Source organism: Spodoptera frugiperda, chromosome 4 (genome assembly GCF_023101765.2).
Source record: "Spodoptera frugiperda isolate SF20-4 chromosome 4, AGI-APGP_CSIRO_Sfru_2.0, whole genome shotgun sequence".
Taxonomy (NCBI): Eukaryota; Metazoa; Arthropoda; class Insecta; order Lepidoptera; family Noctuidae; genus Spodoptera; species Spodoptera frugiperda.
Genome location: NC_064215.1, coordinates 1,387,855 through 1,851,543, shown reverse-complemented (window position 1 = coordinate 1,851,543; position 463,689 = coordinate 1,387,855). Strand labels below are relative to the sequence as shown.

Genomic DNA, 463,689 nt, shown 5'->3' with positions numbered 1-463,689 from the left:
TGGACACCCTGTACTTATATATGTTGGATACTCATCGAACACATCATTATCAGCAGTTTGACGCAGGCAGGCCGCGCGGCCGCACCAGCGGAGAGCGTGAGCTACGCGCGTCAGTGCGCGATCTACCGCATACTTGTAGCACACATTATCATCATTAGCATTAATTAGCGTAAAGTGTCGGAATAGACGTACCTATAGACGATATTAACGTTCACAATATAACCTATAGTGTTCAGCAAAATAGTCAGTTTTAAGTTACGCCACATTTTCTAAAATATCACGATACTACACATCGTATTCTCAGTGAAAAATAAATGTTTTTTACTTTTGCGTGCTTTAACTTTTGTATTTAACGGAAGTTCAGCGGCTGACAACTGCCGCACTCAGACACATTTAATGGTTACTTAAAAGTATTCCTTAGTAACGATTTTGTTCCGTAAACAATTGCTAAGGACTGGGTTAAGTGACCATTAAATGACTCTGAGTGCGGCGATAACTGCTTATAAGTATATAAGGGGGGAACTATCACCTATAAAATTGTCAGTAACAATTGTATGTGACCTCCGTCCTCTTTACTTACTGATCCCACAGTCGGACCGGCTGCCTCGCCGGGTGTGCCACACACACGGCACTGGACAGGGTGCTGCAGCGGGGAACGAATTGAAAGCCGTTGTATTTCATTATTAATTTATTTTTACACAATATTTTCATCAAGTAACCTCAGACGACTGTCTAATAACTACAATAGTCCCGATATAAAAATATTTCCTCTCCTTATACGTAACATTGTAATATTTATAATATTGACACTTTATACTTTTTACAATTTATCAATTCGAGATTGTTGTCATATAATAATAATATGTCGTGACATTTACATTCACCATCCTTTACATATGTATGGTACATATTTATAATGCCTCCAATAGATACAATATACATATATAATATTACAATTTATTTGGCCTATGACATGTACATCACAATGGAACGCTTGTACCTATTTACAACGCTTGCAGTGCCGCGGTCCGGGGTTCGGGGCCGGGTAAACATGGTGGCGGAAACACTTGAACATTAAAACAACAGAAACATTATTTGACACGTTTATGGCAAATCGTCAGAGTCCCACAAAATATATTTTATGAATAATAGACAATTATAAAACACAACATAGTTATTTTACATAGCCTTAAAGCGAAATAAATAAATTATTCTCTAATATAGTGTATTGCTTATTGTCAAATCAATTTAAAAGCCTATCATTTGGCGCCCTGGGCCTTTACCAACAACAATTCCTAGTTCCTTATTTATGTACTAATTTATTATTTATCACTAAGTCAACATAATTTATACAGATATTAGGAATATACTATAGTTCGGGCCTGCGACGCTTCACGCAACCAAATACAGCTTAGATATGTTCTAGCATACTGTGGAACTTTAGTCTTTAGTCTCGAACGACGGAATGTACAAGTTCTACGCTACGGTTTACAAATCTCTTCGTACAATATAACATACGTATCACGCTATGATATGGTTCATTTAGGTTCCACACGATATATAGATAAGTAACGGACAACTTAAAGGAAAATACTGTTGTAAGTACGACCAGAACTAGCTGGGATATCTATGTATAGAAGAAGTAGTAACATGCATACATACATATATATATTAGAATACTTTAATAAATTATATTATTGGCTAAAACTAGAAGGACGGATAGAATTAGGGAAAAGACAAAAGTACAAGAAAGTGACGTCATCGCCGCACGCAGCGGTTTAAACTGACTCGGCCCGGTACAGCCGACACGAAAACAATAAAACACTTACATAGTATTACATAATATCATTTACAGTTTTTATATTTTATTTTTAAACGGAAAGAATTTTGCTAAACATTTTTGGGTAATATTTCGTGTTTTTGTTTCAATAACCGTAAGTCGGTAAAATGCAACCGCTCATACTACTATCCCACCGATCCATTCACCGAGGCGAGGCTCGAGCACACAGACTCGTGCTCGATGTCGCCCAAAGTCTCGACTTATTTCACTAAAGATCTGGACAGGTCGGAGTAGAGGCGGGCGGGGCGCAGGAGCAGGGCGGGGGCGCGGCGCGGGCCGCGCGGGGCGCGCTAGCAATGCGCGTCCTCCCGCACCAGCGCCGCCGTGTCGCGCCCCGTGTCCGCGGCCGGCTCCAGCGCGCGCGCCGCGCCCGCTCCCCGCGCCCCCGCGCCGCCCGCGCCGCGAGTCTCCGTCGACGACGGCGATATCACTGCCGACACCACTTTGTCCTTCAACTCGTCCGGTACTTCGTAGATGCCAGCTGCGGGAGCATTACACACTTATAAGAGATTAAGAATTCATCTTGCCTATAGCTAACGTAAAAATCTATTCGGACTTCAATAACGGCGGTCAAGTGCAAGAATCGAGCCACACGAGTATGAGTGCGCCGGTTGCGGCAGCACTGCAGCAGGGACGCGTGTGGCACGTTACAGCTCAACTGACAGTTACATTGTAGGAGTGTAGGCTGTGTGGACCTACGGTTCAACTACATATACAGTTCGACTGCACAGTTAACACGGAAGGTGTTCCCGCAAGAACGCCTACTCATTAGCACATTGTCACATTGCCATGACATTTTATTTTTCTGTTTTTGTTAGGTTTACCCACTTTATACTTATTAAAATATATTATACACTTTTACATTCAAGGGAGCAAGTCGTTTTATTTATCTTCTCCCTAAAAATAATATCTGGAGCGATCCGCAACAGAAGGTGAGTAGCGAGCATTAGTCAAGACTGACGCCAGTCAGCTGTATGAATATAATATAGGTGTGTGATGACTGAGTGGCCTACACGACGGATCACAGACTATATAGGTGTAACACTCACGTATGGGCGGCTCGGGCTCGCCGGCGGCGACGGCGCGTGTGACGGCGTCATACATGGGGTTGCTGAAGTCCCGTCCCTTGCGCGGCGCCTCCTCCAGCGTGTAGGCGGGCTCGCCCCCCGCGCCCCCGACGCCACCAAACTCTACGTTGGAGCCTTGTCGGAACGACACGCTCTGCGACGACGCCAGACTGCTCAAGCCGCCACCCTTTCCGCTACACAAGAAATATTAATATTTATTAAGCAATCGCTAATGATAGCAATAATAAAATTAAGGTGAGCATGGACCAATCTATGCTCATACTTGTTTTCAGCTTTAGTATGTGTTCAAACGGGTAAACATATTACTTAATTCTTTACGTTTGTAACTGTGGTTTCAATAGATTTCCAGATACTCTCTCAAGCACTATTCACTCGCTCTAAAATGCATGTAATGTGCTGTGGTGCTCGTACTCATGGTTAAAATTTGATAAAGCGCACTATTTTTAGGGTTTAAAAGCGTCTGATAAAAGTTTGGCTGAGGGAAAGTAAAGTAAAGAGTAATATTCTACCAAACACGTATAAAATCAGTCATAAAAAGTTAAGTAACTCTGATTTTTAGTTACCTTTCTCGCCTGGTACCTGAGCAGGTGTCACCGGGCAACTTCCACAAACATTCAGGTATTAAAAAGTATACAAGAGTATACTGAGAACCTAAAGCTATGCTTTAGAAAATAAGTCGTGTGTTACGGCTCTGGGAATACTCTGTAATTGAACGAACAGTGGACATGCCACGATCGCGCATTCTCGTTTTATATATGCGTAAGGGCACTCACAATGGTCTCTTCCTGATGACGAACCAGGCGGCGGCGCCGGCCAGCGTCAGCAGCAGCAGCAGCAGCACGGGCACGAGCACGGCCGCGGCGGTGGCGGCGCGCGCCGCAGTGGCCGCCGCCGCCGCCGCGCACAGCGGGGGCTCCAGCGGCGCGCGGCACACGCAGCGCAGCGAGCCGTCCTCCTCCTCCGCGCACGTGCCGCCGTTCTCGCACGGGCACGCGCGGGGCAGCGGCCGCGGCGCCTCCACGGCTGCGGGACAATGCGTGCGTTACTCGAGGCTCGTGTTATGGGACAGCGAGCGGTCGTCCGACCTGAATCGTGTTGAGTACTATCGTAATAAACAGTTTGGAATATCGACTTACCCGCGTCGCACGCGAGCTCCTGTGTGAGTCTCTTCTGCGGCTGTTGCTGGTCGGGACAGACGCAGCGGCGGCCGGCGGGCACGCCCAGACACAGGTGCGAGCACGGCGCGCGCGCGCACTCGGAGCGCGCCGACACGTTGTAGCGCCGCGGGTGGTACACTGCAATGAGAGTTGTCTCAGTCTCCGTCTGCCGTGCTATCGGTCGATGTTACCGCCCGCCTGGCTGAACTGTCCATAGCTTACCTTTCACAGCCGATGGGTTGACTAGATCCTTGGATATAATGAATGGCACTCCTCGTCCGAATTTATCTTGTCTCACGAGTTCGCCTGTTTCTCTGGTGACCCAATACAGTGATGACTCGAAGACGTCCAGAGACAGTGGGTGTTTCAGTAGATCGCCCTTTAGAATAACTTTTCTATTGGAACCGTCGTGTCTCATCATTTCAATAGTATTTAGTTTAGTATCAGCCCAATAGATGGAATGATCCATCAAATGGTCAATAGCTAAACCGGTAGGATGTCTGATGTTTTCCGTTACAATTGGTCTCCTCTTCGAGCCGTCCATCCAGGCAATTTCAATCTTAGGAGCCGAGCCAGCGTCTGCCCAGAACATTCTTCCCATTTGTGGGTCGAGGACCAATGATGTTGGGCTTTCAATTCCAGCCGAGACAAGGGCTCTGCGGTATCTTCCGTCAGTTCTCGCCACCATGACACGTCCTCGGGGCTTGGAACCAGTCCTGTCGGTTTCCGTCCAGTACAAGTTGTCGCCTACATAGTCAACCGCTAATGCTGTGGGTTTGGAATTGCCTTTCATGTTCAAGTCCTGTGCAAATCCACTCTTGACTTGTCCGTTAAGCGCGTTGATCATGTACGATCGTTTAATTGTTTTGTCGTAACTATCCGCCCAGAATACCATCTCGTTCTTAGGATCGTAATCAATCGCTTCAATTCTCTTCTCTGCAGTGATGACGTCGAACTCTTCGTTTTTATCTTGCGCAAACGCATGTATTTCTGGTCCATTCGCGAATAACAGAACAACATCATCTTTTGTAACCTTGCATACACCGGACAAGTTGTCTGCCAGTCTAAAAAAAAAACATTATTTTAATGATTGGGTATTTTGATGTGATTACACAAATTATTTATTTAATTGCTAGACTTGATTATTGACAAGTTGATTACTAACTTGAATCCTTCTCTACAATCACAGCTATAGCTTCCATTGAGATTGTTACAGATTTGTGAGCAGTGGTGCGTGCCCGCAGCGCACTCGTCCACGTCGATACATTTTTTCTTGTCAGCAGGTGAGATGATCCAGCCTTGGAAGCAAGTGCAAATGTAGCCACCCGCTCCACCGATTTGCGTCAGGTTGGTACAGAAGTGCTCACAACCACCTGCAAGATTATACACATGTGAATGTAAATGTTGCCATTTTACTCAATTTAAAATCGATTAAAAATTTAAATGTTTTCGAGTAAATAATATCGAGCTCTGTCTTACCTTTGTCAAGATGTGAACAGGTATGGGTGTGATGGCATCCGAGCTCATCAGAGGCATCTCCGCAGTCATCTGCGAAGTCACAAAGCTGCGTGCGCTCCACGCAATGTCTGTTGGCGCACTGGAACTGCGTGTAAGGGTCGCAAGGCTTGACACGCGCCGCGCACAGTGTCATGTTGTTCTCGTCCGAGCCGTCACCGCAGTTGTCCACACCATCACACACTTGGTATCTGCGAAGTTATGTTTTGGAAGTTTCAGCTCACAGTTCAGTTCTCTTCGATTTAGTTTTATAAACCACAAGACGAGACACTTACCTAGGTACACATCTGTGATTGTCACAGTGGAATCGTCTCAAAGTATCGCAGTTGAAGTTCGTACATATAGAGGCGGCCTCGTCAGAGCCATCCCCACAGTCATCGGTGCCATCACATAGATCTGACTGGGAAACGCACAAGTTATTTGCGCACTGGAATCTGAAAAATAGTTACGTTAGAGCAAAAGTAATATAATAAAACTTTAAGTTTATTTATAAATAAGTAAATAAGCTCACTTTAAAATGATTCATGTTTTTATTAATCAATAAATAAATCAAATAACTACGATACCTGCTCTCTGGACAATATCTGCCACCAGGGTAACGCGGGGGACATCCGATTTCATCAGACAAGTCTCTGCAATCCCTGTCGCCGTCACATCTAAAGTATGCCGCGATACAATGTCCAGATTTACACTGGAATGTTCCATTCTTACACTTGAAGCCGCCGCAGTCTGCCTCGTCTGTATTGTCTCCGCAGTCATCTTCGTGGTCACATCGCCACCTCGAAGAGATACACTTTCCGTTGCCACACTTAAATTCTGATTCAGAACACTCTCTGTACTTATGCTGACAGACGGTTTCAGATTCGTCACTTCCATCTCCGCAGTCGTCAGTAAAGTCGCAGAGCCATTGTTTTGGTATACAGCGTTTGTTGTCGCATGTGAAGTCAGTTTCGGTGTTACAGGTGGGACAGTTTTCAGGTAATTCATCTGATCCGTCCCTACAATCATCTTTACCATCGCAGAACAACCATTTTGGAATACATCTATAATTCGCTTGTCCTGGACATCTTCTCCATCCAGTAGTACAATTCTTTTGTCTGCACATATAGGCTGGCTCATCCGAATCGTCTCCACAATCATTATCGAAGTCACACATCCATAGTTTGGGAATGCATCGCCCATTCTTGCATGCGAATTCCGTATCGGTATTACAAGGTCTATTATGACATATGGCCGGGTCTTCATCGCTGTTATCTTTGCAGTCCGTGTCGCCATCACACTTCCAACTGTCAAGAATACATCTACCGCTGGACTTGCACTTAAATTCGAGGAGTGGACACTCGTGAGCACACTCAGCCTCATCACTGCCATCTCCACAGTCATCAGTACCGTCACAGATAGTAGCGGCCGGGGTGCAGTTGGTGTTCTTACACTGGAATGATCCAGCTCTACAGTGTCGTGTTGGACAAGTCTCAGGTTCATCAGAACCGTCCATACAGTCTTTCTCACCATCACACTTCCAGAACCACGGAATACACTTCTCGTCACGACCATTACACCTATGCTGACCATCAGTACAGTTAGCGATACAAGTCTTCATGTCACGAGCTAAGTAGAATTGGTTTGGACAAGCACATTTATAGGTTGTAGCGCCTTCTTCTCCATAACCCTCGATGTTCAAATAGCTGGAAGCATGTGGTGGGGCTAGTAGACATAGATGCGAGCATCCTCCGTTGTTATCACCACAAGGGTTGGGATATGGCAATTGTCGCAGTGGATGAACCACGTGAATGTCATACGGCCTATGAGTTGTGTTTCTTAAAATAGTAAGGTTTTCACCAGAATGCTTGTTTGCTTTGCTGATTGCTTTGAGGTTCCAGTCAGTCCAGAAAATCTCGTCATCGAAAAGGCTAAGAGCAAAAACGTGAGGCACTTTTGAGCCAGACAATACGACATGCCTGTGTCGGCCTTCCAAATCCGCTGAACCGATGTAGTCCAAATGGGCATCAGCCCAGTATATTCTGTCAGTGAAATAGTCTATGGTCAGGGCATTTGGCCATGCAATATCATCTTCCCAGTTAAGAATAGAAGTAAAATTGGAACCATCCATTCCCAATTTGCCAATGTACGCTTGTAAATGCCATGATGTGAAGTAAAGGTAACCCGTCCCAGGATGCACAACTATTGCTCGAGGATCTATAACTCCAGTCTTTAAAGTTTTTCTTCTGGTACCATCCAGTTCAGACACATCCAAGTTTTTGGAATGTCTATCAAGCCAGTACAACTTCCTTCCAATCCAATCTATTGCTATACCTTCTAATCCATGAGAATCATGTCTGATAACCACCTCTTTCGTGGGATTAGGATCAGTGTAATTCGACCTGTAGATAGTTTTAGCAGAAACGTCAGCGAAATACATTCTTTGTTCCTTGAAATCAAAATCGATAGCAACAACGTTCATCAAATCTTGATGCATAAGGTTATATAGACTGGCATCAGTTGACATGTTCCTCACATAATACTTGTTCGTAAATATAATCCAAGCAGAAGTATTGTCCTTTCGTTTACACGTGTGCTCATCAGGTTCTCTTTCGTAATATTGTTCGTTACATTTACAGTAATAGGATCCAGGGGTGTTTGAGCAGTATTGTGAACAGACTCCTGGCGTTTCAATGCATTCATCTATGTCAGCACATGCTTTGCCATCTGTCAGCAACTTGTAGCCTTGATTACAGTCACAGTAATATCCAGTGAGTGTGTCAATACATTTGTGGCCACACTGGTTGATCTCCAATTTAGCACACTCGTCGATATTGCAATGAGGAGGCTCATCGGAGTCGTCGCTACAGTCTGATACTTTATTACAAACCAATCTGTTGTCAATGCATTGATCATTGTTACATTTGAATTGTCCTGCAGGACATGTTTTATTTTCTTTAACGCAACCGACTTCGTCAGAATGATCACCGCAGTCGTCTTCACCGTCACATCTGAAATGATTCCTAATACATTTAAAGTTTTGACACTTGAACTCTTGTTCAGTACATTGTTTGTATTGAGTGTTGCAACGTTTGCCTTCATCGGAGCCATCACCACAATCGTTGTCATGATCGCACACCCAGCCTTCATTAATGCAGCGGCCATTATTACATTGGAATTGATCTTCAGAACATGGTGTGGGTGTAGCGCAGTGATGAATTGTTGAGTTTTCATCGGCACCGTCAATGCAATCGGGGTCACCGTCACATATCCATTTTTTCGGAATACATTGAGCACGTTGCCAGAATTTATTTTCTTCACATGTATATTCTGTTTCAGCGTCACACTTACGCTCATTGCATTGATGACGATCGTCTTCGTCACTGTTGTCAAGACAGTCGTTGTCGCCATCACAAATGTAGATTCTGGGTATGCAGTTGCCGTTGTCACATGTAAAGAGGTCCCCAAAGCAGGTGCGACCTTCAGAGCGGCAATATTCTGGCGGTTCATCGGCACCATCACCGCAGTCGTCATCACCATCGCAGTACCAAGTGGCAGGTATACATCTATGATTCGGACAACGGAAGCTGTTTTGTGGACACGTTCTTTGAGCACAGTGTAGCGGATCTTCATCAGAATTGTCCCCACAGTCGTTATCTCCATCGCAAAGCCAGTAAGGTTCAACACAAATATTTGTCTTTTCACATTTGAGATGATTTGTCGGACAAGTCGTATTCATTGGGCAACGCTCATGTGTTTCATCTGATGTGATATTGTCTTTACAATCATTGATGCCGTTACAAACTTGAGACATTGGTATACAACGAGAATTCAAGCAGGTAAATTCTCCCTCGGCACATGGTGGATATACGCAACCCTCTTCATCGGAACCATCTTTGCAATCGTTCTCGTGGTCACACTTCCAAGACTGGAAGATACACCTGCCGTTGTTACAGCGGAATTCACTGGGCGAACATGAATGGTACGTACAGTAGTTTTTATCTTCATCCGAATTGTCACCGCAGTCGTCATCACCATCACACGACCACATTTTGCTGATACATTTGCCATTATTACAGAAGAATTTACTAGCATCACAGGTTATGTTCTTGGCTACGCACATTCTTCCTTCGTTCACCAGTTTGGTGTTATCGTCACACTTACATTCGACTGTGTTTTTGGGTGCGGGGTGACAGCTGTGTGCACATCCGCCGTTACTGATCTTGCATGGATTCACTTGACACTTTTGTCTGCTCGGACTGTATATATGGATATCACGAGGGGAATCTTCCAGTCGCTTCACCATCTCGACCATATTAGCGCCAGTGTGTTTTTCTGCTCTATATACTCCACGGAGCTGAAGATCGGTCCAGTAGATGTAGTTGCCAAAAACAGTTATCGCAAACGGATAGATAGTAGCGCTGATGAGAACTTCCCTGTCAGTACCATCAAGTTTTGATCGTTCAATTTTTTCTCGGACAGCGTCCGTCCAGTATAACATATTCTCATCAAAGTCGATAGTCAAGCCGCTCGGTTGCGATAAATCTTTATCAATGATCGCTTTCTTCAATGATCCTGCCATGGTTGTTCTGTAGATTTTACCAGAAGTTCCGAATCTTCCCCAGTCGGTATAATAAAGGGTTCCGTTGCAAGGATCGACAACTATGGCTCTTGGTCGTTCGACTCGAGCAATCATTACCAGTTCAGAACCGTCCAGGTTCATGGCATAGATGGAGTTGTTTGAGCTATCTGTCCAGTATACCTTTTTCTGTGTCCAATCATAAGAAATTCCTTCGGGGTTGATGCCTTTACTGATGATATTTTGAATGGTGGAAGGATCTGGATTGTTTGCAGACATCCATCCTATTCTAGCCCATGGCCTGATTTGTGTGAAGAACAGTTTATTGTCAGTGTAATCAAATTCAACTCCTACTACATTTGTCAGGTTTACTACGGGTTTAAATGGAACTCCAGTCGATTTAGGATCTAAATTAATGGCCCGAATTTCGGTTCTGGTTGTAAATACCAGGTATTCGTCGACAACATCACATTTCTTTGGATTAGAAGCAGATATTTGTCCTGTGGCACAGTCACATCTATGTGTGTAGCCTTTGTTAGCTTCCGGTGGATAACTGAAACAAAGTTGGTCACATCCTCCATTACCCAGCTTTCTACAAGGGTTGTTTTCGTCCGTAGGCTGATTGTTCACATCAAAGATAACAATATCCCTTAGTTTTGGGAGATTAATTCTAACTTTCTCTGGCATCGACATATTTCCAGGCAACTTCGACGCTTTGTAGATAGTTTGTAAGTTTCTATCCACCCAGTACACGCTCCCAGTGTGTATGGCGACACCCATTGGGTTAGGTAAGTTCGATCTTATTAGTTGCCTGTTTCCACCGTTATATGAAATCTTTTGAATTTGATCAAGTTTTGAATCAACCCAGTAAACGTCGTGAGTCAACATATCGATGGTTAAGTCTCTCGGATTAGATATTCCGGAGCTGACTACAGTCTGCCAATTACTGCCGTCTAAGTACGCTTTACCGATTCTTGGGTATTGACCGTAATCTATCCAATACAGCAATCTCTTTAAAGGATTAACGGCTAGCTCTCTTGGGGCATCCATTGTGGTTTTTACTAAAACTTTTCTGTTTGACCCATCTAGCCAACACATTTCTACATAATTTTCATGAGGAAAGACGTTAGTGAAGTAAAGGTTTCCAGCTACCCAGTCCACGGCCAATCCTCTGATGCCATTGCTACCGATACCGTCTTTGACAATATGTTGCAGTTCTGTACCGTTTGGTCTAATACGGAATATACCGTTCCATTGTCCACGATTGAACTCAACCCAGTAAATGTAATTCTCGGCAAAATGCACGTCTACGTGGAGTATATGATGGCCTACACCGGTGACTGGGACCATAGCTTCAGCGCTAGAGTCGATACTGTATCCACGGATTAGGTCTAGTTGAGACACTACTGCAAACGTTTTGTACGGTACACAGTTGATTTCATTCTCTTTTCTATAGCCAACTGAGCACGCACAGACGCGGGACCCACCGTCACCAGGAATACAGATTTGCTCACAACCTCCATTGCTTTGGGAACAAGGATGGTGTACCATTTTTCTTTTCTGGAATATAGTGAATGATTTCAAATCACTCTCATTGTCTAATACAGTTTTGATGTTGTCACCGTTGGGTAGATCTGCTTTAATAATTTTTTCATGTAGAGGGTCTAGGACGTACAGCCTTGAGTCAAGTACGGCAATTACTTTAGGATAAGAAATAGCATTAGTCTCAGTTAAGATGGTTTTCCTATCATTGCCTTCAGTGTTGACACTGTTGATGCTGGCCGGGAACTGGGTACTGAAATAGATGATCTTCTTTTCTACATCTATGGTGACTGCCTCTGGTCTTTCGATTGTGTCAACCAAGATAATAGGATTGGAGCCGTCCATGTTAGCTTTACCAATTTTTGCTGGCACTCCGAAACCACCCTCGTCAGACCAGTACATTTTGCTGAAAAGAAAAAAAAAATCATAATTTGTAGTATAGTATATTTTTAACTTGGCTAGTTATGAGTAGTCACTGTGAGTACAATTATTAATAAACGGTGCCCCATGGCAACTTCTTTTTGAAAAGATAACTTTACAAACTTACCCTTCGGTAGGATCCAAGCAAATTCCTCTCGGTTTAGCTACTGAAGCTTTGCTGCCGTCATTAGCCATTACAATAGACCGGTATTTCACTTTGCCGTCGACCCTCACCAACTCGATATTACTGGCTACTCTGTTTGCCATGTACAAATTTCTTCCAAGCCAATCGAACGCTATGGACGAAGGTGCTCCAACAATACCAGTGTCTGAGCCAAAGAACTCGGCTTTATTACCGCCGCCATAAGGCATACTGTAGATTGTACAGTTCTCATCGTCGTCACTGTCACCTGATATGGACTGCAGCCAGTACAACATGTGTCCTTGCCGGTCGTATTCTAGTTGGACTCCACCTGGGAAATACACACAGATTTAGACATCGAGGCAAACAATCAAGAAATAACGTAGAGTATTATTTTAAGCTTAGTTACCTTGAATGCCTACGATAGGAGCAAGTTGTCCAGCTCGGCCAGATCCATCAGTTGATAAATCTATTACTTGCGTTCCCTTAAGGACCATAAGATAAGCAGATTCCTCTGTAATAAAAATCAGCACTTTAAAGACAATCTATTTGTAAGAAGAAACAAACTACTTATTAATAAATATCTCAACGTTACCTTCCACACATTTGCCATCCGGTAACAGTTTAAATCCAGGTTTGCACATGCACGTGTATCCTTGAGTCTTGTTAGGGCTGAGCAGACAGAGATGTTGGCACGAGTCTTTCTTGCAGGGAGACGTGTACAGTGGCTGCAGCGAGGGGTGGTGCACGTGGATGGACAGTGGCTGAGAGATCAGGTGAGATACTACTGTTTGATTGGATCCTTTGAATTTGTGAGCTGACAATACTCGGTTCAATTGTCGGTCTGTCCAGTATAGAGTGTCCTCGAACAAAGTTAAGGAATGAGGATGCAAGAGATAATGACTACCGGCTAACACCTGCTGCCTTCCCGTGCCGTTGTAGTAACAGAAGTCAATAAAATCTAACTTGGAATCAGCGAAATACACTCTTTGTGCGGCGGTGTCTAAAGTTAAACCGTTAGGCCAGTAGATCTTGGTGGTGATGATAGCTGATCGTTGTGTACCGTCCATACCCACTCTTTCAATACGAGGATTCTCTCCCCAGTCCGTCCAGAACAACCATCTGGCATTGGGAGCTGGATCCAAGCACATCCCTCTTGGTTGTGTAATGTTACCGCTTAGCAAGGCTGTTCTGGCACTGCCGTCTTCTTTAGCTACTTCGATAGTGTTAAGTTTGCTGTCTAACCAATATATGTTTCCGCCCACCCAGTCGTACGCCAGCCCCTCAACGAGGTCAAGACCTGTAGATATGATGACCTGCGGCTCGCTGCCGCGGTCTAAGCGGGAGATCTTTTTTAGTTTCATGTCGGACCAAAATATAGTTCCCGTGTGCATGTTAGAGGCTGTTGCGACCACATTCTCTACGTTTATTGGGACCCTTTCGAGGCCCTGTTCGTTAAGGTCTGCTACTAAGATGGAATGCCTATTGGATATGATGAGGAAGGCGCTGGAGTGGTTGTTCGCCTTACACGTGTGGTTGTTAATGGTGAGAATGTAACCGTCTACACAGGAGCACACGTACGAGCCCTTAGTATTAGTGCAGGTCTGTGAACAAAGACCTGGCGGGTTACATTCGTCGATATCTTTGCAGTTGGAGCCATCCACGTCCAACTCTTCACCGGGAGGACACAAACACAGCGGTCCGTTTGGTGTTTGTTTGCAACCGTTAGAGCATAGTCCATCTTGGTGTTCACATTCAGCGAAATCACAGCTGGCACCTGTAGAATTAAATTAATAATACTTAGATATGTTTTATTAAAAACTGAACCCACAGCACTTATGATTCAAGCGAAACATTGTACCTTCGTCTGCGCCATTGGGACAGTCGAATTTACTGTCACAAACTTGAGTGATGTTGACACATCTGCCCGTGACCCCCGGACATTGCCATTGATGAGAAGGACACCTATAATAAATACATAATACCAGTGAGAATGATCGTTTTGAGAACATTCAGTGTATATTTCTTTTCAGTGAGTAAGAAGGCGAGTATACCTGAAGACGGGCGGCTTGCAGGCGTGCTCGAGTCCCTCGTCGGAGCCGTCCCCGCAGTCGTCGCGTCCGTCGCACACGTAGGCCTTGAACACGCAGCGGCCGTTGTGGCAGCGGTAGTAGTTGGCGGCGCACGCCACCGTGCCGCACGACGCCGGCTCGTCCGACAGGTCCTCGCAGTCCGGCGTGCCTGTCCCACACACGTTAGCTCTCTACTACACTGCCGATTGGTTAGACATTGATTCATGTTTGACAATGACTCTTACCGTCGCAGTACCAGGTGGTGGGTATGCAGATGCCGGAGGACCTGCACTGGAACTGTTTGTCCGGCTGACACTGGTGCGGCGCCAGAGACGGGCAGCCCGCTTCGTCACTACCGTCGTTGCAGTCTGGGATGCCGTCACACTTGTACGCCTCCTGAGGATAACAGAAAATACGTAGGTATTGTCAATCGAAGTCAGTTATTGACAATTTGACAAAACAATTTTAATATCCTAAAAATGTAAATACAACAGTAAGTTTGTTTGTTACCTCTTTACATATATTATCTATCGAAAAGTATATAAGCTAATTCATACAGGCAGCATCCATTCAGTAAATGTTTTAACATACCTGCACACACTGCTTCAGGTCTGCGCACTTGAACTGGTTGGCGAGGCAGGATACTGGTGGACAGTCAGCCTCGTCCTGCTTGTCGAAGCAGTCGTCGTCTCCATCACACACCCAAGACGCGGGAATGCAGTGTCCGGTCCGAGGACACGTGAACTAAGGAAGGTTTGCGAATAATAATATCTTAAAAATATAGCAAGTCTTTAAATCATAATTTTCTAACAGAAATGATGCATGGTGATCTAACCTGGAAGTAGGCACAAGTTTTCTCAGCACAGTGCGAGCCTTCGTCGGAGCCATCGCCGCAGTCGTTCTCGGAGTCACACTTCCAGGTGTTGGGCACGCAGCGTCCGTTGTCGCACTGGAACTGAGACGACGAGCAGGTCACGTTCACGCAGCCGGTTTCGTCGGAGAAGTCTCCGCAGTCGTTCTCAGAGTCACATTTGAAAGTGGCAGGAATGCAGCGACCCGACTTGCACATAAACTCTGAGGCACTGCACGTTGTTTCTAAAAGAGATGTGTTTTATAATGAGGCTCAATGAGTTACACAGATAAGTAAATATTTCAGGACAGTGACGTGTAGGTACTCACTGGTGCAATTCTGTTCTTCGTCACTGTTGTCCAAGCAATCGTCGTCTCCGTCGCACACCCAACTTTTAGGAATACACCTCTGGTTGTTACAGGTGAAGTCCCAGGAGTGCGGGCAGGCCTGCACGGGCGGCTCGGAGTTGGGGTCGGCGATACAGCTGGTGCCGTCAGGTGCGAGCTTCTCTCCATAAGGACATCCGCATTTGACGGTTAAAAGTTCCGTATTGTTCCTTGGCACAGCAAAGCACAGTTTTTGGCAGTTGCCATTGTTTCTGGAGCATGGCTGCATGGGATCTATCCTTTGAATCTCTTCGCTGTACACTTTCACTCCGTAAAGCCTGTTCGTTTGTGGCTCCCGTACCATGATGTCTTCTTGTTCTCCAGTCAACTTGTGTAACCTGACGATGGCATCTAATCTCCAATCAGTGATGTACATGAACTCTTTGTGGATGACGATGGAGAATGGATGTCTGATGAGTCTCGAGTTGACGGTCTTGACGTCCGTGCCATCAAGTTTGGAGTGCTGGACGTGATCGAGTAAGGCATCACACCAGTATAAACGATCCGCATCGAAGTCTATAGACAAACCGTTCGGCCAGCCAAGAGTGACATTCTCGAACACTAACAAGTTGCTTCCGTCGGTGTATGCTCTGCTGATATTGGCAGGTCTATCCCATTCCGAGAAGAAGATGAATCCTTTGTTAGGGTGTACCACGATGGCACGCGGCCTTTTTAAGTCTTTCAGTAAGGTTCTCTTGTAAGCTACATTTCTTGTCGACAAAACGTTTAGCGTTCCTTTTCGGGAATCGATGTAGTAAAGGTTTTTAGAAGCCCAGTCCACAGCCAATCCTTCTACTCCTTCATTTTGTGATGCTAAAACAATTTCTTTCGTTGTTCCATTTCTATGTACCCTGTATATGACATCTTGTAAAACATCGGAGTAGTAAATGTGCTCATCTCGAGCATCGAAGTCTAGTCCTACAAATCTCGCTCTTTTGGATACAACTGGGAGTATAGCGTCACTGAAACCTTCTATGACGGGGTTCAAGACTTTTCCTTTGATAAACCGCTGCTGGGAATACATAAGGAATTCTTTAACGAGATCACAGTTTCTTAGGTCGGTCTCGAGTCTGTAGCCGATGTTGCAGGCGCAGCGGTAGCCGAGCCCGCCGTTCTGCAGCGCAGTGACGATACACATCTGGGAGCAGCCGCCGTTGTTGGTGCCGCACGGATTGTTCACTGAGGTTTGCTTCAACGAGTGTATCACTGTGATCGCCTTCGGTTCTCTGATGTCCTTCATTTTGTAGATAGCCTGGATGCTGGACGGTCCTTCATATTTGTTCACAGAGCTGATTCCTTGCTTCGTGTTGTCCGACCAATACACTCTGTCTTCGATCAGCGCCAGTCTGGAGGGACTAGGTACCTGCTGGCCCCTAAGGACCAGGAATCGATGGTTTCCTTCATAATCTACAGTCTCAATGTAGTCAAGGAGCGAGTCACACCAGAATACTCTGCGTGCGATGATATCAACTGCTATACCAGAGGCTTTGTAGGCTGCCTCGGAGACTATTGCCTTTGAGTGCGTTCCGTCCATATTGGCCCTGATGATCTGTAGTGTGCAAAAAAAAGTTAGTAACAATGACTGAAGTAGTCGTTCATAATAAAACTTGTGAAGGTTTTATAGGTCTTAAAATACAAATGTATTTTAAGATTTCACACTCCTTACCTGACTACTATCAGCGACGAACATGAGTCCCAGAGTAGGATCCAGTGCAAGGTCAGCCGGGTTGGTGAGGTTGGAGCCCAGCACCACGGCGTGCCAGCGTCCGTCCAGCTCGAACACATCGATCTTCTGTCCGATCGCATCCGCCACGTACAACTTGTCGCCCACCCAGTCCACGGCCAGCGCCACCGGAGCCCAGGAGCCCGCCACCGTGATGTCGGTGCCCGTGTAGCTGGATACTCCGGCGGGCACGCTCAGCTGCTGCGAGTGGATCTGAAATGTGACGTCGAGTTTTAGTGTCTGAATCCAGGTGGCAAGATCGGTTGCGATAAGCAATAGCCCAAGCAGCTGTTACATAGTGAACACAAACCCGTATGGTAACACTAAAAGGAATGCTCTTTACCTTTCTAGTTTTAAGATCGGACCAGAACAACAGATTCTTCCGATAGTGGTAGTCGAGTCCCGCCGCAGCCGTGGCGTTGGCGACGGTGACGGGCGTGCGGCCGTGCAGGTCCATGCGCAGCACGGCGCCCGCGTGCGCCAGCAGCAGCGCCGGCGCCGACGACGCCACGGCCGAGCACCGCCCGCTCTCCACCAGCGTGTAGCCCGGCGCGCACGCGCACTTGTACGCTGCAACACGCACAAGGTACACTTATACATGTGCCAATGCCGCGGCGGCCGGCGACTGGCCAGCGACCAGTGTATACTCACATCCCGGCGTGTTGATGCAGAGTTGGTGACAGTATCCCCACTCCTTGCACTCGTCCCGGTCCACGCAGGTGCGGTTGTCTGCAGCCAGTGTGAGGCCGGCGGCGCAGGCGCACGCGCCGCCCGCGGGGGACGCCACGCACTTGTACTCGCACTCCAGCGCCGGACAGGATGCCGTAGCTATGGGACACATCTCGTATTTACACAAAAATGGCAAATATGTAACTCGAAAAACTTATTGTTTTTGCTTGTCGATAATAATATGCACATAAAAGTAAACGATTTTTTATGTGGAATCATTGAAGCTTTTTCATAAGTAAATGGGTTTTTTTTATTTTGGACCAGTCTCCTACAACGTTCTAACACACCTACAATAAATAACTTCCATTAAAAAGCACAGATCTTTCTGTGCTGTGTTATAATATCAGTGTAACGAGGTCGTGTAGACGACGCGGCACGTTTTAACTTACACACATTCATATTGTGAGGTGTCAAGTGGCGCATGAACATGTAATTGGGTTTGTAATTTACTTTCGTTCCGTAGGTATTGCAGTTATGTCATAAGACAGATGCACGGTACCGTGGCCTATTGTTTCTAGCTAATGAGAGTCAAAATCTTGTCTTCAAAGGATTGTGGAGAATGAGTGATAAAATACTCACAGCAAGCAGTTTCCTCGTCAGCATTATCTTCGCAGTCCTTCTTGCCGTCGCAGAGCTGTGACCTGGCGATGCACTTGTGCGCGCCGCCCGGCCCGCCCTTGGGGCACAGGTACTTGTTGTCGGGGCAGGCGATGGCGGTGCAGTTCGCCTCGTCGGAGCCGTCCGAGCAGTCCTTGTACCCGTCGCAGTGGTACGTCGCGGGGATGCACAGGGCGTTGCTGCAGCGGAACTGCCCGATGTGGCACGGTGGGAAGCCTACAGGCAATGTAACAATAAGCATACAGAGTGAAAGAATGAAATAGTAATTCATCTGTCAGTCTAATTATAGACAAGAATAACGAATTATCTTATTGTACGGTAGAGGTGTATGGTACTGACTGCAGTGTGCTTCATCCGAGTTGTCTCCGCAGTCGTCCTTGTGGTCGCACTTGACGGCCGCGTCCACGCACTTGTTGCCCGCCGCGCAGCGGAACTGGTCCAGCCTGCAGGCGAGCTGCTGGCCGGGGCAGTCCTGCTCGTCGCGTCCCGTTCTGCAGTCTAAGTACCTGCCGCAACAAACACAGTTTTACATTGGATACAAGTTCTAGCATTCGGAGAAATTTCTTGAAATACACTTTAGTTGAGAAGTATGTTGTATATATCAATAGTTAAGTGAATGTGGTAACTGCTCACCCGTCACATTTCTTCTCCTTGGGTATGCAGGGCCCCTGTGACGAGATCTTGCCGGGGCCAGCGCCCTCCATCCCGCACTGGAAGTCATCAGGCTGACATTTGCGGTATGCTGCAACAGATACAGGACACCATAAGTATTTCAAGTAATTGAGCAGTCCCACGCTTCTTTATTGCCGGAAGGGGTGCATGATATATTAAATGTAACCTAAACCTATCAACTTTTCACTCGTTAGATATGTGATTTCTTTATAAATCCCACGTCGTGAGCTAATCACTGCGAATCTAACATAATTTCGAGACTAGACGCTACTCGCGGATCAAACCCGACACCCTTTGCATAGCAGTCTTCTCGTGACAAGGACTTCACCAATGAACCACAGTACAACGATTGATTCGAAAAGCTTTCGTCGGATTAAATTATAATTATGTTCTCATAAGTAACTGATACTGATTCATTTTATAATAAATAATAATGACCCAGACTAGTGAGCGTACAGAGCACACCGCGCGGCGGCGCTGTGTGTATAAACGCCATAACATCACAATATCTGTGTAAACTTGTTTGTCACGGCGGCAGCGTGTTGCTTGCGCAATGTTTGCTCAGCTCACACCTAGGCACGCCGACACCTAATCTAATCCTCTCCGCATCGGTAATGAGATGCAAAAGCGCCAGTTTGCGACTTTTTACGACAAAACTGTTACAAAGATTAAAACGTACAGACAAACAACAGAAGTACCACTTTGTCAGCGGTCTTGTAACTTTTTATTTATTATTTTCTATCGATTAGTCAAAACTGTGGTAGCGGGGAATCCATGTAAGTCGACTTTATTACACTCGCTAAGGTAACTGCGATATAAAACGATTACCTACATCGTGTAGACCATTATCAATGTAATTATATGAATGACAAACAATTGTTTCAACTAGAACAAGTGCAATTTAAACTACCTGGAAAATAGCTCATGATGCTGTAACGGATTCAGTGTGTCTTCAGCATTCTGACGGAACTTCTATTTTGTGTGTGTGTTGTGTTTGTTCTTAGCCCGCCATCGTCAAGATAATGCGATTTTCATATAAAGTTATGTAAAAATCCGAGAGGGGGCGCCTCGGAGCCGCGTGGTTAGACCTTGTCAAAGCCGATACTGTTTATAAGAACGTCGTGGTGAGCCATTTTAAACTGTTTTCTAAAACAACGTACGTCTGGATATTGTGCGAGCGTACGAGAACGTGCTTTGTGGGGAACGTACACACTACACAGCTTGTATTTGTTTTGCAAACGGTTATTTTTAAACATCACAATTGAGACAATTTTCCTTATAATTTTTAGTATCTACGAAAATTGTATCTACGAGTTACGACGTCACTCTCACGACGTCATACCTCTACCTAGCATGTATTAGGAGGATACCAAACTTCCCATTAGTGGCCGACACGACAGGTCCATTCTCTGCATCTTAATTCCCACGTACACGTTTACGATGTCTTTTAGGGCAGACCGCAATAAATATTGAGTGTCATGGCCGACAATGGCCGACGCGACGGTGCTTGAGATCCACAGATCGAGTGGCGCTGAGTCGAGCCAACATTACTTCTAGAAGGTAAGCTGAGGTGAAGCTATTGCGTATTCTGTTCTTTTTAAAATAGTCCTAGCGACGTCTAGTTCATTATTATCTGCAGGTTACTGAGGCTTACATCTATCAACATAATTCTTGCAATAAAATAATTTATTCCAATAGCTATAATAAAAGATTCTTTATCAGGGTAAGTACAGTGAAGTCTACGGGCCTCTACAAAACGCTTCGATTTTAACAAGAAATGATTCGGCAGTTTGTGGATACAGAGTGCGTAATAAATCTTGTTCCATTATAATATCTTAGGAAGCTTTGAATAAATTACGAGTTTAAAAATATTAAGGGTACCACCCTATAAGTTTGGGAAACACAACCTCATAGTGTATTATGTCGGAGTTATACTAGAAAGTCTTTCTGTGCAGCAAAAGTAAATCTAGACTCATAAAAACTCGCTGATAGTTTTAAATAAAATTTAAATAAACAATCTTCTCACCACGGCAACATCGATACTATCCTCAATATTCCAATAAATTTCATGCAAATTGAAGTCAAATAATTATTTAGCGAACTGACTCGCTCAAAGGTACCTCGGATGCAAAAACTGGCGCACTCTGTGCTGAAGCAGTTACTTCAAGGAAACTTGGAAATATTGGACGATAGCTGTGGAGACAGCTTAAAATATGTTCCTCTGCGGAAATTATATTTTTAACATGATTTTATTAGGTCACCCTGTAATAAAATAAAATTAAGAATCTGAATTGCATACAATTCTGTTCTATCATTAAACACTTAGCAGTTACAATTACGTCTAGACTAGCTTCTGCCTGCGGCTTCGTCCATATTATAGATTATGTATTTCAGATTATAATCTACCCCTGTTAAAAGTTTCATCTCGACCCCTTCAGCCGTTTTGACGTTAAGGAGTAACAAACGTACAAACTTTCGCATTTATAATATTAGTAGGATTAGATGACCATACAATATTAAGATAGAATCCAGTGTAAACACATCGAGTTTGGAGACATCAGATATGTTGGTTTCTCCTGATGAAAGATTGGACAGATTAAAAGCGTGTTTAAAGCGTGAATCAGTTGGCAACAAATTGTGTGCAAAGGGTAAAGAAATATTTCCTCATAAAAGTGTTTGCAAGTTCACATTTTCCTGGTAGAAACACTTTGATCCTCTAGAATCCGCCGTTGCCATGGCAACCTTAGATGCGAATTCAACCTCTCCTCCATATTGACAAAAGCTTTGGATCAAATCCGACAGATGTCGATATTCGTGTGTTCATGGTCCGATTGGTTCCCTGAAGTGAATGTGTACAAAGTATGTGTGAGTTTGATGAGAGTACTCTCACTGTGGTTAATACTCAACATAGTGCATCATACAAATATTAGTTGCTTTAAACAGAAAATGATAAAGTGATTTTTGTATATCAAGTAATAAATCTTGAAATTACTGCAATAATCCATAGTAAAATAATACATACTTGAGAAATTATTCATTTCACTCATAAATAGACTTTTGTCGTAAAAATATATAATAAATCATCAAACAAAACTCTAGAAAAAAGAAAATACTGCAATAAAGCCATCAATAAACCCTCCGACAGAAACCAATAAAGCACTAGCGACCTCTATATATTCTCATAATTATTGACGTACACTTAAATACTCTGTGGTGCCATAGACATTGAGTCAATTTCCCGCCATAAATCTCCATCAGTATGAAAGTGTAAAATGTTTACGTTGTAACAAAGTACGGGGCGAGCGAGCGAGGGGAACTCAAAGTGTCCAAATAAAAAGAAAGAATGTAATAATCGCGGTCTATTAAAACTTTTGCATTGAAACGGGAACTCCGCTCGGATATCTGAGACTTCAAAATTGCGATGTAAGCTTATTACGGCAAGTTTACTTCGTCTACAGGTGAAATAAATACTTCCCGGACATTTTGTGACAATTTGCACTTTTGTCAGATGGATGTTTCATTGACTGAGTATTGCTGCTCTGCGGTTGAATGACCAAAACTAAATGTATCTGCAAATGTAATCAGAGGTACGTTCACACTGTTCGTGTAATGTCTTCAGCAGAAGTTGGACAGTTCTGTGCTCTGTAGCTGTGCCTACATGTACATAAGTAGCCCAAGGTCTGCTCTGCGAGGACGGGAGGGAATAATTACCATGGCGGTGGAAGTTGCCGCCGTGAGCCAGCCGAGCGGAATTACCGCCATGAAGCACTTCGCTTTTAAAACTTTATTCAAATGCACTGACTTAATAGACGCTATTATGTTAACTGAAGAAAAACTGGACATCAAGTTTTATATTCTTGCGTTGAAATGTTGGAACTCCTACACTTTGTATTTGCAGCGAGCCAGGGGGAATAAAGAAAATTAAGATTTCATGTCCTTTGTTCAGCTCCACGGTGCAGGGGCCGGGCGTGGGTCTAGCATGGAAATATGACAAGAAAATGTATAAAGCTATGTATGCCTCTGCTATGCCTTGCACCTGCATCGTTAACGTCCCGAAAGACAACAGATTGACGTGAAACAGGCACATCGCAGATACGAACACCAAACAAAAACGCAATTTCCACACCATTAAAACTTGCCCACTTGTTGGGACTTCCCGCACTAGCAACCAATTAAGCAAGACCCGCGGAATCTCAGAGATAATCCCCGCACACATCCACGACCCTCCCGCGGAGGGGGGGCGGAGCAGGTCTAGACAAGTTGGGTGTGGTACTTCGTTTACAAGAGTTCTCTTTAAAAGAAATAGGACGGTGTATTTCGGTGGCATGTTTATTTAAGTATTGCTCGGTAATAGGTACGCAGACACTGGGACATGAATGAAAATATTTTTCTTGTAGCCTTCAAAGCGAGCGCAATAAACGTGGCTTGTGTAAAATGTCTGAAATATGAGTGCTTTCAGTAATATTGCTACATCTTAAGTTTGTAGCGAGCGCGGCCCGCCCTCGCAATGTTTCGCTACAAACAACTGCGGACAGAGCTCACTCATTACACACGCACACATACACATTGCGTAACATCTCGAGACAACATAAACTTTAATAAATCATGATGATAACTTCTTTTCTGTCTGAAAGTCAGAACTATGAGTAGATCACTTGTTATTATTATAGTTCCATCAGCCAATTAGCTCGGTATCAAGGCTGATTGTATTCCCTCGACAAATAGGTAAACTAAAATATAAAATGAAATATGAAGTCATTATAAATTAGATTCTAGTTTGGACTGGAAACTATAAACAGGTCTAAGCAAATTCTGTGTGTACAATAAATTGCGTTAGATGAAACAGATCGCCTGGGACCGCGCGCCGCCCGGTCCGGCGCGGACGGCCCGGTTGGCAGTCGCTCACGTAAACTAGTTCCAACTTTTAATACGATCGGTATAGGATCCGTGCCGCACGCGGGCCGTGTCACTAACTCGCTGATATTGTCACGGCTGATAACTTGTTCGGCGGGATATTCGGATTCGGCAGCGGCGGTTATTGTCGGCAATGGTTCTGTCTGATACGTTACTAGTAGCAGCGTATTGCTTTATTTGTGGATTCTATGAACATATTATATTAACTACTGGTTATTTCCAAATTAGGTATTTTAATTTTTGATAGAAATATTTAAAATACAGTCGTGTTGTATTAAAGCACTACGCCTAGTTCACTGAAATAGATTTTACCCTTTAACAGTACATATCCTTATATAAAAGTTTGCAAACATCACTAGATTTATTCAAGCATTTTAAGCTTAATTAGTGCTGCGAAGATTACACTTAGATAACATAATATAGTGCTACGTTCTCTAGTACAGTCTACTAAATCCCTATTGTTGGTCACGATATTGACGTGTGTACATACATACATACTGTCTTGTGTTATATATGTGTAATCCTGTATGTACTCGTACGATGTGATGGCGCGTCCCGAGTAGCGGCGGCTGAATAAAGGCTGAGACACAATGCACCGCTAACTATATTATTATACATTATGTATGTATGTATGTACGTGTTATGAAACCAGTTTATTGTGGTTTTGGTCTCAATTTGTTTAAAGTTCTGCAACATTGGCTTTGTGTTGCTCGGACTTTAATATAGCTTCACTGGATTTGCATAGATTCCCGCTTGATTTCATAATAACATGTTATACACTGGGATATTGAGCTGCTATTTTCTGTACACCAGCTTCTCACAACTTATGTTTTGATTTTATTGTAACTTTCGTGAGACATACTAAATTAATTATTATGTTATCGGCTTACTCACGTACTGTTTTGACGATTAACTCGACTAGTTTCAAGCCATGCAAGAGGCTCATATTCATGAGGAGCATTTCGCGACACACGACGCGGCGATTGTCACGATGCTACTCAGTAGCATCGTGACAATCGCCGCGTCGACAAAACCATAAGTTAAACATAATAATTAACTTATGGTTTTGTTTAATAATTCTCGAGAATATTCTAGACTTCTTAATATGGGGAGAGTATTCACAAGAGCAACTGCCGAGGTAGGAATCCTGATCGTTTTGCAGATTAACCAACACGTTCTTAAGATTTTTTGATAAGAATTTGTAGCAATTTGAACCGTAGCACGTGTCTCTCCTATTACAAGGAGCTGTCACAAAGAGGGTGTTACATTAGATGATGCATGTACTTACTGCAGTCAGCCTCGTCGGTGCCGTCGACGCAGTCCACCTGCATGTCGCAGCGGTAGTGCGGCGGGATGCAGTACGTCTTGTTCCACACGTACTGGCCGCACGTCAGCTGCCCCGCCTCGCACTCCGGCGGCGCTGGGGACACCACACAACAATAAATAAATACGGTTACTTATATAACGTTGGTATACAAAGTGTAGCAGGATACAAGTTAAATATAGTTGTTGCTAGTTTAACAAGTGTTAGAAATAAAAAAAAAAACAATTTAGTTATCATATAAAAGTCCACTTAAAAGTAGCTAAGTGAGTTATTTCTCTAATATCTTGTATAATGATATGGTAAGCACAACAGAGCCTGTAGCCAAATGCCATTTAGTGCTTATTTACAAAGAGAGTAGAAAACTCAATGTATGGGTAAGACACTGACAAGTGCCAAAAGTTAAGTTAATCCGATACAGTTTCGTTTTCTATTCTACTATAAAACAAGCGCTATATGCATTTGGCTACAGGCTCAGGTATATCCCTAACTATAGCCTAAAAAGTTCAGTTAGGGTAAACTTGAGCCTTAGAAATTGTGTAGTAAACCAAAAACCTCGCGGACCTCATCAGCCGCGACATAAACCATCCGAACTATTTCCTCATAAAGGTCACAAATTGAGATGAAATGACTCCAGTGATTAGACGAAGGTGTCTGCAATCAGCGCCGTATCAATCAAGATGCTGACACGAGGGGAAGAAAGGAAACTCAGCTTTATGACCATTTCCTTTGAACAGGAAATGCAGGTGAAAAGAATTAAAGTAATGAAAGAAAGTAATGGTTTGAGATGATTTAATATTCTTGATTAGAACGTATTGCACTAAAACTTTACTATCTTACACAAAAATAATGATTCAATTGGAATCAATAGTTCCGTAGATTAGTGCGTTTAAACAAATAAACTCTTTAGCTTTATGTATTAAAAGTATATATATTAAGTATATAGAAGTATAGATTCTACCTATAATCGTATTAAAATACTAGTTCTCAGATTGACACTGAAGGAACCGTTTCCTCGTTCACCTCGAAGCGTTCCCGGAGTGTTCCCGAGGTAGCGCGACCTCCGTGTAATTGGGCCGGAGCTCGCGGACGCGCGTCGACTTTACGCTCAAACACTCAAATAGTTTGATTGGAACGTACGTAAAGTTATTGTATTGTGGGGGTTCGTGTATCTATTTATAATACTGAACACATTTTTAAAACTGTAATAATATAGGTTTGTTTGTTGTATTATTGGCGCCATATTTAATGACTTTGTATTATTATGTAAATGTTGTGTCATTATTATTAATTAATAATTAGCTTTAACAAAAGTCCACTACTCCTACCCAAATTAATATGTAGCTTATTATAATGGAGCTCCATACTATGTATTTAAATTTAAATGAACATTACGCTAGAGTTCCCTTAAATAACATTTCACAATTACATCGACTTAATATTCCTAAAACTAATAACTGCGGTTAAATAGCTAATATAAATTTCAATCACACACACAAAAGTGAATTTAATAACAGACTGACAGACTGCACACAACACTGGACTGTGTACTGTAATACACACACACGTACATACATATTGCACACAATGACGGTACGTGACTTAGCCACGTTTCATAAGATTAAACAGTCGCTGGAAAATAATCAAATTGTAGCTTTAGTTCGTTCAGTGTTCGATGCACAGTCACACAAATACAATGATTTATCATTACACCTGTTATTTAAGTGTTCAGCATCTATTCTCCATTTTAAACTTTAAGTTACTGGGTTAAAACCAGCTGATCGTAAACTAAGAATCGGGCAACCGGTCGTAGCGTTATCTCTACGACGTTTGCTACGAGACGCTACGAGCGTGCTACGAGAGTGCTACGCGTGCTCAGCATGCGAAGGGAACATTACCGCGTTGCATTTCTTAGTAAATTGCTATGGATTAAAGAGGAATATACTAAAATACATATATTTCAGTAATAAACATAATAATTGGCTATTTTGTATCTATATTTGGAACAAGATTTAACATTTTAAAGGTCTGTAACAAACTGACAGCGTAGCATTTCCTTGTAAGTTATAATAAAAATGTGCTACAAAGCCGTATGTTTCGTGTCAGCGGTAGTTAACTAACTGCTGGCTCTGTAGTCAACTATCCATTCACTCGGGAAATCTACAGATGGACGCGAAAAACTGCACCGCCATTACTCACATGCAGTAGCAAGGAAACTTGCTGTTCAGGAGCGATTGTTGACGCGACACTCGTTACATGTTGCGACTAATTATATTAAAAGGTTGTTTATTACAGTGTTTTATTATGTGTTTAAGCCAAACTCCATTGCAAGTAAAATATTCTCATTTGGTACAAATAATAAGATCTGACGATGCCATAATTAAAATCGATAACATCTATGAAACAACAATATAATGATATCGTTACAATTTAAAGATTAAAGTGTAATTTAAAATGAGAATTAAACCGTCAAGAAGTTTTATGTATCTAACATTAAGTGTACAAGATAAGTCGGTAATGAACAGCGGTCCGTGGACTGGCCGACAATATTTCTGTTGAGTGCAGACTTAGGAAATCGACATATAAGAATACAGATATATACAATCACTACAGAACAGTACTATAGTCATAAATTTTTTTTTTTTATATTGTAGCATCCCATTAATTTGATTTATCGAATCAGATCGTCAGAACGGTTGTTACTATACATAACTACACCTATTTATATGTCATTGTCATATACGATATACTTCTCTGTTATACTATTGAATATGCCATTGTATTGAAATTTTCAAATAAGAGCACAGATGCAACATGGCGACTGAGCGCCACGCATACACTTTGTTATCTCGTCTCTCGTAAATATGTGATTTATTTTAAATTGTTTCCGATACAGATCTGCGCTGGCTCGCGTCCACCTCCTTATGCAGCCAAATGCCAAATGTCGCCCACTTAATGTTGATATCCTCATGTAACGCCAAATCCTAAGGCTGGCAACACTCGCCAGGAAAATGGCTTCCTTTGTGTACGTTCTAAAATAGCTAACTATGAGATTGATGGTAGTGCTTGCACTAAGTGGTTATTTGATAACAAAATGGCGCCCACTTAGTTAAACAATAGTTACAAGCTGTGTAGCAGACATATTGTCTACTTATTTTGCACAAGTTAAAATTGAACTCGCATTATCTCGTAAGAAAACAAAACCACCATCTTCATTTTTATTGCATGTAAGACTGAATCGAGTCGACTAACCATTAATCTAACACGAACTACTATAAACCAGCTGAGATAATTGTCGTCCATCCATTGTAGAGGGAGCCACTCGCTCGAGTCACTGGGTGCGACATCAGCGTGAAAAACTGTGAGCAAAATATATCGGAGTGCGACCAAGAACTAGATAGATCTAGGCAATCAGACTTAGCCTTAATGGTGGGCGAAGAAAGTTAAAGTTTACCAAACTAAATCCATGCTATAAAAATCTTACTTACAAGCATACTATTAAAAAACGTATAACGGTACAAATTAAAAGCAAAAGCGTGTCACGCGCATCACTAGCTGCTCGCCTCACTAATCACTTCTCTGACATCAAAGTGTCGATGTGAGTGTATGACGTGTGATCTGAGAGCAACACTACTGAGTCTGTCCTCGTCTGTACGACTCCCAAAGCATATCTTCTACTCTTTGTCGATGGGTGACAAAAGGCAGTCGGATGAAAAATGTCGGCTCTGTAGTTATAAATGTATGGGGATGTTCTGACCTCGGCGCGGAGAGGCCGACACCGACGCGATGGATAGCGGCCGGCACACACTATACATCAATGTTTTGTGCACTACACCCGCAGTGATACGCTGATTAGAGCCATCAGTAATTGGCTTAAAGTTTACTTCAAATTGATGATAGTGCCTCTAACTTACCTATTACATAGTTGATTTTAAATAGCCATTGTATATATTATGTTGAGTATTCCCAAGCTACAGTTTGCCCGGGATGAAACTGCAGTATGTGCACGGCGCGCTCATTATTTACTTAGCCGGCAATATTAACTCATTTACCACATACACAAACATACATAGTATATACATACATACAGACATGTGTATTTTCCACCGGTCCTAACAAACAGTGCAACAATTCGGCTGCACGTCCACAACACGCGGATGATCGTGACGGGAATTAATACGCAGCGTGCAGCGTGCAGCGTGCAGCGTGACAGAGCACTGCTCTAACAGCGTGATTATTAATAGCGCGAATGACTGCTGTACAAGTGTACAAGTGTACACTCTCCTCTATACACATTTCAATATTCAAAATGAACGTTACTCTGTTTGTTTGTTTGCTCGTCTGTTGTTTGATTTTTAGATCACGGAAATATGTATAGTTTGCTCGTGTTGCAGTTTGTAGATAATAATGTTTTGTAGTTGATCGGACTTATATTTTAAAATGTATTTTTTATTTTATACCATTATACCTAATATTGTTAAAGTCCAGTATCCATTTCGTTACTTCATTATTATACTAGAATTAGAAAAATGTGTTTGTTTGTATTTTCGTTCGCCACAAGCGAAGCCGCAAGCGTGATAAAGTGCGAACAGAGCTTTGAATACGATATGAAGTTGTATCACAATAACAGATAAGAGCAGCGACCGCGGCTGCTGTCACGCTGGTGACACGCGCAAATATTCGTGGCGGAACTGATTAATTCCGGCATTAATCATTCAAATCGTATAATTACCTACTAATGCATAAAGCAGTTAAGTGGAAATACCTACTCAGGTTTCGTATTTCATGTTATTAGCTGTAATTATATTGTAGCTTTACTTTAAACAAGAAGTCGCAAGCATTCTCCGATCATTTTAAGTTTCTTACGTTAGCTTATCAATGCTGTTTGGTCAATACATCCACTGCTGACCAAAGGCATCTTCTCACACGGAGAAGTTAAGCATTAATCTATTACATGTTTGGTCTATCTATTAATAACAAACATGAAAATTAACTAAGCAATATAATAATACCCATTAAAGTTCCTGTCACGCTGTTGACGTCCCAGTTTACAATGCAGCGAATTAATTTCCTACAGCGCGATTATTGATGTAGGCAGCCAGTGACGTGTTAACGCGTATGTTTGTATGTATGTATGTATGTATGTAGTGAGCGTGTCTTTGTGTTTCCTATCAAATGTGAGGCAGTTAGTAGTTTCGCTGTAATTGTATTCAGCTGTGACGATTCAATTAGTTAAACTGTGAGTGTGCGCTCTCTATGTGTTGCTATATTGTATTTGAATCACGTTTACCGTTTATACTTAACTGAATACTTCTCCGCGGTTTTACTTCTGTGTATTGAATAGTAGTTTTAAATACTGCCTATTGGATACGGGACGATAAAAAGTTACTATCTTTAAGCAGTTAGTGCAAATGAATCATTTTTGTAATCACGTTCATGTGCAGTGTAGGAATCGTGTAATCGTATGACCTGAGGACATGCTTGCTGGGACAGTAGCAAACGTCCACAGAAACGTGCGACTTCCCCGTGGTATGTAATATCGGTTTCCAAGTCGTAAATGACGTAGCAAGAAGGAAAATTATGGAACTAAAAACTATTAGTGCTATAAAGGGAATAAAATCATTTCAGTTCAGAAACGATGAATGATTTACAAAAAATCTTTTCATGACGTGAAGACAGTTTAAGGACCAAGTTTACTCCATACAGTATGACAATAACAAGGCGGTGTACTCACGACAAGACTGGAATTCATCTTCGCCCTTCTCGCAGTCGCGCTGGTAGTTGCACACCCAAAGTGCAGGAATGCACTTGCCCTCCGGACACCTGAACATGCCACTCGGACATATTGTGTCTCCTGTGGAACACAAAGCATACAGTCAGAGTGTGATATATTGCAGTTATTGTGCACCCAATCAAACTACTGATATAAATATAAATAAAGTTAAACATCCCATTTAAAAAAAAATCTGTAATACAAGACTTTAAAATAGAAAAAAAAAACAATAATATACCAAAATTAGTTTAAACACAAAACAAATTACAGAGAAGAGAAGTATTTTCCCATATTTTAAATGTGTTTTTGAAATGAAATGAAATTTATTCGAAAAATTTGTACACAAAAAGAGTTACATACATTTCACGTTCAAGTAACATTTACCTTATAATAGTATAATCATAGCCTTAAGATAATCTATTACTACACTTATATTAAATTACAAATACAAATGGTGGTAATTTGGAATAAGAATGTAAAGTAGCGACCTGCCCGAACTAGGTTTATATTAACCTGTGTTTCAGACCATCACTTTACGACGCTTTTTAACTAGGACAATATTTGTTTATGTTAACCGGATATAAAAGTAATATATTAATAACTACGAGAATAAGCATAATTATACGTAAGAGGAGCCTATGTTAATACTACAAGTACTTGCACTACCTAAATAATGCAATCAATCCAAAATTTCTAGAAGTTTCTCTGTGTCTGTGTAATTGAGTGTTGCTAAATATTCTGATATTAAATAACTACATTTTTTGCAACTAACACTATAGAAGTCTAACAATTTGTTAAGTTTATTATATAGGAAAGGACCTAAAAAAACATAAAAGCGCCTAGCAAACGCATGTTTAGTTTGAGGCTTTGTGCAAACTAAGTCCTTCCTTCTCTTGTCAGAGGGTACTGGAACAAAAGGAAGTGCAGTGTGTTGGTGGAGAATTATATTAAGAATAAATAATTGCCGAACTGTTAGCACGTTACATACCTTATAAAGCTCATGTGTAGGAAATCTAAAGGGGCGAAATGTGGCAACCTTTAAAATTGCTCTTTGAGCACGCTCGAGAGGTAGTAGAGTTGATTTTGCAGCTCCACCCCAGGAGGTTATGCAATATGTAATAACAGATTGACACAATGCTAAATAAACCTGTCTAATTAGTTTATAGTCAGCTATGTTACGTAAACTTTTAAAAATATAAATTAATTTGCGCATTCTAGTACAGAGTGATTCGATATGTTTACGGAAATTTAAATTGGAGTCAATAGTGACACCTAGGTATTTCAATTGTTCAGCTTGAACTAATGTGGGGCAAGAACATGCAGTATCAGCGTTTGTGCTACAATTGTGCGCGTAAATGTTTATGTTGCTAAGCGCAGTATTTCTCATTGAGAATAAAATGTATTTTGTTTTATCGGGATTTAATGTTAGTAGATTATTCTGGAGCCAGTTAGTCACAATGTTAAAGCCCTTCTGAGCATGTTCATAAACCTCTTCTTTTGATTTAGCCGAGAACAATATTGCCGTGTCATCCGCATAAGACATTATGATACCATTATGGATTGACTGGCTGCAGAGGTCATTTATATAGATTAAGAATAAGGTAGGACCCAAAATACTGCCTTGAGGAATGCCAAAACCACTATTTTCAAGTTCAGTACTTGTTTGTTGGCCAATTTTAACACATTGAAGTCGATTGCTAAGATAATCTGAGAATAGTAGAAGTTGTGTTCCTCTTATCCCAATTGTTTCAAGCTTGTGCAATAGTAAAGAATTAGAAATAGTGTCGAAGGCTTTCGCGAGGTCTAGAAAGATCCCAATTGTGTGCATACCATTATCCAGATTGGTACTGATGTAATTAGTCAGTTTGTGTACTGCTTGTGCAGTTGATCTTTTGGGTCTAAAGCCAAATTGATTATTTGAAAGAAGTTTATTGTCTTCCAGATATTTTATTAACCTATTGTTAATTAATTTTTCTAAAATTTTTGAGAGACCTGACAGTACTGAGATGGGCCTGTAGTTATCCACACAGTTTTTATCTCCAGCCTTAAATACAGGTGTTACCACTGATTTTTTGAGCAATTTAGGAAAAATTCCTTCAGACAGACAGATCTGAAAAATGTGGGTTAGCGGAGGGGCAAGAAAGTATTTATATGTTTTTAGTATATTATTAGGAATGTTATCCCACCCAGTAGCACAATTATCCTTGAGCCCGTTAATTATTCCCATTACTTCATCGATGTCGGTATTTAGTAAAACAAAAGAATTCGACGTAGATTTTGACATTAGATTTTTTGTGGAATGTCCAACATACTTCAACGATTTTTCAGCAAGATTTTTGCCTATGTTAGCAAAAAAATTGTTTACTTTATTAGTTGCTTCGGACGGCGTTACATCAGTAGATAGTAAAACCAGCGGAGGTTCCGGATTTTTATATCTAAGTGTATTTCTTTTAATAAATTTCCACACCAGTTTACTGCTTTTTCCAGCCTTCTGTAATTCACTTCTGTCATATTGATTTTTTATTCTTTTTAAAAGATTATTACAGAAATTTCGATACCTTTTATAAGTGATAGAAAGTATTTCGTTCTCAGGTGCATGTTTTGATTTTTGGTGAAGTCTATCTCTGTGTCTTATACAACGAACTAGTCCTGGCGTGACCCATGGTTTAAGACAGCTATACTTTCTAGGCATCGTCTTAGTAATCGTATTTTGTCTAATTACATTTTGTAGCGAAATTATGAAATAACTTAAAGAAAAATTTACATCAGTTGAATTAAAAACTGGGTCAAAATTAATGCCTCGTATGTCAGATTCGAGTGTTGTCATATTGAACTTAGTGTAGCTACGCATGCAGTTTAATCTAGGTGAATTTATATGTAACATTAGTAAAACAGCTTGGTGATCTGTAAGCGAGGAATTAATAACAAATGTTTTTGATGGATTTTTTGATTTAAGAATGATATGATCTAAGCATGAGCCGCTCTGATGCGTGGTATGATAGTGCGCTGGCAAAAGCCCATGAAATGAACAAATATTCAGATAACTATGAGCATGAGCATCGGTTTTGCCGGAGGCAATGTTTATATTCATATCACCCACAAGGATAATGTTTTTATAAGATGATAAGTATTTTAAGTTAGTATCTAGTGAACCTAAGAAACTGTCCAGATTTTGGGATGGGGGCCGATAAATAGCCATGACCACCGTATCAGGGTTAATTTTAATTATTAGACAATTACTATCCTGGGATACAGGTTCTTCCTTGGTTGTTTGTAAATTATTTTTTATATAAACTACAAGTCCATCGTTTTGGTTAATATTTCTCTCAGTTTTATATGAGTAATAACCGTCCAGTGTTGGTAAGTTGAGTTTCTGTTTGGATAACCAACATTCTGTTAAAACAATAACATCACTACTTATGTCAAGCCTTTGTAAGAGTACCTCAAAGCCATGCATGTTACGGTTTATGCTGCGAATATTTTGGGTGAGCAGGGTGAGCGTTTTGTTACTCGAAGGAAGAAGATGTTTGCAGTCTTCAACATCGCAAGTATTAGATTCAGACACAGAGAAACTATCCAGATCACAGATTATTTGATTGCTCATACTAGTTACAAACTAAGACTTAACTATAAATATAAAGTAAACTGCCTATTTATGTGCCTACTAGCTATGTATTAGGTGGCGCTCTTAGACGCCTTCATAGTCAATAGAATTAATATAGTTCATCTCTGCATATTTACGTGCAGGGCAGGTTACATCCCCAGTAGGATGGTCACATTTCCTCTTATAGCGTTTGCACGTCGCACATGTAGGGGAAGAGCTGCTGTTGCATTCCTTGCCTGAGTGTCCAGGTTCTCCACAGTGGTTGCATGTTGGGCTAGTTTCTCGGCAAAACTTGGCTGCGTGTCCAAACTGTTGGCAATTGAAGCACCTGGTCACGACAGTGAAATCTCTTACAGGACATGATGTCCAGTTAATAAAAATTCGGCCTTGACTTATTATAATTTTCCTGATACTGGCGGGAAGTTCCACGATGTAGTTACAGGAAGGGAGGCCTTTTTCCCCGATTTATGGCTCAATTTAACGGACTCATGGAAGGACTCACGAGTTATGTTCAGTGTCTTATCAGAAAGGTTTTGCTCATAAATGCAGTCAAAAACCTCTTTGTCCGTTAGTGCTACTGGGACACCAATAATTGCGACCCTCGGGCGTCTTTTTGATGGTTCTTCTACCGTCAGGCCTGAGGAAACTAACTTCTCCGATTTCTTCAGCTTTTCGATATCTCCTTTACTTTCAGTGCTAATGACAACACCGCCATTTCTTACTTTTTTCATTCCACGTACATGCAGCTTAAGTTGCTCGGGCGAGATAATTTTTTGTACAAGCGATTTGGTGTCATCACTTGTTTTAGTCTTATCGCAGGGATAAATAGCGACTGAGCTTAAATTTGCAGGACGGATGAAGTTTTCGGGACCTTTCTTTACCATGCTAGCGTACGAAGTAGTTTCAGTCGTATTTAATTTTGTTGCAACTACTTCTTTTAACTGCTCAAGTGTGTCCGCAACGTATTGCTGGTCCTGTAGGTGCTGGATGGTGTTGTAAGCCTTTACCGTTTTCTGTTTTAATGATTGATATAAAACGGCCATTTGAGAAGTCCCACTTGAAATCTTTCGGCAAAGGGTGGACACACGGAGCTTCTGGTCAGAGTTCATTTTCCCTTCACCTACAATAGTGCAAACTTCGTTAAGAATGCCATCTATAGATCCTAACCATTTTTGGATCTCAGACGTAGCAATGGCTTCACTGGGTAGTTCATTCTCTGCTGATACTGGTGGATCCGGATCTCTTGGGGGTATAGGTGCAGTAGGCGTCGGTGGAGGACTTCGGCGTAGCAATTGGCTACGGCCAAACGGGCTCGAAATTGGGTTGGACATTCTACCCAATACACTTTGTCACTTCACTATAAGATATTTAGTACATCGTCCACATCAAAATTTGTAGAAACGTAAAACACGCGTGACACACTTAACTTTAACTGATGTCGCAAAAATGATATTTATTTGTCGCAATTGTTTATAGGTATTTCATTATTGCTATAATAAAATCAGACGTCTGCTTAGACTCGCGTCTCACCAAGCAATGATCACTAAGTACATAATATAAAACTAAATCTAAAAGGCCCACAATATCACTACTGCAATAGTGTTGAAGATACTTGACTACAAACACAAACATAATTACAAGAAGAAGTAAAGCAACATATCTGGCCGCACATGTGTCTCGCGCCGTACGTCGTAATGCGCAGGTAATGTAATCTGCTTATGTCAATTTGTCGTGTTACCGTCACGCTGGAGCCGCGCACCGCATGTCACGCTCGTGACGGATCACTGCCGACCGTGGACTCACGCACTCATCGTCTTAGCACGTCAGGTGTAATACTTAGTTATTATTTAATACTTCACTAGTAATTATTGTCATGAAGAGGAATGACTAAAGTCACAAGTTTCCTATCATTTTTGGGTGCGATTTTAGAACCCTCTCCAAGTAATGTTATCACCGTATGACGCCTGAGTTATCTCGCCCGCTATAAATCTTTGGGATCGTCTATCTACAGTTATTGATCTGAAATTAACTGACAAACTTTTGCTTCATAAAGTTACTTTTTATTTTGAGTCAAATCATTATTAAATTTGTCATTAAACTCTTGGATATTATTATTTCAGCGATTTTTCTCTATCTTCTCATATTTATGTACGTATCTGATAATGATTTCGAGGAACAAATACAACGTCACAACAAGAGCAAGAATTGGGCATAAGACGGTTCCTCATGGGTCGCGGATTTACTTCGTTCACAAATATTGGTTTAAAAACAATTTAATTGCTGCCAACAGTTCTTTCTGTACTTGTACCTATTCAGATCTGGGTATTTCTTCGTAGTCGTACATACTTTTACATTAAACAAAATTCTTACTTAAAGTATGCTGAAATATTGGTGTATAAAGCAAAATGACTGAAAGCCCCACAAAACATTTAGCTCCCAGCAATCAGAACTAAACAGAAACAATAGTGGGCTGCAGTAATTCCCGAACTCACCACATTTCGGGATTCCGGCGCAAGCCAGATAATTCCTCGCTCATCGCCGATGGAAACAACGCAGCTATTAATTAATGCGAGTGTCGATTTACCGGAACTAACGAGCTCACGTGAGCCACGTACGGAGGACTGAGGGCACTCCCTCCACCTCCTGCACTCTCCGGATACTCAACGTACCATTTACTGGGATACGTTTATTGTTTTTTAAAGAAAACTCTATATCTATACAAAATTATAAAGCTGAAGAGTTCGTTTGTTTGTTTGAACGTGCTAATCTCAGGAACTAATGGTACGATTTATATTTTTTTTGTGTTGTTTAGTCCATTTATCGAGCTAGATTGCAATATTACAATTATTCTATTTTGTTTTAACAAAGTTTTAACTGTATATTGAGTGAATATCATTGATAGCGTTACATTTACACATCATATGAATGACTAAACCAGTCATACAATTAATTAGAGCCGGCAATACGTAACTACAAACGCATCTAACAAGTGTGCATATTAATGAAATGCTATTTTCAAATGTGTGGTTTTAATATTGGCTTACGATGCATTATGGATACACGGATGGGTAATTAAATCGGCGCAGTGCACACTGGCCGGATATCCAGGTGCAATGTTTTAGTTATTGAATCCCGGTTATTATGTTGTTTGTGGACCGCGCATAATCCGGCTGCAAATTCTATGCCTATTTACTTAATGATAATGCACGTTATGTGAGTTCAAATAATGGACGTGTAATTCATATAGCGATGCTGTATTGTATCAGGGATCGGTGATTTTAAAACAAAATTAATTAATCGCATCAGGAGAATATACCCGTAAGGTAGCGGAGTATTACTGGGAGAAATATATTTTTATTTTACTCCTCATTGTCGGCCATATTAACTGGTATAAAATAATACATTGAAATGAATGAGAATATTTAATTATTTATACATTTATGGAACAGACTCAGCATGTAAGACTTAAAAAAATATATAAAATGTTCTGTACAATTGCTAAACGAAGTTAGCATTAAGATAATTTCGTTAGAACAAGACAAAAGGCAGTCAAAATGTGAAATAAAAACATGAAGGCGCAATGTTTACGAGTCCGACAATAATTTACTTTGGCGAGTGGAACGTAAACCGGCTGAATTATTATAAGATTTCGCGAACATTAAGAAGAAATTAACTCGGAGATAACAAAGTTGAAGATTTCTTAGTAACTTACTTCCCTTGTAACAGATATCCGTATGGCCGAACTTCCACGGACACAGGCAGGAGTACTATATCTACTGGGGACAGGGAGGTGATTAGGGTTTTATGATGTAGTATTGGTACCAGTGGCTATGCACTATGTATGTATGTGTGTGCGCTAGATATAAAACGAGATATGGACACGTTATGGCATAAGTGGACAAGCCCAATTATTCTCCTATATATGTCTCCTGAATTGAATTTTATGTATTATCCTACAAAACTTTTAATGTTCAAAATATTTCCACGTTAAAGTGACACAGCAAGGAATGTAAAAGTCACTGAGAGTTATATAGCGCTTCAGTTCGGCAGTTAATCTTATCTAAATAGTTAACGACTAGCTGAGTTCCGCAGTTTGACTCGCGCGCCGCGGTTAGTGCCGCGCCGTGCTGCTAGATAGCCTGGAACCTTCCTGAACCATCTCAATATCAAGTATAATGTCTACGACCTACAAAAAATACCATTTTATAGGTATTTAAAATAGGTAAATAAAGTATAATATTTTATGAAAGTACATAGTTGGTTCGATGTTTAGTGCAGGAAGAAAGCATCATCTGAAGAAAGGACAAGTCTTGTGTACTGTCTCACCAGTACACACATCTGGTCAGCTGATAATAATATGGTTAAGACGTTAAAGACGCAGGAGACCGGTATTTTATGTTAAGACGTCCAAGGAGAGGTCTCTACAGTCCACATGCACTTAGAAGCCACGTAAACGAGCGACAGTGTCTAATCTTTCAAACAAATGTCTTCTAACGTGCACGATTTTATTGTTGTTTGTAAAAGTTAGCGAGCGTTCACTTAATAACAGCTGAAGCCGCAAATATTAAGTTAAAAGTTGAGTGTTACAGCATTTTCCTGGAGCGGCCGCTTACGGAGCTTATAAAGTGAACACGATACTGTTTAGTGCGTGTAACGGAACACGCTCGGGGAATAATAATGGCCGACCTGGAGCGGAGCACACTCCGCGCACACTCTTATATTTTACAAATTACAAACATGAATGTATCAACTTATTGAATTACAAACGCTCCCACCCATAAACATTGTAGTACAGTAATGTACGTACATTATACTGCTGACTGTCCGTGGACGGTCTCGACGTTTTGACAGCCGCAACAAAGCTTTAATGTTTATAAAGGGTTTCAGTGAAATATTCACACGAAAATTATTTCATAATGCGTTATGAAACCACGAACAAAATGATAAATATATTATAATTTGGATTGTACATTAACTTTATTGTGTATGCTTGACAATTTTATTTATCCTCAGCTTAGATTACTAGAGAAGCGTAAAATGGTACAGTGGTACAGCTGCTCACGTCGACGAGGTGAAAGGGCGAGTCAGCGCGCGCACCAAGCCAACATTGAAAAATGGCGCCAATCTCACGCTGTTCGCGCGCCACGCAGATTCGAATTCAGAATGGAGAAAACAGCTGATTGATTTACAGCCGGCACCTAACATTTTCTAACGGTTTTTAAAACGCGTGTTGTTAAAGGTTACAAAAAGTCCACCAGGCTCCGGTATTTCAGGATTAGGTCCGTGATTTATGTGCAAGTGTACGTCGTCTATGTTTGTCCGAACTCTCTGTAAAATATTTTATCTCGACACAACATAGTCTCTTTTCCTGAATCGCTTGACTCGATATTTGCTGGAATCGCGTTTGTTCTGCCAAAAAAACCTCAAAGGTATACAAATTATGCAAATGTAAAAACATTTGCCTTGCCGCAGTACAACGAAATTTAAACCTGAACACAATATCTAACTTCCCAAAAGCATCATTGTAAAATAACGTGTAAAATATCGTTATTAAAACAGGTCTCCGCTAACACAGCCGTTATTGCTCTCAGGTTGGGCTGAACCCGAGCCCGACATTTATACTGAAACAATTCCGCCCCTCTGAGAACTTGAAAATTAACTTCTTTACCGTCTTCCTTGTAACGTCGCGTTGTCTTCCAGTTAAATGAAATTCATTGCGCTGATTTAATTTTACTATGGATTTTTGTGGCGCCCAACGCGGGACCAAGCCGTCCAATTACGAATACTATGAAACCATGCTGGAGCTCGCCGGGAGAAGGTTTCTAAGTGTAAACTCTGTTGTTATGTCTTATATCACATTACAGAAGAATTTCCTCAAGAAATAAGAGGAAAATGGGGTGGCCCAAACGAAATTGGCGCTGAAGAAAAAACATTAGTAATACATATCAATCGTGGTTACCTGACATAATGAAACGTACGCCACCCGTACGCCACACGTACGCGCGCTCACGTACCGACATGGAAGCAATAAACTGTGTAATGCGGTACACAATTATGACACATGGTCGGCTAAATTGGTGGCTTGCAGCGTGCCGAGTCAAGGAAAACTGTTTATTTCGAGTAAATTAGACATGATACTGACACGATCCCAGCCGCCCTAGACATGTACTACCTACGGCGGGCTCATGATGTATTCAGCAAACGTTACTTGTATATTAAGGCATTACAATTACAACAACAAATCAAGGGTTGTTGTTTCAAATAGAGGTCCGTATTTACGAATTAGTGTAATGTGGCCGGCGGCCGTGTCCCCAGCTAGTTATCTAGACACAAACTAAGTCGGCCATTAATTCAATAAGGCGAGTATCGATGTAAGTAGTGTCTATTTACCTTAACACCGCCATTTTGCTGGCTCGTTAGCTTGCCGGGACCATCGCCATCTTTTATTCAACAGACCGATGAACGACTCAATGTGAACGAATGAACGGGCGCGGATTGACGAGCGTCACAACCCTACTACACAACTGCTACGTATAACTTGAATATACCTTCGCTGTGTAACTTTAAGGTTGATATTTCTGTAACCCTGTGCCTAGCTAGGGTTGTCGATTTTGATGAGCGAGTCTGGGAGTAGTTTTATTTATGTTTAAAGGAGTGTGAACGGTTTGGTTGACTTTATGTGGTCCTTTGAATGTGGTGTACATGTAAATTGAATTTGAAAAGTCAGATGTTGTGTTGGTAGTATCAATCTAGCAATGTGCATTTGAATAAGGGTTGTTGATAAATGTGGCCACTGGAATATCAACTTATGGAAATGAAAGGAAAACTATAGTTCTATGATCCATGCAAATTCTAAAATAAACTTGGAAGGGTGTTCTATTGTCAAGCGATCCTGGATTGTGTAGTACTTGTAACTTTGCTAATCTTTTAGGTACATTGTAATCACAGAGATTGTGTTGTGATGTGTAGGAAAGGGTTGAGTTTAAATCTTTTTATCGTGTGTCCGACTATTAGGTCGTTAATACTGGTGAGAAAGTTCCCAAACGTCGGGAACAAATGTTCGTCACGTTAAACGGTTTACGAGCGAGACATCAAAGTTTTTATTGCGTGTTTACGTCGTCTTTAGGTAATGTTATTACATCAGTTGCCGAACTTTAATACATGTCTATTTCCCACACTATCTTCTACATTAGCTGTACACCGTAATACGTTGTGGATAAATGTTGAATGAAAAGTGCGCTTCCCTCTGTTTGTTACTACTTAAATAAATATCACTGACGCTGTCTCTTTTATTAAATAAATGTTGCCCCACACTAGAGTTTTCTCCTGTGTCGTGGGTGCGTATTAAATCATACAATTGTAAAACTTATTTAGGTTCATCTTATCGCCGTGATACTGACGAAGGAATAAAAATAACAACCGAATTGTACTGAATTTAATTTATAACTATTTAATTTTGAAACATTTATTTTACAGCTGAAATATTATCACATTACGGTTAAGACTTGAAACCATAAAGCACTATTAATGGGCATCACAGTGCAATCCTGTTAAAGAACAAAGGCACTTATTTCGTAAGCAGTAAGACTTGTTTTTCTAATGAAGGCAAAGGTAGTTAACCTACAAACACTAAGTAGTAATTCTGCTCCTAACAATCTGACACACAAAGATTGCAAGTATTCGTGCAAATATATGAAGTACGGAGAGAAATACTTGTGGGCAACGGGAGTAAAAACAATTTAGGTGTAAAGGAAGCAACAACATCAGTATAAACTATAACATTTCTAAATTGAGTTAAACGTTAATGTTACTTAACATTGGCTATATTAGCGGCAAGCTAAAAATATCACTTCGTAATGAATTACTAAGTTGGTCAGTGTGCCGCCCACGCGACGTTTTAACTTATTAAGGAAATTCTCACAAAGATTTTCATCCGCCAGTCTTTTAACAAAACGCGGAGAAAGTTTGTCTCCTACAACAGTTCCTAATTATATCCCTCGATTGAATAATCCATTGAAGTGGCTCCTGCAGCGGTCACCGATAAGAATCGCAGTCGGAGACTCTAATTACCACTTTGCAGTTAATGGCTGGCCTTCCCAACCTTCCCGACGCCACGCTCCCTCACTCCTCTCTATTGAATCCTCTTTCAAGGCATTAATGACCCTCGCCACTCTAGGGTTTGTTCCAAGGACCGAATTTGTTTCTAAGTGTTTCTTTGACTTGATTGAGCACATTTTTTGTTCGCTAAGTTGAAAAACTGTAACGCGGCACTTTGGCACTTCACGAATATATTTAAACCTTCGGAGTGCGAGGAATAGTCATCTGATGTAACGCATATGTATTACATTATGGAGTAGATCCACCCAAACTAAGAAGTGTGAACGTTGCAGCAAGGCGCTTTGTTTCCAGCTCTCAGCGCCCGCAGCCCGACGCCATCGCGACTGAATTGCAGCACTGAGATTGAAACATTTCAAGAAAAACGCAGTAACTCTCCGTCAGATGTCTAGATCCGTAACACATTACGATTACATCCAAAAGAACATAATACGTACGTACATAGATATATGCGGTGTCTATATATGAGAGTACGGCGGAGTACGGCGCGGCACTCGTCGTCCTGATAAATGAGCCGTATCAACATGAAGGAGCCACAGGTGGCGCGGAGGAGGACCACGCTACCTGAGCCTGAGACAGACATGTCAGCGTCTGTATTTATTCCTCGTAATTAACATTTTCTATGAATAATATTACTTCCAGGTGTCAGTTGCCATCGAGGCCAAGTTTTCAATCATTTACTTCTAACCAGGCACGATATGGGTTCCTTAAATAAACGGTATCGTGCTGTAGAGCTGCGGCTAAATAGATTGCGAGCAGAACCAGGTTAACGGGGTTAGTTTATAGTTTCGTTAAAATGGAAGCAAGGACCAAAACACGAATTTCCGGTTAGATTGCGATTTTTTCGAAGTTTAGGTGGCCTGGATGCCTGGACGTGAAATTTATGGAAGCACAAAATTCCGAACACATTGACAGAATTTCTGCGAATTTTCGAGGCTGCAGCCGGGGGGCGGCGCGCTGCGAGCCGCCGCCATGTTGGCGGATGTTCTGGAAACGCGGGAAGCGTTACCAGCTTCCGCGCCGACGCACTTCCGGCCTGCACTCGTTATTAGCAGCTGGTACAAGGGCGAAGGGTTATTGCTGTCGTTTAGTCTTTCACACGACTTTAATGCGTTGGACTCGACGGCGGCAAGTTTCCGCTCAACGCGGGACATAACAAGTAGGCGGTGTCATTACTCACCTCACCCTGTAGCGACTGGCATTTAGAAGAAGCAGAATGGCACATGGCCATCACATGGCGAAGTGATGTACTGTACTATAAATATGATGCAGTGTACAAACAGATGGAGAAATAAAATGGAGTCATAAAGAGTTATCGTGCTCGCCGTAAATGCAGCCGTAAAAGATAAGTGCACGATGTGGGTCGACAGGAGTCCTCGGAAGGCATTCTACAGAAACTATGACATTCGTAGAAAAAGTAAAGTATAGAAATTAGAGTATCAATACTATCAGGTCTTGTATGAAGGTACTAGACTGTTCTGTGGACTTGCCCATTAATTAGATGACAATAGAACCTAATTTTTGGGCAAGGCTTACATTTTGAAACAATGTGCGTTACATTCGTTCCGCTCGTGGCTCGCACCGCGCGGCCACAGTCGCGCGTCGCCAGCAAGGATCCTAATTTATGTGCGATTGTTCGCCGCCGGCGCGATACCGCCGCGATTCCGAAGCCAAAATAAATACACTGCCTTTAAAGAGTTTATTTCTTTTAATTTATATCCCTCTGCTAAAGGGAAGATTAAATAGCACGTACTTAGCAAATGTCTTTTTTCAGCTGATTGTAGTTATTGGTACAATACATTTTATTCAGAGACTGTATCAAACATTTATAGGCTTGTTTCACAGAGAATAAAGAATTAATGCTTAAACAGAAAGCAGAGCTTGTATAACGTAATTATGGAGATAATTACACAATTCGCTGAGCAGGTCCTGTGTCAGGTATCCTTACTTCATCACATTAAGACCTAAGCAGTAATTATACTAGAGCGGGGGCTCTTATTACATCAAACCGAGAAATTAGCGTGGCAGGTATAAACGGGAGCTAATTACTTTGACGATTCCTTATAAGCATTGACCTTAATTGTGGAGTGGATTCTCAGTACGCGCAGTATTTACCAGGCGGTTTATATTATCTGTGGAGTGTTGTGGCTCTCAGGTGGCCGCGATAAGGACAGTAATAGAGCACCTAATTTCCGAGTGTCGTTTCGCGCCAGACTGCGCCCCCTCCCGCCCCTCCGTAATACACTCCTTGAGAAACTCCTCTCAACAAACATAAGCGGCTGTTGTCTTAAATAGAGTAACGATTCAAGTTACTGAAGAATTTACATTATTTTTGCACGAGTAGTTATAAGTATGTTGTTACACATTAATGCAGCATTTCCGTGGAATTATCATACGAAGCTGAGAGACAACGAGAAGGGGAATATAAGTCAGTTCAATAAATGAGAAATAAGTAGCGCCGGTAGCGTAACTCATATTGCAGCCATAATAATGTAAGAACGAGAAGTAATGGCGCCCAACGTGGGACCAGCGCTTCGCTCTAGGACACTCTCATTATTTTCGTATTAAGGCCTTACATATAAATTTGTAGGTAATTTTCAAAATTCAACGTGTAATTTGTTATTGGAGCATTCCTGCGCGTAAAACGACGACAAAGTTAATGGCGCCCAGCATGGGACTCGGAAACTTTGCTAATATTCGTGCATATACGATGATATTAAATGTACACTCATTTTCGGACATACTTACATGTGCAACCATAACTTTGACGTTTAATTTCGAAATGGAAATAGTTGATATCTACCGTTAGTTATATTTTAATTTTCTAATTTGTCGTCGGCACCAAAAGTTCAGATTCAGGGTCAATCTCATTACCGAAATGGGAGTTGCGGACGTTTGCAGAGCGTTATTTTGGACAGAAATATATGAAAATGTGAAAAATCTGGCAAATCAGTGAGTGGGGCCCGTCGGCGGGCTTTATCAGGTGGCAGCCGGAGATGTCACCGTTATCTGCGCTTTCAATCCGCCCGAGTGCGGCCGGAGTTATGATGCCGCTGCTCAACAAGCCGAGGGGGGCTGGTACTAGCAGGACAGGGCAGCGGACACAGATACTATAACTTCTGCTGATGCTCAGAAGTAATTAACAGGAATATCTTAAATGTGGCAAGTTAATATTAATTTCTAACTTCGGTACCTTCATACATATTTAAGAAGAAACGATGTAACCTCATTGGATTTTACTCAATCAGCGTAAATGACCTCATTATACACACGCATGTTAAAGATCTTAATTGAGCGGAGTAGCGTATGATTAAAGTTGGTGACGGCCGCGAGGTGCCGCCGGCTCCCGTACATTGCGCCGTCTGCAGCACAAAGAGATGGTGAAACAATCTCGCAGACAACGAAATAAATTGCTGCGCGCGTCTCCTGGGGATTGTTTTTAAATTTCGTTACACAAACACCGGTTCTGTGTTCTGAAATAGAGACAGTCATATACCAAAAGACATGTGTAAGACAGAGAGACCGTATTTCTTTTGTAAATCACGTGTTGAAAGCGTCAGCGAACGTAATTCGCATTAAAGTAGTTAGGCGCCGCGACAAAGTGAGCGTCAGCCGCCGCGCGCCGCGGTAGCAGTCATACGCCGGGAACGCTATACAATTTGTTTTTGATTCGTACTCATTGACGTTTTCAGTGAATTTACATTGTAAATGAATGTAGGTTTGATGAGCAGACGCGGGTTTCCCTTTTATTTCAACGAAGATTTTTGAACCAGTATTTGTTTAGAAGCTAACTGAGTTAAAGCAGATTGTACTTACGTACCCAGTACATATACGTAGTAGTATATAAGAATTCACTTAAGTTAAAATAGGTTCTGAAGTCTTTGAGAAGCTCGTCATAAGTTAATGATATCGGGCGTCTCGATAATTCGATCTGCGGTGACGCCGACCTAGGTTCGCTCATCGATCACAAATTGAATCGTTCATTTAATAGCGCGCCGCACCTCGCAACTATTATAACTTACTACCAAAGAGTTTTTTAGTTTACAGATGAAGCATATAGCGATGTTTTTTAACTAACTTTAAGTATAAAGCACTGAAGTAATCACAATTAAAGTATTTATCATTTAAAATGTAAAATATAGTCCTGACAGTGAGTTCTAAATTCTCAATCCATCATTAGCAGGAGGAAATTGTTAATATGATGAACGAATTTACTTCATGGAAAGTAAGTGACAGCTATAAATAATTTCGATGCTATTACACTATCATACAGAATAAGAAATATACAACACATGTCATTGAATAAATAACCGCAGCAGCAGTGCGCAGCATGCACCCCCTGGCTGACTAGTTGCACAGTGCACAGCGTCACCGGCAGGGAAGCAATAATTAACAAACTTGCACAAATGTTCATTAGGGCACGGAGCACTCGTGTTCAGGTTTACATTTTTAATAAACGGTTTAAACTGTCAGCGTATGAAATTGTCGTTTCCAAATAGTCGAACAATAAGAAGCCATCGATGTGGATGAATAATTGGATCGAGCCGGACTCCGAGCTCACTTTGTGGGATTTTCTTTGTACGATTTAATGCATTCGCTTGTAAAATTTATATTAGGGACCGGGGAAACCGGCCGCAATTAAACTGATGTTCAGCTAACATAAAACGACTGCGAAAATATTAAAGTACATCTATATTAAAGTACATTAAAACCCACTTAATAAGGTCACTGATACCTGGACCATTCTATTACCATTACCGGTCATTCAATTTCCATTTACCTGCCCTCAATCGGTTGATAATATAAAATTGAAAAGGGCCCATCAATAAAAGTGACAATTTCGATCTATTATGGAGGACGTTTCAGGCCATAACTCGAGTCAGCCGTCCCATCGCCGTAAATTAAGTGAGAGCTCTCGGACGAGAAAATACCCATAAAAAGTATTTAGATCGCCGCCATATATCTTGGCTGGGATAGCGTGACTTACGGTTTGATGTGTTAAGTGCAAACAAATAGAACATATTACTTACTTCGGACTTCAAAATGTAAATAAACAAGTTTAATAGGATTCGAATGATTACTATTGATGTATTTAAACGTTTTGGTATTTTTGTTAAGTATAGAGTTAGCATACAACATACCTAAGCAACCAACATTCGCTTGTGTCTTGCTCCCATCCAATGCATCGAGTGAGCCCTTTCGCATTTATTACGCATGCTCTATTTATTTTCGTCTACGTATTTATAAAGTAGTTGAATTCGTCCCGGCCTCTCGTTTGTTTAGCGCAAACATGGCCGCTCCAATATTATCGGGAATTTACGTTTAAACAACGACTCGTGTGCTGATATTAACTGAAACTTATGTGTTGCGTGCGATGCAAAAATGTTGCAATTTTACTTAGTGAAAATTTATAATAAGTATTTCAAGTTCTTAATCAACATGTACGTTTGATAGACATTTCAATAAATGCTTCAAATAATACAATTCACTAATGACGTCACAGCAATCACAGTGCTACTCAATCATTTCAATCTCGAACCCGCAGCACCAATCAAAAAGTTTTTGGTAAAATTCCATACATACGTACATTCCCGATGACCGGTAAATTTCCCGTGTCCGTGCACGAACACGGCGCGGACACGACACGTAACGTGCCGTCGATGGGTCGGCCAATATTTGCGCGCCGAGTTAACCCTCTCGCCGCTCGTAGTGGTCACCAAATTGATTTTGTACCGACCCGCGACCAACGATATATTTTTAATGTATGCCACTGAGCTCGCGTATTTACGAAGGCTGAGGAATGTGTTTCCTATGTGAAACACTGATATTCAATAAGATTGATTTATGGCACGGTTTTATGTAAAATTACACCAAAATTAGCTAACCAGGTACTTTTGAGTTTGTTAGCACTGCGACTCAGTGTGAGGGAGTGCAGCTCCCTCCCATGGCAGTAAAGAGTTCCCTAGCTAAAGCGCGATAAGGAACAAAAGGTCCAATCTCCCGAAAGTAACACTTTATTATGTGGCGATTACGTGAGGTCCGAAGATAAGCCAGACCCTAAGGTCTGCATAAATTACTGACACTTTTCTCGAACATAAATCGTAAGGTCTTACAGGAATATTTTGTTTTTGGTGATAAATTGCCCGAAACGACAACACGATTATACAAAGAAATTCACGTCCATAAATATTATTGAGATAAATCTTTAATTTTAGTATCAACTTTGTTTATATTTGGAAAATAAACTTAAAAAGATCGAGTCTAATTTAATAGAGCAATAAATTATGCAGCAGACAGGTAGCTTAGTTGAAAACATAACAACAGAACAGCACACAATCAAAAATGTATTATTCTACTGAAATCAAAGCAAAATAATAATGTCCCGTCATTTAGTAAGAGTAGAGTATAGACAGAAGAAGTGATACCCCGGAGGTAGTGTGTGTATGTAGTAGTGACACACACACAAACACAGAAGTGTCCCAAACTACGGAGTCGGTGGAAGTTGGGAATGAAACTCATTTGTATGGAGATATAAAACTAACAAGTGGAAAAGTGCTGATGTCCGGGAGCTGAGCAAACCCGCGTGCTTCAACTGTATGCAGCTGCCGAGCTGCCGCCGGCCGCCATTGAATTATTCAAACCGTTACTTTCATATCAACTTCCATTTTTGTGCAATTCGTCAAATCTAGTTGGAAAAACTTAAGCAAATCTTCGACTGAACATACAGTTGGTACGGTAGACAGAGTTACAACTAAATAGCAGGCCATAATACTAGTTATAATGAAGGAAAATAAAAAGTAGCACACGGCAACAAAACAAAGATCAAGTAAGTACACCAAGCAGTGTCAGCGCAGACACTGGCCAGCATACACTGGTACACACTGGTACACACTGGTACACAGTATACTACTGCTCACTAGTTCACTACAAACACAGGCGAGCTACAAAAGAACAAACACTCCGCTCTAGTGGCGCCCTCTACTGACGTACCTTTGAAGCGAATCTTTTTAAGGAATTGCTTTGGCAGGCGAGGCTTCATGCGCCCCGTGCGTCCTGGAAACATACAGCAGCGCTCAAATATCGACCTTTATTACAACAGAACTTTTATTTTTATTAATATCTACGTGAAACAACCTCCGGCCCGCAGCCAGCGCTCCCTGCTTACACACAGTTAGTTCACAAATGAAAGATCAACCATCTTGTATTTATTTTCCATTTGAATGTCCATTCCATCTGTCACGAGATAAGTAAATGTGAAAGCTTTGTGGCAAGCACGGCGACTGATAAAGCCGTAACGTTACATTTATTTCTATAAACACGTATTAAGCGCTCAGCTGTCGGGAACATTAGATCGCTGGAAACATTAAAAAACAAACAAAATGTCGTTCCTTTATCCCTTTTGTAAATTTGTAAATAAAACATTAGAGTGGTGCGAGGTGGGTATTAGGCGCGGCTCCCGGCCCGGCACAGCGTGAGGTATAACGTCCTGACGCCAGGAATTAAGATGTCGACTGACAAAGATTAAAGAGTAATGCTTTAAGCCGGAGGAATCGGAAGACAATTTCATTTAAATCTAATCGAGCCGAGTCGCGCGGCCCAATGCGCCTCGCGATAATCCACGAATTAAACACGCGCGCGCCGCGCCTGCCTCTTGTCTTTACCTCCTTATGATTCCTGATGAATTCCTACTTCTCTATTTCCCGTTTGTCCTCAGGTTTACCGGTCGCCATACTATTGTTTAGTTATTTTGTTAATGTTCTGTACAAATTGATGAAGTTAGTCACAATCGATCAGTGTCAATTTGTAAAGAATAATGTGAAAGTTGACCTCAGCCTCATTACGTACCAAAGGTTGTTTAGTCACGGGCTCATATTATTTGATTTATGAGCCACCATGGAAGTGAGTTTAATTTTCTCTTGAAACAAACCTCACTATTTGCGAAACGTGAAGCTTCGTAATTCATCAATTACGTTGTTAAACTGTGTAATATTGAGCCGGCTGAGTGGCTGAGTGGCTGAGTGGCTGAGCCTGGGGCGTGCAGTTGATGATCTCGGAGGAACATTAAGTTGTAGTTTTACGCGGCACTCAATGATCCTACTTAATATTTTACAGGAGGGCCTGCCTCACGCGACGACGTGCCGAGACAAATTTTAATATAATTACACAATTTCATAAGCAATTTCATAGTGAAAATTGAATTTATTTTTGCTTCGTCAACGTAACTTTATAATTCGCAGCCGCTGTACACGGCGCGTATTATGAAAATAAGAGGAGCAAACTCGATTTGTTAGAGCCGTGCGTGTTATACGTACATAGATTACGTTCCTACATAAATATTTGCGAAACAATGTTTTCATTAAAACGTTCTGCTTTACAATATTACAGGCTAGTGGTACTATAGTCAGCTGTGTGTGTCCCGTGTCGTTGGCTCGTCATATAAAAATATGCTTATTCTGTATCTTCGGTCGGAATCCGATTACGTGTCGGTCGGTAATGGCAACAATTTCCCCTCGTATTTCCATTTATTCCTGGAATCATATGTTCATATATTTTCCTTCCTTAATGTACCTCCTTATGTAAACGTATCACTGTGTAGTTATTTTTAACAATGACTGATCTTTGTATGACGTAAAAGGGAAGTATCGAACAAAGTTTTATTTCCGAACAATTACTGAGCGACACGAAAATGAAATCAAGTAACATTTAATATTAAAAGTAACTTATTGTTGGGCCTGTGGGCGAGGATCTGCACAATGGCGGCAGTCTCGCAGCCTCACAGTCTCGCAGATTAACTCGGCACAAAGTCTGCGAAGAATAGCCTCGTGTTTAATTAATAAGCAAATAATTAACGATTCAAATCCTTGCGTTAAGGCGGAATGGTATCGTTCAATATTAACGAGCTAGTCGAATTAGCCGAGTCTCGCGTCTCCTCGCTTAATAATAATGCTCTAATCTCTTCTCATTCTCAGATGAGAATTGTATGAATACGTATTACCTTGTGATGCCTCTAATTGTGGAAACTGTTGAATATTCATCGGCAATTGTTGATGCAACTTGCAGTGATACTACATAATTTGTTAAAACAATTAATACATTTATTAGATGAACTCGATACAATTACCTAGATTTATCCTCTCTCCGTAGCGCTATAATGTTCCTAATACGTCACAGACAGATCTCCAATTCTTTACATTCAAGTTAAAGTGCCTATTTATACGCGAAGAATATTTTTGAACTTTTTCCAGCGAATTAAGCAAATAGTTTCGATGACAATGGGAGTGAAATGTCAGCGACTGTATCTGTAATGTGTATGTACAGAAGTACATTATGTGTACACAATACATAAGTCACGAGTGGTTTTATATCATCCAAATATTCTACAAATATTCAGGGAATCGTCCATTTGGCTGTCAGTAACAGAAATAGTAAATAAAATGAATATTAAGGGGCAACGTATTTACATATTCGCCTCGGCCAGTCCTTTAAATTACCCGACCACTGACTGCGAGTGAGTACCTGAAACAAAATACAGAATAACATTAGTAAAGTTGACAGACACCTGTACATACATACTTATATATTAGTAGATAGTTACACGTATGATAACATTAAATTCCATGTTGAATTTTATGGAAAAAACTAATACGTTGTTGATTTTAATATGGATCAATGTGAACCCTTTTTCTTTTTCAATTTATAGCAAATCAATCACGGATTAACTGGAGTAAGAACAGAATAATCCGGCCAATAATATGGGCGCTCACAATAGGGCTGCTCATCACTGCGGGTATATGTACCTACAACAGATAATGGAAGCTATGAAAGTGCAACAGTGCACAATATGACAGACGTTGGACGCCGTCTTCCAGCTGTCCGCCATTTGAGAGCCGCCATAATACCGAGTTACTCACCCTAACCGTCAAATTACACTTTTGAAGACAATTTTTCACTGCTATTTTAGTACCATACTTAGAAATCTAATACGTTTGCATCACTGCTGAGCTATGAGCCTCCTCTACATAAGAGGGGTTTGTTTGCATACCTACATAATGTATGATAGAATAATATAATTGATTAGAAAAACTGCTACATCACGACTTTTCTAACATTTCTATGTTTCCCTTAACAAGCATTCTAAACAAATATTTGTTTCCAAAACATTGAAAAGTCTCCCAAACAAGGAACATAAAACACAGAATGATAATACCGAACGCCATCACGGCCTCGATAAAGGGGGCTGAGCAGATCAGTAGCCGTTCCATGTTTCCGCAACATTAGTTCGGGAAGATTCGCTTTATGTTCCGAGCATTCAAAAACAAGCGACCGTGCGATTTATTAGCATAGGCGCAGATAGCGGCGCTTTGGAGGATGTGGAGTGCTTGAGATGTTTATCCGGAGGACATGAAGCTACGTAGATACCTACATGAAGATTACGGACCAATGACTCTACTAAAATTGTTCTCACGTGCGACTGCTGATATTGTTTAGTTTTTAGAAATTTTCAGCATGTGGTCTGGGATGGTGAGTGGTATATAGCAACATTGACATTAGACTACCTGCCTAACTGCCTACTGACCGGGATTCTTGTATTACTACCGAAGAATTTAGTACTTATCTCTTCGAGGATTATAAGACGAGATATTACGATGTCTTTGAGCCTAGCAGTCACTACGGGAACCAGATCAAAGCATCTCCAACAAACACGAAGGCTCGGCTAATACATTCGCAGATCGGCAGTATCGGTACATGTTACCAAAAGGTTGGACCACACTAATGAATTGGGTACCGAAATCCACTTTAAATTCTATTGGAAAATTCCGTGTTTCCCAGAGATTCGAAGCTTTTTTGCTAAAAAAGGGTGCGTTTTATCAATTCGGGGCTGGTGAGGCGTTCTAATTATATTATGTAGATTGGTCTGCGCTCGTAATCGACCAGCCTTTTACTGGCTGCCCTTACCTGTCACTGAGCCTGCGGTTTATAATATTAGCTTTAGGTTTCACTGATGTTTTTTTTATGTTTTTCGCTCTTTTTTGTTTAGGAAAATTTTAAACTAAACGGCCTTTGGTGTTAGATTTACACTATAATACCAACGACAACTCTTGCGAGTGCTGTCTTAATTTCCGTTTTATCAAGGTTACCTGCTTGTAGCGTTCTATCGAGAATGTATGTCTACTGACATGGTATGTCGACTGACAAATAAATTCTCCAACACAACCAATATTTCTATGGTAAAGCCTCATGTGACGGTGTATGATAAGTCGGCCGGTACAGACATAGTACATAATGGCAGTCGTACATTATGTATGCAACACTCCACGGTGACACGCGGCGTAATGTGCCGCGGTTCCATCACCACAGCTACTGAGCTTTGGGGAAATTTTCATTGCTAGTACACATGTACTGTCACGTCATCTGCTAATCAAGCTTATAAATTAGTATTACACGTAATTGGAATAAGCAAGACGTAGCAACTTTTAATTATTACGGTATTGTCCATCAATCATGTTTAAACCAAATAATCTCACCTGATACTGCAAGCTCAGTGTGTTTTATTAATTTATTTTTTCCTAGTTCGTCTGCCGGCTTTTCAACAGTTACATTAATTAGTAAGTTCAATGTAATAAAGGGTTCCAGTTCAACGTAGGGTCGACGTGGGTTCAAAATCTTGCTTCAAAAAGCCACAATAAAAAGAGTACAAATTATTAAAGCGATTGCAAGGCAGCAAACGGTTGAAACGAAATACAAAATTAAAATTCCTTCACGTTAAATTGGCATAAAATGACAAGTTTTATAACTAAAAACACAAAACTGGGCATTCGGAATAATTAGCGTCTCTTGGTCGTGGCTCGGCAGTCGACGAGCGCTATTTACATTTTTATGAGAGTGAGAGAGTGCACCGAACGAACGCCATCTAAATTAAACGCAGCGATGGACAGACGACGTAAAAACATAATACCATCCCCTAGTCGGGATAATTCGCGCACCGCTTCTATTTTCTACTATTTAGGTAACTATAAGAACATACCGGATTGTCCAAATATTGCAAGGTAAAGATGCCAAATATGTATAGCAATCACATCCACAGAAGTCATAGACAGATCGGGCAGATTTAAGAAGGTGCCAAAAACCCATACAATACATCGTGAATCGGTTCTTGCAGAAAGGTCCCCGTATCAAAGTCGGTATCATCGTCTCTCTGCAACGGTACAAATAGGAAATTTCCCCTGTAAGCCTTGCGAGGCAATCGCAGGCTCGTCCCGCGAGGCGAGGCGAGGCGGCTATAATTGAGCCGTGTACGTCTGAGACTGGCCAATATCTCCGCCATTATATGACGGAGTACCGGCCTCAGTGCCAGCCTGAGTTTTTCCGGAGCTTCGGAATTTAGTTTTGATCCTCCAATCAAATTGTATTCGAGCAGCACAGTGAGGGATTATGAGTAAATCTTAGCTAGGTAATTGTGGTACCTCAACATTTTCCCGCAGATGTCGCGACTGTCATTATCATTCCACCACTTATCAAAGAAATCAATTCATATGACTTGTATCAAACCAAGTAACTTTTTGCTCGATATTTCAGCTGCCAGTATAATGGAATAACAATTCTAAACTAACATAAAGCAAAATATTTGTCAATGACAACATGTTGTAATCGAGACTTAAAGGCTTAGGACTAGGTACGACACAAAATTAATTTTCTAATTTCGTTCAGCCTTCCTTTTTAAACAAACGCCTACATGAGGGGCTTGTGAGAATTAAACTATCGCGTCTAGAGAGACATTACGCTAACGTTAATGACATGAAGAGGTGCTCGGGAGTATAAAAGAAGATTGTGCGCCGCCATATTGGTGTGTTCCAGGGTTACTGTGACGTTTGTTACTAAGTAATAGGCTCCTAAGCACGGGATCAACATGCGCTACAAGATTACGGACCTCTTATAAAAGTGAATTGAACGGTGAGAGCAGGTCGTGTCGGGCTCGTCTCGTGCACGTGTCGTAACTGCTTACTTAGTTTTATCGTTTGGTGAGATGGCCTAGATCCACACTTCTGTTTAGTGTTCATAATCGGTTTGAAATAACGTAATGTAACATTGTTTCTCACAGAGGTAAACCGGAAATTACATGATTATATCGATTTTTCTAAGAATTTGAGGCTCCATAGAGAAATTTTCACCTAAACCATAGCGTATAGTAATCCTAACTAATTAAATGTAAAATAATTGCCAGTCACGATTTAATCTAACGCTAGTGTTATATTGAAGTTTCCAAGAATGCATTTCGACTAGTTTTGCTGGTGAGGAACAAGCAGCTGGTAGCAATTACCACCATCATTTAACATGGAGGCGGGGGTCGGCAGTCACGTAGGTGTGATCGAATCACTTGGCAGTGGGTAGACAGGGAGTAACAAAGCAGGCACTCCCAACTGTTAGATGGAAGAAATACAAACGAAACTGGCCGCAGCTTAAACTCTCAAATAGGAAGCAATAAATAAAACTGCGGACGAGTGTTTGCAGTAATTTTGTTTTAACTTTTTAAACTTATGGTCTGTTTGGTAACACAGGGAGTGTTTAAGAGTTTTATACAGTGTACCTAGCTTTTCGCTTATCACTTGTGTGTGGATGAATTGATTGATTACGCGTAAGGAATTAGACCCTGGGTTATTGTATCTTGCATGGGATGATGCTGATATTACTATTGTTCTTCGTTCAAGTATGTCTGCCGAGTAAGGCTTTAGGTTTGTTTCTTTAGTCGAACAAAATTTATTTCAATAAGCAGTCTCTAATTGCTGCCTGTGTGGGGCGACAGGAAAAGTGTATTTAACTGTTGGCTATTTAACTGAATGTTTCAAGTAGTTATTTCAATAAGATAAATGTAATTAGTTAAATCAAGATACTTGTTACACACAATCAAGATCAAACATCAACATGTTGTACCATACAAGCCACCGTTGAATTAAGGGCTACATTTGGCCAGCAGGCAAACGTGTAGCCACTACGTTATCCAGGCTGTAGCTGCGTGACTCCGTGAGTTACTGCGCTCGGGGTTCACTCCGCGCAGTGTGCCTGGGAGCCTTCGAGGCTGGAGTTATGTCACCAGGACACACAACCTGCAGCACTGAGCTGACGACTGACCTCTAGAAGTTGGTCTCTGGTTAGTTTAAATATTTACTTCAGTCGACAAATTGTTTGATGTCATGAATGTTGGTTTTGGGGAGGTCAGGAGAAAGACGTTTTGCATGTTCTTTTTTGTTGCTGTAGTTGCATTATCTAAAGCCTTACTAATGAGAATGATTGTGACTTTATACAATTTGAAATTAAAAGATCATGATCCATTTTATTAAATAAAATAATTAATAAATTGCGTGCTCAGCACGCTTTTTTACAGAATTGTTGAGTGATGTTATGAATATTTAATATTGTAACAACGACCAAAATACCATAGCGTCTAATTGTGTGTGAAACTGTGTCTCTTGCAGATAGGGCGGACTAAATTATGGGCAATATTTATGTGTTATGGGGCAAAGTATCGGAAACGGGGAGTTTAACATATTCTATGGGGGGGACAATTTATTCGCGACGTGTTATGGAGGATGCGTGAACGATGGGACGTTATCTGTGGTACTGTAGGGGGTTGGTTTGGTAGCTCTTTGATAATGATGTTCTAACATCACTAGTGTAGAGATTGTCGTAGTAGATCTACCAGCAAAATATTTTGTCAACCTCAAATTCTAATTCGAGAAAATATCAAATATTATCACACCCTGCATTGCACGGTTGGTGCGATGGTTGGGCAATCGGCTGCTGCACAACGTGTAGCGGGTTCGATTCTCGTACGAAACAACTCTTTGCGTGATCCACAAATTATTGATTTAGGTCTGGGTGTGATGTATATGTGACATTGTGGACGTAAACGTTTAATTATTATGTTATCGGCTTACTCACGTAATGTTTTGACGAGGAACTCGACTAGTTTCAAGCCATGCTCGAGGCTCATATTCATGAGCAGCATTTCGCGACACATGACGCGGCGATTGTCACGCTGCTACTGACGATTCGAGTTTCGTTAACGTAAACGTTTAAAAAAATACAACATTAAAACCACTCTCTAGATATTTTGTTTTCTTCACAATGATGATTTGAATAACCCATAAATTATGTCATAAAGTCATAAAATGTTTATAAGTTAACGACAATCATAAGAACAGACATACAAACGACATCCTGACACGGTCCTTAACCCACAAAGCGCTGCGACCAACCAGAACAGGGTATAAAGTACCAAGTACCAAGGTAATAACGTACCAAAGTACCACGTGACAGTGGTACCTCGCGTCATACTTGGAATACACTCATTTACCTCGAGAGGGAGACGCGACATAACTCAACCACAAGTTGAAATATTTCGCGAGTCGGCGATGAATAAAGTGGAAAATATGTTGGAGGCTTCATTACCAACATCTTTGATGATGATTGTGGGAAAAACTGGAATAAAAGTTATATTGAAATACACACACCTCAAGAAACGTTAAAAGAAAAGGTCGTGAGAAAACCTGGGCTTATAATTTCTAATTATAAGTTTGAAATCGCCAACACCCATTGAGTGTGTCTGGTGATTAATGCTCAAACCATATCCGTGCAGAGAAGAGGCATTTGGTCAGCAGCGTCTTACGGGCTGTTGATATGATTTATATACCTCAACATGTTCACCGTCGTGTGGTACTTTAGTGATCATCCTTATCTATGGTTTTTGGAACAAAATCGTTACTAAGGAATAGTTTAAGTACGTAATCATTAAATGTCTCGGAGTGCGGCAGTTTGTCTTGCGTTTGTTTATATAACTCCAATGGTGTAACGCTAGCTCACACTTAATGCATGGGGTTTATACCATGACTGGCAAAAGGCGGGTATCAAACATGTCGGTATTACGAGTATTACCTGTCAGGAAACATCACGCACCATGACAGTACATGAGTACACCATCATTTTAATGATAATGCAAATATTTACTAGACAGGTAATAACATATTGCTCGCTGTTTATATCTAATTATACCGACAAAGTTTTATATTGACATGTGTCTCAAACATGTCTCGAGAAATTTCCATTTCGTGAAAAGTCACATTGAATGTTAATTACCTACTGATCGATGGCATGACGTCGCTGTGATTGACTGTCGATTGCAAACTTTCTGTAATTACAAAGACATACAAAGTAGACTTCATAAAGTATACAAAATTGTGAGTTATATTAGTTCAACGAGCGTCATCATAAAATTAAGTAATAATCCAAGTATTTATGTGTAATATAAGGCAGACTGCAGTCACTGGCGGGGGATCCGCAGACATAACTAGCTGAGTGGCTGCCGGTCGTTAAACAAAAAGAGTTTGAACAATCACGCTGCTCTCTGCGGAGATATATTTGAAGATTTCTGTTAAATTAAACAGGAATATGAATTCGCTAAAAGTGCCTTGTACGTAGGTATATATTTTATTATTTAGAGATATATAATATCATGACTTTAGCTTCCTACACAAAGAGCGCGAATGAGTTTTTTGCTGTAGATTGATCGTAGCAGGCGAGTGGAAATCACGTACTTACATATACGAGAATACAAAGGCAAATAATACAAGATTTTCAATAGAGCACTCCAATAACTAAACAACCAACAGCCTCGGAGGGAGTACAAAATAAATTCACTTTCATACAATGTGAGAATATTCCCACCTCACGCGAGACGTGTATAAAAAGCTAACCAACCTGAACATAATCTAAGGAACCCATCCACGTTTGATGGTGTCAGTCCGCAAGCAACACTTTAATTGGTTCCCCTGTTAAGAATTAAGAGAGCTTCGCCCAACATACTTCGGCAAACTCCGTGGAACTTCGGCCAACTTCGGAAACGAGTTGGGAACTCCGTAGATTTAAAATATTTCTACTATCTAGAGAAGTATTCCCACACTATCTCCCGGTGTCCCCAGCACATAAAATGCAACGTTTCCTTCTAGTGGGCATTGACGCGACTTTTATACAGTTTTATCTAAGTCGCCATCTTCGTTTTAATAAAATTGGCTGAGCAGCGGCCAGCCAATCAGATCGCAGGAACGGGAAGAAGTGTTGAGTGCAAATGAAAATGTCGAATAATAATGGAAAGTTCAGCTGTCGATATTGATTTGATTTGCAGCGAGTCGTGAGATCGTGACTTAAGTAATAACGTGTTCAGTGTTCGATAATAGATCTGCGTGGCTCGATGCAATAACCTTTTACAAGGTGACAGTCACCAAACGTGTTTATTTGAACTGTTACATTTTATAATGCTACTTTAAAAACAAATTCAACAGTTTCTCGTTTTAAAAACCGACAGTAAACCTACTAAAAGAGGTATAAAAAGCTAAGACAGGAAAAGAAAACGTGAACATTGGAATCGTTTACGGATTGAGCAGTAATTCACATAGAATCGGTGCTCCCGTCCGATCGGCCGATACATTCGATTCGAATACAATAAACAACAAAGCAGTTTCATTAGGATTCGCCCCGCGCCGCCTCACCACGACCAAAGGGTTTCTCATTGAAATTCTCTATGCTGCGTTTACATTAGCCAGTGCACTGGAATACTCACTGCTATAACCCAATGAAACACACATCGTATACAACATTTAAAAAAGTAATCTGACTTCAAATGGTTAACGAACCTCCATTTTTAAATCGGGTAAAATACCTAAAATCTTTTCTAAGTCTATAAAATACTATGCTGTAAACCGCGTCAAAATTACTTCAGCCAAAAGCTAGATTGGTAGCACATATATACACATATACATACAGGTCAAACTGAGAACTTCCTTTTTTCAATTGGTTAAAAATACATAATTACGTTTAAATGTTCCAGTTGACAACTATACGAAGTTTTAAAAGTTAACACATTGATATTCAAAACGCTGACAGAACACATTGTCGCAGGTTTAGTGGGAAATACCGTACATCACAGATGGCATCGAGCAGCGCTCTATTTATAGAAGTTACACATTAACGAGCTAGTCCAGCAGTGGGGCTAGTTTAGCATATAACTGTCACATAACTGTTCCATTCATGTCATTCCACGGGTCGATGGCTTGTAAAGGACAACATTTTAATCAGGACCATAAAACATTTGAAATATTTCTTCCACTTCGAAATAGATTATAAAGTATTACGATAAAATTGTCTGCTGATATAAATGGTGCATATTTTAATAATTTCATCTGATTTAATAATAATAGAAAGAGATATCTCGAAGAAAAAATATATTTGAATATCTAGAATGGGAGATAACAGAGACATTACTGCGCGATGTTGATTGCTACTAATAAATTGTTACATGACAGATATCATTAGAGCGTCTGGGATACTTTAAATAAGGGTAAGTTCAGCAAGCCTGTATTTTTAGGTACTTTGCACTGTCGTAAGTACTCGACCGCGGAAAACAAACGCACATCGTGAGCCGCGGGCGCGGGCAGTTACCGAGATTTACACAGGGCTCGACTCCCAGCTCGCGAGTTACGGACGATTGACGGCCCTGATGCTGTTTACATACAACTTCATGTTATCATCTCGATCCGTCTGAACACAGCATCGGACTCAACATCAAATTAAGTTGTTTTACATTACATTCTAATAGAAAAAGATTTATTAGTGAACGAAGAATTCTTGCTTCGCTACTAAAACAAAGCGGTTTACTAGTAGGTACTACCTTATGTCCATTGACGAACCAATTTAGTGTTGGTTACAAGCTATTGACGTAAATGTGCGAAGAAAACATAACATTATTTATATTTATTGTTATTAAAATGGAAAACCTATTAATAGGTGCCTTACTTAAACGCCTTTCGATCTACGAAACAGCTATAATAATATACTTAGTTTTGTAACTCTGGTAGGAAAAGTAACAGATAATGCAAACTATTTCCACAACTACAAGACAAATATATTTGAGTTTCTTATAAATTCTACGTCTGTTAGAGCAATGGAAGCAATAAAAATAAAAGCAAGAAGTAGTGAAGAAGCAATTAATCGGTTGAAGTGAACTGATTAGTTTTGTTTAGCCGCCATTATCCGCGGCTCCCGCTCGCCTGGTCTTTGTTCCAAAACTTGATCAACTCTACTTAGCCACTAACTCTCAGCCTAAGTTTAAACCTAGAGTAAACCGAACCAACAGCCAAGTTTGCACCTGAAAAATTCAGCTAAGTTCTAACTTAATAATCACAAGTTTTGAAACAAAGCTGTGCTTAGCTCCAACTTTTAAATTGATATTAATTAAGGAAGTTTTTTATGTGTTCTTAGAAACGGACTTATTATTTCATTTTATGGTTTCACTGTGTGCATCAATTCTTACATAGCACAATACACACTTCGACATAACTAACACTACGTTCTACTATATGCTCTATTTCATTATCATAAATGTCTCCTTCATAAGCTTTCACTAGGAAATCATTATCATGTCCCCACATACGGAGAATACATCCATAAACAAACGTACTACTTAACGTAGTGAACTATTGTAGGGCGTGAAGGAAAGTGTTTCAAACAAACAAATAATACAATTAGTCCACGATCTCGGAACTAGAGCGATGGAATGACAAATAGTAGATACTGAGATTGCATTACATTGGCAGTTTCATTAGAACTTGAAGAACACTTTCCTTTCCAACAACAGTACAAAATTAGAAATACTTAGGTAGGTACTTATATGACCGTGCCTTATTGGGTAACACTTATATCTGTAGCCGTAAAACTACTAATTTTCGAGTTGTCAATTAGAGGGGTATAATACCTATCACATTTTTAAAAGTCTAAAGATAAATTAATCTTTATGATGAATCGTATAAAAATTCTAAATCTTCTTACTAGACTAGACAAAGGTGCACCTTAAAACAAACGCCACTCGTAGAATTCCCCATTAATCCGGTGCAACTTGGGCAAGTCCCATTCATTGCGTTTATGCATCGCGCGGGCCATTCACGTGACTTATAGTAGCGCCTGTACGGAGTGTGATCCTCCGAATATAACGTGGAAATACCGAAGAAGCATTATTTTTATGAATCTAGATTCAGGTAACCTAAGTACTTCCTAAAACTGCATTTTTAAAAGTTCAGTGACTTAGTGTGATTTACAAATTGCTTGCTAAGCGTATATATTACGGATAACCTGTCCCTGTAAAGGAGACGTTGGTTCGGCAGTAGATTTATTCGGTCTGATGGTGCCTATTATCTTAATTTCAATTTATTAAATTACGTCTGTGTATTATGAAAATTCGATACAGGCAACTTTTGATATAAATCTTAAGTAATTGTTTGCTCATCCCTACACAAAACTCTTTGTTAATTCATCTGACCCACCCTCCTGACTGACACACACTATTTGTAACAACAATGTGCGCTAATCGCCTCTCTCATCACACCACCTCACTCGCCTCACTGACCCCTCCACAGCGTCACGTCTCAATCGGTGGACACGGCAGGGCAGCCATTATTCAAGCCATTTCCTTCATAAGCAGCAGGATCGTCCCAAAACGATTTAACATACAAATGCCATTGATTCGGCAGGTGATTGATTACCTGCGCCATTCCCAATATGTCTGCCGGAGACGGGGAGTGGTGGGGAGGTAGACGCCATAGTTTTTCCAAGGTAAATTGATTTATACTCAAGTAAAGAATAGAACAATCGAAGGAAAACTATCGCTGTCTAGTTGTTTACATACCGATAATTAATTACACTATCTTCAAGAATTTTCTATCAGTTTTCCGTAACAAGGTTTCTTTAATTGCTAAGATATTACCTGCACTTTATTTTATTTACATATTCGGAGTCTGTATGCAATTAGTAAACATGAACAATTTGTTATAGTACGTCAGCAAAGCTACTATAGTTTAGATATCGGAGGGGGGGGGGGGGGCAGTGGGCAGACTGTTCTAGATAGATGGCAATAGATTGCCGGCCGCTCACTCTTCCATATGGAATATCGAGAGATTGTGACTCCAGCCATATAAAGCCAAACCTTTCCGAATACTCCCTGACTTCACATTGCTTCTTTATTTATTTCTGTGTCGCCAAATTGTGTGAAAAGTGGTAGGAATCGAGCTAGGTAGGTAATGGTATATAGAACTCGCGAAATTGCGAAGAAAATTGCTACAAGTACCATTATGGAGTAAAACGTTGATATCAAATGATGTCGTTTTATCTAGGACAATATTTTATCTGACTTAATAAATACAGACTGTAGATATGTGTCGTGTAATAATGTATTATTGCGTTTAGTTGTTTCATTTAACCGAAAATAAGCTCAACTATCCTATGAGTTTTCGTTCGTCAGCGCCTACTTCACAACTTGTCACTATAAAATAGTGAAGATAGAAAATATCTTTGAACAATTCCCATTCCATTTCCCTCGGCAGGCGCTCCGTGATTGTCGAACAATTCCCGGCATTTATTCAGATTGTAACTTCCACTCACTTCTTAACTACAAAGGTAGCACTTTCAATCAACTTTTAGTCCCAAAGTCAATTTGCAAGTTCCAAAGCGCGTAGGCCGGCTGCGCATGCTCCGACAAATTGCTCAAAGTGCTGCCGATAGACAATCACCTCCGACATTTTATCGCCGATATGGCAGCCGACCCAGCTGTATAGTGCTCCACGACTTTGCCTGACCTGCCAGGTAATATAGTTACTGGTGGGCCCCACCCGCGCACTGAACCCGAGTGCTTTAACTTTTGTTTCCAACGACAGCATCATGCATCAACTTTCCATGTTAGGGATAAAGCAATTGTTCCTAAATCAATTGCTTGGCCTGGTATTTGTACTCGCGTCGGAATGAAACGACGCGATGTTTTATTTGTCTGCGGGGGAACAAAGCAGAAAATGTTCGGAGCAACAATTTGTGGCCGCAACTATTGGCGATGGAGGATCCGGCACTCGATACTCGTACTCTGATGTATACGGGAAAGTTAGGTTTTTATAAAGTTGCTAGCGTGATAGATTGCCTAGGACAGGGATATTCATCAATTTTGATATTCAGAATCTAGATAAAACTGCGAAGTAATTACTGGTTTAAAGATGACTCAGCGTGGCGTGAGGGAGCACCTAAATTAACCCCTTAATTTGTAATGTCACTTATAGGTAAGTGTCACAAAAATGAACATAATGTATTTGTCGTTCAATCAAATAAAATAATTGTTTAGTGAGTGAACTCAACGTCACTTTAATTTGTAGTTGTTGTTTGTCCGTGAACAAATGAGTCGGCGGTGATGTGTCAGTCCCTGCTCCGCGAGCAATCAGGCTGCGGTCTGCAGCCGATAGCAGGGCGGGGACCGACAGCACTCGTTAAACATTGCTTTAATCACATGTCAGTCATTGGGAAATAGTTTTTGGATCTAAGTTTCATAATAATTGTATTTAAAAAGTAAATCTTTTTCATAAAATTCAACGTGTTTTGAACACAAGTATATATTTTTAAAGATATCCCCAATTAGTTTTTTCTTCTTTCACAAATTTTGCAACCAGATTGAGGAGTCAGTTTGAAAAGCGGGAATCGAACCCACGACATATGGCACAGCAGCCAGTTCCAACAGTGTAGTCCAAAGTAAAATCTCCCAATATTTTCAATTTTATTAATCACGACAATAACATGACAGTTCACTCACCAATAAGCGATCAACTTAAGTATCAGTAAAGGGCCAACTCGATAATATTAGCAATTTACCTGAAACAATGGAAGACGCATTAATGAAACGTTTAGCCTAGATTACGAGCAGCCGCTCTGACGGGTAAATAACTGGCTTAATACAATACCACACTATAACATGTTCTACAGAAGGTCAAGGAACTATGAAATGATAGATTAAATAGAAGTTCATAATGGTTATAGAAGTTTCAGTGGTATATTGGTTTTTCTTTTTCGTTTTTATCTATCTATCTATATTTAAATACCTATTTTTATTGAAACTGATTTAACAAGAAAATAAATAAGTCAAATTACACAAATAAATCATTTCATATAGGTAACGTAATTTCTCAACTTAATCGTGTTCGATTGCCGAATATTAATATTTCATAACTATTTCAATTTCAATAATAGTTTACATTCTATTTCATAATACGATACGATAGTTATAACATAATTTATTATTAATTTACCTATTATATTTCACAAAAGTAATATTATTTACAGCTAAATGTGCCTGTACTGACTTGACTTTCTGGCCATGTGTCTGCCCGGTCCCCGGAGGGCGGTAAGGGCACCATTTCCCTCTATCTGATCGTGCTCATTGACAGCAAATTATGATGAATGCCCCAATAATACGGATCATCTCGGCGATTGTAATGTTTCAATTATAAACGGTACGATTCATTGTTTATTCTACATAGTTACCTTGAAAATTTAATGTTAAACGAATTCGGTATTACTTAGAATTAGATTTGATATAGACCTACTATTCTATGAATTAATCTTATCATGAGTAATACCCGTTAAAGTCTGCCCTGTCGGAGTCCTGAGCGAATTACTTCTCTGCCATACTTCTCACCACAAAATCCTATTATGGTAGCTGCTGTCGCCAAGTTTAATGACGTCACGACAATCCTATTTTTAGTTGCGAAGAAATAACTTAGTTGTTTGGCCAGCAATAACTTGGAACAGAGGACACATTAGTACTCCGAGCAGGTAGGAGGACCTAATGGAAACTTGGTGGACCGTGGCCGTGGTGGGGACGCGGCGGTGGGGAACATTACTTATTGTTTCTGCTACAGTTTTAATCAATAGAATTTAATTGGTATGAAACAGACAGGTTGGGAAAAGAAAGAACGTTTAGACATGTACCTAGGTAAGTAATATTTCTGTTAGAAACTTGTCACAAGCTCATTGAAGGATGCAATCAGCATACAATAACCCGAGAACAGTACAGAGCGAGCCATCAGTCGAGACTCCGCCGGTCGCCGCTCCAGCCGCATAGCATTACGAAGTTGGTCGGCTGTGACGTGCCGCGCCTCGTGATCCACTCGCAACTACTCCAGGCGGGAACCGAACTTTGTACAACGTGCGAGAACTAACGAATTTATAGCTTAGATGCTGTGATTCCAGATAAAGTACTTGTTTACTAATACGGGCGGGTTTCTGGCAGCAATTTACTAGAATATTGTCAAGTTCCAAATTGTATTGCAATTTCATTTCAAGAGTTATAATTGTAGCTCTGCCGACGGGATCTATATGGAAATTGGAATATTGGGAGTTTTGTCAAAGTGAATATATTTGGATATAACCAATTATTTATTGTACGGCAACATTTCCTCCATTGTGTATCGCATGTACATCAACTAGCGAGCTTTGACAATTTGTTTGATATATTTTCCACTTAGCAACTCTTGAAGAAAGTCAAGTTTGAGTGAGTCGTCGAAATAAGTTGGAAATAATCAAGTATGAAGCCGTAGGTCGCGTGGCAATCATTATATTATTTATGAAGCCTTCAAATCGTTGTGACTATCGAGTATACAAAGGATATATCTTTTAAAATATTGAGTGTTGTTGTATCTACGAACGTGTGAATGGTATCGCCCAGTGTGGTATCGCCAACGCCCGCTCAGCGCAGTCGAGCGCGTGCTAATGCGCTTGATATTATAATTATGCTCAACGCTTATTTTATGAGCTTTCTTTGATTATAGTCTGTGAAACGAAGAAAAAGGGGAATTAGAAGATATATAACGAAGTATGTGTTCAATATAACTATAACGCATACACTCTACGTTTATATTAATTATATCTAGACTAGTATATCAGCATGATATTCATATTGCAACACATTTCATAGAAGTATTGCACCATGGTGGCTCCGTGGTTGGTCTCGAAAGAGGATCCGGTGTTTCTTTCAGGTTTATATGGTGGCCACCGGGGAGGTTTTAGTGAGGTAAAAGCCCCACACCCCTTAGTCTTTATCCTCAAAAAGCTAGAGTACCTTTTCAAGTTTTCTACCCGTCAACAAGACGAAACGGTAGTTTAACACAAATTCGGAAACAGACCTATTCAAATTTTAGGGTTATCACATTACTCAGTACTCAGATAATATACTACATACAAAAATGAGAAAATGTTTAGTGTTCCCTGATATTTCCTCTCAATCATAGCTTGCAGTCCTCAGTGGCTGGCTCCCGTGGCCGCGCGCAGTAACAACTCGATGCAATTTAAACTTGTCCGTGTAATTTCGCGGGGCTTACCGTGTCTGTTGTCGGCTTACTAGCCGACCGAGGATTGTCTCGGATTCGATGCTCGGCTGAAACGGTTTCGTTGTAAACGACTCCATTGCCTACATCGATATCTTGGAGTCATTTACTTATTTGTTTTTATTTTATGTTCCTTCTTTTCTAAGATTAATTCTTATTGTTGTAAACAATTTTCCAGTTGAGTATAATTCAAGGTTTAGTTTTCCAGTGTGAGAATGTCTAGTTCCAAAGTGGATATCTAGTTGCCAAGACTACGTAAACTGTTGCAACAAATTAAACGTATTTGCAGAGAACAGTTCATGATCTGAATAGTACTTTGAGTTAAGCTGTACGAGTATGTAAGCTTAATAGTAAGTTATTGCCTCGCCTCGCCTCGCCTCATCGAGTTAACTTAGCTAAGTACAACTTAAACCGTAACACAATCAGCCGCGTGCACAGCCCCCATTATCAGTAATTAGTGTGTCCTGACTTAGCTTTGTACTTAATTATAACTTGGTGTAACTTACACTGCAGGTGCATAGCTCTGGAAGCATTTTCAATTACTTGTAGCGATTGAGCTTGTACCTACATATATGTATGTGGGTAAGTTTCTTTGAACTTTCAGTGAAGTAACTGTAATCTCCGTTCTATTTGCCAAGCATGGGGATTATGACTTTTGGCCTGGATTCTATCTATTTATTTAAGATATAAAGTAAACACTTATCTTTCTAATATTGTAAATGCGAATGTTTGTAACTCAAACACGTCAAAATAGCTAATGGGATCGGGATGAAATGCAGATAGTTTACCTCACCATTGGTAAGTCTACTGTGTTCCGCCCCTCATGGTGGATGGACCCGCAACACCAGAGTTGTCACAATTAAGTGAATTGGCGGTGCAATTTACTGATAAAAATGTACGAGTGTATTGTTTGTAATTACTATTCCTTATTACAGAACAAAGAAGGACTGAATACTCGCTGAGCAATTACCGGCAGTAGAGTAAAGTTGTAGCAGTGACACTTAAATGGTAATGTGTTTGTAGAGCCATCGCTCCGGCTCTACAACTACAACTCTATCGCTCCACCGTCGCTCGATGTAGAGCTGGAGACGAACCGTCGCGTTGGCTTACAGACTCTACGTAAGACTAGAAACTTGTCGTTTATACTAAGTAAAGGAGATGAAATAACAACGGGTGTCTTTTACCTGTATTTTGTATGTATCAATATGGTTGTAGTTATAGTGACTAAAATATGACACGTGTTTATTTCTGGTTTGTAAAGTTTATAGGAAAGTTTTGAATTAAAAAAGTCGGAACCTTGCCTTATCTGTGACAAGCATATAGATTTAATAAACGAAACTATCAATATGTATAGGTAACATCCAATACGAATAAAACATTTTTATAAAAAGGGAACCTTTTTTGAAGTCGGTTAAATAGGATTTTACAACTAGGTACTTGTATGTTATTAAAACTGTATATATATAAATAGGTACCTGTAACTACGGAAACAGGAAAACAATCAAGATTCAGTATTGATTAATAGTTCAACAATAAATTGTCAATAACAGGAAATTAATTTAAAACAAATCTATCGACAAATGGTAATGAGCAGAGATCTCCAGTGGCAGAGCACCTGCATTTTCATATCGTTAATAATTAATGGAGGCGCCGTCTGCCGCCGCCTGCCGCCGCGTGCCCGCCGCTTCCCCGCAGCGCGCCCGTCTCGTGCCCGCCGCTGCCCAGCGCCTGCCTGGTTTACATTGTAAATGAAGATACTATTGGTAAGCGGGCGATCAAATTAAGCAACTATTCGATATTATACTTGTTTGTTTCACGTTGGAATTGGATTTAGTTCTAGTTGTGTTATACTTTGGACATACAATATCTCATAATATCGGTACAGAAAGGTGACGCTAACACTTACACACACACACACAGACTCACGTGTCACGTCCAAAGTCAATATAGATAAATTAAAAACAAAATAAGCCTAACGAGCGCGGAGCATGGCGGCACTACTGCAGGCTGTATTGAAAATAATTAAATGGCGGAAATCTTCGAGCTCCATTGAACATCACGTTTCCAATAAACTGGCGACTGGTAACAGTAGAACAGTAGAACAGTGAGTGTTGGTAATTTGTAACACCTCGCCAGTAGCTCAGTGGCAACAAAGCGGGCTTCGGGAACCAATTACATGCTGTAATCACTTTCGCGAATATTTTCAATAACGTGTTTCAACTTGTAATTTTCGCTGAAGAATTGACGCTGCGACATTTTTTTAATAAATGTTGTACGGTTGTACCTTGTTTTATTCATGTTTGAACAAGCTTCTGCCAGAGGGTTCGTTCGTTCCAGAGCGATGAAAAGTAACCTATGTGTTATCCCAGACTATAATCTACCCCTGTTAAAAATTTAATCCTGGTCCATTGGCATTCATTATAGGATGACAAAGGTAAAGGAAATTACATTGATTTAAAATGGAAACCTGAAAAAATTATAACTACCTATTTTGGCTCCTTTTTTTCTAGTATAATAAGTAAGAAAGAGCAAGGAGTATGTAGGTAGTATTGGAGTCTTTATAATGTCTCGCAGTAAACTGTTGAATCTCCATCTTTATCGGACCTCACGGCGCCCCGGGGATGACTCGGGGCAATCTATTCAGGGCCCACAACACTTATTTATTTATATGGCTACTGTTTATTACCAAACGAAACACCGGAGCCGTTAATTTCAAAACTCCAACCTCATATAGCTCCATTTTATCAATAACTTCGATGAGTTATTCATAATCTGTGTTTTACGACCACGTCCCATGCTACCAGTAATTGCTCGCTCTCGAGTCACAAAAGACATTTTGTACTTTGTATTAACATAGTTCAAGCACCCGCCGCTAGATGGCGTTATTAAGCGGACGGGTCACGACACCGCGCGGTTCAAGTTTTTTCATAAAACCTCGGTTCAGCGGTTATAGTTAAACGTTCCTCTTGAAAATAACGAACACAGAGAACACCTGTCGTTTACGAACGCAGACTATTTCCCTTATATCTGTACATAACATTTTAGCGCCGCGTCGCCCGGGAATCGAACTTTGGTCCGTCGTAAAATTTAAGGGCTTGACGTAACCCGCTTAAATCATTTTTATTATGGTTGGAATATTTTCCTTTTTGTTGCGGGAACGCGTTGATATTTCGTTATATCGTGGGCAGACATAGCGGGTGCTCCTACATTCCTGTAATAACTACATTTATTATAATCAACCTTTACTTTTGATACACAGCTAGAAACTAGAACAATCACTGAGTCCAATTATCCGACCACACAATATATTGACCGCTCTGATAAATATTTATCTCCAACATAACGGTCACACCAGCCGAACTGTATCTAAGATGTTAATACTAGTAAGTTACCTGGGCTTAATATAAACCTCAGATAACGGCTCACAAAGGCCGGGACACAGCATCCAGCCGAGAGATATTAAAAATTCGTCCAGAAACAAAAGCGGCCATTATTTCCCGTTAAGCCGCTGTCGCCACCTAAATAAGTACCAACTGTAATACTACCGCCCGCCATCTCGCGGATGCAGGGATTAACATTGCATTGATTAACGGATTAGACGCTGCAAAGGGTGCTCTATGGAATATTTTAAATAGGTTTAGAGAATGGACCTGCTATTGTTACCGCTAGTTACGTTACTTCCATTATAAATACTGGGAATTCACATTTGAATTCTGGGAATATACGTAGTATTAGGGAACGAAAGTTTATTGAATAGTATTTTAAACTATAATTGACGTTTTACACCCTTTCATTAACATTTCAAAACTGTAATTTTAGCTACAAGTAATTGACAAAGCTATAGAGACAGACAATATTTACAATTATTCATAAAAGCTGTCCGAAGTGATAAATATAATAGAGTGTAGTCCCAAACAACTCACGACGTACATTCTAACATTATGACATTAACACTTTTCCAAGAAACACGTTTCAGTCCAATTTCGCGAAGCAAACTTAATTTGAAAGGTTTATTGAATAACTAAACGAAACGTAACCTTAGGATCCAAATCAGATTATAATCTAAACTTCTTTTCTGTGTATAAGTTAACGCGATGGCTTTCGTGGAACTTTAAATTGGATAAAATTGGAGCGGGGCTGGTGTACGTACCGTACTAGGTACTGTCAGCTCAGACGACGCGTCGCTCCAAGTTGCACCGCCGTGTGGGACATACTGCCGGCGGGTGCACACAGCAGGACTCATGCACTTCGACACGTGCGGGATTACAACACCTCGTTAGAAGATACTTTGAGCAAAATCTGTGTTTGAGAGGTACCTGTATCATTTTAGTGAAGTGTATTCCTATAATCTCACAAAAAACAAACCAATCTTATAAAGACACAGTGTTATTGCTCACTTTATTAGATTCACGTGTATTACAGTGAATAAGGATTTATTATTACGTTTCTGTTTACTACATGTCTCCCTCGGTTGTCACCCCCATGGCTAGTTCCCAGGCAGGTGGCGGGCATGGTGCCGCCGTGCAGGGCGCCGGAGTGCCTACATTTTGAGCGGAGTCTAGTTTAGCATTCTGCCGGCGACAGGTGGGCTAAGTTAGTACGCTGTTGACCCACTTGGGAGCCGGGCAGTAATGTAGCTCCATTGTTGACGGATATAACACTCGCCATTCAGACTAAATTAAATAATTCCAGCAAATACTAGCGACTTGGAGCCGGAGTCTTCGTAATGTTAGACACAGCTCTCTTGTTATATCATGGAAGCAAATTACTGTTATACACAACTACATGCCTAGGTTCATACTGTAGGTAAGAGTTAGATCTCTACCTGTACACTGAGAATAGTAGCATTTTGTTTGTCAGTTTCATTACTTTAAAACTTTTTCTTAATTCTCATCAAAATCTAATACCTAAGTTATGACGACTGATTATAGCATATATATAATATTATATTTAACTTCATTCAACATGAGAACAATATGTTAAAGCAAATAATATTATAGTGAACGCGTCGTATACTGGAGGCCGGTCAAAGCGGTGCATCTCACAACTGACAAACAAAGGCTGTAGCGCCGGAAGTAGACAATGGACACGTGCAGTTCCGGTGGCACGTTGCATTCTGTAGATCCGGTTATCTCACTTGAGCTACGGTTCTATTTGCCAAAGATATTGTTCTAGCTGTGAGCACCCGATTGTTAATTGTTTGCAAATATTTGCACGAGAGACGTGGCGAGTGGTGCATCACATTTTTAGTTAGAGGAAACTCCTCGTGAGGCGGGGTTAGATGTGTCGGGAACTTGTAAGACTGAAAATGGAAGTTTTAGTTGTGAGAATGTTTGTGTATTCTGTCTGTGTGTCTTGTAAACTTTATAATGCATCAACTAGAGCTACTGACAGCAGACACAAACTACAACATCGATATAAAAGTATATATGTTCATATAGACACTGGTTTGACTATAGACTTAAAGAAGGTACGGAATAATTGTCATGCATGCAGTCATGTCTCACTATAACTCCAATTAACCACACATTCCTGTATAATATGCAAATTCTAAACTACGTGTATGAGTTCAATAATTATCGCTATTCCCTGAAACGTACGAGCAGTGGTATCACATCAGGACAGGTATTGTTCACAGTGGCTTCTCATGCAAATCATTCAGCCAAGCTTGACGCTCCGCAGCTGATGTGCGGTTTGACAGCATTGTTTCATATCCATTGACGTTCTGCACGTGTGCCACGGATATATTAAACAAGAGAAACCGTAATGTACATCGTCTGTTTACTTATCATCGTATTTTATAACAAGAAATCGTTACCAATAATTTTCTTTGTCAATTTATCTGTTGAATTTCTTTAACTTTCACAGACACTTATTGTTTGTTTAGGAAGGTTTTATAAAACAATTGTTGCCGCGGAGTTTGTACTTGTTAATGGACTCTTAGGAGGAATCTAATACGATTGCGAGTAACAATATTAAGTTTCCTAGCTTTCATAAAGTTTGTGAGTAAGTGATCGTGAAGTAAGTCTGTTCTAATGCACTCGCTTCTTGCATGGTGCGAGTCCCGTCTAGTTATCTTTTGTAGTTTGTAACTCGCCACGTTGTGAACTAGTATTGTTATGTATGTCTTTCAATTTACTACAACTTCCATTGAAGACATCTTACACGTTGTAAAGTTTGTGTAATGTTATTTTTAAACGTTTAAAACGTGCACATTAGAGAATCAGTTAATCATAAGTAGACATTTGGTCATCGTATTTGATTTATTATTTCTATTTCCAAACCAAACTATATTTGGTAGACAGCCTCACATAATAATATTTTAGTAAACCCAGCCCACTTTTATGGCAAGCGTGAAAGCATATCTGACAAATTAAGAAAGTACGTGTCCACCAAAAGTATATCAATATAACTTGGAGAATATGTGTTGAACAAACATAATTCGAGCGTGAAAGAGCTGTAGGAGTGTCAGATAAATAAATAGCGTGAAGTAACAAGGACGCGAGCAACAAGTGAGACAGCAACACACATTTGTCACGGAGCAAATAAACTAAGGTGGCATTACCGTCCGACTGAGTTTATAACAACTATTCGTCTCAGTCCGGCCCGCCGGGGCCCCGGACGAGCTCGGGGCCCAGACAATAATGGTACCCCTGTACTTCTACTACGGACTTCAGTAGTATAATACTTTTAATATAATTAACTATAAAATTCTTGTGTTTAGGTTTGTTTTAGTGATATGAATGCAAAGTGACGTGCCCCCTTATCTTTATGTATTTGTAGCATGAAAGATATAGTCCGGTCAAATTAGACCAAAAAATTAGGGTGAAATTACATAAATTCGCAACAAGCTGAATTTTGGTACAATTGTTCAAAACACGATTATAAACAATAGCTGAAAGTTCCTCATCATTCCCGTGTGTGGAAAAAAAAATATTCAAGGTCAAATGTCAAAAAAATGAGTTTTTCGCGATTTTCAGCAAAACGGTAAGTTTTATCAGAAAAATACCTCAGACTAAAATTGAAGAACATAAAATTATCTATAAAAAATATATCAATACTTTTTTCTTCATTGTTCCAAAGTGGAAAAATGAGTGTTCCCCCCGACACTCATTTTCCACTTTGGAAGCGTCTAACTTTCAAACGGTTGATTTCGACGAAAAATGGTTTTAGGAACCTTAATGTTTTTTTAAAGTCCTATTCATAGACACCCATAACGGATATGTTAACTAAAAAAAAATTTTTTTGAATCAGTTCCATGTATGGAGTGCCCCCTTTCATTTTTAAATTTATGAATTTTTATTCAAAATTTTAATAGCGATTATCGAAATACATCAACCTACAGAGTTTCAACTATGCAGACCCAACAGTTTCGGAAATAAATGGCTGTGACATACGGACCGACGGACAGACAGACATGACGAATCTATAAGGGTCCCGTTTTTAGGCTACGGAATCCTAAAACTCACTACCTCATAGGTGGCGTGGAAACGTGTGCATGTTATGACAATTGCAACTGTTACAACTTTTTACACTGAGATATCTCCGAAACGGTGTCTCGTGAGAAAAAAGTATTGATTTATTTTTTATAGATAATTTAATGATCTACAATTTTTTTAGTCTGAGGTATTTATCTGATAAAACTTACCGTTTTGCTGAAAATCGCGAAAAACACATTTTTATGACATTTGACCTTGAATAATTTTTTTCCACACACGGGAATGATGGGGAACTTTCAGCTATTGTTTATAATCGTGTTTTGAACACTTGTACCAAAATTCAGCTTGTTGCGAATTTATGTAGCACCGAATGTCTAATTTGACCGGACTAATACGCAGATACGTTAGGAATTGATGCTTGGCCAATAATGACTGCTCTACGAAAGTTTCTGGTTCGATGCTCTACAAAATTTGAACTTTAGTTTAAGAAATAATTCACAATGAGATAAATAATAAGCCTGCACCGTCGGCTATACCCTTGAAAAAAATTTAGAATTTGAAACTCACTATATTTTCTTGTCCGCATAAATTATCTAGAAAACTGCCATCCGAAGTACAATATCCAGGCCTCTATACCGCAACAATGGCTGTCATTAAATCATGTGTATATTGCATCCCGTGGCATCCCTGCTCCCTCCCTGCGTTATTCAATACACGGCACAATGTACGCGGCACGTGAGCTCGTGAAAATTGTGCCTTTTATAAATGCAACAACTTTTGTTCCCACTATGATTTACCTGCAGTGTTCCCTGTTCTACCCTGTTCCTTGTTCACTGTTCCTCTATGTTTGGATGTGAAGTTTGTGGAGGTACTTACATGGCCTGTGTGCTAAGTGTTCGTGTATATTGTATTGTAGCGATTAAATGTGTGATTGTATAATGAGTGTCTAATTATACGAGTGTTTTTTGTTGTTTCTTTAATTCTATGGAATTAATTAATTGATATTTTCACCTGTTACTATAATTCAATTTGGTTGTAACTTTGTGAGAGCTTTCAATAAATTTAACCCGTTCTAATTGAAAGATGAGAGAAATAAAATGCTGTATCCAAAATAAAGTGGAGCCATCTATCGTCAATTAACGCAGGCTCCATCGGATCAGGCTTCGGATAATCAGTCGCGGGTATTGACGTCCCGACCGGAAATGAGCCGGCGCTACGTCACCCGTCGACGTCACTTCCGGTCCGACGCACGCGCCATTATCCTCGCCGTGTTACACTCGATGCGACTACAAATAATGCAATGTTAATTCTTGTCTGTGATTGATACGTTATGGACTGCTTTACTTGACATTGTTTTGTTTATTTGAATTTTATCTCGTGGAAGGCTAGAGCTGTTTATTGATGAGGAGTAAGTACCTGACTTCTAATAGATAATTTGTTGATTTATAGCAAATTAGTTGTACCAATTAAAAGGTTTTTTTAAATAACGTTTTCACCGTGCGGGAATGGAACCCTTTACACGTTGTGTGTCAGCTGGTTACCCGGTCTACCATAAACTTATCCATAGTTATATCTTCTTGAATTTAGCGATATTGTACAGAATCAGAAAATAGTAAGCCCTGTGCAACACGAGGATTATAGACCACTCGCTCAGTAGTCGTGTTTGAAAACTGACAAACATAGAAAAATAACAATTTTAAATGTACTAGGAAATAAAAGCAATTTAGTTTTAAACAAATTTTCCACAACATAACATAATGAATGTCACGGCACGGCTCCATAATGCACGTCCTTGATCACCCAGCGTGACGGCAAATAATAACATGCAATGCTCGCGAATTAGCGTGATTGTATGATAGCTGCCATCACGCTCATCACGACACATGTATGATGATAGCACCCGTTCCCGTGAGACTGGTGCACTTTGTGGAAGGAAATTGTTAATGATGTACTTTGTAAAGGCTTTCTTATAACTTCAGATATCAGGGTTTTACGTGGTGGACGTATCAGGCTGAGTTAATTACTCAACATTTTTATTAAAATGAAATAAAAAGTCAAAGGGTCAGAACACAGGAGCATTTCTTGATGATTTTTTTGCACAAATCGAAGTAAGAATCAGTTGTGTTACAAAATTACTGTTCCCATGAGAAACATATTGTATAATTGTACTATTAATCCCCGAAGAAGTAGGCACGTCATATATTAGAGACGAAGTTGAAACATAACAACTAGACATTTTTCCGAAATAGTTTTTCTATTTTTCCTCTTTAGGGAGCAAGTTTATCACCTAAACGCTAGGATACAATTTCATTAACAAGCACCGCGTTCTCAGGTATTATCCAATGAAGTAAATAACTATAAAATCTGTACAATGTGTACAGGAAGGCAGTACCGTCCGTGTCACCAGCAGTGTCAGTGTACAAGAGGAAGCTCATTACCCGCCGGCATCAATTACACGATACATCGATACATCGCGCGGTACTGAGGAGATTGTTATCCTGAGCCAGCAGGTCAGTGGAAACATCTTCGGTAAGATAGTAATTGTCTATCAATAGGAACTACTTCTAAGTGTGAAATAATTAAAAGTAACTTTTAAAACGAACATGTTATTGTAGCATTTTGCAACGTCGGATCTTAGGACCAGGAAGGACCAAAACGGTGTTTATACAACTTTTACATGTTATATACAGAATGATGTTTTTATATACTTAATATTATAAAAAAAGTATCTTTTTGAAAAACAAACGACACAAGAGCCGGAACTTATTCATTCGTTTGACATTGAGCAAGGTTAAGTAAAAATGTAAACAAAAAAGGACATTGCACTCCCACTAATGTGTATACTGTTGGGAAATATTTGCAAAGGATTATAAAATAAAAATTTCCCTCGCCAGCCGTACCAATCAGAACATCGTTAGGAATTTCCATTACTTCCCATTTATGGAAATGAATGACGCGACAAAAGAATGCACCGCCGCGACGCGACGCGACGCGCGGCTTATGTCGGATATGTCTTCAGACGAGGGATCAGGGTTCGTTCATAGTGATGAACTGAAGCGGGGAATACGAGCGACGGCCAACATACACTCAGAGAAAAAAGTACGTGCATACACAAGCATTGCCCAGGAATTTCTACCATTACTTCGACATGTATGTAGGCCTCGCATGGTGCATGCATTGCAATTAAATACGATTTTAGAAAGGTGCCGGAATAATTCATGGAATCCTCCATTACACATTGTATGGCATGGTAATGAATGACAGCACCGAAGAATGCACCGCGCATAGCTTCGCAGTCGGAGGAATGGCTTTACGAACGAGTCGACAAGACACAGCTATGTGTGGCTGAGATTTGGTGATGAGCGGAGCGGGAGCGGGCAACCCTACATAAGAAATTAAAAATTGTGTGTGTTACAAGTACTCCTTTGATGTTTTACTCCACTTTGTGTATCTAACCGTCTACAAGTTTAAAATAATTTCTTCAATATTATTTACCTTATCTATTCATAAATCACTACCTTAGTTATTCCTTAAATAAATACACTTTAATTCAAATTCTAAAGAACAAAGTCTTAACAAAATACTGGAATTTGTCGGTAAAATCACAAGAAGCAATCGTTTCATTAGTAATTGTTGATTTGTACTTGTTTCACGTAAACGTTTTAATAATTAGTTGCTATTTCTGAAACTTCTTGGAAATGTTATGTAGCCAGTTGTTTTATTCTCCCACGTATATTTACATTTTGTTTCAGTATCAGACCGTGTGGCTGTTGGCTAGGTATATCACGGGCCTTTACACTTAGTGCTTTAATAACGTTACACATAAAAGCAGCGTATAATGTACCAGTACAATTCCACTAAAATTACTACAGAATTGAATATTAGTTTATTACACAATGGGCCGGCTCGACCGGAGTAATACCACGGCCTCACAGAAAACCGACGTGAAACAACGCTTGCGTTGTGTTTCGTTGTGTGAGTGAGGTTACCGGAGGCCCAATTCCCCCTTCCCAATCTTCCCCATCCCCATTCCCGAACAACAACCCTTAAATTCCTAACTCCCAAAAAGCCGGTAACGCACTTGTAAAGCCTCTGGTGTTTCAAGTGTCCATGGGCGGCGGCGATTGCTTACCATCAGGTAATACGTCTGCTCGATTACCGGCATGTCCCATAAAAAAAAAACAATTTTTAAAGACAATAAACATTTCACTTCTTTTTAGTTTTTAAAGTAATCCCGCTAAATCATGGCCACTGTAACCGCTCCCATCCAAGCACAAGGAGGGAATATTAAAACCCATCCATGAAGAAAATGTTAGCAAAATGCGGTGTGGCGGCGCAGCGTGCAATTTTAAAAATTGTCCTGCACCGAGCACCGAATGCCGTGTGCCGCGGCGTCTCAATATGGACGTCACCGTGTTTGCCATGCAGCCTCCCAGCATCTTAGGCAACAACGTACTCAATCATAGCTGCTTGTAAGGAGCTCAGTAGTTTAAGTAGACGCGCTGCTCATATATATTTTGTAAAATATTTTCTTTGGAGTTCTTCAGACGACCTAAACTTATACAAGCTTGTTTGCTTCTTTCATTTTCGATATTTCTTTATGAATTCACCGTGTTGACAGGGGCATGGAAATGGAAACTATGTTATTGTAAAATATGAGTAAATGAAAATCGAAAGCTGAAAATTGCAATTTGTGCCTATTAATACGCTTTTCTATGATCACTAGAATCAGTTAAATCATCAAGACGGATTAAAACACATTTTATTAGACGAATCACTAATACCACCAATTCATTAGTGTTTCCCCCATTTCTTAAAGTCACATACGAAAGCAAACACGAACCGAAATCCCGTGTACACGAGCCACGAGCCACGAGCCCATAAATCATTTTCTTGCAGCAAAAAGTGTGTGCAGTAAGAAAAGTGCATTAGTACCGCATCCGCCGGGAGCCGCCGCCGCGTATAAATCTGCTGCAGATGCGTCTAACATCCGCACACAGATACGACCTGGGTCCTGGATGCGACCCACTCATAAAGATTAAGAATTGAGATGTAGTAGAATAGAAGATGGTAGTAGTGTACTAGGTACCTACACAATCTCGCACTGTCATCGTGTCGCTTTGAAATAATTTATTTCAATCAATGTCTGCATTTATTTACCAAAGAGAAGTTTCAATGACCTGTGTAGCTATCGTAGCTAGTAGCCAAGTCTATCGACAAATACATTGCTAAGACTAGTATGTGTAAATGAAGTACATAATTTTCATTTGTCGCAAGTACCAAGATCGTTAAATGGTACATAATTAAATTTCCTCAACAGATTCAATTTACTCGTGTATAGTCCTTGACACAGTTCCCTACAGTACGGAGAGTATAGCTATATACTCGTATATACTGAGCGAGTATATACAGCGATAGGAAAACAATCAGCAACATGTCCACGGTTCATTAAACTCCACACTTATCAACTAACAAATGGAAAATCTTACTACCAGTTACTGCTCGCAGATTGAAAATGTTTATGGCTTGAATATACCAACATGAAAAACTGTGTTAAGGTAGGCTGAAGGTTAACTGACACTATTGCATTAAAGTTTTAAAACAGTGTGGACCCAAGGACCAATAAATGACCAATTAATGGAAGTTATCGGTCCTTACATCTTCCAGAAGTTATAGATCACGGTGCAGCGGTTAGCAGCATGTTGTTCCAGACAGCATCGCTGCGGCTGAGTTATTGTCATTCGGCGATACCGTAGCAATACCGTCCCAATACCTACACCACTACACTCCTATACTAACTACGGCACTACAGAGCAACAACGGAATGAAATATTGCTTTTTGTACGCAGATTAATACGCGAGCAACCATCGCTACTCGCTCGCAGATCTCAATACTCCGTACGCTTTGCTCCCAATATTAATTTGTCATGTCATTTGCATTTAAAATGTGGCTTCGTTTTGAACTACAAATAGCAAACTCATCATCGGAAATTACACAGAGGCAGCTCCAAATAACAATAACGGAATTATAATTAACTATTCAACGGTCCACGTCAGACGGACAGCCAGCATCCCGGGCTACAAACACTACAATCTACTGACTAATGAACTAAGCCCAGGTTCTAATCCGAATTGCCCGAAACGCAATCACGGAGCAGCGCTAATCACATATGAGATCTGTAGCAGCACGCCGGCAGTGAGACGGAGCGAGCCGTGGACGGCACGTGGCCGGCGCCGGCCCGGGCCGTGTCATCTCCGGTGCACCTGCATTATCTACGAGGATAAGATGATGCCGGATAATTGGAACCTGGACTGAAGCTGGAATTTTGATTGAATGGGAATTCAAAATGATATTACTTGTCTTTGTACAAACATTCTAGCATTGAATGGATAGAATCTACGTTTGAAGTTTGAAGTATATAATTATTAAGTCCAATAACGTAGAATATTAATAACAATTTAGAAATATCGTCTTCAAACCGCTACATTAGTAAACATTAGACATTTTAGTTCGTTACACCAAAAGCTTTAAGAAAATTACGCACAAAGACTAATTGTATTCATTTTAAAGTAAGCTCAAAATAAATAGCGGCCATTAACAAAAGACAATATTTTGACAGGCTCTTACAAGTTAATATTATACGGTGGAAATAATCCTGCAGGCTCAGTATTTACTCAGTCTATTTGAAATAAATTCACAATTATATAAAACGTACCTTACTCTAATTGAGAAATCTGTCATCAGATAATTTACTACTTAATAAATTGCACATTCATTTATCTGGTAGTAGCGAATAATTTTGTTTAAAACAGTTGACAGATATTTCTCCTTACACCAGAAACATATATTTTATATGAAACGAAGCCCAGCAATATAACGAAGCAATGTAACTACGTAACACAAAGTCATTTCAAAAGAAAAACGTTATTCGATAACCCTTGCCCCCCACTCCAGATATTTATCTATTCCATTGAGTATTTACAAAGAGATCTCACGGAGTAAATGTAGAAATGTCACGTAATTCACGTACCTACGGCAAGGGCTACATAATCACCTTGACCTTTATCATTAGACGGAGATTTCACGACGCAGGAATCAAACCGACGTGGCATCAGTCCGGAACACGTCATTACCTCCACAAATTGGGGTCTACTTGTTGACCCGAAGGCCTAAATGGATCCTATAAAGGCCTCGGAGATATATTGAGCGTCGTTACAGGAAATTGGGGTAAGCAGAGGTTACCGTAGCGATCGGAAAATCAGAGGTGGAAAGTTATTGACTTTTGTAATAGGGCGTTCGATTGGGAGGGAAATTAATACTTTTGATAAGTTAATATAATTACAAATCTACGTTAAAATAAACTGTCCTAATGTAGATGACTATCCTGAGTTGAAATCACAGTACAATTATTTTAAGCGACTGTATTACAATGAAGTTTAAATTCATACCTTAAATTGCTGGAAAAACACTGAATTATACCGCTGTCTATTACATATTTTTTTCGAAATGTAATGACACAATTAAATAAACAAATTGTACCTACATACCTACCTATAATCACGTTTGAAAGTGCAAAAAAATGTTTCCATTAAATCATTATCTGTCGCTGTGTGGCAGGCAATAGGCACTAAGTCGCGGGCTATTGTCGAACATTCTCGATTAGTCATCGCGAGTGCTCGAGTGCTCAAACAGAATTAGTTCCACCAGCGGCTGCCAGGAGCAAGGTCGCCACTGTTCTCCACAACTACAATACAATACTTTTTACATGGGTATGTAATTGTTATAATGTGCCGACAGTTAAAGTAATCACGTGAGTATAGAATAGACATCAGTGAGTCGTACTGGGTGGTGAGGTTGTTTCCCCGAAGGATATATTGCTGATAGGTGTGTTTTTGTTGTATGACTTTCTAAAGTACCTTTTTAATACATATTTAAGTTTTGGAAAAAGACAGTTTAGTTAAAGGTAAATATGTAGAAACTATTCAATTTGAGTAAATAAATATTGGATATATTTTAATAGGTACCTATATTGTAGTTTTACCAATACCAAAACATTTAATAAAGCAAGTCGCCGAAAAACCCACAACCCAAAAAGACAAACTTCCCCAAAAGTACCAAAAATAATTAAAACCACATATTCCTCCATACCTGCATACATTAAAAAGAATCAAAAACGAAATAAACTCAGCTTTGTCCGCTGAGGTCGTAACGTGCACACTTTACGAGCAATCAGCGGAGAGCGTTGTATCGGCACGCCAATGACCTTGACATTGCCCGTGACCTTGGGCTGCTGACGCCGGTGATGCGGGCCGGAATGCCAACGACATGACCTTGGACCGGCCGCCAGATCCGTGGTGCTATCGCACACCTTTATATTCATTAACATAAGTATCATTATGGCTTTTGTTTGACAATGGGGTAGGTAGAAATATATCTAAAGGCTTTTCACCAAGTCTAACGTTATGAGTTGCATGTAATACGCTATGAACCTATTGTAAAGTAAAAAATATGCAGTTTTGGCCGACCCGGAAATCGAATTCAAAACGTCTTGCTTAGCATTCGGCATTCAACATTTATTTAATAAACAAGGTATGTCTCTACATTAACGCTCACTTTAGACGCTAAGGTAGGTAAACAAAAACACACCTGCTAAGGATACTAAGAAGATGGTTGGAAACAGGAAAAACAACTAAGTCTACAAAAAAATAATAATTAGTGTTTTTACCTTTCAGAACCGATGATATTGGTTTCTCCCCTGTGTAAAGGAAAAAAATATTATACTTATTGTTTTTTTATTGGTAATCAATGCTCAAGGGAGTTATTGAATTAAAAAAGTTAATTAATCACGAGTTCTTTCTGATGAGGATAAAGCTAATCAGTGTCTATCAGGCTACAAGATTAACTATTAAACGCTAAGATATATAAGTGGGAGCTAACTACGTCATTTCTAAGAATAAAACGTACACAGAAGTGACGTCAAACAATATTTCAAGTCAATATGTCGTCGAAAGTACCTACTATTTTCCGTAAGAAAAAGAAATATGTGTCTAACCTTTTAAAATAATCTACCAGGCGGACATGGACAAGAAAATTAGTCTTCTGCCCTATTGTTTGGGTTAAATTGTACTATGTATAAAGAAAAAAATATCTTGTGTCAGTCCCTTGTATTGCCTATACATATCTGTCATTATATAGATGTTTTGTTATATTATATCTAATGATTGTCAATCAAAAGTCGTTGAAGTAATAAATGATTATAAGGAAACTACGATCGACTTTCGAAATGAAACCTTGATCAATACAATCAGTGATATCAAACATTATGATTGGTTCACAAATAGAGGAACCCTTGCGTAATCATTTATCTTCACGGCTCGTTAAATACGAGTACATACAGAAATAAATAAACATTACAATACCAGCTGGCCATGTTTGTGTGTCTCGAAACGTACCTGGAATGAGGAAACATAGATTGTTAGTAAACATAATATATCAATCAAATAATTGTGTATAAATATCGGTAACATCAAGGTATCTTTGACCTTAGGGGGTATTTTTGACCTAAATTCTATAACCAATAGGAATCGAGAACAAAGCGTTAGTTTTTAATTGATCTAAAAATGTGTGTCATAGTTACTCCGTAAAGTCATTGGATGATTTTCCCCCTCAAAAAAAAAAAAAAAAAAAAAAAATAGGGTACAAGAAACCCAATGTTCCGGTATGTAAAAATACAGATGTCATGATGACGATAGAATAAGGCTTCCTGTACAAACAAGAGGTTTCTCCTTGAGTGTGGTCAAGTAATGGACTACCAATGATAACGTCATAAAGAGACAAATAAACAGTCATCCACATCCACACTAATAAAGCTGAACATTTAATTTGTTTGTATGTTTGTTTATTTGTGAACGATCCGATCTGGATAATTCTTTTTGTGTTGGATTGTGTATATCGAGAAAAGTTGAGAAAAACATCACGCTATGACCAATAGGAGTCGAGCAGCAAGTAAAACCACGCAGGAGTATCTAGTTTCTGAATAATCTTGTACATAATGGAAATGTCGAGTGCGTATCTATGACAAATCAGACAGATTGGATTTTAGTATCTATGTAATGGGGACCTGTTGGCATCGTTCGTGCTCAGGGATCCGTAGCTACCTTGACATGAACATTGAATGCCTAAATTGGATTCCTAGATCTATGTTGGGAATGTAACCTTGGAAGACACTATTAGATCCGTGTAAGAATCAACACCTATTCATCTATTATATAAAGTTCAATATAATCATAGTGAAAAGTGGATGTCAAAGTTCATGGATAAAAAAGCCTAACGTTATGTTATTTTTAACCGACGTCAAAAAGAGAAGGTTCTCAGCTTGATCTGTTTGTGTGTATCTCTATGTATGTTTGTACGCAATTATCTTGCGTTTGGCTGAACCGGTTTGAAGCATGGTATTTTTCAGACTTAGGAGAAGGTTTCAGGTATATTATCCGACTTAAAAAAAATGAGGTTCGCCTTAAAAGTTTCGAAGGCAGTATACAAGACCATTAAAAAAATACTATTGTTTAAAATTTCAGTATTTACAGCGCTATCAGAGTGTATACTGTAAAAGTAAGTTACACAACAGTTTCAGCCGCCAGTATCCGAGTACCTAGGACGTAATTAGAAAACCTATGCGCGTGAAGTGTGGAGATTCTATTACAGGTAATGTTAACCATTACTAAATATTATGTATTGTAGTATATAAGTAGGTGCGGACTAGAAGCGGACAGCTGCTGTTATCATAACAATACTGAGGTGTTGGAATTTTATATGTCTGAAAAGGATATGAATGTTTATGAAACTAAAATATCAAAATATCAGGTGCAAAGTTAATTATTTTATTCTATAGGTTCGGAAACCTACAAGTGTGGAAAGATACGTATCATAACAAATACTGATCGTGAAACACTTTGATTTCGTAAAGAGTCGAATGAAACACGTCCCTATTAACTAAGAGTTAAATCTTATCTATAAAAAAATGTTTGTGACAAATGAACATAATACATGTCGTACATCTATATTTAGAGCAATAAACTATTAACTTATTATCAGACCAAAACTAACGTAATACTTTGACAAAATAACAACACAAATACGCCCGTACTAATAGAATTCTAGTAACAAAAACAAGGCAAGATCCTGACATAATTCCAGGTGAAACATCTATAGAGACTCGTCAAAGCTATACAGTATCACAAGCTTTGACAGCAGAGCGGTTAGCTCCAATTAGCAAAGAGGGGAGGCTTAGGAACAACCCTAATTCCTTACTTCGTTTGGAGCAACGAGCATTAATATGCAGTATTGGTGGGAGGGGGGTTGTATTCGTTATTGTGCAGTGGTTATCTTTTTTGTGGATGATTGGTTCATTTGGAAATGAATTGAGTTGTTTTAATTTTTCTTTGTGTCATGGACTTAAATTGTCATATTTCATGATTAGGTACATGGACATCTTTTGGAATTGGAATGGCGTAACACGAATATTAATTCGATCAATCAAATGAAAAGACATGGGGTGTACCAGGTATTGATAATATACTTACATAATTATTATCATTCTCACTTAAGTAAGGGTAAATACGTCTTAATAATTTATAAATATTTCTTCATACCAATTTGTCAAAATCATCATTGAAAGGATTGTAATGGGATTATACGAGATAACATGTGTGTGTGTGTGTGTGTGATCGTTTAGCATATCAACAACGACTTCGGCATAAGTATGAACGTCAATACCCCCGCGCACCCCCGCGCTACCCCCGCGCTACCCCGGGGACTCCCCCGGCTGCGTTCGGAAACTCGCATAAATTATCCCCGCCAGTTAATTAAATTAACTTGATGCTTCGTTCAGAAACAGTATGGTACTGTACAAGTAATTGAAATCAAGTTTGGGAATATGTAAATATGTTACGTCTCGGAGTTTGTGCCCACTCCGGATAGTTACGTGTAACACGGTTAACTGTTCACCCTGTTTGGTTCCAATGGAGACCGACGTTACACAAACGATCATTCCAATTGTTTATGCATGCAGCCAAAACTGTATGCTTTTCCTTTTAGTGCTTATTTACTTACTTAAGCATAGACAAACAAGGTTCAATTACTGTTCCCCATTTTGTTACTTTGTCAAAAAACATGGATACCTTTGAAAAGTGTGTCAACAGTAAACACAGACACAAGCCGGGACATTACCGGCCGGCCGGGGAGACCCGACACTTAGCGATTCAGGTCTTTAGATGTCAAGCCCAATTTAAATATCACCAATATACATAAAGAAGCAAGAATCCCAGATAAAAATATACCAAAGAGACTCATAAATGTAAATGAAGTCAATAAAGACGCGATTCTCTCTTTTTCTCGAATTTTCGTTTTGCTTTGTTCACATTGCGTAATATCATCATTATGGCCATACACCATTACACATACAGCCGGCACATACAACTACACGAGCGACAAATAGATAAGTGCTCAGTTCTCCGCCGTAATAAACATAAATAATGACATAAAAGTAATTTTAAAAACCGGTTGCAATAGTAACATCTAGAGCCAGATGGAAAAATGATGAGAGAATACCCCAAGGTCGAGAATTAACTAAAAATTAGACAAACAAGTTGTTGTAAACAGACGGCCGATAGGTAACTGTACCTACTCGGTTCGAACGCATTCTTACGACGCCTGGCACCGAGTGGTACGGACCGGTAACATCACACCACGACCAAAAACAAATCCTACCGCACATAAAATAAAGTCTGAAATCTTTTGCGACCGCTCTAAACCAGCGCTTGAATTGACATGTGTGAGCACATTGAAAATGAACTTTAAAATAGTAACTATAAGATCTAAAAAGGAATAACTAGGATATAGGTTTACATAAGCTTCTCACTCACACACCTTAAATACATTTCTATTTCATTCAACATTCAGCTTTGTAACTGTTCGCTTAATGTTGATTTTTGTGTGATGAGGAATGGTGTCACTTCAATACTCAGGTGTTGTAGTTATTGAATTAACGTGTATGTGTAAAGTAACGGTGGTTGTGTGCGTGTCTGCGCAAGAGTCTACCTGTGACACGGCAACCATTACTATTTTGACAGCAATGATTGATCTACGGGGGGTCGTTTTGTACTGAGGTTAAAGTTGACAAAAACAAAACATGCTTTGTTTCAGTACAAAGACAGTTGGAAATGGAGTACAAGTACATTATACTCCAGTGTAGAGCTGAAGGCTTCGATAAAACAGAGCAAAAAGTTTCACGAACTTGTGAAAGGAACAGAACATATTGTACATTTTTAATTAGAGTCGACAAAAGCTCCCGTAATTGTATATTTCAGGCCACGCAGAAAGCTTTGACGAGGAAATCCAAAAAATTCTTTGAAGTTGAATTTTGTATACCGTGCGAGTATGTAAATTAGTAGAAATGTACTTTTTACACGGACGTACTGTGTGCTGTGTGGATGCAGGCTCCAGATGTCATCATTTTCAGATTTGTGGGAAATTTTAGAGCAACATTATTAAGTAATCTGACAGAAGTGTAATATGATCCTCTCTAGACTAGTGGTTCAGGATTTGGACACTCTATGTTTTTGCATATATGTTTTGGAACAACAATATAATAAACAAAATCTTAGTTTTCTGTAGACCACCACCTGTTCCTTAAATATTTATTTTTGTCTTGGATAGTACATCTATCGAGGAACGCTATAAAACATCACATTATGACCTATAGGAGTCGAGCAGAGCGTATTAGATAAATCCAGAACATTCCAAAAAAATGGCCGCCACTCAGCCATTAATTAAGCATGAGAATAGACGGAATAATTATTGTGTGCAAAAAGATGAGTGAATATTAAGTATTATATTAAGATTTTGTTTGTCTGTAGTGCAAGTCAGATTAGAGGTGACTGCTAGAATACCTGTATGTGAATAATTCACGATATAATTTGCAAAACATATTATACAAAAATATGCACTAGTTTCATTCAGGTTATTCCAAAAATAAAGAACGATTGCTCGTTATACTACAGTTGTTTTAGTTTTTGAATGAAACATGCTAGTTGCTATGCTGATTTCTTGAAAACTTGCATCCGTAAGTTGTTATTCTAGTTCAAGATAAATATTCCTATCTATACGTGATTGATTCATGTGACATTTATTCAAAGAAAAATCTTCTCCTCTAATTAACACCTTAGTAATAAGTAGTATGTGCTAATTCCGATACTACGTGCTGATGAGACATAAGGACTATAATGGTAAACTAACATTGCCTATGAACTACGATTCTGTTTTGGAAAAGTGACTTGAAAATGGTCCCAGACCTCATAGAAATTATACTTAGTAAGTAGTTGTACTTGTTACCATAATCGCAAATATGTAGATTAAGGCTAATACTAGTATTGGATTTCAATCTAGAATTCTAGATACATTCATTGACTAGGTTTATAAATAGAAATGATCAATGATCCGATGTGTTTACAATCAAATATTTCCATGAATTTGCTAGAGCGAATAAAACTAAGAATAGTTGTGTATTCGTATTTATTCAAATAAGCAGTACCATCACGGAAACTTTAAATGATTTGATGTTTAGATATAATTGGGATCTATTAAATTCTCCATATTAAATGGGCAAAATGACTAACACAAAATGGTTTAATTAAGGATTGTGATGATCTTATGTAACTTAGATCTTCATCTGTTAATCTCCAGTAAGTCCAATGATATGCACATAATAGTTTGCATTACCTACGTATAATGATAGATACTTGTGCCTGAGCCCGCTATAATATGTCGCGTTGTCACCCGCGACGCCGCCGCGCTGCGCCGCAACATTCGGTGAATGATGTTGCGCGTCAACACGACACGCGACACCGCGACAAGCTGCTCGCGCCGCACTAATTGTCGTCACTGTTAAGTTACGGGTACACTTGCAGACATTTTATAAAACATTGATTTTATAACAATCTTTGAGGAGTTGTATGTACCGAGTGTGAAACTTCTTGAAATTGTAGTCGCGCAATATTGGCTTTTAAACTATGTCCAAATTGAAATGAATTAAATGACTTGTTTAGTGGCCTGGTTCTTGGTAAGTATTTACCAAAGCGTCTCCGAATTTTCGATTCGCAGAAATGAGCCAGTGAGCCCCTAAGTATTTTAATGTCTAGACTTATTTTCATGTGATTATAGGCTCACCTCGTATTACAAGATGAAAATATCAAAACTACCAAGAACTTTCATCCGTGGACCAATGATTTATTATGATCCTTTACTTATATTATCAGTTGAGTAACATTTAGGCAACCATATCGTCACAACTCTCATTCAACTGTCATCACACAACACACTTCATTTAACGATTACACTTGTGTTTGTCAGTTGTCAGATACAGGCTACAGCTGACAAAAGAAAATGGCGGCGAACACAACACACGTGACATCGGCATGTGTATCAAATTAGAAAATTAAAACAATAACGTACGAGTATGTACGTAATGTGTGTGTTCGAAAAATAAAGGTTTTAGAGGCGTACGATTGTAAAATATTCATAGCAGACTTGTTGATTAACATAATTATTCCGCTGTAAACATTATTCAGAGTGTTACAATTTATTGTCTATAATTTTTGTGTATTGTAAACCTAATACGTTACGTTTATTACATTGAGTTATTGAATATATACTTTTTTAGATGAAATTTTGTGACGTGCGAAATATTATGCGATGAGACGTGTGGCAACATCTTCAAGTAACTTAGGATTAGGGACGTGGGAAAAGAAGAAGATTTAGTGATGTCTATTATCTAGAAGTTAATTCAATTTGCAAACAAAATAAGCCCCAATGTGTCGGGTGCAGTGTAGGCACTCCCTAACCCCGCTAAAGTGGCTAATGAATCGCGGAGCTGACGGTAACACGTTTATGATAATATTCAGATCAACATGAGTTATGGCGTCATTACACACTGGTCCATATCCAGCGGGGAGTGAAAGGAATATGTGGATCCAGTCCTTAGTTCAGCAAATGTAAATAACAACAAGGTCCTGGGTAAAATTCCTTGCCGGAGTCTGTGTTTCCTGATGGGTATAACCTGGGAGTCTTCAAAGCTCGAGTGAATAGATTGCTTATGGGCAGACGTGCTCCATCGTAGGCCTCATTTATCCCGAGATAGCAGCCAAACGTAGACCCGTTTAACATAAAAAAGCCTCTTAGAGCAACGATGTAACGACACGCCTTTTATCCCGAAGGGGTAGGCAGAGGTTACACATTATGGCACATAAAGCCGCCGTACAATGTACACCCACTTTTCACCATTTGTGTTATATAGTGGGACTTCATGTAATTGGGGGTGAGCTTATAGTATATAGCCTCTTAGAATTAGTATTATATTAAATTTTATTTGGGTCGACTATCATTAGATTCATTTAAGGTATCAAATAAAAATACTTAGTTCTCAATCTGATCTTTAGAAATTGAGTTTCTCAATGGCGACGTTCTCAGTAAATTACTTAGTGTTAGGTTCATGATAAACAGGCTCGCGCCTCATTGCGTGGGAGTACTGTCTAAATACAAATAGCGATGGACAGGCGTACTTAAATTATACCGGCAATCGTTATTTTCCAACTTGTATCGTCACGCCTTTTATCCTCGAAGGGGTAGGTAGAGGTGCACGTTACGGGATGTAGGTAATGTACAGTCGTGGCATCCATACTCTATTGGAGTCAGTTATAAATTAAACAAGTTAGAATGTATTGCAAGCAGTCTCATCCAATTTGTTGCTTTCAACCACCTTTGCATGCATGAATTCGCCGACGTTCTCTAGAGAACGTCGGCGAATTGCCTAAAACAAAATTGCTTAATACCATGCTAAAGATGTCTAAGCTCAACATTATTGGCTCTATAGACATTCTGATCTGAATCTGGCAGATCTTGCTAAAAATTGCTTAGAAAAACCCCATAAGTACGGCCAGAGACCGATAACTAAGGTCCTGGGTACTTCGTACATTTGGCAAAATGAATTGTTATAATAATGAACTTTCTATTATTCATGAATGAAATTTGAAGAAACATGTATGTACATGTAGTACCTACATACATACTTAAGTACGTGAAACACGAACAATCCATCTTTAAAACAATAAGGCGAACCATAAACTATATCTCTGTCAATCACACATTTACTCAATGAAGTGCTTGATTCACAAACACGAACGAATATCACCTCTATATACACCACCATAGAGTTCTATAAAACAACACAGGTAATTTAGTTACGCATGATATGGTGATCATAATACAAAGAAAATTGTACTCTGTTTGAAAGACGCTAGGTTTTGATTTTGGGTGTCTAATGTGATTCAAGGAGGTGAAGGCTCGGGTACCGTTGCTAGGTTACGGAGGTGCGAGGTCATTGACCCGTGCGTACGCGCCGGTACGTGGGAAATTGGTCTTTTGCCTTTCATTTGGTAAAGGGATTGTGCTGTCTTCGTCCGCGTATCATTACGCTATTACATTAGCATTGGGACTAGTTTGTCCTCGCTTAGCGGTACTAAATAAGGCTTTAGTGGACCTTTCCACACTGTGAAGCCAATAAAATATAACCAGTAACATAAATAAACCACCAACCTGACATTCAGCTTAGTTAATCATTAGTTAAAGTGTTTGGATAAAACCTTATCTAATTCTCGCAATTCTTAGTAAATTCGCTTAAAGAGTACCTGCAGTACAAGTGATCTGTCCTTTAGTTTTGGGTCAGCACTGTGTTCTTTCGATGAAAGAAATCAAATTTTCTAAAGTCCATTAACAATCAATTAAAAATAATTCCTAAAAGTTCCGAAAGTTCCATCAAAGAATAAATAAAACCATTGATTCCTGACTCCATAGTACTTGAATATAAGTCCTCGTCACGGGGTCCTTACGGGGCCCATAAACACGGTGAAAGGAAGTTTGTATCGCGTTTGAAAGGACTTCCGCGCCATTAGATAGTATGGTGCCGCGCGCCGCGCCGGTGTCGGGGCGCCCCCTAAGTGCGTCCGATCAAAGAATCAGATGGACGTAATGGAGTCTCTTGTTGAGGGCGTGACACTGTTAGTCTGATAGTTCGTCTTGATGTAAAGGATGGCTTTTTGGTCTCATTATTGGGGTTTTAAAATACTGAGTTATTCCCTAATTGAGCGTGGAAAGAGAATAGATGAAATTTAAATGAAGATTTAAAAAAGCAGAAGAGCATCAATATGTATGTATGTAAAGAGTTTACATATTTTGTTGCTTGAAACTCCATTTTGCTTCAACAGGTCAAGGCCAAGATTGTCGACATAGGTATATACAAGTGTAACTAGCTCCTGTAAGCGGCTTCATCTGCTTTTCCATGCGATAAATGTTATTCCAGACCATAATCTACTCCAGTTCCAAATTTCATCTAGATCCCTTCAGCTGTTTTGACGTGAAGGAGTAACAAACAAACGAAGAAACATCCAAACTTTCGCATTTATAATATTCGTAGGAGGATGTGGTTTACATCTATGCCTATTTGTGATCATACTCAAACTTTCATTTCATTAACACTCATGTAAAGTCCCGTTTCCAATTTAGCAGATATATCAGTAAAGCTAGGTTGGTGTGAGCAGCAGTAGATAAGTAATAAAGGGTGCAGTGAGCTCATTGACTGCCGGCTGGAGGCAGGCGCTGGAGGCCTACGCTCAATAGGACTTTATTCCAAGCTCTTATGCTGCCGTGTGGCGACCTGAGGCATAGGCGGTAGCGGGAGCGAGCGTTCAAATAGTTTCATCAAAAAATAAATCTTCATATTTGTTCTTTGGGTCAAATTAAGCGCTCTAATCACTATCAGATTAAATGTGTACTTCAGAATATGAGTGAGTATATTGTATTAGTAAACAAATACCCGTAGGGGTTTAAATAAAAAAATACCTAAATCTAAGAAAGTATTATAACGACCTTCTTATGTACCATAAAGGATGGTTCGAGATGGCACAAACATGTATGAAAAGACTGTTGCTCAATAGTAAAAAATAAAAGCTGATTACACGTTACATGAGAATTATTACTGAATCATTTTCAAAATGTTACTTTAAAAAAACAAAAAACAAGCTACTCACACTTGCACCACCCACCCTCGCTCTTTCACAGCCCCTTTGTCAGTCTTTTGCAAGCTCTCGCGGAGGAGAGAAAATAAATTATGTCACCCATTGACAACAGTAATGATCTTGTTTGAATATAAAAGTATTACTGAAATACCTTCCACGCCGGTGTTTGCAGCCTCTTCAGCGCTCATACATTGTCAACACAACTGTTGGAAATTGATGAGAAAATACTTCACTTCGAACATAGAGTGGGAGCTTCACAAACGAAATCATTTATCATGACTCTCGTGAATGGAGGACTTGAAACATTGTTCTGATTTTTACTAAAATATTCTTTATTATACTTTGAACATGAGTCAACAGTTACACCCACCTTCGCAATTGAGCAAAAGGTAGAAAGACCTTTCGACTAAAAACATTATTCGCTACCACTGTCTTATCTACTTAGTTAATTATAATTCAACTTACGTACTGGAACCACTTATTGCAGCTATATCTATAAGTAGATTGCAGTATTTTAATTAAAAGTTATTAATTAAAGACGGGCCATGCTCCCTGAGGCACACCCATGGGGTCTAGTTATTTACTGACGTCACGTAACTAATCTCCGTCGTGTCGGGCCCGTCACGCTCCCGTCACGTGCTAAGTCCGTCCGACAGGACACGATTATATTTGTATTGTAAGATGTGAACATGTCCGGACAAGGCTATCGAATGCTTTGCTAAGATTTGCAAACACCATGGATGATTGTTAATACAGTCCGTCTCGATCGTGTTGCCAATTACTTTTTGGTTGGGATATAAAAAGCTTTTAAATGTATAGCTAATGGAGCTTAGACTATTTAAGTAACTAATGCTACACAATTAGTAAATGAGTTCCAAACTATAGACCCAGTGAAAGTTCCGCACTTCAGGAAAAGTAAGGCAAACAGTTACAATGTCGGCGGCGCTATTAATAAATTAACCTTCATTAAAGTGTTTACTTACTTCCTTACTGACTTTATTACTAAACATCAATCATTGAATACAATCGTAAACACGCGGCAATTTCCTCATAGAAGTAGGTAAACATGTTCAGACAACATTGTCTCACTGAGATTCTCCCCTGCCTCCTCGTTCGCAACAAAACCTGGTCTCAAATAAAGTGTAAAATGATTATTCATCATTAAATTTCATGTAACAAGCTCATTTTCATTACATTAAAGCCAACGGCTTCACCAGCTCGTAATGTCAATGGGTACACCGCAATTTGAGCTTCAACACCCTCGAGCATTTCATCTCTGTCACTCCAAGCAACATTCAGATAGTTGCGTCCTTGTCCATCGTTGTTATTTTTTATAGGTAGTGCATTGGACGAGCTCGTTATGCTCAAGTTGATATTCTGGAGTATTGCAGCCGGTAAATCAATGTGAATGTACTGAATTTTGAGCAGGAGCTGGATAATGTGGTTCAAGAACGCTCACTGATTTTGCAATATTATCTAGAGCTGCTGTATTGTTAAACTCAGATGGAACGATATTTCGGAGGCACTTTAAGTAAGATCGTTTAAACTGGAAACAAAAGGCGAAGTGAACTAAATGGAACAAGTCGACAGGCGGCAGTGTAGTCACTATTACTATTACATGTAGTTAGTGAGGTTAAGCTCCCTGATGCCGCCGAGGGCTGCGGCCGGCCGCGCGGGTCGAGACACAATACCCCTTAATTAAAACATACGAACACAACAATAAATAAATCCACCCTCATCTTATAAAATATGCTAGCCTATAGCACGTCCACATCGAGACGAGCACTTCATTCCAATTCGTGCAATTATGCAGGGGTTGGTAATTAAAACTTGCATAGCATTGCCACCGACGCGGTCAGTTCGGATAATTGCATTTGCAATTTAAAACTATTTGTGAGTAGAACAAAGTTATGAGGCGTGTGTTGTATTCAGGTTGGGGTGTCGGAATTAATGTGGTGCTGTAATAACATGTGTAGGGCTGGCTACACGATAGTGGCGAGTGTTAGGGGAAATCTATTTTCATTTCATCATTTGGAGTGATTGTTTATGTTTTGTAACTCTCTTTATGAAGGCTAAACTAATAGAAGATATATAGGTATACACACAATTAATTTTAGCATTTCAGATCCCCGATATTTCGTGCAGTAATCACACACCTTCACCTGTGCATCAAGCTCGGTTTACGAGCTCCAGTTCTCTAGTCTCGCTCTCGCATCACAAAAGATTGATTAACCTTTTGAACGCCAATGGCATGTATAGATGTCATGCGCAAGCGTGCCCTGTGCGCCACCGACATCTATAGATGCCAAGAAACAGATCACAGAGAAAAACAAAATAAACACATTAAATCATTACTTTCACGTGTTTTATTGATGTATCTTAAGAACTGAATACTCAGTTATTACATAATTGTACACAGTGAACAAAATTGCAATATAGTTATTCTAATATTTGATTGATAAAAACAACTTAAATATCGGCTAAAAAAGCATGTTCTCTCGCGCCAATGGCATGTATACATGCCTACTAGTGATGTAGTGTAATTCAAGTAATATTAAAACTTCAGCTAAATGACTCGCTTATTTTTTGTAATAACTATTAAAAAGTATATATATATAACCTTAGTCTCTGAGAAAAAAGGTAAATATACTATATTTTAAACTGAAAAATTCTTGGGTATAATAGCATATTTACTATATTTTCAATATTATCGATATTGAGCATAATAATTATACACAATTGTTGATTTTTTATATATTTTTAAGTTTCACGTGATGGTTTCAATTACAAGGCTGTTAATGAGCATAATAAATAAATACGATTGTTGATTTTTTTATATTTTTAAGTTTCATGTGTCATTTTACAAATACAAGGCTGATATTGAGCATAATAATTATACACAATTGTTGATTTTTTATATATTTTTAAGTTTCAAGTGACGGTTTCAATTACAAGGCTGTTAATGAGCATAATAAATAAATACGATTGTTGATTTTTTATATTTTTAAGTTTCATGTGACATTTTACAAATACAAGGCAACTATTTTAAGAATATGAAAGTGTATAAATAATATCACTAAAATCTGTACCTATTTAGCAGTTTTCAAATTTGATTACCTAATACATAAATGAACTCGATAAGTTACATTATTCAGCTACATCCCTAATCATAAACGAGAGATTAAAAAAAATGGATAGTTGCCCGCGCCATTGGCATGTATACATGCCAATGGCGCGTAACTGATAGATAATAGTGCTGTAACTTGCTGCAATTTTATATGTATTTTTGTGTCTCAAAAGGTTGATATTTTATTGATAGTTGCTATTAATGTGGTCTTAAGTTTATTACAGTGGGAGATTAGGTTAAATAAATATTCTTTTTATGTTATAAACAGTTTATTCAAAAAAAAATCAGACGAAAATTATTACTCACTTTGGTTTATCGATAACATTTTGGAATCCCTAATATTTTCAAGGTTATTTCGTTGAATTTGTGGCTTGGCGTGGAGGGCACAGCGAAGCGTTTATGCTCTGGCGGTCAAAAGGTTAAAGGTCAAGTTATTCGCAAAATTATCAATTACCTCATTGTAAACAAGGCTAATCACGCGGCTCCGTCCGAACCGGTCCGGTAGCCACAAAAACTGGCGACAGCGGTACGGTCCGCACAAAAAGTTAATGGCGCGTTTAATTGTCGTTTTTCCCAGCACTCGACCTTGGCTAGTTTTTGTTGACGCTACTTTTGTTGTGTTTCTAAATGAGAGTTTAGGACGTATGCGGTCTGTGCGGAGTTTCAGCAAATACTGAAATTATAAGTTTTGTTTACTCCGCGCTCCTCTGCCGGCGCCGTGTTTACATCGCGCGCCCGCGTCGCTCCACTCAACTAAATACCCTTTATGAATGCACGAGGAAAATCCGTGTTTCACTGGAAATAATGACGCAAACGCAAGCCACCGACTGATGCCGAAATTGCAGATGATAATTATATTAAAATTCATTCACAGTTCTACTGTTTAATTAATAATGCGATTATTATTACAATTTACTGGCATTTTGACCGCAACCTCTGTGGTATGTGGAAGCTGCGCCGCGTACAAACAGTGCGGCCCGCAGCCCACCGTCCGCGGACCGCATGCGGACCGACCAACTGATAAATAATTCAGCAAGTTAATTAATGACAAGTTTCATCAAATACATCACCACCGCGTTAATATTTAATTGAATCGTGATTGACACATCGACACACCGCCGCACGTTGACGGGACACCTAACATTAGTGGAACTTATGATTGATTGGATTTGGAATTAAAATAATTATTTGTTCAACTCTTGATGTTCTGAAAACGTTTATGTGTGGAAACATAAATATTAATGTCGTCGGTTGAGTTATAAAATTTTGACGAAACTCAATACTACTAATTAGACAACACATAAAAATAAGATAACAATTTAAAGTGATCATAAATTATAATGAATTACCCCGGAAACCTCAGCAGCCAAGTTAATCATTACAATAGCAAAGGGACAATCTAATAATACAGGCAATAATCGGAGTTTCAACAAACAGAGCTTCCACGTGACTAGAGGCGACTATGTACACACAATACAACAGTAATTACCTAATAACGGTGCTATCGTGATCTGTAACCAATTGCAGTGTCATTAACAACGTCAGCAATCATAAACACACGCAGCACTAGGCGTGCCGCAAGGCGCCGCCCGGGGCCAGCTTAATTAAACGGATTGTTTACTCAAACCTTAACTAGTATCCAAGTTGCAAGCTCAGCTATTTAACTGTATTTCGCAGGTCGAGGAATTCTTTGCTGAGGTTTCAAGTTACAGGTACACTGGAGTTTTCATGGTTTATTTAAAGGCTCTCTCTGTTAAAATTGCAAATTGTGAAGATGTTTTAGCTCTTTTAATTTAATGTTGTCTTGGTCGTGGTTCTGTGTTATCATAAGCGATATTAATATAAACTAGAATTGCAAGAAAGCTTCATTTATGTATTTCTTGTGCAACTTAGAAGGAAAATAAAATTAATTAACTGCCTCGTATCCACATGGAATAGTTCTCTACTACGTAATAACAGTAAAATGATCAACGTTGTCTCGCAAACAAGCAAACGATAATTACTCGCAGTTATCAAGGGGGATGCATCTACTGGCCAGCCAAGATATTCCTGAGCACCATCCATTGCGGTTTAAGCGTCGGAGACGAGAGTCGAGACCAGTTTATAGCCAGCGATGGAGAGCTCCCGTTTATTGGTATGATGTTAATACAGTTGAAGTGTTATGTGTTGTGTGCACACGATGGGAGATGTTGACGACACTTGGACACCACTCAAGTCATATACTCAAATGGATTATGACTTAAATCAATTTCATGGAAGACCATCAATAAGAAAGTGAATAATTCTAAACCACTGTCTATCACTAATCAATTGACTCTTTTAAGTCATCGATCTGTTATTAAAAGCAGGATAACATATCCATCAAAATGTTAATAAACAGTTGGAACAACATTAATCGTTTAACCCAGGATTACGCGACGTATCACACAATAATCCTCCAATCTCCCGCCATGACAGATTGTCGTAAAATTTCATAATTTCTTGGCGTCACGTTCAAATTGATCGTGTGCTCATATTCTCAGGTGATAACACGTGATTACGTGAAGACGCCAAATGAAAAAGCTGCCATCCCGTATGATTTATAAGCACGTTAATTTCCATATGAAATGCCTGCCGTGAACCGCGGGCTTGCTTGCTGGTGATAAATATACTGCCTATATGCATAGGTACGCAAATCTTACTTCAAGGGCCTTTCCACTATGTGTAATGTTTAATACGATTATATATGTTAAGCTATTGCAATATACAACTAAACTTATGACCTATGAAAGTAGGTATAAGTTTCAAAATGCCAAAATGAGCCTCAATCCCTAAGCATATTATATAACTACAATAAGTTAAAAGTATCAACAATCGTGATGTAACTAGAAGAAGTTTAATAACATATAAACATTGGCAACACTTGTAGAGAAAATAACTGTTTAATTGAGCATTGACGTTAGTAGGAAATAAGAAAGCGTTTACCTAAACTTTGTGGTCCTTCGAGACGCAACTTTTTCTTTTCACTTTAGTTCGTTACGTTACACAAATCGAAGTAATACAATTAGTACAGGTACTATTTAGTGACAAATATTATAACAGTCAGTACGAAAATAGCTTTAAATATAGACCTACATAGGGTTCGATAACTAGGAACAAATTATTTATTAATATTTTGTAGTCTTAATAACCGTAACATAAAAGGACCCATAAGTCTTTTGAGTCAATGAACATCTTACACATGACTGTTATGACTCGTCATAAGTTTTATTTGTCATCAGAATAGCTAGAACAGTATGAGTCAGTGAACAACTAGAAAGCACGAGAAATCACCAGTCGAAGATTTCCTCATGAGCCGTGGTATGATCGTGTGAAGTGGCCAGCGGCGGTCCCCCAGCGGATGTCCAATCAATCCAATTGCTGGCCATCATCGGACCAACTTCCCGGCGACGTGACAACCGGGTCAATGACAACTAACCTATGCTGCGAAGGGATTTGTAAACAATACTCTAACTTCTGTTTGGGCTTCTGGTGCGGTCAGTCTAATAGATGGTAAGAAAATAGCCTTTAGGGACTAACAATGATCAGAGGCTGCTGATAAAAAGCTAAGTACTGAATATTATCTGTATAAAGTAAAGGTTTGTACTACATTGATGCTCCTAAGATCTTGAATAGATTTCTTTTAAATCTTAGAAATGTTTGATTAGCAATTCAATAAAGTCAATAATTGCTAACGTTTCAGTTCAAATTTTCCACAAAAGTATTCGTTCTATTGACAATATTATCATAAATCTTAGTATTTCATTCTGAAATCGAGAAACCTGATCCCGCAGCATCAGATTTCAACTTCCATTTTTCCGATAGAAGTAATTCATAACGTAAGTCCTACTAGACAGGCGTCTCGGCTTTCTGGAATTAAAGGTCGCAAATAAATTCAAAGCTTACTTTTACATTCTTAGAAAATAATAATGTTTACGTAAAACAAATATTTTCAAATGAATTACGCACAAACAGATTCACGGAATGGAAAGAAATAAACGTAAATATACTTAGACTACACATTGACTTTGCTGAAGAATATTATATCTAAAAATATTTCAAATATCAAAACCACTTTGTAATGTATGTTCTTTATTACAAAACTACGTCAGAAGACGAGTAGATGAGTTTATTTTAAGACAGAAATGGAATAATATTGACAAGAACTAAACTTATAATCCCACACGTGAGCACACTTAGATTACATCAACACACGAGACATTCTAATACTCCTAATACACTCACCTGTACATAAAGGGCTAAAAATATGAAAATATACTTAAAATGTTAGGCGGGCTTCCAACACAACGGGTGGGGCGATGTATTCAGCCCCACTTTCATACAAATTACAATATTATTCGCTCCTGCAATACTTTAATATACATCTCCTTCTGATGGACATACAGATGATGAAAGGAAATTATTCGGAGTGCCCTGTTCCTATGGAGAGTGGTTACGGATCCCATTCGTTAATATAAAGTTATTTTGTAGATACACAAATGGAAGTAACGCGTACAAGGTTTCGGATTAGATACCTAGGTCCAAATGTTATTAAGTGATACAGTTTCTGATAGTGTACGCACAGTACGTATATGCCTGTCTATCCTTTTCCAACTGAGCTCTTCCTTCTGGGTATAATAAGATTCTCATTTTGAAAATCTACCGTGCCTGTCACTTGGGTAACACCGGCATAAAGTTCCTTAGCAACAAAACGAGCCAATCTGCCATCCGTGTATGTATCGTGTTCAAACCTATTATATGATATACATATTGCGGAGCACGTCTTCAGCTCTAAAAGCATCTCAGCGGCTGTCTATAAACATTACGGAAGAAACACAACAGACGGAGGGACGGAAATTAAATCAATCAGCTCGCGTCGGGCGCGTCATGCCGAGCGACGTCAGTTAGCGTATCTTTTATTCATCATGTCATTACTCGACCACCAGCGCCTTGGTGTAACACTGCCAGATACGTTTCGTGGACCTTTGGAGGTGTTGGGGCAAGTTTCATAATTCATTAATGTAATAAATGAGGTCGGTAATGCACCTACCATTGGTTCGTCTCTAATAAAGTGTTAAATCTACCAAAGTATAATTTGCGTGAGTAAATTAGTAATGTATAATCTTTTTACAATAAAGCATTTATCTATCTATATCCCCCATACATGATTTGAAAATTTATACACAAAGCCTCTGTGTTGACACACAATAACAACAGAGTTCCGCAGACTCCTCAAGCTGCTTAAGTAAAGACGAGAGTGTCAAAGTGAAGTACTTTCCCTAATTTAACGTTGTTTAACAAAATCCTCTTTACGTTGATGAGGCCATAAAAACGCGTAAAACAAATGTGGCCACAAGAAAGGTCGCGCGGCTCAAAGGACCAACCGCGGCAGACAGGAGGACCACCAGTAATTAGTTTGTTTGTGTGCAAGTGTACATCCAGTCCCGAATCTAAAGTTACAGGGAAAACCACTACACATTTTATTGTAGAAAAAACTATGTAGCTAGTTTTATTAGGTATATAAATTGAGTCTTGTAAGTGGTGGCAAATAATCACATAGGTAACGTTATTCTAGTTTCGGGGAAATACATAAATAATTTACATAATGTAATTGGAAATGTTTGCTTTGTACTATAATGACTATCTAGCATTCTACACACACTTAACTATGCTGTTTGTCGACTGGCCGTAATAATACTTCAAATTACTCTATCGTTATTTATGTAAACAGCGACATTAGAAACAAAAAAAAATTGCTGGCTGCAACAAATATTTTTTTGTGTGTGTCTATCATCGTTTGGAGAAAGTTATTCCATCAGAAGAGTGTAAGAATTACATTTGTAGTTAGTCTGTACTACTCCTAAAACAAAAAAAAAACACTATCTTTCTCCTGTTTTCACAGTAAGAAGAAACATTCCCAGACTAGAACGAATGCCTAGCAAGTTGCAAGCTAGTACTAGTTCTACACATGTAACTGTTGGGGCAGGCCAGTTCAAACAGTGCAAAGGATGACCGCGCCTGCCCCCGACATCACGCAGATAATTAGTGCGCTTACCGGTCGCGAGGGGGCGCAAGCTAATTAGTGCGCTTAGCGAAGGGGGCGCATAAAAGCACATAGATACGTGGATTGGGAAAGATGTTTTTAATGTGGTGAAAATAGAAAAGTCAAGCGATTTTACTCTTTCAGTAAAAAATGGTAGTAAACTGTACGGAAAAACTGAGGAAAATCTGGGTTAACAGGAAAAACAATACAATAGAATATTAGCCTTAGCTACATAAAACACAAAGCCTCATGATTCATTACTTTATGTTGTCTGAAATCATTCTTCTTTTTTTCATTTAAGGACAACCATTGACATGTGTCACTATCATCTACAAACACCAACATTTACAGGAACAAGGTTGAATCCAACACCATAACATTGTTTGCAGCATCAGCTAGCACCCGCCTACATCCCATGCTCTGCGTCTCCTAGGACCAGGTATTTGAGTAGCGCGGCGTGGCGCGTGGCGGTACAGCGGCGGCGCGGGACAGATCCAATATTTACCTGTATCCCGACAATCCCGCCACCGCTGCATGTTGCCAGAATATTTACTCTACTACACGCCTACAGCGCTACTGTTCAGCGTTTCAGACGATTTTATTAAGTCCTCAAACGTCATGTTTTATAAGTATACCGCTCCAAATACAAAAATAATCTTCCACGCTCACGCTTATCAGATTAATGATTTACAAGAACATGCTATTAAAATATACACGAAACAAATAAAAAATCCCAATGTACCAATAAAAAAGGTGTGCATTTAAAACTCAATTCCATACAAACAAAATAGGTTTTGAATTGATTGGGAAAAATCATTAGCGAGTGTCGTGTGCATCAGTTATAAATATTAATAAAACCCGCGATGACTCCATCAGTGCGGTGATTGAGAGTCACTCGCGCGACCAATTACACGCTTGTGTTGTAGCATCAGCAGAGAGCAACTATTTCATCATTATTGGGAAATAAATTTTGTATTTTGTCGTAAATATTACAAATATTTTATTTCCCCGGAAGGTCGGTCTCATGTTTGTAGAACGTTTGACTCTCATCTGTTACATTGTTGTCCCATGTGACGTGACAAGCGTCATTAATTTGTACCTACATATGTTGATAAAGATCAGTATGAAAAATAGCAAGTAATGTTGTGGTTATTTACTAAAATACACATTTAATTTACCGTACTCTACTTTGAATTCTTGTGAATAAGTTATAAATATACTCCTAAAATTAACTTCTAGATTTGTTCAAATGTAACCGATATAAACTGGTACAAATGGATCCCTTCGCTCCCTGCGGATAATGTGAAAGAAGTGGTATCGTTCAATGCAAATTTATGTAGATCTGTCATTATCAAGGTACTTTCCCTTAATCCGCCAAGACAGGGCTCGGCTTAAATAATTCAAAAATTATTATTCATGCAGATTGTCGCAGTGGTAGGTACTTGCGTTGCCCCCAGCGTTACACCCACCCGCACCAGACAAACTTCCTTCAAAGTACCTGAAAAGAAAAAAGTTTTCATTACTTTAATTGCCATTTGGGATGACGACATTTGAAAGAAGTTAAGGTTTATTAATTTTCGCTAATTTCGTCCTTTTTCTTCTGTCGTCCAATGGTTCGCTTCGACATTGTTTAACTGACCTTAAAATGAACAGACAGTTTCTTAGTCTTGTTTAAAAAGTACAATTTAAAGAAAAAAGTTTTCAAATGTTGTAACTTTCCTTTACCGAGGAAACTATTAACTGCCGAAAGATTATTGCAACATAACCAAATTGTCACTGCTATGGTTGAAAACTGACATATATCACGACAGAGCCGTCGGAGGATCAAACATTAGAATATGCAATTTATGATCTTGTAAGATGGACTACGTGGACCTATAACAGGTAAATGTATACAAGAGAGACAGTTTACGACACGTGTGACAGACAGATAAGACATGTGTGTCTATAAAACTCGCGAATGAAAAGCACTGCCGAGTAGTCTGAAGCCTCTAAAACCAATCAGTGTTCCTCAAAACATTTCCGTGACATAAACACCTCGCATCATTCAATTCTGGGAATGTTCACAAAACGTGCGAGTGAGGAGGAACTTTGAAGAGGTATAAAAAGTTCATACGTCCGTCGATCAAGGTTGTGTGGCGAGGTGCGGTCACGTGGTGCGTGCGAGCGGGACGGCAACACGCTAGACACGCTGCGCGCGCGCAAGGCACCGGCTGGCACTGCCGTCATGACAAATCAGCAAGTTTACACACCCGCGGACGTAATTTCCCCGTCCTCACAACCTTTAACTAATATTTTAGTATAAAAACATTACAGCCGCCATTTTGTTACACGCAAAACTAAGTTTGCACAACTATAAATAAATTGACTATAAAATACACGAACGTGAATTTAATCGCAGTTTCATGAGGATTCCATTAGAATTATACAATTATTCGCGTTTTTATTATATGTACCTACTCTAGCGGTTGGATCGTGCTTACACAAATTATTGAGTAAAAGTGAATACACGTTATCTATTGAGAAAATTGATATTAAAATACATATTAAACCAGTATCTTTATCATTTACTGATGTATTTATGGAAAGACATAAATAAACACGATGATTGTCGCTATAACCTTAGTACTTGACTACAATGTGTATATCAGGTTACAGAACCAGTTCTGCAAAGGTCTACTTCAGTATTGATATCAGCACTCAATCAGAATTAACTAACCTATGTCTGGAACTCCCGACACACAGTAACTATTTCGATAAAACTAGTACTTCATCTCTTTATAACCTTTTAACGTTTCAAGCTATTGAAATAACAGTTAAAGATAAAGATTTTCCAATTAAAGACACGCTATGTTTATTTAAACGATGTTCCTCGCTAACACATAAAGTATTGTTTAATGCAATTAATGCATTCAATCCTATGAGCTGCTGCTCATTAATGAAGTGCATTTTAATGACGCGCCGTAACTTAGCATCTAGTTGAATATTTAAGATTCAGGAGAAAAAGAAAGTAATGGCAATTTATACACGGCGATAATTCATTTTAACATTCAATAGTAAAGTTGTGAGCTGCGATGTAAACAAAAGGATTTGAACAGAATGCCTGAAAACCACAAATTGCCTTTTGATCAATAGAAACGCCATAAATCTTGTCAAATGATGTTGGAGTGTCTCCAAACAGGAGGAAGATTACACAATCACCAAATTCCACCCTTCATCTCAGCCGACAATGGGAGCCAGTCATTAAGGCAAGTACAAATAAGAATTGAATGCTGCACAAAGGCCGATGAGCGAGATAATGCAGAGGGTAGTCGACAAAATTTAATGGAAATGTCAGAGCCACTCCGCGGCTGCTAGAAAATACCACTTAATAGGGACCTCTCAATTGCTTCGGCAAATGTACACGGGAAGGGTGACTGTGTTACATATTGCTGAAATGTAATATACATTACACTTTTACTTTTTCATGGTGTAGGCACGTATGTGCGCGTTTTATTGTTCCCGTTTATTAACCACATGGTTAATAAATAAGAAAATAGTGAGAGTCAAAGAAAGGTAATAAAGTCAGACAGTCAGAGTAAATTGAGTGTAATGAACAACTACTAATGTAGACGGACCAAGCAAACAACACTAGATTGAGTCGACTCTGTGTACATTACAGAAAGTATAATGTATAATAGATTAGATCCAGCTGAGCAGCGAACGTTAATTAACCAATATTAATCACATTCATAATTAAAGATGAAACAATACGAACTGCGGCCCAACAGCAGTCTATACGAACTAATAAATTAGCAATGCTTAATTAACTACAGACTACAATTACGTAAATAACAAAGATCTGATATTTTTCACCTCTCGACTTAGTCCAGCCTCTGTATCGGAGACACAATTAAGATTATAATCGGTTTGTAACTAAACATTCAACAACTGAGCGGTACACAATAACCCGCGGAACAATGCAGGAAGTGCTAACAAAATATCTGGGAACTACTATTATGTTCTCTAATAGTGTTCACACAAGTTTGCAGCTGCGGAACCCGGCCGATACGGTCGGTGAGAGCCTTTATTTGGGGAATGTTTGCGAGCGAACAAGTCCCACGTTGGGCGCCAAATACAGCAGGCCGTGTTGCCAAATGTTTAGCCGCGGCTGTTCCTGTACTTACCGCGGCCCCGCCGGCGGCTGCGGCGAGCCGACTGGAACTATTTAACTCGCGCCATTAGTTTTACACGCTAAGTACAAGACATTTGTTTAAAATTCATTATTTTTCCTTAAAAGCCTCTTTGATTGAATATTTTGATCAAAGAAATGCCCCAACCTTTCCTCGAAACAGACACAAGTAGAGAATACAATCCCGACCATGTTTTTCAATCCCGGGATTACGGGATTTTAAATGTGTAATCCCGGGATCCCGGGGCTATCCCGGGATTAGACTTTGTGGTTTCTAATTGGGCTCAAATGAAAACAGAACTTGAGTTATTTAAAAAAATGATTTTAATATCGTTGCACAATATAAATCACATCACAACACAATACAGTACGAAACGAAAATTGACAAAACAATCAAAATACTTTTGCAAGAAATTTAAAAGACAACACAACAAAACTAATTAGAATTTCGAAAATACAATCGCAGGAATATCAAAGCATCCAACGTTTCACTTCCAAGCCTGCTTCGTAGTTTATTGCCAATATAAGCAGCAGCTGAAAACGCTCGCTCAGGTTCTACGCTGGTTGGAGGAATAGACATTAGATATTTATTTGCTATTTCTAAGTGATATCCACGAGTTCCTCCATTTTCGAACAGGCTCATTTCACGTCTAATACTATTTGCCAACCCTGATTCATTTTGTATTTGTACTTTAGGATCTGGGGAATTCATACTCTTATCAATTTCCAGCTGTAACTTTTCCTTTAATGTCAATCCTAAAAATCCCGAGATTAGCCAAGTACAGTCCCGGGATTTTCGGGACAAGAAAACGGCCGGGATCCCGGGATCCCGAGATTCGGGATCCCGGGATTGTATTCTCTAGACACAAGACATCATAAAAAATGAAATAAATAAAAAGAGACGCATTTCTTGAAAGTGAAAATATAATTTATACTGTTTAGCATAAAATCCCCATCGTTAGATAACGCGCAAAGTTTAAGCTTGTGCCCCGGCGTCGCTCGCCAACTTACGACATCCACGCAATTTTGATTTACGGACCTTTTGACAGTGCCATAGAGTATGAAGAGCACAGAGGGTCAAGTTTGTGTAGCCCGCAACTTTTATAAGGAAACTCAGCAATCATTTATTGGTAATAATGACTAATGGTAATTATGACTGCACAGTTGGCGCGGTGGCTGGTCAACTGGCTGCCGTGCAATATGTAGCGGGTTCGATTCCCTCACGGAGCAACTCTTTGTGTGATTCACAAATTGTTGTTTCGGGTCTGGGTGTCATGTGCATGTGAACTTGTATGTTTGTAAACGCACCCACGACACAGGAGAAAATCCTAATGTGGGGCAACGTTTTTTAAACAAAAAAAAAAAATAAAAACGGTATTGAAAATGGCATTTGAAACTATAGAAGGTATTTTCTTTTTACAGTAGTACGTTAAGTTACGCCTAAATAAAATCAGAAAGCTTACAATTAATTAATATAATTTTGTGTACAAGTCTTCATTAATGAAGCTTTGAGTAGCAGAGACTTAATTATATCGCAGTACACATCTGATGCCCAGCCCTGAAGTAAATCTTCTGGTCACCGTTTTTTGTGGTGTTCCCTCCGTCAGGGAAACATTTAGAGCAGTTTATAAATAGCTGCTGTCTGCTCCTCCTTGTACCCACTCGTTTATAAACGGACATTGCAACAAAATACAACTTTTTTCATGAAAACTTTGCACATCATTCCAGTTTAGCATTTTTTAAATGAAGCTTTTTATTCTGTGAAATATGAAGCGGGTACTTTAGTATTTACGTTTAAGACAAATGTTTATAAAAATGTGAGTGCAAGCGAGTACAGCAAGACTTAACGGGTTACCAGGGCTACACTTTGGCTCCAAGCAGGGGTATGACCGAGGTTTTTAGTCAGTAAGAGACCAGAGTAATTTCCTGCTTTACTAAGCTATTTTTTTATAAGTAATAGATAGATAGGGTTATCTCCCAGCTCGTGGACGCGGCGCGGCATGTCATAGGCAAAGTTAATGCGACACCTTTCCCAACGGCCGCGGTACATCAGCAATAAAGACAAAACATCGAATCGATTGGTCAGCCTCAATAAACAGCACTCACTATCGGTAGCCATTAGAACGCAGCGAACATCTTCTCATGACATTTAGCAGGGGGCAACGACCTGCGCAGTCGCCCGACCGGTTGACCGACTAGTTGGAAGACCTGACTAGTTCTCAGTTCGCAGATAGGCTGGTGATTGCGCTGTTGATGAGGTGGAATAATTAGCATATTTCTTACATAAATACTCGACTTCTTCAATAAGTATTTACTACACTAAATAGCTCTCGAATTCTAAGATTTTATTTTATATTCTAAGGTCTTATAAACTCTTCTAATATTTACTTAGTAACTACAGAAATCTAGAAATCTAGCAGCTATAAATATTTTATTTAGTTAGAGTAATGAGATACAAGTTTTGAAAAACGAGGTTAACTTGTAAGAAAGCCATTTAGACGTGGCCATCTGTCTGGGCTATAAACCACCAAAGCAAACTGTTTAAGCCGCACTTAATGTTACTTTTATAACAGATAAAAGTTAATTACTCGACTGTCCGGACCACAGAAACACTTTCTCATTATATCCACAATACTTCATGAACAATGTTATATTGTGGTAGAAAATTGCAGCGACCTACAAACGTTTTCTTTAACAAACATAACGTAATAAAATAAATACTAACTACACATATTATAGCTCCATTATTTATGTCGTAGTTGCCCGGAGGTTTAAGACGTCCGCTTCTCATGACGAGTGCGGATTCAAAACCTACCAACAGTAAGTACCACTGTGACTTTTTCGTACATATGTACATTCTAAGGTTATTTAGACACCACTGACTAACGGTGACGGAAGACATCGTCAGGAAACCTGAGCTTATAATTTCTACTTATAAGTTTGAAATCGCCAACCCGCATTGAGCAATCGTGGTGATTAATGCTCAAACCTTATCTGTGCGAGAAGAGACCTTTCGTCAGCAGTGGCCACTTATAGGCTGTTGATGTTGATAGCTTTACTATTAGAGGTCATCGACCCTCTACAATGTATGAAGAGCCTGAGCAATACTTTGAAGAGTCCGAATGACTATTCTCGTAAAACTTTATTCTCTAAAAACGTGTGATTTGCTTCCAAAATGTAAGTGTGTGCACTGTTTACTGCCGGTACTGTTATAACGAGTCTAGGAAACTGATGTGGAGTATTAAAACCGGTTATTACAAGCATTCTGTATTACCATTCCATCGTCTAAGGAGTTACGAAGAATTTTGCATTGCTAATGTTTCGCTAAAGTCCGACAATACTGGTTGATGCTCTAGTAAATTGAACGAGTCATTAATTTTAAACTTAATAAAAATCTTTTCATTGTTGAATATATTTTAATGAAAACTTAAACATACAACACTGTTGGTAAGCAATTAGCACGACCATGGACACCCGCAACACCAGAGATGTTACAAGTGCGTTGCCAGTTTGGGAGGAGAAGATTGCCACTTGGCAACTATAAGAAAGCAAACATATATCTATTCAGTACAATAATTCTCTTATCCTTTAAAGTATAAAGCCTCTCAATCTCCGAGCACATGGCAGCAGTACCATCAAAACCAGTTTAGGTTTCAAAACAAAGCGATCCAGGAACACTAACCGACACTAACGCTAGGTAACACTAGGTGGTTCAGTCACAAACCAGGTCAGTCAGACAAAAAGCCAACTCATCGTCAGTTCACGAGGCGCAGGCGCAGTGAAAGTGTTCCCACGAGTGCGTGCGCGCATACTACACGGCGCGGCGCAAGCGGTGCGAGGTGCAACCTTATAGCGAGTAATGAGCAACATTTTCAAGATTAAATGAAACTTTATTTTGGAGAATATTAGAAAATAGAAGGACAGTCATAGATCAAAAGATAGACAATACTAAATTAATATAATCAAAAAGAAACTACTGAGTTCTAATTTGTTAATACTATAAGATTTTCAGTTCATTGGTAATTAATAAAGCTCCAAGTTGATAATAAATAAACAATATGGATCAGTGCCGTCTCCGAGTCCCGGAGATTTGTGGCCAATTAGCAAATGCAGTAATTGGCAACTGCAAACCACTTATTACCAGTTATCACCGGTTAAGCTTCTAACTAGTTTGTTATACAAACTAATATTATAAATTAAAAGCAAAAATAAATCTGTTACACCTCTTTATTCAACTAATCTTCTTAAAATTTGTACGTTTAGTTAGTTGAGGAGATACAGAGGACATAGGTTGAATTTAGGCTGGATAACCGCGGTAACAGATCATAGATCATAGATACGAAGAACAAAGCAATTATAATAATGATAAGTGTGCAATGTTCTTATAACTTGATGACTTATAAAGTCGTGTGCTGGAGGTTTCCGGGGCATCCTCAATTCGGTTTGTGTGATTGTCTCGTCACGGAGCGAGCACTAGCTACACTAGTATACCGCACATACAGTACTTACTACTCACGCCAGTGATAGCTCTAGTCTACAACCTACTGGCATTAGATCCGTTACTATACCAGCCTGCCAGTAGCTCACAATAGCCCATCATGTTTGTATGTGTGCGTGTGTGTATTTTCGCCCATTGTTTTCCGTAGTATCTAGATATTATGATTTAAATGTGTGTCGCGTGATAGGTCACGGAGAATGATTGGTGTCACACTTAACTGATGTCTGATGGTTGTCGGAGAAAGGGACTGTTTATAAGAAAGTTGACAAGCAATCAGATGGATAAGTAACTCGAATGAGGCGATTAAACGATATGAGATTTGAATCAAAACTGATCAATGATTGTACACGAACAATTATTGTCATAATTAGCTTATTATGTATTGGGCACGCGTTAATTTTATTGCTTATCTGTCATTCATTAGTCACCGAAGACAAATGGCTCAACGGAGATGCTTTATGATACCACATGAGACAATTTTCTCTCATTTCCATATTATAATCTATGGCTTTCCATCCATTGGCCACCTTTAACCCTGCGCGTGCTTTGTGAAGGGAACGGACCAATCAGAGAAGACGTGCGAACATAAATAAGATGTATGATGAAAGCTGGTGACAGTTGGTACCTTCACGACTATTGTTTCGACTGTAGTCACTTGTAACTGTAATCTTAGAGACAGTCATTAACCTGCTTCTTCTTATTAGTATACAATATATTCATGGCCTTAGGTCAGTACCTAAAAGTATTTACTACCTGAGACTAGTTCTGAAACACCTTGTTATATTTTATTTCATACAGTACCTTTTTTACTTGTATGTGTAATATAAACCAAATACCAAACCAATCAAGAGTTTTCATCACACCTAATTTTATTTTCGATATATCGCTCTGTGGTCTCGCACTGATTCCGTAATGCATTCAATTGAACATGACCCAGCACTACAGCACTAGAGTTCCACTCGATCGCACTCGAAGCCGACCAATTACGGTAAACTAAAACAAACGCAGCACGTGAAATATAATAAAGTCGTCCACAATGGCAGCTTCGCGCGAACAATTACGCTCTCGGTCACATTCGGATCGCATCGAGCGTCGAGCGCCGAGCGCCGAGCATCGAGCAATCGTTTCCGCGCGAAATAAATTCGCGATAGTCGCGCGATGAAAGGCCGGACGATAATTGGCCGGTATCTGTGTAGGGCTGCCGACGGCTGGTGGACGGATTTTATTGCCTATATTTAGTTATTGTGCGTGATTCGTTAGACGGAATTGGTCGCGTATTCCAATATCTTGACTTTTTTATGTTAAATGGGCCGACTATAATAATAATGACTAAAAGATGTAACAGCTGTTATTCTTATTTATAGCCCCCGACGCTTAATAACTAATTAGATTAAAGTTCCTCCTCCTCATATATAATAATTATTGACTTCAATAATTTTATCAAATAACGTAAACAATTGTCCATTAGGTAATGCATTACCAACTGACTTATTCTGACATCAATAAGTAATTATTTTGAAAAAGTAGCGCCTGCGAACCCTGCCACTGTATTTCGACAATTGAACCGCAGCATTCATTCCCGATTGTCATCAGGTGACGGGGATCAAAAGTACCCACCGCCACTGTATTGCCCATTAAATATAGAGCTCAGTAGTATAGGGTTAAAGTGGAACATTACACAGATTATGGAACGCAGAAAGCTCACTATATAGCATTGAATGGTCAAGTACATATATAACAATATACTGCAATAACAGCACAGTGGCCGTGCAAGGTGTCGCGGGTTCGATTCCCTCACGGAACAAGGCTTTGTCTGTTGTTCCGGGTCTGAGTGTCATGTGTATGTGAACTTGTTTGTTTGTAAACGATACCCACGACACAGGAGAAAATCCTAGTGTGAAAAAAAAATAGAGCTCTGTTTTGTATAGATTTTCTCGTTGCAATTAACCAGAAGATGACTGATTGATTCATGACTGAATTGGTTAATGCAAGAAAATAACCCATCAATTGTTGGTCATCAAAAATTTAAGAATACTGCTGCAACTTCGACGACTGACAGTTAAGTATAACAAACAATTAATTAATGTTGCAACTTTGACATGCACACAAACTTCTTAATCTGATTATTCAGTGAGTCCAGTTTAAGTAGTTATTTAACTAGAACAGCAACTTGTTACTTTAATCAAAATATCATATTACTGTAGTGTGGAGCAACAAAAGACTCGTGATACTGTTTATATCAACTTTAATATATTTTTCATTTGTCATTACATGTCAAGTATGAATATGAATACTGAATACAGTTTAATTTATTTGTGTCAGTTTGTATTTATAGAATATAGAGCCAAGGCCGAGGTTTTTGGGTTAACAATAACAGTGACAGTAGGTAGGCAGAGTAGGTACAATCTCTTTCAGATTTACAAGGTCTAGTATTGGCCTGAAATAGGCCTTATTTTTTGGCTTATTTACTTTGTAACTACGTGCAGAATATTATAATCGAATAGATACTGAATAATATACGTTGTGTTATATTTAAGAAGTATGATTCTACTTTTTAGTTACTACATAAAATTTTTTGCTCGTTCATCTCCATAGGAATCTACACTTTGGAACGAGCAAACAACTTCACTACTGACCGACAGACTGTCATTTTTAGTATTATTATGCTTTGACTTTTTTGAATTTTACACGTATAAGAAAAAGCTTTTACATGTGTAGCCTAGCAAGAAAGCACCTCTTTATATTTAGTTAAGCTTATAGTATACAAATTATTTCGGTGTCCAGCAGTACAAACACACCGACAGTAGAATTCATACAATTTAAACAGCTACATATATAATGTACGAAGTGGTACTGACTGCTGACCGGTAAAGCTGATTGAATACATTTTCACTATAAATAAATAAAATGGTCACTTCGTAGTGTCACGGTTGGCACATGATAAAATATCAACAGAAATCTCACTTTATAAATATACAGGGATTATAAATGTACACTAACTAATTATACTGACAGTAGATTCAAAATGTAAAGTGGTGATATTGAGAAAAACTCTAATAAAGTTTATTTGAAATAAATAATTTTGATTTTTTACTTTTACATGTATAGGAAAAAGTATCCAATCTTATTCTTACCTTATAGCCTATCAAGAAAGCACCTCTTTATAATTAACCTTACGTCTGAAATATAAACTATTACGGTGACCATACAAATAGGCGTACAAACACACCGACAATACAATTCATACAATTTAAACAGCTACATATATAATGTACGAAGTGGTACTGACTGCTGACCGGTAAAGCTGATTGAATACCGTACATTTTCACTATAAATAAATAAAATGATCACTCCGTAGTGTCACGGTTGGCACACGACAAATATGAACAGAAATCTCATTTTAATAATACTTATATACAGAGATTATAAATGTAGACTAGCTATTATCTGTCAGTAGAATCAAAATATAAATTGGTGATGTTGAGAAAATACAAGACACATTACAAAGAACTTCCTCCTTTTTTTAAGTCAGTAAAAAATAATACTTAGTATGTAGAAGATTACTTCTTAGAATTCGCTATATTTTTAACCCCAGTGTTGTCAATACAATCATTTTTGCGTCTCTACTATTGCACATTTGAACGTTGTTCTTCTGTCCACAATAATTTACAGTGTGGCAATGTTAACACGTTTTGGTTCATTAATTATTTCGGTTGGACAGTTTTTCGGACTGCTCGTATAATCGACTAATTACCGCTTGCACTCGATGTTTGGAAACTATACAATATACAATCGTTCTCTCTGACGTGACGCCGTGAAACTTGTAATAGTATTGACTAATGTAGCACACATATATTGCGTACCGTCTTGATGTATGTTCATAAAAACTTCACAAGGACTTGCATGCATCATATAAACATGATATATTATGTATAGAAGTAGCAAAAAACTATCACTTGTCAATATTATGCAAAATCATCGTCTATTCATAGTTACACACATCAATATTTATGTTCCTTTGTACAGTAAGCACACATATATTATGTGTACTCTGTGTAAGATGCAGTCACAGTTGTATTTCATATAAATAACATATATAGTGGGAACATGACACTTGAAAGTAGTATCCTGCACAAACACTAGCCAGGAACAGCGGGTCCGTATGAAGGTGTATGTAATGTAATGTAACATTAGGGCTGTTCAACATATGAACACAGTAATATATTCTGACACGTAAATTAGGTAAACAGTTGCTAGTGTAGAAGTCATTGAGTTAAGAAGGAAGTGGTTGCACCTAACTTGTAGAAATTATTGATCATCGTTATCAATAGGACATCAAAGTTAAAAAATACATTTTAAAACATAGAACTATTTGACGCATCATAGAAACTATTTGTCAAGCCTATTGCATGTAAAGTATATAAGACGTATGTCATCCGTCCCGCACTCTTAAAAATGTATGCATTAATTATACCTTTAATTAAACAAACTTTAACATTAAGTTGACCACATTTGAAAGTGCAAGTGGCAAGTCCACAGAGCGGTACGTTCCACTCTAAATCAGCCATAGTGTGTCACTGAATGAAGCTCAAACAATGTGAGGATTTCCCTCGGGCCAGCCAAATATCGCGGCTATATCATTGTCCCTGCATTGTGAGAGAGCGGGCAGCCCTGCAGCTCGTGGGTTCCATTACACTAATGCACTAACACAGTAGCCTGGAACCGACATTATCCCGGTGAAACATCGCATTTTTCAGCGGAGCCCGTCTCATATCGCAGATGGTATCGCGCGATCACCGCGCGGCTGTAATGCATGTACCAACTTTATAACTCCGGCCGGGGGCTGGTGCAAGTGGCTCGTTTCGTTAACTACCCCGGTATTAGGTACACTTGCTTCACTATTTGTGTCACAGTCTGTGTCAGTTTGTCTGACCTGGTGACGGAAGAAATCAACCAAGTACAGCTAATTGGTTGTATTATTTTCCTGGTGTCAGTAAAAGTGGTCTACTGAGTTACTGACAGCGACACGGAAGGCTACTTTCCTTTTGTTTTGTTTGGGATTAGTTCCGAGCTGCAATTCATCAATTGCCGGCATTCGGCATTCGGCACAGCAAATAAATATAATAAAGAAGGAAATGCTCATAAAACGATGTCTAAGTGACAAAATTGGCGAAACCAATCCGAGAGATTGTGGCACGGTCACGGTTCTAATATTGTTGAAAACTGAACGTAATGGTGACCTATAAGCCTGATAACCTGAAAACATTTTTAAATGCCATAAATAAGGAAATTAATTCTTCTGAAAAAACTTAGGAACTTCATTTAATAATAAGCATATACTTATAGAACGACATATAGCTAATTCTTTTCAGAGACCAAAAGTTACATTTATTGCAGATATCGACGAATCTAAGCTCGCCGCCGAAGTATATGGACTATCAAACGTGTACAAGAACAATTCTCATACAAAATCCAAAAGATTTCCTTTTGAAAGTTGAAGAAAGATAAACAGAGCAATTCAATGATATTTTAATTCACATCAACCACTTGGAAGTTTCAGTGGCAATGCTAAACAGGTAATTAAGTAAACAAAGCTAGTCACCGCCGCCTGGCAGTGCCTGGCATCTGCGCGGTGTTCAGTGTTCCTTCGCTACTTTTCGAGATTTAATTAACTTACCATATGAATTAGTTAATGAAGTTTGCCACTGCTTACTTCGCATCTATTTAAGTTCCACTTTTAGCTTCCGTCTCATAACTTCTCCCATTTAATGTACGAGTATATAACTTCACGGTTTCCCTATAAAAAACCAAATAACCCGTTGACCTACTTCGCACGAGATAATCTTCCGAAAATTGAGTCAACTTCCATATCAGATTAGTTATTCCGAGCCGCGGAGCTGCAGATGTGCCTGCACTGCCGGCCCCAGTAATATAATATCTCACGCCCACAAAACTCCGATACGCGACTGTTTTAAAAGTGCATCTTCGGAAGATGCTGAAAGGGCATAAATAACTAGATACGTGCCGCGTACTGGCGTAGTGTAGCCCTGGCGTACTGCTGCGCTGGCGTAGTGCCGTAGTGATGCCCCGCGGGATTGTTCAGCAGACGCGTGCTTTGAGGAAAGCGAGGTAACGACGTTTACATAAGCATCTGCCTCGCGAATTTTCTCTAGCCCGACAAAAGTAATTACATTTTTATATTATACGGAACATGCACGATAAAATAAACTTAGACCATTTTATAACTTATTTCTTGACAATCCATACTAGCAATTACATTTTATTATCATACAGTACAATACAATAAACACTGCTCGAATCCCAACAGACTCGTCGCTCAGCAACTCAATTAATATTGCACTTCGCTTATAGCATTAATAATGCAATTCTACAAAATGAAGAAAGCTGAACGTGCGTTAATTAGCAAACCCTGTATCAGCTCGGTTACAGCACGGATTTAAATAAGTAAACCACTTTTAGTTTTAAAAGGAAGCTCAAAGAGTTTATAATCAACTCTCAAATCGAGAGCGAAACAATAAATATTGACATATCTTTTATTTAAATTGACATTTATTTTATTTAATTCTATTTTTTTATTGTAGTTTCACATGTTTATGCCATATTTATATCTTATTTTATAATTTTAATTTGACATTCGCATTATTAATTAAAATTCAATAGCTAGTAATGTAGTATGTAGCAACAATATGGGACAAAATGAGGATTTTACTTACCTTTTGAATCCCTTGTTGGTTGCGGTAGCTGCTGGTGTGTCGACCAAATACTTCCCTTGTGTCACGCCAATACTTCCTACACTCACTCCTCCACGCACTATTATCTAAACACCTACATAGCCTGGATAATTATTGTTCTCTCTGGGTTGATGCCGACAATGCGTCTACAGTTACTTTTACATTTTCATGCTGCGGGGCTACCCCGCAACCACCCGCCTACCCACAGTATTATTTATTTTTATTTTTCCTCCTTGACTTGTAGAAACACTATAATCTATAATTTATTTATGTAATTAAAATATATGTTGTATGTATGTTTATTCTAATATTTGCCTTTTTATTTAATTTAATTTATTTTATTGTGTTGTTACTCTCTGTCACCATATTTTATGTTGTCTCCGTCCGTGGGTCACTGCAAAGGGTGCCAACTGAAAACCAGTGCTGGGTACTTCGGTGCCCAGCTCATACTGAGGTGGCAACCCTTTTGGATTGGGCACGTTGCCACCTTGTTTTTTGTTTTATATGTTTTAGTTTTTACTTTTATGTTATTTTTTTGTAATTTTTTTATGTTATTTTTTGTTATTTTTTTTTTTATGTCATTTTGATTCTTTTTTTATTTATTTTTTTGTTATTTTTTTTTATGTCATTTTTATTCTTTTTTTATTTTTTCTTATTGTGTGTTCTTGGTGCATCGTGCCCGGTGCAAATTAAACATTTTTTCTTTCTTTCTTTCTTCTTTTCTAGTATGGCGACGTGCTCACAAAGGGGCGGCCTATAAAGCACTCGCAGTAACCAACGTGCGCTGGAAAACCTTTGTACTCGGGAAAAATCGAACCTAAGACTCGGGTTAGTAAAAATAGAACGGTAGCTACATAGACGTGGTGTAGGTGTAGTGGATATTGAGGCATGCAAATTGTTGAACACATGCTTTGTGTAGATAGAAATTGTTTAGGAATTTTGCCTTGCCTTTGTTTAATAGTTGTCTACACATATCTCTGTATTCTTTCTTTCTTCTCATTTTTCTAGTTAAGTACGGTATTTAGTCTTAACCAGATTCAAATGATTTCTGTAATCATGCTGCCAATAACCCTCTAAGGTTTATTCATAAGCATTGGTATTCATGACCTAACTTTACACAGATGATTGTGGCTACTAAAGAATTTTACTCAAGGATTTTCAAATGTCTTGGCGTCATCAATTGAGTATTTATTTATCGTCGAAGGAACTATTGAACGTACCCTGTCTGTACCCTATCCCGCCTATACATATAATATTTTTGCTTTCTTGCGTAGTTTTCAGGTTTCTTATTCTGTATCAGCTGTGCCCGTAGTCACAGTTTGCGTTAGGTCTCAATACAGCAGCTCACAATACAGGCGACACAAAGACTCGGTACACACTACACGGGATTGTTCTCCTTCACATATTCTACGAAGGTGCTTCGTATATTTACTTCGAAGGAAAAAATGAGTGTTAGAAATTATTATGCAGCTACCATAATCGTGGTAACAGTTTATTTTGCTCTTGCTTAATAGTGTAAGAATTCCTTGTTGATAGAATGGCGTTGTAGGTGTGATATTTTTGGTTTTATCCTTATCACGAGGCATATATAGCTGGTAGAAAAACGTATCTTGCGCTGCAGTTACCTTAGACATAACATCACAGCACCTTATTACGACATAAGCAAGTATTATGCGACACGCGCATTGTATCCGAACGATGCACAAAAACGACAACATGGCGGCGCCGCGCATTGGCGGGAATTTTTCGCGCCAACACTTTGATTACCGCACTATGTTGAACACTTGGTTTTTTGCCCACAACACCGACACACCGACATACAGTATACCTACATATCTATGTGCATGTTTTTATTTTGAAGCACTAAGTTTGTGTCGAGCAGTTTATTGGACGATTTAACTGATAGCTTTTACATGGACCCCGGGGTTAGATTTAGTAGCAGCGGCGTGCCTGCGTAGATACGTTGTGTTAGGATTTTTTCGCTACAATTCTAGGAACGGCAGAAACCCGAGGTTTTTGTTTTGTTGAAATTCCTCGAATTGCTAGGTTTACCTATAGCTTTGTAGTATATTACTATTCGTTTGTAGCTTTTTATTCGACGTAGAATCCCTACAACTTACCAAGGTTGGAAACGAAATACTAAAATCCTTTGTCTGCTCCTGAACCAATCAGGCATGAATGTTTACACTCTCATATTGAGCGACATTATAAACAATAATAATATACTTTCATAACAGAATGTGTTTGTGTGTGCGTTCGTCAGGCAGCACTAGAAGGCATGAGCGATTGTATAACAAACAGCTATACAGCGTGTTCCCATGCAGTCATAGACAATCAGGTGCTGGTCCCACGCCCGCAGTCACCACCAGGAAGCCGAACAATGGTGCCAGGGGACAGCACACACCTCGCTAATCATGCCGCACTTACTCATCTCACCAAACATTGCACTCTTACTGTTAAGTACATAAATAAAATAATGCAAATACCATAAAGCAAGTACAGAGAATAGATGCCATAATGTGATTATGCTATATGCACATTTAAATGTGGACAATAAGCAACGTTTTTATAATATGTTTTTCTTCTAGATGGAAAATAGAGAGGGGCGTGTTTTGTAACCTCGCACTTCCCGTAAAATATGTTAAAGAAAAATCCAGTTATAACATCTCCTCTTAGCATTTTCTTCATGGTAAATTCTAAACAAATACACATTACGTCCAAAGGGGAAGTAAAAGTAATTGTATTTTATGTGTAATGTGTATGAAGGAATGATTAATTTAAACCTGTACTATATAATCAAAAAGGTCAATACTATGTACTATTATAGACATAGCACTATGTTATGTCTACTACCTACGTACGTACATGTCTCGTAGTCAATAACCGAGTAAGTTAATATGTCTGACAATATCGAAATCTAATCTTCTGATCCTTCGCTAAAGACTAAATACAGACTAGACAGAGTAATTCAATATTTTGAGACAAATCTTCAGAGAGTTGAACTTTCTTGAATAAATCATGAATCGTAAATACCAGCGCTTCTATACATAAAGTGTAATAAATATACATATAGGTATTTCATTTGTAAGAGGCTATTTTAAGATGTGAAAATACAAACATAATAGACTTATTACTCGTTCCTAAAATATTCGAAAGTTTCCCTCAGTTTCCCTAGGATTCCATCATCAGATCCTGACTTCGTGAAAATGGGACCCTCTCGGTAGTATATATTATAACCTCTCGCACAAATAAAGAATTTTGAAGATCAGTCCACAATTGACGGAGCAATCGGATGGGAGTAATAATTTTTAGAGTCGGTAAAAACATAGTTAAATCGTAAACTTAGTAAGAATTTGAAGTCGAACAATTCGTTATTTTGACTCATTACATAGAAAAAAAGATGTAAATAAAATACCCACAAGAAATACGCTCCATAAACTATTTATTATACCAATGTAGAGCGATTCAGGAAAACATAACCAAAGAATATGAATACCCACGCAGATGTGGTGCTGACGCGACACACACACACATACTAAACTACCAATATCAATAATACTTAAGCCTACAACATACCTCTAGCTATATGTATACATATATATCTACACACGAATACAGAACCACTGCGCAATGCAAATTATTATTAGAGAACTCACCGGGATGATTTAGAAAGAAAAAAATATGTCACTAAATAAAAATTACTTCTGGAAGTAGTACAGCTGTCTTCAATTCCTGGCAAAACATGGCTACGTAACGTCCTACTGGTATGTAATGTACTTAGTGCACTAATACGAAAGCATTTAGGAAACAATACTTTGCACTTAGCAAACAATAAAGTTTGTAAAAAAACAACAAGTGCCGATTTATCATTGTCTCATTTTTTACTGCGCTAACTATTGTCTCTCAGTGTACGCGGGCCCCTAAACATATCACAATCGAATCTGAATATAACATAAAAACTTACCGACGCAGTACTTTGGGACTTGTAACAAATCGGGCGTGTAATGAAACGTATGATGTATCACCGAGCGACGTACCTGCAACAAATACGGGCCATTTGTTACACGTTACATTACATGCTACACGTTGCGATATTGTCTCGTTATCGGCGGATTATTGTGACGGGAAAATTCCCGATATGTTATTGTTTTCCAGAGTTCCCCGTATAAGTGAAAAAGGTTCTATCTAAATCGGATTAGGGAGTCAAGTTTGGTTTTACATAATCTTCGGTTGGAGGAGTAGGGGAATACGTGGGTTGTAAGCTGACACATGAATTGTATGGAAAGACCTTTAAGTAAACATAAGGTAAAGTAATGAAGGAACTTGGAGCTATGTAGCTAATGCTCACCATTCCATCTCAATAAGTTGTCAGGTATAAAAAGCAGAAGAATGGTGCACAAGAAACACAGCCGGGAGCAGTTATTGGTACATTTGTCGGTGCAGTCCGCCGCCCGCCGCTTGCGAGGCGACATACATAGAACTCGCATTAGGAACAACGTCTGCAAAAATATATTTTATACTCCGAACACGGATCCCAGCGCCGGGACTTACAAACTGGGGCCTGAGAATTGGGACTGGGGATACGTAACAATCACGTACTATTTTATGTGAATATCTGAATACTTTATACTTGGTTATACATCAAACGTATCTATGTTTAATATGCTAAAGAATATTTAATACAGGCCATGCATATTGCAGTAAATTAAACGCGACTCTCTTATTAACTCTGTGCAATCTAGATGTTTTTCTACTGCGGTAAAACTGTTTAAAGTTATTAAATATCTCGGTCTACATTATCTACATTCCTGCGGCTATGTGCACTGCAAGGAAACCAGATAATCTAACTAAGATATCTTTGTGAAGCGCCTGAAAACGTTGAAAATAACGATGCAGCTCCAAAGTCAAAAGAATAATGCGGACGTTAATATTAAGTCTGTATTAATAACTTGGAACAATCTCAACTATAAGGGAAACTTTTGTTTTCAACGAAACTCAAAATATTTATGTTTCGTTAAAATATTCCCAAATTGTGAAGTTCATTATTCTAACCCGTTTCAATTTTAATGGGAAAATATTTGTTGAGAATCTCGCTCTTGTGATAAAATTAAATATTATACTTAATCACGGAAGACCAAAGTTTTCGTATTTAATCGAAATTAGACATAATTCTGTAATAACGTTTATTTATATAGGTCCGTTACAACCGCACGGTGGCTGGAGATGGTACGAAATTATTCATTTTAAAATGTGGTTTGAGAAGAGAGTTGTAATGGGCCGTTGTGGCCACCCTTATAACCCTCGAGCTAAAAAAGAATTGTACATACAGGATTTCTCAATTTTCTTGGGATCTTCATCAGATGCTCACCAAGTGGCAACAGTATCATCATGAAACTATACCCTACCGAATAAAAAATAAATCACAAATCGGACCCGAAATGTTTTAGTAATCGGTGTCTATATATCTATAAACTATCGCAAAAATGACATCGTTCAAGTACTTATAATGCTATTAAAATTAAACATATTGAACCAATCTAAAACTAATTTTAGGTATAGGACCAAATTTCAGCTAAGAATTACCCAAATCAGTCTATAAGCCTCGACGTAATCGGTGAACATCCATAGAAAAAAAAAACATACCGGCCGAATTGAGAACCTCCTTCTTTTTGGAAAGTTGGTTAAAAAGATTGTATCAAAATGTTTTTATAATGATTTATCAAGATGACCTATCTGTTTGATGTTTCTCATTACAGTGCTGAAATAATTCCAATTTAAAGAGCGGAGGCAGTGATCAGCCGCCAGGCTCCGTGCGTCAGCTCCGGCTCCACATAATTAGATTGTCTATCAACTTCGTGTAAACGTTCAATACAAACCGGATATTACCAGTTCTATCCAGTTATTACCGGCTTTGTAATACTATTCCACGTGATCTAAGAACTGAGATGCTTTTTAATGATGGAGAATTTAATATTATGTACATATTTTATTTTGTTAGGAACAATGTTCATTTTATACAGTTTCTTCTTTTACTTTTACAAGTTAAAGCTCTGAACAAGGCACAGCAAGAACACAGCAATAAATAGGTGTTCTATGATAGACTGGTAGTAGGCACTCAACGAAAACCCTCCTAACGAATGCACAAATGGGATTCCGAATGTATCTCGCAGGAGTTATAAGCCGAGTTAATTGAAAACGGCATCGAGCGCCGTCCGCGCCGGCCCACTGCGCGACGTTCCTATTTTGTCGTATGCCACTAAAAAGTACTAAAAGTCTATGGAAAGGAGAGGAGTTATAGAGCAATCCTTTCATTTTTATTTTTGAAAAGCTTTATGAGTTGACTGTTCATTTGACGTCCGTTTTTAATGTCCGTCCTTCGGCGCGAGTCGCAATATTTTATGCGCTGCTCTTACGATGCCATTTACATTTTAATTTTACCTTAATGAAAAAAGGCTGTAGAAAAACAGTAGCTGTACTTTATTGTTCACTATACTGTATAGTTTAAAAGTAATATTGTTCAATACTTAACCCGTAACGAGCGTGTGTTCAAAAACCTATCAATTCTCAGAGCTGTCATTAAAGTGACAAGTTGATTTTTTTACGAAAGTTCGGCAAAGACATGTCCCTACACAGCCTTTACGACGGTGAAGGTGTTAGTCTGAAAATTTGGAATCTTCCCCCTATGACTGAAAGTTGGCAAGTGTTGGGAAACTCACGGAGACTTATTATCAGGGGGGTGGACATTTGCATAGCGCACGTGTGGTATAACTGTCGAAGCGGCTAAAGGTACAAGTACACAGTTCCTTTAATGAATTTTCCACTTTATGACTCGGTAATAAAGTTCAAAACGTATTGAGGGAAATTGAAAATTTAGTATAACTGTATGTGCTGGTACACACCGTCGGTTCAGTTTGCGGAGCGGTTTACTTTACTACTGTTAAGATTGGATCGTGTCGCTGTCCATAAAATTATATTATCGGTATTGGCTTAGAATACGGTTCAACATCTCGCATACATGTGATATTTATCGATTATGATAACTAAACCATACCGGGCTGAGAATGCATAATGAGAGAGAAAGAAATACTGGGATGCTTAAAGATAAAACACAGGCAACTTAGTAAATTACAATTTTATTTATTCAAAAATATAATTTCAGAACTGTGTTCTTATATTCTTGTAGTGGGGCTACAAATCTGACGCGGGATGAGATGAGCCTGACGTCTCGTAACAATGGCGACTAAAGTGCACCACCAACCACTACCTACCACCTAGTATACTCTACCAGATTGTGTTGTGTTGTTAATCTAATTAAATTACGGCAAATTACCGGAGTATTTGTGTTCCCGCTAATGTGCTAGTTATGAATGACTCGCCTGGAGGATTCGAGGCGACTAGTGTTATAGTGTAATATGACATTAGTGGGTAATTTAGTTAAACTGAGGGATTATTCTAATATATTAGAATCTTCAAAAGTCTATTTATAGCGGTCTTATAAACGGATAGCATTACGTAAGTATCAAGAGAATTTGTCTTTAAGATTTTTATTCTTTTTCTAACATTTTGGTAGTTTTCATATACACTGTTATGCTGTTTTTTTCTCAACAATATTTTATTTTGTTTCATGTGTGTTGCTAGCGATTTCTCAATGAATAAAATGAAGTTTATGTAATAAAGTCTTATTAAGTTATATTATGTATTTCTACCTTCTAAGGTATTTGTCAACTTTTAACTATACTTGTATATAATATGACTTCTCAGTACTGAAGGGTCCATAATCGCGTGTTTCCCTACCGAACTTATTCGAGCGTACACATTTAATAGAGCTCTGCGCAACTCCGAAAAAATACCGGGAAATGTAAGATATTATTATTTAGCCATGTTTACAGCAGGAAAGTAAATAAATAAATACCGTTATATCTTCAAATACAGGTATAATGTCTAAATCTCAACTACTTAATGATAACTTGTAAAGCAGATTATAAGTTAATAGACAATTTAAACATACTAAGGATACGGTTAAAATATTTTACTATTCCAGTTATTCTGAACAGATTGAAAGCTACCTACTACTAAGTGTATACCTAAATATTATGTAAAGTTAAAGCTGTCGAGTTAAGTAAAACAGTGACATTTAGTTAATTAGTCGACTAAGTTGGAGTCGAGTGTAAATCGAGTGACACGTAACGTGGTGTTGCCATACGATTTAAATAAACTTCCACTCGCGCAGTGGAGTTGTTTGGGTTAGGGTACGTGAGCACTGTGCTTGACATGTGGTGGGCTACTGATCGAACTGTATCAAGAAGATACAGTTAAGTTCTTTGGAATACCGTCTGTAGCTATCTAACTAACACATCACACACTTAGTCCACGAAAACGTCGATTAAGCACACACGTGTGAGAACCATAAGACAAGCCAACCAATCAACAATCAACTCTATTACTATACACCAAACTAAAGCAGAAGAAAATATTACGCAAAACCATTAATACTTAATTTGTTCGCTTTTAAAGACAAGATAAAGTTAAAACATCGCGAACGACCCGCCCAGCCCCTCAACCTGTACAACTTTAAATAATTCTCGAGTAGTTAGCAAATGAGGGCAGTGAGCCGACAGCAACTAATGGCAACGCTTTGCAATACCAATTTCATTATTGTTTAAACGTCTCAGATTTGATAAAATGCACCGTCGCGGGATATTACTCTTCCTTACTCAGCAATTAACTATATTGCTTCCATCTCCTTTTTCTCCTTACATTTACTTTCGCTAAGCTCTTCCTTGTTTTGATTTATTTGCATTACTGATGTTGTGTACATGGCTTATCATTAAAATAAAGGAAAATGTACTAAATACAAACAGGTAAACGCAATAAAATCTAGCATTTTAATAACGAGCATACGATATGTGTGAATATACTTTCAAAGAATTCAAAAACTGAAATAAAACTAACATTCTTCCACCTCGCAATCCTCATTACCATTAACGGCTGTGTGCACACGAGCCTCAACTCCAGCTCAAGCATGCAGTCCACTCTATAAACAAGAGTAGACCTAAGGCAAACTTTTGCCGGCACTTAATGTAAGTTTAAGCGAAGCCGCGTGCGTGGAACTGCCCTAATCACAGTTTGAGGTGACGGCGCGCCCGTGGCCGCAGCGGTTGCGAACTACGGCCGGCGAGAATGGGACGCGGCAATATTGCTCTATATTTGATTCTGTACGTGGAGCACTTTAGCAATGATTGTTTGATGATGCTTCTGTAGTCAAGTAATGTAATTGCCGATCAGTAAAAGTAGGCCCTACTTTTCTCTGGCATCGTACCCGAAATGATTTTGCTTAGCAATGAATAATGTCTCAGTCTGGTCACCAATAGGTGTTGTTTTTGCACAATACTAATTTAAAATCTTCTTTCACACTTAGCTTGAATCGTAAAGTAAACTCAAAGATTCATAAAGCCAAGAACTAAACTATTTATAGCAGAACATATTTTTAACTGTAAATCGCTTCATAGGCTGTCTGGCGTGACGGCTAACTTGGCAGAAACTACCATAACTCGATACAGAACTTACGCAGTTCAAGTTGGTAACTTGGCAACTCGGCCGAAGGTCACAGGACGAGCACCTGCGCTTAATGCCGGTTTAATCTTAACTCCTTACACCAGATGGACACTAATTAACTTCAGAGCCTCGGTTTACTTGCTTTATTCCTTTTTTTATTTCTATACAGATGAAACCAAGTTTAAACATGGCCGACGTGTCGTAAAATTGGCATTTACATATTTAGTGGTCGCAATATAATTTTAATTTATTAATTTTGATAAAATCCCTAAATAAAGGCAGAAAATAAAAGAGTCTGAGTCTGGTTTTAATTGTTTTTGGATTACGTTTATCGAAATCAAAAAGTCCGATAAGTATATAGACCAAGTCTCCGAACATCAGCACCATTCCCAAGCATAATGTCTCCAATAGTGAACGTGTCGTTCTGTTTCTCACACTAAATTAGATGTAAACGTATATTTGATGGAAAACCAACAAAACGCCGACTTCCTGTCCGATGTCCGAACAAAATGAGAAACATCGGCACGGCACAGAACTGGTCCACAACTGAGTGAAAGTTGTGCCTTTTTTGGAACAACAAAAAACTTGTTCGTTTATTTGTTTCACTGTTTTCCATAATTCTTATCAATTCCGCCACTTTTACTTCGAGAGGAGAGGTCCAGCGCCGCGCCGCACTCAATAAGGACAACAATTAGCGAGCACGCGCGCCACACTAAATATTATTGTAAAGTTATATGTTTTGACTCAAACGCGGAGAAAGTATGTTAAACTATTCTCATGTTTACACGCCACGACACATGTTCAAACACAACCTCATATTTCTTGTAATCAGAGCGATACTTATACAGTTTAAGTACACATTACATGTAGTCTAGTAGACACGGCACAAGTGCAACAAAACAAATCGTCCTAAACAATTCGTAAATTCCCGTAAAGAGCGAGTCCAGCCGAAGTTTGCCGACAGAGCCCGAAGGCAAAAACTCAGTCTCAAAGAAGCCACTTGTAACTTGGCATCGCTCTGGCAAAAAGTGAGGAACAAAAACTTTGTCCGAGTGAGCACCGAGCGGCCGAGGGTCCGTGGCTCCGTGACTACCGTCCACCAACTTAATAGAACGGGTTGAATTATAAGGGTCCAGCCAAGTTTGTGGTCGCTCCTTACTTCGTGCCACGAAACAACTGCAAATACATTTGAAATTAGAGGACTACATGTAATTAAGGAGTTAGTCGAGAAAATAAATTCGTGGACCCCTGAAAGTGGCTAATAAAGGTGAAAGGGTAAATGTTACAGCTAACTGGCAACAAGTAAGCTCGTTGTGCAATGTTTTCATTCAAATCCATTTTAATTAGCTTTAGATAAGTAGGTATAAGTAGGATTATTCATCGAAAAGTTAAATATTATGAAATGGAATATTCCGCCTGATCCATGTACGGGATTGGACTCCAGCTTAGAAGATCTTATAAGGTCTTATAAAATCACAAAGCGGATCTTTGTGATCGGATCTTCGTTGGTTGGTCGCATCCGCAGTATCTTATACGCATATCTAACAATAAAACTGAAATCTGATCAACGTAAGTCCGTACCTCGAGCTGTAGTGTTGCCCACAACAGCCCGGGAACTAATCCCGGGACACCGCAGCACCGGCCGGGGCTGTTCGATTGTCAAATGTATCTGTGGTTACGTACATACAGCGTTCACCACGGAGAATCGGACTTCTAAAGTTTAATTAATACATAATTATAGTTAATAGTTAGTCCGGTTTAAAAAACTGACGTTTAATTTGGTTACCTAATTATTAATCATTAAAAAAGTATCTGCATATGCCATATTTATTAAAAAGATATCGCACCTATCTAAAAAGGTTACAAATACAATGTGAAAATGAAATCCCTTTGTCTCCGTTGCATACTGACTGAACAAAATCCAAGGTATAAATAATTCATTACGGGAGAGTTTAATATACAATGCTAAACTTTAAAACAAAATTTTCGGACACATAAATCTCTTTAAATAAGTAGCTAGTGCTTCAATTAATGCAGCGCTCGAGCTAATCCCGGGACACGGCGGCTAATTCCGGAGACCGCAGCCCGGGACCGGCTCAGCCCTCGGTTTGGCGAGTGGACCCGCGGTTTGAGGGTTGTTACTTATACTTTGGTGGAGATCGGGAATCAGGAGGGCAGTGAGGACCCGGTATTATGCTCAAGTGTCACTCCTACTGAATATTGCGAGGATTTCAGAAGGACCCTCGCTGTTTCGTTTTAAACATTTATTTTTCATATCTCAATTAATTACGGAGTGAATATTAAATCCCGTTTATTTCACGTATGTAAATTAATTAAGCCTTCATTAAAAAGCAGTATCTGGCATTCATTGAATTTTAAAATCTCCGTTAATCTCTCTAATCTTGCATAATACAGCGTGATGCTGGAGGCTGCGCAGCGCTGCGCTGGAAATACGAGAAAGCGATGCAGCGCACAGCTCACAGCGCATTAAATTAAAAAGTTGTTGAATAGGAGTTGCTATTGAGATGCGGTTGCGACGATTTAAATGGTTTATTGCACAAAACGGACGGAACTTTTGTATATTTATTTAATATTTTCCCGGAGTAATTAAATAAAGTGTTTTGTTGAAACGTTTCGCGGACAAAATAAATGGAAACGTAACGCGGAACTGTTCTGCCGCTGCTCAAATGGAAAACGTTTTATTGCTCGCTCAATCACAATCCGAAGATTTAAGTGACGCTGTACCTACATCTACAGTACACGAAACTCGGGGTTTGATTCCATAACGTTGTTACCTTTTATATTTTTATTTTTGTATTGAAATATTAATAGTAAGACAAGTGTTACCGTAATTGTTTATTTAACAGGATGTCAATTTCAAAATAATTTATTCCAATTAAATCATAATTAAGTACTTTTAAAACGTCCAAATAGTCTGTGAAGCTAAATGCTCGTTCCAAAATATAAATTCGAAAGGAGAAGAACAAGCAAGAACCTCCATTCGTTACCCCGATCCGATGATCCGTGTTAACATAAGAACTTACAGTTCTGTTAACACCAAGTTATGTAGAACTAGCAAGTACTCATGTAGTACCTAAATGTGGGTAACAAACACACAATACTGTTTTACTGCCCGCTCAGTAACCGGTCAACTGTTTATCGACACAACTTCGTTTACATACTGATAAACTGCATACGACTTACTACTTCCTTAACGAAAATGCACTCTAATTTCTAATGCACAGTGGTGAAATTCAATTGTGTGAAGGAACGAAGGTATTTAGAAAACAATAGGTGATAAAGAGAAGTAAATATTACTGAGAGCTGAAATTTTCAGGAAATGAAACAAGGTTTTGATTTTCTGCTCATTTATTTTAGGTTATGTGGAAACTGTGGGTAATTGTTCTTTTGTTTACACTTTATAGAATTTGTTACCACATACAAATGTTAATGCTTTCCCAATAAAACAATCAAATACTTACAATAATGGCAAGTTAAACAGTTATCGGGATTTTAATATTCGAACCGAACATCAACTGCTTACTGTCAAAGAATTACAATAACAATGCGTGCCCATTTACGTCCATCGTGATATTATCGTTCAGCCCTTTCCAAGTATGTTAGTGACACGCAACATACAAGACATGTATTTATTGATTCAGTTATACGTACATATATGTGCCTAACAGGTGTACCTAATCCAAATGATATTGCTGAACTGAATCCTTCCATATCATTACGATTAATTTAATTTTGTACCCCTACGGCTACACGTACCTAGTCTTTTTCAATTCCCACGTATTTCAAATATTGGGTGCCTTACCTACCTTTATTTTCCTGGCCCCAGGGCGCAAATGGAAATTATCCAAAAACAACATTCATGCCCTTTTCGACCCCAAAGTGATTAGAGGCGTTAAAGCGAAATGGTGTTAATTGGACCCCTGTAATCAAACACGCCCATACAAACATTCCCGTGGCGCTGTAGCAAATAGCCGACAGACAGACTTGCACCAACACGGCCGAGTGACAGGCAAGTCTAAATTAATCGATGGCTCCATGATCACCTGTGTACATCAGGCACGCGAAGCTCCTAAATATTACATTCCTAAAGTATTCAATTCCAATTTTAATCTTGGTCCTTTGAGTCGCAGAAATGTATTTGACAAATTTTGTGGAATGTCAATAACATACGATATTTTTAGCTTCCAAAATATCAACTCGTTTCCAAAGCTTGTTTTCAGTTTGACAAAACCCGAAGCTACCCTACTCTATACACTAATGTGATAATCCTCACAGAGAGAAGATGGGACCGATAAAAGGTAAAAACACTGGCTTAAACACTGGCTCAAACACTCGACTCGAATTAACTCGATAATGTTCTCGATTGACCCGAGCGCCGCTCAAACGAAGCATTTTGTCCACGTTCATCCGATTAGAAACTGTTTGCTAGAGTTGATACTTTTACTTTATTTTTTTAATTTTTTTATATAGCTTCACTTTTTATTCGGATTATTGAAATAGGTATTGATTTTATTTGGTTTGGTAATGAATTTGATATGATACCAAATACATATTTCCCTGAATTCAAAACTTGTTACAAAAAGTTGCAGCAATCATCAAAATGTTGGTTGCTCGTAAAAATATTTGTATAAATGCCTTTGACGTTTGAACTATGCGGAATCACACCATTCGCCATTTTTTTATAAAATCACGGCCATTTTGCGTGCCTAGTTAGTTAGTTGGTCTCTGATGCAAAAAACTTGGGTCTAGAATGTATAAAAGCGGTAGATCTTGATTGTAGAGTAAAATGGACATAATTGGTGCAGGATGGGCGGCGGAGTAATTTGAGAAATTAACATGGAACCGGTCAGCGCAGGCACGCCACGTAAATTACTAAGTAACTGCGCGAGAACTTAGTTGCATGTGAGAATTTTATATAGCGCCGTAATTATGTAATAACCACTGGAATTTCATCAACGTTTTGCTTTAGACAGAATGCCTATTGATGCAACATATTTGAAGTGAGGAGCCTACAGAATCAGAAACACAACTGTCTTATCAAAAATCGTAGATGTCAGTTTATACGTTCGCCCACTCTCCTAAACCTAATACAATTAAATAAACCTTGTTTTTCCATTCCCACCCGCCATGATTGAATGTTTGAGAGACAGTAATCCTCAAAACAAATATAAAAACGTTTAGAGAGGGCGCCACTGTGAGGTCACGTCACTTTATAGCCGGGGTGTCAGCAGAAATGACATGCGAACACACTGCTCCTAAATGTTAGATCAATCTTTGCCACTGAGCGGTATTTTATTTATTATTTTAATGGCTTTTGTACAGGAAAACATGAAGGGTTCAAAAGGGAAACAATCTCTTTTAAATCTGTCCTTTTACAATGTGTAATCATTGCCAAAAATATCACGTTTGATGTAAAGATCAAAGAGCAATGGGACAGTCAGTTAAACAATACCTAATAAACATCTACTAATGAACATTTGCATACAATCTTTAACTACTAAAACCAACAGATACCCTCAGACTAAATTGTAGACAGTGACTGAACTTCCAATCAATAAATTAGTTTAATTCGTTAAGCGGAGACAGATCCCAGTCGCAATGGTACCAGATCATGATATGCAGAACCAGTATAAACTGACCGTCTATTATACAGAAAACTTATATAAAGCGAGACCATGGTAAACTGGAAATGTGTGTTTTTCGATGTGAAGCCGTGAATTCAGAATATATCTTAAAGTCCTCACATAGATTAGTCAAGCTTTTAACTTAAATACTGAGCACTAATGAAGGCATTCCTATATGTATACTGATCAGTACTAAAGCTGATGAGTTAGTGTACACACTGCACATGGAGCTATACTGACCAATTTATCATGGTCTCGCTAAGTACTAGCTTTCCGCACATTCAAAGGCCAATTTATACTGGTTATATAGCTTCATGTGCAGTCGTGTACCACCTTACAAATGATGCAGAATCTATTCATAGGTGGCAGCACTGAGTCAAATTGCCTTTTCGTAAGGTGGTCCTTCGAGACGATGAAAGACCAAAGATATCTTTCGATGGATCTGTCTATGAATGTAAATTACTTTCAGAAACTATTTGAAGCTACTTTAAATGAACTAGTGGTCGGGTAGGAACCTGATATGACTATTATATGACCGTTTATAGAACAGATAGACTTTTAGACCTTTTTTCAACGAAATATCGGATTCTTTCAGCATTTTTCTGTTTGTAAAAATGGAAATTGAAACCATATTCATCACTGTAAAAGCTGCGGATATGAATTTTAAACCTTTAAACCTGCCCGGTGCCTTTTTGTTGTCAACAAATTCAATAAAAGCGTCGACATTTTTCTCTTATTTACAAATAAAACGTTTTTGCCTAAGTAATTGAAACATATCGATACCTCAGCTCCACTAGAACATTCACAAATAAATCTCGAATACTTCAAAAATACAGCGCACTCTCGATACAATTTGCAATTGAAAATGGACTTCAGTATTCACACAATATGAATGCTAATGTGTTGACAAGTGCTGTGAAATAGTTACTGCAGTACACGGGCTGCTTACAATGCAATTTATACATTTTGTTCTTTAAATCGTTTTAAAGAAAACTGTTTTAGTTTAGGGAAAACGGTAATACCTTTGCTAAGTACCTATATACTTATTCTATTAATTTTTTTCGAACCTAGTTTTAACGATTTTGTAGGTAAGCCTGAAAAATAAATTATCTCAGACATCTTATGAACATGAAAAGCTGAAACTTAATTACTTATCTACAACAAATACCTATTGTACCTAAAATCCTTTGACTAATATTCCTTAACGTGGTGGTAATGATGTCAGCTTTCAGTCTCTCAGTTAAGTATTACTTACTTACTAATCTTACCACTACATGTGTCTCTAGTCTCCACCACAATGTCTGAGAAGTCGAGGAGTCTCACGAGACGAGTGTCGACAGCTTACCTGTAACAATACGTGAAACATTTCATTAGATTATTACCCACTTTCCTTACGACTCTATTAAGATTTCAAAATTCAAACATGTTGATGAAATAAAATATATGCCATTTAAAGACAATAATTTATTATTTATATCAATTAAATTATAGAACTCTACGTCACCAACAACGGATCCACCGATAAAATTATTTCCAAGCTTGTAATTAAAAAAGTAATTGTATCAGTGCCGCTTTTAGGTGAAATAAAAAAAAAATGCAAAAAGGGTTCAGCAACCCTCCGAACAATGTAACGTAACATGTATTAAAATTAATTCGCTCCCCTTTTTACTGGAATTCCACTCCAAAATTTTCTGTTTTCCAAATCGATAACTCAACCCTTTAATAATCCGCGTTTGCCAATACAGGTAAATCGGCAATCCGATTAGACGGGAGCGTCAATAGGCGGCGATTAGCACGCCGGCCGGGCCGGACCGGGCCGGACCGAGTCGGAAGCGGCCGGCCGCCTCTCGGAGCGGATTTCAACACATTATTAGAAATGTTTTTCACTCCCTTTTTATCCTGTCTAGGAGACAATATTGAGTTAGGTCAGTCCACTACTGTTGCTGATGTTTACGCGACTAAACTACTAGATATTGATCAACGATCTGTGTAATAATAGAACGTGTATTTAAGACTAAGTATTAAGCAGTAAAAAACATAATCGCTTTCAATTTTCTTTATCCTAGAACTTTCTCATAAGTCTTAAAAATACTATGCTGAAAACAGCATAAATATCGGTTCAGCCAAAAGCGAGATTATTGTGCGCAAACATACATACAGTTCAAATTCAGAACTTGATTTTATTGAAGTTGGTTAAAAATATATGTAACAGTTTCGGTTGTCAATCAAATCTACGATATAGCCATAAAGTCACACATGCGAACGAACTATTAGCGTTAATAGTTTAACATCACTCAGGAAACAGGCATAGTTTACACACACATTATTTATTTAAACTAAAATACATGATAGTGCCGGAATTTAATGACAATCGACATAAACCAGTACCTAGCAGCTACATTGTAATATTACCTAAATTCTAACAATTTCTATTGATATTCCAATAGACTAACTCCAAGGCTAAAGTTCAACCCTTTATAGGCATATCAATATAATGAACAGCATTAAATAATTCCACATTTCAATATTTACTTGACGCTAAGTAAAATAATATTTAGTTTCTAGAACGTTAGTCTTAATTCATTTAAAGATACTTATATGTCTAAGTTCATACATTACATTAGGTTACAATAATTGAGAGCATTATCTGAAGCCAAAATCTAATTTTACTGAAAGATATTTTAATGTAAACTTAATATTTTCTTATCTTAGTGTAATGTCGCGGTTTGCACGAGCAAATATCAATTTGTACGATTAATATATCAATGACAAATAAACTATTATATTTAGACGAGAGCACGTTAAGCCATCGGTGTCGGTTGTCATTGCATACAAGTATATTTAATTTCAAAGTCAAAGCATTTATTTCAATTAATCCTCAATGTTCGTCTGTCTGTCAGTGAACCGACGTGTTCGTTCCAAAGTGTAGCTTTCTGTGACCAAACTATAAAATAGACCTTTTACACGTCAATTTCTCAAAACTAATTAGATGATTATCACGGATCGCTATCACATCATAAACCTTCTCTTTCGTCGTAACAGCTACTTAAAAACAGATTCCTACACAACTCCTGCTCCTACTACTGCCGGACAATAGCACGTAACATCGTAAATAGTAAATAACAGCACATATATGTGGTGAATTCAATCAAAGCTTGATTTCACAGCTGACGTCACTCGGCTCTCGATCAATGAGCCGTCATCGCACACACTGCACTAACTCAGTTGCACCCGACTCGCATCTGCATACATACTTATTTAATATTTAAACCAGTAATAAAATATTCACCACATCCCAGTATAATAACATTTCCTTTGTGTTAAAAATTTTACTCGTTATGTACTTAACTGAATTGAATTAATTTAATAGGTACCTACTGAAAATATATGACGAAAGAACTACATTTAAGAACCTAAGCATAGCTCTCTAATGAGCTCTAAATATTCATACGAATAAGTATAACTACAAAATGTATATTTTTACTTCTTTAACAATTTCAGTTAGTCATAATACCTACGTAATAAAAACACAACAAACTAATAATAAATTAATACTTGAATCAAAAATTAAAAAGTAAAAAACATTTATTTCAATTAATCTAGGCACTTACAAAACGCCAAATTGAATTGTCCGTCAGGATGTCTGTCGTGAAGCTAGGTGCTCGGTAAAGACTGGGTACTAGCTAAGTAACAGAAAAGTGGAAAGCTTTTAACAAAGCTTATTTTGACTTCAAACACAGTGAAAATCTAGAAAAAGGGCTTCCCAATAACCAATAAAAATTACTTGTAATAACAACTACCCGTGCATCCATTTCACTTTAATGGTACCACTTACCACAGTTCTAGCTGTTACAGCCGGCTAGTAGCCGATCAAAAGGTCAATTATTCGTAAAATCGCGGCATTGTTTAGTTCCGACACATGACCACTGAGCTGCTGAGCTGCTGGCCTGCACTGATGACATATCAGGCCACTGACAATACACTGATTAATCCACCAGTAGTTATGTCATTAGACAAATTGCCAGTCGATTCGATTATACATGTGTTTAAAACATGTTGGATTCTAATTTCCATTCCAATGTTGAACAATTAAATTATGTTATAGTATAGATATTTAATTATCTTATTATAAGTGTATTGTACGATAATAATGTACATCTGCCATTGTTACGGATAAGTAGGGATACGGATGTATAAATAAATGGAAAGATTTCCATCAAAACAGTATGATCGTATTATAAGATCTTCAATTATATGCACACTTACATCATCGTAGAAACCTTTATCATAATTATAACCTATCATGCAAAACTTACAGACAAAAACATTTACCAGAAACATAGACCTTAAAATAACGGATTATAGTACAAAATCAAGTGAATAGTAATGTTACAAATTGGTAGAAAGTAACTAAAATTACAAAGGAGCAAATTGTCAGAAGTTCAAATTGGAACAACACCGCGCTCGTTAGTGTCAAAGTATAAGTCGTGACAAAAGTTAAGAATAACAAATGAAGACTGTGACAAGGACTGGTTCGTCAGTCCAAATGTTAGTGAAACTTCTTAAATAGTTATCTACTTGCTGCATTTGAAAATAAATATAACTTCATAAAAGTATTGCAGAACTCTAGAATTGTATAAATGGCAATAGGCTCACATGGAACTTATAAAACAATTGGTGAAAAGTAGGTGTACATTGTAGAGTGAGATTACGTGTCTTAATCTGCACCTCTGCCTACCCTACGAGAATAAAAGGCGTGACGTTATTGTTCATAAAAATATGTAAGGAAGAATTTGTTGTATAATGACCATTTGAGGTCAAAATAACGCAGTAATTAGCATAACTATGGTAAACCGAAAAACCACACTACCCAAACTGCACATGACTGTTTTCAATCCGGATACTGATTTAAAATATTCACTTGTTAACCTTTACTTAACTGCTATAAAATGTCGCTTTATGAATCTTACTAATATTATAAATGCGAAAGTTTGTGTGTATGTTTGTTACTCAATTACGTCAAAACGGCTGATAGGATCAGGATGAAATTTGGAACAGGTATAGATAATGGTCTGGAATATCACATAGGGTACTTATTATCGCACGGGAAAGCGGGCAAAGCCGCTGGTACAAGCTAGGACATTAATAAGGAAGATAATATCCAGTAAGTCACTTCTATATCCTTACAGTGACATTGTCAGATAAGTAACTTATCTATGACACCATAACATTCATCGACACCTATGAACTACCTTCGTCACGTTTCCAATCTCCGTATATTTCCTATCCTTCTGCAGAACTCTTCAGCTATCCAATAGAGTCGGTAACTCGATGACAAATGACTGCGCTACATCAGCCTCCATGCATCACTCGCCGCACCGTGGACATCACACCTCTGTGAGCAGCACAGCACCACGATACAAAGAGTACCACTGCGACACTCCAATACAATTGATAGTTACCCGGCTTTACTACCTACAATGGTCACACTCTTTGTTCCTCTTAATATTTATGATGTCCAAAGCCAATGGCTATTTTTGAAAGTAAACGTTGCACTCCGTAAACCCTCTACACGAGCAAAGAGACATACATACACGTATAAATGGAGATGAATCTAGATTCTAGTCACATTTTCAATTCAGCTTACAACAAATTCGTTTATTAATCCGAGCACCGATTAGCGAAATTTCCATCAACGTAATACGAAGTAAAAACACGCGACAAACAAACGTTTTACGTCAAAATAAAGGCCAGCCCTTTATTGTCCGCAGTAATGTGGATATTGCTGGAATAAAGCTGTGTATTAGCATTGTAGGCAGTACATTACATACTGAAGGTGGTAGTAAACGAGGAGGGCTGAACAAGAGGACATAACTTGTAATGTGCCCCGGCGCCGCTTGCAGTATCACTACCCGTGCCTCTTTATTTCACGGAGTTATGCTTCATGCACACCGCGACAGGCGACACATAAAATCTGACAACGCCGGTCACACAAACAGGTAACCTCTGCAGAAGGACAACCAATTAGTGAAACAATTATGGAATTTAATGAAGATGTTCGAAGATAAAACTGTTGCTATAATTTTGCAGATTTTCCAAGCTTGCTTCTTCAATATCCCTACATAAGTCTCTCGTGTACTTTAGATACCTATACCACATCAAAATCCTGTTTTTTGTAGAAACAACTACAGTATTAATAATTCACTTAGTTTTTAAACATCAATAAATACCTTACGACCATAAGGTTCGAAAGGTCTTATAACAATAATCATGTTTTTGTTTTCACAATAATTATAGTGAACCTTCTGTATTTTGTTTGCTCGTGTATGGTGGAACCACAAGTTTAGAATATGATACGATCTTAAGTTCAGTAACTTTATAACAACGTGAGGTATTGAGATAAACTCATAGTTCCGACGGTTTTTTGTACATACAACATAACTCATGCTAGAAATAGTCACAAACAAATGTTTACCTTGCTAGAACGCGACATAGAAAACATAGAATATTTTAAGTCTCTAAACACTTAAATAGGCAATAATTACACACACTTAAAAAAAATAAAAACTACTGAACCAATCTGAAACAATTCTTTATTAGACCAACAATATCTAATCCGCATCAAAAAAAAAAATAACGTATATCGGTCCATAAACCTCGACGGAATCGGCGTACATACATAGAAAAATAACATTCCCAGCCGAAGCGAACCTCCTCGAATTTGGCAAATCGGTTAATAAGATAAACTTTCAAGACATTATTTAAGAACACGAAAAGTTTTAATAATGATACTTTACGAAAGAATACACATGTACGAACAAAGATCAAAACAAAACAACTAACGTAATTTACGTAAAGATAAAAGAAACATTGTAAACCTTTTTAAAAAAGTATTTTTGTAACACAGTTCAATCAGGCAGCAAACACACCGCCATGTTACTCTAAATCAATTACCAACATTGATACGAAATAAAATAAAATAAAAATATTGCAAAACCAATCGACAGATTCCATTCAACAATTTTTGTGACAAAGAAGTTAACCTAGTTTGTCCGGCCGCGGCCGTCCTGGAAAAATCAAATTTACCTGTGTTTTACACTTTTATAACCAGAGTACATTTCTCTTCATATTAAAATACTGTATATATTTATATACTCAATATAGTATAAAGCTGAAGAGTTTATTTGATTGTTTGAACACGCTAATCTCCAAAACTACTGGTCCAAGTCGAATAATTATTTTTAAGTTAAATAGTGCATTTATCGAGTAAGGCTAGACTATCGACATTTTAGAAGTGAGAGATTGACAAATAGCATAGATGTGGACTATACTTAGTCATTAATAGAGAGTACTGTCTCTTCATATTCTTCGGAGCACAATTACTCTCAATTATTACTACTGTATCAATACTAAACAAATTCAATCATTTTACTCTCAACGTAAAATTCGAGTACAACCACTGATACGAGATATAATATTGTTGACAGAGCCCGATGTAAACAATAATTGATTGGATACGGAACCCTGCACACTGACTCACGAGCACTCGTTTACAAACACTGCTCTCCGGACTTCATAGACATATGATAACATGGACCGTTTTTCAGTGAAGGTATCTAATAGAAGGTGAAAGGTGATCTGCCTGTACATATGATTGATTCAACACATCACGATTGGCGCGGTGGCTGGGCTGGCGTACAACGAGCAGCGGGTTTGATACCGTACGGAGTGACACTTTGTATGATCCAAAAATTGTGGTTCCGGGTCTGGGTGTCATCTGAACTTGTATGTTTGTACACGCACACTAGAGAAAATTCTAGAATGGGGAAACGTTAAAAAAAATTATTAAAAATACATTTCAAGGTAAATACTGTATTCTGTTAACAAACAGATAGGTACAATAATTTATCTAGAACTTCAGTCACAATTCGCAGACACATCCACAACACACACACACAGCTCAGTTACTCCCTCATCTTAGAAATGATCAGTCATTTAGTATACTAAGTGATCAGTCACTGGCCACCACCAGGTAGGTTTCCACTCCATCCATCATGAAGTATCCAATGCAACCCTTAATTAGTGGCCATTTAATGAGCATTACTTGACGAGCCTCGAACACGCGACCGTCTCGTTAGATACCCACCGTCTAGTTATACATAGATAGTGTATGTGTTTGTGTGTTTGATGAAATTCCTAGCGGTTAGTCTGACTTTCACAACAATTTATTGTGTTTTCTTTATGTTTGGATGTGGCTGAAAATTATGTGTTAATTAAATCTTCTGACTAATTTTAGATATTTTCAACACATGTTTATAAAGAAATAGCTAAAATTATAAGAATAGGGCAACGCTGGTCGCTTACCATCAGGTGACACGTCTGATTGTTTACCCCTATTCCAATAAAAAATAGAGTTGAATTGTTACGTTTAAAACTAAATAAGACAGTTGTCATAGCAACACATTCCATAAAACTAAATAACACACGACATATTATATTTATAATCCTTATCTAAAATCCACAAGACACATAAACATAATCTCTTAATTATTTAACTAAAAACTGCCACAAAGAGTTGTGATTCATCTCACACTAGAGGTGCTCCCATATAATGTAGTTGATGAACAAAAGCCTCTGTTATCACACACACAGACAACCCGTTATCAGTAGGAACAGTTTGCCCACATTGCCGGCTATCTGTGTGTACATAAGAGCGCATTCTTGGCCCCAAACAATACTGCAATTATGTTACAAAGAGAGCTCAATGTTATGTTAATGTTATATGTTCAGACCAAGCACATACATATTTGTATGATGACCGTTCATTCATGTTGTTAGTTCCGATTCTCGCAGTGACTTTATTAATTCACCAGCATACAAGTATACGCAATTTCTCTTCTTTAAATATAGTGTTCATCGTTTTACTAAGAACTTATTTTTATATACACCTAGAATACCTAGAATATATACCTAAGATAAATCCTAGAAATTGTAATGGATTCAGGTTATTCTAGCGTAGCATAAACATTGTCTGTTGTAGAAACTTCCGAAGTAACAAAAACAAGGAATCACTCTCCGCCCCTGGCAACCTGGCAAGTTTATACTAAGAAAAGTCGTATCTATTTTTAGCGTAAATAACTATTCAAGCAGCCTCATTAAGACATGGAACACGTTTCCATAATTTCCGTGAGATTAGCATGTTCACCATTATAACACTATCATCTCCGCCGCTCTAGACAAAAAGTCCGCCAATAGTTTACGCTCGAAATGATCAGAAAGTAACAAAAAATATGAGAAACTGTACCGCTCACCACACTGGAACGGAATCGCTCACTAACAAAGGTCTAAATCTGAAATAATCAGACAACCATTAAATTCGGTCTAGATTCGAGTCCGCGAAAGTAACGTCTATTTCTTATTCTAATCATTTAATACGGAAAAAATGTCCGTTTGCTTGTTTGTTAACAAATAGCGCGGAACTTTTACTAAACTTCCTTTGAAAGTGAGACGACATTCTGTACTCACAATGGACACAGTTTATAATTTGGTGTTTAGTTATAAGATTGGAGAAATTTTGCTAAAAGAAATTTTCTGCTTCATCGATAACTTTGAAAAAATCTACGCATTTTTTTCTAAATTGCTGAATATTTCTTCGCTTCAGAGACTGAAACAAAACAGTCCATTGTATCGACAGATTTATTTTCCACAGTAAATAGCTTCACCAGATCACAACAGATAGCAAAACTAATCACAAAGAAAAAGTAAATAAATAAGTAGCAAACTACTAATTAAAGGGTCTAAATAATTCGCTACACTTTGTACAAGATAGGTAATTCGTCTTCACTGAGTAAACTTACAGACAGCTGGTAAATTACTTAATGGATAAGAAATTATGTAAACACTCTATGAGAAATTAATTGACTCATCGTGTCAATCAACAATATTAGTTTATTGTCGTCGTAACCTAATACGTTTTGCCTACATTACACTTAGTAAAGCCTAACTATTAACTACTATTTTAAAGGAAATTAAGAAGTAATCAGCACAGCTTCGTGCTTCTTTCGTTGTGTGAGTGAGGTTACCGGAGGCCCAATTACCCTCCCTAAAATTCCCCAACATCCCTTAAATTCCTAACTCCCAAAAGGCCGACAACTTGTAACGCCTCTGTTGTTTATGGGCGGCGGCGATTGCTTACCATCAAGTGATCCGTCTGCTCGTTTACCGAATTATACCATAAAAATTTTTTTCAAGGTATATGATGTGTCATGGCTGCTAATTACTCTAATAACAACGAACTACTGTTATAATTAGTGCTAATTTAAATTTAAACTTTGTTCTATTTTTATAGTTGCTGGAGGGTGGATACACAATTATAATTGAAGACATTTTTAATACGCAAACAAAATTTGAGGCACCTACTCTGGTGCCTCTTCTTAAATGGAAAAGAATGTCTTGAATAAAGAAAAGTATACTTTGGACCCCTGCTTACCTCTTGAGTACGCCAAAACGATAATTTTGTCCATTTGCATTAAATTAAGAATTAAGATATCGTGCAAACACACGTTAATCCATCGTCTCAGACGCTGGTCCATAATCTCATTAACGCATTAATTTTATCATGATTTATAATTAGTTTGAAATCTCAATCTCAGCTAATATAACAACAATACACAATTAATTTGTCTCATGTAAATAAATTAATACAAAGAATCTCGAGACTTAATTTGTTCCAGATGCAGCATTTTAATTAATTCCATCATATCTCATTTATCATTTAATGTCTAAGCACTATTATAATTACAGACTTATTACTGACTGGCTTTTACCCGCGGCTTTCCCCGCCTAGATTTATTTAACAAAATTCATTTTGTCAGCTGTTCGAGCCGGCTGCTATGAATGTTACAATTCTAACTTAGATACTGATACTACAAAGAGATGTCTGAGCCCTTTTCAGATATTTCAAGTTTAAAATATTAATTTGCCACAAGTAATATTAAACAAAGACCCATACCCAATATAAATAATAATCCATAGTATGTTTCGAGTTGGTGACGACACCAGTTAGCTAGTGCTAAAACAAGACTCATATGTACCATTGTGCCAGTACTGGATACTGTCCACCGGAACCGTGATTGGAACCCAATTTGGAAACTCGCAATAGTACCCGTATATCGCAGGTTTCATATAGCGTAGGCTTCAATGGTGTCTCTTACACAGGTTTCTAAATATATTCCTGTTTTGTACTACAAAGGACCGAAATGGACATATCCCTCATAGTCAATTAAAAATATTATTAACAGTAATAGTAGGTTGGTTATGGTAATATTGTAACACTGCCTTCTCATAATAAGGACCGGCCTTGCTACCTGGCGTAACTCTTGATCTCACTTTGAAAATTTCTCTAATCATATCACCATTTTCTTACTTTCCACCACATTGGAAACCACTATTTGCTTTTGGCGGACACATGAGGTAAACCCAAGACCCTTAAGCAATTAAGCTTTTCTTTAAGAGGGAAAATCATCCATAGCCTCCTCCCTTCTTAGGCGAGACTAGAGGGATTTAGCTAAACTTATGAACTTTTACTTTTTCACCAGACCCTGACTATCATAGACTACAAGATTTCAAGTTACTATTAAATAATAGAAAAGCACATGCACGTCCAGAATGGAGTCACTGCCGTGGCTTGCAAGCTGTGACCCACATAGCTGACCCGCGGCGCCGGGCAAATAAACGCTCGCTGCCGACCGCCCAGCGACACTGCTTAACGGTACACCGCCGACCGAGGCATAGGCGGCAGCGATTTATATGCGGAGATAGAGGAGAAAGTACTAGATAGAACTTAGACAAGTCGTAAGATCAAGTAAGGAAGGAGTATGATATTTAATACAAAATATACTTCTGTATTTTACTTATGAAGCATATAAAATCTGGCCTAAAACATTTAGGCAACATTTCCTGCGTAAGGAAAACTAAAATAAGGCTTTCTGTATCGACATAAATATCTAAGTAGGAAATTAATGTAATAAATCTTAACTTTAAAATAATTAACGTAACGCCTAGGGAATCAAACTCCAACAAAATCCAAACTGATAAATAGAGCCTCCTTCGCCACACGCTGTAAGCTTACAACTTAACGAACACCAATCACGGTTAACGGTCCGCGGCGCACGCGCACTGTGATTCACTACAACACTTCCATCTCTTTCACTCCTCAACAAACTCAGTAAGAGTGAGCGAGACAGAGAAACAATCGCCATTGAAGTTACGGGAGACAGGCCGTCAGACAGTAACCGACAGATTAAATGATGATTATGTGTTTAAATGATTAATTAAATGCAGGCTATTGTAGTGATTTGGGTTGTTTTAACGGATATTGTAATAAGGCCGACAATTTTTGTGTTTTACACAATACGTAGCTGAAAGCGCTATAACGCTAGAAATTCGGATGTGTACAGTTATATTGTCGGAGGCTGCTTGTTTTAATGCTATGGGTAATAACTGCTCTATGTCTATATTTAATGTACATTCATTAAGGTCTAAACAAAACAGCCCGTTTTCTCTCTTTTTGGTGTGACTATTTTGGTTATTGGTCTATCTTTTTTGCTTAATGATTTTCACTACAAAATAACATAACAAATCATAATAAATTTCAACGGTGCAACGATTTGTGTGAAAGTATATAATATAGAGCTGCAACTTTATCGTCCAGTTATGATCCGTAAAAAATGTAATGCACACGAAATTGTAATTTTATTTCACTATAAAAATATGAAAGTTTGTAGATTACGTACTTATTTATGTGTTACAACTTCATTGTAACTTTAGTCACGATATGTAGGTAATTCGATTAGGTAAATGAATTACATGAACACGCATTTGGTTCAAAATGTTTTGTCATAGTTAATTCATCCTTCTATTGCCTATTTTTCAATCTAGAATGGTTCCCTATAGTACATGAGTCTTCTTCTGATCTATATTACTTTACTCAATAAATAAAGCTGAAGACTTTGTTTGCTTGTTTGTTTGTTTGAACGCTCTAATCTCCGAAACTACTGGTCCGATTTGAATAATTATTGTTGTGTTGGATAGTACATTTATCGAGGAAAGTTATAAGCTATAAAACATCACGCTACAATCAATAGGAGCCGAGCAAAACAGGTGAAACCGTGCCAAAGTAGCTAGTAATACATATCTACGACAAATGTAATCCGAGTATCAATCACAAATATCCTAATATCTTCCTAACTCCTAACACCCCAAGTATTGCACACGGCGCCACTCGACGCCCCTCATCCCTTCAATAAAAGCTGTTCAATGGCCCTCGTGTTTACAGTTCCCCCCACTTCAGGAACTTGGTCCAGCTCTCGACAGCTGTAGCCTGTTCCAGACAGATGTCAGCTGACATGTACTGCTGACAGCACTGCCACTCATACAGTCGTTACTGTCGTGATGATGTTGAGGCTCAGGAGTCATATTTTAAAGATTATTTTCGTAATAACTATTGTGAGATAAACTAGATTAACTAAAATCATATTCTTACAAAAACTAAACTTTCTCTTAACGTTCAAATTGGGACGAATTCCTAAAATAGAAAAAGACACTAAGAAGCTTAACACTAAAACTAGTATAAAATAAAACAAACTACTACCTATAATGACGATATTTTTTCAAGTTTCATAAATAGTATGAAAGGTTTCAACGTGTCCAGTTCGTGTTGTCAGTGTCACCCACACACACCCACGTGGCACGCTTGTATCGCTCTGTGACTAATAAAGTCATTACTTTTGAACCAGCCACTATTGAACTGTTGCTCAGGTGTACCTCTATAAATAGACATCCTTCAGGTCCCGTGGGATGGGTGACTAATTTGAAATGGTTGCCGTGGGTGGTCTATGGGTCACTTTGTAATATGACATGTTGTCGGACTTAATGGACTGTTTATGTGAAGTGAGATAGGTAACGCTTGAGAAGGCAATCATTTGTTTAATTAGAGACAAAATTACTAAAGATTGAGCTAAAATGCTGTTTAATTATTGAACAAAACAAATCCCTGCATTGCTTAGTAAATTAGGAAAGGCACCTAAACAAGACTTTTATTATTATATTCTATAGATGAATTGTTTCTAAACCAACCAAACACAGCCACAATATAATAACATTGATATTGCCCCGGTGCGCGGTGGCACGTATCACGCACTATGAAACATTCCCAACAGGTTCACAGTGCGTGCTGATACAAATCAATGATCACTGATACACTGATGCTGGGCAGCCTGCACTCACACTGTCAACTACACGCAGAAAAACTACTCTGCACAAATAAATCCAACAAAAGATTACCACTAACTACATGAGATTTTGAGGTCTATTTATTGAACGTTCAAATATTAACTTCAGATAGTTATTTTTAAAATAAAATTCATCATTCATTATTACTTCAAAATAATAAATAGAATCACTATTAGAATACTACGATGACTAAGTTAAACTAACTGAAAACCAGTTAAAGATTGATCTTAGTAATGCTCCATTCTCTTCAATTAATAAGCTGCCTGCAACTACCACATAAGCTACGGAACTATACAGGATTAAATTGTGAGATTTTTGGACCATTTTCAGTACTTTAGTTGAATTGTCCTTTATCCTTCAACTAAGAAGAATAATATGTCCTTCTGTCTGTATGCCGTGTAGTGATGCTGCGCCGGGTCGCGAGCCAGACTGCACAATTACACAGCTGGGCGGCTGCCTAATCGCTCGGCGTCATGTCTTCGCGTTCACATTCTCGCTAATTTCATCGTACATCGAATCTCACTCACTAATGTATAATTAAATTATGTAGTATCATACCTATGTGTATATCTAATTACAATACTAGCTTTCCACCCGCGACTTCGTCACCGACGTACGCCTAGACTTAACTTGAGAATCCTGTACGCTGGTGAAAACCTCATAAAAATCTATTCAGTAATTTTTGAGTTTATCCATGACAGACAAAGGGTATATGTAAGAATAATATAAAGTAAACATATGTCTTTATTACATCGACCCCTGTACAATTTTGGTATAAGGAATAAGGAGTTTTCTTATACATAACCTGCTTGGTCTTTCTCAAACTGGATCGTTAGGAAACAAGATATTAAATCAACAAGAAGGATACAATGTGAACATTTGAAATAACTCATCGGATATGTAATGTACTGAGAATAATCATAATAGCTGATCTTCCTGAATTAGCATACAATAAGAAGCCAGGCTGGTACACGGATGGTGACGTCATCAGCACTATCCAATGAAAGTTGGACCTTTTATGTTTACTTGTTGGTCGTACAACGGATCAAGATAAGTTGGATGTGTGAAATTATTTATACAAATCTAAAACAAAGTATGGAGTGTTCAGAAATGGATTGTCTGTAACTTTTTGTAGTATTTCTTCATGCTAGAATTATTACTACGGTACAGACTATCGTGGTAGGTACTGAGACATACATTTTGAGCTCACAGCACTTGCTTGGAGAGCGTCAAGTACCTGCGTACTGTATTCCACTAATGTCCAACATAAATAAAGCCCAAAGTACTCGTGACATGTGTACGTTGATATGATTAGCATTCGTCGCCGCCGCGCCGTGTGATTGACCCAAAACAATGCGGCTTCTGAAGTTTGCATAGCGGAGTCGATGCCCGGCGGCTCTTTGTACGGACAGACCAACACTCACATCTTTGTCATATATGTGGTGACGTGTGACAGACAACATTACTTGTGTTCATTAATTAGTAACTAATTATTATGAATGGGTAGTACAGGAACATGAGTTTAAATTAGAGGATCACAATCATTTCACAAATCATGCTCACGATTGACCGGATAAATGTTAAATTATTTACATTTCGTCAGCTTTCAAACTTTCAAACCATTACCTAGTTTAAAACATAAGTAGTACAATTCAAGTGCTTACTATTACTTCTGAACAACTGAACAAACAGGCTGCCGCCCGCCCTTGAACTCACAAAGCACACACTCCATCAAGCCTCCCGAACACACCCGATTGGCAGAATAGGCACGTTTCCAAAAATCCTGAGCAGTTCTGTTACCATCCACCATCCTGACTGAGCCATCAATCAGGCAGGCGTGTAATACGATGCTGTCAGGAGCTGAAGCCTCAGCTTGAGACTTAATTCCGGAGCTAAGTATAGATGTATGTCGCTGTCTGATATAGGTCCACAGATTACACAAACTGAGGGCTTCGAGCCTATAAGTGTTCCAAATTAATTGACTATTTTCTCAAAGGTTAACAACCTTTAAGATAATGTTTGGTGCAGAAGTGGTGATTTTTAAGGAAAGCTTTGTTTAATGTTAGCGGATGAATAAACCGAGCAGTCAGGTGAATTACATTAAACATTTGTCCCCACACAAGGTCATGTACAACATTGAAAGAATACTAAACAACGACTGAGATCATCTTTCGACTCGGAATATCTTACTTTCCAGTGTACACCGTATCCTTAGGTATCGCTACATATTCCTTACTACTTACCGATAATATTATACTTCTGATTGAATCTTCAATGAGGTTTATCTTTGTAAAATCGTCTAGACATTTATAGAAGCTTTCTGAGTGGACTCGAGTGTTATTCACGATCTTTCTTTCAATCAATATCATGCTAATCCTTGCTAAGACTATTAAAATCCATTTACCTACGTATGAAATCCTTGATATATTAGATTCTAGATTGTGTGTCGTGCAAAAGATTATTGGACCCGATAAATCTCGGAAATCTGTTTTAAGCCCATATAGACAATAGCAATCAAAATAAGCCTCTTATGTGGGAGTTATGATATAAATAGAGAAGAGGAAATATGCTCTAGGTATGGACTATATAATCTCTGATTGTGACAAATCTGCCAATCCCGTAAGAGAAGTGATGACGCCTTAACTTTTTAATAGATAAAATTAACTATCGTGTTGAGTCTTAATTAGGTATTAAGTCTTTGAATGCCGATAGAGAACAAATTCTCCACTAATGACACACCAATCTGATCTGACACTCCCAATCTTTTTCATTACTTATTCCTTACTTTCTACGTCCGATATTATTGTCTAGAGTAGCCTATACACATAGCTCACAAGGCGATATATTCGCGTTTCCACTAAGTATAATTGTTTGATACCTCGTATGGGACCTATAAAAACGCTTTCCCTTCTATGGCTAGTGTCTAGTGGCGATCGACTCATATATTGTACGTCTAATTACTTTATTAGAGGTTTGTATAAATGTTCTTTGCCTCATTACATTGGCAGATTGATCACAGGTGCTACAATCTAGTAAAGGGTCTTGGCTTCGACAGCGAATGTTTGCAAGCGTGACTTCTAATCCTAATCAAATGGTTTCTGGTAATATAAATTCCGATATCCGATTCCAATGTTTTCGGTTTTAGAATATTCTCAATGATAGAAAGAAGTCATTACAAAAATAATGTTTGTCTATTTTCCTATAGTTTTATTTAAGCAAATGTTGACGTTGTGTTATTTATAAAGCCTACGTTTATCAATTCACACGTTGCCTGATAAATGATAGCGTCACCGCGTTGGGACACATCGTTAGCACCTTCGGTACGAGTAGAGGGCATTCACTTCTAGTTTCTTACTTCATACACACAAATATACAGATACAAAAACTAATGTATAGACGGCACATTGAACTATACTAAAGTTACAAACTTGTTTAATTGATTTTCAAGTTTATTGTTTAGTCATAAGTTTCAAAATCTATTAACTGTTCAAGGTACTTTGATATGCATCTTTGCATTTTACTCACTGAAGGTCTCGATTCATTGGCTGTATATGTAACTTTTTTTAGGGATGCAAAATAGTAGTTAGTTCATTTTGAACTTTTTAAGACCAACAATAAGGTTGAATCTTCAGATCCATATCAATTATGATAAAACTTAAATAACTATGGAATGTCACGTATGGAACTACTCGTATTACCTAATATTTAAGAAAGGTAAAATAAAAAGATAATGAGATGAAAGGTAATCCAATAATATTTTCCTTTCGGTGCTTGAATGATAGTTTAATGTTCTTGAACGTGAATGTGATAATTTACAAATGTACTGCGAGTCATGCATACACATTCCTTGTTGATAAATTCTTTGTACGCCTTCGATAGGTAACTAAACTAATACAATGGAATTCTTAGCATTTTAACGTCTGACACCTCTACTTATCTACATTATGTATTAGGTCATTGTTATAGAAAACTTTGCTTCACAAATCCCGCATTTTCTTCCTCCAAACCCATCTTATCCGAATAATCCCACTTTGTATCTAATCGTTGTAATCTTCTCTAATCAATCGGCACTTTTACAAAACGTGGTGAAGGATGGGAGCTGCAGGGGAGGTGTGCGGGCGCGGGTGACGGAGGGGGGGGGGTGTCAAATTTAAATAATGGCCGCCAGGGACTAATCACTGAGAGAGGATGTGTCTGTCCTATGTGGTGCAAGCTGGAGACTGACACCTTTGTGGTGGCGAACTACCTGGCCCGGCAGATAGGTAACTTGCGAAAATAATATGAAGTTAAAAATTATAATAATAGATGAAATCTCACAGTTTTTCTTAAAGACTTTTATGTAAGACTAAAGTCCATTTTTGGTCCTTCGAGTCGAATCGTGAAGAGTTTGTCTTTTGAGCGCACAGTATACAAATAAATATTGATAAAAATAATCAAAGGAATCCCAGCTACATATTAACATAACACACTACAAATATTACATAAGATCACTAAATAGCTCCCGCTACCCCTCACACGTTGTACCACCGCCAGAAACATGACAGGCGTCTCCAATCCATCAGGACTTCACCATACTCCTGAATGGAATCCCTCATGGATACCACACGACATACGAGGGATAAACTTTAAACCATCACGTTTTACCAACACGGCTTTCTTAAAACGATGAATATTTAATAACACGTATAACACCATAAATAATTCGTAGAAAAAGGAAAAATATAGAATTTTCTTTTCCAATAAGTGAAGCGAGTGAATTACTCGATGATCAAACAATGTGGGTACGGGTATAATTGTTTTGGGTATTTGTATAAAGGAAGGAATATTGATTTGTTAAGCTATTATGTCTTCATCAAGGTTTGAGGATTGAAGGAGGCGCCTTAGAAATTATTATAGCAACGAGAATTTATAAGCAAGAAAGTAGGAGGTAAGCAAAGACCTCCTTGTTAACAGAACAAACGAAACAAATCAAACTGAGAAATATGTCAATAGAATAATATAATACTTAACGACTGAGTTACTGATAAATTGAACATTGGCACAGTTAAAGTTTTAAAAATTTCTTCGCAGTAGAATGAATAGGAAAAGCCTTGTAAAGTTGTCAATAAAACTCGTATTTTTCCGCTTTAAAAATAAAATTCGTAGCGAATAAAGACTACATAATAAGTTCCCTATTATAACGATGTAAAATTCATGTTAATAGGAAGCTGTAAATCTGAACAGTTCCGGCTTTTCTCGATTTATCCGACACGGACAAAAGGAAATGTTATGTATTTACCTCCGTCGTATATATTACTCATGTATTGTATGTATAAACAATAAATATAAAGAAGGAACTTTTATTTATGGTTATTATCTTCATCTCATAATGCATTAAAATAAATTGTAATTCTATGAAATAATCTTGGAATCTCCTACAATAACCTACTAAGTGCGAAACCAGAAAATATTGCGCACAGTTATATAAATTACTAGCTTCCGCCCGCGACTCCGTCCGCGCGGATGTCGGTCTTCGCGTGGAAGTTTTATTTCTCCATTTTGAGTAACTCTGACAATTACATCTTATAAATATCTATTGGACCTAAATACCCATAATAATTAAGGAGATCCCTCTATTGAGCTACTGCTGTTGAGCTCGCGTTCTGTAGAATAAAACTGAAAAATAAAGTTTTTTTTTCTACGTATTTTTCCAGGATAAAAAGTATCCTATTTTATGCCAAGGATATATAATTATACCAAGTTTCATCGAAATCGAACCGTTAGTTTTCACGTGATGCCTGAACATACAGACAAACAGACAGGCAGACAGACAAAAAAAATGTATCACATATTTGGGCTTGGTATCGATCCAGTAACACTCCCTGCTATTTATTCTTTCAATATTTTCAATGTAAAGAATTGACTCTTCTACAGATTTATTATAATATGAATGAATGAATGAATGAATGAGAGTGTTATAACCGTAAGAGTAGACAAATATAATCAGAAAGCTCCGAACTGCTAAACTATCGGGAGTTATACGTGTTATTGTGAGTCAACCATAAAAGATAGACATTTGCTGTCGTGGAATATTTTTTAAACAATTTTAAGGAGAATATTTCCGTCATACATGATTTCTGTGTAGCTTTAACCATTAGGGCTGCACACGCGACGGAAGCTTCAAAAATGGAGTAAGTTCTCCTGTTTTCCCAACATTTCCCTTCACTGCTCTGCTCTCTCTGATCGTAGCGTGATGAAATGTATACTATAACCTGCCCAGGAGTATGAAGAACAATCGTACCAAGTTTCGTTGAAATCTGTCGAGTAGTTTTTGTTTCTATAAAGAACATACAGACAGACAGACAGACAGACAGACAGACAGACAGACAGACAGACAGACAGACAGACAGACAGACAGACAGACAAAAATTTTTCTGATTGCATTTTTGGCGTCAGTATCGATCACTAATCACCCGCTGATAGTTATTTTGGAAATATATTTAATGTACAGAATTGACCTCTCTACAGATTTATTATAAGTATAGATTAAATGCACGGGCTAGGTAAAACCACTTTATCTTGGTCTCACTATGTATCATATTTCCACACAATCGACGGTCAGTTTATACTGGTTGTGCATAGCTTAATGTGTAACCGTATATATGTAGGTACTCTACCTTCATCGAACGTTTCCTTCAAATCATTCCATACCGGATTCCGAGTAATTACCTGCAAAGAAAAACAAACCTTTGTGAGTCTTACATAAAGTGCAGATTAGCAATAGATTTTCTTGTACCACCATGTGTCAGGTGTGAATGACGTAATAAATATGTATTCTAGTATTTAATTAGTGATATAATGATGTTATAGAGTAACATAATATGTAGACATATAATGTAGGTACATACGAGAAAGGAAAACTGATTGGTAGGAAAATTCTTCAGTTTATTACAGAATTTATCGGTTTCATTAATTAATATTGATAAGAAATCGATTACAAAACTTTACTATGTTGTACTTTGTTGAGGTTTTCATAAAACTAACCAGTCGTGTTTATAATACTAAAACACAATACGAAAAGACTTAAGTATTTAGTCATGAAAACTTCATATTTTCTTTCAGTTTCGATTTTTCCAGAGCTTGTTCTAACTCTATGATGTTAGTCGTATTTCTTCACATTATTTTACCAAACAACTTTTTATATGATTCTTGAACCGAACATCCCCATATTCTAACACCGAGGTCACAATAAAACAAGTCCACATCCATATTATGCTGCGATAACACGAAACTATAATAACAGGCTGCATCAAGACAAAGGCTCAAACATCAAGCTAATATATCCAGCTACATTAACCTGCCTCCATTGTGAGGAGGCTCCCTAAATCCTCTTACGGTCCTCCGCCTTTGTTGTGGCTTATTAGCGGCTTTACTGCCCGTCCGCCGAGTGAGAGAGCGTGAATATATCGTGTGTACCTCACTGCTTAGCTTCTATAAAATACATTAGCGTATTGCATTACTTGCTCTGGAACGTGGCAGACTAAACACAGCTTAAGTCTCGTTTATAAGTCCTTTTGTTACTCTAAATTAGTTAAGCAAATATAGTCCTTATTGTCTAATAGGTAATTACAAAACAGGTTGTCCAACCATATCTTATGCACAGCAGTAATTAAATAAAATATTAAAATATGAAATATTGTAGCTATCGTCACGAACATATTGCCTATAAATATTATCTCAGAATGGTTTATACGTGACTGCAGACTATGTAACGAGCTCGGAGGAAAAATGCAGGTTTTACAGCCTTGGCTGGTGCAAGGCTGGCTTTGTTAGTGATGAGGAAGACTCCATCAGCCTGGTCCTAAGTTCCGCGTGCGTGTCTCTAGAGACAACTGGATAATCTTCTCTTGTAATTGTAATCAATAACTAATTTATTGTTGAGTAAGACTTTAGACATGATTTAAACGTTGTGGAGCTAGTTTATTGCCATTTTTGTTGATGCAGCACACTGCAGTATTCAAAACAATAAAATATTTAGAATCAATCAACTCTAACTGCATCTGCAATTGTCTGACACTGACATTTGAATAGGTCGTACTTTTGCAAAATATACACGATTTTGAGGATTTCAGTTGGTTCGTGATGGCCCTGAGGTAATAATACGTTATAACATGTGGTCCTTTGATACAAAGTAGGTTAACTAGACAGCGGAGCGTGCCAGCACACAATGCTAGAAACGTTGACTATGGTGCTAGATATTTACTTACAAGGTAAATATTCATTGCTATGTTTCTCATTAAAAAGTATATAAATACTCTTAAGACTGATGTTTTTTCAAGGAGCAAACGTATTCTTTAAATGACATTGATCATGATTCTAAAAATTGTCAAGAAATGCCAGTTTCATAGTCTGCATGTGTGTTTAAAAATAAAACAGCAGCATTTTATTTTCCACCGCATAATATTTTTTCGAAGCATCGAAGCGGGTGCATGTAGGTAGTAGGTAGATCTCGCGCCCGCTTTGTAACCCGTTGGCAGCCGTGGCGCGGTGCCGGGTGCCGGTACACATCCGGGTCGTGCTCCGCCTCGCTAATAGCTGGCGGCTGGAGGGTTAACACCCGATACCACACAACCTGCTCAAGATACTGTTTGAGATACCAAGAGCTCTCGGTAACGATGTTAAAACTATCTTTGAGTTAAATTCATACTGTTTGCTTTGGGGGAAAATAGAAATTTAGACACAGAGACATGACTATTAGGACGATTATTTTAAGAGATTGAAACTAAATGTTATGAGGAGACTTAAACGAGCTTCTCAACTTGATTCTATCGATTATTACGATACGATTATTCGATCAAATCAATTCTAGTTTCAATAAACGTTTCTCAATTATTTTTTAAACATCCAGTCTTTAATTTTAAAAATCCTATTTATACTTTAAATCGCCAATACTCCGTCCGGTACGGTCGTGGACTGCGGTCGGAAGGTCCGAGTGTGTCCGGTCGTCCGGCGCCGTCCGGTGCCGTCCGGTGCCCGCCGCACTAATGTGCCGGACAGTTATCGAAGCCGGATACCGTAATATGTTTTAGCACCGGAGTTATATGCTCACCTCTACAACATTGTGGGAATAATGCGACACGTTGTCAATAATATATTAAAAATAATAATACTAGGCACATAATTATCGTAACACCTTTTATTTGTAGAAAGGATCAAAGGACCAAAGATTTTTGCGACCAAAAAGACCAAATTAATAGCTCGTATCGTAGGACCTAGGACCACAATCTATAGCAAGTAACCTGAATACATATAGAATGTAGAACATTAATTATATTGGACAATTAATCTTGTCCATTGAGTCGATGTAATTACGAGATGGGAGATATACTCCACAATACACTTTGATGACTTAAGTATATCATTATGTGCATGTGTGTAATGGCTGATGTGTTCTTTTAAATCTACTGAGTTATTTAGTTACTTGTGTTGTTAGAAGTAATTTATGAAATCGTTTGTGTAGACAGTTATTAACTACGACCTTTTAAACAATAAGTACTTTCACATTAGTCTGATTAATGTATTTTTCGAAGGCAATCTCTGTAGTAATGTAAATATTCTTAAGTAAATAAAAAAGTTTCAATCAAGTACCTTCTGTTGCATGATCCAAGTTACACCTATTAACTTAACCACTTTTACTTAACCAATAAGTTATCTAAGCACTTTCTCGAGCCCTGTTCGGTTCAAATATGAGTTTAACTGGATTTTTTCGTTCGTATGTATGTGCATGCGCACCGGAAGCCAAGCCACTCTTCCGTGGCGCGTTTTCCGGTGGAGTCGATCGAGCACGGCGAGTCTACGTAACGCACCGATACTGTTAACTTTATTTATAAATCTGCACTGATGCTGAGATTGAGATTCTTTACAAACTAAATTGTTAGATTGTTTAAGCCATTAACTGACGTCTAGGATGAACTCCTAACTGAACGGCAGTGTGCCGGTGTTTTCATGGTTGTATCTGTTTATACTGTACATCCTGGCTTAAAGGACTTGGCGGTACTCTTATGGCGATACCATACATAGGGGTATTTATCCAACTCTAGATCGTTTACCGGGCAGTGATGCTCATGTTTATGTTCAAACTCCAATTTTTGTGTAGATGTTATGTGTATGGCACCACGTGGTACAAAAATACACCTAGGTGTATAGGTCTAGACCTAGGTACATTCATAATATTCGTTAGTCACCATTCAATTTGGCAGAGAGGAAGTCAAGTACTATTTCCGTTCAGTAAGGAAGTTCATAGTTCTCAATTAACAATTACATTAAACTCAAAACAAAGTTAGGCCTACTCAATATATTTCAATCGCAGGAAATACTACCCACTGCTATCTGTATTTAATAACACATATTTTTTGGTAGATTTGGCTACACATTTTGTATTGAACCTTATGATAATTATTCTATCCCTAGAAACCATCTACAGAGATTTAATTATTATGTTATCGGCTTACTCACGTAACTGTTTGACGAGGAACTCGACAAGTTTCAAGCCATGCTAGAGGCTCATATTCATGAGCAGCATTCCGCGACACAAGACGCGGCGATTGTCGCGCTGCTATATAATGTATCATGTATTTGGTATAATTAATTTAGTAAGTTTCACACAAGTTATAATAAAATCTACAGAGATTGTTGAAATGGACCGTAAAACTACAAATATTTTTAACCAATCCTCAGCACTTTCATTCCACAGTTTATGCTGATAATGGAGGCACGATTACGCTTTGATTAGCAATATCAATTTGCAACACTCGCTGGCTCTGCAAAACCTTAGGTTTTCCATTTTAAACGAACTTTTTCAATAATTGCCGATTTGCTGTGGATGTTTATTTTCATTACGAACGTAATTACTATAGCTATTTTATGTGTTTAATGGTTTGTTAGCTAAAAATGTTTAAATAACTGTTAATTAAAATAATATTTGTATTAAGCTAACGTATAAAATTGGATCTACTATAAGTTTATATAAATATATATTTAAAATATTTGAATATCTATCCCTGCTTCGGTTCGGTTAAGCGGTCGAAGCTTTCATAAAAAATCTAATCTAACTCAAAATTTAGTTTAATATCAAGATAAAGCCTAAAAATCAAATAACCGGATGAGCATGTACCTAACCAAACACGGAGCATCCTTCAGTGAACTAAAAATTCAAATATGTAGCTCGAGCCCTTTCATCAAAGTTTCAGCCAAAAGACTTTCTAACAAAGGAATTTTGTAATTTTCGTGGGGCCAGCGCCGGCGCCGTGTTTGTACATTAAAAAAGCGATTGTGTCCCGAATTAATACGGCTCCGACCCCGATCGTATGGATAAGCATGCATCGATGGTCAAAGCACTGAAATGAGGTGTGGCGCCACTCGCAGAGGTACCTTCAAGGAATCGTAAACTGTAAACTGTCTGTCTGTCTGTCAGTAAACTAAACTGTCTCAAACGTTGACGTTAAGATGATAGTTCATAGATTTGCATTTTGACAGCTATTGTTTACTGTACCGTACCAATCAGGATTTCTTTACATAGAAGTGCAAGACAGAATTCAATTGGTAAAAAAGAGATGTTACTGTTCCAAAACCTACACTAAGAAACCATTCATTATTCCAATTTAAGTCGATTTCATATTCCAAAACATAATCATAGTTATTACATAATTAGTACACGCAGTTATAAAGTAGCAATCGGTCACATTATGACTCCAGTCCCCGCTACCACTCGCACCCCGCCCCGCCCCGAGTCACCGAAGTGAATACATTGTGCCTTACATCTTACATCAAACCCTTCGCAGATTACTTTTACGTTTGCAATGAATAACCATTCATATAATGTACCAAAATATTACGGAATTAATTATATTTATTTATAGAAACATGTATTGGATTCCTTTGAAGTACATAACCAATAAGCTGTGCTTTCAAAGGGTTTCAAGCTATTAGAACAAACATCAAGAAGCAATCCGTTCAAAGAAAATTAAACAATTTCAGTGTAACTCTTCTTATTTTGTAAATAAAAATAAATTTTGCATTGCAATAGGCTCACCACCGCCATAAATTGGACTCATAACATATCTGGTGAAAACTGTGAAAGGTGTGATATTGTATTTATACGTACATCCTCACATATTATGTATGTACACGTATGTAATATTGGATACATAGTAAGAATTGTTAATGCGTACTATAAAAGTTGATAAAACCCTATATATAACCTTTCGCAGAGGAAACAACCTGTAATCATTGAACGCAGCATCTTGAAGCTGCCACCTCGAGTGTATAGAGGGTCTCGACAGCCCTCCATATTAGCAATACGGCAATACAGCAATACGGCCAGTTGCACACTACTCAGCAACATTTAATCACGGCAGTGTGCGCTGTGCGCTGCCAAATTGCTTCGCTCAGTGGCGCCTAGTAATTGCTGTTATCGGGAACAGTGTGTACTTGGGTCAAAATCGCTTCGCTGGTATTGGCCCGTCGGTGTGTAAAGGCCTTATAGGCCTGAGCCTGAGCCCAAGAGACCGAGATAAGCCCGGCTGATTGATTAAATGGATTCACCGTTACGTACGAGTTTACGATATTATGTCAAAATGTCTGCACAAGCTAATACTTTGGAAGTTTTCTCAGCGATTTGCATGATCACGTTAATCGTTTATGCGTTACTTTATTTCTGTTATAAATTACGTTTTAAATGCGAAATATTATTAGTAACTGAATAAATTCTTGTATTTCTTACGTAGCTTCATTTTTTCCAATCTCTATCAAAGTAACGATCATGAAAAACATTCCAAGTTTTTCCAAGTGACAATGTTAACACGATAAGTATGCAATATCACTTATTATCTACATATTTGCATAAACTGCCCACACATCGCAGTTTTCTAAGAAAACCGCAGATTTCCACTCCTGCGCATGTCAATGCAAAACACGTGTGCAAGCGCATTATTAATTATTAATTCTTTCTTAATTATGATTATGGTTAGCAATACTTTGTGGATTGTAATGTTGTTTTTATCGTGAAATCCTAGGTTTGTTTCCTGAGTCGTGTAAGAAGCTGCTTCATTTGTTATACTTTATTACGACATGTAAACGTTTCCTGGTCATCTGTTTGTCTGCATTGTAGTTTATACAGGAAAACATTGAATTAAATAAACTCTTAGAAGTTAAACATGTTTTATGAAAAACAATAGTTTTAGGAAACAAAAACTGCAATTTCCAGTGGTCGTGTCGTTGAGGAAATTTGTTTGAAAATACATTATCATTAAATTAACTTAAACTAATAACACTAAATATATTTATTTAACTAAACAGAACAACAGTAGGATTCATTGTAACTGTAGTTACAGCCGAGCAGCCAGCGTTTAGCTGAAATATTACGCAAATAGCGGGACAAGACACACAACGCCGCGTGCAAGCGTTAGTCGGCACGTTCGTTCATTAGTTCTCACTATCACAGACTATACAATACCGAGTTGAATATAATTGTTACCTCTTCTCTTCCAGTGGGTGTGATATACCCGACTAAGACTTCAAATTGAGCAGAAACCCCGCAGGATCATTCTCTGGTAAACCTAATCTTGTTAAAGAGCAATCTTCAACCAGTCTGCTAATTGTGGAGATTATAACAGTCCCCATCTTTGTCAAGACTTCCCATCATAGTCCATCAGTCATCAGTCCCACGGATGGTTGATGTACAACAGACTATGTAACAATTGCTTCTCTTAACGCAACTAATAGAATAATGAGACCACTTCGTTGAACTTCCTAGAAATACTGTTTATTTATACAAGAGACGGGCGGATTTTTATTTGTTTTATAATGCAACTGATTACAAAGCTGTGAGTCAATATTTTTTACTTCTTTTATCTCGACATCTAAATGACTGGAGCAAGACTACTCGCTCGCTCGCTTAGTTTGATATTTTTAAAATGCTCTTGTTTATTTCGAGTTTATGTAGAGGAGAGAGACCTATTATTCTAAAGTAGGAGATATAATAATTAAATATCCTTCGTATTTTCGGGAATTGGGATGATTGGGAAGGGGGTAAATGTGCACAACGCAAGCGTTGTTTCACGTCGGTTTTCTGTGAAACCGTGGTATCACTCCGGTCGATCTGGCCCATTCGTGTCGAAGCATGGCTCTTACACATTTATTCTACTCTACATCTCCCAGTAACATATTAATAAGGCCACAGTACCTAATGAAATAGAAACGCCATTATTTTTCTCCAACAAGGCTTGTATCGAACGAGTGCAGCGTGCACTGGCGTGCACTCCATCAGACGGCTAATGAAACACTAACGCAATCAATGAATACCGCCCGGTTAACGAGATGTCCGGCGCAGCTGCACGGTTATCCGGCTATCCGATATCCGGACTCGTCTCCGCTCCGGTAACAGTGAACCCGGTAATTATCCGCAACTATTAAATAATAAATTTTTATACGAAGCCATTTTTTATTCTCCTTCGAAGAGCGTGTCCTGAATAAAGCATAGATAAAATTATATGTTGTTAATGAAAGTAGGGTAGTCATATTGTCGTGACTGAAATACTTTGTTAAGATAAATAACTGAGCATTTGTGTCGGTCTTTAACTAAATATTTACTTTACCTACATTTACTTCAGTAGAACTCTTACAAGTTACATAGAAACCGAAATACAATAATGTTCGGCAGTAATTTTTTGCATTGTTTATCCAATCAAACAGGACTTAGGACAATGGGATATAAACAAACAAAACTATACATTCCTCATCCATTTAATATATTCCTTACCATAATTGAATAACCTCTGCCTTAATACAGGTATATAGGTGCATAATTACAAAGTACCTAACAAAAAACAAATAGGTTAAATTGACAGCCAATAGTCACAGAGAACTACGAAGTGTGATCATGTCCCCACACCTGAAGGTCGCACGAGGTTACAGCAGGCTCCACATACAGCTAATTAACATAAAAATAGTTGTTTGTCCGTGCAGTGTAGGTACAGGTGCCGCCACACAATAGCTCGGTGTTTAGTTAGACTAATGTAGTATCTGAGTCACTTCGTTTTAAAATGTTATAGTACTTAGTAGAATGGCTAAATTATATTCTTTAGTTACTAATCAGTTTCTTTTTGTTCATATAATGATTTCATGAAGTTCAACTCAACTCAACAACTCAATTGAATGCTTGTAAAATGTCGTCATATTTTTTCATTACCTAACTGACAGACTACTTAGATTTTTAAGTTTCATATCCTGTCATCATCCTTATTAATAGTTACAGAAGGCACCAATCACACAGATTTCAATTACCTTAATAACACCTCAATCATATCAAAACCTTGAACAATAATACATACCAATGAATTTCAAAACCGTCACTACCGAAACATCACTCACACACGTTATTACAGGCCACAACATGTCAATTTAAAACGACAACCGCCAACAAAGTCGCCAATGGAAATGATTGTCACCAACATAATCGCCAATGGAAATAATTGCCGCCAATGAAAACGTCTGAAAAGCCTTCAGCGGCAGACAACAGCCAATTACATAAGGTAAACGGGAGCGTGGCGGCTGCGTGGCCCTGATAACTGAAATTTCAGCGTTTGCAGCTGCAGTGTTCATAACTATTGTATTTATTGTGGGGTGAGCAGAGCTGCTCAATGTGGTATTAAAGGATTAACGGCAAAATTAAATTAAAGTACATTTTTATCTAAAGCCTTATTAAAGCCATTCTTATTTTGAAGCTAGCTTATTACTAAGCACCAGACACAATCCTTGACTGAATTTTGAAATGGGAAACCTCAACATCTTAAATGGGAGATCTTAAAATCTCGGCTCGAAAAGCAGGAGTAGGAACGGGGTGATTTTCAGTCAGTAAAAGTCGGAAACTCCCTCTCGCCTCGTCGGGTCCTAATTGGATGATTTTCCACTCTCAATAAAAGACCTTAAAATCTAAATTGAACTTGTCATCCCATGTTTAACATTTACAACTACAGAACCAACAATTGTACTCGTATTATCAAAATTACATTGATAGTCTAAAACTGTATTTTCCGCTTGAAAACTTGCTCATCATGCGAAAAAATTACAGTAATCGCTACACTATTCATAGCCTCATCAGAACATCAGATGTAGAACAATAATTTGAGAAAATAACTCGGTAATAACCGGGCGGAGCCAGGGCGCTGTCATTGTCTATGTGACCTGTCTTCTGTAGTTCCCACGATGTGGCTCAATCCTACAATTTCGCATCAACACAATACATTTCGACATTTCGTGTGCAAATATTTAGATGCGAACGTTAATTTATTATAATTGAAAAACAAAATGTTCTATCTAAATCTGTAGTCTAGTTTTTAACCGACTTCAAAAAAGGAGGTTCTTAGTTTGACCTGTATGTATGTTTGTGCACGATTACTCGCATTTGGCTAAACCGATTTTAATTCAGTTTTCAACATAGTATTTTTCAGACATATTAGAAAGTTTTACATAGGAATATTACCCAACTGAAAAAAGATGGAGATCTTTTAAGATTTTTCGATTGAAATTCACCAGAATGTGTGGTTAATAATAAGCTACGCTTAAATTAATTATGTGTAAATAAAGTGTCATGCAAATACTTCCTACTTCTCAGCTGATTAGTTACATAAAAGTGCTGAATCAGCGAGAATACTGCCCACCCATCCAAAAAACGACCGTGACTGTACGTGCTGCTAACTAGGTCACACTACATTACATCTGCTGATGTAATCACCTCGTATTTTATAAACATTTACATGTTTTTCAATAAAACGCAATGTATGTATTTCTGCTTAATTTAAGTAATTAGTTACAAGTTATTTAAACATGGTCATAACATGAACTGTGAGGTGACAGCAGAATGCCGATCAATCGACTGATCATAAACATTGGTATAGTCATTGGTATAGCTTAGCATTGGTGGAAACGGGCTCAACTAAGTTTATTTATATGGAAAGATGCGTGCTATAGATACGTGCTATCAATGCGTGTTATGGATGGCTTCTCTACTATCGATACAGCGTATACTCGAGTGGCACTTCTTCCTATGCAGATTCTAGTATCAGTGGAAAGCGTCACATAGTTTCACAGCTTAGCTATTACATCTTCGTACCATAGCTACATAGCACATCTCTGGTGGAAAATCACACTGATTGTAGTAATAGAGTGCACTACAACTGTACTGGACGTGATTAAACCTTTCCACATGCATAGTGTTATTAGTTATAATAGTGATAAACGATTTCCAACAAATAAATAGTTAAACCTATACCAGTTTGTAGCTACAAATAATAATTTCAGTACTTTGGCTAGGCAAACGTATGAATGTTATTTTCTGAACAGTAACAATGCATAGCGAATCTGCATTAGCCACGGTTACAACTATACGAGTAGTTAGCACTGAGTTACTTGAAGTAGATTTTGAATTCGTTGTTCTGGAAGTCCAAGGTCACAATTTGCTTCGGATTTTAATATTCCTATATCTTCAAACTCAGGTTTATAAGATTTAGGAATTTCCAAGTCTTACCGCCGTACTCAGTCATTTAATGGTTACTTAACCCAGTCCTTAGTAATTGTTTTCGGAAGAAAGTCGTTGCTAAGGAATATTTTAAGTAATCATTAAATGTCTCTGAGTGCGGCAGTTAAATATCAATTTTAATGTATAACTTGTGTTCTTTTCTTTTCCCGATGTTCTAATGGAATATTAACCTTATGGTAAATATGTAATCATTAAATGTGAAAAATAAATCTAGGTATTATACTACTTAATTCAAAATAAAGTAAGTTCGAAGAATCAGTGAATATTCCAGAAATTTCTAGGTTAAGTAATCTTACACCCAGGAGGTCCTTAGTCCCTTATCAGTTATCACATCTGACCTAATTCCCTCCGTCAGAACGTATTAAGGTAACGTTTTTTCGTCTAACCTATATCATATTAACCTCATAATCTAAGCAATCGACGATATAGTTGTGATAATCAGGAGGTTATTTATGCTTATTTGTCATTTCTCTCTATTTGTTCAACAACTATTTTTAGTTTTATTATAACTTTCGTGAGACATACTAAATTAATTATTATGTTATCGGCTTTCTCACGTAACTGTTTGACGAGGAGCTCGACTAGTTTCAAGCCATGCTAGAGGCTCATATTCATGAGCAGCAGCAGCAGTTGAGTTCCTCGTCAAACAGTTACGTGAGTAAACCGATAACATAATAATTAATTTATTTTTAGGTTTAAGTTATTTTGTGGCTAACGTGTTCGATCTGAAACGATTACCATATTAATGAGATCGGTCTATTTATGTCAGAGGATACATAAGTTACATCGATTACACAACAGAAACTTCGTATCGGTGCATGTTCAGCTCAGATTAACGAACTTATTCAGCCATGACCTAGGAATCCTAATTATTAGAGTCAACGACCGAAATAGAGCCTGCATGATAGAAATATTTACTTTATAACGAGTACAGACCGACAGGTAGATAAAGATACCCACCTACCTAAACATATGTACAATAATTATACTAAGTTAGCTTCTGTCAGTGGCTTCGTCTGCGTTTTCGTTGAATAAAAATGATCTATGTGTTATTCCAGACCGTAATCTATCCCTGTTCCAAATTTCATTCCGATCGCTTCAGTGGTTTTGACGTGATTCAGTAACAAACATACACACAAACTGAAACACACACTTTCCTTTATATATTAGTAAGAGTAACTTGTATTGTCTGCCTCTCTCCAAATTATTTAGTCTAACTACATCTACAGGTTACACAGGTTAAGGGCTATAAGCATGTTCCATGCTACATGCACCGCTACATGTTGTGATAGTGGAAGTCTGGCACAGTGGCAACAGACTTGCACACAATGGCAGCTTGACAATGATCCGCGTGCATTAGCGGTGCCGGGCCGTGCCAGGCTGCGCGCGCGCCGCTCGTAGGGCTGCCCATGTGTACATTAGCTATACAATTTGATAAAGCATTACCACAATAGGTAATAGTACATTCTTGTGTATGTTTGGAAATGTTTGCGGTACAGTGTGCTGAGCACTCGTGTTGTTCTTACAAATATGTAAGAATAGTTGGAAATGTGAGAAAACATTTTATTATTATGTAGAAGCCACTTAAGGCATTGTTTAATGTTTGTTGTTTGTCTCCAAATCTCTTTATTTATTACGTCAATAGTCTGAGAAAATAACATGTTTAAACAAAACATGTTTAATGTATCATAGTTAATTAAATACCGACTAGTTTATATTTTTCTTTATATTCTTGTTAATTACACGGCTCGAGGCTACCAGCCCTACTGGAGGGGACGTCGGTTTAAAAACAACACTTGTAGCTGTTTAAGTGGTTTCTTTAGAAAAATAACGCGCGCCATTCATGCCCGACACCTGAGCACATCAATACCGAGCTAATGAAAGGTGAGCACGAGGTTAAGTAGTTAGGCCGAGGCTTGGAACGTGATGGGTGGGCAGTGAGTTATTTACATAGCTTTTTATTATAGCCTAATTAAATGTGAACATGATATAGTTAAGAAATAATTTATGGCCCGAATATTTGTATGATAAATAAATAGCTCATCTTAGAGGTTTAAGTATGTGTTAATATTGCGTAATACAAAAGACATGAGGTTAATTTATTATTGAAGTCACACTTGTGCAAATGTTACACTCTAGTTATGGTAAAGTAACTAGAACTGAATAACTAGAGGTAAACTCAAGGTTAAGCAGCTCTGACAGGTGAACTAGATAACGGATAACTAGTTAACTGGGAATGTTTCAAATAACTTAATATTTATTAAAGTATGGGAGAGCCATGCTTGACCGGAGTGATACCACGGCCTTACGGAAAATCGACGTGAACGTTTCGTCGTATGAGTGAGGTTACCGGAGGCCCAATTACCCCTCTCCCCAATCCCCGAATCCCCAACAATCTTCAAATTCTTAACCTCCAAAATGCTGGCAACGCACTTGTAACGCCACTGGTGTTGCGGGTGTCCATGGACGGCGGCGATTGCTTACCATCAAGTGACCCGTCTGCTCGTTTACCGGCTTATACAAAAAAAATTATATTAGGTACCCACAACAGCACTAAACTTAGGTTACTACACTAACTATAGGTTAAACTCTACGATCGTGATAGGTTAAACTATTTTGTTATTTTCTGGTCTCTCGGATCATGTTTGTTATGGGAAAGTTATAATAACCAGTTGAATGAAACTGACTATTATTGGAGTTAATTGCTTCGGATCGGTTCATCTAGGAGGTACCTATGTTAATTGTAGGCAAGTTAAAGTTACTATTGTTTGGCCGGTAACTTGTTATTAGCATTCTTCAGTGGTTCTGTTTACATGTAACGTCCAGTGGATGTCGGTAACCTTTGATTGAAATAGTTTTTGTTTTAAGTGGCTCAGAAGTGAGTGTTCAGAACGATGTGTTACCTACCCGAAATAATATATTTTGTAAAAAGATACTGATATGAAGTTTATGGTCATTTGTCTCAGCAATAGGCGGGTGTCTGTAATATGTTAAGAGGTAGTTTATTTCAAATTTATTCCTCTTATTCTTCTTATATCTGATTTTCTCACAAAATGCTTATATTTTACCGTATGACTGGCAAAAACTGTACATCTGAATAGATATTGGAACGGATTTCAGGTAATTACATGATGTAACAATTTTGTTTGGACAAGTGGTTACAAATGATATAACCAAGTAGTAACAAAATACCTAACTGATTCATTTCAAGGCAAACTCATAATTTCTTACATTTATATTATTTCATTTCTTATATAAAACTAGGTCAAACATAATATTGGTAATCACTAACTACCAGCGGTTTCACTCGCGTTCCGTTGGGCTAAAAAGTAACCTAACCCTAGGGCAGCTCATACTCTGTCAGTAGTAGTAGTTTCAGCGGGATTGACGGAAAAACATTCTAACAAACAAACCTTTCATTTATAATATTAGTGTGATTATATTGATAAAAATATTGTAAGATATACCTATCTAGAATAATTCAGAACAATAATAATGTGAGTCCCAATTAGTTATTTATTCTTGACCTAGATGTCGCTATGGGTAATTATTTTAATTATTTATTGGCCTGAGACCATCCGCGTGTTCGTGCCGTCGTCATATTGTCCATTATCCGATTACAACAATAATAAGGTATCTCCAAAGAAAAGTAATTAACCTTATTATATTGAGGATCGTTATTTCAATGTTTGTTCATATTTTATTACTTATGTAATTTAATTGCCTTCTTATTATTTTATTCGTCCTTAATGGCAGTAATAAAGACATGTTTTTCCTCTTTTAGTACGATATTTGGAATTCCGAGGTGCGGATCACAATCGAATAATTATCATAACATCATTTGATATGACACGTGTTAATCTGCGAAGATATAGGGAAGAGGTACGAAATATTTAAACAACTACTGTTTTATAAGATCGACCACTTCTAGGTATAATCCTCATCATGATCCATTCCCCATAGTTCTCACATCCAAGCAATCGGTTATGGTGTTCCATGGGTATTTTCCACACGTGTCAGACCAGACCACATGATCAAAACTCCATAAGTACGGCATGGGAGTCTATAAATCATGATACTGCGTCTATAGCGCGAGGCTCAGCACCGCCACGTGCCGCCATGCTAATCACGTATTACGGCCATAACTAACACATAGCGGCACATATATAGCCGTCTATATGTTCTGTACATTGTACATAATGTATGTTGTATGTATTACGGCGATTAGGGTTGGTAGGTACAAGAACAATTAATTGTATTGGTTTCACTGGTGCGATGCGATGAATATTGATTTAAAAAGCGATGTGGTTGATCTACTAATTAGTAACAACGTAGTATTTATGTCTAAAAAACCACTCAGGAGGCCCGATTCCCCCTTACCAATTTTCTCAATCCCCGGTTCCCCAGCAACCCTTAAATTCCTAACACTCAAAATATCGGCAACGCAATTGTAACGCCTCTGTTGTTTCACGTGTCCATGGGTGGCTTACCATCAGGTGATACGTCTGCTCGTTTACCGACGTGTTCCATAAAAAAAACTCTTCTCTAATTTTAAAAAGTCATGAATTTTGTCGTCAAAAATGTAAAGGTTCGTAACATAATTACGATCCTGTGTGGCGACTGGCGAGGGTCGCTCGTAAACACCAAACGCTCGAAGTATGCGATAAGGAGCATTATCAGGGTTGTCGAGATTTTTGACCCGACGTACGTTCAACCCTGGACCGAGGTGTGTTTGCACAATGTGACCGATCTTGACCACTACATATTTAAGAGGGCAGCACCGTGCGGGAACTACTTGCGTTTGAAATAATTCAAGAACACGCTTTGTGAACACGCTGTATAATCTGTGTACAGTATGTTGTTTTACAGATGTAGGAAGTTGAGACAAGATGCTGCGTGCATTGTCATCTACGTCTGTGGTCAGGGACATAGACAAGGAAAAACATTAACCAAGTCATATTTTAAGATTATATCTCTCATAAAGACGGTTTAATAGCTGATTATAGCATTCTGTTTGACTGGTTTTACTTGTGCGTGTATTGCTTTGTTCCTAAGCTAACGGCATACCCTCAGGTATCGTGACTAAACAAACTACAATAACTTGTATAATGCAGGCAGGTACGAGTATGTGCGCAAGAGTTTCTCTAGCCTCGGCCGCTGCGCCTGCGCACTGCGTGTCAGAGGTCGGCTAACAGTTCTTTAATTCGCCATACAATAGCTGCTGCGTCGCTTACAATCGTCATCATGAAGTAACTATTGTTGAGTTGAGGGAGATAGCATGATGAGATCTTGCTGTCTCGCTCTGGTTTTGGTGACTCGAATGACGCGTGTTTGTCAGATAAATGGTCGATCTTGAGCCTATAGAGTGAAGGGCCAGCGAATAAAATAGAAATGATGCGATTACCTCATAACTTGGAAATGTTGGAATGGCCATTACACACGAGACAATGGGACACATAGGTAGGTAGTTATGGGATAAGAAAACATGGAAAACAAATATTTATTATTATCGCTGCAGACAAAAATGATGGAGCGTTTGGGAGCGTTCCGTTTACACCCTGTATGCACTGCAAGCATACCTTGTGTCAGAATATGTATAGGCAGGAATGATAACTTTTGAAAACACATTGTAACGCAATTTGCTTTTCTATCCAAGACCCAAGTGTCATTTCCAATAATATGGTGACTATAATATAATATACAAATACTGAATCTGAATCACAGCTGTACCATCCCAAGTATACCGTCATCAAACAAACATTTCCTCTCGCATCAATGTCAATGTGTAAGTTCTGTGAATCACTTTAAATCATTATACAGTAGAGTACGTTGGGAAGGGATCGCGGTAACAACTCCTACGCAACTTCGCAACAATGGCGGGCCGCTGCGCCGCTTTTTTCAATGAACCAACTTTTTTCCATCAATCAACCCTTTGAAAGTTAAATTAGTCTGGTTCACCAAGTGTCCAACTATTAACTACGCCCTTCCCAAGTTGTGCAAACTACAGTTATGGGTTGGTGTACTTACAAAGATTTACGATAATCCTGGAAACTTTAAAGTTATTCACCACATATGGATCGGAAGCCCCATCTTCCGATCCGCGGCTCTTGAGGGCTTAGTCAAAAATATTATTGAGATGATAGCTGGGTTATCAAGTAAATATTGATATTAGAACATTCATCTAGATAACTATACAAACAGAAATAAATGTTTTGGCTCAACAGAAAGTGTAGTGTAGATAAACCAGTGATAGTTTTGTTTAACATATTATCAGTAGAACGTTTAGCGGCCACGAAGGATGCGTTCGAAGTAACCTCATGCCCTTGAAAGCCTATCACCGGCATAGCAACCGACTGCCGACGATTTCCACGATACCCACCGAAGCATGCGAGTCAATGACCTACTCACACAACACTTTCATTTCACCAGCCATCCATCGCGGGCCATGTTCACATGTCATGCAGCAAGCACCGTACACAGTCGGCAGTGGACGTGGTACATTGTGATGTTACAATTATGAGAGTGGTGTCTCGGAGGGGGTACGTTGACATTCTTTTGCGCATGCGCATTGGTAAGCGGTCGCCGTACACCGTGAGGTAGTTTTTGACATTGGCAGTGCACTGATAGTGTTGGTTTATTGTTGTTTCATGGTGGCTGAAGGTTGCCGGAGCACGCGTGGGCAATAAAATCGCGGTAATTAGGTACTCGTATGCGCAGTATTTGTGAAATGCACGGAATTCCATGTTTAGTATAATTTACTAAGATAAAAATTCTAAAAATCGCAACTATTCTGCATTCTTAATAAAATTAAGATATTGTAGATATTTAAGACGAAAAATTAACACGAACAATAACATTGTGAAACATTTTTGGAAAGATCCTCGATTCACATTAAACAAAAATAAAATAGAAAAAGATTCTGATTTCAAAAAAATGTCGTTGGACATTGAACCGCCACCTGTCTCTCTCCGAATATGTCCTGACATCCATCCATCATGTTTGACAGCTCGTCATTACAGCCACCAATATATCGGTGCGCACACGCACGCGACCGCCGCGCGCCGACGTAATCGCGTGCGCAAGTAATCACAACTTTTCATTTAATTACCCACAGCACGCTTCCTGTTATGCAAAAGTTTCATGAAACAAACCTATTGCGCTCTGTGAAGAAACTGCGCTGAAAAACTATAACAATTTTACAGTTTTTTCAAGCGAAAGTTATCGAGAGAGCGATATGTTTTTTTCGAAAATAAATAAATACACTTCTGAAATTCAACACTACAGAATATATTTTTTGTGGATATCCAGGGATAAAGTAAATTGATAGTGAGTATTGGAAAATCCAATCAGATTGTAACTCTACGAATTATAAAACTGAAACTTTAAAATACAATAAAACTGAATAATCGTTCAGTGAAATTAGAAACCATAATTAACCACTAGCCCAAGTATATCATGGATTAAACTAACATTTAACCTATGTGTTATCTTCCATTCACCATAATTTTCATACATTTTATCATCTTCACCTTTTCTTGAGCCCTAAGTATGAATGTTCTAATGCCAACTCCAACACCTCTCCGAAACGTTTCCAGGTCAAGCACCTTACCGACTACGTTACAAGTAAACACGAGGCGGGCACAAATTGGCGAGCAAACCCACAAAACATTGGACTAGTCCACAGCCGGGTACCACTTGGCCTAGCGGTTAAACAAGTTCAAGGCGAATGCTTGCCAAACGGGTTCTGCTCACTGCCTCCCTCCCTTTCACTCGTACAGGGTCCGAGCGAGAGGCCACATGTTTAGATACCACTTTAGAATGTTTTGAACTAACTCGTAGTAATTCGAAGTTAAATCTTCGGTATCTTGGACCGGTCTGTGTAAAGTTGGTAGTCGTTTATTGGTCTGTTCGTGACGGACCGACTTGTATACCGACTGACGACTTAAGTACAACGTCAACTATTACAAGCCAATGCTAAGTACATTCAGTTGAATGGTCCATCTGCAGCGAGCTACAGTTAGCGAGTATGATGGAGCAGTTCCGAGCACCTCGCACTAAACCAGAAAAAACGTTCACTCCACTTACAAACCGCTGCGTCACGTCGCTTCGACAGTCACTAGGCGTTGCCCTCGGTACAGTGATCCATAGACAATATCCTCTTCATTAATAACAGTAGATACTACTATCTAAACTGTATTTCTAGTCGAAGGCTCCAATCTAAATCAAGCTCTAAAATCGTATAATATAAAGAACATCAATTTTAGAAATAATAATACGGCTCGATTAAATTGGTTGCCGGGGAAGACCCACGCTCAGGTAAAAAGTAAAAACACGTGCCATTGTCATGTGATCGTGTTGCCAAATCTCTTCTAGAAACGTAAAAAATTAGTAAGGCAGTGTGTTTGCTGTTTTCTCAAAATGCCAAAATTGACAATGAGTTTAAAAAAGAAGTGTTGCTGAACTCGTAAATAAAAAAGTTATTACATTCGCCCGCGGAGCCTGCCGCGGCCGGCACGGTGCACGCGGCACGCTGCACGCTGCACGCTGCACGCTGCACGCTGCACGCTGGGCGCGCGCTCCGGAGAAAGTGGCTCGGTTCGTGTCTATTGTAATTTCGACCGCTTTTTCATGAAAACGTTTATCGTGGTAAAAGTTTTTGAAGTTATTTTTTAATTTCGCGATCTCTGCCAGAAACAATTTGGTGAGTTCAGACACAAATATGTTTCAATTGTTATTGTGTTTTTATAATTAACAAAATTAAACTTTGCTTTTACCAGAGTTAGTTCAGAATTTCATTTCAAGCAGAATATTTTCTCACCGTTAAACCCAAGAATAGAAAGTAAGCAATTAAAAAATAACGTAATTTCTGATAGACCTGATCGGCAAAAACTCCAAAAAGTTTGTTCTCAAAATAACCCTCTTCTACTAAAAGTCTATGAACCATGAACTTTTTATCACAGACGCCTACTTTTACCGAGTGAGAGGTATCAGGCAGCGACCGTGAAATCAATTAACATTAAAAAGCAAAAAAAAATCAATTGTAAGTTAAAAAATACAAACTACGTAACCCAAATTCACGGATTGCGGTCAGCCACACGGCAATGCAACTCTTTAATTGCTGAATGCAATTCTGTACTCTACAACGATTTTATTAAGCAACACATTTGCTTGTGCCAATTCTAAAGTTAGTCACTACGTATGAAATATCAGACGGCTCAGCATTTTGGAGACTAAATGTGGTGTGCAGGGTAAATGGTGTTTTATTGGTTTAGATTAAGGTATGATCTCGATTGTGTCGCCGGCCCGCTGGGACGTACTACAGGAAGTGACTTATTGAGCGGACAACACGTCGCCGCGTCGACTCGTCTTCCGGTGGTCAATGTCGTCGACTGCGGACTGTGGAGTTGTGGACTACTCTCGGCGGCTCTCGGCTCACGTTCTGTGGCGACGTCACTACACTACACTACATTACACATACATGTGCAGAAGACACACACAGACAAACGAATGCAGTTACTGTGACACCAACGATAATTATGTCTTCGTATTCGCACAACAATGAATCATATAGGAAACACAGTTGTTAGTAGTTCTGCATATATTTTCAATAATGCAATACTTTGATATAGGTAGCAAGAAAATAATATTAGGTATTTGAAAACTAAATTAAATACTAATACCTAAGAAAAACCATATCCTCGTACATAAGAGCATATAAGAAAATATCAGATTGATACTAATCTTTACCAGATCGAGCAGTAGTAGGTACTGTTCACAATAAATGTATCTTCCTTCCTTGTAACTATTGCTAAGAATCGTGACCTTCACGACTAATCTCACTGACGATATCTCTCTACTTTTTCGATGAATAAACTAGTTTTAGTTCCACGAATGCGATATTTTCCTGTTCAAAAAATTGTATTGAACAAACTGATTTAATTTGTTATTTCTTAGTGATAGTAGTGGAACACGTTACACGAACAATCTCAGTAGTGGTGGCTGTTGGCTATTTTATTTTGTTTATAGTATACTTTGATATGAATCCTATATACAATTTGTTTCGAAAATATCTCGTATAGCTATTTAATATCTGACTGCCAACCTTTTTCTGTTGAAGACTAATCCTCGACTAGCGCCGGTCATTTATGCCCCCATGGCGTTTATATATCAATACCTTATTTATTAAAATATTAAATTCTTCAATTAATGATCGAGAACTATGATACACATTTAATTGATAGTATTTAAGACTACTAATAACAGGTTGTGAATTCAAAATACTGATTTTATTGATAAATAATTAAATAAATATAAATGTTATATGAAATATCACAAAAACTCGAGAATTAACTTAGTGGAAATTTACAGACACATAATTAAATTAGCACCTTTTTCTAGTAAGAACTATTATTTCAAAAATACAAGTACATACCTACATTGGTATATGTATAAAAAAACAAAGTTTCACATCGCAACAAAGTTAAAATAAATAAGTAACTACCATGAGCCATGAGTACACATGTACTCAAAATAAATCTAACTACATGAGAAGGCATGACCTTGTTGAAACCAGTTTTATCACGATTCCCAATAACCTCAGGCCCTCATATACCATTGAAACTTACCATAAAACTATATCCCTTTACTATGGTCACTATTGGTTACTTTTAGCAATGACGTCACTACTAGGTACTGAGGTCGTTAACCTCACAAGAGACCATCATTTTGACCATATTATTATTATTTGTGGCGAAATGACACTAAGATTGTAGCCTACTTTGCGATAAGAACGGCACTTTGCTTTAGATGGCGTTTTGATTGGATGTTTGACATTTTGGATCGGAGACAAATAACTGCGGGCTAATGTGCCAAGTGTAGTTATTTTCTGGTAATACATGATACTTTTAGTCAAAAGGAATGCAGGAGTAATTCCAATAAGCTACTGTTTAATAAGAACTTATCTTCTTGTGTAGCTGCAAGTGTGACTGTCAAGTAAGTGGTTGATTACGATCCCCTGGCAAGCAATCTTATTAGGATTTTCGAGTTTCGAAATTCTTAGCAATGAGGTTTGCTATACGCCCTGCCCATGCTACTCATTACATAATTATGTCACTTCTACCTATGACATTCTGAAATAAAGAAAGAAAGAAAAACAGTTTATTTGCACATCTCTGCTTAGCCTTCGGCAAATAAAGTCGTAATGTCATAATTAATACTGACTTATAGAATGTGAAGTTATATTACTAAGTTCGTGTGTGTTCTCGTAATTTCTTAAACGCGTCTTGTCAGTTCATTTGCACCGAGACCGTACTTTACTCGTAATTATCGCAGCGAAGCCTTCGGGCGGAGTCTGTAAACGCTGCCTTTCATTTCAATTGGTGTAATAATGTAAATCTGAAAAGTAGTAGTAGGAGAATTACGTTTCTTAATATTATTGTAAGCACTTGAATAATGTTCCAACAAGATATATTATATGTATAATGATTTCATACATAACATACGCATTGTACCCAGTAGCAATTCAAATATATTTCGTAAAATATTATACCAAGTTATTATAATAACAGACATACTTCAATTCTAAAGAAAACATCGTCTATTTTGCTTACATTTTCTTCACTTTTTGCTATTGAAAATCTCAGAATTCTCAATAAATAGATCAGATAGAAACATGAGCAAAAAAACTATACCTACAACCTTTCTCTTATTTCTTCAGTACTATGAAGTAGCGAATAGTATGAAAACTACGATATTTTATAAATTTTTACAGTTAATAACAAAATATTAGTGATAATTATTATGAAAATCGGTCTACGTCAACACTAACGCGTAGGCTACTTAATGCAGTAGAAAAGACATCAACGAGCGCAAACACTGTTTCGATGTAATTCGCATCAACTTTTTACAAGGATAATGTACCCAGTTTCGTATCTAATATTGTTATACGTTTAGTAAAAAATATAACTTTAACTAATTTAGCAATTACAATATTAAATTACCTGATTATAACTGAGTGACCTTAAAATTAGCATTAGCTATACTCCTCTGAGTAAAAGTGTAATTTATTTTCCTGATTAGATAATATTAGTAAATAAGTTACGGACTCCTTAACTTGAATGTTCGTAATCTTCCATGAGATAAGACGCAGTGGCCAAACAAACAGCAGTGAGAATTTTCAAGTTACATTTGGTTTTGATGTTACCTCCTCACTTTTAGCATATTATATCGGTGTTGACCATGATATGTTTAGGGTCCTAATTGTACAGTTATTTAATATTCACAAAAGACGAACGAACAAAAAACGCAGCAGTTCAACGAACACGAGTGATGGCAGTGAGCCGTGAGTCGTCGCATTCATTCCCCGGTCACGTACCGCACTCTATTGTCTATGGCTTGTGTGATGCTAACACACCGTTGTTTAGTGCGAACAACAACATCGCTAATTATAGAAACATCCAGCCTTCAAATCATTTATGGCACAAACAGACACATCCAGAAACGCAACGTTTCTCTGTCCACAGTAATTTAGTTGGCAACAAAATAATAATTAATTCCAAACTGTAAGACTGATTTCACATAATTACGGCTCGATTGTATTATCATGTGTTGAATATTCATTCGGCTAATTTAAATACAAACAATCCATGTTTTAATATTTCCTATCTAAGTAATTAATTAGCTTGCAAGTAATGAGATAACGCTGGAACACTAATCATAATAAACGATTGTTTATAGAAGAAAATCTACAAGTACCCTCCTAGGCGTCCGTATTATTAAAACAATAATTAATAACATTACTTGTACCCACATATTCCACGACACTCGTCGCCGCTCGATGAACTAATGCTACCATAAACTAGTTCTGTTTTATAAATCGTATAAACGTGTTAAGTTTCCGAAGACAACGGTTTCGATAAAAGTTGCTAAGTAGGTTGCCTATCACGGCGCGCGGAGTACCGGCGACTGTCTCCGACATACCGTTACTGTGACCCTCCAAATAAATGACACTCCGCACTCAATGCACATCGTTTGCAATTACTTCGAGCGCTAGTTCCACACAGAAACACTATCGAACATCCTCTCGAAAAGTTTACAAAACTTTCTTTCGGCATTCTAAGTTGAACACTGAACAGTTTCAGTCCTGATGTTTACTGTCACCGAGTACAAGCAAGTAAGAGTCTGACCTGATAAGTGCCTCGTGTCGATCTGTGCTGCGACTGCAACAGCCAGCAACAGGAGGCAGAACGCCTCCCAGGCGCTCCGCATCTTCACTTCACCTCAAACCACATCAACACTTACAAACACTCACAATAATATCAATAAATGTCGCACTCGCGGTATATTATATCTTAGTTTAGTGGGACGTGAAGAAAGTTTAGGTCGGCTTGGAAAGTTTTGGTGACGTGTCGATGCGATCCGCGCGACGACAGACGTGAGCTCGAGACTGGCGCGGACTTACGACTGACGCCGCCGGCCGGCTTCCACTCGCTCGCGGGGTGCCCAGCCGCCGACACACATACACCTACTTGCACTAATCCTCTGTTTATCACGCGAGTTTGCGTAAAGACGTATTATTGTGACGGGGTTAGTGAAACTTTTCAGGATATTGGTAAATAAATAAATAAGTAAAGCGATAGACCGCATAGTAATGCAACTACCTTCAATGTAGGTAACTTTGAGGTGATTAATATCATTAATTTAGGTTAAAGTAGGTACATACATAACAGTATACTTGAATCTTAAACCACGGATCCTGGACAGAAATTATTCTATAGCCTGATAACTGATGAAATTTCGATTAAAATCACAAAATTTTAATCAAATCATTCACTTATATTATTTCTATAGCATTTCATCAACATAGCGAATAATATCATTCTTATAAATGTTTCCCCGAGCGCCGTATTTATTAATAAGCTAGCAACACTGCTCGCACAGGTGGTCGTAGGGTTGCAGCGTGCAGGTAGCGGGTAAACAGTGCGCGGTGCACGACTCCCGGAGCCCTGCACGGCGCCGGGCACAACCGGGGGAGGCGCAACCCTAGTAGCATTGTGCAGATAACGAGACCCATCATAAACCTTTACAACCTCTTTGTGAGGACATGACGTGAGCCTGATTGCTTCAGGTGAGATATGACAAACAAACACAACAACTGTTTAGTTCTGTACGAATCATTTTACCTTTTTATGTACATCTCTGATAGACGGGGTCTGCCCGGATTCCGCGGTCAGTCACCCGCGCGATGTATTTCTTATTCGCAATATATACATATATTTATAAATGACTTCTTATTGCGAAGTTTCTTAGATCAACTTAATTATTTTTATTTTTTTCACGTTAAATGGGCCAACGTTTGGCCGCTATCTCACCTGATGGTAAGTGATGATGCAGCCTACGATGGAGCACGTCTGTCCATAAGCAACCTATTCACTCGAGCTTTGAAGACACCCAGGTTATACCCATCAGGAAACACAGACTCCGGATATTATCTTATTTATTTATAAATAAGATCTCAGGGGTAGGCAAGATAAGGTATTAGTATTATAACACATCGATTGAAGTCGGAACACCATGATATGCAGTCGCATTTATGACCAACCTTCTTATATTTTATTAAATAAACAGAATAGAGACGGCTTCTGCCGCTATTCTGTTTATTTAATTGTCTCTTGTTAACATCATAGGACCATGTATATCATGATAAGCTGTGCGTGTGTGCATCTATATTCTCTTCACAATCTTATAGGTCTCATAACTTAAAAACCAAAAAAAAATAATGTGCTATGCTAGGTTACCCGTGACTGCCTCGTTGGTCTAGTCGTTGCAAGTACGACTGCTGAGTCAGGGGTCTCGGGTTCGATTCCTTTGTCGAGCAAAGTAGGTATCACTGGGTTTTTTCTCGGGTTCGAAAATTGTCTTAGTAGTATCACGGATTCCAGAATTGTGGCCAGTAAAAGGCAATATGCAAACTCGCTATTTCACGGGACTTGTAACACAATTGGTGAAAAGTGGGTGTAGATACATTGTACAGTGGTTTACGTGGCGTAATGTGCAGGTCTGCCTACGGCTTCTGGGATAAAAGGCGTGACGATACGTTGCCCATGGTGCATAATTAACCTTGAACTGTAATTTAAACACTATTGATATTCTTTGAAAGATTCTGAAAATCCTATTGTTTACAAAAAACCTGGATCTAGTACTCTCAATATTTTGATTTGACAGTTCAACAACAACCTCTTCGATTAATGGCCTAATGAAACAGTAGGTAAATCTATAGTGAATATAAAATGAACAGTTATTAAACCATTTACTACGCTGTATTAACTATAAACCAATAATTAAAACTAAAATATCAGTTACTCATAAATAGTTATATTATAATATTATTATGTATGTACATAATTATTATGTGCCTATTTTTCTCTTATCACATAACAAACTAATGGAATTGTTTACTAAAGCCAATACATTCCTGAAATACTGAGCACTCAATAGAATTTCTGTAACAACACTAACAACGAAGCAATGCTAAAATAACTTCAATAACTCGGCCATTATTATTTACATTTTGTTACATTATTTCTTTCATAATTTTCAAATATAGGGTCACAGAAAACTGGCGTGACACAACGCATGCACTTGTTATGTTTCGCTGTATGAGTAAGGTTACGAAGCTAAAACCTCTTCCAATTTCCCAATCCCAAAATTGCCCAATGCCCAAAAGGTCACCAACCAACGCACTTATAACTTGTACCTCCTCTATTCTTGGATAATCAATGGGCGACGGTGATTGTTTACCATCAGTACCCTTTGTACCCAGTACGAATTTGCTTCACGTTTACACTTACGTTCACTGATTGGTCGGTTCATTCGTGTCGGCTAAAGGGTACAGGTTATGAAGATCGAAAAATTCTGCTAATTATTTATCCTATTTGAAAATCGAACTAAGGCTGCATGTTCGGTAGGTGCCCTTAAGACCCGGCCACAGCGTTGTCGCAGCGTAGTGGTAGCGTCGTTTTCTTTATTGTTTTTATGACATGCCCCATTTGTCCGTCCAGCGCAACAGATAAGTAGGGACTTACGACTATTGTACAGGTTACTAATATAGTGGCTTATAGGTATGTATACCACAGCGGGTGATCCTGGGCTAGTGAAGATCATGAATATCATGATGTAAACTTGTTCCAAGTTTAATTAGTATCGGTCTAAAATTAAATTAAATAAAATGTTGTTTATTGTTTTTATTTACATAAAGCTTAATAAGTAAAAGTCAAATAAGAAATGAATTTAGTTCCGTAGCAGAGATTCGTTGAAACGTTAGAAATAAATATTTGCTATTCAAAACCATCAGGCGCTCATGACCAAAAGTAAAAACATAAAAATCACTATGTATGTAACTATATTCTAAATAATCATGATCACCTAATGGCTTCTAATAAACGAATTGAAAGATAGAATTGTGTAAAAATATTCACCAAATTAATGGTTACGCTAACACTGACTTTGTCGAGAAGTGATAAATATAATTACCGAATCTCGACTTTGATTGACCAAACAACTAATAAGAACAAAGCAAATTACTTTTTAATTATTCATCTTACTTATGATTAATTAATAAAATAATTATATTTCATGTAGACACCTTCGTATATTTTCTGTGGTTTTCCTTACATACATTTAAATGTACTACTTGCATGGTACCACCAAGCACCGAATCTTTGAGGAAAATATTCCAAATAATTATAAATAAATACTACAGTACTTACATACCAACTACCTATTTCTTCATACGAATCTTTTTCGTTATTCGAGTCAAGTAATCAAAATCAAACATAATTTATTAATTCATAATATTTAAACTGACTACTAAACATAATTAAACATGCATAACGGATCATAGCTTAAATTCTCGAGTCAGGCAAACTATTTTTTAATTTATTATCTCGCCATTATCGCCTATGTATGAATCTTTATTTTTAAAAAATAGCCAAGCTTTGGACAAGGCCAAAAGAGAAATAGAAATTAACTTCAGAATACAACCACACTGATAAATATTTTCGTATGGCAGCACCAAACTAAACGTCATTGCATTTGAAACGTCAATACGATGACATTCCAGATCCATCAAAAAATTTTTCAAATGTTTGACATTTCAATGTGTTTCTATCGCTTTCACTCACATAGTAAATACGGAGACAAAAGTTATGCCAAATTACCACGTGTCGATAATCGTAAACAATGATTTACTTAATATCAGAGGACGCGTTCTGATAAAAATGGTTTAAAATCAATTTATTTGTGAGATTAAGTTAATAATTCTACTAAAATGTCGACTAATGAACAGCCGGACCTGTTATTTTTCGATACATTCTCCCACGACACAAGTGAGGTAAGCAAACCATATATTTTGGTTGGTGCTTGTTTTTCGGCAAATTTACCGTAACCTGTGTAAACTTTTATCACTATTTATGTTCCAGGAGCTTAATTTGGACTTGGTACAGTTCCCAAAATCTGTTTATGTGCGAGAAATTCGTATAATTCCTTTGGGAGCGCGCGTGGAAGGAGATTTTCCTGGCGGAGTGCGTCTAGGGGCAACAAACCCTACAAAGTTTCACATAGACTTCTTTGTGAACGACCTGAGCAAGCCTGGCGCGTCCACATTCGAGGCTCTGGGCAGCCTGGACTACTGCCAGAATGGACAGATACACATGGAGTGTGGCAGCGGACTGGATCAGCCCAGGATACCAACTGACGGACTTGTGCTTAGAGGTTAGTTATTGATCTGACCACTGTGATTTCTTATTGTCTATATACAATCTATATTTACATTTTCAACCATAATTTTGAACGTAATTGTAACTTCTTTTTGTTACAAATTTCTCTCAGATACTAACTACGTTAGATACTACGAGCAAATTATTTGAGGATGTTGACAAAAGTAGATAAACTCTGTGTTTTCTTTCTTTTTTGTAATTAGATATTTGTTAGACTGATAATTTTCTGTCTCAGTTAACATCAAATATAAATATTAATGTCATTATTGTAATTAGTTCCTGTTCATGTTTCTCCATGAGATTTGGTTTTTAAATATTAGGTACTTATCTGTTTTATTACTCTTTAATAATTTTATTAATCACTTCTATGAACTAATAAAGATATGTTTTGCTCTTACAGAACTGATTACATGTGATACTTAGCAATAACCTACATTTAAACATTTCAAGAAACCATTTCATTTCTTGAACCAGCTATACATTTATAGATCAATGGGAACTCTATTCTCTAAAAAAAAGTATCTATTCAGACAGCAAAACAAAATATGTCTACCTAACAAAATGTTTTACATGATAATAAACCTTTTACTATACATTCCAGGATGGTACACAACAATCACGTTGGCAGTCTATGGCAACCTGACACAAGTGCTGCCGGAGACTCCAGTGGGTGCTAATCCTCCTCCAGTGGTGCAGAGACCTGTTGTCACCCGAGAAGTACCACCAGCTCCCGCACCAACTGTCCCACCCAACCCTGAGTGGAGCCAGGAGCCCTCTGTCCCAATACCTGCCTACACGGGTAATGTAGCTTCTGCTAACCCTGACGTCTATGGACCTAACAACTATCCGGAGAACTATGACGGTCAGATGTACAGAGGAGACTATTATGAGGCTGAGCAACCAAAAGATCCCAGGACTTACCAGCACATGGAAGAGAATGCTTGGGAGAAGAGAGACCTCAGCTGTGAAAGAGAACCTGACAGGATGCGACACAGCCCGCGCTCTATCGACCACGACAGGGATAGGAGAGATGCGCGCAGCCGGAGACGTTCCCTCGACAGAGGACGAAGCCGCGAGTCCTCTAGACTTCGCGATAGAAGCAGGGAGATCGACAGGATGGATAGACTTCGGTCCCGCTCCAGGAGTCGCGATAGAGATTATGTAGTAAAAGGAGAATATCGGCCGCTGAGCCGATCACGATCTCGTAGCATCGACAGACTGCGAGGAATTTCTACCGATCGCGACCGCGACCGAGACTGGGACAGGGGAGCCTACAAGAAGGATGACTACCGCCGACACCGCGAGCCATCCTACGATAGATCTCGTGGCGGATCGTACGATAAAGACGCTGGTTCCTACGAACGTCGCTCTCCGTATGACAAGAGAGCTCCATCGTATGAGAGGAAAATTCCTTACGAGAAGCGATTGTCTCCATATGAAAAACGGGCCTCGTCGTATGAACGAAGGGCACCTTCTTACGAGAAGCAATCTTCTTATGACAGGAAGCGGCATTCGCCTTACAGTCGCATCAGAGGCTCTAGTTATAGTAGCCGCTCTCCAAGCCGAGATGACCCTCGCAAGAGACCACGAACTCCGCCAGGAGAGAGTAGCAGGAGACCATTGTCTCCCAGAGACGTCGATGCTACAAGCCCCATCAACTCCATACGTTCTGAAGAAGGTGCTGACTACGACAGAAGTGGAAAACAAATTCCTAGAGTTGACTTCTATCACCAGAGTTATCGACACAAAACTTCCATCAGAAGTCCATCTCAAGAAGCAGAAAATGCGGCGTATGCAGAACAACAACATAACAGCCTGGTTACCGTGCAAATAGTTGACAACACCACCGCGAAGCCCATAGAATCACCAAACCGTAATATTGACGAAGACAGATCCATGGACGCAGAACAGTTTGAGCCAATTTTATCAGATGAAGACATTTGCGATGATATGGAGGGGCCCTCGTACATGGAAGTCGATTATGACGTGAATGATTACTGCGGCGTGGATGACATCATCAAATATTACAATCCTTTCAAATGTGACTGGAACAAGTACGAGTATGTTAACAAAATACATTTGTTGGGACCTAACAAAGAGGGCGCCAAGGATGTGTTGACTGCGACGTTTGACGAGCTATGTGATGCCAGTCCAGAACTATTTAAAATCTCTGAATTAGCAAAATCTAATAAGAAATTGGATCAAAAGTTCTTTGCGAGCACGTTCCTAGAGATCGACAACACAACGAGAGAGGAGTGGGTGCACCAGTGTGAACAACTGTTTGTGTCAATTACTACACTTTTCAAAAATACCGATATTGTTCTGAGAATCTTTAAGAATCCAAATCGGAACGATTCCTCTGATGAATTTACTGAGATATATCAACTGCTGATATCTTTCTGCAAGATTGGGCTGACGTTTGACTTAGCTCTGGCACAACAACAGCCGACCTACAAGATACGCCACATGAAGTGCGGCATACGTCTCGCTGAGGCTCTGATGGGCCACAGACACAACGGAGAAGTGACGAAACTACTCCTCTCCTCTGGCGTGGACATGCCTATGTTGCTACTGGACATGTATTCTAGGGAATACATGGCCTTGAGTATTCGTCTCATGATTTTGAAGGCGCTGAACGCCTGTCTCTCTTCGAAGGAGTCCATAGATCATTTCATGAAAGAAACTGTTTTCCCCAAGTTTGACAAAAGCGATGACAGGAAACCAAGAAATGGTTACCAAGCTTTAATAACGATGATGCAAACGAATCCTCTAGCCAGGCTGAAGTTCTCCATCAGCGCGCTAATAAAGAAACTGAACATCTATGAACTATTGCAAAAGTTACGGAATTTGGTGATTGACTTCAGTAAATCAGGAGATGACTCTGAGCTCTCTGAGGCGGACTCACATTTCATTGTGAACTCCTTCGAAGAAGTATTGCACATGTATCGGTCGCAGTGCTTCCACTTGTCGCAGCCAAAGCGTTTCCTTCCCGTCTCCGCTCAGTTTGAGATCAGCAAAGAATGCTCTAATGAAACGCTTCTAGAGTTCTTCAACATCCACCAAATCCTAGAAGTATGTTTGTATTTGTTAACTTGTCCGGGGACATGTAACAATCTCGTCGTCGTTAGCCCAATTCATGATTTGATCTATGAACTAATAAATTCCCAGAATGGGCTGAACTTCCTCTACAACAACATTGAGATGAGCGGGCTGTTGTTCAAGACTCTGACACTGCCGTATAGTCAACAGAATACGGAGGACTTTGTATACCCTCATGACCTGAGCAATTATAGCGACCTACAAATTCTAGGTTTAGAACTAGCTTACAGACTGAAAGCTTTGTATTACCTGCAGTCGATATGCGACCAGCAGGCAGGCAAAGCTGATGAAAATGAACTGATCGACCGTCTGCAATCACTTTACTGTCTCAGTTTCGGCAGCATCGGCAGGACCGCTGTGCCGGACGTTATAGTGATGGGAGATAACGCTGAATGTCTTATGGAGGTGTTTGAGAACGACTTGAAATCAAAGACTAAAAATGAATCTCCTTTAAAACAAAAATCGCCAGCGAAAGGATATGCCATCGAGTTGATTGTTTCTGCAGTGCGATTCGCTGCCAATGTTCCATTCTTGAAGAAATATGGACAAAGACTCATCAATGTGTCCAGGGAACACGATAGATTTGAACCCAGCGTGTCAAGTGTACTACAGGAGGTGATCCCTTATCTGAAGCCTGTTGAAAAGCCAACAGTTTTGTCTGGAGAAGACATGACAGAGTGCGTGGAAATATTAAAGGCTAGCTTAGAACACGCTCCCGACCTACCAGGGGAGCTGATGACATGTTTGAGAATCTTGCGACACTACTGTATATCAGATTACGAGAATAATGTGACGATTGCGTGCGAGTCTGCAACAGAGGAATATGTTGAGCTGAAATATAAGTACAACGTGCTGCAGCTGTTCTCTCTGGACGGTGTGGCGCACCTGGCCGGGGTCCTGGACCGACTGGCCACACATTTCGACCAGCCCAGCATGCACACTTCATTATTCGCCTCCGTGAAAGGCCTGCAACTAGCACAGATATTGCTGCCTTGTCTTAGACTACTAGACTCCATGTTAGCTAGAGTAGTACGCTGCCGAGGACCAAGATTCCGCGACTTGACGGCCGCTCCTGTCTTGTTGAAGACATATGGAATAGCCAAGGCATACCCAGTCGGCTCGGTGGGGTACAGAACTGCTGCCAAGGCTGCGGAAGCTTCAGTAAGAGCGTTACTAGCTTACGCTCAACCTATAGCTGATGATGCTAATGATGGTGACTCCATCCGCAGAGGTCCTTGGACTTCTCTCTGCTCTGAAGTGATCTCCTACATCACAACAGCTCCATACACGTTCGTACCAGGCCTGCTAGTCTTCTCTGAGCTACTGCCACTACCACTTCCAATGCAAACTAAAACGCCACCTACAGATCGGGAGTTAGCAGATGCGTCTAATGAGAGGCGACTGTGGTCGGCTCATCTCCACGCACTATCCAACGATCTAACGGACATGATTCAGATAATCTGCATGTCGACGTACCGGCCAGTGGTGCACATGCTGCGCAGAGTGTGCGTGCAAATAGCCGACCTCGCCCCCAACACCGCGGCCACTGTCGCTCGTGCAGCTGTAGGAGCTGTGATGCGAGAGCTGAAGCCCGGAGAGCCAGCCACTGCCAGCGTGGCGCGAGTGCTGGGCTTCCTAGCGTGCCTAGTGTCACACGCACCAGTGAAGTGCGCGGTGCTGCATGCCATGAACAGTGGCGGTCCGCGAGCGACGGACGTGCAGACCGCGCTGTGCTCAGTGCTGGGGCTGGCCAACTCCAGCAACGAACATGCCGCGGCACAAGAGTACGCGGCGCACGCGCTGGCAGCCTTCTGTGACGCCGAGATTACTCTAACTCCCGTAGGTGGCACGACAGACATCATTTTATCAAACTCTTTGCCGAACAAAGACGCATTAGTCGCATTTTTAGACTCAACGGCCGACTGCCTCGAGTCCACCACGAAGACCTGCTCCGTAGCGTCGTCTATACTCCGAGCGTACTTCGTGCTCACGGAACATGAGTACGGGTTCCAACAGTTCAGGAAATTCGTATCCAAAAGGAGAGAAAGTCTCGGGAAGTTCTTCAAATGGGCCTTAGAAGATCAGGGAGAAGATAAGGCAGAGTGTTTGAGTTTGTACATAGATCTCATCAGGATCCTGAAGATGGAAGAGGGCGAAGGTTCAGTGGGTCGGAAGACCATGCTGACTGTTAGCGAGATGGCTGACATGGTGGGGTACTCGCCTTCCGATGAAGAGCATCCTGTACTCAAGTTGGATAAGATTTTCAGAGTGAGTATTGTTTTCTAATGAGACCTGACGAAGTTCTGTATTATATTCATACCAGCTTTAATACATTTTTATTTTTATCCATATCAAATTAGAGCTACGTTGAGTGTACTCTCTGCTATGTTTTTATTGACATTCTCAAAAATATTGCATGTTTGTGACTCCACATCCCCTGTTGTTGCATGTTGCTAGTATCCATGTGTATGTAGCCATATATTAAGCGTAGACTTTCCTTCCACAGCCAAGAGAACAACACAGCAATTTTAATCACCGTTTTCAGGATAGAAACTCCGACGAAGACGCTCTAGCGAACGCGGGCTTCCTCGCCAGCCACCTTCAGAAGCTGAAGACCCTGGAGGAGCCGGGCACTCCCCCCGAGGTGCAGGACATGGTGCTGCCGGCGCCGGAGACCCTCGTGGCACAGTTCCAGGCGCGGACTGTCTACTCGCTCGGGGAGGCCAGCGACGAGAGGCTCACCTCCAGCTACTGGCTCAACGTGCCGGCCGCAGGGGGGGAGGACGATGTCAATGATAGCGAACTGGTGAGTGTCGTCAGCGTCAACATCGAAGCCCAGCTATCTCATAGGAGATTCCTGGGTTTCGATGTGATATTTTTTTACAGCTCCATAATGATGTTCTTGATGTATAATTGTCTGGCGTGGTGTTGCAGGTGCCCTGCGACGTGGTGTCGCTGGCGTCCCAGCTGGTGGCGGGGGGCGGGGAGGCGCTGTGTGGCGCGGTGCGGCGCCTGGCGGGGTGCGCCGCGCTGCAGGGGGGCGGCGGCGGCGGGGGCGCGGGGGGCGACGCCGCGCCGCGGGACGACAAGCGGCCGCCCGTGGCACTGTCGCGGGTGCGGGCCGAGGGGGGAGCCGACGCCTTCCGCTCGCGGCCCCCCAACACGTCCCGGCCCCCCTCGCTACACGTCGACGACTTCACCGCCCTGCACCAGCCTTACACAGCCACGCAGCTTACCAGGTCAGGAACTTATCCACTCTCAAATTAATCAGCAATATACCTAATTCTCTCCGATAGCAAAGCTAATTGAGCTCAATTATGAATATCGTAATCTATTACACTACGAGATACAATGTATTGTCTGTATTTACAGGGGTATGCGGCGCGGCATTGCCGTGGCAGACCGCGGCCGATTCGCATCGGCAGCTCCGATGCATGCACACTACCGACATCTGTGAGTACATACTTAATTAATTGTTAATCATTTGTTAATTTTCTTGGACTTTCTACTTGGAGACAAATTAAACATCTCGGTAACTCGGTGTTACACACACATACACTATTCATCTCGTGATACTAGTTAGTCTTCTGTGGTTTGGTATTGACTGGTACTGAATTTAACAACATCACCAATAGATGGCGTATATGTAAAAAAAGGACGATGTAATTTGTCGATAGATAGAGCCACTTGTTGCATTTTTGCACAATATTATTAGCAGAATTACTTTTTATTTTGTAAATTGTAGTGTAAATTCCAGATTATAATTGATTTATTGTTATGTACACAGTCGCGGGCGCGGTGCGTGGGAGATGGGAGCTTCGCACTTTGGACACTTCCCGCCTGCGTCTCAGTATATGATGGGTGAGTAACATTTTAACCATTGTATAGTAAATCAAGAATTCATAGTCATTTATTTTGCTCGTTCGTTGTGTTATTGCAAATGTTCGCATGTGCGATTATCTATCAACCGATCTCAAGTTGGAAAAATATTATTCGAATTCTCAAGATTTCTCAGCATGGTATTTGTACGCCCATGTTATGGCAAAAGCATTTTTCTTTCTATTGTATGAGAGTCATGGGACTCATAACATAACTGCTAAATTCCCTTCCGAAATTCAAAGGCTCCTAAATGATATCAATTTATTCTTAATAACAAATGTTGTTGGCTTTAATAATAATGAGTATATCGTTCCGCAGGCATGGGTTGGGGCGGCGCCGGGCGCATGTCCCGCGGCCCGCGACACCGCTCCTTCATGCGCTGACCGCACGCACACACGTACGGACTGCACTACACGCCGCCCTGATACTACTGCGGCTATACACATCTGTAGACCTGCTACTGACCATATACATTACCTTACTGCTACAGATATGTATTTACCAAGCGATTCCTTATTCCTTATCAAAGTGGTGTCACAATGTTAATGCTCGAACTTTTATTCCCAAAACTATGTTATTGTGTCTTGTAGCACTAAAGGTAGTCAATCTATGTAAAATACTGACTGAATGTAACAAGTCGAGCCATTATATTGCTGACGCAATTTCAGCTTGTTTATTGAATATTTTGTGTATAGATAATACTTTTAGTAAGTGATACAATGAATATTTGAGGGAATATAATATAAATATATTTCTCAATAACTTTTAGTCCATCAGAGTATATGGTGATGTGTAATATTAGTTCTATGTGACGCACAATTAGTGCTCATTGTATGTAGTAGTCTAATAAAAACTATATTATGTTAATAGTACCTGACTGTTTTATTTATGAAATTCTTATTCCTTAACTTAAGTTTATTTCCTATCTTCTGTCATAATACTACTCGGGAATCGAACCCAAGATTTCACTTAAACAATGTTTACGATACTTTGTTTGCTCACTTGAATGTATCATCGGTTATCGGGAACTGAAATTATCGGTATAATAAATAAAAACAATAGACTTAGATTTTACATTTATTTCATAAAAAAAATTAAGTACCACTTCAAGTTCCAACTTATCAGTTGCATCAATTCCGGAGTATCAGGACTTGATAAAAGTGGGCGTGGGAGTACTGAGTAGGAAATGTAGCAGCTATCTTGAACCACATTTGAGTTTCAATGAAAATGTTAAGAGTGGAACCAAGGCAAAGCTCCGAGCAACGAGAGTAATTGATTTTGTATCCACTTTCAATACACCCCATTCATACTGTGTTAAGAAATCCTAGGAGATAATTCGTTATAAATATGATGTATTTGTGACAACTGATTGAGTGGACTGTAAATATTTAAATACTACATTGTTTAGTAAATACATGGAAGCAAAATATTTATTTGTATTAATTTATAATTTGTTTTTTTTTGTCGATAACTTTGGTTCATAGTAACGCTGAAGGATCGTCCACCACAATACAACTCAGGGAGTGGACAAGTTGTACAGGGAGTGATCTCATATTAAACATCCACATTGAATAGGGTACACAAAGAAAACAATTTTAGAAAATTTAGAAACAAATCAACTTTATTATCAAGATGAAAAAGATCAAATGATATATTATAATATATAAGCTTAATGAACAGATATGTAAACCGCGACAATCACAGTCCAGCACTAACATAACCCTTGCTGTATATACCTTACTGCGAAACAAAACAAACGTTCACTATACATACAATACAAGTATATTATAATTTACATTATACATATCAAATAAAACAAACTATCATTTCCGCGTTTCAACTAAACAGTAACGTTGTAAAATTTATAATTATAGTATTATTTATATTAATACTCCACCAAGAATTTCCCATAGCGTTTCGTTACTATAATTGTCTTTGTTTTTTTTCTTATTTTTGTTTAATCATTAAACGGTAAAACATCTCACTAGCATAAGTTTATATTTACAAGGCCCTCGGGCACAGTCAGTTCAGTATAAAAGTATCACTCGCGACATGGCACGGGCGGCGCCGCGCCGCACTACTAGTCCCCGGGGTGCTCCGGGCACGATCTGTTTACTTCAAACCATTGATCTATACATCTGGAACAAAACAAATTGTACACGTTAGTATTTTAGCAAAACACATTGTTTACACTCTACCACTACCGCCATCTACCTACTTGCCATCAGCATGTACTTTAAATATACATACAAGGCACTCAACAGATGGCGTTCGCAACATGACATGGATTGTACCCTCACGCACTCTGTACTATTTACGTAAAGTGGTGTGCTTACTGCTTGGTACGAAGCCACAGAGGGCGGGAGGGTGCAGGTCAAACATTCTCGCGGCGAGTATCAGCTGACCTAGATCGCGCGCCTCTTATCGGAGCTTTGTCTAGGTACCGCGCTTTGAGCCCTAGAGCCCTACACTACAGCCTACTGAGGAGCACTCGACAGGCAGCAGCGATGTTGCTAAGGGCTCGGCTTCGACGCTTCGAGAGCTCATTTCTCACGAGTATGTCAACTATAACTTTACTAAAAGGTAGGGATTAAGTCTATGTTAGAAAAAGTGACGCACTAAACATTTTTTACTTTCATACTGCCTAATTTCACATATTTATCTATCTACTGGATAGAACCTCTACACAAAATCATCATCTGAATAGTTCTCATGGAAACAACAGTCACAATAACGATCTCGTGATACTATTTGCGATTTCCCTGGATGGTTGCATGTTTTATCCGCGTACCAGGAATCATAGAATAGCAATGAATAAGTAATCAATTACACATCAATATCTGTCCACCCGCTGCGGCCGGCGACTTCAGATAAATTGATTATAAAAACTACGTATCAAACTGTATCTATAGTACGTTTGTAAACAAACAGTGAACTTATGTGTGAATAATTGATCAAGTAATAGTAAGGAAATGTTTTATTGTGTGTGAAGCATTTTTGATGGCCTTCGTGTAATCATAATCATAGGCCTCGGGACTTCCCTGAAAGTATTCTACTTGTAGATAACCTGTCTAAAGACTCATTTATCACTGCAAAGAATTCTGATACGGTTCGGGATAGGATTTATCGACTTATTTTTGAAAGGACCAGTCGCTGTTTTGCATGCAAACCGGACTAACATTCATACACTTTTATATTCCTTTAATGTTACAAATTACACCACAAAGGTATCTAGATCTGATAGAATAAGCAGCATCCTACATGAATCAGCGTGCAAACAGCTGAAGTATGAGTCATTATAATATACCGGCAGTCTTGAAGCCCTTGATTAGATAACTATCTACGTATGACTGGTATAGAGGCATTATTAGGCGCATATTTAAATATCATTTAAGCCTTTACACTTTCTCACATTATAAAGTAATATTCATGATGATCGTGAGTGTGGCCACTTAATCCGCCATTCTCTGCCACTGGCCAATGACTGGTGGCTGATGAGTTATCGCGTGTGTCATCGTTACAAACTGGTTATGTATGATGCTGCGCACATCTCTGACGCTCTGTATTTCCAGTTACAATGTTGCTGGGTTTTCTTTTTTTCTTGTTTCCGTGTATCTTGTTATTTACGCATCAAGAAGTGATACCGTCAGGTACGTACTATCGAACTATTATTTATCTAGATAAAGTGCAATCAACAAATCAAAATTTAAGCCTCACCGAAATCAACAGTATTACGATTTGTCTAGCGAAGCAAGCCATCAATCTAAGAGAGAGAGCCTAGCCCAGCCTATCTGTAACTTTCTCTAGAAGTAAGTTTACAGCCGTATTGAACCATAAAAGACTAGTATACTAATGTAGAAGTATAAATAATTGAGATATGCTTACCCCTTGTGGTAGATGCAAAGGCAGGGCAGGCGGGCGATGGTGTCTCCGGCGGAGAGCTCCTCCAGACAGATGACACACTCGCCCTTCGAGTCGCTTAGCACGTCCTCTGTGAACACGTTAACCACATCATCAGCAAACAATCAAACAACTTCTCAAATCTAATTAAATTACTCACACCAAACTATTTCGAGCAAACTACATATATTTTCACAAAGTTACTTTCTAACTCCGTGCGCTGTAAGCTAATGGTTTCCACCACACTCCACTACATTGGCTTTGAATGCGATCAGTTATGACATAATAATATTTCCTCGTCCGACTCGCAGGCAAATAGTAACGCGGAGAAGAACAGACAAGTATAATTTGCGAAGTCTTGCCGCTTCTACATAAATAGTTAATGAGGTATTTCACTCAAAGTCTTTCTTGTAATTACGAGGAGAGCCTCCGTCCCGGTTTAAAGTGCTTATTCCCACTATTTCTTGGCGAAACGCATTGTGAATAATGTCGAGCTGTTTCGCAAATCTCGTTGGGAGTTACTAAGGTAATTAACTTAATGGATACTTCAGTTTAAACAAGGAAGCACGTACATAGGTGACTGTGTTAAATAGAAATAACGGTGTGGTGGAGCATTCACTTATTAAACTTGTGAGGAAAACAGGGAGGAACTCGATGATATCAGAATTTCAGAATAGTCTTCATTGGCGGGCTGTTTATGTTTTGCGCCAAATCGGAGCTGACTTTACCATGCAATTATGCATTGACTGACTCATTTACATGCAATTTACCTTATTATAAACTAAATATAACACCAACACCATGGCATTGTGGTAAACACTGTACCTACTAATTACTGGTAAATTATAAAATAATATTATGTTGTACACTTGTATAGCAGGTGTCGTGGAACTTAGTTACAGACACTGTAGTTAATGTGAATAATTAAAGAAATAGTTACGTACCGTTATATGAGAGTCTTGGCCTGGTAAGACACATGACAAGATGGCACTCTATATCGTCCGGCAACACAAACTTGCTGCACACCGGACATTTTATACCTGCAACACAAAAACAGGACACTGTTAACATACAATTCATAAAGGTAATAGTATCATGTAACACAATTATTGTTCCTAATTCACATAAAGAGCTATCTTCTCCGTAGATTTGTGTAATGTTGAATGCAAGTCTCGGTCCGCATTTTCGCAATGCAATAACAACAGGTTTCCAGCTTATACCTAGTAACTAAACCAATCCATCGAGTTGAGCGTGTTCGCATAAAATATTGCTAAACCAACAGGTTTCAATGAATTATAAACAAACTGTTAGTGTCGATATATAAATAAGTAATCAGCTGAGCTTTATCCGAGTTTAATTTTACCTCGGCAGATGGAGTGATATAAAATTCTGTGTGTCGTCGTAACGTCAAGTAAGCCGGTAAGAGAGTAAGCCAATTTAACGCTTTAACATGTCTACTTATATACATAGACTACACGCGTTATATATGTAGGCGTAAGTATACATACACCCACCCGTTGTATGATTTTCATAAATATTTTTTCGCTAACGAAGTAAAGTAGGTACGTAAAAATATGGTATCAAAAGGTTATTCTTTCTCCGAAACTGATAGAAAAATGAAACATGCGAAAACTATAAAAGATTTTTCAATATACGAGTAATTAATTAAGAATAATTACTGTTTTGTTTACCATATTGATAGTAATTTGTGGACAGGACTCCTTAAAAGACGAACCAAATCCTTAACCTTTAATTTGTAAGTTGTCGTGATATTGTGACTCATTATTGGTTCCAAGAAACATTCGGAAAATGTTTCCTTATTGAAGAAACAAGCTCGGTACAAATTATAATAATCATCCAACTATAATTGTATGTACAAGTCAGGTTGCCCTGGGAACTGCTTTACAATACGCTGTACTTATTTTACTACCATCGGACACCACACACAGGTACCTACTAATTAAATACAACACTATCGATCCTCAATTACCCGTATGAGCCCTGGTGTAATATGACGGGGCGCCAACTATTGTCTATGCAATTAAACAGCCGACAATAATCGTTAGCAGCCGAGTACCGAGTTACTGACAATCGATACTACGTGCGTTAGGCTCAAATCGATACTATTCTGTTGTGGAATGTTACTCACTATGTTAGTGAGTTTTAAAATAACTGGAAAATTGCCGAGTCACCATTCAATTAGTAAATTTATAATAAATACTAGCTGTCAATAAATATTTGGTATTGGAGTGTTTGGGAGTGAGTGGACACTCAGTTGTTTTATAATAGAGACACAACAATAGGTACGGGGCCATTGTACATAGGTACTATTTTTCTATTTTCCCCGTGACTTATAAATGCGCGCAACAATCTGGTTTTTAATCGTTTCTGAGAACACTCCATGTCATTCTGTTAGGCTCAAAGTTAATAAAACCTAACAAAGAAACCAGTACAACTAACTGCATATTGATTAAAGGATAGTTAATAGCATTACGTAATAAATGCGTATATTATGTAATTATATAATTATGTACGTGTGAAATCATCAATGGGAGGGAACGTGTCGCGGCCATGTTGTAGAATTCCGTTTGAGAGGCACTCTATTATCGCGTTGCCTCTTCAAATCAATTGTCACGTCTGAGCCGCAAACTGGCTATTATACAAATCAACAGATAAATAAATGTCCTGTGCAGATTTACCAGAATAAACGTACAACGTGACAACATGTTTGCAAATTAAATTATTGTCCAATTGATTTGACACAGTTTGCACAATATGAAGTGTCTACGATATTAAATCAATTTGAGCGTGCAGGTATCTGCATGGTGCATGCAAACGCTGCGGTTCCTAAACACCAATATAATTACCAACAAGTCAATTACCTCGCGTGATTAGCATAAACACATATACTGCCACTGATTGACTCAACGCAGAAGTACTACGACCATCTAGTATACCACAAAATCATGGTACTTGGAACATTTAAAAAGTGCAGCTGGATACAGATCATCACATCAAAATGATTAAAAACAAGCTTGCGATGGTACGCCATCAGTGTGCATTTCATGAAAACCGACTTAATTATAAACTGAAACATAAACAAACTCAAGTTTAATTAATTAAACGCGACTCCGAAACTTGTTCGTTAAACTTTTTAACCGAATTCGCTGGTCAAATTAATTGAGGGAAAGAGCAATCGAACGAGTTACTTCTGAAGAAATCTTGAGCCATTGCGGAACTTGGGGAATTATATTAGAGACTGGTAACTCCGGTGAGTAAACAAAGAACGGCTTGACGATATAATAACAACAGACGTTGGCATTCTGCGTCTCACATGGCGTCCACAACAAAAACACGGACACGGTCGCCGGTCCGTGCGTTCCGGAGTCGGAGCACGCACGGCCGGCCGCTCCCCCGGCATAGCGATGTGCTTGGTGTTACGATTACCATGGAAAATATCTCGCACCCGCGTTTATTATTAATAAATTGACATTCTTTCATTTGATAAGCTATTATTGAGTGATTAATTAAATATTTTTTTAATGATGATTTTGTTATATGTTGTCAACCGCAGTACCTAAGTTAGAGAGAATTTTGCTGATACACTTCGACATTTACTTCTAATTCAATAAGAGTCGTCTGTTCACGTAAAGGCTAAAGTCCTAAACCACTTATTGCTACGGGTGTTTGCTTCTCAGGATAATTGAAACCTTTTGTCATTGAACCAAACGTATTGTGTCGTATATTGAATACATCGACTTGGTACTGTACGTCTGTACCGCACAATGTGCCACGGTTCAATGTAACCGCCACATATGGATCTAACTACTGCCTTGCAATTGTAATTTATTTTACAACGATTGTTATTTTAATCGACCACACTCGCATTTTATTGCAAATCAATAACAGATATAAATACTGCATCAACTAACAAAACTAATTAAGTAACTATTTAGGGACTTTAATCGGAAAATGTGTGAAATAATAAACAACAGAAAAGTTTATATTTTCCTGTTAGAAACACGGCAACACGGCAGGCACTCCGACTGGACCGTAATCCTATTTGCGAATAAAAACAAACTAAGTGACCCGTTCACAACAGACGTCAGGCGCGCCACCACGCGCGAGGGGTGCAGGAGGCCCACACACTACACACACCAAGTATTTCATGCTGCAAGTAATTACTCAACTTTTGTAATACTGTACAGATTCATGATTCATCGCTGTATATTCGGTCGTAGCTGTTACCTGATAATTCAATTAATTCCTTGTTTGACTCATTAATTACTTACGAAAATGCTTAACAGTAGCATTTAAGTTGGCAAAAGACACGTTTTATCCAAGCATCCCACAAATACCTGTCTACTTTATAATATTGCCAAAGTCTTATAAACAAGTTCCAAAGCTAAGCTTCTGTGAGTGTAATCGTGTAGTGTGTGGAACCCGGCTCATCCGTAGTCCACACACGTGCGGCCGAGAGTGACGGCCGCGCCGGCTCATTGTGCCGGTTACGGCTTATGGCCCGTACGGCCGGGCCGGACTAACGACCGGCCACCGGCGCACCCTCCTCTTCAATTGATCATTGTTCTACGCGTTTTATTATCAACCCTATTTGTGTTAACGTGCTCGCCGTTTCACAATTGTTTGACGCGAAGTCTCCGACAATATATTCGTGGAGCAACAAGTTCTAAACAATCTCAAATTAGATGGAAGATGGGAAAAGCTGCTAACAAAGAGATATTTCAGGTAAAGCAAATGTGCTGAAATATAATAGTCGGTTGTCTAGCCCGACTAGATCGCTAAATCTACATATAAGAATAACGTCAAAGGCTCCGTAGTGCCTCGATGCATGTTAAACGATTGTTTGAGAGGTATTATGGCCGCCTGTTGTGTTCCGAGAGTATCTTGCGTATTCTGGTTAGTATCTCGAAAACAATGGCTATTTTAAGATTTAATCGAGATGAGGAGGATATGTTAGGAGGATCTTTATGGTTTAAAAAATTCACTAACGTGGTAAAGTTTATCCTAAACGACAATATATCTAGACAGAGCCACAACAACCGAACAAGACTTTAGTGTTACAGACACGAGAACAGAACGTCGTGCCGTCAGTCGTCACCTCCGAAACACTAAACACCTGGAGCGGCGATAACTAAAACAAATAACTTCACGGCACATAAATTGCTTTCGCAAGGTTTGCGTAACGGCCACTGAAATATATTACACGCAGACCATCGGTACACCTCGAACAAACGTCCACAAATAGTGTAACTTCAACACTAACTTCACACGTCTGCCGGCGGAATGGATATTGGGAACAATGACAAGATCGGGTATGGATTTGTTTATGAATAATTTCTGAGCCATTTACAAAGAAATATTAGACTTTAACAATAAAACAATCAATTTACTAGGACCGTTGACGCATGCATTTATTTGTTACATAATTCACTCAATTAAATCTATGAGTGTCAATATGAATGTATGTGGATGATAATTTAGGATACAATAAACAAGTATCGATATAAACATAACCAGCCTTTGTATCTTGTTGTTCGAGCTAGGGTCCAGCTATATGAAATTAATCACATTATGAGCGGTGCAAAGCAAACACATCAACGGAACATCTTGTTGTGTCAGCGGTACTGGGCAATATGACCCATAATACATGTATATTGACCTCCATAACATTGATGAGGAGTTACGTTCACACGACTAAGGTATAGGCTGTCCTCTACATAATGTGTCCAGGTGCCAAGTGCTCGTGGTCCTGGCGCTGCTGGCGAGCTCGCTGCCGCCCAGCGCGGGCTACATCGACTGCAGGATCTCGTGCCGCCGCTGCCACGAGAACACGGAGCACCCCTCCGTGCTGGAGGTGTACTGCGCCATGTGCGAGGAGTGCAAGCAGAGACGAAGAGAAAGGTACTTAATTAGGTACAGTTATTACATAAAACAGCTAATTATTGTGATTGTAGCACAGATCATAGTCACATCGTCGACTATACGCGCTACGACTTCCACTTGCAAGTCCACAGGTGAGTAATGTTCAATTCCAATTGCCAAAGTTCTCTTTGACTACACAAAAATATACAGTCATTCATTTTGAAGGATGAAAGGACGTACTACTGCACGGACTACTTTGATCAGAATGCGGGATGGAGTCGGACGGAGTGCCGAAGCGCTGGCCAAAACCCTGATGCTGGGACCGCACGCAGCGGCGCCCCCACCCGAACACATACAAGACGCGGGGCAGGCGATACCACCCGAACGCCCCGCACCACCTGGACGACCTGGACCGCTGGGATCACCTAGTCAATATTTACAGCCTGGACAGCCAGGGCATTCAGGAAAGCCAGGGCATCCAGGGCACCCAGGGCAGGCACTACTGCCGATGCTCATGCAGCGGCACCCGCAGCCGCTCCCGCATCTACCCCAGCAGGGAGCGGTCTCGCGGCCAGCTCAACGTGGCTACGGAGATGAAATGGGTAAGACAGATGACTACCTTTCACAAGTTTGGAAAGTGTTAGGCAATGATTTTTTTAAATAAACTTTCCCTGACAAAGCGCTGTTATTGTTTATTAACTTTAATATTTCCTTGTTCCACTGTCGGATGATCAGATAGACCCATGCCAAAACCATCGTTCCCGGCCGGCTGCCCGACGCCGCCGGTCTGCCCTGACTCGGAGGAGGACGAACCAGAAATATTTGTGAACTATCACACTGATATTACTACCACGACTACGAGCATGGCCCCCACCACGCCACAATGCCCGGCCATAAGATGGTGCAGGAAGAAGAAAAAGCCGCCCCAGCAGAGCTGCATGCCGTGCATGCCCATGTGCCCGTGCCCCGTGCAGCCGAGCACGGCGGGCACCACGCACCAGGACTACCAGTACGTGTACATCGGACTACCAAAGGGTATATTGCGACCGAGCTAGTTGTGTGATACACGTGCCAGTAGTGTGTATGTTTCAGAACTAACTATAGTGGAACACTTGTTATTTTATTTTAGTAGGTACGCTATCATTTTGTAATAAATTGAATTTATTTTGTATTCATTTCATGACTTGCCTGGTAATCGAAGGTAATTTCAGTCGTAGATGGGAGTTGTTTAATGCATCTAGCAATAAGTGCACTTCCAATATGGTGCATTGAGGAATAAATTCATATACATAATTACAAAATTTTGTGGTAACATTACTTATTATGAGTAAGCTATATATTTTTCCCTGTCCAAATAGGTTTAAAAACATACAAGTATCTTAACACATTACATTCAGACCTGTTCACTGTTCAGGATTGGAACCTACAACACAAACACATCAGCCAATAGTACAACTACTGCCCAACCATGCAGTAGTTTATTGCAACATTGTGTTAATCTGCACCTCTGACTAGCCCCATCAGAAAAGGCATAATATTATTTACATAGACTAATTTACTGGCTATTTATGTATGAAGCTAGATTGTTCTTGAAGCTGTGTCTGAAGTGGTATTCCCTTTTAGATGAAACTTTTTATTTATATTTTATTCTTTATGGTCGAATCGTGCTTCTTGCAAGCAGCAGCAGTTGCCGAGGGCTTCGGATCAATCTCCGACTTAGGCAGTTTTATTGAGGTTTTAGGCAATAGTTATAATCTGATGACAAAATAATGCTAAAATTTGGATATTGCTTAATTATGTAGGTATCATTTTAAAATATATTCGACACATTTCAAAAATTCTAAGTCCTAACAAGAGACTAGTGTCCAGTTAAAAATTAAGACTGACTCCCGGTAGACAAGTGTTGAAGGCAAATCTTCCGCTAACGATGCACTTGCCTTGGATTAGACATTTGAAGAGTTATATTTTTATTCAAACCGTCCAGGAATGGACCGTGTTTATACGTCTAGTATGTACATATTATTACCTATATATTTGTGTGTATTGTTATGTATACTTTATCGTATGACAAAGTATTTACCAATGTTATTGTTGTGCAAGTTACTATATTTAGGTAATTGCCCTATAACTTGATAATAATTAAATTTAAGTTAGAGTAATGACTGTGTTGACTGGTTAGAACATTATAACTGTCATTATTAGGTAATAATTGGCACAGTATATGTTATACAACATTCGCATCGATCCGCTTCATTTCTCTGCACTACCCTATGGTTGACTGTTAGAGAATGCCTTAAGGCATTAAGTCCGCCATTCACTGTATTTGTGATGAAGAAATAAATAAATAAATAAATATACATATTTCTTAGTTATTGCGATGGTTTGTTTCTTTGGTAATATTTTTTAGGCAACTTTCACAAAAATAACTACAAAAAATATCTAATTTCTAATATACTTACAATATTTATTCAATATCTAAATTCTGGGAAATGTCAATTTTTATAAATCATGATTTTATTTTTGGTTTTTTCGGTAAGTATGTTAAACTTTGCTCAGATATTTGGTTCAGGCGTCTTAAATAATTTAAATTATATATATCTCGGATTGCCAAACTACCAAAAATATTCCATTATCACAAATAAGACAACTGCGTTTTGTTGCTAATTCTCGTACCGGTATGCCGGGCGTACCTAATTAGGTACTTAGTAGTTAGCTACCTACACAGCACTAAGATTTTCGAAATTCTAAGTGGCGCCATTAGCTGGAATTGCTACCAGTGAATAGCAACCTACCTACATTTAATATTTTGTACCGAAGCTTACCTATTTAGGGAGTTGAGTATAAAAGGAGGGATCTTAGATACAGCAGTCGGCAGGCTCGCTCTGTCAGCTCTAATATACTGAACTTTGAATAACAATATCATGTATCAATATATTAACTTTATCAATGTATTTTGTGTCATACATATACCTAATTATTGGTCAACTTGCTATTGTATCTGCATGAGTTTGTTGATAACCCAAATATTATCAATAAATTAAGGAGTAGGTATGATTTATAATATCAGACATTAGTTTTATAGGTACCTGTTTATTTTGTTATTTAAAATAAGAATGGATGAAATATGGTAGCTAGCAGGCAATTTATTCTATATTATATTAGAACAATACTGAATCTAATCTAGTTTCAAACTTATTAAAGTTCTAAGTAAGTTTGTAGTAGAAAATACTGCATCTAAAGTCAAAGTTTAAAAATATTTTATTGACCAATGGGTGGGAAATTTGTAATTTTTAGAAAATGTTTTGGTGAATAAACAGACCAGTAGACACAGTAATTATGTTTACTACTTCACTATTTAATAATACTTTACAAAAATATCACAAAGTAAGGGGAAGTATTTTTTATTATTCTAGACAAATGACTAATGTGATGTTCAACAAGGTGCACTAACAATCAAAATGGATTTGTGTAAACAGAATGTAGCAAGCATGCTTCCAACATCTATACTTAGACTCAGATTGATGTGAAACATTTGTTAGCAAACCACAAAGGTAATCTACATCTGTCTGTAACCAGAAACATTTTTTTGTGTTTCTATTTAGCTGTATTTATTCAGTACTCTCAGTATAGAGTGAGAGTCGGATTGCTTGCCAGAATTGTCAATATGTCTAGTCCTACCCTCATGATTTGCTAACATTTCATATTGAACTTGATCTAAATATAGATTCAGTGTCTAGTTACATTTCCAGTGGTTTCATTGAGCAATGAAATTGTCTTCTCTGTCTCATCTTTTTTCTTTTTTTAAATGCTCTCACATTCTGACTGTTTAGTCTAACACAAAGTATTTCTCCATTATTGATATAGGTATATTTCCAATAAATGTAGATCCTCTATAAAGCTAAGTACTTGCAAACATTAAAAAGTGACTGATACTTATGTTTAATGAAGATTACATTTTATACTATCTTATTTGAATGGATCTAAGATATGATTCTGATACAGTTTATATTTCAATTTAACAATTTATTTGTATGGCAGCTCACCAGTTACAGTTACATTGGCATTTCATCAATTGCCTGAGATATGAGATGTTTAAACACAGTGTACAGTGGTGCGCTGCCATGCAATAGCCTCAGCAGTCACATAACAATATAATAAGTACTTTCTTCGAACACTCAGGTGTACGTCGTCCAATAAAACAATTGCATCTTGTCCCCAAAATGTTATTACATTAACCTTTATCATAACAGCTGTATGTACACATCACTCTTATATTTGTCAACATAATTCTGATACTAAGTACAGATCGGCACATTACTTCCACGATGGAATTATTCATAATCAATACAATACAACATTATTACAGTACAGTCAGATGTAAATAAATAAAAAAAAAACATTATTTACAAAAATATACAAAGAAAATAATATATTATATTTTCAATGCACAAGGCATCATGTTGGTGTCAGCCTCACATTGTCACTACAGCCCTCTGTTGAGCAGGGCAGCTTGCACTTTGAGCACTTAGGTAGGTAACTCTGGAAGATTCGCTGACCCGTCTACGTATCGTACTTCTCAGCATCGCATTGACTAGCCCAGAATAAACAGTTCCCGATCCCGCTATAACAAATTAATATCACGGCTGCGAGGAAGACTACACTGCACACGGTACACGGCTTCCTTTCTAGGAAGAATCCTATTAGATACAAGACCATGAACATAACATGTGTGTTCACTAAAGCCGGGTTCACGGGCTTCGGTATTAGCAGCACAGGAATAAGCCATTGCAAACAATACATGTCGCCGACAACACGTGCAGGTCTCGATCACAATCGCCGAACACTAACGTGGGTATGTATTAGCGTTTGTGTTGCAATCGACATGATTCGATTGATAACTTCATTATTTTAACAGTGTAGAAACAAAATGTTGCAGTTCTGATTTGCGTTTAATTTTTGACAGCTGGTGATGGGTGGCAAGAAATAAAAACATTGTCAGGCTAAAAAAAGGTAGTTACGGTGTACAAGTTGCCAGTTTAATAAAACAGCTTGTATATTGAAGAAAGAGATGAAAATACAGGTGAAATGAATAACATATTTAATTATTAATAAAATATAAAATATTACCTAAAAATTACCATTACAGGGTTTTACCAATGCGATAGTACTAAAAACGAAATCTATGTCTCTAGTCTAATAAGTACTCTAATTAGATAATACACATATAGGTACATTGTAAAACAACAAGTAACTCGTAATTGTAGGGATCCGAGGGGGGAGAGGATAGCGGATGGTAACGGAGACCCGTGTCTTTATTGATGATGATGATTATCTGTCTTCGGGAAATAAAAGATGTCATGAATAAGACTTGTCTTGTGTTTCGCTGGCTTAATCCTCCCACCCCTTCCATCCCCAATCCAAATAACGCCGGCAACGCATATGTGACTCCTCTTGTGATGCGGTGTCCATGAGTGTTGTGGATTGCTTGCCACCAGGGGATCGTCTGCTCGTTAGTCGCCCTATTCTATAAAAAGTATCATGTACATATTGTTATAATAACTATCGTGGGATGTCTCAAGAAGTTACTTATTAATTAAGGACTTACGTTATATAAAAATCACGGAAAAGCTTTACGAGTTTCGAGTCACAGAGGGACTTTATCATGTGAGTTCCTGTAGATTTTTTCTTCATTAATGTACGTGAGTAAACCGTGATTTTTATGTACATATTATTGATTATATGGTAATAATGTATACATAGGTAACGCAAGTCCTTAAGTAATAAGTAAGAGTAAGTAAGTACCTAAGTATTTGAGTTCTTGCAAAGTAAGAAGGCCATTAATTACGTGGGTCGGTCGGCACGATAGACAATTTGTTTACTTCACCTTTAGGAACCGGAGTTTAGAAGCATTCGAGTGGAAACTGAAGTTGGTTAACAAGCCAAGTTATAATTAACAATGTTCAAATGTAATGGTTCATTATCTACTGGAGTATGATACCCGGACATTAGGTACCTAATCAGTTATTTTTAATTTATGTAACTATGGAGTTCAGTTAAAGTCATAAGTGGATGTTAATTTTTTATGGGATAGGACGTACTTAAACGAGACGTCGAATCACATGATGGTAAGCAATTTACGTCGCCCAAGGATACCCGCAACTCGAGAGGAGTTACAACTACCTACGTATTGGTTTTGGTGGTGGGAGGGGATTGGACTTCTGGTAACCTTACTCGTATGGTGAAACATAACATAGGTGATATTTTACGACGGTTTTTTAAAGGTCGTGATATCACTTCGGTAAAGACCAGCTTATTACTGCCGAAGCATGACTCTAATTATGTGTAAAAATATGTATATTGATGGTCCGAGCCGTGAGGAGTGAACCCCATTACCGCTAACCTATATTGATAAGCCGTGCCGTGAGGAGTCTTCTCCCGACTCCCCAACAACCCTTAAATTCCTAACCCCCTAAAGAGCAACGCACTTGTAATGGCTGAGGTGTTTCGGGTGGCCATGGGCGGCGGCAATTGCTTAGCAGGTGATCCGTCTGCTCGTTTACCAGCTTATACCATAAAAAAGAGTGGTGATAGCAGAGTAATATACTTTCAATTTTCATCACATCATACAGAAAACGTGGGCATCGGGTAATATCAGATATCGGGGGAGAAGTGCTTTGACGATCTCGGGTTTAATTGATTTCTGAGACTGCAGTAAACCCTCTCAAGTGAAAACATAACAGCTTTTTAATCCCCCAAGCATTGTACAGATGCATTTTGAACGTAATACCTAGGTACAATATAAGTAACACCTACTTTTCACCACTTATCTCATGAATATTATGTAAGTAATTAGCCGTATACGGAGGGCAATCCCAGGTTCCATGCTATCATTGAGATGACTATCAAAATCTAGAACTTACAAGCTTTGCCCAACCAATTGGAAATCTCTTGTACATAATGTGAATGAATGAGGCTTTTGCGATAGGTATAATAGAGGCCATCGACACAGGCAGACTGGCACTTTCTTTTATTTAGCAAGTGTCGCTCGATCATAAATCATTGTCAACCGCCCACCGCCCCTTCCATTAGCTGTTTACACTATAAACATTTTTCAAAACTTTAAATTCATTTAGTCCGACATTATGAATCATACGGAAACTGTTGATTGTTTTACATTTTACAACTACATAATAAAATCGCAGAAATAGGACTGATATTAAATTACCTAATCTATTTATAAATTATATTGTTACGGCACCGTTAAGTCTAGGTAATTCTACCTGCTACCTACACCTAGTTCTCAGTTACGTTGCTTTGATTTAATGTTAGACTGCGAATCAATGTTGTCTACACCGTGTTTTGCTTGCACGTAGGCGTTCGGATTCCAGTCGTTCATTGAAAAATCCTCCATTTGAGTGTAAGTGCCACGGAGAGGGCACTACTTCAGCGCATGCGTGTGCAAGCTCGTCCCTCTCACACCCGCATTTCGGGCGCGTTTCCCGCCAGATACGCGCGACCCCGCGGCCGCCATCACAGCACCAATCAAATTCAATATGTTCAATATAAATCCTTGTGTATTTACAATATAAAGTTCAGTGACGTGCCAATCCTTCAGTTTACGGTTTACACAAAAAATGGTTATTAGTAAATTATTACAGATGCCGTTCCACCCCCACGTAAAAGCATTCATAACTTTGACGTGTAATTTATTGGTCCTCATTATGTGCCACGACACGGAATCTGAATCGTTTTAAAAGCCAATAATGACAATAAGACGACAATAATTAAAGTTTAATTAGAAGTATAATAGCAATAACGAAAGATGGCGAACACAGCACACTTGATGAGGCGACAGAGCTCGCGGGACCTGTACGCACAGCGCTCCATAGATAGGATGGAGATGAAAGAGCTGCGAGGTCGGCTGGTGACGATGGAGAACGGCCACCCGTCCCACCGCACGCACGTCATGTACGGCGCCACCAACGAGGCCTTCGAGGACACCAGCCCCAACAGGCGCTCCTCAGAGACGCCGACGAGCAAGGCCAGCTCCGTCGAGGACCGCGGTGGAGTGAAGCCCGAAGGTGGCGGAGTCGAGAGAGAGTCGTGGGACAGCAAGCTCACTTTTCTGTTAGCCACAGTGGGTTATGCCGTGGGATTAGGTAACGTGTGGAGGTTTCCGTACCTAGCGCAGAAGAATGGCGGGGGAGCATTTTTGATTCCGTACTTCGTGATGTTAGCGATTGAGGGGATACCGATATTTTACTTGGAGTTGGCGATCGGGCAGCGTCTGCGGAAAGGCGCCATAGGTGTGTGGCACCAGGTGTCTCCTTATTTGGGTGGGATCGGGATCAGTTCGGCGGTGGTGTCGTTTAACGTGGCGCTGTACTACAACTCCATCATCGCCTGGTGCCTGTTCTACTTCGCGCAAAGCTTTCAGGCTGAGCTGCCGTGGGCCGAGTGCCCGAAGAAGTACTTCGCTAACGGATCCTATACTGCCGAGCCTGAGTGTGCAGTAAGTGTCAATTTTCTGACATTTTTCACTACTTTTGCGATACCCTTGTTTGTGCATACGCGCTCAATCGTTATGCTTTTTTGTTGGCTAACCGTAATAATAAGAGTAGGCACAATACATTCCATTCTATTTTTGTATTAAATCCATTTTATTATCACTATTCTTGTTAAAAACTCATATGAATGTACTAAACCCTATCTATGAATAGGTGAAAGGTTTCATTCGGTGTGTGTAGTTCCGGAGATTCAAACCAATGTTCAGCAAAGCGCTCTTATGAAAGGTTATTGGCCAAACATAAGCTACGTACAGTGCGTTTCGAATCAATATCGAAACTCCGGCTACAACGATAGTTTAGTTATTGGAAAAACAGTTGTTCATTTGCTGCTGTTTGCTTTTCAATAAAGCCCTGTTGAAACTTATATACCTACCTATCTAGTTTTTTTATTTATTATAAATGAGTAATTACAAGCGCCTAGGCATTTCTATTTGATAATTTCTATTTAATTTGATGAAACTGTTGCACTAGGCTTGAAGCATTTAAGTTTACGTTTTCGAATAATGATAGGCTTATTTTTACCTACATAGTCAACTTACTGTTTTATTGCCTAAATATAATGAAGACTTTTTATATTTCATTTATAACTGTTTTCTGAACATAATATTATTACACTAAGTTACACTATGCGAATTTATGTAACTATTCCCATATATTTTTTTTTAATAACAATTTATTCGAACTGCAAAATTTTTAATTGGTATCTGAAATTTATAAAAAGCTAAGCAAAAGAGGATGGTAGCTATTTAATCAACGATTCTGAGATTTTTCAGAACTTTAATCTGGAAATGTTGGTTTATCTAAGTTAGGTACTTGATTTTAAATTACCGTAAAAATGCTATTTTGTAACCTACTTACAGAAACACTTAATGATAAAATATTATTCGAAAATTTCTCAGTAGTAGCACGTAGTCAGGAATTGTGCCCAGTATATGGCAAAGAGTTCACCTCCTATTAGATGGGACTTATAACACAAATAGTGAAAAGTGGGTGTACATTATATAGCAGCATTACGTGCCGTAAAGTTGCAACTCTGCCTACCCCTTCGGGAATAAAAGGCGTGACGTTGCAATAAAATAATATTACGTTATTAAAAAAGGATTAAGTATACATCCACATAATCTGCTGTCGATACATTTAAAGCCGAAGTTATACAAAGGCTGCGAGTAAGCGTTTTTGAAAGAGATACCCGTGGAATGGGGATGTTGACTAAACAATTTTTCAATGTCCATCTGGTAAACCAATTAAAAATATTGAAATACTAGCTTCTGTCAACGGCTTCACGCGCGTTCCCGTGGGATAAAAAGCTTGCTATGTGTTATTTCAGACTATAATCTATCTCTGTTCCAAATTTCATGTCGAATCCTTCAGCCGTTTTGACGTTAAGGAGTAACAAACAAACATAAAAACTTTCATATTTATAATATTACTAGCTTCTGCCCGCGACTTCGTCCGCGGAAAATTAAAAAAATAGGGTTATACTACCCCTAACATTTAGGGGGATGAAAAATAGATGTTGGCCGATTCTCATAGATACCGGATAAGCACAAAAAAATTCATCAAAATCGGTCAAGCCGTTTCGGAGGAGTATGGCAACAAAAACTGTGACACGAGAATTTTATATATTAGACTAGGATAATAAATACTTTTGAGCCTTAGGTACATTTTGTACCCATGTGATGACATTGTAAGCTTCAGATCCTAAGCTATTAATTCGTTCCTTAAACTTACATGTTACTAAAGTTTCTAAAATATAAACACGAAAGTTTATGAGTGAGTTTGAGTGTTTCTATGTTTGCTACTCAATCACAGCAAAATGACTGAAGGGGTCGGGATGAAATTTGGAATAGGGGTAGATTATAGTCTGGAATAACACATAGGTTATTTTTGTCTTACGAGAACGCGGGCGAAGCCATAGGCAAAAATTTTCAATGGCCAAAAGATTTCTAATTTTTAATCATCCCATTTCACACCACACATCGCATCAACAGCCTGTAAATGGCTACTCCTGACTAAAGGCCTTTTTTCACACGGAGAAGGTTTGAGCATTAATCACCACGCTTGCTCAATGCGGTTTAGCGATTTCAAACTTATAATAAGAAATTATAAGTTAAATAATCTTAGAAAGTATACACAAATCGGAAAAATCCACATTGGTAAGTGCCGTTGGTAGGTTTCGAACCTCCCCCCCCTACAGAACCACCTATTACAGCACCTATTACAAAATCGTATCATCCCATTTAGTCTGCCTAAAAAGGTTGGATTTTTCCACAAAATAACGAGAAAATCGGTAACCAAAGTACCTAGGTAGTAGGTACGTAATAAAACCGCGGTAAAAATGTTTTTCTTTTTATTTAATTTTAGTAATAAAGCTCTTCGCATTTCGCGTGAAGTATCTTTTTACTTTTTACTCAACGTAGGTAGGTACATCTCAGTCGTAAAAAATGAACGATCTTTTTATTATTTGCTTTCGTTTTGAGGTCAAAAAGACGTGGAATTTTTAAGTGTAACGATTTTGTAACAGGTGCTGTGACCGTGGGTATCTAATTTTTTTTTTGTTTAAAAAACGTTGCCCTTCTTTTAGGATTTTCTCCTGTGTCATGGGTGCGTTTACAAACATACAAGTTCACATGCACATGACACCCAGACCCGAAACAACAATTTGTGGATCACACAAAGAGTTGCTCCGTGCGGGAACCGAACCCGCTACACGTTGCGCGGCAGCCAGTTGCCCAGCCACCGCACCAACCGTGCAGTCATATAAATATCTTAGGATAGAGTGATAGGAGATAATAAATGATCTTATTATCACTACAGGAATTGTAGCCATGGTTCTGATAGTTCGTGCCGGGCGGGAAGCAACGGGTATTAAGAACTCGACTCGTATACATTACACTGGGTTTGATTAACTTATCACTCGACTAAATAGCTAATTAATCTAGGAAAAATGCTTCTTATTATCTAATGCTTTCTAATAGTTATATGGCTTATGCCATATAAATATACCATATAACTATATGGCTTATGCCATATAACTATACCATATAACTATATGGCTTATGCCATATAACTATACAATAACTATACCATATTAAATACTATTCCACTATGCGCGACTCAGAAACCAAAATTAATAGATAGGTCGGGTGTTTCACATTGAACCAGGCAGCTACATTTAACCACCGCCGAATCTCGAAAATGTGACATTACTAAAGTGCGCTAATATGAGTAAAAGAGAGGTATTTACGTTCCATCCCTGCCCACTAGTTTACGTGGCGATCGCGAGCAAAGTGTTTTTATGAGGAGCATTCGAAAGCAAACTGACTCAAAAAGTAAATCTTTTTTGCAAATTCAATTCTTTTTTAGCTTTTTTTGATTAAATAATATCAATTTAATTATATATACATTGTTTTCTATGGTTAGTTAGCAATTAAAAGCGCTATAATTCGTGTTTTTACGAGATTGATTTGCCGGTAAAATATTGAAGTTAGTTATCAAAACGTTGTGTGTCTCACAGTGAGCCACCTGAGGGTGGTACACATTGAGCCCTGGAACATTACGTACATCCCAGTCACTAAATGAGTTTATTTAAAGAAATGTTTTTAATTTGTTATAAAATGGTGCGAAACGAAGTGTTAACAAGAAAAGTGGTGGGCATTTGGCTGGCAACATGCTTAAAGCCCTTAAACTGCACAGGTGAAAGTATTCGTATAAGATTTAAAGTGATTTTAATAAAATTAAATATAAGGCTGATTATTAGACTGTTGAATAGTTTGTTTTATAATAAATAAAAATTGTATAATTCACTATTCCTGTTTTTATTATTCTCACAAAGTTTTTCGCTTTGATTTCGCTTATAAATGGAACTAGAATACATAGAAATAATGTGGCTAAATGTGGACCATACCCTGGTTAAATGTGTACCACCTGAAGTACTCATTGAACCAAAAATAATTTTTCATGAAAACCTTGTTTACACTGAAACTAAAAGGAATATGAGAAATTAATGTTTTACAAAATTAAAGCTAGATTTGCTAAGTATACACAAAAAATTAAAGACATTGATTGAAAATCCAGCCCACTATGAGACTTTGAAATTTACCTGGTTCAATGTGAGACAACTTACTATACGCTTTTTTGGTAGTAACACTAATGACTACACAACCAACGAAATAGTGAAACTATTACTCTACTTCTTAACAAGGTATGTACGGTCATTGAACCCATTAGGGATCTTCGTCTATGTAAAAGGAAAATCAATAAGTCGTCCAAATAAATTATTTTCGCCCAATGAACCTGTCTCTTACAAAGCCATTGTGAGTCTCCGTCGTTTCCGAAATCAGAAATCGGAAAAGGGTCGCCGCCAATAAAGGTGAAATTTATTTTCCTTTTTTCCGCAAATATTAATGTTTTGACGTAGTCAAGTTCAATATTTTTCTCTAGAATGATAATTTTCTAAGAATTTTGTACGAGGTGATCTCATATAGAAATCTTAATAAGCCTTAATAATTGTTAAATTAAACTAACTTCTAACTTGAACTGTCTCGTTGGTCGAATGGTCGCAAGTGCTATTAGGCAAGGGGTTTCAGGTTCGATTCCCGGGTCGGGTAGTATTACTGGGTTTTTAATAATAATAATATATTTATTTGCCAGAAACACGGTAAATACAGTTGTTACATAAATATTTAAAAGAGATCAACATGTTTCGCTGTCGTAGCAGCATGCAAATTATCCAAGTTATTTTACTTGAAAACTTATACATTAAACTAATGTTTACAAAGTAATACATTGTAGTTATCTCAATGACTTAGGTAATACATAATACATACGCATTTTAAGAACAGGCATAAAGGCGAATTAAATAATTACATTTTTTATTTTGTACCCAAAGGACTTACACTTATTTTTCACAAAATATTCATCTATAGAATAATAATTTTCTTTTATTAGCCATTCCTTTAGAGCAGTACAGAATTTTTTATAGGGGAGATCACTTATAGACTTAGGTAACGTGTTGTATATGAGGGGAGCCATATAGACACAACTACGCCTGAATAGTTCCAGTTTAGGTGCAGGCATCTCGAGATGCCTCCATGTTACTTTTCTTTTATTTCTGTTGTCTTTGGCTTCAAAGAGTGAGAGATTAGATCTTAAAAATTTTGCAATCTCATAGATATAAATACAAGTTACCGTCAACAGCTTATTAGAACGAAATATAGGCCTGCAAGATTCAGACCAATTCAAATTAAATATTGCACGTATACACTTTTTTTGGGCTATTAAAACTCTTGAAATTTCTGTGGAGTTTCCCCAAACAATAATTCCGTATCGAATGATTGAACAGATATAAGCGTGGTAAACAAGAAGAGCTGTATGTGTGGATGTGATTTCCTTAACTTTTCTTAAAGCAAACACAAACCTATTAATCTTATTACAAACACTATCTATGTGATTTTTCCACGTTAGGTGTTCATCGAGGATAACCCCAAGAAATCTTGCACTGTGAACCTGTTCAATCATTTGACCATTATATTGTATATTTAAATGCATAGGCTTACTTCGACAGGTTTTAAATTTTAATATATTCGTTTTTGATACATTTAATTTTAGCTTATTGTTATCTAACCACTTAGTGATATCACCTAATGTTTCATTTACAATAGTATCATAGTTTTGTGGGCCTTTAAATTCTATGATTACTGTAGTATCATCTGCGAAGAGAACACACCGATGTTTGATAACTTGTGGCAGATCATTTACATAGATTAGAAATAGTAATGGTCCCAGAATGCTACCTTGTGGCACACCACAGAGGTTTATTAGAGGCTTAGAGTCAAAGTCTTCTAGTGTATTATTTGCGTCATTAAGTTTTGTAACTCTGGTTATTTGTTGCCTATTACTTAAATAAGACTCAAACCATTTTAGAGCTGCACCTCTGATTCCGTATCTTTCCATTTTTGCTATTAATCTAGAATGGTCCACAAGATCGAAGGCTTTAAACAAAGCACAAGTAGATGTAGAAGAGTTCATATTATTCATTACTGTTGTAACTAACGAGTGTATGGCTAACGTTGTAGATTTATTCTGTTGGAATCCAAACTGTTCTTTTACGAGGATATTATACTTATTTAAATATTTTAACACTCTTTTAAACATAACTTTTTCAAATATCTTAGATAATATTGGAGTTAAGGCTATGGGTCGATAATTATTAACGTCAAATTTGGACCCTTTTTTGTGTAGCGGTTTTATCAGAGATAGTTTGAGTCTGTCAGGAAAGCAACCTTGTTCAAAAGACAAATTGATGATATGAGCTAGTGGTGGTGATATATACTGAGCTATACATTTGGTTATATCTGTTGATATGTTATCATAACCACATGATTTTGTGTTCTTTAGATTTTTAATAATGCGAAAGATTTCATCATTATCAGTGGGTTCAATAAAAATACTATTATTATGTAAATCTACACCAATATTATTTAGGTTACTATTTTTGTCGGTACTATTGTTAGCCACATCAATGAAAAATTTGTTAAATTTATTTGCGAGTTCTGAACCTAACGTAATTGTAGTGTCATTTTCTTTAAGGACGTTTATACATTCTCTACCTTTCAAATTGCCCATATTGTGCTTTACAACGTTCCAAGTAGCTTTAACTTTATTATGAGAACGAGCTATGTGTCTCTGATTGCCCATGACTTGAAGGTTATTCATACAATTTCTTAATATTTTGGAATATTTTTTATACCTATTTTTATTTTCATTATTCCTATTTAGATAGTAACTAAACCGCAAAGATCTCTTTTTTTTACTACTTATTTTTATTCCCTTTGTTATCCATTTTGGTTTGTTAAAGTTATGTCCTTTTTTTACTTTAATACTAGGAAAACATAGTTTATCCACTCTAACGTCCAGCCGCGCACGGCATCCGAACCGCGCGCGACTCGCAAGTTCGTCGTAACATAAAACCTATATAGCTATTGAACCGTAATGCCTAGAATAAAGAAAAGAATACCAAAAAAAGATTGAAGAATACTGATCAATCTTAACGATTTTTTTAAATCTTTAGTTAATCTTTAAAATACAATAAAACGGGTTAAACATGAAACACAGAAAAAAAACAGAATTATTTCTACCTTTTTAGAATATACGGCACAACTATTGCATATTTTATCAATAAAATATTTTTACAACAAACTAGACTCATTACCCTTTCTTTTGATGTATATATGATTATATTCGGTTAACTCTAAGTATTGTAATTAAATCGAAAGAAAACACTACTCGTAATTTTACACATCAAAAAACCTGAGGAACACATTGACATTATTATGGAATCTTCAATGAATTTAGTATATTTCTCTTTGAAAAATGTATTATTTTGCTTATTACGAAATGTATTTCGATATTTTATATACTATTGTAATGCAAAGTATGTAAAATATGTATAAACAAAACTAAAAGTGGCCAACACCAGACCGGCCATTTTTTTCGAAACAACAATCGTTTGAAGTTAAAATTAGACTAGATTTATCAGCTAAAACTGTGATATTTATACATCATCGTAAAGCACAAATCTTCTAGTTTATTTTGATGTATAACACTTGCAAGATAAATTAAACAAAACTGTAGTATTTACGACATAATTGTTGGAACTCACAAAAACACTTCAAAAACGAGTCAACTAACTTTAAAAATTTATATTTTGTTTGTCAAAGCATATTACAACGCCATGTCTTATTTTTTCGTCGAACAATTTATTCAGCTGTATAGATAAACAGTCAAAACTCACCAAACAAGACCGTATTTTAAACTAGAGGGAGTTAAACAGAACTCGTCACTTTGGATACTATAGTATCCATGGACGTTAGAGTGGTTATGGAATAATATTAATAGGTCATGAAATTTATCAAAAGCTTCATTGGTATCGGTCGTTTGAAAAACTTCGTTAAAGCTTAGGCAACCAATATAGTCTACAAACTTAGTTACATTTTCCTTACTTAGGTCATTTATAACCGTGAAATAGTAATGGTTTATATCAATAGTGTTTTCTTTTATTGTAACTGTTTGAGCCGTGTTATGATCTGAGAGATAAAGATGATGAGTTTCACCCACACCTTCATCTATATTACCAATGATGTTGTCGATACATTTGTTATTCCTAGTAGGTTCATTTATGTAATGTTTTATACCATAATTAAGCATTAAGTCTCTAAAAGTCCTACTATTTTTATCTGACAATAATAAATCTATATTAAAATCTCCACAAATAATTACATTTTGTTTTTTAATCTGAAGTCTTAAAAGAATTTTCTCAAGATTAACAAAAAATACGTTTATATCAGAGTTCGGGGTTCTATATATACAGAGTACTATAAGTTTGAGTTTTTTTATTACAATACCAGATATCTCAAAATGTTTTTCTGTTGCGTATTCCTTTATAATATCAAGTTTAGTACTTTCATATGAATTATTACACAGTATACAAGAACCTCCGCGGCGTTGATCTTCACGAGAAAAAATATCCGCAAGGTAAAACCCGCTAATATTAAGGTACCGTTCCTCGTGTTTTTTGATAAAATGCTCACTCAGACATAACACAACAATGTTTTTCTTTAAATCATGCAACTCTAGCAGTGCTATTTCTAGGTCCTGCATTTTATTTAAAGCACCCGCAATATTTTGATGAAATACAGTGAAAGAAGACTTATTTACGAAAAAAAATATTTTTATTTGATTCTACCCGTGCTACTACATCTGTAGTACGATTTGTTTTCGGTGCATCGTGCGAAATTTTTTTAATAATGGGAAAATAATAAGGAATTGTACCTTTTTTTATTTCTACATGACTACTAATTTTTTGTGAGACATGGGAATTATTAGTAATTGATGAATTTCGAGATCTTGTAAGCGTGAGACCATTATAAGATAGAAATGTTGCATTATATAGGTTAACGTTAATATGATGCATTATTTTTTGTATAACATTGTGTGTTCTCGCCTCTACAAATGTACAATTTTTAAAATTACGTGTTATTAACTTCAACTCATAGTTTAGTTTAGATTCGTTAAGGTAATTATTATTTAGAACATTTATTACATACACATTACAAACTTTAAGATAGTGTAGAGCTATAGAAATTTCAGTCATAAACTCGACTGGATTAGTGTCATTGCTCCCAGTCATTATAATTACATGATCCTTTTTCGAGAGTAAATTAGTGTAATTATTACAACCTGCCAATACATGTTTTGTTTTAGCATTTGGTTTTGTCATAGACTCTACTTTATAATCATCGGTAATTAGTTTATGCTTGTTTTTTATTAGTGTTTGTACAATACCTAATCCTTGATTATCTGAGAACATAAGTATTCTACCTGATTCTTCATGACATTTTCCATGGTTGAGTTGACTAAAATCAGTAGTATTCTTCCTTGAGCCGCAGCGTGGACGAACGGATGTATTCCTTGACTCGCAGCGTGGAGGAACGGATGTATTCCTTGACTCGCAGCGTGGAGGAACTGATGTATTCCTTGACTCGGGGCTCGGAGGAACGGATGTATTCCCGTCGATAAGCATGACGGGATTAGCTTGACCAATAGTGGTTTCCGGATTGTCCCTGTTTTTAGTAGATTCTATTGGGGTGTTGTTGCGACAAAGCTTGGGAGTTTGAAACTCCAAGTCCAGGTTTAGTCTCCTTGAGGAGAATTTTGGTTTTATAGCCTGACTTCTTTTTAATTTTATGGAGGTTGATGACGATGCGGTTTTTTTGTGACTTAACGTAGTGCACATCATTCTAAGTTGCTCAGAATTTTTTGCTTCATTTTGGAGCTGTGTCTTCATTTCATAATTTTCCAAGGTTAGTTTTTCTATTTTAGTATGAGCACTTAATAGTTCTTCCCTTAATTTTTGTATCAATCTTTTTAGTTGCGTTATTTCATCACTGCTGATGTGGGTAGATAGGTCCATCATACTCTTAACGCTTAGATTATTAGATGTTGTAGAATCGAGTGAATCCAAAGAAGCATTCGAGAGGCATCTCCTAATGCATCGGTTCCTCACAGTAATATTATTTGGTTCCATTTTTATGAATACAGAACTTGAAAACGTTAATGCTATAATTCCAATTAATTTTTGTATCTTGATATGGAACGTTTCTTGGTATGTTTAACATCGACAAACCATGTTCATGGAACGCTCGACCGCTCGTGTCGATTGACAGCGTTGGCAATACCGGACTGGAACGCGAACTGGCTTCATTCAAGTTCGTTCGGTTGGTAGTACCGCCAATTTTAAAGTTTGGAGGTAAAAACAGAAAAATGTTTTAAAAGTCTAATATTTCACTATCACCGAGCACTTTTATCTTTATTTTTACCACACTTTGTAGTCCATTTGAGAAATTGTATTGTTTGTACCTTGAGCAGTGGAATAATTAATTATTTCTAACATTAACTGCACTGTAATATGAAACATTGAAGTAAAGTTTTTTTATTAGTTAACAGTTATTATAGCACCTGCAAGCGATATCACTGTATTGTTATTGTATTTTTATTTAGGTTTTTAGAAAAAATCCTTGTAGTGGCATGGAGCCTGAAATTGTGTGTAACAGACAAGAAAATAAACTTATTTTTATAATAACGTATGTAAGGACGACTAATTTCAAAAATAATAATAATACATATTTTAATCAACCAGAGAACCAAACTTCAGTACTTTGCTCAAAGACATCGTATAAGAAGTTTGTACTTTATAAGCACATTAACAGCACTCCATCTACGTCAGAGGTTAAAAACATGTTGCAGAGTCGCAGACAACAAATAATACGGTAATTAGCAACAAAACTCAGGTCGCATGTGTTTGTGACCCCTGTCTGGTGTAGGGCTGTCGCTCTCTATAAATAACTTGAGAAACATACCTAATTATTTTAACTAAACAAACAACAGTATTTAAGTAGAAAAATTTAGTAAATTAATTACGTCAAAAAAAGGTATTCTTTTTGTCGTATTTAAGGGCGCTTTTGAAGCAGAGATGTGCTATGCTACGTTGCTGTGGATGTGTTTGGCTTCCACCAATACTATTCATTTGTACACATAGCTTAGCAATGGTGGAAATGGACTCAGTTAACCTATGTTTTTTATATGGAAAGATGCGTCCTATGGGTGTGTTCTATGAATGGCTTCCCTACTATCGATACATTGCATACTCGAGCTACGCATCTTCCTCACCAGCTACTTAGCTTAGCATCAGTGGAAACGGTCACATAGTTTCATAGTTAAGTTATAACATCTTCGTAGCATGTAGATGTAGATACATAGCACATCTCTGGTGGAAAAGCACCCTTATGTTGATAACGATTCGACTGTACTGAATTGGATATATTTTTAATTTGGTGATATTATTAGTATAACTGAAACATAATGGAAAATAATAGGGAGACCCTATATTAATTGACTTTTTCACTTCTTTATTTCTTTTAAAAAACCTGGCATTACCATTAAGAGTTTTCACTATAGTCATAGCATTTACACACACAAAACAATAATACAATTAATGAATCACACAAAGAATTAGAAACAGCACCACGTTGCTCAGCACCCGATCGTTTAACCGCTGTGCCCACCGGTAAATATGAATATAGTAGATATAGTAGATAGAAGATATATGGCGGAGGGCACCCCTAGCCTCGAGGCGCCCATTCATCATAACCAGAGGGATTCGGGTCGCCTTTGTAACCCGTGACGAGAGTTATTCCTCCTCACAAACGTAACGTTTTTTCTAACAATTATTTTAGGCCCGAATCCTGAAATGCTACTCAATTTTAAGTCGTACTTAAATATCGTGCTATCTCTGTCATTTTATAAAGAATTGATAGGGACAGAACTAGTTTTGAGAGCGTCTTAAAATTGAGTAGCGTTTGAGTATTCGGATATTAGTCTTGTTCAGTAACGTCATGCCTTTTATCCTCGCTAGGATAGGCAGGAGGTGCACATTACGGAATGCAACTGTACAATGTACACTCACTATTCACAATTTATGTTATAAGTCCCATGTAAGTCTATTGCCATATACTGTGCGCAATTCCAGACTCCGTGCTACTACTGAAAAAATTTTCGAAAACCCAAAAAAGTCCAGAAATACATAATTACAACATTTTGTGGTAACATTACTTGTCAAATACAAATGGTTTGGGGGTTGAATAAGATAATTTGTTAAATAAATAACGAAACTGTTAATAACGACTTGTTGTTATAACCAAAATTAATGATGTAATTGACAATCTTAGGACATGGACTGGGGGTGCCAAAAAAAAGAACACAAGCAAAATAGAGAAGAGAATCAGATAGTCAGTAGCTTAGCAGACCTAGTAAATCATACGTAACGTATGTAGTACGCATGAAGTACTAGAATACAATGCGCCGGCCTCAAATCCCTGACCCTCAGATAACCTGTACAGTAAATCAAATGTAAATAAATTGGTTTCGTCCACAAGTTCACTGGGTACATTGAGTAATTAACAACGCCACTATATTAACTTTATTAGATAACAAAACGATCACAAGTACGGAGAACTCAAGAGTACGGTGTTGGAAGACTATAGAATAGCTAGATAGGAGGAATTTAGCTTTATGCCTTTCATTCCCCTAAAGGGTAGGCAGAGTATTAAGTGGATATTCAATGTAACATCCAGTCTTCGCCGATTATGTTATGATTGAGTCTCATACTCCTAACGAGTATATTGCCTTACTCCCGATATATACCATGCCTGGCTTCGTGCTAACAGTAGTTAGGTTAGGTAGGCTATTTATGTATCACTTCTGATTTTATATATTCTGGCTTTATAACATAAACAAAGTACAACTAGAATGTATTATACAGCGGCGGGACAACTGCACGGAACAGGTTACGAAACGGTACCGGAGACCGGTGTAAGCAGAACTGTTTGTTTTGTGCCGTTTTAAGTAAAATTACTAATATGGTATTTTTTAATCGATATGCAAAAAAACATTTTATTTAGATAGTTACAAGCATGAATATTTATAATCGTATAAACATAGCTTTCAAAATTATAAAATTATTTTATGACTTTTTAAAGTAATGATTGAGTTTGGACGAAAGTTTTTACATATCTTCTAGACCTAGAAGAACTAAAATATAATCGTTTGGTAGTCTTGTCTGATTCTCAGTTTCTATAGGCTCAGGCTATATAGGCTCCAGAAGTCTGGGCTCTGGTCGATCACTTGTTGAGTGGAGGACATCGATCGGAGTGACGTTATATGTGTGTGTGTGTGTGTGTGTGTGTGATAGTGATCGGCACAAGCTGGGAGTAGTCGGCTCCCATATATAGGTCATCATGACGCAGCTAAGGTAGGTGAGGACCAGGAACATATGACGTGACTGCAGCAATAAAACTTCTTCAACTATTCGAGGTGATATTGAGTTGGGTACTGAAGTTAATCAGCCGAAAATGTATACAGGATTTATTAGCTATTCAATCTTATTATTTGTTCAATAGCAATAAGTATGAACAGTGGAGGTGAATAGAACATACATAAGAATGTAAGAGCATCAACTACAGACGTAGCTTCTAGCCCAATGAGTTCACACACAATACTAGGAGCGATAAACGAAAACTTTAAAGGCAAACAATAGAAGACAATAAAATTAATGTTATTGCAACCATTCGTGATCGACGCTCGTAAACTCGTAACTCGCAAGTATAACCTCACAACTGAGCACAACTCAAATCTTTCTATCAATAACTAGAACGAGAACTAGATTGGAACTATATCTAAATATAGTTATTGTTGTGTAACAGTTTTTGCTGGTCATATACATGTTATATGCTTCCTATATGTAGCAGTTCCGGTTTCAACTTTATACCAAAGTTATAGGGTTGAAAATCTATTAACAGGTAGGGATAGCTATGGATGACTAGGTCTGATCTCTGATTCTGAAAACTGTGCACTTTTAAGAGAGTGGATCCAGTTCATAGCTCCTTCTAATATTCGCCAAACTGTTCACTTCACTTCACTCTTATTTTTAGCAGACCTCAAAATATCCAAAGGTCTCTAGCACGTAGGTACAATATCAATCAGATGATAATAACAAAATTAATCTATGACGAATTGATAAAATTTAATTAAAATCAAAGTTGGGCAAAGAGTAACAAAAAGGACATTAATCCAGTTTGACCTCACTGAGTAAAATTGATATTTTATATGATATGTTTACACAAACGACCTACTAAGTACAGGCAATCACAGAAATTAATGATCGAATAACGATCGAATTTTTATAGCAACAATAAAAAAAGTAAACCTATCATTTGAAATAAGTCTATGAAAGAAGGTTTTTAAGGAAAACTTTCAGAGTTAAGACTTTGAATTTCTTCATAGCCAATAAATTTTTAAAAGTGAAATCGTTACCACCGCGAGTTTCGGCAGCCATTACCGAAAATATTTTGGGATTCAGTCTGTTTATTAATTTGTTACTTAGAAACAAGTTACCAGCCACAATTCTTTAAACTTTTAATTGTGTACGGTGGTACTTTAGTTACTCATTGTACATGGCAGACAAACTTTTTTATTGCCTTCTCCATGATTGTTTTATTTGGATCGATACTGTGTGGCTACTGAGCGGAGTTACCGGTTATCTGGCGGACTGATCAAACAACACACTAAGTAATACTATCAAGAGCAATAATAATTGTTTTTGAGTCTGTAGTGTTGGTGATTCATCGATTTATTAAGCCACCTTTAGTATTATTATATCCCTCTGCGTTAGACAGTACAAAAACTTCACATTAGCACTAGACGATCATTTGTCCTAGCGAAACTTCAGTGCTTCTTTTATTATTTTGTAGCAACGAAATAAAAATTCCGAGCGACAAAAGGAAAACCAATGATTGATGACTGATTTCTAATTTCACCACACACACAGACATAATACAAGTAATTCATTAAAGTTCATCGCTCAACACATGTGTCCTTGTAAGTCTATCTATATAAATTGTCGTGAAGATATATAGGCGCGTAGTATTTATATAACACACTGGTTGTAACACAAATAACAATATAAAAGTATAATGAACGTTTGAAATCACAATAAGGATCTCTGCAATTGACTTTAGTGCCGAGTGCGAAGGCTAATTAATTTTAATTAAAGGGTTTCACTGTGAAGCCTAGATATTACTTGTAAACACTAAAAGTATAGTTAGGTATTAAATATCCTGTTTATGCTACAATATGGCTCTAACATTTGGTGTATAATACATCAGCATAGATTATATAGTCATGGCTATAGGATGCATACCGTACAGGATCCTCCTGGGCGGGCGTCGTATCTGAGCCCCGTACGCAGAGTCCTGCTCAGCATCAGGCACACAGGTTCCTATGATAATACCCATCGCCACCATGCCACTAGTCCGCACACTCATCAGAAACTTGTCAATCACCTCGCACTACACATCACACGTGAGGACAAACGTCACGGCACACATATTTCAATAAGTCGACAGTTTATCACAACACAATTACGATAAAGTTTTTATAAAATTGAACACTAAGCGCGTGCGTCTGTTGTCGGAGTCGGAATGTGACTGGCTGTGGCTGGCTGTGGTCGCTACCGGTGCGCTAGGTCGCGAGCTCCTCGTCACATTTGGCACGCAACTCGTGACGTCACCAACGGCCAGCGCGCGTCACTTGCCCAGGACTACTTGGTCAACCCTACCTTGAGCGCGCAAATAAGGCGGTATTAATAGAGCAATATAAACGCGGAAAATTGCCTGACGTTGATGGCGCACGTTTTTTTGTGTTAACAAAGGTTCATATATTACAGCTTGACATTACTATTCCTGGTAGTGCTTTACTTGTAGCTTTATAACGTCACGGTGTGTACAGCCTAGCGAGAGACGCCCCTACGGTACCCAGCCTACGTCCACACGATATGTCAGTCACGTGCGCGTCGGCAAGTCCTTAATGAAATGAAAGTGTCCCTGACTTAACTAATAAGATTCATAAGCGAATAAGGCAGGCTCGGACGAAAATAGAAACGGATTTCAGTAATTTGATTTGTGACGTACACTTGTGGAAACGGTCATCGAAATAAAAAACTTAATTATTTATAGGTAGGTGTCGTGTTGACGACACAGTATTGGAGGGTTCCCCTAATGGGAAAGGTGACGATAATCAATTATGTATACCGATACAAGAAACATACACAGCTACTGATGACACAGGAAAATCATGCAAAAATGCACATAAAGAGTATTTACCCAGTGTCAGTACGCGTGGCCCGATATTGTAACACTGTGTAACATTCCCAGCCGCTTCACAAAAACCTGTGCAAATACTATGGCCATTGAACTAATGACATAAAACCGAATCGAATCATTTGTCTACTTTTTTTTCGACCTCCAAATGCTTGCATAATATTTCGTAGTTACCTATTATTTGACGTCGTGCGTACAAAGCAGCTGAGTCAATGAGAAAACACACACATACAATTTAATGAATAATTTTATGTCAACTAATGACGTTTCGTCATATTTCCAAATAGACACAATTTGAGGTATTAAAGAAGTAATGTGAAAGTGGTTGTTATTCAAACTAGGAAAGGTTAGGTGTGAAGGCGTTGCGTGCAGCTAATGCCCGGCTCCAAGAGAACTGGCACAGATCTGATACCCTTGTTACAACCAAGCCACACACTATTCATATAGACAAGAAAGAGGTTTTTAAAGAAAACCGAAAGCTATTCATATTGTTTGCTATTGTTTGGAGTATGTTGAGATGCGAGTCGTATGAGCACGCGGTGCGGTTACATTGAAGTAGGGCTGAGTAACATGTCGAATATTTCTGTCGGACAAAAGATAGCGAATTCAATGGCATGCGAGCACATCATGCTCATTTATTTTAGTTGTAAATATTATATTGAGATTCACTGAATAGTAATATGTTACAACACGGCCGGTTACCCGGAAACTGGTGTAAATGAAAACTTGTAGTAAGTAGTAACTGGCCCTGAAATATCAGCGCCGCTTGTTATCCGCCATCAAGCGGAGTACGTAATGGCTGCCCTTAAGGGACCGCTGTCATTTGCGGAGCACTGAGTGACGCTACCTCGACACGCAATCACCAACAAACTCAACAAACAACAAACGCTACATAAAAACCTGCTCAACACAATATTGATTCAGTGTAAATCAACTTCAAGATCAGAAGAGTCTTGTTAGTAAATAAAATATTGATTAATTTTAATGACTATAATTAATGTTTTAATGGCAAAGGCTTCGACAATAATATTTGTGGAACTGAGCAAACATAAAGCCATTTCAATCAAAGTTATTCTATGGGCCGCTCCCCGGTTATAAACATAATGGCAGTCCATCATTATGCGAAACATTTCAACCGAAATCATATCCAAAATCTCTTATAGGTAGAAGCCATTCAAATGGGCTATTATAGAGCGAGGCAGAAGACGGCACGATGATAAAAGCAATCATTCGCTACGTAATTTCGGTTATAAATCTTTCGTATCAATTTTCAATTACATTTTCATCTTTGAGCAAACGTTATCCGCCATCATTCATTCGGAAACGGAATTGTATAACAAATAAAGAGCATAAATAAATCGAATACAAAGATGAGTGCTGTAAGCCGACGGCCGCCGGCGACCTGCCGATTTCATTGGCCCCGAGTGTACGCTGGAAAGATTAATACGGAACCATCGGTGGAATAACGCGCTGTCACACGAAAGTTGGAACGATCCATTATACGTGCGGGACCCTAAAAGGGACAAATTACTACAATCTGGAGAAGTGAATCAAAGCGAGGCGGACTGTCTCTGTTCGGTAAAGTTTCGTTATATTTTTCCGAGGAATATAATATGTATGTAATTTATTGTCAAGTCTGGCACGAGGCAGACCCTACAAGTGTTGCGGGCTAAGTAATCACTTGCGGCAACTTAGCTCCGCTTTACTTGGAAAACAAATACATGAACTACTTCTGACAAAAGGTTTGCACTTGTAAGAATTATTATCGTGCTTTACTTTTAAAATGTCACAAAGTATACAATACTTTAAACAAGATATGCGACAGTCGTATTACAGAGAACGCTCGCTCCGTGTACTTATTCACTTGTAAAATTTTACGGCAACTAAATTTGAATTGTATCGATAGTCGATAGAGTGAACGTTCGCGTCGTATCTACAACCGAGAACTTATCTATATAAGCAATAACATAAACGGAGCTCTATTATGTGCCATTGAACCTGTATCACCGTGTTATTGTATATGATGATTAGGCGCCTTCAAATTGTGGCATTATCTGTAACTACCGTACAACAAGAGCTTCGTTAGCCACTGTTCACAGCATGGTGTTGACGTCACGACAAATTGCTGGCACTACAGCTATAGGGTTGATTAAGATCTGTGGTGGCGTGCGTAACATTGAGATGGTTCTGTACATCCTATTTATGCTGCAATCTAACATGGAAATGTCTTTCAATTAATAGAGGAAGATATTGCCATGAAATCGAAGTAATATTACAAAAAGTCGTTGAAGAGCCGGCAAGGTTGGCAAGTAAGAGGTTATGGCAGCCAAAAGACATTCCGATGTCGGCTGTATCTCCACTAGCTTTAATTGAATTGTCGAAACGGGAATACAGAGAGAAAAACATGGAAACAATGAACCAGTTCAAATGAAATTTCATTTATACAACTCTAACATTAAGGTGTTTTGTTCAATAATTAGATTTACCAGGAAAAAGGAACACGTGTCCTGTCTGGAGACATACAAAGGCACACAGATTTATAACTTTACATTTTCCTCAATGATTACATATTCAGACGTCGGCGTGAAATATCAACAGACGTGAAACCTTAATAAGATCCTGACAGAACAAAGAAATGATTCGCAAACATTTATGTTGAAGTAGCGTTAACAGAAATATCAACTTTAAAAAAATATCTGAACATCTAAACAAACAGTTTGCAACGTTTATACAAACTGTTGGAACTATTTACATTTGTTCCTATATTCATATGTTTGTATGCTGTAGAAGCGATGTGTCATTTTGGACATAAAAATAACGAAGTGTGCGCAATGACATGGAAGCGAGTCATTCCCGTCTTAATATAGACCCACTTAAAGGGCAATGAGCTAGTCTGGGAACAAATACAAAGAAACCCACTGTATTCCGTATACTATATTGTATAGAAGTGTTATTAACGTAAGTACAAAGACTTTCATTCTGAATCTTGAAGGCTCTCAAAGAAATTAAACTTGAGATCGGTACACAATTCGGAAAAAAACTGTAAAGTTCCAAGTAGAAACGGAATTAACGAAAAAATATTAGCATTAAACAAGGCTGAAAGTACGAATATTCATTATAATCAACGAAGACGTGGAAGAAGAAAGTTAAAAGCATTTTAATTATAATTTCGCCAAAATGGAGGAAACATTAGAGGCCTAAATCTCAAGCTTAGGCACCCTACACACAACAGGGGACTTATTCAGGTTACCTACAACTAGTGCTTTCCATAAATAATACTCCAGCGGTTTCCCTAACGAAGACAAAATTACCATGACCGAACACGCGTAAGTCAAATCAAAAACAAATAAACCCCGAGTTCATACAACCCGATATATTTCGGGAAGTCGGAAGTCATTACCACTTAACTATGACCTGAATCTCGTCCATTTGGATATTTAGTATCATGTTTACCTCGCTATTTCCAACCAGCATTCCGGTTTTAAAATATTTCACTTTTGAGATAAAATGAAATATTTTCCCAACGAAATAGACTGCTCATCTTCTCTCACTCCTGTGGCAAGAATTCATAGACATTAATATTTCTGTGTACGTGCAGATCGTCCCTTTTAACTAGACAAGCTCATTGATCAGAACGAATAGTACAAAAGTCCAATAACTCATGGGCGGTATTGATCAGCGGTTATTGCAAAAAGGAGTGGTGGGAGCCAGCGGGCCGTGCAAGCGGGTCACGGGTCAATCGGTCCAATTAAAACATTTCAAACGTCAACGCCTCCGTTTATAGGTGAGCTTTCGGGAGATGACCTAGCTCCAGAATATGAAACGTTCCACTCACTGAATCCTGGAGATAACGCAAATGGAAGCGCGGGTAAGTAATAGAGAACATAAATTAGAATCGTTCGAAAGCACTTAATTCCCAAATCTTGTACAGTCCAGGAATACGAATGTGCGAATTGTGCGACATTAAAACATGACACGCGCCAGTTAGCAAGTCGTCGTAATTGAAACACATCGGAGCACTCGTTAATGCTCTCAGAGAATCCCGCACAACGCTCGTACGAGCGACTTCATTTCACCGGCTTAACCATCGGCGCACTGTAGGCCTCACTCTGCTTCACATTATGTCATATTTCACAAAAGTTTTCGCGTTTTACACGTCAAATATAATTTGATGGGACCGCTTTTTGAATGTTCTAGATTGCGGTTTTATTAAATTTCTGTCATAAGCTAGTCTGATAAGAGTTTGATATCAGACAGGTCGCTCCGTCTGTTTAATTTGAGGTCTATCGTAAGAGGATCAACTGCTTTCTTGCCAGACGGCGGCGGGGAACAAATACCGTCATAGTTTCAAATACTTATTGATTTTTCAATACATTAAAGAATTTAATCTATGTCTGTTACGTTACGTTGCACGTTTTTATGTCCGATTTCGACTTTAGAAAAGTTATTTGTTGGAAAATTTTCAGTTACAAGAATAGCGTAGCATGGAAATAATTCAAGGCAGAAAGTTGCCGTAGTGGAGCACGATAAGTATCGGAGATGTGGCCACAACAGATAGTTCCCCCGCTGTCGATATATCGCGGCTGCTACTAAGCTGCCCTCTACATCGAGGGATTACTTTTCTTCCGGAACCCTCGTAGAATTAATACGTCACGGAACGTTGAATACCCATTCTTGTCGAGGCTATCACACCAGCACAGTTTCCCCACTTTCCATTAGCCAAGTTGTGAATTCTCAGCAACCTGGTATAAATATGATAAACGCTGTTTTTATTTACGACTTGAACAACAAAATTCTCACAAAATCTGACAAAAGTTTCAAACTGAGGAAACACATTTTCCTCACCGATGTTATTTTTTAATAAAAGTTATTGTTAAAGTGGAGCGAGGAGTTTATATTTTCTGGAGAATATCTGCGGGCAACAACTGCAAAGTTATGGCGAGCTCCAATGAGGAAATAATTCTTAAATTATTTAGTAGATTGGAAAACTTAATTGTGAGTAAACTACAATATAGATTGACAGTTTTATAAGCTCTAAGTATGCGTTATATTTCAACCCTCAAACAACAAACACTTTACTTAGAAGCAGGTAGTGTGAAGGCGATACGTTATTGGTTTCGTATAAAGTAAAGGTCCAATATCTTCAAGTTTACTCACAGATTTAGGGTTAAGTTTCCTGGCCACAAAGTATGATTGTGTTTGCGACGAAAGATATCGAGATTTTATTTCGGGATTGGAATTGCGTGAGGATCGCCATTTATCGGCTCATGGGGCTCAGTACGGTCATTGGCGAAATATGGCTGAGCTGGAGTCATACCGAGTCATTTGTAGAGGAATGAATGATGAGAGATTCGTGATATTATAGTAAAGACCTTGGAAGAAAATATAAAGTATTAACTTGTAGGCTAAAGTAAATTCCTAGTAATAATGGAGGTCCCCAGTGCAATGGTACGACATAGGTCAGAACAAGAGAATTCGAACAATGTCACCGAGGCCGCGATAACAATGTGGAGTTTTTAAATTGAATTACAATAACAAAAGCTGAAAGTAGAACGCTGCCATTAAAGTGAGATTAACAAAATACACTATTGTTGGGAATGTACTGAAAATGTACCGACAGGGCATATGCAGCTGGAAGAATAATTCACACGGGGATACAGAGGAGGTTCATTTAGCTCCACAAGTCACACAGGGATAACGATAGCAACAACGCAAACAACATTATCTAGCGCGCTGTACACACAGACACAGCGCACTGTTATGAAATAGTATCAGTAATCGGACAGCCGGCGATCGATACCATCCAATTACTATACACGGCCATATATTTATAGTGATATGTTGAGCTCGTGTAAACCAACAAGGGTTTAATAATATTGGAAACGCGGACAAGGCCACACATGATTTTCAAAATTTCCACCCATAGAAACACAAATATATCAAACTAAATACACGAGGATAATAATTTGTCTTTACTTCTTTTTCGTAGGTATAAAGTAAGTGATGTTTACAGAGGCTAAGTAGAGAGTGATCTCAGACAAAGCTGAGCTTAGCTTAAGTAATCAGAGCAGGTTCGCAGTACCAGGAGCTTAAGTCGAGTGCCTGGCAACGTTTTGATAATTTAACTCGAAGATAGAATCCAGAACAATGGCTTTTACAGTTGAGGTTATTCAGACAGACATTTGCAAGACTGCAACGACCATAGAATGTATGCAAATTAAATTTATAGGACATCGATTTTGTGAGAATAGGTTTAGAGGGATTGCTATCTTATTTGTGAGTAAATGTAATTGTTCGGAGCCTCTCGTCTAAATTATATTATGTCCAGATTGTGACAATATTCTATTATTTAATATTACTGTAGTGGTGTGTTAATAAACAGTGGTTAATATTATATAAGGAAATAATACTTAAGGAAATATTTTGCAATAACAAAATTAATTCTACCATAAACACGATTGTTCATGACAGAATTAATTTTAATGGCAAGTCAATTACAATGAAATCAAAGTTGTTTTTTTTTTATTTATTTCATTTATGTATCCGCCTTTTTGTCTGCCTTACCCCCAAAAACCCAAATCTATACAAAACAAGTTATAAAAAATCTCAGTGTAAAGCCACCATGATCGAATATTTATTCAATGTTTATTAATCTTCATTTCAGTAATCGTGTTTGTCCTGAATACAAACGTGTTATATCAATTTGAATATGATCATATTTACTTGTAAAAACCACTCAGGTACTCATCAAAATAAAACTAACATCATATCAGTACTCAGAACATGAACAACTTTTAGTAAAATGAATGTGAAACAACGTAGCTTTTCATTTTACGAACATTCATTTGAAAAGTAAACAAAAAGTTATATTTCATCCCAGTTAACGAACACTATTCACATCAGCTATGGAAACTTATAAAAGGATCTCATTTTTTTTAATATTTCACGTCGTGGCGGTGTGTAGTGATAAAAGGCGGAAACTATCCGGCGCCGGATGCGGTGCCGCCCGCCCCCGCCCAGCGCCACCGGAAGCGGAAATAAAGACACCGAACGACACCTTCGGGCAACGACCCGCGTTCAAACACCAGTATGCGTACAACTCACTTGTTACTCGTACTCTTTTATTGCAACCTCTTTTAATGAGTGCGAGGGGAGGGCTTGTTGCAGGAGTTACAGGCAAACGTTTCATTTGTTCCACAAACAGGAACAGTTCAGTAATAGAACATGTGTTTGTAATTCGGTTCTCACGTAACATGTCAAATGCATGCATGAGGCCGATCTATCGGACGGAGGCTCTCCCGCCGAGGGTAATGACCGCACTGGACAGACCATCGCAGTTTAATTTAATTTAGCTCCAAGGGGTTTCACTTCAACCAACTACAGATGGTTAAAGAAAACTGGGAAGAGAAACGAGCCATCTGGAGTTGGAGAGAGAATACAATGTCGAGAGATGTGACTCACACTGGGATAAAAAGTTTAGCAACTTTTATTGGGAACAAAGAAATGAAATAAAAGAAAAGGGTCAGGACTCCAGTACTAACCTATTCCATTAAATTGAATATAACCCAGTTTCCTCGCTGCTGGCCACGTTACATAGTACATACAACGTTACAAACAAGTACAATACAAATATGGTAATCGTTTATTTTTTCCTGTTATCCTTGCATGACAAGTCGGTTTACATTAAGGTTGTCTGAAGGAGAATGCCGACTGCGATCAACCGGACTGACTTATATCATTCAATTTATTGTGAACTAGTCTGTTTTGTTTTAACAATGGCCTATTATCAAACTTATGTTTTTATTCAAACTCGAAGCAGTGTTAACATTACACAAGTACGACACAATAGATAAAATCGTCAGCTCAATAAATAATGGGACATTTAACGCATCAATAAAGCACCATAGAGTGATTACTGAAGATTTAACTGCAAACAAACACCGGGGGGGACGAATTGAGGAAACTCCCGCAATAACACAACCAACCGAAATATTATTCGCTATATTTTGTACGGGCCAACAATTCCCCTTGAGATACTTTAAGAAAACGCTGCTTATACAATATTCCATTGTGGGTGTTTTTAATTAAACATAATTGTGTTTCTTACGGTTTAGTTTAAGGTCACATCGAGGCTTCGCATTATTTTGTGTAATTACGCCATAATGCTGCAGGTAATAATATGAAATCAACGCGATCACGCCAACCTGTGACATTCTAACTTTAAGAAAACGCACGACTACCTGAACCGATACACAGCATACATCGTGAAGCAAAAATTAATCATAACTTGTCCACAAGTGCCCGAGTGAGGACCCGGTGTCTTTGTTATATTATTGTAACGCCGCGAATATTAATCAAGTTCACATTATTACAACCCCAAGTAAATACTGCCGCTTATAAGTTAACGTGGTGATTAATATGTACCTTTATACCTGACACTTAACTGTTCAGCGATTCATGAAACCACAGTCAGCCAAATTATGTGAATGTTAAATACAACAAGTCCCACTGAGGGCACTTTTTGTACAATATAGTCTTAACTTAGTAATAGCGTAATACAAAGATTATTTGGATAGCACTACATGAATTATTAAGGTTGTTTGAACGTCGGAGCTAGGGAGGAGAGCGCGGCGACGCGACCGGCCGCGACTGGCGCCCGACGGCGACTGCCGGCCGAGCCGGAGCAGCGCACACAATATGGAAAACCCAGGAAACAAGGTACGAGGGTGCATTTATAAAACGAGCCTTTAACGATAAAATATACAAGGAGAAACAAGACGCGTTTTTCTCCGAGAATAATATTTAATTAAAACAAAGGTGCAGTTAGCGAGACGTTTACAGAATAAAGACCGTGGAAGATTTAGCTGCCGTCTAATTAACTAGTTCGTTACATTTTGTTTGTGCGCCGGGCAGTCGCTTCAAAACAGTATTACTTTTTATATGCAGCAGTACAACGGGCGCCGGGAAGAGTTCGTTTAAGACATGTCAGTAGATACGTACCGAAGGCTTTTATCTCGGGCGCGGAGAGGTCCATGGAATACCTTTTACAGACATAAACAACACAATGTTTTCACCATTCAGCCATATTTCTTCGCGAGAGCTTTTCTCGGAGCTCTTTTAATAGCTGCTACCGTAACTTGGAAACTACAATTGAAAAGCAGTAAGTTTTAATGTTTGTTTTAGTATCGAGTTCTATTACATTCTAGAACTGTAAGTACAGCCTTTTATTTTGCTCGTAACTCAATTGGAGGACTGTACTCCATTGGGCAGGTAGTGCGATAGATTTGTCTCTCGATTGTCTACTAGTCAGGTACTAGGTGACTCCGATTGTGTTGTACACCCTGCAAACTTAATTTAAACTATCGCTCTCTTTTATTGTCAAGTGTACAAGCACGAGAGCTAGATTATATCGAATTAGGTACGTGTCGCACACACAAGAAGACTGATGGTAGTGGTACTTGTGAAACTGTGTCAGAACCTAATCCTAATTTAGGTGCACTACAAGCTGTTCGTGCTAATGTTACTTCAGATTACATTCAGTTACGTTACAGAGCAAAAAGGAACTAATGTTAGAGATTGAATCACAAAAGTTCAACGGATACAAATACATGGCTTAGTTCCCCAATTTACATTTATAACAAGCCATTGTTACTATCGCAGTTATATGGTATAATGTGAGCCATAATCCGGCGTTCGGTTCGACAAGTCTGCAAACAAATTGGTTTGTTTGCGAGCCCCACAACACGGTGTCCATGTGGTGACGTCATAGCACTCCTCCACACTATACACCACATGTGAGCAGGGTTGTCATATTGTCCAATGTACATAACGCCTGTGTTGGCCACTGGAACAATGCCTGAATAGACTATTACATAACATGTTACTGGTTCTTAAATATCCCACAGTACACTAAATGTAAGGCTTCTAGAATTGGCTAAAATAACAAACTACTTGGAAATTGTTGGAATCTGAATACTGGCAGCCCTACGAAGAGGGATAGATGCAAATATTTACTTAAACATCACATCTCTATGCCATTAGCGAGACCAGACATAATTATTAGGCAAATACGAGCTAAAGTTGGTACTGTTGTTACTCTGGATCGCACCTGCGCACGTTACGTAACGTTCGTGTTAAATTTCGTGATAATTAAAAGAAATATCGAATGGAACTCGTGGACAAGTGATACAGCAAATAACATATCACTACTAATCACTGGAAAAATCGAGGAGCAATTTAAACCAACATACTAAACTGTCCAAACTAATCGGATGACCGGATGGAGCTGACAAAGAAGATTAGCGATCGTGTTCAACACGTGCTCACCGAGGGAATAGTAATTACTCCATTAGCAATATTAGAATACCTGTTTAGACAATGTAGGTTTACTTCCCACAATGCAAAAATACTAACAAGGTACAAACTTCAATAACGACGGCCAAAGGGTAAGTAGTACATAAAACAGTAAGTCGTAAAGTCAACAAAGGCGAACAACAAAAAGGTAACATACTTAATTCTTTAACTATAGACAGAGCCTTCAACTTTTTTAATAAGACCGCCGAATGACAACCGAGGGCGAGCCACAAAGTTAGATTATTTACAAATTTCCAAACGGACGAGCAACCTCGTAAATCCTGCGCGTCTAGGAACAGACAAATAATGGGAAACTTCAAAATAATGCGTCGATGTCAACCGTGGAGGGTGCGACGATGGGATGGTTGGAACCACGGCTTTCGTTTCCTCATTCAATTATGGCTCGCAATGGCTGTTATTTTCCTCCAAATTTCGCCAGTTCCCGCGTTGTTTTTACGCCATAACGGTTGATAGAACCGGGAATAATAATCGTTAATTGAGGATAAATTTGTGAGTGAATGTTTGGCCTCCATTATATTCGTGCACCGAATTCCTGCAAATAACTTTGCACGTATCGCCGTGAACAAACACGGCGCCGCTATTGGAAATATAAAGTGTGCACAAAGTAAGCACCAGCATTCGGGGCATGTCGAGTGCTGTACGAGCAAAGGGCACGATCAATACACATTGCTATTTCCCGTGCAGTATTTCAGCTCGCACGCACCGGTGTACTGCACTGTAAGGTAATTTCCTCTTAACATCTGTACGTGTTATTAACACCCTACATACGAACACTAGGAAGCTAAAACTGCCACAGCTTTGTAGGTTAACAGGCCATTACATGTTTCAATTTTGAAATGATTATTGGAGCCTATGAATAGGTACTTTCCAAATAACTATACAGTCTGGTTGTAAATAGATGATGTAACTTAATTATACAATAAAAGCTAACGACATTTACAATGAAAATCCGATAATCAATCTATTGTCTAATCCTATTAGACGGTTCGTGTTACTTTAGAATATAAAGCAATGTTCTAAGAACATGGAGGCCGACGTACAAAGTTAGTGTATAGCTTCAGACCAGAGGAAGTGAATACAGTAATCCTACACGGTGTAGGCAACATCGGCCTTGTCCATGATTTATCAGGCTTCCACGCGTCAGGTAGTGCGATTATCAAACTTAATTGCGAGGAAGACTCCATTGGGCTGACAACGTGATTAATGGCCGGCGTCCACCTGGACGTAATCAACTGGAATAACTGACACTAATCTCACTCGTGTACCGACTAATGTAATGGGGATGTGTGCTCCTCTCCAGTCTCCGCATCACCTCTAATTAATGGCTTTTTCCTTAAGATAACAACTTTTCCGAGAGTTTTACTTATTTGTCACGCTGCGATCGGATTAGGATAAGTTATTAGTGGTGCCTCGTGTACTCACTAAACGTTGCGTGTTCCGTCCAAACATGAAAAGCAATTTCCCAATAGGAAAGCCGTGCACGTAGGCTTATTATCATGTTTTCATGACAGTTAGGAGCAAAACTGTGTCAGTGCCTACAGTCTACAATGTGACAGACATCGAAAGTTTTTCACAGTCTGCTAATTTGAGAGACATAGAAAAAGTGATTGCTAAGCTATTTTGAACTGCTACGAAGTTCTCCAAACCTGATTTTTAAAAATAACAAAAGGTTAAATACTAGTAAAGGCTAAATTTGAAACTTTTAAAATAAAGGGTGGTAAGAGTGCGACATCAGCGATGCATCAGCGAGTTGCATGATTGCGTCACATCAGCGCACTGTAGCCGGGAATGCAATAACCGAGGCTAGGGCTGGCACGCCGACCAGGCGGGATGCCAAACTGTCGCGCTCACTTGCCAACCGCGCTGCCAGGGTTCGATACCCTGTTCACATTGAGGGTTGCTACGTGCCTCGGTTTCGTCTACGCCGCATAAAATGGTAACTACCCTCGACAGATAAGGTACCTCGCGCAGCTTTTCAAAATTCCAGCTAAGGTTTGAAATTCAGAATTTCACGCTCAAAGTATATTTTAGTTGCATCATTATTTATGTTCTGATAACGCGTATAATTCAAGTTGTCTGTGGCACTGCCACGAACCGTTTAACACTGTTAGCGAGTTCCTGGAAATGTTCTAACGTTTCCTAGGTTTATACAGAAAGCTGTATGTACAGATGTAGGAAGATTTAAATTGTCAATAAAGGCAGTTGTAAGGAAGTTGGATAATTGAGATGGATGGCCTGACGAACGGTTTTATTACGGAGAAGTAATATTGCTCAGCATCGCATGAGATATAGGCGCCATTAATTTAATCGTTTCATTACTTACACTCTCTGCGTCCTATATTGTTCACTGAGAATCCTTACCTGGAACAAATAATATTTAACATTAATGGGAATCCATGGAGGCAGAAGTTTATATACAATGATGGAAATATCTGGGCAACTACGACGTAAGTAGTAGTTGCCCAGATATTTCCAATGGTACTAATGGTTTAGACACAGTTTACAAAAAACCACATCATAAGCTTAAAAAAATACAAACTGCTAAAAGACTAGTTTAGTTTAGACGATCTTTCACATTTCGCTGCGTTTTGTTTTCATCTTAAAATATCTTTGTTTCGTTTAGTAGTAACTGAGAGAAAGTTGTTTCATCAATATTCATTACCTGATATACATAGTCATAGTGAAATATCACACAGCAAAACAATTAGTAAATCAGGTCCAAAAACATTTTGTTCTTCCTCGCACATTAACCTATACAATTTAAGTAAATGTGTTTGTAAAATTACAAACAAATTCACCTTGACGTTCAAAATCTTTTTTTACTCGAATGATTTGTTGCATTGATTGGCAAACCGTTCAGGAATATTCGGGATGTACAGTCATATAGATGAAGTACTCGTACTTTCTTTTCAAGACCGTTTCAAAAACCACTTTCTATCGCTGTTCAACTCAGTATATATGATGAATGTTAAATATAAAGTATTGAAGTAAATCAAACACTTGTACGCGATGTTACCCCGGTCCGTGGCACATTCTATTACATTACCCGAGTTGTACTCCAAGTTGGTGTCTCTGGTGGCAAACTTGCCTCCAACTTGGAAACCTAGGTGCCGAGGTGTTAGCTGTTCTATGCTAATGTCGCCCATAACTTTACCCACAAGTTTCCACTTAAAATTCAATATTTAAACTGCTTTAAACACGTAACATATATCGTGAGAATCACAGACTGGCTCTACAATAATAGATTGTACCAAAACAATTACGTTTTTAACAAAGTTTGTGTTTCTTGTATGTTTCCATTTGTATATTTTTTCTAATAAATCTATTAGAGGTTCTATCAGCGAACTAATCGTGCAGACTTCATAACAAAGGTCTGACAAGGTCACGCACACAGACACATTTTCTTACTCATGTTTTTAGACAGCGCCAGCGTTAGACAATTTTCCAACATGGCTTCCAGGTATTGGTTTGTTGCTTTAAACAAGAACCGACGCACAGCGGCCGCCGGGTAAAAATATCTTGGTAAACGTGATGACTTACTCATGAAAGTTATATGGGAGCGGCCGCCTGGGACTGGGAGCACACGTGCATCGATACACTTTCAATCGCAAAACTTGTTCGATCTACTGAAGCTATTATGTTATAAATCACTGCATATATAATCGTGTACAGCTGCTACTTACTCGAGAAACTCTCAGAGCACAGCTGCGTGATCGTGACCAACACCAAAGGCATCTACATAAATCTGCATCAATCGGTGCAGTTATTCCTGGTATGCACTTAAAATTGTTGTAATGTTAAAACCGCCAATGGCAGCGGTTGGAAAGTACCGCGTGTAGTGTACTCCTGCCTTATTCCCGAGGGAGTGGCCGTTACACATTGTGTGCGAACGCGATGCATTTGCAGTGACGTCAGAGCGATCGGTTTGTGGAATGGATGTACCGGCGGAGTGGTGGTGTTAGCTCGATCGGGTCGTTGCCTTACTCAACTGGGGTAAAAAATTGAGTGCAACAGATTAATCTCACTCGCTTACATTAATCTTCGCCTTTGTGTCCAATTTATACGAGAACTTAACGGTTACTTCTGAAGTTATACGTTCACACATGCTTAGATTCCGGTCAGATAAGAAAACACATTGTTTTATTATAAAAACAAAACCTTCATCAAGTCAGCGGCGTGTTTATACATTAATTGGGAGAACAACAAAGATATTAGTGGAGTATCTAATGCTCAGAGTTAGATAGCATAGTTAGCTACATCGTCAGTCGCCGCGACACAATTAAAACATCGTTATGATAATCAATTGTTTACCGCAACTCATTACTACAGTGGACATTGATTTAGTCGAGTCACGCAACATTCGCGTCATTACATCTGTTGCACACAACAACTGGATCCAGATAAAATATTCGTAACAAATCGGCAAGGGAGACATAGTATACAAAACTTCAAAAGTGATGAAGTCGTTTCAGGGATCTCTAGATTTCAGCACGTTGGTTGAAGTTCCTATGTAAACATTGTTAGGCTAGTAATAGTAACAATGTATATCCCTGCCTACACACATTTGTGTTTGATGTGTATATCACAGTGGGGGAGTGTTTACTCCAAACGGTCCGTTGTTGGTCCAGAGTACAGCCGCATATGTACACACTCTATGTATATGTACAATTTACATAGTACACTACAGTACAGTGTACATTTTATTATGCACTCTGTTTCCTAAAGACTAAAGAGAAATTTTCATTGAATACATCAAAGTTTTAAATCACTAATCTGCGTTAAACAAGATTAGCAACTTATTCATAGGCCAAAAATAAGAAAGTACAGTCCATAAACAGATTTGCCATTGAAGACATAAGAAGTCCATTGCAAGGTATAAAATCGTATGAAAACAGATACCTACAGTTCTACGAGATTGTATATAGTATTTAAAACCAAATACATGTTCTGATCGAATCAATTTATTTACTGGACCGCAACGAAGCTAACAAATTGAATTGTATAGTGTGAAATCAAGTTGTATTGATCGCTGCAGAGCTATATTATATGCGTTGGAATATATTTTAAATATGACCTACTTCATAAAGGTCGGTGCGATCAAATAGGTTGTAGGTAGCCTGGGTTTAAACCTAGTGTTACAGGTAAAACCTGTGCTGTGTATTACGTAGATAAATGATACAGTCTAGATAAAAAGAACAATATAACGATGTCATTACTTCATTAGCTTAGATAATAATGTAATTACGTTTATCTTAAGTCTCCAATGATTAGCTTGCGGCTGTTGAGAACGGCGGAAATTAACTCTAGCCGTGTAGTCAAGAGCTTGCTTATCTGATATATTCTGTTTTCATTTATAAATAGGTTGTCGCTATCACACCAGGTTTGTGATTCCCCGAAGATGTACGATAACTATTTCAGCACTCGCATTTTAGAACAATATATGACATTGTAAGCAGTGCACGAAACCGTAGTATTTTAAGAATCGTGCCAAACTCTGTCTGTGAACATTTTACCCGCATTTTGTTCACAACAAGCCATTGTAACATTTCACATAGACGACCCACTAACTGAAGACACCGTTACATCAGTGGGAATTATTACTACGAGTTATTAAAAAGAGATATAAACTAATTACTCAGTACTTAGTGGACTAAATGGATGTAAACACAAACTTGTTTTATATTGCACAGTTTATCTTGTTTAACTGGATTTAGATAACACAACACTAGTCATTGGATAACCTGTTTTTAAATTACATTAATATACTAGCTTGTTGATCTAATCATCTAGTGGTTGCAAATGCGACAGATGGTATAGTACGAGATTGTTTTGCGTTGGTTCATGGGGCAGGCCAATCAGGGGGCTAAACGCGGTAACGTTTCGATCTCGTTAAACGCAAAACAAACTCGTACTAAGCCCTTAGTTGAGTGAAAGGGTGAAATATTCAGTTGCGAAATTTTATTATTGTGTGAGTTGTAAAAATATTCACGGGAATTTGAGTTCGGCTCACCCCTTTTACGTGGAACTCATAATATGATTAGCAAACAAAAAGATACTTCTGACTAAACTTTTCAGGCTATAACAACATGTGTTTTCAATTAATGTACAGTCACATTCTCAGAATGAATTTAAATATTAGGAAGAGTAATGGGGTAGGAACACCAGCTGAGCCCTTCCACACAGAGACGTAACAACAAAGGACGGATAGCTCGGTTCAGGTTACGTCGCGAGATCCAATTGAAGTAAAATCTAATAGCTGAGTCGCTTCACGGATTTTTCTTAAAGAGATGAAGCTATAACTAAAGTATTACATAAAATGTGTATATGTGTGTGATGCAGTGCCGTGTTATCTTAACGAGGTGCACTTACATAACAGTTCACTGCGACCTTTGTGTACACTGACACTTCTAATGCATTACAACTCTTTCAATAGTTTTCAATATCAGGGACTTTTAACAGATTAAAATCTGGCTAATAAAACTATTAAAAAGACGAATAACTTTTTTGAAAATGGTCTTTCCTCCGTACTCAGAGTCATTGAATGGTTACCTAACTCAGTCTTTAGCAATTGTTTTCGGAACAAAACCGTTACTAAGGAATAGTTTAAGTAATCATTAAATGTTTCTGAGTACGGCAGTTTGAGAATGACGTTTTTTGAAGTTAATCGTATTTCCCTGTTTTATTTCCTAGCATTTTTGCCCATAATTTATGAGGCACATCTGCTTTACATGCATTACTAGTATCTCCTGAACTGGAACTAAGGAAGAGGAAAAATGTCCTCCTTTGGGACCGTTGGCGATTGCGAGATTACAGAAAGCAAAAATTTTCATATAAAACAAGTTCTATTGTAGTGTACTTTGTAGGGAAGAAAGGAAAAGTCTGTATTTCCCTGAAGAATGGACGAAAGTGTACAGTAACACTTACCTACTTTTCTACAACTACTAAGCATTTTGCCATATACCCGGGCATATGGCACAAGACATTCTATAAACCTTTTTTTGTTTCGAAAATACATAATTTATCACCCATTCTAATATTGGTCATCATGATCCTGCCACCATTTCGAAAAAGAAAAATCTAAACGAGTTCTAAGAAAATTGTCCAACTTTAAATATGTAAAGGATTCTCAGAATAATCTACATTTCCCCGGTAAATAAATTAAATTATTTCTTTCTTTTTACTCTGAAACCTAATCAAAGGCTGTACTTTGTGCGTTTGAGAGCGATGTTTGCAGCGAGCAACATTTTTACCTCGTACGTAAGTAAATAGACTACATATGTACAGTAATGTAGTGAGGTAGTGGTGTGGCGACACGCGCGCCCCCACGCTAACAACGCAGTAATAGTGCAAACCATAGAGCCGTATATTTGAGTGGTTCATTTTTCTGTCCGCCAGTGCATCCGGGTTTGTTATCTCTAGGGTTGTCACCAAATGAAAATAGGTTTATTTATTGTTGAACGTAGCAATGAAAACAAATTCATGCGTTTTTAAATTTTTATTTATGTTATTGATAGTTAGACCTAAGCTTTGCTACTGGCCATCATCCAACAACCTTTAGAATCATCATCATCATTATCATATCAGTATTAAATCCACTACTGAACATAGACCTCCCCCAATGCCTTCCAAATAGGCTGGTTGGAAGCAACCTGCACCCAGAATACCTTTAGAATGATATAACCTATTTAGATAGTTTCATTTATATGAAAAGGTATAGGTGAACGAAGTTACGTTTCAGTGTCAAACAACGACACGTAGCTTCGTTTCACAGTACATTGAGTTAAAACCGTCTAGTTTATCTTTAAACGACCACTCGTAAAACGCAATGGAATACAAAGTGATTTAGACTCCCTTTCGCTGCTGCTAATTTATCCTATCTGAAATTGCTGAATAAAGCTCAGTAAAATCACTGATTCTGCTTAACATTTAGGATCAGATAACGTAATGGAATTATTCTGCAGAAACGAATTTTCATGGACTAAAAATCTTCTTATAGTAAATAAAAAATGAATGAGACAGGCAAATGTCGACAAAAAACGGTACGATTCAACGATTCAGCGCAAAATGATAGGAGTTTGAAATGTTATTTTGTGTTGGCAGCCCTACGCGCGGCGCTCTAGCGTTCTAGCCTCGAATTATGCAAGTGCAGTGTAGTGCAGTTTAGTTATACAGCGTAGTATAGTAGCATCACCTGGCGTCGCCCGCGATCGATACGTCGCGACGACCGGGAAGTGCTCCCGTCTGGGCTGCACCAAGTTTTACTTTAATTGTCTGCTGATGTATGCTCCACGAGATGTGTTTGTTATGACGGCGGCGGGTGGGACCCGGCTCTAGGCACTTACAACTTTATTATACTGAACAATGAGAGTAACATGTGCATGATAAAAAGTTGTAGGACGAAGCAAGATCTTTACTAATATCATACTAAATGCGGCACCACGAGTACATTTGTAAATAAAGAATACATATTGACTGTAAGCGTGCACAATGACAAGTTAACATTCAAAGAATAGGTTCTAATGTTCGTAGAAAATATTCCACCGCGGTGTAATCTCTGTGTACCCATCAATTGTCAGTGGAAGGGCCATCCATCGGCACACAGCAGAGTCACGAGGTGTGAACAATCTCCATCAATTTGTCCACCGCATGCTAACAAGGCGCCGGTGGCCGCGCCACTACAATCGATTACACCACCAAGGAGCAATACATAAATCGAGAACTTAATCGATTTGTATACAAGCACGAATCGTTTTGTTTTGTCGCGATTTGAGAGTTATTCGATTTGAAGTTGTGCGCGTAAACGTATCACTTCGTATTGAACTTTATTGGATGGCAATATAAACAACAGGTGAACACTATTTGATTTGCAGTATTGTTTAAGAGATTTTCAATTTGGAAAAGCTTTGTGAACTGTGAGTGAAAGCACTCGTCTGAAAACGAATTTTAAGAGCACGGGGCTGTAATAGTTTTTGATGGATTTGACCAGTATGTTTTTTTTTTTTAAATGGTCAGTATAAAAACAATAGATGGAAAATTCTAGATCGTAGTAACTGCAACAATAAACACTGGCTAGATAAAATCTAGTGGAGCGAGTGGGTCTATTAAGTATGATCATCAAATTGAGCACGTTGATCAAATTGCTGAGCGCCGTGATCAGTTTGAACCGGAGCCAATCGTGGTCAAGGTCTCGGGGACTGGCTGGACGGTCCGTTACCGAGCCGGAGCGGTTACTCGTGTTATGTCATCTATACATTACATAAAAGGAAAATTACTGCAGTTTATGGATGCTCAATTGTGACAGGATTTTTTTTAAAGAAAGCAAATTAAGATCTACTACAAAAGGAGTAATGTTAGTAGTCATTGTTAGGACTTATACAACAAAATATAATTGACCAGAAGATGAATAAAGGTTAAAATAAAATAAGAAACAAAATAGAAAACAAATCTGAAGTTAAACCAGTTGTTTCGCACGAACAAGTCAATTATATCAAAGTCAGTCAAAAGTCAAAATTATAGTGATAATCACAGTTCTCAGTAGATCGAGGTGACCGTGTTGCCACAATATTCGGACAATGACATGGCGACACAACTGCGCACACGCACCGTTAAAAAACGAAGCGCGAAAATTATCACCACATTATGTTTGTACAATAACTTAGCTTACTATTGTAGTCACGATTTTTAAGTCGCGTTAATGAGTTTCAGGATTTAAGTATGACCTAACCCAAATTCATTTAAATAGCACTAAAATTTCCCTGAAAATTGCCAATTTCCTTAAACGTCGAAAAATGTGTAACAACAAAATACCTGAGACAACTAAGGCGATATATTTGTTCAATTTAGCAATTTATCTACACAATAACCCTACGTTTGGCACGGCCAACTGCTTTCTAGGACATACAATAAATAATCTGGACACAAACCAATTCCCCGTTTAATAGTTAGAAGGACAAAACACACAACGGCTAGACTTACAAGGCTCTGTGATAAAAATAAATAATAAAAGGAGACACATTAGTGCGCAGTTTTAAGAGCCGAACGTTTACGATCTCAGTAAAAATATGACCTAACTTAATCACTATAATGTGTAAGAGAATGAATGTTACATGGCTGCGTCGCGTCGTGAGCACTTTATAGTCTCAGCTTGAATAAGCAAGGTGGAACAACGGTGCCTGAGCTTCCACAATAGAACATTTAATCTGACATCGCAGCCTCCCTCTGGCGAGCTCCCGAAACGAGGCGTGAAGCAAACCCATGATGAATGATTTAATAAATTCGCACCAGCCGTATAAATCACTCGCGCAGAGTTATAAAGACTTGAAATTATACGGCGGAGGTTAATAGGCGGAACCGCTGCGATTATAAAAGTTTAAACGAATGCTATTATTTCTTGGTTGCGTCATTATTACGAAAGAAGGACGTTAAGCCACAGGGTTAGTTGCATTATTTGTTTTTCTTTTAAATATGAAAATGCAAATTTAGAAGTCGCAGTATCCAACAGGTTCCTACAACAACTAGCTTAATCAAACTTCTTTTAATTCTTCCGGGGTCTTGGCTGTGCACTGGTCAACTAAAGAACAAAAAACTTTTAAACAATTTTACGAGACACGAGTGAGATTGCACTAGACTCAAGGTTTCGGTGCAAACTGCTAATTTCTTCTGGTCCATACTGTTTATTGCATCTTTATTTGGAAAACAGTTTATAGTTATAGTTATATGGTTCGTGACCGTGACTAATAGCATTTACCATTCACTCGTCTTTATTTACGGATGCTGTGCACAACGATACACACCACATTTCGTATATATTGTTATATATGTTGAAGCGCCTCTTAAATTAGGAATAGCATTAAGTCATAGTTTGTAAGGTTTTAGTTATAACATTTTTAACAGGCGCTTAAAGTCCCTGACCTTTGTTCCTTTTGAATGTCATGGTCACTCTTTTATTAAACTGCACACTGCAAGCTACGTTCCTGATTGTTTTATTCCCGAAATATTCTACTGAGCTATCACCATTTTCTACATGGTCCGTACGAGCCGGATAATCCATCATCTACAACCAGCAAAGTGGAATAATCTAAATATTGGATATTTTGGAAATTGGAGTTAATAAGTACCAGAGTGAAGAGGTGACGAACACGTTTTGGAAAAAGTGGATTGAACAACGAGTGAAATCAAACAAGAAGTGTTAAAGCCAAAGCATTATAATATTAATTAAATTCACCCAACACTCATAATAATAAATCAGGTAATATAGGTAATTAACATAGGAATTAAGTAGCGATTATAAGAACAAAGAAAAGGTTAGTAACATATTTATACATATTTACAAATTATTTACAACTTTATACAATTTATTTACAAGGAATTATGTACAGAGCATTAGATTAAAATATATTTTGTAAAATAAAGTTAATATGTGCTTAAAAATACAGTACAGTAGTGTTAATGTTTACCTACATTAGTTAACTTTTTATTGTTGATTTACAAAACATTATTTATTCAAATTAATCTTTACAATTACATAATTGTTGCTTTGTATATCCTTTAAAACGTAGATAAAGTAATTAATTTGTTTGTTACATTATTCATCAGAATAGTTAACCTTACCTACCTACTTAACTACGGTAGTTCATTATAATTTGCAGTGAATGTTTTGTTAATAATTCATCATCATTGTTGCTTAGTTTCATTATTCATAAAATTAGGTATTTTTGTGACATATAGTTTCGTAATTTAATATTATTACTGTACAATTTCAGGTCTACGACACCCTCCTTTCAAAATGACTGACGTTAAAGAACTTAGAAAAAAGCGAAGCAGCTATAAAGGAAGATTAACTGTATTTTCAACGTTTTTAAACAAATTACAAGATTCCACAGTAAGTCCGTCTCAGGTAATGGAGTTGCAATTGCGTGTCAATAAATTAGAAGAGTTATACAACGAATTTAACGAAATTCAATTACAGCTAGAATGTATGTGTGACATTGACGCGGAGGCACTTGAACGAACCTCAATCGAATCTCAATATTATGAGTTAGTGGCTCAAGCTAAAGTCATGTTAAATAAATATTCAAAATCTGAACAAGAGGAAATAAAATCAACCACTAGTAGTAAGCGTCAATTCATCAAGTTGCCCACCATACAATTACCGAAATTTTCAGGTTCCTATAACAGTTGGCTTGAATTTCGCGATACCTTCACTAGTCTCATTCACGGCAATGACGACATAGACGAGATAAATAAATTCCATTATTTGAGATCATCGCTGACAGAATCTGCTGCTATCGTCATACAATCAATCGAGTTTTCTGCTCAAAACTACAACATGGCATGGGAACTTCTATGTGAGCGATTCGATAATGAAAGATTATTGATTGAGAATCACGTTACCGCATTATTTAATATCGAATCAATCACTAAGGAGTCCTCAACTGCATTAAAGAGCATCGTAGACAATGTCAACAAAAATATCAGAGCGTTAAAAACATTAGGTGAACCTGTTGATAGTTGGGACACATTACTTATTTACATAATCAGACAAAAACTAGACACTAAAACATTCCGAGAGTGGGAGGAATATAAAGGGCGTATTGATAAATCGAAACGAATCACTTTTGATCAGTTCATTGAGTTTATGCGTAATCGCGCTGAGTTAATAGAAACACTGGAAAAATCACGTCACTCCACAAATACACACACAAACACAAAACAAAACACTAAAATTAAATCCTTTGTAACGACAGAAAACATTAGTAGTTCATTGTCACGTAGTTGTCCAAAATGTAAAAGCGATCATAATCTCAATTCATGCCCACAGTTTTTATCACTAAGTGTCAACGATAGAATGTCCTTACTGCCTGGCTATAAGCTATGCTATAATTGTTTGCGTCACGGTCATTATCCCAGCAATTGCAAGAAATCAGGGTGCAAAATATGTAAACGCAAGCACCACACGCTTATTCACAACTCAGATTATAAACCTGCTTCAAGTAAATCACCTGGGACTACTGATAAGGCTAGCGCTGAGTCATCCTCCAGTGCTGACACAAACAATAATAATCACGTTGCGCTCTCAGCTAATATCTCCGCACAATCGCATACGAGCAGCACAGGTAACATTTTATTGTCAACTGCATTAATTAGGTGCTACGATGTTAATAATGAGGAACACATCGCTCGAGCGCTCCTTGATTCTGGTAGTTCGGCTTGTTTAATGACGGAGAATTTATTTAATAAGTTACAGCTGCCTTACTTGAATACAAACAAATCTATACAAGGTATTAACAATTCTCCGTCGCATATTGAAAAAATGTGTCGAGTGCACATTAAATCGTTGCACGAATCATACTCAAACGACTTAACTTGTTTTGTCTTACCCATAATTACAGATAACGTTCCCGCTAAACAGATACACGTAAACATACCCTCAAATATTCATTTAGCTGATCCGTATTTCCACATACCGGCTTCTATTGATATTATTATAGGGGCTGACGTATTCTGGAGTTTATTAGGATCAGATAAAGTTTTATTAGGTGATGGGAAACCAACACTTTATCAAACTAGACTAGGTTGGCTAGTTTGTGGCCCAATTAACGGCGGCTATGATAATAATTCAATTAACTGTAATTATGTTAATGATTGTTGCGAAAGTTCTTCGTCTTCCAGTTCGAATGAGTTAACTAACATCCGAAACCAATTGACGCGTTTCTGGCAGCTTGAGGAAGTTGGCCGTGATGCATCAACTTATTCAGCTGAGGAGCAAATGTGTGAAGAACACTTTATAAAAAACACGACGCGCCTGTCAGATGGCCGTTTTTGCGTTAAAATACCGCTGAAGGCATCTACGGATAGTTTAGGCGACTCATATCATCGTGCAAAACGATGTTTTTTGTCATTAGAGCGCAGAAATCTCAAACAACCTTCACTCGATAAAATGTACAAAGACTTCATGACTGAGTATATTCATTTAGGTCATATGTCAGAGTGTCACATTAATGAAAATTTACAGTCATATTTCATTCCTCATCACGGAATCCTGCGCGAAAGTAGTATCACAACCAAATTACGCGTTGTATTTAATGCTAGTGCACCCACTACCTCTGGAATCTCTTTAAATGCAATCCAAATGGTGGGACCCACCGTTCAGGACGATTTGACTGCAATCCTTCTTAGATTTCGAATGCATAAGTACGTCCTTTCTGCTGATGTTGAGAAAATGTACAGGCAGGTGTCTGTACATCCTTCAGATAGGCACCTGCAGCAAATCATTTGGCGTGATAATTTTAATAACACTTTTAAAACGTACCAATTAAATACGGTGACGTACGGCACAGCTAGTGCACCGTTTCTCGCAACTAGGTGTATCAAACAAATCGGTCTTGAATGCCAGGATAAAAAAGCCGCGGAAGCCATTCTTCATGATTTTTATGTAGATGATCTTCTGACAGGTACTGACGTGTTTGAGGAAGCTCAAATGTTGCGACATAGGGTGACCGATGCTCTTGCGTCTGCTTGCATGCCATTACGGAAGTGGAAATCGAACGAGCCCTCTTTAATCTCAGAATCAACTGACGAGTCTTATTTCGAGTTCCACCAGCCGGGCGACACCTGCAGTAAAACACTAGGACTTAGTTGGCGAACTGACACAGATGATCTCTTTTTTCCTATAAAGGTTCCCGACTGCACGGTAAATACTAAGCGTGGCATGTTGGCAGTAATAGCACAAATTTATGATCCTTTAGGGTTGTTAGCACCGTATGTCGTGAGCATGAAGATGTTGCTTCAAAAATTATGGCTAGACAAATTAGAATGGGACGATCACTTATCACCTGACATTGCAGCAATATGGGCAAACACAATTAAAAACTTACCGTGTATTCACAATTTGCGGGTAGCACGTCGGGTGGTCTGTGACGCATACAAACAATTTGACTTTCACATTTTTACCGACGCTTCGGAGCAAGCATACGGAGCTTGTTTGTATGTTCGCAGTATTAATGAGCAGGGTGATGTCGATGTGCGATTATTTACAGCCAAAAGTCGCATCGCTCCTATTAAACCGTTGACTATACCGCGATTGGAGCTCTGTGCTGCTGTGCTTGGTGTACGTTTATACCAAAAGGTTGTTAGTCACCTTCACATTCAACCGTCTAGTGTTGTGTTTTGGACCGACTCCATGATAGTGTTGGGTTGGCTTAAAATGTTGCCTATAAAATTAAACACTTTTGTTCGCAACCGTGTTGCCGAAGTTTTAGAAATATCCGGTACGTGTGGTTGGAGACATGTATCGACCCACGACAATCCAGCCGATTTGATAACACGCGGGGTAGAACCGACCGCTATGCAATCACTGGACTTGTGGTGGTTCGGCCCATGTTTCTTAAAATGTGACAGTTCTACATGGCCACCCATTTCTATAAATACTCAAAATCTTCCAGAACTCAAACCTAATAATATCTTAGTTAATTTAGCTCAAGAAAATCATGCTACTGGAGATTTAGTTAAAGGAGTAATCGAATTCAATCGATTTTCCAATTTTAGTCGATTACATCGTTCTATTTGTTATGTTTTTCGTTTTATCAATCTGTGTAAACGCTGTTCCTCAATAAATACATCCTATTTTACTGCTCAGGAATTACAAGATGCATTGAACTTTATTATTATTCAATCACAAAAGGAGTCTTTTCCAGAATATAATTTATTACTAAATAATAAACAATTACCTCATAAAAATAGATTATTAAATTTAAATGTATTTTTAGATAATAACAAAATTATTCGTATAGGAGGTCGTTTACACAATTCAGAATATTCTTACACAAAGAAACACCCAATTTTGATACAGTCCACTCATCATTTCGCTAAACTTTTATTTCAATTTGAGCATATTAGATTAATGCATGCAGGTCCTCAATTATTATTAAGCACAATACGAGAGACCTACTGGCCCCTTGGTGGTCGCAACTTAGCGAGAGCCTGTTATCGTCAGTGTGTTCGGTGCCAGCGAGTAAAGCCTCGCACAGTTGCTCCTCAGATGGGTAATCTCCCACTCAGCAGACTCTCACCAGCTGACTATCCCTTCCAAAACGTAGGCGTTGACTACGCAGGCCCTATTGCCTCGGCTAGTCGTCAAGGTCGTGGTTGTAGATTGGTGAAGGTATATATAGTACTTTTCGTATTCTTCACAACAAAGGCCATTCATTTAGAGTTGGTGGGTGACTTGACGAGCAACAATTATTTACAAGCTTTACGCAGGTTTATGTCTCGGAGAGGAAAACCTCTCAATATTTATTCCGATAATGGAACTGCTTTCGTAGGAGCATATAATGAAATTGCTGAGTTTTTGAAGCGCAATTGTGACTCCATTTCTGATAGTGCGGCTCAGGATGGTATAACCTTCCATTTTATACCTGCTTACGCTCCGCATTTTGGTGGTCTCTGGGAGGCGGGTGTCAAGTCGACCAAGTATCATTTACTCCGAGTGTTGGGCAATTGTAATTTAACTTACGAGGAGCTTAACTCCATTTTGATTCAAATTGAGGGCATTTTAAACTCTCGACCGCTCACACCACTTTCGTCGAATCCTGAGGACCTGTTACCTCTCACTCCTGGTCACTTTTTAATCGGACGGCCTCTCACCTCTCTTCCTGTCAAGGATTTACGGGATCACTCCACCTCTCACTTGACGCGCCATCAACGCCTTGAGCAATTGCGACAGCATTTTTGGACGAGATGGAGCAAGGAGTACGTCTCAGAGCTGCAGCAGCGCGTGAAGTGGCGGACCGGCAACGACAGCCTGAACCTGGACACCCTCGTGGTTATAAAAGAGGATAACCAGCCACCCATGAAGTGGAAGCTGGGTCGCGTTGTTGCTCTTCATCCTGGCACAGACGGTATAAGCAGAGTAGCCGATATCCGGACTGCAACTGGCACTGTTAGACGGGCATTCTCCAAGATTTGTCCCTTATTGGAAACTAGCTGTTGAAAGGCAAGCTTTCAACGGCCGGCGGCATGTTGAAGCGCCTCTTAAATTAGGAATAGCAATAAGACATAGTTTGTAAGATTTAATTATAATATTTGTAACAGGCGCTTAAAGTCCCTGACCTTTGTTAATTTAAATGTTATGTCATTCACTTCTCTTCTTTATTAAACTGCACACTGCAAGCTACGTTCCTGGTTGTTTTATTCCCGAAATATTCTACTTTGCTGGTTGTAGATGATGGATTATCCGGCTCGTACGGACTTAATTTAAGTGTAGCGAGCGACGTCAATGTTTGGTAGCAGAATAACAATGTAATTAAATATCCCATTAACATAGTAATTACAAATAATTACTCGAGTCATTAATGAAGTAACTCTTGATATTATACTTCATTAACTTGGTAAACTTCCATGATGTTTCGTTACAGTTACAGCGCGGGGCGGGTCACAACAGGGCCCCGTGTGTTTCCACAAGTAAGACGCGCGCCAAACAACAGCGAGTGTGCAATGAAATATTTCATTCTTTCTTTCGTTTCGTTTTATTTGTGAAATATTTTGGAGCCTTGGAACACGAATTAATTGTATCTCGTGAACGCTTTATTTCGTGACTATTTGATCGATGCGCACATTTCAATTCCATAGATATAAAATAATACATTGGCCCCACATTAGCCTCCCAAATATCACCTATTTATAAATAAATTATAAGAACTAGGTATACTCCGTGCAAAAAAGTAAATAATAATATTAGGACTGCCTCGTTGGCCGAGTGGTCGCAAGTGCGACTGCCGGACAAGGGGTCTCGGGTTCGATTCCCGGGTCGGGCAAAGTATTACTGGGCTTTTTTCGGATTTTCGAAAATTTCTCAGTGGTAGCATAGAGTATTACATGGGACTTACAACACAAATTGTGAAAAGTGGGTGTACATTGTACAGTGGCATTACGTGCCGTAATGTGCACCTCTGCCTACCCCTTCGGGGATTAAAGGCGTGACGATATGTATGTATGTATGTATGTATTAGGTACGTATGACAAAATACGTCAAATACTAACAGATGGTAGCATCTTATTCATGTTTCTACCTGTTTATGACGTAAAACGATCAAATGGACTTATTCAAATTAGATATTATTATTTCCTGATGTTATTTTTGAAAAATCTGCCGTGTCAAGGTCAGCGCTTTCCTGTTTGTCTAGTTTTGAATCTAAAATGTACATAGTATTAGAGTAGAATTTTGCATAGAATATAAAGTATTGTTATTAATTGGTCGGCTATTGTAATTAGCTATCGCAATCCAAGCTCCCGGCTGCGACATTCGTGGAATACTAATTGTATTAAATGGATAGTGGACATTTCAATAATATGAGCCTTTATAAACTGTCCTGTTATATTTCACACAATATTATCACGTCTATTGCTTCCTGCCATAATAATATTACACTCTTCATTGTAATTAAAAATGTCTAGATGTTTGGGTATTTAGAGACAGCCTGGGACAGTCCACCGATGGACTAAGGGTCACCAAATGTTGGAGATCGCAGCTTAAACGGTTTACTAGAGAGTACTGCCTATATCAAAATCCCAGTACCCAGTTTATATGTATAAAATGTAGTCCCTTTTTTTATGAGACATGCCGGTAATCGAGCAGACGTATTACCTGATGGTAAGCAATCGCCGCCGCCCATGGACACTTGAAACACCAGAGGCTTTACAAGTGCGTTACCGGCTTTTTGGGAGTCAGGAATTTAAGGGTTGTTGTTCGGGAATGGGGATGGGGAAGATTGGGAAGGGGGGAATTGGGCCTCCGGTAACCTCACTCACACAACGAAACACAACGCAAGCGTTGTTTCACGTCGGTTTTCTGTGAGGCCGTGGTATTACTCCGGTCGAGCCGGCCCATTCGTGCCGAAGCATGGCTCTCCCACACTTAAAATTGCATGCTTGCCCTTGATCAGTTGCTACGATTACCCACGGAAAGAGTAAAGCACTCTGATGTCGCTTAAACAATAAAATTTCATGTGGTAGGTATATTACATTTCATATGGACCAAGTTCCATTTAATTAGATCAAAGTTTCCCTACTCCGTGTCAAAATTCGACAGGCACAAAGTCATGGATCCCACGCAACTGAGTAACAAGGTTTTACTTCTATCCCTATTACCGGCATCAGGAAGCTGTGGCTAATGGTTCCCTCATGGTTCGTGGTTCAATGCTCCCACCATTCGTCAAGACAGAAATATTGCAAAATAAGTATTATATTTGGCTCGAAATCTTTATCCATATGATTATATATTTAGTTTCGTCGATAAACAAAGACATTTAGTTTCAGCGTGCACTATAAAGAACAATTATGTAATTGTCAACAAACTGATGTAATTGTTATGTTGCATCTGTCTGGCTATTCTAGTTTGCAAAGTGCATTGAAATAGGAAATCCCCGAGGCATATAACAAAGTACATAATTTACAATGATCATTTCAATATAACAGCCTTACTGGTACTTATCTTAACAAAGCAGAACATTCCTGTTCAATACTTCCTTGTTTCAAATAAATTGTTCACATAATAAGTAACCATGTAAATAGTATTATAAGATCATCTCTAAAGAAATAAAGGCAGCATGCAGGCATGGAAAGTTTCTTACCGCCGTACTCAGAGTCATCTAATGATTATTTAAAACTATTTCTTAGTAACGAATTTGTTCCAAAAACAATTGCTGGGGACTGGGTTAAGTGCGGCTCAGAGAGTGGTCGTTTAATTGTGTATGTATGTATATTAAACACTTATTATAATAAACTCCATATGATGTAGTGCAATAGGCTCGGATATAATAAGAAAGAAAACAATTACGACACAACCACCTGCCATTTTATGGAAATTTCATTCTGTAAAAGTTCCAACAACAGAATTGAGACATTTTAAGCACAAACTCAACCAGGCGAGTTCACACGATATTATCAAAAAGTTAAGTACGTATGCAAATTATGAGGGTACCTCGCTACCCTCGCAATGGCGGCGTGGTGGGGGCAGACTACGTTAGATAAGGTCATTTAATATTAGAGACTCGTCGCGAGCGGTCGCGTCTAGGGCGTGCTGCTCGCAATATTAGCATCCACTAAAAACGTTCAGAATACTAATAACTAGACAAGTTAGTTTGGTAACTTCTAAATAAGATACACACGGTTACTAACTTTATATTATGATACTAAAAATATAATAACATGTGAGCGTTTGATGTTACTCGAAGGGGTAGGTAGACATGTAAATGGAGTGCTTTGTTATTAGTTTTCAGTAAGTTATAGTGCATATAGAAGTCAGATATCTACGTCTTTCTATATCAACAATCAGCCAATACAATACGTATTATATTATCTGTTAAATTGACTTCCAGATCAGTGTGGAAGGAACTCGTCACTAATCTATAAATAGCGAGATAAGCCGAAATAATCTCACTACATTGTATTTGCCACGAAAGCCTCAGTTGATTGATATGTTTACGAATTATTATCGTACTATGACACATAGTTATAACAATATCATTATTTGTTGATATGTTAAATTCCAAATTATTTTCTGATTATTCATTATTGATGAACTTTGAAAAATATTTGTTGTTCTCATTTAGTTTACGATTGCGATTAAGTCTGTAGTTTCAGGAAGCTCTCATTGGCAATAATATTATTAATTAATCGTTGTTCATATTATAATTCAATGTACTGCGCAATAACATATTTACTCACATACACATGTATCTCTTAACTTGTACAAATAGTTCAAATAATATTCAATTCTCTTCGGTACCGACTAATATTTGAAATGTGTACATATTCAGCGCTATTCTGCATTAATTAATTAATGTAGTGTTTCGGTAAATATTTCGGTTGTTTCACTCACATAATCCCATTATTTGTATTATAACCTTATTGTACATGAAATCTCCAATGCAGTTTGATACACAGTTGAACAAAGATTGTAATATTAATCGATATTTCAATGAAGTAATTGTGTTAAATATTCCCAATGGTATACTAGATTAAATCAAGCAAATAAATACAATCAAATCTACATTTTCCAAGCTAAAATGCTATAGCACCTGTACAACTGAAATGCGTTGTCACAATGCTATTATCACGAATGATATACAACAATGTAATTATTGTTATGTATCATACAAAACCTCAACAATCAACATATGATTTGTCCCAACAAGATAACATTAAATACCTTTATCTTACACACACGTATCATTAAATAAAATGCAATAAGAAAAACCTGCATGAAGTGCATTATCATGAAATATTTTCCTAATGGAAAACCATTCCATCACTCTATCATTATCTGTCTAACGGGTTAGGGGAAAGAACCTATTTATATGTCACATCACATCAACAGCCTATTAGCGGCGACTAAAGCCTCTTTTGATATGGAGAAGGTTTTGAACATTGATCACCACGCTTCGCTTGCTCAATACGGGTTGGCGATTGCAAATTTATAGTGAGAAATTATAAGACCGGATTTCCTCAGATTATCATGAAAACTAACCTAAATTTTCCAATGTGGTTATGATTTTCATCACTAAAAGGTAAATAGAATAGGTCTCTACCATATAATGTAATGATATAGGTATGCTTAATTACTTTAATCTACAATTACATCGATAATATGTATGAGTGAGAAAAATGAGATCATCACTGCTTTATGCCTCCAAAGAACATTAGTCATCATGAGTTACAGTCACTGATTCTCTATCTCTCTCTTACATCATGTGTCCCTTTCCCAGCCATGTGGAAGTTTTCCTTGGCTATATTTACATGGTGTATTATCATGTCACTTTCGTATGACGCGTAACGTTCCCGGAAATGTCGTCAGCAGACCTCTCAATGTGACAAAGACTCTGTAACGTCGGTATATGGAGAAATTGATTTCAATGAACCGCTCCAAGAAATACATACTATGTACAGTACCTGGCGATAAATATTGCACATAGACTTTTGAAAAGAGTTATTTTAACGTGATGTTGATTAAACGTTTTTCTTTCAAGGAGCGGTCTAGATTAGTTTCAGCCGCTTATAACCATGAGTAGTATCCGTGGCGACTTGGCCAATTGTCTCTTTCCGAAGGTCGATGTGCAATATTTATCGCCGGGCGGTGTATGTGTAATTGTGTATATTATAAGTACAATCTCACCGACATAATGTATTTTGTAAATTTGTTCATTGTTAACTGTCACTTTGTTACTCACTCCGTTAGTCCAATGATACGCGACTTACCTGCAAGCAAAAACAAACATTAATTAATATATTATATTCAATATCATTGTATTCAACTTTATACGTGTGTATACATAACATCAATGTTACTTTACTGGTCAAAGGCTGAATGCTACCAACGATAATACTTTCAGACAAGAAAAAAGAACTTAAAAGACTGGAAAAAACGTTTAGAAAACAAATCCTTTGTGTGGTACTTAGTTTAAGCCAGGGAAAGTCTTACCTATAGGCAAGAAACATCAAAGTAATATTTGGAAAAAGAAATCCTAGAACAATCATATACCTATGTACTTATAAAATGAAGTTATTACTGCGGGTATTATTCTATTCCCACTATTACAACACCCCCCACTGGGAATAAATGACGCAAATTGTTGGCTTCACAAGTAATTACAATCGTAATTTGTCTAGTAATGTATAAAACTGCCGCTATATACACAGTTATATAGTAATACAATACGGTCAAGGACCATATCTACGTGCTCATATAAATAATGGCTTTAAATAACCGCAATAAACTCAAGTATGACCATAAGAACATGTTCGTTACAGAACATTTTAAAATGGTATACTAAACCCATAAAGATGTAGTAACTATTAGAAGTTAAGCTTTAAAATTACATGGTATATAGAGCCAATATTATTTTTATCTAAGTCTCAATCGCGTGAGCCATAATTCATAGAATCAATTTCCGACTGCAAGCTGGTAGCACAAAAACTACGATTATGGAGGTTTTCCATCGAAATAATAACAAAAAACAACGTGAAGCAGTTCGTTAACCGTTTTAAAGTTCAAAGAGTTCTTGAACCTGAATCGAACCGAGGAAAAACGTTTGAAAAAGCGACTGCTCGGTAATTGCTTCACTTGGCTGCGACAGAAGTTTGTCTGCTGAAGCCCGGGGTGGCTGGGCTCTGGGGTCGACGGAGAATGGATTCCGTTCAAACTAAAACGTTTTACCTTTTTATTTCAGAGACGGTCTGATTTAAAAACTGTCTGGAAACCGCGATTGTACTCGTAGCGTTATTGTTTTGTAATGGAAAATAAGAATTAATGGAAATATTCTTCTATCTAGCTTAACAATATGCTTGTTGAACACTGAATTAGTCTCAAGACGTGGTTTGGTTGTTATTCAACTACAAAATCATGCTTGAAATTTTACATAATAACTAATAGACTGACTGAAAATGTCATTGCTCGAATCAAAATCAAATATTCTACGATTGAACACGGCGTTGAACTGTTGTGGTCTCATCTATTAGTAGCCTATACAACTACAGCTGTAGTCTATTTGTAGCCTTAATTAATTAGAGCCGTGTACTACACACCAACATGTCGTCACTTGTGACTGTGTAGTGTGTACTGTGTATTTGTGTATAGCTCGTTCCCTTGAGGACCGTGTCATCGATATACAGGCTATGTGTGTGTGTGTGTGTGTGTGGTTGTGACAAAATTAATGAGACTACACATGTTTAGGATGAAAAGAAATTACTGGAAATGGCTGCTGGACATTTCGCTGATATCTGTATGTAAGTAAACTCTCTATAACTTTTATGATAATAGAAATGTATTAATATTTTAGTATAATATCTTGATTGAAGTCATGTTAAGACTGTATTTAGCCGTAGAAGACCGATAGTTCTTCAATTATTTTTATCACATAGCAACACAGTCCTTAAAGTCGCTTGGTATTGAACCAATAATAATGAATACCTTTTATTGTAACAATAAACAAGTAATACTTTCAAAAATGTCCGAACGTGTAGACTTTAAAAAATGCTTCAAAAGCAGTTCGACCTTTCTAGTATTTTTAGATCAAGGACTAAGTGGTGCGACTAACGAGTAACGAGGTGTATACCTAAATATATCTAGACTGAGCTGAATACTGTACTCAATACTGTTAATGAAGGCCATAAATACGAGCCGAGTAATTAACGAACAGGTTTGTTTTGCTGAAATCAACAATACACTGCTATTTTTAATTTGAAATCTGGAATGGTAGAGCCAAACAAACCCGTTCAGTTGTAGTAAAGATTATAATCAATTACCTGAACCCAATTAGAAAACAATTGCAACCACTATCAGTAGGAAACGAATTAAATTGTAGGACAGGTTTCAATATCTCCTGTATTTCTCAACTGGTAGTCATAAATTGTGATCGAATCTTGCAGTGACCAGCGCAAGAACCACCTCCTGCTTTTACCAGTTAGAACTGGCAGCATATTAAGTTACCCTAAACTGTGTAATCAATTATCAACTTTACATTTTTGCAACAAAGTCGAAAATCAATCAAAATCTGTCTACAGTACAGTCTACACGGTTCCCAAGAAAAGATAAAGTAAATATAATTAAAGATTGACTGGTTACAAAGCTGCCTTCAAAGGAACTGCTAAGTGCAATTCGTTTGCAAGTAAAAACAACTTCGTAACTTGCTTCAGTAAGCGATGATGGCGAAGTTAGTTCAGTGAACGAGGCTTCTCGGTGCCTTATTGATTTAAAATTTCCTTTGATAGATTAAACATAACATTTTACTATGATATTCTGGTACAACGATACTTTTGACAAAAGAGAATTTAATGAATTGGTTACATTAAAGTAAATTTTGGCACTCGATAGAAAAGTTTATTAAAGTTCGTATCATTTCTATTTTCTGTGAAAACTCAGTCTGGCGCAGAGCCAATGATTTCGTGATCACGGATAGATAACCGAAAACTTTATGAATGAAGATAATTTATTACAGACGTGTTTAAATATCAGAAATAACAACTGACCCCCAAACATTTAAAAGCGAAAGTGTTCACTTTCAATACTTATCGGAATAAGTACGAAAAGATCTCTTCAAAAAACGTGCTTTCACACGAACTGCAATATAAATAACTTTTGTGTAATGGCAGCATTTCATTTCAGTGCTCGGATCCTTCATGTCGCGGCAGTAGAGGCTATGGAACACGCACAGCTCGGCAACAGAAGCACAAACAATGGAAATAAATGGGAAAAACACAAAAGGGGCGGTGCCGCACATGATCAATAGCCGATTGTGCAACTAGCTAGATAGCGCAGTTGCGTTGCGCAACTGTGACGTCGCTATACTAAGCGCATGTCGTGGTATCACCAAGATTATCTGTTGTCTCGATAACAAATGTAGTCGCATCCTAACTGACGGATTGTCTGGTCTCATATTTTCGTCATAATAAGTCCATCAATGCATATTCTGATATGTATTACCTACTATTTCGCGTTCTGCCAATGACAATGTCTTAGTTGGAGATTTATTTCGTAAAGCTGCACTTATCATAAAATTAATATGGAGACAATCCTCCTTTAATTGACATCCGATATCTTACAGTAAATTGCCTAAAATTATTCAACAACAAAGTTAACTGCCTACCAAGTCGTATTGTCCCCGACAGAGAGAAATGAACACGCGCGGAAGTCATCGTCAGGTTGCCAAAAAATCAATTACTCATGTCATTTAACATTACTGTCCCACTGGCTACGTACATTTCCGGTTGGAAGGCGTCACTGGGACGAAAATACCGGGGTTCGACGACCGACCCACAATCAGTGTGATTACCTGTAACTACGTCTGTAGCTGAAACTAGTGTCCTACTCACTGTAGTGCTAATGAACTGTCGTTTGGTTTCACAATGTTCGAAATTATGATGTTCTCTCGTTAACAGACTTCTCACAATTACCATGATGTTTCGCCGAATATTCGCGATGATTCATACTGTCGTGCACTACTGTTATTTCCGGTGAGCGATGCTGGAAAATCTTGTGTTAACTGTTCAATGTTAAGAGTATTTGAAGAGGAAAATAGCTCAGTATTGTATGTTATTTCCGCATTTCCCGTGTTCGTTCTGTGGTGTAAACACAGAGATGGGAATCTGTGACAAATACTAGTGGCAGGAGTGGCAGGCTGACGGTCCGTGCATCACTCAGTCCCTGGAGGCAGCCCCATATATTACGTCGCGTCGCCGTCTCGCGAACTGTTCCTCCGTCCCTCCCGCCACTCTTTCCTATTAGATGGTACATCGCATATCAAAATGTCACAATTTCCACTCCCTCCTTGTTTATACGGCACGTAATTTATTGGAGATCCCTTCAGAGGAAATGTGATATCTGGCAGTTAGTTCATTCGATACGAGTACTTCATTCATATGTTGATGCGACTATGTTTTCATCAATGACTATATAATAAGGTTGTTAAAGATTTTAGATAAAAGAGAGATATTTGAAAGATAATCGTAATTCCCCTATTATAAAACTAGATCATAACTCCAAGGTATACAACTATTGGAGTATAATTAGCAAGTCAAATTATAAGAAGGGAAAGCTGAGGTCAATGGCAAATACACCAACAAACATAATATTGAAATGTTCTAATCATCAGATTATACAGTACGTGTGCCTCATATCTTTTGTTTGTAACGTTACCGGGGAAGATAAAATATTAATTCAAGTAATTTGATAAAAACCCCAGATACAAACAACACCATATTTTCAAGTTTATTATTAAACAAATATGGTTTCTCGCACGCAACCGAGTAAAAGCATTGTGTAACAGTTTGATAGACGCCCTCAATACCGTGGTATCAGTGTTACTACATTTTGGGGCATCACTACTATTTATACGAGCTGTAATCTCCACTTGACTTTCAAAACTGCAATTTAACTGATAGTGCGTAGATAATAAAGGAAAACAAATACGCAAATGTTATCTGTGGACTGTGACCATCGAAAGCGTCAAGAGTAAATAAGGTAAAACAAAAGCAGGCGGCCATATTTGTGTGTGCATCAAACAAGTTGTGAAGTAGCGTCAACGGACGGCGGCGGCCGCCATCACGGGCCGACGAACTGACTTATCTCACTGGACAGCCTTGTAGCGAGACTGTTTATCTCCACAAGTATTTTCCAGTAATTCCAATTATGTATTTGTTTTGCTGTACCCCTGATGTGCTTTCTTGTGTAACGAACTAACGATCCATTAAAACAATTAGGGTGGAATGAGGGTTAGTTAAAGGCAACAGGAGTTAAAAACAAACATTCGTTATTTGAAGCCATTGCCTTTTTACTTTACATTGTTCAAATTCAAATTGTAGCTTTGTGAGAGGACCCTAATATGTCCAATTAACGCGACAATTTCTATCAACCATTTACAGGTGATGTTAAAGTTGGAAGACTTTCTAAAGCCATGCGTGAGCACTTGTTATGTAAGCACTAGATCCTTTCTAACGTGAAAGTGCTGAATAGTGCACTCCCCAGCTACTGGTGTAAAGTGGGTAAATAATATCAATATCACGCCACAAAAGAATAACTTCACAAATAATCTTCCATTGAAAATACACAATTACATGAAGAGGTTTTCAACGAACATAATAAATAAGTAAATACTTATTTTTATTTATTTTAAGTACTCTTCACATAAACTTCTGCGTAATAGACATCACATTTTAAGAAAAACTTTTTAACTTCTAGACGTTTTGTAAGAGGCCTTCGAGAGGAATCAACGAAATTACATTTATTTTTACGTCAAACGAACGACGACGAATTTTCCGACTGAAGAATAGTTGCCTTCATTATGATGTCTAGAGAATATATTTAAATATTGGTACATCAAAGACACGTAATATGAAGTAGAAATATTTAATAATAAATTCCGATCTGCTTACAAATTATAGAGACCAAAAGATATTAGCAGACAAGGGGCTTTCTTTTAAAAGGTTTCATTTTTGTTAGGAGACCAGACAGCCAAGCGTCTATAATTAGCCAGGGGCACGTCAGATATTATGTCATCTGGAATATTTACGACAATAAATTAAATAAATTAGGAATATTTTAATATTTCATTTATTGACAACAATGGACTGAAGAAGACATATAAGGATGTATGTAAATAGGACTTATTGTCATCGTGCCGAAGTCACCAAAAGAAAATGTTCTAAATACGTTAAAAGCAAAAGGGGATAATGTCCCATTCTCAGACGTAAACAACTTGGGAGGAGAATCACCTCGTCAAACAAAGAACAAACATTTGAAATGCTTTCTTTATCCCAAACTAAAGAAACTACGCATTTGTATAAAGTGTGTCAATGAGGTCGTAGCTCCAGATTTTCGTATTACGCTATCTATCATTACTATCGTGATAACTTATCAATAGAACGAATAAAACCTCTTATCATCTTGTTTTCTGTTCCGTCTCTTGATAAAATTGTTTGTCTGTTTGCATGTATTAACAGTTTTTGTTAGCCTTCCAATGATAACAGATATTAGCATTCCAAATTGTCCGCAGAAATAACCCGAAACATTGCATTGTCAGTTGATAACAATATTGTTTTGTCTAGCTATGTTTTGGGAGTTCTGACTACACATACACTACAGGGAGGGAGGGATATTAACTACATTGCCTAACAAACTTCTAGTTACTACACATTAATTTGCATACGTAGCAAGTTCAAGTGGACCTTTATATACCGCAGCCGTAACGTTGGTAGGCTTCGTTCTAACTTCTGATGTAACCAAATGCTTTTTAACATCCCAAGAGCTTTTAATTAAATTAAAATTTTGCAGATATCCTTACTTCTTGTTTCTTTGAAAACATTTCCAGCTAGGTACGTAACTGAAGACAAAAGAATATTCGAGTGTATCTGATATCTCGATAGTCCATTGTATCAGATGGTCAGCACACGACACACGACACACGACACACGAGTCACACGACGGCCTCGCAAGACGCAACCAAAGTCAAAACAAACAGCTGACGGATCCAGTGACATCAAGGACAGAAGTCTAGACTTTTCGACAACTGTCTCAAGTTGCCTCAACTAGGTTAAGAGATTTTTTGCTGAGGTAGCAGACGTCACATACTTGTCTATGTTATCTACTATTAGTAATCTTGCTGGCGAGCGACGTCAGCAGCGGGTTTTGTAATTGTGAATATTCTGGTGTGAGCTGACAACGTTCAGTATTTTCTCAAGTCAGATAGCAATAAGTACATGTTCAAGATAGGAAGGTAAACTGCTCCATTACTCAGCAGTAGCACTCGGTACGATTTGTTCACGTCTGCGGCGCTTTCTCCTCATCGCCAGGTTCTATTCAAGTGCAGGCACACTCGTACACTATTGTGAACACCCGGCTGTTCATTTCCGATAGACGTGTTTGCTTCAACCTGCAAAGCACCATTCACTTCCCACATTCACTCTCCTTTTCATATCCGTTTCAGGCAATAGAATTATTGATTTATACTAACTCAGGGTCGTTCCATAAAACAAGTTAGGTTATAAATTATCTGAATCTAAATAAGCATTTGTCCTCCAGGGTACTCTAGGATTGGAAGACAAGCCACAACGGGTTCGCTGACCACAAATAAAGGCCATCTCTCACCGAGATGACATTACTTTGCCAGGAGGCGTGACGAGTAACCGCAAAACCAAATACTACGACAAAGGCTGCGCCAGCCTGGTAATCCCAATTAGAGCATCCAAGGTTCAGATTACTTGCCACTGTAATAATAAATCCGCGGGACATTATCAGACACCCACATTTGGAAATCGTACAAATACACCGAATGTTCTGTGCAAACTGGATTATTCGTGAGTGTCCCAACTAAGTGCGAACCGCACTTAACCGGTATCTGAATTGGCTACGTACCGCCGCCATTTTGTGCCATGTGTGTGTGTGATGCGAGTGGAGCTGTTTATTGCCCACTCTACGTTACGTCCCGAACAGAGTTCAAGGGAGTTGCTAGAGCTCGCACAAATGTGGTTGGCAACACAAATGGCTAGTTGACATTATAACCTACATGTTATTAGCTCAGAGTAAGAGAAAATAAGTTTAAATGAAGAAACTACCGCTGTAAGTTCTGCGTTTTGTCCCTTATAATCGTACATCCTTAGGGCATTTCGTTCTGTACTCCAAAACTTCAATTTAAAGTCATATAATTTTATTGACAGTTCCAGAAGCTATTTAACTTTCTAGTAGCTCTTATACGAGAGTGTTTTAGCCTCCAAAGTTTATTTTACAAAAACCTCGAGTAAGTATTCGTATAATAAATTAAAACTGAACAGTGTTTGTTTGCGGGCGAGCGGTTCGCCTTGAGGTGCGCCGGCGCCGGTCGACCTCAGCCACACTTCAGTACACAACGCGCGAATTGAACCTTTTTATTTGTTGTCAACGCGCAGCTACATTCAGGGACTGGCAGATACGCATTTGTGTCGACTGTGATTCTGGAACGAAGTATGGAATCATTCTAGTTGTGTACTGCTGCTGATAATATAAGTGTTGGTAATACTCGTAGTAAACAGTGTTAATACAAATTGCGTGCTGCACGCTGCCCGCGTGGTAACTTAGGTGAAAATGAACCGATCTGAGATTAAAATACTAGAAAAGAATTTCGAATTAATTCTACATTTTTAGACCACCAGCATAACATGTAGTAAGTTTTATCTAGATCTAATTTGCGCAGTGTTACCTAGTAGGGCACAACAAACATGTCAAATGAACAGCAGTTAAAAAGATAAGTGCTCCTGCGCCAGTACGACGCGCATCCGGCGCGCGCGCACCTCTGATTCAGAGCTGAACAAAGACCATAAACAAGTCACTTGATAGTTGATACTATAATGCTTTTTGCACGTAATTGAGGCAATTTGAGACAAATTATTAACACTTTTGGTGTTATTTATTGGAGTTTTGCATTCGCTTATAAAGCCTACTCACACTCACATGGATGTTGAGTTATTTTTAGACAGATATAGGAATAATTGATTATGGATATCAGACTAATTAGATTATTGAGTTTCATAACATCTCGCGTGAACAGAGCCACAATAGATTAGCATTGTAAGCTAACGGAGAAGACGCGTATAATTGAATGCACAGCGAGCAGTGATGAGTAATGATGCATTAATTGGTCTACAGTCAACCTCAAGGCAACAACAGAAGATGCTAATTACAAACATTACAACGATTACATAACGTACAGGTTACTGCTTACCACGCATTACATAATACTTCGATTAGGTACATCTATTTATAATTCGATTGTTCTGTCGACTTTAATGGAGACATTAAAACTAATTTATTGTAAGTAGACACTTTACGACCTAATGAAAGGCAATTAGGTGTAAGTTCTAGGTCTTTCATTAAAATTCTCTTTAATATAAAAAAGTCAGTTTTATTCTAGACTAGTCTGCTAGAGTTTCGCCCGCTACTTCAGAATAATGAGTAGCCTACATGTCATACCAGATATATAATCTACCTCTATGCAAAATTTCACTCAGATCTGCTCAGTAGTGTTGAGTAACAGAGCAACATGCATCAACCATACATGCACACAAACATTTATAATAATAATTAGAAGGATTAGTACGATTTCTCTGTCTGTGTTGTTGTTCTCAAGCGTACATACAACAAACAATTCTCTGTACATTAGAAGTAAATACAAAGTGATCTAAAGTAAGTGCTGTTTACAAACATCTATTTACATGGATATTAGTAAAGTGATTAACGAGTTAAAATTAGAAGCGATCGGCCACTGAGTGCAGTCTATTTTATTTATATTTAGACAATTAGTTATCACATGATTACTTTAACTGACCATATTATTGACATCTAACATCTACGTCAACATTTCAATTAAATATGAGTTTGAAAACATCGTTAATAGTGGTTAGTGGTTTAATTAGGTAGCACTTTTTGCTGCCAGTTAGCTAAAGGACCTTTCGGGTCTAACTTTTTTGTGATATAGAGTTTTCCAGTCCCTTCTGGTATAAAACTGGTTTCTTTCAGTTTGGTATAATATTTTGCATATATGTGTAGATCCGGTTACCTCTATTTTTGGAACAGAAACGTGACCTGCAGGTGCAGGTACATACGTTACCTTTTTTATTAGCATTCGGTTATTTTTTTGCTTAAATTATCAATTCCGAAATGTCAATAACCTGAACTCAGAACTTGAAACTTTTTTTTTGGTTTAGATGGGATTTTGTATCCAAAACTTGTTTATTTAATTGCATTTAGTAGATAGCGAGCAATATTCATGTAATACTTGCTTATGTTATAATTATGCCCAAAAACAAAGCCTCATAGAACCTTTAATTAGGAGCCTTGAGGAGGAAAATTGAAACAAAAAAATACTTTAGTCATATTATTTTGATGAAATTAATAATAACTCATTACGTGAGCTTTATAATTATCCAGGTGAACAATGTTTTATCATAAGGAAACAACATAATATTCCTGTTTAGCTAAAATTTCCTAATTAGCAACACAATGAATGTTCGAAAATCATGAAATTAAATAATTCATTAGATAAATTGTACATATTGCAGGTAAATTCAATTTGATACTGGGAAAGGAAAATAAATTATTCAGTCAATTAGTGGATTTGAATGCTGTAATTTGAACCAAACCTTAAATCCTAAGTTATATGGCAATAAGATCCGTTAAACATGTAACTCATGCTAGATACCGAAACACGTCATAACAAGATCAGAGAGTGAATTAACTACAGTAACAGCAAACCAAAGTGAACGCGGCCATTAGAAGAAAGTGACCACAAGGTAACAAACACAGCTACAAATAATAGCAATAATTCAGCAATAAAACTGCAAACAAAACCGGTCCGTTGCCGTCTAAGCAGAGATTATTATGAAAGAATCAACTAGCCGGTTACCGACCACCGGTCTCCGGTTCCCGACCGGTATTAAATCACTTCAAGACTATCGATACGTTTAGTTATACAGTAAGTATATAACGTTAGATAATGTCAGTGGCGGTCAGGTCACAATAAATACGTGACGTTAGCGCAGATAAATAGCTTCATTCGAAGTATATTATGTATTTAGATAGTTAAACCGTTACTGAATTGATGTCAATGGTCATTCGTTAATTAAATTATTCATAATAGTTTCTGCGTTGTTAATTGAAAGGTCACAAGAGCGACTAACGAGCAAAAGAACCAAAATATTTGGATTAAAATATTTTTTTTGACATTCTATAACATTATGACATTCTTTAAGTCTTTGTATGGTTTGGGAATTCCCGACATTTGAATGTAGCAGGACACAAGACTGTCGACAATCTTGACCGCTAAACCGATACCTAATATCATTCTGTAAAATTCTAGATATTCAATAAATATCCTCAATATCAAGGAGGATAAAGGAGTGCAATAAACTTAAATAAACAAAACATTAAAACGAAATAATGGTCTATTTAGAGTCTAGTCCGTTTTGTTCGTACCATTGAGCGTGCGTTTATAAACAAGTCCTATAGTTCTTTATGTGCGAGATATTTGTCATTAGACTATTCATGCCGAGGTCTGTTGTCTGTTATTGTATAAGAAAGGAATTAAGCATTATTGTGGTAATTCAAACATCACCAGTATTGCGATTACGACATCGTTTATTTATTAGAAGAATCGGTTTATATTACCAAGAGGTTTATTTTATTATGCATTTATCGTTTTACAGGTTAATTTCACGGATTGCATAAACCTAGTGAAAGCAAATCTCTATAAATATTATTACTAGTCCTCTTGTTTTTTTTTCTTGTCCATAATTTTAATCATACTGTATCGTCACACTTTTTATCCCCGAAGAGGTAAGCAGAGGTCCACATTAGGGCACGTAGGTAATGCCACTTTTAGTTTGGTCATAATTATGGTTATATTCATATTTTACTAGTATAAGTTATTCAATGCTTTATTAATTTCAAATTTAAAGATATGTGACATGGCGTGACAGAATTTAAAAAAAATTGAAGGAAAATCTTAAAGTGACGTCTGTGTGCGGTCGAAATAAAGATAAATTATATTTTTAAATTCGTGTTGTCGCAGATTTACGCATGTCTTATTTTATTTGATAACATAAAACTAACAAGACGGTATAAAAAATAACCAAAAAAAAAATGTTGTTCTTATTTTTTATCAATATAGTATCACTTCTGGGAATTTTTGATACGAGTACGAGTAGTTAATGTGATAGTTACTTTATATCTTAACGTTGGTAAAGCTAATGTCGTACTTACATAAACAAACCAAACTTTCAATAATGCTAACTGTGGATAAACAAACTAATTTACTAATTGCAATGTATTAACCATCTACTTTCTAGAACAAGTCGTTATCATTGTCTATACAAATAGTCCATATCTTGTAGATTTCATAACACACGATAACAACTGCATACATCATGGGTACAATGAAAGTTTCACAAACAGTACCTTATCAATTACAATAAAGGAAAAACAACCTTTATTACAACGAGATAAGATACGTGACGAGTGCAAAAACTAGTTGTTTTTATTCATGCGATAACTAACGCAATCGTTGAGGAGACAACTTCATAATTATCACTAATATAAGTGTTCATTTAGATACTAAATATTGTTATTGTATAAACATATATTCACTTCTCGGTCTTATATCAAATGAATAATTCAATCGACGCTTGAAATAAATTAATGCGGCGATGTGTTATTGCCGATAAATTAATACAATATCGGGCTATTAATGGTTCACGGCGGGGTAAAGGCCTCTGGTCATGCAAGGCAGGCGACGTATTGATGCGCCACGTGTGGCATCATGCTGGCAAGACACATTTGAACAAAATATCGTAGTTTTATCGATTTGAAAATAATTGCAACCGTTTGCATTACAACACTAATGATGTTAGAAAGTAGCCAGGGTCGGAGGCGGCTCAGACATCTTGATTGTGATGTAACTACAGAGGTATGGAGGCCTGTCATGCACGTCCAGTCACCAAGTCGAGCCAAATGATTGACACTACACTGCTCTCGTCCAATCGATAAGGCATTGTGTGAATTATTCTCATCGGTTGATGCAATACAAGACGTCACAGCGGTTCTTTCCTTCGGTTTCAAGATTTAATGAGTAATTAATCTAAGAACGTCATGATAGTAAGGTTTCTTCTAGGACAGTGCTATCGTAGATACCTTATAATTCATTAACAGAAAAAACTGTAATTTAATGAAAAATATGCAAAACGTGAACGTTCATTTCATTTCAACATAGCTAGAAAACGCCATTAAATTGATTCATCCCGACATTTATAACCGTTGGAGCCGTTTGTTTCATAATAGGTCGAGACAAAGAGTGTTAATGAATGTAACGTCGCTGGCATTAAATCCTATGAATAGCTGAAAAGGATATAAATGGAAATGTCCCGGGCGACACAAACTGTCTAGCACGAACGAAATATGATCTACATTCTACATTGTTGGAAGTTAAATTGAATGGTGAGAAAACTTGTGTAAATAATTAATAACGGTAAGGTTTAACATAAATATGCAACAGTACATTCATTATACACTAACGTTATAGAGAAAGTTTCTGTTTGTCCGTCGAATAAGACTCGGCTCCTTAACGTCTGGCTACTTTCCCAACTTAAGTTATAGGTACTGAAAGGCTTTTAATTAAATGCAACTCATTTTTACATTTTCTCAGGATTTCACGAAAATACTGTGTTTTTGGAAAAAAAATGCATTGTTTAATTCCTAATTGCTTAAGCGATACATATCTCAGTGCAGAATTCTGACGTCCAGCTTAATTATGGACGTCATCTACACGGAAACTTACTAATACTATACTTAATCTGGGGTTAACCCCAAAACCCAGAGCCAGTTTTATTCCGTCCAAAATTAGTCATACATACATCTTATAATAGAACCGTATTAGATGAATAAGAGAATATCCCGTGTGCAAATCTATAGTAGTTCAAATTAACAGTCCATTATCACCACATTAGCCAAATTGAGAGCCTTTCTATAAACTAGAAAGAAACAAATAGACTTGGTCCTCATTGAATAGACAATGTTCATGTAGGCAGCGAGGACAGAATGCTGTCAGCGGTAGGCGAGGTATAATAACACGACAGCAGTCGGCCGCCGACAGCCGAGCCCAACAATAACAAACAAGACAATTCACATACCTATATCTTTTCTGGTGTAATGCCTCTGCTCATCATTGTGAGAGTTCGTCGTTCCGAACGCTTGCCCCATCTTCTTTATATCACAGCACTGAGATCACAATTAGAAAATAATAAAAATACAAATGACAATCAGCTGATTACTCCGAACGTAATAATTCGTTTGTACGCATGCGCGGGCTCATATCACGGGAGACGTGCACGCCCCGCGGCGTCTCATACAACACTGGAGTTAGTGCTAAGGCTCGCGCTGTGCGAAGGAGACGGCTGAACTGTGACCGATAAGCTCCCCGATGACCTACATCCACCCGGCGTGGGAGCGACAGAGACAGCACGACTCAAAGTTGCACAGATGCAGGCAGACACGGTCTGTTTACATTCTGGGTAAGCGCAAAATGGCTACCGGCTGAACGTCTCAATTCTCAGACAACTTGCAAAAACAAACTGCCAGAGCATTCTGCTTAGTTTCATCAACGTCACTGCAGATCTAAACACAGCGAGGCCTGGCATTTGTTTACTTCCTGGCAACATCTTGATTAGAAAAATGTACTAACGAAATATCTGTGAAAAATTTCCTACTTGAAAACTTTACAAATCGCTCAACATCTCAAGTAAACAATGCAGTATGATTAACAGCTCAAAGTATCTAAAGTTTACGACGAAGTTGAAAATATAAGTAAAGCTGTTCATCAACTTGAATTTAATTGTAATTAGCAAGCAGACTTGAGGTCGGCAGTTAACGCTCTGGCTTGTCACCACAGAACAATAAAAGGGCTTGACACTGAGCCCTGAAGTATTAAAATAGAATTCATGTGATAGGACCGCTTTGGGATCACTTTCTCACCATCACCTGTCTATCAGACTATCTATTTACTAATTTAGGCTTATCCAAATAACATATTCCAATGAGAGCGAAATTAATACGACGTGGGGAAAATCATCCTTACTGACTATAAACCACCCCGTTCCTACTCCTGCTTTTCCAATCGGAGCCACGGTAACCCGGTAAGTAGTTCGCAGCTGCGGCTAAATACGATTGCACTAGCTATCTCAATTAATTAGAAAACCTTTAGCGCTAAAGATTTCCTAACCAAAAGTGAAACTCTGCTTTTGTAATAGGAATAAAAAATGGCTGACTTGTACCAAAGTCACCCACATTATGGTGAAGATTCGCCATAAATGCCGGCGTCACCCAAACGTTTGGTCACGAGCACCTTGACATCTCCGGGTGACGTCACTTGACTTCAACCGAACAATGGCAGTATATCGAAATGCTGGAGCAATAGCACATTGAATTGGGTTAAAAAATACAATTGTCGTGAGAAATATATGAGTAATGAATGACTTATTGTCATCTCTGCGAGGAATATTTTGCTCTCGTATTTTTCCAGTACCTTTATTCGAAATATTAAAGCTTTACTTAATAGAATTTGTGGTATTGTGTACTTCAATGATGAAAATTGTGGGTCAACTTTCAACTTCAAATTACTCCTCTTGAATCAGAACGCATTTGTATGCATTTTCATCAAAATTCAATCAATTTAATTGCATATTCGTTACAGTATTCTGTATTCTGAAAATCTAGATTCAGGTAGCAGGTAGGACTAATTACTAATCTATTGATCGAACGGGAGAAAGTCATCAGCGTAATGGTTCGGCCACACTAGACCACACGCACATCTAGCACAGATGCACAAACCGCAGCAGCATTATGTAACAGCACGAAGATCGAATGCAGACCACACCTTACACAAACATGGGACTATTGAACTGCACTATTGATGGAACTTGGTTTAGTTTGCACAGTTTGGGCAGTGCTGATGCTTGCCTTGAGGCTTCAGCATCATATTTGATTCGGTTTCAGATAAAAAGGACATAGGACGTCACAATTTAATTAAAACTCTAATCTCCTGCAGTGCGCAGGCAGTGAGGCCAAACTTGCACGTGCTCGCGCGTCATCGCGGAAACCAGCCATAATTTCATTGATAAAGACAAACAACTGCGTTTCTAAGCCATAAGATCGCAGTTAAATAAAATTAAGTGCTGAAGTTTACTTCCTAGTCCAATGTTAATTTGTTCAGATTTTCCGCACTGTGGAAGGGACAAAGACAGTCGACGGCATGCCCTACAGAAATGATAAGAACGACCGTGAAACGGTGAGACGCTACGTATTATATTGCGCAGTTTTTCACTTGCCCACGACACACTTAATTATGAGGATATGAATGCATTTGCATGCACACAAAACAATATGACAACATACTTTTTTATTAGGAAGTCGACACTGATAACATTAAAGATAAGCGCTACACATTGGTTAATGAAAAACTTCCGCATTTTCGTCTACATTAAATGATATTCTGTTTTAAGTGTTACCATATTTGCAGTGCCGTTGATTTGCATGTATCCCAAAGAAAGTAAGACAAAACATTGAGCAACACATGCCGCCCTACTTACATTAGACGTAGTATTTAGGTGTGAAACTATTGTTTTTCTAATATTTTACACATGGCTTCCAGTTTGTATAGTATTTGTTATGGTTCCTATTGTCATCGCTTCAAAGCAATGTCGTAAGGAACGAATTAGACGCAATTCCACGTGTACTTGTATATATATGTATGGACATATATAATGTAAGTGTAGGTACTATGTATTGGTTCGTGAAGTGATGGATGACAAACATTTAGCGCGTGAAATATTGCGCATTGTTTTTAAAAACAACACTTTCATGTTGTTATTTTTTTAAATAAGAAAATGACGAAACGATATTCATACACTTGAAATGATCAAACAACTTGTAAGTAAAACGCAACAGGTTTATATTATAGTTGATCAATCACAGACACCCAGTGATTGCGACATTGTCAAGCACGTCTGTAATTTTACGATATTCTTCGCATGTTGGCTAACTATATTACGAAGTTAACCTCAGCAGGCTTCCAATATTTGCTCCGGACTAAGTAACAGTTTATTCGAGGCCCGAATCGTGCGATAGACAACTTCACAGAACTAAGTTGTCCTTCAAATATTATTCATTCAAGTGTGACCCGCATTTATACGAAATCCTGCCCTAGGACTTGGGCGATAAACACTAAAGTCGTATACAGTCTATATAAGGCATTTGAAACCATATTAAGGCTGGTATTAATGGCATGTATCATTAATCCTCTTGGAAGACAACCTTTTATATTAGTTGCTTGTCATCTGACGCATATTGGAACAGCCAAGTGAAACTTAATCACAGCTTAGTCTGAGGTTACACAGGCGGGGGCCTGTAGTCTGTACAGACATTACAGGGACAACTAAGTACTACATATCCAGCATATTATAAGTTACATAGAGATATTTAAGAGATTAGAACCTCGAGTCATTAGCTGCGATAATAGCAAATGGTTTGTTGACGTCACTATCTATAACTAACAGTAGACATAATATATGTATCGTGTCAATTCTTATCAACACCATTACGACAAGGAACAAAGCTAGACTGGTACTCAGTACTCTACTCCGACAAATATATGGCGCAATATCGAGACATATGCAAGCAAGATAAATAATGAATGGGAGTACTAGAGAATCACTCCACAATGCACTTTCTATGAAAAGATTCAGTAAGTAGGTAATTCTAGGTACACTGAGTGACTATCACCGACTTCTGTAGTCCCCGCGACGTAGTATCGCAGATAAGGCATGCGTCACAAAATAACTTGTTAATGAAAACATCGCGAAATAAACACGAAGTCACGGCGGCATTCTCTTAATTTAGAAAAAGAGGTTAGGGGATTTTAAAGGTAGACACGTGAGCAGTCCTAATCATCGGGAATGTGGCAGACTGATAGTAATGAAGTCATGGAACACGAGTGTGAGTCTCACAGTAATTGTCTAAGCCTTCTGGGAAAATCTTAAACTTATATCATAGTCATGCACGTAGGTAGGTAGTCACCTCCAAAAATAGTCATGTAACTTTTTTTGAAGAGGGAATATCATCCAATGACTTCTCCCGCCTTGGGTGAGGCGAGAGGGAATGTCAGACTCCTACTGACTTAAAACAACTCCGTTCCTACTCGTGCTTTTCGAGCCAGAGCCCCGGTACCCGCTAGGTAGTCCGTAGCTCCGGGTCGGGCGTCACGAATACGTTTTTATAATAATGTATAGGATCAATAGGTTTGCGGTTTGCATACTCGTCCATGTTATTCCGCAAGTTTGCCCCAATATCAATCCAACGTGTTGACACAATTTAACACTCATTATCAAAATAAGATATCTAAAGTGAGTAATGCATTCAAGGAACATGATAAGTACAGTTTGGTACACAGTACACATTGTAATTAGTTTTGTGTATGAATAATTTTCGAAAATATCATCACTCATTATGAGTATCAAAACAAAAATAAACAATGGGGTTTTAAATAGTTAATTATGTTTGTTCGTAAATGTGTCGACACAGCATTAGACTAACGATTGTTTGACTACGAATTATGTTATCTATATCAATAAGTATTTGACCTGATATAGTTGATATCTAAAATGTTTTTATTTGTTTGTCCCAAAACATAAGGTCAAGGATGTCCCTTTTTCGCTGGAATTTGCGCAGAAGCCCAAATTCTTTGAGTGAACACGAGTGGAAACTAAATAAGTAATTCCGTCTAAACTACAGTTACCGTACTTCTTAGAAATAAACACTTAGTAAGCGTGTTTTTCGGTCAAACCACAAACATATTAGAGTTTCTTTTTGTACATAAATCGAATCCGCTACTTCGTGTGCTCGTAATCTTGTTATAGTGGTTCTTACCTGAAACAAACGGAGAAAATATTTCAGTAAACATGGAAATGTAACGTCACGCAAGTTTTGCGTATTTGTAGAACAGAATAAACATCCAAAGTAACGTAGGTGAAGGAGGAAAACGTTACGTCTTGCGATATAAATACGTCAGCTTTAGACTAAGATAATATTTAGGTATATGTCAACATGATCGTCATCTGAATCTGAAAAGAGGGCTCCGGATCTTAAAAGATGTGTTATTGTACTTGGCAGAGGTTTGTATTTTCAAATTAAATCGAAAATAATGAACAATTTTTTTCTACCCTAATCCGGAAAACGATCCCTAACCCCAGGCCTTTCGCTCGCAACCACTCGACCAACGAGGCGGTTCAAAACATTTTTTTAATAAGCGCCTGGACATTTTGTTATAGCAAATTGAAATTCGTTGTAATTTATTTCTTGCAGGCGCTTTACCCAAATCTCAAGTATTACACTAATAATAAAAGATTTCGATAAATACATAGTATCAGATCACTACCACGTAAACTAATGAATCAGAAGTGAATAATTTAACGTAGTGAGAGTAAGAAAAGTAAATAAGGTGGAAATAGTTGGCAGCCGACTGAATCGAGACGACGTGCGCCATCTAGCGGTAAATATAGGAAAGAGCCCTCGTATTGTAGGAAACTTCAAAAACAAATATTTTGATTTTAGGGCTATCATAATAATATTACCGCCTCATTCATTTTGACAATAATCTTCAATTGTAATTTACTATTCCAACAAACTATGACTAATACAAGTTTAATTTGCCGTTAAGGAACAAAACTATCCTTTTCAATACTCCATCAATAATGTTCACAAAAGCTAAGCAAATTAAACACATTATTACAATTGCTTGCATCCTCTGTCCACAGCCGAGTACCCTGGATCTGGCGTGAATATGTGAATAAATTTCATCATTTGTCCCGACTGACCTTCGAAATAAATCTTGCTAAAAGGGGTGCATGAACTCATTAATCTCCTGTTTTCCCATTCTATATCGCAATTCGAGTGGTCTATAGCAATTGAATAACCGATGCTGGGCTAATTCCGTGCCTTGACGTAGAACTAACTAGGTGTAATGTGTATCAGCACTATTATAGGCATTGCAGAAGCTACTAGAACCTGTTTTGTCTCAAGAGACTGCCATAAAACGACCTTATAACGTTGCAAAAGATTGCTACTGGTAACCTGAACTGCATCTAACTGTCAGCTACGTTAACTAAGTTGTAAAATTATGTTTGCATGGCGACACTGTTATATTTTCTAATCAAGTTAATAATCCAGCTCAACGATATACTGGATAGTAAAAGAAGTTTTTTTACAACAATTTCATCATTCATGAATAAGATTGTTCTAGTCTGTACCGTTCCAGTAACCCCTAGGACAAGTCTAGAAAATAGTACAGAATTAACATGTTCCCCATATATTGATACACAGCAATACCAGATAAACTAAATCCTTGTTTATACATATTGCATAGTGGACTACGTTCGCAGTAAGCAATCAGTCGCCTCGTCCATGTTTCACAATATTTAAACTAGCATTTATTGAGTTTGTTCCAAGCTTACACGCTCGGAATTTTTACTCCGGATATGAACAGCATTTGCGCTCTAAATCTTTACATTTTATACTCGCTGAATGTTTTTACATGATATGCTAAAATAAAACGTGTAGCTGCGTAGTTTGCATCAGTAGCATATACATAGAAATTGTGTTTTATAGTTGCTTAATAAGTTGGACCATAAATTGACGATCATAGCTTACAACCTGGTTAAAAAAAATGTCTTACAGGGAAGTTTATTAAAAGGTTATTTCTATCCAAGTTAACTCCATTATTTATATACGATTTAGTAGGAGTATGTCAATGACACTGATCTGACGTCACACGGAGCTATCTAGACGCGTCGGATCAAAGAAATATGGCCGAGATTTAAAAATAAATGTCTACCATAAATCAAATGTGTTTTCTTCATAGTAACGAGCAAATAATTTGCTTTTATTGAGAAGAATCATCGACGCATTAGGGGGAACATGAAAACGCTTGTTTCAGCTAATGGGAGCTACATGTTACGGAAGACGTGCCAAATGTTTAATTGTATTGTTATCGCAATAAGGTCCAAAGTATAACTGATAGTCACATGTATATTTAACAAACATTATGTAAAGTATGTAAATAAAGTACTTTATTTACACTTTTCGTTAAACAAACAAACATGTATTTATTTTAAAGCCTGAATGTAATACAAGTAGAGAAGTAGGCGTCCTTGGAATATTGTGTTTCATAACAACATTGCTACAATTTCTTATCTTATAAGGTTATTACAGTTTTCCATTACTAAGCTAGAAAAACGCAGAAGCTTTACGAAAGACCGCTTCACTTATACATTTACCTAAACGAGTTACATATTATCTGCAAAAAAATACAAAATGTAAAACATAATTAATTAGGTATTATTATCGCCAATACGCTTCCGTCCACTGCAGCTGTGTGCCCGAATTATACAAAAAAAAAAGTAAATTAAAGTATAAATTAATAATTAACTTTATTTTAATTTTATATACAGTATAATTTATTTCTACTTAGTTTTGATAATACTTATTTTAATTAATTTTTAATTTACATGTGTATATTAAAGCTATCGACCGCAATAAAGCGGCGCGACTAGCTTTTCAAAAATAATATGATGATGATTTATAGCCCTATAAAGGGGAGGCCTATACCCAGCGGGTGATTCAGGCTGACTGAACGACGGAGCGCTGCGTCTTTATATATGTACGCCGGTAACGAAACCATAGCGGCATCTAATTCGATGCCAACGCCATCTAGTTGCAAAATAAGAACTAACAGTACGAATAATGAATTTTGCATGCAAATGAGACTTGTTTTTTCTTGTTTGGTACATTTATATTCACGGAACAATTTGTTAAATTTGTAAATAGTGTAAATGATTATATTATTTATGAGGTTTATAAATATCAATTTAATGAACGGCAATAACTCAGTAATTCACTTGTCACAATTATTAAAATGAGATGCAATTTAGCAGTCACAATAAATCTGGTAATTGAAGATGGCACGGAGACAAAGAGTTGGAGACACACACGATACGAGCAAATCAGCAAGCATTAAACGACGGAAACATATCATTGTCAGTTCATTGACTTTGAAGTTTAAGCCGGTTTTAGACATTCCATTTTAATAAAACATGGATAAAATAACCTCAAGTATTGACAACTTATGAATAATTAATACAGCAGTGCTACCATACGTTCGAAAACAAATACTAAATACTTATCCCGCCTACTACAGAACTATCAAAGCGTCCAACTATCCCAACTACATTGTCAAGGGTAAACTGTGATAAAAGAAATGTACTGTACCTCTACCATGAGTTTGAAGCAATAGTATTTGTCGATAGTCGCTAGCGACGACATGTTTTGTATGGCAAATTTTAGTTCCACAGGTGACCGGTAGAGGCGTTGTAAAACTACTGCTACTATTGCCTGTGCTATTGCTTCGAACTCATGGTAGAGGTACTGAATGTCAACATTTTATGTCTAGCTGGTGTAACGTAAAAGGGACCATAGGAAGCTTACTATAGAATCAGTTTTCATGGCGTAAAATATTAACTTTGAATGTTTCACCTAAACAAAGTGAGACAGACGTAAACGTAATTTCAGACAAGACAGCGAGACGATTGAATGGACGCCATTTGTTATTACCGAGCTAAAAGCTTTTGGACAACACTCAGTAGTACTCCAGTTTAATTTAGCTTTACACTTTAGACAAATGTTCCAAATTAATATTTTTTACAATTACACACAACCTTTTTTGTATTTGGACTGTATGCTTAAACCGCGCTTGTTTTGGAAAAAAGTATTTATTCTGTAATGTCATGTTATGTAAAGTAGTACCTTATTCATCACGTGGGTTAATTTATATTGGAAATAAGCATCTACCTTCAAGAAAGGACCAATAGGCAAATTCAATGTTTCATTGAATTTTAGCTTCGAAAAAAAGCGACCTAAGTGCTTTTAGGTGTAAATTAAAGTACTTTCATTTAAAGTACGGTATACAAAATATATACACTCGGCGTCACAAAAATCGCACCTCTTGGAAAATTGTAAGTTTAAAACATGTCCCGCCAGTAACGAATACATTACACCTTATTAATATTGGTATCAATTAAAAGTACGTTTAATGACCTTTAAATTAACAACAGTTAGAATTCCTAAACACAACAGATCTCATCAGCACGTAACGTTAAAAAAATGTTGTCAAAATATTCAGAATGGGATAACATTCCTCAAGAGACTGTTGTCACCTTAATTCGTCCATGAGAGAAAGCATGGAAGCAGTCATCAGGGTAACACTAGGTTTTAAGTTGTTTTAAGGACGTATTTGTTGTAAAATAAAATGTAACTTTTTAATCATTTGCATTTGCTTGCTTTTTTATTCCCTGGTAAACAAAAAACCAAATCCATTGATTTATTCTTAAACTTAAATGAATTGCCTTTCCAATGATACCTTACAGTCATATGTCTGCCATTGATTAATAGGGTTAAAATGATTATGAAGGGAACTTTTAAAGAGGTGCGATTTTTGTGACGCCGAGTGTATATAGCAAGTAAGTGTAACCTTCTAACTCGCCAAAAACAGATTATTTTTTCAGCTATCACTATAAAGGTGCAACTGATCAAACAAATGAACCAAAGATAAAAATTATCTACACCGTGTACACACAGGTGACAGAAGGCGAAAAATCCCCTATTTTTCAGAACGATGATGAAAGGGAACTTAGAATATTAATTATATCTATTGGCAAGCCATTGTTTGGCGTGTCGCGTCATTGAACAAAGACTTGCATGGCGCATGGCTCTAAATATAGTGTACTCGTATCCCCAGCGGTGTGGCACGGCCACTGACCAGGCCTTGGGGTATTTGCGGCGCGCACTGGGGAGGGTTACTCGTCTACTGTCGCGCTACGCGGGGGACCAACACAACTAATTCCATTATTTATTTTTATTGCCACAACGATACACATTTATCAAACGTCTTGATTTACTTACTATTAACGGTTAAATCTTTTAAAAGTTTAGCAACTTAAAGCATTAAAATTGAAAGAAATAGGGAGTTAAAGTTAATAAAAGTGAACAAAGTAAAACATTTTCGGTAAGTAAATAATACGGAGAATATTATTAAGTGCTCAGTATTGTAACTTGCGACTTACAAAGTTACTGAATTCAAAGAAATTGAACTAAAGGAATTCAAAGAAATGGAAAGAAGTTTTCAAGCAATCTGAAACTGTTGATTGTATTTAGGGGACATAAAAAATTAATACGATAAAGTTGTAAAAATGAAAGAACGAAGTATATTAAACCTTAAAGATGAAGATTAGGGTTCGTTGTTCCCTCGACTTGGCAATATTGTACCAAATTAAATTAATAAAGGGTCCAAATTGGCTTTATGTGGAAAGGATTTGAAGGCGCGGTTGTTCACTTTTATAAAACTTGTTCGGTCAAACCAGAGTGAGATGACCCTACCTGGGTTGGACTTTACGAACCAGTTGGGACGTTTAGCATTTGAATAAGTATTTACTTTGCTTTGGTTAAGCGATCAAGTTGTAAGATGTAGATATAATTCTAATTTGTCATATTTCGTATGTAAAAGCATTCTGAAGAAGGACAGCGTTGACGTCACTGACTTGGCGGTAACAAGTACGAAGGTTGACCTGCTTTTTGTAAGACCATGACCGGTTGCTGAACTACACGGAATTATAACTATACCTTCTAATACGTACTTATTGGCCTTATATGAATTGCCAACCTTAAAACAACAGTTTTAGATTCAAGTTTAAACGGACTTCAAGTTTAAACAAAGTACAACAGAATGAACCAAGTAACATCAATTCTTCTTTAAAAAGTAAAAGAGTTTAATTCCTCAATAATAAAGAGTATATTTTGTCCCCTTACACAATAAACAGAGCAATAACACGCACAATAACATTAGAAGACGCTGTTTATTCCACACGGAGTGTCCTTGTATCGGTGCGGGTGCGGGAGCGGGTGCGGGTGCGGGAGCGGGTGCGGGTGCGGGTGCGAGTGTAATACGAACAAATCAAATGTAGCGTTTGACTAAACTCACATTTGCATTGCAAAGCGATCTGAACGGAACAACTCGGGTAAAATGTGTTACAAGTGGAGAAACAAAGGATTGTAATTTCCGGATTGCTCGAGTGGACGACTTTGTATCTTCTGCAAACAACAAAAAGCACGAATTTGTAAGGAATTTCTGTGGATTCGTGAGGATTTACTAAGCTATTTTTCTTCCTTTGAAACCACGAATTTATTTTAGAGATCGTAAGATACACATACATATTACATAGACCTTTCGGCAGCAAGAGTTTTGTTTGTGATAGAATTATCATCCAAACAGTGTTGCTGTTCACATGTGGTGTAATACACGTTGCATATCGGAGTCTTAGAATAATTAAACAAAATTATTTTACATATTTCGCAATCGCAACATAACGGACAAGAGTAACTGAAATGTAAGAAACTGCGATGAAATTTAATTTTTATGATTTTCCTACAAATAAAGTTGGCAGTCTCCCAACAAACGATTACTGTGGTAAAACTCCTCAGCTTTACCACATTAGATAAAACGTTATAGGATCGTATCAAAAACAGTTTTCTTCTCATTATGAAAACTGACTAATAGTCCACGTCAGACCGACTGAGGTCATCGGCAACAAATGCCTAAAATAAAACCCAGAATGTAATTTGAATTGAAATCAATACAGTTGAAACGTGATAAAAATATAAATGCAAACATAATACACCAATAAATCAGTGGAGAATATTAAAGTTCTAAGAAACGTTCGTTGTACTGATTTAGTTTTAACATGTAGTTAAAATAGATCAATTTGAATGCTAGTCAGACTCAAATAAAATAACGAATATCTACGTCTGTCGCATTTTGTTACTTAAATCTGTTAACAAAGTCAATACACTGGTATCTCAAATCAAACATGAGGTCTAGAGGCCAGAATAGTCTGTAGCGTAGTGACGTCCATGGAAGCACTAGTCTAGACATTGGCATGGTAACCATTTCTCCTAGTTCAACCACTTCATCATCGTCTCCCACGTCAAAGAAACGCTGGCAATCCAATTTGAATGACATAGAATCGATCAACACAAACAGAACGAAAATAGTATCACTTAACATTCGAGAAGCGAGGAATCGTTACTTAACTCGAGCTACATCTACGTACCATTATATTTTATCTACGCAAACTTCGCAAACTTCGTCATGTAAAAATAACATCGCCGGCACAAGGTCACTGCCGAACATCGCCGAAGATTAATCCAAAACAAATGAATTACATAATTCATTATTATGTTGTTACAAGTAACAAGGGTACAAAAAACTCGGACTAACAGGAAACTAGTAAAAACCCGCTTTATTTGTCTGTAATTTTCTAAAGAAAACATACAGTTCCGCATTGTGAATGAAGAAATAATCTTCAGTGTAATATCTTTTTATAATCTTACTAGAAGTTTATAAGCAAAACCTGGTAAACAGCCAGCAAAATAACTATATTTTTATGAAGTCGTTGTCGTAAAACACCTGGAGTACTATTAAAAGGGTCAACACACTCAAAATTATCACACCTTGACCGATTTTACGGGGAACAGAGTTAGAAAACATGATATTGTTAATATAAAAGTTATTGAAAAAACAATGTAAAAAGGTGGTTATTTCTTTAAAAATATATAAACAAAATAAATGAAGAAACCACTCATATTGTAGGAACCAATACCTACATGAAGCTTGTGGACAAACAGAGAGACTGTTCAGCCGCATCCAATCTTAAATAGAGAGACTTTACGACAGTCAGTGCACTCGTAAAACAGCATCACAGTCTAGTCGAGCTCCACAACAATATTAATGTAACAGACGACTTGTTCCGAAAACCTCCAGAGGACAATAAACCTGACATTTAGGCAAGTGGTACAAACATAGTCGAAGCTAAAGAGAATAGGTACAGGTCGAAGACAAAATAAGTAAATACTTTCTTGAAAAACATAAATATTACTCCTTCGAAAAAGGAAACTTGCAATGCTGAATCAGAATAAAGTAAAATACAAATTCAAGTCAGCAATTCTGTGACAAACCAGTAATCTTAAAACCTCATAAACTGTTTGCCAACTCTACAGACCATGAAGTACACATCCAAATTAATTCCTGTTGTCAGTGTCCCATACGACAATGAAGTCAGCGACAATAAACTCAGTGACATATTGAAGAAAACAAACGCATTGTGTTGCGATTACTCAAGATTAATGATTCTGAATGAATTCGAGGAAAACTTACACCGAAAAACGAGTCACGCATCTTGCCAGGTCTTCTAGAAGTCTACAGATAAAAATAATCTACTACTTTCTCGAATACTATTGAATCGACACATTTTAGTAAAGTATGGGTAATGAGACATGTTATCGATAGTTGCTAGTACTTAAGCTCATTAGCCACTTTTGTGGCTTCAACGTGCGTAATAAAAACTTACGGCATGCATTGCACACTCAACTCGCAAACTAGTGACTATATGAGGAATTATTTGTAGTTGTATGTCACAGTTGATTTTTAGTATAAATTTAACTATTGAACTATTCCCCTACATGTTCATTCAAAGCTTAACCACAAGAATGGCAGGCTACTCAGAGCAGATTAAACAGAGTTACTCAGTGCTCTATAGGACATGCGAAGCGGCCCGCATCGGGGAAATGTTGCCAAAACTTAGCGCCGAGAGCACTGGACGAGCTGGCAAACTCCTGCAACTATCGCTTTGATGGATGCTTCACATTATTGGCACAGGCTGCTGCAGCCTCGCCGAGGAAGAGGTGAAGGCCGCTAAGTTATATTATAAAAACTTAATTTACTGTTTCATTGGCGAGATGAGCATTGCAACCAGGAATAATACAAAGTATACGTTGTTCTAGGTGCGACGGACACAAACAGAGGCAGAATGATTATATCATTGACACAATCCTTCGTTTCCGCAGTAACATCATGGGGAACGATGGATGGAGAGATTGAGATTCTATTACACGGCACAAACAACCGTCAGAGTTTGAAGAACTCATCATAAAAACTTGCCTGTTTTAACGTTCTGATTCACAAACATGACTATTTCTGGTAAATAAATATTATCGTAAAACCTAACGCCGAATAAACAAAAGTATTTTCCCTGAAATGATGACAACAACACCCAAAAACCTTTTTAAAGCATTGTTGTTCCCATAAATGTGGAAAATGATATAGTCAGAGGCATGGAAGTAAACTGTGCGTGCACATCCCACACGTAGTCAATTTTGTTTATACGTCGGCGGTTCAATATCTTCGACATAATGTATCGTAAACTTTTACAGCGCCAGCGCTTTCTGCGCCAAACATTCAACAGGATTGGGTGTCTCACTGCTCTATTAACCAATAAGTTTACTTATTTTGTTTTTAATTATGGCAATATAAATAATAATAGTTGAAAATTGCATCCAAAAAAGTAGGAACTATCGGAACGTAGTGAATTCACTGCACAACTTCGGAACCTTATGCTTCATAAGGAATATAATGCATTTAAAATAACACTCACTAAGAGACCAGATGTTTCGAAAAATGTATAAAAATAAGAACAGTTGCTAGTATAAAATAAACATAATTACCGGAACCAAAAAGCGTCGTTGAATAAAAAACGTTATTTAGTACAATAAAAATATAGTTCAATCGCAGACGACATTTGTTGAAATGCAAGCGTTGACTAATGATGTGGGACCGAAATATCTGCCACAAAAACTGTGCAATGCAGCTGCTTTATCTTTAGTCAAACAAATTGAATACTTTCAACACTTTCAGCTAGTCTGTGATCTGTCTTCAGGTGATAATGTGGGCGTAGATCATATCTTGCATTTGCGTCATTTAGGCTCGAGTCATATTGACCATGTAATTACTGCATGCATTTGAAGACAACTCGACTTTGTTATTAACCGAAACGTTCCTACAGATTGCTTTATGTATTTTCACAAGTCTGTACTAATTAGTATCTTGATGACAAATGTCATTCATTAAGAAGTTGTTAATGACTTCCAAAATAATCGTTGTTCTCCATAATATTAACCTTTTGACCGCCAGAGCATAAACGCTTCGCCGTGCCCTCCACGCCGAGACACAAATTCAACGAAATAACCTTGAAAATATTAGGGATTCCAAAATGTTATCGATAAACCAAAGTGAGTAATAATTTTCGTCTGAATTTTTTTTGAATAAACTGCTTATAACATAAAAAGAATATTTATTTAACCTAATCTCCCACTGTACTAAACTTAAGACCACATTAATAGCAACTATCAATGAAATATCAACCTTTTGAGACACAAAAATACATATAAAATTGCAGCAAGTTACAGCACTATTATCTATCAGTTACGCGCCATTGGCATGTATACATGCCAATGGCGCGGGCAACTATCCATTTTTTTTAATCTCTCGTTTATGATTAGGGATGTAGTTAGCTGAATAATGTAACTTATCGAGTTCATTTATGTATTAGGTAATCAAATTTGAAAACTGCTAAATAGGTATCTATAATATCTATATAGGTATATAAAAAATCTGTAGATTTTAGTGATATTATTTATACACTTTCATATTCTTAAAATAGTTGCCTTGTATTTGTAAAATGTCACATGAAACTTAAAAATATAAAAAATCAACAATCGTATTTATTTATTATGCTCATTAACAGCCTTGTAATTGAAAAAGGTTACGTGAAACTTAAAAATATATAAAAATCAACAATTGTACCTATAAAACATTATGCTCACTAACAGTCTTGGAATTGTAAAATTTAAAACTAAATTGTATATTATCTATAATTATTATCAATAACAAAAATTTCTGATGTTGATAGTAACCTACAAAAATATTTTATAATTATCTAGAATGCGCAATAGTTCTTCTGTACTATAAACCTCTTCACTCGCCATTTTTGCAATTAAAATGTAGGTACTAGATAAAATATTTTTTGCAACTTCCCCGCATTTAAAAACACGGCACGCGCTTACGACGTCACGAGTTTACCTTTTTTCTCAGAGACTAAGGTTATATATATACTTTTTAATAGTTATTACAAAAAATAAGCGAGTCATTTAGCTGAAGTTTTAATATTACTTGAATTACACTACATCACTAGTAGGCATGTATACATGCCATTGGCGCGAGAGAACATGCTTTTTTAGCCGATATTTAAGTTGTTTTTATCAATCAAATATTAGAATAACTATATTGCAATTTTGTTCACTGTGTACAATTATGTAATAACTGGGTATTCAGTTCTTAAGATACATCAATAAAACACGTGAAAGTAATGATTTAATGTGTTTATTTTGTTTTTCTCTGTGATCTGTTTCTTGGCATCTATAGATGTCGGTGGCGCACAGGGCACGCTTGCGCATGACATCTATACATGCCATTGGCGTTCAAAAGGTTAACATTAGTAGGTAATCAAAATCACACCAGTACATGTATTAATCAACAGATATTAAAGGCTGTACCGAGAAATGAAAATCCGATTAAAACTAGCGATACATTTCCTGGAATAATTAACAAACATATTTCACGAATATTTCACCTGAATATTCTGAACGCTAAGTATAGGTAGCGTCTGGTACAATGTGTTGCAGTAAAAATAGCGAGTTAGCCCCAATACACAAGGCTGAATGCGCTTTATTTTAGTTGTAAAATGACACGCACGATGAAAAACAAAAAAGAGCTACGGTTGAACGTTTCTGGTCTTTGTTCCAACACAAAGTGGGGGCAAATTAACCTTTGTGTGGTCCCTAGAATTATAACATTGGCCATCCGAAGTACTAATGGGATAAATTCACCCTTTGAACGGATTACTTAACAAATTGCTTTGAGTTCCACCACATAAAATGAGTTAAACATCAAAGGCAATAAAAATATCATCGTAAACTTTGTACTGATTCAATGTTTCCATTATTTGTGAGCATCCCTGAGCATTATTAGATTTATTTATCAGTCATCATAGACAAAGTCAGACCGAGTAAGACCGCAATATTTTTACTGCGACATAAATCAATTTTAGAGCAAGATTCGAACAGCCCTGGCCAATTCGAAGGTCGAGGTGAAGGTCGCTGGGGATTACCAGTGTCAAGGTCACGATTAGGCGTATGAAAAATACAGGGGCTTATGTAACACCAACGTATTTGATCTGTTAAGTCTATTTGTAAGGCGTTGTATGGGTGCCATGTTTAGGCATTTTATCAAGAAAAGCCCTTACGAGTGTTGCGAGGATCCAATTTGCGGATTTGGTGAAATGCTAAGGTTTCTGATTTTTCTCTGCAATTATTTTTAGAACCGAGAATATCTAATCTACACATTGTGGAAAAAGATTTTCAGAACTTTTTGAAATGTAATCAGAAGTAAACGTAAAGTTTTAACACAATAACAACAGATGGCGCGATTACAAACAAGACGTACCACGGGGTCTCCTAACTCGCGCAAGCGAAGTTTGCATACTCTGTTTGTTTTAAACATGTTACGTGATTTCAATCTAAATTATATTACACTCAAGGTTGCGGGGTGGTTTTCTATTAATTATTAAATAATTATTTATAGCTGAAATCGAACAATAATTTACACAAACTTACTACTACTATAGTTTTTGCGCTAGTGACAGTTGCCTGTATGACGTTGACGTCTCTCAGTACCACATGATTAGGGATGGACATTAGAAAGGTCTTTTTTTATCGCTATCGATACTCGCAGCATACATTGAATTCTCTTTAATTTTGTTATTAAAGTGTGTTGTTTAGTTGTGCAGTGTATCTGCGTGTATATAATGTCAATATACAGATACAGATTCAGATGATCCTGACTCAGATAATAATATGAGTTTGGACGAATAATAAGTAAATAATTTTGGTTTTAAGCAAGGAGCGTGTGTGACGTGTCGAAGATCTGACACGTTTGGCTCTCCAGTGCCCCGAACAGTCGCTACAGTCGAAGACAAGTTTTTACATTCAATATTCTGTACTTAGGGCCTATGCACACCACGTTTTATAAACGGCCGGCGACGCGCGTTTTGGAAACGCGCGTCGCCGGACGTTTTTCTCCTACAGTGCAGTTTGTTGTCGTTTGTATCGATACAAACGCGCGGCACCAGCGCGTTGATAACACGCGCGTTTGCATCGCTTCCGCATCGCTACACACGCGTGTCTGTATCGCTACACACGCGCGTCAGGTGTGCAAAGGTCTACAGGCCGCGTCTAACTATCGCGTCTGTAGCGATACAGACGCGATACGCACGCAAGTATCGCGTCAGTATCGCTAAAAACGCGCGTCGACGGCGCGTTTAAAGTAGGCACTAATCTTTTAAAAACTAAAAAACGGACAGGAGGATATATAAATAAAACACCAATTATGTATAAAATATGTATTATTCATCTTCAATAATTAGGAGAATGTCATCTAAGAATTGTGTGGGGGCGGGGTACGTATATTTTCTTGGTATCTTTCCCAACTGAGATACCATATTATACAGGCTGAGATGCACGCCACTGACGAATAACTGATAAAATCGCCTCATCTTCCAAGACTCTTCTGCCAATAGAGTTACTGCGACCAGTCGCAATCGTACAATCTACACAGCGATCCATGTCGTCAATATCCGATTGATAGGCTTAAACAGTTGTCCAAAATAGAGAGTAAGGTAATTTAGAGATGCAAGATCCGTCAAAAGTCCTTTATAAAGCCGAGGTCGTGGGGTTTAACAATAAAACATGGAAAATACGTGCGCATTTAGAACGAAACACAACAAACAATAGTGTCATCTGTCAATCGATGACTGACTGATATCAGACAGAAGTGTTGTAAGAAGTTTAAATCACAGAGTACTTATACGCATAAATGATTAAATAATCATTAATGTTTTATAACTTAATTTAAGTTTTCTCGCTTCCCAGATAGAAACAAGGTACCATATTTTGTGATTTCCTTTAGAAAAATATGACGGTTTTTTTAATATACATTTCAACTAGTTAACTGCTGGGCCCAAAAGTCCCCTTCTCCTTTCAAGAATGGTACGGAACGTTACTGAATGTGTCATCTGCACCATGCTACGCGGTAATAGTATATGAAAAAATTAATTGTATTTACATAACTTTAAATCGATTTCGTACAAAAAAATATACTGACAACCCAACTTCGAAAAAGCTAATTACAAAATAAAATATTACAAACAGCAAAAAGATATGTTAGTGAATGATTATTTTCTGAGCGGCGATTGACACAAACTGACATAGGTCCACCAAGCAGCGCGCCTCAGCGGTCACTGCCGGTCCGCGTAGGAATGAAAGAGAAACGAATAGATGTCATGATCGGACGACGTTTTGTTCGATTCGTTCTGAGTTATTTATCATGAATTATATTAATTCTTACAAATATCTCATTTCAATCGACAAATAAATAAGGCAGATCCCTTTATTATTTTAAATTACGTCACTGTTATTAATTTTATTAAGATATGTTCATAAATAATATAGTTACAATGGCTAGAATTTCAATTTAAATGGTTAGTTTATGATTTTTTTTATCGAGAAAATTTATAGAAATCGTGTTTTGAAGAAGGTGGTCCATTCATAAAAATGATCAAGATTAACATATATTTTTTTTGTTGCTCTAACATGTAAACATTGGGCAAAAAAATCTGTTGAATCAATCCTATTTTGACTATGCACAGCGCCTTAATTATTAAATAATTATTTATAGCTGAAAGCGCATGCAAGCGCAGAACATGCGCCTGAGTATACGAAATAAGGTCAATATTTGCATATGCGTGTCTACGTGCGGGTTGAGACTCAAGTGTTCGATTGGTTAGTATTTACGATTTACTCGCTTCTGGAGGCTTAGCAGCTTGTAACGTCGGGACTTAGGAATGTTAATAGAATCTTTAACGGACTGTGAACTTTAGATTGCATTAACGTAAAAAGTGGAAAGTAGCTAAAGTGGTAGATTCACCAAGCATATCTGTAATATTGTGTTATAAGCCAGTTGTGATAATTTAAGTTCAAAATCTATCCTCTTGCCGTGGATTAGAATATATGATTATACTATGTTTACATCAGCTTTCTTATATTATGAAGAGCAAAAATGGACACATAGTAAAGTGAATCAAAAATTCACTTCACAGAGAGACCATAGTTTTCTCATTAGTATCAATTGTACATGATGACAGAAAAACACGAGTAGTGTCAGAGTATGATTCAGTGAGCTGGTCAATTTGAGGTCATTACGAGTGCCCACGCAGTATCTTTATGGTTATTGACTCCGCGATACTCCAGTAGTTGCCGGGGCTTAGAAGTTTACAGCCCAACTATACCTTTTGATGATTATGCTTTTACGGCACTTTTATGGCATAATCCATATTTAGAAACTTTTGAGATGATGCCGTGCAAACAGGATTCCCCGTAGTGGGACGATACCTCGAATACAACTTATGACAACCACAACTTTAAGGAAAATAAATGTTTTTTACTGTTATTTTTTATCCTTTATGATATTTCATTAGAATTGCATACACAAATTTTCCACTCGAATTATAGTTTAATATTTTAAAGTCTGAATTTGAAACTGCTATTCAATAGTAGACAGAGGACATCAGAGATCTGATACTCTCTTCTACGTAATATCTACGTATTACGGAAGTGTCTGTTAACAAGACAGTTCTGGCAACAAAATACACGATATTAATGATATTATAACTCGCTGACATCGAGGGTTTTTCATGTTCCGAAGTTCCGCAACTATGTCAACACATTCTTACATAATAAGCTTTACCCTGCGGTTTTACTCCACACCCTGCCAATTCCACCCCGGCATCCCAACTCATTATAACACATTTTTTTATTGTATGGTTGATTTTCTCTTTTACAAAATAGTAACAACTCCACAGCATCCAATTTTCTTTTATGTTTCTCATTTGACATCAGCTGACAGGAAATGCCAAAAAGACAATGAAGATATCAACGTCGCCATCTCTGAAGGTCTCACATTTGACACGAGTGACGTCACAACTGCCCCGGAATACGCAACCAACGGTCCACATCTGCCGACCTTGAGACCGTGAAATATTAAAAACAAAGATTAACAACATCTTAATGCTAACTTTTTACAAGTCTTAAATAATGATGGCGTACACCGACAACTGAATGTATAAATCAAGCAAGGAGTAGATAATAATTACTCGTAGAGACGTTTTTATATAAATCGCTGCGGAACCGGCGGCGTTTGCGTCAAGTAATAAATTGCAATTTGGCTTTATACCAAAACATGGTGTAAGTGATGTGTCTAACTCTATTAACGGATCCAAAGAGACGAGTTACTTGATTACTGCTTTCAAACGTGATGTAATTTTCCATAAACGACTTAACAATAAATACTTTAAGAGCTTTCATAAATAAAATTGCATAAAGTGCAAGACTGACGATGGCACCGTCGTTATCGTCAATCCAATTATACTTTTTGCCAGACTACGTTAAAATAAAAACTGCTGCATTAACAGTGAAAACAGGATTAGCGTTGGATCTTTATGGAACTTTAAAAGATTATTCTCTGTTACTATCCAACATCATACAGTGGCTCTGCTCAGCGAATAGTTGATGTTGATAACTAGATGTTAATTAATTGAAAGCCTTTAGACATACTCATTTATCTTTCATTTCATTCACACAAAGGGATCTTTGCAGTCTTAATATTACCTATAGATATGTTTTAATGAAAGCAGAGATCAGCTCAAATAAGCTTTAAAGTTTACAATTTTAAACTAAAAATACAGTACAGAGCTTGTGATCTTTAGGGATAATTCGCATCTATTACTAAACGTGACTTTTGTCCAAATTCGATGCAGTGTAAGCAAAAACTTGTATTGCATTCAGAAATCGATATTCTATTTGGATATCCAGCTAGACTCCGCATACAGATTCAGTAATTAATAGTACATGAAAAGCGTTACCACAAATCTTCTTTTGCAAACATACAAATATCACAATGGACGTAAATAAAGAACCTTCTGGTGGTTCATTAACCCATTCAGAACTTTTTTCTATTACAGAGATACCATAGAGCTAATATAGGTTGAATAAATATCAGTAAATTGGTAACGAAAATGTATCTGATGACGTCAAGGCACTGGAAGATCAAGATGACGTCAAGGGAACTGTGTTCCCATTAATGCTTCCATCAGAAACGTGTAAACAACGCAAGCGCTAGGAACCTATTGAGAACCAAAAATTCAAGGACGTTATGATCACATAAAGGGTTTGACACAAAGGGAGTGACGAGCAATTGTACGAGGACAGTATCCTTATTATACGGGACTAAGCGACAACAAAACAAAGCTCCGTTGCATCAAGATCACAATAGACATGTTTACAGCGAATAATTAACCATTCTGTCGGTATCTTATGAACAAATACTCTCAAACAGACTCCCAAACAAAACCGATCCAATTTTGTACAGCGTTCTAATATTAGCAATCACTTCCCAAAAAGGTTTCCAGGAAGGTATTTTCGCCGACCAAAGTAACTTTCCCAGATGTTCCAAGTACAGACTTGGCATTTCAAAAAATATTTTTAACCATGATGAAGATTATTTTTAAATTCTGTGAACTTTATAAAAATGTGGTCCACTTAATGCTTATAAATAAGTCGGAACGAATTGCAGGCCATATTTTATATCCGCATTAAAATGTTTGTTTTGGAATAGTGAAGAAAAAGGCTGTAAATTAACGTCGGCATTTACACGTCCGTAAAATGGGTTGCGCCTATGTCATTGCCAAGGCGACATTTTCTATTGTGTTGGAAAGGTCTTCAGGCAATATATTGTAACGAGGCGAGGAGAAATTGTTGCTAACAATGATGATAGTAATAGTAAACAGAAAAATATCTTCTGCCATTGCCCAATGGCCGAATTTTCATATAACTAGTTCTCGTTTCCTGGATTCAATCTAGCGTGATATTAGGTAGCCTAGACCGAATAATAAAAAATAATAATACCTATATTGCAACAGTAAAATCGATAACTGAAACAAATGCCGGGCCGTCACGCCAGTGAATGAAAGCCTATAGATATTTTCATAACTTTTAGTATTACTTCAGATTTGTGACAATCCGATTATTCTGACCTATTTTAAAAATGTAATAAAAGTTATTTCAGGTAAGCTACTAGTGATTGGTCAGAAGTTTCATAATGGTTTTGTTTACCAAACTTCTTGGTCAAAATCGATAAATGGCGTCGTTCCCTCTCAAATATTACGTACGTATAACAATAATGCAGTATTCGAGTGCTATCCAATAAATAATCTACAAATCAATAACTTTACAAAGCGGATTCATGATACCCGTGTGTATGGTAAACACGTACTTACTTCCATTAATAAAATTAAACGTAAAGTAATAATTTAAGTACTAAATCATGTCACATTAAGATACAGTTTTATAGACCGTGGCGTTATTGAAAGTCATGAATCATGTAGAATTTTATTTGAGGGTTCGATACAAAGTAATTATAGTATTGCAGTAAACAATACAAGGGGTTGCTGTGAGGTACCACCAGCCCCACGAGCCCCACCAGGCCACCCCACCATTAGGTAACTGAACAGCTCTCATGTAACAGAACTGTTAACGAGACGACCTAAAAATACCGGCGGCCGACACGACAGCCCGACTGGCCTTCAGACCAATATTTATACACAACGCCATTGTAATAAGACTAAAACAAGAAACACTTACAATTTCTTCAATAACCACTTGAGACAACAACGAAAAGCTTCGCAAAACAAAAAGAATTTCAACTTTTAATGTGATGATCTCTTCAACGATACAATTTGAAGACAATAAGATCGTCCCAAGTCGCTTATATGTATTCATATAACCAAGTTAATATTGATTTATCTAATATTGTCTAGACTACGCCTTTATGCAAACTCATATTTATTAAACAGGTACACTACACTACATAGTATATGTACATACACACGCATCTAGCTAAACTGGTTTCACTAACAAACTCCACAATAAAAAGGAAAACCACGTTGATTACAAAAAACATTGAATGCAATTGAATCACTGTCGAACAACAGCAATCAGGAAATCAAACATTTCATTTAGTTTCGTGAATAAATAGAAAATAAAAACCGCGCGGCACACGCAAAGAACGTGTGAAGGACTAATAAATTATGGAGAAATAAACTGAATATAATATAAACATGTTCGCAAAACGGACCCGATCTCGTGTTTTTCCCAGTGATTTACGAAGTGGTGCAAATTACCGACAGAGTTAACAGTTCAGTGTCAAACAAAGAGGAAAGAAAATAAGCAATAAAATAATTCCACACTTCCATAAAATTGGTATTTAAGAAGATATCTCTCTATTAGTATCTTCTTCTATATTCTTCTTCGCGGAAGCCTGAAGACCAATGAACCTGATCAACGATTACGCAAAGGTCCACGTGACAAATCTAAATGCAGATCTTTTAATTCCTGGCGAGTGCACGGGCCTGGGTTCAGAGACCGGCGACTCAAGGAGACGGAGTTAAATCCCGTCGTGATAAACAAGGGAACTGGCGGGGATCCAACGGGAATTGAACCGCACATACAAAGCAACGTGCCCACATACACTCCTCCTCTATTGTTTTTATTCGTTTTAACAACTTTATTTAGAAATGTTGTCAGTGTATGAAACTAGTAAGTTGTTTATTCAAAGTTTTTTGGGTAAAGGACAGTGTCCAGTTCCAGCATTTTTTTTTTGCTCACAGCGCCATATCACAACGTCATGCAATAAACACGTGTTAATTAGCTTTTTTTAAGCGTTGTAAATCTGCGTTTAGCCATCAACCGACTTTCTGCCAGAACGGCGTAGCAAAGCTGTAGCCGAAGATGGAGCACACAGACTTAGAAACTACATACCTATTCACTTTGACCCTGAAAAGACCCGATCACTTGATCGATAATTTTGTTAACAACTTCCTGAGAAAACTGATATTAAACGTAGTTGATGTCTAAGGGATAAGGGATAAATCATGTTATTTAAATATAGTTTTTCATTACTTTTCCTGGTACCGAATTAAATTCGAGATGATTCAATACGTTTTTTTGCTCGAGATAAGGTAGTTGACATCTTTGTAAATATTTTTATTTTTACACTTTATAAGAGGAACAAGGAACTTCTTGGACTTCATCTGAAAAGTGTGAAACAACATTTCTTTATGGAAAAATATTTTGAAGCTTTTCCTGGAATATTGATAATTTGATTTAGATCTCAAGTTTCAATAACATCCTATGTAAGTTTTCAGTAAAATCGACATGTGCCAATAGCGGCACAGTGAGATGCGCGTACGCACTATTTAAAGCGGATGTAGGCCAAGTCAGTGGGGCGGCCGCGTCCAGCCTAGTGCCAAATATTGGCCAGGTGGCAACCGCACACGATTACGGCTATTTTAGATCTTACTATAGCGTTTGGGAGCAGAATTAGTTTTATAACGAAATATATGAATGGGTTGGTAATAGCACTTTATTTTAGGGCGTGCGTACTCTATAGAGACGTTTGTCCTGTGCGTTTATTTACTGATAGCTATTCACGCATGATTTTGCGGGAAAAAATGTACAATTTCTATTACACTAATGCCTAAATTGGAACCTTTGTCGCTTGCATTCTGAATGAAAGCAAAATTTAATTGTTCCTCTGCATTCATAAATCAATTCATGCCTCCTCTAAAGCTATGTCTGACCTAGTTTTATTGTTAGCGCATATAGGACATCGCTGGTACTAACTATACCAGTATTTGGAACACACGGATGTTTAACTTACGTTCACAAATAACGCTTGCAGCTAAAATACACATTACGAGTGCCTATACAATTTTAATGAACTATTACCAAACCAACTTTCGTGTTCTCAAATATTGAAATAGTTCTTTCTATTGAATACTCAGATCTGAATAGGTAATTAAATTAGCACCAAATGTTCCAGTAATTATCAAACCGCCAATTAGTAGTGGAGGTGTTAACCGGAGTTTAATGATGTTCCGACATGAGACAGTAACAAGTCAATCAGTTAGCGGCTGAGCACGAACGTTCCAGCTAATTAGACAACACCGTGCCAGGAGTTCCGACACAATCATTTACTTACATCAAACTTAAATATCAATTTTACTAGCTCACTATATTTTATTCATAAAAGAGAACAATTTATATTTAAGATTGAAACAATTTATTTTTTTGTTTTAGACCGCCCTTAATCAGATCAGCAATATCAGATAGTTACAGTGAAAACCAAGCTAACAGCTCATCTAATGTAACTTGATAAGAACAAGCAAGAAGCAAATAAAGAATTGTAGCTATCCACAGCCTCACGTAGCAGGAGAGATGTTATAAGACTCCTGGGATCAACGTAGCCACTGTGGGTGGTGTTCATAGCTCGCACGCGCACTTAACTGGATAATGTGGGGCTTCACACTGTTAGGTAAACAAAAATAATAGTTCATAATAAACCTCCAGTGCCCGTTACTCTTAATGACTGGGCCTTCTGAAAATTTGATTTGTATTTTGTTCTGTATAATATTGGCATCATCTACAATACAGATTTGTGAGCAGCCGTATAAATAACATCACGAAATCATAGTACTTCCCTTTCCAGGATAAATACACCAAGTTCTAAAGCTCGGAGCACGTTAACGACGTCCCAGGTGCAGCCACGTGGATCACATAACCTGTATGGTTTATGGACAGCAATGATGCAGAAACTGTTTGCTCCTGGATTTACGAGTTCAATTTACTTGTCATGTTTATGACATACGTAGTTGATAACGTCACCGGGAACTATAATGGAAAACTTAACTGCTCATCATCTCTACTCATTTTATTAGAGTATTTACCCTTCTTTCAGAAGGCTCATACGTGTCCCGTCCCTGTACTTATCACAAATCAAAAATCATAAATGAAAAAGTTGTGTTTCTCAAAGTTCCAATGTGCGTAAAACAGTTTCCAAATTTACTGCTATCGAATGGTTTCGTGGGTGTTGTGAGGTGATTTCATCCCACTGATCGCGCAGTCACAACTTACATGTCTCGGATACGGTGAACTGGGTTCATGAATCATGGTTAGGTCAATGTCTTATTTTCTTTAATCTATATTCCACAATTTCAGGAACAAACAAAGATCATCCAACTTTATGCAGCTGTTCCATTATTTATAAATTGAGAAACATTTCTCCGTGTGTTTTTATTATAAAAACAAAGTGCGTGAAATCCTTGTAGAATTGGTGTCGTATAAACATTACGATAGCGGTTAGGATAATAAATAGAACATTATTGAGGCAGCTTCCTCGAGCAAACTGCTACATTTCCAGTAGGGAAGCGACCCTGCGGATATAGACCGACTCGCGGATACAGATACGAGGCGGTAGTCGGCAGTCGCGGCAGCGGCAAGTGATTACACTGTTTGCGAACTCTGAACGTTACGGGGTTTTAAAAGCTCTATTTATCTTCCTTTTTGACATTATTTTTGCGCGGGAATTTATGCTGAAGTATGAAATCATTTTGTTGTTTGTACCGAAGGTGCATTATAGTGTTATTCCCAGTTGTTGTTCAACACAGTGTACAATTCACTGAAAAGCAGGAGCAGAAATTAATCCCCATGTTTAAATATGTAATAGTAACAGCTAGCTGTCCACACTTAATCAATTCCGAAAGACGATTCTCGAAATTCAATCGACATCATAATAAACATCAGACTTGTTTTTCCAGAATATTGAGGGAAAGTAAGAACAAACAACTAATAAGTACTATAAATAGTATAAGACGCAAAAACACACGATTTTACGAAACATTACACACCAATACGAAAACAACTACCTAATTGTTATTACAACGCTGGTAACGTAAAAGTCCTACCGATATGGCGGCAAGAAATCCCATGTCAAATAAACGTATGACTCCAGCTAATGCTAAGTTTATCATTCAGTCAACTAATTGCGGAATATTACCAGAGTGGAAATAGTAATTTTATTACAGTAGCGGATATACTGTAGCTGTTTACGAAAGTGGTAGCAGCACTAGTTTCGTTTAAATCGTAAATATTAAAATTAATATCTTAGCAGAGTGACGCGCTGTTTGATTTAGCGTTTACGACAAATCGAGATCAGACGACAGTCAAATGTCAGACTTATTTAAAGCCTAGAGTCTGTCAGCCACAGCGTGTTTACATGTAGTCACTACTTCACTAGTCACACTACGGCTGGGGTAACAATATTTTATATTATACTAGACAAGTAGACACATAAATGAGGCGAATCAGAAGCTGTCCCGTCTATCTCATCGTGGCAAATAAGATCACGAATATAATAAACATTTAGAAATCCAAATTTTATAGTTGTGTGCGTTAATCTGCAACTCTTCCACTGTTTATGAATATGCATAATAAAATGTATAATCTGCATACAAAAATGTTCAGTTAGTTAGTTTCAGTTAGCTTGCAAACTACCGATGCAGTTTCGTAAACACGCAAACCCAATGTGTCATATTAAATAGGACAATTTAAAGCGTATTAAGCTCACGGCACGCGTACAAAGCGAGGTCCTAGTAGTTCATTACGCAACAGTGGAGAAACTCGCTTAAATTACACCTCATAAAAAGTAGAATAGAAATATTTAGTCAAAGGTTCGCTTTGCCTGTTCAGGCTCTGTTCCTCCGTAACTTGACTACCTGAAAAGGCAGACAGGCGGTAATGTAGCGTTGGAAAAATATATTAAAACAAGGTCGTTTAATAAAAAGCTAAACAACCCTAGCCTTTGATAAGATGTCTATAGCAGTTCTTTACGCTTTGCACTGTTCTTAAAAGAAAAGGAAGGAATGATGGTTCATTAACTTTACATTTACTCTTCTTATATTTTCATAAGACACTTTTAACTTACTTGCTATTTTAATAATTAGCGCTAAAAGCTATACGATTCTTATGTTTTTAATCGAAGTTAATAAGTGACTGACTAAAACAAAAGTACGGTTTGTAAACATTGAGCCATATTATGTTATGTTAGTATTTTGTGTCAACATGTGTATGTACAATACAATTATTAGGTACCTAGCTATTTTGCCAGTTTAGGATTTTGATTAACATCCTATTAAACACCTCTATACCAAGTTAATTTAAAATTACTATTATTTGTATTCAGCAGGTCGGCAACCCTAGGCTGTCTACGAGCTGGTATCGAGTGGCTGCGTGCTCGGTTCGGTTTCTGACACAATTATGTCAAAACGTACTTGTCACAGAATTCGGACAACTCCGCTATACATAGCACATGGTCGAGCATATGATTTATTAACATCAACTAAACATTGAAGAATACGCCCGCTGTACAAAATGTCCGGAGCTTTTTTATCGTAAAATTATTTGTATATAAAATACTTGATCCCAAGTCTAGACAAAAATTAATAAAAGTACGAACAAATTCCACCCAGATACAATATGTTTAAAGCACTTTTGTAGCTCTGATAAAATGATAATATTAAAAGCTCGCAAAAGTTATCGCGAAACATTTTATCTGGAGCAGGAAAATGTGGCCATGTTCGTTCATGAAATTCATGTTATCAAATATAGAACCGTTACAATAAAGGGTGGGGAAACAAATATAGTCGGAATGGGCAATCACAACCAACATCCCTCACATGAGGAAAACTAACAAAGAGGCTACGATCAGATATTACTCCTCGGGATATGAGCGAGAAAATAAACACGAACATGTTTCAGTTTTCCGAAATCACAAGAGCATGGGTATTAGTCGCACACACGTTAGTAAGACACGCACCTTGCGCTGTGCCGGCGTTTTCATACTTGGATTTGAGCTTAGCGGCAGTGGCGCGCGCGTCCGACCTGACGGTGTCGGTGGCGGAGGTAGTGGTGGTGGTGGTGGTGCGGAACGACAGCGTCGTGGAGAACGAGGAGGAGAAGGAGGAGCCGAGCCCGAGCCCGAGGGTGGTGCGGTAGCGGCGTCTGTACATAGTGGTGGCGGTGCGAGCGCTGCGGTAGTCCGAACACGACTGAACGACGAAAGCGCGTGCGCCTCAACCCGGAAAAGTGGCCGCGATTTATTATAGTACGAGAAAGTCGCTCCCAGACGCGTAGACGCACGGGAGTTAATAGTGATGTCGCTGTCACGACCGCGCCGTAGTGAGGTAGGCAGAAATAGCGCGGTAATAGCTCAATATCGTGACAAGTAATGCCCGTGTCTGTCCATTGTGGCCGAGGTGAACAAACTATTTCAATAGTTGCGGCAGACGTGCCAGAAATATTTGATGTGAACACTCAAGAAACAGTCCCGATGTTTATCGTAATTTAATTTTTTTAATTTTAATATTTAATTTTAATAAATCTTTATTTGCTTAAAATGTAGGTACATAGGAATAGGGTGGTAAATTACATTTTGGAAGATCCATATACATTCGGCCTTGTTGGCGTGCAAATATAAAGCTTACAACTAAAATATTACAAATTGTCGTCTAGGAAATCCTGCACAGAGTAATAAAACTTATCTACTAATAATTCTGTGAAACATTTCTTAAATTTCTGAAGCGGTAAGTTTTTAATTTGGTTAGGAATTTTGTTATAGATAATAGGAGCCATACAGATTACACTTTTTTTCAGTAGACTAGTTTTGAATACTCCTATCAATAATAAGTTCTGATATTGAGATCTTAAAGCTTACTGTTGGAAATAAACATCTATTGGTTATTACAAATATTGCTAATTCAAGGATATAAAGGCATGGAAAGGTTAATAGTTTCTGAGACTTAAATATAAGTACGCAGCTATCAGTTACTTTAAGCCCAAATATTGCTCTCCAACATCGTTTCCATGCTTTGAAAAATGCTTTCTCGCTCACTGCAATTTCCCCAAAATATTAACCCAAATCTTAAAACGGACATTACAAGACCATGATAAGCCAATAACACTGTTGGGGTATCAACTTTTTTTGAGAGGTTATGCAACATAAACGCGGCTGTACTTAAACGTTTACATATATTTTCTGCTTGCGGCTTCCACCTTAACTGGCTGTCGATTAGGATTCCTAAGAATTTTGCACTGTTCACTTTTTCAATTATTTGGCCATTATAGTTGATATTTGTGTTTACTGTAGGTGTTCGTTGGTGAAAATGCATAGTTTTAGTTTTTTGTAGATTAATTACTAAGTTATTATTCTCAAGCCACTTTATTAAACTGCTGCACTAAACGCGCGCTCGCGCTCCTGGACGAGTGTTGTTCAATGTGTGCTCTGCTGAGTACTCAGAAATAGGACAGATTTGTTTTCATTGTAATGTAAGCTATGGTTTTATTGTGATCTGAAATATTACTTATAGCTGTAAATAAAATATAATAACAATAAGCTAGAGTTTGGAATTACACAATTACCCTAATGTTCATATCCACAATATAACATATAAATTCATTTGTTGAGCCTGAACTCTGAATGATCAGCAATAATGATACAAAAGTTGTTTACCACATAAATAATCACAATGATAATGTAGATGGCTAATGAACTACCTATGTATAATTATAATAATCTGTTAATAATTGCAAGTCATTGCCCAAGTACCAAAATCATTTTCATTGCATGTCACATATTTTTTAACAAAACGGGGCCAATCGGAAACACCCGTGATTTCATTTGGATGTCACATTATGACTGTAAACAACTTTAATCTTGTTAATGATAAAGAGACTAGTTAAATAAGTAAATAAACAGGTATGATGTATCATAGGTATTATTGCTTTTTCCTGTTAAATATTCTAATCATGCAAAACATACTTCACAACGGAATACTTCAATTAAATAACATAACCATGTACAGTTTATATTAAAAATAAAAACACAGAACTAAATATTATGAACCCTATCTTGTTCAATAACACCTAATATAATGACGGAGTGGCCTCTCTCATTGAATATTCAATCGAGTCTATTTGGGACCTATTATGTAACAATACCTAAATAGATGCCTCGTTACATATTCACAGTACATAATAACATGAACTACAGATTTCACGGTCAATGTTAACATACTGCAGATAAAGTTATTACATTATATTTATAATATTACAACATAATCTCATTGTTATGTAATTACTTCATTGTTATTAAATTAATGCTCTACTGTCTTGGTTAAAATTCAGTATATAGGTAGTACATACCTAGGAATGTATTGTTTTAGTTTTTATATTCAAAGTAATTACACCTCAACACTAGTAATAAGTATGTCTTCCTTTGAATTAATAATGTAGGTAACTGATTAAAAGTTTGAGAATAATCTACCCACTAGGGGAAACATTTAAATATCACATCCATCAGATAAATACACAGGTTACTTGTGAAAATATTTGAATTGTATGATAAATTACCTTTGTCAATATGAATAGCAATTGGAAGTAATATAACGCTAGCACCAAAACCAATCAAGCATTGTTCGGACGAGAGAACATTTTCCGTATTCTTAATTGTATAAAAACTTATTTTTGGAGATAATCACATGATTCATTTTGAATATAATTATAACACAAACAAAATTGGTACATTAATTATTTTATCATAAACTGAATGCAGTATCTGATTGCAGACAAACATGCCAAGATAATACTATTTCTATTTACCATGAATTCTTCACTTGTGACAATTACCTAGTACTAAAATCTAATATTTAAATAGGCAGGTGCCTATTTGGAGATATCAATACTTCATAACTTTACTAGTCATTATGTTTAGATAGCTCAATGGGCCACAGTATAAGTGTGCAAGTGATGTGTCAAATTGTTTGTTACACAAAGGACTGGCAGCCAAATATACACCTTATCTATCTGACAACTTGTGTAACATGTAGTTTACCTCACTAATACATTCATTGTAAAAATGCCATTTAGTTATATGAACATAGAGACCTAAAGCTTTGCAGAGAAATGTCAACACATCAAGACAGTCATCCTCTGATGAAACAACAACAATGATTACCTAACATGTAACACAAGTAAAGTACCCTCACATTGTGTTATTTAATTAGAAACTTACTGCTAAGTACTCACCGTTTATTGACCAGATATGTGAAGGCAGGGAGTGCGTGGCGTAGACCCGGCCCAGCGCGAGCGAGGTGCCGGGCACCGGGCCCGCCTCCTCGTTAGAGCTCGAGTCTGTGTCGGGGCTGGCAGCGGCCGACGCCTCGTAGCTCTGCGAGTTAGGCGGGATCGCGATAGCTTCGTGAGACGCGTGCAGGTCTGGCACGGAAGACAGTGACCTGGCTCGCTGGCGGTCGTTCGTCACTTGTATCCCGGGTATCGCTCGCAGCAGGCTGAACCCCGCGCCGCTGGACACCACCTCGGAGCTGGAGCTCGTGGAGAATGTCCTGGTGCGCGGACTCTGGCCCCCGTTCGCGGTGCTCGCCTTTGCGCCCATCGCGACTCCGTTACGCAAAATTCGCACCTGTCACGCACTAAAACCGAGAATCACGACCACACGCGGGAACCGACCACCGCGCCGGCGGAAGACATCGTAAGACACAGAAGAATATTGTAACTTTAAGCTACAAAAATAACACAATAATGACAAACACAAGTATGTTGCAAAATTGTAAACAGCCTTCGCATGTGCCCTGCTGCAAAATTTTGACAGGTGTATCTTTTTTTTTACTTCAGTGAAGTTAGAACGGGTGTTCTGCGATATGCGCAACCTTCGTTCAAAAACTTTAAAATAACATTGACTTTGTTTATCCAAATTGCTACGGAATATTTCACAATAATTAATAACAGTGAGTTGGGAAAATAATTATAATATTATCACTTCGATTTGAATAAAATACAAATACTTGTTTTCATTTTCTGCAAAACGATATTCGTTTGAAAATTATTCAACGATGCGTTCATTAAATTCTCTACTTTTATTATTTATAATGTAAAAACATGAACAAATATAGATTTATGACATCGTAGGTAAGACAATAGGTGTTTTGCCTTGGTTACAAGGAACTTTAGCAGCCTGTCGTTTTTAAAATTTACCATCATTCATCATTTTCATCATCCTCACATCTCATCTATAACCACAAGAAAAACATAACACAAGTGGCTACAAACCACAACACGTTGACTGCTAGTGCTGATCATAGTGTGTTTCTTTCCCAATGATTTTCAGTTCGACCTGCAAGAAGACTTGCATCTAGCCGTTCTTTGTGATCTTTATCAGGTCGGCCAGATCGTATTATGTATCTCGTGGGTGAAAGCTCTACTCTATTTTAAAATTAGTCAAGGTACATACACATAAAAGAACATGTATTTTAAACTCATCTTTTCTTTGAAATTAATCAAAATTGAGTTTAGATAAATGGTGACTAAAACACTATCTCTTTATGGATTTTTCTAAAACTTGAGGATCCCTAATCTGACATGTCATCAGTCACTGAATCTTGTCGTCAAAAAGCTGTCAATGTCAGAATCAGAATTAGTGATAATATTCCACAACTTTTGACAACAATAGTACAAAATGAAGCATTAAATGGTTTTTCTCTCTGTTTTACAAAAGTAAATTGAATCTAGCTATCGCATACACGAGCAAATGTCAAAATATAAAAACAAAGTTGAAAATTGTTATAAATCGATGACGAATTATTATAATAGTAGGTAGAGCGTGTACAATTAACAATATTTTAATTAATAAAATAAGGATTAAAAATAGCGCTGTATAGTTACAAACGAGGATGAATAACCCAGCAATGAATTCGGCAACCGTAAGTACTTGAGTTCGGAATTTTAACGATGTCTGACATGTTTGGAATCTGTTTGATAATAATTTTCATAACATTCCCTAATTTACAAGACCATTATCATCAACATTGTAATTGTGTTATAGTCAATTCATGATATTTACTCCCTAGCTGTTTTGATTTGCAATTAATTATGTAGAAAGAAGTTAATTTTGAGCTCTACAGAGTATAGTGGATGGATAGTTGATTTGCTTTGCACGGCTTGAGCTGATGTAGTGTTGTTACCGCGCTACTTACAGCCAGGTGTGCCGCAGGTGCCGCTGCTAGACGACGACACCCTCGCCTTCGGGGAAGAAGATAATGCTAATAAGCAGTTTGTGTGAGTATTCCAGAGCATATGTTAAACTAATATTTGATTCTTTCTCCTATTCTTTATCTATTTTGTTTAGGAGGTTGGCACTCTTATCAGAACAGGAACAGGCTGTATTTTACTTGTTATGTTCAGCAGGACTAATGGTATGTTTAGTTACAAAATCTATTAACTAGGTATTTTCTGATATGGCCATCATCATCTAGCCTACTGTGCCAACTGTGCAATGAGATAAAAAATACCCTAATACTTGAAAGTCCTAGTGTGCATATTATCTATCTATACAGTTAACTTTTAGTAGTTAACCAATGATATATTGTTTTGTGTGCATTTCCCTAACAGTGTAACTCATACTTTCCAGGCACCCATACATAGTTTTCTTCCACTTGGTATTCCGATGCTCTGCCATAGTGGTGTACATGCTGTGTGGCTGGTTCTCCGACTCCTTCATTGCCAGCTTTGTGTTAGTTGTCCTGCTGCTGTCCGCAGACTTCTGGACTGTCAAGAATATCAGTGGTAGGTCTTATTATAATTGTTTTATGTTCACAAATAGCTAGAAACAGGTCCATTGCTCAACTGGATTATGGGCCTCCAGTATTTAAAATAGGTTTTGCCATTATCTTCAAGCTGAGCAAGGAGGTTGGAAATTTTCTCTGAATCTTCTTTGAAACCCATAAGTATATCAGATAACATTAAGTTAAGTCATTATATCTAGTGTGGACTATATTTATAAACTGATTAATGCTCTATTCTCTATGATGAACTAAAGAAATATAGTAGTTAATTTCCTTTTATTTCAGGACGCCTATTAGTTGGGTTGCGATGGTGGAACTATGTAGATGACGATGGCAAATCCCATTGGGTGTTTGAGACAAAACAGGTAAATGTGAGTGTTTTGCAAATCCTACACTAATACAATAACACTGCATGCTTTACTAATATTATATAAAATATATTTGAACTTTTTCTAAATAAGTCTGTTTCACATTCCAGAATCGAGTGAACCAGAATGAGAGCCGACTATTCTGGATGGGGCTGATCCTGTGCCCAGCCATCTGGTCAACTTTCTTCATCTTCTGTTTGTTTGGACTCAAATTCAAATGGATGGTATGTTGTTATTTATAAGTATTACATGTATTTTATCTAGTTACTTATATTTTTCTGTGCAATTATTCCAATTTTCTTACTTTCGGATCAATTGTTATCAAAATTTTCAAAAGTAGGTATTTTTATTTCACGAGAAACATTATTAACACATTTTTAAATGGTTTATCAGATAAAGATTGTAGGACATGGCTTAGTCATTAACAGCAAGCGTAGATTAACTTCGATGATTAATATGCTGCTATAAAACAATACTCAGTGTAATATATTTTTAACACTACTATAGGTTTGTAGACTAATTCCGCAAAGTTCTACCTGTTTGGAAAAATGAGGAGAAAGAACATTGAAAAAGATGAGAACAAGTTTGACCTTCTATATATTTTACAAAATACCATACAACTGTGACATGAACAGAACTTAATGAATGTATGTGTTTCTTGTCCTCAGCTGCTAGTCCTCATCGCACTAACCTTGACGGGGGCCAACCTGTATGGCTACATCAAGTGCAAGTTCGGAGCCAAGGAGAACCTCAAGTCTGCCACCACGGAGTTTGTGAAGAAGCAAATATTCCAGAACGCGAGCACCTTCATGTTCTCACAGCCAGCTCCCCCTACTACTGGCAACACGGGGGTAGTGTAATATACGTTATTAATGTTATTTAGTTCCAATAGACCTGTGCACAATGGTATAATCGCACGTCCTATTTGAAATGACTACAGTTGATTTTCATTGTATTTAGATGAAAATGTATTTTGATAAATTAAAAGGCATTTAGATAAACTAAAACTGATTTAATTTGGTTAGTTACAATTTTTAAAAATCATCAATAACTTTGCATACGGAAAAGTAAGCATAGTAACAGTTTCTCAAAGAATGTGCGATATGGAGTATTTGAAAAAGATATGTTCAGTATGTTTACACATGTGATGTGGATGATTTGTTAGAGTACATGTGTGCTAATATCAGTTGCTTGATGTGAACAAGCCTTTATTTAGCCATTAGAAGTAACTAGTTATTTGTTTACAATATAACACTGCATTCTTATGACAACACCTATCCTATACATACAAATCGTCAATGCAACTATTGTGGTTGGAAACCATTAATTTTAATTATGTGGATAGTCGATATCTATCTATACGATTCGCCAACATTATCGTTCTTTTACTGACTTTTTTACTTCTTAAATTTCAAGTTTATTCTTACAGTCAACACAGTTCAGACAGTTTATTTTTTGCCAGAAATCATTGTGTGCAGTCTTAGTACTTATTCTATTTATAGTTGTAATAAAATTATATAATAGATAAATATGTAATATAAATATAACTTTGTGATTGTGATATGATTTTCATAACAATGTTGGCAGTTCCTTGAGTGTATTTAATTTATTTTTTTAATCAGATCTTCTGTCCAGAATAATGACTATACATTTTATATTACATTGTCATATTAACACGTATTTAAAAATATAACACTAATACATTTTCAGTCTATCTATTTGTTAAATAAATTTTATTTCACAATTACATACAATTATTTTAATAACATGTATTTTGCTATTCATAAAATGAAAATCGAGTTGCAGATTCTTCATTAACGTATTTAAATTAGACTATAATTTATTGACATTTTAAGTTTAAGGTAATTATCTTACCTTTAGATAATGTCTGTAATATAAGCTATTTATAATTTGAAAAATAAAAGAGAAAACTTTTCAAGATGTTTCATATTATTGATCAACTAAACCTTAATTCTAGTTTTCCAGTGTGTTATCAATACAACAATCTATTGAATTAATAAATGCGCGTATGTTTCAACGACCAGATGTTTGCTTGTTTTATTGATTGCTTATAAAAGCCATATTTTATGAATATTGACGTCCAACAATACAAGAACCCCATATTTTTTACAACAATACATGTTGTTTAGTGTTGAAGACTAATTAGGTTTATAAATGAAAAAAAAAACAGCTTATCAATGCACACTGCACCTATAGTTTATTATTATGTTGAATGCAGTGCAAATAGATGTTATCTAGCTTTGCAGAATTCAACTGATAAAACTATGTAAAAAGAGTTTGTTACAACAAGTACTAATATACCTATAAATGGTTTGCTTTTACAAAACAACAGTAATTAACAGTAAAAATAAGTACCTTAGGTAGGTACTTATTTTTACATAAGTTTTAATGCCTCTAGAAATTATGAATACAATAGAAAAACATTAACCTATAAAGATAAATTATTCTTCATGAAGGTTTGTTTATTTATTTGTCACCGTCTCACCACATTCTGTATATAATGTAGTTATTTTAAGATAATAAACTATGGTAAATATGCCATTATTGTTTTATTTTCTACATTAACCTAGTCTAGCGGGGTTGAGGAAAAAGTTGGTACCTACTGAGGCTGAAAGATTTCACAGTTCTATTAAATACAAACCCAACATTATTACATACATAAATAATGATTTCTATGAAGTGATATTATCCTGTGTGAAATTATTAGTGATTTATAGAGAAAAGTGATGTTTTGAGGAGAAATCATTGTGTAAGAAAAATATGCTCTAGAAAAATTATAAATTAAAATAAAATGTTATGAAAATTATTCAAAATGACAAACATTTAAATAAATAAGTTTTCTAAACAACTAAAGGTTTGTAAAACGCAGCAAAAAATATTGCTCCAGGTGAGGCTCGAACTCACAACCCCGGCATTACTCACACGTCTACTGTCTTATAAGTACCGTGCGCTAACCAATTGCGCCACTGGAGCTATGTCAAAGTAGGCGAAAAACCGGGCCTCTATCTAGATCACTGCCAAAGTCAAATGATGTTCTTTTTTGCCATTATCAAACGTCAAATCAGTCGTTCACATACTTTTCGTGGCACTCTTCCGACTAGAAAATTATAGTTTAATTTGTTATATTCTAAAATCTTCCAGTCTTACAAGACATTTTGCTATAAAAATTCAATAAATTAATTTGACAATTGCAAATTCTTTCGTGAAATACATAAACAAAATGGAAACGTCACCTGGTTTGTTGTGATTAGTTGAAGTGTATTTCCATGGATAATCTCAAAACAATCACGGTATTGAATCAGTTATAAGGGTGATAGTAAAACGTTATTCAGTGTTATGAATAAGCTGTGATTGTGCTGTGTTTTGTCTAATGTGCCGACACAATGAATTGGTTCGACACGTCAGGCCTTACGAGCCTTGCTAAGAATGCGCTGAAAGAAGCGCAGAAAACTATTGACAAGGCTCTCGACATCCAGGATGAAAGTGGAGATGAGCCAGAAGAGGAGGCAACGCCACAGACCAGCGCCAAGTCGTCTCCGGGTCACAGCAACACTCCACAGAAAGACAACTCTGATTTCTTTTCGTCGTGGGGTTTGACAGTGAGTGCGGAGAGCGAGCAAAATACTCCCATCAAGGAACAGCCCGTCGTTACAGAGAGCCCGTCCAAGTCCACGTCACAGAGCATTTGGGGCTCGTTTGCTGGCTCTTTCTTTGAGCAACCTAAAGATGAAGAATCCACAATCGTGAGACCACCGAAAGCTAAGTCTATGAATGTTATTGCTGACAGTAAATATGGTAGTCAAGATGATTTGTTCTCTAAAAGTCAGCTCATTATGTCTGACAGCGAGGCATTGGATCACAGAATAACCAAATCTCTAAAAGATGAACTACCAAAGGTGGATGAGCGGCGAGATTCAGCAAAATCTCATAGACTGTCACTTGTTTCAAGCAGGAATAGTTCTGATTCTGTAGAAGTCTTGTCCCAGAGCTTGAAGACTACGCCTGACTCAGAGGCTTCTGTACATTCCATATCTCGCAGCAGTAGCACTGGACAGAAGCATAACTCCGAATCTGTAGAAATATTACCTGATAGTCTGGTGAGTCCCAGTTCAATAGAGTGCCTTGGTTTTGATAGTTATTCTAGTGAAAAAAATAGCAATTCATCTTCTCTTTGTGTGTCTCCTGGAGATAACAGTGACAAAAAGTCTACTCCAATAGGCGATAAGACTGAAAAAGCAGACACTGCAGATAGTGTCAGTTTAGTAGCTGACGATGATGAAGACACCATGTCTTATAACTCCATATCTGAGTGTACAGCACCCACTGTACTGGACACTGATGACAAGTCTGTAAGCCCCTTCACCAAAGTAATTAAAACGGATGCAAGCAGGAAAGTCATAGAAAAAGAATTGATGCATTTAGAGCAGGCCTTAGTTCCACAAAGAATGCAAATTAGTGAGAATTCTTCCAATGACGGTTCTTGGTCAGATAGAACTTTAAATGCTGATGGTGACAGTATTAACTTGGACATGACTGCAGAAGACCAGAAGAAAGAGCAGGAAGATGTTCTCATTGAGAAATTGAGTGACTCGTCATCATTCTACAATGTAAATGTTTCTAGTGACATGTTAAGGTCTGAAAGTTCTGCATTTGTCAATGTTGAGAAGCAGCAGTGCAATGAATCTAGCAGTAGCTCTTCACAGAAGGATGGCAGTGTTAAAGAAAGAACTTCTCCAATAAGTTCTGATAGTAAAAGTGATTTGGTCAAGATCGGGTCAGACCGGACATCAGGTCACACATCAGGAGATGAGCTAGAAACAGCTACTTCTTCAGATATTGAAATAATTCCTAGTCCTAATGGAGATGGTCATGGCTTTAGGAATAGTCCTGCTAAATATGCTTTTAAACAGTCAAAGTTTGATGGCACAACTTCCCCAAACTTGGTGGATCTAGTATTAGGTAAATCTTTAGCCACAAAGATAAGGGGACATAACCGAGAGCTATCTGAGGCATCTGTGCAGAGTAACACAAGTGATGAGAGCCAGGGCTCAGAGAATGAGAGACTGATGAGGAGGCTTTGTGAAATGGCAGAGCTGCTAGAAGCAAGAGAAAACAGACTGTTGGAAATGAGTAGGAATAATGCAGACTTGGCAGAAAACAATGCTGACTTGAAGAGCCAAGTGGAGTCACTGATGTTGAAGCACGAGGGTGGTGACATTAATACTATCACAGAAGACTACACACAGAGAATGTCTGCTCTGGAGAAGAAGTTTCAACAAGCCATCAGGGAAAAGGTTTGAACTTTTATTTATCTTAAAAATAATACTTCTTAACTTTCTCAAAGTAGGTAACTATCAATGGTTTCCTTAAATATAGAAAATGGCCAATTGTCAACCTCCTTAAAATAATGAAAGAATGTGTATTAACTAGTTATGTGTGGCTCCAGTTTCATAGATAAGCATATTTTAGCCAGTATAAAACCTTGAGTCAATTACTTATTAATTTACAATACTGATTACTTTGATAAGGACAGATTTCTGATTAACTAATAATAAAATGTGGTTCCAATAATGTGTAGTAAAACAAAACAAAGCTTTTAAATATTGTTTATATCATTACAATGATAAAGTGGGACTGTTATTATGACTCACTCATGTAGGAGGATCAAGTTTCATTCATTTTTAAATACAATCAAATAGGATCAGCTGCGAAAACAACTGGACCAGGTGAAGTCAGAATCGTCTTCACGCAAGAACTCATCGGAGCTGGAGAACACGCTTAAGGAGAAGGATGAGGTGATAGCTCAGCTGCAGGAGGAAGGCGAGAAGCTGGCGCGTCAGCAGCTGCAGCACTCCAATATCATCAAGAAGCTGAGGGCCAAGGAGAAAGATAATGAACAGGTCATCAAGGGATTGAGGTAGGGCCATCATGTAGTATTTTGGGTATAGTTACTGCAAACAATTTAAACAGTTGCAAAAGCTTTAGTACAAGCTACTAATAGCTTTATGTGATGTCTTGGATTTAGAAGATGTGACCTAACTGAGATTCTGTGATCCGCCAAGTGAGGGTATTATAGCAGAATCAACTTAAAGGGAATCTGCTTTTTTTTAGTTGCTGACTAGTCAGCTTCTGATTTTATTGTAAACAGTTATAAATAATTTGTTAAATGTTATTGTTACAATTTCCAGAGATAAAATAGCAGAGCAGTCAGCGGAGTTAGACAGGCTGAAGAGGTCCATAGCTGCTAAGGAGGAGCTGGAGGTTAGCCAGATTGAAGCAGTGTACCGGCTCACCACAGCCAACAAGAAACTAGAGACTGAACTCATGGAGGTGTGTCCTTTACTACAATTACTACTAGTTTAAATAAATTACATCATTCTCATTCCTGTGTGACACATCATAACTGGTGAGATGTGGGCGTCACATTTATATGTGCTCCTGCCTACACTTCTGGGTGTTTAGGCATTAAAGGCGTCAGGATTTGTTTATAAACCTTTCAGAATACGATTCTGTACAGTTTACAAAGAATTTCAGATTTGTAAGACTGAACCTGTGTTCTCAAACAGACGGTTACTATAGCAACCTCTCGATCAATGAGCTATTGCAATTGCATCCACCGTAGAGCTATGAGGACATAACTAACGGTTATAAAATATCCATCGTATGGTATAATGTTTCATTTTATGTGTGGCTTATCGCGCGGGAGTCGTTATCAGCTGCGAAACGCGACGCGGCGACTAGCAACTAACTGAATATTGTGTTGTAAACATGCCTGCTGATGTTTTCTGGCTATAACAGTACATATTTTGAATACCAAGGGTTTTAGACACTTTTTAGCTATCAGGTTGCTTGAATTACTTACCTCTATTCGCCAAGATTTGCGTTGTATTATACATTACATAAATACATTACTATCGTATGTTTACTATAAAGTAGTATAAAGCAAGCATCCCCCAACAAAATTAGTTGAGGGATGCCCCCAACTCGATGCCCCTAATGATTTTGAAATGGAAACAGAAAGTAACCTCTTCCGAATTTTCGAAGACAAAAGTTATCTTTGCACGTTGATAGGCTCATCTTGGCGAGTTTTTTGTTTTACTATAAATAAACATTGCGTAGACGCGGAGTCAGCTGGACGACACGCAGCACAAGCTGGAAGGCAGCCGCGCGTCGCTGGAGGGCGCGCGGCGCGAGCTGGCCGAGCTGCAGCGGACCAGTGCAGACCTGTCGCGCCGCGCCACCGCCGCCCATCTCGCGCAGAATAATGCCAAGCTGGTCGAGCAGGACCTGCAGCGGCTGCGGACCGAGCTCGCGCAGCTCCGGGAGGACAGGAGGGCTGGTCTGTATACTCTCGTGGATCACTTCTTTATGGGGATCGTGATGGTAAGCAATCAACGCTGCTCATGGAGGAGTTACAAGTGTGATACCTGACCATTTGGAAATTGGGAATTGGGTGAGAGGGTCTAGACATCGCTATGGTGGAACCGGCTCATTCGTGTGAAAAAATGGGTTTCTCTTATAAAACTTTGCTTTGTTGTTTATAAAGTGAGTTTATGTAAAGTTTGTTTATGTAACGTGCTAATGTAGAGATTTGTATGCAGCAATAAGTGGTAAGATGCTGAGAATAATGATAATGATGTGTTTATTGCAGAGGAGAAGAAGTGGGTAGCTCGTGAGGAAGCCCTCCGGCGCGAGCTGCAGGAGGCGCGGGAGGCCTGCAGTGCGCTAGAGAGCAGCGGCGGGGGCGGGGGCGGGGGCGACGGGGGCGCGGGGGGCGCGGGCGCCGTGCTGGCCCAGCTCGCGCAGCTGCAGGCCGCCGCGCTCGACCGGGACCGTGCGCACGCGCATACTCTCAGGCAACGCGCCATTCAACTAGGTGCGTATTCCGTGTTAACTTCGATTTAGATCCGCGCCATGGTGGAACCGTAGCAAGAAACCAGATGCTTACGGATGCATTTGCAATTTGGTCTGGGGCTTGTGTTTCAATATACTGAATCTTAATGTATATCCAGCGGAGGCGGAGCGTGCGCTGGCGGCGGCGGTGGAGCGCGAGCAGGTGTCGCGGGACGAGTGCAGCGCGCTGCAGGCCCGACTCGTGGACCTCGACCTCGCGGCGCAGGCGCACGCCCAGCAACTACACGACCTGGCGCAGCGGGACCTGCAGCATCAGCAGCGCATACAGGAGCTCCAGGAGCAGATTGCCAAGTAAATATATCTTACACTAGCTACTTCCGCGCGGTTTCACCCGGTCTGCTTGGCTCCTATTGGTCATAGCGTGATGTTTTATAGCCTATAGCCTTCCTCGATAAATACACTATCCAACACAAAAATAATTATTCAAATCGAACCAGTTCCGGAGATTAGCGCAAACAAACAAACAAACTCTTCAGCTTTATAATATTAGTATAGATCCAGGCTTGTAAAGTTGACTCAAATCCACGGTATCTCACACACTGCTGTTTGTAATGTACAGGAAAAACGAAGAGCTGGAGACGGAGCGGTCTAGCCACCTGCAGCAACAGTCGCAGCTGCAGCAGCGCCTGCAGCAGCTGGAGCTGCAGCTGCACGAGCAGAGCGAGGCGCTGCAGGCCGAGAAACAAAGGGCGGCCATACTGCAGGTACTGTCACAGTCATGTCGATTCCTTCCCGCGGTAAAACAAGTTGCTATTAGTAGTAGTACTTTCGATACATTTATATTTATTTTTATTGCTATCGATGTTTTGTGGAAAAAGAAGGGATCCATGTTTTTTACCATTTGTGTTTTTCAGGAGCAATCGAGTCGTGGTGGCGAGGTGTCCCCTTCGCAGTCTATTATTTCGGACTCCCTGTCAGCTTCCTTCTGGCATTCTGTACGTATATACCATGCGTTGTATATGTCCTTTCTTCATTGTTTGTCTTAACCATACAGAGTGGTAAGTCGGCAAAATGAGAAGTTCGCACTTGAACGGGCTTCGAACAGCCATTGACCACAATTAGTATTTCATAAGAAATGAAATATTGTCCGCTATATAGTATATAGTAAATATACTCAACAGTACTCATCAAGTTGAACTCAGTATTTTTCTATTTACTGAACTTTACCTTTATTAACGATAAGTAAGGCTTACAGCAACATTGTGTTCATCCAGGAGGAGTCGGGAGTACCAGTCCGTGGCGGGGCCGCCAGTGCGCTGTGCGTGGAGGACACGCTGTCCGCGCTGCGGCGCCGCGACGCAGAGCTCGCCGCGCTCGCCGCGCACCGAGACTCGCTGCTGCACGACCGCGAGCAACTCGCGCGCAAGCTCGCCACCTGCCAGGCCGCGCTCGACGACATGCATGTATGTATACTGTATCACACTTCTCTAAAATCTCTTCATTACTGATAACATGTTATAAAAATTTCCATATGTTGTGTTAAAAGCTTTTTAAAATTTTAATAAAAAATAAGTAAAGTTAAATAGCCACATTGAAACTGCTGAATTATTTTTTATGAGAAAATGAAAAACATATATAAATTCTAAGATAAAACCCTAAAGTAACTAGATCAGTATTTTGATTACGGTACTGCTTACACGAAACCCACTACAAGTATAATCTAATCTTCACACCACTACTTGCAGACTGTACAAGAACAATACGACGCGCTGCTCCAAATGTACGGCGAGAAGGAAGAGCAGATGGCCGAGCTGCGGCTGGACCTGCAGGACGTCACGCAGCTGTACAAGGCGCAGCTCGACGAGCTCATCGCGCTCAAGCAGCGCCGATAGCACGCGCCGTCCCCACCCGCCCGCCCCACCCGGCTACTGCTGCCGGCGACCCACTGGTGTCTGGCTAACCCCTGCGGGAAACGGAAACCTTCGTCTGTCTAAATACTGTTCACGGCCGAAATTGATAACCTAGCGGTGAGAGGGTCAATAATACTCGAGGGATGAATACATATAGTATAGCGGAGAATATATATTTAAAAAATTCCTAGCATCTATTCACTGCTCTTTTGTATCTATTCGTTCCTCGCATTTTGTATTCTCGAACACTTGTGACATTAGTTTTATGGAGTTTCTATAAAAATAACTGGATTTTTAGATGATATGAATTTCGGCCATCAAACGCAATATCCCGCCAATATAATGTTCTTACAATAGATATTGAATCGTTACTGTCCTTAGTTGGAGGATAGTAATTGAAATAGCAGCTTTATTCGAGTTTTAATTCCATATTATACAGTCTATTGTTCATACATTTCAAATTATATGAGAGTTAATGTTGTTGGTAAATTATAATCAGGAAAGTCTAGAATTCTTTGTATATTATTACTATAGCCTTATAAAATATGTTATACGCAAAAAATCAACAGTACTATGACACCTGACTCTTACCGCGAGTATACATGCTACTAAGCATTTTGTAGCTTGAAGTTATCTAGCAATACGTGTCATAGATTCAGCAACTAAAATAAATTACAATCATGGCGCTAGATATTTAGATCCACATTATGGAAAAAAAATGTCATCACATGTGTTAGTTCTAGCGTTCTAGATCCGCGATGAATGGAGATATGAATACGGTGTAGTTAGGTAATTTGGATTACTATCATTGTATCATCTATAGTAGTATTACGCTGACACATTTCATTATGGGCTACATGGGCTATAGGGCGTGAGTACGTGTATACTGTGTTATTTGGGAGTATTTTAACGGTAAACTTAGTCATAACGCTACAATATAAAGCGGCAACTTATCTGGTTGAATACTTAGTGATAAATAAACTATAGATGGCGCTACTAGAGGGGTTCTATAAATTATATTATATTTAGGATTTAATAAATCGCGTGTGTGATTTCTTCTTCTATAAATATTTCGCTTCCGTCTTGATCTAATATTGTATTTGCCAAACGTTGAACGTTCCTTTGTATTTCAATCTTGTCATAATTATTATTATTATATTTGTCTCTAAATGTTTGTATATGAAATATTTAAAATATATTATTGAAAGTGTGGAACGTGAGTTTGTTACTGCACATAGATGTTATTATTTGTACAGTATAGTATTATTATATATTACATATAGTTATTATTTGTACATAAAAATGTGTGTGCTGCCCACGAAGCAAGTACAGAGAGGAGATGCCATAATGTGATTGTGCACTTTGATACAAAAGTTCGGTCCTGCCTATTGATATTATGTATAAAAAGGTGTAGATAGGTGTTATAAGCGCTCAGAAAGTGGCACATGAAAATGTGGACAATTGGCAACGTTAAAAAACGAAAATAGAGAGGTGCGTGGTTTGTAATGTCCCGCGCTACCTGTAAAGTGTCACATATTATATTAAAGGGAGATCCAGTTATGACATCTCTTTGTATTTGCTTCATGGTGCTGCGGATGGTTGGATGGATAGTATCATAATTATAAAATGAGCCTAATGGTCCCAACTGTACAGTATGGAAACACCTGGTTACTGCAAGATGTTCAATCTAAAAAAATGCCAGGAAATTACGATGGGAGAACTCTTGAACTGGGACCATAGGGAAAGACTATTATGATAAGGTTCGGTTGAGGCGACGGGAAGAGTCGACTTGTGTTATTGAGCTGTGTAGTTTCAAATTGTATGTGACGTATGCAAGGAGGAAGACAAGCAAATATTGTAAAAACATTGAAATAACAGATTTATTTAAAGTTCTCAACACTTATCTGAAACTTACTCAAAATGGCTGTGTGGAACCTCTACCTAAATGTTTATTCAATACTCAAAAGTTATTTGTTTTCGTAAATTCCCAGTGATTATTGTTGTCTGTCTTCCTAAAGTAATTGTGTAATATCGAGCGATGTGCTATGAGAGATCGCAGAGTTCACTACTCTGCTGATTACCTTAGCTACGGGGAGCTGGGCGTGTTATAGAGTATTGCGAGACAAGTGGTGTACAGCAGACAATTGGTACTATTTACTATTTGATGATTTTGTGCACTTCTGTAGGACTATGGTTGAACTGCATTGCTATTTATATTGTTTCGTATTTTAAGGTTTCTCTTAGTCATCGACACCTCAGCGGTATACTTAAGTTTAGTGCTACTTGGCACGAGTCGCTCTCAGTACTTAATGTGTTTGAACATGTCACAGTTTTATATCACGAAGATTTGATTTAGAAATGACAAATGTCTGCTGTACTGCATTGGATTATAGTTTAGTAAATATATTATATTTGCGCATCACTCATCTTATGAATGGAGTTCAAAATATTACAATATTTATAAGTTCCTTCGCGATTCATGTTCATGTGGTCATTGTTATCTATTATTGTGTAAATAAATAAACTGCCAATTATAAAACAGAATTTTATTAAAGTGCCATTTCCCTCACTCTTTCCCTTGATACCTACCTAACAGCAAAGCTTATGAATAAAGTAAATAATAAAGCTTGACTTCATTCTCGTTGCGTTCGTTTCGTTACTAAAGGTTTCAAATTATCTACATACTTACACATATAAAATGCTTTGTTTCCATGAAAATGTCTAGGACCGCAGAGGGAAGACATAATAAAAAACTTAAAAAAAAACAGGAACCGCCTTCAAAAGTTGCACCTCATTTTTTAAAGTCTGGTACCATATCTAAAACCTTCTCATAAGTCTGAAAAATACTCTGCTGAAAACCGCATCAAACATACATACATGCATACGGGTCAAACAGAGAACCTCCTTTTTTGAAGTTGGTTTAAAGTAGTCTTCGTTTTGTCTCACAAAAATATCATATTTCTAACGAAGTACCAGGAGTACAAAACATCATACATAAACAGTTTTCACTGTGCCATTTATGTTTGGAAACTAGCTGATGTCCGCGGCTTCGCTCGCGTGGATCACGAATTGTGTGAGTAATAAAAGTAGCTTAAGTAGTAATTTGTGGCTTGTCATGTTTTTTATCGTCGAAGGGCTAGGCGGAGGTGCACATTACGGCATCTAACGCCGTTATACAATGTACACACACTTTTCACCATTTGTGTTATTAGTCCCAAGTAATAGAGTATTGCCATATACTGGATTATATGCCCGTTACCATACACAATTCCAGAATCCCTGCTACTAATGAAAAAAATTCCAAATACCGAAAAAGCCCCAGTAGGCAATACTTTGTCCGACCCGGGAATCGAACCCGAGACCCCTTGTGCGGCAGTCGCAGTCGACCAAACGGGCAATTTTGTTTATAATTCTAGGTAAATGAAAGTAGAGAAATAAAACACAGTTTGCTACATACACCATTTATTTTAATATGAAGCGATACAAACAGAAATCGATGGATGCATTGCTACGGTTCAGACAGGAGACTAGATAACAGGTAGACATGGTACATTATATTATGTGGGGGACGACTACACGCGGTCGATTACATAATACGTATGTATCGGTACACAACATCCACTGCTATAGTGATATCCAATTACTCTATGAGCGACTATTTACTACCAAACGACCAGATTGCTGTGACACTTACAGTTCACACATGTTTACATCTAATTTACTTATATTTATGGAGCCAGGGTATACATTCGCGTTGCTACACTATTATCGTCCGATACAGTGACAAATATCTAACACTTACTATATAAGTGTTTTCTATGTAGAATATAATGAGGGTGTGCGAATAGTTAGTGCTATGTAATGCATCCACCGTTACAAACACTCGGCCATTGGCTCTGCTTGCTCCCACACACACAGGCGCGCGTGAGGGTTACATAATGCGTTGCGATATATAATATATTATGTTACTAAATACTCATTCCCTGATAGACAAACTACAACATATCGGCACAGGATTCTGTACTCAACAGATTTATTGTATCATACAAAATTTTTGTTGTTTAAAAACCTCATTTTCAGATTAAAGTTACACTTTTTTTGAATTTATGATCGAAAATCTTGATTTATGTTTATGAATTATTACATATCCATGATCTACACACAGTAGGTATGATTATAGGTTGAATAATTAACATTTGGAATAATTTCTGATTGCAAGCTAGTAAATTGGTTGGTTTTACACACAGTTAATTTGCGATTTATACTTCTGCATACGAATATGAATACAGAAAGAATATTTATAAATTAAAAGTGATCGTACTATGGCGTCACCCACCTGCATGTACTAGTTGAGGCATAAGTTGATGCTATGAGCAGTAGGAGCAACACGGTTGGTGACTTACATTACAAAAGGACATTATAGAACAGTACATAAGGTGTTAAATTACAAAGATGATATTATTACTCGAAAATAAATTCTGAAAGATAAACACATAGTTATAGTATTACAGTAAGTGGATGACGCCTATTTCGTAATACATTGCAAGTTGGACAGGAAATGAGTAAACTAAATTAATTCTACATTAAGATACATTTATGCGTTAGAATATACTGCAGCACAGTTAATGTTTGTTTATATGAATACGTTGATATTGAAGCTAGCGAGAGACGTGCAGAAAAAATTCTATGTATTCAGTTTTCTATGTAAACTGCTAGTACGTGGAATATAAACCTAGACACAGAGCGGCACTAGTGCTCGATACTTCAGAGTAGTCGTACGTTGTACGTCGTCGTTCGAATTACTTCTACGAAAGAAAAATGAATATATCAGTATTTTCCATTCTGCACTGATCGAGTCGTTATCTTAATTCTTTTTTTTTGGTTTTTTTATATATTTTTATATTAAAAGTATTACATACGAGCTACAAATAAATTTTGTACGCCAATATCGTCACATAAATGTAAAATTTTGTCGCCTCGACTTGAAGATGTTTATTTAAATAAACACGCTATTGCACGGGTATAACAAACAACATTTACTTAAGTTTACTCGAACATAACACCAGATCGGTATCGTACTCGAAGTAACAACTATGTTTCTGTAATATTATATAGAAGTCGGGTGTCAAGGACTGCGTCATGTTAGTGATACGATGGTCGAAACAGGCGACTCCCCGGCGAGCCGGGGCCCCAGACACCAGTGACACTACGCCGAGAGACTGAGCTCGCGCGGCGGGCGGCGCCCGACTCGGCCTCGGGCGCCGCCCCCGGCCGATGGTCGCCGGCGCCGCGCGAGCGAGCGAGCGAGCGGCTTCAACGAAACCAATATGTTACCCTAGGACGGCCCGAGCCGACAGCGCCCATAGCTGACCGAAACGAACAAAACGATAAAACTAGTAAAAACGCGATCCAAAACCGAGCGACCGGTGTTTGTCGGGGCGCGGGCCGGGCTGCGGGCCGACGGGGCGCAGTGCGCGGGGGCGCACTACGGGGCGCGGGGGCGCGAGCTGGCGACGTCCGCGGGCGCACGGGCCGGGAGGCGCAGGCGCAGCGGGCGGCGGCGGCGGGGGGCTCAGACCCAGGCCATCCAGCCCTCGTACATGTGGCACAGGTTCCCCCAGCTCACGGCGTCTCGGATCACGGCGTCCACGTGCTCGTGCAGCGCCAGGCGCCTGCCCCCGGGCTCCCGGCCGGCCTCCCGGGCGGAGCTCGAGTCCCGCGCGGGCGCGGTGTCCCGGCCGAGCGTGTCGTCCCGTCCCTCCAACTTCAGCCGCACCCGCTTCCACACGCCGGCCCCCACCGCGTTGCGTTCTCCTCCTGGAAACATATACATACTGGTCACATACACATTTCGCAACATAATTATAAAAGTATAAGTATGAGTAACAGACAATAAACTGTAAAGTGTAGCTATCCCAGCGTGTGTACGTACCCTGCCTGGTGGTGGGCTTGCCCGCGGCCCCGAGCGCGGGCTGGCGGGCGAGGCGGCGGCCGCTGGGCTCCGACGGCCAGTTGGTGTGTAGTCTGCGGGGAACATGTGCCATGTTAGTATTATGGTTAAATAGTGCAACGAGACAGATATACAACAAGACATTTGCTGCTTATAGTTACTCGGCGACTTTAGGGTCGTGTTCGTCTGACTTAAACCTCAAGGAGAAAATATAATGTAAACGTACAATATATTTGCTTCTTGTTGTGGAACGCAGATTATGATAATTGGTAATTATATGAATACTAGCCACTTCCGTGCGGTTTCACCGCTCTGCTCGACTCCTATTGGTCATAGCGTAATGTTTTATAGCCTATAGCCTTCCTCAATAAATGGACTATCCAACACAAAAATAATTATTCAAATCGAACCAGTAATTCCGGAGATTAGTGCGTTCAAACAAACTCTTCAGCTTTATAATATTAAGTTAGTATAGATAGTGGTACTGACTGCTGCAGCGCGTCGTGGTGCGCGGCGAGCGTGTCGAGTAGGTGCGCGGCGGCGGTGCAGGCGGCGCCCACGTGGGGCTCCGCGTCGCGGCCCGGGGCCAGCGCCGTCAGCGCCGATATGTGCTCGCTCACCGTCTTCTCGCGGGACAGGAACTCCGTCGCCGGGTTGTTACCCTGCAACATAATATTAAAAGATTAAATTTGTTGTTACTTATTAGATGTCTAATGATGTTAAAAATGGAAGAGCTCGTTTAGATCGTAGGGGAAACAGATTCCGTCGATTTGGTCACGTTGAGAAAACAAGAGAATATTTCGATCAGCCAAATGTTACATGGCATAGTTACATGCTAGTATTCGGATGTAAAGTTAAAGTTTAATAGAAAAGTTGAAGAAGTTTAGGATTGTAGACAGTGATGTGATGTCGTCTGGTAGGAAGTAGGTGTAAGTAGTAGTAGTAGAGTGAGTACTGACGTCGTTGACGGCGGCGAGCAGTGCGAGCGGCGCGCGCAGGTCTGCGAGTGCGGAGGCGCGCGCGGCGGCGGCGGGCGCGGCGCGGCCCGCGGCCAACCGCAGCTCGTCGCCCGCCGCGCGCATGCGCGTGCGCAGCGCCGCGCTCTCGCCGCTCAGGGACGATATCATCTCGCGGAGCAGGGCCGACACGTTGTCCACCTGTACATAACAGTATACAATTACATCAATTCATGATTCAATGCGGTTATATTTAATTTAAACACGTGTTTATGAACTCACCCATTGTGTGTCAATGTTTCCCTCTGGATGTAACATCTCCATGAGTGACTCCTCCACCGGGGACACCTTCAGCGAGTACTTCTGTGCCAGGGTACATGCCTGCAAACATTATGTTCAGTTAGAAGGTTAATATTTTATTAAACTTGATTCATGATTTATATATTATTTCACGTCATAGACCTTTTACTGCAAATTATGAAGTCAATAATAAATAATATGATATTTTTAATATAAGTTTCTATTTTGGGTATCTATATGATAACCAATTATTTACCGATTGATTTTTGTTATAGCTTTTTCGATGCTATCCGCAGAGTTGCGCATATATTTAGGAACGTAAATGTTCGGAAGTGTAGTTACCTTCTCCCAATGCGCAAGTGCAGTAGTAAGCTGCGCGTAGTGGCGTGGCGGTGCGCGCGGAGCCCGCAGTGCGGCGGCGACATGCGCGTGCGCAGCCAGCGCGGCGGCCGCGGTAGACAGCGCGGAGGCCCGCGCCGCCGCACTCCCCGCCGCCCACAGCGCGGCAGCTACGCCCGCCAGCGCCGGGTTAGCGCCCGCACCCCACTTCACTCTGCAAACCGACGTGGATACTTACATTAGTACATACACGATTACATCAATTACATCATTTTATTACTACGGTCATTTTTAATTTGTTATTATATTTACATAGAAAAATCCATGCTTCAACGCCAATGGTCTGATTTGACCAGAATGGTAACACTGCTTCACAGGAAATTAACATGCAACGGTTGCCTTGAAAACAATCGTGACGGATTACTGTAGACGAACTAATATTCGTATGAATGTTGACGACGATTAACTTGCTTTTAGCTAATCTATTCAATTAGTTGTAATTTAAAAAAATATGACTAAATGATTGTTGTATGGTTACCTCTGGTGTGCGGAAGTGAGCAGTGTGTGTGCCTTGGTGCTGGCGGCGACCAGTCGGTCCCGCGCCGCCGCCAGGTCGCGGCCGCGCCGCGCCAGCGCCGCCCCGGGCTCCGGCCCCGGGCCCAACCCTGGCCCCAGCCCCGCGCCCAGTACTTCAGCGTGCAGCTGCGTGTGCGCGGCGTGCGTGAGTCGCGCGCGGTGCAGTATGGCGGCGCGGCGCGCGTGCTCGGTGTGCGCGCGCGCAGCCCGCGCCAGGCGGCCGCGCGCGCCGTGCAGCGCCCGCGCCAGCCCCGCGCCCCGCTCGCGCCCCGCGCCACCCGCGCAGCGCCGCCGCGCCTTCTCGCACAGCGACTCCAGGGACACGCTCCACGATGCACCTGCAATCACGGACGACTTGCTCTTACCGACACTAATTATACAGTAACAGCACACCTAATACAGCACACGCCATTACATTATTAAGGTTTGAAACAATAAATCAAATACACAATAACTAAACACGTACCGATTTCCTTCTGCTCGACCTCGGCGTGCAGGTCGAGGCTGGCGCGGCGCAGCAGCAGACACAGCACGCTGGCCAGCGCCTTCGACTGCACGCCCAGCACGCAGCGGGACACGTACTCCGCCGTGAACCTGGACCGAGACACACCATGCTGTTTATCGTCTCATAACATTATCAACACATACATACTTCAATAAATTAATTAACGTCTAAGCTCATGGTCTAACAAAAGTAATTATAAATAAAATACACGAGATAGTTCCTCACCTCCGGACCGGCTTGCAGAGCGCGGTGTCGTCGAAGAGGGTGGGCGGGCCGGTCCCGTTGAAGGCGCAGCCCATCTGCGCGCACATGGCGAACACCTCGGCCACGGTCTGCACGCGCCGCACCAGGAACACCTCCTCCAGCACGGCGCGCACCGCACCGCTCTGCAGCGCCGCCTGCAAACAATCATTAAAGATATTCAGTACTTTTAAGAATTTTTCAAGACTTCATTCAAATTAGAATCGTGTAAGTGATAAGATTTACAAGTCTGTTTAAAGCATACACTGTACACTCACCGACATGTGCATTGATTCGCTGATATGATCGATCTTCCTCCATGCGGGAGGGATAGGTATCGCGAGGTGATCAGCCAACTCCCTGGCGCGCAGCTCTACGGCCGCGAAGAGTCCGTTGAAGCCCATCAGCAACATGCGGCCGGAGGACTGGCCATCCGCCTCACTGGCGGGCGCCGACAGGAGGGCCTCGTACCGCGACCGTACCTCGGCGGCTAGCAGGGGCGCCGAGCTGGCAGGAGACTGAAACATAGATTAATTAATATACAGAATGTCATTGGTATTACTAAGGTACAATTAAAATATGACACATCCAAAAGAAACTCACCTCCATATCCATAACCAAGTATCTAAGATGAAGCTCCAACTGCGACAGCAGCTCGTTGAGTGGCACCGGGGAGTTCATGATCACTGCGTTCAGCTCGCTGATCATCAATAGCACAGACGGGTCTTCGGAGTGTATCTTCTTCAGCGCTTCGGGCAGTATGATGGTGCTGAAGTTGTAATTCAGTTGCACCAGGTCGGCTAGGAGCAGGTTCGCGTTCCGGACGCACTCTACGGCGACTGGCATGGCGGCGTCTTCGGCCGACGCGGATTGTAAAGGCAGCAAAGAGAGCAGCTCGACCGCTTGCATGGACAACGTGCTCATGTCGTCCAGGAACCACTCTCCCTCTCTAGATGTCAAGTCCACGAGACAATCCCCTGCGCTCTGGGCACCATTCTCCAGCATGAGGTACCTCCTGTTCAGGTTGCAGAGCATGCCGATGACGACACACTCCAGCGCCTCTCCTGCGCCTTCCTCTGCCCTCACCCAGTTACTAATATTAGTTTTGGCCTCTCTGTATGCTTCTTGAGCCAAGGCCAGCGCATCAGGGCCACCTTCCAACTGCAGTCTTTCTATAGCTTTGGTCAAATTGGCATTCGCTTCAGCGTTCATATTTTGCAGACGGTAGTTATAATTAATGATCTGCTGCGATGTGTCACCCTTGTTGTTCTCAGCATTGATCAGGGCTGCCACTTGGTTAGCTACGTCGCGACACACTTCGGGAGACTTGCTCTCCAGGGCTGCAGCTACTAACTTCCTAAACACGAGTACGCGGTGGTACTCGGTGTGACTCTGCGGGTAATACTGCGACACTGCCACGTACTGCGAGAGTAGTTCGAGGCAGGACCTGACGAGGTGGTGGGTCTGCTTCATGCTTTGATACAGTTCGGTCTCAGCTTGTTCGCATTGCGATATCATGGCTGCTTGGCCAGCGTTAGTAAGGAAGTCTTTTATATGTTCGAATATCGGTTGTTCCTCTTCGTCGGTGCCGGAGAATTCTTGCACCCACGCCATTAGTTGCGGACCGTTGATAGCTTCTGTGGTGGCTGCGAAGTTTTCTATCTGAGTATCAAATTCGTTAAGTATCTTCACTAGCGCCTTCATCGAGTCCTCCACGGCGTTCTTCGCTTGCTTGTAAGAGGAGTACTTCTGAGATATCGCGTACAACGGGTGGCTGTTTAGATTTGGCCCATACGCTTCTATTTCCTTAATCAGAGCCATCTGCTGGTGGCAGTCCTGCAAGCGAGTCTCTACTGATTTCAGCTCATCGTTTTCCTTCAGCCACTTCTCGGCGCACTGCTTGATATCGGGCAGTACAGCCAGGAATTGTTCTCTGAAACAAAATGATATTGACTTTGAGAGCTTACGGTTCACAGGCGACAATGAATTGTTAACGAAGCATATTGAATGCGGAAAATTAATAATTCAGAGAGAACTCAAAGTGACAATGGTTTTATATTTGAAGAATAAACTTTGAATACGAACATAGATTGATCTGAAGTACAAAATACAAGACGACTATGAATTTCAATCTTATCATACATGCGTCTAGTGACCAATAGTCTCGTAACAATTGTATCAGGAGTTCGAATACAAGTTATGCACGGTAGCATCCAACCATCAAGGATACTATACTAAGTCATTAAACTTCTGGCTACAGATAAATTCATTAAGAACTACGTGCTTTCATTTCAACCATTTATCACACGAGTAACAAAAAATGTAATAATTAGTCTGTTTTGTGTGAACTCGATAGATATACGATACACGGTCGGCTTGTCACATCTTTATCTATATACGTAGCATTTGTTGATAACGTTGTTTGTTTAGTCAGCTCAGTGAACTATTAAACAATATTCATTCATAGTAAACAACATTGTTCTGCTCGCGTGTATTGGCCGGCCGCGGTATCGACTGGCCTCGATATATTTAACGTATTGCGGCCGACGGATTGAGAGTGCTTTCAATTTAACGCTGAATGATAAATACACTTGAAAACTGATTTAATAAATAGGGATGCGAGAAATTTTAGCCGATGAAACTAAATAAACACTATAAAAAATATTGATACTGAAAGAAATATTCGGCAACGTAGCCACTGAATTAATAAAATAAATTACTGTATCACATTACATAAAACTGCATATAATATTATGTAGGTATAGACGATATTATGATCCGCAATCGAAGTCTGTTTAACGTTTGTTTCTGTCTGTTTGGCTCATCCCTAGTAGCAATATAAATAAATGCATTTTAAGACGCGCATCCCGTCAGATATCGCGTTGTATTTACTGCGGCGCGTAAATCTCGCGTAACAAAGCAATGCGCACTAAATATACGTCTTAGTGTAGCCGCGTCTTTACGTATCGTACTTGTTGTGAGATTAGAAATGTAGTATGCAGACGTATACACATTGACTGGCTAGTCTAAACATACATTTATTAAAAACCGGATCTTACTGGTACGGCACGGCGGTGCGCGTTTATTTTTTTTACGAAAATAGTGTTACGTTATCGTGGATTGTTGAGTCACAGATACTCACGTGACTTCAGTGAAGTGATGCGCCAGCTCCTGCGCGCGCACCGCCATCATGGCGAGCGCTGCGCGCACGTCGCGCGCGGTGCAGCGGCGCTTGCCCGCGGAGCCGGCGGCGCCGCCCCACTCCACCAGCGGGTCGTACACGAACGCCTCCAGCAGCGTCAGCAGCGTCTCGCGGCCACGCCGCATGGTGCGCAGCACGTGCTCGCACGCCAGCCGGAATATACCCTGCGGGGGAACAAGGACATATCATTAAGTTATTTATTATAATACAATAGAAGCTGCGTTTTCATGACCGATCTTACTCAATTCACATGGTACAAAACCAAGTCAAGTCAGTTAATAACACAGTCAGTCAGGAATAATTCGCGGCGTTAATAAGCCGCTGCAGTTTGTTAGGCCACGGCCGCCTAGTTTGACCCAATTCACTGGTTGACTCTCAGCGGGGGACCTAAATAAGTAATAATCCACAGAATGCACCCATTCTAGACCAGCCTAATAGCGTATATATTGCAATTTCCTGCTTTGATAGAGCGCGTAATTAGTAAATAGTAGGAGCTTAATTCTGTATAATTATTTGTTGGAATCGAAATCAGCTCCATGCAATTAAATTGTTAATTAAACATGGAAACGTATAGAAACAGGATTAGTTAAAACAATTTGTAGGTAATTATAATATATCCAATACAGGATGTTTTATTAATGTCTATATGTGCAGATAAGTAACAGTAATATTGTCGACAGGTCGCACGCGGCGCGGGTTGAAGGCGCTGAGCCTCAACTACGGTGTGGTGTAGTAAGTTGGTGTGAGTTAGCGTCTTGTTCCACTGATTATATTATAACTTGCCAGCGTATAATATAATGTGCGCAAATCTAAGGTTGAACATAGTGAACAGGTAACTCCTGTGCATAGTATTTGGTTATAGTAGAGAGAGGCAGTTTACAGACGCTCCAGCTTCCGATGTCCGGTAGCTAAACTTATATCTAAGGGATCAACCATACTCTTGAAAAATTACCAGATCATTCAAAATTTACACGAGGTTATGTCAAAATATGTCATCTACATCCCAATAACAAATAGCATAGTATATATAGCTATAGTAAAGTGCATTAACGTTGCTGAATATTACAAGGCACGCACAAAGACGAGGAAGCAGGAAATATTTAAGTTGGTGCTACAAAGGCCTCGCTCACAAATACTCGAGCTGAAACCTTCGCCTGTAACCTGCTGAATGTTTAATGTAACCCAGCCTTCGGCGGCGTCCCGCAACATGATCGGTTTTGTTTTGTTGTACAACTATTTTTACTTTTGAGAAGGGTTATGTTAGTTGTGGCTGGTTAAATTACTTGAGTGATTGATTGGAAATGTTTTGTATTGAAATAATATTTGTACGAGATATGTTGATTTATTATACGCCGGTTTTTTAAAGATGAGAATAAAAGCTTCACTATAAATTGAAATGTTTGTCATGTCATACTTTCCTTATTGACTATAAAAAGTAAGAATAAGCTTGAATGAAAAGATTTTGTATAGTTTTAACATGTGTAAGTAACTATGTGCTTCTATTTCCATGTATTAAGTTCAGTAGCTAATTGACTAGTAAGTAGAACTATACAAGCAAACACTCGTCACGTTATAATTCTGTAGTACGTACTAACAATAAACACGGCTCATTATTTACAAGATAAAGGTTTACAAGTACAGCCTCCCCGAGGAGACACATCCATTCCCACACGACGCGGCGTCAGCTACGCAATTGAAAAATTCCACCGTTTGTCGCCCCGCCACTATAGGTACATAGAACAAAACTGTACAGAAAAACTAGAAACACTACTGTTAGCTTCCGTTGTTCTGTAAATTTTTGAATAGCAAAGCAACGATTCCAAAGTTGTGCGAGTAAAAAAAATTATAGGATTTCCTGGTTATTTAGCTGACTTCAAAAAAAGTTATATAGTTTCACAACAAGTGGCTTATTTTTGGAAAACGGATCGCCAGGAAGCAGAAACATAAAAAATATAGATTCACCTGTCCCGATGTTCGCCTGTAAAATACAATTCTGCGAATAATTTTAGATACATATCTAGGTTTTTTAGGAAAAGAAGCTTATTTAGTAATAATTTAAGGTTTTGGGCATTAACAACGAAATTATATGTCAATAACAATGATGTCACTAACACTCATATACTTATATTATACCGCGGTTTTCTCCACGCTCTCACACAATTCATCGGTTGTATATGTGAGGCATTGTGTGAGGGCGCGGAGTGTGAACATTATGAACAACCACAATGACAGGCTAAGTGTGTTCTTTCAGGCGACGAGATATGTGAGGAACCCTCACTAGTGCTTCGATTTAATCACTGACACATTATTACTGTATATTTTTTTAGAATATATTTCCAAATTTTGAATTTGGGCAATAGAAACTTCTACTATGAATATCGTGAAGGACATCGTCCGTTGGCCAGTTAATCTACTCACCTTGCAGTCAATTTTGTACTTGTGCGATTGAAAATAAATAAGAACCAGTGACCGGCCGTTATACCCACAGCAGACATGTTTTTAGACGTCTAAGTAAACCTAGTGCTATCAGGGGACCCGTATTACTTCATAAACTCTACGGACGTTAAATAAATATTACAAGGAGCTTTTTCACTTACACAAATTTGTGATGTTAAATAAAAAAAGTTTTATATATAAATGCTATTTCCGAATAATTAAAAATAATGGCTTGGGAATTTTTGAATTGCAAGTTTATACTCCAATGTTAACATTTCAAGAATTCAGTTACAAATTGCAATTAAATAAATACTTCACAAACATCTAGAAAGAGCTGCAGATACAATCCCACTAACAAACAAAGACCACAATGCAACATGATAACTCGTAGCCACGTAGCAGTGCTACGAGTTACGGCGTAGCAACCTACGGCGTAGCGACGTAGACCCGTAGCCACCGATCTTTGAAACTAGAGATGTGTTAAAAGTTACTGTGAACATTCTCAAAATAGGTGTACAACAAGTAGGTGGTGGCAATAGGTGCAATATGCACTTAATTTAGACATTGATTGAAATTACCACATAGTATAAAACAAATTCTTCGCTGTCGGTTTAGATATATTTAAAAATGCAATGGAATATGGTATGGTTTTTTTAAAAGATAGAAAGATTCAAGAGGATCTTTTGTATCTACAATTTGCATAATATAAAAGACAAACACTAATATACGTGCGAAGTCGAGGCGGGCTAAAGTAAAATGTAGTGTTGAGTCTTGTTTCATATTTGAACTAGTTTTCTAATCAATATACCGTTCATAACAAAATCGCATAATAGCTGGGTCTCAAGAAGTTACATAAAATGATTAAGGTTTCCTAAGAAAGTCCGCCGTATCCAAGCCCAGTATGATCTGAGTGTAGGCCATCGGTAATACAAGTTGAGTGCTTTCAGCGTCGCGTTACGTTAAGGCGGACACGCGAGCACACCCTGTATCACTTCCTCTTCCTGCTCTATTTGTAGACGTCTAGCATTGATACCTTAACTCTGTTTTCATTCGAAATGCTTGCTAGCTACAAATTGATATCTATATGTATCAAAAAGAATATAACTCAAGGAAGGCTAAATGGATTTGCTGGACATTGGTGGGCAGGTAGAAATTAGAACCAGGAGACGGACATAGGATACTTAGTACCAAGGGTTTTCCAAAATACCAACGAGAACGGGATCCCGCGTACGAAGTTGCGGGCAGAAGCTAGTTACCAATGTAAAGAAAACTTTGTATGTCCCTTCGCTCGACATACGTCACTAAAATATTTATTACAAAGGAAAAATTAGCTTTAATAGAAGCTATGTTTTATGGTTTCTATTTGTATATTGTAAGCAAGTAAACACAGCGACTTGGTAACAATAACAGTACATTATTACAATAGTGGCTGTAATAATTCCCTGACCGCGGGCCGCACTTGTAAGGCTGAAACTTTCACAATCGTAATGGTTACAATTTAATAAATATCGTTACGGTGCCCGGGCGCCGCGGTTACTTTGAACGTTCATTCAATAACTTATAAAGTGAAATGGGTCAAATAATTCCACCACAAAACACTATTATTTTGTACCTGAATTCCCGAATACAAAACGACAATGCGGTTCTGGAAAGGCAGTTATTTCTATAAGTCATATTAAATAGTTGTTCATATGTATATGTATATAGCGGTGTATATACATAATATAATGTAGTGCGTCATCACCTGTATACAGGTAGGGCCGGTACACCTACGTGTAATCCTCCATATAATATGATAATATTGGTCGAACATAATATACATTTTATTAAATATTCATATTAATATTTACATACGTAGCTTCCCTGGAGGTAGCTCACACAGTGCCCACCGACTACTGAATAAATTAATTAATTACAGCAACTTATTACAGGCTCATATAAGATTGGGTGTTAATGTAATAATCAACATTCATCTAATTAGATCCTTATTACAAATCCACCCAACCATTATACTTGTATATTACATAGACAGTAACATACATTTTAATCGTATATCTGTAAAGGGATTAACAGTACATTAGGCCTAGTTGTGACCGCGGGCCAGACAGTGTACATGGACGCCAGTCACCTGCTGACTGCCACAGACGGACGGACGGACGGACGGACGGAGTCTGTCACGAGTTACTTACACACCACTGGGCACTGATTCAATGAATACAGGTCAAACATGAGGAGGTTATAATTGTATGTGGGAAATGTCTGTAAATGGCAACCGGTTTCTAGATTACTATTAGTTGAAGAAAAAGATGTTCAACCAATGGTTGGTGATGTACATACCTGGACAGTGTACGATCCAGGAAAGCAATTTAGTACGGACACAATGCACGTGCTGCCCACTCAATGAGTACATTCTTTACCTTATTAATAATAAATGCTGGAGATTCGCGAGGTTTACTTTTTAGCTTTGTGGAGACGAAGGTCTCATGTGTACTCGGAAAATTGTCGCAATAAACATTTCAAGCTTTAATTTATTTTGATGTTGTCGCGATGATGGAGTGTTGTTTAACTTCAGTTTTTAGGAAAAGCTTTTCCTTACTAGTTTAATTAAAACCTTAGTCATATTTAAGTAGCTATTAAAAATAAGCCCTCAATATTATTACAAAACTGTGGGGTGGCAAATGACATTTAGTAACAGCGAGAACATTTATAAAGTTTGCCCAGCGCCTCGCGGCGTCTCGTGGCGTCGCCTCGAACACTAAATACTAATGTCCCGCCGACAACTTTACTCGGTAAAATGTTGTAGTTACTAACATTTCTCTTCACTAAAATTCTTCGAAATCAAGACGCTGTTCTTGTTGGAAGGTTAATATTTGAAATGTGAAAACGCAGCTAAATAATTAACTAGCAGAGAAGTACGGCGGCGGAGAAAGTTTGTGCTATGTGTGGAAGTTTATTTGAGCTAACGTGCTACAAGATTTATGAACTCAACTTTGGAACAACTCGTCATGTTGTTGACACGTGACGAGATAAGTTGTGGTTTGCCATCACACACATTTGTATTACATCCCATCTCTTTTATCAAAGTAAACATATACGGACCATAAGCCAGTAAAATTTTACCTTGCTTGATGTTTTCAAACAAGGTAAAATTTATGATTAATGAATTCCTGGGTCTTCAAGACACCCAGGTAATAACCCTTCAGGAAACCAAAGGTTTTGGTGGCAAAGAATTCCATTGCTTAGATGTTCGCACAAGAAAGCTTGAAACGAAGCGCTTCGTGCAACTGGGCTGGATATCCACCATGAAGCGGTGGCGCTTTACCACTTGTCTTATAAAAATACAATATATTACTTATACATATATTGTATTTTTATATACAAGTCACATAGTACTTTGTGAAGTTTTTAAATCGTATAGCTTACGCTTTCATATCACATACAAGGCCGGAGTACTTAGTAAGTCGCCCTCGTCTGAGCCGTGTGTACAATTACGGGAGCTAATTACAGGTCAAAGGTACGGCGGCCATGTTTAATTCACGCCGCCGCTGGCCCTTTGTAAGAAATGTTTGCGCTGCCTTTGAGGACTCACTCTGATGACTATCTATTTGCATGTGGTTATGATATATGGCTCGACGTTACAGACATTGTGAGCTGGATTCATTGTAAACGGTTTCGGCTTCAAATTTTGATTTAGGTTTTAGTGATGTTCTAAATCAAAGATAGTAGATACAATTTACGAAATGCTAGTATACTATAGTATATTACTTCGAGTTCAAGTGGCTCATGACGAGTTAATCCATCATCCCTTCCACAGATGTCACCACTGGTTCGCAAGTTCTAGTCAAGTGCGGGCTGGTAAGCAGTTGGCGTTAGTTTTTAACTCGGAGCCTGAGGGGCGACACTTCATTAAAACTTGGGCCGCGCGTTCAAAAATATCTCGCCGAGAGATATTGCCCCAATTCTGAACCACGCTGATGAATTGTGCTCTTTTAGATATGGAAGAATTATCTTGTCATTGGACGGAAAGAGAGTAGAACTTCAAGTTACGAATGAAATCAGTCAGTCAGAGTTTTACAATCTATCATATTGGCAAAAGCCAGGACAGGTAATGTTTTCAACACGGTCTAATTAACTTAATTGCTAAAAAACTCAACAAATACACTTCATGTTTTTCATGATGACTGGCAATATACATAGGTGCTTGACTATGAATACCACAAAACCGCAGACGACCTCAGACCCAATATTGGCTACGCCTTACAACAAAGTGAATTCTAATTTTCGGTCTCACTTTATTTTCCTAACCTAGATTACCAAGTAAATGGACTTTGAATTTTTTACTTATTCTTAGTTTTTTCAATTCTGTGAACAGTTAAGTGGAAAGCGTTCGGCGTAACAGTATAATGCCAAACTTTCACACTCAGTCACGAAAATGTGGAATCACTAGAGCTCTGAAACTGAGTGGGATGGATAACAATAAGGTCCAAATTGTAATGGTCGTGGATAAAATCTTGTGGACTTCAGGCGATATTATAAATTCAAAGTCTTCCAGTGCTTATAGTTTTCAATTCACGTTTATGTTTTACTCAAAATAATAATTGTTTCTTTTTAAAGATTCATAGAGTATTTCAGTCAAAACTTTAATTTGGAACCAAGGCAAACAAAACCAGCGAATTGATATGAAAAACATGGTTTGAAGTAGAAATAAATAATTCAGGAAACAACACATGTCTCTAAGAATAACATTCAGGACACATGATGTAGGTTGGCAGCACACATAAGTGGCGAGTGATTTACCGTCGCGTGTCTGTATGTGAGGACACGATCTCGGGAACTATTCACATTACACGATATTACACGTCGACATTATGTTACTACACGAACACACGAGAATAAGTGATAAAATATAATGTCACCACATTAATACGTTATAAAAAATACAAAAAGTTTTAGTTTTTCTGGAAAATAAGCTTAACACAATTCCCAAAACTAACTAACAACGAAACCATTTGAGAGGCAAACAGTTTTTGTAACCAAAAGACAAATAAAAACTCCATTACATTAGTTTCATCGTTCAGTCAAGTGAACGATATTAAATTACAAACAACATGATGCGCCTATTAACATTGAAAGTAAACTAAAAGATTTCTATTCGATTAGAAATTAATTCAACGATAATAACACTCGTTACCATTCAAAATAAAAGCATCTTCGTGTTAAATTGATTTGATTACAGACTACGGATTGCGTTGACTCGCATTTTTATTAAAATTTAAAAGAAATATATTTCGTATTTATTTGTGAATTTAAGCGAGCAGTTCTATGACCTGTGCTGTGCTGTGCGTTCAATCTGTCTGCTATTTACTAAAGTATACATTTCAAGTATACTATAATAATTAAATCTATCCATTTAAGTTAAAAAAAACCTAACTGGTGTTAAACTACATAATTGCTAAAGTACTTGTATTTAACTTACTATATATACAACTATATCCACTCCAAATACATAAATTACACTTCAGACAACAACTTTATCATTTCACTTAAATATAAAATTCAAAACACGCGATATTATTTCAAAACTTTATAAAGCAATATTGTATTGCCATTTATACGATGAGCAGTCAAACAAATGTCAGGCGATATTAAAATGATCGTGATAAAGATTCGTTCACAAATGAAATAGACGTGTTCAGTTGTCAGCGTGTTTATATTTGTGTCACGTTTCATTTACACTGCCACCCACTCAATGTATTCAAGATACGAATTCAAATACTATTTAGGTACGGTATGCGCATTAATCAATTCAAAGATTGACTTAAAATATTCACTTTAGGAAAATAATGTGATTGGAAAATACGGCCATTTTCCAAAATTCTCCTTTTCAGGTTCACGTTTGCTTAGGTATAGGGTAATCTACAGATGAAATATCGGTTGGACGTGACCATGCATTAGTCCACAAAAATTCCAAGCAGGACTTTAATTTTTCACTCTCAATAATTCTACTGACCAAAATTTCAATACATAGAAAGTAATAAAATATTGTATTTCCATATCAACAAGCTTCTCTCGTCTCATAAATGACGTATTTCGAATATTGAACACGTCACTCAGGAGTAGAGGAAATAAAATTTTCTGCTGCACGCCATAGTATCGTCACCCTCATACATGACAGCTTTCAATCCTAACTTCTTCGGTAATTGCAAAATGAAACTACAATTTTCATGTTAACGTTACCCTTAAAATAAAGATCTATTTTAAACGAGTACAATAATAAAATAACAGAAGGGAGACTAGTTGCAAACCACAACACAAAAATCAAGTTTAGTCAGTCGTTTGAGGAATAGTCAGCTACGTAGTACTACGAGCGTAGTCTGCTACGGCGTAGCTCGTAGCCCGTAGCAATCCTACACTAGTTACGAAATTATGCTCCAGCTCTTTCGGAATACATAATAGCCATCATGCCTTTGAGTTCTAAAACTAAACTTGTATATGAATTTGGGATCACAGATTCCAGATTCCTTTTGATGTACAGTTAGTAACAATGTTAAATATTTCAAAGAGTTTATAGAAACTGGCTGTGATTGTTACAGGGTTCATTTTTGCTGTTGAATATTAATATTAAGCGCTGGGGGAGACAACTAACTTCTGAATTTCTTGTAGGATATTGAATATAATGCTTATTAAGGAGATAGTATCTTGACAGGGTAGATGATTGTTATGCCATGACATATCTGCTATGGTAATACGATCTGGCATTAATCAGGTTATGTCAGACCGTTTATGATGCTGGCGAGACGAGGTCTGTCTGAAAGGATCCGTTCACTGAAGATATCCATCGAGCTCATTATACGCATCTTTGTATGTCACAAAGCGAGCTGCCGCCGGGAACTGATAACAGGCTAATGCGGCTAATGCCCAGGATATTAGCTTTACCGATATATTCAGCTGATAGTCTTGATGGCGCATGTATTGACCCAGATGTTAATTCAGCTCGACTATCATGTCTGATAAGAGACCATTTAAACTATGAATAGAACATTAATAGGTTAGGTCGGATTGATTGCTCTACATGACTTCTAGGAAGAAATAGATTTCGTAGAACCTCCAATCTTGGAGCACTTGTTACTAATAAATGAAGGTGACCTACAAACGAGAATAGCACGTGTCTCTAATATGTATGTTTGTCCATTTGTGGGATCATAAAGTGGACTAGCATTACAACGGGTTTTATATCCTCTAAGTGTGTAAACTTTTAACTTTCTGGGTCAACGCCGCTTTTGATTTATTTTACTGCCGACCCCCCGAGCTATGTTGGCAGTTTGGAACAATTTGTTCTCGCTGTTATCATCAACTATAGTGTATGGCTAGTTACTTTTTGTAGGGAAATGTTGTTTTATCAGATTCGAATCTGTGAAGCTTGTGAGTCGGGTTAGTCGAAGGTTAATGCAGAGGCGTCTCCTTGTCTGGTTGTAACAGTAAATTACTGTCACTAGTCCATTCGCATAATATAGTGCTTTACACGGAACGAATAACGTTTACAATAGTGTGACAATACATATGGCTTCAGTACATTATCTAATAATGTGCGTTACGTTGTGTGAGTCCGACCGAGAACGACTGAAATGTAACATACGACATTATTCAGTTCCTTGTTTGCTCATGTGGGTAATGTCCTGATGAATGCACGACGGAAAAGATCGGACTGTTATACTGTAATTCTGCTTGAGTTACGGAGTATTCTTGAGATTAGTATACAAGTAACTAACAAGAGTTAGAAACAGCTACAGAATAAAAATTCTGTCGATGAATTGTGTGATGGAATTTTTGAACAGGATAAAATAAATACAACTTCTTTTTTGTTATACAAAATTGAGTAAAAGGGACTGAGTTGCACGATCTGTTTCCAATACACGTTTGATTGAACAGTCCGAATCAGAATCTTCTTTCAAAATTTCCGAATCTAAAATCAAGAAGTGTCTGTATCTAAAAATAAGACAGCAAACATGTCTGTAAGCAAAGCCTTTAAGCTGATAAAGGGTATCGAGCTAAAGTACCGCGCGACAACGAAATCTTACATAAATCCAAGTAATCACCTCTATTTATAGACTCACAGGGCTTTGAGTTGTTTGCAGCTTATTATTCACGTCCACGACTCATTAGTAAGCTACTTCAACTCGTTAATGAAAATACTCGTAATACTTTTCACTAGAAAATCATATTTCTAAAGCTTCTGATTATTATTGATATATTAAACTTACTTATAAACTACATATTTTTTTAAGATTACATAAAATGTGAGCAATAACCTCATTGATAACATGTTTGCATCTTAAAATGTAACAGACAGACGATGAGTCAAGTTCAGTGTGCACATTAACTGCACTAGATGGCGCCACCGACGCTCGCCACAGAAATAGATGGCACATTCACTGAAACACTAATGTACCAACTCATTCCGACGTGGAGATAATTGTAAACTGCACTTATTTATTACTTTAGATAGACAATGTGATATGTACTATAAATATGCCAGGTTTTCCCAATGTAATCTTAAATGAAATTGCAATATTAGCAATAAGAAGTCTGTTGTTTATGTTGCGACTCGGCGAAGATATAAGGAAGCTTTTTACATTCCTAAGGACAAAAATAACTTTCTTTCTCACTTGACTTCAAGGAAGAGCAATATCTGTATGCTGCACCATCATAAATCATTAGTTACGACTCATACGTGCAAGTACTCGTACGAGTAAATAAAGAATGCAAGATGAACACATTACGATCGCCACTCCAACGTGTTGCCCTTCTAGAAATGTCTTGAACACACAACTAATGAATCAAAAGAACTGTCAATAACTTGACAATTTGCACAAATGTGTAAAGACATCGTATTCATGAAATATTTATAAAAAGGTACTTTAAATGTAATTTATTTTGAATATAAAACAAACTAGATAAGTGGTTTAAGTAGAAAACATAACATTTCAACCCTTTCTAACTTTAAAGTGAGTTCAAAACAATACTACGATTATTGCTAATAGTTTCGCCCGCGAACAGGCTTTGTAGAACTGTTGGGAACATCTGTACAATGTTTGACATCGTTCTGTTGCCGGGAAATTGGCAAAACCAGACACTTGAACGTTTCCCACTACCAGACAATGTTTGTTGCTGGAAGAAATGTAAACAAACGTTAGAAGATATCGAAAAAATATTGTCATTTCATGTGGAACTGCTCGCATCACTAATCCCGCCGTACAAAACATTACAGGCAATAGAATCGCGAAGAAAATTAGCAATTATACATATGAAAGGACGCCTATTGCTATCTGTAATTGATCAAAGAAGGCAATTACACAACAAAGCATTGTGCGCGACACAACGCGACACAACGCGACGCGACGCGACACAACAATCTACAATGGATCTCAGGTGTTCCGCTCAATTGTCATGTACTCACAAGAAATATATTAAATGCGCCTTTTACACGAAATATGTTAAACGATTCAAAAGCAGAGACGATTTGTATGAGTACGAGTAAATTGATAACGATCTCCTTACAGGAAATACGTTATTAAAAAGAGAAACCTGAATATTGTTATCATTAGATCAGGTTTGATGAAGCACGTAGTCCAAGTTAGTACTACGAGATGCAACTACGAGATTACATCGGGTTCGATCGGTATTTTGCATAGACCACTGCTTGCCGCTTCCAATCGGCTCCTTAGGAACACGTAACATATTGAATATCGCAGCCCCTGGGGGCTGGAAGCGCTCAGTACAAGTGTTTATAAGATAGCATCGCCCTGTATATTCGTTATCTTGTTTATTTCGTCAACGGCTCCGAGCACTCTGAATGTCAATAAATAGACATTTGAGAGACAGAAATAAATTACCGAAAGTACGTCTTTTTATCTGGCTGTAGATTTAATATCAAACCCACTGTATTCTGTAATCCTGGTTAAACTTTACGATGAAATATAAAACTTGCTAATATTCCAGCGATTAAATAAATTTTAAATTGTAATCCGTAAAAATGTTTTAATGAACGAAATTTTGATTTTAGTTTGGATCTTTTTTTAGTACATTAAACAAACGTTTTTAATGAGTTAAAGGTAGGGAAGGAAGTGGAAACAATAATTAAGATTAGAAGTAGAATGGAACATAAAATCGAACTTGGACGTTACTAGATAAAAATGTTTGCTACAGCGAATGAGAGATGGAGTCGAGGGTTTTATTTAACTTAATGACATATTTTGTACAGCAGCTCGGTAAATAGAGAGCGGGCTTAGTTAATTGGACACCATTAGGGACATTTGACCTGTCGACAGGGCTGCCACCTGCATCATATTAACCTGAAAACTTTCCAAGTATCTCGTTATAAGCCGTACCGCAGCTGAATGTAATGGAGATTAAATTAATTGTTTAGCTGAGCAGGTGCTTGTTATTGTTGTATTAAAATGCAAATACTGAAATGAACCTAATAATTGTGAATGAAATAAAACAACATTAATAAAATAGACTAGACACAAACTATTATATTGAAACCTATTTAAGACTGGTAACAGCAACATACAAAATGGAACACAAAAGAGATATTTCAGAACATATTCTAACATAATGTAAAAGTGAAATCTCCATTATCAGTCAGGCGACAACCCTGCGTATGGTAAGTCGACGGCGACTTAATGACGGCCGAGGTAATTAAAAGTTTGTGAAGTACACTCGGAGTACGTCGCGCCGTGTCTTTTGATTCTACTCCCAGACCACACTGACGAATCATAATTTTTTTTTCTGACAACATACAACATTACTTACATTGGTATGAGGTGAAGAATCACATTATGTGAACATGTAATTAGTCGCAATATGAACGATTCAATTTGAACGAACGCACAATAATTAAAGTGGGGAAATTTAATATACATTCATTATGAGTTATTATTAGGTCGTGGAAGACCAAAGAAAGACATTTATTCAGCAGTAAACGTTTTTTGGCTGATGACGACGATGATTAACTTTACAAACATGTGTCTACGCACATAATTTAAAACATCGTTACCATGAAATTACACCTCTTTGGTAACAAAACTCTTTACTAATCCAACACTGAACACCAAGCATCAACGAGACAATGTCACATGAGAATAATCAAGTGTGGTGCACAGCACATGTTTTAAACAGATTTCAAACATTCCGGCAGTATGTGCTATAACCTCGGTGATGGTGTCGTAAAATAGTTCGATAGAGGACTTTTTATGGTTATACCTCTTTCAATCGCCTCCCAACGGCTGTAACAGAGCTATCACCTGCCCGTACACAATCAAACTACAGACTGCTTTAAAAATATTATAGTTATGGCGTCTTCCTTGCTACCGTATGTGTATAATGGACCTGTATCGGGGTTTAAAAGTTCATTTAATGTCGTCTATGAATAGTATTGATAAGGTTTAGTGGCAGGTTATCTCAGTTTATTGGTGAATAAAATAGTACGGTTTCAGTTTTCATTATTTATACAGAATTTAATACTAAAATTTTTAGCTATTTTTGAGCTGAAGAAATTTAACCTGTCAGGTAACAGATAAACAAAGCTGAATTTATTTTGAATTGAGGAAATATGTTAAACTAGATCACACTACATTGGTGATTTAATTTAATTTCCAATGGAAAAAAATACCACCACGAAGCTAAGTAAATTGGTTCCATGGATACCAGAGTACGGAAATGATGGCCGGTCTGATTATCTTCGGGAACGTATCGCTTATATGTTATAATATCGAGTGTGACTGCTATTCCGGTACAACGGTGTTATAAATAAGTTGATTAATGCGAGCTATTTATAACTAGGTTACGTGAACATGTCGATTTATGTCACGATCGCTTTACATACAACGGCCATATTAAATATGTATTATTGTATGTGAGACTAATTGTTTGTTACGCTTTCACGTAATATAATGAAATAACTGTTATCGTAGTAACGAAATAAGTATGTGTTGTATGTTAGATAACATTAGGAGATTACATTTGTGTTGTATTCTCTAATTCCAAGTACAAAGGAGAGATTTGATCAAAAAATGAAGCAGATTGAGTCGTCGCCTCCCAATATTAATATTGTATCAATCAATAGCACTCACGTTGATCAATCAACACTCGTGCCGAGGGTCGCGACTCGTAATTGATTTTTAACTCGATTATCCGAACAAAGTGAATGATTCGACTATCGAGGGATCAAAAATATAATTGCTACACACTGCACAGCTCTATCATTACTATTTATTCATAAATAAAAAAAGAATCATGATAACTCGCCGTGTCGTTTGTCGCGCAATGCTGCGTATAACTATGAGCCACCAAAGTGGCTCGAAATTAGTCAAGTTACCTCGTTAAACAGTTTTGTAATCCTTAAAAGATTATTAATATTGTTCTGAAGTATATTAGAACATTGTGAATTAGGATTAGGTGCAGTGTTGCAATGAGATAAGCTTAGATTGTTACTAACTAGAAATTGGTTCACGCTGAGGTAAGTTTGTTAATAACATATTAAAATGTATATTGAAACTATAGCTAGTGTGTCTTCCAATATTAAGAATATTATGTACGTTGTTACGATATTTAATAATATGTTTAATGATTCGTTTACATTATTTAAGCGTTTGCTTGTTTGCAATGAACAAGTTACTAAACTTCTTTATGCTACTTGTGAATTATTAGGAATAAGGAGATACATAGGCTAATTCACGCAGTCGCCGCGCAAAACCGCGAGTAACTGCTAGTATTTCAACATGTATTTACTACGCAAGTTTGTTCCATATTAATGGAATTAATTAAACTAACACGAAAATACTAAGTTTTAGTACCGAACGTTAGCCACGCCTATTTAATCTGCAGTGACAGAGATTATATTAAGCCCTGCTTGTGTATACTTTATATTATTTAGTTTGGGGTTACTATTTGCACAAAGATATTGTCTAAGTTCACTAAAATATTGTTTTATTGTCCTTTAGTCTTTGGACATTGATTCATTATGACGTGTAAAAGTGTTATTTTATAACCTATTTACAGAAATAAATATCATTTATCATTTATGAAATAAAATCTTATTAAGTGGTTTGCTTGTGACATCTCACTAGTAGGCTTTGTCCTGACATAAAAATTTAATATTTTTATAAGGAAACCATTCATTTTCGATATAGAAAGAAGAAAATAGAATGTTCATAGAAACAATTTGTTACAGAGAACAGTATCAATGAACCTTGATACCTGTAGTGGTCGGTATCGTGAACATCAAGGACTGATGTAATAACTACGTGGAACACTTTTAAATAAATTATTGCAGCAGTAGTCCCCCCCCCCTCCTCCATCCATAGGTCACATGGTCACCGCCTCGACCTGTCATTACTCAATTACTATGTGACTGACAGTTTGAAGTACACTTCAACGTTCTTCATAATTTAATTGGAGAGTAATTTTTATTGCAGCACCCAAATATACTTGACCTCCTATTAATTAACGAATTGTCTTCAACACACGTGTGTATTATACGAAGTAAAATATGTCAGCTGTCACCGGATTATCTATTAACTGAAGTACCGTCCTCATCAAACTTGCGGCATCCATTATTCACATCTCCAAAGCTCCTGTTGTGTGTATAAACACACATAATCCTCTGGAACATGAAACTACCCGCCAAAGCGCAGCTCACTACAAGAAGGTCAAGAGTCCCACGTTGGGCGCCACTTGTACACACGCGTCACCTAACGACTGGCGTCCACAATACTTTTATTTTGTGAATAAAACTTTATTGTTACTATCCTTGTTGAGACAATTTGGAGACGATTTAATTTAAACTAACGTCCTTCGCTCGTTGTTAAGAGGTCTGGAGAGAGTTGAAAATTAAAATCAATGTTTTACACATCTTGTGCATCCAATGGTAAACGAAGTTAAAGTTCTGTTGAAAGTATTATTAAGTGCTAAATCAAAATGTTTCAAGACGAAATAAAGGCGAATGGTCAGTGTTGAAAAGACTAAGGATAAAAACATAAATCCTTCAGCAAAGTTTTATATTACAGAACAATATAGAAGAGAACATACCAAGGCCGTCCTGAGTACCAACAAAAACTGAAACTGGTCCACGTAACACAATTTGTCGATATATTCCTTTCTTATACGCATTGTTTCTCACACAGAATTTTAAGTCAACGTTGGGGCCTTTTCTCTTCTGCCTACCGAAAAATAACTAGAAATTATTTATGAGTACCCACATTTCGTTAAAGAGTTCACATCGTCTGACCTTGGAGGATTTATGATGATTGCAGCGAACGCATTAGCAACGGCTGAGCGACAAGCGATGGATGACGAGAACTCACGAGCGTATTATTCAACTACTAGTAAAGCACATTAAGTTGTTCTAAACTGTTTAAATTCGTTAATGGATTTGCAACTTTATTGTAAAGTTATAGGATTGAAAATGTTTTTAAGATTTTAGGATTTTCATAATATACGAATTTTTGTATTCTCTGGTTTAAACCTTGTAGCTGAGTAACAGCGCTATTACTGGCAATAGCATCCTTCACTGACTAAGACCAACATTATTTTGCAATAGAACTAACATGAACAATGACTTTAATATTAACACATTTTTTTAATAATTCCAATACCAGCTTACCATTTCACGTAGTATTATAAATAATATCTCGAGATCATAATATAATCCCATATTTAAGAATGCAAAGTGACTCAAAATTTCAGCGACTACGATAAAATTAGAAATAGCAATCAGGCGCATTAATTACTACTACAAAAGCCGTCAGATTTTAATATGTTTGTACATTGTGTTATCAACAACACTGACTGATGGTTTTATTCGTTATTTATGAATCATAAATGTTGCTTGATTAAAATTAACGGGAGAACGTTTCGTTGAGCTCAGCTCGTGATGAATTACCAAATAATCTCTGGGTTTAGCGCTTTATGTTAATGATACGTTTAATTTTAACGGCAAAATATGTCTGTCTTATCTGCCTGTTAATCTATGCATCAATACGTTTTTAATTAACGTTTGTATGTCTAGGCGCTGCAGAAGAGATTTTGTTAACGGAGTCGGCGTGATTTTAATTATATTATAACAAAAATATTTTGGGCTTATGTTTTAAACGTGAAAGACTTGATATAAACCATTTTTAATTTGGTTTAACTAATGGTTAATATACTGTATTTATATCTATAACTAAGCTATAAACTTATTTATTTTTCAACGCCCGATTTCACAATATTTTCTCTTGTCTTCTTGAACCCTTCCAGCATATAACACAGCAGGCTTCCGCAGAGCAATGAGTCTTCCTGTCACTTCAGCAAGGCTGCACTCGATCTGCACCCTATCGATCATCCCCAATATCCGTAACGACACACACACAGACAAACCGACGCAGGCCACAGAGCTGCACGCCTGTAGGCCTCCACTATTTCATTAAAACCAGTCAAACGGAATATTTGATGAAAACCTACTGCGTTTTTAAGCTCAAACGTTGCAATATTTCTTCATACAGCTTTTGTGGCTATTTTTTAACTTTTGAATGTTGCTATAAGTACCTCTACAGATAAATGTACTGCCTTTCAAATACTAAAAAATGTTTGGAGCTTATTGACCTTACAATACAATCAGATTAGCATATTTTCAAGAAAAAATCTTATTGAAGCTCCACCACAATAGTTGGGTAAAGTTATGATGTTATAGTAAGCCGGCCGGGCCGCCCGCGCCGGCCGCCGCCTGCATTGTTGCGTAAATTAGCCCATTACTGGGAGTTAGTTCTTATTCAAATACTTTTCAAGTAGATTGGAATTGAATTTTCCCGACTCTAGTAACATGCAAATATTGAAGGTGATAGAAACGACATTTTTAAAAGTACACGTTCCTCGCGCATTTTAGAGGACAATGAAGATAATTGCATATTCTTGTTGCACACATGTGCACAAAGCTGAAAATAAAATGTCGACGGTACTCGCTCGTTATTTCTTTCCTTTGCAGCGTCGCGCGACCTCTGAATAATGCATGCAGCCTGCAAGCCCACGTGCTCCACAATTGACAACATTTCATATTTTTAACATGCATGTATTATTATGTTATATAAAAGTAAATCGAAAACTAGGGCACCCATATTTTTTCATTTTTCGAAATTATGTACTTTTCATTCATGATTTCGAGTTTGAAATTCAGTGTATTCTAAAAAGACGTAAGTGCCAAATTACGGTAGAATGGCGATAATACCTTTGCCTCACTTAGATCCGTAAAAAAACCTAGTAGATGTCAAATGTACTGTCACTGACAGCTTGTCCAGTGTTGCCAACTTAGTGGAATTTCCACTAGATCTGGTGGTTTAGATATGCGTTTCAGCGGGAAAATATTGGTTTTAGTGGCTAGTGGATATTTTAGTGGACTAGATTGTTTCAGTTAGTGGTAAGTTACAAATTAACCACTAACACTACTCGTAAAATGCTGTATGATTTCTAGTTAAAAATACTTAATTGATACACTTGTTGGCAAGATAATATTGCCTACTCAGAAGGTAAATATTTTTACGCACAATATTAAAGATTTTATAGGTATGAAATGCTATTTGGGGTACCGATTTGAAATTCACTTAACATCTATGAAACAGAAAGTACCACCGCCTGATCAGGAAACTTGAAACTCATGAAAACCAGAGTTCAGTATTTTAATTGCCCATCATACTTACAGAACCCAATTTTTGGCTTCTGCGCAGGCAATAACAGAATCAAAACTTTTTGAAACAGTTTTTTTATATAAAGATTATTTTAAAATACATATATTATATGTAGATTATATTAAGCACAAAAATCTAATAATACAATTAAAATAAAACCCTTTGAAATAATGTGCGTAGTTATTGAAAGAGTAAAGGGGGCCATGAAAATATTATTCATAATCCCTTTTTTAGATTCTTTGATGATCTTGAGGAGTTCTGGTGGTTTGAGAGGCCGCTAAGATTTGGTGGTTTCTGGTGGTTTTCACGGCCTCATTTGGTGGGCTGGTAAAATTAAGTTGGCAACACTAAGCATGTCAAACTCGTTGGTGCGCTTGTGTTTGTGTGATTTCAGATTTTGTTATTGTTGTTATAATTATATGATTCCTAGTTGCCGATTGCAGAAACTTGCCGAAAGTTGACTATTTAGTGCTATTGCAATATATGCACGAAAATGAATGCTACAATTTTGCAGAAATACGTATTGGCAGTGTTGTTTTTGCAGGCTGGTACAAAACAATATTTTGGATCCTTCATTGGCGTATATGTTTCATTGAAATCCATTTTATTGACGAAATAAAGTCAATCAACAGTTGTGAATAATAACAATAAGCAGTGTGTCGATTCGATAGGAAAATATTGTGTAAAATCAATTTCGATTTCGAATGTAAATAAAAGTTACAGCTTCAATTGACATTAAACATTGACATTTGACATTTGATGTTTTCATCTGAAACCATGATTGCTAAGGCAAAGGTAACGACTGCATTCTGCCGTACCTATGACGTCATCACATGTTTTGTGATTTTAATTATTTTTCTCAGAAATAAAAAATAAAAAAAATATGACATAAATATATTTGAACTCAGGATACGAAAATAAAGAAATGGTATTTTTGTTTCCATGTCGTATCAGTTTTGAAATGTTGTCAATTGCCGCGTCACCGCCGCGTGCATGCATGCGTACTACCGCTACCTGCTCTCGTATTACACTCAGGTTTGACAATGTGCTTGTTCTCAACTATTACGGAGACCCCGGTACATTTTAAACTAGGCTGCCGTGTGTGTAAGATCATTTGAGATATAGACGTATAATATAGGTAGTACAAGTTGTTCCACGTGTGACTCGAGCTAATCTCTCAAGTTCGTCTAGTAATACGTGTAGGCCGACCAGCATATCGAACTGTCCATTGCATTACCTGAGTAAATGCAGTCGATTGAGTCCAATGATTGAGCCACGAGAGCAGAGTGGCCGTGCTCCACAATAATCCGATTGCGGGCTCGACTGACTATAAGAGCTTCTCAGATTAATTAAACGATAGCCACCATCAATCAACTCGGTGTACCGCAGACTCCGGCTGAACACGATCACTAAATAAATCCGATAAAAGGGACTAATGAGTATATTCGAACTCATCAGTTGCTGAGTGCTTTCATAAACACATTGTTAGACAATCGTGGATTTGGCAAGAGATCGCATAATATTATTTGTTTCGAGATTGCTTTAAGTGTTTGTCGGACTGGGGAATGGACAACCTGTAAACATTTACGTTGGCACACACTAACAGTCTGTCTACGAGGTGCTCGTAGTTCTAGCTGAACCTGTTTTAACGTACAATATAAAAGGTAATGCCCCAACTAGTTACGTTGGCCCGAGCAGCAGCGACTGAGAACTGCTCCCTCTGGCGCCGTTACATAAGACGCACCGTCCGCCGGTATCGAGGTACGGCCACTTTCGGCTATAAGCGTTAAGACCAAGTACGTATTACTGAAATAAAAAGAGTTTTATATTATGTGAATGTACTTCATGAAACTTTAATAACTATTTATTCTCAAAAGGATTTTCAACTCTGTAAAGATGTGAACTTAAAATTATTTGTGTTTTTGACACTACTGCAGTGCGGACTACCTAGCGGGTTTACCGGGGCTCCGGCTAACAAGCAGGAGTAACTGCAGTATAGTAAATAATCCTAATCAACATTAAAATTTTGCAAACAATGTACTCAATTCGTTGAGATCAAACAACCTGCAAGAAAATGTACTTAATTACGCGTTGCCATGTTTCCAGCGACGGAGCAAACGCACGAACAAACAAACAAATGGCAGCCAATCGCGTGTAACCTACTTAAATCCATTTCATAAAAGTATTACAGAGTTACCATAAAGTAAACCGTTTACCGTCCCATTAAATTATATTTAGATTCAATGTAAAGAAAATTACTTATTGTAGAAAAGAACAAATAGTCGCTCGGGTTTATTTTAAAAAGCTAATTTACATAGTCTAGGTTTAAATTAATATAAGGCTCTGCTGTCATGATCCCGGCGAGGTCGAACTTTGAACGGTGACTTGAACAAAATTAGATTTTTACTGGAAAGTCTAGAGATAGAAAGCAAGTAGGGCATCGACGGTTACGGACTTGCCAGGCTATTTAACGCTTTAAAGTGAACAGGTTTTAGGTATCATGACCTGACGTGGTGTCTAAACTTGCTAAGAGTTTATTTTGAGAACTCGAGCTGTTTTGTAGGAATTTCAAAGTCATGGTCGGCAAAAAAAATATAAACTTAAAAGACTAATACAGGCACTACCTAATTCATCTTTATAACACCTCTACTTAATTTCAGTTCAGACGAGTTAAGCCACGGTAATTTCGAACTAATCACGTTCCAACAAGGATCCCATTAGTTTGAAACACATTTATTATTCCAGGTTTGTTCAACAAAGTCTCCCAAAACGTATTTTGGCTTTCCCAAAACGTTTCAATTCACTTAATTGTACGTACGGAACCATTATCCGAAACATCGAAGGGGAAACGTCAAGGTAAAGATGGAAACAAAAGTGTCAGTACTGTCCGATGAAAGTGAATAAAAAATCGCATAAGTATCGTCTAAAAGCGGGATTTTTAACTAGAAAAATCGCTGGTAGAAACTGAAAGATTTTGTAGTGCATTTCTACCAAGGGCCCTCGACTGCTTGTGAACTACGATTCACAGTTTCGATTGTTAGATGGAGATAACGAGCAAACGTATTTACGAGTGGACCTTCTGCGCACTAACTTTTTGTAGCGTTAAGCAATCGTCAGCAGTTGATGCCTGAAAGCAATTACTGTTTTGGGGGTTTACCTGTTTTTAATTGTGAATAAAAAATGTACCAAACCTGATGGAATTCCATTCAACTTGCTAATTGATATGCGTAAGGTAAACACGGAAAGAATTGTAATGGAATTCTTCTAAGCGCAGTACAATGAACTTATAAAATTTAATTTAAGCTCAGTATCATCGCTGTTGCAGTGATTAGATACTGTAGCAGACAGCCGATGACAGACTTATTTAAAAGTAATGTTCAGTAATTAATCTAGTGAGCCTAATTTACTTGGATGAACAGATAGCTGAAATTAATTTTTGCTTTCAATCATTCTTCAGAGAATAATAAAAGGAAAATTAAAAGGTTTTACACTATCTTACTTTCAAAGAGAAAATTTATTATCGAAATTAAATTTAATATACTATTAAAAAAAAAATGCTGTATCGTGATTTACCTTCTTTATCAAACGTGTATGGGTAATCTTTGTGAAAGACTATAGGATCGCGTGGTTACGATATCTGCGGAACATGCAATTTGTCAGTTCAAGTGCAACGCTTACGCTGCATGCCAAGGTCACGGCACGTGTAACCAAATAACTGCCAGTTTAGAACATTCAAGCATATTTTTAGAAAAGATAAAGAATGAAACATTGATCAAGTTTGTCAGGAACATTCATGGTGAGTTTTATAACTCAAAGTGAACATTAAAAAAAGGTTTAGTACTTGAGACAGGAAAACTGTTAGAAAGTTAGAATAAAGTTTCAAAAAGCCGAGGTGCTTCCATGAGTACAAAGCCCATAATGAGGAACTACGAATTCTGAATAAAGGCAGCGCAAAATGCATCGCAGCGAAAATAAAAGAGGACTGGATAGTGGGAGGGTCCATAGAGGTGAAAATACCCGCGTTTTGTAGCGACATCATTATGGAGTCATTGAGAAATATTCTCTGAACCTTCAATTATGTTCCAACCGCTTTTATTGCTGCAGGGTCACATTACAATAGTCTCAGAGAGCAGCGTGGTAATGAAAAGGAAACACGGAACGTATCGGAAATTGAAATGTACGAACTAAAGTTCTCCATGAAGTGTTTTCTACACGTCCAAGGTCACGGGCCGGCACGTGCAAATAATACATTACGGAACATTGCATTACGTCCTCAAAGGATAAATTGTTCTACCACTGTTCTTTAGATTAAAGAAAAACGAATGGTTCCTGGTAAATCCGACCTGTTATTAGAAAGTAACGCGGTTCTATTTGAGCATTTATATACTCACACTTGAGTTAATTTTAGAGTTTCCACATGACCGAAGCGTAGCTCCGGCTCACAAAATAAACGCCTGGAGGTAAGCACAACTTGTACTTAGAAATGCGCGTTAAAGTTGTTGAAAGCAAAGTTATACAGAGAATACTCGGCAAACTTTAGTCTTTTGTCGGTAAAACATGTGTCAGAATGCGTTTTATGATGAAAGATTTTGAGCACAAGAGCCGCGGCCGGGGTCCCTATGCTGTTAATACGACCAACCGCAAACATGTTTTATACTTAAAAGTTTTACCCAACTCCGACTCGAACGCAAATAAAATAAATCAAACTTAACTAAGTTACCAATGAAAAGCTGTAGGTATCAGCTGCCGAATAAAACTAGATAATTAAATTGAGCGTCAAACTCTGCCAGACACCACTTAAAGGCCTACGTTTTCGGATATATTCGGCCGAGAGACTGCCGAATATTAGGGGATTAAATGCCGAATATTCGGCCTCGCCGGGAAACTCATCTGATTTATTCATGGAGAAAATTGTCGAAACTACACATTGATATATTGCCTGTCCATTAGTAATCGTTCACTTGAGCTGTTTATTTTGAACACCGAATTAATATTAATATGCGCTATCCGAGCTGAATGCTGAATAAATATAAATTCTGTTATTGTTGGTAAATGAGGAGCGGGTGTGTGTTGTGCGCGTGTGAAACAATAGCGTGTGTGATTAAATAATAATGTGGGATTTGTTTAACATTGACAAACAGTGAGGTTATTTTGTAGGCCAAAAAATGAAACTGGTTTTATGTTTATTATTTGAACGTGAACGTTAGAGTTTTAATTTTACTAGCAGAGATTGAAGTAAAAACTAGTTAGCATAAAGCAATTTTTGCTTCATTCGGCGAAGAGGCTGCGTCTAAATTGGCAATAACCGCCATGCTCTATGAATTAAAGTGGCGCCGCGAGTGCATCCCCGGGGGCGCGCATCGCGGACCATTTCCAATTTTCCATCGTTATTATACCGGCAACTACTGCAATTGTTCCACTCCAATAATTTTTATATTTAAATACTCAATCACTGGCCGTGGGACTGTGCTCCAATAACACGCTATTTCATACAGCTTGTATATTTATCGGGAATATGTCCGATGTGATGGAAAATCGGAAATTAATTATAACGAGACAATAGTGGACTATAGAGACTATGTCGTACAGATACAGTATGTCATAACAGAGGTGTGTAAAGAAGGCTCGCCCTGTATAAGACAAGATGATAAATTGATCAGACGAGGAAAAGCTCAGAGATTCCGGCTAGTTGATGTTATTGAGTTGTCGTGGATATGTTACAGACGAGATAAATATTGCTATAAGACGATTTATGTATAACACAACAACGTTTTTGATTTATTGTTTTTTCTGCTCAAGGTATAAGTACTAGACATATGTACTCGTACACCTTCTCGTGTTAATGGAATATTAATATATGGGAAAGTGAAAACAATCGGAAGTGACGTAATTATGATTGATTCGGCGATACATTAGCCGCGTACTCAGTTGCGTCTTTGTGTTCGCGCGAAAAACCGACAGCCGATGGATCAACCGCGAGCGCCGCGCGAGCGTTACATGTAATGCTCGTACTGCCGTCCACACGTGTCCCGCGACATGACACGGGCTGTCGCGCGGGAGACAGTTCGACACAGTGGCGCCATCTCGCTACAACACATTATGAATAAATATGTAATCTCCGTTTGTTATTCATGCTTATCTAATCTAGTAAACATGGATTGAATAAAACATCAGCGTGACGAGGATTCACTGGTTTCGCACATACCTACAAATCATTCGACAATAATGTGGGTATCGATTGTTGTAAAAAACAACTGTATTTGCTTTCAAGGCCCGAGCAAGGAAGAATGTGTGAATGTCGTCGTGTTGTTACGTAAGTGTAATAAATTGTAAGCTCCTGTAATGTGCGGCGCGCTGCTCGCTGCCTCCGCCTGAGTTACGGGTACAACTACAGCTCAGTGCTCAATTTGTCTGCAAAACTTGCTCAAGTGGTCACGAGACGTATATACTAAACCTTCCATATGATACATATGGCAAATGACACAACATAGACTCGAGAGTATATTGTGGTAATAACAAAACCATCAAATTTTAAAACAATATAAAAAAACATTCTAGCAGATTTCAAGATTTCTGACGACGAACACATTAAATGAACAAATTCAAGATACTCTAAAATAACCAGAACACAGATCTATTAATACTGGTAACAAAGCCTAAACTTAGTGTTATGAGAGCACTAAGTTGCTAACGACGCACTTATAACAAAACAGAATTAACCACGCAGTCAAAATCAAGTAACAATTAAAACGAACGTTTGTGTTGTAAACCGCGACCGAGGCTGCGGGGCAAACACTAACTTCCAATTAAAGTTAACAATAGTTTTAATTTGTGTTCAAATCTAAATGGACCCGTCTGGGGAACTTCTAACATTTGCCAGAGTGCGGCCGAGACTAAGTTTACTTTTCACTGTTGTGTACAGGATATTATTTTAAGCTAAAAATACACTTTATTTACTGAGTAGAGAAGGATAAAGTTGCTTAATTCTTTCTTAAAACCTCTTCAGTAAAACTTCAACCCAAATATTTTATAACCGATGAAGTTTTACCTACTACATGTAGAAGAGTTATACTAAGAGAGAGTAGTTTCACTAGATTAAATTCTTCCACATATCCGTCCGACATGGGGGTTTACAAAGGGCCCGTTAGCAAGATACATACGGGTTCTATCTGGACCCGATGAGCATGGAATTGCGCTCAGTATTCCGTCCGTTCCCGCAGATTTGAATAATGTCGGCTGATTGTCTCGCCCGGTTACCAGTATGCAGTTAATTTCGCTTCCAAAGCTCAATTTGAGGCTCGGAAACGAACAGTTTTGATAGTCAGCACACGTGGCGCTTTGTGGTCAGCTTAGTTTAGCGTCCATGATTAAACATTGTTAGCTCGCTTGACATTGGCTTTTGCTGTTAAAAGAATTAATAATTTTATGAAAATCTCCTATATATTTACATAAGAAGTATCAAAGTACGGCTACATAATCAAGTCATCAAACACGTGCTGAGTGTGGTCGAGCACTGAGCCTCATTAGCGGCCACACTAGTAGGCGACCACCACTCGACCCGCTTGCGGCCGACACTTGCAGCCATCTTGCAGCTATCGATTGTCTTCAGCTCAAGTTATTATAGCTATACTGGAGACACGCTTGTCACTGTCAGGGACAACAATATACTATCTTGTCCATTACAATGAAAATAACAGTTTTCGTGATGTTTGTCCATTGACCTACTCCAAAATTACATTTTATATGAAGTTCTTGTTTTTCCGCATCTAACCCTTAATTTTCTTCCTATGGTTCTATATTGAAAGGTTAATTTTATATGATTGATTGTACATATTGCTCATAAACATATGGTATGTAAAAGTCAAACAGAAATAGCCCTGAAATGTTTTATTGTTGTAGCTTGAAATCGATATGTGTGGTTGGAAACGTATAACTTTATTTTGATGGATAATGTGTTATAATATAAGTGAGTTTAATAATAATAAAAGTTATTTTCTATCGAATAGCGATATAATATTAGTTTGCGTTTTCGAACTGTCAACTTTGTGTTTACGAGAGCGCAATAAAAGTGAAAGTTTCACAAACAAATATCAGATATATTTGGACAATCCTTTACTCAGGAAACTTGGCGAAGCGTTTATTTTCATTTTCTTTTATTTTCATACAATATGTTGCGAGTGCTCCTCAATTGATGTTTTTGTTCAGAATTATTTCGAGGTTGGATACGGATGAGTTAGCTTTTGTCCGATTTAAATGGAAATCCCGATTGAAAAAAAAACGACAAAATTGTGACTACGGTAGCACTCACTGCAGTGATTGCAGATTCGGAACCTATAACATAAAACTGTCTTACAAAGTCAACACCATCATGTATTGTTTCTGTCATCAGAAAAAGCTAAGATTTCTCCATTATTTATGGGATATGAAGGCAAACGATATGAGTTTTAAACCCAGTATTAAAATAATCGCAATAAAAAAATAAACAGCATGTTTGTTTCCATAACTACAGTGCATAGTTTCAGTAATACAATTTAGTGAAGGCATCATCTCAGCGTGCAGACGCGGCCGGTCGCGGGGGACTGCGGTTATTACATCCGCCGGGCAAGGCCACGGCACACACTAGTATAACACTAGTATACAGCAGCAGTTGTTTAGTTATAAACTGGACACAGACAAAGACTGTAGAATTTTTCATAGAGAAATAAAGGAACAGTACCTTCCATTCTCACATATTATAAAACTTCTCTGACTGTTTTCTGTCTGTTTCTCTGCTCGTAATAAACTTAATAACTACTGAAGGTATGTTATGCAATTTTCACCACTTGATTTTGGATTTCTTGAGATAGCTTCAAGTTTCATTAATCAGTTCCACTTCTGACATAGTACAGGGTACTAATGAATAGCTACAACTTGAACACCTAATAATATCACCGTCTACACGAGATCTCTGGGAAATAGGGATCTTAGATCTCGTACAGAAGTCACTATATATAACAACTAAAAACTTCACCCAAACTAGATAAATAAACAATCACTTGTATAACTAAACTAACTACATAACAAAGTTTTGATCAAAGAAAATATTAAATCAAATCAAATCTATTCCAAGAACGTGTAACTTTACCTTTAACAAATTATGAGCTAACAGTTCATAATACAAATTTTCAACTACCCTCAAAAGTTTAGCAACTATTTTATTATATTAGCGGTCAATAAATACATATAAACGATACATGTAGCTATATGTTTGGACCCTGAGGACTGTAACTCCATCTTCTACGTATGGACCTTGGACCTTGGAGCTTAAGAGGCTTGGTAAGTACCCCAGAGATTTGCGGGTGACCGAGGACTTAAATAATTTACAGAACAATTAATACAGATTTAGTAGTCAGTTCGTCATATTTCCGGGATGAAGAACCTTTCGTCTATAAATCGACACCAGCAATTTATACTACGCTAACTCGAAATTTGGAAAAAACTTTTTTATGCCAAGTTCCTTAAAATGTGTGTTTACATACGTCATAAAAAAATTGAGAAGAAATATGCAAAAATAAGAAAGTTACAAATCTTATAAAACGCTAAGTAAAGGTTCATTTTGAAATCACTCGATTTATATTACGCCAACTATTATTAGCGGAGTGTGCGCGCGGATCACTTTGGTCAAAGTCCGTGCAACACTGCACTAACTCATAGTTAGCGTAGTTTAGTGCGTTCGTGTGTATACTTGTTCGTTTGTAAAATGAACGACTTAGCGACTTTTACGTAGTAAATACTTATGTGTTAACGTATTAATTAGTTTATTAATGGTACGTTGACTATTCTTTTTGTAAGTAAGTACATTTCTTTATAAAAATATTGTAATATGCATCAGATGATTGATCATGCACTACGACCTCCCGTACTACACTACGCTAACATAAGTTAGACGTGTATAAGATGTAACATTTTTTTGATGAATTACGTTTATATACGGCTAACTTGCGCTAAATCAAAAAATAGAAATAATTAAGGAAATATAAATATGAGATATTACAATGAATAAATTAAATATTAAGCATACCAAATTTCAAAAAAGTATCTTAATTAATGTAAAAGTTATCACGTTTTTCCCTTTAAACGCCTCTACTGTAAAGTACGCTTTTTGAGTTAGCGTAGTATAAATTGCTGGTGTCGAAATAAACATTCCGGAATCTCGTGTAGATAGTTCTCAATGCTTTGATTTTAAGTTAAAAGAAAATATTGAGTGTCGGAATCAGTTCACAGAGCAATATTGTGCTCCATAGAAATGATGTCAAGTTCGCATGTAGGAAGGCGGCAATATGTAATATCGTAATCCAGCCCAGTATCCCCACAAACACGTAAATAGTTAACAATAACAAATTAGGTAGTTGCCCTTGTAGCGTAAACACAACGACTCATGAATTATTCAGCGGCTGAAGAAGACTGATTCGCGGCGCTTATCAACAAATATAGCGTATTTATGTGCGGAGCTGATGTATGCTGATGATATGTTCAGAGCCTATTATATTCGATTGAGCGCTAACGTGAGAGGCTTATGTTTTAGAGAGTAATTCGCCGTTATAATCTTACGTTACTCTCAATTGAGTTTCAAATTAAATTCAAGATGGTAGCTGCAAATTATTTTCTGAATACCACCATCTCAAATTTTGATCCTTAATAAATTTTAATTGCAATGAGATTGAATTTTAATATTTTAGAGAAACTGGAGGTGTTATTTATAGATGTTTTATTTTAAAAGTGCAATAAGGTCGTGAAGTAAATACTAGAGTAATATAGGGAGGGATACAAAGAGGCGAGTATCTGGTGTTTGCAGCGCGCAGCCAATTCAAAGGTATCATCGTTTCCACATCAATAGAGCCTTCTTCCTCGAGCAGTGGATCCAAGACTTACTGGATCTCGTTCAACTTGCTATTGGATTCTATTGTTGGCTTTTATCGCTTTATTAGTTTTAAAATAAGTTATTACAAAATGTATCTTTTCTAAAATAACATGCATGGTTGCAATACCTATTTAGATCTAGTACCTAATAAACAATAAAGGATTTCTGCGCGTATGTCATTATGTCATATTGCCATACAAGCTTAAATAGTTTCGCAAATCATCAAACTATCAAATAGAGGGCCTTACTTAAGTAGTCGTGAGAATATTTTTATTGCCACTTTATGCCCAATTTAATCTGCTAAATGCCTTAATGGAGCCTTAGATAAGTAATGAAAAACGTTCGGCATGAAGTATATTGTTTTGTATACAAAGCGCTAAGTTACGGTGGACTGGGTACACAGTCGTACATTAAACTTGTAACAATGCTTACCGACTGTATTTATGATGTTTCATAAAGTGATGTTCAGGTACTTACCTGCAAAAAAGAAAACATTTTTATTAGGTAAAATCTGTAAAGGCACTAACAAAACACCTTGAAAACTACAACTAGTCTTACTTTCCAAAAATCCTTATAATTACCATATCGAACAGGTATAACAACCCGTATAAACAGACACAACACACGTAATATTCACACGTAGACAAAAATACTTCGCTTATGTATGAAAACAGTCGTTTGGCTAAACAAATAGACCGGTTGCACCGTTGTTATTCACAGGGCGGGCGCCCCGTGCCGGCTGGGGGGCTATTAAAAACAAGTTAGCACTATGCGGGAGACAAACCTATAACAACTTTTAAAAAGATATAAAATAAACTTTTATAATTAGTGAAGGTGTCACTAATGTCACAGTGGAATGAAATAACTGTAAAAAAATTATGGAAACATGAAAAGTGTAGTCGTAAAGATAGATGTTGTACCATTAATAACTGTAATACTGAAATACAATAACGTTCGCTTATATATCACTTGTATGTATGTATGTGTGTAAGCCGTGAATGTATTGTCACGGTCGTCTCACTTTACAATGCGCTTCAGGCCTGAAATTCTCACTAACACCGTACTACCGACGCATTCGAGGAGCGTTTAATGTTATCTACTTTTTCGTTGCAGACAGCATAATGCACTTAAGCGATGCGATGTCCATTTTGTGAGTAAGAAATCGTGTTTCAATGGGACATAGCTCCGAATTTTCTATTCGTTTATTAGACTTAAATATTTGAGTAAATAAAGGACTACGAGCAGTTAATAGACAAAGTACTCATTATTTAGAAAAAAAAAGAAACAAAGAAAAATGAATAGTAAACTTGTTCCAAGATTTCCATTCTATCACAATTGTTCCTCACACATTCATATCACGTAAGTTCTACTGTCTTCTGATGCTTTTGGGAATTGTAATTCAAATCAACCAAAGTGCTTGGGACCTTGCAGAATCAAATAGAAAATTCCGGGGCCCCCTGAGCCCCGTTGGTGAACGAGACCCGGGACCTGAACGAGATATTGCAATGAAATGCAACGCAATCATACGAGACGAGTCCGAAACTAATATATTTGATGGCGCCCACCGTGGTACCAACTCGTGATACATCGTACAACATTGATTAAATTCGGATTGGATAGCGCACTTTTCGATTTGCTTTCTAAACTGTTTGTCTGATTAATATTTATATCTAAAAACATTTTTTTTTCGCCTTTACTCAGTCTATGAAGTCAACACGAATCAGTGATCCTTGAAATATAATTAAGCGTTAGAAAGTTTGGAGTCACTGGCACTGCGCTCAAGGTGTCACCTTTTCAAATAAAGTGTTATTACACAGTCGGTTGGTTCGTCATGTTTGACATTGTTATATTTCAGTCGACTCATTTATTCAGAACAAGTCAAAACATAGAAAGCAATAACCATTTATTTTGGCGCCCAACGTGGGGCCGGTTCAAATGAAACTGCTCCACACAAACTGTTATGTGTACAGGTATACATGTATGTGGTATATCTCTAGAGATACCGCGGCGCCTCTGTATATGTAAATGCGTGTATTATGCCTACTTGAAATGATTACAGGTATAATAAGTGTTATTGCTTTGTGTTATTACACACAGTTATATTGAACGAGTCGGTACACTTACTTCGACTTAATACGATAGTATTGCTGTATAAACCTTAAAATAAAACAGTAGAATTTGAATAACGAAAATATTTCTTAAGAAAATTAACTGACACTTACTTTTTATAATTAAATGTAGAAATATTTGAATCACGACATAACGCCGCATTTTAATTACCTTTCCAGTAAAACCTAAGTATGGAGTTGGATGAAGCAAGATTTACAAATGAGTGAGGTTTATATGAAAATACTGAGAACATCAACTAACATGGTTATGTACAACACAACACTTGATTTTAGACGCGTTTGAACATCTTAATGAGCGTTTACATACGGGCTGTAGACCTGATTCCTTAGCGAGTTTATAAAGTAAATTATAAAGTTAATATAATATGCTGGTTAAGAGAAACATAATTGAAATCTCTAAAGGGCAAGAGAGTACAAACACCACACCCACTTGTTACTGGTCTCATTGTAATAAATAACGAAGTCTATTGCCAAACACGGGCCAAGTTTCTTTTCATGCGAATAAAAAAGAAACTGAAAGCACAATTGTTTTTCGAGCCTAAATAAACCTAGCCACGAATAACAGAAGAATGAATAAAAAGAAATTAGTATCACATAAACTAACGTTAGAAAACATTTACATATTGTGTTTGCTGAGAATATTGACAAACATGGTAAAGTTTTATCGCTCCTCTCATGTATTACATATAAAAGATAAATATGTACTGAAATGATTTGCGTAAGTCTGTCTGTTTAGGACGAGGAACTCTACACAAAGGACGTAGTACAGTGCTAGCTATTCAACAAATATGGGCCCTCCATAAAATTATAAGCCGTATAAAGAGTTTTACATTACATTATTATTCAGGGCTATAGCTTGTTCCACGACTTTATGAAGGTAACATACAATTTGACTAAACGCTCGTTGTTCTTTGAAAGGGTAAACAGTGGTAAACTTTACAGAAGAGACAATAGTATAAAGCCTTGATGACGGACATGAAGAAGGATGCCAATAGCCACTTGTTCGATATTAATAAAAAATGGGAGCAATCCACCAATAAGGTAATGTATGATATAAGTTAATAAAATCTAAAATTACTAAACTCCTCCATTTTGTTATACAGGGTATTTCAACAAGAACTTTGTTTTTTAAAACAAAATAAAATAAAGAATTTGGTGGAACATGCATAAAATTTTTATTGTATTAAAAAGAGAAAAGTTTGGCAATTATGAATGAAAAATGATATCTGACAAATGTCCACCAGGACCACGCTGACAGGTGTTGATTCTTTCATTAAAATTTTAATGACTTTCCTAACAATCACAACTCCAGACCACATAGCACACCACACAGTGACACGTTGAGCATGCAAAGGCTTCTCAATAATGGCCAAATGCGGCAATTTTGCTTACTGACATACCCTGACAAATGAAAATGTGCTTCATCTGAAAAAATGATTTTTTGAGAAAAACCAGCACTTTGTTCTGGGCAAATCTACGGCGATTTGAATGGTCGGTCAGCTTCAATTCCTGCACCAGTTGAATCTTGTAAGGCTTTAAAGCCAAATCCTTCTGCAAAATTCGCGATCTCAGACGATTATGTTGCCCGAAAATATCACGAATTTTACGAAATGTAACTTTAAAAGAACGACAATTTTCATAGTGAATTTGAATTATTTTAATGCAATTTTTGAGCGAAATTGAATTCATTGTAGCAATTGCCAAAGCACCTACTACGAATACCGCCAAAAATTTAATGTCAAAAACAACCACGTTCTTGGTGTTGCCCTAATCAAAAACAAAGTTCTTGTTGAAAAACCCTTTATTAATACAGTACCTATAGATAAGTGCTTCAGTATTCCGATATGAGAAGACCTAGATTCGAGATCCGCGTGCCGATCAATATTCAAATGTAAGTAGGTAGTTATAAGCTCGCTTTTCATACGTCGCCGCCGGAATATAACACTGACGCAGTGAGGACAGAGACGAAATCATTCAATTGAACAAAATGTCTGTCTGTGTGTCTATTTGTCTGGGCTTTGGAGGTGGAGGAAACATTTTTCTCACGTCTCACGTGACTTTTTTAAATATTTAGGTACTAAAAATATACGATCCCACCTACCGTAGGGTCAGAATATTAATCATAGTATTGAAATTAATAAAATATATGTCACGTCCTATAAATTCGACCAAATTTTATTTCCTAGAAGACTGCTTTCAAACGGGCGACGACCTCTACATGAGAACTTGTGTATGAAATATGGACACATAGACTAAGTTGCCAATATTTAAGATACAAGCCCAGATACATTCTCAAATATTAATAATATTTTATTCAAAATGTCGGTACAAACAAACTTGTAGACAAAGTTTTTCGTATACAAACTTCGTGCGGTTTCTGGTTCAACGTAAAGGGAACTTATAATGTTGTGTGTTGTTCTAATGCGAAGTAAATGTTATAAAGTTGTTGCTTTATATTGATGTTTAACCAATCATTATGAATTAACAACAATGTTTACTTCTGCTGATGTTACAGTTTTGATACACAGGAAACTTTATCAATTTAACTACATCACTTAACAAATTAATGTACTTATTTTCTTTCATACTGTAAAATGTATAGTAATTATAAAACAGCTCGTACGTACAACATTCAGGTACATTTGGACCGTAACTCATGTCTGACATGACACGTGACGGCACGTATCGACGTTTCCAGATCATTACATACGTTCGCTGCCGAGCTCACACAACCATTCGAAACTGCATTCAAACTAGAACAGTTCCGTAACACATATGACATATTTTGTTGCATGTCAAAAAGATGGTGACTGAAAGTATTTGTGATGAAATCCCGTGTAACAGGAGCTATGATACCGCAGTTTATCTCAGGAGGCGACATAGTATCGTGATCGAAATATAGATGAATCCAGTTCATCTCTGCCCGCCCTTCTAGGATCACGGACGTGACTAAGATATGTGATGTTTTTACATCTCAGTAAGGTAGGTGCTCGTCCTCTCGTATAACCCGCCAGTTTTATCTGTCCATTTGAATATTTAGAGCGTACTTCACATTTTAGTAACGCATTTACAGCCGCGGCTCGACGCTCCCGTGTATCATAATAAATATGTGTAATTTGCAATTGAAATAAATTCGCTGTTCTGTTGTAACGGGTGTGCAATTTATTGGTGCAGCGCGGTAATGCTGCACCGCGTCCGTGCCGTACCGCGTCGACGGACCGCTGTCACTAAACAGCAACTTCCAAAAGGCTAACTCATTTCAGTAAACATGGTCGTTTACTCGTCAACATAACACCTAAATATAAGGCCAAAGATTCAAAGTTTTTAAATATTGGATATGAGTTTGATTTATGATTGCAATGATTTAATCACAACAGTATAAACTTGTAAAAAGACTATATGCCATATCATCGACGCTCACAGCTAGTAGCACATTTAAAGCAACGTTCATGAAATAGTATTGTTACATATATTCATAAAGATTTGTCTCCAGATCTTCTGAATTCCCTCGCACTGGCTGCTGCCACGCGACGTGCCGCTGAGCTATAATGTTGCCGCATTAGCTTCATATGCCGTTAGCCGCTGATGTATATGCACTATGCACTACATCGTACATTAGAAACAGCTTGCACTATACACATACTAAACCAAACCCTCAATCAACAATAACACAACACAAAAGCTCTCCAAATAACAAATGGTAACTAAGAAACACGAAAAGCATCATCGTTCTTGTAATAATAAAAACAGATTTGTAAATGTAATTTTAGCACTCCTTAGTTAATATTTAAACAGGAAAGCAGGACTTAGATCTCAGGTATAAATATTTATGAGTAAATCTGTGTTTCCTAAATAAAATATTAGCCATTGCTGTTAGTAGTAGCCCGATATTGCTTGTCTTATATAATTGTTACTCTGTACATATTTCTAGGAAAGGCGACGTCGAATCAGCTTTTTGATTAGTTGGAGTTCAACGCCTGGGCTTATATTATAGTCGTCCAGATATTATGTGGGATAACAACACGCAGCCATTACGTTTGATTGCGATACAATATATTTTATAGGTATTTTATTTTCGTTAGATCAGATACAATACTGCTGCTAATCAAGAAATATTTTCTGGATTATTTGTAGTTGATAGTGATTGCGAATAGTCGGCAGCCTATCGGTTGGCTACGGCTCGGGGATTGCGGTCGAAGCGTTCTCAGCAATTAATTATACGGCAATGTATACCGGAGTATTTTGTAAATAAGCGCACAATTTTTCCGTGAACAGCCTATGGATGTTAGCTCGGGCTATGCGGCTCGACTAATTAGAGCGGCCGCCGTTTCAGTTCAATATTATTTTGTGTATTGATCGAGGTATTCTAAAAGTTTCCTTGTATAATATTTAATTACTTTTTCTCTTTAAAATGATAGCTAAATAATAGTTAAGCTATACAAAGTGATATGTGATCACATTATCTATTCATGAGGTATCGCCGCGGACAGATGGGGCGGAACGTTTCACTCTCACATTGACAGTAATGAGAGCGCGTTTTAATTAATCGTTTGTAGGGGAGCGCCGACGTGCAGCTACCCACCATACGATTGTGTTACGATTGCAATCATGCGCGAAATTACCACACTATCAACTATTTTAGGCGCAGTGTTTATTTATTGCGTCGGTTTTGGGTGATTAGCTCAACTATTTGTTTTATTGATCTATTTTACTGTACTCTATATCGCTGGTTGTTCCCTGAAAGAGTAGATGATATCATCTATCAAGTTACTTGGTCCTATTCGTCCTCCCTTCCGTAAACAAAGACAAAAGAGGCGTTATTAATATTTCAACAAAGAACTTCCAGTATAGAAGAGTTCATTGCCATCTCACAAACCAGGTTGGGTCCATGTTTACTGGAACTCCACGTGGACGCCTACAGTTTACTACGTACAACATTCCTATTAAGTTAAGGCTCAAGGGAGTTCAGCCTAATATAAATCCCGTTAGCAGGGTGCGAGTATACTCCCGAATAATAAGGGCGTAACATGCAAACCATTATGTTTGAAGTCACGTCGCTCCCGAAATAGGACGGATTGAAGGCTGCGTGCTAATACTCAGACACCATCACTACTAAAAATAGACACGAATTTTATGTACTCGGAAATAATCTTAAATCGTTTCATAGGGTCATATAAACAATTCAATAGAAATAAAATCTTTATTTTTTATTAACTTGGGATTTTCATTTTGTTTTCAGAGGTTAACTTTAACTTTGTGCGATGTATGTTATTTACAAAGTTAACTCAGCAGTAAGTTAATGTCCAATATAATTACTTTAGGTTACTGCAAGAGTATGTACCAGCGGCCTGCAACTACACTGCGGCGCCCATAACTCTGTGAGACACATATAAGCACGGTGATTATCAAAGCCCGAACAATTTACAATGCGTCTAACTTTCACGTGTAATGTTCTACATGTTTAACACATATATTTTGGAAATTGAACATGTATTGAGAACACAACATGTTCGCAGCACATTAGAACAGTCGTTAACAGTAATTAGAATTCAAACGAAAATCACACAATAGCTTCGATATAAAATAATCGTGGTCTCCATGGAACCTTTATTTGCTAATCCTCAGTCAACAGTCGTTAATTCTCTCTATCAGAGTGGCCGCAGCGGCCATTTTTCCTCCCATTTGCATAACTGTTAACCTGACAATGATCGCGGTGACAGCCACGCATAAATACGAATACATTATTTGGCACGGATCGGATCCGATGGCACGGACACTTCGGACGTCGGACGTCGGACGCGGATCCCGGACGCCGGACACGAGCTCTCTTAATTTGCATTTTAATTTACTAGCACGTCGTTAATAAACAGATGTTTAAAAACATCTGGCGTCTCTCACTGGTGAACTTATTAATTGCATGGTCTTTGAGGGACAGCGCAGGCTTGCGGCGACATGGTCTGTTGTACACTTACGTAAGCCAACATTTGCACTGGCCACCAAGTACCAATCCTAACATCTCTCGACCGAAACCACGCAACTGTTCTTCAGAAGTTGGTCTGATGCACTTAGCGCTGACCTAGTTGAATGTCTCTCGTTCTGAGCTGAACTGGCTAAAGTTAGCTCGTATGCGGCTGACACAAACAACACAGCACGTGCTACTGTTCCATAGTATTGTTGGATAAACTTTACAATTAGGATGAAACTACACGCCAGCGGTCAAATAAGTTGGGGCTACTTTGTCAAATCATTAATTTTAACGTCATGCGCTTAACTCCGACAAGTTTTGATCACCACCGTCATCTAGGTAAGCTACCACAACCAGGTTTCTACCGGCATTTAAGTAAATGCACCAACGCCGCAAACTCGACGGCTCTCGACGCTCCTTGGCTCACAGTTGAATTCCTCGCATCGCGGCAGCGCACGGCGCGCAGCGTGCGGTCTCGAGCGCAGAGCTGCAGCCGCCGGGAATTTGCGCCCAAATCTGTAATGGCGCCTCACACATGATCGCACTCTCGTACATTGAGTGGCTGCACTTCGGGTCGTTGCGTCCCAATTTAAATGTGCTTTCATAACCAGATGATGCACTACTTCAGGCTATACGTCTATGTATAATTTTCAATTTTAAACAAATACTTAGCATTAGGAAGCTACTCTTGAGGTTGATTTTGATCTTGATTTTGATTGAGACGTCCATTTTATCACAGACTAACATATTGAAGATTGTCGAAAATTATGTGAAAAACATTGTAATTCACACTATTTAAAACTATGTAGCTTTCATTAGCTGCAAATGTAACAATTTGGTGGGCAACAAATATGTGGAAAATAGGCTGGTGTTGTACAGTCGGCGTGACCTTGGAGCTATATTTAGTTGAAAATATCGGAGCGCGGAGTACGTGGGCCGGCCGCAGGGCGCAGCCACGGGGTAGGCACTAAATGCTCGCATTCGTAACACTTATGTAACTGGATTAAAGATTATGAAGCTGGGACTGTTACATGATTGCGACGTTATTTTGGACGGGAAAAAGGCTTATAGGCTTTCAATCAAGGCTGAATTAAGTCTACTCGGAGAAACATTTGTGCGGTAATCTGTTTTATAATTGAAATGTTTTCGAGATAGAATCATGTAATGTAAGATGAAGCTTAGATGTTGGTAACATACGGAGTTTAGTTGAATAAATTCCATCAAGTAATGTATGTAAGTGCGAGAGACGCGTCGCATAGTTCCACATGTCCATAATGTTGGGCCATCAATAGCGGAGCCGGGACATCCTCGGCGCGGACCTTGGCCGCGGCTGGCGCGCTGCCAAAGGTCGTCCTTGCCCACTTTCACCGCTATCGATTTTGGAAGATGCCCCACATCGAGGCTTATTGCCCCGGCTCCAGCACACAAGTGCAAGTTCACTTGTTATTGTTCTGGAGTCAGCTGCGGCGCTGCTGTTATGCTAATAGCTACGACCTACACGCCGCACTAATTGTTCCCACACAATATCCAACTTCGTATTGTTTAAAATAGAATTTGTATAATTTTATTTTACTACATGTACTGTTAAACGAGTCCTTTATACGCAGAAACAATTGTAATGTTTTAAGGTTTTATTACCAGGGACTATCCCCTACGTACGGCGGGGGCGCGTAAATCACTAGAATTTTGACTTCCCACGTGAGTTATAAAATCCAGAACATATAAATAACACTCATTTGGAACACGCTACCATTACCAGCACTTTAGAACCGTTCGACAATTCTCTCTAAATCAAAATTCCGTTCGAGTCAGTCACACGAGGTTGTAGGTCGTGTGATTTAACAAAAATCTTATTCTAAAAATATCTTGGTTCGGATTGGTTCGAGAAAATATTTCCAATAAGAAAGATTGTACGTTCTTCACTATACAATGAGATGAGATAAACATTAAGTTAGGAAACTAAAAAGCTCAATTTTGGAAGGATTACGAAGCGAAGTGATTTGCATAGCTAATATTATTAAAGAAGAGTAAGTAAAGACCGAAGGATTGCGTACAATCACGCTGCGGGCGCGGGGGGTACGTTAGCCGCCGCGGACATTCTGTGTCACGCAGCCACTGAGGAAGGACACGAGATAATTCTAGGAATTTGCATTTTAATCACTGTGTCGCCACCCCTTGATGGACACAGAAAAAATGTATGAATTTAAATTCACATTTTGCATAAGTTACATGTCACGTGGCGACATACAAGCGGATAAACACCACTACTTCATTGTCCCATCCCCCCCCCCCTTCACTAGTTATCAACGTATGAATATTTCTCCTGAACAAGTTCCTAAGATAACATTTAATAAGAATATCGTCGCCGTCGCCGTCGGTTTCAAAACGTTCACATACTTCATTTTGATTTATATATTCCGCCGAGTTTTCATGAAATCCAAGAGTAATGGAATTTATAAAGTACTGAGTGAATTTTATTATTATGAGAGCAGTTGATCAAATGGCTCGTTCATTTATAATTCTGTAATGACACACATTATAATTGATGTGGGTGGATTTATTACAATAAAACTTTTTACTTAGGAAACATATGTATAAGACAAACCACATTACTCCAAGGTACAGGTTACACAATTTCTGTAACAATGTCAACCTGAAATTTTCTTATAAAATCTGTGCCGGAGTGAAACACTCGTGAAATTACATAGCCCTCTCAGAGTGACGTAATTCCCTCACAAACCTCCTTTATAACGCCTTATAAAAGCTGGAGAAAGATTTTTACACCACTGTATTAATGTTTGAAGAAATAATAGAAGGTTTAATGTGTTAGTGTGACTTACGTTAAAGTTTGCGCTGAGCTGAACATTAGTTGAGTACATAAAAAGGTTTATGGTTCGAAACATTTAAACTATGATAGCATAGTTAAATAAAAGAAAATAATACATAGTATTGTTGTCATAACACATATCGGAAGTTATTGGGAAGTTTGGACATATCACAAAGTTCTGACACGTAGAGGACATTGTGAGATGACTGCGAAGGATCATCGATCACCAACACGTCGCTATTTCTAAGAAATACTTTTAGCAACATGTTCCTTTCCATTACTGTTGTAATTGCTGTCAAACTACACAACCTCATAACGTTGCACATACAATAGCAGCTAATGTAAAAGTTCGGAACTACTAAATACTTCAAAACAGGAGACGGAACAGCCAAATATTGACAGTGTTGTGACCGCACGTCGTGTCTCGGATAGTTGTGCAGTCATCTCGGCGCGGCTACATATCTGTGTGACAGCGCACAGCCTCCAGCCAAGCCGTATCTGGCCACATCTCCAGATGTTCCCGAATTGGGTCAATGTTCTATCGGAACATAGTATTGCCTTGTGCAAACTGGAATCTGCACATTTGATGCGATTCTATTTTTAGTTCAGAGTTCGATTTCGGTGAAGCTCCAGCTTAACGTTTTATGGTATTGTTACAGCAGTATCGTGCCGCTGCCAACTCGCAACAACATCGGCCATTTCAACAAAATTTATTACAAAATTCTTCGGTTTCGATTTCAATATTTACAACATAAACGCAGATTACGACGTTCTATAAATAACTTTGTTTAGGATCGTATTCCTCGTAATTTCGAAACTCTTCAGAACAAAGATCTTAAGCGAAAAGTGTGTGAAGTATTTCATAGAGGCGGCGTTTTATTAAAATTTGCAAAGATGCTCGTTTATGCTCTGGTTTCGTTCGCTAAACAGAAGTCGTATTACTCGCGCCCACCTGCTCGGTGTGACGGCGACACCTTCCAGTCGACCTGTGACCTTCACACGTGTGTTTCGGAGTTGGCCGCTGAAATATTAACACATCGTTACCATAGGGCCAGTTCGTCATTCAGTCGCCTGCTCCGACGTTAATTAACGGACGCCTCGGGCACGGTCGGGATTGGAACCGACGACCCGTTGCGTAGATTGCCTATTAACACCCGTCTATGTAAAACAAGTGACACCAGTCACTGTGAAGCGGTCTGTGAGAGGCCGCTCTTTACATAGATAATGTTTATTACACAATTTACACATAGTCGTAAATATTCACACGAGTGCCACAGAGGGAACGATAGCCGGGTAATCGAATTTAATCATCGCATAATTCAACCGGGCCGTAACGTAACGTGTGGTCGAAACTAATAACCGGCGGTAGCGGCCAGACAGCTCCGTACTTTGGGAGTAATTCCCTAATTGCCATAGTTGGTACACTACTCCCTGTCACAGAACAATCAGGTATGATCTCTGAGTAGACTTGATGTGACTTACGTGGGAAGGGAATCTTGGAATATTTTGATGCCAAAATGTATTGTCCGGCTACGAAGTCGCTCGAAGTCTCATTTTGTCTGAGATTACACGCGCATAGAGAGATGGTATTGTGAAACTCAATGTTTTGTTATTTGTAAGGTAAAATGTTGTTTCTCGATCTTGGATTTTAATACATCGAGTCTAGCGAATATGTTTCCCTTTTGCAACAGTACAAATAAACTTTATCATAAACGGAATAAAGATAAAAGACATCAACGGGAAATGAAAACAATAATTTTCCGAAACGCGTCGCAATTTCAAAAGAAATGACAATATTAAGAAAACCACATTTTTAGGCTTGTTTTAAGATGCTAGGTTTTTAAAACTAAATATTACTTTTAGCAGCTTTATAAGTAGAATAAAGGAAATGAAATGTGAGAATAAAGTAAGGCACTGTCTCCACAGGGGACGAGGTAACTGGGTCACTTACACAGCTATACAGTATTCTTGTTTTTATCCACATTGCTAAAAAAACGATTGTGACTGCGACGGCTAAATTAAAAAAATATTGTCTGTGTGGTAGACACGATATGAACGCAACGGCCCAGCACGACATTCACGAAAGTAGCAGCCTACTTAGAAAGGGATGAGCAGCCCCTTCCATCAAAGATACCTAGACCACTACTAAGTATATGGAATCGGAAAGTAATCTATGACTTCTACTAACACTTCTTTAACTTAAACAGCTTCCCAAAAATCATAGCCGTAAGTTAAAAAGAACAAGAATAATAATAAAATATGGCAACCATACAACTGGCGTCGAACAGAAAGCTAGCATTCAGCATGTTTCGCCATAAAACACAATCTAAACTTTCTTCTGAACTCGTAACAAAATAGAAAAAATATAAACAATATCAAAGCCAACCGGGTACACACGATCTATTTGTGTAAGGGAACAATGGCGGCGCGGGGCGACTGCGTAACGACTACGTAACGGGGGAACACCGATATCAATGTCGAACAAATTTTCACTGGTCCAACTATAGAAAAAGGTGTCATTTACTGGCAACTAAAACTAATTAGAATTAACACAACAAATGTGAAATCTCCAAAATGTCCACGTTGTATTGCAAACACAAACACGTGTGTATGTTTGTGTGTGTGACGGGCCACTCTAATTAACGGCTGTAAGAACTTTTATTATGGTCCGAGTCGACTAACAGATTAATGATCGCACTGTTGTTATTAGCGCCACAATCCTTTATCGCGTTCATTAGAAACCGGTGTTTTATTCACCACGTACTAAAGTGCTATATTTACATTGTTTTTCTAGCTTAAATCTATTTATACGTAATTCGTTTGTTAGTTCTGATCTCTAAATAAAATAAATCGTCTTCTCGATAGCTTAGAGAATGGACCCCACGTACAGATCTCGGCAGAATTAGGTTAATTACTCGCTAGCGAATACCTACTTAGCACTATGAGCACAATCTTAACAACAAATCTTTATTTGCTTAAGTCTGTAAGATACCGCTTCTTGTTTTGGTAATGGAGCGAACGTGGTTTTTTAGTTTATTGTCAAATTAATACATTACACGTTGTTACTTGCTGTGGTAATTCACAATATCATAGAACTAAATCAACCAATAAATCTGGCCAATAATTCGCCTATTAAACTGACATAATTAGCTGCATGTTAGCCCTAGGTAACAGACACAACACGCACTGTATACAGACACAATTAATCTACGTTCCAGTGTGTCAGCCGCTCGAGTCTGGCTGCTGATTGCAATTATATGCAGATTCGCACGAGACCACTTGCTCCCAGCCACTTGTAATACACACCTCAATTAATACTTTAATAATCTGCCTCGGCCACTGATACTTAATTAAAAACTTAAATAAGTAGTTAAATGAAGATTAAAGTTTTACCAAGTTTGAACGTGATCAAGTCATTAGTAAACAGTTCGTTAAAACTGATTAAACAAGTTCAACTTAGAATCCGATATTTACATTTTATAATATCTAAAGCTAGAACTAGCAACTTCGTCTGATGGCTCAGCACATTAAGCAACCTTCACAAACTTAAAACGTTGTGTAACATCTTTTTTATGAAAGTTGGCGAACATTATTTGATCAGGATAATGCGAAAATCAGCAAGACAGCAACTTCAAAAGATTTAGCGGGAGCACTCGTAACTTCAAACAGCTGTACTGGACCCGTATAACGTTTGATTAAACAAAGTCTGCAGTGTTGATTAAACAAAGTTCAGTGCTCAGGAAACCCAATATTTCGGGACCTATTTCATCTGTAGTAATAATATAAAACAGGATCCGAGATCAAAAGCGAGTTGTTCCCGTGCCCCGCGAGGTATAGTGCTGGACCAAGTTCTTGTTCTGTTCCGTTGCGTATAACTAATATATTGCCGAACTCGGCCGACAGTCCCCGAGTGTCTCCGAATACTTCATGCTAACTTAGCATTGTAATCTTTCTTTGTTCCGGCTTTTGAGAGGGTTCTTCATTGTGGAAAATTAGTCAACATTTCTCTTTCATTTGGACACAATTGCCAATTACTTTTTTTGAGATAAAGTATTTTTCATTGCGGTTTGATGGATTGTTTCTGTGAGTTTTGGCACTTCTCGTGGATGAATGGAGTTGAAAACGTTCAGTTTATTTGGGAAGATTATAATGAAGATCTGAATCATTTGGAGAAGTTAAACTTATATAAATCCTTTAAGATGATGCTTTATTTACAAGTACGTTTTCATTGAAAGTAGTATCTAAACAGTGTCTCCGTATGAATATTCCGGCGGCAGTGCTGAACAATCGGGCAGCATTACACAAGCCGGTGAATAGTTAATGTCGTAACAGCTCGATATAGACGCCGCTCCAATTTAATATTACATCGAAATAGAAAGCTCTGCGCCCCGGGGGAGCGCTTCCCTACAATTGATGCAAATAAACTATTGTAATTGCAGAACTGCAAATGAAAATTAATGATGAATAGCAATACAGCGAGAGGAGGAAAGCTCTATCAATCCTGACTAAAACAAAACTACTAACTTTTAAACCTGTTAATCTGAATCAATCACTATTTCAAGAGGAACGACGTGAACACTGTATTTTTCAACATATTAAAGTTTATTATACTGTTGCTGACTAAAGCACAGGTATATTGACAAAATGTGACACATAACATAATCGCGTATTCATGGAAATGCATCGCAAAACAACACGATACACGTAACGCGGTGTAATCCACAAAAAGTGTTGTGTGGGGGCGATGACCTTGCGAATGATATCGGCTGATTATTTGCGCTCAATTTCCACAATTACGCCGGCAGACAAACACGGTGTTAGTAAACACTAGAGCTAGCATTAAGTACATACAGAGTAGTAAGTTTAATTTCGTTGTAGAACTTTCTATTAGATCGATTGGTTGCTAATACGGATAATATAAACTACATACCTTACACATTTTAGTTTTATTTTTAGCTAAACTTCTAAATGTTATAGTGCCTATGACATTATTGTGTTTATATGGACGTTCTTTTTTCTATAGAACCTATGTTATAATCCTCAAAAAACAACAAACAGTGCAGCAAATATACCGGTGTCAACTCCCCAAGGGGCAACAGCTCGTTCTAGATATTATGTAGCATATTAATTTGATGTGTTTAGTATAATGGGTTACAAGCGTAATCCAATCTACCGTTATGTTTCCTAGTGTTGCTATTTCATCAATTTCTAAACAATTCATGATATTGCAACACTGTAGATGATTAGTTTTAGTATCAAGAGGATACCGAACTATGATATTAATAAACCAATCAATGATGACTAACATCTTATTCAAGAATTCAGGGCACATTGAAAGCTCCAATTAACACAAAATCGTTTCAAAAAATATTGTTTTAAATACAGAAACCTGGAAAGCTTTAATCCCAGTGCTCAGCGAAGTAATCTCACTACAAATAGGCAGCGGAGTTTACTTGCCTCGTATTCAAAAGAAATGCAATTATGAATGCACCCAGAAAGCTATTGTTTCGAACACAATCGTCCCCTCTGTACGGGCGCACGACAAAGTGTGCAAGCGACGGCTTACGGCTTACTTTGCTGAAGGCTTTCCGATGAAAAACTATCGGTTTATATTTCTTTAACATTCTTTATGGAAAAAGTATATTTATATATACAGTGAAACTTGGTTAAGTGGGACCTGGATAAGTGAGAAACCTCCACAAATGGAACTCATACTGAGGTCCCTACCCATTGGCACTGAATTACCTCTATTAGTGGGACAAACAACCCTCTATATCTGGGATTCGTTCTTTCGATTTATCATCTTAGTTACCTCTATAACTGAGACAGCAAGTGAATTTTAATGTATAAACCTCAGTAACTGAGACGACATCGTTTTGTTAGTTGATTTACTTATTCTTATTCATTTATAATGTGCACATAACACATTGTTTTATTTAAGAATCACACCTCTTTATGTAAAATAACCCGTATGTTCACCTCCATAAATAGAACCCTCTGTAAATAAGACAAATGTTTATTTATACCTGGTTATCTGAGACACTGGGTTAGTGGAATACCTCTATAAGTGATACCAATTTGAAGGTCCCTTGAAGTCTCACTTAACGAGGTTTCACTGTACAATGCTTGTAATAAAATTAACACGTAACTAAAGGCTTTTATAGCTTTTCCAATACCTAAATAAATAGGCAAAGTTTATGTGAATAAGCGAAATATTACAAACAGCCCGAAAATATTTAGGCTTAAACACTAAACGCAGAATAATTTGAACAAATCTGGCTAATGAATAAGCAGCGCAAACTGTTACATCGCCACTTGTACCGATCTGCGTGCGGATTACGCCGTCTGGCTTCTAGATATTATATTCAATTCATTTCTATTACTTTGGCCTTACAGACGAAACTTTGGAAAATACACACTATCTACCCATATACAATTAATAAAAAAAAAACGTTGCCCCACACTAGGATTGTCTCCTGTGTCGTGGGTGCGTTTACAGACATAAAAATTCACATGCACATGACAACCATACCCAAAACAACAAGTAGTGGATCATACAAAGAGTTCCGTGCGGGAATCGAACCCAATAATTAAACCAATTGCCCAGCCACCGCGCCAACCGTGCAGTCACATATTAAATACACAACACCTAGTTATTTCACGCAAAATAAAATTTAAAAAAAGCTGTCGCTCCAAAGTGTCTCAACCAACTTACAAAGTAGCTGCTTAAATACAAAGTGTACACAAATAGTCGCGTCCCTACCTCAAGTACTTTAAGTTTTCAATAAGTTACTCAGCGACTGGTTTACGTTTTTGCTCGGCATATTATCGAGTCCAAGTGCTGTCCCAACTTTGAATATCTTAGTACTTATCATTTTATCCGATTATGTTCATTGTTGAGTTTAAACCGATAAATACAAATCTCTATACCTTTACTAAGTAACTACCTGACAACACAACGCACAGCCAGTGTAAGAAAGGCTACGTGGACGTTTTTCTCCGTGTCTTTTATACGAATCATGAGAAAAAGTTAAAACACCTATTAATATTAACATGCTCAAACATAATTCAGCAGTAAATCAAAACTTTCCCAAGCAGAACCATAACTACAAGACTTATTCCCCTATATTCCTAACCCAAACACCTGATAGAGCCTCCTGCCCATAACTCCTCGCTCCTGCTCCTGGCCGGCCGCCAGCGCTGGAGCCCCACATTTCATATTCAAAGCCTGCGCTGTAACACTTCAGCAGCCGAGACTAACTCGCCCGGCTCTAAGTGAATAAGTAAACAAATCTATACGAGTTTGTTTGCTTATAGACTGGACTATTTATTTTGTTACTTTATGTACGAGAGTAACTAACAAATAAGATTAACATTTGGTAATTTATTTAAACCAACAAGTTTCAGTTCAATAACGTTAACATAAGTGTATATCAATACAAGACACCGTATACAGGCTGTTTGATATTGATTACTTATAAACCGTCAATCGTCAAGAGCTTTTAAAAATGTATGTTAGAAAAATATTGTGAAGGTACTCGTAATAAAATTATCTACAACAGACTATAAGCTATGACTCACGCTGAAATGTATCTAGTCTAGAATCAGCCAGTATATAACAAACTCCCGTAATACTGTGATGCATTTGATTTGACTAGTGAACGCGTGCAGTTTTACGTCAGAGCATGTTTGTGTCGGATGATCTCAAGTGGCGCACGATGCGCGTCACGGGCACGCCGCGCGCGCGTGCTACACCGCATACTCATTCTTACGTACAGTGTTTGTACAGCACTGTTCATAAATAGTTCAGGTAAATAGAATCTGGTCTACTCAGGTAAATAGAATCTGGTACATTCCCAATGATCGCCGTGCCCGTAATCAATATTCAATTTGTCTCCCGAAGTATTTATACAACAATTACATGGAGTGCTCCAGTACCTAAATAAACTAGCATATGTCCATAGATTAGATAGCTGTTTATCGGCCAGTTATCGTGTGCCAGTCCAATTACTACAAGAAAAACACTCTACTAATATATTTAGTGCTTACCATATCATAACGCTCAGATAACAAAGAAACGTACAAACAATTCGAATTTGTGTATTGAAATAACTCGACACAAACCGTCACAACTTCATGAACTACACACGTAGCAAAAAGCGCGTAGTACTTCGTAGACCGGCTACGATTTCTCGTAGCGCTACGAGCTACGAATTCAGTAAGATACTTCACGAGTAAACATAGTTATATGTACAATATTTGCTGTTCTAAAATATACACGCATTTCACAAAATATTTTCAAACTAAGAGACTCGTTGCTCTTATTTTTAAACAAATAGAAATGTAGCTTCTGATTCAACAATATCTAGTAGGTACGTTTCAGAGGAAACATACCGCGCTACTTCTTAGTAACCGTAGGAAAAGCATATTTTACTGTAACAAGGTTAGTATATAAAAGGTGAAAAGATGTCTCTAGTATAAGACTAGCGCTAATATTAATATACCTGTTCACAGCTACGTTGAGACGCTACCTACAAGTTCATAATTCCGGGAAAAAAAATCTTGTAACAAACTAAATTAATTTAGAAAACAATTAAATTGTCTGTTTCTTGCGAACGACTTACTAATACGATTCTCTTCATAACTAATTAACTTTGAGCTCTGAACAAATAAAGACAAATATTTCGTTGGAGCAAATTCTTCTATATCTAAAACTGTCATGTCCAGAGCACTAATTAAATGGCAATAAAAAGTGTAATTTATCAAGTTAATGGACTCCATATTTCATAAATAAGCCTTCAGTTAGAGCTGTCATAGTAATTAGCACAATATTTCGATTGAGTCATATAACTACAATAATTATATATTTACTTAATGGGCTACGTATGAGTATAACATTGACCTGTGGCGTGAGACCATTTAATTTTTAAACGCCTTGCTCCATCTATCGTACGTAGGTCTTATATTGGTATACACATTTTGATTGATCCATCAAAACACACATAACCAACCAGCTTAATCCAGATTGAAAATAAATTATTTCAAGATGATAATTTCAGTGAACTAACTCTCTATACTCTGATGGTAATCATTTGTTGTTTTTCGATACAATGAATGTATTGTGTGTTTTGAAACGCCATTAATTGTTCGGGGAATAAATAACAAACTGCGCAGTTACCGACATCCTATTAAAATATTGTGTTTTTAATCAAAATCAGTTCGATAGCACACGCGGGATTTTATAATATTATATCCTCGCTAAGCAAACAAACACGAATAATACGGTATTGTATAAACCGCCCGCGTTGATATTGTTCCAGTATTTTACGCGTAATAAAAACATTTTTGCAAACGCCCAAAAACTCGGTCCGATCCTGAACATAACTATTAACTGTGTGTTTGCTTTCACTGAATAAACGATGTATATTTGATGTTTCCCCACGTACTACAACAAGAACTTTGCCCTCGAATGGATCGCGAGAGGAATTCGTTCCGAGGAATTGTCGAGACTTCTTTTCTTGGAACTTATTTACATTGTCGTACAAAAATGTTTCATGTTCACAGGCTCAGCACAACAGGCTGTACAATAAAGGAACCACCGTCGGTATTTCCCTGTAAGTTACAAATAACGGAGCTTTATTACTGTATTCTTGGTGTGGTGGTATTTGCTCGAGTCACAATATGAAGTGGAAGTAACCGCAGGACAGCACATAGTTGGGAACAAGTGGAGACGAAGTCGGAAGGCTGCAGCGACGCGAGACATCGCATTGTTGAACTGTGCACACAATACAACATATCTTTATACTTACTTATTGTACTATGACGTCATTGTTAACTATTGTCGGAAGAAAACCAAACAAATGCGACAATTATATCAGTTCGTTTTGAAACCAATTACACACAAAATATTCGCTAAGTGACTAAGATAGTCTCAAATGTAAAATCTGGTAGGATATTGCGTAAAAATCACAATACCCGCTTTAAACTTTCAATATTTCCGTCAAAGTAAGGCTGCATATGCTTAGTATCCATAAGGCTTGATTCTCGACAGAACATAATCCACTGTCGAAAGCCAGCTGGAGAATGCCACCGACTGGCAGCTTATCGCGCTGACTCAACCGAATCCCGGTCAAAATGACCGCAGGTCGGTTTCTCTCCTCACACTCGTACTAGTGAAATCAACTAATCAACGACGTAAGCACGTTATGTGCGAATAATTTAGCGCCAAACATCGGGTTAATTACGTAAAGCGGTGCTGCAAACTACATTATCCCATTTATCAAATACAGGTGTGAGTACCTGATGCAGAGCCGACTACAAGTGTGCCATATTGTGTCAACTGCAGTGCTGCCATAGTGTGAACTCGAAACACTTCGATATTATATTGTGGTTGTATCGTAAGAATTAGAACTTACTCATTCACTGCAAATACTAGAATCGTACATTATGTACGCAATTGAAACTAATGAATTTACGTTATTAGCAAGATATACGAATAACAACATACAGTCATTGTACAAATAAACACATTAAAAGATATTTCTCCACGTTACAAATAACAAAGTGAGACTTGTATGCGAGTAACAAAGTAAACAACAATCGTAGCAGTTTAATGTAAGCCCACAAAGTATTCAAACGTTTATACGTAAAAGTAATTTATTACAATTCTGGAAAAAATATTCCGGAATCCGAAGAAAATCCGAGCAACGAGGGAACTTTACGTTTGAAATATTAAAAGGTGAGTTCCGAAGTAGAACTAGGTAAGAAAGTATTCGGTGCTCGGGCGAGGGAATTAAAGAACTTTCATTGCTATGAGGCCGGACAAGCAGAACGAGCTGCAACGAGATTTATTGCTCAGCTACAATAGTGCGGCACAATGAAACTCTGGAATTGTTTCAGTCTCCTGAATGGAACATTCGCTACACTTTTAATAGTTACGTGGTTGATAAAAAATACTTTCGATTTATGAAACATTGCTTGTAACCATATCTAGATCAAAGCAGTACGAATAAATTAAACAATAAAGCTGCAAGAGACATTTGCACGTGCACCATACCTTACTAACTCACAGACACGCAGCGCGGCTCAAATGTCTCTTGTTATAGAATAAATTTGCAATATCTTCAGAAGACCGTTTTATTAAGAAGCTATTTCCATACACATTGCGTCGTTCATCCAACAACAAAAGGAGGTAGGCACCAATCTGATTAAATCAATACGTCGCCATCTAATACTTTCGTTTCAACACAAAAACGTTTTTACGTTTATCGCAATGATAAAGTTTAGTATTGAGGTTAACAATTTGAAAGCACATAAAAGTGATTGACGAAAAATAGTGGCGACTATCTTATTAGCAATAAGTAAGTAGTATAAACAGCTCCGGCCACAAACCTCCGTGGTGGAACAGTACCAGACAAGAAAAACATCTCCGACGTTGTTTTGAAGGAAACTCGTTATCTTTATTAGGGGTTATATTGAGCGCCCTAAAGGGGTTGAGGGCCGGGCAGACCGCGAGGTGTGCCATAGCACCCACCATGTGAGAGACATGGACGGAGGTCGATGACTTGTTTAAGGCCACTCAGGTAAAGGCCAGCTCTTTGTCGTTGAATAAAGAACCCAGCAAACAATCTTTATTGTATATGGACGAACGAAAATATATTCACTACGGTTGTCGTTTTACGTAATGTTCAAGATTACGAGCTGACTAAATACTAATGTAATGAGACACCCACACAACTCAATTATTGAAGAAGATTGTCATGAATAAGATTGAGCATGGAAGATGGCTAAAATAAAATGATGACAGCCATAAATACGTACAAATAAGATGTAACCAAATGAAACATTAAATATAAATAAGTACCAGAATAATCCTGAGAACAATGATACCAATAAGGCAGGCACGGTGTAAGTGCGGATAGTAGCGGCACCTGCGGGGCTTGCATATTCAATGGAGCGACTCCAAGCCTCAGCAATGTTACGAATTCATAGCTACGGAATGTCTGCCGATCGATGTCTGCCAAATACTTCACTACAGATATTCTATTAAAAACTTAACTATACATATTATTATAAAACCAGTGAATATTAAAGGAACTTCTAAGATTATTTAGACACCACTGACAAACGTTGAAGGAAAACATCGTGAGGAAACCTGGGCTTATAATTTCTGGTTATAAGTTTGAAATCGCCAACTCGCATTAAGCAAGCATGGTGATTAATGCTCAAACCTTCTCCGTGAGAAGAGGCGTTTGGCCAGCAGTGCTAGGCTGTTGACGTGATGATGTGATTAAAGGAACACAATAAAAGTAAAGGATAATTAATATTATCCTTTAATAGCTAATGCTAGACGACTTAAAGCTAATAACATAGTCTCATCATAAAATATCTAATCAAACTAGGACAGGCTGAATACCTGACTACGTTATCGGTCTATCAGCATTGTTCTGCTTTTACCCGCACCGTAAATAATGTCTGATGGTAAAATAACCGCCATTGTTAGTTCAGTTTGTGGCCGAAGTAATCTAGTACATTGTATAATACAAACATACGGAGAAATAAAAGGAACTAGAATAAAAGCTTCATTTGAGTGAACGAGCCGACCTGTTTTAATGCGGCGGTGGAAAGCCGACGTGGATTATGGAAATATGATAGATGTGTCTATAACCGCATTTATACTGAAGGGGTGAATTTTATTCAACGAATAATTTTTCATGGCACGGGTCGGCAAACCAGCAGGCGGTAAACATTCAACACCCTCGACACCAGAGATGTTACGAGTGCGTTGTCGGTAGATTTGGAGATTGGTAAAGGGTGATCAAGAGATAAAGAGAGTTTATTAGCAACTATGGATTATTACAATAGAATGTGGTGTTTAGTTACATTGCGGGGTCAGCCATATTTTACCAGGACGGTGGATAATTGCCTCCGATGATTAAAAAAAATACCTGCAATAAGGTTTTGACAAAGGTAGTAGACGTAGCTCATTGTATAGATAATTATCACACGATAGTTTGTCTTTGTTAGAAGAAGTACCTGTATTCACCATTTCCATTTATTTATTAGATTAGATTAGATTGCAATCTGAAAAACGATCCTCCTAACCTTGTGGGGCGTTAAGCTAGATTTGTAGGCAAGAAATTCTAATACTTCTTTACCATGGCTTATGTAAGGCATTCGGGAAATATTTTAGAAAACGTTTTAAATATATTGAAAATATTGACTACTAATTATACATATATTTACTAAACATTATGCGAAACGATAATGTGACCCTAATAGTTGTTTCGTACATAGTTATATAGGCATTATCGTGAAACTACTGAATACCTAAATATAGGTACTAATACAAAATTAGGTCAGAATTCGTACAAATTGTAGCGCAACGCACCAGTCTGAATTAAAATTCAGCGTTTGTTCGGAACAAGGATCCCACAGAGTCGACATTGCTAAGTTTATTTTTGTGCAAAATATTTTCGCAAAGCATATTGTACATTGTTCCACAGTTTAGCCGACTAAGTAGCCACATTATGTAAAGTAAACCACTAACTGGCACACGTGGAACTTGCCAGATTTCGGAGGTTTGTACTCGCGGGACACTGCTCATTTCACTGCAGGTATTTAATGTCAGTGGTTTCAAAATTTTATATAAGATCCGCAAATGTACGAACGTTAAGCTGAAAATTGTCGAAATAAGAAATAATACATATTGAAATGTTCGTCTCCAAGAACAGGCTGTGTAGCAAACAGTCGGTTAGCAACTGAGACGTTATTCAATTCGTCTGATCGGATTAGGTAACGAGCAACTTACACAAAATGCCTTACAAATGGGTGCCGTAATGTTTATCCCTCCCTCCACTCAGTAAGAGTTCACGTTATGTTCTAAATATAAAACCAATAAAGAGTGTAATAGAATCATTAATAAATATCATTACACGTTCCCCACATTCCAGTACTTGTTGTTTTCTATCATGTAAAGCAATAAATAGAGGGATCAAAAGAGCAGCCGCCACGACTCGCGACAGAGAGGTATTTTGATGAGTACGGCGCGAGCGCGGCCGGCCGGCGGCGGGCTGTAAACAGCCGCTTGGTGGCGATTAGGGCGGGCGCGCGGCCCGGCTCCCGGTGAGACAATATTGTGTAAAAAACATCCTCATCCGGCTTTATGATGGAAAAATTAAATGGCCGCCAAATTAGATTTGTTTTACGTGATTCTGTAACAAAGATAGGAAAACAACTTTGACGGAGTCGTGTTAATAAAATGTAATATTAACGACGACAATAGATTTTTATGCGAGTTATATTTCCTATTCGGCTGTTAATGCGGTAATAAAACATAGAATGTATGCGCTTATACCGCACGGCTCACACACGCAAGTGGAGGCGAGCCGGCGAAATGGGTCACCGAGGCTCTCATGCGGCGGCCGGCAGTTTTTCACTACCAACGCATGATTACTATTCTGTACCCGACGTGCATTTCTTATTCATACAGGACTACTCACAAATTATAGTTTACAGAAAAAACATTCGTTGCTCTACGATGTAATCCAACAAACGTCGTGTGACGCTTTAATGTAACTTGTGAACAGATTCACGCGAACCACTTGGAGCGAAATAGTGATATAATTAGCATGTAGTTGTAAAAAATGGGTTTACAAATATTTGTACATAATATTGGGAGCGATACAGTAATCGGTGTTACATCGATATGTCCTCCCGCAGCCTACGCAGCGCGTAGAGCGATACGCCACATATTTCAGTGTCGAAGGAGAGCGGAAACTTTTACAAAACTCGAATAAACAGATTCGAATCCATAACGTTTTTATGATACGCACACAGAAATACTGTGCAGCTACATAAACAGTTGTTATCGCGTCTTTTATGACAGTTTGCCGATCCCACAATAAAGATATGGCGTCGTAATAAAATCCGCTCGAGCTCGAGCTGGGAACCCGTGACAAATACACGGCCTCGTCGCAGCCAGGGAGTCATCCTGACCTTCTGGAGCACGGCCTCCATTTATCAATCAATGCTGATACAATTATTGCTGGCTATCGATTTCAGAAAGCTTTATGTAATCTGTTAATATCGCGTTTATATAACACATAGCTTATTTCAAACAAACTGTGTGTAGTATTGTTTTAAATACTATTCACGAATAGAAAGCGCCAAATTTTCCACACTCGTGTATCAAGTTGAACATGTACATTACACAGCCTTCTGAAACTCTGAATATTTCGAAGCACGTTCAACCTACTATAGACCAATTTACAATGAAAATTTTCCTTTATATTGGTCTCTACTTCAGCATGTTCTACATTCTAAAAGCGCAGACTGAGTGAAAAGTATGCATAATGTATTGACATACTTTCTTTACCTTCTTCATTATTAATACCTATGCAAAACTAATTTTGTGATCCAATCTAAAGCCTCTCTGCCAGCCCCAGCCGCTGCGAAAGAGGCTCGATAAACCGCCGAAAGTGAGCATGGCATTTGGCTCATGCCATTGACATTGGCTGTAACGGCTGGCACCGAGCCAAGGGCGAACACCATGGCCGCTGGAGGTCGCTGTCTTACCCACTCGCACCCTGCCACGGGAATGTGGACCTTACTGTCTATGGTAAATGGGTTGTGGTCGCTAGACGAGTGCGTCGCGGCTTACTAGGCAAGTTTTTAATAGTCTCCGGTAGACATGTGCGTTTTACGGTCCAGTTTATTCGGATAGTAACTGGATGTCATCCGCCGGGGATGTGCCGACACGTGCTGTTTATGAAGTGTGTTTTCTTGTCCTGATAAATGTTGTACATTGATCTTAATTAGATAAGTACTCACAACTTTGTTGGAGAGTAAATTACTTTGTGTGTTATAATGGACGAGGTCTTTACTTCAGTGCGCTTATTTTACGAGCTTTAATCACTCAGTACATTACTTTGAAAGCTTACTTAGATTAATCATAGTGGGACGCTGAGGATTTCATATCTGTACACAAAATGGCACGCGGCCAGCGTTAATTTCAGCTTAACATGATCTATAGTGGGGGCGAGAACAGCTCAAGAAACAATGTGGGTAAATTGTTATAACATACCTGCATGCTCTTCTAATGTAGAAAGTATGTAATAGTTCTTTGTCGAATCGATTAAGAGATTGAACTTACCTGAAACAAGAAATAGACATTATTTATATTTGCAAAATCAAATCAAAACATTTCACTCAAATAAACAGTACATTATACACTAACGCAATATTAAAAATAGAATGGAAAATGAATGCTCGGTGAGTAGGTACAAAAGATTAATATAGCAAAAACATATTTCGTGATACGCAAAAAAGTAGCTAATCTGTGAAAAAGCATTGAGTTAGTGATCCACAATATGTTAGGCCCGAGGCCACAATATGCGGCAATAGCACAAAAAACCGAATACCAATTACGCCGACTCACTAGATCAAACACAGCTCCGAGACAAGGCACTGCTATTACTTTTTACTACAACATTGTCTCGGCTAAATATTCATGAGCTATATATTCCAGGTATTCGCCAACCATTCTATTATTTTCTTACAAGGATTAACTACTGGATATATATTTTGATAGATTAGTTTAAGTCAACTACACATTTGAAGAGACGTATCGCCGACATTAAGACAAGTAAAGTCTACAGACAATAGCAATGAATCATACATTAAAGTTACGAGGAACAATATAGTACATACAAACAACAGAGGTATGTGTATAAAGAAGCTGCCGCAGTCCCGGCGTCTACATTGAAATTCCCGAGCAAAGTAATCAGACTAGCGACATTAGCCGAATACTTGTAGTTTCCATCGTCGACGAGTGCTGAGACGCCATTCTCCGGCGGAACTAACTTAAGTTTGCTCTTGACCTATTATGGTGACACTTGGCAACACAAGTGGACCACACTCGGTGGAGCACGCTTTATACTTCTCTGAGACGAAGCCAAAGGATGGAGACGCCATTTATTAACACACACTATTTATGAATATTCCGTGATACTTCCTGCTGTGCTCATGGTTCAAGTTTAAAATCAAGGACGCCAGCCAAGGTTATTTTAACCTCCTATTACAAAAGAATACAACATTTTACGCAAAACTTCACTCGTGTATTTTAGCAAAACATGTAGAAGGATAAAATATCGTCGTCTATAGCAAACATGTCTCGCTTTCGACAAATGAAATATTACACGACTCATCTAGGTCACATAAGAAACTCACTAAAACAACAGAGAAAAAATGTTTGCCGCGAGAATTGAGCACTTTTTGTGTTGTCGGCACTAGATTTAAGTATCAAGCTAATGAACCGAATAACACTTTGACTTGAGATATGGAGTATAGATAAACATAGGTAAGTAAACACTAAAAGCTACAAAAGGCCAACAATATATCAATAACATTGATACTAGTGTAGTTCATAAAAGTGTTAATAGAGGTATAAGTACAATAGTCGCCTCCCCTCGAGCGGAGGGCGGGTAATGAAGCGAGTGTATCGGAGTGTTCTTGACATTAACATCGCGCGGCCTGGACACCAGCCAGCGGCCGCCATCGTGCGCCGGGGCAAATTGATATAGCAGAGTAACGTGGGATGAATGGAACAGAACTATGGACGTAAACATGAATAACTACGGTCTCCAACACCTGCGCCAGGTGCCTCGACAACTGTTCACAAATACATTTTAAACGAAAGTTTTGACACACAATCACGTAAAACATGAAAGGCAACTTGCAAAACCTTTGTTCATAAACGTTGTAAAAGTAAAGTAAATTAGGATTTTCTGTGCTAAAGCCAGACCGCAGTGCTAATAAAGTAACCTAATTAAAATAGTGAAGTGTCTGAAACATGAAAGTGTTGTGGAAAAATGTATTTTACTTTGAAACAAAACCTTTAGTACGCCGAGCTAGTCCGCAAGATAAAATAAGATAGATATCTCATTGCGCTCCACCATATATCTAAGCCAGTTTAAAAGAGAATCTATGCGATCTCCCAGCACCAACAGAGAAACTTTCGCTTAACTACTCTCAGAAACTAGCCAAATAAGCTATTTATTTGTCTACCACATTAATCTCCTTATACAATGAGAATCTTAATACCGTCAAAGTACAAACACTTAGCGAAAACCTTGTTTAACCAAACAAATTATAAGTGTGCTAATCAAATATTTGTCTACTTAACATTTGTAGAAAGCCTTCGATAGAAGATCCAACACACACGCAAACATCTCAACAACCTATTGACTAAGGCACACAAACACCTACAAGTTTAAATTCCCAAAAACCATTTGTCACGATACTCCTAAATGAGTTTTCAACAATAAAGTTGGAACGATACGCTGTAGACTGTGACTGCGAAGTATCTGATACTAGTTGTAATAGTAAAATATTCAGAAACGCCTTAGTTTCGATTGCAGGCGTAACCTTGACTTTTCTGTTAAGTTTACGAGGATGTAACATACACACGGCTATAAATTTGTAAAGAGGTTCAGTCTGAAAGTTTTTATGCATAACATGTCTGGCTTCGCCTACGAATCCCTGAATTTAAGATTATGCGAATTTCTAAGAACCGAACATTCAAATGGTAAGCTTAATTTTATGACTAATAAAACTAGCGACAAGTATGTGTGCTGCACGCAGACACTGCCACATACCATGCCCAATATTTTAGCCCAAAGATTATTGTGTTCCACTAAACAAACAAACCTTTAACTTACTCTATTTTAATAAAGATTCCTCCAGTACTTTCCTTCGACATGCCGTTCATAAAGTAGCCATACAATGTAATACTATACATATAGAAAATTATTTTCGTCCTCCCTACCAAGGTTAGTCAGAGATCCCCTGAGCAAAGACGCTGACAACATATAAAAACGCAAGTAATTGGAGCTTATTGATGTTGTTGCAGCGAAGGCCATGGAGTTGGAGACACCGGCCTTGGGCCCACCGGGAGCCGTCAACAGGCGAAACACACGCAGCGACAGTAAAGTAACTTTAGCTCGTAGCACTTGGTCGGACCTATAGTCCCAGTACAAGGTGCAATTGTTGATCATATTAAATTAAACAAATGTTTAACCTCCTCAAGGCGCCCCGCGGTACAAATACTCCAACAGTAAATTAATTTCAACTTGCATGGTAATGAAATTTGTGAGCTAAAAGCCGAGTTCCCAGAGACCAGCGGAGGTACACATTCATTTAAATTCACGGTGTAGGCGCCATGATATCATCAAAGTAAGATATTCTGAATGTCAAAATTTCCCTTTATTTGGCGGCGCGCGGCCTCCTTTGTGGCCTGTTTATTCAGGACTGTCAGTTTTTGTGGTTCATACTCTTTATGTTTTAGTTTTCCCTTTCAGCTTCCAAACGTCGCGCTGACTGTCATCTCAGTACAGCCGGTCGGTTCATTATAACGACCATTTCAGGGGTTTTAGTATTCATTTTATTCCTGGAATTTTAAATATCTGACAAATATTTATTTTGATAAAACCAGCAAGCTCTATTACTTACGTCATTTGTTACGCGCACGTAGGTAACAAAACATGTTTTTGCTAATTTGTATACAACATGAGTTAGTTTATAGTGAAAGCTTCCATATTCGCAAATAACAAACTCTTGTAAAAGCGGAATATTCACGCGAGCGGCGGCTGAACAGCTGAACAGCGCAGTATTCAGCGCACGTAGATGAGATTGATGAGTGCACAAATAGCGCAGGTGTTGCAGCACGGAGCGCGACCCACTGCGCTCACGATTAAAACAAATTCTCTGTTGTAGTCTTTATTTGTTTAGCGCGAGGTCGATTGGAACGGAGGGAAATATTCAGGGAGGGCGATCTATCACACGTGTGAATAAATTGGAAGGTATTTACAGTCAGTTCCTTATCTAGTATTCAAACTAGCATAGACCACTCATTTCAATTCTATTAAGTTTCAATTTAAGCCATATATAATCAAATTTCCAGTAGTGTGTTTGCAACACATATTTTTGTATAATTGCTGTAGCCAGCAAAGCGTCACCTACGTATAAATTAATGTACTCTCTGTGTGGAAATTACACGTAACTTTTTTAATAAAAAAACTGCTGACACAGCCAACGTGAGCAATATTTGTAAACCGAACAAAAGCTAACCGAGTTTACTTTCCTAATGAACACTGTAAGCTGAAACTTTCAGAATTAAGACTCTGGTCAACAAATGGAACCTGAGTGCAGTAATATCTCATTCCTGAAAGTTCGATATATATTTAGATAATGCATAACACGGGATTTCCCATTACGTTATTTTTGCAACAGGAAAACAAACAAGTATGTGGTGGCAACCTATTTTGGTACAGACAAATATAAAATCATATGATTATGTGTTATAAAACATCAAATGCAAGAATGCAACTGCATTAAATTATATAATGATAAAAACTTTAAATATTCATCACTCTGTAGCAGACGACATTTTGTGAGTGTAGAAGACATGGTCACATACACACAGACAATGCTCTCACTTCGGACATTAAACCACAAAGCGCAGCATCCCAGCGGTTTACTCAACTAATGAAAACTCGACGGAGAGTAAAAATCCGAGGTGACAGTGCAGACGGGATCCACTTACAGCGAGTAACCACTGTGACGCTAACTTCAGAACAAGTGAACAAAGCACGCTAACTGCGCCCGAGAGATAACACCGACTTTATAACTTTAGAGAAATTATATCTTCATAAAAACAAGAAAAACGTATAGTGATTCGCAAATTATTTTTGTTTGTCTCGTTTAACATAACACCTACCATTCTCTGAGAGTACAAATTAAATTAACACTTTTTTTCGCCCACTATTTTAGCTATTGTCGTCATTCATCGGACCTGTGTTAAAAATCATACTCTACTCTGTTATATCCTCATTTCCTCAACTTCTTCATTGCACTCGACCAACGAAGCTAGTACTTCTAGTAATCTTAATTCTAAACAACAGCAACTATCGCAGGCAGACAGTTGGCTAGTCGGGTCATTTGTTCAACAGTCGAGCCATAAATAACAGTAATGAAATAATCAATACTTTATACTGACCGTGTGTATGTGTGTGTGTGTGTAGAGGTTAAACCTCATTCAACAGTTAATTTGTAACGCAACCTATACGACGGCTAGAATATCGTAGACATGTTTTATTTACATGTGTTTCTGCTGCATAGAAGCCTTATCCAAAGCTATTTTCACACGATAATGGCCGACAACTGCTGCTCCTGGGACGATTTATACGGCTGCATCTTTTATTACCGACTCGTTTGTCTAAACACTTTCCACGCTGTACTGCATCACAGACTGAAGCTTTAACTACACTAAATTATTGTAGGGAAATGTAAGATTAATTAACACTAGCTTTCAGCCTACATTACATATTGTAGTTTTATCATACAACATGATATAACTTTGCAGTCAAAGTGTATATTGTCCAAAATATATTCGTTGGGGCACAATAGGATAATGTTAGTTAACGTAATCTGCGCTGTGCGACACCTAGCGACGATTTATGTGCCGGCTTCGTTCGGACACGAGGGATTAAACTCTCCGCAGGGAAACAACAGCAAAAAGCAATTCTAGCACAATTGTTAGCTGCTTTTTATCATAGAATATTCGCGAAACATATTCCGTAATAACATTATAATTATTATGAAATATAGTATTTAGAATACATGGAGTCAACAAGTCGTGACGATGAAACAGAGGTGGCACAGGTAACACCTGCGGAGAGCAAGCTGTGGCAAACGAACAAACGTACCGTGAAGTGTAAGCTCGTCAGCTCGTCAGCTTGCCAAACATCGCTAAATTGCCCAACAGAGCCGACAGCCTACCTCGAATCAAATAAACAAACCGCTGCACAAATGCTGCTATCTAAGGTCCAGTTACTTGATTGCTTCTTCATACATACTATCATTTCATTTTCGGTCGATTACATAAATAAGTTATTTTAAAATTCTGAGTAAAAGCCACCTTAGCAACAGTATTGCAAGCATGATATAACTGAGTCACGATGTGCGCTTTTAACGAAAACAAAATACAACTCAAACTACACTATAAAGAAAATAACTAGACTGAAATGTTTACCTACACTAACACTATTACCGGTTTTTAAGTAATTTGTTTTGATCCCTCGACGATTCGTTAAGTAACTTTACTATAATATGTTTCTAAAATATTAAAGTAAAAAGAATATACTCTAATCACTCTGTGCTTACAAAAAATACATTTTCCACTCGGAATAAAAGTGGAATGAGCGGCGGGCCCAGTCCATAATCATAAAATAAGCGGCAGGCACGGCGAGAGCTGCGTATATCACAGCAGTAATCCGCATCAAATACATATTTGTAGCAGAGAATCACCACAAAAACCATGACCTTTGCCACTGGTGTTTGTCCACTAATGCCTTCAAAGACCTCGAATTTTGTGTTTGGAAGCCGGCGGCAGCGTCCGCGACCGTTAGTTGCGTGCCGACCGCCGACGCGAGCGTACGTCACCCACGGACATTCCTACACCCTCCGAGAAACCCCCGACACGAAAAAGTTGCATCCAGTGAACAAACAGAGTTGTTGTGTCAGTGTTACATTATATGGGAGCGTGATGTTTGTCTGTACCAGACCACTTTGGTAGTCTGTTCGCGGCAATGGCAGTATCGTCGTGGAGGTAAATATTGACGATATCTGATAGCCGGCAGTGGCGAATCCTCGCGACCACGGTCCGGTGCCAGATAAGTATTTGCTGAGCGTTCGAACGCCGTCCATTCCATTTCCCCGCGATTACATTTGCATATTTGCATGATCATTGAAAGCAAATACGGTTCGGACGAGTTCTTTCGAATAATCCTCAGCACACACTAAAAGCTTCATGCTTGTATAATGAACACAGTTGAGGTTGTTGTAATAACCATCACATTACGATATATTTCTGGACTTTTAAAATGAAACACATCGTTTAAAAGCTTTGTGGAGCCCGATATGTGAATACAGGATTGTACGCCGGACCGCGCGGACTCATGCCGGCAAGTGTGCACGTCGCCACAAAAATATGTGAATTAAAGTGTTCTCTTATATTCCACCGTTAAACTTCCAGACGAGCTTACGTAAGCTTTCGGCGGACTCCCCGCCCCCACTTATGTAACTACCCGATTTGGATGGAATTTTATCATTTTTGGATTCGGTTTTAGCAAAAAATATCGGTATCTAAAAAATATTAGTCCCAAGCATATAACAGTAAACGCGACGATACTGTGTGAAACGAAATCAAAAGCTTTGTTATTTTAAAATAGGCTTCGGAAAACTTATTTCGGTAAATAGGTCGCTGCAACCTTGTTGCTTGGTGTTGTTGTAGCTAGCCGAGGCTGGTGCACTATTGTGTTTCGTGTGCCGAGCCAGACATTCGATGCACGCGAGCTAATGGGGTTAATGCAATCGTCGTGCCCTTGATCGAGTATCTCTGCAGCATTATCAATGGATATTGTAGCGGATTCTAACCGCCTATTAAAGCTATTAATACTCCGCCGCCTGCCAAAAACATCTGTTGAACAGAACAATGAGATGACTTCAATCTGCTATGACAGACAAAGTTTACGTTTGAGGATCTACTTTAGTCTGAGAGATCTTGAGATCTTGCTTTGTAGGAAGCAAAGATTCAAAGTGCACAATGAGTTTAACCCCGACACCGGTCCTCGCAGAACTTTCAGATAAGCAATCGAATTAACATTCAAGGATAGTGGAAGTGATAACTCAGCCTCCCAGTATTCGTAATCCAGCCACTTAAAGGGTTAAATTTGATGGCGCTATTAGCTGACAAATCTTGATTGATTCTACTCTTTACTTTATTATCAGATGCACACTTTACGACAACTATTTTAGGATATTAAGTAAGTAAATAAATTAAATAAAAATGAACAATAAAACGCGATACCTACAGTAAAGTTGAACGTTCTACTTAAAATAAAGAAAGTAAAACATGACGCAAAAAAAGCGAAGAGCGTCAACTGAGGCTCAACGGTCGATAAAGAGCTTCGAATTATCTATTCCATTACACCGGATGGCCTATATCAATATTGCCCTGGGGAAACTTTGTGTATGACCTCGTGTAATTCCAGATACCTACGCTGTACCGTACTCACTTTAAATACGTACTACGGTCGATGTAGTATATGTACCTGCAATCTTACTATCACCTAATAACAACAAATTACAGCAAAGTAATTTTCACCAGCAATAAACATTGATCAGATTCAATTTGCGCTAAGTTCAAAGTTCCGCTGTATATTTTCGGTAGTCGGGCCGAAGCTATAAAAACAATTTTTGTACAACAGACATAAATCTTTATATAAAGAAACCATTAAAGGTGTGGTGATTACTGGAATGGAATGTTCCCAGAGTATATAGTACACACTTGATTATAATTTCACAAAGTTATGATGTCAAATAAATGTATGAGAAGGGTTTGCTCCCCTGGGGTCAGTCATGACTCAACGTTTCCCTTGATTTTACTCTACGTGATCTGAACACACATTAATACACAGTCACGATATGTTTTTCATATATTTTAACATCGAGTAATATCTAATCCATTTCCATGCTGATAGGAAGACACAATATACATAATATTAGTGAGTTGCTTTATTGAATTTTGAATCTAATTGCTATCCATACTACATTCATTACTGATTAATAATAACGACCTACGATTTACTTTTCGAGATAGATCTAAAGGAAAATTATAATAGACACGATCACCGATAAAGGAAGGAAAATTGAGCACAGGTAGGAGATATGCTCACTGACAATTTGATGAGAGAAATAGCCAATATCTACGGTTGGGCTGGAAAACCCATTATCCAATAGGTCAACAGCGAACACTAACGCTGCTGGATTGGACGCTGCGACCATTCTATGATTGAATTCAGTTCGACTGTGCCAATACATTGAGAAAAATCAACTATCGATACAGGATTGACGCTACGATTCAAAGTTATATTTTCTCTTACAGATTTTCTATATAAAATCGAAAATTCATAAGATAGGGTATCCTATACTATAGAAGACAAGTTTCAAAGTGATATTTCTTTGGTCGTAGCACTGTTGGAAACAGTAGTCGCATCAAGTATCGAGGCACCGCAGTGGAGCTTATCGCACCAACTTTATGAATAACAACTTTTATAGACGGCTACAGGGCTACTCGCCGTAATTTATGATAAAAATGTTTAAGGAGGTGCTATTGAATAGATAATAACATTGATAATGGATTAATATCGAGTGTATCATAATGATAACGCGTTTTCCCTCGGCGGCAGGTACACAATATAACACCTACCTTGTACCTGTGTAGGCAGTGAACAAAAAGCTCAATTTTACAAGAACGTTGTTTGATAAGAAAAGGTCGAAATGCTAATTTGTTAAGAGCTAATTAGAGAGAACATTAATATTACATTCTTGCAAATAGAAGCCTATTTGCGAAGGACAGTGGGACAGTTAAAAATAGCCTTCTACGATAATGAGTGAAGACAGTTATTAGCTTTGGTGATTATTTACTTATTGCCTACCAACACCTTGCCTTTATTGGAAAGAAAGTTTTAATATGTGACAATGTGTTAGTAAAATATCTGAACCTCGAGGGATAATTTCGACCCCGGCTAGACAGATGGCCTACAGTTAGGCAAACTCATATCACTTGGATATTGAGCTAGAAAAAGAGGTCCTTTACACTTAGTACTTGATAAAATCTTTCATTTAAACAAAATACAATAAAACATTGTAGTGCTAATTGTTCTACATTGACGGAAGAAGATGGAATTCCCTTTGAGGGACAGAGTTTTAATTCAATTATAATTTATTTCGTGTTAGGATCCCTTTGTGACATTTTACTGTTGAAAAGTAACTGCACACACAATTTGTTAAAGGTGATATTGGCGGTGTATCGTGATAAAATAAAAGTTAATGTTAGAGCAATTAAACACAGCCGGCCATTCCGGGTAATGTGGGCGACGCAGCCGGATAATGTCGTTACGCACGGCACGATACACATGTTGATACACAACGATATTAATTGTGGGATAAATTAACCATTTTATTATAAAGTTGCGACTGCTTTATCAGTAGCCTTTGATGGTATTAGTTCGATAACGGAGCATCGGAGAGATAACAGTAAAGTCGAACAAACAGTAAAGTTTAAATGTAGCGTATGAGCGAATCTGATAGGAAAGCTCTCTCCACGCCAAGACACAGTACTGACAGTACCGTCGTATCGTCTCGGCTGATCGTTTGCTGACTGGGACTTCGGGTAATGGTCGTTCCCGTACACACACATACACATCCTATTACAGCTTTATCTATTTTCGACTGCGAGATTAAAACCAAATTCTCTGTGGTTTAATCTCTCAATTACATTAAATATTGCTCACGAAAATACTATTTAATTCACGACACACCTGACACAACATAAATTTTCCTATAAAGCCATTACAAATAATTATGAAAAATCAACCCAGAACTTAGTGCACGGAATCTATCTATAACATTAAACTATCATATCAAACAGCACGTCAAGGTAATTGTTGTGGTTCAAGGATACAGGAGTAGCGTGTAATTTAATACAAGAACACGGCGGCATTATAAAATATTTAGCTATACGTTGTGTTAGCTCCACGTTTACAACAACGGAACAACTCTCAACAAAGCGAACTTCACTCAAGAAACAATGAAACTTATGAATAAAATATCGCGCCACCTTTGAGTTACAGGGTGCCTTGTTCAGTTATTTAGTAGAATTCAGAATATAAAGTTCTAATTCTACAAACAAAACAAAAATCTAGATAAACTTTCTGATGACGAACTTTTCCATGACAAAGAAAGGCTTTTTAAATCCATCAGTGGCATATGACGCGCGTGCGGCAGACTTCAATAAAAGGGGACGCGATAAAACCGCCCGTCTCCGCACGGCCATAGAGGCACACGCACTCCTGCAGCGTTCATATGTGATAAATGAGCCGACTGCCAGAGAAACAAATGTTTCATATTACCTAGCTATTGAAAACTAACGTAATACGTAATGTAAATACAAATTGATTACACTATTGTTGAGGGTAATCCAATAAAAAGCTTTCTTAAAACAGTGTCCAGCTGAAGGTTATTTACTTCCAGCGTAATGTCCACAGCGACCGGCGACCGGCGCGCCCTCAACACACACGGTGTAACTTTTATCACTATCATAAAAAAGGTACAGCAGTCCACTATTATTGTTAAGAATATAAAACCTTCTTGGAGATTAGCAATAAGAAGAAATAGTGGACGATACTACAAAAAAATCGTTTAAAATCTATAGTTATACATTCTACTCCGTTGTGTAATTATTACGTTAGACGTATATGTATGTATGTTTAGTTTGGGTTTCATCATTTACCCATCGAGTTGACCACATCATCCGCACCGCCATCAGTTACGCTGTCCGCAAAGAATGTCCTGATTGTATCAATTACTTCTCGTTCTACTGACAGTTTACGTGGAAATAGATCGGTGCACATCAAACGAACACGACCAGATACCTCTTTGATGTTTTGTCAATTTGTTTCGGCAGGGAAGCGTACTATATCTGTACAAATAAAGATTCGCGTTGCTGTCTCAGGGGCGTTAACGTAATTTCCTATAAGCTGCCGGTGCTGAGCCTGTGCCAACATATCACTTCTATTAGAACACACCGCTGTATAAATATACGATCGTGTAAGGTATATGTTTGTACCATACATGACACTCGAAAGACAACTCTTTCACTTCCAATCAAACCAAAACCGTTATGGTCAATTCAAAGTTAATTAACACTATAAATACAAATTAAGTAATATTTTGCTTCGATATGTCACTATTAATAAAGAATTTCATAAAAATTAAAAACCGATAACACTCAATTCCTACATAAATAAGAGTATTAAGTGTCCCAAAAATACGGCAGATTGCCTTCGAGTTTATTTACCCGTAATAAAGTCGAAGATTCCGAAAATGGTATTGAATTGAATATTTTTCCGCTACCCAAAGTGTACCGATATCCTTGTGCGACAAAGTTGATTGAATTGTTTAAGTGTGTGAAGTAAGCAAATCAACGGGAATTAGCGGTTCACATCTGATCAATTAAGCGAGTTAAATGAAAAGCGCCGCCTCACCCTGCTCGGCGACGTGTTGTCAGCTCGCGCCCGTCACGGGACAGACATCGCCTGCCCAATTAGGACGCGGCCCATTGAAGCAAGCCACGCCGATACCAAACGTCTTTAAAATCTATTAAGTATCGATGTTCAATCGGTTTTATCAAGTGATTTATTGCCACACACGATTATATCCTTACAAGTTTAATCCGTAGAAAATTGAGACGTCGGAAAATAGTAGTAAAATTATCTCCAACCATTTTCGAAATAATGGAGATAATGGAATTTCTTTATTTTTGGTCAATTAGATAAGTATGTTGTCACTTTCACCTGAATATTTGCAATGGAACAGCAAACAGTTTACTGTTTGCTGTTTTGACCAACCATTTGGCTAGTATTCGTTTATTTCTTAAATAGGCAAAATATATGAGGAAATTATTTAATGAGTCTCGTGGCTATTTATATTTTTCCCTGAACCTTCGCTCATACAATAACCATAAAAGAGAAATGGGAAATTTATATAACCAAACACGAAGCAACAATATGACCCTTGTGTAATCTGTTTTCTTTCTTCAGTACATTAAATGGCTATTCTGGACCAATTAGTTTTTGCTAAATGTAATCTAAATATATTATAATGCCGCGAATCTTGTTGATACAAGTCGAGAGCCTTTTTAATTGAGTTACAGAAAATGGAATAGACAAGGTTTTTAAACTGAGTTTTGTTTACAACGATGAGAAAAATATTTGAAGACATTTTCTAGAATCCGTAATGAAAGTTGTGCGGGATCTTTTTTTCCCAGGGAGTAGATGTAACACTGAATGTCATAATGTTTGGTGATACCGTCCCTTTCAGTGAGTCGATATTTGAGCCCAATTCCTTTACAATAGTAGTGTTGCAACGACAACCTTCTGTTCAAGCTGCTAAAGGACGTGACGTAACGAATACTCAGATTTCGCTATATGTGCACGCATTGAGTAAGTTCTTAGTACCTATTAAAGATGTTTTGGCAATTTGCTCATTGAGTCAATAATGTCGTAATTCTTTTAACGAGATATTATGTACTCGCGAGTAGTGGAACATCCGGCTTTGTTCAAACACACTATGTACATCCCCGTGTTGGGTCACTTTCTCCGTTGGCTCTCTATGATCACGTGTGCCGGAAAATATCGAGTAGTTGTAATCGTGACTCGTATCAGTAATGGCGGGAGCTCGCGAGACTGCGGCAGTTTCCTCTCTGCCTGATAGCTGCCAGCACTCCGGACCAGCAGTTAGAGTCTCTCACGTTCAGGGGACAACGTCCTATATTTTTATCGAGGCCAGCGCACTTATTTTCAAGTTGATTTCATTCCGCCATTCACTTCTGCCATGCAATTAAATCGTAAACTTAATTCGACGGAAGCATTCATGAAAATTGGATAGAAGTTTTATATGAATCGTAGACGGTAACTCTGGGAGAATCCCAATCTTGCGGCCATCCACAACATCATAACAATATTTCTGAAGTACGGGCGCAGTAACGAGTTCATACTTTCGAGGGCACCCATCCCATTAAACATTTCGTGTAATTTAGAAGGATTATGTGATAAAGTTTTCAAGCGTTCGACTGAAGCTCGAACGGGCAAGTAGGAGTATAAATCAAAGTTATTTGACAAGCGAGATTCTCCAATAAAATGGACATTTTCCTTTTTGCCAGCTCTTCGGAACGCGAACAATGTTATCACGAGACTTTCTCAGCAAGATCTTGTGTTTGTGTTGCGAACCAATGTAATTAATTTAAAAAAAAGCTCGCGTTTATTCCACTATCACTATTGTAAGATATAGCATTGCACGCGGTACGATTCAAACAAACAGTTTTACTCGTAAGTAAATACGAGTAGTAGCGGCAAGAAATACAAAATAAAGTATAATCAATGAGTCAGAGATGTCGTCGCTATCGCACGACCTCTAACTCATTTGATAAAACGGTGTAGTAAATCAAAGAGCACAAAATCTACAAACAGATAGTTTTGCAACCATTGAATGTTTACATCGAACAATATTGGCTCGTCCGACTCCGTACTACAACAGAAAGAATATTGCTATCTTGATTGAATTGTGGTCAGTAATAGCCGGCCATTTGTCTTCATTTTTGACCTCTGCCCAATGTAATGGGAGTTCACCTTAAATATAGTGCTATGGGGCCGTTCAAGTATTACGTAAGCAGATTTATTGCAATTATTTACCCCCCATCCCCCTTGTCAGCAAAAGTAAGCAAAGCTCTTACCCCCTCCCCCCATGCTTACGTAAACATTTGTCAATTAATGTATTGTTTTTTTAATTTTATAATGTTATAATTATAATTTGAAAAATAAGAAAATAGATTTAGGATAGAGATTATATTTTACTGAAACGGTATTCAACATAGAGTAAAGGACAAAAATATTATATCTTACTAACATAACAAACTTATTTTAAATTTTTGGTACATATATTAAATTCAAATTAACAGTCTTCAGTCCATGAAACCCGAATCCATGATTCTAAGTTTTCGATGACATTGGATTGCTTCGATTGCTGCTCAGTGTTGTGAGTCTGCTCGCTTTCATCCGATTTTGGAATGTCTACGTCATTCTCATCGAGCCATTCAACATCATGGTGCTCTAAATTTTGAATAATGCACATCAGTTCATTAGCACGACGAGCAGCGACTCTTACAGGTCTAACTTTCCTATCAGTGTGCGTGTTTACTTTCTTATGGATCTTTTCGATGTGACGATTTAGTGACTTGACGGAAGCATGATAAAGACCACACGTTTTGCATGTTCGACTTGATAGCCTCAATTGTACCGTCGGACAAAAATAATCGTATGGCATTTGCAGGAAATCTTTGAGTGAAGCACTTAAGCGTAGAGCTAAATTGACTGGAAGATTAAGAAATTGCCCTCCTTCATCTAAAACCAAGTCATCAACTGTTTGTTTTACTTTTACAGGTGGTGGAAGAAACCTGTTGTCTAGTAATCTAAATAGTCCACTTCTTGGACGACAGCATTCTGTATTTCTACATTTTACAATTTGGAGCAAGTATTGGCTTTCACGCACATGTTCTGAATACCATTTAATGTCTGGAAAATCAGGAAGATCTTGTTCACCTGCCCCAACATATTTTGCATTAACATTATAGCCATCAATTTCCATTGAACTCCATACTTCAGCTAATACTTTTCCTGCAAATTCGAAATTAGATCTTTCTAAATGTTCATCAATTGTAACGCCACGTTCATCCAAATGAGACCCAAAATGGTCATGAGGCAATATTAAACCAGCCAGTTCCCGACTAAGAGGAGCCATTCTGCGCTCTACTCTGTTATACGCACTTCTTCCGGGAGCATTGGTAGCTAAAAACAATGCATCGAGATCATGTCGCTTAAAGTGTTGTATAGCAAACCCTATGACTTTTTGATAACGCGGATTTTCATCTGGCCCTCCATCAACCGTCATGATTACCACTGGTTTTACTAGTCCATGGTCAGTTTTAGCTAATGGTCGAAACTCTTCAAGTTCGAGAAGCGTCTCGAAATCCTGAGCATGAGTATTAGCAGTAGATGAACTATGCTTTCCACTTCGAATAGCGATGTATGTTGGTCCAGAATATCCAACGGCTTGCGGTTGTCCTAGCATATTGGAAGTGATTTTGATACCAGCATAAACAGATGGTATTAATTTATGACGCTCAGCGATTACCCAATCGTGATCAGGCAATTTGATTCTATATTCCATGTGCATTAGAAGAGGTGCTTGCTTATTTGCCGCAGTTACGCCAATAGGGACTCGAGCTTTATCATCTTGAGATATGAAAAATACTTGATCTGGTCCTAGTATGGATGCTATGTTCTCTAAATAATGGATTGATGTTTCAGCGAACTTGCTATCTAAGTGGCTCTTGTGGTGATCAGTTTGAGCCCGAATGAGCTTAACAGGGACTGTCGATACATGTCTTCGTCCCTCTGCAGAATTAGATTTTCTGGGAATCAAACGAAGATATGTCCCACTGCGACTAATGTCAAATCCCATTTTACGTAATTCTTGTGTGAGTTCATCAAGAGTTTTTACGCTGCGAATTGATTCCGTTCGTCTTCTATCATCTGCTGCACTCCCAAATAAAGCTATATCCGCGATTGTTTTCAATAGTAAAGGTTGATTGCTTTCAAGATTAGGACGTCCCACTGAATCCCTCAGAGATAGTCTTTTTTTCATTTCTGGATTTTCATGACAAATATCTTCTAACTTTCTTTTCATACCATCCCTGTGTTTCTTCTGGGCAACTGCGTTTTGAACCTTCCTGTTTAAAGACTGTTTTGCTGTTTTTATTTCCTCGCGCAACTTAATGATCTGTTTATCAACTTCAGCACGGATTGACATAGTATCTCTGGCAGAATACAAAGCATTCAAATTTTTTTCGAGTAGAGCAATCTTATTTTTCATAGCTTCCTGAGAAGGTTTTGGTCTCTGTTTATCTGTATTTTTATTAATTTCGCATTGCTGTTGTGATTCATTACCGGTTTTTATTTTATCTTCTTCCTGTTTTTTAATATTTGAAGCTGGCTGTGTAATTTGTGTTTTTTCTGCAGGTTTACAGGTTGCCTAAAAATAAAAACTTTCTATGGGTTCTGCTAAAGATTCTCTTATTAAGCTACATAAATACAAAGTATGGCAATAAATATGGTAAATACAAAACCCTATGGCTTTAAATCTAATATCTTTAAACGAGCAAATCGTTCCGGTCACAAAATACAGGGTGTTATAGTCTATTCAAGTAGGTATTTAAAAGAATATAAACAATCTTGATATGTCTTTTTATTGAAATATGCAATTATAAAATCAGATATCTGTAAAGGTGCGTACAGACATCGCGAGGCTTGCGCCGCGAATGGTTCGTCTCGCATACATCAACCTGAGGCATGCTACGGCACATGTATACGTGCGAACCATTCGCGGCGCACGCCTCACGATGTTTGTACGCACCTTTATGTATTTACAGAAAAGCAATTTTTTAATATTGGTTGAGTTTTTAAATGAATCACAACAGATTTTACACAGTTTACAATTTTAAACCACATATTTCAATAAAAAGACATATAAAGATTGTTTACATTCTGTTAAATACCTATTTGAATAGAGTATAGTTTTCTGTAGGTATATAATATATATGTATAAAACTGACATCCTGTATTTTGTGACCAATTGACGGAATCAATTATAAGAAATAAATCTATATAATGAATATTACCTCTATACTTTAAGATAGGCCATAATATTTTCTAATTAGCAAAGAGAAACTTTTTGGCGATTTCTAATATTTCTAGTAGGTACCTAAAATGATTTCGTCACTCACCTTAGAAAAAAATGTAGTAAATTGGATTTATTCTTAGTCGCTGCTTGCAATTCTTCTTCGATTCTCTTAGATACAATAATATCTAGTTCCTTGTCGGATTTTGCTTGTAATTTATAATTTCGCCACACTTCGTTAACTAACTTTTGTACATTTTGTACTTTCGTACTTGTATGAGATTTTTTAAAACTTTCAAACAATTTTTGGTATAACTTGGATTTGTCTATTTGAAATGACATCTTATTTAAACATTAAACTTTGGATAATGGAATGAATGGTAACACAAATGTTAACTTGCTTTACTATGCTTACAATACGTCTACTCGCTATAGCAGCCAAACGAAACAATACACTGATAGAGGAAATTTAGACAAGTGAACAGCGCGCGGTAATTCCCTTACTCGGTTCTAAAGCGAGTAGGGGAATTACCGCGCACTGTTCACTAAATGTATGTATTACTTGCGGGAATCCCCGAAAATGCTTTTCGTTTTCAAGCAAAGACAATGTGTGGGTTGCCATTCGTGTAAAAAAGAAAATAACTACCGATGACGTAATCATCATCTAGACTCCCCTACCCCCCATGTCATCCAAAATAAGCAAAGCAAAGACCCCCCGCCCCCCCATAGTGCTTACGTAATAATTGAACGGCCCCTATGTTGTGTGGCTGTTCTGTAGTGTGCAGTGTGGATTCACATGTTCTGTGCGATGGTAGTGAATGGTAGTGGTTGTGATCGGATGCCGTATTAATACTTGTCGGTACCACTGACACGTACGGCGACCGGTAAGTGTTGCATCTTGCTTTATTTATTCAAAACGTCAAACTGACACTTGTTATTGTAACTCTCTGCAACAGAGACAAGCTCGTGATGTTGTGCACCTTAGCCCTGATGTTTACACATAATATCTACTTATGCATAGTACTCTACCTATATCAAAATTACCAGTTTATACTCAACTTCACTGAAGTTTATATAGATGAAATTATACAACTAATTTGCGTGTTCCTACACTTGGAGGAAAATACACATTCATTAAAAAGTAAAGAAAAAATGAGTAATTAAAATAGTTGCTACATTAGTTAATAAATCGAAGTGCAGAGGTCGCACGCGACGCTCGCACGCCACATTACGTAAAGGACGATCGTAGATATACTACACAAAAATATTTATAAAATCGATATCGATTACAAACTTGACGATTTCTACTGTTTACTTAGTTAGCTTGTTCCAATGACACTATTATTTTCCAATGTATGCATAATTTGTGTGTTAATCGAAATAATCGAGTACAAGAGACCACTGTTAAAAAGTGCAATGTTACTGAATTACATTTCTTTTGTATTCGGGCGATCATTCCATATCAGAACATCTAAGAGTAAAAAAGATTATACATACTTTAATTCACATAGTTGCCTTTGTTTTTTTTTTTTATATTGCAAATAACAATCTTTTCTGCTTTGTCATAGCTGTATGATTACCAATGCAACTTGCTTAAGCTTACCACGCACGGCTGAATTAGGCTTATGTCAATATTAGTCTGTATCAATGTATACCGACTAAACAGATCATGATTGAGGCTCCACAAGCCACGGGCGAAGCATAGACAAACGACATTAGGCACGTCGTCTGTGGTGCATGCTAATGCACTAGGCATTGGGAAAGGGCATTCTAGTAGCCCTGTAGATACATCTGTGATCAGAATACTGCCACAATTACACATCAGTATGGACGAGTAGTTACACATATTTGTGTCATCAACGTCGTGTGTACTGACTCTGGATTTTTCTTAAGTCAATCTTACAACATCATTAGGTTAACATCCAAACCGCTACACAAACCTCATTTAAATATCCTCTTACAAACCAAAACTTGACTTAAATTTAATTATACCCATGACGCAAACCAAAACAATATCGGAACATTAAAGTTAAAAGCTTTAACGTGTGTAATCTCAGATATATCCATAAATAATTTAATGTTAATCCTAATTCAATGCGCGGATTAGACACATTTGACGATAGACGTACGAACTCGCGTCAAAATTCCACATAAATAAATCCGTGCTACCAATCTAGCTGTCAAAATCATCGCGTTACAAATTGCCATCTGATGTCTGTCATCGTTCTCACACAAAAGCATACAAACAAATTGTAAAACCAATTTTGGCATTTCATTCATCAAAACTTCGTTTGTACTTGGTGACTGAGCAATTACGTAGCAACTATCATTCTGCCACATCGCAATCTCATTTCGATGAGGCTATCATCAAGCTATTCATAATGTTTAGCAACGGTATCCTGATAGACAGAGGGACTATGCATAGACTCAGTCCGCACACCGAACGATGTGATGTAATAATAAATGTCGTAATAAGGTTGTCGATCTCTCAAATCTCAGTAAGGGCCGACTCCGTGCAAACATCTCGTCCTGCCGTTTCCGCGTCTCAGAAAATTTACGAATACTACCGCGTAGCTACTTCGATATTTGTCCGGACATAAATTACCAACAAATGGACGCCGGCACCGATTCCACTTAAACGAAATCGAAATAAATGGAGCCGCTATAATTTTATTACTCATTAATATTGAGACGCATTAAAAAGATATTTTAGAAACCGAATCCGCTACGTTACACTTACATCTTTATTCATGTTTAAATACAAATGTTTACGGAACATATTTAAAGTATTTTCATTCGAACTTCTTTACAATCTCGATTTTATTAATGTAGATTAATTGCCAAGTATCAGTTAAATGGCAAACGGTGCGGGCAAATTAAAATTAATGGCGTCTGCAAAGTGTTGTGATCCATGTCTATTTGTAATTCAGATGGCAGTGTCGTCGGTTAGTCCTGATGAGGCTCAATATAATTAACGTTGTCATTTCCAGCGCCACTATATTTCATCACCAAACGACACGCCCGCGTCATTTATAAGAACTATAAGAAAGAAAGAAATATAAAAGTAGTTAGCTTAATAAATCCGAATATCTTTGTCCTTTGACCCACACTGTATAATACGTTTTGTTCCATTTTCAATAGTGTTTCAATTACGTGTATAGGTTTTATATCGAACTATGATCGCTACTTAGAACTTAATTTGTAAGTTGAAGTGGTATTTTCATTAATCATGTCATAAAATTATACAATATTTATAGTAAACACAAACTCAATAGCTGGCTCTCGAAGGACGCACCTTCGAACATTGCCGGAACATAACGTGTTACGAAAGTAGTGGCTTTGTGAAGCACGTGGCCTTCGAAGTCTGGAATTAATTCATTTATAGCGGCCCGGCAATCGATTAGGGCGCAGACAGACAAAGCTCGGCTCACACTGTGCAATATAAATAATTCAACGACGGCAGCGAGAGTGGCAACTTCCGACGCTCTCGCAGGCGATCCCTTGAAAAAGTTGATAATGTGATTTAGAGAGGCACGCCAAGTGGAGCGGCTCCTGCCGAGTAATTTGTGTGGCGACGCGCCCTCGCATACTGAGCACCCTGCAGCACCCTGCAGCACCCTGCCTCCCGCCACCGCTCGTACACGCCGCTATGCATTTACAAGGATGCGTGGCACGTGCACCGCGCGCTGTAATTACGACCCGAGCACTAACCAACTTTTGTCTTTGTTCCAGGTGTGTGGATTCATCAACGTAGTGCAAATAAAATGTGCGACAAGTGCAAACGGGAAAAGACCTCTGTGTATGTAGCTAGTGTATCGCGAGGGACGTGTGAGGGTAATAGTTAAGAGCATGTGCGCGTGAGTTTGACCACGACGTCGGACTATTCGGAGTGGGAAGCGCTGGCGACCGCGGCCAGCGATGGTATGGACGTTGTATTCGGGAATGAGAGCGACTGGGGGTGGAACGCGACCGACGAGGGGGAGAGTACGAACCTCTACAATTACTGGGCATGGAGCATCGTGGACGGCTCGCTGATGCTGCTCATCGTGAGCGGGAACACACTGACGATCCTGGCGGTGACGCTGAGCCGGCGGCTGTCGTCGCTCGTGTCCAACCAGTTCGTGCTCAACCTAGCCATATCCGACCTGATGGTGGGCCTCACGCTGCCTTACCATTTGGTCTTCTACTTGAACGATGACTTTGGCACTATCAAATGGTCGTGTCTGATGCGCTTTATTCTCATAATCCTAGCGTGTCTCGCGTCCATTTACAACATTATAGCGATAGCTGTTGACAGGTCAGTGTAACGACATCATTTTATTATTTCACATTACTATTCTACTATATGTAATATTTTAGTAATAATATGACACTCTTGCTGCACCTTGTTTGACTGAATATAATAAAAACATCCAACAATATTCATTTGAATCGACGTCGGCTGTAAGCTTTACTGAAGCAATATTGTTATGGGTTGCAGGTACATAGCGATAGTGCACCCGCTCCACTACAGCCGGTACATGACCAAGCTGGTGACGCGGCTGCTGATGAGCGCCACCTGGTCGGTCGCCGTCTGCATCAGCTGCATCCCCGTGTTCTGGAACGACTGGCACGAAGGAGTTGCTTGCGAGATGAATGTGGTCTGTACTTTTACGTTTAAAATTAACAATTTCAGGCTAAGATATTTACCGAATTTGAGCTTTGTACGAATATAATGATTTACGACTGCTTCATGACATTAAAAAAAATGTCTAGACGTTTGAAACCACCATAAAATATAATATCGCTTGTGATCGAATATGAACACAAAGCTGTTTACGCACAACACGTGAATAAGAGGTACAACATGACAACTATCTGCGGAGACTGAAAAACTCGTGTCAACACATTCCGTAATATAAAACCGCACTTATCTGAAATTCATAGTAAAACGAAATGGGATTCTCAGGGCACGTTCCGCAAACCTATTACATAATACACAGATAAAAGCTGTTTTAGGGAGAGTATATCTATTGATACTTAGGCATTTATGCCGTTAGTAGTTATTCCTAAAGACCGATCAAGACTGGTAATATCTTGTTTTATCAGAAATGTTGTGGATTCCAGGTAGTGCCCAAGAAATACACGACGAGTATACTGGCGCCGATGTTCTCCTTGATCTGGATGGTGATGTTCATCCTGTACTGGCGGATATGGCGCGAGGCCACCTGCCACGCGCGCCGCATGAGGGCCAACACCTGCTGCCCAACCGGGGCCAACGATTGGAAGAGCATACAGGTAACCGACCATTCTTATGTCACTTGCAAATATAATTAGGTTAAGATCCGCCTAAATCTCTGTCTATAATAAAAATTGTTATGTGTTTAAAGAGTAACAATTTAGTCTTTATTTGTTCTCCTGCATACGAATCTCCGTTTTAAAACTAGCAGACCAATTACTGTCTGGCTGATAAATCTGTTTTGCCGTTTAATTAGATGTAAATTAATAAAATTGTATTGTTAATGTATTCAATTGAAACGTATTTACAGTATATCGCGTGTCGGTGAGAATTTAAATAGAAATGAACATGTCCGCAGGTGGTGCTCCTGGTCCTCGGGTCGTTCTCAATATGTTGGATGCCGTTCGTGGTGGTGGCGTGTGCACAGACGTTCCCTATCATGCCGCTGCACAACCACATAGCGTACCGCGTCACCTCGTCGCTGGCTATGTCTAACTCCGGCATAAATCCACTCATCTACGCGTGGAAAAACGCAGGCTTCCGAGCCGCCTTTGCAAAGTTACTACGATGCAAGAGGCCAGACACGTCTGAATACAGGGGCTCCCCGGCGCCGGAGAGGAAGCGAGGCTCGGTGGCGCTGAGAGAAGGGTCTATCACGCGGTCGAGTGCGCCGAGCGCGCTGTCCAGCCTGGGCGGGCGGCCGGCGCGGCTGCTGTACATGGAGCACGAGGCGGACACGGCGCGCTGCCGCATCATCGAGAACGCGGGCTACGTGGAGGCGGAGCGCGGCGACACCAACCCCTCGTACGCGCCCGACGGGCCCACGCCGGTGCACCGGCCCGCCACGCGCGCCGACTTAGTGTAGTGTACAAACGATCATTAGACGTTTTGTGGGAAACGTGAAACGCTTCTAGTATTTAAAGTTGTTAGTGACTGTAGGTACCCCCTTCGCATTTAGGTACCTGTTCGAATCTACGCTCAAGTTTTTAAAAGCTTTATTGTTGAATTTTTATTGAAAGATTATAATGAGTTCCCTGCCATAATGATGTTTTAAAAAGAGGTTCTCTATCAAACAAAGATGTTTAAATTATATAAAGAAAATTAAAAGATGTTCTATGTATTATTAAAGTATGTAAATAAATGCACATTATTTATTTCTTTTCAATCCTAAAATACTTACATCACCTGTTTAGGAATGTAACTTAGAACGCCATCTATGGCAAAACAGTGGAATTAAATGTACACCCAACTGAAACCTTGAGAAAAACGTCCAACAGATGGCAGTAAATATAACAATGCCTGTCCTAAGCCGAAATCAAACTAACCAAAACACTAATCCAGATTTTACAATAATTAATTAAAGTTATAATAACTATAAAACAAGAAATGTGGTAGGAAAATTTTTGAATATACAAAATAACATATTAGCTGATAACATGGACAGTGACTACATACTCCTGTTTATTCCTACTTTGATTTGTATAATCAAAGGAGGTCAGTTACGTCGTGTGATAATAGTTAACGAACAACTTCACATAATATCAGCTACTATACAATATTTCTACTACATATACTCTTCTTTACTGTATACCTAACAAAACGATTTTAAATAATCTGCGCTACCATTACAATAACGAGTGTAACGAACCAGTTAGGTTGATTGATTTCTAACAGAGTTTATGAAAGTAGAAATTCAAGTGTAAGTATGAAACTGCCTTATCGATACCTGTACGAAACGAATTAAAGGCGAGTTTGGTGTTGAGAGCATCGTCTTAACATTAAATTAATATTCTATTTGTAAAATACACTGACCACAAGGTCTGAGTGTAACTTGTATTAAGATGTAGCATCTCAGCCTTGACGGTATTGAGAAACTAACAAGAATCGTTATTAGATCAATAATTAAGTGCCAAATATTATTTAAAAACACTGGCAGCTTACTTAGCTTAACTATTTGTCGACTGAGAAATTAGCTTCGCGAAACTCGTTTGATCATGCTATAGTCATATCGAAGATCGCAAAAGTAGTTATTTCGCATGTATTAAAAATAGCATAATGCTTATCAAAGTGAGCTCTCCATACACATGATTAATGTAACATAGAAATAATAAAACACTCACCTCGACTCCAGTCACGCCGAGCGCAGTCACCAAGTTGGGTGTCATCCGGAACGGCACCTTCTCTGGCACACGCAGCGTCTTGCCCTTCTCGAAGCACACGTTATAGTCTATATGCACCACCTCACCAGAAGTAAGGTCCACTAAAACATTGTCCAAGTGCCTGTCACCTAGCCCGATTATATAGCCTATCGTACTCATCACGGCCACCGAGTAGCTGTACCGACGCGTCATCTGCCACCACTGCTCAGGGCTTACACTGCTGCACCACAACTCTCTCCACAGTAAGTCGCGCGGGGTCTCCGTCGACAACTCGTGCAGAACTTGCTTCAATATCGATACAGGCCATTCTTTTCTATTCTCTGTTGATATTCCAGCTTCTTTCAACAAAGGATTTAGCTTGTTGTAGAACAGCTCCGACGGTCGCAACACATTCACTGTCTTGTTGGTTTTAGCCGATAATATAGCAGCTTCACGGTTTTGCCAACGTTTGTACAATGCAAACAAAGGCGTCACATTATCTACCCAACTAATCAATCCCGATCGAGGACCCAAAGGTATTACAGAGTAATGGCGCGCTCTATAAGTTTGGTTGTCATTGTTTTCAGAATCCCTGGCCATCATGGTGTTAGTTATAGATAGCAACTGCATGATTCTCTCGTCTAGATGTAAATCTTCCAATCCTTTGAACAAATACGTGTAAGCCTTCCCATCCGACCCGTAAAAGACAAGTTTTTTTGGCCGAGTCTTTGTAGGCAATATAGCTACATTATTTTCCACTGCTTTGATCGTAACTCTTACAGCTCGCTGATTCGTATGTACTCCTGGCATGGTGATCACGGTATTATTTAGTTCTGCTAAAACAGGACTAATGTCAGACATTTTCAAAATATAAGACGTTCTTTTATTTACTTTTTGCTGCAATTTTATTTGTAGTTGTTTCAATGGTGCCCATGAGTCCTGTGGTTTATCTGGATTCGCGGGGTTCTTCAGTTTCTCTATAACATCCGCGATAAGGGACTGGAATTTATTTTGGAAAGACACTTCGTGCGGTGTCTCTGGGTTTGCTGAAGTCACTTGATGCAATTGCTCCAACACACAAACAATTGGTTCAAATATAATGCGATGTTTCTCTTTGATAAGTTTTTCTTTATCTTCGGCAGCCAAATGAGGATTATTTTTTACTTTCGCTACTTCCATCTCCAACTGTGAAAGTCGCTTTGTAAATTCAGAGTGATGTTGAACTAAAGTACCCAGACATAGCTCATCCCAGAGCAAATTAATTCTTTGTAACTCTTTGACTAATAGCTTCACCTGCAAAATAGTTTTCGGTGCTTGTTTCGCAAGGGTTTCTACCATATCCAAGAAACAAGAATTGAGTTCATTATTGATTACTTTATCGCTGAGATTGTCTTCTACATCGAGATTATCTTCACCACTGCTTGCGACATTACACAAATAGGATCTTGCAACATTCAATTCTATTAAATCTTTCTGTTCATTTTCCACTGCGCCAACAACTGCTGGGAAAGTGATTAAATGCGGAGTGTCTTCTGCCAATCTACACAACAAGTCAGATACACACTTTCTCACGTAAGTTTCCGGGTGGTTGAGACGGGAGAACAATTGGGGAATAATTACTTTCCAAGGCTGAGTGGGAGTGTTTGCTAATCCAGATTCTAAAACTGTCTGCAATTCCATAGCATGTTTTACAATCAAACGTAACAGTCTCAGTGTGGCATTAACAACCGCATTTTCTCCACTATGGTTTATATAGTCTGATGCACAAATCAGTTGTAGAAATTTGAAGTAAGCATCTGCCGAGAGTTCGAAGTAAGAAAACACTCGCTTTTGCGCTTGGCGCCAAATGTCCACCAACAATGCAAGGTGTTCAGGGAAAGCATTACTCAAAGACGGTACAGTTCGAAGCTGACTCTCTATCATTTCGGAAGTGTTGATTTCGTTCCAATCAATATCTTCATCATCGCAAGTAGCTTTTGTTTTAGATAATATTTCACAAACTGCTTCAAAGTCTTGAGGTGCACATCCAATCATAACGCTCTCTATCTGTAATTTGTCATTTTCTGTCAACTGTTCTCGAGTTTTAGAACTGAATTCAACCATTTTTCGACCCCACCTGAAGCACCAAGCAGCAAAATTGGCCCAAGCTTTAGCCAACCCAGGGCATTGATTAACTCCAAATTGTAGTAATTTACCAACGGCTGAGTCCGACACCGGAATAACATTCTCTGATATGTTGTTATCCACCAGTCCAATTTCTGGTAGAACCGATACTAGTTTGAGCAAGGGTGAGTCCACGTCCAAGATGTTCTCAGTCTCGCTTTGGACCCATTTGGACAAAGTGAGCAGCAGTCTAGTACCTTTTTCTCTCAATTCATAATTTTGTTCACCCATTGCTAATCTCTGAGAAAATCCATACGAAATGCTCGCACAAAGATTGACAGCGCGTATTTTAGTTTCTTCTTTTACATAAGTCAATTTACAAAGCTCAGCCAATGCAGTAGCGTTGTTAAGAGTCCAAATTTCAAGGTCGTAAGTATTAGTAGATAAAAGAAGTGCTTCGCTTAAGTCATCCAAGTTATTAACTTGTCCCAAACACATTTGGAAAGCTGAATTTTGTTTAAAATGATTTAAGAGTTCTCTCTTGGCCATGATTAGGTTTGCGTTTTTCCTTGCACTTTTGATTACATCTAGCCGAAGGCATTCTGCATAAAATACATTTTCTTCTGTCATATTCAGTTTAGTGAAATATTGGTTCCACCATAATATTCTGCTTAAGTTTTTAAATTCAGTTCCGTACTTATACTCCTTTACTGTCGATGGTTTAAACGGATTAGTAATAAGCTTTCCGCTCTTTACAATGTTAGTTAAGCCATGATTAGCTAACTGTAAGACTGCCACCTCTTTTAAGAAATGTACAGCATTCGTTCTGGAGAATTCTTCTGCTTGTGATTTGAGCAACAAGTCACATTGTTTTAACAAGTTCTCATATTTATCATTGTAATCACTATTGTACATCTTGACTGCAGTGCACATAAGAGTCAATTCAATTTTATTCAAGAGGCCTTGATAGGAGCACACGTTCTTGGGGATTTCGTTTGCTTCACTATCAAGTATATCCCAGTTTACGAGTTCTTCCGGAATTTCTGTAGAATCTTCGAAAAACTTCAACGACGATAAACAGTTCCACTGTGAACTATTTGCGTTAAATTGATCTTTGTCTATCCATTCTTGCATATCTTCCCAGCTTTGTATGTGTTTATAACTTTCCATGATTTGCTCGTCGATGAATCTGTTACTCCTCGTGTCTGCTTGCGACGCTATTTCAAATTCCTTCGATTCTTCCTGAGGACTTAAGCTGTTTATTTTCTTATAGTACTCTATGGCTAATTCATGTTTAGAATTGGCCTGTTCAGCAGCTCCTTTAAGCCAGAATAACTTCTTATCAAAGTTTTGTTTGATCCACACATATAAACCAAGTAACACTTCTGGCTCCTCGATCTTGATAAGGGCCCTGGCAATGCTGATCGCAATCGCTTCGACGTCTATATTGGTGTTAGAATTAGCGGCTGTTTGCAGTATGAGGGAAGCATGGTAGATGGCAGCGCCGAAATGTCCTGCGTGTAAGCTGACTGCAAGCGCAGCGGGACGAACTCGGGTCAACCACTCCCGACAAGTCGGCCAGTTCGTATGGAAAAATGTTTTTACAGGCTTAGTAACAGCTGGCAGTACTATAGCAGTGCCCTCAGCAGCGTTGTAAATGTATTTCTCTAAGAACATCATAAACTCTGTGATCCAACGTGTCCTTGTTTGTTCTAATGTGACAACTTCCACAACAGTTTGTTGATCATTACCTACATATTTAGTTTCATGAGAAGATATCTCTCTGGCTATTCCTTTTAATGCTCCTTCAATTCTCATGAATGTCTCGTGTGGTTTGCCAAGAATAGTTCGTAACTTTAAAGACACACAAGTTTGAGCCAGTTCTGAAAGTGCCCAACCTACACAAATAGATGAGAAACTCATAGCACATTGTCGAAAGAATAATATGTTATTTTCATCAATGTCAGGTGTTTGTAAAGGCCATGACGTTAAAAATGCATCTACTAAAGCTTTTTTATCCTCCATTGTGGCTTGAAGAAGACAGTTCATTATTAGTTTAAAATGCTGGTTTGAAAGTACCGAAAAGGATCCATGCATTAGATACTCTTTAAAAGAATTGGCCTTGGTGTCACTATTGAGTATATTCAAACTCATCTTCCTTGCAGTGAACACTTTCACTAATTGTTTGTCAAGCTCCAACTGTACTATGTCCCAAGGTAAGTCAAATAGCACATCTTTACAAACATTGGACAATGTTTTATTTTGATTGTCAATGTGTAATATACAAAGTACTGCTATTGTTTTCAATACCATAACATTCCAAGTGAGAGTTTTGTTTTTCAGTAAATGTTGTGAATTTTTCATTACAAGCAAAACAATTTCTTCATCAAAATTATATGCCAATGATAACATATTAGTTGTTAGAACAAAAAATCCTTTCGACATGCTGACTATGGGTAAATATTTGTCTAACTGGCAAAATATATCAGATACCCAATTGAGAACCAATATTAAAGTTTCCTTTGAGGCCTCTTCGTCCAATACCATGCTTAGAGTATTGAGAATAACAGCCAAATGACCAGATGTGGGGCTGGAGCTGGATACATCACCGAGGCTCAGATTAGATAGGCCAAAGATATCATTGGCTCGTTGCTGGGTATTTGTAACCAAATCACTAGAAGCAATGAAATGATTATTTTTTTTACAGTGTGAGTAAAGCAAGTACAGTACAGAATATTGAAGAGCTGGCTTTTCCTTAATTAGTTTTTCAGCATGAGGGCACATCTTTATGGCTAATAGTTCTAGAATGCTAGGCTGTAAGGCCCACATACCAATAATAGAATTACTTGCATTTGCCAGCTCTGACAAACATTGTAGATAAAATATTACATTTTTCTCTGCATTATCTTTATCAACTTCTTCTTGATAATCTGGTTTTATAATTTGTATGTCCGGTATTATAACTGAATAAGAGTTTTGGATATCTGTCAAAACATATTTGTATGTTTCTTGCAAAAGTGGAATGTTTTTCAAATTGAGTAAGTTACTGTAAACTGACAAAACACTGTTTAAAATGGGAGAACTGTCTGAGTAACGTAGTGGCCGTAAAAGTGATTCAGGTCCGATTGTTTGTGAAATGAACTCAATCGGCAAGTTGGATGCTATTTCCTTAATAACAGTGGATACCAAGTCAATAATGCTGAGACTAACGCTTTCCTCCCCTTGCAAAAAGTTGGTCATCTCCTTAGATATCAAGGCAAACAGGGCTGGAGAACAAGATGAAGACTTTGACTGTAAATACTTCAAGAGTAAAGCAATGCATTCATTACCTGCCAGTATAAGGTCAGCTTCAGCATCATTTTTCATAGTCTTAGACAAAACTTGCAAAATTTTTGTAAATGCTTCACTGAGAAATGACCAGGAAACAATCTGTGACACTGTAGGACTCAACAGGGTCCCTAAACTCTTAACAACAGTATTGAAAACATTCAAAAAAGATGTTATCTTGAGCATGCAGTCTTCTGGAGTGGTGGCATCATTTTGCTTTTCAGTGCGATTTGGTTCCATTTCTGTAGAATATGCCACCATATCTTCCACAAACTGATTTAAGAGGTTGACAGAGAATCCTACATCAGCCTGCCAGTGTCGACTCAGTTTAAGTAATGACTGTAGAGCAAAATCTTTAATTTTCTTGGGCTGCGCATTATCCACATGCCATCCAACAAGTATATCTACAGTGTCCACAAAATGATTTGCAAAATGTTCTGGGTACGAATTTGATAGGATAATCATGGCATTTATAGCACACATGAACACATCAGCTGAGTCAGTACCTTCAATGATAGTCTGGAGCCTGTCTAAAGTTATTTCAGCAAAGTCAGCTAAATGTGGAGTTTGATAATCCAGTTGAAATGTCTCTGTAAATGAAAGTGTTAGATAGTGTTTGATGGAAGTGTTGTGGACTGCATAACTAGCAGCAACCCATTCCAAATGTTTCCTGAAATCAGGTCCCATGACATAACCAATCCTTCCAAGAACTACAGATGCACCTTCTTTTGTCTCAGGACCAGGGGCATCATACAGTACATCCAATAGTGATTCCACTAAAATGTCGTATGAACGTCGTATGTATCGAGAATTTTCAGGCAGCATGACGGCATCCTGGAGTTTGCTGCATATTACCAGTGATTTTTCCATGTCCACTTCAGCGCATAGGCGACGCAACAGCTTAGAGATACGAGGGTCCTCGGGCAGATTGACAACCAATTCTGGACGTTCATAGAACTTGTTGCTGCTATTCCCCTGGGCCCAGGTATCGTTCGAGGACTGGTTTAGCGTTTCGTGATATTTGAATGAGTTGTCTAGGGGCTCACGATCTCCACGGGGCGGGAATCCGCCGCGACCTCGTCCTCCTCGTCCACCGCCTCGAGACGGCCTGAACTCGGTGACACGACCTCGGGACCGATACCTGCCATCTCTGGACGGTCCGCCAAATGACGAGGATGCATCGTACGCACCAACATAACCTCTGACCTTATCGTCCGTGTTTTCTTGTACAATTTCATCCCTATCCGGAGCGTCCACACACTCCGTTCCCTTGGGGGCTTTTACTTTACTGTTTGCAGTGGTGGATATCATCACTAGAAATTTTATTAAACACGTAATTATCACCACACATGGCCGTAAAATTAAAGCAAAATACGGACAAAACAGACACTCTTCGCCAACAGTCACTGTATATCATAGACAAATATAGTTGACCTGTCAGACTGTCACGTCTGTCAATAAGATTTGTCAAGAAGACGGAATAAAAAAAATCGCGACGATGTAATGTCAATAGGTTTTTGAACGAAAAATGTAGGCAGCAAAAGTGTGTTTTTGTACCTGGGTAAACCGAATTATTTTTGGATTTATTAATGCATTTGAATATTATTTAACATTTAGTGCTCATTCAAGTTTTATATTTGATAATTCTATTTTAAAAAAGAAATATTAACTTTGTTTCTTCATTTATTAGGTAGTAAATGTTGAACGTGGTGTACATGTCATAGACTATAGAAAAATTAAAAAGGTAAATGTCATTAATGTCATCATAACCTCACTCAAAAACATGTTGATTTGTGTTTATATCAGTAAACTAGTACATTATTAATAAAATAAATATTAGTGAAAATGATATCTACTATGACGAATAACACTGATACTAAGGCGAAAAAAGCAAAGAATCCAAAACGTACTCAAGATTTTAAAGGTATGTATATTTTTCAATGCATGGTAATATTTTTATGGTATTACTTTTAAGATCATATTTGCTCATTAATTCTGTCATTTATTCCAGCTGTACAGCTCAAATTAACTGAAGATTCAGTGGCACCGCACACCATATATCTTAAAGAACATGTAGTTAGAGAACATACTGCAGACAAGCCACAAGGCCGTACTTTGTTGGTAGTGAATGTGCCGCCATACGCAGACGAAAAAGGTATTACTAATGCATTCCGTGAGGCTGGCTCCGTACAATCAGTTCAACTTTGTTTAAAACCTTCAACTGCTGAAGTAAAATTAATCAAGAAATTCTTGCCGGATCCAAGCATAACCACATTTAAAGCAGCTTACATAGTTTTTAAGAAGGTTGCAGAATTAGATAAAGCATTAAAACTAACCGAACTACAGCCAATGAACTCTGAAGATCATCAAATAACAACAGGCATTAAAAAGTGGATTGAGGAATACAACAACACCATTGTGTTACCGAAAGTGCTAAAAGAAAATGTGGAAACATTTATGAAACAGTTTGATGAAAATACAAAGAAAGCAGATAAGAAGGAGAAGGAATTAGAACAAGAGGATGATGAGGGATGGGTGACAGTCACTAAGAGAGGGAAGGTGCAGAGCTTTGCACGATCAGAAAAAGTGGAGAACAAAATCATGCAGAAAGAAGAGAAAAATAAAAAGCGGAAGGAGCTGAAGAACTTCTACACTTTCCAAATACGAGAATCAAAAATGAAGCACATTGTATCACTAAGGCAAAAGTTTGAGGAAGACAAGAGGAAAATAGCACAGATCAAACAGAGTAGAAGGTTCAAGCCATTTTAGAATCAATAAAAATAAGTTCTAACTATCACAGATTTTTATTTATACTGTTTACACTGTGTTGAAGTCATTAATAAGATAATTATTATGTATTATATTTTAATAATGGACTGTACATTACACTATTTCAAGTTGCAACCATCACAGATGGTAATTTGTGCAAGAAGTGCTGAAATCTTACTTCAGTCTTACCAGCATTCAAATGATTAACCACAGACTGGTGAAAGAACTTGTCACATTGTTTGCTGGTGTGTTTTAATGATAATCCGCAGCAGTCGGTTCTCTGGCAGCGTGTCTAATGCTGCAAGGAGGTTACTAATGTTGCCATACACACAGCCATTAGCCAGAGCCACCTGAACTGACTGCCCTATCCTGTCAAGGCAATCCTGTAACAAATACATTTATAATAAGAACATTGACAACAAATATGTAAATAAATATGAATTATCACATTACTATTAGGGTATACATATGTTTGTTAAATATTATACAGGTAGTGATGAGTGCAGAAACAACAAAAAACAAGATTAACCTGTAACTTGGGATCATTTTGTATCTTGCCACCCCTCTTTAACACATTGTGTGCATATGACTGGACAACCGGTGCGAGTGCAGCCAGGTGCTGTGCATTCACGGCCGTGGGGGGCCCGTGCGTGCGTCTCCCGGCTCGCAAGCTGTGCAATACGCCGAGGTGCAGCTTTATATAAAATTCACTTTCTGTTAGAGGCTTGCTTGTCACTGTTTTTATCAAGGATCTGTCATTTTCGCCCTCCAGTTTAATTTTCTTAAAAGGTACAGCAACTTCCACCATTTCTGTGTCTGAAAAAAATATACAGGCACATCTCTCAAACATGACTTTGATTCATCTATAGTTAATTTGTCAAATCTACAGTTAATTTGTCAAATGGTTTAGATTCACAATTTTGTCCGCTGGACAATGCTTTTTTTATTAGTTTTTAATTTATTAGTAGTTGTTGATTTTGGAATGTTTTATATTGGATCCGACGGACGGCGCTTCCATCGCAGTGTCAAATATTAATGACATTAGATATTGTCATAACATTTGAATAATAATTTTCATCAAAAAGGTCCAGAATGTTTTAGCTTATTAAAAAAAGTTTAAAATTTTCAAATTAAAGACGTGTAGACAGGACAACGTCTGTCGGGTCCGCTATACCTAATGCGCTCTAACAAGGTGCGGCTGACAGATTCAGTAACGTTTCGTATCACTCTTCAAAGTTGCTGCGATTTAAAAATTATGCCTTAATATTTTAGCTGTATCACATTCGTATTATGTTAAATCATTCGGATGCGTAGTTAATTAAATTAAAACCAACCGGAATGTTCTAGTATTCAATTAAAATCTAATGAAATGAAAAATAAAGTAAAGTGTTATGCGTATAACGTAAAGCCATAGTCGTGTTTAGTGATGGGATGTACGGCTACGACGGATAGGTAGTCGATGTTTTTTTTAGAATAAAAAACGAAAATCGTGCGTCGTTCAATTATCATTCTTAAAAAACCTTTAATTATGTGGGTAAATCCACTGTAGACGCGGCTCTCTCTGCCCAAACCACAGTGACATTATCTGAGCAGAAATATGTAGTAGGCATTTTTCTAGACATTTCCGGCGCCATTGATAATGCGTGGTGGTACTATTCCAACATATACAAACTAATATATCCTTGTTTTCTTCACGGTTCTGTAAAACTGTAACTCTGAAACACCTCAGGGCTCGGTCATAAAATATTTATTTTGACAAGTATATACACGTAGTTAGACTACACAACTAAATAACACACACATTTAATAAAAAAATTCAAGAGAATTAAATTTATGCTGCGAGTATCGATAGCGATAAAAAAAGGTTTTTCTAATGTCCATCCCTAAAGAGAGACGTCAACGTCGTACTGGCATCTGTCAGCCGCACCTTGTTAGAGCGCATTAGGTATAGTGTATGTATAAATGGTAAGTAACAATATTTTTTTCAACTAGTAAGAATTTCAAAAGACGCATAATAAAATAAAATGTTTACCATCATCAATATAAAGGGGAGCCAGTGCACACCAATGTATGAGACCAGCTAGGGGAGTCACTGCAGCCATAGGAATGGATCCACTGGGAAGCGCTGCTGGATTCAACTGAGCAGACATGCATAATGTGGGGTTTGAATACACCTGCAACAAATATGGTACATTTCTTTACACAAAGTTATAAAACATTATCGCCCAATGAATGGCTGATCATAATAAGAAAGATATAGATTATATAAATCTCACTAAAATTACTAACCCAAGCAGTTATGACCTCTAACAAGTTCTTGGGAGGCAACTTATTATCATTAGTTCCTTGAGCATCATGCATGTACAGCTCAGTTACAGCTGTAATGAAGTTTGACACAAACTGTGGAGCAGTGTTCGCTAGCGACTTCAGAGCCAACTGATTTGAAGTGTTCAGATAGAAATGATCTCTGATGACATTCTCCACCAGTTGCAGGGACTGTGATGATGAACAGCCCATTTGTTGCAGCCAAACTCCGACTGCAAGTAGCACCTGCAAATCAAAAATATTTTGTAACCATCATGCTGCATCTAGATGTTATAATAAGAGTTCTCACATTAGGTAATTGACAAAAATAAAACTACTTAAATAGCATTTGTTTCACTGGTGTTCTATTAAAAAGTAGCTATAACACAACTCACCGGAGTGCTGGATGCTGACACAGCCATGCTAGCAAGAATGCTAAGTATTTTCAACCTCCTTTGACTTTCCATGCCTCCAAATAGTGATAGGAAGACAGTATTCTTTGTGGTTTCATTAGTACAAGCTGACAAGTAGTCACAAATTATATCAATTAGTTGTAAGTCCTGTAACGGAGTCAAACCTCCACCTCTTCGCCCACTGCGCCTGTCTGACTCACAGAACACAAACTCTGATATTATATCCATTGCTATGTCCAACTGCTTATTTGAAGGAGCCGCCCGACCAACCAATAGTTGTTCTGGAAAATATACATCTAAGTTACTTATCTTAAAACCAAATAACAAACTTTTGTAAGTATCAAAGGTGAAATTTTATTATAAAATTAATAAGAAATAACCAACTGGAGATGTAATTAAAGCAAATACTAACCAATTCTATTGAGGGCTTCCTTAGCACAAGCAGGAAATTCATATTTCCTTAGAGAATGTTTCAAATCTGATACAGACATTTTTTAAACAACGTAATCCTTTTCAAATTATCTTCCAAATAGGTAGCAGCTATTAGCTGTTATTACTAATCATGTTATACAAAATTTAGCTGAAGTTTCAAACGATCAGGCACTGTTTGCTGGGATCTGGAACTAAATGGAATTCAGCAACCGAGATAGTTGAGTCAACGTTTTCAATATCACCGATGATATTCCTAGCCTAGACCGTTAAACCTTAAAATCATACCTATATTAATTTTATTTTATTGTACTATTAAAAACATAACCTTACGACAAACGCAAGCAAAACATCCACAACCAAAGTGTATTTTTTTTTATTGATGTTTGATAATTGATATGTCAATTTGCCAAGATGCCAAGTCTATTGTTCTATAGCTTTCATGAAATATTGTCGAGAGTAAAAATATCAATTTATAACATACTACTCTTCTGTAAAAAGGAAAACTAAAAAGTGCAGAAGATTTTATATAAAACAAGAGATTTTCCTTTTCTTCTTTTACTATTATTTAACTTTTTGGTTGCTTGTTTGATGGAATCATGATGGACTTGACGTTTGACAGTTAACTTGACATACCATCTTTGTCGGTGAATTCGTCAATCTTTGTATTTGCAGTTTGCCCTGGTTTGCAGTCTTCCATTAATTAATAGAAAGTGTTTTTGGCTACAACATATACTATCTGAGACAATAAGATGGAAGTTATCGTTGCCAATGTTGATCATATTAAATTTGATATAGATTACGCGTTAGAAGAGCAGTATGGAGCGCTACCTCTACCTTTCCCGGGAATGGACAGTAAGGACTTTTTCAGATAAAATATTTCGAATATTTCAACTTCAACCCTCACTATTGAAAGCCCCTTAAACGACCCACTGACCGAAAACTTCACAATTTTCAGAGTCCACCGCGGCTGTGTGCGAATTCTTCAGTCAACCAGGAGGTTGCGGCAATGGGCCTCAGTGTCCCTACAGACACGTTCGAGGAGATCGTACGGTCGTTTGCAAACATTGGTTGAGAGGTCTCTGTAAGAAAGGCGACCAATGTGAATTCCTCCACGAATATGACATGTCCAAGATGCCAGAATGTTATTTCTATGCCAGATTCAATGCTTGCCACAATAAAGAATGCCCATTCCTTCATATTGATCCTGAGAGTAAAATTAAGGATTGCCCATGGTATGTTTTTGAAGAAATGTTTAAGTTTGAATTTCAAAACTTTATTGAAAGGTGGAATAGGAATAAACTTTGACATGTTTTTTAGGTATGACAGAGGGTTCTGCCGCCATGGTCCACACTGCAGACATAGACATGTGCGACGTGTTTTATGCATGAACTATCTGGCTGGATTCTGTCCTGATGGCTCCACCTGCAAGTACATGCACCCGAGGTTTGAGCTCCCAGCTCCTCCTGAACAAACAAAAGACGCTAAAAGACTGCCTGTGTGTCACTACTGCTCTGAAGTTGGCCACAAAGCTTCATCCTGTAGTAAGATACCAGCAGAGGTTAGTGAATTACCAAATCCATTCCCTTGAATATAATAAATGTTTGTCCATTAGTTTCTTAAGTTAACCATATATACTCTTTTCAGCAAAGAGAAGCAGCTCTAAGACAAGAGGAAGCAAGATACCGTGCATTAGGCTATATTAAACCAGCCAATGAGAGTGAAGGAAATGAAATGAATAATCAAAGGATGCAGAGAATAGTTCACAAGCCCCTGGAAGAAGTTACCTGCTTCAAATGTGGCACTAAGGGACATTATGCCAACAAATGCCCAAAGGGCCACCTAGCATTCTTGTCCAGTCAAGCCAACCAGAACCAAAATGCAAACACTTTTAAAAAACCTAACTAGTATAAATTTGTGAAGCCCTCGCGGAGGCTTCAGTGATGAACTATTGATATTTTAGAAATGTGAAATGTTTATGTATACAGTGACACAAGTGACACAAATTTTAGTAAAACCGGCTGAAGAAAGCAATACCAAAAACTTTTAAATTCATTTGACTTTGTTAATGCTCATACTTATGTGTAAAATAATCAGGAATAGCTGGCCCTGTCTCTGTTGTTGTATTGTAACTTTAATTTATAAGTTTTATAGATAGTAGTTATTTGCCCATCTGTGTATACTGTATGTATGCTGTAAAACTGGGTGAATAGATATTGGGAAATTGTTCTAGTATCTATTCACATCCTTACTGTATCTATTCACCCTGTTTTACTTTAACTATATTCATACCTACTCCTTTAGGGTGAAATCAGGTGTGATATAAACTATGAGTGTGTATAATATTTTTATATACCTAGCAATAAAATTTAAAATGTACATATAAATGAAGTCTGGAACAGTGCTTTAAGTTGAAAGAAGTATAAGTTTTGACATTGTCTCCATTAAATATTTTTAAATAGCATGGTATATAATAAGTGTATCTTAATTTTTATTTACTGATCTAAACTATGAACAGTAAATAATGCATGTAAGTGCATGGATTGTAAAAAATATATATGTATAAGACTACTGTAATATACAAATAGAAGTAGAATTCAGTTGCATGAAAAACATAATATTCTAAATAACATAATATTACAATATGAATTAATTTTCTGCCAGTTCTCTTGGTTTCCATCTCTGAGGTCTAGCAAGTTCCGACTGATTTATGTTATTATGTGAACACAAGATTAGTGGTGTAGTTTCCACTGAACATCTTATATAGGAAAACATTTGATGTGTATGAAATAGGTTTACTGTGCTAAACATAGTCCTCCCGCAATGACTTCCAGAATTGCCAGTTAGAAAGAATCTACCTACTACCTAGTTATAATACTATCAATATAATATGATTTATTTGAAATAAATTGTATTCCTATATTTTTTTATTTTTATTATAATAACCCCAACTTAATAGCTTATTTTATACAAAATAAATCAAACCTCTTCAAAACAAAAAAAAGGTTTGACTCCCTCGTCCTGTTTACAATTTTATTGGTTTGATTCGAATAATCGTAGCCGTGATTGAGTTAGAAGAAAGTATCATTCATATACGTCCCACTGCAGCAATGTATGATTTAGATGAACTACTTTTCGACTTATTTATCCCAAAAATCGCCCATCTCTGGTTCTTGAGACAAATATTTTAGTGATAAATATTTAAACGATGCCGCTTAAGCTCGAATAATAAGTGTGTGTAATGAGTATACTGTGTACTAAGTAAACTGTACCGGGCACGCAGGTCTCAGCTTTAGTTCTCGAGTCAAACAAATTATTCGTATATAGTATAAAATAATAAAAAAAAAAATATTTATTATTATTATTGGGATTCTTTGGTGTACTGAAATTTAATAACAACTGGTAAAATTTTTGTTGACTTCTGTCTCAAACCAATGGCTAGATAATGATTTAAGTACACCGTTTGCAATGATGGACACTAGATGAATACCACAGACTTTGCTTTTACAGTGTGGAACCTTTGTGCTGGCAAGTGGCAACACTAAATCTTGCCATAGACTCAAGAGTACTCAAGACTGACAGTTTTAGTCTTTTAGTTGACATTTTCAATTCAAAGCTTGATTTCGAAGTTGCGCGCATTGTATCTCAAAGTCAAAACGTGAAGAGTGAAATCTAAACTTTACTGACACAAGTGTCTGGCTGAGGCTTAAAATATATTGGACAATATCTGGTATTGTCCTCAGTGAAGCGAGAAATCGCCGAGAGGTTGATAAAATAATAAATCAAAACACTCGGTACTTTCAATAACATCAACATGGTAAGTGATGCACGTGTTACAATTCACTGAATTTGTCGTATATTTCATTAAATATTCCAAGTTCTTCATATATATGAATATCTTGAACTGATATGCAATAATTCATTCAACTTGCTCACATGCTTGATTTCACGCGGTTATGCAGTTTTTAGGTTATGTCTATATTGCCGCTAGTGTATTCAAACGTTTCTTAGCTAGGTGCACGTGGTATTTCATGTTATTGTTTGATAATGTATATTAATGTTTATTCCAGGGTGACTCCGAAGCTGCAGTTAACCCCAAAGCGTATCCTCTTGCTGATACCGCTCTTACGGCCAAGATCTTGAACTTGGTTCAGCAAGCTTCCAACTACAAGCAACTCCGCAAGGGAGCCAATGAAGCTACGAAGACATTGAATCGTGGTTTATCAGAGTTCATTATAATGGCAGCCGATGCTGAGCCATTGGAAATTGTGCTTCACATTCCTATCCTCTGTGAGGATAAAAACGTACCTTATGTATTTGTTAGGTCTAAGCAAGCTTTGGGCAGAGCCTGTGGCGTCTCGCGGCCAATCATTGCGTGTTCAATCACCATCAATGAGGGCTCGCAGCTAAAGCCACAGATCCAAAGCATTCAACAAGAAATTGAAAGACTCTTAGTGTAAGTGATATAAAGTGTTTTATAAGATTATATTTTAATGTTGTGAGTGACATGCCTACAAAATATATTCTAAAATATTACTTCTGTATGTTTTATTGAACCTTTATTGTTTTGGCTTAGTTTCATGATATTGAGAAATCCTTATGAAACTATTGAAGATTCAATTATTTATTTATTTATTGGTTGTTATATGAATTGTAAAAGTATAAAGTATTACTTTGCTCTTGAAGCAGACCTCTTGACTGCAGATTTCCAGTGATAATAAGTCAACTTATACCAAATAACCATTTTGAAATAAAAACCATGCTTATAATGATCTAGTTTGATATAAAATTTATTAACAACATGATTTGGAATAATTTACATTAACAATTATAATACAACAAACAATATATCACTGAAATAATTTCTTAACTCTGAGGTTCCAGTTGTCTTCCCATCCAACTTCTCTGAAAGTGGTGATTTCCTTCCGCATTCTATCTGCTATAGCATTCTGCTGACTGTTGTTGGGGAAACCTTGGAACCAATTCGTCAATTCTTTGTAGAGTTCTTCACTTGTTCTAAATGTGTATCCATTTACTCCATTTTCAACAAGTTCATCTAGGCTGTGGGCAAATAAATGTAAGTATTAGTACCAACTAATAACTAAGACAGAACAAAATAATTTAATCACTATATTGGATTTTTAAGAAATACCCCTACTACATTATTTAACAAATAATAAGTTAGCTCACCAGAGGAAATCAAAAGCACAAACAGGTAATCCAGCACCAAACATGTCAACTACTTTCATAGGGAGGTCTAGTCCTGACGAGCTGGTGTGCAGACAGACTCCAAGATCTGCACTGGCCACCATTTTGGGATAATCAGCAGCTTCCAGCCAAGGTGTGAACACCTGGATGTTCTTCCATTGCTTCTGTTCTATCTTTTCGAGATACCTCTCTTTCTCAGGTCCCTTACCAGTAATCACACAGACCAATTTTGGTAATTTTTCAGTAAGATTACAAGAAGTTTCATAAACTGTGAACAAAATGAAACCTTTATGATTTAATTTATAACTGATATAGTATATTTTTATGGTACTTCATTACAATAGTGGTTTTAACAGCCACATAACTATGCTAGCATTATATTAGTGTGATCAAACAGCATCTTACGTTGTAGAGCCTCCATGAGTAATCCAAAATCTTCATCAGCAGTCCAGCTGGTACTGCTGAATAAAAGGCCTGGTCTGTCAGACCTTAGTTCCACTTTACCATTTACTTCTTGAGTGAACAGAGTTTTGGTATTAGGCACATCAACTTCATTTAATTCCTCATCCCCAAATGCAGGGTATGTCTTGCTAAGCTGAAGGAACCAGTCATGTTTTTCCTGTAGCGTAAGTGGCCTAAATATTTTTGGTGGCCTATCATAAAGAACTATTGCATTGCTGAAAATAAAACCACATGTTTATAAATACAATTATAATCTGTAACCAATTTATCATAAAATTGGAAGTGGTGGATGAAACAATTTGTATGTAGGTATTTCAAAATACTTACTTTACATTCCAATTCATCATAAGGTCTTCCTTCATAGAATAAGTTACACAGATGCTTTGATCTGCTGACTGGCCAAAGAATGTTTCAATAAATCTAGCTATTCTGACAATAAAGTGATCAGGCGACAGAGACATAGCCATTATTGAATATGCATAGTTGTGCCAGTCTATAATAAACTTAGCTTTACTAAATAAGCAATATAGTCTACATACTGGCAGTGTGGGTATTGCCGGTGGGTTCTGACACAGAACATAATGACATTTGCCGGTTACATATAACGTAAACAGTAAACTTATTGTCTGCCAAACCGTCTTGGCTACATATCTTATCAATCTAGGGCCAATACTGATGGGATGGAGTTGTGTTATGGTTATGTGAGGGTGTTCTAAAATTTCCGATAGAGGTTCAGACTCCAAATAACCAATAATATTCACATTTAATCCATTGTTTGCAAGAGATAACGCATGATATTGCATACGTGGACTTCTACCGATATCACCCAAAACAACTACTTTAACAACTTTTCTTTCGTTTTCTGACGCCATGGTGCTTACACAAGTTTACACTCACGAGTCTTAAACATTAATCATAGTTTTTCTAGTTAATAAATTCGTTTATAGGCGATTTTATTCAATATGATTTGTTTTCAAACTTTTGACTTCGGCAAACCGCGCTCGCTGTTTAGCAAATTGACAGTAACATTTGTATTGGGTGGTGACACTGACAATCAGTAGTTCAGTGTTGTCAATGTTATGACAATTTAAAATTAAAATAAAATTACGATTCTCGTTTAAAGTTCTTCAAGGTTTATTAGCAAGGATCAAATGTTATTCAGGAAAACTCCAAATAGCGATCAGAGGTTATTTGATTCATAGTTTTTACTAGCGGAGATACAACTATCCCCCGAAAAATCCCCATTATGTCAAAACAAAGAGTGGGTGTCAAAATCAGCTGTGCTGTGGTTCTGTGATGCTGTTGATGGTATTATAAAATAATAGTTTTTAAAGTGTTACAACTGTTAGTGATAGTAATTTGATGAAAAACATATCCAGATATGTCTAAAGTGCTGATAATAAGACATTTGCCAGCTGCACTGTCGTTTGAAGATAAAGAACAACTCTTAAAACATTTTGGTGCTGAAAATGTTTGGGAAACAAGATCTAAACGTAATTATCTTTTTGCCTCATTTAGTAGTGTTGATAAAGCTAAGGCATCACTCTCACGACTACATCAGCTGGAGATAGCCAACCGCCGACTTGTGGTAGAATACTCCACTGAGAAGGAACCAGTCACAAGTAATAAAACTGACTCTGAACAGAATTCTGAAACTACCAAGTTAATCAAACAGTTCCTAAAAGTTTTGAATGCGTGGAACCCATCTATTGACTTCTACCAACCTCCACCAATACATTTGAAATACAATTATCCTGACATTAATTCACAAATAGCTATGAATATAATTTATTCACTATTTAATCATAAACCTTTTTATATACAAACATTACATTTAATGAACAAAATGTGTCTTGATGTTCCCTTTGAAGAAAATCAAAAGGCCCTGGAGTTTTTCAAAGAAACTTACAGGCAACATTTTGTGTCAGACATCCAGCTGCCTCCACCACCACCTAGTGAAACAGAGTCTGAAATATCTAGTGCAGAAGATGAACATAAAGTAGAACCTGTTAGAAAACTAGTCACCAGGAAAAGAAAACTTCCAGTTCCAAAACCAATACATCCTATCAAGCTCCAAGCCGTGATGCCAGTCACTACTAAGGCAAAGAAAACTGTAGTTCACCAGGAAGAAGTATTTGAAACAATAACCCCTATTCAAGAACCAAAGAAAATTTTGCTGAATGTTCATCAAGATGCACTACAGAAGCCCACCGAGGAACCTGAAGTTATTGGAGAACTTGGGAAGTTCCAGAAAGAAGATCCACCTGTTGAAATTGAAGACAAACAAGAAGAACCAGACCAGCCTGTCATTACCAAAAAGGAATTGTTACGGAATAGGATATCACACAAGGATATGAAGATACTACCAGTTTTCAAAAATTACCATCCTGGAGAACCATCAATGAGACTGTACATCAAAAACTTAGCTAAATCTGTGTCAGAAAAAGATCTAAATAGCATTTACAAGAGATATGTTGAAAAATTGACTGATGAGGAAATGACTGGCTTTGATGTACGGGTCATGCAAGAAGGTAGGATGAAAGGACAAGCATTTGTGACATTCCCTTCTGTGCGAGTTGCAGAAACAGCACTGCATGAAACCAATGGCTACTTGCTAAAGGAAAAACCAATGGTTGTACAATTTGCTAGAGCTGCCAATAAAAAGACTATAGAGTAATATTTTGTGTTTATTATTTTAGTTCACCAGTAACAAAATAGTACATTATTTACATTTAAAATACTTAACATCAAATTTGCATTAATTCTATAGCATATGAAAGAGACCCTTCATCATTGTCTATCATTTTACCAGACAACAGCTTGTGTATAACAGGCAGCACCTCACTGACTGTGTGCAACTGTTTGATGAGGTCTACAACAACATTCAGTGTGTTTTGCAAAACTGATGTTACTTTTGCATCTTTTGTCATCAAGTATTGCTGATAGAATGCATCCATTAACAAAGTAAACCAATCAAATAATTTGCTTTCATAGTCTGTATCCATATTTTTGTCTGAATTTACCAATACATGAGCCATGTAAGTCATTAGAAATAGAGTATCATCCAAACGAAGACCATTTCTCAATGGTGGAATGATCAGTGCATCACTGAATGAGATTTGTAGTGTAAAGTTTAGCAGCTCAAACTTAGCTTTGTGTACTATCTGATCCTTCTTTGTAGCATGCTCACCAGAACATAATTTTGCAAATTGTTCGGCATCAGTCACATCAATATTATTTGGGTTTACTAAGTTTATAGCATACTTGAGCACTGCTACTAGAACTGTTTCTGGTACATCCTTGAACTGCTTCAGTGTTTGGTACACTGCTCTAAAATCATTTTTCTCCAGGAGTGGTGGTATGACATTATTACAAATACTTCTTTCTGTTAATCCTAACTTTAGAAGCTCTTTTGTGTCATCATTAACTGGGAATTGAGGTTCAGTTGGAGAATCCCAGTTTGCAATCTCCATACATTCATTTTGAATAATTTCATGGGATCCCAAGAGACTTGATAGATTTCTCTTTGTCTGTAGCACATATGGCAACATGCCAATGTGGTTGGATGCTTCTAAAACGATGCGACCATGGAAGCAATATAACTTGGCACCCTCGGAGTACATTTTCATTGGGTACCGACATGATCCAACTCCAAGAACTATATTGTAAGCTATAATAATTGCTCCATCTTGTTCTGCACAACTCCCAAATACAATCAGATGGTCCTTGCCCATCCAGGCTAGAGATACACTAGACAGGGTGGATACCCAAGGGACACTGCCTATTGTTTTCCAGTCCTTGAAGTCATACACAGTCATCTTGCCATCACTCCCTACAAAATAAAAATAAACAAGTTAAAAAAACATATTTCATATACTTATAATGATAAAATGTAGTTGTACATAATTTTAAACTTACATAAAATATATACAGCATTCTTCTCCTCAGTGCAAATAAATTTCCCCACAACATAAACATCATCAGGTCTTGTAATTTTAGTTCTAGTTAACTTGGATCTATCCATGTCACCAAGCTCATCTCGGAGTGGGCAGTTCAGTATTTCATAAGCATCTTTATTATTCTTTAGAATATAACAAATGAAATCTGTTTTGTTGATAGTATATGTAGCTGTTTCAACTATTGAATCAGTATCCTTCAGCAGTGACTTGCCCTCGTATGTCTTTCTGTTGTCCAAAGCATATGGTAGAGATGCACAGTTACCATTACTGAACACAATAAGTGGTGACTGCTTGGTTCTCGGAATTATCTTCAAGATATTTAAGGGAAACTGAAAAATAAAATACAAATATGTTAAGGATGTTCAGCATATATGAATACAATTATATAGCAAGTACTTCATTAGGTATTACCTTGAATTTCTTAATTTTATCCAAGTTGTCTGAGTCTTCCTTCCAGATTTTAACAGTATTGTTATTAAATACCCCAACATAGTTGTCTTGCTCCTTGTCATAGATCACTGTTGACGTAATGTGATCTTTTGAAGTCCATCCGCCGATTTGCTTTTGGTCTGAAAGCTGAATAAACCAAAACATTACAATTATAACCTTTGAATATGATATCAATACATGAAGATAACTATTTTAAACCTTAGTTGTAACTTATTATGGATAAAATTGGCATCTGATTTATCTGAATATGGTTATGAGTGTAAGCGTTAAGAACTTACTTGATATTTGTTGACCACATTTCGTCCCAAAGTAACAATAACGTGTTCTTCTACTTTATCTTCAGCTACGCCAAGAAAACTTTTTTGGTCTATTAAAGGGCAAAGTACGTAGTAATTGTGTAACTTAGCCATTATTTAAAACACTAATGAATTCGTTTTAATTCATAAATCACACATATCCGCGTGTTTTTATTTAGCGAAACAATACGTTTGTCGGTCCGCTCATGTGCCAAACTTATATTTTGACAGTGACATGTGATTAATTTGAGTGACAGTTCCAGTTCAGAAATCATTCATAATTTTGTGTCAGTGTGAGAGTGGTCCTAGTAGGTCCTATAAAGTTAGTTTTCATTTCATTTTAAACACTAATGCAACATTGCCCATAAATCATAAAAGTGTTATGATTTAAATAAAAGTTAATTTGATTTAAACATTAATAAGTTTTAAATCAGCAATTAGCGTTCGTTAGACCAATTTTAATTTTGGAATGTTAATTTCGAATAAAATAATAAAACTACAGTTAATTTCGATAATTATTACGTGAATTACTTATTGTAAAAGTTCTTAATTCGCTTTGTGATTGTTTGATGCTAAATTTGTAAATTCATGATCAGAGTTCAAGGTTATTACCTACTTACATCATTTGGAGCGTGTTCTTATCGTTCAAATAATTTATTATTACATCATTGCTACGTACGACGTACCACTTGGCAAAGTTGTTGTTTCTCTTGATTCATTTAGTCATTCTGTGGCAGACATCCAGTGCACACGAACATGTCTACAGCCGGTAAAGTAATCAAGTGTCAAGCGGCCGTGGCATGGGAGGCCGGCAAGCCTCTATCCATTGAGGAGATAGAAGTAGATCCGCCTAAAGCCGGTGAAGTTCGTGTCAAGATCACCGCCACTGGAGTTTGCCATACCGACGCATATACGCTTTCCGGCAAGGACCCCGAGGGCGTTTTCCCTGTCGTGCTGGGCCATGAAGGCGGTGGTATCGTCGAGAGTGTCGGCGAAGGTGTTACCTCCGTGAAGCCCGGAGATCACGTCGTGCCCCTGTACGTACCACAATGCAAAACCTGTAAGTTCTGCTTGAACCCTAAGACTAACCTATGCCAGAAGGTGCGCGTGACACAGGGCCAGGGTGTCATGCCCGACGGCACCCGTCGCTTCCGCTGCAAAGGACAAGAACTGTATCACTTCATGGGATGCTCCACATTCAGTGAATACACTGTTGTTCTAGAAATTTCTCTGTGCAAAGTCAATGAGGCAGCAGCTTTAGACAAAGTATGCTTGCTGGGCTGCGGAGTCCCCACTGGTTATGGAGCTGCCCTGAACACAGCTAAAGTAGAAGCTGGATCAAACTGTGCCATCTTTGGTCTGGGAGCTGTGGGTCTGGCTGTAGCCCTAGGATGTAAGGCTGCAGGCGCCAAGCGCATCATTGGAGTGGACATTAACCCTGACAAGTTTGAAGTTGCTAAAAAGTTTGGAGTGAATGAATTTGTGAATCCCAAAGATCATGACAAACCCATCCAACAGGTCCTGGTTGACTTAACTGATGGAGGTCTAGATTATACTTTTGAATGCATTGGCAATGTGAACACTATGCGTGCTGCCTTGGAAGCATGTCACAAGGGTTGGGGAGTCTCTGTCATCATTGGTGTGGCAGCAGCCGGAGAAGAGATTAGCACTCGACCATTCCAGCTGGTTACTGGACGCACCTGGAAAGGAACGGCTTTCGGTGGTTACAAGAGCCGTGACAATGTACCAAAACTTGTCGATGAATATTTGGCAAACAAACTTCCTCTTGATGCATTTGTAACTCACAATGTGCCTCTTAAAGAAATCAATGAGGCATTCCACTTGATGCATGAAGGAAAATCAATCCGAGCTGTTGTACAAATGTAATTTAAAACATGAATACTGGATATTTTTATAAGCATTTTTATTCCTAATGGTCATTGTTATACTGCATTTTATGAGTGATAAAATGATTACATGTGAGACATGTTATCTTTGTAATATTAAACTGTTACTATTCTAAATTTTATCTTTCATTTTCCTCCTAATTATATGGTTATACTAGCTTTTGCCAGTTACCACCCAAGTCAGCTCTGTATACCAAAATTCATCGAAATCCATTCAGTAGTTTTAGCATGATTGACATACAAACATCCAAACAAACAATCACATTTATAATATTAGTGTGATTACTTGCACACAGCTATAATAATTTTGTGTACTAAATGATTAGACACGCATTGGTTGTAGCATATTTTGTACTAGCTACTTCCGCGCGGTTTCACCCGCTCTGCTCGGTTCCTATTGATCGTAGCGTAATGATTTATAGCCTATAACCTTCCTCGATAAATGCGCTATCCTACACAAAAATAATTATTCAAATCGGACCAGTAGTTCCTGAGATTAGCGCGTTCAAACAAACAAACAATCAAACAAACAAACTCTTCAGCTTTATAATATTAGTATAGATAATTTGCAGCTTGTTCTTTTATGTTTACACAAAAATAGAATGTGTGGGTGAACTGAGGGACCACACTGGGAATTCGCAAAATTAATGTTCTAGGATTTAGTAGTAGACCTAAAACAATTGTAGAACGAATCTGGGAATTTGTAAACAAATATATTAAAAACTACGACCCATAAAGTGTGGTCCCTCAGTTCTCAAAGACGATCAGCCAGATCTCTGAAAGTATCTTATAAAAGAAGGTTTTGTGAATACAGACATTTAGTAAATAATTTGTAAAGACATCTATTAAATAACAGACCACAAAGCATTAAAGATAAAAAAAGTATAGCAACTGAACTGTGGTCCCTCAGTCCACATACAAAGATAAATATTTTATTGAATATTACTGAATAAAACCGTTATTATTCTACATAGAGTTTTAGTAAAAGTCTTAAAACATTATGTAAAAAGAAATGGATCTTAAATATCGAAGCATTTCGAAGATAGCGATGATTAAAAGTGGTCCCTCAATCCTCTCCTCCACTGACATTTAGACACTGCTAGCTGCTAGACGAGAGGAATATCTGAAAGTCTAGTGTACCTAACATTTAGTAATAGTTTTCTACTAAATAATAGGTATATAACATTTTGTATTTCTTACCTCTAAGCTGAGAAAATATTAATTTTTTAATCCTATGAAAATAGGTAGACCAGTGTGACCACAAAATCAAACAAAGTGTAGACAGTACTATTATTCTTTATTTATTTAGATGAAACGAAAACAAGGTTGTACGGTTAACAGGAAACAGGAACTGTACCACTTGTGATCATCAATTTAGTTACAATTACGAGCTTTCAAAAATAATTTCATTCGATTTGAATGGCACTATGATAAAAATTATCTTAGTAATGTTCCTGTTACCGTAACAGTAAAGAACAAAACTTACAAAATCCTGGGCGCATCTGAATTCATTCCATCATTAATTCCAGGCGGTCTTGGCCATTACCGATGTCACTGTTTTATTAATGAGCGTTTCTTTTGCTACGATGATCAACATCTCAAAATTATTGAAAGTACTGTCCAACAAATATACTTACCTACACTCATTAGCTACGTCCAAATGTCACTTACTTAAATAAAAGTATTATAATAAGTGATGAGTTAATTTTGTACTTTTTTCTACTTTTTATTAAATACCCATACACCATGTAATAAAGCATTGAATTAACCGTACAACCTCGTTTTCGTTTCATCTAAATAAATAAAGAATAATAGTACTGTCTACACTTTGTTTGATTTTGTGGTCACACTGGTCTACCTATTTTCATAGGATTAAAAAATTAATATTTTCTCAGCTTAGAGGTAAGAAATACAAAATGTTATATACCTATTATTTAGTAGAAAACTATTACTAAATGTTAGGTACACTAGACTTTCAGATATTCCTCTCGTCTAGCAGCTAGCAGTGTCTAAATGTCAGTGGAGGAGAGGATTGAGGGACCACTTTTAATCATCGCTATCTTCGAAATGCTTCGATATTTAAGATCCATTTCTTTTTACATAATGTTTTAAGACTTTTACTAAAACTCTATGTAGAATAATAACGGTTTTATTCAGTAATATTCAATAAAATATTTATCTTTGTATGTGAACTGAGGGACCACAGTTCAGTTGCTATACTTTTTTTATCTTTAATGCTTTGTGGTCTGTTATTTAATAGATGTCTTTACAAATTATTTACTAAATGTCTGTATTCACAAAACCTTCTTTTATAAGATACTTTCCGAGATCTGGCTGATCGTCTTTGAGAACTGAGGGACCACACTTTATGGGTCGTAGTTTTTAATATATTTGTTTACAAATTCCCAGATTCGTTCTACAATTGTTTTAGGTGTACTACTAAATCCTAGAACTTTCATTTCGCGAATTCCCGGTGTGGTCCCTCAGTTCACCCACACATAAAATAGACCAGACAAATTTATCATAAGGAATGTACTAGTTTTACCAACATATTAAAAATATAAATCACCATAATAATGTACCAAATGATTGTATGTTCAATCAACTAGGTACTTATACTAGCAATTAGATTATCAAAGGTTTATCTGAATTAATGTAATCTCAAGTCAAGCCAGTTGTGATAAATGAATGGAAGCATGTGTTTATACATACAATACACATGTATAAGTAGGTATAGTGTAGTGTGAGCTGGTATTATTTAACACGTAAAAGCATATAATTAATAATTATGTAGTAGCTTCTAATATAGCATACTATCCTTAAGTAAATACCTCAACTCTTAATTTAGTATTCACAGCACAAACCATGTTTTACAGTACCTATACAAAGTCCATACTAAAGCGGTCAGTATTCATCAATTATTTAGTTCGAATGTGCTCTCTGACTACTTGCTATTGTATAGAATAGGAATGGTTACTTCCGTTTTATGTGCGGCGTGCAGCGGCCTCAACATTGAGTCGGATTATATAATCGTCATCAATTCCAAATTGAAAAATCTAACATTATGGTAACGTGCGCAAATAAGTGACACATATTATGGATATTCTTGAATCTACCATATCTAACTGGAATTTGAAATGGCTTTAAACTTTTGGCTAGTAAACATAGAAGCTACATTTCAACGATTTTTACCCAACTTACTGCCAACTGATACTGGGAACTAGATGGAAAGGAATATGAAAATAAGAAAATAAAAATACGAAAATAATATTTGTTTATATTTCATAACAAAATATACATCACATTACTTATTTATGTAATTAATCAACAGTTTTACAAACATTCAAATATTTACAATTTACACAATAATTTTCTAATAAAGAGAACAATTTTATAGTAACAAATAATAAGTTTTGTCAAAATTTTTACATCTATAAATTATATTAATATGATAACATGTAAGATAGTGTATTCCTGATAGGTATATAATTGTCATATTCACATGAGACACATTTAACATTAATAACTTTACTATTAATAATTATTATGCAATTTAATCATATATTATAATAATTAATCACTAAACATTCGAAAAATAAATACATAACTTGCAATAAGAATGCTACGAGGAATTAATAAAATCAAAAGCGCCTTACATCCAATTTACGACAAAAGATCAATTTTATTATATTTTTGTTGAGACCTAATCAATGAACAGGACACAAGAGGTTTAATTTTTTTATGTAGGAACATAGACACAGACAAGGCCCACCAAAACATCTTGTTGGTAGATAGAAATGATACAATAACTTACCTATTTATTATGTGTTGAGTTTTAGTTAATGTTTACTCAAATTGCATAGGTAACTAAATTCTCAGACAAGATATTAAAAACCGGTATCCACAACAAAAGATTATACATGGGAATATAGTTTTATTATTTGCATTCACTTCACATCCCGCCTGAGAACAATGACGTATCTTCATATAGGTAATTAACAGACGATTGTATTAATTCACTATATGAATGTAGTGTGTTGTAATAATATTCAGACGCCTTACATGCATGCACACTATTGAGGCTCGGCAGTAATTTGCTTGTAGTACTCCACGTAACTGTCGCATTGTTCACCTGAAACAATAGTCTTGTGGTTAACTGGGAGTGATTATGCATTAGTCGATAAAATAAATAATGTAACCAACTTTATTCTCGTTTTTCCTTTCGTCAGTTATTATGTTATGTTAAGCAAGTTAGGTTTTTATACTAGGTACTGTGGATATCATAACAAAATGCGTAGGTCTCAAGCATCGGTTCTTGCTCAGGAACCATGCTTGCAAGTCGCTGCTGTGATAGGTACTCATATAATTTGTTTGTTCAATGAAGAAAAGGGATTTTCCCATGTGGCTTCAATCATTTCTATGCTAATAATTCATAGCTAATCTGTTATCAGACAAATCCCCGCTAATATAGTTTAGATAACATTAAAAAAATATACTGAACTGATTCAGTTGATTATTATAGACATTGAATCTACTTCGTCTCTAGAGAATGAACCAATATGATAGTAAAAACTACTCGATATTTTAATATGAAAGTAGGTATCCTGTCTGAGAGTTATCTGGAACATAAAGCAAAGTTTATCAGAAGCAGCGGCACCATGACATCAACATAATATTAACTATAAATGGTGTTGATAAGCTATCAGCTGAAAAATAAGTCACACCATGATAATTACGTGTTTTTATAAAACTATAACAGACCGGTTCAGTCCGATACACGCACGCACTATTTAGTATTAATTGGGGTCAAGAGTTAAGTGTAATTTGGCGATGTATACCTAATATTATTACAAAATATTATGTCACTTAAAAAAAGTAGTAATATGTGAAACTTTAGCAAAATCCTACAGTGTTTTCAGATGATTACTAAAATTGTTAAGTTTAATTATTTAGTACAAATTTTGTCTGTTATACTTGTACCATTCTTACATAGATTTTTTCTTTAATAGAATAATGACAAAACCAGTTCTTTTATATTATTCTCATAATGGAAATGTATTTTGATTGAATTGGAAAGGGTTTTTGAACAAGTAATATTACAATCAGCCACAGAGAAACAGACAGCAATTTGACCTAGTTTCGATTAAAGGGATTTGTTTGGTTGTGGATGTTGTTCAGCTGAAAAGGGGAGTAGCATAGTGTACCTTTGAGGAAGTGCGGCGAGCCCCGGGTACGCTCGTTGCGTGCCTGCAGCGCGTGGTAGATGGCGGTGAAGGCCGTGGGCCGCCCGTGGGCCTGCGCGTGCGCACGCGCCGCCTGCAACAACTTGCGCGGGGGCAGAGTCCCCAGCCCGGCCTGTCGCGCCGCCCCCAGTGCTGCCACCGGCTCGTCCCAGCTCAGCAGCACCTCCACCACTTCCTATCTCAGACATACAGTTCCGTCAGAAACGATGCAGTAAGACTTGCAATGTTTTGCTTTTCTAAATATTGGGATAAAATGCTATAGGTGGTATTTAACAGTGGTAGTACTATTTATGTAATAGGTTCGGGTGTTGTAGAATTATATTAGCTGTAGAAGCTACGTACAGGGTGTCCCAAATTGTTGGTAGAGCTGCAGACATCGTACCTCGTATCCCTTGAGCCGGTAGAGCATGTCGAGCGCGAGCTGCGCGGCGGCGGGGTCGAGGTGTCCCAGCGACAGCAGCGCGCAGGCCAGCGGGCGCGCGTCCTGCAGCGCGGCGCGGCGCAGCATGGCCCGCAGGCGTGCCGCCGCGCCGCGCGTCACCAGCGCGCGCACGGCCAGCTCGGCCGCGGCCTGCTGCACCACGAGCCCGGCGCGCGCCAGCGACGCCACGTACGCCGTCACCACCTGCACCAGGTGTACTGCCTCGCTGTGCTGCTGCAGCACGTGGGCGCACAGCTCGGCCTGCGAGATCAGCACGCGGGGCCGCCCGCCGCCGCGGGAGCTGTCGGCCGGCGCGCCCTGCCCCGCCGTGTTGCGCGCCATCTCCAGGTCCGCCCACTTCCTGCAACACACAAACATAATTTATTTAACATTTACTTAATTAAACGAATAACCTAATACTGCAATCTCCGATAAAATAAATTAAAAAAAGGAATGCTAAAGTACCTTAATTTTAAGTAACATGATAAAACTTCAACTCTACATTAAGCACAACACAACCAACCTATATACAGTATGTATCTCGTCGAAGACGTCAGAGAGCTGCACGAGGTAGGTGCCAGCCTCAGCGACGAGCTGGTTGAGCACCCTGTAGATGGCGTCCTTGCCGTCCGTGCGCCGGAGCAATACTGCCACTATCTTCGATATCTCGTCTTTTGGTACCTGCACAATATCATTCCAACCAATGAATAGGGTAAAAGGTGAAGAAAAAATTGCTAATACAATTAAGAATAAAAATTATTACAACAAATTCATTTTCCTTATAATTTCAAGTAGTTTCAATAACCCAAAGTGGATCTTGGCCACGATATGAGTTTTCGTAATTTGTTAGGTTTCTTGGCAGGCAGTGTCTCGTCTTTTACCAGCTATAAACTCTAATCCACAACATAATTATGATGATGAATTAATTATGTAGGAGTATTATTGAGCTGACAACAGTAATGAATGAGCGGTATAATTACCGAGTGCGCAAGTCCAGCCGGGATGAGATGCACGCGCCAGAGACAGCCGAGCCTGGCGTCGATGATGTAGTGCGGCTGGAAGACCACCCAGGTGTCGCTGTACATGGCGCAGGGCCCGTCGCCCAGCGCCGCGGGCTGCAGGCTCACGCCGCCCACCACCGGGATGTGGATCACACAACCGTTCTCCGGCTTCGACTGCTCCATTATATCGAACACTTGCGATGTTTGACTTGCCTGCAATATAAAGTACACTGTTTTAATATACATCTACTCGTATACTAATTTTACAAAGCTGAAGATATTGGTTGTTTGAACACACTAATCTCCATAATAACTGCTGTTTTTGCTATCAGACATCATGCTGCGATCAATGAAAGCGGAGCATTGGACCGCGCGGAAATAGCTAATGTAACAAATTTCAGTGGTGTCATACCTGATGATGGACTACAACGAGGTCGTCTACGACATTGACGGCGAATCTGCCGACTAGTCCTGTCTTCAGCACGTGCGTGTAGTGGAATCCGGACGGACCCGTGATAGGCATCAGCCATACCTGGAGACAAACAAACGAATTTGTGACAATGACAAGTGTAACATGGGGAAATCCTCCGTAAATCACGAATGACTAGTTCTAGAATGCAACTACATGTCTGTAACTACGTAAGGAACATAATTAGTGGTTTACTACGTAATTATAACAAGCTAGGTAAGTATTGTAGGTGGTTACCTCAGTGGGTCCCGGCGCGGCGACGGTGGCAGACTGAGCGTGCCGGAAGATGGCGCACCACGTGGCGTCGCACAGCCTCAGCGTGAACACGTCGCGCTCTACCACCGGCCGCGTCGCCTCCACTGCAACATTCATAATTCAGTACTTACGATGAGATACTTCATAATTTCCCTAAAGATGTATCGTCGTTAGCATTGTATGATGAAAAGTATACAAGTATTTATTGTATGTAAGTATCTGGTGCCTTATAGGTGTGCGAATGCGATGGAATCTCATACTCTGTTTCTGTTTCTACTTAAGAGGGTGCCAAAAGCTTTAGAATAGGTTCCGTTAACATAAAAGGTAGTTATATGAAAAAAAAAAAGTAAATAAGTAGCTTAAATTAAAAGCTTATTACTAAAACTCTGCACCAAAATCTTTCAGAAATCTAGTCAGAATATGAGCAATGATTAGATTTTTTTATGTCTTACATTCCAATTTCTGCAGTTTGGTGATGGTGGAGTTGTTGAGTGAGAATGGTTGCAGGAGCACCCCGTTGTTGCCCGCCAGCAGCACTATGTTGCTCTGTGAGCACCATGAGAACCATGCACAGCTGGAAACAGCAAACAATTAATATTATAACAGTTTACACAGTCACATCTTTAAGTCTGCTTAAAACAATTACTTTACTAATTTACTGATATTTATGTCAAATAAAATATTATTACTATGGCATTCATCTAGATATTAACTTGCTTAAACATTACATTCAATAAAATGTAACCTGCACATTATGTCCTATAAAATACTAGCGGACCCGACAGACGTTGTCCTGTCTACACGTCTTTAATTTGAAAATTTTAAATTTTATTAATAAGCTAAAACATTCTGGACCATTTTGATGAAAATTATTATTCAAATGTTATGACAATATCTAACGTCATTAATATTTGACACTGCGATGGCAGCGCCGTCTGTCGTATCCAATGTAAAACATTCCAAAATCAACAACTACTAATTAATTAAAAATGAATTAAAAAACATTGTCCAGCGGACAAAATTGTGAATCTAAACCATTCTCAGATCCCCTTGAACACACACAAAAAAATTCATCAAAATCGGTCCAGTCGTTTAAGAGAAGTTCAGTGACATACACACGTACAGAAGAATTATATATATAAAGATAATCTTTGTATAGAATGCAATAACAGATAGCAGTCTATACAAAGGCATCACATGGAGAAGGTTTGAGCATTTTTCATCACTGTTACTCAATGCTGGTTGGCAAAAATGTAACCTAAGCCCCTAAATAATAAACAAGTAAAGGTGTTTTTACCTGAAGGAAGTATTTTTCAAGCTTTTCAACTGTTTCTTATCAGGTATGACTTGTAGTAGCTCAATCCCGTGGTCTGTGATGAAAGTTATCTCATTCACTTTGGGCCACACAAAGCCCAATATCTTTGCATTCTTCCATTTACAAGTATGAGAGTACTCCACATTGGTTGGCGCCAAGTCTTTAAAGTTTACAAACTCTACAGTAGCATTCTGATTGTCTTGGTTTCTCTGTATTGCCAATATTTTAAGGTCTGGAGAAAATTTTATTGATATTATTGGTCCTCGATCCTCCATTCGAAATGAAGTTGATTTCGATTTGTCCATGCCAGTCACCGTCACGCCTGTTACGCCCCCAGATCTAACAGTAAATACCTAAAAAAAAACAATAGACATGTAATCACTTTGAAACCAATTAAAACATTGTCTGTAACGAGAATAATGTACAAGATTTAGGTTGGATTATTAAGCTACCGTAATAAATAACTCATTTATGGAAAAGAGTACCGAAATATAAACTGAAGGACAAGAAAATTGGTGACAAACCTGCCCATTGCTGTCGTCAAAAAACACATTTGTAACAGGACTATCGGCATCAAAACGCTTGGGCTGTTCAGAAAGAGCTAGGTAATATTCGTCGCTATCCTTTAATCGAAATCGTGCCATTTTTTATCATAATAAACCTTCCGTTTACAAAATTAACCCTCCGAACACACAAACCCTTTGTTGTGACAATTTCAATGTCAATTTCTCGTTTTGACGTATTGATTGAAGTTTCAAAGTGAAAATTGTCAAATGGTCACCGAACTCCATCTTTTTATAATAAATGTCCTTTTGTTTGGATACGAGTTTTTATAGACAGGAATGTACCGAAATGAAACACATCATTGTAATAAAATTTTTGAAACGTTTTATTAAAAAAATACCATATTTAAATGATTAGACTAGCCATTAGAAAAGAGAAAAGAGAAAAAGAGAGATCTTTTTATTTAACGTCCTTGCGAGAGCCATAAAAAAATACTAGGCCAAACCGTTGTCATAGCAACGAATGGCGCCAACAATAAACTTCTGTGATTTTTTTGTGAAATTAAAACTAGCACGTTATGAATGAAAACATAGAATTAAACACCTATACGGGAGATGACTCGCTTGAAAATGATATTCAGGAATATCATGAGATAAAACAAGACACAACACTTGATGACATCGAAACTTCCTTTTCATCGAAACCATCTCCAAAACGGCTGAACGATTATGATTTTTTTACCCAGCACGATGTAAAAACAGAAAAGAAGAAGCATTTGAAAAAGAAAAAGACTAAGAAGAAAGATAAGTCGACTAATTTAATGGACATTATAAGTTCTGAATTAGCTGCTTCAGTGGCGCCTATAACCGAAAACGTTGTTACCATGGTGGATGTTAGTAAAGAACGACAAAGTAGTTACTTGCGAAGTTTCTCTAATACTTCGACATTTCGAAATTCTAGAACTTTTATCTCTGATGCTGAGAGCGGGTAAGTTTGTTTACTGGTACCTATTCATTTTATCAACATAACATCACAGTTTTTTATTTATTATAGGTAGTTTATACAATTTCTTTATTACATCTATAGAGAGAGAAGGGGTTTGCCCTTCTCTCTCTTCTGTGTTTCTCCAAAATTTAAGAAATCTTTTAGTATGCTGTGCCGAGAGAATCAATCAGAACTTTGGTAGTCGCATTTGTTATGCTCGCATGCTGTTGGTATTTACCTAGCTTTGTAGCACCATATATGGTTGTATGTTAATATATTTTTTCTTGATCACTTTAGATGGAATTCCAAATCAGAGCTTGTCAACTTAAGTCCCATATTTCCGAGGATTCTGGAAAACGCAGTGACCGAAGCATGTCTAGTCGAAGTCGAATATGTAGAACCGTGCACATTTAACGATATCGTAGCCAATAACAACGATAAGAATAATGAGACCCCCATTAAATTCTTGGACATATCGATAAGAAATATTACAGCTAAACACCATCATTCCTTTACATTAGAAAAATTACTTTGTTCGAAACTTTTAGACACATACAGTGAATACAGTCAAGTTCAAAAACTTTTGAAAATCCTTTCGAAGGACATTAAAGTGAATAGGGAGACAAAGGATAATCTTAAGGCAGATCTGATGAAAGTCAGCCCCAGTAAGAAAGAGGACGTTCGGTTCGATAAAACTGTTAGAAAGTATACCGACAAACTCATTCAACTGAAAGAAAAATTTAAAGAAAATGTAAAATTAAAGAAACAATGTATGCACAAGATAATATCGTTATGGTCAGATATAGAAATGATAAGGGAGAAACGTGAGTGTACTGAAACACCGTACATATTAGACTTCACGAAAATGGAATATAATGAAAATGAATTCGAGAAACATTGGAATGAAATGTTTAACGTAGAATATTCAGATATACTTGATTTAATTGAATATGAATATGTTACTAATTATATAGAATATAAAGAAGCGAAAAGTGAACACAAAGGAAATCCTGATAACAAACCGATCAAGCCCAAATTAGTTTTTGATGAAGAAAAAATTAAAAGTGACGCAGAAATGTTTGTTAATGAGGTAGTCAATAAAGATGAGATAGAAATTGAATTGAAAGAAGACCAAAGTATACTAACAGATTTTAAACAAATAGGTCAACGCTTTCAAAAAAATAACTATAATTTTCTGGTTTATGTAGATGATGTTTTTGTATGCGAATCTGAAAATTATTCAAGTGACGATATGTTCAGCGTAGAGTTAATTGAGAGTTTCTCGGTACAAATTTTGCCAAAAAATGTAAGTGTAAGAATAGTTTTAATAGAAAACGATAAGAAAGTTTCAGATTTAAAAATAAACTTACATGATATAAGAAAACCGAATGCTCATGCAGATTTTGTAGCTGAGAACTTAATTTGTCAAGAAATTGTTGAACCAAATTCTAAATATGTAGGCAGTGGCGTAAGTATCAAAGAGATAGCTCACGCTAACAAAGTTAGACTTAAGAGTAGTAATCTATTCAAAGAAAAGCTCTACACTAATTACGAAATAGATATGAAAGTTGGGTGGAACGATAAATTAGAACAAAACCAATCTGAAGCAATAAAATCTTCTAGTGAAATTGGTAGGCAAATAAAAAGACTAATAAATGGTATTGAGAAGCCAAGCTTTGAGGTGTTATTAGATGTAATAAATAAGGTCTACGAAAAGGATGTCAGTGATGAAACCATGGTCGAGACATTGCAAAAACTAAGCAAAATGGAAATTACAAACGACGATAGCTTTCCTGTAGATCAGAATAATCCAGACGTTGTGCGGTTGAAACTACTTCACTTGAGAAATATTGGAGGATTTACAGGTATAGAGAAGAAATTAGTTCCTATACATGCAAGCCAAATAACCACGGAACAATTAAATTGTCTACAAAAGACAAACGACAACGATTTTGATATGGACTATTTGAATGATAAAGAAATGGAGATGGATCCTATAGAGCTGCAGAGATTTATTGGAGCGAAGTATGTCCAGAAACTAAATAAGAACATGCTGAGGAACTTAAATGAATACCTCTTACAGAAGACACACAAAGACGTGGTTAGGGAGTACAAATTCAGTTTCAGGTTTGTTTACATTTTATTTTATCTAAATAAAGAAGGAAAATAAAATGACTTTACCTGCTCACGGTGCAATAAATTATTTTCTAGAAGCTTATTTTCCAATCAATCGGACGTTGGAGCACTGGCGACAGCATCAAACTCTACCAAGCAGCAGATTCTGAGAGAGTCACTGAGCAAAGATCAGGAGATTCATGTGACTGTATTGAGGGCATTCAATCTACTCGATCGGAGTTCCACCATGCTTGATGAAGCACCTGAGGATGAAGAGAAGATTGCAGGCGAGTTATTTGACTTGATCATTGGTCATGATTTCTCTTTTATGTACCTAAGTACATGTCCTAATTTGTCAAAACTCTTTCAGGTTTTAAGATGAGACCACTAAGGCCATTTGTTCGAGTGAACTATAGAGGGGTTTCAGCTCAGACCGTCACCGCCATCGGCTGCCACCCTTCCTGGAGTCACACCCTCAAGATTAATACTAAGTGAGCACCTGTTTTGATTCTATCATTATCATTTTATTCTGCATGTAATTATTGGACCTACTTTCTTACAGACTAGACCCGCTCTCATCCCTCCACGTAAACATTTACGACGAGTACAAAGTGAACATAGTGGAAGGGTTTCCCGAGGAGGATCACTCCAACAAGACCGTACACTACCGGTACTACAACAAGTGGCTTGGCACTCTCGAGATACCGATGTATGCCGTCCTGACTTTGGGCACTGTAAGTACTTTATTTAGTTTTAGTAAGCTTCATCTTTATCACTAGCCTGTTACCACGGCCATACGTCTCCCCAACGTCGCTTTGATCTTTAGTTCCCTATGTCTAAACGTCTTAGGTTATCTACTATTAGCTAGTTTGCCTACAAATTTCGAAACGTACGCAGACAGTTTATTTATTGTGTTCCAGTATAATAGATCTAAATATAGTACAGGAGACAGCAACATCCTCATTTAGTAGAGAGGTGTGTCCGTTAAAAGCATGATTGTTGTGCAAGTGTGAATGTCGCGATGAAGCAGCGTGATTCATGCACAATGAGAGTAACGTCCTGCCAGCGAAGATTGGCGATGACGCCAGAGGACGATGGGCGTGTCGCACTGACGTGTAGTAGGTGCCACCTACACAGTATTGTCGGAATAGTCAACAGTTGGCATGTGTGACTGTAGGATTACAATGACAAAGACTAATATTTACGATCCAAGCTCCACAAAGATTCTATTGATTTGTTTGCCAAATATTTTATTTTACGATATGTGCTTATCTTAAATCCACCTGTATTTAGCCGGTTGGTACCCATACAATTTGCACAGGTGATTAAATGATATTAACGTAGAATATTATCACGCTTCCAGCTTCGGGGCACATTCAAGATCACGAGCCCGCCACTCTTGTTTGGTTACGAAACCCTCCAAACGAAGGAGTCAACATCGCTAATCCCAGAAATAACACAGCTCTTGAAGAAAGACACCGCATACATTACGTTAGAAATAACAAGTAGCCTCTCACATCTGGGAGGATTACACGCTTACAACCAGCCGCTGCCAAGCTCAATAGAAGACGATTATTTGATCAAACATTTGAACAATTTCGTAACAGAATACACAAACGAATTTCCGATGCGGAATATTTCTTTGACTTTTATAGATAGCATGGGTAGGAATAAATGCGTCACACAATTCCTGCAGCCGATACCTTTACCCGAGAGGGACTTCATCCCGAAGAATCCAAGAGGAGACTCTGCAGTCTCGAAGTCTTCAGGGTTGTCAAAAAGTTCATCCTCGAGTGGGAGACGGAAAGAGTTGGATTTAGATAAAGTAAGTCAAGAGGAGAGGGAGTCAGTATACAGCGCTCGTGAAGGTGACAGTCTCGCGAGGATGATGAACGCGTGCATGCGGTACGTGTCACTGATACCCAGCTACGAGGTCACGGAGTCTCATGCTGTTACGCTGCTGGGGCTTGTTAGTAACCTTCACCTTAATACTTGTTCATTGTCCTTAGAATAGAAACAGAATAGCTACAGTATTATTTACTCCACAGGAACTGCTAAAAGTACTTCACGGCTCGCCATTGGACCACACCATCCTTTTAGCCAGCTACTTCATATACCTGGGTATCAAGTGCTGGGTGGCCATTGGGCTGGGGTTACCTCGAGGGCATAGTAGCTTCGTTCTCATCAAGTACGACTTGACTACAAGGAGGATAGTCCTGGAAAACGACCAGCTGTTCAGGAGTAGAGGGTTCTTGAATAAGTCTGATGGGTATACCTGGTACGTATGTGACGCCAGTAGCGGGGAGCGCTACGAGCTGAGAGATGTCGGCTGTCCACTTAAGACTGTTGATTATGTCTTTGATAATGAAAATGTAAGTGGTTATCTAAATATTGGAAAACATGACAGTGTTGGAGATCTAGAATTTATCACAGATATCGATTTTCAGATATGGGTGAATGTGCAATCGTCTCAAGATTGTGAGAATATGTCATTTGATTTCACCAAATCTTCTGAATGGCAAGCTGTAAGTATCCATCGTCCATAGCAACAATGCCACCTCCAAGAATATAGATTTCCATTGTCCACATTCCACCTCTCTCCTCAGGTTTTCGACAAGACTGTGTTCGTGATGAAGCAGCCGGTAGTGACAGACAGTGCGCTGTACTCCGCCCCTCCCAATGTGGAGGGGCTGAGGAGTGCGCTGGAGACGAAGATCAAGAGTAAAGTCCAGAAGTGGAGGTCTCACATGAAGACTATTTGGAACAGGTCAGCTAAAAAAGATTTTCTTGCGGTAGGACCAAGTGGATTGGTAACAAAGAAGGCACATATTCTTGATGACCATTTCGAGCAAAATGATTGAGTGATTTCTGAGCAGTTAGTTACAGACTCTCGTACGTCTTAGAAAACTTCGGGACAATAATGATTGTCCAGTTGGAAAAGATCAAATGACATGTCCATAACGTAATGCCATTACATAGATAGATGATAGTAAAGTTATAATAAATACCCAATTTACTTAGTTATTATAATATGTGTACTTTGCAAACATGATTGATGATAATGGCCCTGTTTCACCGTACTATTTTTATTCATGTCATACATAAAGTTACTTATAGGTCTATAATGAGTTTTCTTTTTCTCTAGTGTTGCAAAAATGACGTTTCTGGTCTTTTTCCACGTGATAATCATCGTTCAAATAGTTTTCTCGTGTTCTTAGGTACTGCAGTACGTTGTTACGCGACATGCTGCTTCAGTGGGAGTACTGGGTGTTTAACCCCACCGGACCCAAGCCGAGTTTCAGCCAGAAACTCAAACATTTAATGGTTACATTTAAAGTAAGCTCTTAAAATACTTGTTTAACCATTTGGGAACTTTTGTAAACTTGTTCTTTTTTATTACTTTGTTCATAATTTGTTGTTTGCAGATATTTGGGTTTCCTCTCAACTTGGCGTATGTCAACACCAAGTCTGTGGTATCTGCCATCAAGAGTACAGGGCTGCATCTGAGTGACGACCCTAACGTGGAGTTCGCGATCGGTGTGGAGGTGTGCGCCTACCCTAACAATGTGATCAGTGTCTGGGTGTTCCTAGCCAGCATCACTAGAGTATAGCCCCATGTCAATGAACTAATCTTTTATAACAGTAATATATGCGTTGAAATTCAGCGTGTGTCAATTTGCTGTGTGTTGGCTTCCAACTATTTGAATAGGATTACAACATACGTCAATCAGTTTTTGTGGAAAGTGTAAAAGTAGAGCTATGGTCGTGTTGCTTCGCAAGGTAAATATTTGGGTAACCATCGTGCACCAAACAAAAACTTTACAGAAGAGCAATATAAAATTTTATTTTAAAACTCATTTCATTCAGGACTATAAAAACCAGATTAATTTAAATTTTAAATAAAAATAGAGCTTGTATGTCTTTTCGTTTTAATGCTAACAAAATAAAATTAACATTTATTCCATTGTAGTATAAAAATATACGTAAAAATAGAAAAAAGGAGATGTTATACGTGTTGTGGCGTCGCCGTCGTAATGAAGCCCAACGCGACGGGGCGCCGCGCGGCGACGCGGCTCGATTCAGTTCCGGGCTGACTTAACCTAGGCGGGGCGGCGCTTAGCTGCCGGGGTCGTCGGGTTTGTTCTGTTTGGAGCGCCGCAGCTGCTGGATGTAGTGGCGCTGGATGGGCTTGTGCAGCGCCAGCTGCGCCAGCGCGTCGTCTATCGAGAACCACTGCCGCTTGCGGCCCATCAGCCGCGAGTCCTCCCACTCCGCCAGCTCCTGCGTCACCGTCATCACGTACACCTCCGTTCGGTGCTTGTGCTCTCGGTTCTGGAAACAAATCATTCACACATTCATTACTTATCTTGTCGAATTATATGTTAGATCACGTTAGAAATTTAGGAAACCCCGTGGTCGACCATTGTGTATTCGGTTCAAAGAGTTCACGTAAAGATAAACGGCGAGTGGTCAGGTTTAGTGGACAAACGGGCACGACCGCGGAACATGATACCCGCGGTGTATTTGACATGGGCGCGAGCCGTGGGCTAATGTAACTTTACACAGGTAGCTTTGCACAGCGATTGTTGGGGATCAAATGGCGTCACCACTGTTATTATTTTTTACCGCAGTAATGGAACCTGTTTGTAAGCGAACACTACAAAAACAGTAGCATTGTACACAAGTAGCTAATATTGAGAAACCTAGTTTGTAAACAATAGATCGAAGCCATGACGTAAATATGCCAATCAAGCAATCTTAATTAATTTTACGACAAAGTAATTGCTTATGTAATTAGCGAAGTTAGTTAACGTGTGATAAGTGAGTCAGGAGTTCACTTGAGTGACAACTGAAGATTTAATAATCTGTTCAACAGTTTAATCCAAACTCAACCCAGGCCAACGTGTTATTGGCTAAAATACTGTATAATCTAGCACATCACCTGAATTTCTCTATCGGTGGCAAACACAATGGATTAATTTACTACACTGACTTGTAAAGGAACAATAACCAATGGTAACTATCACGGAGAATATAATTATTCAAGGATAAAAACAATGATAGAAGCAGTTTAGTAATAATTGAAAGTAGATAAATACAGATTCTAGCTAAAGGTGAATTAACGGTCGAACTGTAGGTAGGTACGTATGAATAACAAGTGTTATCTCGAGGAAATTTACAGAACATTAGTTGCGGATACATTTCGTGCAGCTCATCTCGCAACTCTTGTAAAAACACAATAATATAAACATAATCATCTTGTTAACATTCAAAGCGAATGTAATTCTCGTAAATATTTCAATAAAAACAAATGTTTCTGAATAAATTAATTAAATGGTGTATCTAAATTACTTATTTAAAGAAATGGATTCGAATAATATGCAATCGTGTCTGCTGTTTATAGGATGTGGAGCGTGGTAGGGGCAACAATACAGACGCAACAAGTTGTTAAATTGAAAATTTCCTGCAAGGATTAACTGGTCGCGTGATACCATTACCAGGGAAGTTCAAAACCTACATTTATGCCATTAGCAGGAGTAGACGTCACAACTGAAGACTTTAGAACCAAGAATTAATAAAGTAATTTTGTGAGATCTGTATCATCCATCAGACAATGCTAAACTATCTTCGCTTGGTCAGTTAGCCCTTGGATTTAGAAAGGTTGTGAGTTAGTGTTCGTTGATGACAGGTGCCTTGATAAATATAGTATACAGTTACAATAGTATATTTCCGTCTAAATACGACTAAACTAGATCAGATGGCAGCCTTGATACATTCACCGTATTTAGAGAGGGACTTACAATAAGCCATTGAAAATAACAGTAAGAAAAAAGTCTGTTAGGTTTAGGTATAACTTACAGCCTAGGTGTCGCAAATTTCCGCGATTAAATATAGTCCAATTTGCAGTTATCTAGAATTTCATAGACTGCTCATTGATTTAGGTAGTACATGACGAATAAACGTTAATTTTTCGATTCGTCTACGACTTTATTGCTATTATTTTAGTACCAAAACCGCACACAGCTGTTTCTATAGTCCGTCATTAGAACAAAACAAATGCTATCTTTGGGATGTGGGCTGTGGATAGCAGTGTACGACTCATAGAGGAATTCGCACAGCAATATTATTGTAATGAGTCATTGTATCAAAGTTTTGCATATTTCCTATTAATCCACCATAATAAAGCCCTAACATTTCCTTATAAACCGTGGGGATTGTTTCGCGCAACATTAAGCTACATTGTCTACAAAACTAATTTAGATAGGTTAAACAATATGTTGTTTACTTCCTATCGTAATGAAGCGGCCGTTGTTCGTGTTTCGTGCAATATGACGTAGGAATATTATAGATACATAAGTACTATGTAAATATTTTCGCCACTAACTACATAATATTAGCTCACTGCCACACTCACAGTCATTTAATGGTTACTCAACCCAGTCTTAGCAATTCTTTTCCATACAAAATTGTTAGATACTAAGGCATAGTTTAAGTAATCATTAAATTTCTCTGAGTGTGGCAGTTAGTCTCAAAGTATTGATACTTTTCTAATAATAGGTAATCTATCTAACGGTGAACTCATTAGTAGTTTTTAAGTAACTTTTTTATTTTGCCCGTAGTCCTTTTGTAAGTGTACCTAATTTATTCTACGTAAGAGCAGGTCCGAGCAGTACTTTAGCTAAGTACCTAGGATCACAAAATATCTATTTTCGTCCCAGGAGATTAGAATGTATCGATTGGTCGACTTCTATAGAAAGGATCTGAAATTGACGCGTAGTTAAGCGAGCTCGGCAGTCATTGAAGTTAGAAACAAATAGTAAACACTGAGTACCTAATCTAAACTTTAATTGATATTCCTGAAATTGTTAAAGGTTATGTGAAATTATTAACATCTGGTATGTTCTTATGCCTATAATTGTGACAATTTTGCCATCAGAAGTTGATATTTTTGAGATTTATTCTAAAAAAACTGGATGATATGGGAGATTAATGTGTACAATCTCCATATTTATTTTACGGACTAGAGGAGGGCTAGATATCAAGTTTGTCACCACTGAAAAAGGATTTGTATGTTAATCGTAATATTAAAAGGCGGGAGCGGCCTATACATTTAATTAATTTGAAACAGGTAGCAGTAAGTAGGTACCTATGTTAAGGATATGTAGCCTAGTCTATTTCACGACATTTCATCATAGTGGTGCAATGTTGACCTATTTTGTTTTCTCGATCAATCAAACCTTGATGAAACCGTCATGTAGAATGGTGTAAAAATTTGTAAACAATAGCTTAGGTACCATAATGATATCCTTTACAAGATTTCCTACACCTTTAAAGTCCTTAGGTGCCTTTTAGTAAGTCACTCTAGTCTTCCAAAATTAGTTAATTAATCGATTTTAATCGGCTTAAAGAAAAGTAAACCTAATCGCAATGTAGTTAGCGATTAGTTTGATTCAGCGTAATGGCCTTTTTCGTGAGGTTTCTTTTGAAACGTACCTTTATAATGGTGTTAGTAGGCGGTCTGAACCAGGTTACATAAAGATGAATATTTAATTTACAAGGCAAATTATTGATAAGTTAGAAAGAATGATTACATCTGATCTGACATTCATCACATCGCGATGCCGACCAAAATTCGTCGTAAATTAGGAACTAGTTGCTGCATATTTGTGAAGCAACAAGTGTACCTGTTTAATTTACACGAAACATCGTCACCTGTTAGCTCCGATCGCCTTTTCTTGGAAAACAGTTAACATATTGTGATTACTTGTGAAGCAGGGTGCAGCATAATTTGTGTGGTAACAACACAGAAATGTGTGGTAAAGCGTTTCGTTTGAGAACTCGCACTAGTTAACTAAGTAGTTATTATTACGAATTAAAGCAGTAAATCATTTATTAAATTGTATTTCCGTATTCTAGTTTCCAGGGAAATAATAAAGCGGAAAATTCAATTTCCATATTAAGTAGAACATGATAGAAAAACTACAATTTAAAATCCCGAGGTTTGGCCAAAATTTATCCAAACAATCAATAATTTGTATGCGGCCCTCAAATGGTTTAGATACAAAGCTTACTTTTCCTTGGCTCCACTCCTAATGGCCTATTGTGTAATAGTCTGTTTATAAACAGAATACTTTTCTCTGTGGAACACATGTCATACATTTTTCTAGGAGTTTTTTTGCAAATTCTATAACTATGTAGAGAGACTTCTACCAAATGATTGGAACTGCTGTCAAGCCTTTACTAACTTTCTATACAGTATTTAACATGCAACAGACTTACTGACAGTAAGCCAAAAATACTGTTACCGTAGTATAATACCTGTTACCGATTACAGAAGACAATATTTATTGGCCAATAGATGTCTGAAAAAATCATGTCTGTAGTTTCTCAACATCCTGTAGTTAATGGCTGACGATCATTACTGCTAATTAGGTCTTGATTACATCAATGGTGCATTCAAACAGTTGCCTATATAGTCGACAATGCATAGAACGCTCTCTGCATTGTCTCTAGCTAGTGTTACAAGTTTACTTAGGCTGAACTGTCCGCTTACTGTAATATAATCTTACTTGCTACCTTCTAACATGCATAGCTTAATATGAAGGTCCTAGGACACTGGACAAGAAGCGGCTTATTGTTTGTACTATGATATCTACAAAAAATTATGTAACTATCTTTGTTCACTATGGCTATTTTATCAAAAATTTGAGAATTTTTTCCCTCACTAGTCACAGTATTTATGTTACTTTTATTTAAGTAGTTGTATGGAACTTTAAAATTAACTTTTTATAACAACATTGTGCCTTTTTTTAGGAATATAATTACTTATTAAACAAGTAATGTACATACATTTTGTTGATAATATAACAGTGTTATCATTAGTGCTTTCAATAATTTGTTGACTATTACTTTAACAAGGACATAATAAACTGAATAATTTACTAATGATGAAGGCTAATGGCCATTTGAATGTAGGAGTATGAAATGATGTGATTATTTATTGACATTAGCAGAACCCCGACAATATAATAGTATTATAAACTACTGTTATTCAATTTCAATTAACCTTAATAACAAACTTTCTAACAAAATGCACAATAGAATATTTTCAATGACTTGTCCCAGCAGCAGACTAACCACGGTATCAGTCAGATGTCACTCAATGTGTTTAGATAGATCCTGTCACTTGATAACACATGATGAACTGGGAAATTGACCTTTCATATTATTACCATATGTTTCAACATTGTGTTGTATCATTACAACAGATTATCTTTCTGCTCTCTACAGACACAGAATTGATTCTAGTAAAGTAAATAACAGGAAATACTGTTTTGACAGCCAGACAGATACACAATAACGACTGGTAAATAAGGTTTACGTGTGAAACCTATGAGCTCACCTCGAAAACCCCGAGGCACCTGCCCAGCTTGCCGATGACTCCGGCTTCTTCGAGCACCTCGCGCATAGCGGTCACTGAGGGCTCTTCTTCGGGCTCGACGCCGCCACCGGGCACTATCCAGTTGTCAGGACGTCGCGACGATGTCACCAGGAGCACCTACACGATACAACAGTAAACACACCAACTTAATAACTTCGCCACATCTTATAATACACCGCAACAACAGAAATACAACGCTAACCTCCGTTTCGGCGTCAGAACGAACGCAGATACACGCCGCGCGACGTCTAAATCCCTCGTCGTCGTAAATCCGAATCGAATTAGGCTTCTCCTTCACCATTTTTACATTAAACACGTAAACACGAACTAAACAGACGATCACAAACGAAAAGCTGACATCAAATATAAAGAAAAACTATGAACCGAACGTAATTTTTTAATGATCAACAAACGCCATAACCGAAGTATCCTATGTTGAACGTATCCATTTTCTACTAATAAAGTTACACAACGTACATGTAAAATGAAACTATAATAACAATAACGCTACAATTAGAGCAATATTTCAGCTATAACTAGCTTTTGATCGCGTATTTCAAGCCCATGTTGAATGGTGCCTGACGTATTCTTTCTTTGCGAAAATCGAAATAGGTTTTGGAAAGCAATAGGGAATCTATCAGCTGACAGCCGGAAGTCGGAAACGGTATTGCCCTTTATTTATTTAGATTTTAGATTTTATTTCCCGAATGTTGCTACTCATTATCAAATACTACAAAAATAATCGTGTTTGGTTAGTTAAAATAAAAATTTAATCATAAAATCGTACCTAAAACGAATCAGGGTTTAATATTTTACTCCACCAAAATGATTTCATTGAAAATATCCGAATCGACTATTTTTGGATACCTTAGTTTTTCGCACTACACAGTTTGCTTGGATAATCTGTAATATAGTGTATGATAGTATGAAATTAATAATTTCAGGGAATAATTTTCATTAAGACTTAATCTTTTTTTATATTTTCCAATTAACAAAATCGAGCATTAAACTTCAATGCTATGCGATGGCCGTGGACTTTACAGAATCGGTCTTTGACATGGACGCTATTGCACTACTCTAGACTTTCGAGAGTGTCTATTACATCTACGGTCTATAATAGTCTATGACTATGTTTGAGTTTGTTGACAGTTATTTTATTTGAATTAATTTCAGTTTTTAGTTTTTTTCAGGTATTATGGGTAAGATATTTGTGTTTATACATAATAAATTAATTGATGATCGATGTAGTCATTCCTAATACATAAATACTAAAGTTTACAACTTATAGGTGAATTTGAAATATTGGAATAGCTATGTTCAGTTCGAATGCTATGAAACGATAATTTAACTAATTACAGAGAAGAGCTTCGACTTTGGGAGGCTGCTGAAGAATCATGAGAAGAAACACAAGAGTAAACCGTCACAGTTCGGCAGCGTAGCTGGTGGGGTGTGTGTCTAGAATTTATATAAATCACAAAATTGTTGTTATCATGATGCATGGGGTAGAATCCTCCCGTAATGTAGGTATAACGAGGTGCATTCATATAGCTGTAGTTTGTTCGTAATGCTAGTGTAATGGCATGTATATTACATTCTGTTGATTCATATTAGCATGTATATGATTCATAGTCATCTTGTTTGTTTTCATTTCCATTATCATTCAAACTGGAAATGTCCACAAAAATCTATTTCAAGTATACATGACCCAAATACATTTAACATTACATGGCATTTGTAGCAAAGTATAGTTTATGGATGCACCATTTTGGGTTAAGGAGCCAGTACTTTCAACCAAGTGAACAGAATAAACTTGTGTTGCAGGTCCAGAAGCGGCTGGAAAACAACTTGAAATACAGAAAGAGCAGCCGTCTGACTGTGTTTGATAACTTGAGGAACTTGTCCAAATGTGAGAGTCCAGCTCCAGTGTCCAATGTGCAATCCAAAGTGGAACACAGGAGGCAGCAGCTGGAGAAATGGAAGGAGGAAAAGGAGAAAAAGAAAAGAGAAGCTGCTTCACAGAAAAAGAAACCATTTGTGGCTGGAGTGCCACATGCACCACTCAAGTTTGTGCCGCCACCTCCTCCTCCAAAACCAATGCCGAGTACATCTGGCAGGGTGACACGGTCACAGTCAGCCAGGAATAGTGTTAAACCAAAAGAAAACAAGGAGCTAAAGGCTGCATCACAATCATTTGCACCAAAAAATGCAGCATTTAAACCACCAGAAATAAAAACTTTGGCAAAATTACCAAAATTACTTGCTCCAAAGGCAAAGAAAGACAAGAAACATAATATAACATTTGATCCTGTGCCACCTAACAGTCAGAAGGAGTCTGCCAAACAGACAAGATCTAAAACTGTGAAACCAACTGCTGCAGAGGTGAAACCTGTGCGCAAGCAAACTGAGAGAGCAACCAAAGGGAAAGTGGGTAAACCAGTTGCTAAACCAAATAAGGCATCAGTAGCTGTTCAGCAACAAAGCACTTCATCAACAAATGAATCAGATTCAAATCAGGAATTTTCTCCAATCCTGACAAGTAGAATCAGAAAGTCTTTACCGGCACCAAGTTCACCTCAAGTTGTTGCCAAACCTTCCCGGAGGTCTACACCAAATGTCACACCAAATAGACCCGTTCCGAGGAGTGAATCTAGCTCTGAGGAACGGCTGCGGTCTCCTAAGTCTTTGGATGACATTCAAATGACTCCGGAGCAGATAGCTGAAGAGGTGAAGCACATCAGTCCTTGTGTCACCATGTCTCGGGGCAAGGACAATGCGAGGAAGGAGATGAAGAAGAAGCTGGATGAGGGTATGTACTGGTTCTTTATATTAAAGAGAAAATAGTTATTGTTCTCTGTTATTTGAAAAATCACAACATATTTAGTAGTATACATTTAAGTAATATTTTTTATTGCAAATGCTTTATAGGGCTTCTGGACGAAGATGCCAGCCACATGGAGAGTGTGGACCATTTCCGGCGCCAGCTGGCCTCTGAAATCAAGCGTATGACTGAGATGTGCGAGACTTGGGACAAGATTTCAGAACAGACTGTACTACCAGAGTCTGTTCAGGTAAATCCATTATTTATTTATTAAAACTATCTAGCCTCTGCCTGTGGCTGCACAAGATTTATAAAATCCTGTAGTAGGATTAGGTTAGTCGTTTTTTTGTTGGCTTTTGCCCCATTGATTAGTATGTAAGTTGGTGTATATTCCATGTGCAAGTTAAACACTGGATTATTATGACGATTGCAGGAGGCAGTGCTGTCGGCAGTAGGCCAGGCGCGGCTGCTGATGTCGCAGAAGCTGCAGCAGTTCGCGTCGCTGGTGGAACGCTGCGCGCGCCCCGAGCCCGGCACCGCGCTCATCACTCCCGCAGACCTACACGGTTTCTGGGACATGGTATTCATGCAGGTAAAGAAAAACATCATCTTTTAAATAGGATGTAGTTTTGCTCTAGAATCCTCCAATCCAATTGGCTAAGCCACATTCGTAAAGATACTCACCAAAATTTGCTCTTTTCACCAGTTGTATTAATGTGCTTACAGGTTGAAAATGTTGACATGAGGTTCAAGAAGTTGGAAGAGTTACGTCTCTGCGGCTGGGTGGAGGACAAACCTGTTGAGGTGAAGAAGAAGGTGGTTAGACCCAATGCAATCGCGAAGAAAGCAGCGAAGCCCACTGGTGGCCCCAGCAGATTGAGGGAGATGATTGCTGGTAAGGGATCTAGGAACTGTCGTAATCACAAAATTTCAATGTAGAGTGCTACCTATTGTGCAATCCTTGCATTATTCTCTGGAACATTCATAAAGTTCAAGTAATTCTCGGTTTACCAACATCATCTTTTGTAACAGGCAGAACATTTTCTTATTTAATAATACTCTACTAAATCAATTTGGGTTTATTATATAAATCTTACCAACATTTTTGTAGCTGCAAGAAAAGCCAAGAAGGAGCAAGAGGAGGTTGTTCAGGTGACATTGCAGCCGCCTGCAGAGGACAGCAAGACATTCGAGGCTGGCTTCTTCAGCGTGCGGTCACCAGTACGATCCCCGGCACGGACCTCCCACTCGCCCGCACCACGCACTCCCGCCAGCAAGAACAGCTTGCTCAAAGCTGTGCTCTCCAGTGAAGCTAAGAAGGCTTCAGCCAGCAAGGTACAGTTGTGTATACCAGTATGTTGTGGCTTTAACATAAGTTACGAATTTCTGAGCCTGGTCAAGAAACCAATTACTTCACAATCATAACAATCATCATTTCATTTCAGAATTCTGCTTCCTTTGCGATGTTGCGCGCTTCAGTATTTGGCAAGAATGTAGAGTGTGAAGGAATCGCATTACTGCCGGTAAACATATCATATTAATCATATTACATGTTACAAGATATATAAGAATCGTTCTTACTTATTATAAATCGACATGCAATAACTGTATTTAACGTACTTTTCAATCCCCACAGCAAACTCCAACACCGTTGACTCCTATCAATCTGTACGCGACTCCAGGCCGCAGTATACTCAAAGGAGCCAACACCAACACAAACAACAAGTCCACCAGGAAGTCCATCAAAATGGTGCTGTTCAACCGCTCCGACACCGACATACAGGACGTGTCCTACCGCACGCCGGAGAGCGAGATAAACGAAGACAAACCTCAAGAAATACAAATGGACAGTGGCATTTCTTCTATGGACACAGAGAAAAATGAGAACAAGGAAAATTCTAGAAGGAAGTCCAAGCTGGTGAGGCAGGACGCTGAAGACAGGAGTCCTGTGCTGACGAGGAGTAGACGCAAGAGTATGAACACTACTGTCGACGAGGATGTCAATACTCCGCGGAGGTCGTCGCGCAAGAAGGTGCTCCACGAGTCTGAGGATAATACGATCGAGGAGAAACCGAAGCGGTCGACCAGAAGACGTAAGAGTGGGGTGCAAGTGCAGAACTGATGTCAGTGGACCTCCAGTAGTGGCATGTTGTTGTAGCCATACAGCTATGTTAATAGCGCATGTTAATTATTGACTTTATTACGTTTAGAGCTTTATTCACTAGGAGTTGCGTAGATGTTAACGTCACATATTGGATGAAACGTGATATTTTATCTTCGATTTCAAAATCATGACTTATCATCTTTTTAAATTGAAATCGATACTTTAATTTTCACTAATTACTATCGAAAATGAACTTGAAAACTCACTTTGTACATCAAAGTGATGTTTTTACTTGAGTGTGAGAAGCCGCGCTCAAAGTGCAACGAAATTACGCCAGTGATAGCATTATTATAGGACTTATAATAGTAACTAATACTAGTAGTAAATAAAATACCAGGTAATTAGAGGCAGGTGAAGCTCAGACAGAGGCCAAAATCTATATTTTTATAATATTTGTATTTTAGCTTATCATAGAGGTTCCAAAGACAAAGCAGGGGTCTTATAGTTGTAAAGGTTCTAGGAAATCTCAAGATTTCAATTAACTTTCGTTGTAATAATACTTGTATCTTATTTAGTGGAAAATGTTGCAAATGATCATGTTTAATGGTACATTTTGGAGAATGGTAGTGTGAACGAGGAGTAATGTGATTTTAATTAATTTGATCCAGTTTCTGTAGATGTAATTGTTTGTTTCTTTTATTGGTGAGGTAGTCTCTGAGAAAGTGCCTTTTGAATTAAATTCAACATTTCAATTGTTTGAGAAATTGATTTTATTTGGGGACATGATTAATTGTATGGTTATGTATACCTGTTTGGATATATTCTAAGTTAATTAAAATGGGTCGATTAATATATACAGATTTGCACTGCAGTGTTACTATCAAATCCAATCTCTAATGTGGAATTCCCATTGGGGATTCTCCCGTGCCATAACCCTTCCCAAAGTACCAGTGTGTGTCTTTAAAAATGTAGTAAGAGGCTGCCTCGGTTTGTGTTAAGTTAGTTTATGTCGACTATGTGTGTGATGTGTGAAGTATGCCATGATTATTGTACAATAATAGTAATTATACAAAGTTATTAATAAATTATGAGTTTTATTTTTGTCTAACACACAGAACACAGAGCCCAGCATAATTTACGTGAAATGTTTCCCAAAACAAATGCTTTATCTACTAAGTAACCAAGTCAATTCACGGTTCATTCGTTTACACCCGACGTTGACCTACTTACGTTTTAAAAGAGCGCCTGAATAGCATCCAGCTTAATGTGCAATTTGAAAGCGTGGCTTACGTAAGCGGGGGATGTAACGCAGCACAGGTTCGAGCCAAGTGCAGGGCATAACTAACAGGAGTTATCCGTTGGCAGTGCTGGCCCACTACACTGACACATTAAGCG

At 38.1% G+C, this 463,689-nt stretch overlaps 22 protein-coding genes, 1 non-coding gene and 1 pseudogene across 38 annotated transcripts; 13 read left to right on the top strand and 11 right to left on the bottom strand.

Moving 5' to 3' along the window:
- Window positions 1–670: 670 nt before the first annotated feature.
- Window positions 671–179,991, bottom strand: LOC118272398 (low-density lipoprotein receptor-related protein 2). Of its 4 annotated transcripts, XM_035588883.2 has the most exons (29): window positions 179,702–179,991; window positions 84,440–84,469; window positions 50,030–50,092; window positions 31,282–31,401; window positions 25,515–25,646; window positions 19,274–19,382; window positions 18,980–19,146; window positions 18,602–18,856; window positions 17,945–18,121; window positions 17,637–17,863; window positions 17,237–17,506; window positions 15,514–17,119; window positions 15,170–15,429; window positions 14,926–15,078; window positions 14,580–14,730; window positions 14,317–14,503; window positions 14,124–14,227; window positions 12,858–14,039; window positions 12,672–12,776; window positions 12,248–12,593; window positions 6,167–12,106; window positions 5,876–6,034; window positions 5,565–5,791; window positions 5,251–5,458; window positions 4,308–5,149; window positions 4,065–4,223; window positions 3,702–3,951; window positions 2,890–3,101; window positions 671–2,321 (listed from the first exon to the last, which is right to left on the bottom strand). In XM_035588883.2, exons 1-29 carry the CDS (start codon window positions 179,781–179,783, stop codon window positions 2,131–2,133), a joined length of 13,914 nt encoding a protein of 4,637 aa, XP_035444776.1. In that variant the 5' UTR covers window positions 179,784–179,991; the 3' UTR covers window positions 671–2,130. The 4 variants fall into 4 exon arrangements, with proteins under 4 accessions (XP_035444776.1, XP_035444778.1, XP_035444777.1 ...); XM_035588885.2 differs by lacking the exon at window positions 50,030–50,092; XM_035588884.2 differs by lacking the exon at window positions 84,440–84,469.
- On the bottom strand, window positions 34,911–36,456 carry LOC126910664 (uncharacterized; annotated as a pseudogene).
- Window positions 179,992–183,720: 3,729 nt separating the features above from the next.
- On the top strand, window positions 183,721–192,141 carry LOC118272860 (protein virilizer). 2 transcript variants are annotated; one of them, XM_050693425.1, is made up of 8 exons: window positions 183,721–183,906; window positions 183,995–184,286; window positions 184,893–189,658; window positions 189,936–190,196; window positions 190,325–190,629; window positions 190,763–190,843; window positions 191,178–191,251; window positions 191,588–192,141. In XM_050693425.1, the coding sequence occupies exons 1-8, from the start codon at window positions 183,844–183,846 to the stop codon at window positions 191,650–191,652; spliced, it is 5,907 nt and encodes a 1,968-aa protein (XP_050549382.1). In that variant the 5' UTR covers window positions 183,721–183,843; the 3' UTR covers window positions 191,653–192,141. The 2 variants fall into 2 exon arrangements, with proteins under 2 accessions (XP_050549382.1, XP_050549381.1); XM_050693424.1 differs by having other exon boundaries at window positions 189,897–190,196.
- Window positions 192,142–192,872: 731 nt separating this feature from the next.
- On the bottom strand, window positions 192,873–306,079 carry LOC118272845 (E3 ubiquitin-protein ligase znrf2). Its single transcript, XM_035589557.2, has 4 exons — window positions 305,476–306,079; window positions 196,114–196,209; window positions 195,155–195,260; window positions 192,873–193,407 (listed from the first exon to the last, which is right to left on the bottom strand). Exons 1-4 carry the CDS (start codon window positions 305,840–305,842, stop codon window positions 193,350–193,352), a joined length of 627 nt encoding a protein of 208 aa, XP_035445450.1. The 5' UTR covers window positions 305,843–306,079; the 3' UTR covers window positions 192,873–193,349.
- LOC118272843 (collagen alpha-3(IV) chain-like) lies at window positions 200,194–202,227 on the top strand. 4 transcript variants are annotated; one of them, XM_050693442.1, is made up of 4 exons: window positions 200,194–200,502; window positions 200,921–201,091; window positions 201,278–201,654; window positions 201,788–202,227. In XM_050693442.1, exons 1-4 carry the CDS (start codon window positions 200,474–200,476, stop codon window positions 202,105–202,107), a joined length of 897 nt encoding a protein of 298 aa, XP_050549399.1. In that variant the 5' UTR covers window positions 200,194–200,473; the 3' UTR covers window positions 202,108–202,227. The 4 variants fall into 4 exon arrangements, with proteins under 4 accessions (XP_050549399.1, XP_035445443.2, XP_035445442.2 ...); XM_035589550.2 differs by having other exon boundaries at window positions 200,196–200,502; window positions 200,921–201,103; window positions 201,317–201,654; XM_035589549.2 differs by having other exon boundaries at window positions 200,198–200,502; window positions 200,921–201,103.
- On the bottom strand, window positions 205,260–206,027 carry LOC118272552 (bladder cancer-associated protein). Its single transcript, XM_035589133.2, has one exon. It carries the CDS (start codon window positions 205,850–205,852, stop codon window positions 205,613–205,615), a length of 240 nt encoding a protein of 79 aa, XP_035445026.1. The 5' UTR covers window positions 205,853–206,027; the 3' UTR covers window positions 205,260–205,612.
- On the top strand, window positions 247,158–253,997 carry LOC126910663 (uncharacterized). The gene has a single exon (XM_050693426.1). It carries the CDS (start codon window positions 248,053–248,055, stop codon window positions 253,255–253,257), a length of 5,205 nt encoding a protein of 1,734 aa, XP_050549383.1. The 5' UTR covers window positions 247,158–248,052; the 3' UTR covers window positions 253,258–253,997.
- An 856-nt stretch (window positions 306,080–306,935) lies between the features above and the next one.
- Window positions 306,936–310,955, top strand: LOC118272844 (uncharacterized Golgi apparatus membrane protein-like protein CG5021). 4 transcript variants are annotated; one of them, XM_035589555.2, is made up of 6 exons: window positions 306,936–307,166; window positions 307,457–307,521; window positions 307,874–308,028; window positions 308,313–308,398; window positions 308,506–308,619; window positions 309,064–310,955. In XM_035589555.2, exons 1-6 carry the CDS (start codon window positions 307,137–307,139, stop codon window positions 309,253–309,255), a joined length of 642 nt encoding a protein of 213 aa, XP_035445448.1. In that variant the 5' UTR covers window positions 306,936–307,136; the 3' UTR covers window positions 309,256–310,955. The 4 variants fall into 4 exon arrangements, with proteins under 4 accessions (XP_035445448.1, XP_035445445.1, XP_035445449.1 ...); XM_035589552.2 differs by having other exon boundaries at window positions 306,942–307,166; window positions 307,442–307,521; XM_035589556.2 differs by having other exon boundaries at window positions 306,944–307,166; window positions 308,313–308,392.
- A 340-nt stretch (window positions 310,956–311,295) lies between these two features.
- Window positions 311,296–311,389, bottom strand: Trnai-uau (transfer RNA isoleucine (anticodon UAU)). The gene is made up of 2 exons: window positions 311,352–311,389; window positions 311,296–311,331 (listed from the first exon to the last, which is right to left on the bottom strand). It is a non-coding gene; the product is annotated as a tRNA-Ile (tRNA).
- A 67-nt stretch (window positions 311,390–311,456) lies between these two features.
- LOC118272437 (TATA element modulatory factor) lies at window positions 311,457–320,725 on the top strand. The gene is made up of 10 exons (XM_035588955.2): window positions 311,457–313,710; window positions 314,116–314,333; window positions 314,605–314,746; window positions 315,536–315,755; window positions 316,068–316,292; window positions 316,429–316,621; window positions 316,890–317,034; window positions 317,185–317,265; window positions 317,545–317,733; window positions 318,016–320,725. Exons 1-10 carry the CDS (start codon window positions 311,800–311,802, stop codon window positions 318,160–318,162), a joined length of 3,471 nt encoding a protein of 1,156 aa, XP_035444848.2. The 5' UTR covers window positions 311,457–311,799; the 3' UTR covers window positions 318,163–320,725.
- Window positions 320,726–321,625: 900 nt separating this feature from the next.
- LOC118272859 (serine/threonine-protein kinase SMG1) lies at window positions 321,626–418,862 on the bottom strand. Its single transcript, XM_050693423.1, has 13 exons — window positions 411,979–418,862; window positions 330,189–330,412; window positions 327,650–328,979; window positions 327,325–327,564; window positions 327,032–327,204; window positions 326,768–326,895; window positions 326,264–326,639; window positions 325,729–325,939; window positions 325,369–325,467; window positions 325,090–325,287; window positions 324,620–324,792; window positions 324,113–324,204; window positions 321,626–323,997 (listed from the first exon to the last, which is right to left on the bottom strand). The coding sequence occupies exons 1-13, from the start codon at window positions 418,735–418,737 to the stop codon at window positions 323,753–323,755; spliced, it is 10,248 nt and encodes a 3,415-aa protein (XP_050549380.1). The 5' UTR covers window positions 418,738–418,862; the 3' UTR covers window positions 321,626–323,752.
- Window positions 393,674–411,003, top strand: LOC118272663 (histamine H2 receptor). 2 transcript variants are annotated; one of them, XM_035589291.2, is made up of 5 exons: window positions 393,674–393,892; window positions 408,373–408,937; window positions 409,121–409,280; window positions 409,747–409,917; window positions 410,217–411,003. In XM_035589291.2, exons 2-5 carry the CDS (start codon window positions 408,564–408,566, stop codon window positions 410,721–410,723), a joined length of 1,212 nt encoding a protein of 403 aa, XP_035445184.2. In that variant the 5' UTR covers window positions 393,674–393,892; window positions 408,373–408,563; the 3' UTR covers window positions 410,724–411,003. The 2 variants fall into 2 exon arrangements, with proteins under 2 accessions (XP_035445184.2, XP_050549395.1); XM_050693438.1 differs by lacking the exon at window positions 393,674–393,892 and adding an exon at window positions 405,394–405,524.
- Window positions 418,863–419,168: 306 nt separating the features above from the next.
- Window positions 419,169–420,220, top strand: LOC118272662 (ribosomal RNA-processing protein 7 homolog A). The gene is made up of 2 exons (XM_035589290.2): window positions 419,169–419,350; window positions 419,438–420,220. Exons 1-2 carry the CDS (start codon window positions 419,272–419,274, stop codon window positions 420,193–420,195), a joined length of 837 nt encoding a protein of 278 aa, XP_035445183.1. The 5' UTR covers window positions 419,169–419,271; the 3' UTR covers window positions 420,196–420,220.
- LOC118272661 (integrator complex subunit 15) lies at window positions 420,212–423,719 on the bottom strand. Its single transcript, XM_035589289.2, has 6 exons — window positions 423,325–423,719; window positions 422,895–423,193; window positions 422,485–422,745; window positions 422,228–422,369; window positions 420,725–421,011; window positions 420,212–420,578 (listed from the first exon to the last, which is right to left on the bottom strand). Exons 1-6 carry the CDS (start codon window positions 423,401–423,403, stop codon window positions 420,426–420,428), a joined length of 1,221 nt encoding a protein of 406 aa, XP_035445182.2. The 5' UTR covers window positions 423,404–423,719; the 3' UTR covers window positions 420,212–420,425.
- A 246-nt stretch (window positions 423,720–423,965) lies between these two features.
- On the top strand, window positions 423,966–426,264 carry LOC118272779 (cleavage and polyadenylation specificity factor subunit 4). The gene is made up of 4 exons (XM_035589455.2): window positions 423,966–424,196; window positions 424,300–424,576; window positions 424,662–424,902; window positions 424,989–426,264. The coding sequence occupies exons 1-4, from the start codon at window positions 424,094–424,096 to the stop codon at window positions 425,247–425,249; spliced, it is 882 nt and encodes a 293-aa protein (XP_035445348.1). The 5' UTR covers window positions 423,966–424,093; the 3' UTR covers window positions 425,250–426,264.
- A 656-nt stretch (window positions 426,265–426,920) lies between these two features.
- LOC118272476 (NHP2-like protein 1) lies at window positions 426,921–427,877 on the top strand. The gene is made up of 2 exons (XM_035589013.2): window positions 426,921–427,158; window positions 427,412–427,877. Exons 1-2 carry the CDS (start codon window positions 427,156–427,158, stop codon window positions 427,799–427,801), a joined length of 393 nt encoding a protein of 130 aa, XP_035444906.1. The 5' UTR covers window positions 426,921–427,155; the 3' UTR covers window positions 427,802–427,877.
- A 224-nt stretch (window positions 427,878–428,101) lies between these two features.
- On the bottom strand, window positions 428,102–430,024 carry LOC118272355 (chitobiosyldiphosphodolichol beta-mannosyltransferase). Its single transcript, XM_035588792.2, has 4 exons — window positions 429,339–430,024; window positions 428,955–429,226; window positions 428,532–428,817; window positions 428,102–428,402 (listed from the first exon to the last, which is right to left on the bottom strand). Exons 1-4 carry the CDS (start codon window positions 429,881–429,883, stop codon window positions 428,192–428,194), a joined length of 1,314 nt encoding a protein of 437 aa, XP_035444685.2. The 5' UTR covers window positions 429,884–430,024; the 3' UTR covers window positions 428,102–428,191.
- A 170-nt stretch (window positions 430,025–430,194) lies between these two features.
- Window positions 430,195–431,690, top strand: LOC118272356 (RNA-binding region-containing protein 3). Its single transcript, XM_035588793.2, has one exon. It carries the CDS (start codon window positions 430,393–430,395, stop codon window positions 431,686–431,688), a length of 1,296 nt encoding a protein of 431 aa, XP_035444686.1. The 5' UTR covers window positions 430,195–430,392; the 3' UTR covers window positions 431,689–431,690.
- Window positions 431,686–433,950, bottom strand: LOC118272354 (nucleolar protein 11). The gene is made up of 4 exons (XM_035588791.2): window positions 433,699–433,950; window positions 433,382–433,546; window positions 432,930–433,299; window positions 431,686–432,843 (listed from the first exon to the last, which is right to left on the bottom strand). The coding sequence occupies exons 1-4, from the start codon at window positions 433,828–433,830 to the stop codon at window positions 431,759–431,761; spliced, it is 1,752 nt and encodes a 583-aa protein (XP_035444684.2). The 5' UTR covers window positions 433,831–433,950; the 3' UTR covers window positions 431,686–431,758.
- Window positions 433,951–433,994: 44 nt separating this feature from the next.
- On the top strand, window positions 433,995–435,740 carry LOC118272357 (alcohol dehydrogenase class-3). The gene has a single exon (XM_035588794.2). The coding sequence runs from the start codon at window positions 434,473–434,475 to the stop codon at window positions 435,601–435,603; it is 1,131 nt and encodes a 376-aa protein (XP_035444687.2). The 5' UTR covers window positions 433,995–434,472; the 3' UTR covers window positions 435,604–435,740.
- A 3,140-nt stretch (window positions 435,741–438,880) lies between these two features.
- Window positions 438,881–448,138, bottom strand: LOC118272778 (regulator of MON1-CCZ1 complex). 2 transcript variants are annotated; one of them, XM_050693429.1, is made up of 10 exons: window positions 447,997–448,138; window positions 444,310–444,680; window positions 443,465–443,586; window positions 442,995–443,116; window positions 442,701–442,820; window positions 442,268–442,501; window positions 441,811–441,968; window positions 441,249–441,648; window positions 440,828–441,041; window positions 438,881–439,755 (listed from the first exon to the last, which is right to left on the bottom strand). In XM_050693429.1, exons 2-10 carry the CDS (start codon window positions 444,630–444,632, stop codon window positions 439,697–439,699), a joined length of 1,752 nt encoding a protein of 583 aa, XP_050549386.1. In that variant the 5' UTR covers window positions 444,633–444,680; window positions 447,997–448,138; the 3' UTR covers window positions 438,881–439,696. The 2 variants fall into 2 exon arrangements, with proteins under 2 accessions (XP_050549386.1, XP_035445347.2); XM_035589454.2 differs by lacking the exon at window positions 447,997–448,138 and adding an exon at window positions 444,852–445,067.
- Window positions 445,202–451,847, top strand: LOC118272519 (protein CC2D2B). Of its 2 annotated transcripts, XM_035589085.2 has the most exons (11): window positions 445,202–445,818; window positions 446,113–447,942; window positions 448,027–448,217; window positions 448,301–448,421; window positions 448,493–448,664; window positions 449,294–449,899; window positions 449,979–450,302; window positions 450,378–450,455; window positions 450,537–450,697; window positions 451,149–451,266; window positions 451,356–451,847. In XM_035589085.2, the coding sequence occupies exons 1-11, from the start codon at window positions 445,409–445,411 to the stop codon at window positions 451,539–451,541; spliced, it is 4,197 nt and encodes a 1,398-aa protein (XP_035444978.2). In that variant the 5' UTR covers window positions 445,202–445,408; the 3' UTR covers window positions 451,542–451,847. The 2 variants fall into 2 exon arrangements, with proteins under 2 accessions (XP_035444978.2, XP_050549385.1); XM_050693428.1 differs by having other exon boundaries at window positions 449,979–450,455.
- On the bottom strand, window positions 451,755–458,025 carry LOC118272520 (diphosphoinositol polyphosphate phosphohydrolase 2). The gene is made up of 3 exons (XM_035589086.2): window positions 457,575–458,025; window positions 457,334–457,489; window positions 451,755–452,262 (listed from the first exon to the last, which is right to left on the bottom strand). Exons 1-3 carry the CDS (start codon window positions 457,671–457,673, stop codon window positions 452,047–452,049), a joined length of 471 nt encoding a protein of 156 aa, XP_035444979.1. The 5' UTR covers window positions 457,674–458,025; the 3' UTR covers window positions 451,755–452,046.
- Window positions 458,026–458,428: 403 nt separating this feature from the next.
- On the top strand, window positions 458,429–463,379 carry LOC118272608 (disks large-associated protein 5). 3 transcript variants are annotated; one of them, XM_035589213.2, is made up of 9 exons: window positions 458,429–458,571; window positions 458,731–458,819; window positions 459,194–460,178; window positions 460,298–460,440; window positions 460,624–460,782; window positions 460,917–461,085; window positions 461,302–461,525; window positions 461,636–461,713; window positions 461,827–463,379. In XM_035589213.2, the coding sequence occupies exons 1-9, from the start codon at window positions 458,568–458,570 to the stop codon at window positions 462,310–462,312; spliced, it is 2,337 nt and encodes a 778-aa protein (XP_035445106.2). In that variant the 5' UTR covers window positions 458,429–458,567; the 3' UTR covers window positions 462,313–463,379. The 3 variants fall into 3 exon arrangements, with proteins under 3 accessions (XP_035445106.2, XP_035445108.2, XP_035445107.2); XM_035589215.2 differs by having other exon boundaries at window positions 458,493–458,571; window positions 458,731–458,892; XM_035589214.2 differs by having other exon boundaries at window positions 458,493–458,571; window positions 458,731–458,892; window positions 459,176–460,178.
- The last annotated feature ends 310 nt before the right edge of the window (window positions 463,380–463,689 follow it).

Excerpts from the sequence above, each read along its gene's own strand:
- LOC118272398 (XM_035588883.2), bottom strand. The coding sequence starts at position 179,783 with ATGCGGAGCGCCTGGGAGGCGTTCTGCCTCCTGTTGCTGGCTGTTGCA. Across the intron at positions 15,430-15,513 it reads CGAAGAACAGAATTGCACCA|AAACAACGTGCAGTGCCTCA; the intron begins GTGAGTACCTAC and ends CATCTCTTTTAG. Across the intron at positions 14,731-14,925 it reads ACCTGAAGCAGTGTGTGCAG|GAGGCGTACAAGTGTGACGG; the intron begins GTATGTTAAAAC and ends TGTTATCCTCAG.
- LOC118272860 (XM_050693424.1), top strand. The coding sequence starts at position 183,844 with ATGTCGACTAATGAACAGCCGGACCTGTTATTTTTCGATACATTCTCC. Across the intron at positions 184,287-184,892 it reads TGACGGACTTGTGCTTAGAG|GATGGTACACAACAATCACG; the intron begins GTTAGTTATTGA and ends TATACATTCCAG. Across the intron at positions 190,630-190,762 it reads ACAGCCACGCAGCTTACCAG|GGGTATGCGGCGCGGCATTG; the intron begins GTCAGGAACTTA and ends CTGTATTTACAG.
- LOC118272843 (XM_035589549.2), top strand. The coding sequence starts at position 200,474 with ATGGATATTGGGAACAATGACAAGATCGG. Across the intron at positions 200,503-200,920 it reads GGGAACAATGACAAGATCGG|GTGCCAAGTGCTCGTGGTCC; the intron begins GTATGGATTTGT and ends TAATGTGTCCAG. Across the intron at positions 201,655-201,787 it reads TGGCTACGGAGATGAAATGG|ATAGACCCATGCCAAAACCA; the intron begins GTAAGACAGATG and ends TCGGATGATCAG.
- LOC118272552 (XM_035589133.2), bottom strand. The coding sequence starts at position 205,852 with ATGTATTGTTTGCAATGGCTTATTCCTGTGCTGCTAATACCGAAGCCC.
- LOC126910663 (XM_050693426.1), top strand. The coding sequence starts at position 248,053 with ATGACTGACGTTAAAGAACTTAGAAAAAAGCGAAGCAGCTATAAAGGA.
- LOC118272845 (XM_035589557.2), bottom strand. The coding sequence starts at position 305,842 with ATGGGCGCAAAGGCGAGCACCGCGAACGGGGGCCAGAGTCCGCGCACC. Across the intron at positions 196,210-305,475 it reads ACATATCTGGTCAATAAACG|GTATAAAATGTCCGGTGTGC; the intron begins GTGAGTACTTAG and ends TTTGTGTTGCAG. Across the intron at positions 193,408-195,154 it reads CTTTGCATCTACCACAAGGG|ATGTATAGATCAATGGTTTG; the intron begins GTAAGCATATCT and ends GTTTTGTTCCAG.
- LOC118272844 (XM_035589552.2), top strand. The coding sequence starts at position 307,137 with ATGAATAACCCAGCAATGAATTCGGCAACC. Across the intron at positions 307,522-307,873 it reads AATGCTAATAAGCAGTTTGT|GCACCCATACATAGTTTTCT; the intron begins GTGAGTATTCCA and ends CATACTTTCCAG. Across the intron at positions 308,399-308,505 it reads TTGAGACAAAACAGGTAAAT|AATCGAGTGAACCAGAATGA; the intron begins GTGAGTGTTTTG and ends TTCACATTCCAG.
- LOC118272437 (XM_035588955.2), top strand. The coding sequence starts at position 311,800 with ATGAATTGGTTCGACACGTCAGGCCTTACGAGCCTTGCTAAGAATGCG. Across the intron at positions 313,711-314,115 it reads AACAAGCCATCAGGGAAAAG|GATCAGCTGCGAAAACAACT; the intron begins GTTTGAACTTTT and ends ACAATCAAATAG. Across the intron at positions 317,734-318,015 it reads CCGCGCTCGACGACATGCAT|ACTGTACAAGAACAATACGA; the intron begins GTATGTATACTG and ends CACTACTTGCAG.
- LOC118272663 (XM_035589291.2), top strand. The coding sequence starts at position 408,564 with ATGGACGTTGTATTCGGGAATGAGAGCGACTGGGGGTGGAACGCGACC. Across the intron at positions 408,938-409,120 it reads ATAGCGATAGCTGTTGACAG|GTACATAGCGATAGTGCACC; the intron begins GTCAGTGTAACG and ends TATGGGTTGCAG. Across the intron at positions 409,918-410,216 it reads ACGATTGGAAGAGCATACAG|GTGGTGCTCCTGGTCCTCGG; the intron begins GTAACCGACCAT and ends ACATGTCCGCAG.
- LOC118272859 (XM_050693423.1), bottom strand. The coding sequence starts at position 418,737 with ATGATATCCACCACTGCAAACAGTAAAGTAAAAGCCCCCAAGGGAACG. Across the intron at positions 325,940-326,263 it reads CTCACTTCCGCACACCAGAG|AGTGAAGTGGGGTGCGGGCG; the intron begins GTAACCATACAA and ends GTCGGTTTGCAG. Across the intron at positions 324,793-325,089 it reads TGCTCGCCGCCGTCAACGAC|GGTAACAACCCGGCGACGGA; the intron begins GTCAGTACTCAC and ends ATTATGTTGCAG.
- LOC118272662 (XM_035589290.2), top strand. The coding sequence starts at position 419,272 with ATGATATCTACTATGACGAATAACACTGATACTAAGGCGAAAAAAGCA. Across the intron at positions 419,351-419,437 it reads ACGTACTCAAGATTTTAAAG|CTGTACAGCTCAAATTAACT; the intron begins GTATGTATATTT and ends CATTTATTCCAG.
- LOC118272661 (XM_035589289.2), bottom strand. The coding sequence starts at position 423,403 with ATGTCTGTATCAGATTTGAAACATTCTCTAAGGAAATATGAATTTCCT. Across the intron at positions 422,746-422,894 it reads TGTCAGCATCCAGCACTCCG|GTGCTACTTGCAGTCGGAGT; the intron begins GTGAGTTGTGTT and ends TTTGATTTGCAG. Across the intron at positions 421,012-422,227 it reads TCCCCTTTATATTGATGATG|ACACAGAAATGGTGGAAGTT; the intron begins GTAAACATTTTA and ends TATTTTTTTCAG.
- LOC118272779 (XM_035589455.2), top strand. The coding sequence starts at position 424,094 with ATGGAAGTTATCGTTGCCAATGTTGATCATATTAAATTTGATATAGAT. Across the intron at positions 424,197-424,299 it reads ACCTTTCCCGGGAATGGACA|AGTCCACCGCGGCTGTGTGC; the intron begins GTAAGGACTTTT and ends CACAATTTTCAG. Across the intron at positions 424,577-424,661 it reads AAAATTAAGGATTGCCCATG|GTATGACAGAGGGTTCTGCC; the intron begins GTATGTTTTTGA and ends CATGTTTTTTAG.
- LOC118272355 (XM_035588792.2), bottom strand. The coding sequence starts at position 429,883 with ATGGCGTCAGAAAACGAAAGAAAAGTTGTTAAAGTAGTTGTTTTGGGT. Across the intron at positions 429,227-429,338 it reads ATGATGAATTGGAATGTAAA|CAATGCAATAGTTCTTTATG; the intron begins GTAAGTATTTTG and ends TTTTATTTTCAG. Across the intron at positions 428,403-428,531 it reads TGTGCTTTTGATTTCCTCTG|CCTAGATGAACTTGTTGAAA; the intron begins GTGAGCTAACTT and ends ATTTGCCCACAG.
- LOC118272356 (XM_035588793.2), top strand. The coding sequence starts at position 430,393 with ATGTCTAAAGTGCTGATAATAAGACATTTGCCAGCTGCACTGTCGTTT.
- LOC118272354 (XM_035588791.2), bottom strand. The coding sequence starts at position 433,830 with ATGGCTAAGTTACACAATTACTACGTACTTTGCCCTTTAATAGACCAA. Across the intron at positions 433,547-433,698 it reads ATGTGGTCAACAAATATCAA|CTTTCAGACCAAAAGCAAAT; the intron begins GTAAGTTCTTAA and ends TGGTTTATTCAG. Across the intron at positions 432,844-432,929 it reads GAATGCTGTATATATTTTAT|GGAGTGATGGCAAGATGACT; the intron begins GTAAGTTTAAAA and ends TTTATTTTGTAG.
- LOC118272357 (XM_035588794.2), top strand. The coding sequence starts at position 434,473 with ATGTCTACAGCCGGTAAAGTAATCAAGTGTCAAGCGGCCGTGGCATGG.
- LOC118272778 (XM_035589454.2), bottom strand. The coding sequence starts at position 444,971 with ATGGCACGATTTCGATTAAAGGATAGCGACGAATATTACCTAGCTCTT. Across the intron at positions 443,587-444,309 it reads TTGAAAAATACTTCCTTCAG|CTGTGCATGGTTCTCATGGT; the intron begins GTAAAAACACCT and ends TGCTGTTTCCAG. Across the intron at positions 442,502-442,700 it reads TCGTTGTAGTCCATCATCAG|GCAAGTCAAACATCGCAAGT; the intron begins GTATGACACCAC and ends TTTATATTGCAG.
- LOC118272519 (XM_050693428.1), top strand. The coding sequence starts at position 445,409 with ATGAATGAAAACATAGAATTAAACACCTATACGGGAGATGACTCGCTT. Across the intron at positions 445,819-446,112 it reads ATCTCTGATGCTGAGAGCGG|ATGGAATTCCAAATCAGAGC; the intron begins GTAAGTTTGTTT and ends TGATCACTTTAG. Across the intron at positions 450,698-451,148 it reads ATGAAGACTATTTGGAACAG|GTACTGCAGTACGTTGTTAC; the intron begins GTCAGCTAAAAA and ends TCGTGTTCTTAG.
- LOC118272520 (XM_035589086.2), bottom strand. The coding sequence starts at position 457,673 with ATGGTGAAGGAGAAGCCTAATTCGATTCGGATTTACGACGACGAGGGA. Across the intron at positions 457,490-457,574 it reads GTTCTGACGCCGAAACGGAG|GTGCTCCTGGTGACATCGTC; the intron begins GTTAGCGTTGTA and ends TGTATCGTGTAG. Across the intron at positions 452,263-457,333 it reads GGTGCCTCGGGGTTTTCGAG|AACCGAGAGCACAAGCACCG; the intron begins GTGAGCTCATAG and ends ATTTGTTTCCAG.
- LOC118272608 (XM_035589213.2), top strand. Across the intron at positions 458,820-459,193 it reads TCGGCAGCGTAGCTGGTGGG|GTCCAGAAGCGGCTGGAAAA; the intron begins GTGTGTGTCTAG and ends CTTGTGTTGCAG. Across the intron at positions 461,086-461,301 it reads ATTGAGGGAGATGATTGCTG|CTGCAAGAAAAGCCAAGAAG; the intron begins GTAAGGGATCTA and ends ACATTTTTGTAG.